Genomic DNA, 525,120 nt, shown 5'->3' with positions numbered 1-525,120 from the left:
TGATCCCCTGAATCCACCATTCCGCTCCGTGGTATTCTCCACCCCCGGCTAACAGGCAAGCCAGACCCCAAAGGGGTCGGCATATTCCTTCTACTTCAGAGGCCGTTTGATCGAATCTGACGGCAGTTGCACCGGGGCATTTCACTCTCGCTTTCAAGGGGGAGAAGAATGGCTCAAGGGGATCGAGAAGAGTCTTTAGAAGCTCCTGAACAGAAGCACGGTCCGAGATCTTTACCTTGGAAAAGGGGTGGGTGCCATTGTAGCCAAGGACGAGGCCAGTCTTGGGCTCCATCGTGAACAACACCAAAAAGAGGATTTACGATCAAACCACCGATCTCGAAATGGAATAATGGAGTTTGGGGAGTGGCCGAATTATAATAGAAGAAAAGTGAAAGTTACCTACTTGTCGTGTTCTTTGGGTCTACTTTTGTCAACCTACCTACGTGGGGTTTAGTCTTGTTAATCTAGTAGCGAACGCTGCTGGTGAAGATGAGGGGTTCCTCTTGGGGTCGTGGGGTGATAGAGCTCTCGCGGCTAATATCAGAGATGAACTCCTCTCCAGATCTCCACTAATTGCCATGGTCTGAAGATACCCTAAGTAGGTGTGTAGATTTTGTTTCATATAAAAGGGTGAGAAGGAAGCTATAGGTCCAAGATTTTTCCGACTCGGCTTAGATGAAAGCGACGCGTAGTGTAGGTAGGTAGTAATGAAATCAGCTTAGGCAATACCAAAGACCTATGACTATACCCACCTAGGTAGGTATATATGCATACCTACATGTAGGTAGCTTCAGCTATATAGACATCGTTACAGTGTACATGCCAGAGCACATCGTGTATCTTCAAAAGATGACCAAAAGACAAAGGATGCTAGAAGATGCGGAGATGAATTGGGGAAGATGCGGGATGTGGGATTCGGGGTATCTACAGCGATTACTAGTGGCAGATCAGCCAACCCCGTCAGCACTAACCAAGGTCCCTAGCTACCACCGATTTAGGTAGGGGAGTCTGAGCGTCTAGGCGTATCAACCGTCACGAGAGCTGTTCTGTAACCGTTATTTCCAGTCCCAACCCCCAACAAAGGATATTGCATATGGAGTGACGTTAGATAATACGTATAGTTAACTGAAGGTGTAAGGATTCGGTGTACATAGTATCTAATCTAGACCGACTTTAATACCGACCTACCTAATCTCTAATACTAATCTCACCTACCTAGTACATACCGGTAGTAGGTAGTATCGCGAGAAGCCGAGGAAGCTTGCTTCAGACTGAGAACCTGTAAAGATGACGACTTCTTCTATTCCAAGAAAGCTCTGGGAACATCCCAATCCCGAAAAGACGCAATTGTACGAGTTCATGCAACGATTGAACAAGAAGTACAGTTCCAATCTGAAGGTGGGCGCATGGAACATTACATACCACACAGCTATATCATATCCACTAACAGGTCCCCAAGACCTTCCAAGATGTATACCAGTTTTCTGTCAATAAACGCTCCGAGTTCTATGCCGAGGTCTTTGAGTATTCCAACTTCATACATACTGGCTCCTACACCCAGGTAGTAGACGAGACAAAGCCAATTGATAGCATTCCGCGCTGGTTCGAAGGAATACACCTCAATTGGACCGAAAACCTCTTGTGGTCTCGTGGCCCCGATGACCCTATAGATCACCATGGCAAGGTGGGAAAGGAAGATACCAAGATTGCCTTGACCGAAGTTCGGGAGGGCGTGACTGAGATCAGGCATGTCACATGGGTGACACTTCGAAGACTTGCTGCCCTCTATGCTTCTGCCATGCATCAGCACGGCGTGAAACGAGGAGATCGGATATTTCTCGTCGCTGCGAATAGTGTCGAGACCATGGCCGTCTTCCTGGCTGCAGGCTGGCTAGGTGCTCTATTTAGCAGCAGTTCGACCGACATGGGCGTCCAGGGAATCTTGCAGAGGGCAATACAGGTCAATCCCAAGGTACCTACCGATTCGAATTATTGCTTTTTTTCCTAGTTCATGTTGCCAAGCTAATAACTCCCTTCAGTACATCTTCATGGACGATGCAGCGCTATACAACGGTAAACGAGTAGATCTGCGCCAGAAAATGACTGATATCATCTCTGGGATGAAAGACTGCACCGAATTCTCTGGCATGGTTTCGATCCGGCGCTTCCATGATGCCTTGGATATAGGAGGCATTCCCAAGACTCAGACTTTGAACCAGTTCATCGAGAAGGGTGACGCAGCTTTTCCACCACCCATCGTTCGGATCGCCTTTCACGACCCTTTCCTAGTCTGCTATTCTTCTGGCACCACTGGTATTCCGAAAGCTATAGTGCATTCGGTCGGTGGCGCCCTTATGAGCTATTCAAAAGAGTCTCGCCTTCACGAAAACGCCAACGCCGACACCGTTTCGCTGCAGTACACAACTACTGGCTGGATCATGTATCTTGTGTGCGTTGGTCAGCTACTGCTTGGCTCAAGGGTTGTATTATACGATGGGTCGCCGTTCCAACCGGATCTACAGACCTTTATCAAGTTAGTTGCTGATCAGAAAGTCACGAAACTGGGAATCAGCCCCCGATGGCTTTATGAGGTTGCGAGGGCCGGCATCTCACCTAGAGAGTTAGTCGATTTGTCAAATCTAAAAGTGGTGTCGAGCACTGGTATGGTGCTTCCAGAACAGCTATTCGAGTGGTTTTATGACAAGGGATTCCCATCTCATGTCCAGCTGTACAACATATCGGGTGGAACTGATATTGTGAGTCTATACCATCCATTCTCTCAAACATGGGTGAATACTGACTTTTGTCCTAGGCTGGCTGCTTTGGAATTGGTAATCCCCTCACTCCGGTATACGTAGGTGGAACGCAAGGGCCTTCACTTGGAGTCAAAATAGAAATGTATGATTCGCAACTACCGCCGGGTCCCGGGAAACCGGTGCCAGATGGAACGCCTGGTGAGCTTGTCGCCACGGCTAGTTTTCCAAACGTGCCGGTATTCCTCTGGGGCGACAAGACGCCGGCGGGAGTGCCCGGATCCAAATTCCACTCTGCCTACTTCGCTAGGTACGAACACGTCTGGGCGCATGGCGACTTTTGTGTGATCCATCCTGTCACCAGGAATATCAACTTCCTAGGGAGGGCTGATGGGGTTTTGAATCCTAGTGGGGTCCGGTTCGGTTCTGCGGAGATCTACTCAGTTCTAGAAAGGAACTTTGCGGATCAAGTTGCGGATTCGATTTGTGTCGGGCAGAGGCGTCCTCAAGATACGGACGAAAGTGTGATGCTGTTCTTGCTGATGCGGCCAGGCCACAAATTCAACAAGAAACTTGTCAATGAAGTCAAGGAGGCAATCAGGCGCGAGCTAACCAAGAGACATGTGCCGAAATACGTGTTCGAAACTCCCGAGATACCCGTAAGTGGGAAATTACGTGTTACGATGATGGTGTTCTTGGGCTAACTTGATCATAGACAACAGTCAACCTCAAGAAAGTTGAACTGCCGGTGAAGCAGATTGTCTCGGGCCAAATCATCAAGCCAAGTGGCACGTTGCTCAATCCTAAGAGTTTGGACTATTATTACCAGTTTGCAAAGGTTGAGGACCTGATTGGGCCCAAAGAAAAGCTGTGAAATAGGTTGGAACTGTTTAGTACGGACCGATTCTACTGGATTATGATTTGGCCTTCACGCGTGCATGTCTTAGAACCCCTATGCAGTCTTCCTCGGACGATTCTAAGATAGGGGTATGTCAAGATAACGGAATTCCCGTGCCGCTTACACATAATGTATCATTTATGGACATTTAGGGATATTTTGATCAACGAAAGTATTTAGGTAGCTATCGATATTCAACATAAACGCAAAAGGGTGATCGATCCGTTGTCATTTCTATTCCTCAGGGGTTCTTTGGTGTGTTTGGTGTGTTTGATGTGATGAACAACATGATAGTTAGGGAAGATGTAGTACTAAAGATTCAAGGAGCATTACAAAGTTCCAGTTGCATACTACATATGTACTTGTACCTACTGGGTAGGTACCTACTACTACATAGGTAGGTAACATCATTGATCATTGATATTGCGAACGTAATATTAAGGTTTAGCCGCACATTATTGGACTTGCCCTTTACCTAGGGTAGGTATGCTGCTTACCTGAACTGAAGAAGGTACGATCACATTCGAAGCAACAGAAATTAAAGATCCATCTATCTCGGAATAATATAAATATCCTTCGACTAGAAGGTTCGTTCTACTACACGTACTAGTAGGTATAAATGCATGACCTGCCGATGTCTAAATACACACAGGTGCACATGTCTGGTATAGTATATACATACCTCGGATACATACTATGTAGTCCGGAAACGGCCGGAGTCAAAGAAACAAACTACTTACCTAATAGTAGGTAAGAAGATGAATTTAATGAAATGAAATAAAAGGAGAACTAAAGGATCTTCCCGATTGTAAATTTTCTTCTCGCATTATCGTCATCTGCTCTATAAAGCTGCATAAGCTCAATGACCTTATTAGGAATATATACCAGGTCCTGTAGCTTAATACGTGTAACCTAGTTGATTAGCACGTCTCGTGAGTTTACTGGCACCAGCGGTGCATGTGGGGCGGACTTTAGCAGGGAGGGTCTAGTTACCTATCGTTATCGGGGCCAATTCCCCTCGGTGCTTCCCAAGTTGGTAGTTTAAGATGCAGATGAATTTGATCATGTAATGTCCACGGGTAGTGTAATAATGTATGTGATCAGGTACATTTCTCAGCTTTCTTATCTTATTCAGTGTTATTCTAGCTTATCAGGGAGATCATGATATGTAGTAGACATCTGGAGGTTTGATGATTGAAGATGGCTGTATTATACGTATTATGCATGTAAGGAATGAGCGTTGGAGCTGGAGGTCTTGACGAAAGGCGTCACCTTAACGAGCACTAGTAATCACTGATTCACTGTGCACTACAACGTACATGTGTAGTTACCTTCTCCCGTATCTTATCAATTACAGTTGATACGACGTACAGCTACATGTAGGTAACTATGCGCCAGTCCGCATTCCATTTCCACACCTGGGCTAGGGCACCTTAGCATTCATTTATTCATTTATCCATCCTAGACATCCTAGGTACCTAGTAGGCACCTAGGTTTGCATGGATTGCCACATATCTACAGGTACTACCTGCATACCTAAACCTTTCACATCCATAACTACCTGCCTATACAACAATACCACTACATACATGTAGGTATAACTACTACTAGGTACAATAATAGTAGCATGTACGTATGTATGTACTTGCCTACATATTACATATTACTACATATTACCTACATGCCTACAGTATGTACTTAATTCGAAATACTACTTGCATCAAACGTTAAACTTCCATTACACATTACAGACAACTACATCTTCTTTATCAACTTGACTCCATCAAGTTTCGCATTGTTTACCTCGATTTCACCATATTAGACCGACTTAAATTTAGTCCTTTCCATTCAAGCTCTATAGGGCTTTCAAGCGTCTCAAGCGTCTCAAGTACCTCAAGCACAAACCATACATACCCGCCACACGTCATATGTGTGCTTCGACGCAGATATAATCAATCACTTGACGTACTCGACGTTGGCATCCGAATACCTTCCCTGCCTGCGTGGCCTTTCGTAGCAACTAGCAACTAGCAACTTAACAACTTAACAACTTAGCAACTTGACCTTTTAACTCTTAGATGTTAGGTTCGCAGTCCACCTGACATGAGGTCAGCTATTGAGACCGATCGTCTATCTCAGAAGCTGTCATTCAACTTCAAGCTTATTCACAACGTCACTTTCGGACTCGTTACCACATTCCCTCTTCAGTCGACTACCAGGCCCAGATTCAGATCCATAATCCACCCCGCGCCAACCTCGACATCTACCTTGACAAGGTATTCCACATCTATCTCCAGCATCACTACGGTGGATAACCTGTATAATCCATCTCTTTGTAAGACTGCGGGTGTTTCCAGCCCGCAGTAACGAGTAGCAATTCGAAGTGGCAGACTCAACCCCCCAGCAACCTTCATCCACCCCATCCGCCTCCGACCACCCACCCACACCGCAACAGCCCCGATCTTCTTTCAGCACAATCATCTCAGCCCCCACCACAACCACAGGCCCCGCCGGCTCAACCCTCCTACCACTCCCCTCCAGTACTCGAGAACGATCACCTGCTGTATCATCACTACAGCGCCAAATTCTAGGAAGGCGGCAACGAGGTTTCGACGACGATAACAACGTCGCCGGCTCACAGTCGGAGCTCTCGGAAGCTCCCGCTTCCCATAATTCTTATACGATTCCCACAGAAAGTCCTAGGAGGAAGCGTAGGTGCGCTGAAAGTACCATGTTGGCGGACTCGGATAGGTCGATGGGAGCTAATGGCACTTCGAGGCCTTACGCCAATGGAAAGGCTAACCAGCGATCCTCGGCGTCAAGCACCGCCAATGGCACTCACAAAGCCCCCGGGGTAATTAACGGCTCTTCCAAAACACGACCACCGGGTAACTACTTTGGGCACAATCGCGAAGAAGTCACAAGAATCCTTATACAAGCCCTATCGGATATGGGCTATCATTCTGCGGCGCAGAGTGTGAGTCAGGAGAGCGGTTTTGAGCTTGAAAGCCCCATGGTTGCTGCTTTCCGTAATGCCATACTCGAAGGAAATTGGGAAGAGGCAGAGCGATTACTTTCTGGAGCATCAGTGGCTAGCGAACGAGCTGGGGAGAACGGCAATGGATTGATTTTAGGAAATGGAGCGGATAGACATATGATGCGATTCTGGATACGACAGCAGAAGTTTCTAGAGCTTCTTGAAGAAAAGAACACTGGCCAAGCCCTAATGGTACTTAGAAATGAGCTCACACCGTTATATCAGGACACACACAAGCTTCATTTTTTATCAAGCCTGTTGATGTGCCAAAAGACGGAAGACTTGAAGAAGAAGGCGGAGTGGGATGGCGCATATGGAGAGTCCCGGCATATTCTCTTATCCCAATTATCAAGTGAGTCTACAAAAATACAAAATACAAAATACCGCAAACGCTCGTCCTCCATGATGATCTGTCCCACTAATATTTTCTTCACAGAATGCATATCACCAGCTGTCATGCTTCCAGAACACCGGCTTGCTATACTCTTGCATCAAGTTAAATCGAATCAAATAGGAGGGTGCCTCTGGCACTGCAGTGCCACACCCCCATCTCTCTACTCAGACCATGTCTGTGACAGACGGCGGTTTCCGACAGAAAATGTAATCGAATTAGATGAGCATGACGATCAGGTCTGGCAGGTTATGTTCTCTCACGACGGGACAAAACTGGCTAGTTGTGGCCAAGGAAAGCAGGTCATCATTTGGGATGTGCCGTCTTTTGAGCCGATTCATTTTCTCAAAGATCATGAAGACGGGGTTGGCAATATTGCCTGGAGCTGGGATGATTCTATGCTAGTAACATGCTGCCAGGATCGGTATGCGAGGCTATGGGATACTAACGTAAGTTGGCAAATTGGCTATGTTTCTAAAACCCACAACTAACATGTATAGACTGGTGCTTGTCTTCAAAAACTTGAACGGTCCCAAGAGCCAGTTACCAGTTGTGTATGGGCCGCAGATAGCCAGACTTTTGTTACTGGTGCGCTCGATAAAAGTCATGGTCTAGTTCAATGGAATATTCGAGGAGAAAAGATATACGACTGGAACTGCTCCCACAGAGTTGAAGACCTGGCTGTCTCGCCTGATGGGCATTGGCTGGTGGCAGCTGACGGCGGAACTAACATTCACGTTTACAATTTTGTTACTCGCGAACTGGCTTATCAAATGGACTTGCAGGTTAGGTTAACATCCATCAGTATCAGTCAAAACTCCAGGCATTTGCTTGTAAACCATAATAACGGCATTGCACAACTTATCGACCTGGTTCTTCGCGAGCCAGTTCAAAGCTATACCGGCTTCACCATCGAGAAATTCATGATCCGAAGCTCTTTCGGGGGGGCCGATGAAAGCTTTGTAATAAGCGGAAGCGAAGGTATGTAAATTCCCCACATGAGATATTTGTCTTGTAACTGACAGGATCATCAGATGGTTCAATCAATATCTGGCACAAAGCTAGTGCACAATTGGTAGAGAAGCTGAACGGGCATATTCCTGGATGCAATTCTGTGTCGTGGAACCCGGCAGATCCATGTCTGTTTGCTTCCTGCGGAGACGACGGCAAGATCAAAATGTGCGTACCCTCCTTATGAATATCCTCTTATGAATTATGTTTTTATATGGAATCTTGGAACGCTTATAACTAACTATGGGTTGTACTACAGATGGTCCAACAATGACTGGCGCCGCACCCATCACCAGGGAAACCGGAATGCGAATGGCTCTTAGCAGAAATTCGCTAGTGTCTACATATGTAGTCCAGCGCTTTGATTTCCTACTTACAGTACTTGCATGGACCTGGCGTATTTGGATGACGGTACCATGGCGTTTCTCACATCTATGCTAGTGTGGCCAACTACATAAGAGCACACTGGGAATGATGCGCCATGCGCGCGATATTGCCCTGACGGTGGGTATGGTCATTCAATGTATTAATGGCACATAATAAGTTTCGCTCTACTAAGACACTTGGGAAAGGGGGATACTTCTGCGTCGTTTCAACAGTCGATCGGATAGACTTGAGAGAGCTGGCAAGGGCATTTGTATATTCAAGGGGTTTATGTAAAGGTATCCCTTCTCTCATCAGACCCAGCCGAGGCTATTAGCATAGACGTTTCTGTGAGGCAATTGCGCGTGGTCCTCGAGGTCACAACCTCGACGCCACAAGGAAATTATTCAGATAGTTGCCTAGGTACCTACATAGACAATGCTTCAATGTTTGTGACTGTGAAATATAGAACTAGTATTGTTCTTTAGTATAAGTACCTGTTGGTTATGCGTCGGTCGTCGTCATCTATGCCCAACTGCTGACGCATGCTTATCCAGGCAGCCATATATAGAAGAAAAAAGAAGAGAAATAAACCAAAAAAAAAGGTGCCCCCTTGAGGTAACTATTGAAGACATTCGCGAAATTGATAATTGAGATGTGGCTATGTTAGTATACTGTACTATGTTATGTCCTTAGGCTTAACTTGAATCTTCAATGTTCAAGTTCCCAGTTTCAGGGGCTAAAGAGCATGAGCGCATAAGCCACTTGATCTCAGTTCCTATTGAAGTTGCATAAGAGGTATCCACAACTGCTTTTGCCAGGTAGTCACATGTCACATATGGCCCGATAAGGGATAGTATATGCTTATTATCTGCTATCAATGCCGTAGTGCCTAGTACTAGGTGCTAATTAGGTACTAACCTAACATTTATTATTGATACGTAAGGTACCTACGTACTGTAGGGCAGCAGGCCAGTAGCAGTCAAGTGCCACCTGCGTTGCGCCTGGCGATTCAATGTTTGATCAATGTTCCTTGAACCAGATTTCCATCTTATCCTCTCAAGATTCCATTTTCATACCCTCCACTTCTTACAAAATACAATCACTACATGAACTGTGTTCATTTGTGATTTAATACAACTGCTACTTACTGTTAATTTGTACCATCCCTTCTTAACCTTGGCCTCGAAGTTAGAAAGAGGATCTAAAAACCCCCGTTGTTTGTGTGGAGGCCCGGTTTTGAGACTAAGCTCTTCGCCTTCAACTCGAGACTACTACTATACCTCCTTAGGTGCATAGTAGAAACGTAGCCTTATTCTACGACTCCCTCGTTAGTGAAGTTTGGTTTGTACACATATTCCGACGTCGAAAATCAGATTAGACCTGGACTGCCCAACATGGCCGATACTCTAGTAACCCCGGGAGGTATCTCGGATCCTGCCCTCATCAAGTATGTGTGTTCTGGCGGCATCTTTGCCTGTGCGCGCAAACGTTTCGCTAACCTCAAACCTATAGACTTGTCAACAGGCTTCAAGACGTCTTCTCCACGGTCGGCGTCAACAATCCTATCGATCTGCCCCAAATTGTTGTTGTTGGAAGTCAGTCTAGTGGAAAGAGTTCCGTCTTAGAGAACATCGTCGGGAGAGACTTGTGCGTCACCGCTCATCCCCTTTCATACCATACGGGTCCCATACCTATGAAACAAGCCAACTAATTGTTACCAAACAGCTTACCTCGAGGATCCGGTATCGTGACGAGGCGACCTCTCGTTCTTCAGTTAATCAATCGACCCGCGACTTCACACGCGAACGGAGTTAATGACGATGTCGCTAATTCTTCGGACAAGGCAGCTAACCCAGACGAGTGGGGCGAGTTTTTGCATATCCCTGGACAGAAGTTCTACGATTTTAACAGAATCCGGGACGAAATCAGCCGGGAGACGGAGGCAAAGGTTGGTCGCAATGCTGGCATTTCGCCTGCCCCGATCAACCTAAGAGTTTATTCTCCCAACGTCCTCACCCTAACGCTCGTCGATTTGCCGGGTCTGACGAAGGTTCCAGTGGGAGATCAGCCAAGAGATATCGAGCGGCAAATCAAAGACATGGTCCTCAAGTATATCCAGAAGTCAAACGCGATCATTCTGGCTGTCACATCTGCCAACATCGATTTGGCTAACTCGGATGGTCTGAAGCTCGCCAGAGAAGTAGACCCGGAAGGACAGAGAACGATCGGAGTTTTGACAAAGGTGGATCTCATGGACGAAGGCACCGATGTCGTTGATATTCTTGCTGGCCGCATTATTCCACTTCGGCTAGGCTATGTCCCTGTTGTCAACAGAGGGCAACGAGATATCGACAACAAGAAGCCTATTTCCTCCGCTCTTGAAGCAGAGAAGAACTATTTCGAAAACCACAAGGCCTACCAGAATAAGAGCACGTATTGCGGTACTCCGTATCTAGCAAGGAAGTTGAACCTGATTCTGATGATGCACATCAAGCAGACTCTGCCAGATATTAAGGGCAGAATTACTAGTTCTCTCCAAAAATATTCTGCTGAGTTGGATTCTTTAGGACCGTCAATGCTAGGAAACAGCGGGAACATTGTTCTGAACATTATTACCGAGTTTACTAACCAGTGGCGAACCGTCTTGGAAGGCAATAACGGCGAGCTGTCCAGCACCGAGCTTTCTGGTGGTGCCCGAATCAGTTTTGTGTTCCACGAGCTGTACTCCAATGGTGTGAAGGCGGTTGATCCTTTTGATGTTGTCAAGGATGTCGATATCAGAACGATACTGTACAACTCATCTGGTTCCTCGCCAGCACTCTTCGTTGGAACGACCGCATTCGAAGTCATCGTCAAGCAGCAGATAAAGCGGCTTGAAGAGCCTAGTCTGAAATGTGCCTCACTCGTTTATGACGAGCTGGTGCGCATTCTGACACAGCTTCTTTCTAAGGCATTATACCGAAGATACCCATCGCTCAAGGAGAAGTTCCATGGCGTGGTTATCGGGTTCTTCAAGAAGGCCATGGAGCCTACCAACAAACTTGTTAGGGATCTTGTTTCCATGGAATCTTGCTATATCAACACCGCCCACCCCGACTTCCTCAATGGACACCGAGCCATGGCCATTGTAAACGAGCGGTATAATGGGGCGAAGCCTGTACAAGTTGACCCCAAAACTGGAAAGCCTCTACCAGCTACGGCTACTACTCCGGCTCGTGCTGCTAGTCCCTCGATAGAAAACTTGGACAACAACTCGGGCTTTTTCGGAAGTTTCTTTGCCGCCAAGAACAAGAAGAAGGCTGCCGCCATGGAGGCTCCTCCTCCGACACTCAAGGCTTCCGGGACTTTGTCGGAGAGGGAAAACATTGAAGTTGAGGTTATTAGTGAGTAACGAAGACTTGTCCTTGCGACGACCCCATTACTAATAAAATATTATAGAGCTCTTAATCGCTTCCTATTTCAACATTGTTAAAAGAACAATGATTGACATGGTCCCCAAAGCCATCATGCTCAACCTCGTCACGTGAGTGCTTGATATAACAGAATAGACATGGATTCGAGTTTGCTAATCGAGTGACAGGTTTACAAAAGATGAAATGCAACGAGAACTCCTGGAGAACATGTACCGTAACGAGTCTTACGACGAACTACTAAAGGAGAGTGACTACACTGTCCGCAGACGGAAGGAATGCCAGCAGATGGTCGAATCGCTTAGTAAGGCCAGCGAGATCGTCAGCCAAGTGCAGTAAGGTGTGGAGGGGCTATCTCTATAGGCCTCAAGAGTCATCAAATGTTGGTCGGATGAGCAAAATAAGCAGAATGACTAATGCGGGACGATACGGAAGGGGCATACTCCACCAGTGTTGAAGTGTGCGCGGTTTATTTGTTGGTAGTCGGATTTTGGGTCTGTTGAGTACTTCTTCTCTCCCCCTTCCCCTTTTTTGCCATTTTCTAGAGGGAATCCTTCTTTATATCACATCGTCATACCCCAAGCCCTTCCCCCCTTTAGACATGTCGTTCGGTAGATGAGAGTAGCAGTAGCATTTTATGAAGTGCGGAATGAGTTTAATGTACTTAAAATGAGAAAATGCCTGATGAGGACCAATTCTTCTCAAGACTGGGCGCTTACCGAGGTACTTTTTAATGGGTTCAAAGCTATCCCTGGATCTAACTTATTTGCTTATGTGATGAATCATGCTGAATACCTATGGTAGATAGGCTCGACCCGAGACCTTGGTTCCTTCGTAGCGGGCCGAGCGGAAGATAAGCATCGGTAAACCTATCTAGGTACCAGCCTAATCTAAGCAGCTGTGCTGTAGAAACAGCCTTGTTGATATTATATGTAGGCATGGTATATGTACGTGATATCTGACGGGTTCCTTTTATGGTAGAGAGAGACGGAAAGGGGGTGAAGAAGCTGATGTGATGGGACGTGATATGACATAAAAAAAGGGGGGGGACAGTCGCCTAGGTAGGTAAGGAAGAAAGGAAGAAGAAGGAAAAAGGGGGGCATCCAATGTTCCGCAATGCATCGATACCTATGTACAGGTATCTAGGGTGTATGCACGTATTAAGACGCCACATAAGACCACCCCCGGAGGCGGCACCGAACGTGTCTGTCTATCTACACGTACTGGGTACGATACACTTTTTGAGCAGATAAACATGGCATCTGTGTACTTTATTTCTGATTCGGCTAAGTACCTTGATGCCCGCTTCCGAATTTCGGGGGGGGGAGAGAGGTGAGTCAAGGTGTAAGAAGGCTGGCCGGTTTTCTTTTGGGGGGCTGCATTATTCTTACTTTCATATATTGTTGTTTTGTTTTGTTTTGTTTTGATGATTGGTTATTTGACTCATACGCCTGTCTGTGTAGTTATCTACTTACAAACCAAAACGCGGACGAAAAATAAAAATAAAAAAAAGAATTGAACTTGGAAAATCCCTCCCCCCTGGCGCGCTGCCTACCTAGGTAAGTACTAGGTAAGCTACTGCACAGGGAAGGGTTAGAAAAAGGGATCTGGCGGTCAAGCGGCCTTTTTTTTTTTCTCTTTTACCTAACTACCTACCTACCTACCTCCCGTCCCCTCCCCATTAAGTACTAGGTTAGGGAAGGTTATGTATGTAGGTCAGGCAAGTATCCATCGTATGTACGTAGGGTAAGGATACATACATGCCCATACATATACCTAGCGATGAGACACGAGATAGATAATTAGATAGGATAGGATAAAAGAAATCCGGGGGTGGTTTTGTTTTTCTTTCTTCCCTTTCCCCCTTGATGTGCTCAATGCGTAAATGACGAGTCACCGACATACATACATACCTAACACATAATATCCATCCATCCATCCATCCATAGTAGGTTCACATACACACACGCCATACTTACCTACATACACGACAACCCTGCGGGGAGGAAAGTAGGTCTGGTCTGTAGAGAGGCGGTGACACAACGAGAAATATAGGATATGTACTGTAGGTATCTAACCTAGTGGGTTTCGAAATAAGAGAATAATAATAATAATAAATAATAACAACAATAAGAGGAAGAAGAGAAAGAAGTGGGAGATTAATAAATGAATAAAATTAAATAATAGTTATTCTTGTTAGCCATGCCATAGACGAACTTATCTTCCTTCCTTCCCCCCTTTCGTTCTTTCTCATCCTTTGCGGTCCGCCATGATCAACCACATCAAGTCTAATACCGACCTTCACTTTTGTCAGGAGGCGACGCCGACGCGGCTTTCGTGAGCTTCTCTGATCTGACCCATATACCTACCCTACAAGCAAGGAGAAGAATATCTTCCAGCTTCACCAGCTTTCTATCATTCTTATATCACCGCTTCTCATTCCTTCCCTTCACTTCTAGCCGCATTCTAGACGCATTCTAGACGCATTCTAGAAACAAACGTTCCGACGATAATATGGAAAACCAGTCCAGAAGCGACCCTCCGTCTCCACCGCCTCCGCCACCGCCAAGTCCCAGCAGATCATCTTGTTGATCAAATCGGCTTCTGGAAGATTCCAAACAGCATCATTACGTCTGATCTGAGAGAAGAAAGTCTCGGCTCCTCTAAAAAGTGAGAGGAGATCATTTGTCCCTTTCTACGAGAACCTTTCTGAACTCATAATCGTTGTTATGAAGTCAGATTTATGCTAGAATGGGGTCAATGGACCTCTCGAAAAGGCTCGGCCGAGAGTCAGAAGGAAAAAAGTTTCTAGAGCATGTTATGTGGTCGTGGGAAGTAGACATGTGTGAAGAGCGAGCTTCCTCGTATCAGCTTGGCGTCAGCTGATGGGGCTCCCAACGTTGCGGTCAAGGGGTTAGAAGGTGGAAAACGGCGTCTAAAAGTGTGTGCTTGCTTGGGTCGATATTAGAGGGTTGATTTGCCAGTTTCGTTTGCCACGTTCTCGTTAGACCTTTTCCTTTTGGTTATAATTTAGATTTGTCTTTTACCATCACCACGCCCCCATCTTTAACATCAAAGTCCTTGCCTTTGGTCCAGTTGTACCAGCTGCTCAGAGCACCTTCGCCTCCTTGGCCTGGGGCGAGAGCGTGGCCAATATAGCCGCCCCCGGGAATACCAGGGCCCTGTCCGTGGATACTTGGATCAGCGCCCTTCTGATTGACCGCCAGACATGGTGTCTCACGTAACGCGACCACTGGGCGTTGATCGCCTTCGCGGCCGGCATTTGTTTCTAGCTCTGGATATCCCAGGACGGGTGTGCAACAAGCATCCGTTCCATCAAAGATTGCCTCCCACTCTGAGCGTGTCTTTGACTTGAATATCGCCTCGAACTGCCGTCTCATTTCTGGCCAGGTTTCTCGGTCGTAACGCCGCTTCTCCCAATTCTGGCCACCCAAGCCCAGTCCAGCGATCAAAGCAGCGTAGAATTGTGGTTCTAACGCGCCCACTGCCATGTAGCCTCCATCTTTCGTTTCATATGTATCGTAATAAGGACTACCGCCGTCCAACAAATTCTCACCGCGCGGATGATCCCCGTATGGTGTCTTCAGATTTTGTCGCAAAGAAGTCGCAAGATAACTAGTTCCGTCCACCATATTCGCCTCTACAACTTGCCCCTTTCCTGTTCTTTCCCTGGTGATGATAGCGAGCAAGATGCCCTGGACTAATATGGCGCCACCAGCGGCGAAATCAATGAAGTTCATGGGTGGGTGTGGCTTCTCACCACTCCGGCCTAGTAGAGAGAGCATCCCGGAGACTCCAATGTAGTTGATGTCGTGACCGGCCATGGCGGCGTATTTCCCATCTCGGCGGAAGCCCGTCATGCGCCCGTATATCAGACGAGGGTTCAAAGTACACAGAACCTCCGGACCGAGGCCGAGCTTTTCTAATACGCCTGGGCGGAATGGGTCAATGATTACATCGGCTGTCTTGGCTAGTTCCTTGATAAGTCCAACGCCATTCGATGATTTTAGGTCCACGGCGATGGAGGATTTATGCCTTGCGAGCAAATCTGGTGTTGGATCTTGAGTCCCAGTTACACGATCAATACGAAGGACCTTGGCGCCGGCATCTGCCAGGAATAACCCCGCAAAAGGCCCTGATTGCTGTTAGTAAGGTGGTCGTGGGCGTTTTGGTAACGTACATCGTACCGGGTGCGAGACCAGCAAATTCAAGGACTTGGAGCCCCTGAAGTGGCAGCGTTCCTACCATGTTTTATAGTTGGATTTTTAGTTAGATTTTATAGGTAGCTTTTACAGGTAAATAGTTTCTATATTCCCGAGACGAAGTACTAGAGATGTCATAACATGTCTCAGAGCGTGCCACTGAGTGGGTGTGATTGGGTGTAAGTGGATGTAAGTTGATGTTGGAGATGTTGCCAATACATATACGCCACATGTAGTTCAATGTTGGGGACGGCGTGGAGAACCGAGGCTGCTTTGAGCCACAGTGCGATATGTGGTAGTCTTTAGCACTGTCCCGAATATCCTCTTTAAGTCTTGCCCGAAGCTTTCTTCTTGTTCGTATTTTCAGACACAAGGCCAGCTTTGACGAATGCATCTCTCGCAGTTTGGTTTATTAGGGCAAACCGGCGAGGGCCCAGTTTATGTCCACCGTACCATCGGGTAACAATCACCATGACATTCCAGAGGTCCATCAGTTGCATTAGATGTAGCAAACGACCCCCAGCAGCAGTCTCGCCGTCATCGTCACAGTCTTGAAACGTAGTGTTGTTCGGCCCCTTTATGCGCCACGCTGTGATGTTGTGCGTGGCCGTTCGAACCTTCTTGTCAGTGGACAGTAGATGTTGAACAAACGCCTCGGCTTCTTCCGTTGACGAGACAGGGGCACATCGGGCAACAAATGTTGATTTCAACTCAATAAAAAGATCTGATAGCACCCATGGAGGCTCTGGTATGTTAGAGGCATGAGCTTCTGCTGCGGATCTATTACGAGGTACAACATCCGTAGCCTCTTCTTCTTCTTCAGGGACAGCGTCATGGGGGTCGGTATCTTCTGTGGCTGAAGACTCCAGAAGCCGAGTTAACTCCTCTATGGTATCGAAAAGGCAGACAGCTCCTGGTTCGTAAACGCTGCTCAAGGCCTCACAGAAAAAAGATAATTCTCGCGCCGCATCACCTCGCTTTCCATGCTCACCAGTACTATTAGTACCAAGAACGACAGGAGGCACTGCGGGATAGGTGGGAGGGAACTCGATACGGAGGGATGCTGATTCGCTCGGGGGTTTTAGTATATAAATATTTTCGTCGTTTGAGGGTACCAAACAGCCATCGCCATATATCGAGTTGATTGCTTCAACCTCATCCCGAAGCTCTTCAGACATCTTGTATCTTTTTCTCCTTTAGGCGCAATATAGTATTAGGTTAGTACTTCGTATATGTATACTCTGTATTAATATCCGTAGATGATATTATAAAAGATATATATATGTGTACGACATAAGCATTTGACATTGGAAGACTTCAAGGTTCTTCTATACCTAGGTAGGGTACCTGAGCACTCAATAGGTACTAGGTATTAAATCACATTGAGTTCTGGCATTACATGGAATGAAGGTGATGATAATGTAAGTCAGGTATTCTCCTAAATATTTTACTAAGGCAGTATGCAAGGAACGATTCTTTTATTTCGGCATATAGTACTAAGGCTGTTAAGTAGGTGCACATAAGGCGCGTGCTGATCACTTGCAGATACATACCTACATGCACTAGCCTCTAGGTAGTAGGTACTGTCTACATAAATACCGTTGACCTAGGCTAGCTAAGGCACCTACTTAGTATTTTTTCAACCTGAATCCACTTGGTTCTAGCGTTTCTACTAAACTTTCTAGTGGTTCATAATTCACATGAGAAGGAGGAGTCGAGAACCCCATCCCCCATTGCCCCTCCATTTTCTTCTTTTTTGTCCTACGACGTAAGCTCCGAACTCCGACTAGCATCTTTTCTCAGTATCAGCACAAGATTGCAATGCCGAATTCACTGAAGACGACATCTACATAGTAATCTCGATTTAGAAACCTTGAGCGCCGCAACTACCATACTATTCACTTACCAGCTTACCTACTCATAGTGGCTCAACGCTTTTTTGGAAGCTTAACCCATTGCTTCTTCAACCCCATTTCCTTATTCTCCGCTCTTACTCTCATAACCAAATTCTTCTTGTTGAAATTATATCCCATCAGTCATCCTCCATAACCTTCCCTCACCTTCCAATTCGCCTCTGAGTACTCCGAGTATGGCATCAGCCGTAGAGCAGGCTACGGCCTACAAGAACGATGGCAACAAAGCCTTCGCCGCTCACAACTGGCTCGGCGCTATAGACCTCTATTCCAAGGCCATTGACTTAAACGACAAGGAGCCCACCTATTTCACCAACAGAGCACAAGTTTGTATTCCCCAGCTCTGCTCGGAGTTCGTTCCAAAGTGCTCGCGTGACTAACCTTGAGTCAAATCCTATGGTAGGCGCATATTAAATCCGAAGCTTATGGCTATGCCATTGCCGATGCTACCAAAGCGATAGAACTGAATCCAAAATTCGTCAAGGTATGCCGCAGTTGGGTCTCAACGTACATCCTTCCAGAAGTACTAAACAGTCGCAATTCAGGCTTACTTCCGTCGTGCCGTTGCCTACGCCGCCATACTTAAGCCAAAGGATGCCGTCAAGGACTTCAAGAAATGTGTCGAGCTCGACCCGAATAACAAGGACGCAAAGCTCAGACTCGCCGAATGTCAAAAGATTATTAGACAACTAAATTTCTATGCTGCCATCGAAGTCGGTGATGAGCCTTCTGCCGCTGAAGGCCTCGATGTTGATTCCATTGCTATCGAGCCAGACTACGACGGTGTACAGCTCAAGGACCAGATGACCCAGGAATTCATCGATGACATGATCGAGAGGTTCAAGACCGGTAAAAAGATCCACAAGAAATATGTCTACCAAATCGTCATCGCCGTCAAGAAGATCGTTTATGACGAGTCCACAATGGTGGAGATAAAAATTCCCGAAGACATCAAGTTCACAGTTTGCGGCGACACGCATGGTTAGTCTAAAAAAAGTTGCGCATGCCAAGTCAGAGCTAACCGTATCACAGGTCAGTATTTCGACCTGATGGAGCTCTTCAGGTTAAACGGTCGTCCGTCAGAGAAGCACTGGTACCTGTTCAACGGCGACTTCGTAGATCGAGGTTCATGGTCGACAGAAATCGCCCTGCTTTTGTACGCATATAAATGGCTACGCCCCAACGGCATGTTCCTCAACAGGGGCAACCACGAAACAGACGACATGAATAAGGTGTATGGATTCGAAGGCGAGTGCAAGGCCAAATATAACGAACGGTATGTCTTCATTGTGATTCCCAAACTGCCGCCCTGATTCTAACATGGGTATAGTGTCTTTAAGCTATTCTCCGAAAGCTTTTCTGCATTACCCTTAGCAACGCTCATTGGAGACAAGTACCTTGTCCTACACGGTGGTCTATTTTCGGATGACAACGTGACTCTAGATGATATTCGAAAGGTGGACAGGCATACCCAGAGACAACCGGGCCAATCCGGATTGATGATGGAAATGCTGTGGACAGACCCTCAAAAGGCGCCTGGCCGAGGTCCCAGCAAGAGAGGCGTGGGTATGCAGTTTGGACCGGACGTGACGAAGAGGTTCTGCGAAAAGAATGGTCTGGACGCGATCATCCGAAGCCACGAAGTGCGTATGGATGGTTATGAGGAGGAGCATGATGGCAGGTGTATCACAGGTAAGTTTGTTTCTGCTAGTCATCAGGTTCAATATCCCCTTTGGCTAACCAATCATCAACTGAACAGTCTTCTCCGCACCGAAGTACTGCGACCAGACCGAGAATAGGGGCGCCTACATCAACATTAGCCCCAGCTACAAGCTCGACTTCCACCAATTTGACGCCGTTCCTCATCCACCAATTCGGCCAATGGTACGTTTTCCCATCCCTGTTGTAAATGCAAATGACTATTGGTCTAATTCAATTTTCTCTAGGCATACGTAAATAACTCGCTCATGTCGTCGATGTAAATGTGAAGCGCTTCTCATGGTTGCATGTGCTGATGTTGCATGATGTGATGGCATAAGACGGCATAAGATGGCATTTTCGCATATATGGCATTAGGTATATCATTGGGGGAAGCATTGGCGTTGTAGGATATTGGAGAGGGAAGGGAGGGGGGAATATATACCAATACTGGCGGTACCAATGATAATGACTTCTTCCTGGCGTTTTTCTTCCCACCTAGCAGTCTCGAGATGCAATAATAGTGATTAAGTATTTGTTTGTTTACTGTTTAATATTGACCTTCAGGCAGACCATAGCTTGTCTTCGCTATCCCTGCCTACTAGGGACCCAAGCCAGTCAGAGCATCCTTTAATTCGAAGTGAAGAATGAATACGGTCCTGGAAAGATCCTTGCCAAGCTGTGATGGCGGCAGAAAATGCAGGCAGGTCGTCTCGAGGCAATCTCAACCAGCAACACTTCCCTTCTACTTTGAGGATGTCGATAGGAATGCCCACACCAGTAGTACCTAGGAATTGCTTGAGGGCAGATGTGCAGTAGGAGCGTACTTGTAGGGCATCCAGATCGCCAGGGTTGGCTGTGTCACTGAAAAGCTCTAGATGTGCATAGGAATATCTTGGAGATTTGATGGTAGCTGTGACTAGCTCATGTGACTTTTTCACCTTTGTTGTGGTTGCTGTGGTGACTGTGGTTGTAGTTGTAGTTGTAGTTGCTGCTGTTGCATCATTGGTATTCGACATGGATGTATCCGCATTTTCTGTCATTTTGGGGAGTTTGTTTTTTAAGGTTGTGAGGCTCAGTGCAAATAGTATGGATGGTATGAATGTGGTTGAGGAAGTGAATGGTTGGGTTGTGGGAAGGTGTTTGATGATCATGCACAGTGATAATATAACTACATAACTAACTAGCACTAAACTGCTAATGGAAGCATTCAAGGTTTGGACATTGTACTGTGTACCTAGGTACATATATTATGCTCTTATGCAGACTGCACTGTGTATTTAGGCTAGAGTGGGGGCTAGGCACTACCCCGCTAAACCGTTTAAATAAATCATATTTAAAACTTATGTTCTTATCCGAGCTTCTTACAACAGTGTTTTCTTCCACATTCAACTAACCGAGCTCAAGATGGGACGAAAGCATATTGCCAAGGCCGTGCCAAAACGGAAGAGATCTGCGCCCGAGGAAGCAGCAGCGCAGGAAGCTTCTTATAATTATTTCCTGCAGCACCAAGATTCTTCATCCTCTCCTTCTTCCAACAAAGAGGGCAAAGAGCAACGTGAGCCATACCTTGGTACTGCTACAGCACGCACGACTTCTAAGCCAGACAACATCTGTGAACTTCTTGAGGCACCTTTAACTGCAATTGAACATCTTGAAGCTGAGCAAGCTGAACAAGCCAAATCTTCGCAATTGTAAGTCCTGCCTCTCCCATCATTCCATCTATTCCATCTATTCCATCCTCTACTTCTCTACCTCCTCCATCTTCTATCTTTTCATCTCTCTACCCTTTAATTTTCCCGTCTTTCCCATCTTACACTTCCAGCAGCGCAAAGCGCGTCGCATCGCGTCAATTAAAAACCACCACATCGTCGCTGCTTACAGCACATATTCATACACTAATCACTAATTACCACAATCCAGGGCTACTCGACTAGCTTTATTCGACAATACACCAACCGACGGCAATATGGAGTCTAACGAAGCCTTCCCTGCTTATGCGCCCATCCCCCCAAACCAGATGCGCTACAGTCGCGCCTGCATGGTTTGTGCGATTATCCAGACGCAAGCGGTACGTCTTGATTATTTATTTTGCTTCAAAATACTACGCACCTAAACGAACCTACCGACCTTACCACGAACCTTACTTCACTATCCAGTCAAATCAAGTGTTCAGTTTTCTAATTAAGATGAACAGCGCTTCCGTTCCCACGGTTGCCCCAACTGTCCCTTCTTGGGCCTTAAAGGATCTCCTGAACAGATCGAGTCATGCACTTCCAGCGTTTTTGAGGGAACTCTGGCCGTCTTTCAACCCAAGAAATCCTGGGTTGCTAAATGGCACCGCCTGGATAACAACTGTGTCGGGGTTTATGCGATGAAGGTAAACGGTTCGTTGCCTGAAGACATTAAACAGAACATGGAAGACGACGGCCACATCTACATCCCGTAAGTTGTCTCCTATCGTTTCTGCTCCTTTCTCGATGGCTTTTCTGTTTTCCAATTCGTGCTTATGCTAACAAAATTTGCTCCTCAAATAGGCGAGATGGTAGCGCAACTGAGCTCGAATAGATTTCGATGAACAAGAGCGCTGCCGATCTGGCGCAGGCTACTGGCCGTGGATTGTGGCCCCGTTCCGCTTCAACCTCCAACCCGACCCCCCGTCCAGCCTCTGATCCTACTCGACGACAAGCTTCTGGTCCCGCTTCAGGCCGAGTTACTGGCCCTGTTGTTCCTGTTGTCCCTGGCTCTGCTTCCGGTCCTGCCCCTGGTCTAGGTAGCAATGCCACCCAGGCACAGGTCACTGTTCAGAACGGAAGCCATACCTCTGAGCAAGAGAGTCCTGAGGATGACGATTCGGAGCACAACGCACCCCCCGCCAAGAAAAGAAAGACCAATGCTAAGAAGAACAAGGGCAATGGCAAAAAGAAGGGAAAGAAGGGAAAGAAGGGAAAGAAACACTGAAAGGGTAGGAAATAACATCTCACTTGGCGCATTGCATCGGCGAAGGCGGCGTTTAATGATTGAGAAATTCGGAGATGTTCTGATACCCTTGGAAGGTTAATTTTCTTTTGATGCCTCGTTACCATATGTGGAGGAAAACTTGCAAAGGCATTTGAACACTACTGGCCAGAGATTTTGATCAGTTGGTCATAATACATATTGCCATGGCATATTTCTTCGGGGGATATTTGGTCTTGTACTTTTCCTTGCTCATAGTAATACATCACCAAAATACATGCTGGGTGACAATGCGACTTGAAGTTACTTGGTACTATTACTACTCCCTAATTCCGCTAACCCATCATCATCATCATCATCATCATCATCCATAACCCATGAACTTTTCCCTAGTACTCCATTCGTAATTGAGAAACATCTTTTTTTCAGAGCCAAGATAAATCACATGTATATCTAACTAGTAGGCAGCTACACACCTAGGTAGGTAGATAAGCTAATCAAGTCCTAGAAATACCCCAACCGCATCATCCGCTCCTCCTCGGGCTCCTCCATGTACGTCCCCACCACGCTCGCCTTCCGGCGCTCCTGGTCCTCGACCGAGATGTCGTCCAGCTTCGTGTAGCAGTCGATGATCTCGTCGATCAGGTCGTGCATCACCGTCGTCTGCCGCCGCGAGGCGTGACGAGGAGGAGGAGGAGCGGGCTCCGAGGCGGATGTCGTTGTTGTGGTTGAGGGTGATGGGGGCGGGGGTGGGCCGGTCTTGGTGGTGCTGTGACGGCTTTTTCTCTTCGCGGAGGACTTCTTGTGGTGGGGGTGGGGGTGCGGGCTGTGAGGGGTCGGGTTCTCCTTGATGCTGTCGTGGTGCTTGTGGTGGTGGCTACGGCTGTGGTTTTGGCTCCGTCGGTGGGCGGCGGTGCTGTGTCGGTGGTTCTGGGTGCTGCTGTTGCGGTGGATGTCGCCTGGTGAGTATGGTTGTGGTGAGAATGACGTGGGAGAAGCAGCGGAGGTTGAGGGAGTGGCGGCATGCGCGATCACGTCCTTGCCCGTCCACTTATTCTTCTTCTTGTTGTTGTCCTCCGTCCTCAGGGGTTGGGAGTGCGGCGACGGCGTGCGCGAGCCGGAGGAGTAGGAGCGCCGGGAGCGGCAGGCGAACATGGAGGCGTCGGACCCCGATGATGATAGTGAGTCAGATTCCCAGGAGCTGTGGCTGCTCCGCGGCCGCCGCGTGTGCGGCGAGTAGCTGTCCCCGTCCTCGCGGCGCGGAGGGGGGCCCGTGATGATCAGAGTGTCCTGGAGCGGGGAGACCCAGTGCGCTTTTCGGAAGCTGACTTCTTCTCCTTCTTGGGTTGGGTCGGAGGGGGGGTTGGTGGTGGTGGTGGTGTTGTTTTCTTCGATGGGGTTTGTTTGTATTTGTGGCGTAGGTGTAATGTCCTCGTTATGGGTGTTGTTGTTATTGTTGCTATTGTCATTGCTGCTAATATGAGTGCGAGAATTGTCGTGGGGACTGTAATCGGTGCTGATTTTGCGTGGCGGGCTGGACCTTCTGCTACTGCTCCTGCTATCACCGCCACCAACATAACCACTGCGATTGTTGCGGATGTCCGTACGGTTCGGTGGTGGTGATACTAGAGGTGATCGCTTCTCCATACGCTCCAGACGCTTCCCCCGCGGCGCAGGCTCCAGCTTGAAATCGTCCATGCTGTACCCGCTATCGACACGTCGCGGGACCCGGGATCCTGAGCGATTAGGGCGCTCAGGGGCCTTCGTATTGGAAGTCTCCTTGTTGTTGCCGTTGTCGTTACTATAACTGTGATTTTTGATGCTCACCAGCGTTCGGAGAGCGTTGACATCATCCTCCTTCGGAGACTGCGGCCGCGTGATGTCGTGCGTGCCGAAGAAGGCGCTCTCGCGCGGGTACAGCGCATCATGGCAGCTCGCGCAGATATTGTCCGTCCGCTCCTTGGTCGTGGTCAGGACGGTATTACACCCAGGCCACGGGCACGTGCGTATTGCTGCCTCCGACGTTGACGTCGTCTCGTGTTCGGTCGAAGAGTATGTGGATAGTGTCGGTGATGAGTTGAGGATGAGTCCGGGCCTCACGGCGCCTGGGTCACCATAGCTGGGTGTCCTGGACTTCCGCGACACGTCCTTGGGATTAACGGAAATTCCCCTCCGCTCATGTCGTACGCGCCACGAGTGGCGTCTCTCGACTTTCGCTTGATGATCGGACTCTGAAATCTTTCTTGGAAGATTGGACGGCCCCTCACGTTCCTCCTCCTTCTCGGCTGCTGCGGCCGCCGCTATCGCTGTTGCACGTCGGACAATAGGGCCCCGGTCAATTGAGCCACTGTCCACCGATCCATGATTGACGGAGCCATGAGTAACGGAACCACGGCCGGCGGGGCCATGATCAGCAGACTCCTTGTGATAGACTTGTATCGTCACGGCCTTAGGAGAGGGAGGCGTGCTTGGATGTCGAGCCCTTGCGTGATCCTGCCATTGCACGGCTTTCCCCTTTTCCTGGGTGATATTGTCACGTGGCAACCACTCAGGCGCAGCTAGAGGTAGAGATGGCGTGGGTAGGCTATCTCGCGTACCCTTGGGGCTTTGTACCGAATAGCTGAAGTTGCGCACCGGCGCTGTGTTTAACATAGATGCCGGTAAAGGTGTCACTTCCGCAGGGGGGCCCGTCCGCGGTGGTGCTGTCTTATCTAAGTCCCGCCCATTATGCCCCGTATATTGCTCTCGGTTCTTATCCTGCATCCGCAGAAGCTCGGCAGCGTACGCAGAGTCCGGCAGCGGTTCCTTCGACCTCTTGTCTACGAGCGGTCGGTCTGGTCGGTGCGTCACTTGATAGTTGGCTTGCCAGTCCCCCTGTTGTGACAGCTGCACTGGTGGCAGCGATGCCACCTTCTTTTCGTCATTACGCCTGCTACTTCGGAAGCTGTCTAGAACTCTCAACACGACGCCCCCACTGTTACTACTATGGTGTTTGCGAGTCTTCGATCTGGCCCGGCGGATCGACCCTAAGTGTCGGTGGGGTTTTTCTTCGTGAGGCATCAGCTATAAGTTACCAGTAGGTAGGTTTTGCCTTAAGTCTTCGTGAATATTCGCCGTCCTTTTTTTTTTCTCAGGTTAACTGCCTTTCATTATCTGACGAATAGATACTTATATATTCAGGGGCCTAGAATGGCAAAATAGTAAACCAATAAAAATAAATTCGCTTCGCTAGTATAGAATAATTAATGTGCTCATATAAATTAAATCATGTCGTCAGTAAAGAGTGACGGTAGGTATAGTGGAAAGTCAAAATAGTTGTTCTATGGCTCAGCAGAGGCGGGCACGCATCGCGTGGACGCAGGCATCGAGTCATAATAAACCACAAGTTTTTGTTAGTCAAGCAAAGTAGAAAGTCAAGGGAATTCGATGTTTCTTTGTCGCCACGTCAGGGATACAATTGTTCTTTTTCGTTATGGGCTACATTGTCTTCCCGTTGTGATTGTTGTATGTGTGCTTATAGGCTACAAGGACACAAAGAAAGCCAAGTCTTTTGTTTCTCATCCTCATGAATTAATGCATTGTGAGTCAATTGAAAGGATTCGCTGTCTGAAATTGCGTTTGTTTTGGACGAGCAGTGGTAGATTGCTGTCACGTCGTTTAGTTCTTCCCTACACCTATGACCAGAGTCATCTAGTTGTGTGATCCAGTGAATTTCATCTTATCTTGGATCTCAAGGAACTCCAATATTGAAAGCACGTAGATAAGATGAAAACTCATGAGCCACCGAGTCACAGTTCCCTATGTTTTGTCAGCGTTAGCTAACAAGTACATTTGCGAATAGCTTGAAGTCAAGATGCTCTATCCATGGATATCAAGCAAAGCCCTAGGGGTGTCACCCTGACCCCTCCCCTCTGATATATTCATAGACGATTCTTTGCTGACATTTTCAATACGTCATCGAATAAAGGTAATGATAGTTAATGACACACTCGTTGTTAAGCTGGCTTGGGTCGACTATGATCAAAAGCCAAAGATGAAAGCAGCAAGTTCCTAGTCGATTCCTAGGTATCTAGTAAACTCTGAAAGGTGGAAAGATCACTGAAAGCAGTGGCCAGAACCAGCACTGATTCATAACCTGGATGACAAACCCAGGCACAATCTTTTGGGATTATTCGCAAGAGAAAAATCAAGTCATACCGATTATTAATGGTAGAAATGTGCATTGTATACACGATTGCCATCTATAAGCTAGCTGTCACCGTCATGTTGTTGCTCAAAACCAGAAGGACGGGTGGAAGCTCATGACAAAGCACCTCGATATCGGTCAGGTACCTTAATCCGGCCTCCTCGCTTTTGCAAGTACCCTCCTCAGGAATCGGGAGAGTTGTTAAAATTATAGCTGTCTCGTTACTATGTTGTCGCATCAGCTCGTTGATGATTAGGTGTTGGGCACGGCTCGGTAAGTCGTTGAATGAGAGAGGAATGCTTTGTGTTGAGTATAAAGAGCGTATCTCCTCGTCTGCCCGAGGGCCAGGACTATAGGACTCGAGCAGCTCGGGTACGTTAAACTGTGTGTTTAGTGATTCATTGTTACGAGATATTGAATTTCTTCGTGACTTTAGCAACGGCTCCGATGCACTAGCCTCGGGTTCAGCGAACGTGAGTCGGGGCCCAAACTCATCCTCGTTCTCCACCTTGGTCTCCGGAACTGGACGACTGGAATAGCGCCCGACGGATACGTTCCGTGAAAATGGCGGGCGTCGAGGCAGAGCTGTTGCCGGCTCTTCTTCCGTAGAGAAAGTCATCCTTGGTCCTGTGCCCTCCTCGACGACCATTGTGGTTTCGGGTGTTGGTTTACTGGTGAACCTGCCTGTTGACGAGTGTCGCGAAAATGTTGGCCTAGACGGTGCTTTGGTCGTGGTGGGTGTAGAATCGCCCGATTCTGAAGCAACACTCAAAAGACCAGTAGAGCTTTGCGCTCGTTGAATAGGGGGGGCTGGCGTTATAGCTGGTCTTGTCACCGGGGCTATCGTGCCATACCCTGATGAATTGGTTGTAGCCGTATTCCCTGATTTCTGGGTTCTTTTACGTTTTGTATCCCCTAGTAGTTCTTCCCTACGCATGATATCTCCATAGCTTTTTCTCCGGCTGACAAAACTCATGGCACTATCCCTCCGCGAGGTTGCCAAGTCTTCCATTTCGCCATCACTTGCCGTGCTGAGACTATCATTGAAGTCAGCATCCATAGATTCTCCATCTTCGTCGCTATAATCAGTAGAGTCCTCATCCTCTTGACGATTGAAAGCAGAAGAGCTCAGTTGATGAGTATGGATCCCGAAGTTAAGGCCTAACTTCGCAATAGTAGAAACTGTCGGCTGCTTAGATTTGTCAAGTAAGTCATTGACATCTAAGCCTCTTGGCAAGCTATGATGACCATCGGATTTCGACATGGAGCTCCCTCTACGTCTGGTAGGATTGAGCATCTCCTCTAAAGAGGCGAGCTCTTGTGATCGAGACATTTCGTGAGCTTCGGTCCTCAAATTTTGAAGCTCTTGCCACCAATCGTCGTCCTTCAGCAATTCATGTATAATAAGCCCAGATTCGGAATTCATTCCACGGCCGTTGACGATAGTCTCGTAGCCCTGAAGTTGACCAGACGCAAGCCAAAACACTTGAATGGTAGCATCGATCCGCAACTTTTCTAATAAAGCTTTCAATCTTGCCTCTTCCTCCACAATCTCGCTTTCATATTCAACGAATACTAAAACGCGTAATTGAAATGCCTTTTTCCATGCCGGGACACTCCGTAAAATGTAGCCAAGTTGTAGAATCAACGTATCTTTAAACTGGTATCAGCATATTATCATTTTTCATCTTCACATAAAACTTACATGTATCAAAATTAGTTGTCAGCACGCTTTGAGCACCGTTTGTAATTTCGGCTGACATCTGAATCGGCCACAAATCAATATACTTTTTTATATTCCCTCCGTCATTTCGCGGAGTTTCTAGCGCCTGAAACCCTTTGCCAACTGCAACATTAAGACGGTGGCGCAGTGTGAGGTCCTCAAGAATTGTGAGATAGTCTATAACAGACATGGTACCCTCCGTACGGATTGAGTCTGTTGGAAGAAATCCGTCTAGTAGGCGAGCCGACGTGTCTCCTCGTCGACGGGTTGGGGTTTTCCCGTCAACTCTCGTCGAAATTCTTGGCGTTGTGGGTGTAGATGTCACTTTAGGTATTTGCGCAAGTGGCCTAGATTTCCGCAACTCGTCCATATCATAAAACCCCAGAACCGCTATATTGGGTCGCATACCGCCCAAGCCAGCCGACAAAATCAAATTTCGTACCCCCCATACAATTGTTGGCGACATCGTCAGCTGAACGAATGCCTTGATCCTCGAATATTCCGAGATATATCTGGTCCAAGCTGACTGCTGTAACTTCGCCTCGTGTACCCCCGTATTGAAGTCATCTGTTACAATGACATGCCCTAATATGTAAAGGGATCCTTTCTTCAGAGAATTACAAAACTGGATAAGCCGCGTATGGTGGCGAGGGTCATTAACTAAGAGGATGATTTGAGGTCTCCAGAACTTGATATGTTCAGGCTTGAGTCGTAGGAGGTACTTTCGTACCTGATGATAAATCAGATTCTGAGAAACATCACCCCAATGCTTCGGTGGGCTCATATAATGTATGATCAGGAAGAGGAATATTAGCACACAGATGGCTGCCGCAGCGTAAGTACCGTCTATGAAAAACATGGCAGCTGCAGAAAGGGCACTTCCTACAAATGCTGTATGCCAGCTAAAAAAGGTGAATGCGGGACGGAAGTTCGGGGCTGATCCTATCTTGAGTAAGAAGCAAGCTAAGTTCATGACAAAAAAGGTCATCTGCATCACGCTTTAGCTTTCGTACAAGGAGATCGTGAATATTCTTACCTGGTAGCCCATGGATATGAAAGTTGCAATCTGGTTTAAGTCTGCAAACAGTGCAACCTGTGCAATTATATAGGTGATAAGTATGGCCAGTATAGGGTCATCACGTCTGTTTCCTTTTCCGAATATGGATAGACCTGGAAGGAGTTTATCTCGTCCGAGAGCCTGAAGAAGTTTAGAGCTACCCAAGATTCCCATTAGAGCCGAAAAGAACGTTGTTGCACATTCTCCAGCAAGGATTAGTGGTGACCATATACTGGTCGTAGATATAATGTTGGTGTCTCTGAGAAAAGAAGGGTGAGTGATGCTAGAGGCTATCGACAAAATGACGACTACGTAGAGGAAGAAGGTCCACGCCATGGCCCACAACGTGCCTTTGGGAATAGCTTTACTTGGGTTCCGCAGGTCCCCTGACATTGATGCCCCAGCAAAGATGCCAGAAGTGGCACTGAAGAGAATTCCAAACAGCTCCCTGAATGTCTCAACGCCCTGATATGTAGAGCCACCAGTATGTGGGAACAGGTTGGAACGCATCGTGTCCATGCTTAAGCCGGTGAACTCGACCCCAATTATATCATTTTTGAATGGACTCATTACAACGGCTGAAACGGGAATGCTAAGAACGGCTAGAGTGAGGATGACAAGGAGACCACGGCTGGCTAAGGCGAAGATGGCCTGTCCAGCGAGGCTTAGAGCAGTGCAGATAACGAGGGCACAAGTCTGCATGGCATAGCCTTTCCAGTAGCCTTGTGGCAACAGAAGCCCAAGGTTTAATTTTAGGCAGTCTATAAGACCGACGACGTTGAGTGCGGTGTTTACTACTTGAGCAAGGTAGAAAAGCACGCCGATAGAACCGCCGAATTCAGGACCGAGAGACCTTGAAATTAGATAATAAGCACCACCACCTTTAACCTCTCCGTTGGACGCTATGGCAGACAAAGATAGTGTAGTAATCAAATCGATGACATAGGCTACAACGAGTAAACCTATAGAAATATTCGTACGTGAGGTCGGCAATGAGTTTTATTATGGAAGTAGAACCTACCGAGCATTCCCAGCAGACCGATTCGACCTAGTATAGAACCAAAACGAAGGAACATAAGAATACTGATGATATTCAGAACAACAGGTATAAAAACACCAGCGACAACACCTAGTTTGACTTTCTTTGCCGATGGTGCCGACTCGGCAGCCGTTTTATCTCCTCGAGATTCTGGAGGCATCTTGTCTTATGTTTGCTGTACTTATAACCTAGGTGTTGATACTGAGGGTGAAGACATTAGCCTTCAGCGCATTGTAGACATTGTAGACATTGTAGACATTGTAGACATTGTAGACATTGTAGACATTGTAGACATTGTTGATGAGAGAAGCGCATTGTCTTCTCTTCCTAGGCTTCGACCCCGCCTGAGGACCGAGCCTGGGGATGAGATGGGATCTTCAAGACCCGCGGCAGGCAATAAGATGCAACAACAAGCATCAAAGGATTAGCTAGACTCGTTATAGGCTAGTCTTAACCCCCACAAGGGCGTATTGGAATCTTGAAGCCAATTCTGCCCAATGACGTCGAGTAGCTGATCCCCAAATACTATGTAGAGAATAATACATCATAGTGGATTACTGTTCTTCTTTTTTCTGCGTTTAGAAGCGGATACTAAAGCGTATGGGGTCAAACTTGGAGTCGCAAGTTGATAGGGGAAAGAAAGAGTAGAAACTTGGAAGATGTATTTAACTAAAGAAAACTAGTGTGATGTTGTAAGTTGAAGCGCCTTTTTTTTTTCTTCTTTTTTTTCCTTTTGGGTTTTAAATTCTCAACAAGATTCAAGTTTCAAACGCTTTCGAAGATTGAAAAGTTGTGCAGGGTTCTAGGATTTTATGCTCTTATACAAGTTAACTGAGTAAGCGAATACTGTATAGTCGCATGACACAGTACTGTAAAGACTCTACTAAAAGGGATACTGTCTAATATCCATCGTAGGTAATTAGCCCGGCGATAATCGGAGAGATCCTAATTGGTTGATATGATAAAACTATAAACCGTTCTTATCCCGTGGGAGGGTCTTGAGGGTCCTGGGTGTCCACGGTTCCTTCCTAAATGATGCAGCTGACCGACTTGGACCAATTCTTCAGGGTCTGACTGATAAAGACACCCACCTGCATCATCACGAGCCTTCGCCTACATAATCACAATTCCTTCTCCCGTCTTTTACCATCTTGACTCCAACAACTCTGTACCATATAACTATTTCTTGGAACATCTTTTTGGTATGTATCAAACAAAATACCTATGATCTTGAAAAAGAGCTTCTAACCTACCTACCTATGTAGTGTTCTATGTATCTCATCCATCCATCCATCTACCTACTACCTACTTCCTATTACCAATTACCTAACGAGCCCTTCAATTGACTTATGCGTTGTAATTAGCTTCGAATAGCTTAGGTTTCATCGATTACGCAAGCCTTTCCCACGCCTAACCCTGACGCGTCGTAGTATTTCAATGATTGGCTTTTCCCATAGACCACAGATCTAAAAACACCATGTCGAATCCCGACCAGGAGAGAAGCATCACACCCCAGCCGGGTGGCCCCTTGGGTGTACCGATATCGTCCTCTCCGGGTTCCTTCCGAGGCCGTACGTACAGCACCTCCGTACCTCGTGCCGATGTCACTGCTCGTTTAGCTTCCCCTGTGCCGTCCCAAGCCTTTGGGACGCCCCCAACGCAAAGATCCCAGCCGGCGAATCGGGATAACGGAGAAAGCGCCGAAAGCTCAGGTCCTTTAGCAGGTGCCGCCGGCCAAAGCTCTATGGGTCCCGGTGTGTCCGCTCTTGCTGCAGCTCTTTCGAATTCGATAGGAACGTCGCCCCCGAGATTTGGCACTCCACCGGTACGATCTTCGTCGCCTGTAGGAACAACCTCCGGACTTCAGCCTTCTATGACCCCAACGAATTACGGCTCCTTCGAGGCAAGGTCGAGACATTTGCAGAATGGTGGTTCGGGGGCTTACGAAGACCCTGAAATAGTCAAGCGACATCTGGTTCAACCTACAGATGCTATTGATTCTGCCGCAGGTTCAAGTAATGGCGACAGGTCAAAGGGTAAGCAGGTTGGCGAGCCTGCAGGTCTAGGGCAAGACGACGAAGATTTTTCAAGTCTTCGCTTACAGGGAGGAGACATCACGCGCCAAATCTATAGATGGACAGAAGATGCAGAAGGCCGTGGCCGTCAACAACGTAGCAAGAGCTTTAGCCACGCAAGGGACGAACCTGAGAGCGACGTTCTTGATATAAACTCGATCAAGATTCCCGGAGGGTTTAGACGAAACTACTTACGAAGAGCCGCTCATAGCCCTATGAATGATGACGGACTGGAAGCTGGAGGGGGGATCCCAAGGGGCAGACGAGATCCCCAACTATTCACAACCAGCTTCCTAGAGTTTTTGTCTATCTATGGCCATTTCGCGGGTGAAGAGCTCGAAGAAGATGACGAAGTCTTGCGACCGGGCGAGTATTTCTCTTCTGGGGAAAGTGATGATTACTATGATAGCGAGGATGAAAGAGAACCAATGGAAGACAGTGCTTTGCTGACACCGTCTAAACGTAAGAGGAGACGGAAGACCCGAGGTGGCAGTGGCAAGAACACACCCTTCAACGCGGCTCTACTTCTCCTGAAATCCTTTGTGGGTACTGGGGTCTTGTTCCTACCTCGTGCTTATTTCAACGGTGGTATGCTTTTCAGCAATTTGGTGCTACTTTTCGTCGCAGCACTAAGCTATTACTGCTTCGTACTTCTGGTCACCACACGACTAAAGGTCGAAGGATCCTTTGGTGATATCGGTGGAATTTTATACGGCGACTGGATGAGGAAATTGATCTTGTTCTCGATCGTCATCAGCCAAATCGGGTTTGTCGCTGCGTACATTGTCTTCACGTCGGAGAATCTACAAGCTTTCATCCTCGCTGTCTCTAACTGCAACACGTATATCAAGATCACCTGGTTGATCTTGATGCAGATGGTTATCTTCCTGCCATTTTCGCTCTTCCGAGATATCGGCAAACTGGGATTCACAGCTTTAATAGCAGACGCTTTTATTGTTATTGGGCTGGCTTATTTGTTCTACTACGATGTTCTTACTCTAAGCACCAACGGACTTGCAGATATCATCCAGTTCAACCAGAAAGATTGGACGCTCTTCATCGGCACAGCTATCTTCACCTTTGAAGGAATTGGGCTCATCATCCCTATCCAAGAGTCTATGAAGCAGCCATCCAAGTTTCCCAAGGTCATGTTCTACGTTATGATAATCATTTCAGTCCTTTTCATCACCATGGGTGCCGTGTCCTATGCTGCATACGGATCGAAGACTGAGACTGTTGTCCTTCTCAACTTACCTCAGGATAACAAACTTGTGAATGGGGTCCAGTTTCTATACTCGGTCGCTATTCTCCTATCCACACCTCTACAGATCTTCCCGGCTATTCGAATCACCGAGAATGTCCTGTTCACGCGAAGTGGCAAATACAACCCCTATATCAAGTGGCAGAAGAATTTGTTCCGCTTCTTCGTTGTCTTTGTCTGTGCACTCATCGCATGGGGAGGTGCGGACAACCTGGATAAATTCGTTGCTCTTGTCGGAAACTTTGCCTGTATTCCTCTGGTGTACATATACCCTGTAAGTTTCCCTTCCGCGCCGTATAGGGTATCACCCAATTATACTAATACATTCATAGCCGCTACTACACTACAAGGGCGTGGCAAAAAGTAGAGTCCGTAAGGTTACCGACCTCATCCTCTGCGTCTTCGGATTCGTGGCTATGGCATATACCACTAGTTTGACGGTAATTAGCTGGGCGAGCGCTCCATCGGGTCCAAGCTTGCCGAAATATTGTGATACTCATAAGCTGTAAATTATTAATGCAGCAGTAAGGAGGGTTACTCATTAGAAGAAATGTATAGTACTTGCATCAGCGGCATCGGGAGATGTGCTCGAATTAGAAATTTGCTTATCCGCATGAGAGAGGAAGATAGAGTTTGTATGGTATATTTCGACACTGAACACTAGGGATGGCACCGGGGCTTTTTGGATGATACTATTCAGAGGTTGAGTAAACCTAGTACTATGTATGTACCTTATGTGTATCAATATACCTAGGTTAGTACAAAGGTTAGCACGTACATATAGTTACAGCTGTGTATGCTGAATTCACACACACATGCATGTTGTACTATGTGATGACACATCAGTAACCGTATTCATCGTGCTTTGTATGCCTTGTCTTCAATGTTGTTGTGAAATGTGTAATCCGTAGGAATGAAAGGATAATATTGAAAGTATGCTGTCCTTTAAAGTTCAATGTTCCTTTTAGCGTAACTACATGTATGTACAGTACTACTGTACTACTAACTAGTAGTTAGTATCTGGCATCTCTCTATTTCTATTGGCCCGTGCAGCATATTCCATAATTTATTTTACCGGTGTTTAGCCAATTGGCTCAGGCGACTTCTCTTTGATGTTGCCACTACAAATATGTACTGTGTACAACTTTGTAGGGCGGTCTTAGTACTTAGCATTGTTCATCCATTGTTCACCCGCGATCTGAATCGTGACTATCTTACCATCTTGAATATTTCAAAAGCTCGCAATATCTTGGGCGAGCCTTGCTTTACGCATTAGAACACGCCGTGAAATTTTAATTTTCTTTTTGAGAAACTCGCGTCTCGACATACCAGGTGTCACACTCTTCACCGTCGCCTTTTGCTCACCCTTGCTACTATTTCTATCCATTTGGATAACTACGGAAAGCTAATTACAAGATGAACGCGCCCGATCGGTTAGTTATATTTCTTTTCATTTTTCGGCTTTTGTTATCCCCTATGTAGTCCTGAGTACTCTTTGGTATACTCCCTTTTGCTGCTCTAGGATGTGGGAAGTCGCAATGGCAGAATGGCAGAATATACCCATCAGAGTTCAGAGGGAAGGTGCAACCATCCCGTCGTCAACCGCCTCGCGTGGACAAGGGTAGATGGTGGTGGTTTGCCCAATGAAACCCATCGATCTCGAACATCATCGTCTTCATTTCAAATATCGAAATATCGACGAGAAGGCCCCTCGAGCAAGGCTCTTCAGGCACAACACCTAGGCTTGAACCAAAATCTTTACAATCCATTAACTTCTACTCTCAAAACAATACACCCTCTTTTATTTCTACACCAAGATCTCTTTATCCTCATCTTCATTTACCCAACACCCCGAAGCCATCTATTTCACCTTAAGTTTCCCAGTCTACAAATCCTCAAGATGGATGCTGTAAACTACGCTGAGTCCGAATTGCTTCACTCGTTGATGCCTGGTTCCAAGTTAACGAGTTCTTAGTTTCGAGCTGTTCCTCCTTAATGAGGCCAATGGTGAAAAGAAAATCACCGAGAAGGCATTCGTCGGTATGTAAATCGTTCAACAGTCCTAAGCATATTTGGTACTAGCGAATATTAGGCATGCCGAATACTTCAGACTTCACCATCCTTAAAGAGGACCACACCGTTGGGAACCTGCTTGCTGAGCACTTCAAACAGCACCCCCATGTCATGATGGCTGGATACAAAGGTAAGATGATGCCCAGTAATATACTAGAGGAATGTAAACCTAAACCGCCTTATAGTTGCCCACCCTAACGTCCCAGAGGTCTTGATTCGCCTTCAGACCGATGGCACCATCACTCCACGCGAGGTTTTTGTCGACGTGTGCAAGCAGCTCATTGCGTCCCTTGCACAGCTCGCGCAGAACTTCACCCGTGAGTATGAGCTTCGTCGCATGGCTACGGCGGGGGACAATGATAACCCAAGCGGCAATGCCAATGGAAAGCCTTAAAGGGTTCTATCACGACAGCACGGAATTCTCTTAATGGACTGGAGAACTAGGATTGGGGGATACCCGGCGTTAACGGCTTTGACTCGCATTCTAGACAATTTGTAAATTCATGGCATAATTTGCCAACCGATGAACTGGACCTTTTAAGATGCTTAATTTGACTTATAGACCATTCTGTGAATATGTTTATTACTCGGCCTAGCTCATTGCTGCGGGTTAGCAGCATGGCATTGGTGAAAGAAACCCTCCATTATCAGATATGGATATCCCCCTGGAGCCTTATTTCTATGTGGCTACAGGCCCTTCTCCTCCCGGTATTAACTACATAAGATGGTGAGTTCCGCTGGATCATGTATTAGTGGTGGAGGACATGGACATACCATGCAAATGTTGTTGCCGTTTAAAAGGATCTTGGAGAGCTTGGTATGGTTTCCTGAGTAGTCGCTGTGCCCTTGTTAGATATCGTCTGAATGTGTATGCATTGTTATGCTGGGGATGAGTATGCCATACAATTCTGTCACGTCCTCTAGGACCATGTCTGCCAATAGCATTAGTCTACGCCAAGCGATAGAGGTATATGGTTTATATCTCTACGAATACTTACTGACGTAATCGTCGAATCCTAGTAGCGTTCCGCTGAATTCTATAGTTGCATAGTTAGTTAGTTATAGCTGTTCGTCACTGGGCTGATGGGCTCTGAGTGTATTTTTGAAGTTTGAAGTTTGAAGTTTGAAGCGCAAGGAGAGGGGCCCTTACCCTTGTCACCCTTCATGATGACCCATATTCTTGAGCCGACGCACTTGTCGATGAGTTCTGTGATATAAAAATGAGCCAAGACAGTCCAACTGGTTTTGATATTCATATATGATAACGTGCATAGATACCTAAGGGTAGTAGTTGGGACGCCATCTTGGGCGAGATAATGGAGATTGTCTTTGCGAGGTTTCTTGTTAATGGAATGGATGCTTTGAGAATACGGTGCTGAAGCTTTATGGATATATATATGTAGGTACCTAAGGTCTGTATCTGTAGTTGGCCCGGCATGTGGTTTTAGTTGATGAATTAGGTAATCAATCATGCAGAATGGATGACTAAGAAGTAACTAGACAGTGTCCACAATCAATTTGACAAACACTGCATAGTTATTCCATACATAACATTCCATACATAACAATAGTTAAACTATTCAATGTTGGCTAATCGTTGGTTAATTGAATCCCCTAAATATTACACCAACAGTCCAACAGTCCAACAGTCCAATAACTTACCGGGCTGCCTCACAACAATACCTACATAACTGCTTACTTGCCTACCAAACCCAAACAGAGCATTGAAGTTCCCACCATTCCTTCAACTTACTAGTTTTGCCTATAACTATATGTAGTCATTTTTTATTTTCTCGCAACGCGTCTGCCTAATAAGTAAAGATTCAAGATTTCGCACTAGTTACAAGGTCATGATGGGGCATCGCTGTCATATAATCCCCTAATCACCAATGACGTCCCTTGGAACTTCAGAGGTTGCCGCCAATGCTCTGAGATCCTCAAACGCCTTGCGCGCATCGCTCGTTTTGCGGTTAGTCCCATACCCTTGAACTCCAAGAAACTCGAAGAGTATTTATTAGCAGAAAGCATTTCTGCTACCTACAAGACAAACGACAAGAAATATATTAACAATTAATCATATATTCACAGCCGTTGGGCAGTACGGAGTGCTATAATGACCACTACACCACCAAAGTACCAACTCTGGCATCCTACTCGGGGAATCTCCTTCTCGCCAGTTGCGCGCTCGCCAAATCTCACTCCACAAAATGATCAGATTTTGAACGATCCTGCCGTGGCAAGGAACAAGGCTTATGCGGCTACCTCTTCAATAGACGACCTTGATCTATCTGCCTTGCCCAAATACAAACGTGCATCATATCCAACTCCAAACCATGCTGCGCTCGCCACGAATAAAACCACACCTATTACATCCAACCCTCCCGAGATAGCGGATCAAGATGAATCCACCCTTCCCCTACACAAGAGGAAGGCGCTATTCGACACGGCCACTTCTGATCACCCCCCTGCAGTTGCTTCCTCGTTCAAGATGGTGGATGACTTGTTCTACGCCGCCAAGAAGGCACCAGCTGGATCGGCTAAGTCATATTGGTCTTATACCCACTACCGAGGGAAAGGGCAGGACGGGACGGAGCAGAAAGTCAAGGTACACTATTGTCGAAGCAAGTTCACCATGGAAAAAGTATGCCGAGATTATTTCGTTGGCGAACCAGTGCTCGGGTTCGACCTAGAATGGGAGGTCGACTCATACAAGTGGCAAGGAGTCAAGAGAAATGTCTCATTGATCCAATTAGCGAGCCCCAGTCGGATCGGTCTTTTCCACGTTGCGCTCTTTAACGAGAAAGACGAAATGGTTGGACCTTTGTTCAAGAGTATAATGGAAGACCCAAACGTCACTAAAGTCGGCGTTGCTATCAAAGGTGATACAACTAGACTACGAAACTATCTAAAAATTGACTCGAAAGGGTTGATAGAGCTCAGTCACTTATATAAGCTCGTTACATACTCCGCCAATGAACAGTACAGCGAGATCAATAAGAGGCTCGTACCTTTAGCCACTCTAGTAGAGCATTACTTACATCTGCCCCTTTATAAGGGGCAGTCCGTCCGAGGAAGCGCTTGGTCGAAGGCCTTGGATATGGACCAAGTCGTTTGTAGGTTGAAGTCACGTTCGCTTTCATTCTTTAGCTCACCGTATTATAGACTCGGCATCAGATGCGTATGCTGGATTGCAGCTTTATGCCACCCTCGAACACCACAGGAAGCAACTTGATCCTTGCCCGCCCTCTCCACACCATGCGGAGAAGAACTTGCCTATCCGACTGGCTGACGGAGTAGAAATCGCTACAAACGAGGACCCCTCCGTCGATGCTATGGAGGTGACGCTCCTAGAATCTAACCCATATCCCATCAAAAAGCGGACGGCGTCTTCATCACCGGCGCGTCCCAAGGACTCGCGAGTCGAAATTGCAGAGGACAAGGTAGCTTGCTATCGGGCCACCCACCCCGATGCAAGTGCCACCTTTCTCCGTGCGTATTATATGTGGCATGATCAAGGCCTCGATCCGAAAATGATAGCGCAGCTCTTGCGAAGCCCGCCACTCCAGACAAAAACAGTAATCAGTTACATCAGCACGGCGATCAAGCGATATAAGCTCCCCGCTGATCCCGAGAGGATGCGCGAGGAGATACTGGAAGACGGGCCCCGCTCGAAGTGGCCCGAAGCAGTGGCTACTGCGGTCATGGCTCAAAGTTGAGCATCAAACCCGGCTGACGCTTTCACGCTCTTGTTGTGAGTCGTTCGTATCTGAGAATGATATAGGGCATACTAGGTATATAGGTACGCGAGGTACCTATTTATATATGGCCTGAGGATAAATCATTCTCCGGAACACGACCTGTTGGTGGGGTCTTGTCCTGTTGGCTCTTTTTCGGTTGCATAAGCAGGCATCCTATTAGGTACACATATGTACTGTAGACATTTCTGCCTCACGCTTCTCTACGATACCCTGTTTTACGGTCTACCCCCGATACCTACCTACCTACCTACCTACCCACCTACCTACTTAAGTCTAACTTTGACACTGGAGAAGCGCTCTTAGATATAAGAATCTTCATGGTTTCAGGAGTTTAGGCTGGGTACCTGGATAGATGGTTAATTGGTTGGTTGGTTGGTAAATGCTTACATAGCTACCTCCCCTGTCATATGCTTACCTAGATAGTATCGTCTAACTAGAGGTATACAATAAAATCCAACTCTTTGAAATAATTCACTTTACCTACAAATGGATATTGCTGGAAAGCCGTCTGCGTCGTTTGTGATTTGATTCATAGCCAAGCATGTTGATCTATGCCGTTGCTGAGTTGTATGTAGCCTTACTCTTCTTGCACAAACATAGTATGTAGGTAGGTACCTAGCATGTGTGTGTGTTAACAGCCATGGATATATATCACTACCTAGGTTAGAGTATACCTACCTCCTAGGTTAGGTATCTACCTAAATACACGGGCAGGCAAAGAGAATTCATTCATCCCGTAGCACGTTAAGCATGCATGCACTGTAGTTCCAGTATGAAGATAGAGGAGGGTGTCAAAAGGGGGTATTAGTTCTGTGTTATTTTCTCTATACCTAACCGCTACCTACCTACATACCCAACATGGAATGGAGTAAATTCCTCCTTCCTTCCTTCTTTCCTTCTTTCCTAGCCATTATACTACTCCGCCGCTGCGAGCAAGTCCCTCCCCCGGTTAATCTGCACGACCTTATCCTCGCCACCGCTAACAATACCCCAGTGGGCATCCCAAGCGACGCCGAAGAGCTTTGCGCCGCGGCCGGGAACGTCGCTAGCGCCGCCAGTTTTTTGGATAGAAGACTCGCGCTGGATGGTATGGACGCTCTCGCAGACGGAGCCGCCGCCCTCGGCGCGGGTTGCGGGGCGGACGCTGCGCAGGTCCCAGATGCGGCAGGTGCCGTCGTAGGAGGCGGAGACGAGGGAGTGGTCGTTGTCGGGACAGGGGGCGAGGCCGCTGACGATGTTGCGGTGGCCGCGCAGGGTCATGACGGAGGTCAAGGCGGCGCTGGCGCGCGGGTCCACGAGCGTGACGTGTCGTGCTGAGTTGCCGGCCGCGAGGAGCAGGGAGTTGCCGTTGCGGCGGAGGGCGCAGAGGGAGAAGAGGGGGTGCGAGGTGGTGATCACGTTCTCGACCTTGGAGGTGGTCAGGTCGAGCGTGCGGATCGTGTGGTCGAGGGAGGAGGTGTAGGCGATTGTGGAGTCGGCGGGGTCGAAGACCGCGGCGCTGGCGGGGAGGTTGTGGGGTCTCGTTAGGGAGAGGGGACCGCGCTGAGATACTGATGATGAGAGCTTGGCTTTTTTGGATGAGGGTTGGTCTGCCTCAGGAGCCTGGACAGCGGGGGCAGATGACTTGGAGGTGGTCCATAGGCCAACGTTTCCGTCAACTGAGGTGCTGAGGATTCGTCCGGTGGGCCCATGGACGTCGAGGGTATTGACGGCGGTCTTGTGACCACACAGCTGTAGAGTCTGTTTGAAAGTGCCCGAGAGATGATCATTGGCCTCGGCGTACTTCCATATGCGGATCGTCGCATCCTGGCCGCTAGATGCGATTTGGGATGAGGAAAGGAATTTGGCAGCCTTGATACTGTTCGCATGCCCGTGGAGTCCGGTCGGTGATGAAGTCGCGATAGCATTGCCTGAACCGTCCCATATCCGAAGTATGCCGTCATCGGAGGCAGAGAGAATTCTCTCTTGGCCAGTGGTGAAGTGGTCACCAGACCAGATGCCAGCCCGTGATGAGGCAGACAGCACATCGATGTCCCTGACCCAATCGTCGTGCTCAAAGCTTGCTTGGTAAACAGGAGGTATTAAGCTGCGGACGTATTGGAGAGTAATGGTAGATTCGGAAGAGAGGCCATTGGCCTTAAGATAGTCTTCTAGTGAGGTGCGCAGAAAGCTACCGTTGACGAGGAAGTCGAAGGGGATTGGGGATGTTGTATCAAGCATAGACTCGGAATTGAGGACTCGTGATAAGCCATAACGCTTAATATCTAGAACCTTTGTAAGTATTATATACTATTTTCAATACGAAGTGCCAAGACAAACCTGCTGGGACAAGCAATTGCGTTCGACCTTCTGGCAATTGGAGATCCGGAGATGTCGTCGTGAAGTTAACTCGGATCTGATGTGGCTCGGCCGTGCCCGGCTGGCCCATTGATGTATCCATCTTTACTGCGCAAGCCAGAAGAGGTTTGTGAACTAGGGTTTGTAATTTTCAACAATTTTCTGGTTGTATTAGAACTTGTCTGTAGTGTGAGACAGGCGCAGGACGTAATGTGCTATTCTTCAGGTATGTATCACAAAATCTTGGAGTTTATGGATTTCTTTTTTTTTAATCGATAACAAAATAGTTGGTTAGTTAAATCGATAAGATTTCAGTTAGGTCATGCAAGGTTAGCATCTGCCTTACCTTACCCACCCCGCGATGCAGGTGATTATGCCATTATGGTATTGTACCTGTAAGTAGTATTTCCGTACTTAACAGTAGAACGTTATTAACGTTAAAGCCACGCACTAACAAACATTAACGCAGCCACATTCAATTTACGCCAAAACGCGTCGCCCTCTCGTGAAAACGCGTCTTTGGCCTTTCCTTTTCTTTTCTTTCGCCCAAGATAACTCATCTTTTTCAATTTAGTCAAGGATGTCAATGGCTGGCTTCCACAATGGCTACACTAGACGATATTCCCGGTAACATGCTCCGGAAGCCTTCGTAAGCACCTATATTCATATATACTTAAGCACCTAGGCATATTAACCATGCTAACTATTGATAGGGGCAACCCGGAAGATGCACTTGAGAGGGCACCTTCAGACTACAAGCCACTACACTCATTTCATCTAGATAGGGATAAGTCATATCAGCAACAGTTTGCTGACATGTACTTCTTGAGGCTCACCAAGATCAAACCTGCCATCGAGGAATTAGCATCTGCTGCCTGGGAAGGCTGCGTTCTTGGCGAAGAGACGGTCAGTAAGGCCGAGCGGGTGCTAGATATTCGACAGGGCGAACTATGCTGGGTTGTTGGCACCGTATATATGGACATGTCACTTAAGCCTAATATTCTTGAGGATGTTTCTAAGGATGTAAGTCATGCATACCCATATACCCTACTCATTCTTTACCCTAGCCTAATTCTTACTTTTTTTTTAGCGATGGTTATCAGCCCCAATCTCGAATAAGAAGTATTACGCAGAGGATGGCTCAGACGCTGTGACACTAGAGGATGAATCCGGCCGCATACGACTAGTAGGAGACATACTGAACTCTGTAATCCTTGTCACCGGTTGCATTATCGCTGTTATGGGCACCGAGAATGCGAATGGCGAACTGGAAGTTATCGATCTGAAATTCCCAGACTTGCCTCCGCAGCCGGATCGTTGGGCTATGTCCAAGACTTCGGCTAAGAGCGGCAGTGCCAAGGGGGGCAAAGGGAAAGTAAAGGACGAGAACGAGAACAAGGACGAGAAAGAGGACGAGGAGATGACTGATTTACAGTCGAAAGGCCGCGGAGGCAAAATAGCTATTGTGTCTGGTCTAGGGTTTTCTGGTAGCGATGCATCCCACGCCATTGAGCTCAACCTCTTACTCGAGTACCTACTGGGAGAGTCTCTAGACCCTGCAGCTCAGCAGGAGCTATCCCAAATCAGCCGATTGATCATTGCTGGAAATTCGATATCACTTGAGGAGAGAAGGGCTACAGACGATGAGATGACAGAGAAGAAGGCACACAAGAAATACGGATACGACAGTAGCGCGTACAACGCCCTGCCGTCCCAGCTCCTAGACGAATTCCTCTCGACTTTACTGCCTACAATGCCAGTCACTCTACTCCCCGGCGCGCAAGACCCTGCCAATACCAGCTATCCTCAGCAACCGATACACCCAGCCATGTTTCCGAATTCGAGGCCCTATACAGCCCAGCCAGCCTCTTCAGAAATCGGCTGGTTTGACACAGTAACGAACCCATGGGAAGCGGAGGTGGAAGGCTGGAGAGTTCTAGGGACGGGTGGTCAGAACGTGGACGACATATTCAAGTACGTTGGCAGCGACGATCGCCTAGGCATGATGGAAGCCATGTGCCGATGGCGCTGTTGCGCCCCAACAGCCCCCGACACCTTGTGTAAGTCAATTCTGTCCCCGTTTTCTACTCTCTCTCTAGTATATCTCCAGTGCTAATTAATTTTGCTTAACAGGGAGTTACCCATTCCAAGACGACGACCCATTCGTCATGCAAACGTGCCCACACCTGTATTTTGTCGGTTGTCAGCCCGAGTTCGGCACCAAAGTGATCCAAGGGCCGGAAGGACAAGTCGTGCGACTGATCGCCATCCCGTCCTTTTCGGCTACGCAAGAGATCATATTAGTTGATACGGACACCCTCGACGTCACGAAAGTAAAGATTGCCGCCGTTTAGAAAGATGTTATAATTGGCATCAGAGCATAGATGGTTTAGTCGTCGTAGCATAGCACAGGAGTTGAAACTTGGCAAATGAAAATGGAGCCGATGACATTCATATATAGGTATAAATATGATTATTTAAGGTCAAAATGGGAAGCCTATATCCATATGAAGATCAAATGGCATAGAGAATAGAGGATACCACTAACCTAGGCATGAGTAGGTATTAAAATAGTAGATAGTACCTAGGTTAGTGTAGTAGGTATTAATAGGTACATGGATCTACACTAGGACCCCGGTCTTTCGATAAGATAAGAATGGCCCGCTACTTTTTTTTCTTCGACTTTTGTCGCGAGTAGCTTCCCGCGATCGTGGAAACCAATTAGAGAATGGATTCTTGACAGTTTAAGAACTTTAAATCTTCAACTTATTTAATTTATATACCAGAACCCCCGAATTATTCCCTCAAATTGGCCACAAACTTGCTACACTTCTTATTTTCTTGGCACAATGGCTAAGGAAAGAGCAGACAACCCTCGCAAGGAGAAGAGCGAGAAGGCAGAGAAGAAGGTGTCCAAGGACAAGGTGAAGAAATCCAAGGACAAGAAGAGAAAGTCAAAGCACCAATCTTCTTCTGAGGCTTCTGATAATGAGTCAATTGATGTTGAAGATGCCCCTGAAGTAGTAGAGGAGTCTGTAAGTATATATATTCCTTGGACCCTAGAAGCGAACCGGACGGCGCAGCTTGAGGATTTGGTTTAACAAATAAATTACAGTCAGAGACCAAGCCCGAAATGTCCAAGAAGGACAAGAAGAAGGACAAAAAGGAAAAGAAGGAAAATAAAGCAAAGAAGGCAGCAGAGACCGAATCCAACGGAGCATCCGACCACGAGGACAATGGAGTTGCTCTCTTCACGATCGACACAAACCCTACCAAGGTTATTCCCAAGACTCGCGAGGAAGAAGATGCAACAGAGGACGACCCCAAAATCACGGTGCCACCCAGCGGCCTCAACAGACAAGCCCGCCGACGAATCGATTTAATAGAACGACAACGCGAGAAGATCCAGAAAGAACTGGGTGTGCCTGTAGGATCTCTGGAGAAGGCGGATGAGGTACAAGCTATCCTGGACAAGTGGACCAAGGACTTCGACGACAAGGCGGCGATTCGCACGGAGAAGAAGCGCAAGCGCCACGAGAAGGACGCGGCTCGACTCCGAAACAAGAGGGGCAAGGTCCTCACCGGACGCCGACTCAAGGAGCGCACGAAGTTTGTCAATAAGTTAGAGAAAGAGAAGGCTAGGAAGCAGCAGGCTGGTATCTCTGCCAATACCGAAGCATGATCAAGCCACTACTACTATCTCCTTCTCTCTCAATCAAGATAAGAGTTCTCAGGCGTTGCAAGGCGTGGATATACCAAAAAATTTGCTTGCTTTCTTGGGTTTGCATCCATCACAATTCAAGAGTATGAAATCATATAGATGCAAACAGGGTCGCATTAGGTACATACCTATGCTGTATCACGAAGACAATTCGCTCACTCAGCGGAACGAATGGTATGGCACTTGTTACGAATAGTTAGCATTTGACCACAATGAATAATAAAACTTCATAAGGAACCGTGAAACAGTTCATGATCAAAGTAGAGATTGATATATCGTAGCATTTTGCCACCCTCATGTACAAGTGCCTCTCCACCCCAAAACCGATGAAGATTCTAACGCCGGTACCACAAGCACCCCATGGATACCTGTATGCAGATTCCGTAACCTACCCTTACCCGGGCTATCTACAGTTCATTTTTACCTCTTTTCCCTTACAGTCCACTCAAGGAATGGGAAGTATACCTACCCAATCAAGGCTTTTTCGTGTTTTCCGGTTTGCCATCTTTTTCATCCTCCTCCTCCTCCTCCTTCTTCTGTCCTCCTCCAATCCCCGTCACCTCAGCGATCTGATCGACGATCAACCCCCAGTACCCGCCGCCGCCCTCGCTCAGCGCCGCCTTCTCCCTCCTGTCGCGCTCCTCCTTCCACTTCTCGCCGCTGTCGCCCATCCACACCTTCTCCAGGATCCCTCTCTCGCGCTTCTTCTTCTCCTCCGCCTCCGCCTCCGCCTCTGCCTCCTTCTTCTTCTGCTCTGTGCCAGCAGACTCCCGCAGCGATATCCTGGCGCGCTCGGCGCGCAGCCGGGCCTGCGTCTCCCGCGCCTTTTCGGGCAGAGCGCTGCCGGGGCTGAAGTCCCCGACGCTCCGGAAGATGCGCCCGAAGGTGGAGGTCCCGCTGTAGTCGTACACGAGCTGGTTTGTGCCCCAGAGGGCGACGCCGCCGAGGATGCCGAAGCGCATGTCGAGACGGCGCGGGGGCAGGGCGATGGCGAGGAGGGCGATGGGGGTCACGCCGAGGGCGATCCAGTGCGCGAAGGGGTTGTGGTGCCGGGAGAAGGGGAGGCCTGGCTGCTGTGGTTGCGGTTGTTGGGGGTTGTTGTTAGGTTGAGATGGAGGCGTCGGCATTGGGGTGTTGTTGGAAGACGCCATTTTGAAAAGGAGAAGGGGGGGGGAAGAGATGATTGGTTGTTTGTTTCGATCGATCAGCTTTGAGACTCGTGGAGATACGCGGGGTTCGGACGCGGTGTGAGCTTCTGGGCGAGTGGAAGCGAAAGATTAATCGGATCCAGTATGTTCGATAATATCAAAAGATTCTCAAATCGGTCAATTGGAACGCCTCTGCCGTCCTTGCATTTGTAACCAGGTGGTACAACGGTTATTGATTTCCTCTTTCGGCTCTTCGTCGTTTACGGGCTTGTCGTGCGTGTACCTGTGCTTGTTTGTAGCACAGATGCGATGACGAAGCGAAAAGAAAAAGAAAAAAAAAGACGTTAATGGACTTTTGACAAAAAGCTTAAGCTCTGGTTTTTTTTTTCTCTTGTCTGGTCCTTATCTACAGGGGTTAGGGTGATAGATCTGGAGGGGAAAGTTCCCACTTTACAAGCATTTGATTGGATATTAACGATAATTATGGGCTAATCACGAATCGAAGATGAGATAGATATGGTGGGGCAGAGTACAGTAGGTTAGATGTCTGGATACAAGTATGTACTATGTATTACTATGTTAAGGATTACATAAAGAAGACATGACAATGAAGGATATCATTTGTGTATTTGAGTGCTATTATTCGCTGTCCAATTTGATATCCAAAAGAAGTTGTATGAAGCGGTCGTGTGCCTGGCATGACGAAAGAAGGTGCCTAGGTTAGTTAGGCTAACTGAGCTAACTATATAACCGTCATTAGCAAACCACTATCGCAAGGCAGATTTTCCGAAATGGCGGGACAAGCAATGATTTGAGATATGCATAACCCAGGTAGCCTTAGCATCCGACATCATATCAATCATAATGATGATGCATCGTCATCAATAAAATAATCCCCGGGTTCTTGGATAACACTATAGAGTGGATCCCGCCGCCTTTAGTGTGGGGAGGGGTGATCATTGTTCATAGGTAGTAACTAAATCTTCGGTTAAATCTTCGGTCATGTCCGGAGAAGCTCTTCTTTGTTTTTTGCTGCGCCTTGCAAAAAGCCCCACCATCTGCCGGTTCGGTGACCCACATGTGCCACATCTTTCACCTTTTTTTGACCGTTTACACTCCCGCAAGCCGCGGCAGGCAAGGGCGCAAAAAGTCGGTCACCACTTTACCACACGCCAAGGGGGGAGAGATGATAAAAAGAAACATGCACTTATCACAAAGTACAACTGCACCGAGGCTTTTAGCGTAACTACTTAACTACATAGGTCAAGATAGCTGGAGGCTGAGTCTTACATGCAATGTACTTACCTAACCTTAGTAGCATCAATTTGAGACGGCACCTTGAAACACACTTTGGTATGTAGGCGTTGAATGATTATGATATGATATCTATGGATTCGTTTGTTTCAACAAGGGTTCGCTTTTGTCCTGGCTGAATACTGCTGCGTATGTTGAGCAATAAGCAGCAATGCCTAGGCCCTATCTATCTACCTAGGTAGGTATCCTATGTCCAACTTCAATGTTGTGTGAGACATTCTTTTATGTTGATGCGGAATTACATCTAAAGCCGTAAAGAATGTTTAGATAATGTATGTAGGTAGGTATTTACATAACTTTGTAGTACCGAGTACCAGTGTGGTGGAAACAAGCAGGTTCATACCGCCTTAATAGCCTATCAATGCACATATCTGACTCAGCTGGAAGTACTATGTAATCTCCACTACATATATTCAACGTTGACAGTACTATGTAATAGTATGTAAGTAAGTACATGTATGTGTTAGAGTTTAAGTACCTACATTCATAAGTCCCTCCGCATCTTTAGACACAAACTGGGAAAGCCTTCGGAATAGATGCATGCGGGGTGTTGTGTAACCATTTAAAGGGCCGAAAAACAAAAGAGAAATATTTTCTCAGTGTCGTCAGCATGTACACAACAGAAGATAACGAAACTAATAGTTTGAGGGATTCTTGTGACTGATGTTGGCCTTGGTCCACCTGCGATTCGTTGTACGTAGGCCGTTCGGGGATGCAACAGCTAGGTTAAAGAGAATTATGAATTATGAATCGTCTAGATCATCTACATATGTAGCCCTAAGTAGAATTAAATTTTGTAACCTTAGAACTATACTTAGTTAGGTATGCTTCAGTATGCAGTACCTACATGTAGTCGCAGTCGCACACAGCATATGTACTACCAGTACTATGCGACAAACCAGTGAATACGTGGGGGGTTCCGCCGATCGGCTGGGTATACAAGGTATCGAGGGATACAATCGGTGTATTCACGTCGAGCCCGACGAGACACGTGCCCACCGTTTAGAAAATGAAATGTAGATGTATCAAATCGCAATTGTTATAACATAATCCGTTAAGAGATCTGCCATGTATGCCGATAGCAAAGCAAAGGATTGCCACGAGGCGATCCGGCGTATGATCGAATACTAAGTTCTCTTCTGTGTCACCATCAATGAAACAATCAAAATATCATCTACCTACCTAGGGATGTAAAGATATGTATGGCTTTAGTCGTTGAACAAGTCACATCTACCTGTGATTCCAGAGTATGAATCAGAGACCTCGACTTGCTACTTACCTATCGTAGCTTAATCGGCTGTTATTATTCTCGCTGCATAATACTCATGATGCTAACAGTCGTGGAGAGCGCTTCTGAGCGTATCAAATATCTTAAGTACTGACAAGGCCGCGCGAGACGAAAAAATCGGCTACCAACCAGTTGCGACGAAAAGGTGGGTGGCAACCTAAAGATCAGACGAAATATCGTAGCGCGCATGCGGCGGCCTCCCACCAAACTGATATGTAGATGCAGTACTATGACGGAGCAGGGGTTTTAGGCGAATTAAAGAGATCCGGATGTCTGATAGCGTTGCACCATAGGGCTGAAAGAGTACGCCGATATTTACCCTAGATACTCCGTGTTAGTGCAGCAGATGAGAGGTGATGTTGTTCTTACCCTGCATGCGTAAACCTTGGCGAAGACGGATTGGCGGAGTAAAATAACGATTGGTCTCGATATATCAAGTATGTATGCAGTCAGATGGACCGCTAAGGGCAACGTAGCTTGGTTCATAGGGCTGAGTCGGTGGGTACTAGCTAGTAAAATATGTGCACTAGACATGATACTAGGATACGTTGGAATCACTGCTACTTCCAGGGCAGGTAAGTGTTCGGTAGAGAACGGGCCGGTTCCGCGAGTCGACAAATCCCAAGTGTCTGATGAGGTGGTCACAATAATGGAGGGGACGAGCCTGCGATGAGGTATGTAGTAATGGCATTGCAACCATGCATGTCTCCTGGCGCGGAAAACCCCCAGCTCTTAACATCGTCACGATGTACTGCGTAGAATATGGGGTAGTCGGCGCCTAATTCGTTTTGAGGCGGTCTAGATTTTTGCTTGATGGAGGGTGGTGGGTGATATGACGATGACGATGACAATGAAGATGGAAATGAAAATGAGCTGATGATTATTATAGCTGTTAAGGTTATAAGAGAATTGCTATAATGATAGCAAGATTCGTAGATATCAGAAGATGCTACCTACCAATCAGTGCGCGAAGGCTTCTAAATACCGGATAGACAAGGCTACTATGTAAGTACAATACAATGTAGGCAAGATGAAGAAGCATTGGAGAGGTGGTAGATTTGGTAGGATTTCCGATCTTGAATTATCTGCATTGGAAGGTTAATAAGGTTCCGTATCCACCTAGTTACTACATAGTAGACATCCATCCATCCATCTTTCCCGAACCTTGCCTGAGTAGTACTACCATGTAGCAGGTACCTAGTACCTACATAGTACTAGGTACATGTAGTACCTATTGGTAGGGGTGTTAAGTACCTACGTACTAGGTGCCTGTCTTCAAGGTTGGGTGCCTACCAAAGGCTTCAGGCTAGCTGGAGGATTAGGGAAAGGGCCCCTGGTCAGCCAGCAGCCATTGGCCTAAAAGTAAAGTGCCAAGGCACATAACTAGTAGTTAATTCACAAAATTCAAAGTTCATCGGAATATTGTCCGTCAATTGTTCATTGTTCATTTTCCTTCTCCTTCTACTTCAGTTTTATACAGTTTATGCCATCACATAATTACACACAAGTCTCGGGACGTACAGTACAAGCATCATTGCTAATTACCCCAGTATCCAATTGGCACCTAATTGATGATTCAACCCTTCAATGTTCCAGCATGGACAGTCGAAGTAAAGCGGATAGAGGGATTCCTCTGTGCCATCATAGGAACAATGGCATCTCCAGCATGGCGCTCCCAAGGGAGATCGGGGAAACTAATCAACATAACGCCAATGTGCCTTACAGGCTGCAACCCTGTAGGTTACCAAGTCTCAACATTGAATGCATACCTACATATGGATACCGACTTACCGGTAGTATACTACTATGGTGTGTAGTTCAACCAAGGGAGCCTACATGTACATACGCAAGTTCGTACAACATTTAAATACCCAAGGCTGTTTTCTTCCCTTTCCCTTACTCTTCTTTGAGATTGACTGATATACGCAATTCAGTATGTACCTATTTACATCATAGTTGGAGTTATGAGTATGTAATGAGGGTAGGTATGTACTACTAGTAGTAAGTATCACAGACAGCCTTGGAGGTACATTGAATTTCAAATGTTATACATACATGTAGTACAGTGTACATACTTGCCCAGTGGGCTTCAATGTTCTTGTCATTCAATGTTGATGTTCAAATTGATGTCTTGTGATAGGTACCTACATACAATACACACATGTACATCATATGTGAAAGCCATTGGTTCCCTACCTTGGACCAGGCAAGTAGGGAAAGGGTATATACAGAGACTGTGCCGCAATCTAAGCCCCCAAATTCCAAACCATTCCCGATCATCTTACATACATGATCCCCAGTATAACCCCTGCCTTCCCGGCCTGCACTACTATGTCTATGGAATAAAATACCTTCAACACACCCATCCACCTCCCTCTCAACTGTACAGTACTACTAGTAGTACATAGTACATACAAGACGATCGCCTCAAAACAAGCCAGCCTTGCCTAACTTTTGCTTCTCCTCTTATCTCTTTTACTTTCTTCATACATAAGTATCTAGGTTAACTAATACCCTTCTTATTATCCCCATAACCAGACAAAGAAGGCTTGAAATACCCTTTCCCAAAGAAGGCCGATCTAATCTGATTTACTGCTCACTTATTGCTTATTAGCAGCTATCCAAATTAACTAAGATACATACTTACCTATCTAATATCTTCAAATTATATCTACTCGGCCTATTCGATCTATTCATATCTCCGACATATTCGCCATTCTTGCTTTTTACTGGACACACGACAGATCAGGGCTTTTCTAGCCTCAGCCACTACCAGTTTGCCTGTTACCAAGTCAACACGAAAACATCTACGAGGGGGCGCTTCTCGTTCTCTCTGACAGCTAGTGTTGGATTCCGATTTGGCTCACTTGCCATAGCTGTACGATGAAAACAGCCGTACCCGAACCTCCTCTAACGTGACTCAAGTCCTAAAAACTAGGTATGATGGGTAGAATCGATGTCGTACGGCCTGGGCCAGCAGCCATATCACCGCCAAGTAGTACATCCCAGCAACGCCAAAGGAGATTCCGTACCAGCAAGCCAAAAGTAAAAACGGGCTGCAACAATTGCAAGTATGTGCTTTCACCTAATGTCATCCATACACGCATTTTAGGTTCAGGTTCTTGGCTGTGGCATGTGCACGATACTAAGTAACTACTTTGACTCTAGACAACGACGTATAAAGTGCGACGAGCTACGACCATCATGTACTCAGTGTCGTCGGTCTAGGAAAGACTGCGGGGGCTACCCGCCCCCTCCGCGAGCCAAAATCTTCGAGGAGATAAGAATCGCGCCTAAGCCAGGAGCCGGTCATGTCATCTCTACCTTGCCTGATATTGCTATCAGGACAACCCCATCGCAAGCACCACAAACACCTAACCATTCGGCACCATCCTCGGCACTCTCACGGCTAGGGTCTCAAAGTGCATCTGAAAGGGATTATACACCGCCACAGACACCGAGAAACAATTCATTGGAACTCTATCGACCTTCCACGATTTCCTTTGACTCGACCGAGGGTCAGTATTTTCAACTCTTCAGGGAGCGTACAGCCGGGGAGCTATCTGGATTCTTCGACTCCTCTTTCTGGACCCGCAGTGTTTTACAAGAATTCCATTCAGAGGAACCGATTCGACATTCCGTCGTCGCTTTAGGGGCTCTGTACAAGACGCTGGAGAATATATCAGAATCGCCACCGGGCTCACCAACAGGTATCATTAATCAAACTAGCAACGTACGTCGGCATTGGGCGATTGCCGTCCATCATTACGCTTTAGCAATGAAATTCATGAGAGCTTCGACTTCTCAAGATCATGCATCTCAAAGAACAAGCCTTATGGCAACAGTGTTGCTGGCTTGCTTTGACTCCTTCGTTGGTGACCACAAGCAGGCGATTTCGCAGATACAGAACGGTCTCAAACTCTTAGAAATGTTGCGTGCTCAACGTAGAAATTCATTTGTCTCCAAACCCGAAGAGCCGGTCGAGCAGGATCTCGTTCAAATGTTCACCCGCCTTGCTATTCAAGCGAAATCTTACGATATGGCCTTTCATTTTCCTCGGCCGTTTGTTATACGCCTCACTCCTGAAGGCAATGCGTACCCTATGTCTCCAACTTCTGACGGCGGATCGCCAGTACTAACAGAGCAGTCGCCAATCCCAGAGATTTTTCCGTCTCTCATCGAAGCGAGGCAGGCATGGGACACATTATGCGAGTCCACGATGCGATTTACCGAAACCATGTTTTCAGTTACAACAGCAAGGAGCCCTATGGGTGTACTCCCCAATTCGTTGAGGCAATATAGTAAAGGCTTCGGCGAAAAGCTCTCGGCCTGGTCTAGGGCCTTCGAGCCTATACTTGTGTCTCGTTCCGCTCCCGCAAAGAGCAGCCAAGAGAAAACCGCGATTGCGGTTCTGAAGATGAATCAGGTGATGGGCGAAATTTTATTTTCTATGACGTATAGCGACACCGAGCTTCAATTTGATACATATATTTCTCATTTCAAGGAGATCACCAGTTTAGCTATGGAGGTAATCGGAGACGAAGAGCGGAGGGCCGCCGCAAAACGATGTCCGAATCCGCAGTGGTGCCACCACAATGCCGATCATCTAGACGGCTTCGATGGACAATATACAGCCCGACACATCAAACCTAGCTTTAGCGCGGACCTGGGAATTGTTCCTCCTCTCTTTGTCGTCGCCACGAAATGTCGTGATCAAGCGACTCGACACCAAGCTATTCAATTACTACGGACTAGTTCGCGAAGAGAAGGCATGTGGGACAGTGAACTTTCAGCCCGAATAGGCATGTGGGTTGCGGAAATAGAGGAGGAAGATGGCGTCGATCTCGCGCGTCCGACAACGAGCTCAACCGAAAGAACCGACAGGAGCAGGGCTTCAGTGAGCCCCAGCACCATATCACGTGGGTCTTTTGACTTTGCCGATGACCTTCCCCTCGGCCCGGGTGGAAATGCTCGTTGGGACGGTAGGAGAGAGAGCGCAACTGTTTCGTCATATGCTAAGAGAATTGTACCAGAAGAAAGGCGTGTTATGGTCCGATCCGTTGAGTTTGACCTTCGTAAACGGACTGCGTCACTATCATGTGGCACTAGGGGGCTTATTCCTGGAATGAAGGATCCGCGAACGCGCACCACCAGAATTGTATGGTGATGTCGGCTTCGCGATTTTAACAATTGGGATGATTTAATACATCAACGAAAAGTTGGTTTTACTGACTAGGTACCTACTTTAACCCTGGAGGGATTTCACTTCTACTCGACACTTTCTGAGTTATTGGCCGGGCCATTCTTTCAACCTGTAGAACTAAGTACGAGAAGGAAAAGGTGTGCGATGATTAATGATGGGAATACAGAGCAACACAAGAAACAAAAAAAAAAAGAGTCAATGCCTCTCAAGTACCTATAGCCTTGCTTTCACACGAAGACTTGGAAACAGTCTGCTTAGGGGGTTTTATTGTTGGATGATGTGGGCTCTTATATGATACCACGAAGAATGAGCAGATTCTTTGGATTTTCAGTGCCTGAAGAGTTTGGAATTATCCAACGCGCCTTTGAGATGTATTGACTAAGTACCTACAACATCCAATCTACAGGTTCTCTACCTACCTACCTACCTACCCAGTTTTTATTACTAGGTTTTATCCTACGCATTGTGCAGGGTGTTTGTTGTATGAATCTCCAGTGTCGTATCTACTCCTATGAGAGTATTGCTATCAGTTGGTGCCACCATTATATTTCCCTACCCCCTTTCAATGTTTGCAAAGAGGGGAACGGGATTTACCGTGTGATTTCCTCACGATTAATACTATGTGGTGACTCCCTGGACTCCAGAGCCCAGATGCTTTCAGAGTCAGACTCCCTTTCTTGCCTCATGTAGGTAGACATGTACTTGTATTACATATGTCATACCTACATACGTATGCAAATACATGTCTACTTATGTAGTAAGTACGTACATACCTAGTAGGTATATACTACATAGACATGTAAATATGTTAAGTGCAATGTAGTGAATATAAGTAACTACGAGTTCTTTGTTTGCTTGGATTGGAGAGCTGATGTCGATTAGTCATCGCATGACTATGTTCCCGGGCGCCTTATAAGTTATGCGCCATATGCGCCTTGTCCTTCTTGTGTTTGTACTTTGTAGTACTTTATCGTGGTGAGGCACAGCCGTAAAATACGACACAAATATGCGTAATCATCGCCATCCAGCCTTCGGACATAAGATACCTCTCGCTACGAACAACTAAATCCGCAAGTTCTTACCGTCAGGCTACAAACTCGACCTTAACATCAACATCGAGACAGTAAATCATATTCAGACTCTTGGGCATAGATAATTACGAAAGAGAGAAAGCGAGAGAAAGAGAAAAGGAAAGTGGAAGAGAGTCAGAGCCAAAAAGCGAGGGAGAGCGAGACAGAGAGAGAGTCTCAGTGAAGAAAGAAAAGAAAACATGCAACAGAGTACCAGTCCTAGTAGCAGTTCCGACGGCAGCCCCAATGGCGGCACGGGAAGCGGTGAGCATTCGTCGTTGTCGGCGGGGCTGACGGGTTCGGCGGGAGTGAACGGACACCACAAGCGGACACGAGTGCTGCTTAGCTGCGCTCCATGCCGAAACTCCAAGGTGAAATGCGATCGCGCAACCCCGTGCGGCCAGTGCCTTCGCAAGGGCAAACCCGAAGGATGCCTCTATGCGCCCCGGCCGGAGAAACAGAAGCCACCGAGAAGCATGGCTGCGCGCTTGAAGAGGCTTGAGGGGAGTATGTATAACCACCTCTATCTATTTGTCTTTCTGTGTATCTATTTACCTACCTATCTACCTCTACTGCTTACCTTTTCAACCCTCCTTTTTTGATTATTTCCGGTCTATTTTCTTTTCGCTTTTCATTGCCAGTCTACCTAGGTATATCTAGGGTAGGCCATCTACATCTACCTACGATGTGGTAGTAGGCCATCTAGATGCACAAATGCCTAATGCTTCTCTAAAATACCAATGTTACCTATCTACTTCATACCATCATAGAAAAGTAATGTCACTAAAAGGCAGTAGTGGTTCGCGAGATGATCGACACCGATGTCCCTGCGCAGACAGAACCGACAGAGGATCGCACGGCACCAGAGCCCAGGGCTAGGGGTGTCGTCGTCCAAGGACATAAAGCTACAAGTTATGTCGGAGGCACACATTTCATGGCTATCTTAGAGGATGTATGTTTCTCTCATCATCTATGAGTTTCTTGTCCCGCTTTCTACCTAGCTGTAGGCCATCCACTGAACTTGAGCAAATAGCTCGAAGACCTCAAACACTTCTTCGATGACCCAGAGGAGGATGAGGACGATTCATACGACCCGTATGAGAACATCGGAGCGACTGAGGTGCTCATGCAGTCGCGGGGAGTGCCCAAGAATAAGGACCACTTACTATCTATTCTGCCCGAAAAGGCCGTTATCGACCGTCTCATGAATCGCTATTTCAACTCAAATAGCCCCTCTCAACGTGAGTCTCCCATAAACCCACCCCCCTGCTTCCAGCCTATCTCAGTTCTATCTATGATTGTTGCTTATACTTGACTCAGACATCATTCATGTCCCTACGTTTTTGAGAGAATACAACGACTTCTGTAAGGATCCTCATAGTGCATCTCTACATTGGATAGCGTTGCTCTACATGATACTAGCGCTTGGGGTGTTCTTCTCTCTATTTAGCGCGCCACACGAGCTTGAAAGCGATTCCCCCATGTCGGGCATGGACAGGTTCAAGCAATACAGGGGCGCTGCCGGGTGGGCTCTCATATGGGGGAAGTATTCCCAGCCAGGCCCTTACACAATCCAGGCGTTCCTACTATACGCCGAAGGCGACTTCATGAGCAACCGGGAGAACCGGACCAACTGCTACCTACTCCTTTCCGTGGTGATCCGGCTCATGCTAAAGGCGGGCTTCCACAGGGACCCCAGCAAGCTGCCGAACATCTCGCCCTACGACGGGGAGATGCGGCGGCGCATGTGGGGCCTCGCCATACAGCTCGATCTGCTGGTCGGGTTCAACCTGGGCCTGCCCTGCATGATCCACGGCGTCGAGAGCGACACGGACTTCCCGACGCACCTCATCGACACCGACTTCGACCAGGACACCAAGGAGCTGCCGCCGGCGCGGCCCATGTCCGACTACACGCCGCTGACGTACCCGATCAACAAGGCCAAGATCACGCGGATCTTCTCCAAGGTCGTGCGGCAGGCGCACGCCATCACGGCGCCGGCGTACGCGGACGTCATGCGGATCGACGCGGAGCTCGAGGAGGCGTGGCGGGGGGTGCCGGTGTTCATGAAGATGAAGCCGATGGAGGAGTCGGTGATGGACCCGCCGATCAAGGTGATCCAGCGCTTCGGGCTCGCGTCCATGTACCAGAAGAGCCGCTGCATCCTGCACCGGCGGTACATCGTCGAGGTCGTGCCCAGAGCGGAGCACGACTACTCGCGCCGCGCGTGCCTCGACGCCGCGCTCGCGATGCTCGAGTACCAGAGCATCATGCACGACGCCTGCAAGCCGAACGGCATCCTGAGCCAGGGCGGCTGGTTCGTGTCGGCGCTGGTCGCCGTCAACGACTTCCTGCTCGCCGACCTCGTCGTCGCGCAGGTGCTCCAGGACGACAAGTGCTGGGACGAGGGCGGCTGGACCGCCCGCAGCATGCCGACGCTCGGCCGCGACAAGCTCCTGCAGGTGCTGAGAAGGTCGAACTACATCTGGTACGACATGGCGACCACGGTGTCCGAGTTCAAGAAGGCGGGGGATATTGTGGGCACGATGCTCCGCAGGGTCGAGGCGCAGTCCGGCGTGTTCGAGAACGGGGACTCGGAGATCTCGGGCGCGGGGACGACGAGTGGCAGCGGCGGGGAGATATCGTCCGTGGGGAATCTGTCGCTCAGCGGCAGCGGCTTGTCAACGGCGTCGAGCGACATAGCGGATATCTCGGCGGACATGATCAGCAGAACTACAGGGCCGAGCCCGATGATGACGGTGGGCGGTACTGCGGGCCACATTGGGGTGGAATCCCCTTGGGCGATTCCGAACGCCTACGACTGGGTAATTGCCTCTCTCTCTCTCTCTCTCTCTCTCTCTCTCTCTAACACTTATTTGAAAATATCGATTTTGCTAACACGAAGAAATCTTCTACGCAACACAGAACTACCTTGATCCCATGGCGCGCGACCCCGACCCGATCCAGCCCACGGCGCAGATGGTTCACGAGGCGTGGCTGGACGGGAAGGCCATCAATGATTTTTCCGGCTTCGCGGCCCCGAATGCGTGGAACTTTGGTCCGTTCTGAGTTTTGGCCTGCCTACCTATCTACCTACTAGCCTAAGAGTCATCTGGAATTACAATCAAATCAAGTCGTATTGCGATGTGAAGCATTTGGTGATTCAAGAACGGCCCAGCTCTAGTTACGGGAAGGTCTTGGAATATCTGCCTAGGTACCTACATAACTTAATCTAGCCTCACCTATCCCAGAGTCTGGGCATTCTTGTGGTATATTCCCTTACCGGCATGGTAGGGTTCCAACTTCCAAGATTGGTACTGGTATAGGTATAGGCACAGGGGCATGAACAGGAGCATGAACAGGCCTTTTTTCTGTTCTTCTTCCCTAAATTGAGGGATTATTCCTAAGCTGCAGAACGAGAACGAGACACCAGAAACCAGAACTCCGAGAGCTGCCTACATAATGTATGTAGGACCATTGTTGTAGGTACAGTACCTACGTATGGGTGTATTCGCGGGGTAAAGGTAGGGGGTCAGGAAAAGGAATAGGAATCGTTTAACCCTGCATAATTCCCTTCTTGGCTAGTTCCATAGGAGAACTATGTTACTATGGTATATATACGCACGTTTTTGTTTGTTTAGCTATAGCTGTATTGGTTGGCTGTCTGGTTAGCACGCCCCGCGGAGTCGTTCTGTTCAGTAGGTATGTAGGTGTAAAGGTGTAGGTTGGCCGAGCCTCCAGGATGAAGTTTCGCTTCGCTTGGCCTGATCTTGTACGTAATAGCACGCACGCAACAGAGAATGCGAATTATGAATTTTCCTCTCTTCTTTTCTTCCTGGTCCATAAACAGGGGGCAAAGGGGAGACACGTTCTCGATTTCACATCAATGCGACCGACCCCATCTAACGTCGCTTCTACTATAGTTTTTTCTTCTTCTTTTCTATTAACGACTATGTAAAATATACCTAATGCCAAGATCATTTTGTTTGCCATCGGATTCCACATTTGGAGCCTGCTTATCAGCCCTGTTAACCTACAATGTAGGAATGCATGTATGTATATATGCATGTATCAGGTGAGTTACATACATATATGTATGCCAATATGTATGCCATGCTCTACGGCTACGTATGAGGTAGATATGTCCGTCCTTTGCGTCTTGTCTCGTCTTCTACATCGGGAGAATATGTGTTGATTTTCATTCCTTTCTTTCTTCAATGTCTCCCTTTTCTATGTGTGCGCGATTGGCGATGGGTCGAGTCGATGGACTCGGATTACTAGGTAGTATACGAACTTGGTACTTGTCCTTCCCCCTTTCCTTTCCTTTCTTTCCCTGTCTCTTCCTCTTCTCATCAAGACGCACATTGATGGATACTACTAGTAATGATGATGATTGAATGACAAGAGAGGAAATAAAGAAGAAGAAAAAGGGGAATAATCGGTTTCACAGCGTAGACCGGTGTAGGTTCTGGAACCGGGAGACTCGGAAGTACTTACCTACCTAGGTAAAATAAATATAATACCAACATTGAATGGGTAGCTTCACGGCATCAAGACTTTCATCATCAATCGCTAGCTTCAAGGTTGTATGTAACGACAAACATAGAAAAGACCTCATCCGCTGCCCGGGATTGAAGGGTGGTAAGTAGGTAGGTAGGTATGTGCCTAGGTAACGTTCACTTGCATCAAGGCCTTCCGGTGTGATACATGATGATAATATATATAATATATATATGTAAATGAATTATATTGATGTCTTGCTTTCTTTCTCGTTTTTTTTTTTTTTTTTTTTTTTTTTTTTTTTTTTTTTTTTTTTGGCTGTTGGGATTGAGCAGACGAATCCAATCGTAAGGAATGTGTATCTAGAGCCCATCGTTATGAGATTTGGATAGCTGATTGTTCAGTTGTTCAGTTGTTCAGTTGTTCAGTTGTTCAGTTGTTCAGTTGTTCAGTTGTTCAGTTGTTCAGTCTCTACAACATCGTTGACAAGTTTGCTCGGTTTGCTTCACAGATAGAGAAAAGAAGAAAAAAAATATGAAGAAGAGAAAATTTTATTTCAATTTTTTGCCTTCTTTGATAAGCCCTTATCTAGGTACTGCTTGTAGGTCCCTTATCTAGGATTCTAGGTACTGATCTAGGTACTGCTTGTACTGTAGGTAGGCATGAGACTGATGGATGAGACTACGATTTAAGCGTCAGGCCAAGACAGAATAGTAGAAGTTAAAAACTTTATTTGAAAAAACCGAACATGAATACCTACATACATGTATGGTACCAATATACATCCGTCATTATGGTAGGGGTACCTAGTGACATTCGGTCAAGCTCCGATCTCGTTTTTACAACGTTGATGCCATCAATGGTCTATGTACTTTGTACTCATATCGCACGATAGTCTCAACCAATCAACTTGGACCACCCTCCTGGTTTAAGTTATTGCAACATTGAACCAGATACCTCATGCGATCAATCACGTATCAGATCGACGAATTATAGTTCGCAAAATCCGATAAGAGAAAGTGTAATGTTGCTTCAGATAGAGAGGACTAAAGAGAGAGGCCTACTGGATGTTCTTGACCTACGCAACACACAACTTGAACGATATCGGTCACAATCAAAATAGTGTACATACACTATTAGGAACAATTGATCCCCTTACCTGACGGTCCTGACCTTGCTTGACCTATTGACCTGACCTACATACATGGTCTACACTAACCCAGACCCTAAGTGGCCTTTTTTTTTCTTTTTTTCTTTTTCCTTCAAGGTCTGATCCATCAATTCTTCTAATTCTTCCTATTCATTACTAACAAGCTAACTCTTGATGTATTAGACTGTGACCTGCCCACAAAACCCAAGTATCTATGCATATCCACGCACCCGCCTGCGATATTCTCATTGGATCGTTTGTGTAACCGGGTTTGATCTGTGCGAGGTCGTATTTGCCGATAGCTTCTCAATTGCCTTGGTGAAGCTTACATTCTACCAAGCCTAACTAGCCTACGAGGCAGTTTGTTAAAGGCCAACATAACCCTTATCATCATTGATACGTACACTGCCTATCAGACCAAGATAAGAGGAAGAGAAAAAGAAATAGAGAGTACCTTTATATGTAGGCAAAACGTTTTTTTTCTCTTTTCCTCCATTAATGTTAACGTCCTCCTTAGCCTAAGTTTAGTCCCTTTGGTGCGCTTGACTAACTGTCGTACCTATCTCCTAGCCACATATTCGCATGCAAATCTCCCTGCTGACACTTCATTAAGCTAGGTATAGTATGCTCGCTTCGATTAGGTCGGTTTAGGTCGATTGGATCATATCAGTAGTTGGTGTGCAGTTTCCCCGGATTTCAACAAAGAGCCCCCCGTCTGGCGTAGCCACAGATTCCCATATTATACATATTGCACCCTTTTTTCTTTCCCATGCTCTCCTTGATATCCACCCATCCATCCATGTACCCATCTACGTTTTTCTGTTTTCTACTTACTTACACAACATTATGATTGAACCCACCTAGCCCTCCGTTTTCTAATTCTAAGAACAACTAGGTGATACCTACTCTTCTTCCCTAAACAGGATTGATCGATCCACCGTGGCCGATCGCGCAAACCCTTGCTACTCTGACATACCATAAAAAGGCTTCAGGTGCGGAATCCCCAAACCAAGCCATTCTCAGTCAACCTTGCTGTGTATAAGTGGTTTTCCCGCTCTGGACCCTAAAGCTTAACAGTACTACCCGCCTGAAAGGTACCTGCCTCTATTTCGTCAGGGCCCTCAAATCGGGGCTTTGTATGTGCAAGCAAGTAAGGTTAGATGGTTCAAAATTCCCATCTCCAGAACATCCACTTTTCAGACTTCTAGATAGTCTGATGATAGTTCGACCTATACAGTACATACTACTGCCTACTGCCTGCCATCTACATACATTCATACATAATTTACCCTATCTATAGTACCTGCTAGGTACTAGGTTAGGTACGGTCTGTCTAACGGTGCTAAAGAAAAAATATATTGCGTGTCTGGCCGCTTCCACAAACCACAAAGCACCACTTGGGCAAAGGCACAGAGGCAAGACCCGACCACCGGCAAAATTACATACTTTCTTCATACTAGGTAGTCACCTGAGCTTCGGTTTCCACTCTAATTTCTAACTCCTGGCTTCTGGACTCGAACTTTTGTCCTCTGACCTCCTGCCTCTGACCTCTGACCTCTTACCTCTAACCTTTCTTTGCCTTGCTTACCACATACCTCCTTTTACTCTCGCCTGTTCTCCTTGCCCACGTACACGACATTATCGTCAACACTAGAATCGCCTCAGTCTGATTGGCCCTAATCCTTACCCCCAAGTCAACAAACCCAACCCACACCACAAACCCACTCTATCTACCATTATAACTTCTTTAAATGGATATACTAGGGCTCTCTCCTCTTCCATAGTTGCGGCTTAGGTCACATCGCTTTTGTTGTATTATCGGGGGGCATTGCGCGCCCGTCCAGCTGTTCTAGCATTGCATTGACGATCTGCTTCCTATTCTTAAAGGGCAAAGACTCTCACTGTCCAGATCACAAGTGGGAATTGGATCTACGTCGTTATGCCTTCTTCTCACCCCATTCCCATTCGCACGGACTTGGCTCTTCGACCGGCACCCAACGAGCCTGTCAGTGCTGCATCTCCTAAGTCCTCGGCTCTCCACAGCACCAGACATAAGCACACGCGCTCATCCTACTCGGAAAGCTCACCTATTACTGCCATGTCTAGAAATAACTCGTTGACCTACCGGCCCCTGAAACGTTCGATGCCTTCGCCAGACAAGACTATTGCGGTTATCAATGCAAGCGGCCGTCAGGCCGCGTCGTTAATCCGTATAGCTACTGCAGTAGGTTATAAGGTTCGCGCACAACTACGTAACCTAGAAGGAGTTATAGCCACCGAGGTCGCATCTAATCCGAATGTCACCGTTTTTGTCGGGGAGCTTTACCTTCGAAATAAACCAGATGACAATAGAGATGTCACTGTTCATGGCCATCTCCCGGGAATTCTTGTTAATCATGGTCTGATCTCACAACTTTTCAACGGCGCACAGCTTGCCTTCACCAATACCACTTTCTACGGCAACGAAATACAAATCGGCGAGGCGATCGCAGATGCTGCTAAGAAAGCCGGTGTTCAGCATTACATCTATTCGTCCATGCCCGACCATGCGGCCTATAATCCTCAATGGCCATCGTTACCACTCTGGGCAGCCAAGCATGAGGTGGAAAATTACATTCGTAAAATAGGACTACCGGCCACCTTTGTTTATACCGGCATCTACAACAACAATTTCACGTCTCTTCTCTACCCATTGTTTTGCATGGAACTGCAGTCAGACGGCTCGTTCAAATGGCAAGCCCCTTTCCACCCACATGCTAAGCTACCCTGGTTAGACGCCGAGCACGATGTTGGTCCGGCCATCATTCAGGTCTTCAAAGATGGGCCAGAAAAGTGGAATGGAAAGCGTATAGCGCTGGCTTACGAATATTTGACGCCCATCGAAGTTTGCCAGGCATTCGAGCGAGGACTTGGGAGACGCACACAGTATAAGAGGGGGCCCATTGAACTAAAGGTGAAGATCCCAGAAGGATATAGGGAACAGCTCGAGGCTTTGGGGAAGCTATTCTCGCTGAACAACAACGACCCTACGAAGCAGCCACCCTATTTCGGAGACCCGGAACTTGAGGGAAGATGTCCCGACGACGCATTGGCCTTGTGGGAAGGCCCAAGAGGGTTGGAAGAGTATGCAAGAGAAATATTTCCATTGGAGGAAGAAGCAAATGGGATGACTTGGATGTTCGAAGGTGAGGATGGGCCCATATTTGACGGTCCCGGAGAGACAACCGAAGAGGTCATAGACCCGGTGGAGGATGTTGAAGATGGCGAGGGAGATGATGAATCGCTTGACGAGGGTCTAGTTATGGTAAGCAATCTCGGCTGTCAACCCTTTCGTTTTGGGGGGGCACTGAAAGGGATAATTTACGTCCTACGAATCTTTTGAGGAAGGTTGCTGGCAGTAAATTTTCTTAAAATAGCTATACTATACCCAAGAAAGTGTACTAACTATAATTCTGACAGAGAGGTCTTAAAAGAGACGAAGAGTCCTGGCTTGCTTAATTGCCAGATCACCACACTATCCAGTTTTAGCAACTAGGAACCAGATAATAGTACGATATCAACTCCCCGTAAAGGCGGGGCATCGATGATGGCCTCCTCTCCTTACGAATTACTCGAAGCCATTCTCGTAGGCCCGGTTACCTCCCGAGCCTCTCACATAGCGAATGCTAGCTAGACCTTACTGCTTATATAACGGGAAGCATTTACAGGTGGTACACATTTACGGAATATTGCATTTAAAAGGGGCAGCGGCGTCTAGTCATCGCTGGTACTTCAATATCTAGGGATGTCATCTAACGAAATCTGGAAATGTTTTGGTCACATTTATTCGGCGTCAGGTAAAAAAAAAGCTTATCATCATTACGGAAGCTGAATTTGGGGGGTTGTCTAAAATAATCTAGAAGGCCGGCAGGACAATCCCCTGATCTATATACAGGAGGGGATGAAATTTCGTATAGAGGCGATGCCGAAGCACCCCTTACGAATTACGAACGTCACCGCATTTATTTCTGCAGAGTTGGAGATAAGACACGGTTTCCCGTTTCTGCCTGCATTTACGACACAGCGGGATTATATAAAACCAAGTAGCATCAGGTTTTCGGTTGATTCAAGTTCGATAGGTGTTGTCGTTTTATTTGATATTTGATGTTCTGGTTTTGTTGAAAAAAGAAAAATGGTGGAGAGATGATGATGATGATGGGAAGCTCTCGGAATGGATTGATCACATGTCATTTTGCATGCGGGCAGAAATACCCAGGTTGAGTCGGGCCGGGAAGGGAAGGGAAGGGACGGAACGGGACGGGACGGGATTTAGGAAGGAGGGGTGGAAGGGATACGATGGAGGAGAGGGGCCGCCGGCTAGCTTAGTTAAGACTCAACTCTTGAATAATTGAATTGCGATGACAATTTCTATGGACTACCTAGGCAGTTTTGATCGCCGTCGTTGTTGTATTATCGTTAGTGAGTGAGTATACTAGTCTAGTAGATACTTAAGTTACATGAGGTACAGGATGAAAGAAAGGAAACACCTGTGCGTAATATGTACTTATGATACCTACCACTGATAATTATAATCCCTACGTACCTACGTACCTACTCTGTTCCTTCTCATTTCTTCTCCTCCTTCTCGTCACTACCATCAGCGTACATCTGCAAATACGTAGCCTGCAACCTCGTCTGCAGGTGCTCAGCCGCCGTCAGCACCTTGCGCTGCTGCGACGCTGCACCCCCATCATTGCTATCACCAGCGACAGCATCAGCGTGGGTTTTGCTGTTGTAGGCGGCCACCCGCGCGCTCGGCACGGGCGTAAGCGGAGTCTCATTGGCCGGATGGCAGAAATACACGACGGAGTACCGTGGGTCGGTGGTGGATTCCCCGTTTTCTGCTGCCCCCGTTGCGGTAGAGGAGGAGACGCGGTGCACGGTGCTGCGCAGCAGGCCGTTGGTCCAGTAGGAGAGCAGGTCGCCGATGTTAACGAGGATGGGCGGGGCAGGGTCGTGCTCGGTGCCGGGAGGGGTTACGGGGACGGGGGACCAAGAGGAGGAAGAGGGGACGGGGTTGAGGATCTCGAGGCCGGCTTGCCCGCGCAGGCGGAAGAGCAAGGTTATGGAGCCGTAGTCGGAGTGTGCGCCGGCGCGGACGTCGGTGCTTTGAAGGGAGGGGGTGCTGGATGGTGGGGGGTAGTAGAGGAGTCGGAGGATGGAGCCGGAGGGGAGGTGGGGAGCGTGCGCGGTGCTGAAGAAGGAGGGGGGGTTGACCTGTGTAGGTGGGTGAGTGAGGGAACGTGGGCTTGGATTAGGTAAGTAGGGAGGGTTTGGGGGGCATCATTCTAAAATTAGGACATAGGTAGGTAAGTAGAATAGGGGGGACTTACACCGAGGCCGATGCCAAAGAGCTGAAGTAGTCTCTGACAAAGATCATGGCACGCTGACCGGAAGGCGGCAAGGGCTGCCTGGTGAGGCTCGAGCGAGCTCGGGATAGGCTGAGTAGCCTTGCCATTCTCAAAGGGGCCGAAGTTGAAGGCTCTTATGAATGGTCACACATCAGCTTATGTTTCGGACCCATCTCCCATCTACCTATGTATGAGATATGGAGATTGAGCGTAGTACTGAACTCACTCTTTAAAGTCCCCCACCTGTGATTGGTATTAGCTGTAGGATCTTCAGGGATATATGTCTAATTGGTGGCTTACTCGTTGAGTCTTGGGGTCTAGAGTCTCGGTGTGCATGCCGGACCACCCCTGATTGTTCTTCTCGATCTTACATCGTTGCTTTTCTTCGAGTTCTGAGCCAAATAGCGTCCGTGACTGCGTGTTTAGTAAGATGAGATATTAGAACTGTGCACGCTCATTGACCTAGATTAGGTAGGTATGACACTAAACTAAGATACATACCAGGTCAAAAATGTGGTCGATCTGCTCGGCGGGTATGTCCCGACCTGTGTTCTTAATATAGATGAAGCCGTACTCAACGGCAGCGTCGACCAACTCCTGAGCTACTTTTGCCTCGTCCGCCCCCTCAGCTGAGATGTCGATAATGGGAATTTTTGCCGTGCCGGCCATGGTTGGTCTGATATTCAAATAGGATATTCAAATAGGTGAACCTAACTTACTAGGTAGTATATACTTATGTATATTATGTAGTGTGTATATGGGTACTATGTAGTATGTAGAATCTAGATACTGAATTGAACTGCTTAAGCCTTAAGGTTATATCGATTGATGTAAAGCCTTGCGATAAATGGATAGATAATCGATACCGATACCGATAAAGCTAACTTCAATCTTGCTTCAATGTCCTGCGTCGTGAGTAACACAACCCCTCGGATAGAGCTACATACCTACTGTACTACTTATGTACTTCAGACTTCAGTTGACATTCAGTAAGATGGGCGAGCACTGCCACATTTGAATAGGTACAATACATACATGTAGTATGGCCCCAACCTTGATCATCTCATGTTAGACGAAATGTCCAATATTTGAACTTCACGCGGTGGTTAACTTGAAGATTAGTAGGTAATGAATAAAGCCTGAAGATGGAAGCTTGCTAGGTTAGCAGCTTGAAGCCAAAAGCTACTGGGTACTACTAGTAGTAGGTATAGTTAGTTACAAGCTAACCTGGAAAACTTAAAGCTCTGATTAGCTAGGTTAGTTAGCTGTAAGTTGGAGAAAAGTGGCAGCTGCTTACGCGCTAACAAACCAACCCCTGTCTGGCCTCCAGGGCTGTTTGCAAGTACCCTGTGGTACCTGCCGCAAGGCTTTGCCCTTGACCTTGAAATTGTTCCTCATATTGAACCTCACCACCACCTTCCCATATTTCCATCCTTACCATAGGTAATAGGAAAAAGGGTGCAGCTCACCTTCCCTTCGCACCGCTTCTCCCTATACTCTTGCCTGATTATCCCTCTACTTACTTTCTGAGCTCAGTCACTCCTTCTAGTTCTCAATAAATCTACCAGTCGCCAGTCGTTAGTCGTAACCCACCATACCTTCTATTCTTTCGCAAGTTTCAGTGCGACTTCCTCCGTTTGGCGCGCAAGAGCGTAAACTTCCACAATGCCGAGTAAGTCTGATTATCATCTTTGAACTTTGTTTTCTTTTCAACTCTCGATTCTCCACCCCGACTCTTGCGTCCGTCTATTTCCTACGCCCAACCACGAACTTCCACGCCGCCGCCAGTTTCTGAAATCATAACCGCTCGTTATTTACCGATTTACCAAACACAATACAACCTCGAACTTTCGATCCGCCAGTCAGCCATCATGCGATACCTACTAAATACCCCGGTGCCGCCCAACCACCCCGAGTTGTGGCAAAAGCTTGCTTTCCGAACCCATATTCCCACGAACGATATAACAACTGAGCCCGATTCCTGTAACGTCAACCCCCAACATCCTACCTTTGCAGATGGGATTTTGGAGAAGCGACACCATAACATTGGATATTATTTTCGCCATTATTATATGTAGCATTGCTAACCTTGCTTTGTAGCTTCCTTCGAGGATAACTGGATCAACGAGCAGGTGGCGTGAGTATACTATCTTCTTATTATGCTAGAATCATGCCATTGACGGCCCTTCTAGGTCTGCCGAAGTATCGCAGCTTGAAGATTGCGCCATTGCCGTCGATGCTGCCTACTACCTGCAACTATTCCTCGATAACCCACCCTACCATGAGCCGCTTCTCCCGGCCCTCGGTGGGTTAACCGGCATTCAGTCCCATCTCGAACATGATCTAGACAGCTGGAAAGCCAATAAAACAATTCCTCTCTTCGTCTTCAATGGACAGTCTATTGAGGGCCAAGACGATGTCTTTGTTCAAAAGGGGAAGAGAGCCATCGTAGGCACGGATGAGGCTTGGGGTCTCTATTTCCAGAGTCAGGCCAACGAGGCTGTTACAGCCTTCGGTTCCCACAGAGGTACTACTATTATCATCTCTATGTAAATTGAGTACATTGCTGACATACTTCATAATAAAGGAGCCTACCCTGTTCACCATTTATTTCCCTTACTGCAAGGTATTCTCAAGCGTCGTGGGCTCCATTTCTTGGTACCCCCTTTTAATGCCTCCGCGCAGGTGAGTTTCTCAAACGTAACCTCCTTGATAATTCCCCCAGCTGATGAGCCTCCAGCTCGCCTACTTCGACATGATTGAATCAGAGCAATGCTCAGCAATCATGGGCGCCCAGGAGCTGCTCCTTTATCCAATTAAGGATCACATCATCCGATTCATTGACTGGGACGCGGGCACCTTCAACGCAATTTCCAAGAAGGGTATCATTAGGGCCTTGGGCGTAACTGAGGGCTTGTTTATTGATGCAATGCTAATGACAGGGACAACTTTTCTCCCCACGTTTCCTCCGTTGAAAGAGCCTCAGATCACCGCTCGACAGCCCTCATCTGTGCAGGATGCCGTTAATATGCTGCGAACCTCGGAGAAGTCTGTTGCCAATGCTTGCAATTCGTTCAACGATATTCTTTCCAAGAGGAGAGAGTCGAACTGGCTGCAAAAGTACCGCAAAGCCAGAATGAGCATCGACCATTTCATTTACGTAGATGAGTCTGGAGAGGTCAAGGTTCATAACTTCGACACCCTGACCCGAGACAATTGGGAGTATCTCGGCTACCAGCTGCCCGCTGAGTTATTCCATTACTTGAATACAGGTCTCATCGGTGCGCGTATGCTGAGCTGGATCTCTCATGGTCTAATCGTCATTTACCCGACCCTAGACGGAGTCAGGTCCGAGGAATACAAGCGCCTAGTGACGAGCCAGCTCATGCCGCTGAGAGAGTCGGCTTTGAGCCTTCTACTACCTAGACTCCACAGAGGTATTCAGTATAAACCGATTATCGTCAAGGTTTGGTATGATGATAAGTATTCCCACAAGATCGAATACCGTCCGCAGGACAACCAAACCCTGAATCGAGTGCAAACTTGGAATGTGGATGGTGCCGTTGTCAAGAAGCATTATCCTGATGCTCGACATGGCTCCGTTCTCTTTGAAGTAACAGCCTTGAAGAACGCCGAGTTCGCAAAGAGCACCCTTACTAAAGAGAAGATTAAGGGCATTTCCTCTGCGGATCTGATCTCATCGGTCACACTCTGGCGCTTCCTGCATTTACGTAATTACGTGGACGATAGTCATCAACTGACGCCTTGGGGTCATGCATTGGCAACATCCCTTGAAGCCCTTGAACCGACCGTGAAGAAGAATAACCAGGTCCCAGGCTTGTTTGAAGCAGTCCTTCTAGCCTATGAGCTACTTAGATTTGATCTTCTCAATACCCGCAACCAGCACCCAGAACTGAATGGTCTGCCTATGAATGGCACCGATGATGATAAGGCAAGCTTATTACTTATCAGCCGCTGTGCAATCTTATTGAAGCTCCGCCACCAAGCGAATGGATATACTGGCCCCCTCAGCAAGAACTTCCTCTGCTTCCGATCGCTCAGTTCTTCTATCCGAGAGGCCGGTCGAGACCTCATCGAAGCTATTGTAGCATCTATGCTGCTCTTCGCGCAAACAACCCGCGAGCGAAGCGACTATCTCGAGATAGGCCAAAGGTATATGCTCACAACTAAGTCATATAGATGGTATCCAATACTAACATCATCTAGATTACCCTTCCTAAGTGACACAGATGTCGCTCTTGGCATTGCGGTCAAGACTCTGCTAGACGACATTCACCCCACGGATACCCCTGAGCAGAAGGCGGCCAAGAAGCAGGATTTCCCAGGCACATTCGTTCCATATGCAACCCATTTCTTCGAAGATTTGGAGATAGCTTGCGAGTTCTTCAATGCGCTCCATGCAGGTGTTAAGACTCTGAAGAATGAGATATCCGCTACCGATCGTGGCGCGTGGGAAAAAGCTTCGGTCTATCTCCAGCTCCGTCGATAGGCTTGCGCCAAGCTAGTCGAAGGCTAAGTATTAAACCAATTTATGTAGCAGCATTCTTGTCATTGGCTGTACATTGAGGAAATCAGCAGTGAAGCTCACTTTGCAGAGGATCGAATCATGTACACGCCCGTAGTGCATGGTTGTATAACTCGCTTGGTTTAAAAGTCTTCCTTTGAAGGACTATGCAATATCATACAATGGAGGCATCTCGACAACCCAATATCTTGCCAACACGCCCCATATATGGTAGCTACACGTTAATTGGGACCCGCCCATTACACGTATTTATGTTTCGAGGTCGAGGTCGCTTAGATACTTATGAATAACGATGAAAGTATTTGATGACGCCTTTCAGGTTCCCGCGAGGCGTTCAGGGGGTAGGAAAACAAGGGGCTTGCGGATCTGGGAAACCTCGGCCAAGCCTGTTATGTAATGAACGCGTCCATAGGTGTCATATCACTTATAAGCCTGTAAGGGGGAGTTGTGCTCAGGAGGACAAGGACTTGCTTTATACGTTAAGTAGCTAAAGCTTGCAGAGTAACTAGGCACAATACGTTGACGAAGGCTAGACAAAATATACTATGATACTCTTATGGTGCTGGAATAACATAAATAGTGAGTAGAGGTCTGTTGTTGTTAAGCTGTAGTACAGAAAAGGGGCCATTCTAAACACCTATGCCTCTAGTAATGCTTGTTGTAGGTGAAAGTTTGTGCCACTATGTTTACACAATCACTCAAAAGGGGAAAGGGAACAGTCTAAGATATACATCTTTTGATTTGCTGTTGCATTAGTAGTAGGGAGTAACATCCGCTAATCTAAGTGCATGTGTTATTATAGTACGACACCATTCCCATCCCAACAAAAACAGCTGCTAGACATACATATCCAGCTTGAACAAGAGGCTGAGTCTCTGTCTGTCTGTCTGTCTGTTTGTCCCATCCCTATGCTAAGTAAACGCCCGAGAAAATCATGCGAACCTGGGTATCTGCCGTCCATCCATCCATCCATCCATTCATAAGTCTGTCTGAAAAACAGACAGTCTTTTTTCCCATTTTTTGCCTATCCGTCCGGCCGACCAGCCGTAACATAACCGCCATTGATTTTGAAAAGGGGGTAAAAGGTAAGTACCTAGGTATATTTATATGATATACACCAATGACCAGGTACAATGCTGATAATAGCAACTACATGTACATATGTATGTAGTCGTTTAGGTTTAGATGAGGAGGGCGCGCTTGATGTGCTGGGGGAGCGCTTTGCCGTTAAGGTGTTTCTCCTGGCGTTTTTCGGTCTTGTCCCCGATAGTGCGGATTTTCTCGAGCAAGTGACTGCGTGCCATCTATTAGCTAAATGCAATCGTTGTGGATAGTGATGTGTTTCACACAGCTAAAACTCGCAAAGAGATCTGATTATTGTCTATTAGGAGGAGTGGGGAAAAAAACATACTCAATAGGCAGCTGTCCTTTTTGGGACTCCTTCAGTGCGAGGCTGACAAGACTCTTTTGGCTAATTGCATCTTCTTCGGTGACTTCTCCAGGAACTTTGTCGTGGTACTCAAAGTGCTGGTTAATGGCGATCTGTCCTTTTTTCTGGTCGGCGTCACGAACGACGTAGCCACAGTCGGGCTCTTCGCATATCCAGGTTTGGTTGGGACCCGTGGGTGTCGTGGAAGGTAGTTTCTCCCCATAGATTATCACTCGAGCAAGTGGCATATCTTTATTTTCATCATGCTCATCGTCGCTGTCTGAAGAATCCGTGTCTTGCGTTTCATCGTCTTCAGTGGGATACCGAGATCTCTTTGATGTCCGTGGCATCCCATTCTCGTCTATCTCCATCTCGTCGTCTTCAAAACCCGCTTCGTTATACAAGCGCTTTTTGCTACCGAAGGAAGGTCGTAGAACTGATGTTTTACCACTGGGGCGGCCTCTGCGAACTGGCTGTTTTCCTGCCATTCTTGGTGTTGACTCATTACCGTCCATAAAAGGTCCCACAGAAGATTGAGCTTCTTCGCGAGACGCCCTGCTCTTCTTCTTGCGTCTGACAATCTTGTGCAAGTCTTCTTCGCTAATATATTCAAAACTAGGCTTTGTGGTGATATTGTCTTCCAACCACTTATAGAACTCGCTATGGTGCCATTCAGATCCAAGAAGTTGCAAAAGATCCTGGGCATAATATTGGCAGACCTCGGTCGGTGCCTTGGTATTTCGGATACTTAGTTCCAGGTACAATCTGGTGCACCAGCCCTTGGGATTGACATCGTCAGGATGCTTCTTTTGCTTGCCTCCAAACATAGATTCTATCATCTCCTTTCTGGAATCTTGTAGAGCCTCGATTATGGTAGAAAGAGAGGGGTTTGCGCTTGGGCGGATTCTCGTAGTCAGCTCTAGTTGCTCCAATGAGTTGCGTCGTGGCATATTTGTTCCGGAAGATGGCTGAAGATTATGATGTCCGATCTGCGTGTTACTGGTAGCAATCGAGCTGGGATTCTTGTCAATGACATCGAGCATCGCCACATCGGAACCATAGGCAGGCTCAGACTGAAGCTTCTTGAAGAAGTCTCTTTTGGCCTGGGCGACCTTGTTCTCCCAGCCCGAGACTTCACTTGACGGATCCATCATCTCAGAACTCGGGGCCTCGCTACTGCGCATCGTCCTCGTGACTGAACTTCGCAATGTTGCTTTGCCCTTTCTCTTGCTGTCGACAACCTCTAGCGGGCTAGGCTGGTCCATGTAGGGAATTGCAACCAAATGACTAGATTCTGTAGTTGATTTGTTTGAATCTTTTTTAGCAAGTTTTCGTGCGATTTCCTACAAGCTCGGTTAATTATAGAAACCAAAGCAGAGTAGAAACAGAAGACGTACTGGAAACTGGCCCGTCAGCCATTCATGGAACTCTGTATTCTTGGGAAAATGTGAGAGTAGAAAGATTGCTTGATCTTTTACGCGCTGTCGGACTTCTGGTAGAGTCATTCCATCGCCAACGCTAACGGCGTACTACATATTACGTTTTAAGCGTCAGCCAACGAATTAAGCATGCGTGAAAGAGGCCTAAAAGCTAAAAGGGCTTGCTTACACTGAACAAGGCGCGATCTTGCGAAACTGAAATGTCTTCCAAAGTTAGAGTTTTGTTTTTACCCTGATCTTCTGACTGTGCTTGCACTAGAGCAGCTTCGTAGTAATCTAGTATGAAATAGTGAAGGGATATGCCCTGGGACATGGTGTCGCATATGGCCCTATATGTGTCGGATGGTACAATCTCGAACCAGCCTGCGCCACCACTAGCCCAGAGCACAGGCATCGGAAGATCATCATCCTTTAATCCAATGGAAAATGATAAGGTATTCTGTATTTGAATCCAAGGTGTTCGATCTTTCATATGTCGGTTGACAAGGAATCTTTCTTGATCCTTCTCGATTTCGAGCCTTCCGCGAACAATGAATGGGCCTTCTAGGTCGACATGTAGTAGGTTTGCCAAGGTACCATCTTTATGGTATATAGTGGCATCGTTAAGCAGGAAGCATGGCCAGTCGTCGGTGTGTGCTCGAGCGGAAGCAGGCTTTAGAACTGATTCTTCCAGGTAATATTGTATGCTTGATTCATCGATGGTAGCGACTGTTGATTCGGATAGTGCCCTGCGTTGACGTCTAGTCATGGCGACGACTAGTTAGGGTTGAAAGCGACTAGAAATGATCCTAGAGTTGGTTGTTCTTCCTCAGCAGGGCGTGAGCGTCTTTGTCTAACCTAGCGGAATATGTGATACGCGATGCGTGATGCGATGCGTGATGCGTGAGACCACTTGGTAAAGACGATAGAGGAAGAAGGAATTATGTTGATTACCTTCTCCTAACCATAAATCAAGCCTTTAAGTAGCAAAATTAGGGAGAGTGAAGTAAAGTTGTATTAAAGAAGAAAGGAACTTGAAATATCCATGGATAGTGAGAACTTAGAAGAGGTATGTATGTATGTACGTACTGAGTCTACTGACGCCCGCATTTAGTTAACGCATTTAGTTAACGCATTTAAGTTATAGTTAATATGTAGTTAACACGCGGTTCTTACCATTGTGCATGCATGCACTATATTGTGTACCTACCTACCTACTGTAAGTAGCCTAACTGTAAGCACTTCCCACCTACGCTAGTGCTAGCCTCTAGTTAGGTACATCTCTAAACTCTGTAAACTCTAGATTAAGTTTTGAACCAATCAACAAGTTCCGCTATTCTTGGATTAACCATGTCGATCCTGCCTTGAACCAAAGCTCCCTTTGGTTTTTTTTTTTTCTTGGGGAATTTTTTCAAAAGTTCTCTCTTGCCCATCAAATTTATAATTCTTCAGCTTCTTCTTTGCGCCGAGGTTTATAACCTTTTCTCTATAAACCTACCAAAGTAAAATGATCACTTTAAACACAAATTAGTGTACAATAGTCATTCTTTACTGAAACATTTGCTCGAATGACCAGTGCCAGGTTGCTGAAAATGGCGGCCTCCAGCTCTGTCCTCGATGGTGTATTTGGTACGAATCCATGCTTGTTTCCGACTGCTCTATGTCAACTTATTCCTTTCGCTGACTTGCCTTCTTTCTTTTGACAGGCATTAATAAGCCAATTGGGTTGAGTTCCGCTCAAGTGATTAGGGATTGCCAACACCACTTTAACCCCTCTACCTTTTTCAAGCCTATGATAGAGTTTGAGACGGCCAGTAGGGCCAATGAGGCACAAAATCGCAAACAACGACGAAGTCATTCGAAGCGAGACATACGAGTGAAGATGGGCCATGGCGGTACACTGGATCCCCTTGCTACTGGTGTGCTGATTCTCGGTGTTGGAAAGGGTACAAAAGCACTTCAATCTTTTCTAGACTGCACCAAGACGTACGAGACCGTAGTCCTTTTCGGCGCTAGTACCGACACTTATGACAGGGTCGGAAAGATTCTCAAGAAGACAAGCTACGATCATATCACCCGCCCCATGGTAGAGGAGGCGCTAAATTCGTTCAGGGGCAAGATTGAACAGATACCCCCTCTTTACTCTGCCCTAAAGATGGCCGGAAAGCCACTTTATGAATACGCTAGGGAGGGCAGGCCAATCCCGCGTGAGATCGCAACAAGGGAAGTCGAGGTGACTGAACTCGAATTAGTGGACTGGTATGAGCCCGGCGAGCACTCTTATCGCTGGCCGGCTGAAGAGGCCACCACCTTCGAACAAAACTTTGCCGAGCAAGTCTGGAAAGTGGAAAAGCAGCAGATGAGCTCCAAGAAGCTTACCCCAGAAGAGGAAGAAGAGGAGTCGAAGGCCTTGAAGGAGCATGAGAACTTCAAGCGGAAGGCTGACGAAAATGTCGATGCGCTCGTTTATGACCGGGTCAACAAGCGCCGAAGACCTCCAAAGCAGACCCCGTTGATGTCAGGGGCGTTAGGCGATCTCCCTGCGGCAAACCCCCCACCTCCTGGCAGAGGATCGAACTTGATCCCAGAAGCCTCCGATCCAAATGCTCCTCCACCCTGGGAGGGTAAAGGACCACCGGCTGCGAGGATCCGGATGACCGTGACATCTGGTTTCTACGTTAGGAGCTTTTGCCATGACTTGGGCATCAAAGTAGGGTCGGCTGGAATCATGGCAGAGCTTTGCAGAAGCCGACAAGGAGTTTTCGTCTTAGGAAGTTCCAATTGCTTGGAATATTCGGACCTGGCAAAAGGCGAGGCTGTCTGGGCGCCACAAGTGAGAGATGCATTATCCCAGTGGAATAGTAGCCCCACGAGCGTAACCACTCAGGCCCTGAGAGCCTTAATGGTCAACCGAAATCACCCTACAACCGAGCACGAGCAAGATCCATCTATAACGAAATCAAAGGAATCAGATGAGATTGATGGAACTATGGACAGTTCGTCAAGCAAGGCACATGCACTACTACCTTCCCAGAATCAAAACATTGAGACAGTGGAGGGCTCAGAGCCCCAAGAAACCCAGGGTGAAGGTGATTCCGCGAATGCGCCGCAAGTCTCTGCATCTGCAAACTAATCCGTGCCTAAAGAGACTACTAAGTCAGAACCCACCGACGTGGATGCTGACGCTGTATCCTGGAATGGGTTTGCCGATATTCCTGGCGCTTTGAAATAACACCATCCCAACTGTGTTTGAGGTCGTCGCGCGAGTGGCCTTCATGCATATAACATGCCTAGGTACACACACCCCTTCGTCGTAAGTATCTACGTTTATAGTAACAAACTTGCTACCATCTACCATGAGAGACGTATTTATGTTTCGTTGCATCAGCTAGGCGTTGGTGGGGGGGTTTCATGTGCATATAAAAAGAACCCCTCTTATGGCACCAAGTGTAAATATTTGGGCACATACATATGGAACTTGGGTGGAAACTTAGGTACATAGGGGTTTTAGGTAGTCTAATACCTAGATATCTACATACATGACCTACTCCGCACTTAATACGTGATGAACGTACTTATTGGTGATACTACCCACGACATGTAGGCTACTTACTCATGGATGAGACAAGAGGAAGAAAAAATCTCAAGACACGGAATGTATAGGTGTGTAATGTAGATGGTAACCGAAAGCAAACGAGTTTATATTTTATCGTTCTACATTACCGTCTATCATGAGCATCGTGACCGTTAGCAACCATAAACTGGGTATTGGACCCTCCCTCGAGTCCCTCCAAAAAAGAAGACACTCCCATCGTTGCCATTCCTATAAAATCCGATGATGATAAATGATGATGATGGTGATCGAAGTCAAAAACCGACGATACGCTGTCGTGATCCTGACCCCCTCTTCAAAACGGTTGTAAGAATCCCCCTTCCTAAACCTACTACCTAGCTTCGATTGCTAGATAGATATCATCGTCTTACCCCTCCGAAGGGTTACCATATATAGCTCCTTATTTCTAAACACTCCCCCCCTCTACCCCCCAATACTTGTACATGGAAAAATGATACAATGTGTGTCGACTGATTATCGAAACTTAGATTCTTGGTATGATTCTGAGAAACTTGATATATAAATATAGCCGTTTTTAAATGAGGCTTGGCGGCTCTTCGGGCGAGGAGAGGCTCTTTTCCCACTCCTTTATGATATTGCTGGGCGTCAGGCGGTTGAGGATGGCTTGTGGGCTGGGGGACGGTGGAGACGGTGAGCGGAGTTCGCTTCGCGATTGCTTGCGTCTTCTGTGGTTGGAAAAGAGAAAAAGTTAGACATTTGTGCGTCTCAATAAGAAATCATGTATAGGTAGGTAGGTAGATAGGTAGATAGACATGGACTTGAAAGATTGGTATATCAAAGTCCATGCCTTACATGGTGTATACGTGGGTACATATAAATAGCTTCATTTGGAGGCTGTCTTACAATGTTCCCTCACTTTCGTGTGTCCTCTCCGGAATAGCCGTAATTATATCCCCGTTGACTGTGCTGCCACTCCATCGAGCCGTCTTCACGTTTGGGCTTTCCCAATTTGACCAGTCATCGTCGTCGAAGCTGTCAAATGTGAGTGGTGTCCAGGAGAAGCGTTTCTTGGTCTTAGGCTCTGGTTTCGAAGTGGTGCGTCGATGCTGATAACGATCGCTGAAACTCCCAGTCGATGCCCTACCTGGTGTCTCTGCTGGATCTGATTCATCTTGGGTTGGTATTCGGCCACGATTTGAGGCAGATGCGCGAATTGTATCCTGGTCGTCCTCCATTCTTCCTAGACGTGATACTATTTCAGTAGTCCTATTAGTGGTCCCGGAAATCGCTTCATCCCCAACCGTGGCTTGTCTCAAATCTTCAACGAACGTCCAGAGACCCTGCTTCAGTTCATTGGCAATAAGTTGCATGTTATTTGATGGCTGACTTTGACGAGGAGCCCAAGTTGCACGCTTGTTGAGAGGTGCAGGGGAAGGCATTGGCGACTGCGATACCTTGGAGTACAAGTCAGCTGATCGAAGCCCATCAGCGTCTCCAGTTGTAGGCATCGTTGGCGAAAGCAAGGATAGAGTACGTGCATGACCGCCACGTATGACCGTTCTCTTGTGCTCTCGGGGAGCTCTTTGACTCTGTGCAAGAAGTATGGCTTTCCTGCGTTCTAATTCGCTGGGTGGTTTAACAGCCGAACTCTCGTCAAGGGCCCATTGGCTCTCTAACGTAGCAGCCATAGCACGAAGAGGGTCAACCTTTCTACTAGCTACTTCCTTGTAACTAGCAGAGGACATCCACATCTTCCTCAATTTTCTCAACTCATGCTCGGCCCGCGCCAACTCTTCGCGAATCTCCAAAACACGACGTTCTTGAGCGGCGATGGCGGAAATATATTCGTTTGTATCGGGAGATTTGAGTGAAGGGGTTTCAATCGGGGTTGGTGGCATTGAGGAAGTCGGCGTAGGTCTAGAAGGAAAACTATTAGGTGGTGCAATTGGTAATGTTAATGATAGTCGATTTGAATTCCGGGAAGTCGTCGAGGTGGACCGAGTGGACCGTGTTTGCGATGTCTCGCTCCGGGACGGTGGAGTATGAAGTGGTATGGAGCCTGAGCACGCATTTTTGCCCACTACCGCTCCGCTTTCTCCAGCACTCTCTCCATGGCTAGCATGCGGTGATGTGACAGCTGAATCTGGAACCGGGTTACCGGCAGTGCAAGCACTGGGAGCCATGTTGTCGGAGCTTGAAGTGAAAATCAAATGGAGTGAAAAGGCTGAATCTAGCAGATCGTGGTTCCGGCGCCGTTCAATAGTCGTGTCTATCCAGACCAATCGTTTCACAACTTTGGTTATTGAATGGGACTGCGAACCTTCTGAGGTGAGGATTTCCGTTGACCGCCGTCTCTGAAAAGGAGTGGTTGGGGAACTACGGACACGACGATGTCGACTTTTCCCACAAAAAGAAGGTCTAGAATGTAAAGTGGTAGTAATTAAGTTGTTGAGTCTCTTATCATTCAAAAGACTGGAGTTGGGTCGAGAAGTAATGAAGCAAATTTGTAGAAGTTGAATGTGTTTCATGGACATAAAAAAACATGTCGCCCATTAGCGAAGCCAACGGCGATCAAAATTCAGGGCGAAGGACTGGGGCTCGCTTGAGGAGCTGGGAAATTGGGGGGTAACGCAGCACCACTCAGATTCGGTATAGGGGGGAAGAGAAGGACCCAGGAGTCCCAGGTAGGTTACTATGGTATACTATGTAGACGGTATGGCCGTCCAGGGTATAGCTTTCTAACTAGGTTAGTAACCTATATCTGGGCTAGCGAATGATAGGCCTGGAAAAGAATGTACTGGGGGACTGGGGGGTTAACGAGGACCAAGGGAGCCCATAACTATAAAACGAGGGACAAGGTTCAAAGTCACAGACTTGGAAAGTTGGATTGCATACTATGTATGCAGGTGTTGATTGTAAGAAGAATAGTAAGAAGAATAAAAAAGAAATATAAAAAGAAACATTGATCAAGGCTCAAGGTTTCAACGAGGTTGTTATATGGACTCTGGGAATAGTTAATCTCAACGCGTCAAAGAAGGATAATGTAATTTGTGGTAATATTGAATTGATAATATAGGGTATATGTAGGTATATTCCCATAGGATAAAACAGTTAGAAAGGTTGGATCAAACAAAAAACCATTGTTACAGAACATGGGCGTATAGAAGTTGATATGTAAAACAAGAGAAGACTCGGGCCTCAAGGTCTCAGGTCTCAAAGTACGCTTTAATTTCATTTCGTTCGTTCTTTATTTTGGTGACTTGTTTGCATTGGGATCCCGGTCAACAAGAGGATGACCCCACATTTTAATCGTCCACTCATCTCAAGGCTGCATGGGCTGTTTTGTGCAGTCAGGGGAGGACAAGGATGGATGGGGGGACGGATGGCGTTTGCAGCGGAAAATTGCTTGACTTTTGATTGGGAAGAAGTTTTGGGTCGATTTGGTTAATGGGACACCACTGCCATGCCAGGCCCGTACGAAATGACGTCCCCCTTTTAGAATATTAGAGTATGGAAAGGATGGGAAGATGGGGGATCCTGGTACGGTACTGTATGGAATCTACGGATAATCAGCTGACGAAAGTACCATCCACACACACGACACGTGCTAAAAGACGACTCGGGAGACTTGTGCCAGCCGTAAACATTGAATGGTTACACAATATATACATAGTACATGTACTAGGTAGTTACCACATGTAATTTAAATTCACATATGCATGCAAGGACCCATAGTGTAGTGTAGTTATGTAGTACTCACGTGAACACCCGTTAAAGACGCTCAGTGCTGTCGCGTTGCACACGCGCTACTAACCTAACCTAGGGTTAGTTTGATATATTCAAACTTTCTCTTTGTCGAATTTTGAGTTTTGAAGTTTAAACGGATCCGAATAACGACAGCAACCTTAGGCATCATCAAGGATGCAGTTCTGTTTTCTTAGTTCTTGCGTCTTGTAAAAAAAATTTAACGCTATGTGCTTTCTACTTCTTTTGACCATGAAGCTGTGCACAGGTCCACTTCCTTCCCATCCCATCACTCTTTCGCATTTCCGGAAGGACCAAAATATTTCCTGAAAATATTTCCAATTGTCTACCTACCTACCTACTTAGGTACTCAGGTTAGGCAATTGTACTTTATTTTCGACTTTCTTTCTTTACCCGTTCACGTCGTTCCCAATTGCAATTGCAATGCCTTTTCCTTATACATTCGTGTGCGATCTGCTCCAAGAGCTTGATGATGCGTCTCAGAAGAAAGAAGAGAAGGACCTAGCTCTTATCAAGACCATAATCGAGGCTTGGTTTCGCAAACATCGCTCACTTCTTGATGAACCCGAAAATGATGCATCCGCTATATTATCTACTCTCATGCCAGAGAGGAGGACCGACCGGGTCTACTCCATTCAGGCTCCAACACTCGAGGGCATATTTGGCAAGGCTCTACTTCTAGGTATTTCGAGAGTCCAGGAATTGAGAAGATACAAAACACCTCGTATGGGTGTAGATCTCGCCGATTGCATTGAAAATATTTTGACACGAACGGTAAGTATTAGATGCCCCAGCAACACTTATAGTGTTCATGCGTTGATTCAAGACTGTACATGTGTTGCCGAAGTTGCTAACCTGCCAACCCTCGCCAAAGCCTAATATCATGGAAGACAGCAATGAACTTACTGTAGAAGAAATCGATGGCACTCTAGGTTCTATTGCAGCTGGCTGTCGGTTCAGCTCACCTGCGGTAAGGGCGTTGCGTGAAACTCAGGGTCCTATTAGCCAGGATCGAGCTCTGGCCGATATCTACAGACGACTCAGTCCACGCGATGCGAAATGGTTCACAAGATTAGTGTTGAGGAATTACCTGCCGGTCGTATTACCCCACTGGATCGTCTTCCGCTGCTACCATGCCCTTCTACCCCAGTTGATGAAGGTTAGAGATGATCTTTCTGTGACTCCTGCTTTCCTGCGGCACCTTATTCAGTCGCCCCATGACAGTGCTATAGCAGCTATGCTCAAACCTGCTCTCGGCACAAAAGTGGGAAGGCAGCCATTTTTGAAAGGGAGAAGTATCAAAAATTGTCTAGATCTGGGTAAATCTCAGGACGTGAGTTGCGAACAGAAGCTTGATGGGGAGTACTGTCAAATACACATCGATCTCCGCAACCCTCTTTCTCCAATCCAAATATTCTCCAAGAGCGGCAAGGATAGCACTCAGGATCGAAAGGGTCTTCATCGGTAAGCCGATCCTCAATTTTTTTATTCAGGAACTTTGGTTGACCAATTCCGACAGACCTATAAAAGACTCACTCAAACTAGGGACATCGGAATGCCCCATCAAAACTGGTTGCATTCTAGAAGGGGAACTAGTGGTATATAGTAACAAGGTAATTATCCTCCAGGTTTCTCCTATGTTGGCAAATATATACTAACCAAAGCAACAGGAAAATAAGATCCTTCCATTCCACAAGATCCGAAAGCACGTTTCACGCTCAGGTTCTTGGCCAGGGACCTTCCATGATTCTCAGTATGAAAGATCTCGTATTTGTTGGAATAGATTTGCTAAACTGAAAATAGGCGACATGATCATGAGCACTTAATGATCGTATATTTTGATGTGCTGATGATTGATAATGAATCGTTACTCACTGTTCGGCAGTCTCAGCGTTTTAAGCGCTTGAGTGAGCTCATCACTTGTCGAAAGGGCTACGCTGAGCTAGTACCACGCCAAGTTATCTCTTTCTCTCGGCCATCTGCTGCATCTAGACTACGCGAGGCTTTTGCGGAATGCATAGTGGCTCGAAACGAAGGCCTCGTACTGAAACCTGATGCACCTTACTTTGACTTGGTCTCAGGGTATGGACCATACAACTTTTGCAACATTAAGCTCAAAAAGGAGTATTTTGAAGGCTGGGGTGATGTCGGAGACTTTGCAGTAGTTGGCGCGTCATATGATGCTGCGAAAGCAAAGGAGTACAAATCAACACACATCGCATGGACTCATTTTTTCATTGGATGTTTGGAGAACAAAGGAGAAGTGCAAGCAAAGGTTGAGAAGCCTCGATTCAAAGTCACTAACATCGTCGAACTTTCCGAACCCCTTATTTGGACGTTGATGACTCAATGCTTCCCGTCCCCGGTCCCGTTCGAGATGAATGAATCTATCGTCTTGGACTTTGGGGGGAACGGATTAGGCAAACGACCAACGGATATCTTCCGAGATCCATTAGTATTCGATATGCGTTGCTTTTCATTCGACAAAGAACCTAATACGAACTTTTGGAGCATGCGATTCCCAATTGTCTCCAAGATTCACCATGATCGGTCTTATATGGATACGATCACTTTTGCCGAACTTCAAGATATTGCAACAGCAACAACCGAGATGGCGGAGGTTGAAGATAGCCAAGAAATGCGTGAATGGATAAAAGGACTAGAAAAGGCTGACCCACGAGGAATACCCATCGATGCTATAAACCAGCAAAGCCCCAGCACAGAGATGGGAAGAACTCCAACATCGCCGAATGAACATACCGAGCATTTTGCTCTATCGGAATGTCCTAGCGAGTCGCCAGGAACAGCACAATCTCAGAAACGACCTGCGCCTGATATAGCCGTATCTGCCAACAAGTCTCGAAAGGTTTCCAATACTTCTACGCCCTCAAGCTCGACCGACAACTCTACTGATGTGCCGCACCTGAGCGTTAAAGACAGGCAACCCCTCAGCGAAGTTAACGCAAATTCTATTCGGGAACATCATCGTACTAAGTCTCCGCCTCAGTTCTCTAAAGAGCCGTCTCCCAGTGTGTCCATGCCTGAGTATCCTATATCGCCAATAGGGGACGATGACTCGTCATCCGCACACCCTCACACCGCCGTTACTGATATCGCTTGCACCCAACAACCTACAGGAGAGCAAAATTGCCCCCCACAGCTCCCTCCAACGGAAAACGACTGCCCGCATACTGGGAAGAAATGCGAATTTAGCAATTGTTCTATTCTACTGGCGCCATGCATCTCTCAGTATGCTTGGGTTGCAGATAATTTGCTTCAGGACCATGGTATCAAAACTTTTTTCGTTGATCCCCATGTATGGTCCCAAGCACCTATGCCGAAGGGATCAGCATACAAATGGGACGCATCATCGCAAAAGATGAGGCGACTTCGAGTCCGCAAGATCTGCCTCGTTGAGTCGAGGCGCGAGGATGCAACACAATCATTCGTTGAGAAGATAGAAGCAGCTGGTCTAAAGAAGAAGAATGGAGAACGTGAGTGGGTTGGCGTCTATGATTGGCGAATTTTGGAAGAGATATCTGATATCGAATCTGGAAAGAAGCAATCTGGAGAGGTTGATCCCTGGAGGAAGCATTACGTGGGAATCACATAGGGAGACAAGAGTTGGCAGTATTGTAAGTGTCTTGCATTGCGACGGCGTTGCATTTCAAAAGGGGGGATGTGTCTTGATTTGTCAGGCTATGCTTTGAAAAGGGGCAAAAGTAATCCAAGCATCTCTGGATAAATGGAATAAAGTACCACTTTTTCCACGTACCAAAGGTCTTGGGCTTTTTGCGAGAAGTTTCATGAAATGGCTTGTATGGTAATACTCTTTGAATGAGCAACGAATCTGTACGAAAGGGGATCATGTGGCTTTATTAATGATATCCATCACGATCCACGTTATTCTCAACGATAGTCTTAGGATTTCGCATAAACTAAGTACGAAGGGATAGCTTCTATCCTAGGTACTCCTTCTTATTCATTCATCCATCAGGCTCTTGAAGATGCGATAAGTATAAGGTCACTATTAGGTAAATCTGTTATACCTAGGTTTGAATTATTATTAGAGGACGCGAAATGCGTGCTAAGACCCATCGCTTTCTAACTGCTTAAGATGCTCTTAAATTGCAAGGCTTCCTTCGGAGTACATAGATGCAATATCTCCAAGCCAAGTTTCTCCCCCTTTTATTCTCACACATTAAGCACCTACTTATTTATGGCTGCCAAGGAAGGCAGATAAGTTACCTAGGTAGCCATCTTAAAACTTCCTGATGAGGAGGTTGCCGACCATCTCGCGGGCGGTGATCCAGACGGTGTCCCAGAGGGTGGGGAAGTCGAGGGTGCTGGAGAAGAAGTCGGCGAAGCCGAAGAAGAGCATGGGCGGGATCCAGCCGCGCGCGTACTCGAGCGCGAAGCAGCCCTCCGGCATCCGGTACTGCTTCACCGAGCCCCGCCGCAGGTGGTTCACGCTGCCGGGGGGGTAGATCTCCGGCGTGAATTGGCCGGGTACGTACGCCCACTGCTCTCCCGAGAGGATGTGGAAGTAGTCGTCTGATGTGTGGCGACCGGAGTGCCCTTCGGTACCGATGGCGGTCCCGAAGATGATCAGGTATTCGGTTATGCCTAGAGGGGGTTAGGTTAGTACGAGGGAACCTAGAGACGTAGTACGCTTTCTATACGGTGTACGTATAGTCACAGCATTGAACTATATATAAGGATAAGGATAAGTAAGAGCAGGCACATACTAGCATGGATGATGTACATGCCGCCCATGGCGCCGCCAGCATTGTTGAACACCCACTCCTCCTGGACGTTCCACTTCGGGTTGACGTGGGCCGGGTGGTTCTCGTGCAGCTCGGCGACGATGTACTCGACGATCTTGGCGGTGTCGTTGCCGTGGGCCGCGACGCCGCGCTGCGCGAGGCCGTGCAGCTCGTCGAGCCCGAAGATGTAGAACTTCTCGAGGTTCTGCTCGACCAGGTACACAATCGGCGCCAACAGGCCGAGCAGGATCCCGACGAAGGTGAGGATCCGAGTCAGGCTGCAGCTGCAGCTACTTTTGCTTTGCGGCGAGGACGCCGAGGACTTCTTTTTGGGCGCCATGACTAGCTAGGTATTATATTGTGGTTCTGAGGTGAAAGGAAGGGTTCACCGATGGAATTGAAGAAGGGGGAGGGGGGGAGGTAAAGGAAGGGGAAGTTTGCGCAAGCTATCTCTTCCCTTTTTTATAACATGGTTTATTTTTGGTTTCCTTCACAGCTGAGCTGAAGCGAAATTTGGTGATTATAAACAATTCTTGTAAACAATTCTTGGTATTGCACTTACCTTGTAACGCTAAAGTACGAATACGTATCTACAAATAGGGGTCCAGTCTATTATCTCCAGATGTCGTGGTCAGATTCAATTGTTGGTAAGTGGGACCCGGCAATCCAGTCAACCGGATCGCACCATCCCATCATGATCCAGGCAGCTGTCAGGTACCAGTACGCTAGTGGGGCCGCCTTCTACTATGTAGTAGTACACGTGTAATAGCTTGTTAAAGTTTTTAATTGTATGAATTTACGACCCGTTCAACAATTTTACCTACATATACTTCGCCTCGCATTCCCGGACCAGAAGAATACCCCGTCTCCCGTCTCCCGCTGTCCGCGGGTTCCAGGTGTCCAAGTGCTTTTTACTATACCTAGTACGTACCTAACTAGGGTACCTAGTACCTAACCTAGTAGTTTAGCTTATCGATTATTGACATCATCGGCAATAAATTTTCAGCCAAACTACATAGCTATCCAAGCTTACCTAGGTATTCATCCAATCACAACAAGCCATCTCTTCGCGATCGCCCAATAATCCTTCAACCTCGTCTTCGACCATCCCATCCCTCTCCCCCGAACTTATGATGGCGCAATCCGTAGCGATCCCCGGTCAATATCTGGGCCCCGCAGACAAGTACGTCGCCGGCCCTGGGACACACATCTATAATTCGAACCTCTACTCGTCGCTGTTAGGAACCATAGCCGTCGCAGCGCCCGAGAAGGCGACGTTGGGTCCAGCGAAGCGACTCACTAGGATCCCTGTGTTGGGTTCGAACAGCAATAATAGCAATAGTGGAAGTGGCGGCAACAACAACAGCAGTAGCGGTGTCTCTAGTACCAGCACACTGCCGATGATATCCGTGTCGCAAATCGGCATCGTAGAGAAGCGCGAAGTACTGCCGGAGGTAGGCAACGTGGTGCTGTGCCGTGTTACGCGCATAACGCCCCGTCATGCCACCGTTGCGATACTTGTCGTCGGTGAAACCGTGCTGGAGGCCGAGTGGCAGGGTATGATCCGGTCACAGGATGTTCGGGCTACGGAGAAGGATCGGGTCAAGATATACGAGAGTTTCCGCCCCGGTGATATTGTGAGGGCGCAGGTGGTAAGTTTCACGTTCCCTAAGGTTCATACCAACTTCTAAATCTGGACGTGTCTAACTTGCCCACTTAATAGATATCGCTAGGTGATCAGGCGAATTATTACCTCTCGACTGCGAGCAACGAGCTTGGCGTTATCATGGCCACGAGCGAGGCCGGAAACACCATGTACCCCGTCAGCTGGAAGGAGTATAAAGACCCGGAGACAGGGCTTAGCGAGTCCCGGAAGGTGGCTAAGCCTTTTTGAGGTCTTGGACTGGCGGTGCCGATATCGAAACATTTCATCCTACCAGGCCACACTCCAGTTCCAAGGGAAATCCAAAAGGCCTAGTCATGGCCTCGCCCTTCTATGGAAAAATGAGACTTGGTATTTATATCGAGTTACCATGCTCGAGTCACTCGTCGACATCTGACAGATCAGCAAGACTACGGGGATAAGGGGGTAGTCTCGCGCTCTTAATAGCGCTTTAAGGATTTGTGTGAAGGCTCTTGCTCTATTTGCAGAGGTACGATGCGTCAAATCCAAACGCATATTAGCATGGCTGTTTCCATGGTCTGAAAACTGCAAAGTCATGTATCGTGAGTATCACACGAGGATCAGCCGCGAATACATACAACCTACCTAGATACCTACTCTGTCATGGCATAAGCTATACAGGACTCAAGCACTACCTGAGTTCTAAATCAAATACTTAGCTCACAATGGAAGCTAAATTTAATACACATGATCCTCTCTTCCAACAATCTAATTATATGGTCATGACCTCGAATATTATGTACAGTTAAGGGTCTGTGCTTACCTCCTAAACATCTTAACTTTTACAATTGGCTTACCTACCCCATACTCATTATTCTTCTTTTCTTTCCTTATAATAACGACTAGACCTTAGCAGGTATGAAGAGCGCCACCATGTCTTACTGCTTGGGTAAGCCAAAAAAAAATTGATAAGTACGTAGGTAGTAATTATGGTCATCATCATATATCAGTTAAGTCCGTTCGAGCCGACATACTAGGACATCGGCCACCCCTTTCAAACTATTTTCATGGGGGTAGAATACCTTACCTTTTTTCATCATCCCGAGGGCAGCTATGAGAAAAGGAGTGACCGAAACATAGACAGCCCCTAGCTCAATCCAATTTTTTTTTAAATTTTTTTTTTTTTTGGCTCCGGAAATGTGCCGGTGGAAGATTCTCTCATAAACGATCGAGCAGATAAACGAGCGGTAGCTATGGCCAGCTACCGTTGTACCGGGCCGACGCCGCGAGTCATGGGGGTGGTCTTTGCTTAGGGCTGTTAGATCTAGATAAGGGAGTCCGGATAAAAAGAACTAGCGGTTGACAAATTGCCGGGACACGCTAAAGGTTTCGTTTATTCCTTAAACTAATTGGTGCTTTTTTGTTTTTTGTTTTTTTCTTTGTGAAAATTAATTAATAAGAATACCATCTGCTATCGTTAACCGGGACAAACCGGATTTAAAACATTAAATCCCCACTAAAATCCATTAAAAGTCACCATTTAAAAATACGCCTCCCTTAATTAAATAAATTTATATAAATCCAATTTCTTATTTTATAGTTATTTTAAATAAGATTTATAAAATAAGGCTGTTTTTATTAAATTTAAACCATTATAAATAAAAATATCGAGTATTAAAAATAAAAGTAAATATCGTTAAAATAAAAATTTATACCTTTAAAATAAAACACACTTTTTAAATAAAACTAATAAATTAAATCACTTTTAGTTTTTAATAAATTTATATATAAAAAAAAACGTTTTTAACGTTATATTTAATATCATTAAAAATAGCTTATTTTTTTATAAAACGGCTAAAAAACATTAAATTCTTAAATTTACACTTTTAACTTAAATACACGGAAAAAAGCCATAAAAAGGTAATTATATCGGCACGAAATTAATAATAAATTAAGAAAATATATTAATTATATAAATAATAAAATAAAAAATTATTAAATATATCCTTTAATTAAATATTATACGTTATATCGCGATTAAATATTTAACTTTTAATAATTATTTTAAACTTATTAACATTAATTAAATTAAATAATTTTATAAACGTCACCTTAATATATAAATAAAAAAAAACTATAAAATAAAAGCTGCCTACTTTAATAACTTTAATAAAAAAGTTATAAACTAATATTTTAATATTAAAAAAAATATATATAGAAATATTAACTTTAATTTTACTTATAATATAAATAAGAAAAAATTAATAATAAGATAAAATATAATCTTAATTTTTATTTTTATTATTTATTAAATATTTAATAATTATTAATTAATATTAAATTTATTTTTAAATTATTTAAAACTTAAAAAGCGCATTTAAAATATTTATAAGAAAAAACTTAAACATTTTTTATTAAATATATTAATGTTATTAATATAACTTTTAAACTTAAGATAATATTTAAAAAAAAGTATTTATAAAATAACTACTTTAAATAAAAAATAAAATTAACATTTAATTAAAAGTTTATTATATTTAATAAAGATTAATTTAATAATTATATTATAATAAAATAGCTTAAAAAAATATTTATCCTCGAAATTAACTTTTATAAAAAACATAAAAACGACCGCCGCTTTTTAATTTATAATAATTATAAAAGCTATATAATAATAAGTTTATTTAATTTTTTATTTATTAATCTTAATTTTATATTTTTCGTATATTTATTACGATATATATAAACTTATTTAAACCCACTTTTATTAATATTTATTAAAATAAGTTTATAAAAAGAGTTTTATTATTCGTACCACCTTTTTTTGCTATCGGGGCTTATTCGTACACCTAATACATCCCTTAAAACCTTAAAACCTTAAATCCAGGGCTAATCTAGCGCCCCTAGCGCCCCTAGCGCCCCCAGCTGCCCCCATCAATTCAATCCAAATAACTTTTCAACCACATGTCGCACCATGGTGCAACCAAAACCAATTGAAAGCGCGTCCAATTTCGAATTGATTGATATAGCTCTCGAACTGTGGCGATACTCGGTCGCAGCGTTATTCAAGAAAGTGATGGCAGCCCGGGAGGCACGTGACAGCCCTTAGGGCCACACTAAGGGCCCTTAGCGCCCTTGGACCCTTTAAACCCAAACCTTATTCAACAGTTTCAACCTTGAATAACTTCTCAATTACATGTCCCACCACGATGCAACCAAATTCAATTGAATGAGCATTTGATTACCAATTGATTGATATAAACCCCGAACAGAGGCGATATGTGGTTGAAAAGTTATATTGGTAATTGTATCGAGGGGGGTCACGTGGCACTCCTTAGCGTGGCCCAGGCGGCTCTAGGGCTCTTAGGCGGCTCCAAGGGCCCTTAGCGTGGCACTAAGAGCTCTTAGTGTGGCTTTAAGGGTGATCACGTGCCACCCAGGATGCCACGTATTTACTTGAATAACTCTGCGACCACCTATCGCCTCAAATTGAGACCTGTATCAATCAATTGGTAATTGAATGCGCTTTCATTTGAATTCGGTTGCATGTTTGTAGCTATATGTTTCAGAGAGTTATTTGGATTGAATTGATGGGGGCAGCTGGGGGCGCTAGATAAGGCCCGGATTTAAAGTTTTAGGGGATGTACTGGGTGTACGGATAAGCCCCGATAGCAAAAAGAGGTGGTACGAATAGCAAAACTCTATAAAAATATATTATTTTAATAATATTAAATTATGTTTTCTTTTTACCCACACATTTCACGGCTTATAACCACTTAATAATAATCCTTTTAATATATTAAAAAGTGTTTATTTAAAACATTTAAGTGATTACGTCGTTATTATAAACGCGACTTTCGTTAATAAAGCTTTTTTTATTTTTTACTACGTAAAAACACGGGAAACGACATTTATTATAAAAAATATTAAAGCTAGTTTTAAAATAATAAGGAATTAACTTATTTTAAAACGTAAGGTTAAAGATTATACGAAATATAAAAAAAAGTTAAATACGGTTTTTATAATAAAAGAAAAAAAGTAAAAAAGAAAATAATTAAATGTTATTTTTTAATCCTTATTTATAAGCGTTAAATTTACTTAATATGTCTTTTACGTAATTTTAAAGACTTGTTTATTATGTAAAAATATCCGTAAAAAGTTTAATAAATATTAAATTTAAAAGTTAATGTATAAAAAAAAGTTAAAAGCCGTTTAAGGTAAAATGAAGTAATTATATATAAAACGCCGGCGTTAAATATTTAATTTTAATTAAAAATTCTTATTTTTTAAAGTTATAAAAGAGTTAAATCCCTTTAAAGCTTTTAATTTAATTAAAAATAATTTAAAAGGCATGGCGTAATTTATAAATAAGGAAACGTATATAAAGTTAAATAAGGTAAATAAGCTTTAAGAAAAGATTATGTTAGTAGGTACGTATATATGATAAATTAAATAATAAGTAAAGCAAGAATAATGGGGGTGAGATTAATGTAATATTAATGTTTAAGGAAGGAGGTTTAAATTTAAGAGTAAGGAGGGGATTTGATTTTTTATATAATTTAAGTTATATAGGTATTTTTTCTAGTTATGTATGTATTGCGTTGGTACGTACCTTTATTATATAACTATTACTTATTTTATTTTTTTTTTGCGATTAATTAATTACGAACGTTACGTTTGCTTTACGTTTAACTTATCTTTTTAGTTATAAATTAATTTAATTAGCTTTTATTAACGTCCTTATGGCTTTATTTAAAGATGCTTTAGTTATAACATTAGCTGGGTTATAATTATTTTAAATTTAACGGATGTTATTTATTTTCTAGTTTTTATAGGATTATTGAAAAGCTATTAAATCAATTATTAATCGCTTTTTATTTATGTTTTTTATTTATATTAAATATTAATATAATAAAAAAAAGTCGGTACAAAGTATAAAGGGAATTTTAAGAAGTAATAGCCGTTTTAAAATGGTATTAAAAGTGTGATAAATAATATAATTAATGTTAAAGCTTTAAATTATCTTATAAATTTTATTAGTTAATATATTACGTATAATCCGTTTACACTTAATAAATAATTAATGGATAATGTTTTTAATGATTTATATTTTATTATCTTAGTTAATGGTTTATTTGGTTTTTAAGATAATAATATAATTAATTTATAAGTTAAAGTTTTAATTATTTACGAATAATTCGTTAATAAAAATATATAAGCGTAGGTTTTAAGGCTTAAGATTAACATAATTAAACCCTCGATTTTTATTATTTAATTATTATTTAATTTTAGCATTTAACGCCTTTACTTCCTTAAGCCTTAGTTATAAGTATTAAGCCGTTATTAAATAATTAAAGGTAGTTTTAAATTAGTAAATTAATAAGATATACGCTTCTTAAGCCTTTTATTTAACGAACTTTTTAATTATATCCAAGGCTTTAAGGTTTAAAAGGTTAAGTTTTTTAGCTTATCCTTTTTATATGGTAAAAACACCGTAGCCTTTTTCGTGAACCGTGATTTTTAAGTCGTTAAAATCTTCCGTTCTTTTATTTAAGATTTTTTAAGGTTATGCCTTAATACTTACCTTTGTAAATGTTTTATCTTTAACGGCGAGGAATTTATCCGTACCAACGTTAAAAGTATCGTTTATTTAAAAATTGGTAAGCTTAAAAGGGTTTAATTATATCATTAATAAGTATAAGTTAAACGTTAATAATTTCATATGTAGTTATTATTAATAATATTACGAATAAGTTTTAAATTAATAAGTTCTTAATTTAACGAAATTATATAATAATTTTATAACTCGTAACAACGTTTCCTTAAGATATTTTTCTTTAAATTTGATTGGCAGGTATATTAAAATTATTTATTTCATTAACGTGGTTGATTAGATATAAGCCATTATAATATCCCTTATTATAACCTTTATTCCTTAATAACGTAACATGGATGTTAAAGCGAGTATTATTTATTAGTTAACTTTTTAAATTATGAGGGTATACGTTATGATAAATTCTTTATCGAGGTTATTATAACTTTAAATTATTAATTATAATTTTTCATAAAAAGCAAAGGTGTTTTTATTTTTAACCTTTTAAACCATTTATAACTTAAAAATAATTACGCCTTAATGGGTTATTAGGTTATATATTTTAAGTTAAAAAATGCCTCTTATAAATAAGGCGTTTAATTTTTTTATGTTTAAGGCTTTATATAGTTTACCTAAGGTAATAATCTTACCGTTTACTTATAGTTTAAGTGTTAAAGTAAGGTTATTTTTTTCCTTTACCGAAAGATATAAACTTATAACGTAAAAAAGGTTATTAATAATTATAAGGTTTTTTTCGGGGATAATGGTATAATTATCGGGGTTAAAGGTTAGTTTTAATAATTATACTTTAAGTTTCTTTAATAATATTAAAGACTTCTTTGGCTAGGTGTAAAGTTTAATATAAATACTTTTAAATGTTAACGTGCTATTTAAAACGTTGAAAGCGATTATAATGTTTTTATTTATAATAGCAATAACCTTATATAATCCTTTTTATTTACCCTTTTCCTTATAAACAAGCACGTCACTACTTATAAGGAGTGATATAAGGAATATTTTTTAAGTGTTAGGGCTATTTTTTATATTTAAAACATCTTTAATTAATTATTATGTTTTTAACTTCTTAATTTCTACCATCGCTTTTTAAATAGCTTAAGCCCTTTAAGTTTGCGCTAGAATTAATAATAAATCTAGGTTAATTTTTAAATATACGCTAAAAATTAAAAGGGTAGAAATAAGACCGTTAAAATTAATTATATCGTTTATTACCTTAACCGCTATTTAAAGTTAAAATATTTTTAACTTTAATCCTTAAAGTTCTTCGCTTATGATTTTATAAGTTTTTCTTATAAGACCGTGGTATTCTTTAATTTTATTAATTAATTAATACGCTTTCACGGGGATTTAATGGCAGGTAATTTTTACGATATAAGCTTTGTTCTTAAATTTAATGTTATTAAAGTTTATACCGGTGTTATATATAATAATATTTAATGAATTAAGATATATGTCGATTTAATATTACCTTAACATTTCCTAAATTTCCTTAGCGGAAAGATTTTTTATAAAGTATATTGTTTGGAAATTTATAACTATATTAACGATATAAAGGATAAGTTGTTTATTTAAATACATAATATCGATAATTATTTTATAATTAAAGTTTACATCGAAATCCTTTAAACTAAACTTAAATTTTTAAGGGGTATTATCTTTAATTTAATAATGGTGGCAAAACTTATTAATTTCTTTAATATCACTAATCTTAATATTATAACCAGCTTTATCCAATAAATTATATAATTTATTAACCGATAAATAATCGAAACAAGTATATAAACGTTGTAATTCCGTTTTTATAAAAAATGTAATATCTTTTAAATGGAATTATAAGTGTTTTTATTTATAAATAACGTTAATAATAATACCGTTTTTATAAACTAGTTAATTAATAATATTATTAAGATATATTCTTAATCGATTTATATCCTTTAATAATAAAAGGAATGAGGTGTTGATATTTATAACATGGAAATCGATATAATTAAAGGGGGTGTTAATGGTAATTATTTTAAAAGATTTTATTAATTATTTATTTTTAAAACAAATTTAAACTTTTTTTATATAAGATTTATTTATTATAATTTATTTATTAAAATATTCTTTAATAAAAGTTAAGTATTATTTCTTTTTAATCGTGGATACTTAAATAACACCTATGTTAAGTATAATACCTTAAAAAATATCCTTTATATATTAGTTTAAGAAAAAGATATTATCGGTTATCGCTGCGTTTAAAAGAAGGCGGGCGATTATACGATGTTAAAAAACTTAATTGGATAAGTAAGTAATGGTTAAAAAAAGGTTGTTATTATTATTATAATTTACTTCTAATATTACCGCTTTATTTTCTTATTCCACTTTTAAACTAAAATTATTAAGTTTTTTATAATTTGCTAAAAATGTTATATAATTCTTAATTAATAAGTTACGTTTACTCTTCCATTTTTTTTTAACCTTTTTTTATTTATACTCGGAATACTTAATGAATTAATAACCTTCCTTCTTGCAAACCTAATATTTACGCTTTTATAATTTAAGAGACTTTTTAATATTATACTTACCACTTTTATTTATTTTATAATATTTGCGATTTATATAAAATTAAACGTTTTTTTTTTTATTATCGCTATTATTAATACACTTGTAATTATTTAACTTAGCTATTTTAAAAATTTCATAAGTTTTAATTAACGCTTAAAGCTTATTAGCTAAATCTTTAAACCTTAATAATAATTTAAATAAAGTATATTAAAACTAAGATATAACACGGTAAACGCGATAAATAAATATAATAAATTATTATTCCCCTTTAAATTTAAGGCTAAGCGTTTATTAACATAAAAAAAGCTTATCAAGAAAAACTTATAATACTTTTAAGTTACTTTTTCCTATATTTTTCTTATTATTTTTAACATTAAAAAACGTTATTATAATTTAATCATAATAATATTAAATCTTATTTTATTTAATGTTAAAATGTCGTTTCATAATTAAATATATATCCGTAAAAATCTAATAATATAAGACATTATAAAGAAAATATAAGGCTGCCTTTCTTATAAGGATTATAAAGAATATAACATAAAATTACGTTTATTATATTCTTACCGTGTAGTAAACATTAAAAAAAAATCGAAACTTGTTTTTAAGGATATCGTATAACTCGCTTGTATAATTATTCTCATTGTTTTAAGCTTTTTTAAAATAGCTAATAATAATTAATGGATATATCTCATTGAAGATTCGTATAAAAGGAATATTATAATAAATAATGCCTTTTTAATTACTAATAAACATTTATATTTATTACTATTAATTAAATATCGATAAAAGTAATAATGCCGTTTAAGAAAAAAAACCTAAGTTTTTATTAAAATGGTTTACTCCTTTTAATGCAGGTTTTAAAGGTAATGTTAAAGATATAAATAAATCTCTTAATAGCGGTTTAAGGGGTCTTATATTATTTCCCGGGGTTATATAGCTACCTTATAACTGCCTTTCTTAGTTATTTTGACTAAATCCTTGCCATGAAATGTTATTATGTGGGGACCTAAATGGAAGATTTCTAGGATTTAGCGGTTATAAAAGGGGTATTAGGAATAATGTTAATTTTTAAGATTATGAAAATGGTTAAAATAAACTAAAAAATCCAGCCCTAATAAATATTTAAATAAAAAGAAGTAAGTTATTACCCGTTCGTTAAATAAGGTCCGACGGTTATAAAGCCGGGTTTTATAATTAGTTAAGAGGGGGAGGGAATAAATGAAACCTCGAAAAAAAGTTGCTAAAATCATAAAAAGATTAAAATAAAAAAGGCAGCGGGTTTAAAAACGGTTGTTTTCTTAAAGTAAGGGGAGATATAATAAAAGTAGTAAATTAAGTAGGATTTTAAGGCGTTTATAATACTTGTACTAACGATTACCTTAGTCGTTATGCCTTAAAAATAACCGGATTTAATTTTATTTAATATATAAATACCCTTTAAGCTAACGCATTAAGCTATTTTATTTAAACTTATATTAAGTCTTAAAAACGCCAACGTGGTAGCTTTTATATGTTTATTAAATTAGCTAATCTTTCCGCATAATTATCGTTACTTTTACTTATATAAATTTTTCGTTACATAAATACGTTTTATAACGCCGTTTATAATACCTTTAACATTTCATTAAAGTTATTTAAATAAAATATATCGAAATATTTTTTATATTTTTTAAATATCTCTTTTATTATGCAAGCATAACTAACACTTTTATCGGTTATTTTAAAGTTAACGAAAGCTAATAATACTTAAATATTCTTTTACTTTTAGGTGGTAAATAATAATATTTCGTTTTATTTAACAACCTTTAAGATAAATTGTTATTTTAATAATATTATTTTATTAGGAACGAAATTTAATAATTCGTATAACTTATCCATATCTTTTTAAGCAACGGGGTTAACATCGATGTTATGGCTTTTAAGTTATAATTAAGGTGTTAAAAGTAATGCCGATCCTTTTAAAGTGGCTATTATATTAGCAATTAATATAAGGGAATTTAAAAAAAAGGGGGAATATAAGTTAATATTACTATGTAACGATAAAGATTCGAAACGGTTAAATAAAGTAAAATTATATTTTATTATAAATAAAATATAAGTGTTAGAAAAATAGTTATTAATATCGTTTATATTATTGTAATAAGATTTTTTAAATTATTATAATAATAACTCTTTTAACCTTACTAATTTATATTATTAATAGTTTAATAACATTAATTAATATTAGTAAATACGTACGTATAATAAATTAAATAATAAGTAAAGTAAGAATAATAAAGGTAAAATTAGTATAATATTAATATTTAAAGAAAGAAGTTTAAATCTAAGAATAAAAAAGGGATTTAACTCCTTATATAATCTAAGTTACATGGGTACCTCCTCTAGCCATATACGTACCGCGTTAGTACGTACCCTTATCATATAACCACTAAATTATTTTAAAGAAATGCCGCACGCGTTTTAAGAAAGCTTATTAGCTTAACTTTTCAATTATATGTATATATTGTAAAGGTTTATAAATTAAATTTAATTGTATAATTTTATTAATTTTATTAAGTTAATTATACCTTTTTAAAAATGGTGAGTTTTAATGGATTTTAATAAAAAACCGGTGTTTTAAATTTAGTTTATCCTAGTTAACGATAGCCGATAATAGTAAATATAATAAGAAATTTTATTAAGTAAATAATAAAGTAGTGTAGTTAATTAAATTTAACATTTAAATGTTTATAATGTTTATTATGTACATATGTAATAGTAACATAACATTGAATATTTAAGATTAAAAGTGCGGAGGATCTCCCCGCCACCTAAATTACAGCGTATACCTACCTGGGTAGGTAGTACTAGGTACTGCATAGTACGATATCCTAGGTACTTGAATAGGGCACTGATAACTATGCGGTGCTGGGTAATAAGGCGCAGTTTAGTTTGGAACAGTGGCGGCCGCTAAATGCCCCGCCACTAGAAATAACTCGGTATTCTAGTGGTTAGTCCCAGTTTCAAGGTTGGCAAGGATCCTATTCGCAAGGCAGTCAGGCCCCGATGACGAAAGCAATTGCGCCCGCAAACCGATGGATATGGTTCAAGGTTGTAAATATGATTTGTGTTTTCAATACAAGTATTTGATAGGTAGGAAAGTGCATATTCCGTACCTGCCACCTTATTAAATCACTTAAAATCACTTATTACCTAAGGATAGGTGCATTCAATGTTATAGACTTATAGTTTATAGTATTACACATTTTCAAAATAAACTCGACAGTTTCTTTTTCTTCAATGTTGTTTGCTTACTACTAGTACCAACGATAATTTATGAACATTTTCGGCATATTCGGCGGTACTGTAATTCAACCCCAGGTACCTTGTGCATAGGTTCCTGCAACAATCAATCTATCGAAAACTGGGGCAAACATACCTAACCTACCTACATACTATGTAGTAGTACCTATGTTACATACCTAGTACATAGATATATAGCAAATCCCATCGCCTATATTTCATATTTACACCACCATTCAAGTTATTACTAGCTGTTACGGCCGGCTAGATCACCAACCGAGGCCATGTCTACGACGATGACCATGCCATTTCCATCTATAGCATCTACTTCAATATCTACAATGGCTACTGCAACCACAACGACAACCACGACATCCTGCTGTCCCGGCTGCGGACTTGCACTCCCATCTCCGCCCTCGTCCACATCCACCGATAGTGAGAACGCTTTGCTGGAGGCACAAAGACAAATACAAGACCTGCAGGCCCAGGTCCGCCTCCTCAACCAGAAAGCCGCTGCCGCAGTCGACCGCTGGGCTGACTACGAAGACGAACTTTCCCGCTTACGAGCCGCCTCGCTTACCTCCGTCGCAACCACCACATCACCCCGCAGCGTTGCTACCAGCAGCCCACGGTCCTCGTTCCTGGTATCTGGCGTGGCATCTGGTGCCGCAGCGCGTATAAGTCAGCTTTTGTCCCCGCGCAAATCGGTGCCGAACCTCGCGACCCAGGTCAAAGGCCGCGGCTCTATCTCGTCACCATACTTGCCGCATCCTAACGGGAACGCGAATGGGGCAAATGGCAATCTTCAACCCCAACATAGCCCAAACCCCAGCACGGATCTCAGCACGGATGATCTGCTATCAGCATTGTCGCGCGAGAAGGAGCTGCGCGCCGCGGCCGAGGGAAAACTCGACGACACGAGTAGGGAAGTCGAGGAGCTAAGCGCGACGCTATTCGAGCAGGCTAATGAGATGGTGGCGACGGAGCGACGGGCAAGGGCGAAGCTAGAGGAGCGCGTTACGGTGCTGGAGCGTCGCGACGTCGAGAAAAGGGACCGGCTGGAGAAGCTGGAGGGCGCGATGGGAAGGCTGGAGAGGGTGAGGTCGTTGCTTAACGAGAACTGAGATGGTTCGGTTAACACCAAGTCTGGATATCCAGTTGGCGCCATGCAACACCTTAACCTCTTTAACAAATTGCCATTCGGGGTTAAAGCCGGGTTCTAAATTACACTTTTCGGGAAATGCGGCTAAGGGTGGATCGAACCGACTACCCGTACGGAATCGACGAATCCATTATCGCGTCTCACGAGACGCTAATCGAGTCATGACATGAAGTCGTGACATGATATTACGAAGACTAAAATGGCAGACAAGCCAGGCACGAGCACGAGCCACAAATTCTGAACTTTTCCATCCCCCTTATATACGTCTAAGGTTAAGGGTTTATATGCCTGGCACTTTTGAGGTCATAGATACCTACGTGTAGACGACTAGGAGGTATGGGCTACTCGGATGAGATTCGAATGAGATTTTATTTTGGTGGGTGGTCATGATAGACATACGATCATGTGTTAGGGGCTCTTCTTTTCTATTTGCCATATCCAATATCCATCGTCTTAATGTCTACACGGGAATGATTTACTGAGGGAAAGGGCTTTAGGTTGTTGTATTTTATTTAAACAGGGCGGGTAAAAGGGAAACTAGGACGGTTCAAAATTGCTTTCATGATATCCGAAGGGCATACGTAGAGTCAGTAGGGAATGAATGAGGCCGCGCGTATTGTATTCAAGGCAGGATTTGGTCCGGGGGATGTGGTTTGGTTAGTCGATATGATTGAGGCTATTTTGGGTATTTTCGTCAACATTAGCAATTTCCACCTTTGGATTATTGTATCTAGATATCATCATATCACAAGTTCAAAATTACCTATGAATCTTGGAACGATTAAGCTAAGTAATAAAGTTACTTGCCTCTAACTTACCTAACGGTTTAACCTAGGGTAGTAAATACTTCGTACCCAGGTGTCGATCACATGTGCCCCAGAAGCGAGGTGGGGATAGATAATCTGTATGGAGTTTAACACCAACAAATGTCAGGGTCTTAATCGGTGCCTAGTAAAGTATTAGTAGCATAGTAGTAGTAGTAGTGTATTATACGGTATACCGATACGTCAGAAGTAGGTATGGAGCTCGGTACCAAAAACTGAAGATTATAAAACGATCCTTCCCATTCGCTACGCGTCACCCTTCAAATGTGTTCGCATTCGTTACGTCTCTTCGCATTTGGGTTATCGGCCTAAGCACGGCTCAGTTTATTTCCGGCAGAAGGGGGAGGGGTGCTCCTGTTATTACTAGGTACTATTCCCAATGAACTCATTGAACTACAATAAGTACGTACCTGCCAAGGTATATAATATAACTGTTGGCAATGCTAGCGACATACAGTACTACTACGTAGTATGTATGTCGGTAGCTACGGTACCAACTGGAGAAAGTCGCGACGGACATTTATAATACTCCTCCTGCCCGTCACCGATCCCGTCCATTCCTCTCCTTCCCACCTCCCTTTTGACTCTTTGTCTTCGTGAGCCATAATCTGTATATATATATATAAAATAAAAAAAAGGGCAACGCGATCCGGGTGAATGAAAGAGCAAAATCCGTAAACCTACCTAAATCAGGTAATCCAAGTAGTAAGTATGCTACTAGAGGAGGAGGCCTTGACCCGGCCGGCAGTCTTGGCCCCGGCGCTGCTCGTCCTCGCTTATGCCGTGTACCAACTGTTCCTCCGGCCCTCCGGGCTTCCGGCGGGCCTGCCCATTCTCGGCGCGAAGCCGGGCGAGTGGTTCCCGCTCGTGCGGGCCCGCTTCCGCAACGTGCGGGACATGAAGACGGCCATCCAGCTCGCCTACACCCAGCACCGCCACCAGGCGTGCATCCTGCCCGTCTTCGGCAGCGGCGACCTCGTGCTGCTGCCCAGCAAGGAGATCCAGTGGCTCGTCGACCAGCCCGACTCCGAGGTCGACATCCACCAGGCCATCGTCGCCTCCCTCCAGCTCGACCACGTCGTCATGGACAGCCACCTCATGCACCCCCCCGTCCACCACAAGATCGTCTCCACCCTGCTCACACGGGAGACCGGCAACCTCGTCCCGGACCTGCTCGACGAGATCCGCTTCACCGTCGACAAGCTCTGGGGCGTCGACACCAACGCCTACCGCGAGCTGTGCGTCTACGACGTCATGCGCCCCATCATCGGGCAAGTCACCAACCGCGTCTTCGTCGGGCTGCCCCTGTGCCGGGACCAGAACCTCCTCGACGCCGGCATCGCCTACGCGCAGGCCTTACCCTTCGCCGGCCTCATCCTCCGCTTCATCCCGTCCTTCATCCGCCCCCTCCTCGCGCCCCTCGTCACGCTGGCCTGCCGCCTGCACACCCGCCGCTTCTACCGCATCATCACGCCCGAGATCACGCGGCGCCTGCGCGCCTACGAGGCCAGAGCCGCCGACACCCCCGAAGCCCGAGCCAAGGCCAAGGCCGAGGCCGAGGAGCCCAACGACTTCCTGCAGTGGTCGCTCCGCTACGCCAAGGAGACGCTGGCGGGCACCCCTTACCAAGCCACCGCCGCGGCGCTCGCGGGCCGCGTGCTGCTGCTGAACTTCGCGTCGATCCACACGTCCTCCTTCACCGTGACGCACGTGCTCCTGGACCTCGCGTGCGCGCAGCCGCGCTCGCGGCAGCGGAGCGTCCTGGACGCGCTGCGCGCCGAGATCCGCGACGTGCTCGCGGCCCACGGCGGGCGATGGAACAAGCGCGCGCTCGCCGACATGCGCAGGCTCGACAGCGTGTTCCGCGAGTCGCAGCGGCTCAACTCGTTCATCGTCGTCGCGACGGCCCGCGCCGTCGTCGCCAGGGAGGGCGTGCTCACGCCCTCCGGCGTCAGGGTCGCCCCCGGAAACACGCTGTGCGGGCCCGCGTACCCCGTCTTCCACGACGCCGAGGTGTACGCGGATCCGGAGGAGTTCAAGCCGTTTCGGTTTGCGGAGATGCGGGCGGAGGAGGACGATTGCGCCAATGGGGATGGGGGAAAGGCAGGCGGCGGCGGCGGCGGTGGCGAAGCGTACGTGAAGAAGGCGCGCCAGGCCTTCGCGACGACGAGCCCGGAGTACGTGGCGTTCGGGCACGGGCGCCACGCGTGTCCCGGGCGCTTCTTCGCGTCCAGCGAGCTGAAGCTCATGCTCGCGTACCTCATCATGCACTACGACTTCGAGCCCCAGCCCAGCAGGCCCGAGAACGTCTGGTTCGGGCTCACGAGGATACCCCCGATGCAGGCGACGATTCGGGTTAAGAGGAGGGAGGGGGTGGATTTTGGGTTGGTTTAGGGGGGGAGAGGATAGGTACTAGGTAGAGGGATACCTGCGTACTTGTTTACCTAGCTACCGAGGTACATAGTAGCCTTTTTCGTCATGAATTTGTATATAGGTTGAGAAGGGATTTTTGAATGAATACCTAATAATACTGTCAGATAGTATACACGCAGCCACGACTCGGATAGGGGATAAATGCTTGTATGCAAGATATCTAGTAGATACCTAGTACTTACGCACTTGCCTACATCAACAATTCCTTCGTTCTGGAAAATTTAATTCTCTACTTGACGCAGAAGAAAGGGGTTGGGGAAATGTTGTCTCGGGAATGAGTAGTAGTTCGCCAGCTAAGTCCAAGGCAGCCCCTATTCCGAACATTCCGCAGCAAGAACCTCCCCCATCCGTTGAGAATAATTCTGAACTTGATGGAGTAAATCCATGTATCCAAATGATTTAGATTGGGAGAAAGCACTCTTTTGAGAAGGAATCATTCTCCCAATTTAACTCATTAGGGGGCATAGATTTATTCGACAAAAAATGATTCCTTCTCAAGCGAAGGTTGCTATCATGAAAGTAAAAAAAGTAAGAACCGACTTACCTCCATACCTATGGGGTTGGCACTTGCTACCCTGTACAAGTCACCCAATTACCAGGTACCCAATTCTATGCCTACCCAGTAGATCCCATTGCTATACCTAGGTACCATATCGCTATAACAGGTAGTAAGGAACGCTTCCACATACCTAAAAATAGCTTGTCGACGTTACGGCTCAGGAGAGCTCCGATAACGATATATCCTGACGAGTGATGCCATCGACCGACCGATCTCCGCCTAGAGCACTGTCCTGGGTACAGGTAGCTCTAGCGGCAGGTGCCAGGTGCCTAGTAGATACCCGAGTATGTAAAAAAAAAAAAAAAAAAAAAAAAAAAAAAAATAGACCGCCCTGTTCCGTTTCCGTTCCCGTTCCGCTCCAGCTCTCCCGAAACGCGGCTGTTGTCGGTGATAGACTTATTATCTGTGTTTGTCCATGGCAAGTTTCGTATTTCACACCTACCTGCCTACCTAGGTACCTAAGGTTAGGTATGTTTCAAGAACCCGTATGCAGAAGACCGAAGGCTTGGATTAATCGATCCACCGAACGTCGTAATGTACCTAACCCAGGTAGGTGTCGTGTTTTCTTCTTCTTCTTATTCTTCTTCTTCTTCTTCTCTATCATGTAAGTCTACCAGGTTAGCTGCATAGGTACTTACTTACTCATACCAAACAAGCCGGGAACAAAAATGGTTGCGTTCCTATTTGGTCTGCTATACTAGCCCGCAAACCCTAACCCATGAATGTCGGTCGCCAGTTTAGGTAGGTAGGTAGGTAGGTAAGTAGGCCGTGGCTGACTAAGATAAGACATCTCCTAGGTACCTATCTACGGCAGCTCGGGGCTCGGTAACAGCCGTTGCGTAACGAACGATATGCGTACGACAGGAAAGGGCAGGGGACAAACGGTCTTCGTTTAGAGTCGGTTCGGGATGGCTTCACGATTTAGGGAGGCGGAATAAGGGTTTAAAGAACGGGGTCCGGGGGAGAGGGAGCGGGAGGGAGGGAGGGAGATGTTGTAGTATTAGTCGAATAGTTCTAGAACCGTTCTAGAAGGTTGAATAGATAGTTACTATGATGGTACCTAGGTAACTAGTATGACTGTATGAGCATAGCACTGGTGTATGGGGGTTGTATTTGTATACATGCACTGTACATACCGTGGAAGGGGTAGTACCAGTATGGGGTACGGTACTCACTAATGTATGTATCAGATGGATAGATAGTACCTTAGATCTAATCTATACACAACTGCTGCATTAAGCCACATAAGTTCCTCGGCACACAAAACTCCTCCTCCTACTAAAGTACTAGCTATGCTCGGTACCTAAATCGCATCACATCGGGTTACTGTAAGCGTTGGAGCCAGGGGGGTGAGGTAAGCTACCTGAAGCTTTTGGTGTATTAAAATCCCGGCTCTACCTGCCTTCTTTCCCGAACCCCAGCCTAGCTCGATCCACGGATCAAGATCTTCGAGAAAACAAGAGGAAGGACAGAAAAACACGCACCGGCAGCACACATTAGGAGCAGACTAGTCCCGAGTTTTCATCTGTCCAGGTACCTACATAGGTACGGTTACCAATGGGCTTAGTCAACAAGGTATGTGTCGACCATATTCGACCCCCCTTGACCCTTGGATAGAAGCAGGCGTGGAAGAACCCAGGTACGGTTATTTCTCCGAGTCTTATTATTCTCCTTGGCCAAGGACGGCCAGGTCACGCACGGGATTTCCCCCTTTGACACTTTCTTAGCATTACTAACAGCCGTTCCCTCCCCGCCCCCCCCCCCCTGGAAGAGTTAACGGAAACTACTAACCTTCTAGGATTGAGCAAGGTCAGCCGATTCAGTATAACTACCTAACCCCCATTCTTCCTTCCCAGCGTTTTGTATAGGTAAGGTCCGTGGGCTAGTATATGTATGTACAGTACTTGGTATACTACTCGATCCCGCTCGACGATAGCTGCAGGTAACAAGAAGTGACTATCGTTATCACCTAGGTAGGTTACCAATGAATGCAAAGTCTTTCTGTTCTGGTTGTTTTTTTTTTGTTTGGGGAGGGGGGGTGATGTAGGTAGGTAGGAAGGCGTCCGGAGCGGAGCCTGCTTGCTTGGGATTGACAGGGGCTGTTGGCGTGATGGGGCTAGCGAATACGAGATTCTGGTTACTACCTACCTACCACCACCAATACCTAGGTAGGTACCTATCCAATATGGTCGTAGGCTGACGGAAGCGAGTAACAAGCGTCGAGGTCGCTAGGTGACAAAAAGAGCTATCTTGTTTTGGGGTGCTTTTCCTGGAGACTAAGTGGTGAAATATAGGCGACTTTTCTATTCGGGTAAGGCTAGAGAATGCATGTTCTTGATGCTAAACCCAAGCACCTACCGAGTCCTACCTAGCAAGTTTGTCTCGCTTGCTCCCCTATTCTACTTTGCCTAGTATCAATAGTGGAATGCTTAACGTTGTTGTTACCTGGCTATTTACTGCAAAGGTCTCGCTAGTCTGTCTGTTAGTAAGTATCAACCGCGTTACTTTAACGATGACGCTGACACTGAGAAGTGACGACTACCCAGTGTTAGATGGATAAATCCGTCGTCGCTGTGACTAAGGGAGCAGACACTATACCAACTGCTGAGATACCTACGTAGAGCTAAGCTTTCCGACTTAAGACCTAGCCTCGGTACATAGGCACACACCCACATATACATGTACTTGAGCGTGAATGGTTGAAGGGGGTTGGCTTTAGGTATGCTCGAGGAAAAGGGAACGTCGAGCAAGTCACACGATAGGCTGTTCGGGCCATATCGAGACTAGGCAATATATGGAAACTTTGGCGATAATCGTCGGACTATAGTGTCCTATAGACAGCTATGCCCACTTCCGGAATACTCAGTCCGGACTATGTACAAAGGCTACTGTATGGGTAGACTGTAGATATGGGAGGGGGCCCCAGCAGGAATCGAGATGGACGGTGACAGTTCACAATATCCAACGAGCTAAGGCACTAAGGGAACCAGACCTGCATGTACCTCCTGAAAAGGCCTGAAGGGACACCTGTGGCTCTAGGACCGTGTGCCAATGGGATCGACCGAACAGACCTGTGGTTCTAGAGATCTTCCCGGCAGCCTCTGTGGACACTGGTTTTGTGGACAAGTTGAATCCACGTCGGCTCCCTCCAGCAACTTATTTCGAAGCGATAGCCTATTCCCCACGTAAGTCAATGCGATGATTCAGGGGGGACTCGATTGAGGTTAAACAAAACCTCCTTTCTTTTCCTACAAGATAGACATAGGCCTGGGCCTGAGCCTATGGGTGTGCATGCGTGCATGCGTGCTGGGCACCTTTACAGCTCCCACAGTGCCAGGACATTGTTGATTTTGGTTGGGAAAGCCTGCTTACTGCGGTAATATCACCCATGGAAGAGCTCCCGCAACGAAGTTGTAACTGCCTATCCGGTCGCGTTCCGCCATAGTAATTGAAAATGGAAAATTCCGGAGACATAGACCCCGAGACACGGCCGCAAATTGGAAATGGCGCGGGTTTGTGATCGCAGGGTGAGCTCCGTCGTAAGAGGGAAATGGAAAAACACACGATATGGCAGGCCTGTGGCTTATTGGCTTGGGGCCGCCAATTGAGACGATCGCGCGATGCTGCTACCATCAACAAGGAGCATTCGTTGTTCGTATGGTGAGCTGGTGAGTGTGAGAAAGATAGAGAGTGTACTGTACGTATGCGTGTGTGGCGGTTCGCTCAGGTGTAACGTCTCATAGGGCTGCATAATCAATGCCTATCTCTTATATCCCAAAAAAGGACTTCTATTATTACTACATATGTATTTGTTAGGATAAAGTAGATCGGCGACGACATACCTGAATACATATGTCCGTCCGCTATCAGCCAGGAAGTTAATCCCGTTCCGGTCGGTGGTAGTCGCAAGGAATCTATTCTTAGATATCTACAAGGTAGCCTCGTAGCAAAATCTCGTATACGCGTATATATGTACTGTATACTACGGCTGACCCCCTGACTACAACGCTTGATTGGCTACTTGGGCGGAAGTAGCCCTATTGCGACAATCTGGGAAGACCAACGCGTGCTTAGTTCAGGGTCCGTCAATCCCTAAAGTCGATGGATTTATGGGGGGAAAGATCGTAGTCCGACCCGCTCGCCTCTAGGGCTGTTCTTGTCCTGACTCCTCAGAACTACATACCTAGGTAGGTACTACTAGGAGTAGTAATTATGTAAACATCGAGTAGGTATTGAAAAATGATAATGTAACGTAATGACGATCGTTCAGTAAGAGTAGGACCCGAGGCTGACCATCTAGTAGCTCTTTTTAGAGACATTCCACGGCTCGTCCCGGACTACCTAGTAAGTTACATTCCAAGGATTAGAAGGCTAACGCTTGGTGCGAGTTTGCGCAGTAAATACCTTAGTAAAAAAAGGGGTGGCAACGCAAACACCTACCTGGTAGCCATAGTTTTCAGCCATAGGCATTAGTCATGTTAGAAATGCAAAATAAGACAAGAAAAATATAAGCTGAATCAACAAATATTGTTCGTAGATAGATGGGTAGATATAGGGTTCATTGTTATTTATTACAATTAAAATTAGTTATCCGCGAGTTAGCGAGACCAGCTTTGCCGCCGTCTGCGAGCTGCCGAGACCATAATAGTCGGCCTGTTGCTCTAAGCATTAAACCCTTCTGCTGTCCAACCGATGGAGCAACAAGCGATAACTAGATGCTCCATTTGCGAGCCCTCCTTTCGTGAGGCCCCTTCTCCGACGCTGCTTTTGCTTCGAAAGGAAAAGGGGAAAAAAGAAAAAGAATAAGAGATAGTAAAGGTGATGGCGCCTCAAACTCCTTCGTTTCCGTTTTTTTAGCAATGGCTTAAAAAAGCATCTGTTGCTACGCTGCCACTGTTAAAGGTCCTCAGCGTCTCCTAGAGTTCCATCACCAGAGTCTCATCCTCTATTCCACAAATACCGTCCAAATAAAATCCAAAAATCAGATAGCAAATCAAACCAAATCAAATACAAGAAATCAAAAACCAAACAATAAACAAAAACGCCGTCCCAATGCATGTTGACAGACCGCCCGCAAGGTCGTCGAGTTTTGTTCCCAGATGAAGAGTTGTAATCAGTCGCTATGCAATTTGGAGGATGGTAAGAAGGGGGTATCTTGATTATTCAAAACAATGCAAATTCAAAAAAGGAGTGGCCGAGATTCTATTCCGAATGTATAGATATCGTCGTAAATCGTAAGGAGCGTAATGAGTCGGTCTATAATGCAATATCTTGCGAAAGGAGTGTCTAATCTTGGGTATCTCGGATATCGTAAGGAGTGTCGTAAGTTTGTTTTTCATTAGGCAGTTGTTATTATGCGTGTAGTGTAACAAATAAGGATCGTAGGCATCATTGTGTCGATGGCGGACATGTTTAGTTTCTTTGAATCCAGTCAAAGGAGTGTGGTGTGCATTCGCGTCTGTGGGAAAGTCGAAAAACATGAAAGTTGATTGGGTGAGGGAATCGGGCTTAGGATAGTGTTGTTGCGTGCGAGTCGTGTAAGCTGGGTGTTTTTACTCCTCGTGCTCCCTCTTGATTGGGAAGGGAGCAGACGAGACCGAGGAGTTCTGTCGATGGTGGTGTGGGAACATTTGAGACGACAAGAAAGTGGGTGATGGTGCTGACAACGACAGAGGAGTGGCCGATTCCATGGGAGCGCTGTACCATTGCTCTGGATTCAGGAACGGGGACGGCGCATTGTGAAAGGCTGGAGAGTACGAGCCAGCCGATTCCTGCTGGTGTGTGGGAACCTCAAGGGGAAGGTATCCTGAGGACGAAGATGCGAGGCGCTGGACATTGTTGTTCCTGAGGGGTATGGTCAATCAACTTTTGTCCTCTTCCATATCAAACGGAGAGCCGATGTGGTAATCCAGAGTTTAGATCCACACGGTCTGGATTGGAGAGACGAACCCGACACCAAAGTTGCTGGCTCCAGCAGAGCCAAGAGGCGGATAGGCCGTCAGCCCAGAGTCCCACGAGCCGAATTCTTCGTGATCGCTGTACGCAACGGAACCTTCACCAAAGGTCGAAGACACGGGACTGTATCCTCCGTACGATGGCGATGGAATGTTGAGGTATTGCTGACTCGAATATGGCGAATTAATACCGAGGGAACTGATCGAGTTCCTGGACTCCTGTTCCGGTGCCATGATAGAAAGATCTTCGGTGCTCCAGCTAAACGCAGGGTTGTCCTCATAGGGCAAGTACGAAGTAGTTGGAGGCGATGTGCTTTGCGACATGTTCTCACTCATGAAAAAGTTGGGTGGGTCGAACTGTGGGAACGAGTGTGTACGAGCCGGTTGAACCCAGCCCATGCGGGATCGGAACTCGTTAACAGTATCGATCGGGAATTCCATGAGTGTGAGCGGTGTCTGCGAATCTCCTTCGAGGCTCCCCGAAACGTTGATAGAGAGTAGTCGTCGAGCAATTTCCTCCACCGGTCCAATCGCAAGACTGCCGAAGTATGCAGCACCAATTTCGGGGAAGAGGCGTTCCATCATCATTGCAGCAGTGTAGTAGTGTGCAACGACAACCAGAGCACTTGGGGACGTGCCATTTTGTTTGAAGCACATCACAGGAAGCCAAAAGAGCCAAGTTCGGAGTGGCCTAAGTCGATCGAACTGATCCTCAATCGACTGAATGGGGCTGACTTTGCGGGCACCCTTAAGGAAGCATACTAGCTGCGTCGCTAGCTGGGGATCTTCCTTGTTCTGCTTTAGGTGGGCTTCAACCTTGGTGATCTGATTAATGGTACGCTGGAACGCATCAAGGTCTTCCTTGCGTGGCTGATGAGGTTTATGGTCAGGGGTCGGGGATGGCGGTGCCGTTGGGAACGTGCTACTCTCGGCGATAAACTCTCCGAATTGAGATTCGTGCTTCCATGGTTCCATAGCATCAATCACCTTTTGCGAATCTGCGTTAGTATAGTCTTCTTTTTTCTTTAGTCATACCTAAGATTATACTTACGGACGAGGTTCCTTGCATCAATTGGGTCCAGCTTCGCCTATTGTTTCGCTGGGTTAGCTAGGGTTCGCTCGGATGCTTGCATTATATTGCTTACCAATCTGTGGCCTGCCACGAGAGTACAAGCGAGGCAGCCAGGACGGCGTCAGAATTTTCCCGCGAGAACGATCCTATAGCTTCCTGCAGCCCTTTGAACGCAACACCACGATGTTCGTAGCCCATACTACCCACGTGAGGGCAGTTGGTCAAAAATGCGATGTGCTCAGCCGAGAAAGCAAGTAAGGCATGCATAACATAACCATGAGTAGCGCCAATCTTAAGAATCCTACAGAATGGTCAGCATATAAAGATACTCTAAGATGACTGGTAGAGCACCAGACATACGTGGGGATTTGGCGGGTCCAAAGAGTAAACCCATTAGCATCCATGGCGCTCATTTCATTGCAGATGGCGGCAACATGGAAGATCAGCCGAAGGTCTTCGACCGAAAAGTATTGAGGTGCCGGCGCTGGGTAAATGTTGAGGCTTGGGAACGGGAAAACGCCAGTTCGCTGCCACTGCTCGACGGCGGCCTCGATCTCGGGAGTCCACATCAGATCGGGCTTGTCGGGCGTAGCCGCTCTCTCATCGGGAACCGGCACGTCGTTATACGGGCATCGGACCTTATGCTTGGTACAGTTACGACTACTAAGGAGTTAACAAACTGCATACTTATCTTGGAATAAAGACAAGGATACCGACCATTGAGGAAAGTTCTCGTCACATCGAATATGTCGACGTTTGCTACAGACAAGTTAGTTCCCGTCCGATATTAAAACATCACAGGCCATGCGTACCAGTTCTCGCAGCCCTTGCGCGACTTGGTGTGACTGAATATAGTAGTTAGTACGCCGACTATAAAAAGATTGAAGTTTGCTAGATGAAACAAACCTGCGTCGCGGAGGACCACCACCTGGGCCAGCCATTGAAAATGCCGTAAAATATTAAAGTTGAACGAAAGAACTGAGACATGGCTTATGTTAGTACACCGAGGCCATCCATATTCGGCAAGCAGCCAGTAACCACTGTAAGACAAGCCGGGATAGATAAGTTAAACTTACGTGAATCAAAGCACGAGGGATCAAGGTAGATCTCTGTGCTAGATGAAGCGAGCGAATGGGTGTAGGAGCGGGTTCAGTTTGCTAGACCTTCCTAGACGACGACAGCTTGGATGCAAAATGCCGGTGTTGTCTTTTCTTTTATAGATGCGGTTGAACAAGGCAAGAGGGGGGGCGACACCTTTCACCTATATCAAAACATATATGGAGTAAATGCGGTTGCTGTTGCGGTTGCTATTGCGGTTGCTGATTTGCGTCTCGAGGATACTCGAGATTCGGCGGGGTTCTACAGACGCACAGGCAAAGGCGGACGAGACAGATGCTGACGTCGTTGATAAATGGTGATATATATCTGACGGTCTTGTTGGATTATTCCCTTCCAGGTGTTTTAAGCGATTGAATATCTTCTCGGGACTCGGAATACAAGTCAACGGATGTGTAGAGACTCTTCTTCAAGACAACGTGATGTCAATATAGATATTAGCAGCGGGATTATGGCTCTTTGAGTGACACTGTAAGACGAGTTCGGTTCACACGACTGATGGGGAGGATCCTTCGAGTCCAAATCTCCAAACACACAAAAAAAGGAAAAAGCGAATGACAGGAGCCAACGAGGACTTCCTAAAAGGGTGATGAGGTGAAAGCGAGTGTGTGGTTGAGGTTAGAGCAAAGCTCAGGGCTGAAATAGTTGTTTGATGGGAGACTAATGGATGGAGAAAATCAATGGGGGACCGGACGGTTGTTAAATAACTACCCGAGACGGTGATGTTGGGCGTGGGCTTAGGGCGGGTGGTACATGTACACTGTGCCCGGACGACCGCTCGACTTTCAATCTTCAAATCCACAAGGGGGGGAACATTAATGGGAAAAAAAAAGAATACAGTTACATGAGGTACCTAGAGTACCTAGGGAAGGGTACCTATTAGGGTACTTGATGTACCTGGTCAGACTACTACTAGGTACATACTAGGTAGTGTAGTACTAGGTAGTATACCTGGTGTACATCCTTGGCAACACCGTGACGTAGTGGGGGGGCGGCGCCAGGTTTAGCGGAGGGCTAGCAAGGCCTGGAGAAGCCTAGTTGAGGTTTTGGGTTCTAACCCAAGGGCACATCCGCGCAAAGCTGTATACATACATCACATATCTACATACATATATGTACATACAAGGCTTTTACATACCTAGTACAGTACAGGACTGTGGGGAAAACCAGCATCCAATGTGATTGGAGCTACTATAGAAATCAACATTGAACAAAAAGACTCCAATGCCACATACATAATGTATCGCCGAGGGTTATGAACGTTTAAGTTAGGTAGGTACTCAGGAGTAGGCTACTACATGTATGCACAATAGAGACTGCATGCAGTGTACATATGTAGGTGCATACCTAGTACATTACTTACTACATGCTATACTATGTAATATGTATGTATGTACAATACAATACTTTGTGCCTACATATACCTAGGTTAGTACCTACCTACTAGGTAGTATGTGCATGTAAGCGATATATGTAATGCGTTGACTTGTTAGAATAAAGAAAATAATATCAATAGTATTGAAAGAACCCAGGGCCAATCCGAGTACGATAATAGTTACATGTAGTACTGGTTGATCATCGAGCCATATTAGATATATACTGAACTACCTTACATAGGAATAAGAGAGCCCGGCGTCTTGGGTGGGCGGTGGTTGGGCCTGTCTTTTTTCTTCCTCGACCTGTTGTGTACCTGCCTGCCTGTGCGCTGGTGCTGGTGCTGTGCTATATTGTGTTATGCGGTGCGGTATGTACGTGGTGTATGCAATTCTATTGGTACATGCATAGTTACTAGGCAAGGTACGCATTCCCTTCCTTCCACATGCATTTAAGAAGATGCAGCTTTAGAGCAACATTGAAGCCCTGGGGGAGGGGGGGGCAGGTCAACTGGTACATAATGGATATACCTAGTGGTGATTAGGTGGTGATATGTATGGATGTATCATTGATTTACATGTAGGGCAGGGTACACCGTAGGGAATGACAGGTATCTACACTATAGTCGCGGCACCGGCACGGACGTCAAGTCGATGCGAATCATCGTCAATAGAGGATCGAGAGGGTCAGGAGGGTTAAGACTGAAGAAACTGGAAACATTTGTGAGTGGAGGGTACAGATACAGACTGGAGTTGTCAAGGTTCGAAGGGTAACTATTGTACATTCAGTAACATTCTATGTAGTAGTGTACCCTACCTAGGTCCTAGGGTAAGGTAGGGTAAGGTAGTGTAGTGTAGTGTATTGTACCTAGTGTAGTGTAGAGTGTAGACTCTGGAAGGCAGCTGGAGGGTTAGAATGCTCGAATGCTACTTCTCACCGTTCCATGATCTCAGTCAGACCCCCTGTTAAATGGAACATCCTTGGGTGTATGCACATCCATGGATGACTTAGTAGGGTATTTTGTGTCTAGATCTAAACCTTTATAGGCTTAGAGTGGATGGAGGCGAAGCCAACTGCTCGGCCCCATCGGACTAGATCCTCCAAGCTTCACTGCTACAGTACATAGTACAGGACTACAGGTACCCATATGTATTGTAATTGTACCTACATCCAGCACTTCTGGAGTACCTAAAAGTCAAGTATTCAATGTTGATCGATCAATGTTACAAATTACATACAACACAAGAAAACACCAGGGCTACCATACATACATGCCTATACATACATGCCTATACATACATGCCTATACATACATGCCTATACCTACCTACCTACAATACCTATGTAGTATTACCTACCTACATACATACTAACGATATGCACTATTATGGTATAGCCAAGATCAGCTAGGTAGTTCTTCCGCGCTATTCCATGGCCATTCGCGCTTGTGGATGCATCGCTTGGGTTGGCATCGTCCCATTATCCATCCCATTTACCATTACCATAGCATAGGTATGAATCTAGGTATCGTAGTAGATAGGTTAGTCTGTCAGTCTGTCCGTCTTTATTTCTCACTCAAAGGCGGCGAGCGACGAAGGCAAAAGATCCTACACGTGTAATCTATCCAACGGCATCTTACCTACATCTCTAATACCCTAGGTAGTATATGGTGATATGCCTCTTTGTCATACCATCGGCTTTTTTCTTCTTCGATTCTGTGTTGGACATCCAACGTCAAATGGACGGGCCCCATTTCAACAACTGGCCGTTGGACATGTCAGCGTGGCGGGGCTGTGAAAGAACCTCCGACTCCACCTGAGTTACAAGACCGTTATGGCGGGTAAGATGTTTGTTATGCGGGCTTGCCCAGTTAAACTTCGAGTATCTAGTAAGCCATGGTCTCACTCAACGTGGCCGACAAGATAGAGATAGTACCTGCTACCTAGGGTAGGTAGGTAGTCGATAAGGGTCAATGCTATACTTCCATTTTCGAGACGCGGTATCTACCGCCTACCTTGTAAAAAAAAAAAAAAAAAAAAAAAACACCCTCGACAGCCCTGGGGACATGTTCTATTAATTAATCACTTTTACCAGCATGTTATGGTGCCATGCATCGATGCCAGACTATGCCAAAGTTGGGTTGGTAGATATAAACAAATGCCTGATAGACTTTAAAACTCTCTTTTGGGTCGTGCTCTGCGTAGTTTCTATTGCATGCATGCTTCACATCCCTTGAAAGGGGGTGATCCAGTCAGATGGCACACTAAAAAGTCTTCATGATACAAGGACCACACGTGGGACGCCAGATAGGCTATTATGTCTGAGCGAAAGGACATCAGCACCTTTATGCTAACCACATAGTCCGTGTGTGTGGCCGATAGGAAGCATTCCGGTACTTACTTACTTGACATCGATGTCTCAATTATTTTAGGGACATGTATATGTAGTTAATCGCGTCGGTAGTGGCCTGACGTGAAGCTACCTACATGTACATACCTACCTACCTAGTTACATAGGGACCTATACTTTACAGAGACGGTTTCAGGTGTAAGGCCAAATACCTGAGCCTCAGTTGCGGCTTGTGTTTCGAATCGCGTAGGGACGGAGAACAGTCGGGAAGGTCCTCACCAGAAAAAAAAATAAAAGATTTGGCCCCGATATTATCGCGATGTCCACCAGAAGATCACAAGTACCGCTTTTGTTCTACATAGATTGTACCTCACTACTAGTTAGGGAAGTACATAAAGGAATGAACTAAGGGTACCCAGCTAGGTCGTCTATAACATGGAGTGCGGCAGGGACAATGACTTCCTAGTCAGCATTATACTATACATCGTCATCCCGAATCTCTCTTTCTTGAATAGACCAAAACATCCGCGCCGACTCCACAGCCTGACAATACCTTTCCGCGCGTGTAACGTTCAAACGAGTTACATGTTTCCCAAAAGAATTGAACTTCCGAGGGCACGTACCAAGATCGCCAAGATAGAGTGTATAGGTAGGTAGGTGCTGAACCAAGGGCTCAAAAAGATCTTCCAGTTCGGCCCACAGATCATAAGCATCTAAATTTCTTAGATTCTAGATAGCCATAGACCCTGACAGCCTGTCTGGGTTTGTATACCCACAGGATGTCCCTAGATCGGTACCTACATTAATACTATGTAACTGTGTAGGTAACTGTGAAACTGTGTAAGTCAGTCGGAATGCCTAATCGAAACCCCATAGTCCCGCTCCGGACGGAGCATCCACATATTCGGGAACGGGATAGTAGTAGGTAGCTGTTGCAGCTCCCCTTATTTACCAGTATTTGTGCCGAGATCAGTCTTGGCACTGTTGTTAGATAGGAGCTTGGCAGGCTAAAATCTCAAAGATGAAGGGATGCATGTGATGTAATAGTACCTTACACAGGACCACAGGCAGTACACTAGTTCTATGTATGTACTAATTAATAACTAACTAACCTACTATCCGAAGTGTCTAAAAAATATGTTTAGGGCTTGTTGACGTTGTAGGTGTTAGTATACTATTGAAATCCTAAACCTCCAAGTCTATATTGTATATCCACTCTCGGAGTGTTTTCCGTACATAGCAGTATAGCCTTATAGTAAGCCTTGGTTAGGATATTCGCAACTTCATTTTGTATGGACTGTATGTACTATAATAGTATAATACTATGTACTATGTAAGTAAGTGATCGGATTCCTAAAAAAAGACGAATTCGTTACCGCGGATTTGTTTTGGTTAATGGGAATCTCACAAGGGTATTCTGCAAAGCCCGATCTCAAATCAGGTGGGAGAGTTTATGCTGGGCCATTGCTGGCATAGTTTGTACATAACCTATCTGCATATCTAGCATTATCTACTATTATCTACTATTATCTATGGCAGGCTCTCTGATGTGGTTGGCTGAAACAACAGTTTCTCGTATCCATTTTTGGATCACAAACTTCAGGCGGGTTCGCAGGCATTTAAGATAGGCTTGTCGCGGAACGTGTGAAGTGACAGGGGATAGGGGACCCTAGCCTGCCGCCCTACATGTAATCTACCCCTGCCCCTGTCTTGCCCCGGAGCCCTGAGCCCTGAGCCCTGAGTTCCCTGACGTTTTCTTCGTCCTTGACGTAGCATCCATGGATAGCCTGTGTTGAAGTAGGCTATTCGGAAGGGGAAATCCATTCATCAGAGCAAAAGAAACCATTCAAGCGCCTCGGTCAGCGGTGAGGAATCGAACCATACTGCCATATTAGTAGTATGGTATCCACCTCCCGAACCCTTTCTCATGTTAATTGATTGGTGGACTGCCGCGGCCATTTGCTCTCGCACAGCCTCATTTGCACGGCCCAACACCAAAGCCTTCTTTATGTGTACTAATACAGTACTATGTATGTGCTTTCATTTGATTAATCAGCGACTAATATAATGAAGAAATAATAATTATCTGCTAACGGGTCCGGCACTGAAAAGAAATATTGCATTAACCTCTACCGATGCCGAGTCCCGATAAGACACTTGCAGCTTGTCCCCAGATACGTTATGGTCGATCCTCAACTTATCCAGGCCTCAGATCATTCTCATGTTACAAACAGTGTCAAACACTACCTATGCTTGGGCTCCTACGATCTATGCAACGTGCAACCTTCAGCGTCGTTATTGTTACTTCATCATTGATATCTCTAGATAGACGAATGACTCCTGGCTCTTTGTGTATTACAGCTCAGCCACATAATAGTGCCGTTAGTAGCATAAGTAGAGCCGAATACAGAGAATTGCACATACATGCATAAGTAAGTTATGTGGCAATAAAGTGAACGCTCGCAGTCTTCCTTTATTATCACCAGACAAGTTCAAATACTATTAGGACCGATGAGTTTAGAGAAAACGAAGGTCAGCTGATGGAATTGTATGTAGTCACCGGAGACCTTTAGTCAGGGCTTTTGTTCGTTGTATTGTTCGCTATATTGTTCGCTACATATGGGCTGTACATTTGAGTACAGTACAGTGCAAGGATCGTCCAAACCTTAAGAGCTACTTGCGACCCAACCTTTCCACATTCGATCTAGTCTATTTCTAATCTTAGCTTTAGAGCTAGAACACTGTCTCGGCCAAAGATTTCTGCGAGTCTTCTATCAGATTCGCTGACTGTTAAGCCGGTACAAATACCTAGTGCCTTGTCTTGGCATGCACAAGTGCTCCAGTGGTCGGATGATCACTGGAGCGCCTATTACAGCCCAGTTTGCCAGCTTTGTATAGCAGTTCATCCAATCCAGTCCCTGACCTAATCATTTTTCTTCCCATAACCACCCTCCCATCGGCAAGTCATCTAGTAATCTCATCAACCAGCTCTGTTTTCTAAGATCTGATCCTCTTTTCATACAACGTTTCATGATCTTCTTAACCTCACATTTCTAACATCACATTTACTAAGTAATTCATACAGACTGATCATCTAGTTTTGGATATTAATATCTTCAGCCTAGTAGGTAGTGGCATTACCATCGTTCGTTGGCTACCTATGTAGTCACTTTCCATCACATCGCATTTTCGTTCTGATCACACTGACCTGAGGGCAAGACCTGGACTATTACATTTGGCTGCCGCTTTGCCGAAACTAACCTACACACTACTACTACATAGTACATAGTGCTAATATGTATGATACCCAAGGTACCTACATACCTAGGTAAGTCCATTCCATTGCCTAACCAGTTCTGCCAGCGTCGCTTAAACACCAAACCCCATAATTCCACTCCATCGGGTGAACCCCTGCTGTGTGCAGTTTTGAAGCCTTGATCTACCGCCTACCAAGGAGCCAAGGTACCCTAACAAGTCTAGTGTGGCGTAACCAACTTCGGACAGTATGAAGAACCCGATACCTGACCTAGAAATACCTAGCGTACTCTCTTTGTCGTCTCATCAGAGTTCATCGAGGGGCCTTTGAATTCCAACTTTTGAACCCCGCCTACTAATAATTTCTCAAGTCTCAAAAAAGTCATGATGATTGCTTGACACATCTGAAGACAACATACCAGCAACCAGCCACTTTAACCGTGTGGTTCGTTGAATTTTTCATTGGATTTCTTGATTTCATTTCTTGATATTCCCTTCCTCTGCTGTATTCCTCTCGCTTCCTTTCACGCTGTTCTGGCGCCACGTATCGCCGATTCGCGCCTGCTTAGGCGATTGGCAGATGCTGCTGCGTGCCATTATTCATTGAAGCACATGAGGGGCGGTGAGTAATAAATTACCTGCAGGATAATGGTGAATTGCAGCTTGCGTTGAACGCGTTGGGATCTAGTTTTGTTGTAGCACCTGCCTACCTTAGTATTATACCTTTCCAACTTTTTTTCCTTTTCCAACATGCCTAGTGTAGATGCGATGCGTCTTTTTTTCTTGGCATTTACTTTTCCAAAACTTGGTCACTGCTAGGTACAGGAACAATACTTCAACAATGCATATATGTTTGTAGGAAGGGAATCTTCGAATCGACATTTGCAAGGAAAAGCGTTATTGTTAAAACCTAGAAACTTAATAGGGAAGATAAGAAAAAAAAGAAAATTATCATGAAAAAATATCATTCTAATAATTGGCATGTGGGAAATTTCACCACACAAAAAATGGCAAAAGTGCAAAAAGTGCAAAAAGTGCATCGATATCATATCATGCCCACATGGCCGTAGTGGGACCGAAGTGGAGTAGTGAGGTTAGCCTTAGAAGCTTTGGAGAAGGGCTAGAAAAATACCTTAGTAGGTAGGTAGTTATGATGGAACGAACTTGATTCATCATGACGACACCAGCGCAAGCAGCCGATTCGCCCGTTGAGTTTGGCTGGGAGCTATATTTAGATGTTGTCCCCTACATATGTAGATTTCACCCACTACCTGCTATGTACCTAGCAGTGCCTAGCACTTAGCGGCCATAAAGCTGCTAAGACTTTAGTAGCCTCTAACTTCTAAGTAAAATATGCACTAACGTTGAACAAACAGCATTTGAAGCTTGCTACTTGCTACCTAGTACTTGGCTGCTCTAGTAGGTAGTTAGTACAAGGTACATATCTACCCTACTACTAGTAGTACCTAGTATCTAGTATGATCTCTGTTATACTCCGTCTTCCACTATTTCTTGCCAAGCCTTAACTTTTTCACTTGTAGCTCTGCATGCATCACTTGCATCACTTGCATCGTTTATTCCATGTGATTGATTCATCTTCACTTAAGAAACTACTGTAGTTGCTTACATATCGTGGAGATTCAATGCTCGCCTCTTAGAATCATCGTTTTATCTCCTGATATTAAAAACCTTATGCATACCTAACTTTTTCTTCCGTCTCTATTAATAGCCTACATAACCTTACGAAGCTATTGTTGACTACCTACCTGCCTGCCTACCTGCCTACCCGGTACATACATCAATGATAGTATATACTGCATTCATGCATGTTCCTGCAAAGGTAGAAATGCCGATACCTATCATATGTGTTATGACATGACTATAACAATAACTACCTATACTTACATACATATATATGTACATATGTATAATACTTAAAAATAACCGCTTACCTATAACTATTCGGGAAGATAAATCCTCGGTATAATACCTACCTACCTAGGTAAGGAGATATGTTATGCATGACGCTGATCGCGGTTTGATACCAGATGGGGTTTAGATGTCCGCGAAAGTGGCATAGCGTGACACTGGGACTGGGACGAAAAGTCCGTTAGAAAGACCTGACTTGTCTTTCAGTAAGCAAACCAGCTTGCTCCGAAGCCAGTAACCAGCAAATCAGATATTATTACATACTACCTATTGTTAGATGGACGCTTTGGTAGGCCAAGGACCGAGTCCCCTTCTTTGTCTACATAGTAGCTCAGAGGTTGCCCAGTCTACCAGCTTAGTTGCATAAGGCATATGTACTAATTGTGTAAAGAGTCTAAGGACATCCATACTGTCAGTAGCTCGGTCACGATATCCGCCTTTCGTTGACAGAGTTGGTTCCATGGTTCCGAACATCAAGGTTTGCTCTTTGTTGCCTCGGCATGTCCATTGTCCACTCCGTCCCGGCATCTTGGAAGTTTTGTCGACATCATGGCTTATGGCTCACAATAAGTTAGCACCCTTTGTTAAACTACAGTGCTCCACCTGATCCACCCACTGTCTGATCCAGGGGAACGGAACAGAAATGTGCCTGACCAGGTGGCCTATCCAATGCCTTCCGTCCTACTCGGTACGCATGATGCGTCGCCCAGCCAGCAAGATGTGACAACGCAGCTAATATGCCGTGCGAGGCGATGGAATTCTCTGCGAGTTCCGTCTTCCAGTCAATGGCTTTCTCCCCTGAGCAGAAAAACAGGAAAGGGGTGGTTTAGGTTAGGTCGCTCAGCATTTCGCGGTACCCGGCGGCCGATCTGGCCACGGCTGGATGCTTCTGAACATTGCCTGCCTCGATCATAGCTGGCCATCCTTAAATTTCCTGGAATTTTCTCGCGCCGGCCTCCTGTGTACCTGGGTATGTAGGCAATGTAGGTATGCAGAGGAAGCAGGACCAGCCGTGGAACAGCTACGCACTGCCTCGCATAGGAACAAGCAGTTAAGCGGCGCCCGCGCCATCCTACCCATTTAGTCCTTGTTTACGCCTCGAGTTCTTTCAAACAACGCCAGATTTACCCTTTCCGGGTTTTTTGTACGCATCTAACTCTTTAGTAGGCGATGCAATACTTCCGCATGGGATCATCTATCTTGCAGAGAGAGAACCCTACCTGCCTACAGACTCCCCTGAAGCCACGATAACTTACGACAATGGCACATATGTACATCGGTTCCCAAAATCTTCTACGCGTTTTTATTTTATTTTTTAATTCTGTTCAGATTCCGCGCTGCGTCATACCGCCGGTAGTCCCTCCCCGTGCGCCGTGTCCATGCAGCTAGCTGAGGTCAGATGGTACCCTTGTGTGATGATACCAGTGCCACGACGGTAATTTTGTGCTACTTCTCACCGCTTCAAACTAGCCAGCCCCCTCCCCCTTTCGAGCAGCAGCAATATATCTCCTCCCCCGAGGAAAAGTTGCTATGCTCGGCGATAGGATCGAATGGTTGGTTTAGGGGATCTGGTTCACCTGATCTGGAGGCGGGAGAATTTGAAGGGGGTAAGAGGCCCATCGTGGGCGGTGTTGGATATCGGTATGACTACGATGAAGAAGGAATGAGGCCTTATTACATGACCTTACGATGACCATTATGAGGTGAGTGTCGTCTGGGTGGCGTTATCACTTTTCGCCGAGCTAAGATGGCATGGCATGCGATATACACTGAAATCGCAACTCTCATAATCATATCCGTTGGTTGGGGGACTTTCATGCCTGGCCTAGGTACGTATTCGATCATCAAAATATCGCAAAAGAGATTAAATCTTTAGCTAAGCAAACTAGAGAACTACAGGTACACGTCTATGTGAAGGGTACATGTTCACCAAGGGAAATATCATGATACTTGCCTCAGGATGCTCTTGATTGACCTGTTTTTGCTCTGCGAAATAAGTCATGTTCAAAGCTTCAATAGAGCTATTCATTTAGCAGGGCTGATCATGACAGGAACTAGACCGATACCTTCATCACTAGGGATGCTTGTCGCGGGCTAGGTAAGGCTTACTAGACCCTTAACTACTTGGTACTCAATTCCCCTGGTCTTGAAGTGACTGGATATTCAACAAAACGTCTTGGTATGATATGCCAAGACGTCATTGAATAACCCTTTTACACCCCTTTAAACCCCTCTATACAGTATATTGGCACGGGTTGACCGGATATCGACGAGCCTAAGGTTAGTGGATACCAACTCCATCTACAGCCACGAAGGCACAGTCTAGAAAAGACCGAATCCTGGGCGAGGATCTTGGCTGGTTGGCGTCACCCACGGGTCAATTATAGGCCTACGTACGATTCCAGAGTTCTATTTGAGTTTATTGCTCCTTCTCAGTACAGATCTCACCGGCCCCCCGTTGGGTTGACTTAACCATCGTCCTGGCACGGCGGGATGATCTTGATAGTGGCTCAAAGTCCGCGGCCCGCGGGGATGCACCGTAGTATGAGGCATGGCATGGCATCTTGGATTTAAGCCCCACTCCGGCACAGCTGGCGGGCTAGACAGCAAGGCCACATCCCTTTCTCTTGGCCGTAAGAAGTTTATCTGAGGCCAAAATCCACATTGTTATCGGCACATAAACGTGTCTGTGTATTACTCGACCTAGTCCGTCCCCCTTGCGCTTTGCGGGACGGTTATATGCAAGAGTTAGGCGATGGAGGGGACGGTGCTTTTCAAAAAGTCCCTGAATTCTCGATCTGGTCTGGTAGGATAGGTAGGTAGCTGTGAATTCAGGTTGGTAAGCTAACGTCTACCTCTAATTACTAGAAATAGTTGCATATTAGGTACTTAGTAGGCATCATGCATCTTGGTGGTCAGAGGGCTAAGCCTTGAGGTCTTACGTAGGTAGGTACATTTACATAATAGTACCTATCCCTCCCGAGGTTTACAGCCGCGCAACGGCAAATCATTCGGGATAGTAGATGCCAAGGATTTATTTACAGACCCAAACCTAGGTACTAAAATGATCGTCTAGAAGCAGGTGACGATGATGGCGCGGCAATCTCATCAGTCTTACTATGTATGTCAGAAGCCGGTAGCGAATGAAACTGCCGCGATGATCGGTACAATCAATACAATCAATCCTCTTGAAGTGCTGATCAGTGATCATTCTCACTCGCACGAGAGACGTCAGTTATTTAGATCAGGGTTAGTAACCAGCCTGCCTCCCTACCTACCTAATCTACAAGTACCCAGCAGTTCCTAGGGGCTCTAATCTTTGGGTACCCGCGTAGATCACCAGTAGGTATGTACATTTCAGGGATGTCGTCAGCTAGAAGGGGATCGACTACCCACAATAAACATGGCAGGCCTGGCCTTGAACAAAACCCGTCTGCGCGGCCACAATGGGGTATTCCCCATTAATTGTTCATTGCCAGCATGACGGGGGAGGGTCCCGGCGATCAGTCACCCTAATCCAACGTTACCATAACTACCTAGGTAAGGTAGGTCAGGTACCTTTTTGCCTTGCCCTCTACCGCGATAAAGCGCGGTGTATGCACAATTAGCGATCGGCACCTCCGTTACCACATCGGGGTGGATGAGGCGCTTCAGCACTTATGTCGTCACGATGTTTGCAGTTCACAGACCCTACCGCTACTATGCGAAATAACATTCCATGGGTACTCTAAATAAACATAGGGCATAGTTAAAACTAGGACCTGTCATGGCCCGGTCGAGACCTTTCACTATAGCTACATAGGTACCTAACCTAGTAGGCATATCCCTTGGAGGCTAGGTATATACACTATTTTCCCTCCCCTTGGGCTTGGAGTTGGTAATATGCGTCGTGGAACAGACCACTTTGATCGTCAACTTTGATCGTCGATGTTTTCTGGCCTGATGCTGGATAGGTAGGTTGTGAACGAAGGCTAACATTATTGTAGTGTAGATAGTGTATAGTTAAAGAAATAGTGCAATACTTGCGATAAGGTCCCGACTCCGTACGGTGTGCAGCAATCCATTGCTTAGCTGACGTTAAAATACAACTGCCGGTTCTAGCGAAGGCCTAACCTAGTGCCCATCAAGGTTGGCAGACGCTAGGACGGCTATTCCAATCATGGCCCCCAGCGGTAGGGCCAATTACACTGAGGCTCCAGTAATTATATCTACACATAGACCTGTAATTAACCTGCCCCTGGTTCTTGGGAACGCCTTATATCGGGGCTTAACCCATTGCATAGTGTGAATAGCCTATAAACCAAATAAACGGGGTAAGTTTGATATGACGGAGTCTCTGATTGTGACCCCTGGGGATCTCGAGGTTCTAGAACGATGCAAAAAGAGGGTATACACTTTACTCAAACCCAGGTAGGAGGAATAAGGGGAATCATTATCATGATGGCAAGGTAGCCCTGCCACGTTTTTTCACTGCTTGATCTAACTTATTATATAAGTAATTTTGTAAGGTAGCCAGCCATGCAAGGACCAGGTTTTACCTTATATTACCTTACACAATATAGAACCGGTGAGTAGGTGGTAGTTATTATACTTGATAATACACACCTACTTTGCCTTGCTGGCACTGCACTTTTTAGATGTTCGACGACGCGAAATAAGATAACCAACCAAACTGTGGAAATATTTCCGCGCTTTTGGAAAATGGAGTAGGTAGTTTAAAAAGAAAAGAAAGAGACCCGCGAGCTAACTAACCGTGGAGAAATTAAGGGGCTGTCCATTGATGGCGAGCTAATGCCAAATAGTTTATTTTCCTTAGTTCTTAGACGCGCTGTTAAACGATACCGAGTTACAAAGATCATATATACACAGAATGGGAGAACCCATAGTTATGTGTGTGTATCTACTTTACCTTACCTAAACGCTTGCCTTAATATAACCTAGGTACTAACATATAAAGGCACTCGCTGGCTCATATATATAATTTTAGTAGTTCGATGTGAAGGTTCTTGGTACCGACCTGCTTAGTACAACGCCTAATCTCATATACCCACGTTCTCTATGCCACCAGTCCTGATATAAAAGCGAATACGAATGACTCGATAATATCTTGTTAGCAAACCTAACCTCAACCCTCCCACCGGGCGCTCGTGAAATAACTTGTTTTCTATCACAAAGAGTACCTAGTTGGCCGGTGCTGTCCTTAATTTTACCAGGAAAGGATGTCAAAATGAGTTTGATGTTACTTCGACTAAAAGTCGCGAACCTGTGAAGCATAAGATGGATGGATGTGTTTGCTTTGCCATGTTGGCTGAGTATTAGACCATCTAAGCTTCCTCTAAGAACTGAGGTAATAGCACGTATGAAAGAGCTAAGTGACAACTAGGCATCGTACCTACAGTGAGTTCAAACTAAGCGAATATATGGTTGGCGCCGTGGATCCCCTAACCTTGGAAGTGAATGTTACTTCCTTTTGAAGTGAGAGAAGCAAATTTAGGGGCCCCTATCATACTATTTGTGATTCGACTCTTTGGCATCTCTTGCTGACATCTACTAACATTTCCTAGTATACGGGACACGACACCTGTCACATGATCGATCAGTAGCATACAAATTATACAATCATGGCCATGTTCGATGTGCTTGATGCTCTCAAGTAGCTACTATGTGCAAATCTACTAGATGCCTGGCACCTACGATGTATCTACTATATAGTAGGCATGCTCTACGACTGGATTATTATCTGCCCGCCTTCTCTGTGTTTTACTTTGATTCTTTCTAGACGTGCCTCAATATGATCCAATTATCCCCCACCTACCTGATTGATATGAAGACTTTGTCGATCAACAAGATCCAGGGTCCAAATCAGGGTCCAACCTACAAGCATTTGTTAACCACCCCAAGCCATCTTACAAGATCCCGTCGTAGATGGAGGTGAGCTCGTTGAAGGTACTTGGGTAAATAAGTTGTCTTGAACAGGTACCATCACAAAGTGGACTGTTATCTATAGGATAAAGGCCGACTATCCGCTATGTCCCAATCTGAGAAGTCAGAGAGCCTCGATTCTGTAAGTAATGGCAAAACTGAGAACAGATTGAACAACGGCCAAAAAAATATAACCTCAATACGTCTACCATTTCATCAGTGTCCCATCTACAAGAAAGGTTTCTCCATGCGATCTCCCCTTGTGGTGTCTAGAGCCGCCTTTCGCCTTGTCACGAGGTGGAATCTAGATTAGACGGAACAGCATCGTTATTGCCCGGGAATCTCTAGCATCTCCCCGGGGACTTTGGAGGCTACTTGGCATATATATTGGTTCTAGCTAGAACTCCATTCGGCCTTCTTTGGCTTGACTGTCCAGCCACAGACAACGCTTGCTGTTCTTGGACAAGCTAGATGATTGAACCAGCCAGGGCCATATGTCTGTACGTGATGGTTTTGGAGCATCACGTTCGCTGCCACGCCCTCCGGTCCCGCGCATGGGAAGGCGAAGGGCATCAGACAATAACACTCCAAAATGAACTAGGTATACGCTGACCCATACCGCGTCATCGAGCGGATTGGTACGCTGGCGTATCGCCTAGATCTTTTCGCGGCACAATGCGAGACTCCACGATGTGATCTCCGTGGATCATTTCAAACTGGCGATGATGGACCATTATGGCCTCAAATTCCCGCCTCTCGGACCCTTGACAACGACGGAGCTATCCTGACCTCTTGGGAGAAGGCTTCCCTCACTGTATTATGTATCTTTTTGAATACATATATGATTTTCCTTGGGCGGTAGGCCTGTTTTCCATAACAGGATGGCTTGTTCTGGTGTTGCAGGTATGCTGCAACCAATAAACAGAAAGATGAAAGGAAGAAAGCTTGCTTTATTCCCAACTACGATGGCGCAGTGCCAACATATAAGGCAGCCCTAGCCTAGTGGGGCTAGAGCACCTGCAACATCTAGAATGCCGTATTCAACGTAACAGAACTCAACTAGATCACAATCAGCAATCGGTCGATGTTTATGCCGGCGTAGAGGATCGTAACACCCACACAAAAGAAACAGCAGATGCCCGCAATTCTACTCCGTTCCCCGTAATATACCCATAACTACCCAAGTGGCTACCCCACACTATGCCCTACATGTCTCAGACCTGTCCAGATGTAGTTGATTTAAGGGAAATAGATTAGCTACGAGATGTTGGAACTATCTCAACTAGCAATTCAGACGGATTAGATATGACACCCCTTATATATGATTTCAAAAAGATCCATAATCCAAAGCGAAAGGTCGAAGCCGATTTAAGTGTAAAGGACAATGTGATTGTATTCCAGCTCTGTTAAGGTTGGGCAGCTGCTTATGAAGTGCCATGCCCTCATTTTCACTAAGGGGGCTTGCTCAAAGACACATCCACAAGCCCGCTCTGCTCTGCTCTGTTCAGACACGTCTTTGCCCACGTCTGCACACCTCCAACCCCACTGGGCACAGGACGCATATCCCCACGTGTCTAGGTATTAAAATAAAAAGACCCTTGATATCCCACTTCCACTGACACCACGTTCATACCAACCTCCCCAAGAGCCACAACGTGGGCCTTTGAAGGCCACACTTATTATGAGGGAAAGAACAAACTGATAGACCCGGAGGCTTTGAAACAGAACAGCCGAGGCATATATATATACCGAAGACCAGAGGACAGTAAAGATTACTCTAGGTTAGAGTCTTCAGATCTCAAGAAATGTGCCAGCAAACGCCGATTTCATCTAAATGCACGAGAATCCAAACGCACTAGGTTGCCCGACAGTGTATCACGTGACTACATCTTCTATCACATGACTTTGTCCTGATACTTCTCATCTGACTTCCTAGATAGGTACTCAAACTGGAAGATCTTTGGGCATTGAACTTGTTGGAATGGCCCATATACTGGTGCTGCTAGTATAACTAGTTATGTATTTGATCGCTTTTATGGATCAGGTATAGTATGACCTACGCTTTCTACTCTAGGGATCCCTAGCAGGGATTAGAGATGGATGTTTTAGCTTAGGGTGCCCACGTGACCCCCCTTTCTTTTATAGGTGTGAGTTCAAGCTCGAACTCGATGACAAAGTCCTAGGCTTCAAATAAAATTGAGGCTCTTGGGGTATAACCTTGTCGCAGAGCCTCGTATGCAATGCACGTCACATCAAGTGCTTACTATCGTGCCATTTTAAGTATTAGTGATGTAGTATTCGGTGTTGGTTAGGTATTTAAAATAGAGTTGGAGTGGCTTGTAATCTTCCTTTCCATTGGGTGTTGTTGGGTTACCGGCGATGACTACTCCCTGAAATGAAGATTATTGGGCGCTTACCGAAGGCAGTTTGCTGACTGCTGGGAATTTTAAGCCTCAGTCGCAGGGTGCATGTGGTAAGCGGCGACCTGAACATCGTACATAAAAACCGGAGTTCCCGACGCCCATTTGTGTGCTATATCTATAAAGTCCTTATTAACCCCTTTCTAGAACACGCCACTTCTCAGAAAAACTGCCTCATATAGCCCCCATGTAACCAACGCCTTGAAAAGAATCTTATTCCAACCTAACCAGGCAACCAGGCAAAATAGGCGCAATTCAATCTTTCTCATCTCATGCTGTAAGCATTATTCCTACGCAAAAGTTCTCGGCGCCCCTATCGAGTTCCACTGCTTGCTCCCGCCAGAAGAAATGTTGCCAGATATGTCAGCCATTACTCGCCTGCGCCTCATCGGACCGATGGTATTGTTTTGCTCAGCATTATGGCATGCTGTGTTTCGTTGGATCGATAACATAGAGTCAGAAGTACTATTCAGCTCCTTATTGTTAAGCCCTCTAATGGCTCTCGGAGGCGAGTCAGGCTCGGGATGATCCATGACGCGGCTTGCCTCGTTATCGTCGCGGAACAGGCTCCGAACACACGACTGGACATAGCTCTCATTTTCACGAAGATAATTGTGTGTGTGTGCCGAGATCTTACTATACGCCTTCCACTCAGCAAGCGTGACGTCCTCTAAGCCACGATCAACATTGAAACGGTAGTAGCAGTTGGTATCGCCATATCTTATGGCAAGCCTATCCGCTGCTTTCTTTGAGGTGGTGGCGATGGTCTTGAGCGCTCTGAGGATCGACGTTCTGGAATCCCGGATAGTAACGGCATCGCCTAGACCAGAGCCAATGCTGATGACGCGCAGCTGACTCTCCGAGATATCAGGGAACAGTTTCTTTGCCTCGTCAATGAGGACCTCGCACGGGTTGTTATAGCCCAATGCGGCATCGATGAACTCGATATGATCTCGGCCGCACTTGATTGATTTGAAGAATGTAGTAGCCGCAGAGGTAGCTCGGGCTACCTCCCATATTGCACAATCTTGGAAACCCGTTGCCGTGTCATAGGTTTTGAAGAGTGTAGGTGTCGAGTTGATATTTTCTTTTGTTGTGGCTAAGACAACTCTGTGATGAACGGTTAGTGATCAGCTAAGCAGATACCGATGGGTACACACGTTTTTGTACAAGTCTCATCTCGGAAAAGTAGGTCTCCGTGCGAACATGACTGCGTTGCTAAGCAGTGGTTGTCCTTACACAGAGTCCTGATGACCTCCTTTATAGCGTTCTCCAGAGCTGTGGCAGAATAAGCTCCTGCTGGGGGAGCAGGAAAAGGAAGTCGACGCTTGGGGGTAAACGCTTTTTGAGCCATTCTCCTATATGTCTTAATACAGTCGTCGACCTTCATTTGCAATCGTCCTAGCATTATCGCGATTATCCTATCCAGTGTGTACAACAGATTAGTAACGCATGCCACCAAAAAAAACAACAAAAACAAGTCCTAGTGTTGGCTTACCCCCCTGTGCTCGTGCCGCCTATAATGTCAAACATTTCGCATGGCCGGGGGACTTCGGTTAGGCTTTGGGCTTCTTTGATCTTTTCCATCAGTTCTTGGAGTATCTGGAGACTCGATATACCACGAACACCACCGCCATCTAGCTCTTCGTTAGTATAGCAAAAGAAACAATAGGCAGGGGAAAGACCTTACCCAAGGACAGTATTTTTACTAGAGGAGCCATGCTGAAAAATTGCTAAATTTTCTAGGAAAAAGGCCATTTACAATAGGAATCACAAAAAGAAGGATATTAATAAAGGTTAAGAAAGAGAATACAGAATGAGATTACCAGTGCTTGGTGAACACGTATAACCTCGATAGGTAGGTATGTATTGGCTATCTCTACTCTACGTTTACCAATAAGTCCAATTAAACTTAGAATGGATGCGTGACTTAAATATTAAAGCCTCATTAGCGATATCCAAGGATGCCTAAGTATAAGTAGTACCATAGGAGATTTGCAACTTCGGTAAGGATAAATCCTGTGGATGTAGGGCTGGTAGCTGGCGCATGCATTCTCACCTAATATGTTCATATAGGGAATCTTGAATCACGTGAACCGCCACTCAGCCACCAATAATGTATATTATAACCACGTGTGAGGCTTATTCTTAAGGCCCAAGCCTCAATTTTCGGTGAGCCCAAGCAGCTTGCGGAAGTACATCTCAGCAACCAACACATCATCGTTCGTCCTCGCCACGAGCCTCAGCGTCGCCCTCTCATCCAACAGCGTGTAATTCTTGCGTATCTCTTTCCCGACCCACGACGGCAGCCACGCGACCTGCGCGGGGCCGTGCGTGATCTGGCCCGTCTCGACCTCGCTCGTCGTGACGCTGACGTAGTACGGCCCCGCGTACGCGAGCGTGTGCTTGCCGATCAGCGCCCACTCCTCCTCCGCGCCCTCGAGCTCCGTCGTGTCGAGCTGCCCCGGCCGGTCCTCGGGCCGCGATGACATGAAGTTCGCCGACATGAAGCCCTCGGATGTGTACGTCAGCAGCCCCGCCGGAGTCCGACCGAGTCCGGGCTCGTCGCGGTTCGCGATCGTGCCGTTGTCGTAGTACCTACCCTCAATATTTAGCTTTGATATTAAAGATAAGGGGGGGGGGGCAGGGGCCTTTTCTAGGAAAGAGATGCAGCAACCGGGCTTGAGCTTACGTAGTCACGTTGAGGTAGATCCAAGACCCGGTGAGGGCCTTTATCACGTCTTTCGGTTTCGTCAACATCACCATGGTCGCGATGTTCAGGCCAGCGTAGGTAAGTGCCAAGGTACTAATCAAGCTCCCCTTGACGCTATTGAATATACTTAAAGGGGAGAAATATCGAATATCGCAAGATTCGCGGCTCCCCGATCCCATTTAATAGCAACACCATCTACCCAAGTATCAGCATATCAGCCCACAGTCGGCAGTCTAATGCTTCTACGTCTTCCATTTGATCGTGGTGGAAGCCCGGCTAAATGGGGATCTCATGTATGGATGGTACCTAACTACCGATACCAAGTGAACATTGATTTCCCACGCCAATCAATCTGGATAACAAAAATCTCCGATAACACCGTTTTTGCTGACCATGCATATATAACAACACCTTCATTCTATTTTTTGATGAGCTTTAGGATCGCAGGATCGCAGGCGGCCTACATGCAAGTACCTTACCCCTTGGAACGGCAAAGATTTTCAGAGATATTTATTACCTTAATATCTTAAGGGCCGATGTACCCTTTACTTTGCCGAAAGTATTTAGTTGCACATGGACTCTACATCTGTAGCCATCAAATCAGCCTACAAAACTACGAGAAACCAAAACGTGTCTACAGTATTCTCCTATCATGCCAAGTCTCTGATCAAGTTTTAGGTTGAGCTTGAGTTGGCAAATAAAAGCCTTTATTGATGAGTAAAGAGTGTGTTGGCCTTGATATGACCCTCTAAGCGCGTCAAGAAAAGTATTAATGTCAATCTGAGTAAAGGAGTCCCACAGCCATCGATAGCATTGTGTTTCTCATCTTGCTTTCCATCCCGCGTGCTAAAAACTACCAAATCCCAACGATAACGAGAAAGTAAAACGAACGCAGAGCAAAGGAGCTGGTCAGAAAATAAACTGAAGCACTTAAATGTCCTCCCCAACACGGGGCGAACTTCCACCAACCCAGTCCTCTCGCTCGTAGTAACGGAAGACAAGTTCGTAATCGTCAAAGTCATGGACTATACGGTCGATGCGCCGGTATCCCTGAATCTTCTCCATGCGCTTGATGCGACTGACTCCAACGAAGACCTCGTCATCGTCGGACGCCTGCACTGACTTAGCCTCGAATAGAGTGACACTGAATCGACCAGGCTTGAAAATCCCAACCACATGCTCAATAATCTCCGAAGTCTCGCGTCCATTTTGGCCACCGGGAACATTGGTCTCGAATGAGGCGAACGAACAAATGGGTTCGGGCGTCACGTGTACAGTGAAATAATGGGTCGACTTGACGTGCTCTTCCGTTTCCTGCTTCATAGGAGCAGGAATTATGCCGTTGGCTGAAAAGCCACACGGGGTAAAAAGGTATGCGTCGACACGAGCATCAGGGTATACGGAAGTAGGATACACATCTGAGAGGCCGCAAGTATCGGCGACGACAGTACCCAGCGCGTGACCTTCGGTAGTCAGACCTTCATCATCCACCTGCTCGGAGAGTGGAGTGTGGGTTCCGTGAAGATCCGAGTCGCTTCCGTTGCTAAACACATCAAATGTGTCATCGGTGGAGCTGTCGATAGTACTGGTAGTCCTAAGCGTCGCAGTACTACCAGACAAGTCCCCAAGACTATCCGCGGCAATCTGCCGCGCTTCCTGAGCTTGCTCAGAGAACCTGGTGCTCGCGACCGCACTCGCGTGCTCCAGGTAGAACTTCTTCGCATTCTCAGGGTCGAGATCCGTCATCAAAATCTCGAGTGTTTCGTCGTTGGAGGCCGGGCCGCCATTGAATGCGGAAGCCAATCCAGTTGGAATCCTAAAGGTGCTAGTCGGGCCAGTCGGGCTCAATGATTTCTCTACATCTGGTGTACGAGGGGGTGTCAAGCTGGTTTGGGGTGAGGTGATGTACAGGTACCAGTGATCACCGTTCATCTTTCCAACCATATAAGCGCTCCCCCCTTCGAACATGTCGTCAAGATATTTAACCTCCTGCTTCCAGCTACGATGAGGGCCTTGCTGCTTGTGGGGGAAAAGGAAGTTCTTGCGTGAATAGAACACCCGATAAGGCGTAGCCGCAGCGTGGATATGATCTAGGGATTTGGCGTTATGAAAGGGGAACCCGGCATGTTCGGCGGCAATTCGAAGAAGCCTATGAAGACCAAGTAACAGGGTCGTGGTCCCGCAAGTCTTGAGAATAAGTTTGTGTGGGAACACAAACATACTAGACTCGGAGAGTAGATAGGCATCCATGTGCTCAGCCTCGAGGACGGAGAGAATCTTGCAGTTGACCATGTCCAACATCCCGACCCAAGTTTCGTTAGAGACCGATTTCAGGCCATTGGGCTCTGCACCAGGCGGGAGTGCTTTAGCGTTAGGAGCAAACCAAACCTCGAGCAGTTTCTCCGGGCCTGAGTATTGTTAGCATAAATTGTGTAGTTGGATTTAAGGGTTGACTGACCTTCGAAGGCATTGGAGGAGTCTAGATCTGCAGCGATACCATGATTAATCGTCAAATGGGGCGTGCCCTCAGATGGCGAGAATGTATAGTTTGTTGGGACCTCGAAGTTGACCATCTCCGTACAGGGCCTGAATAGGCGACCAATAGGTACGATGTTCAAAAGGGGTATTTTGTCGTGGTAGTGTCAGGATATCTTTGCTGCAGATAAGGTGCCGTAGCTACTGCGGAGCACTGACTGCCGCCCAAACGAACCTTGCGGCGTTCGTTTGAGAGAGTAGGCCCACAGGTCGGTGGGAGTCTGTGAATGCTGGCGGAGCCAGCTACAATGGTGATTTTTATATTGAACGTCTCACGAAGGGGACGTTAGGGAGGTCGGGCTCGAAGGGGGAAGCAGAAGATCTTTGACCAAGGAATTGTGACGCCTTGATTAGAACCTCGTTCTGGCAGAAACCGATACCTATGGGGGAGTATCGGGTCTAGCAGACGAGGATATCTGCAAATACCGTTGGTATAGAAGAACGGCGAAGAGTAAGTGAGATTGGACAATTGCTTCTGAGATAGTAGAAGCGGGTGTTATCTAGGCCTATAATGGAATACACGGTTAGTTGTGGTGCAAATGGATCTTGCTAAAGATTAGTGATTTACATACTTTGCGGGTTTGGATAGGAAGCGAAGCAAGTCTGCTGGGCTCATGGAAAACCAGACTTGATATCAGGCGAGTTGTGCTCTGCTACAGACAACCGTGTGGACGCCGAGCAGTATTACGTCGTAAAAACGTGAGAAGGTTTTGTTTTTGTTGACATTGGCTTATTATCGCCAAGTCATGCAATGAAATATTTTGAGTGACTTATGTCGTCGTGTGTTGTGTCACGCAGTGGTTGATTCGAGCGCGAGAGGGTTAAGGGCAACACAAGAGGATCGTTGTTTTAATGTGGATGTGGGTAATAAGTGAGAGAAGAAAAAAGAAAAATTTGAGGGCCCCGGTCTACTAGGTAGGCTGGTAGGTAAACTTGACTTTCAAGGTACTATGGAAGTACTCTTTCTTTTTTCTTCGATAGGCTTTTTATGGGAGAGTTATCGTATTAGCGCAGTTCTTAAAAAAATTGTTGGTTATAATCAATTGAGGCTAGCAATACCTGTTAGTTGTGTAAATATCTTAGGGCAGAGGCAATATTTTGAGTACTGCTATTTAAGACCGGGGTAAAAAAAAAAGAGGATGATCAATGATATGGATTCTGAGCGGTGAGATATTTTGTTTGAACATAGAATTGTGCTACACATCTAAATACATACTTCTACGCCGTACCTACTAGTACATATGTAGGTTCGGTACCAAGCAAGGCAGTAGATTTGCAAGTGTTCTAGATGAACCTTGTGTTAAATTACCTTCAGCTACTATTATGTACTATTGTATTGTACGACAACATTAAGAATTGAACTTTGCGTGTGGGCAAATGTATGGGCAGTTGCCTATCTTGCATCAAGTTGTTACCTGGAGTGAAGAATTCAAATGTCCATGTGCACCTGCCTCTATGCATGTGTTAATATGGTAACCCAGCAATTAGGTTAGGTACCTGACAGTCGTAGCTGCGTGGCCATTGGGTAGGAGTGAGGTCACTATCCTACCCAAAGTGGAGAATCAATGACTTCCAGGTTCTCCAAGGCTTAATTTTGCGCGGTGAGAGCAAGTTCAAGTTCATCTTGCCCCATTTATGGAGGGGGATGCATATGATGCAGACACCTATAAAATCGGACCTTACATAATAACATATTACAACTTGAACCAACATGAACTTCAAAATCGCCAACGATAATCACTTGCACATTTGCCGAATGTCTACTAAAGTTCTTATGCTAGCAAAACATCAACATATTAAGTTGCATCAATTTTGCTTACACCTCCTTTTTCTTTCTGAACTAATTGTAATTTTTTGGAGACTGTTGTTCACTCTACATACGTAGTAGTTCTGTTGAAAGCGATCACCACATTACACGAACGTATTCTGCGAGAAAAAATGTTTGCAATGGGAATTTCCATAGCCATGGGATTTGGAGAATGTAGCATGGCGAAGAAGAAAGCAGGAAATCTGGTCCCAGGTAAAATGCCCAAGTCGCAGCCCAGGCAGTCCAGACAGCCCCATGCTCATGACTGCAACATTATTGAATGCGACGCCCCTGATCCTCTTGTGAGACATAGATCGTAATAGGTCGGCATTTATCATTTATTCTAGTGCCACACTCGATTGCTTCCCCTCCAGCAGTAGGTAGGTCGGTCGTCGATAAGAGATACAGGACTGTTAACGAAAAGTATCCAGCCACTAGAAATGGGGGTTTCAACTGCTTGCATGCAGTTACATTGGATCTCAATATACATAACTCAGTGCGGTCACACGGCATGTCAGTTTCTAGGCCATATAGCTTAGGCTGATAACAATACGTCCGATATCATCCGATAGCTGTGACGATATCTTGCGTGATCTTTCTGAAGATAGGCTCAAGGGAGCAATCTCGATATTTGTCTGCAAGTAGGCTGGCTGCCTTCGTTTCCTCACTAGGCGTATCGGCATGCCCGTTTTGATGTGTCTCCGAAATATCCTGTCCCTCAATGATAGTTCCCTTTGGATATAGCGGTCGCCTGCCCGTTTCGACCAACATAACAAACTGAGGGTCAATAGGGACGCCCCCCAAGAATCGTACATTGAAGTCTTCCGCCATAACTTGGCCTCCCCCCTTGCCAAAAATATTCGTGCATTCAGCGCAATTGGGGCATACGAATCCAGCCATGTTCTCTACGACGCCGACCACCGATATTCCCGTCTTTGCACAGAAGTTTAACTCCTTTCTTACGTCCGCCGTAGCCACAGCTTGAGGCGTAGTCACCACTACCGCCCCAGCAACTTGTCCCGGGGATGCATCTTTTAGCAGTGTTTCCGCAAGTGATATGTGCTCATCGGAAGTCCCTGGAGGTGTGTCGATGAGTAAATAGTCCAGATCTCCCCACAATACATCTGAGAGAAATTGCCGGACCATCGCGGTCTTCTTGGGTCCCCGCCATACTACGGCATCGCCTCTTCCACGTAGTAAGAAGCCAAGGCTCATGCATCTTAATTCGCCTATACCAGCGTCGGGGTTTGCAGGGTGCACAGTTACGGGGAGCCAACCACCAGGAGCTTGAGTGACTTTTGCATCTTCGATATTGAACATTCGTGGCATGGATGGCCCAGTAAGATCGACATCGAGAACTCCAACAGAGTGGCCGGCGAGTGATAACGACAAGGCGAGTTGTGTAGTCACAGATGATTTCCCTACACCGCCCTTGCCCGACAAGACCTGCGCATTTGAATGTTAAATCGTATCATTCAATACTGAAAGCTTTGTGAGCTAAATTGGTAAGGTAAGGTAGACATACCAAGATAATGTGCTTTATATTTGCGAGAGACATCGTTAGACAAGAAATACGCACTACTCAAGTCGATGCGGGTGTTAAAATGTTGAGCTTAAGTCCTAGTCTAAGGGCAGATGACATGAGACAAAGATAATTGTAACATTGAATATAAGAAAATAGCTTTAAGGTGGTTGAAAAAGCTTCATGTTGCAATAGCGCTTCGCTTTCTACTTGGAGGCAGCGTAGCTAAGTGCTGTGTACACATGTAGTAGGCATTAGAAGACGAGGGAGAATAAATCGGCGTCAACCGGAGTTGCATTTATCAGCAAGAAATTGCCCCTCTACATTAACGTATTAGACCCGGAACCGGACCAGACTCAGATGTGGACCACCTTAATTTTTTAGTTACCTAGGATATCTAAAACCTCCCAAAACCTCCCTAAAACAACACTAAACAACAACAATACCAAATCACTTAAAAGAATTTATAACGCCACGAATCCTGCCTCAAACGAAACGAAACTTTACGAACGTGTTTATCATATCGAAATATACGAATATAAAAATTTAAAAAAAGATCCGACGCCGATTCATCGAGATACGACTTTTATACTGCTTAGTTGCATAAAACCTACTATGTATATATATATATTATCAAATTCCGAACCGCGTAACCGATGTATCTAATTCTTAATATGATATTTATATTTAAACTGAGATAATATATCATATTATTAAATTATATCAAATTTAGTAAATGTTTGGCGGCGTAATAATTATTTGAAGTGATTTGGTATTGCTGTTGTTTTGAGGTGGTCCGGATCTGAGTCTGGTCCAGTTCTAGGTCTAATACGTTATGTAGTTGCATATTTGACTAATGGTACCAAGTACATAGTTAGAAGTTGCACAAAATTTTGCCCCTCCATGACATGCGGAAATGACGAAACCTTTTAGGTTAAGCTTTTGTTAGGGTAGATTCAATGTTTCCAGTGTGTTGTAGCCACACTAAAACCCCATGTTGTGGCGCAAATGTAGGTACCTCCCAAGGGTGACTGGTAAATTGTGGTAATGTTCGCCATCTCCAAATCTCCCAGCCGTTCCGAGCCAAGGAATCGATTGATTTCCCTCGTCATGCAAGTTGCAGGCTCAACCCCTGAACCCGCCCCGTCTTCTCCGTGATTAGCGTCGCGACTGGCTTCTAACGCTTGAGCTGCTCAGTGCTTACAGGTGGAATACAAATTCAACAATAATAATAATAATAAGTTATCCATATTATTCTTGGCATTTCATTTCCATAGTCAGAAACCAGATTGTACAGATTCTACACGACACATTGGAATAGCCAACGATATGCTCCACTCCAAAGCTTCTGGCCTACGCGCTTCGTTATTCTAGATACATGCGAGCCGTTCAATTGGAGTATTAGGTTCTTCGAATAGCCGTATCGGCAACCAATATGACCATCGGTTCAACTAACTATGGATGATCCTTGGGGCTCGCCATGGGCATCATCAGATCTGACATCCAAACGTGACCCTCCTGCGCCATCACCACCTAAAAACCTACTCATTCCGCCTCCAAAAGCCTTCTTCAGCAGCACTTCAAGCCTCCAAACCCTGTCACCCTGGGTAGATGATGGGTTTAAAGATTGGAAGGGCGATGACCAGCCAGATATTACAACTAAGCCGTTGGATTGGGGGGTCTGGGCAGATTCGTCCTCGCAAATATCTCATCCAAGTCCAAGACTTAACGACTCGGGAAGAAGAAGTCCTCTTGCATGGCCGAGTAGCGCCGCCACGTCTCCAGGTCTGAGACCACTTCCACGATCTCGATCTCCATCTGTGTTCCTCCCTCACTCCCCGGACCCATGGGCAGCGGAAGTATCGCTACAAGACAGAAAAAATGATTTATCAACAATATCGAATATACCGGAGAGCCCCATTGCAAGTGCTCAACGCGAACCGATTGAGAAGCCCCTACGAGTCGCGCAAGACAAACCCACCCCCAAAGCTAGAAGAAATGGTGCCCAGTTGAAGAAGAGAGAGAATATAATAAATAAACAAGCATCAGAACTGGAACCGACACCGCTATCACCAAACGCCGATGGACCCTACATTTCAGATACAAACCCGGCGCCCAAAGCTGACATTCATAATACCCCTTCTAGATCATCTTCTACCTTCTCAGTCGACAGTACCAATGGGCCAGACGTTCAAGATTCGCCGATTACTTCGATCGACGAAGACCCCAAATTGCGATTACAGGTCGCATCACGAAGACCCTCGGGTAAAGTTCAGGAACTTGTGGGAATATACAATGGAATTGATAAGGCTACTACGGAGGAGCCACACCCACCGACACGACTTGAACCTTCAAGGAACCAAAGTCGGGGGAGGTCACCAAGCCAGGTCCGAAGCACTAGAGGTGAAGATGACGGAGATTTCGGGGACTTTGAAGATGTGCACAGCGAATACAACAAACCAACCTCCGAGATAGGCCCCCCGGCCTCGCGCGGAAGGCCATCGACACCTAGGACTCAGTTACATGATACCTCTTTACCGGGCCACTTGAATGAATTAACTGAAAGTCCAGCAGTGGTGTCAAGACTAGCTTCGATACCAGTCCAGCAGCTTATTGAGAAATTCGGTCCTATAAAGTTTGACATCGACTTTCAATCCATAGATAAACTATTCTCGGATATTCCCCCAGATGCGGGTGGTAATACGAGGGAAGCCCATGAACTTTCAGATCGTGTCATTGCAGATAGCTTTACAACAATCTCGGAGCGCAAGACGTGGTATCGGATCTCTCGCTATGGGTCGATGCGCAAACATGATTCAGGTGATGATGATAATTATCATAGGGTGGAGTGGTCAACATCTCGGTTACATGGTGATACCATCAAAATCGTTCGAAGGTGGATGGAAGAGGATTCAATTTCTGGACGAATCTCACTCGGTGCTGGTAAACGAGTAAGCGCCTTCAATTGGGACTCTTCTGCAGCCCCGATCGATTTGGGCAAAGTCTTTGCTCGAAAGGCGTCTGCCGCGCATTCACGAAATACATCGGTTCAATCGCCGACTCAAAGCTCAGCGCGATCAATCCAATCCGTGGATTCAACTCCCGAACCGAGAAGATCAATTCAAAGCCCTATCAAGCCCCCCGGTGCAATCTCTAGCCCGAGGGAAAATTCCTTTCCTAGCTTTGGTTGGAGCTCAGATGCCAAAAGGTCGTCCTCTATTCCACCTCCGATTCTGGGCAATAACAATAAAGACAGCCAACACGTGAAATCTGCAAGCCTGACTTCACTGGCATCCACCAAGACCGGGTCTAGCACCCATGTCCCAGCCCCGATTCGACCACATCACCAACTTAGCCAGGTTGAACCGGCCTTAGAGGACGATGATGACGACGATTGGGGTGAGATGGTATCGTCTCCTCGGGTAGAAACTCATCCAGCTCCTATTCTAGCGCCAAAACCGTCCATTGATGCTGGCTCGGTCTGGGCTAGCTTTGTCAACAATAAGCCAATTCCCGACGGAAAGAAACCAGTAATCTCCCACGGTAGCAGCATGTCGATGCCAAAACTTTCGGTTTCCATCCCACAAAGCACTCAGGCCTCAAAGCAAGGGGCTAGTCAATCAAGCTCTTCGAGTGCCAAAGCACTAAGAATAAATCCCCCGTGGCCACTCGCGGATTTTTCCAATTTTCAAGGCTCCCCTGCAAGTACGCCACAGTCTCCAAGGAAAGACCCTTGGCCACCGGCCGGATTTTCGGGCTTCGGATCACCTTTGTCGGGGCCAACGTTGAGTCAGGCGAATACACTCAAGACCCAGACCATGGCCATTCCAACATCTTTGGAAATTCCAATAGTACAGTCAGATGAGGAGAAGATTCGAGGAACTGAAGTTCCGGTGAAGGGTATACTTAGTCCAATCCAGAAATCAGACGACGAGCAGGATCAGGATGATGTCGTGAATAGTATTGTTCGAAATCTGCCAGACTTATCGTACATGTTACGCTAGCTCGCATGTTCACAGATTCATTATTCATTCCTATGTTTAGGTTCTATTTGGAGACGGCGATAGCGGTGATCGACAATGGGAGACTTGAGATGATTAAGGATTTTATCAGAGCCTTACGTTTGGAGTAAACAAAAAGGACGGTTGATGTCTTGGTTACGAAGCATCGTTATAGGCGTTTCACGGGTTTGGAATCAGAGCGATTCCCTTCAATGTTTCTGCTGTACATTATGAGTTTTAGCAGTCCAAAGCGATGCCAATTACTTTATATTTTTTTCAGCCATTTCTACTTACTTCGTATAACGCTTCCAACGGCCAAAATAATATAATTACAGATATCACGGGCCTCCTGGCTCTAAGACCTCAAGCTATATATTGGTAAATTGGACATTCCAATGGCTCGGCCAGTAGGTGCCTACACCTTGTACGTGCATACCATAGTACATACCTGTCACCATCTACGTAGGCAGTAGGTAGGTAGGTACAGTAGTATTTGAGGCTCGGTGCAGATGTCTCGCATTGTTTACCCTAACCGCCTCCCCTGTTTTACAAGGGTTCTAGCGTTACTAAGACGGGTGCTTTATGTAACCCAATCCTCATCTCGGTTTCCTAAATCAGCCAATTACCAACGTTTGGAATGTTCTTAGCCATGCTACACAACCACCTCTCACTTCTCATTGCAACCTCGACTATCAAACTGTAAGGTCTCCATTTCCCTTCTCGGAACCCAGCTATGTTGTCAAACATGCCTAGATGAAAACATCTGTGGGGAACTAGGGGTAAGAGAACTGTTCTCTGCTAAGCCTACTGCGTGATTGGGAAACATACTAACTTAGGGATCTACTAGTAGTACCTTAGGTACTGTAGGTTTATAGTAAAATGTAGAAAAGAACGAGGTCGACTTCATTCTCTTCTTCCGTAAACGTTCGTCACCACCAAAATTGGCCTTCGTTCATTCCAAACCATGGCCAGGTCACGCCGTCCTCTGTCATGTCCTGCCTCGTCAATTTAGTTGGGATGAGCATCTCACGATGATGGTTATTATTTATACATTGCTTTAATTTCTTATGTTGCGGGCAACTTTTCGTTTCAGTATTGTTTATAATCTCAGTTTATATTTTTTTTCCCTTCTTGTAGATGAATCCCTCTCATCATTCTCACTCGACGACACTATCAATTTGCAACGGGGCAGCTGGTCGGCACTGTTGATACTTGGGCAACGCTCAGATGGCGTACAAGGGTGAGGAAGACCAGGCTTCGTCCGTCGATGGCAAGCACTCGGAGCTTCTATACAAGTCTCTTGATCAATACAACAAGGAACAAAAAAAGAGGAAGCGCCCTTCGATAATTCTCGGCGCTCTTATACTTCTTTTCCTAGCGTCCTCCGGGGGCATCATTCTTGCGGTGGTGTTGATGATACAGCCGGTGGAGATTCAAGCCGCATGTATCGCACGAGACCTCATACTATTCGCCGCTGCGATAGCTCTATTCTACATCTGCATCCATATCAGAGGAGCGAGGAAGAACTTTAGGAGAAGAGGCCCCGGGCCACCACAGATCTATGGCGACTACCTTCATGCCAGCGCGCTGCTCGTCGCACGACTCGGTATCGCCGTTTGGGTGGCTGCTCTCGTCGCCACGTGCGTCATGATTGCCAAGGCGGCCCCTTTGCCGGGCCTTGCTGGAACAGCGCCGTATCTGGATCTGGTGATATGCATTGGTGCCATGTAAGGAAACCCCCCGCGGACATGCCTCTACTAGATTCAAGCTAACTCGAAAAACAGACCATCGTTCATCACGATATCCGCCTCGATCGAAAGCAACCCCACGCCTTTCGCGACCACAGGGTTAACTAGAAGCGCCCTACTGACCCAACGCGGTAGTGCCCGCTTCACCGGCGACTTCGGACCAGACCTAAGCGTTTCTCGTCGAGCCTCGTTGCAGCGAAAGGAGAGCAACAGCGGCTCTATTTTAACACTACCGACGGCAGAGATCTTCCGGCTGGGAGAGCCCAAGCCAGCCGGACCCCGGGCCCAGAGTAGTGCAGGACCCCTTACGGTAACGACCAACGACTTGTCCTACGACGACGATAAAACAGAGCTCATGGCGAACTCTCCCGTCGCGACAATGCACAACATATCCCCAGTCCGAGGCGCCAGACTCTCGTCGTCTGCAACAGCGCCACCCATGCCGAAGCTACCGCCCTCGTTCTCCAGGTCCCCTCCACGACCAGCGTATAACCCCGGGGGGTGGCCCAGCGAATGGAACAACAACAACAACAACAACAACAACAACAACAACAACGCAGCCGAGCAACTGCAAGTCCCGCCGATGGCCCGCACACCCTCCCGAGACCGCGCGCGGAAAGCCCAGTCCGAATACATCTCCCCCCCACCTTCCTCCCACTCTTCCAACTCCGCCCATTCGTCGAGGGCTAGCACGGGACACCGCGTGACCCCCAGCACCAGCATCGCCAGCAGCGCGCAGCGCTCCCGGCTGTCGACCGTCCGGTACGCGGCGGAGCCGGAGGTCGCGGTTCGCCAGGAGATAAGGGTCATCAGGAACCCGAATTACGTGCCGCCGAGCGTGGTTGATGTCCCGGATGAGACTGCGGATCACCCGCACCACCACCATGACAACAGCAACAACAACAACGACGCTAGTAACAGCAATAATGGCGGTGGTAACGGTAGTAGCACGACAGACATCCGACCGCCAGAGCCAGCCGCCACACTACACCCCCTGCGCATGGAGCCGCCAATGCGGCTGCAGCGCCGGCCGTCGAATTTCTCGCGTCCGATACCCCCGACGCGGGGGTCGGAGGCGGATTCGGGCGTCGAGATGAGGATGTCGGAGGAGGGAGGCCTTAGGCCGCCGAGGAGATGATTTGCTGAGTGGATGGGATGAATGATTTGTGAAAATAAACGGCCGAAATTTAAAAAGATACCCCACTGTCTCGTTGTATAATATGGAGGAGGAGAATGGTCCTGGAGATGACTACTATACCTGTTGGCTTTGCCATTCGATTCGATATATCTTGAAATAATTCTTTTGATATATAAACTGAGTAGATACCTACACATGGTTGCAGCGCGAAGTGATTGAAGTTCCTTTATTGAATGAAGAAAGAAATATCAGTGGGATTCTACATCGTCTAACAAGAGCCTTGGTGCTGCTCTTCGATGCCTGGTATTCCTGTTATCTATGAGTAAGCTGGTCACGAAGCCTTATAAAGTCGCTATCCTGAGATCCATAGGTACTGGAACGTCCAGGTTGGCTTGTAATAGGTACCTAGGTAGGTAAGCAGCTACCTTATAGGCATACCAAGTACTACGCCTACAGGGACAAATTATGGAACTCAATCTCTGGATGGACTGACTAGGTAGACACTCTTCGGCCAAACTCGACACAGCTTGACTACAAGGTCATGTACTCAACAAGTTAGGGTGGTAGACGTCACACCCATAGCCATCAAATGGAGCCCAACCTTCTTTATTAACCAACTCTTTCAGCCAATGCCAATATCAACGCCAACTGGCACATCAACTGAATTCCCGGCGCGGGTCTGCCAATCAGACGATGGCCGGGTCAAGGCTATAAGCCCTAACCAAAGCATGACTTCTAGCTCGCTTCAATGTATCGCACTCTTTCGAGAGTTGATGTACCGTAATCGAGGGTGGTAGAATGGCCCACTGAAACCACGACGACGAGGCGCGAGCTGCCGGCTTGAGGTACATGTCGGCCTCGATGGCAATGGGAACAACCGCCCCCTAATTCAAACACGAAGCCTGCGGCCTTCGGCCGCTTCTTGGTGTAAGGAAACTCAAGAGGCTGGGTAAACCTGTCTTCCGACCCTCGTTGAAGGCGGGTAGGTCAAGGGGTAGTAGGGGCACCTTGGACTTTCAAGTACGAGGTCACTTTGCCTAGATTCATACCTGGTAATATAGGTACGTTAGGCAACTACTCGACCCGAAGTCAACATAAAAGCAATGATGGGTGTATCTAAAGAGAACCGTTCGATATAGCTGTACCCAGATAACGAACATAAGTAAGTATATCGGATTGATACCTCAGACTAAGCCGTGAGCAAAGTGTTCCTGTGTCTCTAACCTTCAGACCTTCCATCAAACGCTGTTGACCAGATGGGCATGTCTTCGTGGCGATGCATAAGCTGATAAGGCGACCACATGGGGGACCAGCGTATTGAGAACCGAGAGACTTTTGCCTCTCTGTACGTCATATATGCGTACCAGCGCTAACACGAAACTGTACGAACATCACCAGTAAGACGCGATGATATCGCCACTCCCATGTACGCCGAATTATATCCACGACTGGACAGGTCCCTACCTAGGAAGGTGTACGTTGGGGGGGAGTTGTAAGACGCATACATGTATGTACTGCACATCGAGAAAACTGTAACCATTCGCAGTCTCATATCCGGACTCTTGCCATGATTTCAACAGCTTATACCATGGCATCGTTCTTCAAACTATCTTCACTCCGGCAACAACGGGCATGATCTTGCCATTGTCCTGGCCTTATCGCCGTGGCGCGACGTCGGGCCAAGTTTGGGCCTAGAGTGTTTGATGTAGTAAGGTGCCGCGCGAGACGTCTGTCTAGGACGCGCCGAACTATCAACACCGCCGCGTATAGAGCAGACCTTTAGGATGACTGCGATTGAGATGCAGGTGTCATGGGTAGTAAACCAGACTAGGCACTAGGGAGTTTCGGCATGGCTGGGGGGGTGATGTCGCTGATGCACCAGCGTTATCTCCTACCCGTCCGCCGGCCGTTTGGTCGCCGATTGTTCAAAAGAGACTCTCTCACACACATAGGAAGGCACCGAGTAGTATTCCTCTGATATCAGGACCAATGGGTGAATGTCTAGCAGGTCAGCATGATTTTAGCACCGCCTAGTTATAGGCTGACCTTCAAACAAACGGTCGTGGTATACCAACACGCACGTCATGCCGGCCACTTCCTCAGCCTTAGAACGGTAGGGAATAACCAAGTTTAATATGTTTGCTTGAGTGGCAGGCTAAAGGATAGCAGAAGCTTCTCGTCCAAGGTTGTGTATGTATGCTAGCGAGGCACCTTCCAAGGCTGAACATAGTCCGTCCTCACGCCGTCTCCCAATAGGCTACGACAGGAAGATAGATGGACGTGTCATATGCGGCCTAGTCGCCTCTTGATTCTCAATGCGCCGCATGGGATTGCCATGCGTATATACCTCATTGGCTGTCCGGCTCTGGTGATAGAAACCGTGACAATCAGGGCAAGCAAGTCAGACCATGGGAGGAGGAAGGTCTCCAATAAAAAAGTTGCCTCCTACTGAGATGGCTATCGTACTATTATACCCCTCCCTCTAAAGGTCGAGCCTGACGTTGGTCCTGAGCCCGGCACGGACCCCTTATAGCTCGGCAGTACGATAAGCCTGTGATAGACAAAAGTGTACGAAGTACTAACCCGGACAACGCTTGTTTGTCCGTTAGCTTTAGTCATTTCAAGATAGCACCTAGGCCCTAGATAGATACCTAGCAGCTGCCTAGTAGTAGCCAGCATATTCTAGATATGCATAGAAGTAGGAAGCCCCAAGCCCGGGGGAAAGGGATATACTAATCCAGGCCAGGCCAGGCCAGCATAGCATGAGCAGCGCAAATGCTTTTTTTTTTGTTTCTAAAAAAGCACTGTAGGACCTTAACTTGAAGATCGATAGCGGTGTCTTAGAATCCGGTATTTCCTGGTAAATGGTTCGTGACAAAACTTTGCCTGGGGCGGTGATGATGAGCGAGCCATGGAGCGAAGGGGGGGGGGGGGGTAAGGTAGGGGAGCAAATGGGGGAAGACCAGTTCTTTATGAACGCGAAAAACGCGGACCCCTGCATTCGATTCGCGCAAGTGGAAACAGTTCGTGTCCCACAAGAAGCACAAGAGAGAGAGAGAGAGAGAAGCGCGATCACTTTAAAGTGTACTTCGGCTTGGGGACCCGTTCGGTGGTGGTTCCGTTTGGATCGACCCCCCCTTTTTTGTTTTACCTACCTTAGGTACCCTAGAATCCTAGATACTAGGTAGGTAGCGTAGGCAGTTGCTTCAACTTGCTTGGGTGTGTGTAAGAATAGGTACTACCATGTCTACTAACCATGTCTTGGATTACAGATTGAACGCGATGATTGGCTTTCGTTCGTATGCATCTACTATGTAGCAGATGCAGTAGATGCATACAAGATGCATAGTTGCGGATTCGATTAACTTTTCGGGCGCTGTTACTACTTGGTGAGACGGTCTTGACGCTTTGAATCAGCTGAATGGACAAATCAGATATTGGGACCGGGGAATTGCATGAGGGAGATGAGAGAGATGAGAGACATTTCCAAGAATTGACGGCAACATTTTGTCCGCATCCAGTCAAGTCCCAAGTGGCCCTTGCACACTTTGATCCATGCAGGTAATCAGGTAATTGTCTCCGTCCAACTTGTGGTGACCCCCTATTTCTGATTGGTGATGACTCCAGAACTATGACCATTTTACACCAACACCACGCGTCCACAACACGAAAGGGAGAGCAAACCGATTCCCGCAAGTCCACCGAGAAGTTCATTCATTCATTTGAACTTCGTTTGAAACCTATGTACTGTACTGTACCCTACATACATAGCAGTGTCATAGCTGGAGGTATGTGATATGTAATTGAATCCCACAACTACCACTACCGCACTTCCCAATTTCCTCGCATAACTTCCTACATTGACCTGCAGTAGGCCAACCATCTATTGTTCCAATCATCTATTCCCATTGTTTCTCCCTTCCTAGCCTAGTCCCATTATTGTTTGATCTAGGTACTGTGCTTGTGCCTATCTACACACAGTACGTATTAACTCAGTACCTAGTACAGACTGTACAGTACCTACATTAACCTGCATCGTACCTATTTATGTATCTCCATACCAGGCATACCTCAGGCAGCCCTGGAGACCTGCAGTAGTACGATACAGTGTAGGATACAGGGCATATGTACTTGGAATTCCCAATTTCCAACTTTTTACATACATATATGTACATACATCACCCTACAGTACCTACTTTTTAAGCCAAGACATTGGATCTCCCGCGTCAATCCTCCACCCTTCCTGGCCTCCACTGGCGCGACCTTCCCTTTTCCCTTTACATAGTACACTCTTCTACCTCTCTACCTCTTCCTCTTCCCCCCCCACAGGCGACACACTTGCGATGCAATAAGACCTGTCAATTCCCACCCCTTCCATCTCTCGCCCACTTTTTCTTCTATTTCCCCCCCTCCTCCTCCTGCTCCTCTTGCAACTGGTCACTGGTGAATTTGAAGAATTAGCAGTTTGGTTTGCTCTCGCTTCCCAGTTTGACGATAACATCAATCAGTGCAAAAAGGAATCAAAACAAACAAACAAACAACAAGAAGTCGTGACAATTACCTAACACATTCTCCCTCAAAAAGACTTTTTCTTAGGCGTCAATCGTCCCTGTCGACTACTGCGCACCTTGCCAACTACGATCGGTGTCCAGTAAATCCTGGGTATCCTTGGTTGCCCCAGATTGAATTCAATTGCAACTGGTAATTTGGTAGTTCAATTGGACATTTGAGAAAGATCCCTTGACACGTACAAGAACCACGTCAGACACATACATACCGCAATGGCTACTATCGCACGCCAACCCTTTGCGCCGCTCGACGGACCGCGACTGCAGACACTGACGAGCCAGAAGAACCGACAGAATGGTAAGTTATGGAGGAATATATAGGTGCATGGCGTGTTTTAGACACCAATTGCATTGGTGTTTTGATATCCACTTACCTACCTAATTACCCAATGCCAGAAGAAAAAAACAGGCGATCCATCTAGTCCACAATCCAATCCATCCGCCATACTCAAACCCTGCGCACTCTGCAATTCTTGTAGAGTTGAGTTTGGAATGCCGTACTAAACAGTTTTCTCATAGCTCTTTCAAACTCTCCTGGAAAGCGAAAGGCGGCCGAAAGCTTAGATACGGATGATTCCGAGAACGTCGACCCGCAACTCTTCTCTAAGAGATCGAAGGGCTCAGATAGCAGCAATAGCTCGACTAAGGATCCTCTTGCCAAGCCGTCATTCTTTCTCACCAAGTCTATAAGCGCCAGCAACATCGCTGTTGCCAGCCCGCCCAAGGCAGCTACTCCCCGATCACGATCGCATCTCAACCCCAAATCGCCCACCAAGTTGAACACTGGCATTACGAAGTCGCCTCTGTCTGCGCCCGCTGGCCGATCCCCAACTCGTGGCAAGAAAACCGGCATTCTCTCGTCTCGCCGCCGCACCGGCGCATACTCTCGCGTGGACCCGCCTTCTTTCGGCCTCTCTAGCACTGGAACCCCATTTTCTCTCGACGCCGCTCTGAAAGGAACCATCCCCAGCTACGCCAGCCGCCATCATGGCTCCAGCAAGTCCGTCTCCAAAGCACCAGCACCCGCCGCTGCCACCGCCGCCTCGCCTAGCTCCGTGGAATTCGGCAGCCTGCACGAGAGCGAGATGATGAAGTCGTCGTGGTTCTTCGACATCCACGAGGACACGCAGGAGCAGGAGATGACGAACCTGCTGCAGCACAGCACGTGCGTGCTGGACATCAGCTCGGACGAGGAGAGCGAGAGCCGCCGCCAGCGCGAGCGCGCCGAGGGCAAGGAGAACGTGCCCCCCGCCGACGACGTCTCGCAGACCTCGTCGCGACCCCGCGCAGCAGCAGCAGCAGCAGCAGCAGCAGCAAGACAGGCACCTCTATCAGACGACGAGATGGTGTTCGAGAAGGAGCGCTACCCGCTCGGCGAGATGAACGTCCGCGAGTACTACTCGGAAGGGTATGATGAGAACTCTGTTGTTCTGGTTCTTGATGACGAGGAGAGCGAGGGCCAGCAGCAGGGAGGTTCCAACAACCACAACGGCGAGCTGCCGTCTTCTGCCCACCAACTCGAGGACCCGCAAGAGTCCGCGGCTGAAGAAGCCGTCGTCGTCGTCGCTAAGAGCGTCGCGGAGTTGATGGAGAAGACGGACGCGCCGGCCCCCGGAGCTGCCCTGCTCGAGCCGTTGGAGGGAACAGGCGAGAGCTTCGAGGTGTGGGAGAGTGGGAGCGCCAAGGATGAGGCGGAGACTACGGCTACGGAGACGACGATATGAATTGGTTTAATTGCTATGACCATGACCACCACGAACTTCACGGACAAGTGTCCTCGCAATGTATTTTGTGTTTTTTTGCTTTCCTCAGGACTGATACTGCTCCGTTCAGTCGACTAATTACCTCGGTACTATAGCCCCCACACGGAGTATTGTGATTATTACTACTGCTGCTGGCGTTCTTGGAATGGAATGGCCGGGAGGCAATGGTTACGATATGGGAATCTGGATACCGGTGGTCAACTGGGCGTTGGTGTTATGGCTCAATGGTTGGCCGTGGATTTGTACATTTGTACATTGCTCTGTTTCTTCCTTTCTATTGCTGTGTTCAACCAATGCAAGCACCGATGGTAATTTCATATTGAGATCCCCCTTTGTATGTCGTGAGTGAATTGTAATTACACAATGGCAAGGTTGAGTTAAAAGTGAATACCAATCAAATAAGTTGGAAGTGCTATAATAGAATGACAAGGCCTAATGACGTTCTACTGCAAGTACAATTAGCAGGTAGCTATTTTCCGAGTTTCCCACCCACAATTATCTTTCGCCTTAATTAAACCTTATATGTCTATCAATAACCATCTGCATGAAACTGGCGCTCTTTGGCGCTGAAAAGAACAAATGAGCGAGCTAGCTATGGCTGCCTAGCACCTACCTATCATCTTACTATGTAGTGATAGGTGATGAATTCATCACGATATAACGATTACATAAGGCAGCTTGTGACCCCACTGCTAAATGCGCGTTTAGCTAGTACGTAGCAACTACCTATAGCAGGTAGTAGGCCAGTGTTTTTAACCGTTTAACGGTTTAATAAGGTAGCTCAAAGGTTTAAATCCTTCAAATTTGGGGTCTTAGTTAATCACGATACATTCGGCCGCTTCCTCTTCATCATTCGATATCATCTCATGTCTCAAGTCTTATAAGAAGACCATCTCATACCCAATTGATACTCATCTACTGATTGCTTCTCACACATGAACTACCAACTAATTCATCAGATCTCACTTTATTTACTCTACGGAGATATCAACATCGTAAAATACCTACATATCGTAAGGAGATCGTAAAGCCAAAGGTCACATCATGGCCTCAATAAATGATCTCGCGACAGCCGCGACCATAGCGTCATCGGCTGTAGCACTTCAAGCATCGCCCAAACCAGAGGCGTCTCAATCTACCCCTCCACCACGCTCACCGTCTCTAAGCGCCGTAGCAGCAGCCTTAGCAACGCCACCCACCCAGACTGGCTCGTCATCAGAGTCCATACAAGCTGCTAGGCCAGACTACGCAAACGAAGATGGGGACTCTATAACTGTCGCCACGGGCGCCCCACCCATCTTAGCCGCGCCTCTGATCATATCTCCGCAGGCCGCGCCAGCGCCACCACCCGTCGCGTCGGACGGGGAAACCGTAGACGCGCTGGGAATTGGGGGTCCAGATGAGAGCAGGGGCGCTTCCAACGAGCACAGTCCCACGGGCGACAGCATGGACGGTGTCGAGAAGGAGGCGGAGCCGGTACCTCAGAAACCTGTGCGCGGCACGTTTGTCGTGTTCGAGGGCATGGACCGCGCGGGGAAGACCACGCAGGCCAAACTGTTACAGCAGAGGTGCATCGAGAGCGGGCGGGAAGTGCGGTTCCTGCGGTTCCCCGGTGAGTTGGAGCAGGCGAGCGAAGCTCATGACGAGATGAAGCGTGTGCGTTTTTGCTAATAGAGTCCGTTCATAGACAGGACGACGACAATCGGTCGCATGATCGACTTGTACCTGAAAGGCCAGGCGGAGATCGACGACCACGTCATTCATCTGCTGTTCAGCGCTAACCGATGGGAAGCTGTGTAAGTTGTTGCCTCCACTAATTTATTCTGTTTGAATCGAGCGAGTGAGTGAGAATCGCCAGACTTACAACTCACGCTTGTCGCAGTAAGAAAATCCACGCCGAGCTCGAGGCCGGCCACACGATTATCTGCGACCGCTTCTACCATAGCGGCATCGTGTACAGTGCCGCCAAGAACATCAAGTCGCTATCCTTGTCTTGGGCGAAAGCACCCGAGGTTGGGTTGCCACGACCTGACATGGTGTTGTTCCTGGACCTCGAAGAACAGGTGGCGCGGGAGCGCGGTGGCTGGGGCGGTGAAATTTATGAGAAAGGCGAGGTGCAGCGACGCGTTCGCGATTTATTCTGGGGCCTTAGTATGGGGGATCTCGGCAACGCCGTTAACACCACTACTAGCAGCAAAAACGCGCCTAGAATCAGGGACCTGGAGAGGCTTGGGAACGGGGCGGGCAGAGGGGAGGCTAGCTCGGAAGAGGGCGAGTTTAGGCAGGAAGAGGAGGACATCCAGATCGTGGATGCGGATCTCAGTGTCGAGGAGCTGTCCGAGAAGGTGTGGGAGCTGGTACTCCCGAGGCTGGAAGCAGTGGAGCGAGGCGAAGTGGGAAAGACGGTGAGGACGGTGCGGTGAGTTTTCCACAAATTGGTACTGAAAACGCGGTACGGCACGTCGCGACACGACACGACACGACACGATACGACACGATCATATTGGACCCTTTACGCGTCTTCCCAGCCTCATCCGGTCTATTGGGAATTGCGCTGTCTCACCTTGATCCAGGGACTGCTGTCAGAGGGAAGAGACTAGCAAGTCGCGTTAATTGAAATCTCATTTCACCCAAGACACGCGTAGGCATGTCTTAACTCTACCAGACTACGAGAACACCGTGTGGAGTCCGAAATGATGCCCAGTCCGAGCTTTGGGTGGGATCAATATTAATTACTTGCCTAGGTAGGTGCTCAGGTAGGCTGGGTAGGTTAGGTACCGTCATTAGGTAGGCCTACAGGTTCGATCGTTAGTGATCTTCTACAGCTGTTGTACAACACCTACGTCAATCAATCAATCTATCAATCAATTAATTGATCACTGGGCAAGTAAGTAGGTAGTCAACGTTTTTTGTAAAGTGTTTGTCAATTATCAAGGAAACTAGTTACACAAGGAAAGAGAAAAGAAAAGAAACATTGAATCTGTCTGCAGAATCAAAAGCTCATCGATAGTTCACAGTAGAAAACCCGCTCAGAGTCAAAGGTGTCGCCTTGCCTGTATGTATTGGATACAGGCTTTGAGTTGGCTTCTAAAGTGGCAATGAATGGTGGTGGTGGTGGATATGGGTATTCCGGTGCTGAAGCCTTGATAACGCGCTGTCGTGTTGCAGTAATGTCTGCGCGCGCGGTGTGGTGTATGGAATCATTCGTATGGTTGGCGATGTCTGTTTGTCTGGTGTCGTGTCCGGGACTCCTTTTTTTTTTTTCTTGTGTGCGTTTTCCCTCCCCATACCGGATAACTAGTGGTGTCTTGACGGCACTTTTCCTTTCCGTAATCTTTTCTTCTTTTCTGAATCCCGGATAGTAACCTTGAATAGCTTGACGACTTCCAGCCCAACCTTTCTTTCTGAATTCCTAGCTCGTTTCGTCTCGTCTCTTCTCGTCTCATCCCATCTCCATGTCTCGATACATGCCCATGGTAGACATTCCCCTACAAGCGAGGATAGGCGTGTCTTACACTCAAACACTCAAACAACTACTCAATGAACTTCCCTCCTCTCTCCCCGTCTCCTCGCCTCCCATCTTCTCAGCCCCCTAGAATCCACGGACATAAAGCTCCATGTTGTATTTCTCTAGATGCTTTAGTTTGTGGGTCACAATCAGGGTCATCTTGAGATCCTTCTTGTCATCGCCAGCCAACCGCCCCCCCAGCGGCAGTCTCTCCAGCGCCTCAAAGATCGTGATCATCCGTCCCGCGTAATCCACCAGCTGGAAGCCGAAATAATCCGTGAAAGAGCCCGCGTGGCCGGGAAGGAGCGGCAGGTGCCCCATGATGCGCGCAAAACACTCGACGGAGGCCGCGTACCGCGTCGTCGTCGCCGCGGCGTCCTAGGCCGCGCCGAAGGCGATCTGCAGGAACGGGCGCGATTCGAGGGTCAGCGCCGACACGGAGATGGCGTTGGCGCCCCAGAAGGAGGCGATGATGGTTCGGAAGTACGGGAGGTCGTGGTAGAACTGGCGGGTGAGGGAGGCGACGTACTGCTGCTGTGAGAAGTTGTTGGGGTGTTGCTGCTTCTCGTTGTCGTTGATGTACTTGGAAACGCTCTTGCTGGTAGTGTTGATGCTGAGTTTACCGGTATAGTAATCTTCGGCGGCGATGAGAGTGGTAGATGATGAAGTGGAGGAAGATGAAGATGGAGAGGGAGAGACGCTAGGGGCGATAGTAGGCTCCTCGACGTGCGACATGCAGCCTTCATGCCACATAACCGGGTAGTACTCCATGGTGAGCTGGGGAACCTTGATGCCCATCTTCTTCAAATTGCGGTCGACGCAGCGCTCGTACACCTCGAACTCGCGCTGGTACATCTGTTTCTCTTTCCCGTCGCTCTTGGAAACAAAAAATGACTTTGTGGCCGGTTGGAGGTGGAAATCCAAGAAGCTATGCAATATAATGGCCTTGTCCTTCTTGCCGGTGATGATTGTTGACACCATCGGGCCCTCGGCAGACTCATGAAGGACCTCAGGGATGGTCGGCATGATTCGGCCGTTCATGGCTTTTCTCCAACTCATTCTCATTTTCGCGGTTGCGATGATAGTTCAACTAACAGGTAGGGTGTTGGTCTCGGTGATGGAAGTCAATATGACAAAGTGACAATGATTGCTGATTCTCACTATATCTTGTTGATAAGACGTTGGCTTTGATAGTATCTTAATGACAAGATGAAGTAGAGAAATAATTTTGAATCGAGAATATCGATCTGTATGTTGGTCTCAATAATAGAAGGCAATGTGACAAAAGTGACGATGATTGTTGCTTCTAATTGTATCTTGTTGACAAGATGAATCAGAAAAATAAAATTGAATCGATAATATCGATTTTTCGATGATGAAGGGTCGTGTAAAGGGTTCGGGTGGGTGTGGTTGTAAAGTGGAATAGACTGAACTGGTTTGTGTGTGGGAGGTGTGGAAGGTTGTAAAGTTCAAGATGAAAAGAACTGAGAAGCAGGTTTCTTAAATACTTGAGAATAGGGACCCAGCTGCTCTTGCTGGACACAAGATCAGGTTCTCAATATCTTGCCAGAGGTTGATGCCTGGTAATCGACCTGAGAGATGGAAGGGGCTGGGTTCTAGTTAGGTGTCTGGTAGGGTAGGGAGGGAGGGATCGAAATCGAAATTCCTTCTCTTTCGACTTCGAGTAAAGTCGAAAGGGGTAGCACATGTATCTCATATGTATCTACCTAGGTAACCAAACAAATTAGGGAGAGGGCTGGCAATATTAGGGCTACTAGGTAATCAAAGAGCAAGTACTTCACGATAGGGGCTCCCTGATCACAAAGAATCACTACACTAGGTTCTGGGTAATATCAAGTTGCTGTAAATATATGTCTATGCTTTGTATTCTTGTATTCTAGCTACACTTCATATCCCCTATGAATGTGAATAGGGGTTCCTAGTATAAGTGTAGTTGTGGTAGCTTCTCACTCCTATAAAGGGGCACAATGCTGTGGCATTAGTGCTTGATAAACGTACAGCACTTAATAAATACCACTAAAAGCTCAATTTAGGATAAAAGCCACTACAATTAAGTACTTGAAGCTACCTAGGAGTACATCATGGTATCGACTGTCGCAAGATGGCCTTGACAGTGTGGTTAGGGGAAAGAATCCACACATTTGGCTGCTACATCATATTCAGGGGTAAACGACTTTAACGACTTTCTGGGATCCATCATACACACTTCCTAGCTTGCTTTGACACTGTACTAGGTATATATCCTCAGGTTCACTGGTAACTCCTTCCCAAGTAGATAGGCACTCAAAGTGGCCTTATATGATGGGAGACGCATCCATTGAGTTGTGAGCTGCAAAAACCCACATGTCTATCACAGCATCACGATGAAGAACTGGTGTCTCACTGTTCCCCAGCAAGGCTCCTTCCTCCTTAGATATTCAACCTTACATATATGGCTCCAACATAAGCGGAGAATTCACAGCTGGTATGAATAATAAGCATGGCATTATGAGCTTTTCCATCTGTAATAAATTCCATCTAGCTACAGCCTTTCTTTCTTTACCCATCCACAAGACGAGAGCTGTTTGTTACACGGCCTACATAAAACCCCCACGAAATAATACAAGCAACACAGCAGTTACTTATGCTATCAGCTCTCATCTTGATTTTCCTCCAGTGATAACTTTCAAGCCACCATCACTGAGCAAATCTGATGCTTACAGCTTCCAAAGATTGACTGATACTCGCAACTCTGCTGTCCATCACCATACCAACATACACACATACATTAATCTCTGGCAACTCTAGAGCCCCATTTACCTACCTCAACCTGTTCCTCACCAAAAGCCTTTTATTTTGTCATCATCTTCTGTCACTGGTCGCCATGTCTCACGCTCAGCCGGCCCAGACACCCCAGCAAGGTCCACAGCCGACCGACAAGCAGCTCATCGAGAAGCTGCGTCTTCAAGTGAACATCTTCCGCCAATGCGGACGCAGCATTCGCCAGGACCGTGCTATATATAGCCAGCTGTATCAAGAGCGAATGCGGGAACAGCAGCAAGCAGCCGAAGAACAGACTGATCAGCATGCTCCTGCTGCTGCTGGCGAGAGCTCTTCTGCTGCGGGACCTAGCGGCAGCGGTGGCAACGCGGACATCCCTCGAAGCTGTGACTACTGCGTCGGCCTCACGATCAGCAAGGAATGCCTTGAGAAAGGCGGTTGTGGACGATGAAGGAGGACTGTGATCATGCACAGGAAGTGCCTACCTATCTAGTAGGCTAGTTTGTGTGCAAGATAGATGCCTCGTGATCGACCGACTTTGTGATATGGTGATGGAGGCTCGTCTGCCGGGTTTCTGTATGAAGTTGCCCCCGGGATCAACAATCGCAACTCTTCATGTATCTCTAAGCTTGTGGTGGGTTCGTGCTAGGAGATAGCTTTCGGGTATGCCCTCGCAGTGACTTCATTGACAGTATACGGAAATTGATACGTGACCTTCATCTATTCTCTTGTTCATTGTATGCGTAAGACCCTACCTATGCTTTTGTGATATTGCTTTGTATGTCCCGTGTAGCCACCGCCTACCTAGATACGTAACATCCTGTTGTTTGTATCCTGGGTCGCCTACCTGCTGACCTACCTACTAAAGTAAGTTGCTACCTATTCTCTAAAATCCTCCCGACGCCAGTCCATGTTTCGGCGACCATCTGGGTAAGTATTGCGATGTCATTGCTAAAAATATAGACCTCTTCCCTAAACGTACCTACACGACAAACATAGGCAGCCAAGCCAAGATTTGAAGGATTGCCTAGGTTTGTTTCATTCGCGATGTCGCATAACTTGCATATTTCGAGTTCCAGAATACTACCCCCTTCAACAAAATCCTTCCCGCTTCCTCCTTCCTCCCTTTCCCTCCGCGAGGTACTAGGTGGCGCGGGATTGGGCTTCTTCCGCTTACTTAGATACTTCACTGGCATCGCCTACCTACCCAGATGCGTCCCAAGCAGAATGGCACCCAATGAAGCTCATTGAAGAACATGTCGCCGTCTAGGTACCCAAATAGGGAGGTTACTCGCCCATTAACGAAGAATTCGATCCACGTTACGACAACCCTGCATACCTATGTACAATTCCTGGCTCCCTATTAAAAATATCTACACAGTACAAGCCTAGCTGATGATAGTCACGATATCCGTCTTGGCTAATTTCGCCCCCATACCCAGGCATACACTACCTATGAACACGGGCCCTCTCTCGCGGAAGTTTTTTTCCCGCTGGTGCTTGTGCTTGCCGGCTATCGATTCTAGGCCAGATCCTCCCGAAAATAGTAGAGAGCTGATCTTATCCGAATGCTTCGATGACGGCAAAAAAAAAAAGGGATATTTGAAGATCGATCGACGGGAGGCCCACGATGTTTATTCACCGATTGCGATTTACGTGCCTTGGGCTTGGCTTTCGCGGCGAGGACTAGTATCTCGATTGTCCCGCTCCTACGATATCGCACATCTTGAGTAAATGGCAGAAAGAGTTTACGATAAATTCAGAATAGACAATGATCTACGGATTTTTCAGGTGTACAATACATATATATAGGCACGGAGGCACAAATGACTTGGCCATCTCAACGGGTAGCACAGCTGCCCTTCATATTTAACGCCATTATAAAGATATATTAAATCATTTCATTTGTCCTGTCATCTACATCTTGCATATAAAGCCGTTAAAAAAACATTGGGGGGGCCGGACCGTGGAACAGAAGTCGAACGAATTAAATAACATTAGGAAATCCTTTGCTGCATTTGTCCAGCTCTGTAATGGCCCAGTACCCATAAGCACATCCCGTAGTGTATATCAAAGTCTAACACTCCCAAAAACCCGTCGTGATATTTCGCGCACTCTTAATTAAATAATTCTCTACGCCCGCCACCGACGTGCGTTATGGGGAATCATGTATCCCAAGGCTAGAGAGGATGCGGGTGCTGGCGGCATCGCTCCGGTGGCTGTTCCGGCGGGCATGGTAGAGTTGACTGCCTCTGTCGGCACAGCAGTCTCGTGGACCATGGGCGGAGCGACGGACGTGGAATTAATGTATTGTGCCATAGTTGACGTTTCGTGAACCATGGGCGGGACAACTGCAGTTGAATGGACCATGACAGATGTCGTTTCGTGGACCATGGCAGACGTTGTTTCATGGACCATCGCGGATGTGGTTTCGTGGGCCATCGCGGTTGTTGTTTCATGGGTCATCGGGGGAACTGCATCGCAAGCTGACGCGACCTCAGTGACAGTGACATGGACGACTTCGGAAACCGTCATAACATGCGGTGGTAAGGTAACATGGACCGTCTCGTGGACAGTTTCGGTCACAGCCTGCGTAACGTGTACGGTCTCCTTGACTACCTGCGGCGGAGCAGTGATGTGAACGGTTTCAGTAAGCACCGCGGTCTGTAGATGGCTGAGGACCTCGGTCTTCGTGACAGCGACAGTCACAGGCACGCTGACTGCGACGCTCTCCTTGACAGTTTGCGTTACCGCTACGCTTTCCTTAACTGTTACCGGAACACTAACTGCGATAGATTCCTTGACAGTTACTGGAATGCTGACGTGTACAGATTCCTTGACGGTCACTGGGACGCTGACGGCAACGCTCTCTCTGACTGTCTGTACCTGCGTCACAGCTACGCTCTCCTTGACTGTTACAGGAACGCTGACAGCAACGGACTCCTTGACAGTTACTGGAACACTGACGTGTACAGTTTCCTTAACAGTCACCGGGACGCTGACGGCAATGCTTTCCTTGACTGTCACCGGCACCGATTCCTTGACCGTTACCGGAACGCTGACTGCTATCGACTCCTTCACTGTGACCGGAACACTGACAGCAAAGGATTCCTTGACTGTCACTGGGACACTGACGTGTACCTGGACCGTCTCCTTGAGAGTCTCCAACTTCGTTACCGGAACACTGACCTGCAGGGTCTCCTTCGACGTCTCCACCTTCGTCACGGCAAAGCTCTCCTTGACTGTTTCCACCTTCGTTACAGGCACGCTCACCGCAATGGTCTCCTTCACGGTTTGCGGGGGTAGAGTTACGTGTACGGACTCGACCTTGGTCTCAACCTTCGTCTGGATGGCGGTTTGGACCACCGTATGTAACTGGGTCTTCGTGACGAGCTTCTCTTCCACCTTAGTCACCTGGATCGTCTCCTTTACTGTTTGGGGAGGGAGCGTGACGTGTACGGTCTCTGGAGGTAGTGTAACATGTGCCGTTTGCGTAACGTGTACCGTCTCTTTCACCGTCTCCTTCACCGTCGAGGGTGGCAGGGTTATATGGACGGTCTCTTTCACCGTTTGAGGTGGTAGAGTTATATGGACTGTCTCCTTTACCGTCATAGGTGGCTGCGTTATATGAACCGTTTCCTTAACTGTCTCTGGCGGCAAGGTTACGTGAACTGTCTCTTTCACCGTCTCTTTTACTGTCTGGGGCGGCAGTGTCACATGTACCATCTCCTTTACTGTTTCTGGCGGCAATGTTACATGAACAGTCTCTTTTATCGTCTCTGGCGGCATAGTCTATAGCATAGCAAGTTAGTAAACTTAACTCATGATCTTGGTGTATGCTGCTTCATGATTAGAAGCTATAAAGACTGCTTACCACATGTACTGTTTCGTGCATGGTCTCGTGAACAGTCTCAGTGATGACCATCTCTGGCTCCGTAGCGACAGCTACTGAAGCCAGGGCCAAGAGTGCCGGCACATAGCTCTTCGAGAGCCGCATATTTGTTCTGAAGAAAGGAAGCGGGAAAAAAAAGACTGACTAGGCGAGTCTGACAGTGAACGAGATGATTAGAGAATGAAACTACCAGAGCACCCAAAAAAAAAAGATATTGAATTAAATGGCTCAGCCTTCAAAACGAAACGAACGAAAAACAGTGATAGGTAAAAAGTTGAAAAATGGACGGATCGACCGTGAAAGAAAGAAATCAACGAACACTCAAGTCAAGAGAGGTCTACGTCGAGGTGAAGAGAATGGATGGAAAGAGGCATCGTCCCTGATCTTCATCATGTAGGAAACCAAGACTTATACCCTAGCTTTGCCATAATCGTCCCTAGCAACGATTTTCCAGTCCAGAACGTCAAGAGTGATATCACACAGGGGTGTCTTGCGCAAAGCAAGGGGCTACGTGAAGTGACATCTCTGGCAGAGCCTTGTCCTAGATCGTGGGCTGACGCTCAGTGCGCACGCAGGTTACTCAATGGCGCAGCTACAATGCTGCTATGCAGGCTTGATGTTTTGGCTTGTCGTTGAGGATCGAAGGGGGGATTTTACATATGGGAAACACCGTGCCGAAGAAACCCCTGCCATCTGAAGTTGACGTTGGATGCCCAGCTTTCCGGGTTCAATGCAGGATGGAGCATGGGGTAGCTAAGGGCCTCAGGTGAAATAAAGTGGTTCTGGCCATGGGTCGTGACTCGACATAACCTTATCCAGATGAAAAAGGCCTATTATGGATGATGAGGAGCATCTGTGGATATAGTTGTCCGGGTGCTTTCGTGCCCGTGCCCCTCGACCACAAATATTCCCGTTAGTTAGTACATGGTGAGGCCTACTACGGTAGTCTGGCATATGATAGATATGCTTCAAGGATGATACTCTAGGACTGTTGAATCTAGAGACGGGAATCGATTTATCACTCTCTATCGGAGTCTATCCATCTTGAATAAAAAGGCCTCAGAAAGACTGCAATAGACCTTCATTTTCATACTGCTGATATACTGCTGATAGTGCATTGAATAGACTTATACCACTAAGTGTGATTGCCGGCGGCAGTTGGTCAAGCCGAATACACGTGCTTGGAGCTTTAAAAGGATGACAGCTCGAGCTACACTAGGTTAAAATGGTAGCTTGTATTCTGGATGGCTAGGTTTCATAAGGTTCTCCGGTTTCGCTTGGCAAAGGGAGATCAAACCCCTGCATGAATATCGAGTATATGGGATTCATGGGCTTCATCGACTTACTAAGATATAGATAGTCATTGGCCAGAGAGATAAGCTATTGAGTACTTTGGTTAATTGTTCAATGTTCTCTCTACTTTTTATTTTGTTGATGATCAAATATAGAGGTACTAACCTTAGATACCTAGTAATAGGTAGCAAAGCCTTGTGGGAAAACCAAAAATGAGGCTTGCTTGCTTCGTTGCCAGTAAATCCACGTTATTTCCAATTTCCAAGTGGAATTTGTCTTGGGAAATTCAAGAGATGAGTTCGTATCGGCCAGCCTAGTGACTCCCATGTTGTTATGTAAATAAACTGACCGTGGTTCTGATTTGCAGGTTCATCACCACGGAAGGGGCGCCAAGTGTTGAGATCGAGACAATGCCAAGTGTCGCGCACATACATAGCGCCAGGGTCTCACACAGGCAAAGATGAGCAGGATCGCCGTGGTACCGTCGGGCTTACTTCAAAGGATGGGATTTTGCCGGATCATACTTCTATCGCGGGAAGTCGTGATTAAAATTGGCATCTGTCAAAGAATATTTATTTCTATTCGAGGTGCTGCACTCCCCTTGGAACCGTTTGGAGACGTTGGCTTGCTCGGTCTTATCGCAAGCCACCAACTGAAGATTGGGGTTATTGACACCGCATCGGGAGGCACACTGATGATAGATTGCACCGAACCCTTTTTGTTGCAATAGGCACCGACGATTCATCGACGTCTAGGTCTGCTACGTCCCTTCATCGTTAGGCTACCAGCAAAAGTGTACTAACCTTCCTACCTTCCTACCTACCGGTCTACCTGTCTACCTGTCTACCTACCTTGGTATGTATGTAGTAAATACTGTACTGGCTACAGATCCTCAATACTAGGTAGAATTGGATGTTATAAAAAGAAAAAGAAACTCAAAACCGAAACGAGACTACTGGATAGCGATACTACCCTTTATCCATTGTGTTTGTGTTCAAGGAGTTGAAAGTGGTACTAAGGTAACATTGAATATCAAAATGACAGACAGCCTTGGAAGGAATTTAGTTGATCGAACATGGGTTAGATGGGTATTTCGGTCAGCCGGCAACTGCAGAAAGATGTTAATGCCACTTAATGGACGTGGTTGATTTGAGTCGGGCCAATTCAGGTGGGTTGGGGGTGGGGGGACAGAAGGCCTCCACGGCTTAGAGGAAGTACAGTAGTTAACTAGTTATTGAAAGTGAAAGAATTCTAGAATTTATTATTTCTGAGAATTATGAGAGTCTAAAGTTCTCGGCATCACGTGGAGATTAATTCGATAAGAATTAAACTGTGGGTTTCAATGTTTATCATCTGATTTCTTCTGTTTGAGTGGCCGTTTTACGGAGCAGCGGCAATTGAAAAGCTGAAAGGTAATTTAACAGCTGCTGACTAACAGTTTCTTTGACTGAACATGTGTTTGACAGCTGCCATAAGTCTTACATAGTACTGTACAGTTGGCATCAACTCCAAGACATAACTAGATGCTGGGCAGGTACGCTAGATGGAAAGTGCGATGCATAACAACTAACATGCATTTATTCCGAATCTCTAAGAGCCCAGTCGCCCAGCCATCATCTTGAACTATCCAATGTATCCATCTCTTCCGACACATGCCTATTATTAGTACTACTTTTATCTAAACCATCAATATGTAGTATTAGGTACCATGCAGGTACTATAGTAGGATGGGCTGAATTGTAGTTGCGATCAGCTGATACTACTGGCATCTATTTCGAAAGCGTCTTTCGTACATGCAGGTGTCCACCATTTACCAAAGTTATGATATATATTGCATGGTACCTATGCCTTCCACCGAGTGTCGGACTTGGCATAACGGATCTGATAAGGCTTCGCAACGGATCAGATAACTTTATGTGGCTACATTCCGGGATAATGCCTCACACCCAGCCAGGATGATTTCAGGTTAGATCTTGCAAGACGGTCAAGAGACGCCAAGGTCCGCGATGATTTGCCCAGGAAAAGATTTTTCTATTGGCCTTCGCGGTCTTATTTCAGGGATGATTTTCCGACCTTATACGAGCAAATGATCAACTGATTTGATCGGACCCTAGAGAAGAAATGGGGGTTCAGCCCGATTCACAACACGTAATATATAGACCATCGCGTGGGTGCGCGATCTTGCGAGATATGCGAAATACGAGATATATATACAGCGTTGCGCCGCAGTGTTTGTTCTAATGCTACAAAGGTCATCATTTCTTAAAACTTGCGCTCAACTTTGCGTAAAAATCTCATCACTATGGCTGTCACCACGGCTGAAGCCATTCCTGCCACTCCGGCACAGGATATTAAACTGACATCAAATGGTGAAAAGGTTAATGAGTTTGGGGACGCCAACGAATCCAAATCCGAGACGGATTCTGATGCACATATGCAAGATGGTGTCAAGCGAGTCGAGGCCATCACCACCGTGTGGTCTAAAGAGTTACTTATCGTCATGTTTATTTTGTGAGTCCATTTTCTTTTGTCATCTCTATGCAGCGACATGTGAGTAAAGTTGATTCTAATAGCCTTTGCATTTTCTGTTTTCTAGGCTGTACATAGTGACTTTCGTCGATATGTTGTTACAAGCTGTCCAGGGAAATCTCGTACCCTACGTGACCTCAGCCTTTGGGAAACATGGACTGCTAGCGACTACTAGCATCGTTGCTACTATAATCGGTGGTGTAAGCAGATTGACAATCGCGAAGATGATCGATATCTGGGGCCGGTGCGAAGGCTTCGTCGTTATGGTCATACTAGTCGTTCTCGGTATGGTCTTAAAAGCTACCTGTGTCAACGTCGAGATGTACGCAGCAGCCCACACCTTGTACTGGGTGGGCCACCTCGGAATGCAATACGTCGTCGACATCATCCTCGCGGATACTACTACCCTCAAAAACCGAATGTTGATAATTGGTATCAATGCAACCCCAACCATCGCAACCACCTTCGCCGGGCCCAAGATAGCCGAACTATTTTACGTGTATGCCAACTTCCGATGGGCTTTTGGCGCCTTCTCGATCATTCTCGTGGCATTCTGTCTTCCTGTCGCTATTATTTTCATCATCAGCAAGCGCAAAGCCGTCAGGCTAGGAGTCTACCCCGAAAGGGTTAAGACCCGGTCGGTCTGGGAATCAACGAAGTACTACTTCATTGAGTTTGACGGTGAGGCTATCCACGACACCATGAATATATAGGGATGTGTATGCTAATCTATCACAAAGTAATCGGAATGTTCTTGACGATATTCGGGTTCTCTCTACTACTCCTACCTTTTAGCATCGTCAACTATGCGCCCAATGGATGGAAGACTGGATATATCATTGCAATGATAATACTCGGCGCTTTTCTACTGGGTGTCTTTGCTATCTGGGAAAGGTCCTTTTCTCCAGTTCCGTACTTTCCCTTCAAGTTCCTAAAAGACCGGACTATTCTTGCTGCGTGCATGCTGTATGGTGTAATGTTTACCTCCATATAGTAAGCATTGATCTCACCCCTTGAACAAATTGACGTTGTCATGGTGCTAATATCAAGTCTAGCTGTTGGGATAGTTACTATAGTTCGTACCTACAAGTTGTCCACGGTCAGAGTATCACGGTCTCCGGCTACGTACTGAATACTTTCGCGCTCTCCTCATCCTTCATTGGCCCATTCATTGGCCTGTGAGTTTTCCTCCCACACCAATCTTAATACTGATCATCGTTCCTAATTAAAGCACAGCATTATTCGATACACTGGAGATTATAAATGGACCGCAATTGCAGGAATTCCTTTCTGCGTCCTCGGCACTGTCCTACTAATTCACTTCCGTACTCCTGAAGCTTCTATCGGATACCTTGTCATGTGTCAGATTTTCAATGGCATTGCTACCGGAATATGGTCTATCGCGGCGCAACTGGCTATCATGGCATCAGTGACGCATCAAGAAATTGCCGTATCGATGGCCATCTTCGGTCTCTTCGGATCGATCGGTGCTGCTATCGGCCTTGCCATTGCTGGCGCCTTGGTACGTAACTTTCTAAGTCATTTCCTGTGTTTCAACGTGATAGTCTTATGCCTCGTGATCTGCGAACTAGAATCGCTAGTTGTTTCTATTTTCCTCCTTCCTTTTCTCTGTTCCCTATTTCCTCTACACGTACACAGCCACTAACTAATATTTCAGTGGAACAACATTCTACCAGAAAAGCTATACGAATTCCTTCCAGAAGGAAGCAAGGACTCGGCTGCAGCCATCTTCAGCGATATCACCGTCCAGATGAATTATCCGATGGGAAGCCCCATTCGCACGGCAATTATCGCGGCTCTAGGAGATGTGCAGAGGAAGATGGTGATCGCTGGCTCGGCGTTCATTCCTCTTTGTGTCATCTGTCTCTTTGTATGGAAGAACATTAACGTTGTTAAACTCGAGGAGACGCGTGGAAAGCAGGGCAAGGGAAATATATGGTAGTTTTCGCGGCTCAAATTTTTGTATGAATTAAAAGCACCGATAGAAGTATACCCAATACATCCCCCCTTTTCAGCAAGTCTTCCGTCTAAGGAAATGAACTTTTTCACGTAGTAACGTGTCTCTTAGAGACTGATACTACCTAGTACTTACTAAGGACTGGCGTATTATTACAGGAACTATAATATTATAGCCCCTATTCCCTAACAATCCTTCAACCTCATTGTATGCCTACTAGGTAGGCATACAGGTATATACCTAGGTAGTCACTAAATATCAAATACATTGGTGGGTGGGACTTGTCCTTTGTTCTTCTTATATATAGATATGTTACGAACAATACACTTGTTTAACTAGTTAAATAACTACTTCCCTATTTACGGAACAATGAGTCTTCTTAGAAATAGATTTAGACAATGAAATTATTGACAATGAAATTATTGACAATATACCGAAACACATATAATGGTCCTAATAGATATATCCATGAAAATCAAGTATTGTTCACATCTACACTGCCCCTTAGAACCAGTGTGCGTACGACAACGATCGTATAATTGCTATCGTACCCAGCACATTAGATACCTAATATCTACTTCTGGTTTCCAACGCTAATCCAATGGAAACCTTTGGAATAACCGACAGGACGAAAATTTACGGGGCCGAAGTCCGTCCCGTGCCCGGGATCGGGTTTGGGATGTTCGCGACAAAGAACTTAGAGGTCGGGGATATCGTGATGATAGAGTATCCGGTGATCGAGATCGGGCACGCCGGGTCCATCGCGGAGCTCTGCGACAGGTACTTCAGCCTGCCGCCGGCGGAACTGCGGACCGTCGACGCGCTGCACTGCGACCCGACCAAGCTCGAGGACGCAATCGCCAATCCCCAGCACCAAGACAACGTCTACCGCTGGGTGCACAAGAAGCAGCGGGCGGGCGAGTTCCTGCCCGAGACCGACACGCACCAGGTGGCGTGGCTGCTGCTGCGGCTGTGGGCGCTCTTCTGGACGAACTGCTCGGCGACGCCGAATAACAAGAGCGGGCTGTACCCGGCGTTCTCGCGCGCGAACCATAGCTGCCGGCCGAACGTGACGTGGCCGATCGAGATGATGGACGGCGAGGCGAAGTTGACGATGACGGCGACGCGCGAGATCCGGGCCGGCCAGGAGATCTTCGTCACGTATTGCAGCAGCATGCGCACGCTGCCCTTGAAAGAGAGGCGGAGCAAGCTCATGAACTGGGGGTTTACTTGTCGGTGCGAGCTGTGCACTTCCGAGGAAGAAAAACTCGCACACGGCGGCAGATCGCTGCGTCCGCGGAGGTAGTAGTGCATATATAGGTACCCAAACGTATATTCATCATCGCGAGTAAGTAAGGTATACCTACCTAGTAGGTACCCAGGTAACGTACCTAGGCAGGGACGCTCCCACTCTCGATACAGCCGTGCTTAAAGAAAGCCACCTGTTTTCATATTAATGCAGATTTCTTTTCTAACAAATGTTTAACACTTCAAGGTTGTTTATATAGATAGAAGGAAGGTAGTAGACAGGTACTTTGAAACTGATTAATACCATTATATGACGCCTTAACCACAGCTTGTGACAGAGGTAGAGTTACATGAATAGATGCTCACTCTTGACGATATATTCTAGCTTAGGTGACCTAGCTAAAATCACCATCCCCTTTCCCCAACGAGGCCAAGGTCAAGTTCCTACTAGCCCAATAAATACACCCCCCCTTACACATCGCCCACCCACCCCCCATCCACCACATAACTACTCCCCGTAATCGCACTCGAATCATCCGCCGCCAAAAACAAAATCAACCTCGCGACCTCATCGGGCAACAACTCCCTCTTCAAACTCTGCGCGCCCAAAACCTCCCTCCTATACTCCTCCGTCAGCACCTCCTCAATCTGCCTCTGCGTCGATATCGCCCCCGGCATCACGCTGTTAACCCTGATCCCATCCCTGCCAAACTCCTTGCTGTGCGTGCGCGTCATGCCCATGACGGCCGCCTTGCACAGCGCGTAGACCGGCACGCCGACGGTCGGGATGCGCCACGTGATCGAGCCCATGTTGATGATGCTCCCCCCGGCTCCCTTCCGCCGCATGGACGGCACGACGGCCTGCGTCAGGAAGAACTGGTGCCTCAGATTGACGCCGACGTCGTGGTCCCAGGACTCGGGCGTCACGTTCGCGGTCTGCGCGCGCGCCTTGCCGCCCGCGCCCGCCGCGTTGTTCACCAGCACGTCGACGGCGCCGTGCTGCGCGACCACCGTGTCCGCGCACTCCCTCAGCCGGGCCAGGTCCGTGACGTCGCAGTGCAGGAACGCGGGCACCGTCGCCCCGGGTGTGTTTTCCAGCTTGGAGATGAGGGCGGAGGCGGAGGCGGGGGAGATGTCGAGGAAGACGACGGTGGAGCCCTGGCGGCAGAACAGCTCGACGGCGGAGGCGCCGATGCCCTCGGCGCCGCCGGTGATCAGCACGGTTTTGCCGCGGAGGCTTGGGTACGTTGCGTATTTCCCCTCCATAGCTAGCTAGGTACCGAATATAGGAGGTGTGATCAAGGGGTAAAACGATGAAGTAAGTGCCGTTGGATGTTAGGCACGGTTTAATGTTGAGTAGGTACTTAGTGATGTTAGATCTGTAGTATGATGAAAAGAGCCCTTACGTCCTGTGGATATAGGTCGTATCAAGGGAAGCTGGGTAACTAAGCTACAGTAGGTCTATATATACCTAGGTACCCCCCTAATAACCTTGGAAGTTTATGTAAGAGACACCAGATATCCCCGGAAAGCTGACCGTGGGATGTATGCGGGAATCGGACAGTATGTGTCAACCCCGCATCGGAGTTGCCCCAACTGGTAAATATACGAATCTGTTTCGCTGCCGTCCACTTAATCCCATATTTGTAGTCAAGTCCTATACTTATATCTCACACAGACACAGACACATGACTGGTCGTTCTATCCGCATACTTGCATTCAAAATTGCTTATGTGTCTTAGAGAGGGGCCCACGTGATTGGCAGATCCTATTAGCTTACGGAGTTCTTAGATACTACCCCTTTCCCTAAGCAGGTCGGTACTTATTACGGGTAGGGATTTAAAGTCCCTAGAATCTGCTTAGGTATAATATATCATTAAATTATTCCGTAAGAAAGTTGTGGTACTTGAAGCCAATTTCATTAACTTGAAAGATGTGAAGGAAAAGGGGGTCACGTGTCTCCACGAGCCAAACACCTCTTTAGCAACGATCAGGAATGTTATTCCCCTTTTTGGCATCTATAACCCAGGTACATTACGTCCTATGCAACAAGATGGAAATGATTGAAATCACAATATAATTCGTTCATCCATATTACGTACCTAGGTATCAGAGTAGGTTAGGTACCTAGTACAGATATGTATCTCGAGTTCCAAAAGTGTCGCTCCTTAACCATATAAATCCAGTATTACATGTCTCGTCCCATAATATCATAATTCATGCCTCATCATCATCCATGTACATGGAGTGCCGTACGATTACTTACAACCACTCTGACAAAATCCTCATCTCCTTCACGTTGATGTATAATCGCAAGTGGAACAGACCGTTTTGGAATTATTAGTTGCCGGATAACGATCCTCTCCATACGTTGAATTCAGCGTGACACTCCCCACGAAATTTCCGGACTCGAGTCGAATCCAAGTATCGATCTCTAGTTCCTTTAGTCTTGACTTTGTGACGAAGACTTGTCGTGCACCTCGTTCCCAGTTGCCATAACCTCCGTAGCCCGAATGTTGGCTAAAACAGAGGTTGATGTCGTTTCGCGGCGCCACTGTCATATTTGGAAGCAGTCTATCCCACTTATAGCACCACGTGTTGCCGTGATCATGGCCCGAGAAGAGTGCCATCAGGCCAGGAACCGCTGAGATAGCCTGCATGAATGGAATATCCTGCCCGCCGTACTCGCAAGATCCGTCATTTCGGCCATCAGCGCACCATCCTTGGGCCTGAGGAGCTAACGGGTCGTCATCGTTGATCCCGGGCTCTCTATGAGGATCCACGCCCACTTTTTGCAGGACGTATGACGCATAAGTTGGGATATGGACGAAGGCTAGAGACGGAATAATCTTGTTATATTTATTCACCAATTCCGCATTCGTCTCCAGAAACCAGTTTACGACGCTAAAGTCAACCCACCCGGGATTACCAACTCGGGCTCCAGTTGCATCCTTTTCTCGATATCGAAAGCCTCCCCTACTATCGAAGGACCAAAGCAGCAGTTCAGGAACGCAGTCTTCTCCTGCGCAGTTATTGTCATATACGGGGAGGTAGTAATTAGACACACCGGAATCTGGGCCAAATACCATTGGCGTCGTGCGACAGTTGGGCCATCTTCTCTCGCGGGCGAGTATCGCATTGCCGGAGATATTGAAATCATAATCGTGATTTCCATAGGTCGAGGCCCAGGGCAATCCCCGTTCTACCAAGGGACCGACGATCTGGTCAACGTACAGAGTGCTGTTCTCCAGAAACGTGTTCTCGCCCGTAATCAAGTCCCCGTTCAGGACAACTAACTCTGGTGACTCCGCGTCAAGTATTTCATTTATGACCTTGACAGAGTTGATATCTTGCTGCGGACCCCACTGATCCCAAGCATCTAATGTAGGGAGAAGGTATTGGTTAACCTTCGACTCATCCATCCGGTGTTTGAGGGAGGTAGTGGAGACATAAGTGTCTCATAACTTACTTTCTCCGAAGTGCAGGTCCTCAAATATCGATATTTGGAATGTGCCATCGCTATTAAAAGTGAGGGGACCGAAAATTCTTGTACTGTCCAGTTGTCCTTTAGTTATAGGCTTTGCTTTAAGTACAGACGCAGCGGTCAACATATAGGTAGCCAAGATAGTGAGAAGCATAGTCGCGATGAATCGAAGAAAACAACCCAGTAAAACTTACTACGATGCTGAAGACGGATGGAAGGAGGAGTCGCCGGTTGTAGAGATATGGCCAAGATGTATTTGTTCCATATCTTGGATAATGGCTGGAATGTAGATACCTAGGTTAGTACTATGCAGTGACTGGATAATTAGGTAGGCAGGTAGTAACTGGCTACTACTAGTAGTAACATATTGACTGAGATAGACACAGCGCAGGGTTGCAGCGTGTGGTTACCCCCGCCAACCCCATATCTCTTGCCGCTTCATGTGACAATATTTGTATTCAAACCTTAGTAGCCTTTGAAACTCTTGGGTTACATATGTAGAGTAGTGATATCTCTCTCCCAATTTAAGATTCAAGGAAATGAAATGAAACATTTTCAGGAGGTGATAGTTAGACTTTTGCAAAAGTCAAAAATTAAATAATAAAAAAAGTAAAAAGAGAGAAAGGGGGGTGACGATGATGGTTTCTTTAATCGTTTGAAATTGTAAAATTGTTTAAGGAATAAACAAACTCGCAATTCCTGTCCAGAATTGAGAATAGAAAATAATCTCAAATAGGTAAGCCTAATTGCTGTTCGCAAGACCATCGTTCTTATAGGTATCTAACGTGAACCGTGAACCCGTCCATCACTCGTGCTGGTGGTGGCTTGGATCGAAAATTACCTACAAATTTCCCAAGCCCAAGCCAGAAGAACCATCCCAGAAACAATCCGTTTTACTCCGCGTATTCATGTCCTGCTGCTGTCAACTCAAACTGTACCGCTGATGCTAAGTTCCCGAATCTCTTGCAACACCTGCTCCACCCTCGAGTCCAGATGACCCTGCGCATACTGCTCTCTAGTGTCTGCATCCAGGTATTGCTGGACCTGCGCCATTCTGCTATATGCTTCAGCACAGAAGCGAAGTTGAATCTTGACAAGCGCCTCGAAACTCGGGTCGAGATATGGTACTCGGAGGTCGATAAGCTGAGGTAATTCCGTGGATAGTTGTTCATTGAGCTGTTCGTAGGCCGTTCTAGCGATTTCCATCTCCTTCTCGGTGCGCGGTAGTTTCGTTACGTCCTTGTCCGGCTTCTCCGCCAGCTTCTTGACTTTGGCTCGTAGTGCATCGTAGTCCAGAAGCTTGTGGCCGCGCTTCTTGATACCTAGAAATACATTAGTCCTGATTAAGAGCAGGTTACCAGGTCACCGGGGTAATCCATACATTCATTGACATCCGGGAAATAAGCACAGAATCGTGTGATGGGTTCTAGCACCGTTGTTCTAAACTTGGTCAGCGGATATTTCTCAGTGACGTAACTGGTTTAGATGTTGTACCGGTATGGACCATCCAGCGCTTTGATGGTCTCGGTATCCAGATCCTCTACGGCTTGTTTATAGCTCCTACTAACACCGTCGTTGGCTCCTGCGTCGCCGTAGAAGGCATCTATCGTCTCGGCTATGCGCATTTGCGACGCAGTCATTGCTAAAAGTATGTATGTTTAGCGGGGGGTGTATTCGGCTGAATTTGTTGGCACTAGATTACCTCGTATCGAATCCAGGTATCCTCTGGCCTCCTTTTGAAGTCGTAGCGAAGCAGCCTCCATAGTTCGGAACCGTCTCTCCTCGACTTCGTAATCGCGGTCATTTGTCTTTTCAACGTGGCCGGTCTTCATCATGACCTGCGTCGTTGCGCGATTGACATTCTTCTTGAATCCTAGGAATCGAAATAATTAGTTCGTTGCTGCCGATGATAGATAAATTCATGGCTGGCTGTAACTGGCGTCATACCTGCCCACGACATCTTGGCGAAGTTGTAGTATCGTTTTACTCTTTTGATCTATAACGAAGTGTGCTCTCGCGGGTTTATAAATCGAGAAGATGAAATTAATGGCTCGGGAGTTAAGATTTCGATGTTGTATTCTAAAGGTGGTAAGAGAAATTGGCGAATCTAAGTCGTGTTTGGAAACGGTTTGCAGAAAGTTGGATGGTCATTGAATGGTGACTGGTGAATTGGATGGTGGGTAGGCGACAATCGTGGCTGAGTTTATGAATTCGATAACACTGTGACATACGTCACGGGCCATCGTCAGCAAAATTATTTTTGCGCCAGTTATGTACCTAGGGTACCTAATTAATGCATGTAGACGGCAACAAAGATCCGGCTCTGAGACTGTACAAAACCTAGCACTAAGTAACTACCTTGCACTCTACCGTGGTCCGTGGCAGGCTCCGATGTCTCCGAGTTACGGGATCCCACATGGCGCTAAGACTTAAGTACAATACTTAGCTGGGTACATACTTCATACCTATTTTAGCCACAGAGAGTGTGGCTGAAGCAGCCTTCAATTTTAAGAAAAAAAAAAACCAAAAAAAAAAGATCAAAGGAAAGAAAATGAAAAACTTCAAGATTGACCTGAAATAATTTGATTATCGTATGGCTCAAGTCAAAAATATCAAATGCTTGAACCTCGTTACCTAATCGCCAGCTTTGGCAACCCAACGCCTTATCACAGGTCATTGCACTCTGCTGGCCATCTTGCCCTCGAGTCCTTACAGGAGGCGTTGGGTGACTCAGAACAACCGCGATTCTCAGCACATCGCTATGGCAGTAAATCTTGCATGGCCTCCATCAGCCGGAAATATATGTTGCTTCAAAGCCCTACACTGATGAACAATACTGGGCCATGGCTGGCTAAGGCATATAAGGATATACTAGGCACCTACAACCTACAACCTTCGCAGCTGGGTTTTGTAGTTGTTCACGATGATCTAGAAGAGGAACTAGCCCACGTTAAAACCAGAGCGTGGAAAACAAGCCACCGGGGACACAATGGCGTGAAGAGCACAAACATGAGCTTCAATTCTCTGAGGTTCACCGGGCACCACTGGTCACGCATATCAGTCGGAATTGGCAGGCCCGAGGAGAGAGATCCAGAGACAATAACAAACTACGTCCTGAAGCCTATGACGCCTTATCAAAAGAAATGCATCTGTGCAGTTGGTCCCAAGGTACTCGATTGTCTACATCAACTAGAGGAGAGGTGGAAAGAGAGCTACGAGAAAAGGGCCGCATCATCAGCTGATCCATGAGTTGCTCCATGTGCAATTCCTCCCTCGACCTTTGCTCCCCTACCCCCGCAGGCGAGAAGGTGTCCACTCAGAATGCCTACGATTCCCATCAATACAATTCTCAAATCTTGCATCAACCATATCCTCTGCCACGTCGATGGAAATTCATGTATCAAAAGTCATGTGTTGTCCAATATATCCCCATATACATAATATCGTTGCCAAACAAACAAGCATGAAGTGGAACCTTGCATATTATCACAAGTCAGGATACCTAGAACATCAAGGACCTCGGGATAAACGTAATAAAGGATCAAAACTACGCCGAGTTCAATAATGCCGCCGCCGCCCTCTCGTTAAACCGGCGAATCCCCATGCGCCGATCGCCAACCCGCAAATGAGGCGGAAGAGGGCCATGCCTTGGCGGTCACTCCAGAGTACGTAGCAGTCCATGACGCCGATATAGGTGCATCCGACAGCCATCACCGTATCGATCTCGGCCAGCTTATTTTGCGCATAAAACACGAGCATGATGAGGCCTACGGCGGTGGTGCGGACGGACTGAGACACCATGACGGGAAACGTGAGTGGATCATCGGCGAAGTATTCTGGAAAGCCAAATTCTACCAGCGCACCCTCCGGATTGAAGATGGGCATAAGCCCGCCGAAAGCCATCGCGCATGCGATGAAGAGCGGCGGGATGTGTCGAGCTTTAAAATGCTCGAACATGGTGAAATAAAATCCGGGTTCTTAGGGGATTTTGAGTATTAATTGAAATTGAAGACGGAGATGTGGGCGTGCATATGCATGTGCATGTGCAGTCAGTATAACCTATCTATCACAATGGAGTTCTCAGGGATTGTAAAAATAAATACCTGGTTTGCATGACTTTATAGTCTGGGAACTCCCAGGAATATTTAAGGCACGGTAATCCAGGTGCCTAGATTAGTGAACAAAGACTTCCAAGGTTGAAGCTCGCATTCATAAACCCCCCTTTTATGCCGATCTAGTATAAGTAGGCGCAGCAGCACAAAATCCGAGATAAGCTGAGCTGTAATGTCATAAGTTCTCATAACAGCACTGAACCTTGGCTACATAAGTAGGTTAGGTAGTTTGGTAAGAGTTAGGGTCAAACTAAGCCAAATAAGCTGTCTGTAATAAAAAGCGATCTACTTACTAGGCGAGGAGCTGAGCTTTAGCAACATGTCTAGCCCTGGAGCTGACACCCGGTGCCATTTTTATGTGATTCAGCCTCATGATCCGCGGATTACTAGGGGAGAGCTGGCATAGCCCATTGGCTACTAGGTACGTGACGTAGGTTCGCAAATGGGCTGATAGGCCTCGAACAGCATTGAATCCTCCTTCTTACTTGGCTGAGCTGGGGGTTGTCTTTGTAACTATATAAGATTCGTTGGAACCCGGAGGTGTTTCACGGGAATCCTTCTCTCTCTACCTATGTAGTATAACGAAAAAAAAAAAGTAAGAAATACGCATCGAATTGTATAAGCGATCTAAACGTCAACAAGATTGCACTAATTCAAAAGTTATCTATCCTTCGATATATCAACCAAATCCAAAATGGGACACCAACTACCGCCCTTCCCCCGCCAAATGGGCATGTTCATGCCGTTCATGGCGACGCAATGCGAGACGCTCATACTGAAGGAGAAGCTCATGTCGCTGTCCGGGAACAGTTTCGACATTGGCCTCGCCAACGGGCAGCCGATCTTCAAGGTCAAGGGCGAGACCTTTTCGCTGTCCCACCGCATGACTGTCACGGACATGAGCGGGCGATTCCTGTTCTGCATCCGCAAGAAGCACTTCCAGATGCACAGCACGTATTACGCCGAGAACGCCAACGGCGATGAGATCTTCCAGGTGGTGAGCCGGTTTAAGTGTACGTTTTAATCTTCCTACTATACCTACCTATCTACGTATGTATCTACATACTAACGTGGAATGATAACAATACAGTCGTCGGCTCCAAGTTCATCGGCACCTTCACATCGGCCAACGGCCAGCAAGAAGAACTGCAGATGAAGGGCGACTGGACAGACACGAGGGCGGAGATCACAGACGTACCTAGCGGACAAACCGTCGCAGCCATCTACCGCGACCGATGGAACGCGCGCGAACTGCTCGGCGGACAGCAGACGTATCGCGTCTCGATCGCGCCGAACGTCGACATGGCTGTCATCGTGGCCATGTGCATTTGTCTGGACATGAAGAGGAACGAGACTACGGCAAATTCTTAATGGCTGTCGTATCATACTTCCTTCTTCTTTTTCTTCTTTTTTATGTATGTCTCTTAGGGGATGTACATCGCCATTTGATTCGGTTTGAAGGACATGGCAATGCATTATGAAGCGTACAGCAGTTTTATACCAAAATGCGACGGAGCATTCGAGGCGAGGGGGGAACGGGACATTATTGCGGGGGATCGGCGTTTTGTGCCTTTACTGTTCATGTCTTGGTAACACGCTAAGCAGAATGCCTACCTAGGTACATAGGTAACCCAACCCATGGGTTTGATACCTAGTAACGAGTTGAATGATATTCTTTCGAAGTATTCTGCTTCATGTGATACTCTGTCTTGAGGATAGGGGAACTGGTATTCGTAAAATGTATAGACCGGAAGGTTATTTGTTAGTGGTGAAGACAGGATGCGAATCTCTGAGAGGCATTTGGAAGATATTTGAGATCAATTAGGTGCCTATCCTTCATGTAACAAGGAATAGAATTGGGGGCGGGTTGTGTTGTACTAGCTTTTGCGATTTAATTAATACGTATTCGAAGTTCAAGGCATGATCGGCGCTCTATAATACTCGTTGTCGAGGATGATGAACGAACAATGGCGCATGTTACGAGGGAGCGTACATGTATGTTTTCAAGTGGTGTCTTGTAAGAATGCACTATTAATAAATAGCTGGATAACTAAGCTTTAGGCGGTGGATAACGGCAGTTGATTCTAATGGCCAATCAAAATGTCGGTATTTCATTTTAAGCATCACGGATCGGACTAGTTATCTCCGATGATTACCCTTGCATGGATAAATGGAAAAGTTACCTAAGCTGTGTACAAGATAGTACGAAGAATCTCTGCAATAAAGACATAGAAAGTACAGTACCGTCCAAGTACCATTTTATGTCGGAATTCTAAGCCTTGTCGCGTCCCAAAATCTTGAGCATTAGATGCAACGATAAGCTTGATTTACAAATCCGAGCAACTTCTTTTCCCCTCTTCAACATTTCAAGATCCAGTTCATAACGGATACATCGTCCGATCTCCTTTTTCTAAATTCTACTACGTATATTATCGATGGGCCCCAATAGGCCAAGCCCCTGGTCTCGAGTATCGAAACGCGTTACGTAGCTTCAGGGGGTTTCGATCCCGCCCCATCTGGCCAACTTCGGTTCTGGACTCCGTGCGCTCGAAACGCATGATGGCGGGACGCCAACCACGTCGAACAGACAAAATGGCTTTCTCCTCTTCTTTTCCGTTATTTCTACTTTCTTTAGCTATTTTACCAATGGCTTCCGCACACGATCATAGCTCTTCTCATATCGAGGAAGGACAGGCTGTCTCAGCTGATCCTATTGTAGGTTACAGCTAGAGAGATGGAATCGATCACGGCGGAAGTTCCGGAAACTAATTACTCGTGTAGGATGCGACACTATGGGCTCACATATTCATCCAAATGCTGGCGTGGGGTGTTATATTCCCCCTAGGAATGGTTCTCGGAGTAAATACACCCTCACAACCTCCTCGAATGCCTACGTAGCGTTGATTTAGAATCTAACCGGAGCTCTCTTGTTCTTCTATAGATCGTTAAGTCTCGATGGCACGTACCCGTACAAGTAGCCGGCACCGCGCTGGCAATCCTCGGATACGCTCTAGGTCATTTGCACGGCGGTCGCGAGTTTTTACATTCGAACGTCCACTCCAAGTTCGCATCGCCTATTTCCCTGCTGCTTTTTGTCCAGGTCCTCATGGGTATCTACCTAAAACTGCATCTGGAGAAGGGTATAAATGGGAAGATTAGGCGCTTCGTCAAAATCGGACACGGTTTCCTCGGGAAGGCTTTGCCCGTGTTTTCCTGGACCCAAATGTTGTTCGGTGGTATTACTGCGCTTGGGTTTTGCCAAGGTGACCATATTGGTCAATGTCTAGCCCATTTCATCATGGGAAGTGCTTTCATCGCATATGGTGCCTTGCTAACCATCCTATTACTTGTCGGACAATTATGGCTTAGGCGTACTGGCCGGTCCCAAGAGTTCTTCGACAGTGCCGTTATCGCTGCCTGGGGCGTGGTCAACACCTTTACTGAACATAGGTGGGGTACTGATTGGGTGAAGAACGACTGGCAGCATACAACTATGGGTATCATCTGGTGGTCTGCTGGGTTGGCTGGAATATGGTTGAGCTCAGATCGAGACGGCCGCCCGCAACGAAATTTTATCCCCGGCTTCGTCATTCTAATTACCGGTTGGGCAATGAGCGCTCATCCCCAAGATATGATGATTAGTGCCGAAACCCACAAGATGTTCGGTTACACCCTCATGGCAGCTGGCGCCACCCGTATTATCGAGGTATCCTTCGTGCTTCGGGATCGCCCCGGCATGTCGGAGGATGGTCACGAAACCAGCAGTTTCCAATACGTCCCCATATTTGTAAGTCTGCGACACCTGGCGTGTTCAGTGTGTGCCTTTGCTAATAGATATCAAAGTTGCTTTATGCGTCCGGATTCTTGTTTATGGGCGCTACGGAAGAGCAAATGGCTCTAGTCGAATCTTCAGGTCTAGACCATGTTGCCTACATTTTGATCATATACTCGCTCGCCTTCCTACTCTTCCTCTTTGTCAATGTGCTCGTCACCGTGTACTATCGCAATAGTACTCCCGATTTTCCTATTAAGGACACGGAGAATGGCCGATTGGGCCCCCGGGTCAACGGAAATGTCCCCATAAGAGACGCACAAGAGTTCGAACTCGAAGGCTTAATGAGTGACGACGAAGATGATGACGCGAGGCCGAGGGAAGACGACGACTTAAACAGTCCAAGTACGATAGGCAAAAATAGTGATGGGGTTGCACGCTGAGCTTCCTTTAGGTTGACGTGCTAAGGGATCTATGATTCATACTTTATGGCCTGTTTAAGGGGGATTGCATATATCACTGGCGTTTGGGTCCTGGATACGGGTTGAAATATAAGCGGATTTGGGTACGGATTTCACATATAGATACCTACATATCTAACCTAGTCATATTCAGTGACCGGTATTTAAGGAATTCTCACGACCCCGAACATTCGTTGGCTGAACCCATGGTCTAAGACCTAGAATGCTAATGTCGTCTTCCCCGACATAGAATTATCATAATATGCCAATATGCAAGCCTTATAATTTAGTTCTGAGTATCTGTTTGGCATTACCTCTCTAGATGTCCAGTCTCCCATCTATCGCCACACACCGCGGAATATGAACCCAATGGAAACACATAGGAACAGTATGGGTGATTAATATTCAGCATCCATTTTGAGTTGGTGGATCACATGGGAATTCCCAAGTAGCGGTAGTAGGAAATCCAACTTCTACTTTACTTTACTTCACTGGTACCTACCTAGGTACCTATATCAGGATACTCCTCCTTGAACCCAACAAAGAGAAGCTGGTGAACTGGTCGATAGAGCAAGGCATTTATGGTCGATGGCTACGACAGCCAATGTATTTTTTTGTCATTGTTGTATGGAGAAAGCCCCGTGCTAGAGTCGTCCTCAACTTACAATAAGGAAGGAGAAAATTATCCCCAGTTATCTGTTTCGACCAACAGGTCGCTTCTTGAATCTATCAATAGCATCTTAATCCTCGTAACCCATTCAAGAAAAAGTCGATAGGACCACACATTTCCAAGGTCTCCATCATCTTAATGTAAATAAATAGTCACCCACCTTTCCATCTTCACACCTTTCAACATAACAATTCTCACTGCACTCTCAACTTCCCTCTCCTCAAACTTGAGGGGCAGCAGCCATCATGGCTTCAGATGATGATGAGGAGTCTAATCACGGAGCCGAGTACTACTCTGATTACGACTCTGTTTCCATCTCTGATTCTGTCATTGCAAACAACGGCAGCGAAGTTTCTAGCGAACCAGACGTCGATCAGATATGCCTGGACGGGCAGAAATACAGACGTGACCTCTACGACCATGGTGACGCCCTCAAGGAACACGCGAAGGCTCTCAAGGACCTCCGGACACGATTCGACAACGTCTTTGGCTTCTTTGAGGATTATAAGAAGAAGGGCACTGCAAGTACCACAATTGACAGTAGCCAAGAGCCTTCTCAGGCAACGACTAGCAAGACGACCGATGAGCCATCTGCAGGAACCTCTTCACAGCCATGCGAAGGTCTCGACACGGACGAGACAAACATGGCCAACGATGCAACAGAGGATACTGAGGATACTGAGGATACTGAGGACTCTGAGGACTCTGAGGACTCTGAGGACTCTGAGGACTCTGAGGATATTGAGGATGACATAGCCAAGAAGAAGGTGAAGGATTTGAAGGACAAGCTGAACTCTTCAGACGACTTGAGAGTTAAGCTCAGCGATCTTATTGAAGGAGCTAAGAAAATGGAGGTCGTGGGCACTTGTTATGATAGAGAAGCCGAGGAAAAGAAAGCCCGAGAAGCCATGAGTCCGTACCCGCCCCAGGTTCCGACCCCCTTCGGACTCCACCAGCTGGGCCTCGATGACTTGTCAAACCTCATCAGTCGCGAATTGTCTGACCTTTTCGGCCTACCCTGTCCTCCACCTTGGACTGCTGCTTCTTTCGAGCCCAAGCCCAAGCCTAAGCCAACGACGATAATTGCGGAGCCCACGATGACAGTTGCGGAACCTATGATGATAGTTGAGGAATACCAGGAGGTGAAGCACGGGACCTACTACGGACCTATCAATTTGGGAAAGCGAGAGCGATGGCTAATGAGAAAGCCCATGACAATGAGAAAGGTCGGGGTCAAGGCTCCAATCCGCTGGCATAACCTAGCAGCAGACTCAAAGGCCAAACCCAAACACGAATACGAATATAAACCTACGCTCTACTCCCAAACCCCCATGAAGGTTACCAAGCTGCCTCGAAAGAAGCCCAATAAACACACCCGCTACCCGCTTCAGACGAAGACCACCGCCGAGAAACGACGCATCTACATGCGCAAGCACTGCGGCATCGAGCCTCGGGCGGACAAGATCCGCGGCGCCGACGCGCTCTACATGGCGATGTTCGTGGACACCAAGACCCGGCGCCTGTTCTTCAAGGACAACACGCTGCACTGCCGGCCGCGCCTGCGGTGCCGCCGCGAGTACTGGATGGACTCGTGGTTCATCTGGCGCGGAGAGCCGCGCCAGGCGCACCGCCGCCGGGGCGCCTGGACGCTGATGTTCTACTTCGGCTCCAAGCACACCCGCAAGCTGCCGCGCGTCCTCTCCGCGGAGTCCAGGATCCTGGACGAGGAGATCCGCGACCTCGTTGCCGCGCTGCAGTGGCTTGCGACGGACCCGGAGGTTATTGCGATGCAGAGACGGAGGGAGTTGCTCGCTACTCTGCGCGACTTCAATACGCTTCCTGTAGGAACTTTAATAATCGCAACTGCCATTTAGGTACTAGGGAGCTAGATGGGAGGTGGCTGGTTAATGAACTTGTCGTGTACTTTTAATTGAACGCATTTCTATTTGAACGAGGCCTGCAATTGACTTCTTTACTTCTTTATCATAGTGATGCTCTACGTATGCTCTTACTAAATACTGACTTTAGATACCCAGGTGGGTGTAAGGTATCTAGGTAAGCATCGTTAATAGTATACCTACCTACCTAGGTACCTACTAGGTAGGTATATTAGGGGGGAGTCGAAATAAGCATGGCAAATGGAAAGTAATAACTTAGAAACATCGCCAAAGCAATCAACAGAGGTGAGGAAACCTGGATTTGTTATTGACAACCGACAATCTATAAGTCTAGAATCCATCTAACCCTATGGTTAGCCTACGCTTATTCGCCCGGTACGAGCTACTCCCTCCTCGAATCACCTACAGAGCAAGAGCAAATTCCATCGACAAGCCTGATCGGCAACGGACGTCTTAACCCCTACTAGACCAAACATCGAACTGCCATCAATCAGGCAAGACCCCGCGCGCATGAGGCTTTACAAACACTGCCAGCCAATTCGCCAAGCCGGAAGATAGACCAGGCACTCGAGGATGGCCGCGCCCGATCAGGAAAGTTTACTATTTAGCCATCGAGCTTATATAAACCAAACGGTTCCGGCAATGGGATGAAGTAGATTGCGCGTTTCTGGGCAATGTATGGAAGGCTCCGCACTAGCTATTACACAAGCCCCTATTAGTATGGAAGAATATTGAGTTGGTCTTTAGATACCTACCTATATTTATATCCCGTCCCGGCTCCTATCATTCTACACCGATTCGAAGGATCGACGCTTCACCTAACCGAATTCTTTTCCTTAATCAAGAAAAAAGAGAAAACAAATCAAAACTCGACATATTCAAAATGAAGGGCTCAGGTATTCTGTCAGCGTTGGCCCTAGCTAGCTTCTCAGCTGCTCAGACACCAGCGGGATTCGAACCGGTCGTCGAGCAGAAGCTTGAGGTCGCCTTCGGCACCAAGTCCGTGACGCCAGGCTTAGCGTTGGCGAAAACTGACACTGCGAGGCAGCCAACCATTGGGCTAAGTACTCCAGCAGATGGAACCTACTTGTGGATGATGATCGGTGAGCTCCCTTCTCTCCTATCCCAAGATATTACCCCCATGAATGATAGTGAGGTAGCTGGCTAACAAATATCCCAGACATCGATGCGTACGTCTCCAGCTCGCTATACACTCAAGTATCCACCCACACACACTCTATACCCCACCACTAACCAATCTCAACCCGTAGATCCACCAACTTCATCAACCCAGGCGCCGGGCAGCCAGCCACGTACCTGCACACGGTGATCCGGGACTTCAAAGCGAGCGGCGCCGCCTCCGCCGACGGCGTGACCACGCTCACGTCGACGTCCAACACGCCCGTCGCGTGGTTCGCGCCGGCGCCGCCGGCCGAGAACCCCCCGCACCCGCACCGCTACACGAACCTGCTGTGGGAGCAGCCCGAGAACTGGCAGGTCCCCGCGGCCGCCAGCCAGATGCTGCAGAGCCAGAAGTCCGGGTTCAACGTCCCGAAATTCATCACGGCGGCGGGGCTGAGCGCGCCGATCGCGGCGAATTATTTTAATGTTACCGGTTAAATTAGCAGGGGTGAATAAAAGGGGGGTGGGGGGAGGGAGAGAGGGAGATAGGAGGAGAATGTGTATATAGGTATGAAGAAGTATCGATTTTGAGTATAAAGGAAGCCCCTTTTATGTTCATTCGATACCTAGATACGCTCGGATATCCGACGACGCAAATATACTTCCATTTGTCTGTCAGATTCACCCCCAAACCTATATCTTCTCGTTTAGTGATCACCCCAATTAGAGAAGCGCGTAACCCCATCACTCGCTAACCAGGTCATTACCTTCCCAGGTTAGGTGGGTATTTAACCCCTTTATCACCATCTCAACCTCCAAATCCCTCAAGCCATCCCCTCCTCAGGAACGCACGACCCCCCTCGGCAACGAATCCAGCCGCATCGCGATTACTATCCTTCAGGTCGGGGTATCCCGCGACGTTCATCAGGATATCGAAATCCGCCAAGAGCCCCCCCCAGCACGTGGCGGACGCCTTCCTCGCCGCCGGCGCTGAGCGCGTACGTACGCCCACAGACGGCCGATGAAGCTGAGCGCGAGGGCCTTGAAGATGTCGGCGCCGCCGCTGCGGATGCCGGAGTCGTACATGATCTAGGTAAGCCACCAGAGTTAGCATCGACCTCCTCTTCTTTTTTAAAAAGGGGAAAGGGGGGGGGGGGGGGGGGGGGGGGGGGGCGTGAACGACTCAGATAAACCCTCTCCCCCACCGCCTGCACAATCCTCTCCGGCGCATCCAAGCTCGCCGCCGCCCCATCATCGACCTGCCTGCCCGCATGATTCGACACCACCACGATGCCATCGACGCGGTGGCCGAAGATGGAGGTGGCGGTGTCGCGGCGCAAGGTGTCGACGAGCATGCGCGGGATGATCTAGTGCCGGTAGAATGCCTGCCGGTTCGCGTGGTGGGTCCAGTCGAGGTCGGCGTTGGGGGATGCGTGGAGCCTTTTAGGTGGGAGGTAAGAAGGGACGAGGGGAAAAGGGGGCTAGTTTGTGTGTGAAGGGGGGGTTAGGGGGGGGAGTGCGCACCATCCGCCCTGGCTGAGGTACTCTTTGGCTGTTTCTCTTAGGATATGGCCCGGCAATACATTTTGGAGAGAAATAAGTAAGCGCCGCGCAGCAATATGAGTTTTGGAGAAAAAAAAAAACCAGTAGGTGTATAACTGTTTTCATTCATTCGCACGCCTTTTTTTTGTTTGACAACTTAGTATCTATATAGTCCTCCTCCCGAGACCCCGAGCATTCACACCCCTGAAACGACAGCTAGGCGCAACAGCATTTGTGGATAACCACAAGAACGTGGTAGTTAATATAATCCAACCCAGCGACGGAAGTCTAGATCGCGAACAACTTCCCCAGCAGCGTCGAGTAATCAAAAGGCGCGAGTTGTGATCCTTATACCGGAATGCCGTTCGCGTTTAAAACGGCCCAAGGTCGATGGCAGTAGGCAATCTATTCCTCGATCTTGATGGGCCGGCACCTGACCCTCGAGCATTCCTTCTCTATCGCCTCGGGGTTCCCCTCCAGACCCCCAAGCGTGTATCTCGAATTGGCAGGGTAGTCATTCCCGCACACGTCCTCTATGGCCTCCCTAGGACACACGGTATCATTGGGATCGGGCCTGATGCCCGGCGAAGAGTCCTTGAGACAGCAGCAGCAGAGCGAGACGTCAGTCTTGGTTGGGCCGTTGTTCTGGTCGTTCTCGAGTAGGGGATTGGCTCCTGCCAAGCTAAGCAGGGTGAGGGAGGATAAGAGAGAAGTGAAGACTCGCATTTTGTCGGTGTAAGTGGTGATGGCCTTGGATTTGGTAGATGAAATGTAAGAGTACCTGGGTATGAATGAAGTTTGAATGAAGTCGGCGGTGAGGTAGGTAAGGCATTGCAGTGTTGTTTATAAGGAAAACCTTGCTGATGTCACCGCCAATCAATAAATGCCAATTCTCGTAACAGATGGAGCCATCAATATTCTTTTTTGGGAAGTTAGTCTTACTTTAAACAGCGACTATACGACGGCTTTGCCGTAGCCAAGTCTTTTCTATTCCATAAGCCATCCTTACTGTGGATCGTGAGACGCTGTTGTGAGACGAGTAGAAATGAATGAATAGCATTACTTACAGTACTTTCTAACTGCTGGCTACCTAGGTACTTAGCAAGTACTCAGATAAACCGAATCTTATGATATTCGACATGGCTATAACTATTTCCCTTTTCAGAATCAAGACCTCTTTCTATTGGCGCGTTGCAGTGGTGGCGCTCATCGGAGTACCTGCGAGACAAAGCTTCCATGGAATGTGGGGAAGTCAGAAGTACCTAAGTAGGTAGCTATAATAAGATGCAAGGTACTAGATATAGCCTACCTATTATTACCTAGTAGACAACTTGAACCATGGCTCGTTGAAGTGTGAACTGGGTAAGGGTTGGTATTATCAATTCGAGAAACCAAGTAGGCTTGATGTATTCGGCAGTGTATTGTGATTTCATGAATTCGTTAAAGCAGATGGACCAGACGATAAGCAACAGGGTATCTGAACATGGTAAAATCAAGAGATAGGTAGTCATATCTCAACCGCAACATACAGAGGGCTCTTCCAGATTACTCGCCGCCTTACTGCCCGACTGATTCTCGCCCCCAACAACCACCTTCGCCGTCATCCAATCGCTCAAGAACTTCCCAACACCAGCGCCGAGCACGATGCATATTATGATGTAGCCGTTAAAAGCCATCGCTATCAGCATGAGTATGTATGCGACGCCGAACGCCACCGCATGGATGATAGCCCGGACTAGCTGCTGCACGGGCGAGGCTCTGAACATGACGATCTGCGGGCCCGCAGCGGCGGGCGGGAGATCGTCCGCGGCACAGCACGAGCTCTCCGACTTGGACGCGCGGGCCTGCTGGCTCGCCACATGCTGCTGGAACTGCCGCAATATGAAGCTGTCATACTCCTTGCTGAGCCGGCGGAGAAACTCGAGACAGATGACGAGGAGGAAGACGCCGATGCAGGACGCCGCGAACATGCCCTCATTCTCGATAAGCCATGAGTCCGCAAGGAAACCTTTTCCAAAGTCAGTTACTCCGTCATCGACGACCATTAGGTAAAACAGCGGCTATCGCTTGTTAGATGGGGGGGATCAGCCTTACATGTGCCAACAGTATTCCAATTCCAAGTCATCTAATGTTTTATGAGATTGGTCAGTTCATTAATACCCAGTCGGCGCGAATATGGCAAATACGAAAATTACTAGGTAGTTAGTTGGGTAGTCACACGTACGGCATGTGTGCAGGTAGCGTTGCTATCCGAATCCATACTGCTGTGGTCCATGTTGGCGGTTAAATTGGAAGAGCGCAACAACAAAAAAGAGGAAGAAGAAAATGAATAATAAGGCGCGCGGCGGCAAAATTCAGATAACCTTCCCGTTGCGGGTTTTCGGAGGATGACACGAGACAAGGCCGGAGGTAATATTAGGACTAGTGAAGTAGTCACTCATAGGTTGAATAGATTGAATATATACTAGATAGGTAATTGGTAATTGGGGTGAGTGAAGGAATTGGCACAGTCGTCACTTTTGCTTCCCCCTGGTGGTTTCTATACTCGAGGGCACGGATGGCGAAGTCTTGTTAATAGAATGGGACCATGAGACCATGAGAGCATAAGAGCAAGATTTGGCTGTTTGGGAAGGTCAGTCAGTCCAATATTGCTATGCCGTGTTATGTTATATGGAGTAAGGATTTGATGATAAGGTAAGAGAAAACCATTGAAGGGCAAGAAGAGCGAGAAGAGTTAACCTTGGAAGACAATATTAATCGAGCTTCGTTTCTTTTCCCCCCCAAAGGGTCTACTTCAAAGCACCTACGTACTAAGTAAGTGGTAACTCCTCTTTTCTCTAGTAAACGGAAGATCCTTGTGATGGATCCCCATATGATCTAAACCAGCGCGGACGGAGGCGAAGTGGATACTCACCCGACCGTTAGAGCCCATCAGGGTCGAATCTTCAACGGCTTTACTCCTTAACGGTCGGTCGGTCTAGCTTATCATTGGTTCCATTAGACGTGTTAGATGTTACCCTTGCACGCCAAGCCGTCGAAGGCCCCTGGAAAACGTGCTCAATTGTTCTCATACTTTCCCTTTCGGAGCCTTAAGGCCTAGACAGCAGTCTCGTTTCGAACCATCGTGGGGTGGTATCCTGTTTCTACGTAGTACCATAGGTATGTAGTACTATCTTGGTAGTATATTGTTGTCAATCGTGAGCAAGTTTCAACTAACACGATGAATATGACGGAGGTTAAGGGTTATAGCTATCAGGGTTAAGAAAAGTAGTGGAGGAGAGAGGCTCGATATGGAACCACATTGTTGCCCCGGCACACGAGTGCGACATAATGTTGGTCTGTTAAACGGCTACACGGTACCTAGTTTAACGCCAGCTGAACTCGTTCTCCCACTTATAATGTTATACCTACCTCATACCTACTTATACAGAACACCGTTATGTTAGAGAAATGTTCCCAAGGTTAGTGACAACTGCAGATCAACGATCAACCTCGACGGAAGCTAGTCTGCAGGTTCTGCAGTCTTCTTAAACGTGGTTCTTCCCGCTTCCCGCTTCCCGCTCCCAGCTTCGCGGACCACGGTTACGTTGAGCGCTTATCGTCATACACCATTTACATTTCACCTTGTCGTCGTCGTCGTCGTCGTCGATAATCGACGCAAGATGGCAACCATGGAAGACGGGCTGTTTGCTCGCCATATCCAGAATTTCAGCGAGGCCACCAGCACAGAGAAGCATTGGGGTTACGTCGACCGAGCCGTACCGTGTACTAACGATGCCGGATCCTGTGCCTACTTGGACCAGGTCTACGGAGCACATGACTTGACCATGCTTTATACTGGAATATTTTGGGCCATAGTCGCTGGGATCTTACTTATATGGACTGTCGTAAGACGAGTTTTTCCAACCCCTCGTGCCGATGAGGTAGCTACAGGCACTGCCGATACCGAGACTCTAGTCAAGAAGATTAGCCAACGCTCACGATTGAGAAGGACAGCCGCTTCGTTAATCCGCGGATACTTATTACCAGACTCAACTCGATTCGTCTTTGGTCGAACAACAAGGCTACAAGTTCTCATCCTGGTGATCCTAGCAAGCTACCTATTAATATTCAGCTTTGTTGGAATCGTATACCAAACTTGGATCACGCCGGTAAAGAAGATGCCCGGTGTGTACAACACTAGGACGAGTCTTGGCCCGTGGTCCGATCGAGTTGGGGTATGGGCCTATGCCCTTACTCCGCTCTCGATTCTATTGTCAAGCAGGGAGTCGATTCTTTCCCAGATCACGGGCCTTCCGTATCAGAGCTTCAACTTCCTTCACCGATGGCTGGGTTATATTATCGTGATTCAAGGATCTCTACACACCATTGGCTGGACCGTCATCGAAGTCCGCCTTTACCAGCCTCAGCCAACGGTCGCGATAGAGTGGATAGTACAACCATACATAATCTGGGGGGTTGTTGCCCAGATCCTGCTTCTAATGATCTTCATCCTGAGCACGCCCTGGGGTATCCGCCTCACTGGCTACGAGTTCTTTCGAAAAGCCCATTATGTGTTGGCGATGGTTTATATAGGGGCATGCTATGCTCACTGGGAGAGCTTGAGATGCTTCTTGATTCCTGGACTGATTATCTGGGGCTTAGATCGCGGAATTAGATTTACGCGCTCAGCACTCATCCACTACCAATACCTGCCTAGCGGGTCGATGGGTTTCAAAGCAGCACAGGCATCTTTGACCTATTTCCCTGATGCCGACCATGGCGATGTGGTGAGGATGGATTTCCAACAACCCCAGGACGCTTGGAGTATTGGAAAGCACTTTTATTTATGCTTTACCGAATGCAGTATATGGCAGTCGCATCCTTTTACACCGCTCAATCTGCCAAAGGTACAAGACGGAGTTGTGTCGCACTCGTACATTCTCAGGGCGAAGAAAGGGGAGACTAAGAATATCGCTGCATTGGCTGCGAAGAAACTAGCTGCAGCACCGAGCGCCACGACACCTGTGATTTTATCCGGCCCCTATGGAGAGTTGATAGTAGAGCACTTGACCCCCGACGTCAATGTGCTTTGCGTGGCAGGTGGAACGGGAATCACATACGTCTTACCCGTACTCCTTAGCCTGGCGGAGAAACCGGAAATAAATGACCGACGAATTCAGCTGGTCTGGGCGGTTAGAAGAAAGGATGATACACGATGGATCGAGAAAGAACTCAGAATCATCCGCAAGGCAGCCAAAGTACACAAAATACAAATCCGCGTGTATGTGACGCGGGAAGGAAGCAGCAAAAGCCCATCACTCAGTGATAATATATCGGAGAAGGATGTGATGGCCGTGAAGGAAACCGGAGTGTCTGCGCCTTCAATCTCATCAATGAATGAGGTCCGGACAAACTCAACCGTCGACGTTCAAAGGATAGGGGGAGAGGGTTTCGATCGACATCCCGACCTCAACAAAGTGGTCAAAGACTTTGTAGAGGGAACCGTAAGGGGTTCTACGAGTGTGTATGCTAGCGGACCTGGCAGCATGATCAGTGATTTAAGGAGTATCGTGGCATCTTGCAATTCGGGTGCAAAGGTTTGGCAAGGGAATGAGCGATATGATGTTAAGTTAATATGTGATGACCGACTTGAGTGGTAGAAGCCCACTTGAGCAGAAATGAAGCATAAATCAAACAGCGAATAATATTCAATATGATAATCATCGTGCTTATGTGTCCAGTTAAGTTAGGAGTGGTGTGCGTTACGTTCACCTTTCCGCGGGCTTGGGCGTAGCTCATTGCACGTAGTTCTTATCGCATACATCTGGAGGAGTTTAAGCGATTGCTACCTCAAGCGTCTCGAATTTTGCGGAGTCAACCTGAACGGAATGCGCCGTGCACATCCCAACTCGTCGATATGATCCATCGCGATTTTTGTCCAGTACGAGAAAGTACCAGCTCTTATTCGCTTGTGCGATCAGTATAACCGAACAAAATCGCGACGATCGACGATCCAAGTCCATTACGCAGCCGGATAGCGTGACAGTTTTATCGTTGATAGAATCTGCTTCCCCAAATGTCAAGTTCCCGACATCGAGACCAGGAGAATCAGGAGGCGGATGGTAGAACATTCGCGCGAAGAGGCCCCGCAGCGTGACAGTCCCAATGGGGCAAGCTTCCGTGAATTCATTTTCGCCGACGCTCATGCTGACGTTTACGACCTCGACTACGAACTGGCTTGTGCGAAGAGCCCAAAAGTCTAGTTGGCCATCGAGGGCAGCCCAACTCCAGCTTGGTGCCCGTTTCTGCGGTGGTGCGGCAAGTAGCGAGATTTCATCGGTTTGGCTGATCCCCCAGACTCTTCGGCCGGGCGCGTGGTAGTAGTGGGCGCACCACAAGAGTCCTCGCGCAATGTCCTCCTTCCACAAGCCGGCAACGTACGTTCCGGAAGACTCTGTGGTCGTGGTAGACTTGAATAAAGCCGCGGCTCCGGCCATGGCAGGCAGTTTATCTGTGGAGACGGTAAAATTACGGGTTGTATATTCTTGTAGTAGCTGGTACCAGTCCTTCCACTGAAGCTTAGCCCCCTTAGCCGCGGATACGCCAATGCGCTTCCGAATGTTCAAAAACAAAGCCATGACGTGGCCACTTGAATCGCCCACGTACTTACTCCCGTCCTCGCACATGAAATCGGATCGGCATTCCCAGAACATTTGCTCCTTCCCAAAATGCAGTATCGGGTTCGCCAGAAACCTCTCCTGCATGCACCAACCACGGCTTACGAGGGGGCATTTTTCAAGGTAGTAGTTCATCTCCGGAAACACCTTCTGCACTGCGTACTCATCGTTTAATGTAGCAGATGGGATGCGATTAGGATTCAGGAACCCGGTTGTGCTGGCGGGAGCGTCGAGGGCAGATATCACGACGGTTGCACCGGCGTAAACAAATCGCATCTTGCCGGCTTCTCGAAACCAGTCGTCCTTGGAGTCCTGGATAATGCAGAGTGCGTCTATCCATAGGTATCGTATCTGCAGGGCCCGGGTGACCTGAATTGCATCCTTGAAGTTCTGTGGGAGTGCGTCCGAGTCCATTGCTCTTGTTCTCGCTGTCTTGTTCGCTGTCATCAAAATAGATGGGATCGGACCGCCCCAACAATGGCTTAGAGCAGTATACGCTGCCTTTTCACCCTTTGATTCATATAGACGGATTGGAGCCTCTTTGGTATCGCCAAGATCGATCACCCGCGTGGGTAACTCACTATCTATTGTATATTTAGCACAGTCTTTATGCACTTCGGAGCATTTTCGTTGCCATATGGTTGCCATGTGGGAGATGTGCGACAACTGTAGAGTTACCGGTATCGCAGAAACTCTCCTATAGGCATTTGCATAAGGCACATCCTCGCCATTCTTCAAAGACCCACGCCTACAGACTTTGAAGCTATGCAGAGGAACACTCCCAATCGTATGACCGCCCCAGGGCATTTTGGTCAAAGAATCACTGAATCCAGCTCGAAAGTGGCCTTTTAATTTGTTCCCCCCCGAGCGGCCTCCAAACCAAAACGGATACAACCCCAGCCAGCCTTGACAGAAGGACGGGTCCATAGGGGCGAGGTCTATGTAGAGAACATTGCAGAGCTCGCATATTTTAGCGCTGGCTTCGAGGTCACTGAAGGTCTCATGATGTCGGAAAGCATCCCCCCAAGTTGCATCTGGATTTTTCTTCGATTCTTTGGGTAGCCACTGTGATGGATACGTGTCTTGGACCGAAAAGTCAAAAGCGAAAAGGTTGCTGATGAATTCGCGACAGAGTTGGCAAAATATCCCAGTCAGGACGACAGGGGCTGAAGTCATGTTGGCAAGAGACGAAGCAGAGACGAAGGCTTGTGAGGTATTAGAAGCCTAAATGCATCAAGGCTACGAGCCTCAGCTTCATGTACCTTACCGGGCGGGGTTCACTTGGTTCGGTGGACGACAACATTAGGGCTGACCCGACTAGGATCAAATACATACCTGGGTAAGTATGTACGAAGTACCTATCATCTATTTCGGATCTTGTGTTTGATATCTACATCTTGTCTTATATTGCAATGTTCGCGCATATATCTCTCAACCATTATGTTGTCGGGAACAAGGCTTTTAATATAGATGTAGTTAGCTATTTGAAAGATGAGAGCATAAGAACATTGAAAAGGAGACGGTAGTTAACTCTTATTTCAGAATAGTTAGAAGGTTATTAACATTGAAGTTTGTACGACAATTGATTAGGTTACATAACTAATGCTTGAATGAATTAGGGGCGCGGAAGAATTCCGCTGCCTCTTATCTTAGTATGACCCCACCAAAATTTTAGTTTTCTTTTCTAACTGAATTTTTTGGGATTTCACTGTCGGTTATCAGCTACATTGATCAAATCTAATCGAATCGAACCAGCTTTTCATTACCTCCTACATAAAACGAAATTATCATGCCTTCCGTCAAGAACCCCAATGGACCGTCCAAGAACCGCCTGATGGCACGCGCTGCCAAAGCTCGGCAACAAGGTCAAAAGCGCAGCGCTGCCGGCCTGAACGAGAAGACACATAGAATCAGTAAGGCAGATGCGACACGCGGCGCAAAGCCAGGACTTTTACCCACAAGCGGCCCGAATCGGGCTCTCAGCTCAAAGGCGAGGCGCAAGCTTGACCGCAAGCTAGGGTATGCCATGCAGCGGAAGATGAAGGCAGAGGGCGAGGTCGAGATGAAAGGTATTTGTCACTTTTCAGCGGATATAGACATCATTGCTAATTGGAAGTATTAGATGTTGATACGTCCGAAGAGAAGACGAGTAAGGCTACGACTAATGAAGAGATGGCTGTTGATACGGACAGTATCTCATGAACGCTCGGTGGTGATTGACGTACGTTTGAATGGGCGCATCAGCCACCAGACATGCCCGCCAAACTACCTAGTACTAGGTAAATAGGTACTTGCTGGCTTGAGCATATGAAGCCACGCTTGGCTCGAATTAATGACTGGAAAGTCAACTAGCCTTGTGCGCCTGACGGAAACAAAGATGCAATGCTCATTCGTTATGGCGTTACTCGTACAACGCCTCAGACGCTTGCACCTATACATACGCGCAGAGCATGGACTTGACGACACATGATCTCCCCCATCTTGGCCTGGCAAGAATGGATAAGCAGTCGCCAGAACGCCCCGAACCTACGACTGAGCAATCAAATGACGGGTTATAGCGATTAGTTGGGAGTAATCTGGCCGTGGATTGGAGTTGAGATCAAATGAGGCGCCAGGGGTTCGCATTTGGGCCTGCAATGCTATGGACGATGGGCAAAGGCGAGCTGCGCCTGGTCTCATAGAACTCCGAACATTGAACCTATTAAGCTCCTTAACAATAAATCTAAACAACAACCAACTTATCATGTCTAATGGCCGTATAATCATACAGCGTTCTAGAAGAAGTCTCCACGTTAATTGTTGGCATTCTTAAAATTACATAAGTTGTGATAGAGGTGCTAAAAAGATCAATAGTTGAAAGTCTTTAGGCAACCATACAAGATAACTACACGGCGGATACAACGGCATCCCTGGTACCCGTCTTTAGGGATTGCCAAGACCACTACGCAAACTGTAAAATAAGGACCCTTGTTGGATTTATGCAGATCCCATACAATAATACTGCATTAGGTACAAAAAGTAATACTTTGTACAACTTACGGTAATCAATATTTCGACAGTTTCTATTTATCTTGACCATCGACAACTTTTGCCAATTTTCACAACACATCACCCGCTGCTGCAACATGACATGGGACTTCTACGCCGCCGACAAGTCTTTTATCTCATCTCTCTTGTATTCCTACTCTCGCTCTGCATACCCTCTACACGCTCCTCTATAAAACAGTTTGGTGATCGCGTCCGCCAGACGCTCCCCTTCACCGACCAATGGAAAATCCAACAAGAATTCGTCCCAACCCAACACGAACTCGATTGTCTTTACGGCCGCACCCCGAAATCCAATACCGGTAGTAGTAATTCGATAGAGCCAATCCCGAATCATGTTCACTTCATCTTCGGGCTTAGCAACCCTTACTACAAGCCAAGTGTGGGCACTTTTGACTTCCTCTGCTACCTTGCGGTAAGAAGCGCAATTGTGGGCATGAAGGCAGAAAAGGTCTTCATTCACTACACATACCTCGCAGACCCACCCTCGCCTGAACCAAATGCCTCTCCCCTATCGAACCCCTGGATATACCGCTTGAAGGATGACGTCGAACTTGTCCACCACACGCCGGAGGAGATGGAGGGGCTAAAGAGCTCGCCGGAAGCTACCTGGCAAGTGGCGCACGTATCTGACATACTCCGACTCAAGATTCTTCAGAAGCAGGGTGGTATATATCTTGACAGCGATGCCTTTGGCTTCCGACCCTTCACGAATCTTCTAAAGTCGCCGCGCGACATAATACTAGGCCACGAGGGCGGAAACCGCGGAGGGCTCTGCAACGCCATCATGGTCGCACGGAAAGGGAGCGCCTTCATAGATCGGTGGCTGAAGGAATATAAAGGCGCCGATCTTTCCAAGGAGTGGAACTACCATAGCGTTATCCTACCTAAAAAGCTGGAATTGCAACATCCCGAGGAAGTCTGCCCCTTGCCCCCCAATGCTTTCTTTTGGCCGACATGGACTTGGGGTCATATCGAGTTTATGCACCAAACCTTGAGCAAGGAGGAGGCGAAGAAGTGGGCTGCTGAGATAGACAGAAACGGCGGCAGTCTGTACGAGGATCAGCTCGCATACCACGCCTGGAGCCAGATGGCATGGGAGAGGTATTTGAGCAAGTTGACGCCAGAAATTGTGAGGACGCGGAATACGAGGTTTAACCTTCTCGTCCGAAATTTCCTGCAGGATGATATGGGAGGTGATACGCGTTAAACACAGTAGGGCGTACTCGGGTTGGTACATGTCTCATTGCGAGGTTGGGTAGCATAGCGTATAATGTCTGATGAGGGCATTCGAGTGCCTGTTGTATAAAATCAGCACCTTTGAAGAGCTGGCCAGTTCAGTTGGTCGGCTTATAATGTTTTAAGAATATCCTGCACCTTCTTACGTTTCAAGTGCATTCAGGATGTTAGAGCCTATGACATATGATATTCATACCTAAGTACTTGCGAAGTATTCAATTCAGGATATCCAAAACATTGAAACGAACTTAATGAAAGCAACACATATAGTCATATGTATTGTCTTCCTGGGCCCTATTTCAATGTTGCGTCCTGGCTGTAGTCATATGACTAAGACTAACATTGCATCTGGTAGGCGTCATAGCAAGCCCGTTGGATATAGCGGGTTGAAGAGTAATATGCATTGAAGAGCATAAATAAATCGATGTATACAACCAGAATTCGTTATCGTCGAAACAATCAAGATGAGGCGAGGTTAGGAGGTAAGTAGTCTTATTGGCTTAACGCAATAGGGGCATCCCCCTTTTTTGGTTAACCCCTATTCACAGAATCCATGTATACCTAGATACGTAAACAAGTAGGTATACTTGTAAAAGGAGAATATCTCTGTCGCACATGTAAGATGACTTGTGGAGGTTTTGATTTCGTCAGTAACTCTAATTTGTTTCGGGTGAATAGACTCATCTCATACCTGCCTACCTAGGGTATTGAAAAAAACAATATTAGAGCTAAACATGTATAGAATAAGCTCAGTCAAGGGGAAATCCTCATCAACTAATACAGTTTTGACAATACTATGACTCATATCGAATACATGCGTCCATTGTTGAGACAGGCTTGGAGGCCTTTTCACATTTGATGTTTCCTTGCCTCCAAAGATCCCTACTGTTTCTTACACATGCATTTGCTTTATGGATGTTTCGGTTCGTAAGCAGCATCTATGATATAATGCACTATGGCGTTCCTGCAAGTTATCTACAGCAGAATTTACTACGTCCAGGTGCTCTCTATTACACGAAGGCCTAAATCTAAGTTAGGTCTTGCCCCCGATGGGCCGCTTTTGAGTTGTAGTTGCAACACACACTTCACAATCTACCTACCTAGGTAGGTACATATTCACCTGCCTTGCCCAGACAACCGTCGAAATATACATGATACAGGACATTGAAGGGGTGTATATGTATAAATAATCTGGCTTGGAAGACCTGTCGTCAACCCAAATCGTTCCTCCTACCTAACACAACAAGTTCAAATACTGCACATGGTACTGAATATATCGAACAGACCTACTCTTTCTTTTTTTCTTCTTTTATCTCCGTTCTATCACTGAGAGCCTTGGCTCTTCATCTTTTCTTCCGCCTTCCTTCCCTCTAACGCCAAATTATTATCAACACAACCATCTCATACTTACTACCCAAATTTATAACCTGCCACCATCTCTATTGATCTTCAATCTTCTTTCCTAAGTATACACACTTCTTTACCGATGGATTGAAAGCAATTGCGCGTTTTAGGCTATAAATGCTCTTGCATGCCCTGGCCTTCTCTACTGTCTATGAAATGGGAACAACCTTAAGAAACACGGACGGCCTTTCGGTCTATCATTACTCGAGCAACACGTGATGGTGAGAAACTCAAGATAAATATCATCCAAGCCACAACCCAGACGCAATACAAGTGATGGGCTTGCCTCCGTACCTGGGATGACGGTAAACGGAGAAGTTACCGTTACGGTCGTGAAGTTTATACTATAACGGTTCAACCGAAGGGAGCATCTCCTGACGATAACCAAGAAAATCTACAGACCTATTCTCCAGTTCAAGGGCTAATCAACTGGATCAACTAACAATTCTCGGTCCCAACTGCAACGCCGACGAGACTAATGCCGCATACTAACTCACCGTATCCTAGGTATTCATCGTCACATATTTACGCCGTTTTTTTGCATCGCTACATACTTACACCTTTTCCCCCTTGTCGCACATTTACAGTATCAATCAAGAGATGCGGTCCAAAGGATATTGTTAGTATAGGACACGAATAGCCACGGGAGTGGCTACCCACTGACGTAGCTGTAGCTACTGCTTTATGGCTCCATAGCTACTGCTATATATCTCTGTAGCTGCTGCCGCAGCTATAGCTGAACCTTATTCATGTATATAACCAGCTCTGAAAGATCGAGAGCTCCGCTCTCCTCTTCTCTCTTATGAGACATGTTTTTTGATCTCTGATTTTGACTGGCCCGAGCCTTACAGATATCAAAATGCTTCGCCATTTTCTAATGTCATACGATCATGAGAGCAAGTATAGCAAGAAGGAAATAGCATAACGACAAAACCTGATGATCACATCCGCGACGACTTAGATCATATCCACTCTTCTCTCTTAATAGACAGCTCTGTTAGATTTCATACTCGTACCGTCCCCCAGGTTATGAAAATGTCGATACCCTATCAAAACGGAAAATTACACTTGCTAAGCACTCTCCCGAGTAGGAGAAGTTTCAGCGACGACTTGACACCTACGCAAAAGGTTGGTGGCCCGGTGCTCTGGCGGTCAGATATAAAGCAAACTTTCTCTATCCATCTTCTTTCCTTTTGGTTGCAGCCTTGCCTGCAACAAAAACAGATGGAACTGAGCATCATCCATCTAGGTATTGCGCATGTGGGTTGTGCTTGGTTGTATGTTACAGCAAACAGACCGCCCTTTCAAAGTCAAAATAATTATCGACAACCACCAACCTTACCCCCAAGAGAATCTTCAAAACACCCTTTGGTAAATGGACAGCAAATGTTGGGGCGGGGAGAACGAGCTTGTTTCCGTTGTAGAAATAAAGATCACCTTCAAACTCGCTGCGAAGCCCCCAGGTCAGAATGGTTGGCATGGTGGGAACAGTCATATCTCAGGGGAATGGTGAACCCTGCTTCTGGGTACCTATTCACGAAGCAAAGACCTAACCACACAACAAGTCCAGTCACGATCGGCTCAGTTGTATTACGAACAGTTTTTGGAAGACCATCCGGAAGAGTTGGAAGAACTTTGGATGGAAAACCCGTTGTGCTAGCAACGTGCTAGAATGGGAGGAGGTGTTGCCGGCCAACAGCACAGATGGTGAGCTGATGACGGCTCATCTCCGCGCATCCAAGGACCTCCTCGACGAGAGAAGAGATTATATTCGTGAGACAATTCTGACCTTGGGCGGTCAGCGGGACGATCTAAAGCTCCGAGAAAACAGATATAATGTCGGCGAAGTTGATAATTCTCTAAGCGATGGAACATATTCATGGACTGTTGGTTCCAGATACTACAGGTGTGATGAATAAGCTTGTATTGGATCTTCGAACTTGGTTTACCGCCAATTCATCGCGATCGAGTTCACTTTGAACATCTTCAGCGTCGTCGTCGCCTACTGGCTCGAGTTCGGCCTCTCCTTCATCAACACCGGCAACTCGCCCATCCGTTGGCGCTTCCCTATCGCGTTTCAAATAATTCCGCTGCTCGTGCTCCTCGCCGCCGTCTGGTTCTTCCCGGAGCCACCTCGCTGGCTCGTCAAGGAGGGCCGCGTCGAAGAGGCCCGCTTCATCCTTCACTGCCTGCGCGGGTCCACGGGCGAGGACCGCAAGAGGGCCGAGGCCGAGCTCAGCGATATCAGCAATATCGTCAAGCTCGAGACGAAGGAGAGCAAGGGCAACTGGGTCTAGCGAGGGAAGTCAGTTCAGGGCACATACAATGTACTTCAGTACACGTTGTGTGCTGTACTGCCTCCCTACAGGTACCTAGGCTATCAACTAGAGCTCATCTAGTCACCCTCGAAGGAGGATTGATTTATTAGAGTTTCAAGAAGCAGTCCCTAGTTGTACTGAGCAGTGCAGAGGCGGAATTTGAGAACTTATCACCAGCAGGAGTGTCCGGGAACTGGAAAATCCACAACCAAAACATATTATTTCTAACTAATCTCAAGCTGCCGGAACGCTTGCAAAACGATCGATCATCGGCTGGAAACAAGGCAAGGATGAGATTCAAAGACAAGGCGTTGAAACACAAAGTTAGAGACGATGCCCTCTGGCTCAGAGCAACCAAGTTGCACTCCGAAAGAAGAGTTGTCGATTCCGCACGCAAGAGGAAGTCGATTATCAGACAATGTAATCAAGATTACGGCCATAGGGGTAGAAACTCGACTTACCAAAGGATCAGCTACCTCTACTATTGGAAAGGGATGATTGCTGATATTGCAGAGGCATTGAAGACGTGCCCTCAGTGCCAGAAAGCTGACACCAAGAGAAAGCATAATCCTGCGCTACACTCATCGCCCGTTGACCTTTTTGCCTGTTGGATCCTTGATGTTCAATATATGCCTGACGATCGTGGCTATAAAGCAATCATTGAAGCCCGAGAAGAGTTGACCCATTGGCCTGAAGCAAGACCCCTCAAAGAAGTGAAGGCCGCCAAAGTTGCAGAGTTCATCAAGGAATGCATTATCACGCGATTTGGAGTCCCATTGGTCATCAAAGTCGACGGCGGTCCTGAATTCAAGGCAGAAGTCAAGGAAGCATGCGAAATGTTGTTCGAGCAGTTCCGCATGCCTGAACGCCGCTCGAATTCGACACATTGACGCTCGATACAAATGGATCATCGATAGAGTTGAACGAGGCGATATTACAGTTCAACATCCTAGTACAAGAGATATGGCTGCAGACGGTCTGATAAAGTTGGGCTTGAAAGAAAAGCAAGCTTGCTTCTTCTTTCCCGTCTTTTGCTCGCTGTAACCTACGACAACACCAAAGAAACGCTCCAAACACATAGCGGTCTCTTTATAGCTTTTGACATACTCGTTGAATGTTTAAATGGCTTAGGTGCCTATGTATTTATGTCGTTGTGAAGAAAGTGATTTGAGACGATAGTGATTGGCTTATAGACTTTGGCATATATGTGGATTGTATCAGCTGGATAGGTAACTACCCAGGTATCTTGTATCTATCTATGATAGAGCGTTATACGCGTAGTATCATATCCATACAGTTCAAGCCCCTTGCGTGGCCGGGTATACTTTAGACGACAGGCCAACCGCTAGAGAAATTGATCGTGTTCCATCCAAATCGTTTCTGACCATCTGCATAGCCTATCGTAGTATCAACGTAATGGTAGTAGAGAACCTATCAAGTGCGATTAGTGCCATCCACCTATACGAAAGGGGTAGGTTGAACAAGCGTTGGGTGAACTCACGGGACCATGCGTAGGATCATTGTAAACCCCCTGACCCCCCGGCCCGTACACGTTTCCATGAGACTCAAGGACCACCGTGCCCCCGCTACTAGTGCACGCCTTGCCCGCGGCGTCCACATAACCCCCTGTCGCGGAGCTCGACCGACACACCATGATCTTGTACTCGCCCCCCGCCGCCGGCTTGCTAGCATCGTACCCGCAGCACTGGCCCTTGCTGTAGAACAGGTAGTAGTACGCGCCGTTCTTGTACACGAACGCGCCCTCCTCGTCCGTCTTGACCGAATCGTACGCGACGTTGTACGCGCCGCTACTACCGCTCGCCACGGCCTTCGGCGGGCTCGCCATCGGTACCTGGTAGATGTCCCGCCAGAAGCTGCCGAAGGTGAGCAGATAGGTGCTCCCGTCCTGGACCAGGTTCGGGTCGATCGCGTTGTAGGGCTTTCCGGAGGAGGAGCGGATGCCGGTGGACCCGAGGTCGGTCCAGGTGCCGACGTCGAGGCTGGAGGAGGTCGCGACGCCGATGGCGGAGTCCTGGGAGCCGAAGGTGCTCACGGAGTAGTACAGGTAGTAGGTTGAGCCGACCAGGGCGACGTCGGGGGCCTACGTTTCCGAGAATTTGTTAAACAAAGATTTTTTTTTTCTGGAGGGGGTTTTGAATTCAGGGGGGATAGGTAGGTATGTACGTACCCAAAGATCCTGGTTCCCGTCGAGGTCGATGGAGGAGCCGGACGGCAGCGCGGCGCCCTTGTAGGTCCAGGGGCCGGTGAGGGCCGGGGCGGTGTGCACGGCGATCTTGCCGCCGGTCGAGAAGCGGAAGTAGGTCCCGTCGGATGACCGCCGGATGATGGACGGGTCATGCGTGTTGGTGCAGGTGCCCGAGCAGGCCCCCGGGTTGGCGTAGCCGAACGCGCTGCCGAGCAGGGAGAGCGCGCCCCAGATCACGGTGGACAACCGCGCCATGTTAGTGGTGGGAAAAGGGGGTTGGATGGATCGACGGGAAATAGTAGGGGAGGTAGGTGTGGTGGCAGAGAACAGACTTGATCGGGAGTCTGGTTACCTATAGGTACCGAGGTGGACGATTGATCTTGTTTCCGTCCCCGTTGGATGGGTAGGAAGCGATTGTCACTGAGTATTAAATACATGTATGCTAACGTACATACCTACTGTGCATACACTACTAACCTAGGTATGTAGATGGCTTCGGGTAGCTATGGCAGACTGCATCACCTGCTTTTTCTTCTCAATTAGGAAAGCTGGACCACCCGTTCGCGGCCTCTGATTGGAGGAATTTCTCATCTGCGTGAAACGTGGTGGCGGCTGGCCCCTGACATGCCTGCAAGATGCCGCGATGCAAAAAAAAAGTTGGAGTCGTCTCTTGTTAGTGCGCTTATAGGCGTGGTGTCCACTTGACTTGACTTGGGGACGACATGTGTGCTACTTAGTCTTGGACTTGGAGGAGGAGGAGGAGGGGTTTGTTCGCTTGAAGCTATTGGGGTTCGCTTTTTTTTTTTTTTTTTTTGCTACCTTCCTATTGCCTTCGTAACTATAGTAGCATTCTATCTCGTAGAACCGGAAGAAGCTTACTTACTTGAGATTTTTGTTAGTCGGGTTTTATTCCATTAGGTGCTAGGGAGGTAGGAGTGAGGATGGCACTCGATCTCGACCATTGCAAACGCTTCCCGTGAGTGGAATGTCTGGCCGTGTTGCGGGGTGACATGTCCACAAGCGTCTATCCGACGTAGACGGTCGTGGGTCGAGTCTGTACCGACCTAGGTATCTGCAAACAATAACATGAGATTTATCATCGCGGCGGTGAACAGAAGGGTGGATGTGGATATTTCTGAATTTCAGGGGTAAGCATCTGGATACCTAGGTACCTAGGTAGTTACCTGACCTAAGCTGATCTAGAGATATCAATGTACCTACAAACAATGATCACAGTAAATTCCCTCTGCATGACTGGAGAGTTGATTAGGTAGCTGTGTCGTTTGATTCTAAGTAGTAAGCATTCTAGATTACGGTCGCCAAGAGAGGCTTTCTGGGCTGTAGTAAAGGGCAACAAGAAGTGGCACAGATCGGATTTTCATGTCAATGGCGAGTAGGTACAGTAGCAGCTGCTATAGGCGATTTTCATTCTGTCTAGACTATCTAAGTATCTATCAGTCGGTAGAATTGTTGATGCCAGTCTACTCTATCAATTGAGGATTTATTTCCATGTCAACCTTGACTTCTAGCGTAAAGGGGGGTGAGTATTGTAACGATGCCAATAGGACCACGAGCCCAAGAGCAGAAGAAAATCTAGAGACATTTCCCCATTTAGTGAAGCTAGGAGAGCTTGAAGACCTTCTTTCGTTCGGTCGCGAGCAACTCCTTGAAAGCCGAGAAATATGTATCCTTGGACTCAGACTGGCCATGGGTGAGTTCTGAAATGCGGAACATTGTCAAGGATTGGCGGGCCCTTGAATTAGAACAACTACTTAGACCGTTTGGAATGACAATCGAATGTGCCGGAATCCCCGAGGAATCGAGCTGCCTGCAAGTTTCGGAAATCGCTGTATGATCTGAAGTTGAACATAAAACGTTACCATCTCCGATGAGAAGTAGGAAAGGTTTGTCCTTAGGATTCTGCTTGAGAATGGTGTTGGCTTGTCGTAAGCAATATGCATAGTCTTCGCTATCTGGGCACCTATTGATGGAATCGAGGATTCCAAATGTTGCGTCAGAAATAACTTGGGTAGGCGATGGATCAATTCGAGTGTCGTTCCCATGAATCACTACTGCAACTTTGGCCTCGCCGTTGACTGCCTTGATCATATGGAGTACATCTCTGTAAACCTGCTTGACCTCATGGTAGACTTGAGAGAGGCTTCCGCTCACATCAACACAGATAACCACCGTCTGGCCAAAGGGCTTGACCGACTTCTGCAGCTCATCCATACTCTTCTGCAGTTCTTGGGACTCTTTCAGATGTCGGTCAAGCGACTTCTCCAAAGTCTCCTGCATCTTCGTCGTCTCTCTTTGATGCTGCTTCAGCTGCACAAGCTCCCTCTCTGTGTTTTCTGCCTTCTTCGCAGATTTCTCGCTCTTATCCTGGAGGGTAATAGTCAAGTTTTTGAGTCGAGTGATTTCATCGGTTTTGTTGGCGAGTTTCTCCTCAAGCTTAAGTTGATCTGATCTGATTACCTTCTCCGTCTCGCAAATTCTCTGTCTATGCTTGTCATTCTCATCTCTAAGCTTCCTGCCCTTAGCACTGAGATCATCAATTTCGCCTCGCGCATCCGTCAGCTTCTTCTCTAGGTGCTTTATATTGTCCGCCTGGTGTTTGCAGCTCGTGGAAGCTTCGTCGTAACGCTGTTGAATTGCGTCTCGGTTCATAGTTGTATCAGCAAGCTTCCTGGCATTCTCCTGGAGCTTCGATTGCAAAAGATCAACCTCCTGCAGCTTGGGTTGGTATCGCTTTTCGAAATCGGTGGCCTGAGACACAAGTTGTTTATTCGCTTCGAAGATCTGCTCATGAAGTTTCGCACATTCAGTTTCGAGAGCTTCATTTTTCAATTTGAGGAGTGCCAGCTTGTCTTCCAGCACAGAAGCGCGAGTTTCCAAGGTCGTCTGCAGCTTTCGTTCGTTGCTGAGCTGTTCTGCTAACTGGATACGCTGCAGACTCAATACCCTCTCTCTGGTTTTATTACTATCACGTTGTAATTCTGCCACAGGCCGACCAATTACTGGAGTCCGAGTACGGATCGGTAGCGCTGCTGAATACTGCGGTTGCGTCTCGGCTGCATTCGACGCATTATTTTGAGGAGTCGATGAGTCCAACGCTAAGTTACTGGGCATATGTTCTGTAGTTGACATACACATTTCCATGTCAGCGGAAACATCTGGTGGTATCTGAGGGCGGTTGTTGCACCCCATGTCTGCAAATATTTCGTAGTTGGATCTAAAGAGGATTTCGTAGGTATCGAAGACTGTGGTGTTATGTTCACGGAGACTTTCTAGGTTGAATTTGATACATACATCAGTGTTGACGACGGTATACATACACGTTGCTCCTTTGTCGGTGCCTTAGACTATATCGTAGGTCAGCCTTCTTAGAATGTCTAGGAACAAGTCTCTGGCAATACTATATTCCAAAACAGTCCAAGATACATGTCTCTCTATGGGGAATTTACCTGGCCAAATTCTAGATACATCAGTACCTACAAACAGGATTCAGAGCATTCAAACGAGCACCAGCAGAATCTAGACATGACAACCCCTTGCACACCCCACACATAACTACTGCCTCTATCCGCAACAGAACCGACATGCATGAATAGCATTCACGGGTGAAAGCAAAAGTGATGCATCTACCTTTCTTCACGTTCTTGCCTGATAGTGTTGCACAATGGTAAGGATATAGTGGGAATGACATCGAACGAGAAGATCGATTATTGAAAGCCATCGTAAAAATGTTACAAACGAGATCCTCATTCATTCACACCCTCATCAAAGGCGACTTTCCGCCTAAGAGACAGTTATGCACGTTCTGATCGCGGCAGCCTAGATGACGAGTCAAATACCTGATCAATTCGTACTTTGTACAAGATACCCAAAATATCTTTTAGGTGCTGGTGCTGAAGACAGTACCAACCTAACCTAGGCAGTTTGTGTTCGTTCAGAAGACCATGAACAAGGTTTCTTCGAACATCTTCGTCGGTCCAATCTCGACTTCACGTTTACCTACCTAGGTAGGTACCAAGGCATCCTTCTCTCATAAAACACCCCCCCCCCCCCCTTCACTTTAGTAAAACACATATATTCTTATATTCCAGGTCTATAATCATCTCCCGACTATTCATGCTTCCAGTCGATCTTCAGATTTCTGATCTAATAAGCAGCCTTTACCAAGTATACTTATTCTCTACCAAATTATTTACTTTCGGCTAAGAACGAGCCATGGCTCCTCTACCACCAGCCGATGATATACTCCAAGTAATGGCTGAATGTCCTGGATGCTCCAAAATTACAGCATCACATTGTTTGGAGGTCTGCTTGTCTTCATGTACCTGTGGTCTGCCACAATGGAAGCAGTGCTAACGGTTTATAGCTTTGTGGGCATGATGTTCAAAAGGCAATTGAGAAGTATAAAGAGATCGAGGTTTGGATTCACTAGACATTATTCTTATTGGTATGTAACTGATTTAACCTTGATATCTATTTAGGGGTTTCTTCCGCCAGACCCTCCATCCGACCCCGATGATACTTCGAGTCAATCGAGCCAAAGAAATATGTCCAATGGGCATGACGAATCGTCAAAACCAGAAACCGAAGAGAGTCCATCGTGGATGCCCAAGCCGCCGACCCTTTCCGCCTCTGGTAGGATTACTGGCAAAGACCCACCTCTCGACCCATCTACCTTTGAGCTCCGGGAGGTCATTGGCGCAGTCCAAGCTGGTCGATTCAGCGCCGACGGTCTTCGCGACTATCTCGGGTATTATGATAAGGAAACGTTGAGGACTAACTTGAACGCTGATATCGACGGGTATCCTGCAATTTTCTATATCGTCGCTACCAACGACATCGACATGATTCGGCAGTGGATCAAGCATGGAGGCGACCCTAATACAACATGGGGACCTGATAATTTCCCGTTACTAGCATTCTGCATACTAACCAAGGGTAAAACCATGCATCATGACAAAAAGTCACTTGCCACTCTCCTACGTTTCGGCGCCAGTCCCTTCGTTATCCCAGAAGCATTCTACAGCCCTTACTGTCGAGATTTGCCAGAGGATGGGCCAGTACATGATGAACTGCATGACATCAACGACGACAACAAGCGGTGGTGTACAGAAGAGGTGCGGACACATCTTACCAAGGCTCTGAATCTGCTACAACGATATGATCTTTATAGATCCAGCAGAACCAGACCACATTCTGGCCGTGAAAAGGAGCTGCTGGTTCGGCAAAATGCCGATGAAGTTACAGGCCTCCACCAGATGATCATAGCCCAGTCAATCGCCACTCGCTGGCTCCAACAGAAGCTACGCGTGTAAGTTACAGAGACCTTACGTATCCCCAGTCCCTAAACTGATGCATATAAATCTAGATACTTAGCCCTCCAAAAAGAAAAGCCCCTGGTATTGGTCTTCGCAGGGCCGAGCGGCCACGGCAAAACTGAGCTGGCGAAAAGATTCGGAGACCTTATGTCATTGGACGTAGAGGAGATTGATTGCACAATTGTGAAGTTCGAGACCGATATGTTCGGCCCACGACCACCCTACAAGGGATTTGAGGAGGGCTCGCGGCTCAACAACTTCTTGGCCCAAAATGCTGGCAAGAGGTGTATCGTTTTTATGGACGAGTTCGAAAAGACTAACCAGGAAATTCATAATACATTACTCCTACCATTCCAAAGCGGTTAGTAGTTCAATATGCCTTCAAACTAATCTCTAATACTAACATGGCTCAAAGGATGCTACTCAGATCGCCGCAACGGCAATATTATCGACTGCTCCAAGTCTATTTGGCTCCTCGCCACGAACAAGCTCGATCCTACCATTCACTCCTATTGCGATGCCAACAAACAGGTCCTTCTCCAGGAGACCGACGAGAATGCCCAGGACAAGCTGGTGCGGGCGCTGTGCAGCCAGCTTCGCCGAGAATTCGTGCAGCACTTTGGCGCCCCTCTAGGCGGCCGGGTCACGGAGATCATCCCCTTTCTCATCTTCTCGGCGCCGGAGTCGGCGGTTATTGCCGACAAGATGCTCATGGACATCGAGGCTGAAGTCGCCAAGCGCGTGCGCATCACGCTGAACAAAGACGACGATGTCTACGTGGGGAACATAAAGTTCCACATCCAGAATGAAGCGGCGCTGTGCGCGCTCATTGCGAACGACGAGTACGACAAGCAGACCGGCGCGCGCAGCATCGCGCAGGGTGTGGAGCGGCTGGTCGAGGACCCGCTCGTCAGCGAGTACCTGATCAATGGCGACAAGTTCGATGACAACCAGCCGATCACCACCTTTGTCGTCGATGTTAACCTGGATGGGGAAGTGGAAGTCCGATTAGTGCCGGAGCCGGGACAGGAGGATGAGGAGCAGCTCGTATACTAGATAACGAGGAGCAGGCGGGCAGATTTGTCAATCATTTGATTGGGAAGGCGGTAGATAGGTATAGATATCTATTGGGGTAGTATGGCTCTTAGGTAGATTGATTAGGTACTTAGAACCTGGATATGCATTGAGTGTTTGGATTAGGAGAATAAAATAGTTAACCTAAGCACGACCAAACACCAAAACAGCTTCGTAAAATATGCTGTGCGTCAGGGGTTTGCGAATGAGGCCTTTGAAATTTCGAAACGAAACACTTAACTCTGTAGATTCCCTCACAATATTCCCCTATTAAGTTCCTACATTAGTCGACTGCGCTCCAAAAATGCACCCCTATCCCGTCGCGATGTGCTACGGCTCTAACCTAACCTTACGTAGCTACATATGCCAGCACGTCTTCAAACGAAACGATTATTTCTCTCGTCTCGATTCTTCACGGCGCAAGTAGTACTTGAAAATGCCAAGAAACAGTCTGGGCAAGGGGTTTGCCTCGCAACACAACGCCAACTAGCCCCTTTATTTCCAGAGCCCCGCGAACCCAACCAACGAACCCCCCCCCCAAAAAAAAGAATAAGCAAAGAAAAAGAGAAAAAAAGCAGTCCGATGCTAATAAACGGCTAATAGCGGCGCGGGCGTCTCTGATGACTAAAATCCCCGTTCGCGTGTGCTACACCGACCGCCGCTCCGTTTTGACCTCGGCGCTCTGGCCCCCGCCTAAGGAACATTTGCAACTGTTTTGAAAGAATAGGTACGGAGCGGCCGACCGACCGAGCTCGTGCTGCTCTGAGGAATGCCGCCTCCAGTTCAACGGAAATGGATAATTAGTATTCTGATATTTAGTTAAACCATACTTTTGACCCTTTCAACATAGTTATTGTTATTGTATAAATAGGGGGCATTGTAGAAAAGTGTTCCAGGTGCCTGAGGCACCATAGGCTCCACTAGGGCCAAATAGCCATATATTGGCACTCCGCCAGGGTAGTCAGGAATAAGCCAAGCTATCTTCCTTCTTCTTGGTTGCAGTTATACTACAAGAAAAAGATATCACGTTACCCCTCTATGACTCATTGTCTGTCATGCATCTTCATCTTACATCCGCAACGAGGAAATCCTTCCAATTTTCTTCTTCAACCCACACGACGCTTGCCAATGCGGTTGATTTGATTCCTTCTTCACTATCAAAAAAAATGGAAGAACTACACATCCACACCGCAATCCACAGCCGATACCAAGTCTTCGACGCCTCGGGCCAACATCCCTTCAGCATCGTCTTCGGTCTTTGCCGCCGCAGCCCAAACGATACAGATCCACGTCCCATAGTCTTGCACGCCGCGAACTCAGTCCTGGACGTGCCCTACGCGATCGCTCACCGGCTGCTTACGCTTCATGAGCATCATGGAAAAGAAGGCCGGCAGGAGAAACCGATTGATTTTCCAGCAGGCCAGCTGCAGCTACCCGAGAGCGAGGCGGCGGGAACGTACCTTTCCCTCCCCTCGCCAGTCGACCGCACAGCACACTGGAAGGACGCGATGACCGTCTACCAGTACCAAGTCACGCCAAACAGCGAACTGGCCTCGGTGCTGCAGCCGGGCAGGAAGTACACCATCCGGCTGGCGGGCAAGGACCTAGGCGTGAAGTGGTGGACTTATGGCGATGACACTGATAATCCACCCTCGAGAAGAAACCACAGCAATAAAGTGCCCACTACTACTACTACAAAAGCCTCGGAGACCACCAGGCTGATCAACAGCAAGTCATCAGCCGGCAGAGCGAGCTTCGCGGTGGTGCCGGAACTGCCTCGCCCGCCGAAGGTGGAGACGCATATGCGATTAAGCCGGAGCAGCGCGGACCGTGCCAACCTCGACGAGGGCGACGACGATCATCCTCGCGCTCCTCTGGAAATATCCGTCCTGCACACCGGCGCCCAGCCCCTTACCGTCCAGACCCGCGGCCCGCAGCGCTTCCTAATACCATGGGGACCCTTCCAGCCCGAGGAAATCGAAACCTCCCGCCCTCTGATCATCAACGCAGCAGCAGCATCGCCGGCACCGGCACCAACCTCTAGCCTCCAAGTCGTCGATGCCGGTACGGGCGAGGTAGTAGTACGCGCGCCCGCGAAGCACGTAGGGTGCGCCGGCTTGACGGCCGGGAATGTTGATCCCCGCCCGAGGCTGGACACACTGGTTACGCTGATGCCTGGCGAGCCGCTGGTCAGGCGCGTGGATATTAGCGGGTTAGTTAAGGGTAAAGGGGTGCCGGACGGCAGGTATCGCGTCCAGATGCTGCCGCGGGGGATGTGGTGGTGCGGTGGCAGCTGTACGGAGATGAGGAACGAGGGAGATGGTGAGAGAGTACCGTGGCAATGGTATCGAAAGGAAATCCCGCCTTTGATGTTGGAGACGGACGATACCGTCGATGTAAGGGTTGAGAATGGGAAGATCAGGTAGAGATTGATATAACTTTTCTTCAATAATTTCTTTGGTGAAACTCGGGCATACTCTTGGATATAAGGCGTAACGCCCTAGCTACCTAGGTACCTACCTAGCATTCTAGTATAATATTTGACATTTATTACCGTGTAGTAATATCGTAGTGAGTGCTAGCGAGCCTGTCTGTCGGCGTAAACGGCACCACATTCGTGAACACCACAGCCTCTTCCTTCATAATCGTAGAGGTGACTACCACAGGCCACGTATCAGTACCGTTCCATATCATGGGAGTATATCTCGGCCTCGGTGTCATCGACGTCGGGTATGTATAAGTCGGTATGGCAGATGGCGGGAGGTAACTAGCCGCCACCGTCACAGCCGCTCCTTTCTCTCTGCCGGGGTAGTAGAAGCTGCCGTCCGCCTCATTTTCTCCTCCAATCCCATCATCTATCCGTTTCTTAATATCCAAGTCGTGACCCTGGCAAGAGATCTTGGGCCCGCCGGCCGACACGATGGCGCGCTCGATGCATCCGGCCTTGATTATAAGGTCGATGTTGAGAAAGCCGAGCCTCCAAAGGAAAGTATATGCTTAAACCCGGTTTTCGCCTTGAACTGCTTGAACATTTCCTCAACTGCGCTAATATCCACGTCATAATCGGTAGAGATATTAGCAAATGCAAAATGCTAGTGAATCAGTTTGTCAGTATTAGATTTCAACTTCAGTCGGTCCGTCAAGCTTAGGTATCATACCACGTGTGTATAGTACGACGGGATACTCTGAGGCTGTAATTGGGTATTTTAGCTGGGGTCCAACCACACGTTTTTGGAAGCAAGCCGACTTACCCACATATTCAGACACGGTCTCTGATCATTCCAAGCCTCGAAGTAGCCGATCCTAGCAAAACTGTCCGGTGCTGCTGATGTTATGATATCCGTTCCGCAGTTAGAAATGCATCCGTTGCTGTTAGGTTGTGCCGTTCCCGGAGCTCCTGTGTCAGCCGGGTCTGGGATGCAGAAATCTGATGTGATCCAGCTGAAAGCATGTTAGTTACGCAAAATCCTTCGATTCACTTGAAGATGTCATCCCAACATCGTGATAATTTCATATCCTCGTACATTTTCAATAGGATAAACATCTTCTGGGCCTTGGCTTCTTCACTCCCAATAACTCAGCCCTGACTGCGATTCCCTCAATTTGCGGAATTACAGTCTTAGAGCATTAGCCATCATGTACTTTGCTCGTGCCATTTTAGGAAGCCTCGCGCTCCTCAGTTGGTTTGCAAATGCTCGATATCTAGCGCAGCGTGATCTGGTCTTCGATGGGTATGATTCCGTTCAAGTCTTATAGGAAAGTCGCTAAGATTTCAGTAGATTGCCAGAGGTATTTGCCGATATTCGGCGTAGAGACTCGAGCAATAGTGATGGCCCTACTTGTCGTCGAATATGTGGCTCTTGTGGGAGTTCATGCTCTTCTTCAACATTGTCCAAACGTACCTTACTTCAATTTGTAACGTCAAATGATACGATTCAGGACCAGGCGGCTTCTGAGAAAGAGGGGACTCACCACGTGCTGAAGAGAACGCTTCAGAACGTACGCCAGGACGACATCGGACCTTTCCTTCAGGGTAAAGCAGATGCCCTGGTTCTGCTTAGAGATAACCCAAATACCAATATTATCAATCTGGCCGATACCAGTAAGTCTTCATGACTTTAATCCAGTTGCACATACCTGAAACCATACCATTTTCAAAGGCAAGGGGTATATTCTAAAGACCTCCCAATGGCTTACCCCCCCTTTAATCCGTTAATGCTAACAAGAGTAGCGGGTACGAATGATTATACGTTCGCCACGCTCAAGCGGTTCGCGGATTTTCAAGCACCCAACTTCCTCAATATTGTCATTGCAAAACCGTTTCTCTTTCTAATTTCTCAACTAAGGCCCATTTCTTTGAGAACCTGGCGTTCGCTGCAGAGGGCGCAAAAGCACCCGATACAGCCCTCGAACAGAATTGCCTCAACCTAATTACAGGTCAGGGTCAGACATGGAGAACGAGAGGGGATAGTCTGGATCCGAGCTTGTTCTCGGGGAACAATGGTCTAGCTGTTGCCTTCATAATGATGCCTCGGGAAGATCAGGGTAAGGCGCTGTTTGAGTATGAAGCGAATGCCGACGGGAGAAACAACCCCAACTTCAGGGTTTGGTACGAGCAGAATTTGGAGACTGGCAATAACCTGGGACTGGGTTAATGGTTACATGTGTAATACATGATGGTCGAGATATCATAAGTCGCTTATAGCTTTTAATTTGAGTTTTCCCTGCATAAGAATTTTGACTTTCGTAGAAAACAAACGACCGATGGGATTCGGGCAGGGGTACGGACATGGAAAATATACTGAAAGCCACTGCCGTGTAACACTCATCCCAACGAATAAAAAGTCGTTGAAAAGGTAGTAGGTACATGTAAGATGTAAGGGCCAATATCCGCATCAAACGCTACATAGAGCTTTTGTATTTCAGACGACGCTTCCCGTAGAAAAAAAAATATAAAAAAACTTAACAAAAATCTTATTTTCTGCCACCACATATATCACATTTACCACATACAACAAACAGCATGACACCCTCCCTCGAAACTCTCCCCATAGAGTTGGTAGGCCACATCGTGGCGCTCATCTCCCTCCGGAACATCACCTCCCTTCACCTCACGAGCCACACAATGGAGAGCAAGGTGTCCCAGCAACAACAACAACATCTAGCCCAGTACTTCACCTATAAAGATATCGAGCTGACTTCGGAGCCCCTGGAGAACATGATGCATATTACTAGTCAAGGCCATCTGGGCTGTCTACTGCAACACTGCACGATTACCGGCGTTGCGGGAAACGACGACGACGACGACGACGAGCACATACGTCGTAGTCTAACCACGGCTTTCAGCAACCTGAAGCAGCGTTCGCCCACAGGTAGCCTAGCCTCTCTGTGTCTGCGTGTGAGTGTGCGCGACCACAACAACAGTAACGACAGCGACAGCGGCAGCGCTTCCGAATCATCAGAGTCAGAGCCAGAACGAAGTAACCCTTCACTACAAAGTATCTGGGCCACGGCTCTGCGCACCTTCACCATCACCATGGCCGCACTCCACGCGGCGCAACTGCCCGTGGCCTCACACCTAGACATTTACAGCGGAGGCTTGCGGTGCAGTCTTGTGTACGACGCTCTGTTACCGCTCCCCCGGCAGTTTACATCGTCAACGTCTGTATTCAGCTCGCTGAAAGAGCTGAAGGTGAGCCTCTCGTCGCCTTTCGTGGACTCCAAAGAGACCACACCCGGACACTCCCGCCCGACCGCGCACGGCAAACTAGCGCTGCGAGCTCTCCTAGACATGTCAGCCATCATGCCGCAGCTGGAGTGCCTAGACGTGCACTGGTACAACACCATCGTCGATTCCCACACCTCTGCCTCTACCTCTGATGTTACGCCGCCGCCACCACCAAACCCCGCAGTCGAGCTCAGCCCGTCTCATTTCACAAGCCTCAAAGCCTGCACATTCCGCGGTATCTACATCTCCTCGGACGACCTTTTCATCCTCCTCAAAGCCTTACACCTCACTTCACTAATCCTAACGGACATCCGCCTAACATTGGGCACCTACGCGTCCATCTTCGACTACCTGGCCCTCCCAGACACGACCATCACGGACTACCACCTCGACGACCTCCGTCAGGGACACGCGCTGGTGCATTTTGACGTGCCGGGGACAGCGAAATTCCCATATCGTGGGGCCACGATGGGACCGAGTACGCTCACGAGGCAGGAAAGTGAAGCAAAGGAGACAATAGCCTATCGTATGACTCATGAACGGCCCCTGGGGTCTGGGGAACTGTGGCGTTGATGGAGGAGGAAGATTCGTGAATTTGGCCCGGAGAACGAAGGTTATTATTTATAGGCGTAACTCGCTCCCCTAGGTACCCAGATTACGAAATCTCTTCACTTTCTCACCATCTCAACCACGATTTACGAAACAACAAGCTATCGTTTAAAGAAGTCACCCGCGCGGCCACACAGGTCATCAATCCTCGCACCAGCTCAGCCTCTCATGGGGCCGACGACGGCGACGGTGTACAAGAGTCAATTCCGACATCTGCAGTCCCTGAATCTCCTCTTCGCTTGTCCGGCCCTTCATCGGCGGATCGTGACGCGCTAGCTCGCGGGCGTGTCTCTCGAAGACTCCGCCACGTCCGCATCGGCAACATGAAAGCCCTGGATCCTCATCCGCCTGCACTCTATCCGCGGCTAGCGACCGTCTGCCCCCCTTGATTCTGACGGCCCGGTTACCCGAAAACGCTTCTTCGATACCTATGGATTGTGGTTATTGTGGCAGCTGTGTTTAGGTAGTGAAATGGTACGGTAATGGATGGCCATGGTGCTTTTTTGGGCGAAGGCGCGCGAAGTGGATGAGAAAGGGGAGAAGGGGAGAGAGAGAGTGGAAGATCACTGGATGGAAGGGTAGAAACCAAAGCTCTTAAAACTGACGATTTCATAGGAGCGATATTAAGATGTAGAGTCTATTCATCTATCACTGATACCCAGGTTCTAGAGCCTCTAGATTTTGAGTTCACTCTCAACCTGTTCCGGTCTTATGATGGCACCTTAACATGACCCTATCTAGCCAACTATTATCCCGAACCAATAGATGATAATGCTATGCCCCTTAATGAAAAGGGGTAATATAAAGCGGACTCCAACGATGCTCAAAAGTTACAGACGACACTTTCAAATTGCACCTTAGTTGAAGACTTTATTCATCACTTCGGAAAATTTGTTTCTGTCACGGTCAATTAAAAAAATTCTATGAATTTGGGACAAGGAAACTTACCTCGGAGGCGTAGGGACGTATTTCTTAGTATAATCTTCCACTGCGGCTACATCTCGCAACAAATCGACTGCTTCTGGCCTGTGAATCTGAGTCCTGTGAATAAATTTCCAGGAAAAATAAAGGACCGGGAAGACGCCAATCATTGTGTACCTAAGGGGCTTGTCAGTGACTAGTTGCTCAATATAGGCACTCAAAATGCTTGACTCACGAGAATAAAAAGCTCGGAACGCTCCACATGCCTGGCAAGAAGACGGTATAGCCACACACGAACGTCATAACGAAAGTCGCGATTCCGGCATAATAGGCTGAATAGGGTTGAAACAAGCCTTGGTAGGGTAGAGATTCGCGGCTCATACCCTGCGCTTTCATGGCGCGATAGAAGCAGACATACGTAACGGATACGACGCAGTAGTTGATCAATTGAGACGCAGTGACTAGTGAAAAGAACCAGCTGAGTACAACGGCCGCGTTCTCGCTTACTTGGAGGAATGACAATAACGCAATCATCAAAACAAATCCCACGCAGTAGATGGGGACTCCTGCTTTTGTGCACTTTGTCAAAAACTTCGGCGCCTTACCCTCGAGGGCCAACCCATAGAGTGAACGGGAAGCGCAGTACACATAACTGTTTCCAGCGGAGAAACAGGCAGTCAAGATCGCAGCATTGACGATGTGTGGTAAAATAGGGATCCCTAGCCGGTGCATAGAGACAACATATGGTGAAGCTGCTGCACCAGCAGCCGAGTTGGTGAAGGCATCGTTCATTTCTGCGTCATTGTAGGGAACCAGAATTCCTACACATAGGGCTCCTAGCATGAAGAATGTCGTGAGCCGATAGAATACGGCATTGAAGGCTGAAGGCAAGACCACACGGGGATTCTCAGCCTCACCCGCAGCCATCGAAACATAATCTGGACCGGCGATGGTTAAAGCAGCCGATATCAGACATTGCAAAAATCCTTGAAACCGGCCAAGGGAGCCAGTCGAATAGTATTCGGCGAATGATCCAGGCTCATACCAATATCGAAACCCGAACCGGTCATGCTGAGGATTTCCACCGACCATGACACAGAAAGTGTATATTATCAGCCCAATCGCAAGCAAAACTTTGCCTGTTGCCGCCCAGAATTCAGATTCTCCATATACGCCAATAGCCACGACATTGATTATCGCATAGACCACAAGCACAATTGCTATGATCGCGCCAGCTGGGACTTCATCACTCCAAAAATGAATGATCAAGTTGATTGCTGTCACCTCAAACGGCACGAGCGCAGCCTCCAAGACAAAAAAGTTCCAGCCAGCAGCGAAACCGAAAGCCTCATCAACATAGCGGCCGGCGAAGCGGATGAAGGGTGAGGAAATTGGCAGATACGTCACCATTTCAGCCAGGCACATGGTCAGAGCCAGGATGACTGTACACCAGATGGAGTAGGCGATAAAGAGACTTCCGGGCCCGCCTTGAAGTAGTGGCTTGCCGATTTGAACGAATAGTGCTGTGCCGATGGTGCCACCAATGCCGATCAATTGGATATGACGAGGCTTCAGTCTGCGATGGGTGCCATCGCTGCCGCCGCCGATTCCTGTGAGGGCCTCGATTTGGACGCCATCGTCCTGGCCGAGGGTAAATTTCTCCGCGTCTGAAACTTCATTCCCATGTCCATGACCAGAAGTCACGGCGGTCGAGTACCCGGATTGGGGCGGGAAAGATGCCATGATGAATGAGAATTTTTTTTTTTACACTTCTCTTGGTTTGGGACCAAGTATCAATGTGTATAGGTCCTCAGCTGGCGGTGAACCAGTTGCCAATAAAGGTGTCAAGGTTGACGAAAATGCCTTTAAGTAGAAGAGCAAAGAACTCTGGTACGAAGTCCATGGGCGGTGACTACCTACTAAAAAGAGAAGTGCTATCCTATGACCAGGCAATCACAGATAGGTGATCAGGAGTGTACAGACCGACCGGTAAGGAAACTGGAAAGGGTGGGAGACGTTGTGTAAGGCTAGAATATACGCCAAAATCCCACAAGTGACAAACTAGAATTCTTGTTGCGCACTGAGGACGGGAAAGATAATATACACGAAATCACTTTGCGGAGCCTTACTCGATGTATGTAAGTAAGTACATGTAATAAGTAGAGGGTATGCAGTGTATGTACATGTATGATCTAGATGGCTGTGTGTAACAAGAGGTGAGCAGAAAACGAAAATTTAACTGGCGAATTGAATTTCGTTGGCTGTTACTGGTCAGCTGGTTAGACACATGCACATGCATTACAAGATAAGCTCAACTTTACCTACCTAACCTAGGTAGGTTCGATCTATGTATCGCTTACATGGAAAGAGAAACCCCCAAAGAATCTAACACCCCTATTAAAACTTTACTTGTAAGTCTTGCTTCAATTTTGCACCGTGACGGTAGTCAACAATTTGTATACAACCCTACGCATTTTGACATTTTGTATAGAGACATATCATTGGATACGAAGCACAATTGTAGGTTACTAGGTAGTACTACTATATGTAGTAGTATAATTCTTCCAGAGTTCTGGTCAGTGTTATTCATATATAGGGGTATTGTATCTATGTAGTAGGTACTTAACAAGGGTATATAGTACCTAGTAGTACATTACTACATAGTACCTAGTACATACAAGTCATGTAAGTCAAACCAACATTTCCGAATCCAAACATCCATGCGGAAAGCCAAGTCCTTTTGCCATTGTCATTACATGTAACTTACACGTAACTTAACACACTTAACGGTGTTTTGGTATCATAAATCTATTCAATGCAAAAACATACATAATAATGCTTCCCTTTTCCGCTAGCACAGTTATATGTTGGTATATAGGTAGGTATTGTATAATCATGGTAAATCAGATTTCCAACTCTATAATTTTCAACTTGCTTCAAGTTCAGGCGGCTGATTTGACTTTGTTGGTAATTGTACTATGGTACCTGATGAAAACACCAGTTCCCGTCGATGTGCCAGAACGTCGCCAACAGCTGTCCCAACTTTAGTAGCGAATTCCGCCGATTTGAACATAATTCCTAGTTCTTGACTGGTAAACCAACTGGCACGGTCCATCTGCAACGCTTCGAATTAGCAAACCTGGAACACTAACAGCATCTACAAAATGTCAAGGATAGGGGTGTGCAAAGGAGAGTTTGTGGAGAACATATTTGCGCTTGCCAGCGCTACTGAATCGATGGCTGTGTTATCATGACATTAAACTTCGGGCCTGAGGGGTTATGCTTACATTTCCAGACCCGAGGACAGTGTATTTATCGTCCACGATGGTCAACTTAACATGTGAATGCACCGGCTCCTCTGCTGGTCCTTCAGGTTGATCAAGAGGAATTGACTGGAAGTAATATATGGTCAAGAGGCCTAGGGGTGGCCGTTGCGCTTCAACATCAACGGCGGACCCCGAATCCTGGTACAAAGGACTCCCTTCGAACTGGGAATATTGTGCTTCCAGTCTTTGGTACCTTCGAATCAGCGATCGGATACAAAATGCGGTTGTGGTTCCAGCTGTAAATATTTGTTCCAGAAGCATGAGCCCTTTGCTAGTCACTATGGATACATTGACGCCTCGTTTCAAGGCGTCGAGAAGGCCGTCGATCACTGCCGCTGATGTTAGGTTTGGTGTTTGCATATAGATGGAATGGACCGCTATATCTAAGAGCCGCAGTATAGCATAATTGAGAGGTGTTGGTGGTGGCGGTGGAGAGTCATGCCACGGAATAATATCGAATTTGGGGTTGCGGTGGTGAGAAGAAGGTAGGAGTACTGTTGGGGTTTCAACTCCTGCTGATAAGGCCACGAAAGTACTGGCAGGACTTCGAACTGATGTCAACTCAGGTCTATCCCAACTTGCAGAACTAGGGGATGCAGTGCTCGTTTGTGCCAACATCGGAGGATGGCTTTCGAGTTGTCTATCCCAGACATGCCGATAGAATTTGACCAGTCCATCAACAGCGTTCCCCGTGATCTCGACGCAGCCTTCTAACCATGCCTCCCAACTAACGTTACAACTGGGTAGCCAAGCTTTTTGGCGATCGACAATTAAAAACTTGGGGTGCATCACACTGAAAGGCAAGAAAAATAAGCTCTTGACCCGCAGATCAATGCGACCAGCGTGCAAAACTTCGGGGCTTGGTAAGCCCAACACCGTTTCCCAGTCAGATGGTGGATATACATATCCGTCCCTCGACCACGTATGAGAGAGTTTCTGGAGAAACGACCGCGATGAAAAGCAAATACGTATTCTTAGGGGTGATACATCGGGATCGCAACCAGACATGATAGCGCTGTGAATGCGGTCGCAGCGTTCTGCAGCAAGCCTTTCCAGTGCCTCTCTTAAAGCGGATAGGGTAGGGGATGGAGCCCAAAAACAAGTAACGAGAATAACTTCATGTTTGGCTTCAGTTATGGCCGGTATTAAAGATTGAGTAAATATGGAAGCGCCAGTACCGAGTTGAAAAGAGTGTATACGCGATGTACTTATTAGAGAATCAGGGTCAGAGATGTGATAGTCGGGAAATTCGTCATATAAATTTGAGGTATGTTCTACGAGTGAGTTTTTCCACTCGTCTTTGAAATGAGAAAGGGGATGATATGATGTGGTGGTACGGGTTCTCTCAGTGTCCATAGTGGTATGACACAGACATAGGTAAGTAAAGTAGAGGGAAGGCGAGAAAGGATAGGTACGGTAGGTTAAGGGAAAAAAGGATTAAGGAATGAATGAATGAGTGAATGAGTGAGTGAAGAACACGGTATTGTACGTTGTTGAAGTTTGATGTTTCCACAAGTAAACTATTACATTGTAGGTCAGTCAGGTCAGGTCAGGTCGGTCAATGTTGATGGGCTAACGGGTTGACGGGTCTACGGGGTCTGCCACGACAACTTCGACAGCTCCCAAGGCTGTGTGTATTGGTTACCTATATTACCTAAATAGGTACCTAGAGACCGCTAAAACTGGGCGGCTGGGCAGGGTCAATTCCCGGTTTTAGTGGAACCCGGTATCAAATGTTACCTAACCTCCAGTACAATACATACAACATTACAGTGGGCAATGCAGTGAACATGTGCGCGGTGGAGACTAGAAAATCTGTACAATGGATTGATCTCGAACTTTATCTATCGACAATTTATACTTTTTTTTTTTCATTTTGTAATAATTTACTTGCGAAAAAATAAAGAAATATTGAGAATTAATGTCTCGGGTGGTGGCGGAAATAGGCGCACTAATTCCGCCAAACAACTTTGAAGTTCAAGTTTAACATTATCTTCTCACAATTCTAACTATTTCACAATACTACTATGTACCGGCAGTGTGATCCGGCTCGGTTTCGTTTCGAATTATTTCGAATGAGGTCATCACATCGTTATTCTGTGTCTCCAGCTCTTTCTCTTTCTCTCTCTCTCCATGTCTCCCTCCCTCCCTGTCCCCCATCTGTGCCCCCATTTCGCTTATCGCACGTGCATGCATACCTAGTACTTACCAGGGTATGTAAGTTTAGGTACATATGTACTAATCTGTTCATGCAAACCTTGGAACGGATCTTACTCCGAGACATCTCATCCCAACATTGAAGCTATCATTCATTATTATTATATATTGTTCAAGTCTTGCATAACACCGGCATTTATCATTTTATATACTATTAAATGATCTGCTCCCTTAAGAGTGTAACAATGCTCAATGAAAGACAAGTCGAATGATCATAAAAAATCCACTTCTCATGCCCAAAACAACAAAAAATAACAAGAACAACAAGAACAACAACAGACAGACAATATATCATCAGAAGAGGGTCTTGATTTTCCCTACGTCTGTCATTTTTCCAATGTTGGTAAAAGCATCATACGCCTTTTGGGCTCTCGAACCTCCGATTTGCCTCGAGACCTGCTCCAGAAACTTGTTCTTCAAGTCATCTACAGTCAAGGGGTTATCCAGACTACCAATCGCATGCTCGACGTATTTCTCCAGTGTACTACCATCGCCGAACGTAATCGAGACATAGGCCTGATCTTCGCCCACACTGTCATCCGTCGTAACGTTGACTAGCTTTCTCATAGCGATGACTGTCGCATTCAACACCACCTCGTCCGTGAATTGTGCCGGCGTCGCCTCTCCGTATAAGAGTCCCACAGCCGTAGCGTGGTAAATGCTGAACTTACCCTCGAGCCCCGTCTGCGGGTCCGTCTGACCAGTTAGGACTAACACCTCCGGATTGACGCGCAAACCGATGCTCTGAACAGACTCAACCGAGATCGGCTTGCCCCCGGCGATCGCCTGCCCGCGCAGTTGGATACACCCGTCGATGATAGGATGCATGACGATGCCGCAGGGGAACGGCTTGAACGTGTTACTCTCAATCTCCCACGTCTGCCCCAGCTCCGCCAAGTTCGCCGTCCCGTTTTCCCGTGTACTGACTACGTGAAGCCACCCATACTTATCCTCAAGAGCGGACAGAGAGCTCGTGTATCCGTCGCGCGCGAGTAGCGCCGCCAGCATGCCCGACTGAGAGGCGCGCCCGATGTGAAATGACTTTGTCATCGATCCGAAAAACACCTGCATCCCGATGACATGCGTCGACGCGATGCCGATCGCATGCTGTGTATGCTCCGTGTCTAGTCCGAGCAGCTTACTCACACCGACTGCGGCTCCGATCGCGCCCGTAGTGCTGGTGATGTGCCACCCCACATCGTAATGCTCCGGGTACACCGACAGACCCAATTTCAACTCAGCCTCGATGCCTGCCACGAATGCAGTCAGGAAATCAGGGCCAGACACCGGATCTTCCCGCCGCAGTAGGGACTGCGATTCTGAAACAGCGAGGAGTGCACTTGCTACGACGCCCGTTGGATGGATGATGCTGGCCAAGTGGGTGTCATCATAATCGTCGACATGTGAGGCAATGCCATTGATGAGAGCCGCCAGTTGCGCGTCGGCGTACCCATACCCGTTTTTGTCTAGGGAGCCATTTAGACCAAGTATACTAGCTGTCGATGGCCCATTGAAGCCGTTGGCTAGCGATACGTTTAGCGCGATCTGCGGCGCCGCCTGCGCAAACCCTCCTATGGCGCACCCGGCCCAGTTGTAGATACTCTTCACCGCAGCATCCACGACAGGAGGCGTCAAGCTCAGATAAGTTAAGTTCGTAGACCATGTAGCTAGCGTAAGTGTGGCCATCGTTAGATAGGTATGCTTCCTTTTCTCTTAACTATAGGTAACCGGTTTCTAATCCTGATAGAACTTTCCAGCAAGTCGGGCGCTCGACGTGATTTATAAAGCACGGCCTTGATCCGGACAATCACCACGTTAGCATCGCGTAAGGAGAGGGGAGCGTAGTAGCCACCCCATAGATAGATACGGTAGGTAGTAGGAAAGCGGAGAGGATGTCAGGTTCTTTCTTGTTCCTCGTGGTAACGGTCTCCAACATTCACTTTTCCGGGTGCCGGAAATAATGGGGATGGGAAATATCTCGTGGGGGGGGGGGGGGCTGCTATCTATAGATTAATTAGTACTTAGGCTTGTTAAGAGTACCTATACTTCTAAGGGTATGATATGATCATAGTCCTAACCTAGGCTTATACACAGTAGCTTCAGAGATATAGGGGTAGATGATTGTAAATTGTGCTGGGTAGCAGAAATACCTGTTATCAATAGGTAATGGCATTTTCCTGTCATCACTTAGTTACCCCTATTGCATTGATAATATACCTACCTACCGCATCCCTCACTATTAATGTTAAGTCAATCAAAGTACAATGCACTAGACTGAGCCTTACAGAACATCGGTTTTCAATAGACGAAGCATTTAATGGGAAGAGGTATCTGAGTGTAAACTAATTCCATATCATGCCAATATTCCTCTCCATGCGGTTGATATTTCTTGGTGTCTGGTAAGCTACCAGTCTGTACCGTAAGCTCGCTCGAAGCCCATATTAAAGCAGTTCGACCCCGTTCGTGCCAATTCATCTCCTCTCTCTGTGACCATAGAAAATTCTCAAGGTAACTTTCGGTGATACGTATTGTTGCTGGTTCCGCATTTAAAAGCTTACAGCAACCCTCTCTAATTGAAAACAGCACCAACAACTTTCTTTGCGACCCCCTTAACGCCAGTAACCTTTTCCTTCTCAACATCCGCTCCATAAAACCTACGCCCTTCGTCGAGGTTGATGGTATCTAGATCAACCCACCAATGCCGCCAGTGCCTCTTCCCCCGTACACTGTAGTAGACTGCAGCGCCGATCCACAACACAACGATGACGATAACCGAGATGTAGTTTGCGAAGAAATTCTCAGCGCTCGGAGAGTCTCCTAGCGGCCAGACAGAAAGGTAGAATTGGACTATGATCAGTAGAATGCACATGCAGAGACCCCACCATGGACCTACTGGATAGATCCAAGATCGCCACGGAAGTTCCTCTGGTGTACGACCTTGTCTAGCCCATGCGAGACGGAAGCGTATATGTGAAAGACAAATCATACCCCAGCCGAATAACGTGAACAGGGACGTAAGGTTGGAGAACCATCCAAAGACGTCCGCGCCGGATTCGCTGACGTTCAGATACGCAAGACCGCCACCGAGAACGAATGTTGGGATGAGGCCATACCAAGGCCGACCCTTTGAGTCGGCCCTCGTCATCCTCTTGGGCGCCATGCCAAGGAATGCGAGGCCCATGGTGGTACGCGACCCGCCGTAACCCGAAATGGATCCCGTCGAGATTACGGAAATGAGGATAATAGCATTCATCATATGGGCTAATACAGGAATGCCGGCATCGCGGTAGGCAATGACGAAAGGGGAAGCGTTAGTGCCAGATCCACCAAAGAGATCGGGGTTTTCAGGCGAGACATTGATCGTACTGTATGATAGATGTATAAGGTTAGTGAATGCACTGCTTGATACGACTTGATGACTTGACGGTTATCTGAGAAGTCTAGTTCGTGTTCTTGGCGACAAGTTGAACGAGGCGGGTATACCAAGCCAGGATCTGAAGGGTTGAAGATGGCACGGAAAGCTACTCACACCATGAGTGAACCTATCAGGTAAAAAAGAGACAGCCGAAGCCAAATCGACCCAACGGCACGAGGTACCGACTTCTTCGGGTTCGCGGTTTCAGCAGCAACAAGCCCAGCGTTCTCCGAGCCAGACATAGCGAAGATACAAGTAGGCATGACGGCAAGAAACCCTTTGAAGCCATGTGTAAATGGCATCGAGTTCCAGTACCGGAAACCAACTGGACCGTAGCCTGCCCCTCCCGCAGACATGACGATCATCGATATGATGACAACGAAAATCCAGCCAAACTTGATTGTACTGGCGATGACTTCGATCTCACCGAAGAGAGTTACGGCTCCTATATTGATCAGGACGATGACGACGAAAAAGATGGAAATCCATCCTGCGACGGGCACGGCGTGTGTCCAAAAGGAAATAATGGTGTTCGCGGCTTGCAATTCGTTCGAGATCGTGATACTAGTTTATTTGAATTTCGATATTAGTATGCCTTCATGGCAATTTGTCGAATCGCCACTTAGGATTGTAAACCGCGAACAAAGGGGTATGGAATAATTGAGGGAGGTACCAACCAGTATGAGAACCAATAAGACCAACCCAGTGCAAAAGCTGCGGCGGGATCGACGAATTTTCCTTATCAAATTTCATGTTAGAAAACAAACGAGCAAAATATGAGGCTTGCATAGGTGGCATTATTGTACTTACCGGTCCATTGTACGAATGCCGATGGGAGAGGATACATACACGCCATCTCTCCGATAGAGTGAGAGACACACCAGATCATGGAGCCAGCTAGACAGTAGCCCAAGAAGATTCCAGCGGGACCGCCTTGCGCAAGCGACTCACCACTTCCTAACCAGAGACCCATACCAATACTGGATCCCAGAGCTATCATGGTCAAATGACGGGTGCTAAGAGAGCGTTTGAGATCAGTGTCGGCGCCATGGTCCTCATGATAGATATTGTCAGAGATGGAGGTTCTCTTTTCGTGAAGTCCATCTACATTGGCATGATAGCCAGGCGGATCTCTATCGTCCATTTTCGTTTTCGATATAAGGGACAGAGAGAGATGTCGAGTTTGGAACTATAAGGTACTAAGTATTGAGAAGAGCATTGAACATTGAATGGAAACGAGAAAATGAATACTAGGTAGTGAGTATTAAGAGTAAGAGCTCTACAGCCTAAGGCATTAACTACCAAGGGATGAATTGGTGGAGAGTGTGCAGGATGAACGATCCGAAGAAGAAGAAGATCGCGGGGGGGCTATGCGGCTGCCTTTTATTCAATTTACACCAAACTACTGTCAGGTGCACTCCTAACAACAATTGAATCTCTTGTTTCGCCTCCAACACGCAAGGTAGGCACCCCTGAGCCGAGGATGGAAAGAGCGACACACACCTTACCCATAAGCCATACAAGTAATGTTGAAGGTACACCACACCACACATCTCCCTACCTACATAGAACAATACATATAGGGGATAATCATCTGTAAGACGGACCGAAGATAAACTAAATTGCCCAGGCTCGGTGTACGAATTGTCGCCCAGAATTGCGGACAGGCTGATTTCGCTCCCTGGCTAGGTACATACATACCATTGATAAGAGACGGTATACAGTATCTTGTCTCAAGCCAGACAAATGACAAAGCCTGAGTGCGTGGTACATTGTAGACATAGTCATAAATCCAACTACCTATCAGCATCCAAATGGATAAGCTGAAAGTGCTACCAGTACCGGGTTACCCGGAATGTCGTACAAGGCATCCTCCAAGACTCAGAGAAACGCCACCGGCGGAATCACAAACGTTTGTCATACACCCTCATTCGTTGGACGACCTACTTACCTACCTACTAGGTAATCATCTGTCCTGCAAGGTCATGTCGTGGAATGTTCCCCCTTTCTACATAGTACAGCTCGGTAACCCTGTGCGGAGAGGGCATCACTTTCACTTTTTAAGTGACCGATCTTACCTGGTACATGATAGATCTTCTCTATCTTGACATATACGAGCTTAAAAGGGTCCAGCATGTACAAAACTCACTTGTGTAACCTCAGATACGTATGATGGGGAGGTGCACGTACAACGCCAACCCCTTTGTGGGACGCAAATCCGAAGGATTGCAGAAAAAGATATTATCACCTGGGCAGCCATGCTTCTGGGAGAGCTGATTGATACCATTGATATTATGGCTCGGCTTCATGTACGATCCCGCATGCTTATTCTGTCAAATCAGAAGTGTCCCTGAGCGCCTCCACGTTCCACGAGGCGTTTTTTCGCTAATCCTATTAAGGCTGTATCATTTGTTCCTTCTTCGTGCGTTCTCTGGGGGCTCCGTGCACTACATGATGTAGTCTGGACTACTGACCTATGTACATGCACAGTCTGGTGCTATGTCGTATGTTACAGTCTTTGTCCTCGAAGTCGTATGGGATATTCCGAAAACATCAGGTACGGACGTAGATATGTATATATTAAGTCCTCACCCGAGGATCATCGTTCAGTTCGTTAATAATTAAGTATCTGCCTAGGTAGGCTGAGAACAGCAAACGATCCTATTCAGCTTTCTCTCATCCCTATCCCTCACTGCTTTCTTATCTTCGTCTGACATGTCACATTTTCCCATTCGAGAAGGCCATGGTTTACAGGTATCGATCATGATTGGCTGATATATAAATTGAGATAAGCTTTTTGGCTGTGGATGTTGGATCGCACATTTACTCGGCGCCCAGCATGCTGGCACCTTGGCGCTCAAGAGCAATCGATGGTTCTGCTGGGATGGTTAATCCTAGTGTACCGTTTTTCCTTATGTCGAGGAAGCTATGTACGGGCTCTTTTTAGTCATCTAGATAATTCCCTGGAGGATAACTATATATTTGTAGTATAGGCTAGGTAGGTATGTATCTTTATCACGACCAAGGGCATCTGGAGTAATAACCTTATGATTATGATAACTACTAAACACCAAGGTAGATACAAAGTCACGTGACACTACCTTATGAATAATTTGCATATTTCCTACTTATTCAATTGTGCAGTGATGTTCTATTTTCATTGTTTATAAATGCAAGTAAGTTATTGAATTTTAAACTTAAAGACAAACCTACAACATTCACGTGACTTCCTCGGTTCTAGTACCGAGGTCGAAGGATAACCGATTAATACATATGCAGTATTTAATACAAGGATCCTCTTCCATTTTGAAATGTTATGCATCAGCTTTCTCACGAAACGATGCTATTACACCTATTACGTACTATATAAGTTCTATATAGGTTGCAATTCATCCATATTGGGGAAGCGCTTCGCTTGAGACTCGAGATTTAATCTATGAAATCCATTTACCCCTTATTCACGTAGCTACCTACCTACCTAGGCATGTACCTGTGGATATTACGGCACAAAGCATCATAGGCTGTTTGGTGCTGGTCAATGGAATATCACGACAATAGGGCCGAGGCATTAATTGCTCTATTATGGATGTATAACTATTCTGCTCCCAGCCCTGATTTTTATTGTTGTCAAAACAAGCTAAACTTCAGTTCTACGAATAGAATAGTGGACATTGGACAATGCTCGGAAGTCTTACCAAATCGAAGATCTGACGATATCCACTTGAACGCGCCTATTGCAATTTCTCGTGTTCGAAGCTCCATTGACACAACTCCATTTCTTCTCACGTGCGCAGATATCTATCCTCGACAATGCCAATTTTACATCTCACCAAGGCCTCACGTGTTGGCTCTGTTACTTGGAAGAATGGCATTTACTCATACATTTCGCGTGAACACGTGCCCCCATAGGTGAGCAGAGATTTCGCGGCCATGGCAAATTTGGAAGGCCAAAAAATGATGGATCCTTGGCGGGGCCAGTAGTGCACCAACAGGGTCCCCGAACGAGCCCACGGGGGATGCTACCGAAGTTGTATGATCAGCACCAGGATATATTAGATCTCTCAGGGGGTTTTCCAAGTTCGAATTGCCGTTGCAACTCTTTAAAGGGAACCGCGATGGCTTCGCAAACTTACCAAGATCTGCATTCCTGTATGCAAGATCGATTCTTCTTCTCGCTGTTTCAATATGAGATCTCTTTCTCTCTTAGCCGCTTCTTTGGCCGCGACGGCGACGGCAGCGAAAGTCGATTTGCCCATCTCAGCAAGAACGGACGACGTTGACTCGGACACAACCGCGGTATTCTATAATACGACGAGCCCTGTGTTGATCGGCAACGATGGTGGTGCTAGCACGGGCGGATTCCGTCTATACAGCTTAGATGGTAGCACCCCGTTGACGGAGACAAAGCACGAGACACCCGGCCGAACGAAGCTCGTGACGAATGTATACGATGTTGGCGGAAAGGATTTGGTTGTTACCATCGCCCAACCAGACTCATTCTTTCGCCTCTACGACTCGATCACTGGAGAACAGGTCGGTGAGCCTCTTACTCGTACCCTTGGGGATTGGTCAGCTCTTTGCACCTGGAAAAGCCAAGCCAGTGGAGAGCAATACGTATACTTGTTTGGGAAGAAGCAAGCTGTGCACTTTCTCTTGAGAGAGCAAGATAGCTCTTACGAATTCGTCGAAATCCAGACTTTCAACACCTCAACGGAAGCGTCGTCGTGTGCTGTATCCTTGTCTGCCCAGGCAGTGTACTTTGCAACTGACGATGACACAACTGTTTACACATTTCCCGCCGCGGAAGGAACCGCTGTTCCTGAAATAACTGTTTTAGGACAGGCGGGCGACAGTGTAACTGGTCTTGCCGCTTACATTGGACAAACATCGGATTATCTACTTGTTTCCCAGGACCATGCCATAGAACTATACGATACTTCTTTCGCGCTCTTGGGCTCTGCTACACTCACCGGAGATGATGATATCGAAATTAAGGGATTAGGTCTCTACCAAGCAACTACGCAAAACTACCCAGCCGGCGCCGTGACATATGCTATTGAAAGCGACGGCGGAAATGGCTTCGCTGTTAGCTCTTTAGAGCCAGTTTTTGACGGACTGGACTTGGAATCGAATACCGCTTTCGATCCTCGTCAAAAATCCAACACTTCAATTACTACTGTCTGTTCTCAGTGCAGCCTCAGCGGATTTTGCCAGAATGATAGCGGTGACGAGAGCACGGTTACGTGCGCATGCTTTGCAGGGTTCGACGGTGCCGACTGCGCGGCTTTTACGTGCCGCAATGACTGCTCTGGCCATGGCCAATGTGTTGGCGCGAATTCGTGCCAATGCGACGATGGATGGGGTGGTTTATACTGCGCTTTCAAAGTAGTCCTACCTGTTGCCGAGACGGATGCAAACGGTGCTGATGGTGATGACCCGGCCATTTGGATATCGCCAGTCGATAAATCGGAGTCGCGAATCATCACTACAACAAAGTCAGAAGAGGGTGCCGGACTCGGAGTGTTTGACCTCAGTGGAAAGCAGCTGCAAACCATAGCAGCCAGCGAGCCCAACAATGTTGATGTGATATACAATTTCCAAGCTGGAAACCGGACGGTTGATCTGACATACGCCGCTTGCCGAGAAGACAACACTATGTGGTAAGTTTGAGTACAGACCCCGATCCCCTTTTCATAAGTTAATTAGTTCTAGTCTCTTTGAGATCACCTCGAACGGAACCCTACAGACCATAGCAGGCGGTACGCAACCAACCAAGCCGAATTATAAAGTCTACGGTAGCTGCGTGTACCATTCGCGGAAAAGTGGCAAGCAATATGTGTTTGTTAATGCGAAGACTGCCGAATACCTGCAGTACGAGCTTACCTGGGAGGACGATTCACTGCAGACTACTCTCGTACGCAACTTCACCGGTGGATCCGGAGGGCAAGTCGAGGGTTGCGTATCGGACGAAGCGAATGGGTGGGTTATCATTGGCGAAGAACCTCATGCTCTCTGGCGTTACGGTGCCGAGCCAGACGATACCACGGAAGCATTTATGATCGGTGAGGTCGGCGACGGGACGATGTACGCAGATGTCGAGGGCGTGACGTTGGTTGAAGGTCCTACGGCTGACAAGGGATTCATCATCGTGAGTCAGCAAGGTGTCAGCGCTTATAATGTGTATCGCCGCGCTGCTCCCCATGATTATGTCGAGACGTTTACGATTATGGAAAATGTAGAGAAAGGGGTCGACGCTGTGACGAATACGGACGGTGTTACAGCTGTCGGCGCGGCTCTGGGTTCTGTATTCCCTGCTGGGCTGGTGGTTGTTCATGACGACGCAAACCAGCTACCCGAAGGGGGCACAAGCGACAAAGCGAGCTTCAAGCTAGTCAGCCTCGCGGATGTACTTAGCGAGGAACTCTTGAAAGAGGTTGATCCCAACTGGGACCCTCGAGCTTCAGCTTCCAAGGCTTCAAGTTTCAAGGCTGCAAGTTTCAAGGATTCAAGCTTCAAAGGTTCAAGCCCTAATGCTTCAAGCCCCAACGCTTCAAGCTCTAAGGGTTCAAGTTTCAAGGCTTCAAACTTCAAGGCATCAGGTGCCAAGGGTTGTAAACGTGCCCACTAATACTTCTAGGGTACATGCATATATAGGAGTGTACCTACGTAGTATTAAGGTAGCTACCACTAAGAACAAGAGTTAACTCAAAAGATTCAAAGATAGCCTAACTTTATTGGACAATTGTCGTGATATCAAAAGCAACTAGGTATCTAGCATGGCATATAATCACTATGCACATCAAGCAAAGAGTGACAGGAAGGTTCATATCAAATCATCTTCTAATTACTACCAAGATAAAAAGGGTTACCTATACTAAAGAGAACTATTACCATCCATCCATATATATCAAAAACCCGAACGACGTAGAAAATTTCCTCCCAATGACAGCTATAGAAGATGGTAAAGCTTTGTATACAACAGTAATATTTTTCTAGATGATCAACAATCACCTGTGAATGAACCGCACTCTTATAATGGTCAGGTAAATACCTATGTATGACCGTGTTGTATTAAAGAAGACAAGATATGAAAAGAAAAAGTGTAAGGTGGTAAAAACAAAAATGTAATCAAAGAAAAAAGGTTGGAGAATGGTGGTGAAGGTCAAAGCCTTGGTAACGTCCATATCATCTACTCGTCTCGCATATGTAGGGTGTGTGTGTGGGTGGGGGGGTGCACTTTATCTTTAGTGTGTTGGGTCCTTCGGTGTTGATAACCAGTGCCCAGGCAGGTGGTAGGTAGCATTAAAAGTTGACCAGCTTGCTCTTCACACAGACTGCCTTGGACAGCGTCTGTATGGAGCCGCTGGACAGCAGCTCGAGGACCTGCAGGGTGGCCTCGAACTCGCGCGTGATGAAGTTGCGGATCTCGATCGCGACCAGCGAGTCCAGCGGGTAGTGCGACAGCGACCGCGTCACGTCCAGGTCCTCCAGCTCCATCATCATCACCGCCGCCAGCTTGTGCACCAGGCCGTCGCACACCACGGCCTCGGCCTCCTCGAGGGTTTTGGCGGCTTTCACGGCCGCGTTGTACGAGATCGTCTTCGCGCCGCTGCCGGAGAGGGCAGCGTCGGCGGCGGCGGCGGCTTCCATCGCTTCCCGTAGGTACTTGCATTTCGCGTCGGAGACCCAGAAGGGCTGCATGGTCGGCGTCATGCGCATACCGGTGATGGTGTGGTTGTTGCACAAGGATGCCAGGCGCCCGCTGATGGCGGCGCCAAGGAGCGCGAGGACTTCGGCTTCGCAGATGGTGTCGCTGCCGAGGTTCTTGGCGACTTCGGCGGCCTTTTCGAGGTCCTCGGCGAGGTAGCCCGAGTCGGAGATGGCGGTAAGATCTAGGGAAGAAGCCGGGAGGCCTTGGGCGAGGCGGTACTGCACGAGGGCGTTGAGGAAACAGTTGGCGGCGGCGTAGGAGGCTTGCCCGCGGTTGCCGACGGCGCCGGCGACGGAGGAGATGGCGACGAAGAAGTCAAGGGGTGCGGTGGAGAGGGCGTTGTGGAAGTTCCAGGCGCCGTGGACCTTGGACTCCATCACGGTGGTGTACTGGTCGTATGTCATCTTCTCGAATAAGACGTCCTATTTCTGGTTAGCAGCGTTCTCGATATTGGGAGGGAGGGATTCAAAACTTACGTTGAGGACCATGGAACCGTGGATCACACCCCGGACAGGAGGCAGGCCTTCCAAGCCGTTCTTGATAAGGTCGTCCACGGATGATGAGTCCACTACATCGCAGCGGCGCACCACGATTTCGGCGCCTTCTAAGGCTGCCTCGTCGATCAGTTCCTTGACTTTCCCTGTCGCGCTGCCGCTTCTCGAGACGAGCACTAGATGCCGCGCGCCACGGCTGACCATCCACCGGGACATACTTCGACCGAGACCACCGGTTCCACCGATGAGGATGTAAGTGGCGTCAGCCTTGAGGAGCTGGGCTGGTTTCTTCGGCGGCGTGGCCTTGACGATATCGTGTGCGTGAGGCACGACGACAAGCTTACCGTGGGCCTTGGCGCCGTGCAGCGTCTTGAAGGCAGACTCGACCTCGGATATGGGGAAGACGGTGACAGGAGAAATAGGGCGGATCTTGCCGTACCGCATCAGCTTCGCGACGTCCACGAGAACCCTCTGCATGACCTTGGGCCTCTCGGCGGCAATCGCCATGATGTCGACGGTCATGAAGCTAGCATTGTGCTCGAACTGCGTCATCTCCAGCCGCGTCGTGGTGTTGGAGTCGCGGGCCCCAATGTCGATGAGCCGGCCGAACTTGTTCAAACACTTCCAGCTCTCGCGCAGCCCGTCGCCCGCGAGGCAGTTGAGGACGACGTCGACGCCCGCGTTGCACGTCGCCTGCAGGACCGCGTTGCCGAACGACAGGTTGCGGCTGTAGAAGATGCGGTCCTCGGGGACGTGGTACTCCTTCATCAGGAACTCCTTCTTCTCCGTGCTGCCCACCGTCGCGTACACCTTCGCGCCGATCATCTGCGCGAGCGCGATCGCCGCCTGCCCCACGGCGCCGGCCGCCGCGTGGACCAGCACGGTCTCGTCTTCGCCGAGGCGCCCCAGCTCGACGAGCGAGTAGTACGCCGTGCTGTAGGCGAGCGGCAGCGTCGCGCCCTCGTCGAACCGCATGTCGGACGGCAGCTTGAAGGCGAAGGACGCCCTGGTGCGCGTGGTCGTTGCGAAGGCGCCCTTGGTGATGGCCGCGACGCGGTCGCCGACTTGCAGCTTCTTGACGTCTTGGCCGACGGCGGTGACGACGCCGCTGGCTTCGACGCCGAAGTCGTGCGTTGCGAGCTTGCCGTGGGCGGCGGTGAGATCGCGGTGGTTGACGCCAACTGCGTGGACTTTGAACTCAATGTCTTCGGCACCGAGGGGTGCTTCGGTGGATTCATCGTCGACGAAGTGGAAGGTGTCGAGGGCACCAGGATCTGTGATTGCCATCTTGAGCTGGCGGTCGGTCTCGCCGAAGGGGATGGGCTGTAACGCCGAAGGCTTGGTCTCCCGATGCACGAGCTCGTTCATCTGGGGGTCGTTGATGATCCGTGGGGTGAAGAATGAGCCGTCTCTCTCCATGAACTCTAACTCACCGTTCAAAGCGCTGCTCTTACCGAATACCGAGGTGAATACTTTGAGGATTGCCTCCGATACCTGGTCAGGGGAGAGTTGGTTCTGGCCATCCAAGTCCAGAGTGGAGAAGGGCAGTAAAGTCTCCGAACGAATGGTTCTGCTTAGACCGAGAACCATGTTCAGGTCAGGGGACGTTGACGCATCGTAAGCGCCGCGGACTACCCACAGAGCGCCTTGTACAGTGGTAAGCATCTTCTGTAAAGCCTCGAACTCGGTGGCCTTCAGTTGGGATAGAAGAGGCGTATCTATTTCAGATAAGAAGATGAGGAACTTGTTGGCGGGCTGGGCATCCAGTAACGTGCTCAAACTGGGGAGCTTGCCAGTTATCCTCTGCAGAGCTTCGGCCAAGCTGAATGCGACCTGGGTTTGTAGGCTGCCTTCGCCGTAGACGATTTCAATGTCCGTGTCGGGAAGCTTAGAATCGTCGACAGGAACCCACTCCGACGATGCACTGTCAGAATCAGAGGACACTCGGTCTAGGATTGGTTCCCAGTCAAGCTTGTAGCAGAGCTCAGAGTGCGCGTCCTGGTCTCCTGCAGCTTCGCGGTCCAAAATTGGTGCGATAGTCAGGTCATCCAGCTTGATCAGGGGCTCAGATGCGTTTGCCTCAGCGGTGGCAAACATGGACATCTTTGATGGCCGAGGGCTATCTTGGGGAAGAGAGCCGACGCAGTAAGCTCGGAAAGTCTTGTCAGGGGTGTTGCTGAACTTGGTGATGTCCCTTGAGATGGATATCCTGGACACTGAGGATGGGAGGTAGATGGTGTCGGGCGACTCCTTGACGGAGCTGGCAATAGGCCAGTACATGGAGATGAGGGACTCGAGGAAGGAAGGTTGAATGACGGTCTCGGTAACGTAGTGGTTGGGCATCTCCTTGGCTACATCCGGGACAAGCAGATCAGCCTGTGAGCAGGTGCTGGAAGCTTGGCAGTTGTTGACTCCCTGGAATGTAGGGCCATAAGCAACGCCAACTTCAGACAGGTCATCATACAACTTCTCCATGGCTATGGGTGAGGTTGCAGCAGCGTTTATGTCAGCAATCTTCGACTGTAGAAGAATGCGTGATGCAAGGCTTTGTCTCGCATCATCCACGCCATTTGACTCGTGAGCCTGGACGGCGATTAAGCCCTTGCAGTGCTCTTTCCAACCCTTACTCTTCGTCCACGAGCAGATGCGGAACTCGTCCCAAACTTCTGAGGAAACGAGGGTGCCTTCTTGGTGTGGCCTGAGGGTCGTGGTCATTTCAACGTCCTCGTCAGGGATAACCAAGGGGGAAAGCACAGATACATCCCGTAGTTCGAACTTGTCGAAGCTCACGTTGGCTGACGTGGCTCTTTGGAAAGCTGCCTCGACAGCCATGGAGACGAATCCTGACATGGGGAAGATTGTCAAGGACTGGATTCTGTGATGTTGTAGCCAAGGGAGGTCGTCTAGGCGGACAATGTTCCTCCACGTCGGCTCAAGCTCGTTGGAATAGTTGGCGAGAGTGCCGAGAATATCATTCCGGGGAGCAGTGCGGTTCTTGTGTAGTTGAGTCATGCGAGACTCGTGCCAGTACTTGGAGGAGTAGTTCCATGGGTATCGGGGCAGATCACTCAAAACCATCGGCGACTTTGCGGGCCTGGGGAAGTTGATCGCTTGAAAGTCGACTGGTGCACCCTTGGTGAAGAGTAAGGCAGCAACGTCTAAGGCAGTCTCAACGGCATCCTTCTTGCGTGCGAGGGCAGAAGCGTAGGGAATCTTGGGAGCATCACCGCCGACCTCCTTGAGAATCTGCTTCAGGGGTCCCTGAAGAGCGGAATGGGGACCAAGCTCAAGCAGCATGTTGACACCGGTCTTGTGGTCGTCGACTGGCTGCAGCATGCTCTGGACTGCTTCGTTGAATCGTACTGGGCATGTGAGGTTCTGTACCCAGTAGGAAGCCTCGAGGTCTTGGCCGTCTAGGCGTCGACCAAGCAGAGAGGAGTGGAACCGGACATCCGTTGACACGGGGCCTTCGAGTTGATCAATCGACGCTTGATACTCCTTGGCGAGCAAGTTCATGTGGTGGGAGTGGTATGCGGTATCGACGAAGAGCTTCCGGTTGAAAAGCTGCTTCTCTTCCACCACCTTCTTCAACTCATCAATACCCGCCTCATCACCAGAGATTGTGAGACTAGAAGGACTGTTGAAGCACGCAATCTTGACCTCTCCCTCTTTCAGGTCCGCAAGTAAGGGTTCGAACTCCTCTTTGCTACCACCGACGGCCATCATAGCGCCCTTGAGAGTAGGATACCTCTCTTTCAGGACGGGAATAAGGCGACCTCTGTGGTAGGCAATAGAGATACAAGACTCGAAAGTCAGGATGCCGGCAGCATACGCTGCACCAATCTCACCACTAGAGTGTCCGGCGACGGCTGTAGGTCGGATACCCCATGATCTCATAAGGTCAACCAACGCCAATTGAATGGCTGTGCAAGAAGGTTGGCTGATGTGAGCAGCACCAACTGCGGATGTCTTCTCATCTTTGCTTAACTCTTCAACCAACGACCAGCCAGCCCCTAAGGTGGCCAAGCACTCGTCGGCATAGTCTATAGCCTTGGTGAAGATGGGGTATTGCTCGTAGAGCTCACGTCCCATACCGTACCATTGAGCGCCCTGGCCAGTGAAGATGAACCCGATTCTCAGCGAGTCCACCTCTTTGCCCGGTGATAGCTTCTGGCTGTTGATGGCGTCGATCAAGTCAAAGGACCTAAGGGCAGGAATTGCTACTCTCCACTGGAGATGCGATCGTCGTTGTCCAAGAGTGTAAGCGACGTCTGCCATCAAATCCTTTTGGAACATCTCGGGTCTCTGTTCCAGATAGATGACAAGGCTCTTGAGAACTGCCTCGAGGGTGCTCTTGTCGTTCGCAGTGATGGCGAAGAGTTTCCTCCCCGGGTTGTCATTCTTGAGATCGGCATCATTCTTCGGCCCCCTTTGGGTGAAGGGCACCTTTTCGAGAACAATGTGGGCATTGGTACCGCCAAAGCCGAAGTTGTTCACGCTAAGATACTTCTTGTTCCGCGGCCAGGGGCGTTGGGTAACGGGTACCTACATCATGTAAGCAAACGCACTCGACTTATCATTGATACCTTAGGGAGGAATTATTCGAACTAACCTTGAAGTTCCAATCTTTCCATGGAATCTTTTCATTGGGATGTTTGAAGTCGTAATTGGGTAAGATGAAGCCTCGCTCTAACATGAGAGCTGATTTGATGATGGCGACAATACCGGAGGCACCCTCCAAGTGGCCAATATTGGACTTGACAGATCCGATGTATAGGGGATCCCTGGGCGTGCGACCAGTTCCCAATACATTGTGAATAGCTGTGGCTTCAATGGGATCTCCCACACGGGTTCCTGTACCGTGTGCCTCCACAAAGCCACAATCCGCTGGGTTTAGTCCAGCATTATTATACACTTGACGCATTAATGTTTCTACAGAATTAAGGTCAGTTAAGGCATTCTTTCTAATTGGGTGGGTGTATTGGATTATGAGACATGTCAAATGAATCTCTCAAAAGGGGAAGTAACTCACCTTGCGCTTCACCAGAGGGCATGGTAATACCAGGTGTCCTGCCATCCTGGTTGATGCCACTTCCGACGATGATCGCTCTAATCTGGTCGTTATCTCTGCGAGCCTGCTCGAGCGGTTTGAGAACTACCATGCCACAACCTTCTCCGCGGCCAAATCCTGTACCTCTACTGTCAAACGAAAACGAACGCCCCGAATCCGAAAATAGACTGATCAACAGCCGGTCAGTGTCAATGTCATCTAAAATCTAATCTGATAAGGAGCGACAACTTACCGCGATTTAGAAAAAGAAATCCAAAACTCCGGAAGCATATTCAGATGGCACCCACCAACGATCGCCATGCCAGATTCCCCAGTGCGTAAGCTCTGACAAGCCACATGCAGTGCAACCAAGCTCGACGAACAGGCAGTGTCCGTAGTAAAGCTGGGACCTCTCAGATCAAAGAAGTGGGATATCCTGTTGGATTGCATTGCGTATGCGCAACCTGGGGGGCAACGTCAGCGTCAGCGGTAACTCTCTTTCGGTGTGGTATTCAAACGGCGCGAAACGGGAGTGGACTCGTAATTTACTCACCTGTCGCTTGATGCATGGGAATGGTGTCTGTGTCCCTGAACAGGTGTGATTCGTACTCAGGGAAAGATCCACCAACGAAAACTCCGATGTCCTGGCCAATGATCTTGTGCTTGGGGATGCCGGCGTTTTCCAACGCCTCGAAAGTGCACTCCAGGAGCAGCCGTTGTTGCGGATCCATCGAGATGGCCTCCTTCTCCGTTAGGCTGAAGAAAGGTGCGTCGAACGCCGCCAGGTCGGTGTTGAGGAAGTGCCCGCCCACTGGATTGTGGCAGCCAGCCTTCCCGGGGTTCGGGTGGTAGAAACTGGATGTGTTGAACCGCTCCTTGGGTATCTCTGAGTAACCACTGCGGGCTCTTGCACACAACTCCCAAAACTCTGCAGGGCTTGCCACATTTCCTGGCAGCCGACAAGACATGCCCACGATGGCGATAGGCATCATCTTTTCCTTCGGTGGTGCAGAAGGATTCCCGTTCACACCGTTGGCGTCGCCGTTGGTGTGACCGTTAGTGTGACCGTTAGTGTGACCGTTGCTCTGGCCGACTCGATGACCATTTGCTTGGCCAAAGGGTTGCGAAGCATGGCCATCAGCTTGTGATATTCCATCTATGTGAATGGAGCCATTATATGACCCATTAGATGAGCCATTCGAGTTACCGTTAGAGTGGCCATTGGTATGTCCGTTTGTGTGTCCGTTGGAATACCCGTTGCTATGACCGTTGGTAGCATGGCCGTTGGTATGGCCGTTGTTATATCCGTTAGTAGAAGACCTCAACTCCTCGCCGTGCACTCCGTTGGATGCGCTGTACGCATTACCGTTGATGGCTGATGGGGCCATGACTACGGATTTCGTTACGACGGTATTATTGTTGAAACCAAACTTCCTCTAAGAACAAGCTCTCTCCTCTCATTATCTATCTTTTCGAGTAGAGACGGTGGTTTATATTCTTGACTGCAGGGGAACCTCCGACATACGTAATATGTAGTATCTGCCAAGGGTACCATGTAGGTGTACCATCACAAGCTGTAATAGAGCCTGATATTCGGAGCACAGGATAATCTTTCCACCCTGAGCACGGAATCATGGCTGTAAGTTTAGGCGAGGAGTCTGGCTACAGATCTCGTGGCGTATATTGGAAACATCAAGACGGAAATGGCATGATCCAATAGTGTAAATTGTTTAGCTAGCTCATTTGTCATCCCTGACTATCAGAGCTGTGCCTATGCCGATCCCGTCCATAATTTGTCTTAGACAATGTGCATTGCTTTCTGTGGTATCATCGCCGGAGGGCAATCTTCAGACGAAGCTCATGCAGGGATCGAGCTGCTGGATCTGGCTGGCTGTTTGTTTCTATTCTGGCGACAACAACCCAATCGGCCTTACCTGTCTAGATGAACTACCTGCGGCCGTAACCCATCCTTTACTAGTGGTGCGAGCGAAGGAGCATTAGCAGTGCTCGTAACTTCGTAACTGACAGTTCGCTAACAACTAACAAGCAGGTAGACGGTAGACGTAAATATCGTATTGGTACTGTAGGTTACCCCCAAGCAAGATGACTAACCCAACAAGATCGCGTTATCACACACTACAGGGGGGCAAGATGCTAGCTAGTAAGATGCTTTAAAAAGATTATGGCAGTTGAGTGCCGATCTTATCCTCAATATTGACACCGTACCTATGCATCTGAGCCGACTAGGTAAATATATCAGATAGGGTAAGATTTGCAGTGGAAATATAGTTAATACTTTTTGGCTCTCCGGTCTTGGGAAGTTGATGCCGGAAGTTTTTCAACTACAAAACGGGTTAAGGTAGTTAGAAGAAGTGAGACATCGATATTGTGATGATACAGGGGTTGCTTATGTGGCTGCCCTATTAGTAGCAGTAGTGGTTCTCCTGTAGCTCGATAAGGGTTCAACGAGGACTTCGCGGCCTGGCGTTCCTGGCATATGTTACCGTTCATGGATGTATACAAAAGTGCTATAGTAGCATATATACTACGTAGTAGGCGTTCTCTACTATGCGATAGCATCCTTGGCGACACGCAATATAGGATAGATTGTATAGTCCCACCCCGCGGCTTGGCACCCGGCACTTTGCGCTCCTTTTGAGGGTCGTGGCGCGGGTGGGGGACACTGACCGGACATAGAGATTCTCATGTCTGCTACCTAGGTACGTAACAGGCTGTCACAGGCTGTCACCTTATCCAATAACAATATCCCAAAAGACTCAACTTGGTAATTTTACAATACTAAATACTATATAGTTAGTCCCATTTTACCCGGGTGGCGCCGAACCATGTCCCCAAAAAGTGCAACTAGCAGTGACTAGGAATAACTATCCAGGGGCAACGTACTTTGGAGTTATGTAGGAGTATTGACTATAACATCGATCTTGTCCTTTAAGGCGCAGTCGTACCTGTCTAGCGTGCTTTAGGCGCATAGAGCCTCAGTTCCCACGTTGTTATACATACATAGTACATATCTATAAGTCCGCTACCCTACAGGGATGAAGAGCCATCGATCAGCCATCGATGTAACGCAACTTGGTGTGATAGGAATACATGTACATACATTACATACACAGGTACCTACCTCGGTATGTATCTAACCTACAGATGTACTTTCAACACTACTACTGCGGGATTCCTGCAGTGCACCCGCCAAGATCTGCTTCATTCGGGATGAGTGTATCTCAAACAAGCTATCTTTGTTTGTACTTACATCTATATACAGAAGGTACCTACGTAAGGCAGATAAGTAGGTACATATGATACCTACTCTAGTATAGGTTGTTGACGGACATTCTACGGACACCCCTAGACAGAGGCTCGGGACATCAGGGTCTCAGTTCCCAAAAGAGATATCAAGTATCTTGCACGTAAAATACCACGTAATGGTGTCTTCATGACTTCCAATGCTCTTCTTCAATACATGACAATTATTTTACCGCATTCTTTACTCCCTATACCTGCGTGTGTTTTTTTATGGACTTGCTTGACTTCGATTCGATCTCCTTCCACTCGGTGTAACTCGGCAAACGGCATCTAGAATCCCTCTATCCATCTATCCACCCACGTCTTGCAAGATGAAGTTCCTATGTCTATCTGGCGCATATGGAAGCGCAGATGTAAGTCTTGGTATTCCTTCCTGCGCGATAAGATACTCCACTAACATACGAGAAGAAATTCCAAGTTCAACTAGGTACCACCTTCCAGCTATGCATACAATACTAAGCGCCATTGCGTTATTCTTGCTAACTAGATCGACCAGCACCTCTTGTGAACGAACTGATGTCCGATAACACGGCCTCATTTCGCTTCATCGATGCGCCATGTGAGGCCGTACCTCCAGAAGGATTCGAAGACTTCTTCGGAAAACCACCCTATTACCGATTCATAGAGCCTGACGAGAAGGAGACCCAAGATACCGATGTCTTGTCTCGAATTCGAGATTTCCCCGAGTGCGATACTGCCGAAGATACGATGCGAGAACTTATGAAAGAAGGTATCGCGAGCAGTGTACTCAGCACGAATAGAGCCATCCAGTTCCTCTTCGACATCATGGATAAAGAGGGCCCCTTCGAGGGAATCATTGGGTATTCCGAGGGAGCTACCGTCGCCGCCACCTTGCTCCTCGCCGAGCAGAGAAGGTTTGAAGAGACGGGGCGACAACCCCAGATCAAATGCGCCATCTTCTTTGCCGGTTGGCCTCCTCTAGATCCTCGAACATTCGCAATGGTGCTCTCCGATGAATCTGATCTCATGATCAACATCCATACTTGCCACATCAGTCAGTCTTAAACCCCAAAACCCTGAAACCCCTCCAACAAAGAAGAATCTCCCATATTAACTTTACATCAAGTCGGTTCTCTAGATCCCTACGTGGCGGGTTCCATGGCCCTCTACAACACTTGCGAGCCCGATACAGCTTACATCTTCGATCACGGCAAAGGACATACACTCCCAAGAGAAAAGGGCGTAATCAAGGAGCTTGGAGACGTCATTCGTAACATGATAGAGGACGCATCGGCATAGACCTGAGTCATATGATAGAACGTTGCTATAGATTGTTGCTTGTCTTTGATTTTTGCCCCCTTGTACTATGTAGGTATATAACTTGACACCTATTAGATAAAGTCTTGAAATTTGAATTAATAGCCGATATTGAATTTCTCCCCTGTTTCTCTATAGTGATGTATTGTATAGGTAGCTATAGACTTGATCTAGATTTGAAATTTCTCTATTACCTATGACATGATGCATGTGACAAAACATTAAAACAGCCAAAGTTGCATTCACGGAGTTTTGTAGGGGTACTACCTTACCTATCTAAGGTAGGCAGGTAGCTATTCTAGGTACCTACCTAGGTTAGGTAGGTATGTACGAAGTACGATACGTTTTAGTGTGCTGTAGGTCGTAGCTATTGGAAAATGGCCGCTTATATTGAAAATGATCGGCAACAGGGGATACGACGATCCTCCAATACTCCCGAGACCTGCAGACGGATAAGGCACGACTAGGGGGGCCCTGCCAATGGGATATATCGGCTCATATTGATTTAATTGATGCTTAATCTTCCTGGCTCCTGGCGGAGCTTGTCTCCGCACAAATACCTAACCCGTTTATCCACGATGCCTTACTATGGTATGGTGGCCACATATGGTAGGGATGCCTTCACACGTAGTACTAGTAGCTTCATTCCATATTCCATATTCCATATTCATAGCGATTTCAGTCTTCTGTTCTTCTTGACAATGCTTAAAATTTCTCGAACTCGGTTATACTAAGGCCCCCAGCTGTTTAGATCTTGTTCCCCCTTTTCTTGCTTCGATCCCCTGCTCGGGAATCATTGCTGCTGCACAAGACTCAAGACTAACTCGCTTTGTGTGTATGCAATATGGAAAAGAATTACACCGAGTTGGAAGAAGGACCCGAGAGCCAACGCGGTCATGCTGCTGTCAATGTGTCACGTCCGGTTAATCATGAACACCCTATAGGCTTACTACCGGGAAGTAACTCGGCGGCGGACTTCCCCCAGGTGGATACTTCTGTATCAGTCTCGATAGAAGCAAACCCCCCTTCACCTGTCATAATCAAGGAATCGTCAACGATGGATCTACTAAGAGCCTCAGCTCCACCGGGGAGAACAGCCTCGATAACCTCACAGTCCTCATCAGCCTCGCTGTCGGAACATGATAGTCCTGCGCGGCCCACCGTCTCCCACACAATATCCGTGAAGCCATCTCTATCGTCACTAGCTAATCCCCCAGAGTCGCAAGCAGGAGGAACAGCTCTATCTCCAATTCCCTCGGCGTCGCCTGGGAACAGCATTGCCCCAGCTTCACCAGCCCACATCCCCAAACCAGAAGCTCCCCCCGCTCCCGCAATCCCAAATCCCCCAAGTCCCAGCCCGCCTAAAAAGGCAATGTTGAAAAAGACCACCTCAAATTTCATCGTAAGTCCATCACGGTGAATTTTTCAAATGATTCCAATGGCGATAATGCTGACTTGACCAAAATAGAGAATATTTGGGTATTCAACATGGCGCGACAGGACGCTGTTATCAGCTTCCATCGTAGCAGCTATGGGCGCTGGTGTTGCCTTTCCGTTGATGACCATTGTATTTGGTATGTAATTTCAAGTCTGATGATATATATGTACCTATTTAGGAGTTGCTGACCATTCAGGCCAACTCGTCGGCAGCATCGCAAGCACCAGAGCAGATCTAAGCGCTGAAGGCGCCCAGGCACACTATACCGCGCTCATAAGCGACTATGTGTAAGTTCCCACCACAACCCCCTGATCGTTCTTAATCACTAAACAGCAAAAATTACAGTCTGTTTATGGTGTACCTCTTCATTGGGAGATTTGTACTTGGATACATAGCCACGGTAAGATAACCAGCTTCCTGTTCCGTTGAAAGAATCCCTGGCTTATCATAACCCCAGCTGGGCTTCCGCATGATGGGCCTGCGCATCTCCTCCGCGATGCGCCTAGCCTACTTCAAAGCGCTGCTGGGACTGCCGGTGTCGCTGCTGGACACGCAGCCGCCGGGCCAGGTCGCGGCCATCATCACCACCACGGCCAACACGCTGCAGAACGGGATCTCGGAGCGGTTGGCGGCCATCATCCAGAACGTGTCCATGTTCGTGTCGTCCATCGTCATCGCCTACACGCGCAGCTGGAAGCTGAGCCTGGTCACGAGCAGCGGCCTGTTCCTGATCACCGTCTGCTACTGCATCACCATCCCCTTCGTGGTCAAGAACATGAAGCAGGTGGAGGATGCGAATATTAAAGGGTCGGCCGTTGCGAGTGAAAGTTTTGGGTCTATCAGGATGATCGCGGCGTATGGCGCGGAGCTGAAGATGGTGAAGAAGTACAAGGATTGGGTGGACGAGGCCCAGAGGCGAGGACTGAGGTTGTCCAAGATTGTCGCTATCCAGCAGGGAACCAGTGAGTTGGATTTGGCCATGCCCCCATGATGCGTCCATTGCTAACCCGAATATCCATCTAGTCTACTTCAGCGTTTATGCGTCAGTATTAGTTACTACCCAGCTTAAGTGATCACATGCTAATAATTCAATAGAACATTTGCTCTCACATTTTGGTATGCAGTCAGGATGCTGACCAACCTTGAGATTGACAGTGTCGGGACACTAATCACGTTTGTCTCACCCCCCCCCCCCCCCCCCCCCCCCCACACACACACACAAAAAAAAAAAAGTCACATTACTCGTAGCTGACCACATGTCATAGTGTCTTGATGTGCATAATGATGATAGTCATGGGTGTGGGTGGTGTCGCAGCCCCCATTTCCGCGACCGCCCGTGCGGCGGGGGCTGCCAGCATTCTCTTCAACGGCATTGACGCACCGAGACCCGTCGTCACGGGACTCAAGCACCCTGAAGTTTCAGCAGCAGGGGATATCGTGCTCTGGGGTGTCAACTTCACGTATCCGACAAGGCCAAAGCTCAAGGTACTGGATGGGTTGAACTTGATCCTGCCTGCGGGCAAGACCACGGCCATTGTAGGCCCTTCGGGGTCTGGAAAAAGTACGATCGTGGCTCTGATAGAGCGGTGGTACGAATTAGACGGGGATGGCGAAAGTAAAAAATTGGTACGTGATTGAACTGCTACCGAGAAAAAAAAAAGGGTCATCTGCTAACATATCCGCACCCAGATCCAATATTTCCGCAACGGCTCCCTAACCATCGGCGGAACCAAACTGACAGACATCGACCTGAAGTGGTGGCGGTCGCAGATCGGGCTCGTGCAGCAAGAGCCCTTCCTCTTCAACACGACCATCTTCCAGAACGTGGCGAACGGGCTCATCGGGACCGAGTGGGAGGCCGCCGACCCGAGCAAGAAGAAGGAGCTCGTGGAGCGCGCCTGCAAGGAGGCCTTCGCCGACGAGTTCATCTCGCGACTTCCGGAGGGCTACGAGACGCGCGTCGGCGATGCCGGGATCAAGCTGAGCGGGGGCCAGCGCCAGAGACTGGCGATCGCCCGCGCGATCGTCAAGATGCCCAAGATCCTGATTCTCGACGAGGCGACGAGCTCGATCGACGTGCGCGGCGAGAAGGTCGTGCAGGCGGCGCTCGACAAGGTGTCGAAGAACCGCACGACGATCATGATCGCGCATCGCCTGTCGACGGTGAAGAAGGCGGATAACATTGTTGTGCTGGCGAAGGGGAAGGTGGTCCAGTGGGGCAACCACGAGACGCTCATGGCGCAGCTCGGCGGGCCGTACTGGCTGCTTACGAACTCGCAGAAGTTGTCGATGGGTGATGGTGATGGTGCGGAGACTGCGTCGGGAATCACCGAGGAGGAAAAGAGGACGATGGATCTCATGACGCTGGATGAGACGAAGCCTGAGGTGAGGGATAGCGAGAGTACCGTGGTTGATGGGCCGGCGTACAGGCCTAAGGGTGTAATGGGGAGCTTTGGGGCTATGCTCCTCGAGCAGAAACCGTTTTGGCCGTGGTATGCTGTCATGCTGTTCGGAGCTATTGTCGCCGGTGGTAAGTATATGGTTAATACGGCTATTGGTAATTCTACTAACACACAATTCAGGGAGTCCGCCCGTGCAGGCCTTCATATTCGCAGCCCTTATCTCGTCCTTTTCTTTATGGGGAGACGTGCTAATCGCCGTTACCAATTTTTGGTGCCTGATGTTCGTCGCGTTGGCGGGCGCAGCAGGGGTCGGCTACTTTGCCTTAGGATTCACCTCCACGGTTGTCTCATTTGTGCGTCCATCCTATTCTAACTCTTATTTTGTACGACAACTAACTTGGGAATACAGTACATAACATCGACATATCGTCGCGAGTATTTCCAGAACATAATTTCTAAACGCGTGTCCTGGTTCGATGGCGAAGGTCGGTCAATAGGGGCTTTGACCGGGATTGTCGCCAGCGACCCAACGCAGCTACAGCAACTCCTCGGCACCAACATGGCTTTCGCAGCGATATCAATTTTCAGCGTTATCGGCTGTCTAGTCATATCCTTCTACTTCGGCTGGAAACTCACCATTGTTGCGCTCTCCTCGGCCATGCCGCTAGCTCTGGCGGCCGGCTTCTTCCGAATTCGGGTTGAAAAGGGGTTCGAGGCCATGAGTCTGCAGGTGTTTTCCGAGAGCGCCAAATTTGCTACGGAGTCAATTGGGGCTATTCGGACAGTCTCCGCCTTAACTCTGGAAGACAGCATCTGCAATAGATACGAGGAGTTACTGGAGGCTCATGTGAAGAAAGCTTTCAAAAGAGCTAGATACGCCACACTGGTATTTTCAGCAAGTGATAGTCTGCCGCTGTTATGCATGGCTTTTGTTTTATGGTACGTCTTATTTTACGCATTGACATTACGACTAGGTACTAATGTGAGGCATTGACTATAGGTATGGAGGGAGGTTATTAGTATCAGGGGAATACGGCACTTTCCAATACCGTAAGAAAACCATATCAACCTATTGTGCAAGATCCACACTAACATATTTCTAAATAGTGGTTGTATATATAGCCGTGGTGCAGGTAAGATTATCAACGCACCATATTAATTAACAAATGGAAGGAACCCAGCGACTGACATTACTTCCAGGGCGCCATGGGAGCAGGCCAATGGCTCAGTTTCGGACCTAGTAAGTGTACATCTACTCACGATCACCTGACTCTGAAGGCTTACAGGGTGTCTTAGATATTGCGCAAGCCACCGCAGCAGCGAACCGAATTCAAGCCATGAGACGCAATGATAATGACGACGAAGGAGGAGTTACCCTAATTAGTGAAAACATCGACGAGAGCAACAGGGGTGTCAAGATCGAGCTCCGAGATGTATATTTCAAGTACCCAACACGAGACGTCCCTGTCTTGAATGGGCTGGACATGACTGTAAGGAAGACTCCTCCCACCTGCTTGTTGGGTTTGCCCATATTAATTTCCTTACAGATTGAGAAAGGCCAATTCGCTGCCATCGTTGGGCCCTCCGGTAAGTTCCACCGGGGACTCTCTACATAAGCGAGTGTAACTGACAGGAATTGATTTAGGCTGTGGCAAAACCAGCGTTGTCTCCTTACTTGAACGGTTGGTTTCTATATCCCCATATTGATCACCTCATTTTACTCATCGCTTTGCCAGATTCTACAAGCTCAAGTCCGGAAGCATAACGTATAACGATATCGATATTGACAGCATCGACTTGAGAGACTACCGGCAATCCATCTCGCTGGTAGCTCAAGAGCCATCGCTCTTCGATGGCACTATCCGCGAAAACATATTACTTGGAGTGGATCCAGACACAATCTCCGAAGAAGCATTAGAGCAAACGTGCCGCGATGCCGGAATCCACGACTTCATCAGCTCGTTACCAGATGGCTACAACACGAAAGTGGGCATCAGGGGGATACTGCTATCCGGTGGGCAGAAGCAGCGCATATCGATCGCGCGAGCGCTTATCAGAAACCCTCGGCTTTTACTCCTGGACGAGGCAACTTCTAACCTAGACTCGGAGACGGAGAAGATGGTGCAGACTGTGTTTGAGCGGACGAAGAAGAGTCGGACGATGATAGTGGTGGCGCATCGACTGGCCACCATCCAGAACGCTGACGTTATCTTCGTGCTCGGTGACGGGCAGGTACTTGAATCTGGAACCCATATCACACTGCTTCAGAAGAGAGGCGTATACTATAGCATGGTATGTCCACCTACCCAGATCTCTCCCTAGAACCACTCCCTGCAACCAAGCGCTAACAGAAAACTACTACAGTGTCAAGCACAGGCCCTTGACCGATAATCGTCTGCATGTTAGATATTAGATTTGGTGCGATGTTGATACATAATAGCTACATCATGTATATATCTACCTAGACCTAGTACATAATGAGCGGCAGTACAAGCCGGTAATGAGGAGATCATGAAAGTACTTACCTACATACCTACCTGCATGTATACATCGCCATGTGAAGCCATCAATGTATAAAATATCAAGAAAGGGTATATTATACTACCTACCAACCAGGTACCTACACATGAGCAATTTCCAATACTTCCCACCCAAAATTACACACAATGGCCTAGTCATGAAGAACCACCTAGCTAGCCAGCCCCTATTTTATTGTACCACACTGAAACCCAAAGTTCCCCCTGCTGCAGCCACTGCAGAGCAGCAAAAACACGCCACAGTAGTACCGGCCAACGTGTTCGGCAGTTGGAGGCTAATTGTGTCTTAGTGAATCCTTTCCCATTCATACCCCAAGATTTCCGGGGTCCGTTGCATCCACCCCCCCTTTGAAAAATTCAGCATAAATCCTGCATGCTGCATCTGTGTAAGTAACTATGTGCTTCAGTCCCTGATCCTTTCCCCTACCTACATGTACACCCGCAGGTATCTAAGTATCTATCTCTAGGTATGTATGTGTCTGGGCAGGCAAGTAACACGATCTTTATCTTAGCCCCCCACGTCGGTGTACATGGTGTGGTTATGCCGCACGCTCAACTCGGAGAACCCGTCCTGCAACGTCCCGGAACATGGCCGAAAAGCTTGTTGCGGTATTTTTTTTCTTTTCTTCTTTGCTTCTTTTTTTTTCTCCCCCTTTGGTACTACGTAACTCATCTGGTTTTTTGGTGGTTTTTTTTTCGTAAGATAGGAAATTCGAGATTTCGTTGCACGTACGTTTCTGCTGCTGCTGCAGCGCAACCGTAGCCGCCTAGGCCCATAGGACCTGCATAATCTCTCGCTCTATCTCTCCTTTTTCTTTTGAAGTAACCCGCAGCTTCGGGACCGTGGAGGGAGAGACGGTCACACATGGTTACGGAGAACTCGAGGTTTCGGCACAGTATCGTGGGCGTTTATAGTAGATCTCGAGCAACGTTGTTCAGTTTTAGGGCCACCATTACGTCTACCCTTCTCTAGGCTCACCCCATGCTATACTACAGGCGATAATGAATGATTATACACCTGAGCATGTATACTAGACAGCAGGAAATAGGGGTGAGCTTCGGCCCTATCGTCATAGATAATCTTCTCAGACTATACTCGCCGAGGTTACTCAACTATCTACCTACTAGGTAGGTAGATAAGATGGTCCTATACGTTGTCACTCAACTACCATCACCGAGCAGTATACGCACCTCGCTTGGATACCTATGTCACTACAAGCCACCTTGACATCAAAAGATCACAGAACTTGGCAGTTAGTACACTCGGACAATAAGCAATTGTCTCTGCCTAGTGTTTGAAGTTATCTTCCTACGTCAAGAAAGACGTAACACGGCCTACTAGCAAGGTTCAAGGAGCTGACTACACACCTAACCTACTCGGTTCTTACACGATAAACTTCAAATATTCTTCGCCTCGTATGTCCCCAGTGGCTTATCCGGTCCGAGTTCGTGTCTCAGGCCGAAGGGAGCAGCAGAAGATAGGTACCTGATCAGCCGAAGATGCTATGCGACGCAAAAAAATCGTATCATCTCTTTCTGCTGATAAACTGGCTTCTACGCGGACGTACTTGTCTTGCAGCATGAAGCATGCAATCCCGAACAAGAGCCGCAAAGTGATATTCAGTTAACCAAGTTGCCAAAGTGGTTGCATAAAGCTTATCAGGTTCTTTCGACATGGAGTGTGGTACTAGCAACCCCGTTTCCCGGGTCTCTTTCATAGAGGCCCCTTTATTAAAGTTCTGGGATCCGGACCCTGCGAGGCGTTGCATTCGTGATATGATCACCACTCCATACCGAATAGCACATTCCAAATACATACCTACTGGATGTCATATGTCTACTATCGTGTCTGTAGTATCTAGGTATCGATTCTTGTCCACTGATGCCGTCATTAGATGCCGAGGCACCTAGCCGTACGATGGCAGGTGGGTACCTAGGGTAGTATGCGCAAGCGAGAGTCTAGAGCAGGCTATTCTTCCCAAAACAGGAACATGAATGAAACAAGTCCTCTTTGCACATGTGCGTGTTATCTAATAGCAATATACCTTCTAGTTTAGATAGATAATCCTAAGAGCTGAACGGCACGGTAGATATTCCATGGGACACTGAGTTTGGTCCGGTATGGGAAACGGGGTTTGCTTAGGTAGGTAGACAATTTGCATCTGAAGATGTTGCAGGTATGCTGCAGCTGAAAGACAGAAAGATGAAAGGAAGAAAACTTGCTTTATTCCCAACTACGATGGCGCAGTGCCGATATCTAAGGCAGGCCTAGCCTAGTAGAGCTATGGCACCTAAGGCACCTGCAACATGAGATAGTTCTGAGTGGTATGTTGTAATTAAGTCTACGAAGAGCATGTCTCGTTCACATTACTATCAAGCACTTACCCCTATTTACTTATTCTACTCATTATCATGCCTGGTAGAGACCACTGGGTATGAATTTAACATTGAACTACCCATCAAGGACATCCGTCTATGATAACTTTATAATATCCGGAGATTGATGGAAGATGGAAGTTGGGAGAAGTTATTCCGCACCAAAGGATTATTCTCAATCTTATACATGTGTTTAGAATGATTCTCGCGGATAGGGGGTTTCCGCTACGGCACCTACAGCATGCCTCAACTTTAACGATAAAATTTACCATGCAATGAGTTTCTCATGCATAGCCCGAATCACTCATATGGTGGACTTGATACGTGTAAAACGACATAGCATATTTCATTATTTCATCCGTTGCTTATTCAGTGACTATGAAGCCGCGACTACCTGAGTCATATAACTCCATACATCATCTACCTAACCTAGGTAGGTACCTATGCCAAGTGCCTGCAATACCTCATGCCTCAGTATCTCCCCCCAACGCACTATACGGATGCCTCTCCCCAACCTCCTCCTCCTTCTCCCTCCCACCCCCTCCCGTCGCGCCCGTATTGGCCGCCTGAAACTTCGTGAACGTCTTCTCCGCCGCCCTCCCCGGGTCCCCCTTCGTCCCGAACTGCGAGAAACTCGCGTTCTTCATCTTATCCTGCGTGCCTATGCTCTCGTCCTCCGTGATGTTCTTGCCGTGCGGGCCCGACGTGTCCTTGGCGAGCTGCGTCTGCACGTACGACGGCGCGTTGTGGTCGCCCTGGCCGGACTTGGTTGTGGAGGAGTGCTGGTGGATTCCACCCGAGTGAGCCTGAGGGGCGGATGTGAGATTGTCGCGGGACAGGTGCTGCGGCGTGGCTTGGTTGGATTGGCGGAAGGACTGCGACTCGGCGGCTAGAGAGTCTGAGGCCACGAGGCCGGCGCTCTCGTGGGTGGTGGGGGCGTTGTGGCCCGCTGTGACTTTGGTTCCTTCGCTGGGTGCTTTTCCAGACATATTGGAGGTTGATTTGTGTGGTTTGTTCGTGAGGAGTTGATTATAAATGGTGACTGGGTAAAGCCTCGTCGTTCCGTGTTGGTATGTAGTTGATATTGAAAGTGTATATAATAACTTCAGATTGTTTCGATGAATAAATTCAATGTTATCATCAAGTTAGATGTCACTTAATCATGTAACCATGATCTAGTTCTTAAATATTAATGGTTTCTCTCCTTAAAAAAATCCAAAGGGTTGTAGACTTTACACTCATTGACGTCATCCGGAGCAAAACGTCAGAAATAACATGGCTATGACCTCATTTGCTTCGGTGTGCCTGGAAGCATGCTCGCTGTTGCCATTGACAGAGCCTTACCTCATAGTGTGTGTGTGTGTTCTTTGCCTCCTATACTCTGTACACCTCCTTCACTTACGGTGCCATTAAACTTACTCATATTTGAACAGATCTCGATATCTTTCCTTCAGAAAAAATCTTTGATTAATCTAATCGCATTCGTTATGTTGTGTTGACCCCCCCCATTTTATGCCTTATTGTATGAAACCGTCCTTGAGTTAGGCAGGGTATTATTACCTGTGGTATATGCACTTCTTCCGCAGCATTAAGAAACAACTCTTGAAGTTTCGGCAGATTGGGAAGAGTGCCAGGTTATAGGTTTGTGGTATGAATATGCTGTGTGTTCCACCTTTGATGTTCAGGGGTAAAGACACACCACCTTCTTTTAACTACTGCTACTCAGCTACATACCTACTTAGTGTTCTACGAATATTTAAATCTCTAATTATATATACTTCTTACTTCACTAAGACGACGTATCATTAATATCCCTCATTGGCTGCTACAGCTTCTTTGGCTACACTGTGAAATTTGATATCAGCATTGAAATGGCTGTATTAGTTCACCAGCCGCTGCTGCCTGTATCAACGAATATATCGTGGCGTACAACCCACCGACACAAATGAAGGCGCCCGCGAGGATAGTAAAGACATTGATAGTAAACATCGTAGGTTTTTGAAACCAGGCACTGTATCCCCCCTTAAAGTGATACGTGTCATGCAACCAGAAAGCCCCTGCTAGGCCGTAGGTATACCACGCAGCAAACAGCGAGGCGGTGATGCCGACAAGGTAGTTGAAGACAGGTATCCCGACCGCAAAGACGAAAGCTGCGGCATTGGCTAAAAGGATAAGCAGAGTCCAAATGCCCCAGCCCGTGAACGTGTGTGAGTGGATATGACGGCTCCGTCTAAAAAGGCGTACAAATACGAGCTTGGCTGCTGTATGACTATACAGACTACCCGAAATAAAGAAATTGGGTATGGCAAGCCCAAAAGATATCTTGGACCATAGAGGGCTTAGGCTGAGGAGGCTCGGGCTCGATACCCCTTTGCCGATATACCAATAGGTCACAACCGAAAACACGATGTAGAAGGCAGTCGCGATAATCTGCAGCGTCCAGGCAGCCTTCATGGCGTCTTTTGGATTCTTCATCTCGGAGATGAGGATGAAGAACATGAAATGGCCCGCGTAAGCGAACACGGGATTCGTAATGCTGATGAACGCCGAGGGGAAATCGGTCGCTCTTGCGATGAACACGTCACCAGGGTCGACTGGCACGGCGCCTGCTCCAGCCATCGCAACGACTCCCGCAACGATGATGGATGCACCGCCAGCAACAGAGAGCCAGCTCAAATGGTCGAGAGTGCGAGAGAAGCTGCAGATGGTGGTTGCCACTGTGAATATGCCCGCGAACGCCAGCGCGCACAGTTTCGCGTCGGAGAGAACTGTTAGTGCGAGCTGGCCTGCAAGGATCTGCGAGCCCGTGGCGCAGATAGCAAAGATGATGGTTCCTCCGGCCAGTATCTCTCTGCCAATGGGCCCAAACAAGATGTATCCGGCATCGCCCATATTGTGAACTACACGCACCCTGTCAGCCTGAGCTCGTAGGCCGCCGCAAAGGGACAATATTGTAGTTTGGTAAACACCTACCTTCGGGATGTCGTAATTTGAACTCTATGAGCACCCAGGATGTGAAAGTAGCGAATGCGCCGAGGAACGCGATGACAATAACGCCAGGGACAATGCCTACAGCGTCGAGAGAGCTCGGCAAGGTGAGCATACCGTTCGATACGATTTCCGTGATCATCATGACGGCAACCAGTTGCCAGGTCAATGTTTTGTATTTGATGTCATGATTCTCCTCTTCGCCGAAAACATCATTGACAAGTCCAGGACTAGTCAAATCCATCACGCCATCTGCCTCCCCTAAAGCACCTAAACCGCCTGAACTCGGTTGATGGTCCTTCTCCTGGAGGAGTTGGCCTGGGTGGTAGGTGTTGCTAGCCATAATGCCAAACGTGGTGGTGTAAGTGAATGCCTGGGTAGTTATGCACACCCCTTAATTACCTATGCGAATGAGTGACTTCAAAGTTATTACCTAGGTATCTATTCCTCGAGATATGAAGCAACGTTGTTTACCACTTTCGTCATTGATGCGGAATAGCGGATAGCCAACGCGACTGGGTAGAGAAAAGCAAGAAGCCCTACTGTGAGATGTCAACAATATATATCTGACCCGAATAATCTGATCATGCTTGTATTCGTCCTTATTGGAACCTAAGTTAGGTATTTACAGTAATTTCGAACATGATAGCATGTCATCTTTAGCAACGTACGCGAGGTGTGGGACGCGACAAAATGGGAGATAAGCTGACGGCATTCAAAAGCAATGCCTGTTAGAGTTTCGCGATAAGAGTTGAGAGATGAACCTTGGATGTGCATTGGAGGGTTTGGCTTAGCTAATTCATCCCTTGTGTCACATCTCGAGGCCATGATGATAACTGCCCTTTTTTTAATGGCATCCTCTGTCCTGTATTTTAATTTTTAATTTTTTCCAAATTGTTGTAAAGTCTCTAATGATTGATGTCTCAAGTTGTTACGGAGATGCCCCTACGGCCGTAGGTCCATGCCTGTCCCCTACCCACATCGGATCCGGTGTCCGGGAATAGCTCTCGACAAGAAACCAATCATAGTGCTATAAATTGTCATATTAGCTCTCCAACTAGCGCGGGGTTCAGTGGGTCTTGGCATGCACAATTACCTCCAAATCCTTAAAGCCTTTTCAAGCTTTACCAATCAGCTGTTGGACATTGTCACCGACCGATGTCGCCCGAAGATTTTAGTTTTTTTTTTCTTTCGTTAGTGATGTCGACTCACCTGGATTTACGGTCAAGTTTTCTTCAAAACTTATACCCTCCGGAGAGCTTGACGATTGAATTTCTTTATATTTATACCGGGATTAACTTGTTTAAAAGTGTTTCGTCGCCAATTGGCCTCTCATTCAGCTAAAGGAGAGCGTTCGCTTCTCACAGAGCAACCTCCATCCTTGTCTCTTCCAAGTCAAACAAGCCAATAGTCGCCAGCATGGCATTACATACTCTGCTTCGAGCAAGAGCTCCAGCTCAAGCAGCTCTTGCTCGAAGTGCTCTACAGTCCTCTAGACAATATGCGTAGGTCGGATTCACTATGACTTGATCTATATGTCAAATAAAACTGAATTTTTTATATTTTCTATTAGTCGTCTCTTAAGCACGACACCTTGTCGCCGTTCTAATGACTCCGATCTAAACAAAGTCTCGCGCAACATCACACAACCTAAAGCTCAGGGTGCTTCACAAGCTATGCTCTACGCCACAGGTCTCACAGAAGAAGACCTATCAAAAGCTCAGGTCGGTATTTCCTCAGTATGGTACGAGGGAAACCCCTGTAATATGCACCTGATGGACTTGTCGGATGTGGTCAAGAAATCTGTTGCGCGGGCTGGTCTTATTCCTTATCGATTTAACACAATTGGTGTCTCTGATGGTATATCTATGGGTACAACCGGTATGCGATATTCTCTACAAAGTAGAGAAATCATTGCCGACAGTATCGAGACTGTGATGCAGGGCCAATGGTACGACGCGAACATCTCGCTACCAGGATGCGACAAGAATATGCCCGGTGTCCTGATAGCTATGGGCCGAGTGAACCGACCGAGTATCATGGTCTATGGTGGTACTATCAAGCCGGGCTGTAGCAAGGGTGGCGCGCCGATCGACATCGTGAGCGCTTTCCAGGCCTACGGACAGTATATCTCAGGAGAGATTACGGAAGAGCAACGTTTTGACATTATCCGACACGCGTGCCCTGGAAAGGGCGCATGCGGCGGTATGTACACGGCAAACACAATGGCTTCGGCCATTGAAACCCTAGGCATGACTCTACCTGGCAGCAGTAGCACGCCTGCAGACGACCCTAACAAGATCAAGGAATGCGAGGACATTGGCGAAGCTATCAAGGTTGCAATGCGGGAGGATCTTCGTCCACGAGACATCATGACGAGAGAAGCCTTTGAAGAAGCTATGGTCGTAGTCAACATCCTTGGAGGTAGCACGAACGCCGTACTCCATCTTATTGCTATTGCCGATTCTGTGGGCCTCAAACTCACCGTCGACGACTTCCAGGCCGTGTCGGACCGGACGCCGTTCCTTGCCGACTTGAAGCCATCAGGAAAATATGTCTTCGAAGATCTATATAAGATTGGCGGCACCCCGGCACTCCTCAAGTTCCTAATTGGTGAAGGCGTCCTAAAGGGCAACGGCATGACTGTAACGGGCAAGACGGTTAAGAAGAATGTTGAGTCTTGGCCGTCGTTCCCTAACGAACAGAAGATCATCCGACCCTTCTCTAACCCTATTAAACAAACGGGTCACATCCAAATCTTACGCGGTTCACTTTCACCTGGCGGTTCGGTGGGCAAGATCACGGGCAAGGAGGGGCTCGTTTTTACGGGCAAGGCTAAGTGTTATGACCAGGAAGACGACTTCGTGGCAGCACTAGAGCGGGGCGACATCAAGAAGGGCGAGAAGACTGTCGTGATCATCCGATACGAGGGACCGAAGGGCGGACCGGGTATGCCGGAGATGCTGAAGCCCTCATCGGCTATTATGGGGTACGGACTCGGCAACGACGTAGCACTACTCACAGATGGCCGGTTCTCGGGTGGCAGCCACGGGTTCCTGATTGGACACATCACGCCCGAGGCGCGTGAGGGCGGGCCCATTGGGCTTGTACGCGACGGTGACATCGTCACCATCGACGCTGAGAAACGCGTCATCGACTGCGACGTCAGCGAGGCTGAAATGGCCGAACGGAAAAAGGCTTGGTCGCCCCCGCCACCCCGGTATGCTCAGGGCACCTTGACCAAATATGCGGCCCTCGTCAGCGATGCCAGCCACGGCTGTGTCACTACGGGACCTATTCGGCAACAGTAATGATATTTCGAAGTTTATCTCGGAGGCGAATGTATAGCCATAAAAGGCTGGGATAAAAGTAAAAAAACGACATAGGATATCTATGCAGTGGATGTCTCATGTACTTATTGGTCTTGGACCGCACGATTCCATGATGGTGTGATCGGTATATGGCCCTGGGCCTGGTCTACGGGAAAAGGCGTATTCTTATTTCCTTCGTGACGGCGGCAACGGAAAAAAATATAAAGAAAGTTTCAAATGGCCCAGATGAATATGCTTGAACAGTGCTTGAGGTGCGAAGTATATGACACCCTGACCTTGGGTAGATTGACGAGGCACTCCTCACTTTGCCTAGTAGTAGCCTGTTTTAGAAGACTTAGTTTGATGTTTTGAGGACAGATAGATATCTAACCCAGCATTCATCGAACTCCATATTCGTAATTTCTTGCCATTCGTTGCTTCATTCATTCATCCAGCCGTACGACCACCTATGCATGTCCTTCCCATGCCCTCACCTTTCCCTCCCCTATCCTTTCCTTTCCTTATCACCAGAGAAGCCCACTCTCCAGTCACCCGCAACCCCCCCATCCCCCGAATTTTTTTTTAATTTCCTTCAACAAAAGAGAAAGAGAAAGAGAAAAAAAGGGCCGAAGCAAGGTCACGCAAAGCAAGATCGACTCTGATTACTTGGGTAGGGTACTGGGTAGGCACCTACTGTAGGTACGTACATACCCAATAGACGTTGAAAACCAACCAACATTGAATGCATGCTCCACCCCCCCCCAAATCCAAATCCAAATGCACAACAACCACATGTATGTATGTATGTATGTAATAGTGACGTATCTAGACAAATGCCAGCCGGAAGAAAAGCAAAGCAAACAGCCAGAGATAATAAAACTGCGGTAGGTATTCGGTATTCTTGGAAAATAAATAAAACAAGGTTGACTGCCTACCTGCCTGCCTGCCTAGATGCCTAACCTAGGTGGTTTGTTTTAGAACAATGTGGTTAAAAGCCGCCTTCCCACGCTCCCTCCCCTTTGAAGAATCTCCGTATGAAAAGTTCATGCAGCACATAAGCCTCCTAGCCTTTTCTTTCTTGTCGTTTCATTTCGTTTCTTTTGTTTTCTTAATTCTATACCTCGCTAGCTAGCTAGGTAGGCGGGTAGACCAAACATATATTTCCATTTACCTCTTCCCCTTCTTCCAAGCCTCAATAAACGCCAGCTTATCGCGCAGCGTCAGGCCAACCCGCTTATTGCGCGCAAGCCTAGCCAGCGTCTCCGCAATACGATCAAGAAGGGCGCGCTCCTCGGGCTCGAGTGCCACGCCGTGCATGCCCGCGCCCCCCTCGTCGGGATCCACCGACTCTTCGCCGCTGTGAGGCGCCTGGGTAAAGGCGTTGTTGTTGACGGCCTCGGAGATGCGCACGCGGATGAGGTGGGTGGGGCGGCTGAGAAGGTTCCAGAGGAAGGCGGCGTAGGCGCCGGGGACGGGGGTCGCGATGTCGGGGGGCGTGTAGCGCATGCTGACGGGGAAGATCTTGGCGTCGGCGGGGGCGGAGAGGAGGGAGGGGGAGAAGGGGAGGATGCCCTTGCCATTCGTGGTGCTCATCTCGGGGAAGACGGCGATGACGCGGTGAGGGTTCCGCTCTAGCAGCGATTGTATCGTCGTCAGGCTCTTCGCCGGGGGGGCGGTGAGGGTGGGTGGTGCGAGGGCGAGGAGGATGGCGCGCAGGAGGGACACGCGCTGGACTTTGCGGGTGTTTGGATAGGAGACGGTGAAGATGGGGTCGAAGATGGCGGCGAGGTACAGCGCGTCGATGGGGCTCGTGAACTGGGCCGCGATCACGGAGCGCCCGGCGTTGCCCGGGAAGCGCGAGCTCGGCTGCTGCGAGAGCGAGCCGCGTTTAACACCGTCGAGCTGAAGGTCCACCCACCAGATACCCGGGATCCCAAGCAACGTCCATAATAGTAGCTTGCGAAGGAACTGGGGGATGAGAAAGGAAGGTAGGTGGTCGAGTACGATGAAGAAGAGGGCGCTGTAGGAGAGGAACAGCGGCAGTCGGAAAAGGAAGAGCGCTCCGTGTACGAGGGTTGCGAGGGTTGAGGTCGGCGTCGAGGAGGGGATAAAGGGTGAGATGCCGGAACCTTTTTGTAACAAGATATATGATTAGGTTTCGGTCACGGAGTAGAATACGAATATGGTTGAGTTAGGTTAGTTGAAGCTTACCCCGATCGCGATACTGGCTATATTTCTCCATGCTAGACCAGGATACCCTTCCTACGATTTACTTATCCTAGGTATGTATGAAATGATCCAGTATTGTAGATGTGGAAGATAGTGTCTAGTAGAGCAACGTGGCTAATGGAATATGAAAAGAAGCTCCCTAGACTTAGACAAGTCTGGCTGCTTGGATTTGAAGTTGGGAACTACCGAGACATCAAGCATAAAGAGGCTGGCTGATTTGGTGGGCATACGAGCGATCGATTTAAACCAGATCTGACAAATTGTTATGAATTGGGCATGATCTGACAAATTGTGATACCGTTGGTTGTAAAGTTATTGGTTCTTGAGTTTTTTTTTTGGCATGTGAAGAAACCTAATTGACTTTTGCCCCCCCACGCCGTCCGTCATAACTGGCCTTATGCCTATGCCCTATGAGCCTGCCTAAGAAAATCGATATCTGGCTCTGCGCTGCCAGCTGCGGTCGTGCCATTGTAAAAAGCTTGGACCACATTGAAGGCCGTTTTTTAAGCTTAGAGGTACCTAAGCTAAAAAAAAAAGACCCACAGAAGCTCCAATCTTTCTCCAATGTTTTATATTTTTAATATTCAATTTGACGCTTGAACGGAGTAAAGATACTAAAGATACCAGAGTACCTACCCGTTGCTGGGCCAATATCGCCAAGTAAGCAGAAAAACGAACTGCATAAGCCAAAACGTGCACAATTCACACAACACACTCGACACACCCTTATACATCAATTAAACAACGCCCCTCAAATGATACCCATTTGCTTCCCTTTTGCTTTGCACTATTGCTACTTTACCATCTTTGCTTCATGGAAAATAATATTATCCTGCAAATCTGAGTCCTGAGGTCTCCGGATTGAATACTACTACACACTGTTATAAAATCAACAGACCGCTTCTTCTCGAGTTGGCGCGTGCCCCGCTAGAGCTTCATTTCCTTTCACTATTTTAATTCATCGCCCACTTCGATCTTCGTCGCGTTTTCGAGAATAATCATAATGGAGGGAGAGAACATGGTATGTTTCCATCACGTTTCCATCCCGGGCACAACTCGCACTTTCGCCGCTATACGCGATTCCTACCTACCTACCTATAAAGCCATCGTTAGAACGAATAGGAGGTATAATTAATTAACCGTCGTCGTCACAGCAGCAAAGGGGTACCGGCATTCAGAAACCCATGACTCGGATACCTCAGTTCTCGACCTCTGTTTCGAACGCAAGCGGCCTATACGAGATGACCAACTCCCAGAGCAATATGCGCTCGCAACCAACGTCTTCGATACCCGCTATGAACGGGTTGAAGCGTAGCGTACCTATGCCAGGTACAAACGATCCATTTGTCCAACAGCCTAGCAGTAAATACTCACATGGTCGAAATACAGCCGTACAGTCCGATGCAAAGCGGGTGCCTTTGTCTAGGAGGGCAGGAGAGTTTCCTGACAAGCCCACTACTTCGTCTCACCATGCATCCCAGAATGTTAGAGGCATGTCCTTGAGAGATACGGTAAGTCAACCTATTGTTAAACACCGGAGGTTCTAAACTGCTTCAAACCCTCTACTTGATTCCATGGGCGATATCTCAGGCCTGCTGTTCACTTCATCGGTGGTCCACGTCTGTTCAAGACATGGGAAACTTCTTGAATCATCATCTCTAGTTTTCCCATAAAAAGACTCCAGAAACCCCGTCATCTCCACCCCAATACTTGACGCCGCCCAGCGCACCCGCGGCATTAACAATGATGTCACGTTTTAGATGTCGCTTTATAATCTTTCAAACCTTACATACTAATCTTACCAATGAGCAGGCGAGACCTCATCATGCGAGCATCAGCGGCGGCATCGGACCTCGACACACTTCGAACAGCAGCTATTCTTCTACCAATAGCTACACTATGAGTGTCGGCCCAGGAAACCGCCCTCCTTCCCGATCACAAACCCAACACACACGCGCAAGATCGACCGCTAGAATCGGGCGACCAGCAACATCGATAGGCACACGAGGGGAAGAACCGAGTAGCAATGGGAATATCAATGGGAATACCAATGGCAACACTAACAACAATGGTACAGTGCCCCCATATATGCGTCCCAATACAAAGAAACCAACTTCGGGCTATTCATACGGCAAGGCCTTGCGAAAGTACCAATCCCTCCAAGACATGTCAGAGGATATTTATGAAGATCCTCTTCCCAAAGCTAGAGAAGCCTCTATCTCCGAAAAGTTTGGAGCATTATCAGTGATGGATACAAAGAAAGCCAAGGAAGGAGTTCAAGTGACTTCGAACTCAATCATGCTTCCACCCCCTGCGTTCTCAGTGCCGCCAAACGTCTCTGTGCGCAAGAAAGGGAATAGTAAAATCGAGCATGTAGAAGCAAGCATGGAAGAATCGCGTAGGGACTTAGTAGTTCCTGCTACACCTGGCAAACAAGAGTTGATGGACAGTCTCGAACTGAGCATCAAGGCCATCAAGAAAACACCACGTGCCGCCATGTCGCCCTCACCTACAAAGGGGCCATATCTGTCCAAGTATTCTAACATCACTGGCTATGTAGTAACGGAGATCGAAGAGAAAATCGGCAAAATGGACAGCGAGTTCCAAAAGCTAAAAGAGATCATGAACGCTACCGAGATGAGCAGCACCACCGTCAAGGAGGAACTAGAAATGGCGAAAAAGAGAGGTGAGCCATTTGTCCTGGTGGCATATTCTTTAATGTACATTTGTATGCTAAATCATAACAGCGGCGAGCCTAGAAGACCAGCGCAACGAGTTACAAGCCGAAAGAGCGAAAATCATGGACAGATTGACCGATGCGGAGCGCCAAGTTCGTAACCTCAACATCGACATGCAGGACCAGCAGAGGCGTCACGACAGGTATTGCGAGGAACTAATCGCAGATCATGAGAAGAAATTAAGAGCCAAAGTAGACGATTATGAGCGCGAGATGAGCAAAGTAGCTAAGATTCAACGAGAGTTCGAGGAGAAGTGCGGTGTCGAAGCTGAAGCTAGGTTAGAGAATTTGTCTCACGAGAACAAGGAACTACGCAGTGCCATGGAGAGGCAGAAGCGAGACCATGAGCATGAAACACGCTTGCTCAATGTGGATTTGGAGAGACAGTCGCTTCGAATCAAGGAATTCGAAGAGAACTTGAGAAAGTCAGAGGAAGATCACCGAGCACTGCAGATTCACATTGAAGAAAACGTCAAAACGATCGATCGACTCAGAAAACGAGCCCAGGATGCCGAGGAAAGCCTCTCCAAAGATAAGGGGCATCTCGGTGGCCAAATCAGCCTCCTAAGTCAGAAATTGGACTTAAGTTCGGAACGCATCCAGAGCCTCGAAGAGCACAACAAGGCAGCACTTTTAGAATGCGAGAAACGAATCCAAGAGATCGAAGCTACGGCACAGAGAAAGATTGACGAAGAGACGAGCGCACTGAGAGACAGGCTCATCAAAGAAGAGGAGAGACGTCACAAACTCTTCGAACAAGTACAGGAGCTAAAGGGGAACATCCGCGTCATGTGCCGAATCAAGCCACCATCTGACTCCGAACGTGACTCTCTGATAAAATATAATCCCCGAATGAGCGAGCTTGACGAAGACAAGATCGACGGCATAACTATACCAACGGAACGAGAAGATTTCCGCGAGCCCGGCAAAATGATCCCCGGCAAGCCCAAGGAGTTCAACTTCGAGCGGGTTTTTGACGACAATTGCACGAACAAGGACGTATTTGACGAGATTAGTCAACTCGTACAATCGGTCATGGACGGCAAGAAGGTCTGCATCTTTTGTTATGGCCAGACGGGGTCCGGCAAAACTTACACAATGAGCCGTAAGGAAGACGGCATCATTCCTCGTACGCAAAGTATGATCTTCAGCGAGATCAAGCGGCTGCAAGTCCTAGGCTGGGAATACACAATCGATGGTGGTTACCTAGAGGTCTACCAAGACAAGTTGTACGATCTTCTCGCGTCGCGTAGTACCAAGCCCGAGCCATTGACCGTGGATCCGGTTAGCGACGAACTCAACATCAGGGGCCACTCATTTACGCTCCTGCAAGAAGAGAAAGACCTGGACAAGATGGTGCAAACAGCAGACAATAACCGACACGTCGCCGCGACGGCTATGAATGACCGGTCTTCACGCTCTCATTCCATCCTCGTTCTCAAGATTTGTGGCGTTAAGAAAAATGCGGATGGCGAGGTGATTAAGACGCGCAAGGGAACCCTCAACTTGATCGACTTAGCAGGCTCTGAGTCTCCGGACAAGGCACGCGGCGACCAGATCTACCGCGAGGGTGTGGAGATTAACTCATCTCTAAGTTACCTCCGCACAGTGCTCTCAAGCCTAGGCCAGGGGAAGACCGAAGGTGTAGATTTCCGGTCTTTCACCCTCACCCAGCTGCTCAGGCCTTCTTTAGGCAAAGGATGCAGAACGCTCATGTTCGTCATGGTGAGCCCGCTCAAGGAGAATGAGAATGAGACCGTCAGGAGTTTGGAGTTTGCCAAGGATGTAAGTGATCCCCCTAATCCAGCACTATAGTGCAAGGTATCGTGAGTAACATGATAGCTAACCGTTCAAACAGGCGCAAAAAGTAAAGATGGGCGGCAACGGAGGTGCAAGGAACCGAAAATAAGACGACGGCAATGTTTAGTGAGTCCAAAAGAATTTGAGACCCCATGCCTTTTAAAGGGGGGTTTAGCAAGGAGTGTTCGGAGTATATCGTGCCCGTTGTTGCGTTGCTGGGTGGGTTGAGGCAGAATCAACTTCATCCGTGGAAAGGAGGTGCGGTGGTAATGCGGCGTTTCAAGGGGCGTTTTTTCTAATCGGATGGATATATTCCTCGTCGTCTTTCGGAAGTTTTTTGCTGGCCTTGAATTAAAACCCCTTCTTCTTGCCTTCCCCTACCTACCTACGTACGCCTTGTTCTACATACATACCTACTTATGGGATGGATATACACATTGGGGGTTATTTTCCCCAACACTGTTGTTGATAGAAGCTGAGAAGTGAGAAGTATAGCACGAGTATAACAAATGTATCTTGAACATACCTACTTACCTGGGGTACTTAATGACTATCACGCTATATCTTGAATTGGTGTTGTTGCGTGGTTGTTGGATGGGAGTTCTTCATCTGCGCTCTATTGCTATGCATATACTCCGTAATGGATTGGCCTTAACCGTGATGTACCATTCGAGCCTACCTCGCATTAAGATCCTGTGTTCTTGACGGGAGATCATCCACCGTTAGAAGCTGACATGGCAGGATCGATGGTTCTAGTAGTACATAATCTCGTAACCCTAAAAATTTTGAATTACCGCCTACTATGTACCTACCTAGGTAGTCTCCTATCTATCTAACCCTTCCCCCCTTTTCTACTCCTGAGTCACGTGACACGCTTGACACATGTAGGTGACCGAGAGCTTGATGGGTTGGAACAACGATAGCACGTTCAACAACTCTTTCGTTTTTTTTTTGTTTTTTTTTTTTTTTGTTTCTTCTTCGTTTGTCTCTTCTCGCGAAGAAGGGTACGTTGCAATATTGATTTATGTCGTCCAGAGTGAAGATGAGAAATCTCACGATCACCTCACCTTGCGCCATCATGGCATCAATGCGGAATGCTACCTATTTTTTTTTCTTATTTTTTTTGCCAGCGACCTGGTTCTCGTTCTTTTTAAGGATAAAGGGCCGGTGAGAATAGGCTGTTATATTTAATTGCATTTTTTTTCTTTTCGGGGGGGGGGGGGGGTTCAAGGTTCTTAATCTTGGTTTCGGGTTGATCGAGAATACGGTCCTACCTAGGTACCTATGTAAATTGTCATTTCGGAGGTTATGTTGGGGGGTAATGTAAAGTTGGTATGTACCGGGAGTGGAGACGAACGAACAATAGGCCGTGTGGTTTTCACCTTGGACGTGTTACTGCTGCTGCTGCCGTGGAGAGAGAGGATTGGCAGAGCTCGGATAGTATGGGCATTGCTGAGTAACCTAAGGGCAAAGAAAATGGAAGCGGTGCAAGCTTGGTGGATGAGGATATATTATCAGGTGGGCAACACTGATTACTTCGTTTTCCTGGTTAGCTCTTATCACTTGATACCTAGGTAGGTACAGGTTCCAAGTGCTAGAATTAAATATGTGGAGAGCGCCTATACTAGCACATATGCCTTTTTCTCTCAATTCACGAATCGCAGGAAAGGGGGTTAGGTATTGAACAAGTCAACGAGTTCAGCAAGCAAATGTCTTTCAAATCTACCTAAGGTATTTTAGTTGATAAGTTCTCAGCGTATTAAATGTAAATGGCCTTCATCGCACACTCCTTTCCATGGAATCACAACTCAGCTCGTACAATACAATCTTCGTGAAGTTCTATATTATGCCTATGCCACTCTCTCCTATCACACCCGTCACCTATAAACCCCTCCCCCCCTCCTCAAAATCATCTCCATCCCCCACACCATCCGGAACCGGCAGCGGCGGCGTCAACGGGACCGCCGTCGGCGCCTGCGGTGGCGGCGGGACAGGCGGCACCACAACAGGCACAGGCACGCTCGGCGCCGTCCCATTCCCATTCCCACTCCCATTCCCGCCCCCGCCCCCACTCGGATACACAAAGCTCCCATTCGGCCACGGCCTCGCCGCCGCGTCCTCGAGCAGCTTCCCCGCCAGGTAGTAGGCAGCGGCGGGCACCCACTTGACGTAGTCGAAGTGCACGGGGAAGACGTAGAGGGTGCCGGTGCAGACGAGGTCGCCGGCGTTGCAGATGATGAGGGTGCGGCCGGGGTCGAAGTTGCGGATGCGGCCGCCGTCCTGCCACACCTGCGTGTCGCCGAAGGTCACGACGCCGGCGATGCGGTCCTTGGTCGCTTGGCTGAGGCCCTCGATCGCGCGGTGCGTGAGCGCTGCGCCTTGGCTGCGCGGTTGATTAGGTTAGACGGTTTTTCTTCTTTTTTTTTGGCTGTCGGTAAGGGGGGAGGGATTTACCTGTACCCGGCAGCAACGATCTTGGAGTTCGGACAGGTTGCCGCGGCGCTCAGGAGCAGCTGCATGTCGTAGATTCCCCAGGGCGGCGCGCCGCCGGGGTAGAAGTTGGTGTCGATGAAGCCCCAGTAGTCGACCCCCTGAGTCGCGACGTTCGCCGGCCCAAACAGCGCTTTCAGTCCGTCGGACAGCCGCGGCCCTACCGTGTTGCCCTTGAAATATGATAAGTTAGCGTCTCGAGAATTCTCGTGACAACACCTGTCTAGTAGCCATTCCAGTTGCTTTGTTGGAACGGAAGTTACGTAGGTAAGCGTCCAACCACGTACCATATTCCCAGGCTCTATCGTGGCCTTGGCCCAAATAAGTATTATCGGTTTACACCCATAGTCTGACAAGTCGTGCGCCCAGTACCCAACAGTCCATGTTTGGCGAGGCTTGAGAGGTGGCGGGAGCGCGGAGGCGGCGGCAGCGATGCCCATGGACAGGAGCAGCAGCAGTAGAAAAGGCGCCATCTTGGATTTTCCAGTGCGCCAGCCAAAACGCATCAACCACCTGTTGAATTCTAAGCCGCGAGAACTGGCTGCCCTAAGAAGGGTCGACAGGATAACCCCCGTCCTTATAAACGGCACCGAACGCGAATGAAGTCTTCTGTCAACGGCACATCCCGATCGATCGGTCCCCCCCTTTTCGATGTATATTCTTATTTGCTAAGGAAATGTCGTTATGTAGGTATGGATATAAGGAGAGAGAAGACTTAAATCGGGCAATGTGTAACGGTAGTGCAAGAACAAAAAAAAACGTATCTCGGTTTGGCGTTTGAGGCGAAAAACTGACTAAGGTAAGGTACCCAACCCAGTATGCTATGCTTGCTCTCCCTAGGGATTGACCCAGGGATCTATCTAATAGATCTCTCTTCGCAGCTTTAAGCAGTTTTGATTCGCCGGCCACTCGTGATAATCAGAGAAAATGGCGCGAAAAAAAAGGCCAGGATAGGGGATCGTCAAACGGTTGCATCTGTATGTCCCCTGCCATTGAAGAATAAATTAATGCGCGGAGCAGCGCCGCCCGTAAACACTGAGCAATGGCTCCTTTTGGCCGCAATTGGATGAACCAGCGCTCGCTGTTGGATCCCAAGTCGATAACCCTGCACATGGTAATTGTCCCATGTCCTATTCTGAGTAGTATATAAAAAAGCGTTGCAATAGTCCCGGTAGTCTTCGGCAGTAACGGTAGGATATTTTTGGTGATATGTGCTTTGGGTAATACCAGGGATCGTCGACACTAGAAAGTGCCGTCGACCCTCAGACTCTTTCATGTGAAGATTCATATTTATCTGAGTACCTAATGTCTCACGGCGACGGCGATATGGATGGTTACGCCTACAACGAAGGTTCGTTGGGTAGGTACCTATCCAGATACCAGGTAAATCAACAAAGAGTTTTGGTGGCGAGGGGGGAGGTATGATCCCATAGGTCTACAGCTGTGTATACCACGCAACCTCGTTGTCATGTGATGCCTTCCTATGCCAATATTTATTCGTGTCTACTACTTCCATTAGTCCATTGTGGTATCTCGGTGATGCACTACCAGGTAAATATCTAGTTTTTTATTGCTTTGGATACCTACCTAGACGTACCACCACCACCACCACCACCACAATACAATCAGATGACGAATAGGTACATCTTCGTCCATTACTTGCGTTCACGTTCAGAGGCTGAGATTATCGGCCATTAGATATTCTGGGCTGGGAACTCACTCTCAACCAAGCTCTGAACTTGATGAATATAAGCAAGGCTAAGCCAACAACCTCGTAGATATCATGCTTAATGCGCCTCAAGAATTTGCTCGCAGTTGTTGATATGCCACTGCCATCAGGCGTTGAATTCTTATTCCCAGTCGAGATGATCCCAGAAAGTAATTCGTAACATACCTACTCACTTGGACAATATGGAAACGGGGGGGTTTTTTTTCATCAAGTGCATTGTATCTTGTCATTTACAGTAGTTATACAAACTTACCAACCTACCTAGTAGGCATATTTGCACATCTGTCCCGCAAGGCCAAGATGAGGCAACCCTGAACTTATACGCAGACCGGTTTCAGCAGATCCCATCGTAGCACCAGGGGCCATTCAAATGCTATCACGATTCGGTAATCAAGTCACCATTCACACCGCCAAAATGCTCTCGAAGGAAGCTCTGCACCTGCCGGTTTCCGCCGAGACCGGCAAGGAGCCCTTTGGAATCCCCTTCGATCCTGAGACCGTGGAGCCCTGTGGCTCGTGAGAGGGCCACATACACTTGCCCCTCCTCGAAAGCCCTAGACAGGTTGACGATAACCCGATCGAGAGTAAGTGACTGGCTCTTGTGGATTGTCATAGCCCAGGCAGGCGCTAATGGTATCTGTGTCCGCATTAGCAGAGTATAGGGCTTCTCGTCCCCGAGTTCCGCAATAGTGCAGTCCGCATAGATAGTACGGGCCTGTCCGTTGTGGAATCGGACCATTGGCCAGCTTTTGTACTTGACGCCCGGATCCAGTATGAATTTCTTGATCTGGTCTTCCTTCATCGTGGCACGTTCACCAAATAACCTATTTTGAGGTTCCTCTTTACCGACCTTAGCCTTGGGTAGCTTCTTCGGGTCGTATGCCTCAAATCCGCAAATAATCCCTTGGCTACCGTTGCATAGGCCCGCCTCCAGATCTAGATTCACTAGCAAGACAACAAGCATCCCTTTCTTGAGCTGCACACACTCGTCATATCGGTGGTCTTCAAGCGCACGAAGAGGTCCCTCGGACTGAGGCCCTTTAGGTTTTCGAACGCTTTTCCAACTTAAGTGAGGATGGTGTGGTCTCCCAATAAAGTTATCGAAACACCAATATGCATGATTTACGGTCTTTAGCCTCTCAAACTCACGTTGATTGACCACGCCAACTTCCTCGCGTGTAGCAAAGAGTCTGGTAGCATGATGAACCATGCATGGGTGATCCATCAGAAGGTCCGTATCGTCGGAACTAAGTTGTTGTCCAATTCTACACTTTTGTAGAATACGAATGAAGGTTTCATCATTCTGGCGGTGAATAGTGTTGAGATGGAAATGAACAAAGTTGCACTCTTCCCAAGCTTTGCTTCGGAAAGCCCATTTATCTTCATCACGATACTCGCCGTGTCGTTGGCAAACATGGACCTTTCCCGTGGCGGTAGTTCTCGGGATGAGCTCAAACCCACACTCTATACAATGCTGAAAGGGCTTTACCGGGGGAAGTTGGCAGAAGTCACCGGTTACCACCAGTTGTACTCCGCCAAATGCAGGCTGAACCTTCAACTTTGGGTCGTGCCGTGCTGCCTTCATAACTTCGTTTAGCCTTTCGAAGTGCAGATTCTCTATCATGCTAATCTCGTCGATTACCAGTACATCGGTACTCGTGAGACGTTTGTATACGAATTTTCCATGAGCTGCCGCTCTGAGTTCCTCTAGTTTGCGCTTGTGATGATCCGGAGTCCAGCCTGCGTATGTCCACGTGGTAGACCCGTTGACTTGTAGAGCCGCACGCCCAGTAGGTGCCACGATGTCGACTTTCTTGCCCATATCTCGAAGCTTCTTCGTAAAAGCTTTTAGTACAGTGGATTTACCACAGCCAGCCGAGCCCGTGTAGAACACATTCTTTCCACTTGCAATTAAGTCGACTAGACGTGCCTGTTCCGGACAAAGTGGAGGTTCTTCAGAGTTAGAGAGACTCGGGACCTTGACCGGGGCCATTGGTTGTGATGGTGGCAATGACTCTACATCTTGGGATGAAGAAGGGGACACTCCTAGGAATCGAGTCGAGGGTTTCGAGTCGCCAGCTGTAGGAACCTGTAAACTTTCATCTAGAGCTGACGAGGATGGTGAATGCAAAGGCAATGAAGATGAGGGTTCCTTCGTTGTTTCCTCAAAAGGGGACTTTTCTCTTGGCGAACTTAGATGTTGCTTGAATCTAAATCTGTCGAGTGCTTTAACAGAGCGCATAGGCTCTCGAGAAGACTCGGAGGAGAGACTCGATGCTTGATCCATTATAGGGCTGTGTTCGGGCAGTACCCTTGGGCTATGACGTTGCGCATATGATGATTTTTTACGAGGCATTCTTATGGGGTTAGCTCTCTTATTCGAAGGGGTGATGGTTGTGGCATCCTCTTCATCGTCGCTGAGTAGACTGATGATTTCCGTGTCAAATTGTTGCACCTTGTGTCGTTTCGAAGCCGGCGGGGCACATGCAGAGTCTACAGAGGACGGAGAGTCTGGACTTGACTGTGGTGGGGGAAAGAAAGCTGGGGGGCATGGTTGCGGCTGTACTAAAGTTTCCTCATGATGTTGTGAGGAGGCCAGCTGACTAGGGGACGAAGTTGGCGGTGGCGGTTGTGGTTGTGGTTGTGGTTGTGGTGGCGGAGGGAGTTGGGGGTAGGGAGGATGAGCTTGGTAATCCTGGTTGTCCTGGGATGTCTCATCGCCCGGGTGAGGATGTCCTAGATGACGGGTAGATAGATGAGTATTCTGAGCCAAGGGACTTCAATGTTTGAAAACTAAAAGGGTCAAGTCAAGGTGGACTCGGTGGAGGATATGCATATGCATGTCATGTCATGCCCCTACATGCCCTAATATAGGTATGGTATTATGGGTATGTATGTACGTAGTACTACTGTGTAGTAGTATGTACAAACAGTAGATGGATCATGGATATTTAAAGAGTAAAGAGTACTTACCGAATTGATAAACACAATCTGGCATATTTGAATAATCAGACAAGAAAGTAAGTTACCCCAGGAAAGTGCACTGCATGATACGTGACATACGTCAAGCGCACATGTAGTTAACCTTGAACTGGCCCGTTAGATTTACCTCGCAAATACTACTAGTACATAGTAGTTGCCATGTTAATTGCTGCTAGGTTGTTTTTGTTAATGGGAAGGCGGGTAATTATGCAATTGATGTTTTTGACGCGCTGCACTTTCCCACAACGCGTAGAGATATAAAAAATTGAATAACCTTGGAAAAAAACAATCAAACAGATGCCTTAGGTAAATATGGGACTTGAAAGTGTGTAAGCCTTGTCCTTGTCCTTGTCCCTGTCCGAGTCCGATAGACATCCATGCATATCAAATATCAAATATCAAAAACCAAATGTTTCAATGTTACAAATGCATAATTTCAAATCGGATTGGATCATATCACAAACACATAAATCAAAACACCATGGACTTAGTTATTAGTGATTTTACTTTATTCTTAACTAGGACTCTCTACCTAACACGGTAATATCTAGTACCAGCCCCCGTATTCACCATCACCATCACCATCACCACCACCACCATCATCATCATCATCACTAGCCCCTCCTCTCCAAGTTTCCCTCTCCCTCATCAATCAACACAATAGAACCGGAATTCCTGCCGATCGTGCGTCGTCATCTAGACTTTATCATATCATCTCTTCTCTTCTCTTCTTTCTCTCTTTCCCAATTCATTTCATTTCACTTGCGTTCATCCTCCTCTCTTTCTCTCCTGGACATGTTTTGGCCCGGCAATTCGAGATGGCGGGCCACGTCCAACGTTATATTTAATACACTGATCTCTTTCTTTCTTTCTCCACACCGATAAATGGGAAAGGGGGATATTCCAGAACGCCTCGTTTAAATAAATAAAAAAAAAACTATGCCCTGAAAAGACAATGTAACAGCAATAATGGTAGTAGTAGTAGTAGTAATAATAGAAAAAACGATGATGATTATCAGGAAAAAAAGCCCCGGCTGATATTTCTGGTTTCAGGGTTGGGGGGATCTGGTGTGTTTTCTTTTTTGGACTCCGGGTTGTTGCTAGGTAAGTTCGGTATAGATTTCATATGCTATGATATGACCGTCGTTGTGAGGGTGCATATCTCTCTGTCTCTTCTCGCAGATGCGGAAGGTGAGCAGGTATATAGGTTGTGTTTGGCGGACGGACGCCGTGAGAACGTAGGTATATAGGAGCCAAGCTTCCAGGCTAGGGGGTATATAAGTATATGCTGAGTGTAGGTAGGTATATGCACATAAAAATATATGTAGATATAACGGATCCAAGAAAAAGGCGAGTACTGCAAGTGAACGAGTCGGTTCGTTTACTGAGCACCGTTCAAGCGGTACTACCTTAGTCCACTAAAGTCTACCTCGGCGTTCATATGGCTGAGGCCTAGCGTGTTCATCGCCACGTTCTCGGAATTCGCTCGTTGCAGTGCGTGGAAGTCTCCGACTGTCCTGGGTATTTGGGACGGTTGGTGCTGATGCTGGTGCTGGTGCTGGTGTGGCGGATGCATGATAAAGCTGTTCGCCCTCTGCTGCGGTTGCCGGTGTAGCATATTGTTCATCATGTTGAACTGCGGGTTTTGCGCTATGCTCTGTTGTTGCTGGCTTATATTCGCCATGTTGTTCTGTTGACTTAAGCTGTGTCCTAGGTTCGCGTGCATGTCCGTCTGCATCGGGTTGCCTATACTGTGGCTCTGGGTTATGCTGTGCGTGGCTAGGTTGTGGTGTTGATGCGCATGGTGCGGCTGTGGCGGGTTCAGAGACCCTTGTTGACTTAATGTGTGCTGTGGTGTTTGTCCGATGGGGCTCATGATATCGGGTATCGAGTTGAAATCGCTCCCGTGGTAATCTACACCACCAGGAGACATGATGGCGGGAGAGCTAACCATGGGGAAAGGTGACTTCATGTCATCTCCACTGTTCGAGTGGCCCGAGTCTGCTCCAATATCTTGTATGTGCTGCATACTGCTCGGTGTGTATGGCTCGGTCTTGCAAGGAAAGTCCGTCATCATGGGAGGTTGGGCCATGCCCGCGTTACCGAATCCGTCAAATATGTCAATGTTCTGCAGGCAAGCATTTTCGGGCGCACGCTGCAAAACAGGGTTTGCAAGTCGAGGCAGGATATCGTGAACTTTGTTTAGCAGCAGCGGGAGGAAATGGTGGTCTCCGTTGCGCAGAACCGATAAAAGTTGCAATAACGAGTTGAGCTGCTCCCGGGGACCCATGCTGAACGGGTCGCCTGATGAGGGAAGTAGTGTTAGGACTTCGATGAGAGCAGATGAGATGTCCAACAACTTGGCAACGAGCGGCATCCCTAGCAATTCCGAGCTCTGCGTAGAGAATTGAGAGGTCATCGACATCAGATCCCGAGACATATCGATGGGGTATTGCATTTGCATCTGGTCTTGGTTGCTTTGAGGAACACAGCCGTTTTGCATGTTGATATGCCAGTTGATCGCCTTAAGCCACTGCTGGTTAGCTCGCAGATCCGATTCTTGCACGTTCATGTACGGCGGTATCATGTCTGCGAATTGCTTTTGCAAGGCGGTCAGATATGACGGTGAGGATTCGCTTCTCGTCTTATTCCATAAAGCGACGAACACATCGTCGAATGATCTAAAGAGATTAACCAAGTGGATATAGCCATTCAGTTGGTGAGCGAGGGGATCCGTCGGGTCGTCGGTCATCGTCGGAAGGTTAATCGAAGCCTGCAGAGTTAGGGGTCGGCCACGTTGCAAAGCATACGCCCTTTACCGTTCATGTTTAGTAAACCAATACACTTATCAAAAAAGAGGCGAGAAGAAATACCTTTCTGTTACAAACAGAAGCCAATAGAGTCGTCTTCGTCGCGAGGCTTCAACATTGTCGAACTGCAGATAAGTCTCCTCCTTATTCATCCCAATGATATGGGCCAAAGTCGTTGCCTCCCGGAGGTAAAACCACGCCTTGTCATGCATGTCGAGGGCGTAGTGGGAACAGAACAGAAAATAGCTGGTGCAGAGGCTATTCAAAGTTGGCGTTTCTTGATATTCGTATCCTTTTCGAACTCGAATTGTCTCCTCGATTAAAACCATTCCCGATGCAATACTGGCTCCTGGTAAGTGGTCGAGAAGAGGATCGGCGCCAGGGACGTTCATTCCGGGCTGGAACATCATCCACGCACACAGCGAAGTTACTAGACAGTAGGTGTCCAAACTCTGGTCCAAGTACATCGACTGCTGTTCTAGACGCTGTCGGTGGAGAATTGGCATGGTCGGGTACATGTTTGCGAAGAAGAATTCGATACACTCCTTGGCCATCTCGCTGGCTAGGAGACCAGGAGTCGGCGACAGTGTAGGACTGCATGGAGGACTGTTGATACCGTTCAATCGGCTCTGCACCTTGGCGGAAAGGCTAGTCTGTCTTTGTGTTTCGCGTAGCTCGCTGATGACCTTCGCTCTCGAACCTTTAGGACCCTTCTTTTGTGGAATAGCATTGTATGTGCAGGTTAGCTGCGCCGAAGCGCAGTTGCGGCATGGGTTGATGCCATCGCACTTGACCTTACGGCGATGGCAAGCATCGCAAGCTCTTTTTACGGCCTGCGACATCTTGGCGTCGCTATCCTCGATTTGCGATCACAAAAAACTCAAGAAATTTCCAACTCGAATTCTTCGACGTAGACGGGCTTATTTTAGACGAGCGCAGCGCAGTACTTTTTGTCCACCTATCTTCCCTCTTCGACTTCCAAGGTTATTTCCAAAAATCCAATCAACCCGATCTTTACAAGGCTCGTGTGGAGAGCCAAATCCGAACACGGAAGTATTTGCGGAGAGAATCTGGAGTGAAGCAATTGGACAGGTTCTTAATCGGCCCGTCGCTGATAGAAAGGCGGAGGGATCACGCTCATTAGAAAAAAACGCGGGGAATTCGCTGGCCGGGGTGCTTGAAGTGGGTGGCCGGATCTTTGATGGTTAACTAGGTGATAGAGAAGTACCAAAAAAAGAGGGCAATAGATGAGTAACTGTCACAATGTTTTTGATATATGATGATGAGAAGGCGGAAATAGAAAAAGAGATCGTCGTCCGACACAAGCTCACAATCACCAGAACGAAAAGTAAAAAATAATCGGAGGGAGAGGAGGAGGCAAATAGGTTAGGGAAGAGAAAAAAGATGGGGATGGACGGATGGATGGGTAAGGCGAAGGACATAGGAGGGTTCCCCCGGCTAGAGGAAGGGGAAATGGAGATGAGAGCGGCTTAAAGGCCTTCTTAGGGCCTAAAAGCAGAGCATTGAGGCAAGAAACAAAGACGGGAACCCTGAAGACACACTGTGAGTGGCCGGTGCGACTATCCTGACTCGGGCTAGCATATCCCGATTTGGTAACCGACTCCGACGAGTGGTCGTGTGCGCTGGTATAAGAAATTGAGTAATAGTAATATGATACTAATATCAAGTAAAATACTACAAACCAGCACTGTGTGGCTTTTATGCACCTTTAGTACCTACCTACTGTACACTACCTACACTACCTACACTACCTATGAATATGTACACTATTATGTAGGCCAAAGACAATGAATCAATGATATGTATACAGCTAGAGTAAGTGTCGATCGACTTGTTAATCTGTCTCGCAGCCACCGGCGAGTCGGCGACCCCCAGTTTGGATAAAACTGTCCCTAAACTCAGACAGGAAAAGTGACCGATCTGGTGACGAGGCAACAGGTTTTAGGATAGAGAGAGAGAGAGAGAGAGAGAGAGAGCATTGAATTTCAAGCATGGAATAATATAATTGTAATTTAAACCAAGGGCGGAGCAGGTACATAATAGGATGTAATTGGCTTCAAACATGATGAAGTTGCCCAAGGTCCAAGGAGTTGAATCACAAGTTTCTCTATGTAATTACTCTCTCTATAACTAACAGTATTATTACATGTACAGTACATAGGTATTCTACCGAAATATGTATGTTGATATGTACAATGCATGTAGATGAAATGGGGAAGCCACTGAAGTATGTAGAAATAAAAATAAAAATAAAAATAAAAATAAGAAACTCTGGGGAATGCCAAACAAGGATGCTGACGACAACCGTTTATACGGCATAGTAGAGGGTTGATAGAGGGTTAATAGAGGGTTAAAGTGGAGGAATACGGTACCGATATTCATACATAGTTACAGCCAAGTTCTATAAAATCCACGTTGCTTGCAACAGATCCTGCTATCCCTATCGTAATCCTCTCGTACGAATCGTATATCGTATCGATCCCCTTGACGGTACTCTTAAAACCATCGGGTTTCTGTTAAATAGGCAATTGCTTATGACTATCCTTTAAGGCTGACTCCCAATAGAAAACAAGGCATTATTAGGTAATTAAACATGATGAACATCAACTTCGGTATCCATTCACGTTCGTGTTGACGTCGAACAAGTCTCGCCTACTCCGCTCCTACTATATTACATGTATGTAGGCACATTCGTCTACCTATCCTACATATGTATTGCCTCCAGGCTGTTGTATCTTTATTTACTTTTACACCGTACTCAGCAATCCGAGGCTGACCGCATAAACATGTATTTGTCAAAGGATCTTGACAGTGGAATGGGCGACATCGATCAATTGAAATGCCCGCAAATTTCACAGGAAGATTGTCTAAGTGCCAGCGTCGCAAAACGCGAACTTTTGTGGCACTACATTATCAGGTAGCAGCCGAGACGTTGGAATGCCTATCTGCATGGAACAAATCCCCAAACATTCTTCATCGAGTAATAAGTCGAGAAAAGGCATCAGCCATCAGCCAGTATATCACGGATATCACCACGGTGGGCGACAGTGATGGAGGGTTAGGTGATGATCTCCCGCGTTTCCTGGTGGACGAGCCAAAAATAGCCCTGAATACCTAGGTACAACCTCTCTGCTGCTACGTTGTATGCATAGTGGGCGTTGCTATCCAGGCCATCATTGGGTACAAGTTCTTCCCACCATGAGCAATTGCAACGTAAGAACAGAATGGAGCCTTGGAGGGCTCCCCGGGTATCCGACCTACATGTATGTAAGTAGCCTGCTGGGTAACCAAGTGCTCTTCAATATTATGTACCTAGTCAAGCATTATCACGACTTCATTGTGCATCAGGAGACAGAGCTCACCTGTTTCCTAAAAAGAAATCGACTTGAGGGTTTATATTTTAGTAGCTGTAGATATTACTATTCGTCGACACTAGTTGACGTAAGCTATTCATCCTACTTTTCGCCTTTCTTGCATCTTTTTTTTCCCCTCTTACCTCTATTGTCTCTACTGTCTCTAGTACATCACTGTCTCCACTAAGATGCGTCCTTAGGGCTGGACACTAGGTACCAGATAGTTCACCGATGCAGCGATGATCGTGACACCAACGGCATGGGTTGACTTTGAAACGGGCAAGTCGAACATCGATAACGAAAAGAGGTCAGCGAAACTCTATCATGTAGGTAAGAAGATTAATCAGGAGATAGATCGAATCGGAAACCCAGAGAAAGAGAGAAAAGGGGTTATTAAAAGATTACAGCAGAAAAGTAAAAGGAACGTTTGATGCACAACATTGAATTGCGCAGACCATATACATATGATATGCGGTCGGCTTTCCCGTCTGACCAACATGTATATTTTAGGTCTTGGCCTCGGTGACGATTTTGGGTGATGATGATGACTACAGTATTTACAGGACTGAACTAAGGCTGTAGATTCAAACCGGTCGCTAATCATGAAATCAACAATAACCAACCCTAGCAAGTCTTCCCCATACCCAGCCAAGGCGAACAAGGTACTGAGACTGGTGAATTTTGGTGGGTTTTGCAAAATCCGGAATCTTCCTATTCAAGAAAGGGAATCGTTGGCAAGGGTTTTAATGTGTTTGCTCAATCGCTGTGAATACTGTGAACATACATACCTGCCTATGTATTATGTAGGCAGAGACTACCGCAGAGTTCCTACCTACCTACCTACCTACCTACCTACCTAGTAATAAGCTATTACCAGAACCTCGGGACCTTTCCTCTCCGTTCTGACCGCCAGCAATCCCAGAATCCCACTACTGTCGTCCTCGCGTCCTACGGAGAGGCGTCATCATGATTGATTGCGCTGAACGTATGTTGCACAACAGCTTACTGTGAACAGATATGATACGTGACATAACAGCATGGATGACAATCCGCCAGCTGTGCTATGGCTCAGGGCTCATAGTGCGAAGGAACACGGTGCGCGTCTATAATGGTCTCTATGTGTGGTCTCTGTGGCCTTTGTGGCCCTGTGGCCCTGTGTCCCCCAACTGCCGTAATCGTACTCGCGAATCATAAACAGCAGTACGATATTTACCTGGCGAGGCATCTATCTCTGCTATCCATCAGTAGAGGCAAGGCGCCCGTATTGGCCTACAGCATGTCGATCTTATAATGAGATCTTCATCATGGGCAAGCAAACAGAACTTCAAAATCTTGCTAATAAACCTCCCCCCTACTTAAATCACATGCATCAAAATTCGACAAACAGGTCTACATCTACACTATTCCGTTATAAAGTACTCAAATCACATGTTTTCAAGGTTACCCCTTACCTGTACGCAGTAGAACCCCTAAAGATGTTCTGTGTGTCTGTGTGTGGAGCAAAGAACACTCAGCCTAACCCCAGCTTTTCCTCCCTTCTTCACAAGCCCTCTTCTCTTCTTCCTTCCCCCATCCCCCGCAAAATAAAGAACTGACCGTCCAGTTAGTTATTACAAGGTACGCTAGGTAAGCACGCCCAGGGCTGCCAGGTTAGAATGTAAGGAAAGCCTGTCCAAAACCTCATGATGGGCCTCACACATAACAGGCGATAACAACGCTATGGGGAACTCGGCCCGAATACATAGTAAAGGGTACTTCTACCATATTTGAGTATATTTCCCCAGATTTGCGTGCATCTTGACACCAAACCGTCGTCTAGGATCTGTGCATGTATAGCTCGCGGTTTTTCCACCAATCCTGGCACGTATAATAAGCGTGGTTGATTCCTCTTAACCTGCCGGGACTTGTGATAACATAGAAATCCGGGGTTTATTCTCTTCGTCTAGAAAATCGTTAGCAGCAACAATTTATATTATGCTTACTGGGTAGGTAGTCAGATACCGCCAACAGTCGGTATTACAGGAGAAGCGCGTGAATCTGCCTTATCAAAGGACCAGAAGACAGGTGTTATCTTCCAGGCATCATCATACCCGCCGCGGTGGTTCAAAGGGTCCGCTATCCATTCTGTACCCCATCGCCGACTGCGCCGCCATGAAGCATATCACAACATTGCGACCCGAGCATACGAATAAAGCTCGGCATCCATCTCTCATCCACCGCGAGCCGCCCCCTTAAACGATCTTACGATGTAACCTCGAAACCCATCAAGCCGTGCATGCCTACCAGGTAGTTTGCAACCCCGTAACTACTAATAGAGCCCAGGCTGCCAATTTCTTATAGGCGCACTTACGGTGATGTATACTCAAAACTGAAAGACGATATGTTTCATGTCTGCTCGTCAAATTTAAAAGGGGGCGGCATAGATTATGGTCAGACGGGAGTTGTATTCTAGATCGCCTCAGGGCTGAAGGCTTTCTCCACTTCCTGTCTATGTTTAGCTAGTCTGCTTCCATGCCTACGAAGTGCAGGTAAGTATCTGGTTAGGCTAGTATCTAGCATACAGATCGTAGTCGGCAGTCAAGTAATTAATTAGTCTCCAAGAACGAAAGTAGGTACTATGGTAACTATTCACAAGTTACAACCACTTGAACGAAGACGCATGTGGCCCTGCCTTCCGCGGCGATGATTTCGGCGAGATGTAGTGATATATCCCCATTCCCGTGATCTCCGTGCAGACAAGAACAACAACAACAACAACGCACTTCCTCGGCGACGCTACTCTCCAAGCCAACCTCCAACTTTCCAGAGCTACATAGCTAACTAGCCAGACTATAGCAGACAAGTAATATACCTCTGAATACCTGCCGGGAGCCAAGCGGACCCTTCAAGTTACTTACCTATCTACCTATCTACCTATCTACCCACCTACCTACATAGTACCTGCCCGACTCCCTACTCCATCTATAACATCATCATATACCCCTAAGCGAGGCCTCTAGCTCCCCCCCGATCGCACTATATCTACCTACCAGCGCCTAGTCTTCCCCATACATAGCAGTCTTCCCCGTACATATCATCTCAAGATCCAACATGTGTGTGTGTGTGTGCTACGCATGAAATGAGTCCACCCAGGCCCGCCCGGGCCTCCACCACGGCTGTATTCGGCCGATTGGAGAGCCCTCAGCGACTAGTCTCGGCGGTTTTCTTGGCTACTAAGCTACGTGCCCTAGGTACATAGGTATGTAGGCAGGCAGGCAGGTAGTCAAGCACATGCAAATATCATGACATTGACACCGTACCCAGGTATATCGTCTACACGAGCGAGGGGCTCTGCGGTTTGGCCTCTGCTGGCGCCATATCTAGGACTGGGGGAAGTGATGTACCTGCCCAGCAAGTAGATCCGGGGAAAGCACTAAATGGAGTGCGTTATCAGGATCTAGGCCAGGTAGACACGGGGTTTGCTTTACGGGGCCTGAAGATCCGAGATCCAGTTGACGGCGATCATCTCGAAGGGGAGAGAATGAAGCCAGGTTAGTCGGGTTATGGAGGTCGACCGTCGATCAACGATTCCAGAGCCCCTTAACCTCTCTCCTAAGTTCCAAGGTTGCTTTGTGCCTACTATTTCTAAAAATAGGGAGAATCCAAGCCGGGTTTCATTAGTCGTCGCCCCTTTATCCTTTGCATCTCATGTCATGATGATTTTTTTCTAGCTTGCTTGTTCCCAAGATTAGTATGGTCCTCATAGCTTTCAGCTTTGAAGGCTATGCTTCTTGTCAGCTTTAGCATAGCATATATCAACCGGATGGATGGATGGAACGATATAACGCTCAACCAAATCTTCTGGTAGGCAGCGAATGCCCAGTATCGTTATGAGTATGATCTAGGCAATCACTCACCTATAGAATAGGGGGCCGGCCAATACTATAACAATTACACCAGTGTTTAGTGAAGCATTATGCAAGTGACTTGAAATAGAATTATCTATGATAAAGGCTCGCGCTGCTTGTGGTGAAAACGCTTGATATTATACCGTAAAGCTGTAGCAGATAATCATGTTTCGTCTCGGAGGACCACCTACAGTCTTAGCACCTTCAGGACTACCAAGTTGGCAACGTTGCCGCCGTAGAGCCTTGTACACCTGTGGCCATGTCATCAAACTCTAGAATCAGGCCTGGTTCAAGTTCCGAGACCATCTCCCGGCTAGCATAGTATACTGGCACCGGGTACACTTTTATTACCCAGCCCTTTTCTCGCATGTTATCCAAGCTGATGGTCTTCTGCAGCCGGTAGAACTTGTGTATCTTGTAGACGTACCCAGGCCTGCTGTTTCCTGGCTCCAAGGCTCTGTATAAGTCCAACTCTCGTTTATTCGCCTCAGAAAGGCTAGCATTGTCAATCCCATCAAGTGTCATTCCGAGCGAAACTTCCGCACAGTACCGGATACCTCTAATTGGACTCGCCTCGTACAACCATATTCGTTTGCTTCCGAATCCAAGCCTATCGTTTCGATACAGATACTTCTTGTTCCTTGAAAGAATTTGGGCGACGTCTGGTGGGTGTAGTGAAAGTATAATGTCGGTACAGATTAGGTCTTCCGCCATTTTCTATACTTCGTGATCCGTTGTTTGTAGTAGTTAAAGGATGTAGAAAATTCCTCTGCACTCAAGGCAAAGCGAGTAGGTAATGTTTTGGCCTGGCTTGACGTATGGCTAGTCAAACAATCGTCTTGCACCCGAATCTGATCTGTCAGGCTGGAACTTGAAGCATAGGACAATGTGTGCTTTTTTCAAAAGTCAAGAAACAAATGATTTATAGTGAATACGTTTGTGTCTTCTGTCGACACCTATGCAGTCTGTTGGATGAAATAATGTTGGTGCTATTCAAAAGGGGGAAGTTTGAGGGCTTCAAGGGCAGCAGATGAATACGTAACTAACCACAACAAACTCCCTTTAGGTTTCTAGAGAGTATCAATAGACCCATATATAGGTCATATCTAGGGAAATTGTGACGACGCGAAGTTAATACGAAAGGGGGTGTTGACTACCTAAGTACCTACCTACCTTAGATACCTAACCAGGGATCTCCTTCCACATAAGGTGAGCAAGATGTCAAATCGAACACTGCTATTCATGAAAATATTAGGAAAACTCAGGTACAAGTATCACTAGAGATATGCAGCAGAATGTAATACTTGCCCCAGCAAAAGAAACCCAATCCTTACTTCCAGGAGATTATATCCAAACATGAACACCGTGACACTATAATGAGCTTTAAACCCACCATTATGATAACTTATTTTTCAGCAAGGCTGACCTTATCTTTCTCTATGTATCTCCATCAGCGATAGCCGCCCAGCCTCAGCCTCAGTCCCCAACCTTCAACCTTCAATGTTACCCCTTAACTTTCAGGGCGCAACAACCATCGCCATCGCCATCGCCAACCCCATCTACCATCCACCATCCTCCGTACCTTTGTATCGCGTACGTAGGTACCTAGGGTATATAAGTCATAGTTGCATTCCACTTTTCCAACCACCGCCGGCGGGATCACAGGTATGCTGGAAGCGTCACTTCGACTAAAACGCCACCTTGACAGTACGATCCGTTCGCAGGTGCTGGGTTCGAGCCTGGTACCCTCCATACCTATAATACATCTCTGGAAACAGCAACGTTAAGAGAGAACCACAACATGAGTTCTAGGAACCCAGAGACATATACACTAGGTATGCATTAAAGCATATGAGAAGCAAGCGGGACTAGGCAAGAAGAAGGAAAGAAAATGATATCCATAGGTGCCTATCCTCGTACACCCTTGATACTCCCTTTACCCCTAACTCACTTACTGACAATGGCTTGAATATCTCCTCCAAACCATGCATATCAATGTAATGTACCTAGCCGGTCCTATGCTATACTCAATATCTATCTAAGTACCCAAGCACGCATCTATGCACAGAACGAACCTTTTGTCATCGTTTCCCTACCAAAACACTGGGGTTTAAACCCCCCTGAAACCCTATATAGGTATCTATAGGCACATAGGTATCTACAACCCCGCATAAATCATCCCAAACTCCTCCAGCTGTCTCCCTATCGCCCCCCCATATCCTCGACCGCGCCCTCTTTATTCCACGTGAGCCTCTCAAGCGCCTCGACGCGGCTCTCGAGCCCCAGGATCCTGGCCCTCGTGGCCTGGCTCTCCTCGTTCTGCTGGCGCCAGATGCCGCGGAACGCGCGGAGCGCGAAGTCTGGGATGAAGGTCTTTTGAGCAGCGGCGTAGTCGTAGACGACGATGTCCTCCTCGGTGCGCGCGGCGACACGCTTGTGCACGTGCGAGATGACGACGCAGTCGAGGATGAGCGAGGTGTCGGCTTGCTCGGGGAAGGTGCGCACCTTGTGGTACACGGAGATGGTGTCGGGGTAGGTTATTGGCTGTGGCAGAGTTTAGTTCCGGCTCTGCGCATAAGTAGCGAGAGGGGGACAACGCACGAGCTTGTATTCGGCTTTGATGGACTTCATGATCAGCCCGACGCCTTTCGGCGTCATGAGCTCCCGCCACTCTTGGGAGTGCGACTTGTCCGCGCCCGCGAGGTACATGATGAAGTTTACGCGCGCCGACTCGGCCCAGCGGATGTAATTTGCGTTATTGACGTGGCCCTATTCCCGTTGCGACTTGCTTATTAGCGGTGCTGTCCATCTTCACACATTAGCACGTATGAGTACCTATACATAGGAAGATAGATATAGTGGCGTTGCTGTTCACAATCGCATCGCCAGCATCTACTCTAGTCCCTTCTTGTGTCGTCTATTCGGAGTACGGCGAGGGACTAGGACTACCTACGAAGCTATCCATCTCCCCCCACACGACCTGTTGGTTTCTCAGGCCCCTACGGCCACTTGACAGATAGCCCTCGGAGCCCACAGTCAGCTCGCGCCATTCCGTCGCGAGGATCAGCAGTATGTCGGACGCGAGCTGTGTCTGCTCCCTATTACATCCGAATGAGAGACATCTCCCGATCCGCAATTCAAGTTCCGTGAGCCATTTGCGAGAAGGGGGTGGTAGCGGCGACTCGGTAGGATCCGAAGATGAAACCGGTTTGCTGCTGCTGCTGAAGGGGGCGTGTTGTGTCTGACGCGCGTGCGAGAATACGGATGCGACAGTAGCCGGGTGTGTGTTATTGAGGGGCGGTGGTGATCGTCGCTGCTGTGGAACAGGACGTAAAACGGAGGTAAGAGGCCTTGCTAAACGCGATCTCGGGGACATTATGGAAAAGGAAGGCGAGTATCAGCAAAGAGGATGCAATTGACCTTCAATTGTTTTCCGCGAGTACCTAGAAGTACTTCCGGACTGCAGTTGGTGACAAGGTACTAAACGATCAAAAAATTAAGAGGTTATTCACGAATCAGGTTACCCAGGTATGTACATAAAGGTAGTTATCTGATTGAAAGCTTAACTACATGTACCACTACCCTAGGTACCCCACAAGCTGATAGCCGCAGCTTGCAGCATCCAAGCTTGGAGGGGTAACCTCGGCACATTACACAGCTGCTTCCAGGGGTTGTCCCTTACAACGTTAGTTGAAGTACCTACGTAATGTACAATAGTTACCATCGTGATAACTATCAGTGATATGATAAGATACCAATTGATAAAGGGATCCCCGTATTCAGCCGCTAATGCCCGTCCCTCCATCCATCACACCTAATCACACCTCTGTAAACCACATCCTCGTCTTTCTTTTACAACAATGAGCGAGCTATGCGCCTCCCCTACCTAGGCACCTAGCACCTACTACCATACCATACTCCACAATGACCACGCCAAACCCGCAGCTACGGCAGCAGGTCATAGCCATCTACAAGGAGCTTCTCAACCTCGGCCGCGACTATCCACAGGGCTTCTCCTACTTCCGCCCTCGTCTCCATCGCGCTTTCATGGCCAATGCGCATCTGCGCGACGACGACGCCATTCGGGATGCTATCGCAAAGGCCGACTATGTCAAAAAAGGTATTAATCTTCTTCCACTACCCCCCTCCGCCACCCCTTATTCTCTTACGGCATGACAAATAGATTAACGTGACGTCTTCAATCCGCTCAAAGAAATCGAAGCTTTGTAAGTATCATATACTCATCATATATGCCTATGTACCTACTCCCTTCAGATCTACGTACTCTGGTAGCCCTAGTTGCAAAGATCAACCCATTATCCTGTCACAGCAGCAGGCGAATCAATATCTTGCAAGTTTAATACCATTCAAAAAAACTTTCTATAAACATCAGTCTCCGGACTCGGTGACCATTTCCCTTTAAACACATGTATATATACCTAGGTATGTATAACTACTATATGTATACCAAAAAGACTAGAACAAACATAACATGCCCTTGGTCTAGTCTTGAATTCCTTCCATCCATACACATATACTTCTGTACTATATGCCCATATATCCATCATGTCAAACGTTTATACCAAAAAAAGAAGAAAAAAATAATAATAAGATATCCGAAGACTGGATTTCCCTCCAAAATATGTACTATATCCAAGCTCAACCACTCCTTTCATTTGCCCTTTGTTGTAACCCAGACGATGTCGACGTCGATGTCCTTCTGCTAAGAAGAGTTCGAAAAGGTGCTTTCGTCGGGTATGGTGTACACTTCGTGTTAACGCATGGCGTACAGATATTACTTGAAAAAGTATCGGGCGCTAAGAAAGCGATACGAGGTAGGGTGATTACCAAGCGTTCGGCGTCTAGGCCGGTATGTCGAAAATGCTGGTTGGCAATCGCTCCGAGAAAATAGAAAAAAAGTGTAATCGAAATTGTGCAAGTTCAGATCGGTGGAGAAGACCAAGCAAAAATGACTTAAGATAGGTCGAAGGAAGGATATATGGCCATAGACGCTTCTAGCCAAAATATATAGACCAATATCTTCATTATCATACCACCGTGTTTAGCTTCTTTCTGGCGCACCAGGCTCCAACTTCCAAACACTCTCCCCAACTTGTGCCCCCCTCACGCAATAGATCGTTCATCATCTTGCCTGTCCACCCATCCCATTCGTCTTGACTCTTCCCGCTAACCTCCCTCAGAATAGGTTCGAGGCAGAGGATCATGCCTACCACTGTCTCGAGAGCAGTTCGTCGGAGAGCGGCTTGACTAGTAGTTAGGCTTTTACCTCGTGGCTTATCGTTTCTCGAATCCATCCTGCCCTTCCCCTTCATCGAGTCAATGTAGCTTTTGCCATCCTTGGTTACAACACCGCCAACGCCCTCACGCTCCCATCTGATCTCGCTAAGTGGTACTGCTAATCGCTTAGATCGTACATCCATAAGCGTATCCGCTTCTTGGAGAAGATGCGGGCCAATCAGCGTACAAGGGACAGCAGACAGGCCTCGGGCATCAAGCGCCTTAGTCGCCCAGCCGTTATACTCTACGAGGAACGGATTGAGTGGTGCGCTGAGAGGGGTGTTATTCGTCATGATGTAGGCTCCTAATTTCTCCGTGCTGTCCTCTTCTTCACTGCTATCATCCGAATCAGAGTCGGAGTCGGGTTTCATGACTGCCGATTTCTTCAGGATGTGAGGTCGTAGCATGCGAATGGTGTGATCGCTTTCCCAAAATTCTAGTACTCCACCTGGCTTAAGCAAGCGGAGATACTCCTCGAAGAACTGCTGTGGGTCGCGCATCGAATTCGAGAGTGACATATCTTTGACCATAATCAAGTCAAATTCATTGTCAGCTAGTGGCCATGGGGTACGGCGCATATCATGTTGAACGAATCGCCATCGCATATCCTTATCGGGCTTCCAGTTCTGATCGAGCCCGGTACCCACGAGAGGTACGATATCAAGACCAGTGAAAGATATGGAGCTGTGACCGTGCTGCGCGAAGTATCGATGACACATCATGCTCCAAAAAGCAGATCCGCATCCTACCTCAAGAACACGTGATGGTGGCTTGTTGGAAAATTCAGGGGCTGTCGTTGGGCCGCCGAATAATTGAAAGAGCATGAGGGTACGCAGGGACTGGCGATGAAGTTCCGCCAAGTCCACAGGTAGGGGGTATAGTAGCGTAGGCTCATGGATATAGATACGGTTATGGCGATTGATGAAGGGCTTCGTCGGGATCGATGATGGCTTCGTGGAGTTTGAATTGGAAGATGGTGTTATACTTCCCTCTGCCGACGAGGGCGCCAAGTTCTCGTTCGATGCCATAATTACAGTTGAGTTCGATTTAGTAGGGGTTGTAGTAGTGATGGAAGGATGTCTTTGAGGAGAGTTGTGATGACTAGGCTCCGTGGGCATTGCGTCATGATGTTTGCCCCTGGATGACCTTCGGCGAACTGACGAGGACAGGCCCGCAAGTGTCTTGATAGGAGAAGTCGGTGTGGGTGGCTGTTGCGGAGTATGGGGTTGAGTCGATGATTGGTAATGAATAGAATCGCGTTTCTGTAGTCTGTTCTGAGTAGTAGATAGGCCGATTGTATGATGGTGGATATGATATGCGCTGTCAGTGCTGAAAATTGGCAGAATAAATGGAAATGATTTTGGTGAAGAGGGCCGCCGCTTGGAAGTCGAGACGGGTGAGGCGGGTGCAGTGGTAGAGACGGACGAAGGAGAGGTAGGGACGTTAGAGGATGAAGCCAGAGAGACAGTGCCGGTGCCGGCAAGCGGCGGCGCGGATGCGGATGTAGAATACTCTCGAGTATTGGCGTCCGTGTTGGTATTATTACTACTGCTGTTATTTATTGTAGGTGAAAAGGAGGCAATCGGGGCGTTTGCGCTTGTTCCATTATTTGGGCTAGACTTGGAAGTGCTAGCAGGCGGTGACGGACCGAGAGAGTCGACTAGTGTGCCGTCTGTTGCGGCATGGGTCGAGGTTAAGTTTACTTGCTGTTGTGCTTGTAATTGTGCCTGTATCTGTACTTGTGCCTCTGCCTGTGCCTGTGCTTGTGCCTGTATCTGTATATATGTATGTGCCTGTGCCTGTACCTGTGCCGCTGCTTGTCCTTGTGTTTGTCCTTGTCCTTGTGTTTCGTGCGACGCTCGGGAACAGGCACTTAAAGAGGAAGAAGTTCTCGAATGAGAATGATGCGACACTGGTCTATGAGCCAAAGATTGTGGGATGGTTCCGGCGGGTGGTGGCCGACGTCTACCAGGTATCCTGGACCTAATGGACCTAAGGGATCTAGTATCGCTACTCTTATTCTTTTTTATCTTTTTGTTATCTGGTTGATGATGTAAAAACTGATGATATTGGTGATGATGATGTCGATGATCTTGATCTTGATCTTCTTCGTCGTTGCTATTGCTAGGATTGTTGTGATCGTTAATGTTATAATTAATATCTTCTTCTTCGAATTGATTTTTCTCTATATCTTCATCTTCTTCAACAGTAATTTCCGTATTTTTATCTGGTGGTTGATCTTGGTTATGTTGATGGTTCTGCTGATTTTGCTGATGCTGATGATGATGATGATGACTATGTTGCTTATTTGCCCCGTAGACAAAAGTGTAGGCGGCGTTTATATTGGTAGACGACGATTTTCTAGCGTTCGCGGGTCTTACTCTGACAGGGGGGGAGTACATGTTTAAGCTGTACGCGAACTCCATTGTGCCCGCTGATTTGCGCTGCCCAGTGCCCGCCCCAAGTCAAGTACCACCTTGAAATGTAGTTATGTATATCAAAGTACTTGTACAGGGCAAGCCTGTCACTTGGAAGTATTTTCCGGGGGCCACTCCTTAGAATTGCAACATAAAAACTACCCCGACGCAACCTCAACGCAACCTCGGTGTATGTACCTTTTTTTTTTTTTCTCTTTCTTTCTTTCTTTTTTTGGGGATTCTGGAAACTAAAAATTCTTCAGCGACAGCGGGCAATAGCTCACTGGAATGATCCGATTCCCCCCCCTCGAGGCGCTGACTTGCTGCTGCTGCTGCATGTGCTTTCTGCACCTCTTTGCACCTTCTTCACTTCTTCCGCTTGCACTTCTTGGTTGAGTCTGCGAACTGAGAGACTCTCCTCTTTTTTTTTCCTTCTTTCTTCTTTCTCCCACTTCAATGTTCTCCCCCTTTTTTCTTCTTATCTTTCTTTTTCTTTTTCCTTTTTCCCTACCCCCCTTCAAACTTCCCCCCTCCCTTCCTGGGAATCTGACAACTCAAACTGTTTCTCTTTTGCGACTGGATGTTTCTTCAAAACATCCCTAAACTGGTTACTGGAACCAATTCAACTGGGATGATCAGTGGGCCCCCCTGACATTAAAAGAATATTGTTCTCAATGCGCCTTCTATTGCGTTTTGCACGGCCGTTAGTTCGATCTCCGACACCACCGTTGCAATCAATTGTGGACTGAGTTGGTTCGCTGGTCTGTGTTTTTCTATCAAGCCATGGCCTTGGACTGCTCTATCTATTTGATGATTGGACAACCTGATTTCCGGCTTGCGTATCCGGTGGAGTGGTTTCTGTCTCGTCTTCGTTTGGGAATCTTCACCCGAAAGGAATCCCTTTTCTCGTTTCACAAATCGGTCTTGCTTCCTGATCCGAAGATGTGCAGCATATGCGGGATCTGTCCTGCCCTGTCTGCCCTGCCTGCCAGCCTGCCAAATCTGCTGTAACAATTGATAGACATATGACAGCACCGCTGTTGATATCGTTTTACTGCTGCAGCGGATGGGCCCGCGGTTATGGGAGCTAATCGTAGCACTGCTTTGTAGGTTGTAGCCAAGTAAGTCAATCTGGCTGGTTGGTAATCGTTGTTTCTTGGTGATTGTTCCCCGGGTTCCCCCTCCCCCGCCTTCGCTTATACGTGCTTATGTATGTACTTGGGGAGGTATAAAACGTTGGCCCGTAATAGTATATAGCGATGAAGCGTTATAGCTGGAATGCGACCAACGGCCCGAGACGACCTAACCGCAATATCCCGTGGTCTTTTTGAATAGGCAGCCCCAAGGCTCGAAAACTAACTCCAAGCACCTAGTGTTGAGTGTTTCGTTTGCTCTCCTTAATAATTCTATGCCATGTCCAATGGGGAATTTAAATCTCCGGGACGGTGTCTTTCTCGGTGAGTTTTCAGGAAGTCGACGAAGCAGGTCTCTTGGCGCGAAGGAATTCGGAAAATCGGGTTGTATGTCCAATTTGTTCTATCGAACATTCGAACACTAGTCTCGGTAACCTATTCCGAACGACTCTGCGAGGAATTGATCTCGAAATTGGAAGCCTGCTAATATCGTATCTCTCATGTGCTTCCCGTCTGACGCACGTGACTGATGTTGCTCTCCCTCTACAAGAGACGGGACTGTCTTCAAAACATCACTTGCCAGACAGTTGAGGCAGCATACGAGATATCGCTTACGATCTCATGGCCAACTCAGTGGATATCTCAAATCAGATTCGCAACGACACCCGAGCCCCGTATAATGTATTTTTGTTGCCTAGTGGGTTCTGGTCCGTTCGCTCACTGAATGTGATAGAACCGTGATGCTTGGCGCTTTTCATGCAATTGTCTGGGGTTCGCGCATTGACTCGGTGTAGAGAAGTAATCTAAGAAGGTCCTGTAAGACCGACTTCTACCTGGTGTTTAAGGGAGAGGTTCCATAACTTGTCAAGCTATATAAGAAACCTGGGCATGGTCTGGCTGTTATGTACCTATGGTTGTGTATATATATAAGTAAATGCCCCTCCCATAGTAGTTCTTCCTTCTTCCGCCTAGCGCCTGTCTGCATAGTGATCACGATGCTTGAATTCGATCCTATTATAGCTGTTTTGGGACGAGCAGTTTTTACCTGTCACCAGAGAACCCAACTTGTGGACCGTCGATCCCTGCGGGTAAGACGTGTATGGCTCCCCCACATTTACACCTGCATACCGACGTCCAGCTATCCTCCCTCAAGATGGGTTAGTGGCAACTGGGCACGCTGTGCTGCGCTGCAATTGAAGCTTGTGATGGTTCCAAATGCGTAAAATCCCGGACCCTTCGATTTACTAGTCGTTTTTGGTCCCATCCATTCCAACTTTCACAAACAGCGCCAGTATTGGGGGGGTTCGGTTACTACCTGCAGGACGCAAACAGGTCGGAGCAAGGGAATCTTTAAGGGCCGGACGACCAATACCAGGTTATTGGTCCAATCGAAAGACCTAGACTCCGAGGATACGGCCTATTATGCGGTGCGTCCTCGCAGGAATCCTTTGATCGGAGCAATATGGATCTGGCGGTCTGCTCATACTCCACACAAGCATGATATTTGAAGACCTGGGAAAGATACTTACCTCGGCATGTAGGTACTTATTGTAGAAAGCAGAGATGCAACATCCACATACCCATTGCCATACTGCTGAAAATTACGGCTCAGCAAGTCCAATAGATGCATAGTATGAAATTCTGGTAATGTTGAATCTAGGTTGTCAAGTCTGTGAGTACATATTCGGCAACCTTGACAAGCTTAGGTAGATAGATGCAACCCAAGTTTAACCAAGTTTTATGCCAACGGCAAGCTTTTTTTTTCGGCTCGCTTAATTATCGTGCAGATTTCCATCGATCAGGCTGAAGTGCTGAAAAGCCAGTAAAGTGACTTCCTGGTTTCCCCAGCTTTCCAAGTTCTTGGCATAGGACAAGAGCATTGAGGCTGAAGTCCTCAAAGATCAAGCTTGGTAATGAATAGGTGTTGTACCGGCCGGGCTTTATAGACCTAAATTAATATGAAGGACATTATAATAACACATTTGGAAATTTTGTAGCTAGCTATCCAAATGTGTTGATGATATAACTGAGCTTCATCCGTACTATAGAGGAATAGAGGAATGGGTTGGTCACCGGTTACTTATTAGGTATAAACCGTAACACATTATACCCAATCATTCAGAAGCCACGTAGGTGTGACCTAGGAATTCATACTAGTACTAGATCAAAGAATAGCATGAGTGCTAGATGTAGTTCTTCGCTAAGGCGGTCCGATACTAGATGAAGGATTGTGAGCTATAAGTCCTTGTGGAAAAACATCAACGGAGTCTTCACCCAGAAAGGAAGACGAGTAAAACCAGCAAGATGCCAAAGACCACGTTACTTGACGTCATTGACGAATATTTTATCAGATCAAATGTCTTGTGATAGCGACGTGGATATAAATAAAACAGACAGTTTTATTTTTATTATATAGTAGTAGACAAGTATGCACCGTGACCTATGTACGGTGTGTTTTGTCCACAAGCATGTATGTATTAGGTACTATGTATCTTCAAGGTAAGGTACTAGGTAGTATTGAGGTCCGAACTGATTATGTAAGACCAAGATAGTTCGATGCACTGACACCAAAGTGGCACGAGCGTTAGCAAACATTGAGTACGTAATTGTATTTTAGCCCCCGCTGCTGCAAGGCTGAGAAATAGAGTTGACTGGTATAATGGTTTCAACAGTTCAAAATTTTCAATGTTGCTTCTTCCAAGTCATGTGATAAGGCTAAAGATAACTCCTCCACATGTACCATTGTAAATCAAAGCTTGGGCGTTGGAGCAACCCGTAGATACCTGCACTAGGTAGAGCAAGCACGACACGAAACGAAACGACACAGTACAGAGAAAGGAAAGCACCAGTCCTTATCAATCTAGAAGGTAGGTACCTAACTGCGTGTACATTTGATCCTTACCCAGTGATCATTTTTAACCTTAGATCTCTTTCTTTCCGACACCTGATAGGTTATAGCCCACCTGCACTTTTTCACCACACACTACATACCATACCACACTCTACACACTCTACACACGCATACCACACGTTGATACCGCACATCAAATACTACAAATCTACAAATCTACTACACTACATCGAGCCTACTACACTTGCGAGAACCTTGATACTTGCAAGCAAGAACACATGCGACACGACATCAACATTTACCTACCTCTAACTTGGTCTTGGTCGAACTATCACCATCACCAATACCCTCCGAGCGCCCTCACTTTCACCCCTCACAATCATAGTCGCCATCATAGTTGCCTGCATAACTACTACCCACGACTGTACGTAATAATCTGAGCGCACATTGCGCATCTTGAGTAATCAAGCACTTTCCTTTACCTCCTCCTAGCATCACCTCGTCCATCTGTGCATCTTCATCCCTTTGTTCTCTTTTCCTCCTTCCCCATTATACGTTTCACCCTTTCTAACAAGGCTTACCTTACCCACTTGTTTTCCAGACCCATTGCTTATGTCAATTTGTCCACTCGCCCCCTCCTGCTATACTATACCCCCTATGATATTGCTTTACTCCCAGGAACTCTAAAAAGACTAGACTGTTAAGTACCAATGACTAACATGATTATGTGTTCACAGAAAATCGTTGCCTCGCGACGGCCACGGCCCACGGTGCGGAAAGAAGCAAATATACGCCGAAATCCAAGCTCGTGCGCCAGCTCTCCCATAGGTAAAGATCGGGTTGTCGTTTTGCGCGAATCGAGAAAGAATCTGTACGAGACTAGGCATCCAGATCCAATATCTTCAGCCAATTGTCTACTTGTTACACCCCTAGTTACTACGTTCGCGATAGAGTCCGGGTGGATTCAAGATCCTAAATCCACCATCCATATACGACTACCCCACGTTTTCCATGCATCACGACGAAGCTTTCGATCTCTATGCATGGATATTCGCTAAACCGTACCCCAACTTTTTTTTATCCATTAATAGTTGTTAAAGGCCATTCTGGACAAGCTGTGGTGACTTGCCTCTACCGGTGCGACAGAGTTGGTCTTCAACATCTCCATGGCAAGTAGTATTCAATATACATTGCAATACTGGACATTTTATACACACCTACAAATAACACCCAGACGAGATATTTCTGTATCTCGAAAAGGTGTCTACAAATAACAGTACAGCCCACTAGGTTCGATACAGGGCCAACCCTAAATCCATAATCTATCCCTTTCCTGTAATAATCTCTGTACCCTTAGTACAGAAAGGGCCTTCTCTCGGGATGTACGGCCCTAATCATCAGCAAGGCCATGCCTCGCGCCTCAATGGCGTTCCTGGGGGTCGCGGAATTGGACCACAAATGATGTACAACTTTGTCCAACAACAAAATTCCCAACACCATCATACACATCCCCAGCAGCACCATCAAAATATACCACAAGATCATTCAGCCCATACTACCTCCGCCACCCTTACACACTCAACTTTCTCCTCCGGACTCATGTCCAATGTAACACCCTTCACCCCCAGTAGCCATCAAAACGGAAATACCCCAGGTTCTCGTGGCGGACAAGCCCAGCAATATAGCGAGCACTGGAACGAGCAGCTCAGATCGTACAAGGAGTCCGAACGGGCCCATCAGACAATGACAGAAGCCCATCAACCTCATTACTTTGCTCGGCTCAGGGCCAGTGAAAATAAGGGTATTGGACCAGTGCTCACGAGCGCCAACTCGGCTGATGCTACGGATGGAGAACTAGAAGACAGGGGCCGACCCGTTAATGTCGATAAGGCCCTTGATCGACAAGATTGGTTAAATCTCGATTTCAGTGGGCAAGGGCTCAAGAACATCTCTACAATGCTTTTCGACCACTATGCCTTCCTTACGGAGCTATACCTGGCTTCGAACAATTTGACCCGACTACCACGCGAGATCGGCCAGCTTCGATCATTGCGATATCTCGATATATCCCACAATCAGCTGACTTCTCTGCCACCTGAGTTGGGCATGTGCACACCTCTGCGCCAGTTGCTTTTGTACAATAACCTCATTCAGACTATCCCCCCGGAGCTTGGCGCTTTACATTTTCTCGAGTTGCTTGGCATTCAAGGCAATCCGCTAGAACAGGACCAGAAGCAAAAGCTCGTCGAGGAGGGTACAAAGGCCTTGATCGCTCATCTCAAAGAGCAAGCCCCAGGTATGTGAAGTTTATATTATGTCGTTGTTCAATTCGTCTTCTAGATACATGCGATCTTCGAGTTGGAAGTCTGCTCATGAATGTGTAAACTGACTTTCTTCAAGTTCCTATCCCGCCAAACCCACGTGTGCCCATCACTATTCAGGAGGATGTCGGCTCCGACAAGGAACGTATCCGCATCCTGTCCTGGAACACCCTTTGTGACAAGTATGCTACCAGCACGCAGTATGGTTACACGCCTGCGAGCGCCCTCTCTTGGGAATATCGTAAAGAGAGCATCATTCGCGAGTTTCGGGAGAGAGATGCAGACGTCATGTGTCTCCAAGAGACAGCCATGGACGCATTCGATACATTCTTCACCCCCGAACTTGCAAAGTACGGTTATAAGGGCGTTTTCTACCCGAAAACCCGTGTCAAGCACTTGACAGGAAAGGATCAGCAGTCGGTTGATGGTTGCTCCATCTTCTATAAAGCTAACAAATACATCATGTTAGACAAGCAATTAGTTGACTTCCGACAGACAGCCATCAACCGACCCGACATGAAGTCCGCGGATGACGTGTTTAACCGAGTAATGCCGAAAGACACTATTGCTGTCTACTGCTTCTTCGAGTCACGTTTTACCGGCAATCGGTTCATTGTTGTCAATGCGCATTTGTGTTGGGAATCCTTCCTAGCAGACGTGAAGGCCGTTCAAACAGGAATTCTTATGGAGCTTGTCACAAAGCAATCTGAAAAATATACTCGAAAGCCAGCTTGCACTGTGGAGGAAAAGCAGCTTGCTAGACCCTCTACAGCAGAAGGGGATGCAGATAACTCTGCCGAGGAGTGTCCAGATATTGTTGCCAGCCAAGAATATCGCACTAATACCGATATACCCTTACTTGTCTGTGGCGACTACAATTCCATGGCGGACAGCTCTGTATACGAGTTACTGGAGAAGGGTCGGATCCCCCCCGACCACCCAGATCTAATTGGCCACTCTTACGGCAACTTCACACGGGATGGCATTGAGCATCCATTCAGCTTACGCAACGCCTATGCTCATCTCTTCGGGACCCCCGACGAACTCACGTTCACCAACTACACCCCAACATTCTCCGGGGTAATCGACTACATCTGGTATACTACTAATACACTGGATGTTGTGGAATTGCTAGGACCACCTGATTATGAGTATCTCAAACGAGTCCCAGGCTTTCCAAACTACCACTTTCCAGCCGATCACATACATATCATGGGCGATTTCGTCTTCAAGTCCCGGAAAGACAAGAAAGGGATTACCGATCAGGACAAGACCGGCAGTATGGCAAAGCCTTGACTCTAAACTCAGACTAGCAACCCCCACGAGAATTGAATATAACAACTCACATACATCTTTGAACCCCTAGTCCTAGGAGCCCATGAAATGTAGCTGGATTCAACTAGGCAGCAATAACAGGAATGCCTTATGCCAATTGCATTTCAAAGGGGCATTGGGGAGGAACCATTAGTTGTACGTAGATGAAGAAACGAGGTGGAATGCGGCAAATCTTTTCTCATACTGAGGATCGGTTTTGGCAGGGCAGAGCTTGGTTGGACATATCGAAATGGTTGTCTTCACAACGTGGAGTGAGGATGGTTCTTAATACGATCTGATAACTCTACACTCTCCGTCTCCCAATTTTTCTTGCTATGGCATCCCGATATGTATGTACTTTTTATTACCCAGCAAATGAAGTTGCGAGGTTTTTTCTCGCAACTTTACACTTCAAATGTTGGATGCTGAACCCTGTGATGGTGATCTTTGCTTGGCATTTGTGTTGGGTTCTATCCCTCGATGGACCGTTTGGTCTCCCCAAGTATGGGCTTATTGTGCATTATTAAAGAACCATACCTTTCCCTCCTCATTGCTAATTTTACATCAAGTTGCTCAGTTGTGACCAAGACAATTGCTTCCAATGCTGTACCTAGGTAAATGGCACTATAAATACGCAGAAAATACAAGACTGGCTCGATCCATACCCACCTACCTATTTTGGGCTTCATCCATTCAGCTGTAGATCCTCGTAGAGTCTATGTATCTTGTCTCCCTAGTATACTCAAGTGGGAGACTGGGTGTTCAGTGAGAGGAGCTAGGTATGCTATTTTGCTGAGTGTGTGTTCATAGAATAGAGTGATTCCTTTCTGGCCTGGCCTAGGTGCCGGGCGGCAGTATCTAGGTACCTATCCCTATTAGGTATGTACAATACACTATAAATGCTCTCCGAACATTAACGAGGAGGATAATTGTCTCGGTGGGGAAATCGTTCCAACCTTAGGTATCTAGCCATACCACTACTCTAATTTCTCACGATAGGTAGCTAGTTGTTGCTTGCGTGTCCCTGAGAGGACGGGAGTTATCTTTATCGGTAACATCTTTTTGGGTGATGGTAGCGTAGGTAAGTATACCTAGGTAGTCGTAAAAGGGGGGCAATTACATGTAGACTAGGCCTGATTTCTCCCGAGACCGAGTATCGATTGTATGTATTTACTTATAATGGATATTATACATTTCAAGTCCTGATCTTGATGTGAAGTCAAAAGATTACCGTACACAAAGCTACCTCGTGCAGCCTTTTCCCGTCCCAACCAACTCCACATAATATTCGACCAAAAAAGAAATCCGGTAGCCATACATATCGTGTATATAAATGGTAGATCTGAACCGACGAAATAGCCCCCCCCAATAAGAAAATCTCGTCGACATCTAGTTCCCGATAGCTCGAAGCACTTGGGGTACCTATGGGTTTAAGTTCGGTTCAAGAAGAATCGAGTCATTCCTCGTCCCCATCACAAGGCCCATCCTCCCAAGACCCCATCGGGACGACCATGTAGGCCACCCACGGCCTAGGATTGTTGTTGCAGATCAGGGGCACGTTGTCGCCCGGCATCGTCCTCTTGATGATGGTCCCGGGATCTTTACAGTTGGGCGTGCTGTACGCTCGGACTAAAAGCAAGCAAAGGCATTAGTCGCGATTGATTTTAACGGTACCTGAAATAAAGGCTACGGAACACTAGGCTAGGCAGGTGTACTCACAGGTCCAGCCATCGGTTAGGTGGATGGATATGGAGCTGAACTTCAGCGGGTACGATTGGCAGATGTTGACCATGGACTCGGTGAACGTCCCGACCCCCTGGTTCTCGGCGTAGCAGCCGGTCACGGTGAAGGTCCTGAGGTCGCCGACGTAGGGGTCGTCTCGGTGGATCACGCGAGCGGATGCGAACGCCACGACGCCTGCGAGGACGGAAGCGAGATACATTTGGTACGAAAAGCTCAAAACGAAATAAATGCTAGAACCTTCGGGCAGAACAAGACCAGGCGTTCGTTCTCGCGAGTAAGATAATCCCCCAACTTTGCTGATTCAAAACATGCGGTAGACTGGGCTGGACTGGACTGGTATGGTATGGAAACTGTTTGTTGTGTGGGTTTATAAAAGAAAAACGAGCGCAAGTTAGGAACGGAAAGGAAGGAAGTAAAAAAGATCAATCTAGATGCGACACGATCGAAGAATATAACGGGCCGTTCAAAGTTTATATATCTCGAACGCTCAAAGCTTGTGAATCCGAAAAGAAAAAAAACGGGTCGGAATTACGCTACAGCAACTCTATCGACGTTGGAAAAGTGAGGAACGGAATTTATGATATCGTCATACATACGGTGCCTAGTAAATGTTTGGGAGGGCTAAGAGACCCGATGTGCTCGACAGAGTTCGCAACTGCATGAACACTTTGCTTGAAGGCCCAATCAGAAGCCCTACTTACCTGTGATAGGTTGTTTATGTCAACTATCGTTAGGAGAACGTGACCTACTTAGCTTTGCTATCGTACTGTCATCCGGAATGCCGGGTATGCCATATATTCAGATATTGGGTTTGGTTTACATGATACTAGGTATCTAAATGCAGAAGCTGTCCTGGAAGTTATCTCATATTTGCCTTTCTATACCGCAGATGAAGTAGTATTGACCCGGTGGAGATTTGGAAGGCTTGGGCTTGGGCCTAACCTAGCTTACTCGTGTCTTTGTATATAATATTGTAAACATTAGAGAGAAAAGTGTCATAGAACATGACTCAATATTTGAGAGACAACATCCATATATATCTCGGGGTTTAGGAGTAAGGGATTTATAGCACTAACTGCCTAGCACCGAGGTACCTCCCTGTGCATACGCATAAATAGTCTGAACCCCTATTTCATGAACTATGCTACACGTTAAAACTCCATCATAAGTTAGACACTCCACTATGACATGCTATGTATTTATTTCCCTATGTATCGGTTCTCTGACATCAATGCTCGACCGTTTCCCCCTAGCCCCTTTCTTTTACAAGGTACCTGTCAAGTTACCTCCCGTCTGATGCCAGTTGCAGTATAGCTTTAACCACCTGTCATCCTTATTTGCCAACTTTTGACCATCCGATGTCTATTCTTACAACTTATGTACTTAAGTCGGGCTTATAAATGTTCGTCTACCTACTTAGTAGTCTTAACCCTATCAATCATCAACAACGCTGTAATAGGCTCTAGGTATTAGACTACAACAATAGCTGGCACCCGGTGATCCTTGGTTAAACCCAACTCAGATCGTATACCATTATCATGAACTCTTCTTGTGGCCCGGGCTAAACTACGCCTACGACCACTCGCCCACGTCCATTCCACCACTATCGCACCGGCCGATGAAAGACCTATCTAACACGGAGCCCGCCCCACAGACGTTATTTGTCAATGCTGCGATCGAAGGTTTGAGTAACGCCGTGAGAGAATCTACCAGGCCGGTTAGAAAACGAGTAACTTGGGTACACAATTACTTGCAATACGGTATTCTAGAAGGGAAGATTCTACCACCCATTACATTCCCTAGGTACTCCCTATTCCAGGTAACCACTTGGATTGGACCTACATGCGTTTGGGCTCCGATTGTGGCGCCATTAGTAGACGGATAGGCACTGAAAAGCAGAAAGGGGGTTAGAATAGCCACGAACAATTCCTCAAATGACGGGATGTCCAAAGCTCCTTAGAACTCAGGTGTATAATATCAGGGATCTCATTAACTAGCCGACGCCTCATAAAGTTAACCGTCTAGCGACATGTTGTAGAAAATATCCATTCCCGATTACATGCAAATGAACAGCATGGAATGACTCCACATTTTCAACGCAGAATGATCACATTGATAACACTTGAAGCCGTTGAACAGGTAGGTAGCAAACATAAAATGCCCTTAATGCTATCTACAGATTAGTCCTATAAAATACATCTTTAAAACCACCTTACGTGATTTTGATAAAGTCGTAGACTTGTGTTCCTGTGAGTTCGGCATAGATACGTATCGTATACTAGACGTCAATCCGAAGCAATGCGTGCAGGAATGGTTAGTATTAAAATAGAATCAATACAGCAATAGCGAAATCATTAGTAGCGCAAAGTACGAATCAAAAACGACTCGTCTGGATCCGGGGCGTTAGTATCGAGGCAATCTGGCCGGTCTGCGTGCTAATCACGCTTAAGCACCAGGAGGAGGAGGAGGAGGCTGATCACCCGGAGGTGGAGGAGGAGCCTCGCCTGCAGGAGGTGGTGGGGGAGGAGCAGCGCCATTGGCATACTGCTGGATCAAAGCGTTAATGTTTCCAGGAGGCAAGCCAGGCGGAGCACCTAGAGAACCACCGGGAGGAGCGAGGCCGGGAGGTGGGCCCATGCCAGGAGCGGCACCGTAACCTGCATAACCGGGATAACTAGGGAACTGAGGCTGGGCGACAGGGGCTTGGTGCCAAGGAGCTGCTGCAGGAGGAGCTGCACCACCATTGTTGTTGCTATTATTGTAGTTCTGACTCTGGCCGCCATAATAATTATCGCCTTGATTGTTATCGCTTCCGCGATGACGTTCACGCCACGGAGCAGCTGAGCCACCCTCGTTGCTTTGTTCGTTGTTGCGTGAGCGCCAAGGAGCAGCAGCGCCTGTTGGGCCTCGTTGCCAGGGTTTGGCGTCACTGCCTGCGTTGTTGAAGGCACCAGGGCCGGCTTCAATACGGGCTGGCGGTCCACTAGAGCCTCCAAGCTCTTGCATGAATTGCTAAAACCTAGGGTCAGATGTTGCAATGATCTAAAGAGAATCTGGTGGGAGCATACCTCATATTCGCGGTCAACGGCATCTCCGCTACCGATGCGAGCAGCAGCGCGTGGAGGGCCATCGTTACGCCAACTAGCTCCCTTCTGTCTATCGGGACAATCGCGGGCCATGTGGCCAGCGTTGCCACAGACGCGACAAATGATGTTGGCCGTGAAGTTTTGCTTTTCAGGGCAATCGTACTTGCGGTGACCAATTTGGCCACAGTTCTGGCAAGCCTGGTTCTCATCATCACGTAGAGTACCGTTGAGCGTCGCAAGTTCTCGAAGTTGGTTTCTCTTTAGCTCATTCTGACCTTCAGGAATTGAAGCGGCCTAGGTACATAGATTAGCAAACAGTTTCGTGCCGCAAGTCAAACAGACCCATAATACTCACAGTCTCAATGACATTGTGGATAAGCTTCTTCGCTTTGTTAACTTTCTCCTCAGTGTCTGCCATGATCAAGCAGTGAAGATCCTCTTCCTGGTTGCTAGCGTGAGCAGCATCAGACCGACCTTTGCCTTCTTTCACGGAACCTTTTCCGCGGATGGCAATCTTGGCACCTGATTCAGTCTCCATTTTCTTCAAAGTGTTTCCACGAGGGCCGATAAGTAGACCAACTTTAGTAAGAAGACCTAGGTGTTAGTATATGTAGTAAGACAGTTAAAGCATGGGTGCGAGTTAGACGAGGCCAGGATCTGGCATGTCACCCGTCGAAATACGACGGCACTCCTGGCAATCTCCTGAACAAGAAGGGGCAAGAATATGGTTAGAAAGGTTAGAGGGTTAGCAATCTCACTGAAGTTAATCTCTGGATAGTCATTGACCGGCACGTAGACCTTCTCTTGGGTCTTGGTGGGCCGGCGGTAGTCCTGAGGTGGATGATAGTTAGGAATAGTCTTCATAGCCTTCTCGACTAGCTTGTGACGCTCGTCTTCAAGACGCTTGCGGTAACGGTATTCCCTAGTGTTAACACGACGACCATGATTGTCGTACTGCGGTGGGGGAGATGGCGAACTGGATTACACATTGTATTAGTTAAAAACCTGCGTAAATGACAGGTTTAAAGATGACTGGAAGATCTAGGTACGTACCGGTCGCCATCGGCTGGAACGACGTCGTTAATTCTCAGCTTCTGGCTGATTTCTTCAATCCGTAGATGTAAGGTGTATGCCTCTAACTGCTCGCTGGTCATGTTGGCGACGATAGCTGTTGGGAGACCCATGAGACCAGCAGCTTTATTCTCGGATGCATCACCCCATCGGTTTCGTTTCTTTCGGCGTCGAGTTCCATCGGCTTCGGTTCCTATGAGATTCATGATTAATACATGATTGCTCCCTCCAAAATTAATTAATATGCTTGAATGTGAACTTACTAGGCTCGGGGCTGCGACCGCGCTTCAAGTCACGGTCGCCGTTGTTGGAAGCACTGAAGCCATCACTACTGCCTTCGCGCGTTCCGATCGCATCGTCTCCTTCACCTCCAAACCTTCGGCTTTTGCCGAGAGGAATGTTGTTCGATCCAGTGATACCTTGGTTTCTCCACGACATATTGATAATATGGCGCGTTTGCGAGATGAAGTTAAAGAAACTAAAGTTGTTCAAGGTTGGAAAAGAATGAACTGAACGTTGTTGGGTGAGAATTATTATCTAAGGCAACTTTGCCGTCCTTTTCCCTGGTGCCGCGCTAAAACAAGTTTGGAATAAAGTGGGGGTAAATGCATGGACCATTCAAGTTGAATGTGCATGTCAAAGGGGTACATACATGTACACATGTACTGCTGCTACTAGCCTATTAGGTATTAGGTACTAGGTACTAGGTACTGCACAGTGCCATGTGTGTACTTACATCGCAGCCTAATGTAGGTGCAATGGTGCATCATGCACCGTGCATGTAAGGAAACTTTAACAATCACGTGCATCGGATGCTGTAGGTAAGTCACATGACATATGTACTTAATATTTCCTGACAGACTGTGAGTCTGTGACAGTAAATAACAAATTGTGTACATACCTGTAGTTAAGTTGCACATACTCTAACACACGCATAACAATTCTAAACAAATTACGCGATGATACGAAGCCATCATGACAATTATTATTCTTTGTTTCATTCCTTGAACTACATAACAATCATACTAGCATCGATGACGTACAAAGGTCTACCCTTGAGGCAGCAGTGCTAATCGCAGCATTAGGTATTTATTTCGCGTCCTCTTTCATCCCGGCTTGAACCCATCCTCTGGTCTGAGCAGCTGCCGCATCCATCTGCTCTTCTGTGAGACTCCGGATCTGCTCATAATTATGCTTCGACGGCACATGACGTCCCTTTTCAACTCCTGGCCGTTTCAGCATCCTTTGGACCCATTCCTCGAGAACTGGAAACTCAGACATATCGACTCCAGACCAGTCTTGGGCGCGAAATGTTGGCTTAGCGATTCCTAGTAGGCACAATCAGGAATCAACTTACTAGCTACTGAAACCCATCCCCAGGACGCGATGTCAGCTGATGTGCATCGGTCACCGACTAGATAGCCGGACTTAGAAGACTTCAGCTGTGTCTCCATCGTTCTGTAGAGGCGCCGAGTCTCGTTCTTGTAGCGGTCGATGCCGTATTGGATCTTCTCCGGAGCATAGCCTAGATATCACAAGTTGAGTACCATTTCACTGGTAAATTCTTCTTACTGGTATGCTACGTACGGTTGAAATGATTCAATTGTCTGTCAATTGTTAGCATTTACCATCATGCTCAGGATGAATTCCACATACCCTTGCATTGGACCGAGGCCACTCATTTGCCACATAAGCTAGATAAGTTCTGGGTCAGCAATTCCTCGAAGCCATGCTATTCCCGACAGAGTTGATCGTAGACTCACCCAGTTGTTTACTTCATAGTACTCCCTGGAACCTTTCGGGTAAGATACTTTATGCTCGGTGTCATATCTGTCGGTGAGATACTGCATAATAGAGCCACTCTCAAACAAGTTGATGGGCTTGCCATCTGTGAAAGTGTCCGTCAGTGCAGGAATACGGCCGTTCGGGTTGATCGCCAAGAACCACGGCTCCTTCTGGGTGTTCTTGCTAATGTCGATGGCGGTGGTCTATGCACTTGTCAGCCATATACTATAACGATTCCTAAGCGAAAGTGCAAAATTTGCCGTAGATCGAACGAACTTTATATGGCAGTCCTAGCTCCTCGAGCAAGATTGAGATCTTGATACCGTTAGGTGTCGCCCCAGTGTATAGGTGAATGTCAGACATTTTGGATTTGAGCTGTGTTGCAATTTGTCTAAGTCTTGTTGTCATTCGAGGTAAGCTATTGATACTATATTGTTAGGCTAAGTGCTAAGCATAATAGTCAAGCTTGGAGAGTTCGCAACGTAAACTTATATCAACACAGGACCCCTCAAAAGTTGATTAGCAATCAGAGCTGCGACGATAAAGCGCTAGAAAAACATTATTCCGGCTGAATAACAAATGTCTCCATTTGTATGATACATATGTAGGTTACACCGGTTTCCTACACAAGTTCAACAGTTCTATTTCCGGTGTTCTCCCCGGAGAAGATAATAATATGGATCTGGTTACGATATTTTCCCCGCATACATACATATGGATTTATCATCATTTGGGTTTTCTGTTGTGCCGTCTCGTCGGCATAATTTACATGTTCCCATTAGGTAGGTACTGGATAGCCACCTGGGTTAGGTGAACCTCCAACTAAAAGCACATCTGCGCCAAAATCATTAGTGCACCAAAATGTGCTTAATAAATCCAATAGGTAGTTTCTATAATTAGGATGATGGATGACATGACACCCGCACTATGGCTCTAGATAAATTAAATACGGCCCGGGAGAATAAGCCAAATAACACTGCAACAATGTCGAATCCGGACTCCAGCTCCGCAACTCTCGGAACACCACACGTCTGAATACTATTCTCTCAATTAATTATTTGATACCAACAACATAACCTAGATTTACGCAATTTATATGTCCCGAAGTGTATGGGATATGAAATAATTGATGTACATACCTAACTATGGTCTGGTTAAGTAGGTAACTAACCTAACGTAAGATTAGTCAGCCAACCCCTATCTACTGACTTCACATGTAAGTCACCTTACCTACTCTAGAAACCATCGAAGAAAGGAAATTCGAATATCTACAGTAATGCTCGCAGTAATCATGTTACAGCTGAATTTGCTATTAGAGGTTAACGCCTGAAGAAGGTATCGCCATTGAATCGACGGTTTGAGAAGAAGCAGGCTTGCCCATGTGGTTACGGAAATCAGATCGTTAATAACATTATCTATCTAGATAAAGAGGCATAATAGTCACGTCTACTTTGCAATGAGTCTGTCATTACCAAGACTTTGCAAGAGCTAGTATGCTCATAATAAGATGATCAGGGCGGTGTGGTATAGTTGCTAGATGCTGTGAATCTATCGGGGTAGGTAAGTACTTACTTAGAACACGAATTATATCGCTAGATCATAGCACAGTTCGTTTCGTTTGAGTTTCTATCTAGAGTGCTTATGCTTGGTCGGCTACTATTGCGTTAGCATCAAAATCAAGTACGTTACTTGTCATAAACTTCATGAAGTAGCGCTTATACGCGTTTTGCGCCAGCAATTGCTTGCCGCGCGACTCGAGGTATAAATTATTCGCGTTTTGGCCATGTGAATTATAGCCATTGAACTACCCAATTTCAATTTTTGAATGGGGTGTAAGTAGAGAATTTTGTGTAGATATTGTGTGGAGTAGTTGAATTTGGTGGCGAAGAAAAGACTCACCAGCCGCCGGGCCGGGCTTCATCTGCTGAGGCTGCAGTTGAATGGGATAGTGGTGGTTAAAATATCGGTTGACCACGAACAATGGGCAACTCTAAAAACCATTCATACCAATATTCATGTATGAAGTAATCCATCTTCTGGGCCAGGGAATGCATATTTTCTGGGTGGGTGCCCTACATCGAAACCTGCTCACACAACACTTTTCGACATTGAATTATTGAGCTCTCTTCTTCTCATTCTGCAACTTAGCAACTTTTCTCTACTCTAATAACCAACCTTGTGGCCTAATATTCTACTTTTCCACACGGAGGTACCTATGTACCCTACTTTCCACTACACACAACAACCTTCTGGTGTTTCTTGTGGTTAACTAAGCTTCTCTTGCCTTGACGCCAACTTTCATCTCATCTCGCACCACATCCTTCTTCCATCTGACTTCTCTACATCGCATCATCAGTATTAATCCGAGGGAAAAAATGGCGAATCATCACAGCTTCTTGCGAGAACCCAAATCCGCCGCGGCGAACGCCAACATGGCTGCCGAACACTCCCAGCAGTTTCGCGTCCCCTTCGCTAAGAACTTCTCTTTCACCATCCCCGACAAATGGATTCCCAACAATCCCTCTGTCGTCCGTTGGATCAACAACCTTCCTGGCTCCGTGGAGCGTGAGCAGCCCTTGGAGCCTGCCCGTTACTCGACTCCAAAGCACTCTTTGGTAAGAACAACCTACCCAGCATCATTTTCATCTCTTCTTCCCAGATACCTACCAGAGATAGGTTATAGGTACCTAGGAACACAGCTAACACCAACAAGGACGTCATCTTTGGTGATGAAGAATCCGAAAAGGACGAACATCGTGCCAAGCGAGCGCGACGGAGTTCAGTTCTGAGCATCCAGCCTAGCATCCAGAAGATTCGCCAGCACACCGCTAACAATGGCCTGGTGCGCCGTGTCTCTAACGTGTGCCGTCGCGTCGTATCTCGGAACAAGAATCGAGACACCTCGACTGGATTCACGATCAGTGACACGCCCTCGCCTTCCACCCCCATCTCTCTGAACCGGCCACGAATGAGATTCGTTTTCGTCGGAGAGTCGGGATGTGGAAAGTCCAGCATGTTACTGTAAGCTACACACTCCATTGCCCTGGAGAAGATATACTTACGCGTTCCCGTTTAGCCGATACTATCAAGACTTCTTCAGCCTGGTAAGCACTTAACCTTATCTACCTACCCAAAGGCCTACGGTAGTTTCCATCCTAGTGGGCATCTGGGCAGAGAAAAGGGATTTACATAAGCTGACACGAAGTCTGAAAAAAATATAGGCCTATGTCAAAACTCAGTATAAGTTATTCAGCAAGACGACCACGGTTGATGAGCAGGACGTCGATCTCGAGATCTGGGACACCTCCGGCGACCTGTCGCTCCACCAGCTGCAGAACCTGTCCTACCTGGTCTGGGACGCCGTGTTCCTCTGCTTCAGTGTTGACAGCCCCACACGTTGGGAGCAGGTCCAAGAAATGGTACGCCAGGACCCATGGGTTTCATGAATTGGCGCAATATTTGAATGAATGAAGGAATGAATGCTAACATGTAGGCGCGATGAAAATGTAGTGGGTTGACGAGATCCACAAATTCTGCCGCGGCGCTCCCGTCATCCTCCTGGGCCTGAAGAAGGACACGCGCCGTGGTATCGGCATGACAAGACCCCTATCCCTACATTTGCAATCTCGTCTCTGTACCTCGGAGGTAAGCACCTATTAATCCCTTCGCTTACTTACCTACCCCCTATCTCTACTCAAGACCATACACCATACTGACAACGAGACACCAGAACTCAAACAACTCAACAGTCTCGCGCGGAATGCAGTACATCGAGTGCTCAGCCAAGACCGGCGAGAACGTCGACCTCGCGTTCGAAGAAGCCGTGCGAATGGTTCTCGCCGAGCGCGCCGAGGAAGAACAGCTCGCGCGCATCCGGGAGCTGAGCCTGTCCGACCATAGCAGCAGCAGCTTCAATTACCGCTGCGACAACAGCTACAGCCCACCGGATAGCAGTGACGATGACTATGATGAGGAGGAGGAGGAGCGCGAGTTGAATCGCCGTGCGTCGTCGTTGTTTTGCTTCAAGTAGGCGAAGTTATGGCTGTAATGGGAAAGGGTGTGTGTGTGATTCCTGGCCGTGAGAAAAGGCTTGGGATTATCATTTTACATGAGTTTCGGTGTTCAGGTTTTGTTGGGCAGCTTGTTTTGGCTGAACCCTTGTGAATAGGAAAAAGGGGGGTACGGCGTTTGGGTTTACAAATACTTCCCGACGAAAAGGGATTGACAGATTGGCATTTCTGGGCGGCTATGAGCAGGTACCTATGCTACTAAGGTACATATACTACATTCTTCTTGTGTGCTGAAGGTTTGCGCGAAGTAATTGTGTTTGGTGAAGGTTAATTCGGTCTTTGTATATGAGAAGAGGTATCGAGAAGACGTTGACTATCATGTAACTTACACCCCCTTTCTAAAATAATGTCTCCATAACGTCTTTCGCTACTGTAAAGACTCCATTGTCATCTTTGGGTAGGTAAATGGCGTCCAACACGCTCCCAGAAAGATGGCAGCATATGTCTGAATTGAACCACGATAACTACTAGTATTTGAGAACTTGAAAACCCTCCTCGGAGATGCCGAGGTTTGTCGATCTCCGCATAGTACCCATTTTGTTGATATATGGGTCCGAGGTCGTGAGAGTCTGCTGCCAGATAGACATTCCGCTGCATTGGTATCTACGCCGTATACTCAAACCAACTATACGTCCTCTCATGGAAATAGGGGTATGAGTCATATCACCGGTGCGTCAGATTTAAGCGGCACTAAAAGTAGTTCAATTGGGAGAGCATGCCAACAGAACCCCCCCCCCCCCCCCAAACAAGGATCGATATGTCGGAATGGCATGATAAGCTACGGCCAACTGCACGGGTCTTACATACATAGATCTGGCGTAGTGTAAATTGAGATCACTTCGAATCCTTCGACGACAGGGGACGTTATTTGTCAGGCATATATATTACGTCCGGCACCTATCACTCTCTGACCGCCACCTAACTTTTTGAAAACCTTGAAGCCAAAGGTTCTTTATATCTCACTCACACAGGCCCTGTCGTGATAGTCTCAATCGCCTAAAACACCCTTCCTCAACACATACTCCTTTCTCTCTCTCAAAAAAGGTAATGATGTCGGGTCCCGTACCCACCGTCCACAGCTCCGCAGAGACCTCCTCCGCGGGGCCTACACTATTGCATTCAAGGTTGGTAATGGTTCCTCAAATTGGTGACGCGAGCCCTGTTGCTAATCACGACTTGCTTTCTTCCTCAGAAGCAGACAAGCATTCCCAAGCTCCTCCTCCTCGACGTGAGGAAATCGACCAGCCACTTCTGGAAGCCGATGGTCGTGCGGCCACTGAAGACGAAGTGCGCGATCTCCTCCACGTCGTCGACCGTGTTCCCGCGAGACTCTGGGTCGCTTGTCTAGCGGGTATCCTGGAGCGCTTTGTCTGGTATGGAGCGACATCTCCTTTGCGTGAGTACATTCTTACCCCAATCCACGGCAGTGGGTGATGAGTCTGTCCAGATCGCTAACCGCCTCTGCAGAAAACTATGTGCAAAACCCGCCCGGGGGCCAGGTCCCTGGGGCATTGGGTCTACGCCAGGCCGCTGCATCGGATATTGTTAATGCGCTCATCATCGGGTCCTACATCACTCCCGTCCCGGCCGCCGTCATTGCCGATAGCTGGTTGGGCCGCTATAAAACCATGCTATATGCCGCTATGTACTGTGGAAAATCTTATTACCGCCCCCCTTTTCATTGTTTTCACACCAACCATTACTAGAAAAAGGGGCTAACATCACTACAGTATTGAGTCCATTGGGGCGACGATTCTATTCGCGACTTCTTTTCCTGCTGCTGTTGAAAATGGGACTGCTTTGGGCGGAGTTATCACGGCTTGTGTGCTACTAGCTGTGGGTTCAGGGGCGTTCAAGACTACCGTGGTTCCCTTTATCGGTGAGTGGACAACCTCGCCAGGACTGAGGGTACGCGAGCCTAACATTGCCCAGCCGATCAATATGACGGGGTAGATTTTCAGTTCCGCGTTCAGGAAACGGGAGAAAAGGTCGTCGCCAGTCGCGCCTTAACTATCACATATATTTACAATGCGTTCTACTGGTCTGTATCCTGTACCTATCTCCCGATACGCCTTCGAAAGGTTCTAACATACGGTACAGGGCTGTAAACGTGGTGGGCTTCTTCGCTGATTCCACACCACTTCTAGAAAAGTACGTGGGCTTCTGGGCCGCGTATTTGATTCCATGCTGTTTCATGTGGCTGGCCTTGATTCCGATTCTGCTTGGTCGCAACTACTTTGGTCAGTCCACCCGCTTAACAGTATAATACCACCTACAGGAATCAACTAGCTGACACACATTTAGTTCGCACATTACCAACCAGTAACATCATGTCAGAGGTGGTAGCTGCCTTGCGGTGCGGTATCGCCGGCGGCTTTCGCATGGATGCCGCAAAGCCCGACGCGCAACTACAGCAAGGTCGACAGGTCTCCTGGAACGACTCGTTTATCGAGGACATTAAACGAAGCCTTCTAACCTGTCGAGTATTGTCCGTATAAACATCTCCCCAAATGTTATTCCATTCCACCATCTGACATGAGATCTCACAGGCTCCTCTTCCCCATCCACTGGCTCTGCTACAACCAGACCTTCAACAACCTGATCTCCCAGGCGGGCCAGATGGTCACCTACGGCATCCCGAACGACATGATGAAGATCGCCGGCGCCATCTGCGGCATCCTCGTCGCCCCCATCATCCAAAAGGGGCTGTACCCCTTCCTCACCAAGAACCAGATCTCGTTCAGCCCGATCGCACGCATGACAGCTGGCTTCGCCATCCTAACCCTGTCCATGGCCTACACGGCTCTAGTGCAGAAGCTCATCTACCAAGCCGGGCCATGCTACGACACGCCCCTCGCGTGTCCCGACGCACACGGCCGCGCGGTGCCCAACCAGGTCTCGGTCTTCCTGCAGATCCCGTCCTACGCCGGCGGCGCGCTCGCCGAGGTCTTCTGCCTGACCACCGGCACCGAGTACGCGTATAGCCATGCGCCCGGGCGCATGAAGACGCTGGTGCAGGCTGTTTGGCTCGCGATGGCGGGTGTTGGGTCGGGCTTGGCGATCGCGTTCACGCCGCTGGCGAGGGATCCGCACCTGGTTACGATGTATGCTGTTTTGTCTGGATTGTTGGGGGTTGCGTCGGTCTTGCTGTGGGTGGTCTTTCGGCGTGTGGACGAGGTTGAGGAGGAGAGTGAGTAATGAAATCGTTTACATGATCGGTTGGTTGGGGGATACTTAGTCGAACGCGAAGGGTGTGTGGGATGGCTGAGAGGTTAGGGGTAGGAGGGTAGAGGGAAGGGTTGGAAGGTAGATGTCTTACATAAGTTGGATTTACATGCGTGTAGGCTGAAACATGGCGACATTACTAGGTACACGAGATCGCGAATAAACACTTTTTTGGAGTATAGCCTTACTTACCTATCTACAATACCTCGATAATATTATTCATCGATTCCATCATGTCTATTATTACTAAGTTAGGAAACTTGCATTCACGTAACCCTAACCCTGACCCGACTCCTGACCACTGGCAACCCCTCCCTCCCTATCCCTTCCCCTTCTCCTCCGCATCCACCCCCCTAAACTCAAAATACCGATTCCACTCCTTATCCTCAACCAATCCCTTTGCAAGCTCCTTCTCAAACCCAATCGTAAACTCATTGCCCTCATCCTCGCCCGCCGGGGCCCCGTTCGTCCGCGGCGGGAGCACGGTGGCGAGGCCGGCGGTGACGGCGTCGAAGGGGAAGCGGCAGGCGTGAGGCTTCGCGAAGCCGAAGTTGGCGTCGCTGGCGCGCACGTCCCGCCAGTCGGTCGTGAAGTTGCTGGTCGGCGGGAAGGAGTCGACGCGTAGGAAGAGGCCGCTCTTGTCCCGCACGGGGGCGATGGCGGAGAGGGCGGTGGAGAGGTGCTCTTGGGTTACACCGTTGGTGAGTTGGCGGATGTACCTGGAGGTGGGGTGTTAGATGATATTCAGAGAAGAAAAAAAAAGGGGGGGGGCGTGCTAGTAGGGGTTGGAAAGGAGTAAAGGGGGTAAAAGGGGGTTAGCTCAACTTACCACGCTAGTTTCGACAACGGCGCCTCCGAGACAACCTCCTCAAGGGTAAGTTCCGGCACGGAGCTCTGCGTGCTCAACGCCACGAAGACAACGTTTCCCTGTATGCGCTCCGGTACCGGTGGATCATGAAATCGCCTTCGCATGTCGACGGCCTCGCCCCAGAGGAGTTTCAGCTTCGGGTCTGATTTAAAAAATTTGGCCCTGTGCTTCGTCAAAATGCGCCAAATATACGCCATGTAAGCATCATAGCTCGAGATCCAGTAACTTTCGTCTACGGGGCTCGCCAGTTTCTTGAGCTCGGCGCTCTTGCTCTTCGGCAGATGGAATAGTAGCCACTGGCCGAGTTTGTGGTCGGGGTGCTTCAAAGGCGGCACGGGCCCGTCGATGCGCTGGTCCTCGGGGGGGTTCGGCCTGCTGATCCTCGAACGGTCAAGACAGGCCGGGTCCCAAGGTGGAAGACCCGTTGGATTATCTGGAGAGGCCCAGAGGGCGGCACAGTTCTCAGCCAGCTGATGTAGTTCGCCAGCCCATCCCATAACATCGTTACAGGTATGGTGATGGTGCATCATGAAGACTAAGCCGCCACGTATGAAGTTGGCCTTGAAAGCAGCTGCTTTAGGCTTGCTCGCAGGCTCGGCTTCAGGCTTTTCTCCATAGGTCATCGGCGCCACACACCACGTGTCTATGTTACCTAGGGCTTGGGAGACAAAGTGACGCTTTTCCAGGTCTTCGAAAGAAGGATACCTATCACCTTCTTCATCTAGCCATTGCAAATGCAATTGGACGGTGTCTTCTCTCTTCTTGTGGAGGCACATCCCGCCATCTGGAAGTTCCTCGAGCCTGCCACACAGTTGGCGGCATTGGCTTAAGGTGATTTCGAGGCCATGCTTGAGTACGGGGATGACTTTGGGTTTATCGGCATCCGAGAGTTTGAAGAAAAGAGCATAGTTGCAGTACACTTGTCCAACGCAATAGTCTAGAAGGGATAGGTTCAGGAATTCATCCGGCGGGTCTGACTCCCACCCTATAGGGTGCAATTCTAAAACTTCTTGTCTGGGCATCTGAGCAGATTTATGCAAAGGCTCGAGTAAGAACAGACTGGCGTGTGAGTCCTCAGATGAAGCAAGTAGGTCAGGAGGAAGCGCGGACTTTCAACCCAAGATATATAATACTGCAGCCTAATGGCAATGGAACTGACACCTTACCTACCCGCGATACTCTTTAGCTGCCAAGTGTATGAATATCAGAGCGAAGAATAGTCTACTTCACTTTACGTAAGGGATTATAAGCAATTTTCTTCGCTCGGGATCTGATTCAATATCACACTCCAGTGCTGGATTACATCGTTCGGTTCATTACTCAATCAGTGTAAGGTTGCTCCATATCTCGCGGTAGTTGTCTGGGCAATGCTCCTTTCCTACTATGGACATTATGGACTTGTGGTCCCCTGCTTGCTTCAAGATCTCACGCAGAGTGAACATCGTCTTTCGGCCAAATAGCCTTCGGTGGTATAGTGCTTACATATTTCCTCAAGATCGTTAACGCAACAAATGAAATAATTTTTATCCTGCAAGCTATGGAACTCAGGAGGTGGGGGTTTGATGTTAGGTGAGGAGATCATGAGTGGAACACTTATCAATGGCCGCAGATGGTAAAGATCTATGATACGGAGTGCCAATCCCGCTTACACGTTTATTTCGGTTAACAGGCTCTAGCCTCCGCAACGCCGGCAGTACACAGACTCCGTGTCCCACTGTTAGATTGGCTGGGTCCGAGGCCGAAGTCCCCACCATGTCCTTGTCCGCTCCCGTCGCCATTATAGATCTCTGATATAGGTAACCTAGATACTCTGGGTACTAGGTAGTCAGATATCGTTTAGGAGATCGGGCGATCTGATAGTTAGTATTCATCCGGGGGAGTCGTCGCCTAGGCGACCTTTAGTAGTATTTTGACGAGTTAAATCGAGAACATTATGCACCTCACCTCGGCCCGCTTGTTGAGTCTCCTATTAATGCTCGTATCACCTCACCTCATGTGGCACATACCTATGTAAGGGATGTTTCCTGCGGTGTCTCATTCCAAAAAATAAAAATAAAAAAAACGTCTCTAAAATGCTAACAGCTAAAAACTTGGAATTTTAAAAATCCCATGTGATTTGAACCCTTGAAAAGAGATCTGTGGTTACCTAGCAGCTTAGTACCAGGCACCTCCTAGTAGGTCCCAATTAGGAAGTGCCGAGGTCCACGCTCCACTCTTCTTAATCCCTTAGGCACGCGATCGCGACTCGAAGAATAAGCACAACTGAACTTATAGCAGCATGCTTGCATTCTTACATAAAGTAATTATATACTTCCAAGTTGTCAAGTAAAAGAAAGTCTACTCTTTATCCCCTTCCCCTCCGCCATTCCACTAAGAACCATGGCGTCGAGTGAGCTGTTCACGATTCCCATCCCTCCCCTCAAGGCGCATGTAGGGGGGAGCATTGTCTGCACATCGCCTGCGCCGAAGGTGTACGTCCTGACATGGAACTCAACCCCGGACAACAGACTCACGCCCGCCTTCAACACTGCGCTCATGACCGCCCTCGACGTCATCGAGTTTAGCCATCCGCCCGGCGTGGTCATAACCACTTCCGCCATTTCCAAATTCTACTCCAACGGCCTTGACCTACAACTTGCCTTGGCACTGCCCGGATTTATGGAAAACAGCCTCTACCCGCTGTTCCGGAGGTTCTTGACTTACCCCATGCCGACGGTCGCCTTGGTCAATGGCCATGCGTTCGCCGGAGGCTTCATGCTGGCCATGCATCACGACTACCGAGTCTTCACGGGCGCGAAGGGCTACCTGTGCATCAACGAGCTAGAGTTCGGAGTCCCGTTGATGCCGCCGATGAGCTCTATATTCCGAATAAAGGTATCTCCTCAAGTATACCGCGACATGGTTCTCGAGGCGCGACGGTTCGATGCCAAGACGGCATTGGAGGTTGGCTTAGTCGATGCGGTTGGCGAGATGGACGCGGCGTTGCGCTTGATCGAAGACCGAGCGCTGGTCAAGAAGGGACAATCCACGGCTTACGGATCGTTAAAGCAGGAGATGTACCGCGAAAGTGTAGCTTTCCTAGATGCGACGGGCAAAGATGCTGTCAGCCTTCTGGCTTGGCAAGGAGCGGAGAAGAAGAGGAAAGCTGAAGGACAGAAACGGTTCGATCAGTGGAAGGATTCCCAGAGCGCGAAGGCTAAATTATGAGATTGCCTAGACTGCATCAAGGGGTACCTATTCAGAAATCAAATAATTAATCCGGTCACTTCCTTAATCCCTAATACCACCATTATTTCGAGGTCCAGTACCTGCTCGGTGCTCAAAAGATGCCTGACGTCATTGATACGCGGACCTACGAGGTCCTTCGTAAATACTGGATTTCATGGCTTAGAGGATGCCACACTGCCTTCCTGCGTGGGGTACCTACATCGCAATTCCTCGAAATGAACAAGTTTCGGTCCACGCAGTCAAGTTGCAGCATGACTACCGTATTTTCAACTCATAACGACAAAGTAAAGTAATGTCGTAGAATCAAAAGGTAGATTCGAGATTATCGAAGTAGTGTATTTTCTTCATCCCTTTATCAGTCAAGATACAGACGTTCGTTGATACACACAGTACAAGCCACCAGATATAATGCGAAGATCGTCTAAATTTAGTTCATGAGTTCCACGTTGTCTTAGGGCTAGGCGCTGCAGAGGGATCAATTGATGTGTTTTACCCACATGGAAGGCCATATTAACGTCAAATGTTACGTATTTCCTAGAAAATGAAAGACGAGTACTTCGTATTATGTACATATGTAAAGTGGGGTGCTGCGGCAACGGCGATTTGGGTGGATTAGTTGATTTGTGCGGCTGTGGTGCTTTTGTTCTTACGACTATCAGATCTTTGAGAATCATGAGACGATAAAATGCGTACAGTACAGCCTGTATGTACAATACATACATACATGTGCAGTTCCCAGATATCGTGCATGCGTGGAATTGGCTGACAGGATCGTAAAAGACCTATCTATATGGGATAGTATTGATGTTATGTATGGTATTAAGGAAACATCAAGTTTTGATCGAGTTAAAGTGAAGCTACTATTGGTTGCTAGTCTTTTCTCGGCCATTGAGCTGGTATTGTCTTACCACCATCAAGATTCCACCGAGAATATCCCACAGACGATATCCCAGAAAGAATTAACGTCATCGAGTCCTCGACATGCACATGTGTACATATCAATATTGGTATCTTTTGACTTCTCAAATTAGCGTGCAACTTTGTTGATATTATGCCTGTACCTTACATATGAAGTATGTACCTACCAGACTCAATGCTTAGGCTTATTATGATACATTTAGGGGTTTCGTATGCCCAATGGGTTACCTAATTATATCTGCCTGAATGTTGTAGGTAATGACGGCGTTGAAGATGGCTGAGGTAACAAACAGCCACCTAATCTTCGAATGTAACTACCAGTGACATACACATAGTTATTGGACTAAAATATTGATTGAACAGATCAGAACTCCTGGCCTATGGAGGGGAACGGTAGCGCGGTTAATGTGCTGATTGGTCAAAAATGCTCGGGAGCTACAGGGGCAATGCCATCATCCAGCTGCAAGTTTCCAAGTTAAGAGCCGGGCTGGCAGCGCTGTTGACCCCACTAAGCTCTTAAAGGCTACGATAGACCCGCTTAAAACACTGTTAAACGCTACCTAAGCGGGCCCAGCCTTTCCTTTTTTTCTCTTAAAGAGGTGCCTTGCCTTGCTGTAATGGCCCATGGAAGGTGATGGTGATGGTAGTCCAGGACAAGGGTGCAAGGGTTATTATGCACTACTAGGTACACAGTGAGTGTATTGTAGGATCCATGGATGTAATGCAATTGCATTGTTTATGTCTCAACTTAAGTTATTGGTTGCTACAGCACAACTACCACAACTACAGCACAACATTTGAACATTAACCAACCAACGCAATACTACGCCGTAAACTCAACTTTTCTCACCACCCTCTCTTCAACTCAGGAAGCCACTCACTTCCTGATCAAATACCTTACATATATACAAATCTACTTAAGGTACAGTGCGATAATCACTCGCATATGTACAATACTTAACGCAGAAACATACAACGCATACACATAAAAACGTATTCACAAAATTCTTACTTTCAGAAGAGCACAAGGCGAAAGATATTACCGGCCAGCCGGGTCTACTGTACCCTATTATGCTGCGGCGGAGACGGAAATGCAGCTTCTGACATATGCGATTAGCTGTCACTTCATAAGCTACCTTCGAAAATCTGTATCTTCATCCCATTGACATGGGAATTTGGATGCACATTGCTTACGTTGTCTGTTCTCTCAACGTCAGCATGAAGCCTGGGACATGAACCCGATCGATTTAGGTAAGGAATTGGATTTATTCAATGTTTTAACCTGGGGCATCAAATAGAAGCAAATGCGGTGTGATAAGTGATGCGGTGGTACACTTTGCTCTGGCATGCATTTTTACCAAGAGCATTGACCCATTCACACATGACAGCCCAACTCACGGGACCCTGCATCTATACATACCAGACTTTGCTCAATTGCCTACATACCTACCTACCTACGTAGGCATACAACTGGAATGTTGCTGAGACTAATTATATCTTTTCCGACAGATCATGACTGACTCGACGTCTAACGACGAAGATGATCCATCGGGTCCTAAAACCCCCCAGGCTGCCTCCGAACAAGGCCACGCTACTGAGAAGCATGCTTCCAATGATACAACTGGCACATCCTCGACCTCTAAGACTTCGACACCTAGCAAAGATGCAACCCCCAAGACCGCGCCCGTGGCCGGGCGCCCCGCCGGTCGTCTCGCTGGGCGTCCCCGATCAGCTACAGCGAGAAAGGCCCCCTCTCTTCTCGGTGACTTCCTACTAGGACGGCCATCTCCCGCTCGAGTCGCGGCAGACAGGCAGGCGGCACGCGAAGCAGCACAGGCAAGAAAAATGGATTTGGAGATGGTAAAACAGGAAATGCGTCAAGCAGCGGTTATGCGAATCCAAGCACCGGGAGGGGTGCATGATCGAGTCAAGAAGTGGCAGAAGGCAAACGCTGCAGCTGCAGCCGATGCCGATCCACTAGCCACCCCAACAGAGCCGAGCGAGGTGAACATACAAATTGACGACGAGAGTGTGACGGAAGAAGATCGAGTGAGAATCAAGTTGCGACAAAGGAAGTCGTCACCCAAGTCCGAGGGGGGTACTAGTGGGAAAGAAAACCAAACGGAGTCGAGATCGTCAACGATTCCACCCAAGAAGCGGGTTGTTAGTGATACCAATTGGGTGAAAGATAAGAAGAAGAGCCCAACTAAGACTCAACCACCAAAGACGAAGCCAACCGAAAGCACCGGATCACCATTACCTAAAGACTTCTTGGCGCGTACAGCTGCCAACCCCTCCGTTTCCAAAAAGATCAAAGATTGGGCTAGTAAAGTTGAAGTTCCTGATGAAGCTGATAGCGAACATCGTAGTGGGCCAAGATCAACCAAATCAGCAGGTAGCAGGGATGGTATCCGTGTTAGACCCATTCCCTCTGGGAGCGAAAGCGCAAGTGGAATATCAGGGTCTGCTTATGTCACCAACAAGACAAGCAGCTCATGGAAATCTAAGGAGCCAGATAATGATGGGATTCGTGTAAGACCTATCCAAAGCGAGAAGGGTATGGCAAGTGAAAGATCAGGATCTTCCAATGCTACACCTGAACCGTTAAAACCGCGGAAGCCGAAAGCGCGCCAGGATGATGGTATTCGCGTTAGACCTATCGGTGAAAGCGATACTTCGGGTGGAAAATCAGGTCCTGCTCGACCTGTCAAAACCTCTACACCACCAAAGCCAAAGCCGCAGGGAAGCATTGGTAATAAGACCAGACCGATACCAAGACAAGCACCCCGGAATAAAAATTCGAAGATCGAGTCTTGGAGAGCCTCTATTCCCAGTGATCACACCGAGGTGTTGTCTGATCTTGACTTGTCTGACGGTGCAACCACCGTTCGTGCCTCTTCTAGGCAGTCTCACAGAAGAGCAGACACTCACGAACCTAGCTCCCGCAGAGAGCCATCACCATCAGATAGGATAGAAGTCATTGAAGAGCCTGCATCTGATGAACCTCGAACACCGACCACAGGGGCATCGAAGAAGCCATCCAAAAAGCGGAGCAATCATAGCAAAAGACCTAAGGCCAGCCATGCTGACACAAAGACTGAAATGACAGAAGAGGTGTCTGACAGCGATTCCTGGTCGAGCGGCTCGGTATCAGACATGCCATTCAGTGTGTTGCCGCAGTCTTTAGCAGATATACCTGTTGGATATTCTGCATTCAGTGAGCTCGACTTGCCTTCAGGATCAAAGGCGCGAAAACCAAGGCCAAAAACCAAGAGACAGTCTAGCTTCAAGGGCGCTACTAACGTACTGAAGAAAGCATTGTCAGAAGGCAAGAAGATTCTCACGGAGAAAGCTGATCATCCAAAACCTGCTGTCAATCAGCCACCAAATATTGAGACTTGGTTAAAAGATACAGTTGACCCCTTTGTAGATTCTTCGTCTACGGCTGAAGCTGAGCCAAAGAGGAAGTCCGAGGATGAATGGGTAGATGAGAGCAGGACAGGATACTCAGCATCTTCAAAGAATCAGTCCGCTGACAGTGCATGCTCAACGGACGTCAGCAATAGTGACGAGACAGTCAAGCTGAAGGAAGAAGAAAAATCAAATCATGACGAGCACAGCAAAGTTGAAGTCATCAGCTCATCCTCGCCCAGCTTGAAAAGAAGCCGTGCTACTAGGATCTCCTCATCCCCTTCAAAAAGCAGCAGTAAAAGGGGCCTTAAAGAAAAGCTTATGGATGCATTCCGAGGGGAATCCACCGGGCACAGCCCTCCACCAGCTGAATACCCAAGCTGTCCTGAAACAGTGGATCTCGACAAAGAGCGCGAGGATGAATATCGCGAGAGACGACGCTCGTCTGGTACGAAAAGAACCCCATCTCCCGACGATTATGATTCTTTATTATCCTCAGAATCATCAGCAAAACCAATGCCACCTCCTTACAATAAACGTAAACCACCAACTAATGGATTTCACGAACTATCAACAATTGCGTCTGAAATTGAGTCACATAACACATTTCAGTCAGATCTCTCATCAGTGGTGTCGCAGACAACAATAACAGAAAATGCCACTACCTTGACAAGGAGTACAGCCATGTCTCATAGAAGAAGTCATAGGTCTGGTGGCCTCAAGAGACGGCATACAAAGCACTCAGACTTGGTATCAGTTCTATCATTGCCAAATGATACATCAGTACCAAGCAGAGGTAATACTCTGCGTTCGGCACGTAGTGTAAGAAGATCATCTAACCATCCAAATGGTGCTACTGTGGATGGACTTTTACTGGAATTTGAGGACGACGAAGATCTATATCAACGAGAACTAAAGACCCTCGTAGATGGAGTAATTCCAGTGCTCCTAACACAATTCGTAAACAATACCAGCAGCGCACGAAGAGATCTTTTCGGTTCCCCCCCAAAGAAGTACAAGGAGGACACCCTCGACAAGGCTGTCGTTAATATGGGTATGGTCCTCGACAACCTCCGAACCCACCATCGACTTTGCCCCTCTCTTTCTGATATCCACAAACTTTCCCAATGGCTTGAGGCAGTACATCCTATTTACAACAACTATCTTGATGTGTGGCGTCTTGGCTTCCAGGGCATTATCGTCAATTTGGCTCCAAAATCCCCCGATGATGCAGACTCCCTCATAAATGCCATGCCTCGTAACGAGCAAGGTGATATCCTTAATGAGGATGGGGAGCGTATCGACGTTGCGCACCTGCTAAAACGCCCTCTTGTCCGCATCAAATGGATAACCAAATTCATCAAGGTAAGCAATCTCCGCAGCTTCTCTTCGTCATGATTATGCTAACCGAGACAGGGATATCGAATGGTTACAGGAACGAAAGAATTCGAGCCTCTTGCTACTAAATGGGAGGCATTGCAAGCAAAATCGAGACGTCGACATAAGGAAGAAAATGCAAGAGTAATCGATGAAGACGCCCGTAATACTGATACATCCCGGACCAGAGATTTGAGGACATTGGAAGCTCTAGATAACGTCAAAATTGATCGCTTCCGTCAGGTCTTTGCCAAAGATACCTTCTCCTTAGACCTCCGACATTCTAATGGGCAACGGCTTGGATGCCAAGTTGAGCTCATATTCAGGGACAATCAAGTATTTAAGTCTGATCCAGGAGATCTTCTTATCAGAGAAACGGGCAGCGGAGGACGCTCGTGGCTTTTATTTGCCCCTGTGACCGGAAACCGCTTCTCTGCACGAAAGGGAGATGATGCTTACGAGCTAGTTGTTATGATCCGGGGCTCTAGAAATGAGTGGTTTGAGCTCTTATCCTTGATGGCCGACAACCAAGAACAAACAGTTGAGTGGCTGCAGATGTTGGGAAATACTCCAATACCGCCCTCTATTGCAGGCTCAACACCTTTGGTGCCCCAACCCTTGGCCCCGTCCCCTAGGTCAGCTGCAAGAGAGATTCCCATGGGCGAAAGGAAGCCACGCCGCGAACCTCCTCCACCTCCAACATCCTCTAGATACCACGAAACTTTGGAGGGGCCAAAGACTCCTACTCAGTCACATGAGCGAACTCCCAGCCAAACTGATGCGTCAACACCATCCCCTGAGAGAACTCCTACGCGCGATTCTTATCTAAAGTCAACCCATGAGTCGCCAATTCCTACCGTAGATGATGCCGATGAAGACGATTCGCACTCCTTTGACGATTCCGATCATCTAACTTCCAAGAAATCACCCCCGAACAGTACTCCCTACCGCCAAGATGGTGCACCCCCTCCTCCTGTCCACCGAACCTTCAAGGGCAAGAAGTCTCCAACTCTTGCTCCTCCGGCAGACAAGACTACATCACGTCTCAAGCGTCGCAATTCTTCCCCTCTCAAGCATGAATGGCATCCCTCAGACGTGTCCTCTGAAGGATCCTCGTCGCCCATGTCTGGGTCGGGCGACGAAGACTCGGTTTCAGATGAATCATCTGAAGATGAATTTGAGGCGGCCGATATTCCTGACACTGTGCCTGCTATTAGTATAAGGAAACAGGCAGATATTCCCAGCGAGTCAATGATCTCGGAAAGCATGGTTAGCCTCACACCATCGGCTTCAGCATCTCAAGCTGCTCTCAGTGAACCTCAAAGCAAGCAGCCAGAATACGTCATAAAATCCGTCGCTTCGATTTCTTACTGGGACAATAAGCACGGTCGTTGGCAGGATCTATGGCCGGATCTTTGTTCCATCGTTACAACCCCAGGCCTTATTGAGGCGTATCCTTACCGAAGAACACTTGCGTCATCCGATCATTCACAAGAAGAGCGACCTCTTGTCGCTTTAGATCTTACGCCCCTAGTCATGTTACGAAACAGCACAGTTGTTGACTTAGAGATACGGTCTCCTGTCCTTAATTATTCTAGGCTCTATTCTAAGGTGGTCAAATTTGACACCTCGTTCTTCCGATTCCGAGTCCAGTCGGTCCAAGACTGTGAATCACTTTATAAGGCAGTACATCGAGCCCGCATGGACAACGCAAAATACAAGGCACTTGAGGAAGAGACACGTATCCGGTCCTTCGGGCAATACCAAAACACTGACGCTGAAGGCGATGGAAGTGGCCAACAGCGAAGCTGGTTTGGCCGAAAGAATAGTTATCGCGCCTCAGCACGCGCTCCATCACAGTCAGCTGGTAGTGCATCCCAATCCCAATCCCAATCTTCTGCCATCTCTGCGTCGTCCTTTTTAAGAAAGCTCATGGGAGGTGGCAACCAATCCTTTAACATAGCGATGTCAACTGTCGATCGACCCTCTCGCTTTGGCGGCGGAGATGCATCACTATATGCATCTTCATCTTCAGACACACCGCCACGCTCTCCTTCGGTTAGCGCTGCCAATAGTGGCAATTCTAAGATGACACTTACGACGAATAATCTTAAGATTCGTCTCCATCTATTAATATCTGCCAGCAAGTGGGAGGACCACGGAAACTGCTTCCTCGAAGTTACTAGACCAGACCGAGGGACAAGGCAGAACCTGAGAAAATACCAGGGCATGGAGAAGCGGATCATTGTCACAACAATCCCTAAGAAAGACGCAGACAAACCGGTAGTGGTCCTGGATGTTGTACTAGGCAGTCAATGCTTCAGTCAGTTGGGTAGCAGAGGTGTGCTACTCAACGTATGGGAGGAAGTGAAAGATGAGGCTGGGCAGACAGGAGTCGCGCCCCAGGGAGGTAATAGTGGAGGAAATGTGCGCAAATGGTGTTTCCAATGCTCTTCAGTAGGGCAGGCAAGGTGGATTTTCGGACTCGTTACGCAGGAGGTTGTGATTGTTTAGTTGTTAGTTGATACCCTTTCCTCTTAGGACTCAAAAACAGTCCAGGTGCCCCCTTTTTATTACAAAATTCATGTCCATACTCCACTACACTTTTCTTTTCTATCGATTCCATACACCGCATCATCGACATCACGGGGGATAGGCGAAGGCGTCGGATATTGCATCAGAGTCTCAGGGGAAAGCATAGGACGGACAGGATTAGATGAGTCGAAATGACTGGACGACCAAAGGGACGGTGAACGGTTTTGCATTTTTTTATCACGGCATTCTGCATCTTTCTCCTGCCCCCCCTTTTTTTAATTTCCCCCAGTTTTATGCCCTCTCCCACTATGCTGTATAAAAATGTTTAGGCTATTGTACACAGCACTCCAACATACGTACTAATGATTATAAACATTAATGATAAAACCATATACTCATCTTTGCGTTTTGGAATTGTGAAATGTGAAATGTTCTGGGAGCATGTCCTGCCCATCTGAAAACACAATTATACGTAGTTATCTACTCAGGTAGATATTACGAAGTTTCAGAGATAACCAGTAGGCTTTGATTTCTTCAATTTATCTAGTACCACTAACACATCATAAGTCAGCAACCCCATATCGCAAGGAAAGAAAGCAACAGGTAGATACACACCATGACACCACTCTCAGGACCCTCCTGCTCCCGCGTCAACTTATCCAAACACATCCGAATACGACGGACCAACTGGAAGGCGTACTCAGGACTTGGAGGCGCCGGCGCGGATACAGATACGTCAGGGTTGTAACGCAAGATTACGGGAGTAGTGGATTCGGAGTTGGGTTTGGGGGGGATGCTACGGATCGCGGCTTGCACGCTGGCCGCGTCGTCGGCGTCCCAGGCTGAACCCATTATTATGGCGGCTGGCGCGGTCGTGTAGTTCCCGGTGCCGAGGGCGCTGGTTGGTGAGGGGGGAGGGATGCCGCGGAGGACTTTGGGGGGGGGGGTTAGTTGGGAGGGTTGAAGGAGGCAGGGGGGGGGGGGGGGGGGGGTTGAGGGCTCAAACTCACTATATGGCACTTCTGCGGCAGTAGCCTGGGCGCCGAGACAGAAGAGGATGACTGTTGGTGTTTTAGGATGAGGGGGTTGGAAGGAACTGAGTGACTGGCTACGTGACTAACTACTTGATGGATATTTTGAGGTACTTTCTGTTATGGGTTTGGGGGGTTTTGTGTTGGTAGATTAGGTAGGTAGGCCGCTACATACCTTCATACTCAGGCTTCAGACCCTCGATCACTGGTTTTGCGACAACTTCGGCCTTGCCGCAGAGGACGATGGGGATCGGTTTTGAGGGGGATTCCATGTTTATTGTTGAGATGTGGTGATGAATACCTGGTGTAGATTGAGCGAGGTATAGATATTACTTTTGTTACAGCTCACGAGTATGAATAAATCCGAGGTTGATCGAACATTTTGGATTATCCACTAAGGTATCAATCAGCCTTTTTTATCATCCCAGAGAGGGGGGTTCTAGAGTTTCAAAACAAGCTCATGTCAAGATGAATATATATCCGATGGTGTAACGCTCGCTCCTGTCAGTTCGTCGGTCCCGAGAGAGTTTATAGTTGACCTGCCGCATTCGCTTGAACAGCATGGCCCTCTGTCAGATAGCCGACTGCTGGCCTGCGAGAGGTTGCATGTGGTTGCAGGAACGTCTTACATAACTATGTAGCTATCGTCCGATCTGGAGGTTTCAACCACGTGCAGATTATACATACCTAACCTAGGTATATATACTTAACTATTCACTGCATTCTTCGATAACGCTTAAAGGCACTTATATCCAGTGCCTCGTGTGGTGTCTCTACAGCTCGCTCTTGGCCACCAATCTTTTTATTCTCACTACTTACGCAATATCTTGAAATCGCATCCGCATCTACCTATCCGTATATCTGTCAGATATGTGTTGGTTTCCGATACTCTTTGGAAAGTCGTGAGTAGGTCACATATGAGATAGAAGAAATACGAATAAATTCTTGAGTAACATTAATTTTGTGATAGAGATAGTTATGTAAGTTAAAGCTTCATCATATGCAACTTCTATTTATGTACCTGTGTATTTTGACTGGTGACTACGTACTATGTAGGTAAATTTTAACCAATGATAAGATAAGAAATCTGACGGATCCATGATGTACTACTAGTACATATGTAGTAAATGCAGGTTGCTATTTGCGGTACCCAGTACATATGTGTCCTTCTTTAAGACAACAAATATGGTCTGTGCACATTCCGACCCGCCTTGTTTTCATTCAATTGTGAGGACGCGTTCTTTCCATTCATTCATTTGAACCAAACAGGCCAAGTACCAGGTACATGTACATTTCATACGGGACTAGGGTACGTTGTACATGCTAAGCCTGTCGCGCTTCAATGTTAGGACCATCCACCCCATTTTCCAGTTCGCTCTTTCGTTTCTCATCCATCTCCAGCTAACTAAAGCTAACCTTGAACTTTTTTGTTCATTACCAAACTTAATTCGACCTTTCTTCTCTTTCTTTCAACCACCTCAACTTAAATAAATCATCTACTCAGTTGCCATTGACAATAACTTTTTTGCCCCCTCCTTCATATTTTCCCACACATACATACATAGTATTGTATCATCAATCCCATCACAACTTCTTCCAACCCTCGTCGCGTCGCGCATCCATCACGATGTCCGACTACGCCTCTTTGAAGGTCCCCGAGCTCAAGAAGCTCCTCCAGGAGAAGTCCTTGCCCGTCACAGGAAACAAGGCGGACCTTATCGCCCGACTTCAGGAACACGACAAGTCCACAGGTTAGTATTTATTCTCAGATTGTTGTGGATATCCATTACGATGGAGCTGTCGTGGTAGTCATGCTCTTGATATGCTAATACATTATTTATAGCCGCGCCTGTTCGTGAGAACGAGGACGAAATTGATTATAGCGATGATGAGGTCCCAGTCACAACAACAAAACCCGCAGAGCCAGCCCAACCCGCTCAATCGGCCCAGGCTTCTGATCCTACCCCGGCGCCTACTGAGGAGAAGGCTGCTGAGACCGTTGAACCTGTGAAGGATACATCCGACCCTACTCCAGCCACAGACAAGCCAGCTGAGGTTGCCGCTGAAGAGCCAGCTAGCACTGAAGCCCCAAAGGCCGACTTCTCTGCGCATCTACCCGCGAGCAGTGCTGATGAAGAAGCGCGCAAACGCGCCGAACGCGCCAAGCGATTCGGAATTGTCGAGAACGACGAGATCAAGAAGAAGGTCACGCGCGCTGAGCGATTTGGCGTGGATGAGGCTACTCTAGTGTCGGGACTTGATGCCGCCTTACCTGAGAAGAGACCACCCAAGCGAGGCCGAGAGGGAAGCAACGCCGATGCCGCCGATCGCGGTGCGAAGCGACAGAACAATGGTGGACGACAGAGGGGTAGGGGTCGCCGACACCAGGGCGGAGGCGGCAGACCTGGTGGTGCGCCAAGAAACGAGGGCAGGAATGAGGGAAGGAACGAGAGCAAATCGAACGGCGGAAAGGGCAGACCCAGCTTCGTAAACGACCCAACCGAGAAAGCAAAGGCTGAGGCGCGCGCAAAGCGATTCGGCGGTGGCTCGTGAGGGTCGAAATAGTGCCTGATTTTCGACTCGACCGAACCAGTTCGAATCAGATTTTGAGCAATCCTTCCAGCTCCGTTTATGGAGGGTCATGCTTCCTGTCTTCTATCATGAGTCGACGTGCCGGACGATTTAGGAATTAAGTCCGCAAAACCATCGTACGCCAGTGCCATTCACGATTGTTTCCGGTTGCCGCTGTACACTAGTTTATTCACCAGTTTCGTTACATAACACGCATCATAGGCTTGCGGCTGGTCATCAATAATTTTTTTTCACCTCGTCTCTCCGACTGCTATATGGACAGAAGAAGCTATATAGGCTGAACGGATAACCAGACCTCTTTTGTATGAATCGACTCGGGTGAACGAATATCAAATTGCTGAGTGAAACCGTCATGTCCGGTTCTTAAATGACTTCCATAAAAGAAGTGATAATTCGGGCTACCACCAAGTCAGGACAATTTCTACGACATGTGCAGCTTAGGGTACCTCAACATGCCTATTTCGACTGGAGGATATATTGTTCAGTCAACACAGGGAGAGGATATACAGTGAATACGGGACTATAACATCATGGTAATGCGGGATTCCAAACCAATGTTTCTATTATCGTAACTTAAGTAATGGGCGGTGAATCATGGATAATGGATTGATTTTAGGAGTTGGTCTACGTAGCGATTGTTTTTTGAGCCATAATCACGAAGGCTATCGGCCATCGTAATGCCTAGTTAAACTAGCCGCGGTTTATTTATTTTAGAAAAGTAATGATTGATACCTACTTAAGACGAGCATAGTACAGAGGAAGGAACTTAGAATCAAATAGAAAGGGCTGATCAGCGAATATTCGGCTGTACCTATATAGGTATGTTCAAAAACCGAGAACTAAATACCAGAAAGTTCAACAATTTACGAGTTTCAGGATCATCATTTCATCTTTCGTCTGGAGCTATTCTTTTATTATTGAGCAATACTTGGTAAGTTGTACCTGGTATATATAATATTTATGTGAACCAAACTACCTACTAGTTCTATCTCGCTTATTCTTTGTCAAGTGTCAAGACGAAGCTTTCATAATCAGAGCTGGGCCAAGCCAGGCTCAGTCCGATATTCATCAGCGTCGATCCCGACCAGCTCTGCTCCCAAGTCCCGTTGCTAACCGTGTACTTGGCATTGGTGTCCAGTCCCTGCAACTTCAGCGGGGGCGGGAGCGGCTTCAGGGCGGACCGGACCTGGAACGCGAAGAGCACGGCGGAGTCGAGCTCGGGCGAGACGAACATGGCCGCCGGCCAGTTGGACTGGTCCGGAAGAGCGAGGCGGTAGAAGTCGCCGTTGATCACGATCGGGTTGATCTTCTGCTGGGTGGCGATCAGAGACGGGATCGCGTCGCGCTCCTCCTGCTCCAGCGTGGACGGGTCGAGCTCGAAGCCGAACGATCCGCACATGGAGGCCACGGCGGCTCGGAAAGCCAGCGGCGTGGTGCGGCCGGTCTGGTGGTTGGGGACGGCGCTGACGTGGCAGCCCATGGACGAGGGCGGGTAGGGCAGCGACGTGCCGAATTGGATGTACAGACGCTCCAGGCCGTCGGTGTTGTCGCTCGTCCAGCTCTGGGGCCAGTAGTGGAGCAGGCCAGGGTCGAATCTTGCGCCCCCGGATGCGCAGCCTTCCCAGAGGATCTCGGGGTGGGTGGTCGTCAGGTTGTCGATGACACTGTAGAGTCCTAGTATGTACGCGTGGCTTGCCGCCGGGGACGACATTTCGTGGATGCCACGATTGTTGTCCCATTTGATGTATCCGATCGGGCCGGAGTCGAGGATTCGTTCTATGACGGTGATGATGTACTCCTGCACCTCCGGAAGGCCCAAGTTCAGGACAAGCTGGTTTCTTTGGAGGGTGCGGTTGTGGCTGCCCGAGTGCATACACCAGTCGGGATGCTCCCGGTAGAGGTCGGAGTCGGGGTTGACCATCTCAGGCTCAACCCACAACCCAAACTGCATGTGCTCGGAGGAGTTGCCGATCGTGATGTTGTCTACCTGCTCGATGTACGGAGTGAGGCCGTCGGGAAACTTGGCCGGGTTGGGCGTCCAGTCTCCCAGGCCCAGGCTGTCGTTGTTTCGTGGGTAATCCGTGCCGAACCAGCCATCGTCGTTCACGAACAGAGTGCAGCCGAGCCCCGCAGCGTCCTGGGCAAGCTTGACCATGGACGACTGGTTGAAGTCAAAGCCGAGACCCTCCCACGAGTTCAACAAGGGTGGCCTCGTCTCGGCAGTGTGGTTGGATCGGGACAGATGGTTTCTGTAGAGCGAGTGGAAGGATCGCGACATCCCGCCGAGCCCCTGTTCCGAGAAGACGGAGACTACCTCGGGGGAGGTGAAGGTCTCGCCCGGGGCAACGGGCCACGAGAGATGCAGCGGGTTAAGACCGAGGAGAACTCGGACCCAACCGGTTGACCAGCGCTCGACATCGGCGGAGAACGAACCCGTGTACACTAGGTTGTACCCTGTTGCTGGGCCGAGCGACTCGGTAGTGCTCGGAGACGTGAGGGCTAGGAAAGGGTTGTGGAAATGCGACGAGTATCCTGCTGATGAGCGGAAACTGCATGCCGAGCGTTAGCTAACTACTTCACGTAGCATAATCAAGATTCTAGCTCACCCTTGCTCTCCGAAGACGACCGATCGTCGATTGATACGCGCCTCGGCGGCCCAATCGCCGTGGAGGTCAATCATCTCCAGCTCCTCGTTCGGCATGTCGATGCTCCAGCTGCTCGCTCGCAGCACCGTGATGTCCTCGGTCCCGTTGTTCGTGATGCTGAAGCTGCGGACCACAGCGTTGTACTTCGGGAAGATGGAGTAGTGCAGGTCCGCGGAGACGTCCGAGTAGTTGTCGTACATGTGGACGATCAGCGTCGACACGTCCACCTCGCTGCCGTACGTGGCGGGCAGGCCGGGCAGAGCCGGCTTGCCGGAGCTCACGTCGTGGCCTACGTAGGAGAAGGCCGACACGGTGTTCCCGTCGGCGTGCTGGATGTGGATCGCGGGCACGCGGAAGTCTCCGCGGCCGAGGTCGGGAAACTCGCGGCGGCTGTAGGTGTAGGGGCCGCCCCAGCCGGAGGTCACGCCGTCGAAGTCGGGGACGGTCTCGGCGGCGTAGCTGCCCCAGTGGTCGTGGATCAGGTCCAGCGTTAAGGGGTCAACGTGGAATTGGTAGGAGATGTTGGACGAGGACAGAGTGAACGATGGACCATCGCCGACGGAAATCCCTAACAGAGAGTCAGTTTGTCTCCTAGGTAGTAGGTATAGTGTTGGAAGCAAGATAAAATAAAATAAAATAGTACTCACAATCCACGGTATCTTGGCATGATCCTAACGAAGGGAATTGACACCCCAGCAGGCTCACGGCAGTGAGTGACTTTGGGACCTTCATGTTGTTGTTGCTTGGCTTCGTTGGTCGATAGAAACATGAGGGAACCGACCCCCCAAACCCGAAAGCATGGCGGAATTCATCGAGCTTTTGAATCCTTCGGGCCTACTACTAGAAAGAAAAAAAAAGCCAAGTCTTAAGACCAGACGATCACATCACTGCGTAGCTACCTGGATGTAAGAAGTAGTTCGGTGATTACGCCACGTGCATTTCAAGAGAAAGAGAGATGGAGAGCTCCGAAAGTTCTTTTGCTCACGCCAAGGCCCCTTTTCAGCTCGGATGTGGTCTAGTGCCTAGGTACCATCGTGAAGAAAGCCGCAAGCCTCATGGCGAGAACAAGGAGCGCCCCGTAGAGCTAATGCAGTATCTACCAGTATCCCGGCCTAGAAAAAAATCTTTCTTGAAGCTCATCCCATCCCATCCTCCTCTGCTAGGTGAGCCAGAGAAAAAAAAATACAAAAAAACCGGGAAATGTCACTCCGGAGGAATGCTTGGGCTGACTGGGCTTGGAGTAGTTGCAGCTAGGCAACAAGATAGCTCTTAGCTACTCCGCATCTTACCTCGCCCATTAGCCCATTAGCGGAATCTACAGTGCGGGGAATTTCGGCGGGGATCTCGGCGAGCTATTTAAGCGTTGGGTCTTGAGCTCGGCTTGATGGGCTCGTCACCGGTGGTGTGTGTGGTGTGTGTGGTGTGTTTACTGTGATGTTCATCGGGTGTTGTTCCCCCAGTTTCTAGGCCAATGGGTGGCCACAGGGATTTCGCCTGTGGGAGAGATGAGATCGAATATTATACCGAACTTGGATCAAGGATCAAAAAGGATTCTTTTGAAGAAAATGACAGGTAATTATTAGATTATGTAGAAACATGTACATGTAGGCATTTATTTATTTATTACACCCTGATGTCCTTCTTGCCCACGAGACACCTACCTAACCTAGGTACCTACCTCCTACCATCCACTACCCACATAGTATGTGATCTATGTAGAAACATCAGATCCATTCATGCGAGATTCAAAGCGACCAAACGAAAATGTACGAAAAGATCGCCCACCATCGAAAATATGGGTACCTAGGTAGTTCCCTAGACTAGCTCTCCTCCTCGCTGAGAGATATAAGTAATGGAGATGTTCACCTTGGCGCGGGGATTCGCAACCAAACTGTACTATTCAAGGCAAAATTCCCGCGGCTTGCGTATGGCACCCTGTATCGCTTCCTGTCCTCGATGTGCAACACTGCAACGTGCAGCAAGCCGAGCTGTGGCTCCGGGTGGTCCGTGAAGACAGCGCCGACGAGCTCGCCGGGCCAGGGCTCCCGAGGTCATCCCAGCGCTCGCGCAATGAAATCATGTCCACGAACCCATCTCTGTCTAGGTGAACAACCGTTGTATTATGAAGCCATAGCACATTAGATCTATAACGCACAGCTCATCGACCTGATTAATATGTCCTTATCTTGGCATTTGCGAATCTCGAAGGCCTTTACGACTTCTGCTTAGTTTCTTTCAGTCAAGTACGTCGACCATTGCTTCGTGGTGGACCTAGGTTAGACATTACATCGAGGAAGCAAGCGAGCAAACAAGCAAGCAAGCAAGCTTTCACACATCAATCTGGGAACCATGTGGATTCGAAAGCGTCTCCAAAACTCCACAACTCCACAAACCCCAAGGTCCCCAACGCACTATCCTTCCCCATACTTGGAGAAATCCGACTAGCGTAGTGAAGTTCGACATTTGTCCAGCCTTGGCTCCCAGTACTAGCCAGCATTTTCTCCTCGTCTAAATGAAGAAGGCCCTTTTCGAACGAACGTTGCCGGTTCTGACAAGCCGCTAGTATGGATGTGCGGTAGCGGTTTCGGTGACGATTTCCCATGTGCCAGGTGACTAACCTAAACGCCGGTAGCAACGGTATAGTTCAGATATAAAGCTTCTACTGGCCATGGCTCTAGCACATCTAGATCTAGCAACCCCCTGGGTACATTGGCTTTATCAGATCCCGAGAACGCTATAATACCTAGGTATGTAAGCTTCCGAGTGGTGCGAGGTTGGACAGCGGCTTCGACGTCATAGACAGGCTGTCGGATGGATAGGTACGCCCATGTTATATGTCTCTGTCGTTGGCGATGGGCAACTACCATTAGGCGGTTGCGCATCGAAGTGTAGAATAATGCGGGATGCAGAAGCCAATATCCCGGTGGCAGCTCTGTGGCGGCCTGAGCAGAGTGTTGTTCCCCCATTCCAAAACCCGCGGGAGGCTACGGGGTCATCTGGCCTGCCTTTTCAGCCCAGCACTTGCAAGAACCGTCTGGCTTCAAGTTTACCCACCTTCTCGCCGCATACGGTTGCGTGAATATGTTGGGGCATTTGTAGAAGAAGGGTTTGGCGTGAAGATGGTTATAAGTCGCCGATAAGTTGGGAAGTCAGTTGGCCTTTTCAACGGGAACAGAGGTGAACTGAAGTTGATGGACATTATAATTTTCTAGAGACGTGGAGGTCGAGGTCGAAGAAATCATTCCGGAGAGTAACATTCTAACGTTTCTATAAGGACGGCTCTGCCCTTACTTATAGGTAACCTAGTGCAGTCGGAATCAACTGGCAGCACACCCAATATACCTGCGTAGGTAGGTACCTATATGTGTAAGCACTTCGGTGGCATGCACCTACATACATACCTATGCAAAGGAAAATATCTATAAAACATGGCAGGAATGGGAGATTTTTACCTCAGAGTTTTTCAGCCCCCTAACCTAGGTAGGTAGTATATATCTCCATTGGCACCGCGCAACTCGAATATGACCAACACTGCGAGCTCGAGGGTACCTAGTCACGATGTTCTTAGTACCCACCCCCCTGACATATAAACAACCGGTGGCGGCATTTTGTTCTGTCACTGCTTGGCCCCAAAACCAGCGGCGAGGCCGATACGGTATCAGATCCTGCTACTAAGGCTTTGGATGCGGCGTCGGCTTGCACATGTTCGTGGAGGTGCCTAGTTCAAGCAGCACTAGACTCCGATCTCTTGCCTAGGTATCGGCGTGTCGCTCGTCAGTATTTTCTCAAGCATTCGGGGGTTCTGTCATCATAAAGTCGCAAGCGTCCGTCTTGAACAACGAACCCATGGCGAATCTTCATCTCAAGTTGCAACAAAGTTGTCGTGGCAGATAGAACGGATTTCTGATTAATGTTGCCTGGCTGGTACCTTGAAGAGTGTTTGAAGTGGTAATTTGCAGTCTTCAAGTGCTGTGTTTTATGTACCAGCCATGTACTTCGTACATTTGCGGCAATGTAGTGTACCTTGTACTCTTCTGGAGCATTGAACGGACAGGCAGATGTCAGGAAGCAAACACATAGTACAAGCTACGGAGAGAAGTAGGAATATTCACTTATAGTAGAAGATTATGAGCCACCTCTATGTATTGTTTAGCAGCTAAAGCATCAAACGCCCGCGGGCTCATCAAGTGGTTCAGAATACGTTAGCGGCTTCCTACAGCGTAGAACGCCTCTCGACGTCCTCGTAAGGAGGGGGTGGATCTGTGATACGTGACACGTTGATATGATAGAAGAGGAGATGCATAAAAACATGCATGTAAGGAAAAAGAGCCAAGTCATGGTCAAGTGATGTTGTATAGCAACGGGAATATGTACATATGATGGTAGTAAGTACATAAGGCCTCTCTATATCACAATCGGATGAGTGTGGAAATACCAAAACCCCCTTTACCCGACTAAGATGACACTCGTCATGTAGGCCAAGACCCAGAGCTAAGCAGTTGTCGTTGTTTTTCTAACAACGAGATATCAAAGCCATTCAAGGTGGCATTACCATCCTACGTGATATCAATGGTGCGTACAATACCTAGTAGTATTGCAATATTATTGTCTTCTTAGGTCGCCGATGAATGCTACATGTCTATAACATGATAACCTCAGGAGCTGGCTATGCTAAATACCTAGCTAAGGTGCGTATAGGTAGACCACTTATGGACAATGTCTTGGTGGTTCGAGGGACTACGACGTCACGGTGTCTCAAGTGCGTACGAATCCAGAATCGCGGGCCGTGTAACGAATTTACCTGTCCAATGTAAGTCCTAAAATTCAATCCTTTATTCAATTCCGCCTCCTCCATGATGTACCAGGAGCTCGGAACGGGACAACATGCATAACCAAGCTTTGTCGATCATCTCCAGGTTTTATGCTCGATGGACAGATCTAAAATGCGGGGAGCATAACACTACTTCTGTTTCTCCATAGCTGGTGGCTTTCTATCAGCTAATCGGATCTTCTCTTGACGACATCGACTTACACGTAATCGAAGTCCAAGTATAAAAGTATTCACGAGTACTCCCTGGATCAACCTGAGTGCTAAAATACAGAAAGATACTCCTTGTTGACATATAAAGAACATCAATGATGAACCTCAATGTTGGAAGACGAAGCACAGTATAAAAATGGACCACAAGGAGACGCCAGGAGTTACTACTGGCTAGTATGCATCGTTTGTCTCAGCAGGTGCGAAGATGGTGAGTCCATCTGATGAAATGTGGCTGACCATTCGGATAAGACGGATTTAGCAAGGCAGTATAAGTCGCCCTTTACTGACATTTGCCTCGTCATCAGCAGCTTACGAGGCACAAGAAGCTGGCTGTGAGGCGATCTTGATTGGCCTCATAGATGTCTTGGCCCTGTTCTCAACATCATGACTTCATCAGGTCTTTGTTCTAAACAACAACCCCGCGATGGTGACCGTCTGCAGCCATGGAGGGTCCGGCTTTAAATGCAGGACGTTGCCTCCAGCTTCTTCTTGTTGTTCTGTGAAACAATTCTCGTTAAAAATCGAGGAGATACCTGCTGCAGCTGTACTGCATCTCATCTGAATATCATAATATCGGTGTTTATATGATCCTGTCGCTACCTTAGGTTCCATACCCAGCAATCACGATGCAGTACAAGACACCTCTCCTACTAGCATTGGCTTCTGTGGCCTCTGCCCAGACACCGAGTTTGACCGATGCTCTCGGATCTCAGAACTCGAGTCTGTCGTCTCTAAGCGGTATGCTGAATTGCTTCCATTGTCTCAAGCCCCTAACTAACATTTCATAGCTCTCATCGCATCCGACTCTTCATTCGCCGATGCCTTGAACAACTTACATAATATTACCATCTTGGCCCCCAGCAATGATGCTCTAAACGCTCTGAACGATAGCACTTCGTTGCTGACCAATCCGGGATACCTCCAAGCATTGTTGAGTTATCATGTCCTGAACGGCACACATCTGGACTCGAGCTTTGGCAACGACTCCGTGTTCATCCGGACACAACTGACCAACTCGACTTACACCAATGTCACCGGTGGCCAAGTAGTTGAAGCCCGGCTCAACGATAATAACGTGACGTTCTTCAGCGCATTGAAGGAGAATGCCTCCGTCATCACACCGGTTAGTTTACCAGCTGACTCAACCCAACACGAACATTGATTACTGACAAGTCATAGAACATCAACTTTACCGGTGGCACCATTCACATCATCGACAATCTCCTAGTAATCCCCCAGAACGTGACAGAGACCTTGTCCAACGCGAACCTCACCGCAGCTGAAGGCGCCATCAACGCTGCCAACCTGACAGACTCGCTTGCAAACACGCACGACATCACCATCTTCGCGCCCAACAACGATGCGTTTGATGCCATCGGCAATCTCGTCGCTAACTTCAGCTCAGACCAGCTGACCAGCGTCATCGGCTACCACGTCATCAACGGCTCCGTAGCCTACAGCAGCCAGCTATCAAATACATCTGTACAAGCCGTTAACGGCCAGAACCTCACCATCACTGTGATCGATGGCACGGTATACGTCAATTCCGCCAAGGTCACTGTCCCCGATATCCTCATCGAGAATGGTGTCGTACACGTGATTGACGGGTAAGTTTCCCCTATCTGCCTACACCCTCATCACCGCCCAAAATATCTACTTAGGTAAACTGTCGCTGACGGTCGGTTCACAGAGTTCTAAACCCAGACAACGCCTCTGCTACCCCCGACACCACGGCCACAACCACCGCGCCAGCTTTCTCCGGTGCAAGCACTGGCACCGACGGCGTTCCCTTCACCAGTGGAGTCACCACACCTACCACCACATTCCCTGCTGCCACATCGGCGGGAGGTTCGGAAACGACTTCGAGCTCCGAGGGCGCGGCAGTCCCCAAGCAGACCGGTGCCATTGGTGCTGCCGCGCTTTTCGGCGGTGCTGTTATCTTTGCCAATCTATAAGGACTTGGCATAAGCTATATCTTGGAGTAAAGATGTTTAAATGAAGTAAGACGAGGTCATGAAAAATCGTCGGTTGGGAGAAGGGGGATTAATAATGGGGCTTTCATTGCACCTGTATTGTAGTTATCCCCGGTGCAACTCTTTATACACCTGTTACCTAAATACACGCTTATTTGTGACATATATGGGGTGGGGGGTTTCCCCTACGGTAGGTAGTATCATATAACGCATTATTATGTCGTTATTGAGTTCCTCAATGAACAACGTTCTCACCCCTTTATACTCAGACCTTCCCTCACCACAAAGAAGTGAAATTAAGAGCATAAAGTAGAAATAATCTTTTTCGCCAAGGTAAATATCAAGCAATCCAAAACCACACCCTCTCCAACCAATTCCTCGGCACCGGCTCCTTCCACGTCCCCTCCAGCCGATCCACCTCCGCCTTCCCGCTCCAGAGATCCATATCCCCCAGCTTAACCATCTTCGTCCCCTTCACAAACTTATACCCCAGGAACAACGCCGCGAAGATCGGTATATCGATATACGGCGGCACGAAAGTCTTCGCGCTGAACTTGCCGGGGAAAAAGGCATCATACCCGTTAAAAAACGCGACCACGAGACAGAAACAGATCGCGAAGTACGCGAGGAACGGCTGGAAGGGCGATTTGTACGGCAGCGTGTCCCGCGATATCCCGTTATACCGCAGGCCGTGGTAGAAGCGGAGGTAGGTCAGGCAGATGGACGCCCACACGATCAGCGTCGAGACGGCCGAGATGTTGGAGAACCAGAAGAACACCTCTTCGCCCTGGTGGTCGAGGTTCATGTAGCTCAGCAGACTCAGCGCCGTCGTCGCAGCCACACACGCATACGGGACGCCCCACCTCTCGTACCTGAGGAATCTCGGGGCTTTCCCATCCAGCGCCGCAGCATACAGCACGCGCGTCGACGCATAGAAGAACGAGTTCCCCGCGGACCACGCCGACGTCAGCACCACCGCGTTGATAATCGACGGCAGGACCCTGATCCCGCCATTCTCAATGGCAATGACGAACGGCGACGCGGCGGCGCCCGGGGCCTCGGCCGCGATGGCGTCGAGCAGGCGGGCGTCGCGCGAGGACACGCACAGGGTGACGAGGAAGACGGCGAGGACGTAGAACAGCGCGATGCGCCAGAAGACGCGGCGGACGGCCTTGGGGATGTTGCGCCGCGGGTCCGCGGTCTCGCCGCTCGCAACCACCACCATCTCGCTGCCGCCGTACGAGAACGTCGCCTGGATGAAGACCTTCCCGAACGCGAGAAACCGCCCCGCCGCCCCCGCCGCCAGGTACGCGTTCATCGGCCCCGGGTCGTCCCAGTACCTGAACCCGATGCGCTCCCCGCCGGGCGCGCCGCCGAGCGTGATGACGAGCATGAGCAGGATCAGCCCGACGATGGTGGTCAGCTTTACCGCGCCGAAGACGAACTCGGCCTCCCCGTACACGCGCACGGGGAAGCAGTTCACGAGGACCATGGCGAGGAAGAAGACGGTGATGAGCGCGGCCTTGGGGATGCTGTTGGGCCAGTAGTCGACGACGACGACGGAGACGGTGACCTCGAGGGGGCACCCGATCGCCAGCTGGTACCAGTAGTTCCAGCCGAGCACGAAGCCGAGCGCCTCGTCGACGTAGCGGCCCGCGTACACCGGCACCGCGCCCGGGAGCGGGAGGTAGGTCGCCATCTCGCCGAGGCTGTGCACGACGCAGTACACGTTGAGCGCCGTGATCAGGTATGCCAGGAACGTGGACAAGGGCCCCGCGAGGGAGAGCACTTGCCCGCTGCCGACGAAGAGGCCGGTGCCGATTGCGCCCGACAGCGCCATGAACTGCACGTGCCGCGACTTGAGCCTCCGGTCGAGCGTGCCGACGTTGCGGTTTTCTTGCTGCTGCTGCTGCGACGAGGCTTTTAGGTCGTCCCCCATCGCGTCGGCTTCCTGGTTCGCTTTCGTCTCCCCCCTCTTGGACCCTGTTTCTATATCCGCCATTGGTAGGTACCTAAGTCTGCATATGCGAGTTCTGCGATATGCGCCTTACGGTGGGTTGGGTGTATGGTATGTGAATACCAATACTCCCCTCCTAAAATCCAAAATATAATCTATCTAGGTAGGTAGGGAATAGGGAGTAGGCTGAAGCATTGTCCCCAGATATAGGTAGATAGGAGAACTCGTGCAGTATTAAATCTACTCCGCACGCGCTGGCTGCATACCCGTGCCATCGTGGGGAGTTGGCACATATTGCCCTTTTAGGGAGGTGGCTAGAGGGGGGGGGGGGTTGATGCGATACTACGCTGATAGGTGCTTACCTAGTAAATATCGTTGCAGGCCATGGCGAGGTCACACGGCCGTTTGATGGTGCGTATTATAGTTACCAAAACGTCGGAAACGATTACCTTGGGGCTGGCAGGTAGCGTACTTCCACGGATGCTAACGGCCAAAGCTCGAGAGCTGAGTTGACGGGTTTTGGTTCATTAGTCCTGGCGTTTATCGTGTAGATAAAATAATTTTCCATGATAAAAAAATATCAGCTTCCAAGGGATCTTTGAAGGGATTCATGCCGAGCCGCCAAGACTGTAAGGGTGCTTGCATCGTGGTAGGGCACGGGAACGTTGCTATCTTTTTCTTTTTCTTTTTCTTCCCTTTCTGATACGGCACGAAAGAGGCGTCGCAGTGCAGTCCTACATGTAAGTTCGTAGATACCTGAATCATCATAACTTCGGTGAAACACTCAGCGATTTCCTTCATCACCGTTACTTCATCAAACATACCTATGTACCCACCCATCTATATACACACACGTACAACACTTCCAAAGGGTATACCAACCTCTCTCCTCTCCTCACATCATGCTTCAGATCACGCATCATGATTCCACCCAGGCATATCCGCCAGATCTTTCGCGGGCGCCCCGCGCTTTGACCTGAGCGCATCGCCGCCAGGCCGCCACCTCCACGCCTGCACGAACTTGTCGTCCAGGCTGCCCTCGATCAGCTCGACGACGTGCTTTCCGATGTTCGGGAGGAGTTTGAAGGTGTGTCTGTGATTATGGTGGGTAAACGTTAGCGTGGGAGTTTTGTTAGATATTAGATATCTCCGACAAAACAAAATGATTCGTTGTAGTTAAGTTATGTCCCGGATTTGGATTGGGTGGGTATGTAAGAGAGAGAGGGAGGTAGGAAAGGCAACGCACCCGCTGTCCCCCGTCGCGAGGATAAAGTTCTTCCACCTCGGATGCTCGCAGATCAGGAGGGCCGTGTCCGCCGTATCAGTGCACCAGCACAGCGCCCGGTTAAACAGTTCCTTGTCCGCGAAGCGCGGGAGGAACGTCGCGATGGCTCTGCGGATGCCCTTCTCCGATGCGTCGGGGTACGTGTCTGTGGGGTGCTTTGCGTGAGAGCGGGGGACCGAGACGGGCTTGGGCTTCTCGGCGCCGTAGGGCTGGTGCTGCTTGAACCGCGTGAAGCCGGGGAACTCGTCGCACACTTTGATCACGCCGTTTCTGGGTACCCGTTAGCACGTTCTGTCAAAAAGAAAAAAACCCAATGTCTTTTTAAAGGGGTGGCGCGTACTCGTTGGGCTCGAAGAAGAACCCGACGTCGCCATTATACACCACAGGCGTGTCCTTGTATGCGGCAGCTTCTTCAGGCGTCAGCTGCATCATGGCATATACCCAGGCCTAATGTTGGCGATTAGCAGATTTTTTTCCCCATAAAGGGTTCTTGCCATGCTCACCTTCGAACAACACTGGTCTTCCAAATCCACCAACGCCGGGCTCCAAGCTCCGGTAGCCAAAACCACCTTGTCGGCGTAGTACTTCGTCCCGTCCACCGTCTCCAGCCCAACACACGTCGTCCCACCTTCCTTGAAAAGCGGTTGCTTGAAGGATCCCGCCCTGCGAAGTCCGTTAGCAAACCCATAGCCGTGTAATCGACGCATTTGGGCTTCCGCTTACCCTCCGAATCCAAACTTGACTCCCTGCTTGCGCAGCTCCTCTCCGATCGCATTGATCGCCTTGGCCGCAGCTAGCCAGCCGCCATCCTTGCAGAATATCGCTTTCCAGCCCTGGATCTGGTCCCGCTCCAGCAGGGGCATCTTCGCCAGTATCTCGTCCTCGGTTTCCAGCCACTCGTTGGTCTTTTCTAGGTCATGGCCCGCTTTGAGGAGGGTCTCGTACTCTTCTCTGAGAGATGCGATGCCCTCTTCTGTTCTCTCGCAGTCAAGCTAGTCTACGTCAGTGTTAAGATTCTCCTCGTAAAAAAAAGCTCCCCCGGTAAAAGGAGGGAAAGAAATTGTGTTACCCTGCCGGTGTTGTGGAAGAACGGCTTGAACAGCTCGTCGTTCCTCCACATATCCCTAGCCTCGAGACTAAGCTGCAGGTCAACTTTATTCCGCAGCTGGATGCCCATGATCTTGTTGAGGTCGTTCCCAGCGGACTGCGCCGACGGAATGGGATACGTGTCGAGGACGGTGATGTTCGACGGCGTGTACCCATTCCGTACCAGGTGCAGCGCGGTGGAGGAGCCCATCGTGCCGCCTCCGCCGACGACGACGATCGTGGTGTTTGCGCGCGAAGTAGCCATTTTTCTTTTCGTCACGAATTTCTATAATATCCTCTAGTGTTTTCTCTAGAGTTCAGGTTCTAACTTTTATTGTCACTTGTGTTGTCAAACGCTTCTTCACATTGGCCCTGCAAGTTGCTCGTCTGTATATATATAAGTATGCTAGATGTATTTAGTCTAGAGGCTAAGTCGCAATCAGCAATTCTGAGTGGCACGATGTTGAGTTTAGAAAAAAAAAAGTCGACTGACCACCTCTAGAACTATATCTAGTATGGAGTCTCGGGCCCTAGGTCTGAGTAACGGCTCGGGTCCGGTCGGTGGCGGGGTTTTCTTGACTCCTAACTTCTCCGTTACGAGAGTTCGTCTATTAAATGGAGCCGTAGAGGAGTGTGGGACGATGATGATTGTAAGTAATCCGATGTTCGCCGTTATCTTTGCTGGTTCGCATCCGAGACTGTTAATATGTCCCAATATGTCCCAAATAGGAGTCTTGGTTGCGATACTTGGTATTCTCTATTACCGATGTACGGGTGTAGATACCACAGGACAAGCAATCGTGAGGCTCAAGAAACAAAACCAAGGTAATAGGTTAATTCATACCTACCCGTTTCTTGTTACTTGAATCTCTGCCGTAGATGGTATACTAAATATACTAGCTTTCAGATAGGTTGCTTCTCGGCCCTAGAGGCCCGACGATCGATGCTTAGCTACCTAGGCGAGTAATGGACCCGGGCTGTTATGGTTACCGAACTAGGACAAGTGAGATACGGGGGGAAAAGTCCCTGCAGGTCACTCCTAGCTGTTTCTCGTAGTCTATTAGCCCAATTGGTGTCGTATGATACGACACCACTCGTATCGGCCGGTATTGGCCCGTCAACCCTTTCACCTTCAAGGGATCAGACGCTAGAGCCCGGAGAACAAGACTAATAAGAGGTTCATTCTCCTGGGACTGCTATCATTTCCAGACCAGGTTTAATTCTACATGTCTGCATGGTAACGCGTGTTCCGAACTAGGAACCTGGGATTTTGTAGCTGTTCTATTCGAATAAATCTGTAGTAGACGATTGTCAATCCGTTCTCCTCGAGCAGGTCTCGGGTCCATGATATAACCACGCGTTATCTGATCCCTTCAGTAGATTGCCTAGTCCCTCCTTACCCCTGCCTAGATATCATAACGTAAATGCTTTCTCAGAAATCCGTGGGGCCCCAAGACGTCTTTACCCCAGTTTGATGCACAATCTCCATTGCCGCATACGGAATGGGAATCCACAGATTGGTGAAGCTGAACCTGATAAGCGACAAGGGAAGTATAGCTCCTTGGCATTAAGGTTCGCGATGCCTGGGGATGTATATATCTCGAAGGGATTCGCGTGCAAGCCCATGGAGACTTTTTCAACTTCAGCATTCCTAACTTGGCCCAGACAATTATAGCTGAAGGGGTAGTAGTTTGCCTACACAACATCAACATCATGTCGAATTTCGACGCGGCACCCCCTAATACTCATGCGGGTGGGAACGATAATGCCCTTCGGGGCCAAGGCTCACTTCCAATGAACCCGACTACCAACGCCGACGAAAGGGTTGACATGGGCGCATACAGAAAAGATGTTCCGCGATGGAAGCAAATCTACCAACACAGCTTGACGCAGATGCTGCTACTGAGTGTGCAGGCTTTCTGTGGGCCGGCTATGGCAGATGCTATTGCAGGCCTCGGCGGTGGTGGTTTGGCGACTCCTCAGACTTCCAACATAGCGTACGTTTTGCCGTTTCATCACTTCATCGTTGCATAAAGGAGCCCGTGAAGACTGAAGGGAGAGCTAATAGCTAACTTCAACTGGACAGTACCGCAATCAACTACGCTATGCTCGCTACAGTCTGTTTATTCGGCGGCCCGCTCGTGAACAAGTTGGGCACAAAGTGGGCGCTGGTCATTGGCGCCATGTCGTTCCCTATCCGCGGCTCGTCTTATTACTGCAACAGCAAGTTTGGTAATCAATGGGTAGGCAATTTTTGATCAGAACTTGTATAATCTTCGAATATGACTAATAGAGAAATCTCTGGCAGTATCTCATCTTCGGTGGCTTCGTTACGGGCATAGGTAGCGGATGTTGGTATGTTGCCGAGTCTGGATCCATTATGTCACTCGCACCGGCGAATTCCCGTGGCAAGTATCTCGCCCTATGGATTGTCGCCCGAAATCTTGGACAGCTAGTTGGAGGTGCTATCAAGTGAGTTTTTCGACCAGAAAGCCCCTTGAACAAGAAGTTCAAAATGCTAACTGACATCTTCCACTAAGCTTGTCTAAAAATCATGTCAAGGGCGTCACTGGCGGTGTCACGCCTGACACTTATGTCGCATTTTTAATTATCGAGAGTTTGGCGTGAGTAGTAACGAAGCGTACTTAAACTTGACGGCATGCTAATTCAATCAGGTTACCATTCGCCTTTCTTATATCACCTCTTGAGCACGTCGTCCGATCCGACGGGACACGCATTCTCGTCTCGGAGAAGCTCACATTTAAGCAGGAGACGAAACTCATCAAGTTTACCATGTCATCAAAGCTCATCCTGCTTTCGGCGCTTTGGGCAGTTTGGTCCTTCTTCTATAGGTGAGTGCTCGGCAGCCCAGATTCTTACTCATTGCAATTCTGAGCTAACCGATGATATAGCGGTACTTGGTCCACATACTTGGCAACATACTTCTCTGTTCGTTCTCGTGCCCTGTCATCGCTCATCTCGCCATTTTTCTGCATGTAAGTATTTCCCCTTTCGGCATTTGCCTTTTTAAAAGCCGATTTTAATCATGAACACAGCATCGGTTGCTTCGGCCTCGGATTCATCCTCGACATGAAATCCCTTAGCCAACGCCGTAGAGCGCAAGTTGGTCTATTTACTGTCGTCGTTGTTAACACGGGTGTGTACATCTGGTCAATCGTGATGCAAGCAAGATTCAACACCACGAATCCCGGGAAAATCGACTGGGACGAACCCCTCTACGCTTCCTCTTTCTTGCCATACTTCTTCGTCCAAACCACCGGTCCACTCTCGCAGTCGTACATGTACTGGCTTCTGTCCTCATTTGCTACAGATGCACAAGCAAATGTTCGCAACGGCGCTGCTTTTAGATGTCTCGAGGCGGTTGGCCAAGCCATCTCATACGGCATGAACACCCAAATAAAAACTAGCCCCATGATCGGATTGTACGTAATCTCAATTTCCTTCAACAAATGGTCGACCACCACGCTAACATACATATCTAGTTGTGTAACATTTGGTCTCATGGCAGCAGCTCTAGGGCCTATGCTAGCCCTAGTCAACTCTACGCCAGATCGTATTCCAGCTGATGTGATCCTAGAGGAACAAGAAATTCCGGAGAAGAAGCTCGCTGATTTCAAGGCGGAGGCATAGCCTGGTATATAGGTACCTAAGGGAGATTTGGGAAAGCTGTTATTAGCAAATTTAACGATTAATAGAGAAACTCGTGCTGTGTTTCTGTGGAATGGAGAAATATGTAATGCGTATTTCAATTCATGGCCATAATCTTTCGTCATTCGGATTGCGAAACCAGATTCGCGTCAATGATCTTTTTCTCGTCATATGATAATCGTCCTACCCCGATCAGCACAGTTACCTGATAGTTATACGTGCTGTGGTACATCATCAGCAAACGTCGTTTCCTGGGGGCCATGGTAGTTTATTACGTGCTATAAGCGAACTTCAGGACCCGAAATCGGTACGGTATCGTATAATCGTAAAACGGTGTCGGGGTTTCTGGGTCTCGGACGGGGTCGGAATTGCCGAACGATTTGCAAAATAAAATAATAGGACAATGGATCGTCGGTAGGAAGGAGGCTCGCGTTCATCGTCAAAGGGGTGGTCCGAAAATATCTTCTCCATTCGAAGCAACCTTTCGTCTCTTAGACTCGCGTTCTTCGTTGTTGCTATTTCCAAATACCTTCTCGTCTGCTTGAAGACCTGCTTTAGCCTTGGGCTTATGGGTTGCCTGCTCTCTTCGTGATTTCTGCAGTGCAACCAGGTCGACCCTATCTGGGTCTCGACACTTGGTGAGCTTCCTCCTAATAACTTTGATGGCCTTGGTGCTCTCGGCCTATTCTCACGGGGTCAGCGGGTAAATTGTTATGATCTTGTATCGAGGTGTACTTACGTCTGTCCAATATGTATTCATCTTCTCCGGCGGTTCTTTTTCTAGCATGGCCTTGCAGCCTTCTATCACACCCCATATCTTTTCCCTGGCAACTTCGCCTTGGCCAGTGAACGCTTCTCGCAGCATGCATTGCACCAACTCTTCGTCGGCTATAGCCATAGCTGCGTACATGATCTGGCTCGGTGTATAATGGAAGTAGACATCTGTAACCAATGGGCTGAACTTTAAGATGTCTCTTGTTCTCTTATGTGCTCTGTTTATCCTGTCATCGTCAAAATCGCCTAGTCTTCTCAATTCCATGATGGATCCTTCTAAGGCACGGAATGGATGTCGCACATCGAATGCGAAACGTATGCCCTGGCAAAGCACGTATTCGGCCGCAAGAATCATCTCGCCCGTCGTGTTTGGGAATATGTCGGCAATCTTTTGCACTCGTATGAAGGAGCCTTCCGCCTTGCAGCCGAAGAATAGACATGTCTTGATAAGTTCCTGTGGCGGGTAGGTCATAACACTGTTGGTGACATAGAAGCGTCGTAAAAAGGTGGCAGCGGTGGCTTGTATGTCGGTTGGCAGATGACAGTAGGGTGCAGCGCGTAGGAGCTCGAGGGTAAAGTGGTTCAAAATTTGGTATTCCTCGGCTGGGGTCAAGAAGTTTGGCAATGGGTCGACAGGTGTGTCTGAGGAACGAAGGCGATTAGAAATCTGGGTTTGTGCGAGAGAATTGGTGGTTTCTCGGAGACTGGCGAGGTGAGCAGGCGTGAAAGACCACAGCCGATATTGGCTGGACTGCCTGTACCTAGCATCCTCGGTTGCCATTGGAAGAATGGCAATCTTTATTTTCTTTTGTTAAACAGACCGAGTTAGTGTCCTTGTGAGGTGAGCATCCAAGTACGAGACTGGAAAATGAAGGTGTAGGAAGGTGAATTGATTCAATGTTGTTAAAAGAAGAAAGGCCAAGAATCAAAAAGGAAAGAAGCACATGCAGCTTTGGAGCTTGGGACACATTAACTTTCAGCTGGCAGTTGGCAGCTGGCAACAGGTGTCGGAGGAAACTCGGTTTATCTACCTAGGTAATCGAGACCCACTTACCGGTTGTGCCCCTCCCCCCTATTTCTCTACCTAGGGTAGCTCACTATTTTTTCATACAAACACATAAACAAGACTTAGTTGTTCAGAATTTCAGAAACTCTCATCTAGTATTTTGTATGTGCTCATTGCTCAATTACTACGAGTTTCATTAATATACTACCCAAGCTGCCTATATAACACCTGATATTAAGTACTTGTCACGAAGCAGAACCTAGAAGGCGCAGAACAGCATTGTTGTTAGAGGGAGTCTGATGGAACAATTGCTTTGTTGTTAAAAACACTTGGAGAGCTGTATCAACTACATAGTATGTATCTTTGAATGTATTGTATGATACAATACAAAGTTACCTTCGAGTTACTATTTCCAGGTACAGTTAACTGCTAAAGGCTAAACCTTGGGGGAAATATTTCGAATGCACTGATCTTGATTCTGCCAATCCATCTCGTTTCAATGTTCTATCGTGTTGACTGTGGTAAATCAATCATTGAAGTCTATTTTAGGTAGGCAACTAGCCTAGGGTATATTCCCATCAATCAGCAAGTCTCCGATTCGACACTGAGTTAGGACTATACGGATTTTATGACATTGATCGGACTAGCTCGGAAAACAGCACCCAAGTAAGACTCCGAGCGGCCAAACCGTTAGGTTAGAATAATCTCCAGGGTCAAGTTTCCAACAATTCGGTAATAAAATGTAAACCACGATTCTTAAGTCCATTAATAAGGCCGTATTTGATGGTATTTCTGCCTTTGAAGTCGTGTATATAGTATGTGTATATAATGTCCCAATTCCAGTAGGTATCAAAGGATTGCGAGAGAATCAGTTGCACTCGAGCCAGGCATCAACAGTATTAAGTAGCTACTGTAATAGATATTTACTATAATTTCACCAACTTAATTCTCTCCCACAGCCATGCGCTCTCACGACCACGCCCTCATCGGGGACGCCGCGCACATCCCCGTCAACCCCCCCACCCCCGTCTTAACATTCAGCCCCATCGTCCTCCCCTACCCATCCCGTCCCGTCAACCTCGACATCAAAGTATCAGCGCCATCCACCGGCGCCTCCCTCCCCATCATCCTCCTCTCCCACGGCCAAGGCCGCAGCAACAACCTCAACTCCCTCGAAGGCTACACGCCGCTCGCCGAGTTTTGGGCCGCCCATGGCTTCGTCGTAATCCAGCCCACGCACCTGTCCTCCATGTCTCTTAGACTCGAGGCGCCGGAGGACAACACGTACTTCTGGAAAGACCGCGCGCAGGACATGGTCCGCATCCTCGACCAGCTCGACGCCATCGAGGCCGCCGTCCCGGGGCTGCAGGGACGGCTGGACCGCACGAGAGTGGCTGTCGCGGGGCACTCGCTTGGCGCGTGGACGGCGTCCATGCTGCTGGGTGCCACTAACACCGACCCCCGCGATGGCTCGGTGACGGAGTCGTTCGAGAGGCGCATCAAGGCCGGCGTAATACTGACCGGCACAGGCAACGCCGGCTCGGACCTCTCCGACATGGGACACGCCATGGTTCCCTTCTACGGGCCCGATTTCAGCTCCATGCACACGCCCGCCTTGGTCGTCTGTGGCACCGAGGATGTGAGCCCGCACCTGACGACGCGCGGCGCGGACTGGCATGCGGACTGCTACCACCTGTCCCCGGGACCGAAAGACTTGCTGTGGGTTAAAGGTTCCGGGCACATTCTTGGTGGCATATCAGGCTGGGATGCCGTGGAGACGACGGATGAGAGCCCGGAGCGGGTGGGACTGGTCCAGAGGATGACGCTGGCGTATCTGAGAAGTGCGCTTTGTGACGGAGATAAGTCTTGGGATGAGGCGAGCCAGGCGCTGGAGAAGATTGAGCGGCTAGGGACCACTGAGAAAAAGGGCAAATGAGCAAGGTGAAGAAGGAAAGCTGGAATGAGATCTTGGGTGCAAAGTTTGCGTTTGCATTGATAGCTGATGCATGTGCTTCTCATTTTTATGTACATACCTCACCACTCATTAGAAGCTCATTAAAACTACTTTCATTTGTGAATTTATGCGAGTAGAGCGCTGTTCAACTTGAAGGTTGATTTTACGGCATACAATGACGCATCTCAGTAGGTGACTAAAAGTAGTATTATTCTATACACCACCTAGGCAGCGAGCAAGCATAACTCTAGATATACGTGCGGCTCACCATTACCATCTCACGTATCACAGCATCCATTTTTAGTCCGTCATCCGTCAAGGTTCGGGGGGGGTTTGCTGTTTAATCGGCCCCACCATAGCGCCCCTTTTCTACTTGGCCCGGTCGTGGCATCCCGTACCCAGTAGTTCGCTCGTAACTCAAGATTTCTGCATTCCAACAACTAATTAGAAAGAATTATACTATTTATACACCTCATATCCCTCCTTCGCATATTTACCCCAATAGCGACGCGACTTAATGAAACCAAAACAAGCATTACACCCAGCGTTCAGGCGCCTCTGTCGTAGTGTAGGCCAACCAGGCCACTTGACTAAAACGGAAGTTCACTCAACGCTGATTGGCCAGCGTCAACTCTCCCGCTGAATTTTCATCTCCCACATACATACTACTTATTAGGAGCCATCAAATGCTTTAGGGTGGAATGTAAAAACCGTTCGGGAAAGTCTCATCGCTACTAGGAGTATTGCATACTATATTGTGACACGCATGTAGGGTTCACGTAGCTGGCTTATTTATTTATTTCATTTTGTCAGCTGTCTATCTTGCTATGTACAAGGACTGATGAAGCCAACGGACAGTCATCTCGTTCTTTGTATGGCATCTCTCTTCTCCTTTTGTACCAATTTCCTAGAGGCTAGATAGATACTTTACATGCATACTGGACAAAACTCGCCCAAAAAAGTAAGGATATCGCCCCTTCTCACCTCAGCACCAGAGCCAACCTACGCAGTACCTACCTACCTACCTAGGTAGTGCCCATTCAACCCTTCGCCAAAACCTCCCCATAGCACCCATTACACCACAGCTGCTCCCACCACCCCTCCCGCACCACCACCAACTTCGCCGTCTTGTCCTTCTGGCAGCGCCCACACGTAAACTTATGCGATTTATCTAGTCTGTACTGCTGCATGCCGCCGCGCGGAGGGAAGGTCTTGGCGATTGTGAACTGGGGCGGCACAGCTTCTGCACTCCCCTTTTGGGCAGAGGAGGGCGGTGGCGACGATGATAAGGGCTGTTGCTGCTGTTGTTGTTGGTCAGCGGCTCTGTTGCCGGAGGACATTGTAACTAGGTATAGGGGAGGTGTAGGCAACGAGGCTGTTCGGTGAGTGTTGGCTTGAAGGTAGGTAGGCAACAGCAAGTAAAATCAGGTGGTTCATTCAACAAGGGGTGTCTAGGTGTACCCGTTAGAAGTGAGTAAGTATGAGGCTCCCTTCTATGGTAGGTGGATGGATATAGGCTTAGATTGATTGATAAACTGAATATCTCTTTACCTACATAAAAGGGGCGGATATCTCAATCCTTATATATCTATTGGCTACGATGGCTACAAGTGAGCCAAAGTAGCCAAAACAAAGTGGGGTAAATTTCTAAATTTTGTCACAACTCCGTTTTCCACACGAAGTGCAAAAAGCACACGGCAAGCAAGGATCGGATAGGGACGTATTGTCCGTTACGGCAACTGGCATCTGCGGGCGGGAAGACCTGCACTGCATGTACAAGCACCTACGGCGTCATGCATCATGAGGTTTCACTCTGCCCCCCCAACCCGTTAGCCATTTATCCCAATCACAGTTCAACATCAACAATGCCGTTACACTGCGCCAGCCAACATTCTGAAACTTAAGGTAGGTGCCTACGATTTCTGCCCGATCAGTCAGTGTGACTCCTACTCCGCGCTGGTCAGTTGGCAGTCCCAGACAAAGAGAAAAGGGGGAGCAGCCTGACAGTGAGACGATGTCGAGGTATAAACAATTTATTTTGTAACCGATTTCTGCCATATACATATACTTACTTCCCCTATTAGGGAGGCTATTTACAAGATCAGCAGTTTCCCCTCAACCCCCCAAGCTCGGCGACCCATGCCCACCGAGAATTTGGTACGATTGATGTAGGTTAGGTGCCTAGGTAGGTAGCTATCTCTTGAAGACATCAAGGCAATTGTAAAAGACGTAAGGGTCGGGACTTGCCCCGGACAAAAGAAATAGGATGCGATAAAGTGGTATCTATCATGGTTGTAGTAAGTCGAGACAGAACACAGAACAGAAAAGAAGAAAAAGAAATACTTCGGAAGAACAAAGCCAAATACAATTACTCCCCGAGACTTCTATATGTGTAATCGCGACTCGCCATATCAATGCAAATGTAGTGCTGCTCTCCCTCGCAGCCCCTCCCCCCCCGACAATTCTAATGAGGCGCAGCGTTCTGCTACCGATATACATGGTGCAAGTAGGGTATTCTTCAGGCTCTCTCCGAAAGACAAGTCAAACCAAAATTGCCATCACTTGTGATGGTTATGTAAATCAATCATCAAACCTTACAATAACCTAAGCAAACTTGACTTCTTCGAATAAGCCCGCCCGAACTTGGATCAAGCTCGCCAATTCTAACAAGAATTGCTGATAGATAATAACATTAGTTAAAATATGCGAGACCGAAGCCGTCTTGGCTTCAGGGGGAGTTTCGGGCGGCGTCGGAGCAATAGACGTGTTATCAACTTCACTATTGTTATCACCATCCTGTTCTTCCGCGGGCTCTTCTCCTTTACTTCTGTTAATTTGCTGTTCATCCATTTCTGACGAGTCATGGGACTTTTCTCGTTCAAAGTCTAGTGGAATCGGCTCGAGCTTTTGTGGCGGTAGATTGACCTGTCGGTTAAGTATGCCTTGATCAACCGCCGCGAATGCAGTAAGTTGACTGATTACTGGACTATCCCGTTCGGAATGGTGGCTTCCTGGTGAAAAGGATCGTACCACTCCAGCCTTAGTCGGACTGTCATAGTTCGACGAAGTCGCAAGCCCATACCCACCCGGAAAATTGGACCCTGTACTTGCACTCGAACCTCGCATTGTATCATTTCGCTCACGTGGAGTTGGGGTTCCGAGCTCAGACAATATCCTCTGTGCGAAGCCCTCAAGTGCACTAGGCCGCGTCGGCGACGTCCCGCGGGAATCGGTTTGGCTTGCTTGGTCCGGCATGGAGGCCCCCGTCGTGGAACGCTGTCGGGCGCTCGTTGGGTTTGGAACGATGGCGTCAGCCGTCATGAAGGCCTCACGACGTTGCTGTAAAAGGTCGTCGAATCTCGGGACCGAACCTCGAAAATACTCAACCTGGTCTGCAAGAGACTCCAAAACATTCAGTATACGGGGAAGAGTTGATGCTTGCCATGCGGGTCGACGACGACATCTAACAATTGCCTGCAACTTCTCATATTCGGCAAATGATGGAACTGAAGTATCTAAAGGTGAGGACGCGGATTCATCCGCATCCTCGTCGTAAGAATACCCCCTCGGGTGACGGAGGAGCCATCCTTCCACAGATATGTAACCACAGACGGTCAGGTCAATGATCGTCTCTGTCGCCGATAAATTCATCTCGACGGGGTTGATAAAGAATGTTTCGAGAAGATCTAGAATGCTGTTAAAGAGAGGGTCATTTGCACTAAGTGTATGTGGCGGTACATCCCGAGGAGCACCGGGCAAGCTATCAGGAATAGCGGGCAATTTGTGGTTGTTTGTTGAAAGCCTTGGTGCTACAAGCTTGAGAGAGCACGGATGACCTTCTACTCGTGCCATGCTATCCTTCAAGATGTTATCGTAGACCTCATCGAAGTTGTCCTGTCCTCCAACAGCCCCGGCTAGAGTTGTGAGGAATTCGACCTCTTGCTGGTGGGCGCCTATAGTCCTACGCGAAGTATCACTATCAATGCTCTCGGTGTGAAGCAGCGTGGTGGTCGCATATCGGTGGTGCCGCTTAAGGATCGCCGCTACGAGTTGAAGCGTCACACACACAGTCTGCTGGTTTCGAGACTTCAGACCTGAGTGAATTAAATCGACTAAATTAAACAGGAGAGGTGTGTAGCTAGTTTCGACTTTAGTAGCCATCATGCTGGCAAGATCCATTGATTTCCGTTTTCTTGCAGCGCTCACAGACGGCTCGGCAGTAAAAGCGTCTGCTGATTCCGAATCGGGAAGAGCTAGTAGATAATGGAGAACGAGGTTGATCATGTCGGGATGGTCTAACGTCTCCAGTATGCGTCGAAGATAAGTTAAAACAGCAACTGATGAGCCTCCATCGACATCAGATGACTCCAAAAGAGAAGGGTACCTATTCACGGTCAGCATGCTCGTTGTCTACAGTTACCCAGAATTAGATATTGTACTCACAATAACTGCTGTAAGAAGATGACCTGAAAATGTTCAAGGAGTGTTGACTTGACTTCCACTGATCGACAGTGGTTCAGAACGTCCTGCCAAAATAATAAATGGGAAAGGAAGGTGTCCAGGTGTAACTGGAAGTCTGGACTACAGGAGCTAACAATTTCAAAGGTTGATGTAGGATGCTCATAATCGGAGAGAGCGAGAACTGGAGGGAGGTATTCTGTAGGGTGGTCGATAACAAGCTTTCGACTGAGCTGACTATACAAGGCCCCAAGTCCAGTAGCCATTAGGGTCGAAAGGTCACTTTCCACAATCCATTGCTCAAGAGCGATAGAAGACGAGGCCGCTTCGATGATGTAGAGCAGACCAGTTCGAGCAAAGTCGCCGATTTTCCCCTCATGATGTATATAGTCCATCAACAAATAAAAGAGAGGGAAATCTTGCTTCTGAGTTCTACCAGCGAACTTTTCTCTCGGGTCCTTAGTTTTGTCATCGTCAGGACGGGGTTCGGTGCGGGACTTGAACCAGACGGGAAGGATATCAGGTTCGAGTCGAATCTTGGTGGTGATGTTGAAGGCGAGTTCGACGACCTTTACTTCAGTATCCGGCCCAAGTCGGATGCTATTGGCGCCAGTGATACGGACTAGAAGATTAGTCAAGCTCGCAGAAAAGGCTTCATTCTCGACGAAACCTTCCTCCTCACTCTCGATGAGGGTGGCGAAGAATAGAACGGCTTCTTTAATGATCCATTCGTTATAAGAAGACGTTGCTATTTTGGCAATCGGAACATAAATCTGTTTGGTGGCAGAGAAAGCTATGCAGGGATGGGGTAGCGGTCGGCGAGACTCGTCAGAAAGAAAGTTGGTGAGGGCCTGGAGTCGGATTTCGAGATTCTCGGCAGCGTCCTCGTCCCTCGAGAGGTTTGCACAATTTCGCCATATTTGCTATAGCCACGTGTGAGTTATCCGGCCAGATACGGTTGTAGATGCCGAGGCATAGATCGATCACCTGAGCAGAGCAGTAGGCAGGTAGGTAGATAGATGCTTATAAAACTGACCAGTAGTTGACCATATTCTTTCTCGTACCGTTGGCGGCGCCTTATGGGATCCCGAGCAGCATCCTTGCTGGAGCTTCCCGAGGACAAGCGGGTGTTTGCTATGAGGCGCGACCACTGCAACTAATGGTTAGCAAGACTCGGTCGCGAAAAGTAGCGAAAAGTAGGAAGGTGACAAGTGAAAAAAGGATCAAAGCTTCAAATTAAGAAAAACTAACAAAGTCCATAGCGTCATGAGAGACATTTCTCGGAAAAATTGGTTAATAAAAGAAAGTATCAAAACAGTCGAACCTCATGAAGAGGTCTTGATCTAATTGAGTTTCCGCATTAATGACCGTCCAAAATCCGATGCCCAAGATGTTTCTTCCTGATCTAGGCGACTAGGGTTATCCTTGTCCATTCAATGCCAGCTCACTCACTGGTTCAATGGTTGCTTTCGAGTCCAGCAGGTCCAGTCACTAACTAACTATTGGAGGTGAGGCTTGGCTAGGTGCATAGGCAGTACATAGTACGATGTACAATACATTACGGCGTAATAGACGTTCAATGACGGGGGCTCTGTGGCTTTAACAGGCTATTACGTTTTAAGCCAAGTTCAATGTTTAAAGTAAAGACCCATATTTCAAGATTCTCTCAAACGTGCACAACGTTGGTAGGTAACTTTTACATAAGGTGCTAAAGGTGTTAAAGGTGCTAAACCCAAGTTACTTCAGAAACCCATTTATTGTTGATGCATGTATTCACATGAATTATTTATATCTTCACCCCTACAAACATCTGCTTGAATGACTTGACCTACCTAGGTAAGCTAAAAGAATTCAAAGAAAATAGGAATAACGGTCCACATTAGCCCACTTACTCGGCACTTTCGGGTCTCAGCTACAACTCAGCTACAACAATTGATCCGTCCTGTCGGGATCTAATCCTTGACAACTGACCTCAAAAGGCCGTCTACAATCCAGCTATGATGTAATATTCGAATTATCAACTACCGAGGTATGTAACGAAGGGGTAGATCATTCTGTATACCGAATACTCTTTGGATTTAGTTGAATGGGTATATTATTTTCCTATGTTATTGAAAAGAGTTAACAGTTGTACATACGTCAAAATATACAAGTGAGGCTAACATGAAGACTCAGCCCCCCACTTTATCAGGTACGCCTTTCTTTCACCGACAGACCGAGTCATATGTGCCTACTTACTACATAGTATGTTCACGGGTCTGTTGCCCGACCAGTCCGAATCAACCCGAGCTTAAGCTCTTATACCACTCCGAGTAGACTATCAGTATAGCAGGTATAGTACCTACTACCTAGCATCATAGTAGCATGTAACTGAGTCACTCACTAAAATAGCACTTACAGAGGTCAATACTACCATACCTAGGGTCAGTATCCGCCAACAACATTATCACGCCGCCTCTTAATTTATACATCATCTATATTCCATCCTCCACTACTAATAGGAACTCTTCATACTCCGGCGGCTGCACGCATTACGCATATGCATGGTGCCCTAAATATCCCATAAATCATAAACTGTTTCTTCCATCTCCAAGAGGATCGATGGATGTCAACAAAACCAAGGCCGGGCAATCTAGAGCTATCTGGGCTCTCTAGCAAGTCATCATGATATGTTCCGCCATGCTTTGCGGGGGCCACTCATATGGCAAACATGCAAGGTTACCTGCATAAGTCTATTTCTCTGCTCTATCTGATGCATGTGGTTCGTCTATTGTTCTACCGGGCTAGTCTCACTGGTCCGCGATCAATATCCTTGATGCAATGATTGGGGCTGAGTGATTCTCCACAGACGAATCATAGCTCAGAACTGCCATGAATCCAGGTCGGTGTTCTGTAAACGGCAAGGCATACCCGCTGGAGAGCACACCAGTCTCGATAGCTTCTATTCGCTTAGGACAACTTAGGAGCTTGTATTGTAGGTTTATGATCATGGTCCGATTGTTACTGTGACACACATTTTCTCAAAATTGCAATGGACTCTGGTAATATCTTCCCTTTCTTCGTCCAACTCGAAGAGTCGAATTGTCATCCTCTCTTCTCGTGTTCTTGTGTTTCATCATACATCGTTGCTAGTCGTCCGTAAGAGTTGTTAGCATATCACCCCGATCAATGAGCTTTCCTATTATCTAGTAGCCCCTTAGCCATACCATAGACTCTTCAGCACCTATCTATATGCTATATCACAATCCAATATCAAATCATCATGGGGTTCTTCGGTCGATCTAAGAAGAAACAAGCCCCAGAGGTTCCGACTCCCAAAGTCAGCCAGCTCGTGTCACCAGAAGCACAAATTCCACCACCACCATCATGGCATCCCCAGGATAGAACACACCAAGCTCCAGCTCCTGGACAGAGTCCTGGCTATATGCTCCCGTCGCCACCACCACTACCACCATCACCTGTCTGGACTAATACATTACCTCCCATCACAGGCCCACCTCCTCAGTACTATGATCAACCGCCGTATCCACCTATCGTAGTAAATCAGCATTACTATCTTGGACCACCGAATTCTCATCCGGTAGGAGCACAGCCGTATCCCTATGGCAGCACGCCATGTGCCGTTAGCAGACTCAAGCTTGGCTCTGCGGTAAACTTAGCAAACGAGATAATACCAGGGAACATAGCGCATCAGTTTCTGGGCGATGGCCTCCCGAGGTGGCACGCCTATGGCACACAGCTGCTCAACCAAAGTGCCGCGATGTACGATCAGATCTGCAGCAGCTTCAACGATGTCATGACGCTGATCGACACGGATAAGTACACTGGAAACGAAAATGACTTATTCACATATGGATATACTCCAGTTCCCTCGGCTCTGCCTGAGACTCCGCAACCACAACCACAACCACAACCACAACAAGCTGTCGTGCATAAGGGGACTGCGAAGAAGTGCAGAAAGCCGACGCCGAAGGAGACTGGCAAAGGGCAAACAAGTGCCTTGGCTTCAACGCTTGCCTCTCGGGGTTATTTCGCCAAAGTGGAGTTGTATGCAAACTCGAAGCTATCTCCAAATCTACCTGCCCTCCGACTGTATGTGCTTAATACCTATATAACTTATATGACTACGAAAAAAAAGCTAACATCCATAGGCACATACCAACATACCCTCTCATCTGCCTAGCAGCGCAATACTCAGAGAGAGTGTACGAACACCCGAGAGGGGCAGAACGAGATGCTCACGTAGATGCGGACTGGAGGACAGGAACTAAAGCTATGCGCATCAAGTCTGTTCCCATGGATCACATGGACACGATCGTCTTTGCTATCCGAGGGACGGCGACATTCTTGGACTGGTCTGTCAACTTGAACACCGCGCCGACGACAGCAGCCGGATTCCTTGTGAGTAGAGAGCTTGGTTAGAGATTTGGGTCTGCCGTATAGATATCTGACTGAATCTAGGACGACCCCAACAATCTTTGTCATGCAGGCTTTTTGTCAGTTGCGCGTAAGATGATATCCCCTGTCGCGACAAGACTTCGCCATCTCTTGGAAGAAGACCCCCGGCGGTGTTCATATTCGCTTCTTATCACTGTTGGTTTCTACCCTGCTTTAAATACATTCAACGTTTATCTGACTATATATACCAGGGCCACTCCGCCGGCGGCGCCATCGCCTCCCTCCTCTACGCACACATGCTCGCCACCTCCCCGTCCGCATCCTCCGAACTGAACAACCTCACCGGCTGCTTCAAGCGCGTGCACTGCATCACCTTCGGCACGCCCCCCGTCTCCCTCCTCCCCCTCCAGAAGCCCCACCGCCCCGACCTCAAGAAATCCGTCTTCCTCAGCTTCATCAACGAGGGCGACCCCGTCGCGCGCGCCGACAAAGCCTACGTCAAAAGCCTCCTCGAGCTCTTCACCGCGCCCGCCCCAACGGCCGATCCAAAGGCGTCGTCGTCGACAAGCACGACGCAGCAGCAGTCCCCGCCTCTGTCGAGAAGCGGCGCGCCCGCGAAACACAGCAAGGCGCGCGGCTCCAGCACCTCGCTCGTCTCGCGGACGTCCAAGGCGTCCGCGAAGTCTTCTTCTTCTTCTTCTTCTAGCCGCTCCCCCTCCTCCACCTCCAAACCCGGATCCGGGTCTGGGAAACCGAAGCCCCAGCCCCCCGTGTGGAGGGTCCCGCCCAGCACGCTCAGCAACGCGGGGCAGATCGTCGTGCTGAGGTCCGGCGCGGCGAACGCGAAGATCAGGCGCGCGAAGACGGTCGAGGATCGGCTGGGCGAGGGCGTCGTGGCCCAGGTCGCGACGGATGAGCAGCTGAGGGATGTCGTGTGGGGGGACCCGGTGTGCCATGTCATGAAGCTGTATGTGGGACGCGTGAAGATGTTGGCTGTTGATGCTGTTACGGCGAAGGGGCGCTGAGGTGGGTGTGGTGTGGATGAGGGAGGGGCTGGGGGTGCCGAAAGGGAGCTTTGTGTTCCTCATGACTTTATGGCGAACTTTTTTATGATGTTACTTACTTACTTACTAGTTTGATGTTTCTTGTTTTTTTTTTTTTTATATATATACCTAAAGGTACTTGGGCGTTGGGTTAGGGGCAAGATACCATTTTGGAGATTTTCTCGTTTCTGGTAGATGCAAAGATACACAATTTCAACTCTGGTTTGGCTTGGTTCTTCGGTGTTTTATATATGTCGGATTTGGCTTCTTTATATTTTCATGGGTTGCGTTTTCGTTTTCGTTTTCGTTTTTCGTGCTTTATCTTATGCTGGACTCTCTACGCTCTGTGAGTGTATTTGCTATGCATGACTGGGGGGGTAGGGAGAGGGTGGAGGGTTGAAGCAGCGCTTCGACGACGAAATTAGCGGAAAGAGGTTGAGGTTAGCAAGGAAGCACGTCACAATGATTCTACTTTCACATATAAAGATATGGGTGAGGTTTGGGGGGGGGGGTGTGTGCAGGAGCAGGGGGCTAGAGTATATTCTAGGATATAGGATAAATTATCACGGTAGAGAAGACAAGATGTTAACGAGCGACCGAAGTTGGAATTACTAAAACACTAAAAGCATGCTAAACGATACAATTTGGCACTCTCCCCAACATTACAAGCCCCCAAAATCTCATATCCCCATCATGCTATGCACCCGCTTTATGCAAGTCGTATAGAAACGAGCCTGAGCATTTATAGGAGGCCACCGAGGGCAACGCAGGGAAGACCGAGGTTGACAAGACCCTCCTGTTAAAGGGGTTAGTAAACTGTGGTGAGAGGAGGTGATGGATGGGATGGGAATCTTACCTGTTCCATGCCGGAGTGCTGGCAGCAGGCCGGGGTCTGACTGCATTGGCTGTCGAGGATATCGGTGAGACCAATGACTGTTTGATAATGTTAGGAACGTGACGAGAAGACATAATTCCTTAAGTGATAGGAGGGTTGGTAGGTACTTACCAGCAGCAACGTTCAGCTTGGAGCAGCCATCGAACAAGCCGAGAGAACCGCCCTCAAGACCACCCTCAAGGAGACCGGCAAGAAGGCCGCTGGCGGTGTTGATGGCGTCGCCGGACTGGTCGACCTGGTTGCAGCAGCTGAGGTCGAGGTCGGAGCCACAGGTGTCGCCGGCCTGGCCGACAGTGACATCACCGGGGACGGGAGGGATACCGCCGGCAGGAGGAGCGATCTGGGGACGAGCGACAACGCCGAGGGCGAAGGCAAGAGTGGCGACGATGGAGAACTGCATCTTGACTGATTTGAGGTTGGTTGGTTGGTTGTTGTTGGGTTGTTTTATTTTGGTGTTAAAAGAGTGAATTGCCTGTTCAAACGAAGCGAGCGTTGACGAGTTTGTGTAAACGAGTGTGTATGTTGTAAAAGAGAGAGTGCTTATTTTTTTGGGTGTTTTGATGCTGGGGATGCTGAGAGCAAGAAAGATTCAGACTGAGGAGTGGCGATGGATGAGACTTATATATTGAAAATGTGGCCGCGTGTATTGACTTTCTTTCCTTTTTCTTCTTCTTTCCTCTCTTAGCGGTCTGAAGCCATTTTTTCGCATCCAACCGTCAATAGTTGACGCTCTCCGCCCAGTAGAGGAATGGTTCCCTATGATGATCGACACACCTTTGGCGCACTTGAGAATGGCTTGTCTCATACCGACCAGCACTACTGCGCGCCACCGAGGATATTGTATGGCTTCTCCCGCTATCCATTTCTCGTTTGTAGACGCAAAACTCTGAGCCATTTCGATGAGCCTCAAGCATACTTGGGCCGGCCGAGTGAAATGCAGGTGAAAGTCAAGTCTGACTGTCAATATGGCGGAATGGTGGAAATTGACGTCGTCTCTGAGGCAATCACGGCGGTGTGCTTTCCCACGCACTATTGTATGTTCTAATGACCTTGGTATTGATTTGATAAGATCTTCAAAGCCGATTCCGAGTAAACAGGCCTTAGAGGTTCTCGTTTTCGGAGTTGGAGTGATCCCTCAACAGAACTGACATCTCCAAAGTTCCTCTCCCCCCTGGCGTCTACTTCTCAGTTCATGCTCCACCAACTCGTGAAGCGCGCGGCGATCAGGTGAAGCCCCTTTGATAGGGCGGTTCACAAGGGATCATAACATTCGACGTTTTACATTCTATAATTCTTCCATTTCACAAGCCTTAGTTCCTTGCTTCAGAAGAATGACTGATCTCTCCCTGCTAATTAATATTATTAACTAGATTCTTAAGAGGTGGATAAGTGTGGTGGGTAGGTACTCAACGGTTTTGATGGCAGACTTTTTCGATTGATTCAGATTCAAACACCATTCTTCAAGCATGCCAGGTTCGGCCACTTGAGACCAGTAACGGTCAACGTGGTCAATCACAACCCGCCTTCAAAGAACTCACCCTACCTACCTACATATGTAGTAGTCTACTAGTAGAGAATTAGATATTTACCTTGTTCAGTTGCATAATACCTACATACCTACCTATGTATACACTAGGATGTCTTCCTAGATTATCGTCTAGGATCAAGACAGTTCTTCTTCGCCTTGCTACCAGTCATTTTCTTGATAATCGCCATTCCACCAGTTCCCCAGCACAGGCCGAGCCAGATAATCACAGTAACATCTACGAGATCTGTTCTACCTACATCGTTACTACCACGACATGCATGTCTGCCCAATACCCCTTTATTAAATACTAGGTACACTATCAAGACAACTTCTTCTGTCTGCGATATATATGACACCCCGCATTGATGCAGTGCCGGGTACCACCTTTGGGCATCCCGCATCCCGGTACTAGGTAGGCTGGAGGCGTGCAGCCGCCTTCTGCATATGCCATTCTTCGAATGCTGTGACCCCGCCCAGATTTTCGTCGACGATGCCATTGGCCTCCTATATCCAACCCCCATCTAATTTACCGATTCCTATGACATAACAATACCTTCATACCTACACTACTACTGCTGTACTCTGACAAAAATATCTACATGTACATATGTAGGGCTAGATGACTACCTAGATACAAGACCTATGTACCACCCCGAGCTATCTCTCGCCATCCTCATATACGTAGGACGACCAAGGCACAGAGCCCTCTCGAGAAAATCAATCCAATCTTGAAATACAGGTTCATGAGTGGCACTGAATGCTGTGCCAAAGTCACACAATTCTAGATATTATATTTTAGGCACTCTGTCCATCATGCCATGTTTAACACTTCTCGTAAGTGTGCTCGTTCTCTGCTGTGTGTGTAAGCAAGGCTAAGAAACACACTTCGAGGAGAACTCGTCGCTTGCTTGGATTAACCTTGTGTGGTCGTTGGTAGGACACAGCAAGGCCCAAATACATATGTAACTTATGTAGGTTAGGCACAGCTTCTTAAGTAAGTCTGAACCAAGACATAACATAAAGAGGGTTTGCCCGGGTCTCGGCCGATTCAAATCTATCTATCCGCAACTATACCCGTGAAGCTTGTCTACTTGTCCAACCAGACACACGGAAGAAGGACTCTTTATTAAAGTAGACTTCGGGTATCGATCCTCATCACGGCTCGGAAGTTTCTCTGTCTAAAGGGTATATTAACGGCAAACAGCATCCCTTTCTCCCGTGAGCTAGAACCTATCTCCGCTCGTAACCTTCCGTCATTCAACGCTACGAGATGTTTTGGCTTCTGGAGCACATCATAGGTAGTTAGTACCGTTATCAGTTAAGCTGATATTGAATATCCCCATAGCACATATGCCAAAAGCTCCCAAATCTGAAGAATATAAGTTTCCCCTACTCTGCCCACATATATAATGAAACCATTGGGTGAGCCGATTGGATGGTCCCATACGTGTCACTCCCTCTGTGCGCTGTCGGACGACATCGGGAACCTGCATCCTCAGCAGCTGCAAGGCATTAAAATTACGATCAAGGCAACATTGGACTTGGTGTTTGGCCAGCCTACCAGATACCCATCCAAGGAAACGTGTAATAACCGCATCATTGGTGATACATACCTACTACTCAGTACACAGCCAAGAAGCATTGTTGCAGCAGCAGCACCAGCGACTGTTAAAGTTATCGATGCAATATACCATATAAGTCACAGACAGTAATAAGGAGGTGCTTAAGTTGATCTTCGATCACCTAAATCTGCATAAAGTCTAGCAATTAGTGCAACGGGCATCTGCATTCTACTCCACCCCAATTCCCGCGTCGACTTATAATGCCAGGAGTTCAGGGTTTGGGATCGGAGGTCGTGTTAAACAAGATCTACATATATATGTATGTAGTCCCCAGTACTGGTACCCTAAGTACTTAGTAATAACATCGTTTGCCGGGTGGACTGCGGCGTGCCAAAAACGGCATCAGCCTTGTTATATGCCAAATCACATGTAATATCCAGCCGTGTCAAGCAAACCATGTGGCAAAGTGAAGTTAACATTAAGCTTAGAATATGCCTTCAGCTACATACCTGTGTTTGTTGGTTTGCACGGCAACGGGGCCTCTCGGGTAGCCGGGAAAGTAGTCAGCCGTGATACCAACAAATTCGCTAGAAGCCCATCCCGAAGCTTTACTCGCGTCGTACATCCACGAGGGAGCATAACCGGGTTGGTTTCCCGGCACTGAGAAACCACGCCCACCTAGCCTAACCTTGTGTCTATTTTTGAGGAAACGTGTGTGTGAAACCCACATGACCGTTGAGAACCGCCCAATAGTCTTGTGAGAACCACCTATATGTACATAGAAATTCGAACATATGCTGTCTTGGGATTGTGATGAGCTTTTAGATGAGATCGTTGGAAAGTTGCACTACTGTGGCGAATAGGGGGGGCATCTCACTTTACTCAACATGAATCATACTACAATAATATACCTAGACAGACAGATACCTAGGTAGATATGCCTGCCCTGGAAAGCTTTCCCCCGTCGGGATGTCGCATGGATCTAGAAAGTATACGAACCTAGATGATCCACCTTGCCCCCCTGGCGATGGTAGCCGGCAGTTCTATGTTGTCATAGTACCTCCGTTGATGGGCTACTACAAACACTCTCGTGTAAGTCGTACATATGACAGCCGGGGCTATGGAGGGGATCTATAAAGACTTAGTGTATGTACTCGAGCTAGACCTGTTTTCGGATTTTGTTTCCCTAAACCCTTTGCCAATTTGAGGCACTCACACTCGTTTTATTTACCTACTCCCTTGCTATCTCGAGCTCTACGCAATGCGTTCTACCACTCGCTTGGCCTTGATGGGCTTTGGGTAAGACCCCTCGCTGGTGTATGTGTAGTCTCTCTTCATACTAACATGAGGCCAGTTCTGCCCTTTCCAGCGCTCTACCTCAACAGCTGGAGGGAAACACGGCGACGACTACGGTCACGGTCTGTGGCAGTAACTGTGCATCTACTGTCACGGTCTTCACTGGATGTTCTGAGACACCGACAAGTCTCCCATGGTACTCTACTTCTACGATCAGAACCTCGTTCACAGCCCCTTTTGGTTCAACTGCTTCGACCGCTTCGACAGCAAGTACCTCCCTCAGCGTTCCGTCATCCTATACCGGATCAACAACAAGTGGTACTTCGCCCAGTAGTCCTGTAGATTCTTCGTCTAGCTCTTTCTCTTTTCCTGGCACTATCGTTCCATCGCCGAGTCCGCCTTACCCCACAGGGTCGATTATAAACTCGACAACTAACACTATTACCATACCAGAGACCTCGACCAGCACATGGTAAGGACAATAGTTCTGTGTATAAGTGCCCTGAGAGAAGCATGGATACTAATAAATAGCAGCACTGATGAATACACAACTAACACCGAAAGCTTTCCCACGCCCGGATTGCCTAGTGGAAGCACATCGACCTTGACCGCAACCGATTCGACGGGCATTCCAGGGGTGTCGACTTCGAGCACAGCGGAAACGTTGCCGACTGGAAGTAGCACTGACCTGACTTTCACTTACCCATCTGGGACGAGCACGCCCATTGGTCCACCAGTGAGTACTGGCAGCACTACCTACGTATCCGGGTCGAGTACGGTCGTTGGCCCGCCAGTGAGCACCGGGAGCACCACCACCGACCTAACGTTCACCTACCCCTCTGACTCAACAACGCTCGTCAGCCCACCCGCAAGTACCGGAAGCACCACTTTCCCCTCGGAGTCGAGCACCGTCGGCCCACCCGCAACCGGAACACCATCTACCACGGGGTACTCAGCAAGCACCCCGACACCATCTCTGGGTCATTCAACCCAAACCTCCACCCTGACCCTCACCCTCACTTCCAGCGAGACGGAGACCCTAACTTCCGCGACGTCCGGCACAGATGCCCACGGCTCAAGCACCGCCACCGCCAGTGAGAGCGATTCCACCTCAACCGAGTCGTACGGGTCTACTGCTACTACATCCACGGAGACAGAGACAGCGACAGCGACAGCGACGGGGAGCATCTCAACATCACCAACATCGCCCAGCAGCATTGGCTCGTCAACTATTAGTAGTTCGAACTCTACCACGGGCACCTGGACCTGGTCTCACACCTACTTCACGTCGTCCTACCCGTGGCTGAGCACCGGGACGGAAAGTTCCCCTGCCACAGCCACGACGAGCACGTTCAGCCAATCGACTACGACTACAACAGACTCGCTCCCCACGCTCCCCACGCCGACAGGATCGTTCAGCCAGCCGACTACAACTACATATTCGACGCCCTCGCCCCCCACGCCAACCCCATCATTCAGCAGCGGGACCGGCAGCTTTTCTTCATACCCCATCTCGCCCGGCCCTTCCATAGGAACAACAGAGACGCTACCTAGCACCTCCTACTCATACACAACGACCGTCTTCATCGGCTCCTCGAGCTTCTCGGAAACACTCCCTACCATCCCCTTTATCACACCCAGCAGCAGTAGTAGTTACGGATCCATCTCGTCGTCGTCGTCGTCGTCTTATGATGGGTCATCTACATTGACCTCCACGCTCACGATTCCCTCGAGCTCCACGTACGCGACCACCAGCGTCGCGGGGCCGCCTGTCTCCACTAGCGGAACATCTGGCAGCTCGCCGGCGACCGGCTCCGGTTCTTCGTCATTTTCTTCTTCTTCTTCTTCTGGCGTAGGATCCTCTTATTCTTCGACGACGACGACAGCTCCCGTGACTACTTCTTACTCGCAGCCCGAAGTCGTGCCAACTGGTGGCCCAAGTTCCACGTGCCTTGAACAGCCGATTTACGGAGGCGGATACACCTACGTCTGCTACAGCATCCCGGCGGCGTCATCGACGCCAGTGATCATCAGCACTAGCGAGACAAGCGCAGTCACGGGTCCGACTCCCACGCCCAGCTTCCCGTCAAGTGGCCCTTCCAGTAGTAGCAGCTATCTTACCTCGCCACCGCAGACTTCAACCTTGACCATACCCTCCGAGTCATCAAGTACCATCTACTCGACCGGCAGCACGGACGCAGGATCCGGAACAGCATCATCTTCACCAGGCAGCACAGGGACAGAGACATTCCCCACTCCTCCTCCCCTGACCACTGGCTACCCAACCAGCATCCCAGGCCTCAGCACTACCAGCACCGTGATCGCCACGCCGTTCCCATCAAGCTACGTCTCCTCCACCGGCGGCAGCGACGCCGTCACCGCAACCCCGCTGCCGTCCACCACATGCATCTCCGGGGGCTACGGCGGCGAAGAAGTCTGCTTCCCGCTCGAGACCGCGGAGCCGACTACAGACAGCGCCCCCGTCAGCGGGACGTCTGCTACTGACGCCGTGACGGGCTCGCCGTCGACCCCGACGACCTTTCTCACCCACTCCCAGTCTACCACTTCAACAGGCACCGGATACCCCACCGACATCCCTGGCAAGGTCGGTGGCGCTGGGGAAAGCGAGTACGGACATGTGGGCTGGAAGTGGTGGAGCGGCCCCAAGGCTCACGGGGAGAAAGCCAGAGGTGGTGATCGCGTGCGCCGCGGGTGGCGTATGGTCTAGTTTCACATTTACTCACGACTCACGGGTAGCTCTTGAGAGCAAGAGAGGGGTGTATCGTACAAAAAAAAAAGGGGGGGGGAAGAGGGTTGGATGCATATTTCACTTCTTGTCACTCGTTTGCTGGCTCCTCAATTTGGACTGCCATTTATTTACCTTCATTTCTTTGGGAACTAACAAGGCGGAAGAGGGGTTTGAAGGGACTTGGGGATATATGATGGGGGTGTATTTGATACTATGTATGTAGACACGAGTTGCCGAGATCATGCTCGCGATAGGTAATAGGCATTTATCCTAGGTAGGTTAGTAGGTGAGGTGGTTACTATTTGGGTAGGCATGGAAACAATTGATGAGAGTTCTTAACCCGGCTGCTTGGACTTTTGCGTGATGTTTTTGAATTTGGACAATCAAGTCTTGGCTCCATTGGAACGTTCATCCTTCTCGCTGTGATAGGCAAAGGCAGAGCTGAGTTGGAGGGAAGGATCGCGCCCTTGGTTGGGTTGGTGGAAAGACCCCATGCTGGATTTGAGAAATCCCAGGGCTGTACTTCGTACTATGTACTGTAACTTCAAATGTTTGACGGCGGCATTTGAAAGTACATAACGTTAACTAGATGCCATGTGCCATGTGATTGCTGTATACTTCGTACAACTTGAATATTGAATGTATCCAATTGATTAGTACTACCATACATCAAGTATGAGCCTATGAGATAGTTAAAAAGACGAAATTGTGGCTCTCAATTTTAAATCTTGTAATCTTCTCAAATGTCACTCGCTCAACTTGAATAATTCTAACGATTTTGAGTTTGAGTGGATTTTGCATCAGTCTGTTTCGTGTTGGTCGTCCTTTCTTTCTCGGGTCAGCAATAATCACCCCTGGACAGTTGGTCCGCATTTAACCCTAATAGGAAAAGCAGCTGGGTAACTTATCACTTTGATGCAAGTATTGTAATTGCGGCTGGTCCGGAAGTTCGTCTCTCCTGGAGGGCACTGTAGAATTCCCTTATCGATTGCATCCTTTAGAGTTCCAAGTTCCAACATTGAACAGTTTAAACTTCAAGGTTGCCAGGTACCCAAAGTTTCCCAAAGTTTCTCATGCAGCTGCCATGCCATGCTGCCATGCTACCACCATGTACCATGTTGGGGGTAAAATCCATCCATGATGCCTGTATTCCGCCTGTATTCCGTTCAATCACAGAAACTCTTAAGATGTACTACTATTAGTATGTATCTAATATTACTTTAGGATATTGTAAAGTCATCAATATTTGCATTGTTGGATTAGTTGTTCCTTTCTTCTTTTCTGTTCTCTCTCTCTCTCTCTCTCTCTCATTCATTCTTCTTCCCATCGCGCTTGGCAACATTTACCGATTTAGGACATCCAGAGTTGCAGAGTTGCATGTGGTGGGTGGGTTAGGTAGTGCGGAGACGATAGAGCACAGGGGTCTATAATTGGATGAGCGGGAGACAGGGATTGTAAGAACTCGACGTTTCTGTGGAGGAATTTTCTGCTCGGATTTTATAAGTGAGCCCTATGAATGGTAGGATAGATGCGGGTCTGGGCCTAGTTCCATTCTACCCCCAGCCTGGCTCCGTCTTGGATCGATCGTCACTTGTCACGGAATAACAATGCTTGGCGGGGAGCTGCTGCCCTGGCCAAGCCCTGCAAAATCAAAAAAGTGAGGGTGAAGGCGCGAAGGCGAGAAGGCGAATACTCTGTGAAAGTGGACAAACCATTTCGTCAGGAGGACACTTATCAGACGTGCCATCAGTTGCTATCGTGGACCACGGCAAGGCAGGAACAGAAGTTGCAGTAACGGAAACGGGCTAATTAGTTGTCTCCATATTCAACACTTTACCTGGATGCCTTGGATGAACTTGGATGGCATTGGCTAGCACGCGATGGCCTTGTCCTATCATGTGTCGTATTGATCTCTTTTTAGGTCTTTTTTAGGTATTTACCTAAAGGTACGAAGTCATCACCACTTCGGCCCTCACCCATCCATTCATTCATTCATCCTCTCTACCTTGAACCCTTAACCCTCACCTTACCTTTACCATACCTTTACTTGCCTGCACGCACCCTCTCTCTCTATCTCTATCTCTTCTCTCTCTTGCTCTCTCTTTTCTCTTTCCCACTCCTTTCACTCTTATTTCTTTTACCCATTTCCCTTCCCTTCCTGCATCTAAACCTTTTATTCTCTGTTTCTTTCCCATTTTCTTTAGTGCGAGTATCTTGAGCACCGGGTATGGTTTCAACATCGATCGGCATTGTCGCATTCAACCAGTCTTATAACCCACCGCCTTCACTAGATTTCGCATGTATTGGCAACCATGATCTAGATTAGATTCTCGGCCCCAATTCGATCTAAACCACCACGGAAATTGATTCCTAAGCTTCAAAGCTGTTCCTATTGAAATTCGCATCTATCAAAGCCATCTTTCTACCGCCGCGCATAACGTTTGCGACAAAGAACTCACATTGAACGTACTAAAGTAGACAAATACGTAACTTACATAGGTATCTCTAGGCATCTGGTATCTTTGCTTTTACCTGAACCTAGGCCACTCGCGCCACGACGTACTACAACTCAAACCAAAATACCTATCTTCATATACATACAATCTTGCATATCCCTCATCTTATATTTCGATCCAAATCATCATCGTTGTTTACGGCTTCGCGGTGGCGGAGGCAGCACGATCCAACCCACTGTCTTATCAAAGTACTCAGTACTGTCGTTTTTTTTTCTTCTGTCGTTGCACCTCCACGATTCGGACGATCCTTGTTTCACAAAGACCGCGCCACACTCAGTTACGATGTGTTAGGCAGTTAGTCGGTTCAAGTCGATTAACGATCTCTTCTAGAAGGAGGTGAACGAACGAACGAACGAATGAGTGAGAGTGTGGCCCACGTGTGTGTGCGAACAAGTTAAAAAGTCGAATGCAAACATGGCGTCGAATGGATTTCACGCGACAGTGCTACAACGTTCATCGAATGATAGTCGGGATGACAGTAGAAAAAGCATTTCTCTTTCTCCGACTCCGACCCCAATAGGTACAGTGCCGACAGGGACAGGAACAGAAATAGGAACAAGATCAGAATTAGGATCAGGATCATCAGTGTCTGTGGCGGGAGGAACAGAGTCAAGATCAAGAACAAGACCAGGAATAATAAGCTCACCATCTGCAACTAACAGTAATAATAGTGGTGGTAGTGGTAGTGGTGCTGGGATGTGGATGGGGAGAAAAGTGACAGATTCGGACGCGCTGGGACCACGTTTCTCCAATTCTACCAATTCTACCAATTCTAACGGCGAAACCAACAAGCTTGACGCCAATGCCAATGCTAATGCTAATTCCAATTCTATTACTCTTACCCGAGACGCCAGGGACGCCCAAGTAGCCCGTGCAAATCACGCCGCTCACGGCCACACCCAAATCCACACCCATAATGGGAACGTTGGTGCTGGCGCAAGCATTGGCACAAGCAGCAGTAGGAGTAATAGCAATAGCGATAGCAGCACCGGCACCAGCAACAATACCGTCACGACCTCAAACCATTCCCAGTCTCATTCCCATTCTCAATCCCAATCCCAATCCCATCCCCATTCAATTCATTCATTAGATTTTCATCAGCCCGCCGCCACAACTAAAACTTCAACTTCATCCACATCCACATCCAAAACAACTAACAGTTCTTCTAACTCCAACTTAATCCTCCATTCTCCATCGTCAAATCCTAATTTCTCCGTCTCATCCATCACGACACCTGCACCCACACATACACATACACCTGCACTTGGACTTGGAGTTGCATCTGCACCCGCATCTGCATCTGCGTCTGCATCGCCACCTACTTTGAACTCGACCTCAATACCTTCAACTTCCATTTCAACTCTTTCGACGCGACTATCACGACCGCCACCTATTACAACCACCTCGTCTATTACCACTGCGCTCGCGCATCCTTACAATAACGCGTCGCATCAGTTATTTTCGCCTTCTTCGTCCATTCTGGCACGTCCATTAGCCGGCCTGGCTACTCTGGCTCCTCCGCCAGGAGCCTACAATTCAATCATGACACCATCGTCGGCCATGTCATCAACCAATGGTGCAAGTGCATCACCGCTACAACCTCCAAAAACCTCAGGTCACCTGTCGCCGCCAGAATACCACCCTCAGAGTTCGCGAGAGAAGGCGCCAGGCAGCTTTTATGACCCGCTGACGGATACGACCAGAGAAAGGAGGGTTTCTGATAGTTGGGCCAACTTGAAGCAGGTAAGTCAATCAATCATTTTTCTTTTCCTTTATTGTTCATTTATTGTTGTGAATAATCAATCTTACATGTCAAATCCACCTTCTTACCCAACACTGTATTTTTGCTTTGTGCATTTAAATCGTTATGCGTATTACGTGGGCGTAGCTTTGGGGCAGGGACTTCTTTTTTTTCTTCTTCTTCTCTTAGTACTGAAATCAGTCTATCTCCCTCGAAAACCAAAATCGCGGCAGTCATCGTTCGGCTAGCTTGGACATTATTTCCCTATTTCCCTTAAACACTACTACTTGCTACTGTACTTACCATATTTATTTGCACACCCAAAACATTCCAAATGCCCAAGTTTGCTTAGTGGCAGTGGGAACATCCTATCCCATTTCCATCCCTCTCTCCATTCAATTCATCTATCTATGTTATGTTGGTCGGTGTTCAACCCAGGATAAGGACAAGGACCATCACCGAGTTTTTTTTTATTACCAGCCAGTGATTACCACCCAACTCAACTCAACTCACTCCCACCAATTTAACACCTAAGGCCATCAGCCATCAACTTTATCAACTAACCTTATGCCTTTCTTTACTAGCGACCTGATCCTTTCGACATTTCGCAATCCAAGGCCGAAAACAATCAACATCGAAATGGTAATGGGTATGGTTCACCATCACCTGTGAATACCAAGTATCTTCGAAGTCCACATCCGCATTCTCACCCAAAAACTGATGGTCGACCGACCAGCCCTTCAAACAAAGCACTTAATTTGGGCTCTCCCCCTTCGCGGCACAACCGTACCGCACTTGATACCATTTCATCTACTAATCGCCACACCCCTACTCCGGCACCCTCTCTACCATCATTATTAAATCCGGAACCTGCTTCTTCATCAAAAGTATGTATTCCACTATGAGCATCCCTTAATGTTACTACTTGACATCTGAGCTTGATTTTTATCGTATTGGAATTTAATTTTGCGATGATTATGATGATTGCTAACATTCAGCCTTCTCCTCAGACCCCAAGCCGTGCAGCCGAGTTGATGTCCTTTTCAAACATTCTGTCCAGCGCCGAGCCTCTTCCGAAGCCCAAAGCTCCAATCATGACGGAACTTAAAGAAAAGCCTGCTCGCAGGAGCAAGGGACGCGAATCAATACTGAAAGACGCGGAAAGTAGTTCCAAGAAGGAGTCGCGCCGACCTTCTACAAACCATGCAAAGGACACTCCGACAAGAGCTCCCAAGAGACAAGCTAATGGTCAAGTCAAACCAAAAACCATCCCGGCAGACAAGGAAAAGAAGATTCAGAGCGTGTACGAACAGCTCGAGGCTGGAATGGACGACGTGGACCTATCCGAGCTCGAGATTGAGCGGGAAGCCTTCCGCGGACGCCTCAAGAGGCGTAAGTTGGACACGGAACAAACGGAATATGATGATCGTGTTGCCAGACGTAAAGACTTGACCGATCAGTTGTCAGGCAAGTTATCTCTCCACGCCGATAGTGGCCGAGGCCGATTCGAGGCAGTGCACTACGAAGACGCGTTGCAAGAAGTTCGAGAACGCGAGATTTTCGCCGAAAAGGAGCGAAAGAAGGACATGCAACGTAAGCGTCGCAGGGAGAAGTCTATGCAAGTCACAATCGAGCAGAAGGAGGCTGCCTTGGCAAAGGCGCTTGCTGCTGAAGATGAAAGTGAACGGGCGAAGTGGCTACGTGATGCTGAACGCGCCAACAAGAAGGCCCAGCAGACCAAATTGATCCTACAGAAGGGTATCAAAGGGCCGGCACGCAGCCTAGCGCCACTTGAACTGAACCTAGAGGGCGGTACGATGTCCACGTTCCAGGCAACGGACCTGGAATCCAACTCCAAGTCGAAGAGCAAAGGCCGCAGCGGCAATCGGCCGAAGAAGTCCAAGGAGCAAAAGCAGGCTGAGAAGGATTCGGCCATCGCTGCCCAGGCTGCTCTGGATGCAGGTGAAGAGCTCCCTTCGAAAGAAGAGACCAAGATTCGCATCAAGCTAAGCAAGAGCACGCCCAAGGAGCCCAAGGAGAAGGAGAAGGAACCCAAAGAAACCAGTGTCAAGGAGCCTAAAGAGAAGGAGAAATCGGTCGAAGAACCCCCTGCCAACCCTCTCGAGACCAAGTTCCAGTCTAAGGGCTATAACCAGATCTATGATCAGATCTGGCGCGACCTGGCACGCAAGGATGTTCCTAAAGCTTACAAGCTAGCCAGTGATTCATACAGTACCAAGGCTTCGAATCTCAAGAAGACCGCGATATTGGCCTCGAAGGAAGCTAAGCGATGGCAACTTCGCACCAACAAGGGCACCAAGGATTTGCAGGCTCGTGCCAAGCGTTGTATGCGTGACATGATGAGCTTCTGGAAGCGTAACGAACGCGAGGAACGTGATCTTCGCAAGGCAGCAGAGCGACAGGAGCTTGAAAATGCCCGTAAGGAGGAAGCTGATCGCGAAGCTGCTCGCCAAAAGAGGAAGCTCAACTTCTTGATTTCGCAGACCGAGTTGTACTCTCACTTTATTGGCAAGAAGATCAAGACGGACGAAGTAGAGCGTAGCACTGATAACCCAGACATTGCGCCAGATGCTCATGCTGTTACTAAGTCGGCCAACGCTGATGTGGCGGAACCATCGGGCCCGATCGCTACGAAGATTACGGACTTCAATCAACTGGATTTCGATGCCGAAGATGAGGAAACTCTCAAGGCCGCTGCTATAGCCAATGCCCAGAACGCCATTGCTGAAGCCCAACAAAAGGCCCGAAGCTTTAACAAGCCTGACAATGACATGGATGAAGACGGCGAGATGAACTTCCAGAATCCGACAGGTCTTGGAGACGTGACCGTTGAGCAGCCGAAGCTGCTAAATTGTCAACTGAAGGAGTACCAGCTGAAGGGGTTGAATTGGCTTGCAAACCTTTACGAGCAGGGCATCAATGGTATTCTGGCAGATGAGATGGGTCTGGGCAAGACAGTTCAGTCTATTTCCGTCATGGCCTACCTCGCTGAAGTACACGATATCTGGGGTCCGTACCTTGTAGTCGCCCCAGCATCTACCCTACACAACTGGCAGCAGGAAATTGCAAGGTTCGTTCCTGAGTTTAAGGTCCTGCCATATTGGGGAACAGCGGGCGATCGAAAGGTGCTGCGTAAATTCTGGGATCGTAAACACAACACATACCGTCGAGATGCACCATTCCATGTACTGGTCACGTCCTACCAACTTGTCGTCTCAGATGTTGCATATTTCCAGAAGATGCGTTGGCAATACATGATCCTCGACGAGGCCCAAGCCATCAAGAGCTCTCAAAGCTCACGTTGGAAATGTCTGCTTGGCTTCCATTGCCGTAACCGGCTCCTTCTCACCGGTACTCCCATCCAGAACAACATGCAGGAACTTTGGGCCCTGCTTCATTTCATCATGCCCTCTCTGTTTGACTCGCACGACGAATTCAGTGAATGGTTCTCCAAGGACATCGAATCGCATGCACAGAGCAACACGACCCTTAACGAGGATCAGCTCAGACGGTTGCACTTGATCCTCAAACCTTTCATGTTGCGTCGTGTCAAGAAGCATGTACAGAAGGAGCTTGGTGACAAGATTGAATTGGATGTATTCTGTGAACTCACCTATCGACAGCGAGCTTACTACAGAAACTTGCGAAACCAAATCAGTATCATGGATCTTATTGAGAAGGCAACTCTTGGAGATGACCAGGACTCAGGCACGCTGATGAACCTTGTCATGCAGTTTCGTAAAGTCTGCAACCATCCTGACCTCTTTGAGCGTGCTGATACCACGAGTCCGTATTTTACTGGCTACTTCGCCGAGACTGCATCATTTGTCCGTGAGGGCAATAATGTTCGAGTTGGATACTCGACGCGAAATCTCATTGATTACCGCCTACCACGACTTGTTTGGACTGAAGGAGGTCGCTTGAACAAGGCTGGCGAAGACAACGAGAAAGCAGGTTTCAGGAACAAGTGCCTCAATCACATGATGAATATCTGGACGCCAGAGAATGTACGAGAAAGTTTGTCTGAAAATAAGGCGTTCTCGTTCCTTCGATTCGCTGATGTCAGCCCCGAAGAGGTCTACAAAGCTAGTCATCGAGACGTTTTCTCGCGAGCTGCAGATTTGGTACGAAAGGAAGATCGGCTAGGCCGCATGCAGGTGGTCTATAACGAGCCAAGCGAAGAGAACTACACGCCTGCTCATGCACTGTTCCAAATCAAGGCACGATCAGACAGACGTCCCTTAGCGTCAATCACTGGTGAGGGCATACTAGATAACCTCATGAACATATCCCGAACGACATGGCGAGACTCAGGTCTGAATCGACTGGAGCAAGCAGCCCTACCTGGCGCATCTGCTCCTCCAATTGAGGTTTCGTGTGAAGGTACACGAGCCCCAGTTACTGAGCGCGAAGACACCCTGTTCAACGTATCTATGCGTAAGGTGTTGTACGGACCTACTGCAATGGAAGAGAAGGCTCTTGTGTTACAAAGCACTCCAGCAGAGCGCTATCCACGACTTGCGGCTCTTCCTCAGCCGGATAACGAGAAGCGACGATTTACAAACATCACCGTCCCCAGCATGCGCCGCTTTGTTACTGACAGTGGGAAATTAGCCAAGCTCGACCAGCTGCTGTTCAAGCTTAAAGAGGAAGGCCATCGCGTGTTGTTGTACTTCCAGATGACGAGGATGATCGACTTAATGGAGGAGTACCTCACTTACCGCAATTACAAATATTGTCGACTGGATGGATCTACAAAACTAGAGGATCGTCGTGACACCGTCCACGACTTCCAGACCCGTCCGGATATCTTTGTCTTCTTGCTCTCAACTCGTGCAGGTGGATTAGGTATCAATTTGACATCGGCCGACACAGTCATATTCTATGACAGTGATTGGAACCCTACCATTGACTCGCAGGCCATGGACCGAGCTCATCGTCTCGGCCAGACGAAACAAGTGACAGTCTACCGTCTCATCACGCGTGGCACTATCGAGGAACGTATTCGAAAGCGCGCGATGCAGAAGGAGGAAGTGCAACGTGTCGTCATTCAAGGAGGCGGGGCTCGGGGTGTGGACTTCAGCGGTCGTCGTCCAGCTGAGAACCGCAACCGTGATATTGCGATGTGGCTCGCCGATGATGAGCAAGCCGAGCTCATCGAGCAACGAGAGAAGGAACTGCTCGAAAGCGGCGAGATGGATAAGACGAGTAAGAAACGAGGTGGCACGAAGAGAAAACGGGAGGCGGTCAGTCTGGATGAGATGTATCATGAGGGTAAGTTTACAGTGCATGGCTCAGGTGATACGTGTGCAGTGAATAAGATTGCTAACGGTACATTTCTAGGCGAGGGAAATTTCGATGACGGTAATAAGCCCTCTGGTACAGCCACGCCAGTTGAGGTTGGAGACTCGAAATCGTCGAAGAAACGAAAGGGTGGCAGTAAAAAGGCGAAGACGACAAAGCAACGACTTGCCATCGCCGACGGCGAGATGGATCTTTAGGTGTTGGTCATAATGAAATTCACCGAACACCGGTATTAGTAGGAGATGAATAGCCTCCCCCCCCCTTCTTGAGATGAAGTTGGAGGTTGGCCTTGTACAAAATTAAGAGGTTTACGGCGTTACATTGACATCGGTCACGTTGCAAAGGCAGGCTCTAAGGAGGGGACGAATACGCATCCATAGAAGCTAGCTAATTGTCATTTCACACTAGCTGAGCAGGAGAAAGGCATAAAAAAACACTGTCGCACTAGGCGGCTAGACTTTGCAAACTTGAGTTGCATTTTATTTTTGCAATTCATGCATCTTTTCTTGGACTCTGGTCCTAATGTATTTTTGTAAGGCTACGTACGACAGGAGAATGGGAGTCATGAGATGAATACAAATGCATGTTGTTGAAACCTGGAATCGAAGTGTTGAGCCTCGCTATGGCAGTGACTAATAAGTGATGGTGATGCATGTAATTAATGAAGATTGCTTTTCAAGTTACTAGGTACCTACCTACTGTACTTTGTAAAGGACTTGCGTGGTTACCCCCCCCCCCCCCCCCCCCCCCCCCCCCCCAATCGCCTTAAGTTTGGGTAGACGAGTTTCCGTTTAGCCCCCTTCTCTTCTCCCCTTACCTACGTATGTAAATTGCTAATATTCCTACCCTAGGTAGGTAGGTAGGTAGGTAGGTGTCTCATTGAATCCAAAAAGAGAGGGAAAAAAACCCCGCACTGTCTATCGGGTTGATTGAGTGAGTGATAGACAGACAGACAGACGTCTCACCATTGAGTCAACCGGTCGTTGTTCGCTCCCTTGCTTGTATGTGTACTAATAAATACGTATTGCGTTGTTAAAGTAGTTTGGTTACGTTGCTACAATTCTTAACTTATCTTTCTGCTTCCATCACCATCGCTAGTGTACGAGTCATTGTTTAAAAAGGCAATTTTTTCATTCGTCTCTAATCTATCCCTATGAAGGAGAAATCCGGCGCACACCGATGTTGGTTGGCTTGTCGCAGTTCGTAAAGGTCCTCTTTAAAAAGCAGAGCTTTTCAACCCCTAGGCTACGGCTCTATGCTGCGATGCCCATTCTATAGAACCCCCGAGTCGCAGCCACATGTGTATGCTTCCCAATTCCGTGCTGCTTTAGCACGACCCTGTCTCCTCTAATCCGAGGAAAGTGTTCGTAAAAGTCAACTAGACCAAAATATCAAGCGCATAAAAAGAACGGCGCTTAGACTGCGCCAGAGGCCAACATCTTCTTTCGGAGATAGTTCTTGTACTCTCCTATTGAGCCTTCCCAAGGCTTGATGCTTCGGTTCTCGCAAACCAGAATTTGCTTGGCAATTCGGTCAAGCAATCTATTATACTGTCAGTGATGGCCTACACATAATTGACCCAAATATAGACGGAGAAATCTTACCTGAAATCGTGGGAAACTACAATGACACCTCCACTGAAATTCTCGATGGCATCTGCCAAAGCATCGATCGTGGGGATATCTAGACCGTTGGTAGGTTCGTCGAGGAGAAGCATATTGGGTGAGTCGATAGCAAGGAGAGCGAAAACAATACGGCTCTTCTGGCCTTCAGAAAGTGTGCCCATCAAAGCAGTCTGGACGGGACCGGATACTCCATATCTACCAAGAGTTTGTCGCCAAAACTGGTAATCTTGCGACTTCTCACGGTACTTGTCGCGGACAAAGTCCAAGGCACTCTTGGTCAGATCGAGTTGCTCAGAACTGTGCTGCGAGTAAAGGCCGAGCTTAAGATGGGTGTGGCGACGAACAGAGCCCGAAGTGGGTGAGATTTTGGCCGTCATCAAGCGAAGAAGGGTACTCTTTCCAACACCGTTGGGTCCAACAAGAGCAGTACGGGAGTCCATATCAAAACCAAGGTCGATGTTGCGGTAGAGGTCATCCTTTGCCTCACCCGAGTACGAGAATGTTACATCGTCGAACGATAGAACCGGAGGTGGTAGCTTGTCAACATCGGTGAATCTGAACTTGAAATCCCTCTCTTCCTTAATTTCCTCGATGAGGCCATCGGCAATCATCTTGTCGAGGATCTTTTGTCGGGATTTAGCCTGTCGGACCAAGTTGGCGTAAGTACCGGCGCTGGCAATGAACTCCTTGATATGCTTGATTTCATCCTGCTGCTTCTTGTAGGCGGTCATCTGGTTGATCTCCTGTTCCTTGCGGGTCTTCATGTAGGAGTCGAAGTTACCACCATAGTACATGAGTTGTTGCTTTCGCATGTCAATCATGTTTGTGCACACGCCGTTGATGAAATCCTGGGAGTGGGAGACTAGAATGAGCGTCCGCTCCCACTTCTTGAGGTACTCTTCTAGCCACACACAAGCCTCGAGATCCAAATGCGCAGTGGGGTCATCAAGAAGTAGCAGAGTTGGCTTAACGAAGAGTGCCTTGGCAAGAGCAACACGCATACGCCAACCACCAGACATATCCTTCGTCTTCTTGTGGATGGTAACTTTGTTGAAACCAAGACCGGTCAGGATAAGAGAGGCTCGGGTGGCGAAAGTGGAAGGGTCCATTTTGTCCATGTGCTGTTATGTCTTGTTAGCAAAATAAAGGGAAGAAAAGCTGTTTCGCATATGTACATACCTCATAGATATCCATCAGTACGGGGCTGTCGGGACCCTCGTCCTCAAGCAGCTGCTCCGCCAATCTATCGAGACGGTCCATCTCCTTCTCAGCCTCCTTGAGAACCCATTCTAGGGCACCTAGGTCGGATGGTGGCGCACCTTCGTTTAGAAGATAGATGTCGACATGGTCAGGGATAGGGTATTCTCGTGCAGCAATGGCCTTGAGAAGGGTACTTTTTCCGCATCCGTTCTCACCAAGTAAACCATAGCGACGACCGAATGACAACTCGAGATTGGTTTCGTTGAGTAGTACACGACCATGGAAGGTCAAACTGGCACTGATGATCTTGACGTCTCTGCTGGTGACTACAGATGCTAAGACACCGGTAGTAATACGGTCAGACAGGCCATGCTTATCCTTCTGGTCGGATAGAGCCTTGACCTTCTCCATCTTGGTATCGTCGGTTGCGGGGACATCATCAAGATCGGGAGGGTCATCGCCAGCGACGGAACCGGAAGCGCTCGCACTCTTAGATGCGGCCTTGGATCCAGCCTTGGATCTCGAGACAAGTGTCTTTTTCTCGCCTTTGCCGTCGGCAGCCTTCTTGGCGAGTCTCTTCTCTTTGGATGCGGAAACCATATTGAAAATCTCTTCAAATGACCTTTTCTCGAGTTATTCCTCTATTTGTTATATTGTATGTATGAATTGTTGGTCGACCGGGAAGAGGAAAACGATGGTGAGTGACGAAGTTATCTACCCCGCTTGGGTTTTGGTTGGTTCTGAAATAGCGACCGCGGGCTTTTTGATGCGATCACAAGTGAATGAGACCGATTATCAAGGACAAGAAAACTTAATTAGTGGGCTTTTTATCAAGGGGGATAAAAAGAAAAGGACCTTGTTCCCACAACTTGAGAAAAAAGGATGGAATGGAGAAAGGGTAGAGAGGAGATTGTTGAAAAAAAGATTAATCCTCGTCAACCTTTTTTTTTTTTGGTTGTAGGAAAAGTTTAGGGAAAGTTGTATGACAGACAAATGGAAAATTACGCGGGGCGATAAAAAAGATCCGTAATCCTTGGTCTTTGGCTTGTGGCTCTTTCTACTATGCCAGTAAAGTTGGTGGGTTGGCTGCTTTTAATGGGGCTTGGTAGTGGGGCAACGAAAATTTGACCCTTCCATTCACAAGTAAAATCTTAAGCAATATTCCAATCATTACCATACGTGGTTGCCTCAGGCCATAACTTAAACACTAGGTGGGGGCGGGTCCTCCTTTCACCGCTTTCGTCCTGCCTACGTAGTAGGTCAATTTGCTGACGTCAGGGTTACTATTTATCTACTATCTATTTTAACACGCCATGTCGGCAATCATTATCTCCTTTACTTCGTACTACGAACATACTGTAAGTATAAAACATACACTTCAAGGAGCAAAGCCATCCATGTGGGAATTGTCCTTCAGTATAAATACATAGTCACCTACCTACCTACCTACTTACCTCCCTAGTCATAAAGTATCATACTCGCTAACACGATAACCTATATCAAAATGAAGCCATATAATAATAATTTTACGTGCCCCATATCCAGTGGAGGTCGAGCGCCATTTCGCCCTATAAAATGGTTGAGTGGGCAATAAGATGACAACAGGACAACATTTGTTTACACCCGCAGCGTCGTTTTGTTTCCTCCTCGAGGCAGGCCAATTTAGTGATCTAAAGTTTTGTTTACTTTTACCTAAAATGCTATTTAGACTATCTACCCTATTAGCAAAAAAAGGAGAAGCCTCTCGCCTCAACTCAACGTTGCTATCAAATTGACCGATCGTCGCGAGAATGGCACTCGTACATTGAATAATCTGGCACATCAAGCTTTTGTCGTGGGTGAGTTGCTTTGCTTTATTAATGGCGGCGCTGTTGAACTCAAATTAAGCTCCGTTGTGAATGGGTTGCTAGGGAGATGGAGGTACAATCCACGATGTCAGTTTACGAAAGACTAAGATGGCAACATTTGAAGAGTCGAATGTACCTAAAGACTTGAGTATTCATGTTCTTCTGCAGAAAACTGCCGCTTGGCTTCGTGCTCTCTTTGCTGGTGGTCTTCCGATTCTCTACCTTGAACCATTTTCCTACCCCTTTTTCTTCCTACTGTGTTCGCGTAGAAAAAAACATCAATCCGGAAATCTGCCATGAATTCCTTCTAGGGTTGCCAACCTTATAATTATTCTCCCAAGAGTTATTCCCAGCTATTAGCCTATCAATACTCAAGTTTACTTCTTGGTTTCGAGCACAAAGTTTGTGTCCTCTTTGATGAGATTGCAACCTTCATAGAAGAAGAATAGGGGAAGTGGGCGTTCTATCCAAACAGCCACAGTATCCCCTCTCCTTGATCAAGGCCTCGACGGCGCGAGTATCTGCGAGTATCTGCATGCATGCAGCCAACAAGCATATATTAAGTGTGATAATGCTGTGTAACAAACCAGCTGCATTCGTTCGAATATTGCGTATTGTTTCCAATATTTCTCACCGGTAACGTTAATTACCACCACACGAGCAACAAAAGGCTATTTGAGTGAAGATAGGTAACCTAGGTGTGTATATCTGATATCAACTAAAGTACATCTGGGTATATCCACGCAGGTATGATATGTATACACTGCTTCAACTAAAAAGATCGTACATCGAACGATATGATCCCAGCCAATCCCGTAATTGCAAAACTCCAATCCAAGCCAGCCGCTATTAAACGATTCCCCTTTATATGATGTCTGTCTGGCCATTGGCCACAGCTCATATCAATGATATACCATGTATACCTCATATTCACCAGTACTCATATCCCGCACGACCCATCCAGATAATCAGGATTCGCCCTCGAGGTTGAGGTATGTCTTGTTAGCCCATTCGATACTTTCGATAATCCTTAGGTAGTCGATCCATGAGCCTTCGTATAAACCCACCTCTGAGCTATTCTCGGCTGTCTCATGATCCTCACAAGCTGAACTTGCTCTCCTTCCACTGTTTCCCATTGACTTAGAGGTATCAAGTCGAATAGATACCTAGCCTAGGCCAGTCTCCTCATCCCACCAACCGGCCCAACTCAAGCCCTCCCCTTCGGCACACCCCCATACGCCCCGTGCGCCGCAGCATAGCTCTCCCTGTCATACCGCGGCGGCATGTCCTGCGAATGCAGCTCCAGCACCCTCGTCTGACTCCCATCCAGCTCGCCCGTGACCGCCTCGCCGTGGATCTCCGCGGGCTGGTACTGGCTGTGCAGCTCGTGGTACACCTCCGGCGTCTCGAGCTCCCGCACCCCGGGGCCCTGCCATATCGGGTTCGCCAGCTGCGGATCATTGCCGGGGGCAGACCCGTCGCCGAAGCCCTTCTCGTTGTCGGCGTTGGCGTCGGCGTCGGCGCCCGCGGCTTGCTGCTTCTTGGAGCCCCGGCGCCGCCACAGGAGGACGGCGGCGCCGCCGAAGATGATGAGGGCGCCGCAGCCGACGCCGACGCTGACGCCGATTATGCCGCCCACGGAGAGGCCGGAGCGGCTGGTTGAGGAAGCGGCGGATGTGGAGTTGGAAGAGGCGGTTGCTGATGTTGTTGGTAGGACGAGAGCTCCTGCGTGGGGTGGGTTAGCACCGAGGTACCTAATAGTGATAAGACGACTGTGGTCTAGCTAGGCTTTTGTCTGTCTATGAATATCCAAATTGCTAGAAAGGCAAAACGTACCTTGATGATTACAGTCGTACACCATATAGCAGTTCTTATCGTCATGATTATACAAATACGTCTCGTTCACCTGCCAACACGTGAAATTCCCATACCCATTCGTCGCCGTCCCCGCGAGGTCCCCCGCGCTCCCACGCACCCCCAGCACGGCCTTGAACGTGACGCCCGTGCTGATGAAGTACGCCGGCGTCGTGGCGTTCGCCCAGTCGCGGAGCTGCCCGCTCGTCACGGCCGCGACGTCGTCGGGGGTGTCGTCGGGGGCGCCCGTGAAGTACGAGGCCTCGGACGAGAAGTCGCTCGTGTTCGTCACCCCGGTGCAGTCTACGAGCGCCACGTCTGTATATTTTTAAGTATATGTGTTAGGGAATCTTTTAGGCTAGGTAGGTAGGAGGCTAGTCTAGAATGAGATGTTGACGTGGGATTGTCGACGAATGAGGAGACAGTCAGGCCTCGCAGTGTATGCGAGACCGGAGCAGGCGTCATGCTCAGCACGTGAAAGTAGTGTAATATGAGAAAACAGGTAACCTTACTTTCTAAGTTTTCGCGCTTCCACGACCGATATCCCGTGCTCGCGGCCATGCAGCTCGAGAAAGCACACGTGGTAGCTAGCAGGAGGCTGGTAAAGAAGAACCCCATGTTGAACAGCATTGTCGTTCCCACCTCGATCGATCACCGCCTGCGGTCTGTCACGCAGAGGAGCGAAAGCTTGTGTACCATGTGAAAAGCGGGAGGTTGATTTCTCGCTCACTGCTTGCTATCCTAAGCTCTAGACTTTTTTTTTCTCGTCGCCCTGAGCCTAGCCTAGACGCGCAATGGTGTCTTGTCTGTCTTGCTTTCCACAGGACGAAAGAAAACGGTAGCGAAAAAGCCACAAAAGCAAAACAAGAACTGGTGGACTTCAAGCATTCGAAAACATAGTCATTAGAGAAAGGAGAAATGTACGGAATTGAATGCGAGGGGGGTTTCCTCTGGGAGTTAAAGCACATTGGACCCTGGAGTCCTGTCTTGCGGGACCCCCCCTGGTAAAAACTGCCGTTTTTTCCTGATATCGCATTGGCTACCTGCGATAATATACATCTTCCAGAAGGGTTCTATCGCATCCTGATTCGCCAAACTGGCATCCCTACAACTGTGCTGGTGTCAGCAGTATCCATCGTTTCCAGCGAAGCTGAATTTCGAATCCAGCCAGGGGGGAGGGGAGGGGGGGTTGGACGATCGGATGCTACATACTAGGTAAGCTTTTTTTCTTTTCTCTCCCCCCTTCCCTTCTCACTTTATTTTTTTTGTAAGCCGGATAACTAATCGCTAGATCAAGCCCTCCAAAGACAAGGAAGGCAAGGGCACACATGCATCTATCTGTGACTAATAGTTCGCGAAGCTTGGCGCATGCCAGGCCTCCTCCCTGCTGGCCCTATCAGGGGTTGATATTTTTGGTGTCATGGCCCGTTTGTAGTTTAGGGTGCATGTCGCCAAATAATGCAACGCTCGCGTCTTTTCGGCGTTCGTCAGGATGAATATCCTCGCTATATGGGACCAAACTAGAGAGGTAAATATTAGAAGATGGATTGTGTATTAATGCTGGGTTTCATACATACAGCCTATATATTGTAGGTGCCACGTTTCAGCGATAGTTGACCAGTAACTGACTGATCACATAATAGCTATAGGCAGGTAAGTAAACTCGTTTGGGTTGGGGCTGGGTGCCGTTAATGCGCAGCCCAATCCACAGAACTCAAGCATCAGGTACGCCGGATGTCGAGTTCCTTATTCCAGCCTCGACATAATATCATTCCGCTTCTCAAATGTGTAAGGACTGCGCTTGGGTTACAATATGGCTAAAAACAACTGTCTTGTGAGATTCATTGCATGACTATGAACATACACTCAAGCCGTTATGGGTTAAACAGGCTTGACCATCTAGGTAATAAATGTCGCCAAAGCACTATAAGTCTATTTCAATACACCTGGCTCGGCATCCATACTCAATGAAACCTCATACCCCGAAAAGGACACAAGCATACCTACCCAATAAACAACCCACCTAACCTAATAGGTTAAGAACATCAACAAGTTGAAGCGCGACATGATTGCGATACACTATTACCTACAATACTCTAAGCAGATAGATAGCCAATAACATGCATAAGTATTCATGAGCATCTTACGCAGAATACGCCTTCAGCGATTTGATAGCATCCTGGTATTCTCGCTCAACAACCTCCACGTGTTCAGGCGACCTAGGCTTTATCGAGCAGGGAAATGGTAGCGGGCTCGAGTTGAATCCATCCGAGAATGCGAATCTAGACGATGAGATAAGCGATCAATACGAGTAACTTTTTTTTTGGGAGAGGGGGGGGGAGATTAGATAGGTAGGCATGCTACTCACATATCGACGTCGATATCCTCTCCCCGCGAATTCTTTGCCGCACCGACTTCGAAAGCCCACAGGATTCGCGCGATGTTGAGCTCCACGGACGCAGAGCCGAGATGCATGCCGGGGCAGATGCGGCGACCCCAGCCAAACGCACTGTGGCCGAACGTACCGGGATACTCGCGATCCTCGATGAAACGTTCCGGTCGAAACTCGTGTGGTTCAGGGAAGTCAGCCTCGTTTAGGTGAACTAAAGAAAGTTCGACCTCGTTAGCAAAAAAACGGGCTGATAATGGGGTATTATACTAGGTATAGGTATATAAATAGGTGAGTGGGTGTTGCTGTGCACTTACTACTCCATAGTGGCGCAATGACGGTGCTCCCCTTCGGGATGAACATGCCCTTATATACGTCATCGGCCGTGCTCGCGTGTGGTGTACCTCCCAGCACAGCCACGGGCCTCCATCGTAGCGTCTCGGATGCGACAGCTCTGGCATATGGCAGATTGGGCAAGTCTTCGAACGTGGGGAGTCTGTCGCGGCCCACTACTCTGTCGAGTTCCTTTTGCGCCTTGGGGATAAACTGAGGGCCGAATTTAGCACACGCGAGGAAGAAGCTGGCAAGTGAGCCTGATGACTGTACCGTACTATATTAGCTTCGTATCTTTTGAGGGGGTTTGCTTGTGCGAGTGGATAGGTAGGGAAATGCTACTCACTGTCTCTACGCCTGCGCCGAAAGGGGTTCCTGCCGCATAACCGATCTCGAGGTCCGACATCCCAAGGCTTTGTTGCTCTTCCAAGAGGTGCTTGGCAAAACATGTTGGCAGAGTTCCCTTGGCCTTCTTTTCCTTGACTTCATCCATGAGCTGGTTGTACATTTGGATATCCTTCTGTCGCTGCTTGAGGACTTGGACTTTCCACGGCGCAAATATGCTCGGTATGTATTTCAGGGCTGGGTAGCGTTCTACTGCGTATTTACCGGGAATGCTATGATGTGATGTTTAGAAGACGAGATCAAAGGTCTAATGAAGAGGAGATAACTAACTTGGATTGAGTTAGGCGATCCATGGACTCTCCATTTTGTCTCACCACGATGTCAGTTTCAACGTCTTCTACTCTCCTTCCATACGTCACCGTGACAATGACCGAAGCCGCATAACGTTCAAGATGTGTTCGGAACTTGGCGGGGGTCTCTAGCAGCTCTTTCATCAAGACCTTTGACTCCAGACTCTGTATAGGCCGGTAAGTTTCGCTTTGGCGTTGCATGAACCCGCTGTGCAGCAGCTTTCGCCAGCGTCGCCAGAAAGGCCCGTAGGGTGCCATCAGCCCGCGCATCCCCCCGGACAAGAGCTCACCGCCCATGATGAATCTCGGCCTAGACGAATACTTGGCGCCGCGTTTTTCTAATAAGTCCCATGCCGCCTGCGCAGACCCCAATATGATCGTGGGCGTCGGCCCCATCTGGAGGTAGACGACATCACCGTATTCCTTATTCAGCTCTCGAAACCATAGCCATGGTTTATTAATACCCGATTTGATAGATTTAGGTCCTGGGGGAAGTTCTGAGCGGTGCGCATGGAGCTTCCACTCTTTCAGCAACTATTTCCAATAGAGTCAGCGAAAATAAAACCATATCCTTGATCTTCATCCTCGAGATAAGCATGTAAGTCGACTTACCTTTGGAAATATCAAGCCTAAATATGATAGCGCAACAGCGAAGCCTATGCTGGCGAGAAGGGTGGCAGACATCTTCGCGTTCACGTCTAAGACTTGGCGATGACTTTTTGTAAGCTCGAGACTGTTCAAGCCAGAAAGGAGGAAGTCATTTCATTTAATCCTGGACATCCGTCATAAATAGCAGCGAGGTAGTAGGCCATATCTCTGTGCTGCTACCCACCTCTGCGAACTGCCGACTCTGGCGGGGAATAACCCATGTGGATATTTCCCCAAAATACGGTTGTGTTTGCGGAGTAGTATACCCCATCTTTGACCAGAGCTCGCTAACGCAACCCCTTTCAGGTTAGTGATTCCGGGGATTTCGGTAGGAGCACAATCAGAGAACTCTTGGGGGGGATGATGAATGTGATCTAATGCCTTTGTAAGCTGGGTAGGCGGGTAGTTATCTACTAGGTATCTAATGCTTCGTGATAGGCAGTGAAAGTCGAAGAGGTACAGTAAGTAGAAATAAGGCGAAGTCGAGGGATCCGTATATACTACTTCGTTCGAGTTACCTCGGATTATTGAGAACGAGGCAAGACTACCCTACCATACCTAGGTGCCTGGTATCCTACGCCGTAAACCCCGCGTCTAGCCCCTTGGCGGGATCCAACCCCATACAGCGGCGCGAACCAGGTTGCCGGGTGAGGTTACCCCGGAGAAGCGTAGGATCTAGATTTCATCGTGTAAGCGAGCTCTGAAGCGATGAATAAAAGGGTCATTCAGCCCCTTTCTATGATGTGGTGAAGGTGATCGTATATCAGCTCCAGTTCAGCTGCCTGGCCGTGCCTGCTTAGGTATTTAAGTAATGATCATGAAGACCAAAAATTACTTAAGCAAGCCCTTCTTGACCTCCCTATTCCTTGGAATAGGTGGGTTCCTCTATGGCTAGTAAGTCTGCTTAGTAAAAGGTAATAGGATCTCTATCATTGGGCTAACAACAATCCAAGTGATTCGGGAATCATCACGCCAAGTCTGGCACTGCATTCCTTCTTGACTTATTTCGGACAGCCAGATGCCCCGACCCGTGGCGCCATTGTGTCGGTGTACCAAGCAGGAGGTGCGCAAAATTGTTGTTCTTCACGTTTGTCCCGTGCTAATTTTAGGTATCCATAGCCTGGCTTGGAAGTGCTTCCGTTGGCATTACCAGTGACAGATTCGGTAGACGAAAAGCTATCGCGTTTGGGTGCATATGGGGTGTCATCGGGGCTGCGTTGATGGCTGGAGCCGCACATGTTGCTATGCGTGAGTGCTTGCATCGAACTTAGTCCGCGTATACGGGTGAAATTCTAACTCGTTAATATAGTTATCATGGGTCGTCTTTTAATAGGTTACGCCGTTGGGACCATCACTGGCGTGGCTCCTGTGTTCGGTGCTGAGATTGCGAAGGTTCGATTATCCCCCCCTTAAAAATTACTAGATGCAATGTGCTAATTCAGGGGCGGCGGCAGACTCACGAACGTGCGAAAATCACGGCCGCCAATCAAATGAGTGAGAAACCTACCTCTCTAGAGATTTCATTATCGAGGCTAACCGGAAAATTGAAGTGGTCGCTTGGGGGTTCTTCGTTGCTTTGTGGACTGGAGTTGGTGAAAGCCGATGGAATAATCCGAATCAATGGCGAATTGGGTTTGCCATTCAGGGCATACCGGCTGTTCTACTTGGCGCTGGCGTATTGTTTATTGGCGAGTCACCAAGATGGCTCTGTCTCAAGGGTCGGCACGAAGAAGCCAAACAGGCCTTCAATAGATACCATTACGACGGATCTAACGAAGAGTGGTGCGATACCGAGTTTAGTGTTATCCGAGCCAACATTGAAGAAGAGAGCAAGGCCCAGGGCAGTCTGACTTGGGGAGACCTGCTGAAGATACCAGCGTTCCGGAAACGTCTGTTTGTAGGATCTTTCGTGTGGGCTGCTGCGATGCTGTCGGGTATCTCGTTTGTGCAGTATTACCAAACCGCCATCTACGCGACCCTTCAATTTGGCCAAAGCGAACAGCTTCTCGTCAGCGGTCTCTACGGCTCGGTTGCCCCAGTGGCTTGCCTCGCATCTCTATTCTTTGTTGATCGAATTGGGCGCAAGAAAATTCTGATATCGAGTTCCGCGCTTCTCTCGATCTGCTATACCATCATCACCATCATTGCCGCAGTCTACCCAGCGCTCCCCGGTCAGCCTACAAATGCCGCCGCACAGCGAGGTCTTATTGCATGCATATTTGCCGTCTCCGCTATTTACTCGGCTTTTCTTGGTCCCATGACTTGGATCATTCCGTGAGTCTGCCCTCGATTAATGTCATGTGTAGTGTATGCGCTGACTAACTGTCATTTTAGTCCGGAGGTTTTCACAACCGAGCTTCGAGCCAAAGCCAATGCGCTGGTGCAAGTAATACATTACTCCATTAGTTTGGTAATAACGCAATGCTCCCCTATTGCATTGGCGGCGGTTGGCTGGAAATACTACGTAAGTGTAGAGCGTGTCCTTGATGAATCTGAAAGAACCTTAAGCTAATGAATTATCGAAGATTCTCTTTATCCTTACCAACGCGTTTTGCGCATTGGTTTTCGCTTTTGCGTATCCCGAAACGAAGGGTAAGTAACTTTATCCAAGATTACCTAGGTAGATATTGTACTTCTTGCTAACATCTTTCAAAGGTAAATCACTCGAAGAGGTCGATGAGATTTTTGGTGATGTTAAGGTTATCCATGAAAAGAACATGAAATTCGTCAATGATGAGGAAAATGCTGTTGAGGTATTGGAAGTTCATGGTGGGAAGGATGAATGTAGACTCTAGTGTGTCAAGGTCAAGATGGGTAGGTACCTTAGGTACTGTCTCACCCGAATCTCCTGACTACATGCATCTACCCTACCCTGGTAAATAGTGCGCATACCGGCCTGCAAATAGTACAGTTGTCTCAAATTTAGTCACAAGTGATGAATTATCAAGAATTGTAAGGAGCATATGTACATACATAACTACCTAACCTTAATTCATCTGAGTCCAATCCGGCAAGTAAATACAATGGCAATTTCTTAGTCATATCCATGATGGATCCAGTAATTTGATCGATATTTCTCACTCAAATCTCCAGGGCTACCACCTTGTATGCCTCCAACCTATCATGCCCCCAAAACCCCCAAAAATGGCATTTAAGCCATCTGTAATGCTATGCATTCTATGGCTGTCATTGATGCTGGTCGTCAACACTATGGGTATGTTTGATTACTCTTGACGACCCACTTGCTATAGGCAATGACTTTGAGAGGATTAATTACCTAGGTAGGCATATTTATTCCAGCTCAGGATGACGTGCAGTCTAGTCGCCACTGGGAGCGATATGACAGTGCCTTAAGCTACAACCAGCCACCACCACCAACGTCACCCCTTGCTGGAGGTGTGCCGTTGCGTGTCATGTTCATGGGCGCCTCGCTCACCAGGGGTGACGTATCGACTGGAAATCTCGGGTTCCGCAAACCTATTCGTGACAGGGTCGTGACAATGGGAAACGCTGTCAACCTGGTGGGATCACAGAAAGTTGGCGCGTTCAAAGACAATGATGTAGAAGCTTATTCGGGGACTCGGATCGACCAACTGTACGAACACTCTACCTATATTGTACCCGAAACTAGCCCGAATCTCTTCATCATCCATATTGGCACGAATGATTGCCTCCAAAGATGGGACATTGAGAACTTCGGTGCACGCTTGAAGATACTCGTCGATTACTTGCTAGTGACATCTCCGAAGGCTACGGTCATCATATCGACTCTGATCACAAACACGGTTCCCAATGTCGAACCTATTATATTGAATGTGAATGCCCAGATCAGGGGGATTGGATCCGTGCTCGAGAGGGAAAGGAAGCCAATAGTGTTAGCTGAGATGCACTATGACCAGGGACTCCCGGATCGGCCACGACCTAGTGACATATCTCCCGATGGCACTCATCCCTTTGATCCGGGATATACTATGATGGCTAACATATTCTGGGCTGCCATCATTGATGCTAATGGTAGAGGTTTCATTCAGAGGCCATTAAACAATGGCATTCCAGATAATGGCGATGTCAGAAAGATAGATAATGAGACTGATATATTGACGTAGACTTTAGATTCTGAGAATATTTCCTTGCCCCAAAATCATCTGGGGCCCTCCTATTGATTCATTGGATTTTCTTCGCCGGAAGATTCATGTGAAGGTAGTAAATCTGACTCATTTTTTTTTTCAAGTCCTGAGGTATATCATCTCGGGGTTTAGATGAGATCTTGTATCTGACGGATCCAGTCCGCAACATAATACATGATGCTCGAAATACAGAGAATGTGTCAGGTATTTCTTTCATGCATGTCATTTTGAACTAATCTCTTTCTGTGTCCATAGACAGACTTAAGCCAGTCTACTTGGTAGCCAAGAGGACATAGGCTTCGAATCTAATACCCTTGAACTCCTCTACCTCTTCCTTCACGGACTGGCCAACAGCCTCAGCCCACCTAGCCTCTTCCTCTGGCGTGTACCCCTCGCGCGCCCTAGCCATCATGGGGCCAGCCATAAGCATCGTAAGCCCCGCTATATTTTCCTCGTCGGAAACAACCAACACCTTATCGAACACCGTTATGTTCTCCTTCGCAAATCCGCCCTCCTCAACCTCCTTCTGCAGCACGCCCTCCTCGTAGAACCTCGGGCCCGGCGTAGGCATAAGCGACAGATCCGGGCGGATCTTTTTCTGCGCAGCGTGCACGATATACATCGGCGCAAACCGCCTCCAGCACGTCACGACAGCGAGCCCTCCCGGGCGCAGCGTGCGGTACGTCTCCCGCACAGCGTCAAGTGGGCGCGAAAACGTAAAGATGCTGAAGTTGTTGATCGAGTGCGTGAAGTAGTTGTCTGCCACCGACGGCGACAGGTCCTGGGAGTCCAGCTCGCGGCAGTCGACGTGCGGCAACGGGGAGCCGACGAGCGAGTCCCGCGCGGCCGACACCATCATCAGGTTGTTGTCGGAGATGAGCAGTTCTTTGGGAAGCTGGTCCTTCGGCAGACGGGAGACGAGAGCGACGGCGCCGATGCCGGGACCCGCGGCTGTGTCGTGGACGATGGAGTCGGCGCCGATGGGGTGGGTGGAATTCTGCACATGCTCGCTGATGACGTCGGAGAGGATGTTGAGGGTTGATTGGCCGGTTTGGCGGACGTAGACGTTGGCGAATTTAGAGAAGTAGTCGGGGAGGGGGAGCTGTGAAGTCATCTTGATGATTATAGTCGGCTAAATTGCCAATTGGTTATATCTTATAGGTAGATTGTAATTTCACGGGGATGTCTAAGAGTTGAGAAATAGACCTCGATCGCTCTCTTTTGTTTCATATATAGAGAAAGCACTGAGGATATTAAGTGAGTGTATTGACTACCTACCTATGTAGGTATGGGAAAGCTGAGATATTTATCTCATGCCTTCGATACTATTGGCCCGTATAAAATCCACCTCACCTCAGCCTGGAGATGAGCTGTCCATTATTCCAATCCTTCTTTCTTCTTCTTCTTTTCCAAATAGGCAGCAAGCTGAAGGCAAAGGAGAATGTAGGAAACAGGCCATAGTCTTGCTATGCGTACCGCTAGCTTATAATGCTGCTTACGTTCGTTTATCGTATAGGAGGTGTACCTCCTTAGCCGCGTACGCTAAGGCCAAGCCGTCTCGCTCGGCAGCGGCAGCGGCAGCGTGAAATCCTGCAGGAACGCCGTTTTGTTCTAGCTCGTCATCCTCGGCTTCTAAATGCTTTCATCTCTATACCCTACAATGGCGGTGTTGCTATGAATGGCGTAGTTTATGTGAATGTAGCGATACAGCAACTTAGTTTCGCGCGAGAGACGTCTTAAGCTCTGTCGTGAAGTTATTGGCAGTTGCGAATACCCAATTGTCATGTCTTAGTGTCAATGGTCTGTCGGGGGCTAGTTAAGCCACACGGGTAGTTAGCTAGAACAAAGATGAATAGGTACCTAATGTATATGTGAGATGTTAGAGATATCTAATAGTAGTGACCAGATTAGAGGGGGGTGGCCATCGTGTTGCCGCCCAATTTTGCTGAGTTCTCACGGAGTGTTTTTGCTAGAGGGCGAAACCCGAAGGAAAAGACAAACCTCACAGAAAATTTGACCATATCTAATGTTTCCAGCTATTTTTCATGGGATGCATTCAGTAAAGGGAAAAGTTTGGCTTGTTAGTGATTGAAACCCAATATTGCCTTTAAAGGGGTAAGTTGGCATGCACCTTAGGCAGGTACCTGATTTTCAATTGAGTCTGGGGCCCTAATAATCGTGATCCATCCCATGAGAACTGAGAGAGCTTCTCATACAAATAGAAATTAAAATATGTTGATGTTCCGCATCGTAGTTATTTGCTTGATTTGTGACTCCGGGGCCGTAGTAGGGCGCTGCAATGAAAAAGGGGGTTCCTTGACTTATGTGTGGTACATGGCACACGTAACGGCTTTGTGACCAAACCCATACCCAAACAATGCGCTTAATATGAGTGTCCTCGTCTGTTTCACCACGAACAAAGCCGCAGATTTTTTTTTGGAGGAGTGGTGGGAAGATATCAGGCCGGTAGTAAGTCACGTCGGCCCAGATGTCTTCATTGTGACTAGCATCCATTGTTAGAAATCAACAAAGACTTAGCCCTGAAGGTCTCTGCTTACCTACCTGGTATCTAGTAAGTTCTCGGGTGCTTGCTATGAATCCTATCCGACCTGTCGGAATCTATGTTACGTACCTAGAGAATGGAGCCTGGCCTCGCAATCATTGGGAATGTGCGGTCAAATGCTAGAGGATACGGTGGCCTAAATATTCAAGATGGTAAAATGGTCACGATTAAATAAGTAGGTACATAGGTACCTACCTGTTAAGTTAAGTACATTTATATTTCTTTATGATTTCTGATTGTTGGTTGTTACAGTTACTATGTAAATAGGGAGGCAAGTGTGTAACGGCCCTTGGGTTCTCGGGTAGATCCCCGGACGGATTATCTTATTTGCTCAATACTTGTGACTTACCCAAGTTCCATGTTTACAAAAGCTTATTGTGAGCTCTTGTCTCTGCTATACAAAATGTGATTGTATCTTGTTTTACCTAGTACGTTAATCAGAAACAACTTCTTTGTTTGGCATCGTAACTCGGCTTTGTTTACAGTACACTTGCTTTCAAACACAACAGTAGTAATGAATAGATACATCTATATTTAAACGGGCCCCATTCTGTAAACCTTTCTTTCAATACATCATCTTTAGAGGCCACACTTCTATCCTTTCAAGCAATAACAGTTTCTATCCTAAAAGGGCCAATAGACAATTCACGCTCATTACTAAAACCACTACTTCGCCTGCGCAAATACAAAATTCAAAATGGCCAGCTTCCTCATCAGCTGTCTGGAACAACTGTACCATATACTCTCAGTCATAAACTTCATCAACATTCTCACGATAGAAACCTCCGCAATGGAAAACTCCACGACTAACGAAGCTCCACCAAAGACGCCTAGCACAGAGCCTAGTGTAGAGCCCGAGGAGGATATTGAATATGAGGATATGGGTATGGCTGTTATGGGCATCGAACATGTTCAGCTGTATAACGCAGGCGGCTATCATCCGGTCCACCTCGACGATATTCTCATCAGCCGGTTTGAAGTAGTCCACAAACTTGGTAGTGGTGGCTTCGGTATCGTTTGGCTCTGTCGCGACTTGAAGTTGGGCAAGTGGAGGGCAGTTAAGATCATAGTTGCCAATCGTTCGTCTGATTGTGCTGAAAAGAAAATCTACGATCGTCTGCGAAATCGATATACCCTAGAAGAGCTCGAAGAACACCACATAACAGTACCCTTGGAGGAATTCTGGATAGAGGGCCCCAATGGTCGCCACCTTTGCCTCGTAATGCCAGTGCATGGCTCGACGGTCGCAAGCTGGCGTATGTCTATGAGAGATTGGCAAGAGGGGGCCGATACGACCTCCAAAAACGTATGCTCTCAGATCATAAAAGCTGTAGGCCTTCTGCATAGAGAGGGTATATGCCACGGGGATCTCAGACCAGACAATATTCTCATGAAGTTAGAGGGGATTGATGGCTTGAACAAGGAGCAAGTTCTGAATCTCATGGGGGAACATGATCTGTATGAAATCGGGACTGTTTCGGGCAACCCACCAGGCCCAAGAGCTCCAGAATATTGCGTTGTGCGGGCAGAATCTGATTGGTGCGAGACCATGTCTACCAAGTCTATCACGATAGTGGATTTTGGGGAGTCCTTCTTCATCGACAACCCCCCAAAAACTACTGGTATTCCAAATCTCTACGCCGCCCCTGAGATCATGTTTGAAGATTCGGGAATCCCTGGACTTTACAGTGATATATGGTCATTGGCCTGTACATTATTTGAAGTTCGTACAAACGAGCCTCTATTGTATTCCTATATCGGTGGCTCGAGTCTCCCTATAGCCGAACTCGAACTATATGTTGGTCTATTGCCACCAGTATATGGAGCAGCTTATTCCAAAATGCTCGGCGAATATCTAAGGAAATACAGGAGAGCGCCCAGTGCTCCCGCAGTTGATCATGAGGCGGAATCGAATGCAAATTTAAACTCAACTGAAGATGGAGATAAATTTGCAGATCAAGATGACGATGATCAGCATAAAAACATCGACAAAGACAACAGTCTGTATGAAAACAAGGATGAAGATGATGAAGACAAGCATGAAAGTGAATCTGAAAAGAAGTTGAGACATAGAAGAGAAGAATTTACCGAGGGAAGCGGATATTCAGACGTATTGGAAGCTAGATTGGGGGAAGAGAGACAAGTAATCCGTAAATTTCAAGACCCCAAGTACCTACCACCGGATGATGGCTCGGAATACATCAAGTGGCAATATTCACGGAAAGAAGTAGTGGAGTTAGCTGATCTATTGCGAAAAATGCTGAAATACGACCCATCTGAGCGTATCAGTATGGACACTGTCATTTCACATCCTTGGGTTGGGTCAACAACAAAAGATGGATTTCTCGGATTTCAGGTTGAGGATACAAAATTCTGTTGGACACGGCCATCCTGCACTTTTCTGTAAGATAGGTATTAGGTTATTATTATTGAGGTACTTAGGTAGTTAGACTTCTAAATGGGACTTTAGAATATATTGGTTTGGTTATGGTTATATGAAGCTCTTAAATTATGCGCTGTTGTAATTGCCGTGATCGTGCAATTCTAATTTACAGGCACATAGTGCGGTATCGTAGAAGATGATAGAGGCAACATAGAATATAAAGGAACCGTGAAGAGTTGATATCACCTCAAATACCTAACCTAGTACCTTCTAATACTTCAGGGAATGTTAGGTACTACATAGTTAGGTCTCGTGTAAGTTTGAATGCGTTAGAAAACACCAAGGTGTAGGAGGTAAGTACCCAATTAAGTAATTTATAACTGTCATTTCTTGGATTAGAGATTGCATTGCTCAATGACTACCCGTACTAAAGGCCAACCCCTGGGTAGGTATCCGCTCCAATATTAAACACTTTAACTATTATGTAGATAGTTTCATGGCGTTAGTGTTGCCGTGGTGCCAACGATGTCTTGTCTCCCCGTTTCGCCTTGGGACTACCATAGTTACCTAGTAGATACACATCTTCCCCTTACTTGCATAATATTTTCTATCATGATCTCTAAATGTAGCGTCCAGCAAGCAGTGTTAAGCAATATAACGGCATTATAAAAATAGCATTCTTTGAAGTATCCTTAGATAGACATGAGGTGCTTTGAAAGAGTTTATAAATAACTAGGTATGTACTTGGCCCCTTGAGTAATACACCACTTGATACCTAGATATCTAACAACTGGGCAAGTCTTGTAACAATATTATAGTATTCTTTGTTGCATTATACTCTTTGTCGATATGGATGTGTATAATTACTGGCATTTCTACTTGCTGGTGGAAAAGGGGTGTTATAGTATTAGCAAGCCTTTCGTGTCTACACTGAAATATACTAAAGCAACTAAAAATGCCGTACCGTAACGGAAAAGATAGTACCATCTGGGTAAATGGGATGAAGCTTGGAAAAGGTGCGCCGCATGATCCTGAGTTCAGAAAAAGAATAGGCACAGCGCGGCGATCTTTAGGCAGCGGCACCATAGCTGATCCAATGGTTAGTTTCAACCTACAATATTTATATTCACTTATCATTATTACTAACTTCCAAATGTTCCAGGTAATCTGGCCTACTCCTGGCCCCAAGCGCTCGGCGGAGGTAACTCAAGCAATAGAGCATATAGTTCATCAAGTAGCAAAAAGATGCGGACTCCCTTATGCCTGGATTGCGTAAGTACTATACTTTCATCTATACTACAATCTCTCGACTAACTATATACATACAGTGCAGATGGGCATTCATATAGTACTACAGCCTGGACCATGGATGGAAGAATTATGTCCCACGATGATCATCATATCACCGTTCGAATGGGCATGTCCCCAAGCATTTGCAATATACAAGGACATATATATGTAATTTGTGAAGATAACGACGTCAAAAAAAGACCACTTCGCGTAATGGAAGAAGGTGAACGTGGCATTGTAGGGGGCAAAAATCCTCAATTTTGGATTTGGGGGGGATACCCTTCCAATTTGCCCCCTTCAGGGGTCAAGTATCCAAAGTCTCCGTTTGAAATTGTGCCGAACTCTATATTGGAATTTCAGATGGAAGTGAAGCGGAAAGAGGAGGAAGCAGATTACCTCAGGAAGCAGGCCATGAATCCTCCATATTAACCTGATATTAGGAATCGCGAACCAGCTATCGCGTAAGAATCGATCCAGTAATGGCACCAAGTCCATACCGAACTAAGTAACCTAGGTACTTTACTCGGTTGCGACGACGATATTAGCTACCCAGGCTTTTACAATAAGTTGAGTCTGCCTCGGAACAGATTTTAATCACTCCTTGAATCCATCTATGGTGAGCAAGTTCGAGGAATTTGATCCTTACCTAGTATTTACGATAATGAGTTAAGATATGGAAAGGAAACGGAAAACGGGAAGCTGGCCTTCGGTTTAGGAGAGAAACGATTCTATATAATTACGCTAATCGATGTACAACTAATACAATTTATATTTTTGAGGCTTGAAAGTTTCCAGGTTAAGGAGGTCATCGCTGGCCCCTCGACTCTAAATCGGTCTCTAGATTTAATATCAGGGCGGGCTCGGGCTGTGGAAGACTTCGTTGCCTCAGCAAGAGTCCAAACCAGCCATATAATAGTAACTACTTACCTAGTAAAACGAAACTAGGAAACGTTATGAGATAGATACGAATATATGAGATATATTTGCTTTTTCTTTGTTTGCACCCGACTTGACCCGAATAATCGTCTTGAATGTAGTTTTCTATTGGCTCAACTGCTGTGTCATGCCGTGTGATATTGATGCAACTCTATAGGCTTATTTTTCTTCACACTTCCAAAATTAGGTATTCTCCAACAATGAATACCTCCTTACTGAGAAACCTGCCTTAAGTTTTTTTTTATCCTTTTAGTCTTCCCCCTTACTTTTTTTCTATGTTGGCAATTGCTAAGTAGGTAGCTAATGTTACCCTGCCTCCCAAGTTGATGTTGATGGTTAAGCTTGTTACGTTACAGCAAAAAGGGCAGCGTAGCACAATAGTACACTGGTCCTATAACGCGAAGCTTACAGCATATTTGGTGTTACCTAGGTCAAAGGTCTTTGGGTGCACACGTTGATGTCTCACGTCCAGTGCAGTCATTCTTCATCTTCACCCTAGGCTTGACTAAGCTAGCCTGAGGGGAGATTCATGCAGTATGATATAGCAAAGTGATCATTACTAACGCTTAGCTGACCGCCTTCGCTGACCTCTTTCCGGTGATGTATTCAATAATTGGTCGGAGTTCAACTTCAACAGTTATTTAGAACTCTGCCCTACATTGGATACCTTAGGTACCCACGGACTAAAGCCCGCAAGGCTCTAACTTAAGGAACTGGCATGTAACATTTAACAACGAGCTATAGTACCGTCAATAACCGCCAAGCCCTTCACACATCACGTCACTATCCATACTACCTGGGTAGCCTTGATGTTTTGCCATGTTGTCGACAACGAAGGTCGAAGACTGATGATGATGTGGAGTACCTACGTACGGGGTAGTAAGCATCCGGATGACCAACAAAAGAAATCTGACCAGCATCCCCGGACCCCGGATCTTTGGCGGGAATGTATACTCCAACATCAGGTATAGTCCAACGCGGGGTTGCCACGCGACTATGCAGAACGAAGTCGTGACCTACGGGACGTCCCAATGAACACCCATCTGCGCCGTCCAATGGACCCCTTCGGCACAATTAAATGTGCTGCATGTCATCTCAGGCATGCCCATGCCCATGCCATGTCTACCGGTAGTGCAAACATATGGGCGGCCGAATTGCGGCTTTCGGATTTTGTGGTTACTTACTACCTCCTAATGTTCCTAATAATTCCTAATGAATTGTACCTAGGTAGGGAGGTACTTTAAGGTCCACGGGTATTAAGCATAATAATTTTCCTGGTTACGCTCATCCTCCATCCTTCCAGCCCGATGACCAATCACGAAATCCGGTATCAGCGGCATATAAATCTGAGCTCATAAATATTTCCTCCGAGCCACAATACACATACCCAGTACCTACCTAGGTACTTAAGGTACCTAGGTTTGTACATATGGATATATGGCACTGCATACATAGTAGGTAATGTGGTGCCATTACTTCAATAACATCGGATAGTAATTCAGACTATTGTCGGCTAGGTGAATAACTTGGAAGGCAGTGAAACATTGGCGTCGCCTCTCGGTGCTTTTCTGCTTGCGGAGTCCGTTCGTTCATCTCATATTACATACCACAACCACAACCACAACACATCTACATAGCCTACATACAATACAAAGGTACATTACATATATCTAACCCACCACCTACCTACATAGCCAACATGGTGGATCCGAGCTGTCGGATACGTAGGGTCCATTGTATATGTATGTACTATATGTAGGTACGACCACTGCATACGTAGAGTAGGTAGGGCGAGGAATCAGCATTTAGACCTGGTTGTTGGATCCATTAATCAATCCAAGTTCAATCGCGACTACACAACACTATCTATCTGTCTGTCTACTTAGCAGGTTAGTAGTCATCTATTAACCACCCCCTTGTTCGCATATCGGCACATCCCTTGACTGGGTTAAAAATCAAGAATTCTAAATAGTTTCTAGTTTCAGCGTATCTTTTTTTTCTTACCCCTGCGCACATCTCACGCTCCAATGCGTCCAATGCGTCTTTTTATCTCCCTCTTTTCCCTCCCTTTTCTTGCACACCCCGTGCCGTACAATGTATGTAGGGTATTCATGTACGTATGTAGGTACAGTAAGTAGGTATGTATGTATGCACAACAAGTCCAAGTCCCTGATCCTACCCGCGTTCATCCACCGCTGTCCAATGTCAGCGAGTCCAGAAAGCCCGGTGGTGCACCGCCCTTTCTTTCGGGCAACCGTACCAATATCAAGTGATCACGCACCGATTGTGGGCCGGTGATCAGGCTGCAGCTTACTTTTATGTATGTACATGCTGCTCGGATTCGTGACTGGCTGTGTTTGGGCACTAACATGTGTCCGCTTGGCAACAACATCAACAGCCCCCCTAACTAACTAACGGCGAAAAAAAAAAAAAGAACATGGCCAATTAGACCGGTTTCCAGTGGTAAATTCGTGGCAGAGGGTTATACGATGGCCAACGAGATGGGTAGGTAACAACGGGCACTTTGGGAGGTAATCCTTCAGGAAACTCGCGAAGCCTCGTTGGGAAGCCCATGCCCATCCTCCGGAATCGTCAATGGTTTTTTTTTTTTTTTTCGGCTGCCATGTGATGTCGAGGGCACGGGGACATTCCGTTAACCTGCCTGCGTCAAAATCTGATACAACATGTGTACGGAGGCGTACTAATGCCTGTGTCTTCATCGTGGGCCTATATGTGCCTGGCTAGGCTAAGAAATGTATATAAGATCACTCATCCCCGTGTCCGCTGTCTGGAATGTACATGTAGGTCTAGTTCAAGTTATCTTAGATCTCAATTTCACTTAAAACCCCCCAATCTACACTCTGCTTCTTAAGTAAGGAGTTGACCATCTGAGTCAGTGTGTGTGACTATCACAATGGCTCGGCATCCCTTCAACAACACGCCACTCCTCCTCCTTCTCCTCCTCAACTTCCTCTTCCTCGCCTCCGCAATCCCCATAGCGAGAGACGACACCAAACAAATCACCTCACGGGATGAAACCATAAACTTCAACGAAATCGGCGCGAGCTTCACGCTCGGCTCCGCCGAAACCACCGTCGCGACGCAGGGGACGTACCCGCGGATGGTGCGGCTCGCGGACAACGGGATCCTCGCCATCTCAACCGTCCGCGGGGCCGACAACCTGCGGATCCTGACGATCACGCGCAGCGACGACAACGGCAGGACCTTCGCGCAGATCGGCGAGGTCGCGCGGAGCACCGGCGAGATGGACAACGGCTTCCTGCTCAAGCTCGCGTCCGGCTCCCTGCTCGCCGCCTTCCGCAACCACGACCTCAACGCCGCCCGCGCGCTCACGTACTTCCGCATCACGGTGTGCCGCAGCGACGACGGCGGGCGCTCGTGGTACTACGTGCAGAACGCGTTCGAGCAGCCGGCCAGCGCGGACGGGTACAACGGGCTGTGGGAGCCGTTCATGCGGATCGCGCGGGACGGCAGCGTGCAGCTGTTCTACTCGGGGGAGCTGAGCCGCACGAACCAGGAGACCTTCCGCGTCGTCTCGACGGACGAGGGGCGGACGTGGACGGCGCCCGTCAATCTGCGTCTGCACGGCACGGACCAGCAGTTCCGCGACGGGATGACGGGGATCGCGGCGACGACGGATGCCGCGGACGGGAGGGACGCGCTCGTCATGGTGTTTGAGGTGCAGGACGGCACGTTCTTCCACCTCGCCACCGTGCTCTCCTACGACGACGGCATCACCTGGGGCACGCGGACGGACATCTACTCCGCGCCGCAGCACAACGCGGGCGCGCCGCAGATCAAGGCCGTCGGCAACAACTTGGCCGTGGTCTTCATGACGGACGAGGACACTCCCGCCGGGCAGCTCAACTGGGCGCAGAAGGCCGACATCAAGATGATCTTCTCGACGCAGCTGAGCGGCGCGAGCGTCAGGTGGTCGACCCAGACGATGCACCTCTCCGAGGACAGCTCGTACTGGCCCGGCCTCTTCCAGATCGACCCCAACACGCTGCTGGCGGCGTACGAGCGCGGGGGCGTCTCGCTGGCGCGGTTCGTTACTAAGGTTTAGGGGTAAGGGGGGTTATGCATTAACTTGGTCTAGCGTGGGATGGATCATGGGTACTATCGCATGGAGTTTTTTCAGGGGGGCATTTTCTCTTTTTTTTTTCTTTTTTTTTTTTTTTGTTCAGTCTACTTTCAAAGATATCCCCTAGCATTGCATTCGCTTAACGCTGCCCTAGCTAGCTGTAAGGAAGATACCTAAGGGCCAGCCGGAATGGGAAACTCGAGAGTACATACATATTTGGGGGTATATAGGTGAGCATACTATCATAGCAAAGGCGCTAGGTTGGATGGACAGCGAAGGCTAGGTAAGGGATGGAAGGAGTTTCTAACCTACCTACGTAGTCTCTTATGTATATAGGTATCTACCAATAGCAAAGACAGCTGCATCTTTGCCCTCTACCAGAGATATGCACGTTAGGTATCTTGTGAATGCTAATTTGGTCATCATGAGTCTGAGAATTGATATGGAATGAAGTTACGAAGTGCCCACCTGAGGAAAGGGGGCTTAACCGGGTGAGCTATTAATAGGTTACCAAGGCAGGTTGTTGACTTTATGTTATCTGGGTCGACTTATCGAATCCTTCACTAGCCATGCCGGCGATCCTTCCATTTTGACCAATCAAAACGCAATGCTGGCCAAATACTTACTGAATCAAGTAAGCACCTAAGTTAAGAAGGTAAGATAGTTCGGATCGCCCCGAGCCAACAAAGCCACGTCGCTGAGATACAAGGGATAGCATGGGTTGGGGCTGTGTATAAGCTTTGTTGGCATATTGGCACGGGGATGGTGTTTGGATTAAGGCTTGATGAAGTCCCATAGAAATCACACACCTGGGTAAGGGGCCTATCTCGTAGAAGAGTCCTCGGTATATGTACATACTAAGTATGTACTGAATTGGTAAGCCGGCGTAATCAGTTTTGGTGTCAGAAAGATTGTAACGACAGCCCCTGGAGTTTTCCAATTACGAAGGAGTTACAGTAATTACAAAATTGCACTCCTGCCCTCAAGGACCAAACTGCCCGCCGCTTCACTCCTCTCACATCCTTTTCAAAGCGGCGCAGCTATATTACCATGCCACTATTCACGATAAGAATCATAGAGAAACAAAGCCGAGCGATGGTGCGATGACCAGGCTTGAAATTAAATCCAAAGTAACCTCCTCTTTCTAGAAGGTGCCTCGCAAAAACCCCGATATTAGAAAGTTTCATGATAGCATCATCCTGGTATGATGTAGGAATGGAAGGGCCTGGACTACAGTTCTAAGTTGTGTGAAATGTAAAGCGGCATACAATTAGACATCATGCCATAGACTCGCGCAGGCAAGCCCCATGATAGTAGGGTTAGGGTCACGACAGAATGCTATATCGTAAATCTCGCCAATGGGATCTATAGCGTGGAAAGCCGGCATATACCAAGTAAACGTTATTCCGGGTTCTATAATACCGAAATCTTAAGCCGGCCGTCGGTCGATTGTGGCGGGCGCTGCGAGATATCACATGTGGATGGTAACGTGGGAGCTCGACGTTACTTCAAGTCTACGTCGCATTACTATCACGCTCAATAGCTATTTCAGAAGGTATGTATATCATAACTCATCCGACATCGTTTCGACATCTACTTCTCCCGTCAGTTTCTCTTGGCTAATGGCTGCAATCACAGGCTCCTGTTCCTAATATTTACCAGTGAATTCTTGCACCCATTGTTGCACAAATGTCGCAATTTGCTTCTGAGCATCTGCGACAGGAAGAGGCGGGAGATCCGCAGTTGTCTCGTTAGGGAAAAGACCATTCTCATCCCAGTGGTGGACGGCGCGCTGGTGACTCGTCAGAATAAAATGTCAGCTGCAAAAGATACCTCTATCCCGGACTTACATCAATCAAAATGTAGGGCTCGCTTGGCGTGTTAGGCCTCTCAGTGAGACCGATCGCGTGAACACCGGCGGCACGCCACGGGTCCCACTCGCCATCAACGAACGCGAGTCTCGGATAACTGAGGTTGAATCCGCCAAGCTTGTTGATGTGTTCTACATCGGCTGGCTCGGTCAGGTTGAAGGCTGCTTGGCAGATAAGAGCCGAGTAATCGACGTCGATTGTGCGCGAGATCAGAGGTAGTTGGTCTTCCGGAACACCGCTTCCGGTTTGGAGATAACCCCATCTATGTAGACGATGAGCACTTGACTTGTTGCTTGGGTGGTTAGTTGTAGACTTACTGGGTGCAGACCTGGTATTGCCACAGCCGCCAGCTCTGGGTGAGGTCGTCTTTCAAGTAAAATTCGCTGTCATGCGTGGAATAGCATGAGTCTTGTGACCCTCTGCATCTAGAAACCGAAGTTAAGTTGACGTAGCCAATATAATTCAGAAATCGGTTTGCTAAGGTCTCCACTTCCTCTTCATAACCACCGAGAGTGATCAACTCTTCGACGGAAGCCCTTCTTGCCTCAGTGGCGGGGTATAATACCGTGTCCGCAGAGACATTTGAGCAGTACTGGAAGAACGAGTCACTGCTCTGGGTAGGATCCCAGTTCAAGCTCTGTAGACCGTAAATGCCACCATTGATCGCGCTAGCAAAGTCATTGTCGTAGGTCACGTTCGGCAGTCCAAATACTGCTTTAAGCTGTGCTACCGAGTCTGACCCCTTCTTGCCAATGAGGATATTATCGACGACATGAGTAAGCTTCTGGGTAGTTTCAACACAAGCCGGTGGACCGTAAACGGCAGCAGCCTCAAAGTACTTCCAGTAATCCCAAATTGCCTCGGGCACCCCGGACGATGAGATGGCGCCGAAGTAAACATCGGGATACAAGACGCGTAGAAACGCGACAAAGGCACCAGCGTAGCTGCCACCGTATGCGATCCAAGGAGTGCTTTCGGGGCTAAGATCTACATCTTCCAAGCCAGCGAATTTGACATTCTTAGCGAAATAAGCAGTATCCGCCAAAGCCTGGTCTGTTGTTAAGAAGCGCAGGTTTTCGGTGCTGAAGTCCTCTACGGGAATGCTGTCGCCGTAGTATCTATGCTCGAGAATGACGCCGAGCCCATTTGTTGCTTTCGCAAGCTGATACACGATGCCTTTCTGTAGGAAGGGTAGTCGATCAGCTCCGCTGGTCTCGCCGCCTGCGAGCACGATCACTGGGCCACCCGGCTTGTAAAATTGCGCGTCGTACCAGTATCGGAGGCCGAACTTTCCATCGGAGTGCGGCTCGTATGTGGAATCGTTATGGAAGTGGTCAATTGGCGTCGAGAGGTTATACTCGGGGTAAATCGCTGAGAGGTCATCATCCCTAGCGCTAAGATTGATACGCGGTGCGCTGCCTCGGATCTGTCGCGATTGGTGTTAGTTATTGATTGGCTTTCGCTAGTAGGGCGATGATTATGAATCCAAAAAGATGCCATGTACGTACCTGCTTCGCAAGCTCACTGATGGGCAAAGGATGCTTTTGGATTGCTTGAGCTACAGGGGCAAGCGCCAGCAAGCCTGCGGCAACACCGAATAGAAGCATCGTGGTTGTGGTTGTTCAGTACCTAAACAGCTACCTGGTAGTTATCTGATAGTCTCAGAGATGCTTTAAATGAGGGGATATGTAGGATAATCTACACATATCTAAAGAGAGAAACTGTTCGGCATTGTGCAATCGCTTGTCCCCGTTTGCGTCTTTGATTGATTTAGGCAGGACCCATTCGCAGGGTCGTATAGAGTCGTATTATTCTGGTTCGACAAGTGCTCGAGCTTGATAATGTTGATAAAAATACGGAATACAACCTGAGATGAACGACGATCCTCGGCCACATGCAGTAAGACCCTATTGTACCCCGTAAGCTAGGCAGAATATGGAAGGTATTCTGGGCATTCTTATCCCCTATCAAGCCAAGGCCAGGTACATCCATAGGTACTACTACTAATAGTACCTCAGTTCAAAGAATGTAATGAACAACGATATAACACATAGTTATAATACTCTTCAAAATACTTAGAATCTTTGGAGAGATCTGATAGACTGATATGCATAAGCAGGTACGATTATCTAATAATACATAAACAATGTCGCGGTGAAACTAATTAAGTTATGTAGGTTTACTAGTAAATTCTATATGTTAAAAGTGACCAGGTACCCTAGGATAACCTTGAGCATTACGGCTACCTAAAGTCACTGATTTGATACCCGACGAATACAACTACTCTGTCACTATTCTCAAAGACAGTTGAAAGACTAAGCCATTTATCTTGTCAAGTCTCATATTAACATTACGACTTTCATCTAACCATCCCCTCGCCTGCCTAATTATGTGTACCTGGGTATATACGAACGAACGCTAGCTACGTTATGCAAGCACGCTACATAGTCTTTCAGATGATACTTCGAGGTTGATATCAATTGCCTCCTAGACATAACACTGATCAATACTTGAAAAGCCGAATGTCCTCTCCGCCCACACTTAAGATTTTCTTGTTGCGGCGCGCATAGTATATCCTCAGTGCTACGCAGCCAACACCCACCATGAACAGCAGCGCCGCATTCGTCCAGTGACCTGTGGGATATCCAGCGGTGGCCTCGTTCGGCTTATATATAAATACGCCTACGATCTGGCCGGGAGCACCTCCTAGACCGATATTCAAGGCAATGGCAAGGCCGACGGAGGCGGTGCTGAAGATGTTAGACGACAGCCATCCTAGTAGCGGAGGGATGCAAGCGAATGCGCCAGAAGCCGCTACAATCAAGCACCCATATCGTGATGCGTATGCGTCGGCTGGTAGGACAGCTGATGCGAGGAAGCCAATTGCGCCGATGGTGGCCATTCCCGCTGAGTGGAGTCCGCGGGCATTGAAATGGTCCGCTGACCAAGATGTCAGAATTGAGACAACTAAAATGCTTGTGAGCATTATGGCACAATTATGATCAAGGGAGCATGCCGGTTTTCCGGATACTTACCATAAGCGACAGCGTAGGGTGGCACAGTCATCAGCTGTGCGTGAAGGTCGTGATAGCCCAAGCCGGCAGTGATGGAAGGCGTGAAGAGCGAAAGAGAGCTGAACGGGGTTGAGATCCCAAAATACACTACGTAATGAGCCCATAATCTCCAGTCTGTCAGGGTCGCCATGGCGTCCGACAAGCTCATTGCCTTGTGGTGACCCTTGCTTCCCTCGACGCGCAGTCGCTCTACCGCTAGATCCCTTTCTTGAATAGTCAACCACGTTGCCTCCTCTGGGTAATCTGGCAGGAAAAGCCAGACCAGGAATGCAGAGAGGCAAGACGGTATACCCTCGATGATGAATAACCACCTCCAGGCTGACAATCCGCCAGCCTTGTTCATGTGCCCGATTCCATATGCGATCGCACCTCCGAAAGCGCCCGCCAAGGTGGCGGATGCTAGGATGAAAGCAACCCGGATGCTTCGCTCTTCGGTCTTATACCAGAAGGTAAGGTAGTAGACCAAGCCGGGGAACAGACCGGCCTCGAAAACGCCGAGGAGGAATCGTACAACAGTCACCTCGGCGTAGCTATTCACACCACCGAGACCCATGGTGAGCGCGCCCCAGCAGAACATGAGAAAAGCTATCCAGCGCGAGGGCTTCAATTTCTTAAGGAGGATGTTAGAGGGAACCTCGAATAGTCCATAGGCCACGAGGAAGATCATGAGCGCGATGGTGTATTGGGTATTGCTCATCCCAGTCTCGGTCATGAGATCGTCGCCAGTGCTCGAATTCATGATCTTTGCGTTCCCTATGTTGGAGCGGTCAAGATAGCACAGGAAGTAGATGCCAGCCGACAGAGGCACGATTCGCTTGTCCTGCTTCCATCGCAGCGCCTTTTCAGCTTCTGTGATGACACCAGAGTTCTCATCCTGAACGACGTTGGCGCTAAACTCCTAAGATAATGTTAGTCATGATTTATTTTTTATTTTTTATTTTTTCCCCAGGTCAATTATAAAGACCCTCAAATATCATACCTCCTTTCCGCTCTCGGCATCAAACGACTTTTGTTCTGTCATCTTGCGTCAAGTTGAAGTACTAGATACCCAAAGTATAAAGCTCAACACAAAGTCCTTCCGTCAGTGGAAGGGTTGAAAGGGATGAGAACTGGGGAAGATAAGCCATTTGGCTCAAACGTTGAAAAATTCGAGAAACAAAGCAGGGACGCCCCAATCATGCATGATCCCGCCTCTCCAAACAACCCTGGAGGTGCTGGCAGCCTGCAGTGGCAGGTAATAACTATATACAATACAGACCGCCGGCGCGGGGATTGTGGGGGATAAACTTTTAAAAGTTAGCGTAAATGGTAAATAGGTTAGTATTTGACGATGATAGCAGTCACGTCCCAGGATCAGTTGAAAATTAGCAAGGGTAAGTCAAGCTTTCCCCCGACTTACGGAGTTGTGCATCCCAATGAAGTAACCAATTATTAACCAATAGGAACTTTCAGGATTTACACCAATTTCTATCTAGCCTTAGAGATTATAGCCCTTTACCAGATCAGACATATACATACTGAATTAACAAGTCAAAAATGTATACCTTTTACCAGGGCAATCGCAATCTCCAAATCTCGGTTCGGCGGTTTTCTACCCCGGATTTCGAACATTTCTCCGCATCGACAAGATCTCATCTGGGGTTAGACCGTTGACCGTATGGACTGAACGACCCGGTTGTTATACAAGATGTCTCAACCCCATTTGCGTAACCACCGCTTCCCATGACCAAAATTGACGACAATATACAGCCAAAATGAAGGTTGGAATTCTCTCGACCTGCTTTTGGATCGTTTCTGCACGTGGTTTGAGCTTTGGCTCCCCCTGGAAAGTCGAGGAGTGTTCCAAATTTGCATCCTCGCTCCACAAGATAGACGACTCGGGCACGTTCATTCTAAATTCCAGCTTTGTCCAGGCGAAAAGTGCAAATATCAGCGGTACTTTCAACGCCTTTCCAGTATGCCGTCTATTCGCAGAGACCCCGTATTCCGGGAACAATTCTGTGGTTTCTGAACTTTGGCTGCCTGCCACTGAGAGTTATAATGGTCGTTTTGTGGTAGTTGGTAGGTCAAAAACCGCTGTGGATGGAATCTTAGCAACACTAAAACTCAGACATAGGAAACGGTGGTATGGCTGGTACCATTGCTGAGGGCGACGTTATTCGTAACCTCAACAAAGGGTACGCAGTAGCAGGAGGTAACTCGGGTCACTTAGCTTCCGAAAACAATGACGGAAATGGCGAGCCTGGCGTGTATATACCGTATATGCATGATCAGGAGCAAGTAAAAGCTTGGATACATAACTCCATATCATACTTCACGCCAGCGGCTAGGCAGATGGCAGCGGCATTCTATCTCAAACCCCCCAAACACAGCTACTACGAAGGCTGTTCAACGGGGGGCGCTCAAGGTTTTGCTCTTGCCCAGTTTCATCCGAATCTATTCGATGGTATCGTGGCAGGATGTCCCGGTAATTGGTACTCCCACCTGGCTCTATCATTCTTGTGGAATGCCCAAGTAACCCAGGCAAGTCCAGAGGTCTTCCAAGATGGAATACCCCAGCTAACCATTCCAGAACTCGAGTTTCTTGCCACAAATTACACTAGATCTCATAACTCAAGCAGTTCTAGGGAAATGTGACGCCATCGATGGAGTTGAGGACGGGGTCCTAGAAAACCCCCTGTTGTGTGATTTCGACGTCTCATCATTGGCATGCGAATCGTCTGACACCAACTCGTCTACGTGCCTTGCGCCAGCTCAAGTCGCAGCAGCACAGAAGATATACGAGGGGCCTGTCGACTCCCGGACAAATGTCTCTCTATACCCAGGGTTCAGCGTAGGAAGCGAGACACAGTGGATGAACCAGGAAGGAGGGCTCGCGGAAGCATTTTCCATCCCAATTCTGCAGAACATGGTTTTCGATAACTTGTCATACGACCACTTGAATTTTAACTGGGGCACCGACGTCGATGCCCTTGACGCTAAAGTCGGCACGTTTATTGATGAGATTAACCCGGATTTATCCTCCTTAGAGGCTGCCGGCGCCAAGATGATCGTTCTGCAGGGATGGGCTGACCCCTATAATGCCGCTACATGGCCGATCCAGCATCTTCGCAAGATGGAAGAAGTCTTCGGCGGGGATGTAAGCGAGTGGTTTCGGCTGTTCATGGTGCCTGGCGGCGGACACTGCGGGTCGGCCTCGAACTATCCCCAGGTCCCGGGAACTTGGCACGCGCTCGAAGCCCTTGCAGAATGGGTCGAAACTAAAATCCCGCCGGCTTACGTGCTCGGGACAGACCCCTCAGATGAGAGTTTGAGTGGGAAGACGAGCAAGCTTTGCCCCTGGCCTCAGACTGCTAAGCTTCGCGGTGGTGGTGATCCGGATGATTGGAGTTCATTCGATTGTCAAAATTAGGTACTGTCTATATATCTAAAGCATCTTCCCATGTTAGTAGGTTCTTAAGAGGGCATATTTCTCAAATCTTTCAACCGAGGGATTAAATGTGTCTATGATATAACACAGTTTGGTTTGTTTCGATCAGTCGCATTGTAGCACAACATTCATCAGTGGAGGAGCAATGATAGTGTTACTTTGTACCGATATGGGGTACAGCCTAGATGGCATGTCAGTTGATGAGTGGCGAGAAACATTTGATTGGCCGGAATAATGTATTTGGAACAGTATGTACATGCATCAACACATGGCATCTGGTCGATCTGATCCATCTGCTCGGAGGTCTTACACTAGGCATTATCGGCCCCGACGGTAGATCGTATGACCTACGTCCGCCAATGTGTCAAATCGGCCTATTATTAGATCAAGTGCCTACATACCTAGGTACCTAGAATAGCTCCTCTGGAAGCCACCTCTTCAGCCATTTGTATACACCAGGTAAGTAACGTAGGTAGATTAGGTACTCTACTTCGTATCTATGTAGGTAAGTTATGTGCATGTATGTAAGTAGTAGGTCTGAGATCTTTTCCAGGCCGTACCTTCATGTTATGTATCTGGAGGCTTAAGTTATGTCTCAAGTTATGATACGACTAGGCACCTACCCACCTAGGTAGGTACGTATACAGCTACACACCTCCCTATATAAGGGGGTACCTAGATATATCCATGCATTGGATCTAACAGTGACAAAGGTCAGGAATAGATCTTAAATATGAACAAACCTATCTTGAACTTAGGGAGATCTAAAGAGTTGCTCAGAAGTATCGTCAATAACTCCTACAGAATCCACAATGAGCACCCAATCCCTCGATATCCTCGCTCTAACAGAGAATCTGGAATTGTTTCTAAAAGACCCGGAAGCTAATTCTAAATCACTGAGCGCCGAGGCGCGTTATCGGCTCAGCGAGGCTGCCAGGAAGGTGAGCTTCTCTACGGAGGCAACGGGAGATACCTTCCACCGCATCGCACATTCAGTGAGTCCCCGTCAAAATGATTATTACTCGCCATGCTGAAACCATAGCTAAAAGTTTCCAGGCAATACAGCTTCCCCTTGCCTGCGTTGGGCTCGACACGAAGATCTTTGACATCTTGTCTGACGTCGAGGACTCTGTCACCGCTGCAGACCTCGCGAAAAAGGCCAATGTCGACCCGGCGCTTATGGGTATGTATGCCTCTAGCGATTAAAGGAGTTGAACTCAGCTGATAAGGAACTAGTGCGCTTGCTGCGGTATTACGAATCATTTGGCATTATCGCCCAGAACGACGAGAAAAATGCCTACAGCGCCAATAACGTAACCAGAGCCATGACGACAGTAGCTGGGAGGAACGGAGTCAAATTCTTGTAATGGACTACAGGTAAACTTTCATCGTCTGCAGATAGAACTGACACAATCGTGTAGTTTGTACGGACACACTCGGGTGTGGAATAGTCTTCCGCAGTTCCTTCGCGACAACGGATACGTCAACCCCACCGACGCGAAATCGAGCCCATGGTTTACGGGCCACGACACCGACGAGCCGTTTTGGGACTGGGTCAACAGCCATCCGCCGATACTAGACTATATGCTCGGGTGGATGCAGGGCCAGCGAGACGGTCTCCCCATCTTCCTCGACGTGATCGACTTCAAAGAATTCGCCCAGGGCGCAACCAGCTCCACGCCGATATTCGTCGACGTGGGCGGCGCCAGAGGCCACCAGTGCATTGCTCTAAAGCAGAGATACTCGGATATCCCTGGCCGCGTCGTGCTCCAGGACCAGGCGCATGTGATCGGAGAAGTGAAAGCAGACCCGCTCCCGGGCTTCGACGGCATCGAGGCAGAGGCCCACGATATTTTCACGCCGCAGCAACTTCGAGGTAAGTTGCGCTCTTACTGCCTAGGTAGGTATCTATGAATGGCATGCATGCTAACACCATTCCAGGCGCCCGGGTGTACTACATGCGTTATATCCTCCACGACTGGCCCGACCACAAGTGCGTCGAGATCCTGCGGAATCTTAGACTTGGCATGACGGAGGAGTCTAAGATCTTTATCGACGAGATGATCATGCCCGAGGCCCACGCCTCCTGGCGGGCGACGCAGATGGACATGGTGATGGCGAACTGCTTCGGAAGCACCGAGCGGTCGCTGCCGGAGTTTGAGGCGCTGCTGCACGAGGCTGGGCTTAAGATTTGGAAGGTCTATCAGTATACGAAGCAGCTCAATGATTGTGTTATTGTTGCTACTCTTCGGTAGCTCATCTAAGGTGAGGTTCAAATAACACGATTCTCCGATTGATGCACAAAGCAAGGGTTGCCATAGTTATATTCATAGCATAGCATCGCAGATGCCTACCTAGTACCTAAGTGCATAGATTGGACTGAATAGTAATTCATCTGGTACGGTATACACTCTGGACATAGGTTAAAGTGGCGACTCTCTTAAGATACCAACCGTAAGACCAACTCAAACCGGACGAACCTGACCGACTATCATGGCAAAGGTGTTTTAGATAAGTGTAGTGCTGGTAACTGCCTTAGGTACCTACCTGGGTAGGTGTGTCCGCCCCTGGAGAGAGCTGTACTTGGTGAAGGGTGAAATTGAGGCTATTTACCGTAAGGTACTGCGTACCTCGGTGTGGGATATCCCACTCCACTATCAAGGCTTACATGTGTAGGTATGTAGGAAAGCTCTATACATAGTATAAACTCGCACCCATCTTGGATAGGCAGAGATAGCCTTGGATCCTTCCTTAATATGACAACACGTTATCCCGGACTTCGGATTCTTACTAGGTAGGTGGTACGATACGGAATAAACACCAAATATAGGCCTTGTCTTTTTATTTCCAGGGGCGTTTAGCAGTTGGCAATTCTTGGGACGCCGTGGCGGCGTGGATGGATAAGTTGAAGGGCTAAGGTTAGGCAAATCACTCTGTAATTCGTATGGCCCGTAAGCCACGAAGCGCCTACATGCGCCAAGGTTAGTAGGTGAGGCATAACTAGGCGTAAATGGTTCACACATTAAACAGAGGAGTGGTCTTGCATAACAAGCCATTGTATTACGAGATGGCTCAGGTTGACTACAAGATGCGAAGACACATGCAGTATGCTCTTCTAAGACAGGATGATAACCTATTAATACAGATAAAATAAAGCCACAGCATCACGAAACTCGCGAGACAAAGCGAAATTATGTGAACGGTGGTGAGTCAGATAGATATAGAGTTATCTTTCCTTGTGCCCAGGTGAGAATATAGTAGCTATGGCTTGCGAACTCCTTGCTAGCTCAAAGACTTCCCTCACGGGATACTATGTGAAAAATGTCCTCTCCAGTCTATGTAGGTCCCGACGTCAACCGGGGAGGTGTTTTGATCGGTATAATTTTGACAGAATATGGTCTTTCGACGGTATTTCTGGCCTTGCGTATGTGGGCTCGACTGAGTGTTGGAGGGACCAGTTGGGATGACTATTTCATGATGCTTACATCTGTAAGTCGAGACCAAAGAGCCTTGAAGTTTCTACTAAACCAAATCTAACTTTGACTGTTTATGTGATCAGGCCATGTTCACAGGCGTTGCGGTCCTTGCTGGTATCCTCGGTGGTGAAGGGGGCATACGACACTCGATTTATCTAAGTAAAGAACAGAGAATATACCTAACCAGGGATTTCTATATCGCGCAAGCCTTTCATCTCTTGGCCATTGGAGCCGGAAAGCTTGCTATTGGCTTTTTACTTCTACGACTCTTTGGGGCTGCCTCTATACGGAGACGGTACCTCATATGGGTCTTGATGGCCATCCAGACTATATTCACTATCCTCTCTGTCATTTTTTCCTTCGTACAATGTGAGAACCCAGCGGCGTTGTGGGATCCAGATCTACTCCCAGCAACGTACTGCTGGGACCCCGAGGTTCAAAGCCGATTCACCATCTTCTATGGAAGCCTGTCTGCCGCGGTTGACTTTGTATTTGCACTGCTGCCGATCACTTTTATCTGGAAACTGCATATGTCTGCTCGTAAAAAGGCCGGGCTAGCCGTTTTGCTCGGCGGTGGTGTGCTCTCCGGGATCTGTGCTGCCATCAAAACCAACAAACTGACTACACTCACGGTGCGATCCGATCTTCTCTGGTCGATTTTCGAGCTTTACACTTGGAGTGGAACAGAGATCTGTTTGATCATCATGTGTGGCTGTGTGCCGGCTATCAAGCTACTGTGGGATCGTTTCTTCGGCCAAAAGTCACAGGCGATGAGTGAGGGTACTCCACCTCAGTCAGACGCCTCTCGGGGGCGCTTGGCAAGCCTATTCAAGAGCCCGAAGCGGGACAAGTTTGAGCTCACAAGCCTTAACGATTCGCTTCAGAACATCTCCCATCCCGTCGATGCAAAAGCCTTCAGCAGTCACAGCACTTCGGTTCGACCGGAAGTTTTCGAGGACGCTACTTCGAGCAATAAACCATCAGACTTAGAAGGTGGGATACAGATCAGTAACTCCTTTCGGGTGGATTGGTCAGAAAGGGTCTAGGAACCTTCGGCATCATCGATCGCGGCGATGCTGGCATTGCAATGGGGGAAACAATGGTCACTCTGAAATGCTAGCCTTATTGATTCATGTATTTTCTGGTAGAGATATATATCTAACTAGGCATCAAAGTTAGATACACAGCTTCTCAATATAGGAGCCTTAAGCATCAGCTGCTATATTCCTTCATCCCTGAAAGAAAGGCCGGCATTGAACCTGCATAACATCGAGCTGGGAGCCTCTGTGAATTCCGCGTCAACGATATGAGCCTTTTGGTGCCTAGGGTAAGAAAACCGCTGGAGCACTCTGTGTGGTAGATAAGAGGAGCCTCAGAGCTCAGACACGCCTTCCACGGGAAGGTGGCGTACTCTACTACCAGACTTATGAATTCAAGTGGTCATTTCTTTGTCTTTGTACATCGTATAGGGTATTTTTTGTACACTTATATTACATACATCGAAATCGTCACTATCGGATTCTCTTCATTATCCTATCCCTCACGATTCGGCTTGCTGCCTTGCCGCCTCGGTGCAATGCGACGGCACCAACGACAGCATATACGGCACCTGCCATGACAGGGTCGTAACCGGAACCCTTGATATTTTCCGGCTGCGTAAGTTGTCAGTGCCAATGCCCAGCGAGTAAGTAGCACGCAAGCAGAGGGTGGAGATTAGATAGCAGGTCTTACCATTCGCGGTTTCCATCGCACAACTCTTGATAAGCCGATATCGAATGCGAACTTGGACAACTTTTCTAGCGTAAAAACGTCGCTCGGCTGCTTTGCGGAGAGGTTGTCGAGACTACGGAGGGCGGTACTTTCGAACGGTGCTCGTCTACCCGCATAGGGGTCGTTCTCGGGTTCCTTATAATCAGGCGAGGATGTGATAATGGATTGTGTACACTCCAGGGCGCATATTTGGCGGCCTAGATGATGCGGATATATTGTCAACATTCTGTGATCGCTGGTACATTACAGCAGTTTCAAGGCATTGTAATATGGAACCATATTGCTAGAAATATGCATACCAAGGAATGCTAGACGATCGTTAAAGCCTCTTCGTCCTTGATCAAAGCTTTTGTGTGTGACGGCTAACCACTTGAGTTCGTCAGGTAGCATGCGCTCTCCGTCGCGGCCCAGAAATGTGTTCAGCACATCGTCCAATTTCTTCGGGTCTTCATTGACCTCCCATATGGAACGAGAAGGGTCTTTGGTGATATGCGGCGAGAAAGGCGCCCTCATCCTCTCAGGTGTATACGCCCATCGTGGTCGATGTTCCTCATATTCTGAGCGGGCTACTGCTGAGGTTGAGAAGCAGGTTGACAAGCAGGTCGCGGGACGGGATATGGGTGCTATGGACTGGCTCTGGCAGTTTCGTATAGCTTGGCGAGCAAGCCTCGCAGTTGATCGGGAGGTGGTGAGAGCCATTAGCCACGATGTCGCTTCCGTTCTTTATTTTATCGCATCATTAAAATGTATAAAAATGAATCCGATGAGCAATTGTGCAATTGGCAAGTTACAAATGGAACTTTTTTAGGGTGGGGAGTGGTGTGGATACTACAGTGGGTCTTTACCTATGCACCATCGTTATCGATTTGATGGATCTCCCCGCTTATCAAAGCGACCCCGGCAGCCCAGCCCAGTAAAAGCACTGAGCTCAAGCAGTATGTGCAGGGCTGTATTGTACCTAGGTTACTGAAATCCCAACCATTAACTAACATCGTGTGCGCTTCACTTCAGCTAGTTATCAACCCCAACATTGAACGCGTCTTGTTAAGAACAGTTGCCATGGTTTCACAAACCTTATATGCCAATTAATGGCGTGTCATCCCTAGTTTACTTTCCTTCTTCTTCTTCTTCTTCTTCTTCCCCTTCTTCTTCCCCTTCCTCCTCTATTGTTCTATGTACCTTAGGTAGGGTAGTTTTACCTCACAATGTCGAATCAAGCTTCAACTCCCGACTCTTGTCGCGTGGCCGACACCGATCCTTTAATGGTAGAACTTGCGAAAGTCTTACCAAAAGGTTGCAAGTTCACGGCGCACCATCTTTCGACACCTCCAACTATCACAGATCCTCTTTGCCATCCTCCAGCATATAATCCCATTACTGATTCAAAGACACCTGAGAACCGTGATGTAGCGCAGTCCAAAAAGCGACCGAGTAAACCACTGATTACCTATTGCGAGAAGCATTTCCTGATCATTTCCATTGATTCTAAAAAGGAAGGCCCCGATTCTGATACCAATGCACAAGTTATGGTTCTGGGGATTGAGATTTACATCTACACGACGTCCTTCTCGACCATCATATTCGTAGCCAAGGCTGATTCAACCGGATACCTGAACCTCCTCAATCTGCCGAAAGGGACACCTTCCCCTATCCGAGAAATCACCGCCTGTTTCCTTGCCTTCCTAGTCACCAACCGAAGACGCGCAACAAAACAATTAGTCGTGAACCTCTTCGCCCGATCGCAGTCGCAATACCTCTTTGCAGGAAGCGTGGACAATAGTGGCAAGCACATTCTCGATGATAGAGGTTTAGTGAAATGGTGGTGTCGGGTGCTCAACTCACTACTCGAGGACGATGAATACTTAGAGGTGAGAAAGTTCTGGGACAATATCCATGGTTACCTGATCATACCAGGATTAGACAATTATGAGACCCGAGCTTTCCTACCACGGTCGAGCGCTGCGGCAACGAACTGGACACTAGGCCATCCTCTCGAGAAAATGTCTCCTTATACGAAGGATCACACCAAATTTGGCCAGACTATTCATCCCAGATCTCTCATACCAGTCTTCCCAGATGACCCAAAGGCGCGGTTTATCCAGGAGTTAGAGGAGTCGGTGTCTGAAAAGGCCAAGTTGCTAGGCGGCTGGAAGACACCAAGAACACTAGATCAGTTCTGGGATATGATGGCATTTCGGCAAGAATGCTCCAGTGGGAGATTGACTGGATTCGTTTGGGTTCTTTTCGAACCTCGGGCTAAAGCACAGCCTGGCTCATCAGCGGCCGGCTTTATTGCACCATCCGCCAAAAAGGCTCGAAGAAAGCCCAAACCGAAGAAGAAGAAGAAGTCGATGACTGGCCCGATCATCCCTCGAAAGCCCCAAATCAAAACACATCAACGAGCGCATTTCCCAAAACAGGTAGAGACGCCGTATTACTACTGGCCAGAGAATGGCAGGGGCCGAGTCGTTCTTAGTGATACCAACTACAAACGAGCAATTGAGCTTCTGCTTCATCTCGAGTTTGCCACTCTGGACAAGGCAGTTGCAAGCACCACGCGATGGACTAAGCAGGTCGATATGGGCGAAGACTGGTCGCTGGAAATAATTGGCAAGAGAGAAACCATCCCTATCCGCACATTGTCTAGCCCTAGCGCAGTAGTGAATAACTTGGGTGCACAAGTAAGACGGAAGCGCGGACCCGATGACAATCTTACAAGCGATACGGCCGCATCTACACCTTCCGTGAACACTCTCGGCGAAAGTCTTATTAGAAAGAAGGCTAAAGTTGATACCAACCCTACGCCTGAGATTCGTACGCAGGAACCAGGCCCGACCCAGCCTGACGCCAAGCAGGAACCCACGGTCAATGTCCTCGGAGGTGGTTTGGTTCGAAAGAAGGAGAGCACATCTTGATTTTCAACATCGTAAGTGAATTTGCAGCTTACAGGCGTATATCGGGATTCTTTGACATAATAGTTTGAAGTGTTTGGCGTTGGCAGGCGTAAGTCGACAGGTTACACATGGTAGGGAAGCTTGGGAAAATAGCTCTGGGGCCAGGAAACAGGGCATGATTTCACAATACCCCCTTTTTCAAGTTCGAACCATTTTTCGAAAAAAAAAAATATTCGGGATATCCATCGTGGAGCTTCGGATAGGCACCTCTATCATAACGATGTTTAATGCCAGTAGCTAGGTACCCAATAATAATTCCAATGACATTTCACGAAGCATCGTGACTTCTCCATAACTCCATGATCTTAATCCAGGGGTACAGATGGTAAGACGGGCCTACCTAGGTGTCTGTGTAGTGTATTTCACGTTCCTATTTACAGAACTTCGCTCTCTACGGTCTACCTAGGTACCCCAGTGCCTATCGACTACTATGTATGCCAGCGAGTTCACAGACCCCACTCTAGTTTAAAGTGAGTAAACCCATTTCAATGTTTATATATTTGCTTGCTAACTGGGACAATGGGTATTCAATGGCATTATAGTCTAAATTTGGAAGCAATAATGAACAATACCCAACTATGTAGGTCTAATGTACTACTTATGTATGGTTGGGGTTGAATGCCGGCCGGAAATCCACTCCGTGCCTATTGGCTACCCTTCCGAAGCATGTCCGAAACGGCGTTCCGGTCCTAGCTCTGATTGGCTAAGAGGAGCCCCGACTTCCATTTTAAGGTGCGGGAGTTCCCCAATTCAAACTGAACCGCAGTTGAGTAACAGACTTCATCCAAGGTTAACTTATGCATAACACCATCAATTCCCTCCCAAGTTGATTGTCCTTTTTTTCTAGAATGGAAATTATATGAGTGTTAAGACTTCGTTGCCTGACCAAATTTCCATAGGTTACCTGTTAACATGATTACAGGTGACAGATCAGTTCTCGACATGATGGGTTCTGATAAGACATCAGAACGCACATCTCACATATTACATCTATGAACAAAGACCATATAAAAGGACCTTGGGAGAGAAGTCTAATAACACGCATGGTTTCATGGTAGTCGAATATCTAGCGTTGCTGCACACTGTTCACTTCCATCAGGACAGCAGACTGTATGTTTTTGCGTCCAAACTAGAACCCCGATGCAATTCACACATACCTGTATCCAGGTATGCCACCCAAAATTCTTGGTTGATGGCCTGGGTAAGCTCTGTCTTATGACCCCTGGCGTATCGTCGAATGTCATATTCTCGTTGAGGGTCACTGTGCAAAGTTGCAGAATTATTTAGCAAGAAATATGCCAGTGTATTTTCCCCCCCTATATAAGCATGGATACCCAAGCCGATAGATAGCACGTTTGAGCAGATTAAGGATAGCTAGAGCTTGCCTTTTCCTCAGATGTATTATAGTTACCTTAGACCCTCTCTCTGCTGTCTTCTCGTGTCGGGCCTTTCTGTCCTAGTATATGGTATATCAGATTCTGTCTCTGCTCGTCGACTGCAAGCTCATGTTCTCATCCTCCTTCTCCAGGGGGGGCACCTCCTACTAAGAAGCTCGTGGCCCTAGCTATCCATGCCGAGAAACTCGAAATATGTGCCCACAAGTAGTTGCTCCCTCCCACTCACAATGCCTATCTGTTCTTCCACCTTTCTTTTCTTCTGTCTTTGAACAGCTACTAAGGTCATCATCTATTTTTCTTTTTCCCTTTTCTTTTCTTCTTCTCTTCTTTCCATTTTGGACACCCCACTCATTGCATGTAGGTGGATGGCAACGCCATTTTCTGCAAATTCTTAGGCTGTCCCTCCTTGGTTTTTTACCCTACCTACCTTTTCATTACCTAGTACACTCCCTCACTCAAACTTAGCATTTGCTTGTCCACACCACACCACACTGTCTTACACACACGTAAACAAAAACCTTCTTTTCGTTTACTCGCCTCGCTTTGCGTTTCTTCTTCGGGAACGGTTAGAGGTGTGAGCCCAATCAGCCATTCTTTTGTCAAGTACCCAACCACCAATCAATACATTATCTGCCCTCTTTTGATATTTGCGCAGTCTTTTCCGCGACCATGCGAGCCTCCAAGTTGCTGGCCTTCGCAGCCTCGTGCTGCATCGTCGGCGCTGAGTGGTTTCGATGGTCGGCCGGCGACGAATATGTCCTCTCTGCCATGCCGCAAGAAACCGGCATCGCGAGCGCGCGTGCTGAGGTCGGCTGGACCCCAATGCCTACGCCGGCCCCGGGCGCTGCTGAGCCAGAGGGCAATCGCGTTCTGAATGTTCTCCTGCAGCGAGAGGAGACTACTACCAACTGGACTAACAGTGAGACTTGCGGATGGTTCTCGGGCGTCTCTTGTAAGTTTCAATTATTTCTTTTCTCGATGAAGAATCATCATTTGAATCATTGTCACTTAAGCTCACCTTCTATCTCTAGCCGAGTCATTCGCTTGCGGCACCAGCGCTTCGTGCGTAACTAATTCCGATCACATCGTCGCCTGTGCCTCTGGCACGTATTCTCCCTTCTTTTCGGTTTGTCTCGACTACGCTGCCTTCCAGCGCAGCTCCTGCAATAATGACGGTACCGAGACGGGTTGCTGGTAAGTTTCCTTCCCTCCTTCCTATCCCCTTATCTAGATGATGATTTCCTCTCCACTCCTCTGAATTAGAATCACGTATAGCTATTTCAAATTCTCTAAACAATCTACTAATACTTTCTTAGTATGGACTCAAAGTACGGAGCGTGTGAAACCATGTTCTGGACAGGCCACCCAGTGCGCTCCATGTATCGCTGCGCCAGCTCATCAACGATGGTCACCATGCTCGATGAGCCTCAATTCGTTATCGATGCTTCTCTGTTGTCCGCCTCGCTGGCTTCTGCTTCCGCGACACCCACTACCACAGATCACGTAATTGCCACCGGAGGCACTCCCCCCGGTAATACCGAAGAACCCGTCCGCCCTACCGTCAACATCGGCGCCCTCGTCGGCGGCGTCCTAGGCGGCACCATGCTCATCCTCGCCTCGGCATTCATATACTTCCGCTACCGCCGCCGCCGCAGCACAGCCGCCAAGAAGGACCGCCGCAAGCTGCAGGCGCGCCTCGATGATGCTTTTCGATATGCGCAGACGATCGACTCCGGGACGCCCGACGATAGCACCACGAACGCCGGCTCCACCCCCGCTCCCTACGTGAACACCCGCTACCACGGCCGAGCCGCCTCGAGCCCGACGCCTCTAGGCGGAGGCGGAGCCAACAACAACAACAACAACCGCGGTAACGGCAATGGTGGTGGTAATAATGACGATGGCGAAGCCCCAACGAACACAACAACCTTCGTCCGCATCCCGATCCGGCGCCCCCCACCCACGCACCAGCGCCCGTCGTCATCGTCCGCCCGCAGCCCGCCCTCGTACAACTGGATCCTGCACGGGCTGCCCTCGCACGGCGACGTCGGCACCAACAGCAACCGCACCAACTCCGCCACGCACTCGTTCTACGCCACGCAACCCACCACCACCACCACCAGCGGCGGCAGAAAAGCCAGCAACGGAGGAAAAACGACCCCGCCCCCGCGCTACTCGACGTCGAACCCGTTCGCGCGCAACCTGTTCTCAGCGGCGTCGTCGTCGCTGGCCTCGCCGTCGCCGTCCGACGGGTCGCTCGTGCAGATCACGCCGCCGTTCTTCGAGAGCTACGAGTTGGCCGAGGGGGTGGGCCGCGGAATCGGCGGCGCGGGGAGGGGAGGCGGGGGTCTGCGATGGAACCACGACAGCGGGTCCTCGGTGGCGTCCGGGTCGGACGACGACGACGACGACGGCCGCTCGACCGAGTGGCAGACGGAGACGATGAGCGCGGCTACGTATGAGTATGACACGAAGTGAGGAAGTCGGCTGCGCTTGCCTGTAGGTATCGTTGATGGGGGGTATCTGGGCGCATACTAGTACCTACCTACTTGATGCCTGGTTGTCTGCTTACTACTTGTACTACCTATGATGGGTGTGCTTTATTAGGGCATGGTCACTTGATAATATGGTTGGTTGGTTGGATGTTTGGCTGTTTGATGGTCACGACGATGATGATGATCATGATGCCCACATCGGTCTCTTTTCCTTACCTATAATACTATCTCAAACAGGAACTTCTCGCATGTTCATGCCTAGGTTAGGTACTTATACAGTACCGGGTGTGGGAGAGGGGTTCGTTTGAAGAGACACGCAGGATAATAGGCACAGACATGCATACGGGGAAGGAAGTACATTGTCTGGATGGATGGAATCGGGTAGCTAGCTGGAAGTATTGAAGATACTTGCATGGAAAGAAAGGCAGTGGCTGCTGAATACCGTACCTAGGTGCCTATACCTAGGTAGGTATCTAGACTTTAGGTACTAGGGCAGATACTACCGGTATAAAGGCAAGTCGGTATATGCATGTGGGCAGACTGGACGTCCAAATTACTTAATACTGTACAGAGAACAAAAAGACGAATGCACACTCACATTAATAATAACAGCCATGGGAACTTAGACTCATCACTCAGTACCTATTGTTCACCGTGAACCACCTTCGGGCTATCACTTAGAGTATCCATCACGTATTTTCCTGTCCATAGTGTATCCCAAGCCCCCAACCTAGTAGGAATAGGTACTATAATGTGCCTAGGTACCTAGGTAGGTACTAGGTAGATAGTAGGTACAACTTATATAGCACAAACCCCTAAGTACCTACCTACTATGGCTACAACGATAGCCCGGGTGTCTATAACCTCATCATGCTGGTAGATATCCATATCACATCATGCCCCTCGGCCCTCTTCCCCGCCCACGGCCACTTATCCTCCAATACTCCAGCCCTCCTAGACAGACCCCCTTATCTACAAATGCTCCATTGTCCATCTATGGGTATTGATTTCCTGTCAACGTAACAATCAACGCACACTTTTTTGCATCTTCTTCCACTTCAGCACCCCTTTTCCTAATAAAAAACCAACCACTATACAACTTTATACTCTGAAGATGAGAATTCTTATCTCCAAGTAACCCAGATAAGCTAGCTCGCCTCTTCACATCACGCCACGACCTTGGTCTTTAAATACTGCAGATTGACAGGTGTGATGGGCTTGTCGCCAGACAGCACCGCTATAATGTTCCGCATGGCCAGTTCCTCGAAGCCGATATGTGTTTCGACAGTACCGCCGGCGTTGTGGCACGTAAGCATGGCTCTGCTTCCCGAGAACGCGAGTAATCTAGGGTTGACGTTCGGCTCGTTGGCATGCACATCGAGCGCAATGCTACTCAAGCGGCCCTGGTCCAGGGCATCAGCGAGCGCCTCCTCGTCAACAAGAGATCCGCGTGCGATATTCACAAAGCGCGAGCCGGTCTTGAACCACGCCAGACTGTCCTTATTAATAATGCGTCCAGCGCCCCCAGGCGTACATAAGACGACACAATCGGAGTCGCGGATCAATGCCTCCAAGGTAGTGCAATACCGAGCATGCAGTGCAGCCTCGAGGGCCTCGGTTTTCCGCTCGACGTCGTAGTACGCGACGTCCATGCCAAATGCGGCGCTGCACTTGAATGCGATCTGCTGGCCGATGTTCCCGAGACCAACAAGACCTAGAGTGCGACCGCGTAGATTATGCGCTCGCGAAGTTCCGTTGTCGTGACACTCCTGGAAGTTAGCGGCCCCTGTTAACGCGGAGGTGATGCAATACGGGAAAACGCGGAACGTCGAAATGATCATGGCCACGGCGAAGTCGGATACCGCTTCTGCAGCCGCGAGACCTCCATTACAGTATATGATGTCTAATGTTTTTAAGCATCAGTCAGTGTATCATCTACTTTTCTACTGATGAAGTTTGATAATAAAATATCGAGGTTAGGGTGTATGTGTAGAAGAAAGGGAGAATCTACGAGCTCCCCCTTTCCCCCGCCCCCTTTTTTCAATAGGCACCCAGCTGAGCACGATCACACAAGAAAAAGAAAAACACACCTCTTTGACCCAGTAATTCTGTGTCGGCCCAATCGAAGCCAGTCCCAGCACTCGCAAAAATTCTCACGCTATCCGGCAGTAGAGAAACCAATTCGGCATCCCACTGACCCATCTCGCCGCCAGTACCCCAGAAAGGACGAAAGATGGCAGAGAAATCGCCCCAGCGCTTCTCGCGCAAAGCCTGGATGAAGGCGGGCCTCTGTCGCTCATCGGCAGACGGGCGCACTACCTCGTAGTAAGTCGTGAGCTCGGCGTAGGTATCAGGGTTATACTTGATGGGATCCCCAATGTGTAGAACGATAGGTTTGCTCTGTGGCGGATGCCCTAGAGGACCCCCCAGTATAGGCAAGGATGTTGACGTCGACACTTTAGGGGGACTCAGGGTGTTACTGCTGCTAATGCTGCCAGGGCGCGTGGCCGTCAGTGCGGGGGAGGTGGAGCGTGGGGTCGGCGGTGCCGTTGGCATTGGGGTGTTAGTTGGTTCTGCCATTGGTGATGTTTTCACGCAGTGGGTGATAAAATATTATGATTGTGGTAATCGTAATCAAATAAAAAAAAGGAAAGAAGAGGGTTGGGTGAGTAGGTAGGTAAGTAGATAGATGAGAATGAACATGTAGGTTAGGTACATGTAATCCACCTAGACCCATCAACAAACATAAGCTTTTTTTTTCTCAGGTGAATATGAATATTACATACATGTAGGTTAGGTACCTAGGTATGTAATAGGTATGTTGAACACGTTTGTGTGTAAGTGCCTTGCCCTAGGTAGGTATGTAGGTATGTCCCTCCAGGTTCAAGTAAGATGGTCTAATTCGTAGGTCGGAATAGAACCCTTCACCGCCGAACTTCGAGGCCTTGGCCTTTGGGGAAAACTACCCAAAATTCACCACAAAATCAGCTGGACAAAAGTGCAGCGGGAGATATAAGCCGTGGTCTAGCTGAATCCGTGGAGATGTGGGGGCTAACCGCTACCTAGTAATCAGTAGCTAGATCAAATCGAGGCAGTGATGGGTCGAAAGACTCGATAACAGTCCAGGAATAGTCACAGATGGATCTATGACGCTACATCGACTAGGAATGTCGATGATAAGTAATATAGAGGAAGAGATGGGAAGGGTATTTAGATATTCTCCGAATATAGGAGTGCCAGACATGCCAGGCCAATTATACCAATGTCGAAAAATAATAAAAATAAATAAAAATAATGAAAAAAAAGTTTAGTAGAGGGACGATCAAGAAAAAAACCCCTCCCTGTCCTTCTCCCCTCCTCCCCTCATCGTGGGGGAGCTTGGAGACTTTTCTCCTTCAGAACTCTTTTTTCTATTTTCCAGTACGTACCTGGTACCAGGCCAATTGGTTTGCGCCCTGGTTTGCGACAACGGAAAGAAGTGGGCGGGATGCCGTTTCAGGCAATACGGACTAGCGCAGGACATTCTTTGATTGGCTGATGATGTGTGGGGTAAAGTACCTAGTACTGTACATAGGTACCAGTATGTAGTACATATGTACCTAGTACACATGTATGTATCCAGATGATACCTAGTACCTAGTACCTTGTGTTGGTAAAAGTTGGAGATGATTTACCAATATTGCTTAGATTCGATACTGTCTAAATACGTTCGAGGATACTCATATATTACTAGATAGGTACTAGGTATACAGGATATCTATCTACGGTACGAGGCCTAGCATTCTTAATATCTTAACGATAGGTGCAAGTAAGTGAGATAAAAGTAGCTTGGTATATAAACAACGATGTCCATGGATAAAGGGAAATCCGAAAATATATATCTTGAGAAGTAGACAGGTATTAAATGAGCCCGAGGTGCTGCCCTCTGTTCCACCAAGGCAAATGTGTATGCAGCATACGATATGTTGTGGAAAAGTACATGGAGTGTGGAACAAGAAAGTAAAGGGTAAAAATAAAAAGGAAGAGGAAAAGGATTTACAAAAAAGCTCGATACCGGGTTCGAATCCAGTACCCACAAGAGAGATATCAGGCCGGGATGAAGTTCAGGCTCATGAGCAGCAAATGCTCAGCATCAAAGAGTTGCCGCACCATCGTCATTTGATCCCGCGTAAACGCATCCAAGCCCCCAAGGCGTTGAACCGTGCACTCGCCATCTCGAAAGTCGGAAGGGGGTAGCTTCTCGATATACATCAGGAGCACGAATGCCTCCAACCGTTTAAAGTGCTTCTTATTCCAGACCATCAGGGAGAACTGAAAGTGGTTCACGAAGCAAGAGATATTCAGCCCAAAGCGTCGTAGACCGCGGCCGGTAGGGTCCAGCTCTTCGATGGCCTCAAACAGATCAGTCAATTGCGAGTAATTAGCCTGGCCCACGACCGCGAGCAAGTCCACGGCGGGATTGATATACACGAGACGTGACAGACGCCCATCCAACTTTGACGAGGAGATGGGGAGAGCAACGGAGAAGTATTCCAGCGCTAATTCACGGGATTCGGAGCAAACGGACAAGGCGCTCGGGTTTCTGCAGCTCGATAGCCATTGTGATGTGCCGGTCCGGGTATGTAATTCCACCACACGGAGCTGAAATGATTTCTTCCAGATCATAATGCGCAGTTCGGCCGGGAGCAACGGGAATAGCGTAAACTCATCTAGGGGTTTCTTTCGCTGAGGCCAACTTGGTGCCATCTTCACTAGCTCTTTGATATGCTAAATACCGACGTCTCACTCAAATTTTCCAGTTAAGTAGGTAGGTACGTTTATTTAGTAAACGTGAAGCAAACCGCTTTTCTACACCCGTAGGGAAATCCGGGATTGGGAATGACGGAACACTTAAAAGATAAGGAGTTTCAAAGGTCGTTGTGGTTTTTAAGTTTATATGTATTTTCTATCTTCAGGTTTTCATGGGAGAGACGGGGTGCTTTGTTGCGTTTTCATATAAGTTTTATGTAAGGGGTAACTTGAAGTTGTTAGCATTTAAATTCAAGACAATCGCGGAAATAGATGCAGCGGTGAGGTGCTTCGGAGTTTTGTATCTGTCGTGATCTGGTTCCTTCCTGTTAGAATTCAGTCACGTGAACATTGTTCCACGTGAAACCCCACTGAGTAGTGCGTTTATACTTTCCCCCCTTTCCTGTTGGAAATGCCGAGACGAGATAGGGAGATAGGGAGATAGGAGATAAGGAAGTAAACCTTGTCCAGGCATTTCACTATTTCACTCCCATGTCCTCCAGACTCCTCCTCGCCAAAAAACTTTACTCCCATCATATCAAAACATTGAGCATCGATTGAACTTTTGGTCATTAAATAGTTGTACACACATTATCTGGGGACTTTACAATACAATTCCAACTCCAATCCCCACCCTTCCCTATCTATCTATCTATCTGTTTGTCTGTACATCTCTTACACATCCGTCGCTCAGAACAAGAACATCATAACGAGTACAATAAAATTAAAGAATGATATAGGACAAGGTGGCGGAAGTACCGTCGCGGACGAGTCCTTCGTTTGGTTGCCCTTACCAAGCCATTCTTTAAGGTGCTCTAGCTTGACATCCCGGATCTGACACGCGAGTGTTAGCTTCCTTCCTTTCTCACAGGATTCACATGATGTGGGGGAAAGGAATCCAGCTCACCTGATCCAATTGCGGCTTTAAACCGCGCGGTTCGACAGCTTCCGAGACCGAGTCCTCAGCGTGCGCCGCGCCATTTACTAGTATCACTCGAGAGTGGTTGAGCATTTCCGTAACAGTCAAAATCGGTGACCCGATCGCCGCCGTGCGATCATAGCTGCCTTGGACGATGAGAAGCTTGTCTGTCGTGTCAAGGAAGTCATTCGTCATCGCGTATTTCTGTAGGAAGTACTCATTTTCTCGACCGTAATCAACAGCCTTCCAGTCGGGGTTGGTGCAGATATCCACGTTACCGCGGGCGTACGTCTCTGGTAAGACGTTGTCCGCTGGGATCGATCTATCATTAATGGGATAGTAGTCGCAGACGATATAGCCAAATGCCGGTTGGTTACTCGCCAAATTCCCATTGCTAGCCCTGGATATATTGCCATTGAAAGCATTGATGCATGCTGATTCATTGGCCCACGAGGTGGCAAGAAGAGGAATGCGCAAGACCTCGCCTGCTGTTTTTGCTTGGATAGTCTTATCGATTAAGTCCGAGAAAGGGTCCGCCGTCGGATATTTCTCAATCCACGGGTAATTGTACTTGGAAATCGCAAGATAAGTATTAAGCGCCGCATTGTACAGCCTTTCGTAACCTAGTGATGTAGAGTTCTTGCATACGTCAAGATCGGGGATCGTCGTGTCACAGGTATTGTCTTTCTCGTCAGTCAGCTTACTAAAATGCGGGTCGATCACAAGAGCAAGCTTTCTCCTACCTGCAATACACTTCTTGAATGCAAGCATAGACGTCTTGATCTTGCTAGCTGCGTTCCCGTATTCCTCGTAGACCTCGCTTGCCCATTTCGCCGATTCGAACTTGTACCGGTTAGAACTAAGGGGACCAAACGAGTTTAGTGCAGGCGAGGAGGCGATGGCGCCATAAAATGTATTCGGATAACGGATACGCGCAGAGACGGCCAGAAATCCGCCGTACGAAGCTACAATACCGCATCAGTTCACCGGCAGCCCATGATCTTCGGTGTAAGTGCGGTGTTACTTACATCCCCCATATATTACCTTACTGTCCGAGGCCCCTAATACCGTCTTCTTGATCCAATTGACGAAATCAACACCGTCCTGGAGCACGTTATCCAACGTCAACGAAGTAAGCGACTCATTCGAAATATTCATTGGATCGTATCCGGCCGGGTAGCTACCGCCGCGCAGATCACCAAAGAAACGATGCTCCAGCATGGCGACAAGTGCCCCGAGCTTCGGCGCATAATCGATGAAATCGGTGGCGTTGATCACCGGCATCCCGGCCTCGGCGCTCTGTATGAAAAGGATGGGGCCGCCGGGTTCAAAATATTGCGTGACAAGCTGATATCGCTGCTTGAAGGTCGCGGAGCCCGAATCAACTGTGTGGTTCACCTTTTGGGTGAAGTCCTGCGTGGCTATGCCGCTTGTGTTCGATTGCACTCGCGCTGGTGGGTGGCTTGCCATCGCCAGGGCGGAAAGCAGGAGGAAATATTTGAGCGCCATGATCAGCAGTATTCCTCATCTGTAATAACGACCCACTAGTAAATGACCGCGCCCTGAAAATCACTTTTAGGTCGCGGTCGAGGCTAGTCGTCGATTTCTTTTCATAAAAATCCCCGATTACAAAGCTGATTACTGTATGCAAGTCCAGATGGCCCTGGGCACTCGACTATTACAAGAACAGCTGAAGTGAAGCGAAGAAGGTACCTACCTAGGTAGTTAAGGGGTCATGGTTCACTCTCAACATTATGTGGGGCCGCTTCAATGACCGAGATGGGGACGACTAAACAAAGATACTCTGGTCAGGACGGGGTAAATTCCAAACTCTATCAAGTGATGTTGCGGCCATATAGCAAGGATCCGGCAACAGATCGGTTTAAGCATCGGATGACAAGTTGTCAAAACTTGGGATGACAGGTTAAATAGGGTTGGAAGCGGAGTAATGACACATCATACTTGGGAGGTTGAAAGGCAGCTCCCGTTGCCACATGAAGGTTCACTACAAGTAAGGTATACATACTCTCTCATTCTGAGATACCTACCTAGGTAGGTTACATATGTAAGTAAACCTTCTTGGGGGCCTCATAAGGATTTGCCAAGGGAAGTGCGCGTTGATTCATCATCTACTGCAGACGCTCCACCGTTGATCACTCGTTTCTTTAGGTATGCTGGCCCATTATGCTATGGGTATAAAGGGCTACACACCGCTATAGCATTTCGGGGTGTATTTATTGGAGTGATCGTGGTCTAATCGTCTCAAATCAATCACTTGCAGCTTTGTGTATACGAGAGAGTATGCGCAACATAAGCCCCCTCGTGGCGATCCGCTACCATAAACTGAACACTTTCAACACACAACATATGCTTTACTATACCTCGGTCCATTCCCTTTTCCCTCTCATGCTTGTATGTATAGGTATGCCCGTCGGTTTGATAACCCCAGACGACGGACGCCGAAACTCTAAGGATATGGAGAGGTAGGTGCTCCACGGCAGGCGAGCGAGCATCATTATGCAGCCCAGAAGCTTCGTTGCCACATAGTTATATCTTACCTGTAAGTGCCCTAAAAGGGTCTTCCTTACACGCCAATGGGTGACAATTGACAGCATGCCACATTGGCTTGCATCTTGCGTCGCCTACCTACATAGGTACCTCAATACCTACACCCAGCCCGTGCTACGCCCATTGTTGCGGTGGCGGAGTCCCATATGGTACCTATGTATGGCAACGACTCACTGTCAACTAGATGGGCGGTTTTATAGTAGCCATGTAGGTACCTAGGTAGGCACATAACATGCCTATATCGGTACGTAGTAGATAAGTACTTAGAAAAGTACCTAAGAAGCCTACCTTAGTACCATAGAGGTAGGTACCTATGTAGATGAAGATATCAATGTTACTACATATGTACCTACTATGTAGGGTACATAGATAGGTAGGTACCCGACATCAATCTACTCAAGTAACACTCATCTTGTATACCACACCTAAACCCCCTATAATGGTTCAAGTGTTTCGTCAAATAGGTAGGTAGGTACCTAAGAAAACGGACAAGCCCCCCCTCCAAAACACACCTACAACAAGTAGGTAGGCACCTAGGTATTTTTCTATAGTGTCGACCCAGAACATTTCATAGGTAGGTACCTAGTACTACACACTGAACACGCTTCACCAAATCAGATTCACAGACCAACAACAAAAAGGGGCAGTAACACAGTCTGCCTATTCCAAGAGTCGTAGGTTAGTTGATTGCCTACCTAGATATGTATGTACCTACTTCCAACTTCTAACCTCCTGACTAGATGCAACGTTATTTCAGTGTATAGGTTCATCCACATATCCCAGCGTCGCTCAAGCATCCAACCCATCTAGCTCTATAAGTTTTGCCACCATTCTAATGACCTCGTTATCGTGCACATCCGCGTGCGGGTCGTTGACCTTCAGCGCGATGATGTTGTCTACCATGCCCCTGAGCCTCGAAATCAGGACGCCGATACGCGCCCATCCACGTAGTCTATAGATGGTATTAGTATATGTAAATTATTAAATATTTCGTGCTTCGAAGGGAGGGGGGGTGGGGGGAGGTAAGCTTACCGTAACCAGCCATCGACCACGAGGCCCCTGCCAAGGGTGTCGAGCTCGATGGCCCCTGAGAATAGGAGGAGCGTGAAGGCATTGAACGCTGTGCGACCTGAAGTTAGCAAATAGTTCACTTGCAGATAGTTTGATATGAGAAGTCCGGAGTAAAACTTACGTGTAAGGTCCCGGATGAATACTTTGCTCGTGGCCATCATATTGAAGTAAGACATGAAAGCGGCATTGCCCGAGAACCCCTGGCTGTCGTGTAGCGTACTGGAGGGGTGGATGAAGACACGGCCATTCTCCTGGGTGAAATACCTAATCGTTCTGGCCTCGGGGTCTAGTTCCACAGCGCCCGACATAGAAGACGCGAACTTCTTGTCCGGAAACTGGATGCGCGCTATCTGGGGCGTGAACGCCGATGCTGTCAGAGCTCGGATCAGAGCCAAGGATGCATGACTGCCTGCTGGGCGGCTCTCCCGTATGCCCAGCTCGGCGAGAGAGGAATAGTATTGCGTCCGCGTTGCTGAGATGTCCATGAGCGTGTTGTACGAGAGAAAGTTCTCGTCGCAAAATTGTCGGAGACTGCGCTGCGGCGTTCCTTCATCCATCATTTTGTTGAATTGCTGGCAAGCTCTCAAGTCGGTGAGAAGGTCACCATCTCCCCTGGAAAACTGCATGCGAGCGGCTTTGGCCTCATCTCGCCTATCTGGTGGAGAAAGGAATGGGCTCCTGGTGCTCAAGATCGAAGCGATGGTGGTGCTTTCGTCGAGACATCCAAAGATCGCGCCGTAGATCATGAGTTTTCCACAACGAAGGTCGGCAGGAATCATGGCTAGCTGCTGGCCGAGGGCCGTTAGCTCTTCGCCATCCAGTGCACCCATCCGCTGCAACATCTTGACGGCATTCTCAACAGCAGATACAGTGGGCGGTGTTGGGGTTCTCCCCAAGAATCCACCGACATCTCTAGTACCCATAGCTCGAACTGATAGGCAGAGTTGTTCGAGGGGAACACGACGGATCTCAGGCTCCGGGCGCTCTGCCATACGCTCCTCGAGCGCCTCGGTGTACAACTTGTAGCACTTGCCAGCTTGTACTCTTCCGGCACGTCCTCGACGTTGTTTACAAGCGGCGCGAGAAGCCCATGTCTCCTCAAGTTTGCGCATGTTGTTTTGGGGATCAAAGCTTGTCTCCTTTACCTTGCCCGTGTCGATCACAGCAACGATGTCGTCAATTGTAATTGACGTCTCTGCCACGTTTGTCGCAACCACAATCTTTCGCTTCCCAGGAGGAGGATTCGTGAATACCCTTCTCTGCTCCCGTGTATCAAGAGAGGCGTGAAGAGGCAATACGTGAAGCGACGAAATGGATCTGAGCTGGTTTACCGTCCGGTTGATCTCTGCCACACCAGGCAAAAAGATGAGAATCCCGCCCTTCTTACCGCCGTAGGATAAATCTTCATCAATGGCCTTTACAGTCTCTGCCAGTAAGAGATAGTTAATTCTAGAGCCTAGTTTTTGGATGATCTTATTAATCGGATCTTGTGCCGCCTTATCGCTAGCACTTTGGCCCGTTGGATTGGTGTTGTCAAACATCCCCTCATCCCGATCACGATCACGATACCTACTAGTATCCACGGAAAAGTCTGTCATACGGATGATATCATCGAGGTAGTAGTCCTCAACGGGGTAAGTTCTGCCCGAGATCTCGACCAGTCCGACTTGCAGTCCCTCGGAAGTAAAATACCCCTGAAACGTTGCCGCATCGAGCGTGGCACTCATGAGGACGAGCTTCAGATCTCTTCTTTTCTTTAATACATCGCGAATAATGCTCAAAAGGAAATCGGTATCCAGACTACGTTCGTGAACTTCGTCAATGACCACGTGGCTGATGTCAGCCAACGAAGCAACCACATCATCAGTCTTTCCACCAGACGTCTGTAGGCGCCTGAGAAGCACACCAGTAGTCATGAAGGTAATCTTGGTCTGATGACTTGTCTTATTTTCACCACGGATTGTATAACCCACCTCTTGGCCAACCTTCGAACAGCGTTCTTCGCTTACTCTGTCGGCAAGGCCAAGAGCGGAAATTCGACGTGGTTGTGTGCATATAATACTTGCAGCATTTCCAAATCCTTTGCTATAGAGGTCATCGAGGATGAATTGGACCGATTGCGTAGACTTTCCAGAGCCTGTTTCACCGGCAATGATAGTGACTTGGTTTTCTAAAACCGTATCTACAACCAAGTCCTTGGCTTCCCATGCGGGGAGCTTCTGGCGTTGAGCCAACATCTCTTTTAGAGCAGGGCTTCCTTGCCTATTTCGCCATGCTTCTTTGCTCTGTGCATCTACAGTCCAAGAAAGTGGCTTCGGATGCCGAACGACCTTTCGCTTGACGGGGGCAATATGACGTGTTTCTGCTGCAGTCGACGCCACGCCAGATATCTCTCGCAGCTTCCCGGGGTTTTCAATTATGGTGTTGATGTGCTGTTGGATCCAATCAACGGCAAAGTAAATCTTCATCGGCTCGTCGCTTAGAGACTCGTTGAGATGGGCAAGTGCTTTCTTAACCACGCTGAGCTTGATGTAAGAAGGTAGGTCTGCCAAGACGGATACCACTATCTCTGCCGGATATTTTGGAGACTTGCGGAACTGTACATGCGTTTCGACATCTGACTTGGGGCCATTTTTGACAGATTCGACGCGAATTTGGCAAACGTCGTCAGATAGGCGTTGGTAGTTCTCACCAAATACGGATGCAAGACTCTCCATTTCATCACTCCAACATTCCTCTGGCGTACCAAATATCAGAGGTTCCTCTGCAGGGCTACTCTCCGAATCGTTACCGCTAGAAAGCAAAAAGTGTTGCAGGGCTTCAGCAGTAAGCCCTTCATTTCCGCCTTTCTCGTCGTAAATTTTCCTACATAGTTCGGCCGAATATCCAGTTTGTGACAGCCGTTTTACTGCTGCCTCACGTCTAAGATCTTGCGTCGCAGCAACTGAGACGCCCGCACTGTAACTCCCTGGCAATGCCCATCTTGGTAGATCGTCCTCTGGGACATGTATAAGTAGCCATTCCAGAGTCTCTTCGCGATCTTTACATTCATCGACAGCTTCTTCCACGTGAGTTTTTCGAAAGCCGGAGTTAGTAAGTTCCTTGATAATAGCTTCTTTCTGCGCATTGGACATCTTCACATCGTGAGGATTCCATATGACCTCTCGCCGTAGCAGGTCCTCTAATTGAGAGCGTGTCTTTCGACCCATCTCAACTTTGGGAATTGTAGTCCATCCTTTCATGGGATTTCCACCTCCACCCGAAGAAGATGAAGCGTTGCTTCGCAGAACCAGACCAGATGCACCCGGCATGTTTCTTGCCTTTTCCCTGATGGCTTCCTGTTCCTTTCGCTTCTTCTCGGCAGCAACTTTTTCATCATCTCGCTGTTTCAAGGTGGCGAAGGGATCTGCATCGTACAGCCAGGCATTGCCCTTCTTTACATCTTCCTTCTTTAGTGCTTCGAATTGTTTCCACATTGCCCTATAATCCGGGGGTAAAGTGGTATGAATGTTCTTCATACTACAGACCCTAAACAGAGCATAGGTAGCTGCGGCATGTCTAGCCTCGAGAGGCGTTTCCCTAATTACAAGGTGTTTATAGTCCGGAGGTATCTTGAAGGGGGGCACCTTCTGGACCTCATGGGTCTTGGGGTGTTTTGCGCTTAGTTGAACGAAGTATGAGATGCCCTCCGAATTTCGCATCTAACTCGAATAAATTAATTATCTAGGTACCAGTAAATACATCAGCAGTAAGCAAAACAAGCCGCTTACAAGTTGATAGTCGGGCTTGTCCCACTTCTGTCTTTGACAGTGTTCCGAAAGTAGGTTTACAGGCAATTTTCCGGTCCAGCTAGCTCCACCGATGATCTGCTTCACTGTTGGCTTCGGAGGCCCAGGGGGCTCCGCCGCGGCATCGTCGCCTTCAGGTTTCTTCCCTCCTGTATTTGAAGAACCCCCTGCTCCAGTCTTCTTATTAGACTTTGTGTCCTTTGTAGAATTAGTGAATACTATGAAATCGTCATTTGGCTGTGAGGTGGCGGTATTTTTAGTAGCCTTAGAAGCCTTAGATGAGGAAGACTTCTTTGATGATGAGCTGGCAGCCGCAGCAGCAGCTGGAGGTGCTGCTGATGCCTTTTCCTTGCCTTTTTTTGCCATGTTGATAAGCCATTTGGCGTCCTAGACGATTTCTTATCTTAGGATGGTTTTATGAATTTGTTTGTAAGGGGGAAGAATGGCTGCTGAGTTTAGCAGAACATGTGAATGAATATGACGGACCCACATAAAAGGCTATGTAGTACATGGTGCCTGGGTTACACCGGAAAATGTTCGGGTAAGATCCAAGCTATGATGGATACCTAGTGCCTACTAGTGCATCTATTAGGTACCTAGGTATCTATAACCTTGAAGTCGATCATTAACTATGTACATCAACCTGAACTTGTACATCTTCAACTCAAGTCCAATAATTAATAATTCCACCTACCTAGGTTAAGGTACTCTTCACACGTCAAATCCAAAACATTCAAATATTTCATGCTAAGATTCATAACCACGCGAGTCACCTTCAAGTTTACTACACGGCAGATTCGGGAACTTAGTAATACCAAATGTAAGACATGCGAAAATGTGCACGTTCTGACCAACCTACCGTCTCATCCACCTAACCTAGAATCTATGCCGGCGCTTTTTTATCACCGAAATCCGTATACTTAGATCAGAACATCTGCCTAATAAAAGCAGACTTTGAAACCAAAACATCCTTTACAACATCCAAAACCACCTCCAAGCTCATAAAAAGTGGTATGGCCTCGACTGATTTAGGCCCAGACGATGCGATCACCAAAGAAGAGATCTCAGGCACTGCACCTGCGCCCCACGCTTCAAATGTAGGTGTTAGTCAGGGCACAAAGCGTAATGCATGTAAGTGAACCGAGACACACATAGCTACAGTAATATACCTACCAGTCCCATCATACCCACCTACAACTAGTATGAAAGAGAAAGAGAAGCTTAACTGACAGAATGTCATCGACGTACAAGTCGCAGAACTCATGTCACCCAAGCCCAAGATCCCCAAGGAGGAGGGGGAGCCTAAGAAGTCTCTAGCCTCGACCCGCGGGGCATTAACACGATCCTTCAAAGAGCGTGACGGCCTCGGTGCCTACACCCACGACCCCGCCGCATTCCCAGGCAGCCGTGTTATCTACTACAACGACGACTTCGTCGCCATCAACGACCTATACCCCAAGTCCACCGTGCACGTCCTGCTGCTCCCCCGAACGCCCCTCAGTCGCCTCCACCCCTTCGACGCCTTCGACAACCCCTCCCTCCTTGCCTCCGTGCAGGCCGAGACCGCCAAGCTAAAACACCTGGTCGCGACCGAGCTGCAGCGGCGATACGGGCGCTTCAGTGCGCAGGACCGGGAGCGGGAGGCCATCCTTAACGGGGAGAAGGAGTGGGAAGCGGGGAAGGAGCTGCCGGTGGGGCGAGACTGGGAGAAAGAGCTGCTGGTCGGCGTCCACGCGCACCCGTCGATGAACGACCTGCACGTGCACATTCTGGCGCCGGATATGGTGTCCGAGTGCATGCGCCACCGCAAGCACTACACCAGCTTCAACACGCCCTTCCTCGTCGACATCGCCGACTTCCCCCTCGCCAAAGACGACCCCCGCCGACATCCTAGAAACGCGGAGTACCACCAAAGAGACCTGATATGCTGGCGCTGTGGCAAGAATTTTCTGAACAAGTTCAAGCAGCTCAAGGAGCACCTCGTAGAAGAGTTTGAGGAGTGGAAGAAGGAATGAGGCATGATTGTAATGTGTAATGATTCACAGACAATAAACTCTCCCAGCAATGACGATATAAGGTGAGAAACGTGCATTACAAAACACGAACTACTAATCACTTGTGGTATATTCATAAACACCTGTAGGTATCAGTAGGTCAGGAGCTGCTACGTATTGCATTGCTAAAGCTATTATACGCTACAACCAATGGAGGTATTACATAGGTAGCTGAAAGATTTTCGGCGGAACCCCATATCCTATACACTGGCAAGGGTATCGATCATGGTACATGTAGTTATTCTTTGTCTCTAGAACAAACAACCGCGAGTAAATACTTTCAAATCGACTAGCCGCGAGAGATCGAATAACAATACTTCGTTGTCGTTTTAATAGTACCTAGTAATATCTGAGCGACAACTACCTCAGATGTGTGTACAAGCCAGTTTCCTTCCTCTTAACGCCATGATTCACTGCCAGTCGTAAAAAGAAACCACCCTGGGCCGCTGTGTGTGTGTGTGTGTGGGTGTGTTATGTGATATCGCCCCGCTTCCGACCATTCCCAGGATAGATATAAGTAACAAACAAACTACCAACCTAGGAACCTAGGTAGGTAGGTAGGTAAGACAATCACCAGATGAAACTATACAGAGCGCATAATTCAGCTGTCTGGGGTAGTAGCATGAGTGCTCCTGTTCACACCACTTATCCGTCGAAAAGCACTGGCAAGGCCTCGAACGAGGAAGCCACCCATATCGCCAGTCTAAACATCCTACATAGCCCGGATTAGTAAGAGTTGATTTAATTGACCTAAGCTGTAAATTGAACAAAGGGAAGAGGCGGGGGTGGGATCCTACCTGAATTGGGATGTCGTCATCATCTTCTCCTTCAATGTCCTCCTCGCCGGCATCATCTAATGCCATCTCATCAGCTACGGCATCTTCTATTTCGATTAGAAAGCGCACCCGTTAGTAAAATATTTACAACATATAGAGGATTAAATTTTGTAATTAGATAGCTAGATATAGCTTAAGCGAAGAACGGTTATGATTTACCCAATAGCTGCGCAATAAACTTACCCTCGTCGTCCTCTCCTTCGGCCTCCTCCTCGCCGTCCTCTTCTTTTTCGACCACAGGCTCCTCCACCACAACCAGGCTCTTTCGCGGTCTGCCGCGTCCCTTGCCGGTGCTGGTAGGCTTGGTAGCGGAAGCGGCAGCAGCAGCGGCAGCCTTGGTCGCAGGCTTCACCGGCGTAGCAGTGGTGCCGTCAGACTTGCGAGGTCGGCCACGTCCCTTGACGGCAGTACCTGCGGCAGGCTTTGGCGGGGCGGGCTTAGCAGCAGCCTTCTTGATACCGGGGGGGCGGCCGCGGGGGCGGCCGGTGGGAAGCTTCTTCTCCTGCGCTGCGACGCCGTTCTTTGGGGGACGGCCGCGACCGCGCTTTACGGGGGCAGCTGGGCTAGCTACAGCCGGATCGCTCGTAGTGCCATTTTCCGTCACAGCTGTGCGCGATGGTCTGGTGGGAGCCATTGTGAGATTTTTTATTTTATTTTATTTTATTTTATTATTTCTTCTTCTTCTTCTTCTTCTACTTCGATGATGTTATGTGTTGTGTGAGTTTTCACTTGGATGGAAGAAAGAAACACTTTGAATTTTTTTTAAATTTCGTGTGTAGGAAAGAAAAAATTGATAAAATTGATAAAAAATCGGGTGAGAGTTATCAAGGGCGGGAAAAGGTAGGGAAAATTTAGTTGATGATGCCTCTGGGTGAATGATGGGATGGAGATTCAGACAAAAAAAGGTGAAAAATAAAACAGGAAGATAAAAAATCGAAAAAAAAGAATTGGAAAGACGGCAAAGTGTACTAGGTAGTTGGGGTTGGACGCGCCAAAAAGCTGCTAAGGCAATATCCGCACGCGTTCTGTTTATCAGTAAGAGGCAGGTACCAGGGGGTACTAAGGGGTACTAAAAAGGGGGTACATGGCTATATGTACCTCTTAGCTTCCCATGCAAAAAGTTAGATGTCCACCCCCCAGTCATGCGCCCTGTTACTGTAATTGTGCCCTGTAGCTTGTAGGAAGCGACGGAGTGGTTCCCCTAGCGGAAATGCGACATGTAAACTTATGTAACTCATGTAACTTCCTTCTTTGGTTTGTACATGCAGAATATCAAATGTACTACCGGCTAATAAATTCACAGATTGTCGGTGCACGTAACACTGACGAAAGAGCAGAAGAAAATTAAATAAAATTAATCTCGCAAATTTTCAAATTTAGATACAATTATCAAACACAAATATTAATATTAATAAATTTTTGAAAATTTTTGAAATTAATCCCTTGATTTTTGCTTATTTTATTTGATTTTCTTTCCAATGCTGGAAATGAACGGATTACTAAGGAGACCTGGATCTCACAATTTTACCTGCCATTACCAGGTACAATATGTACCATTATCATTATGTACGTAGGTACCTAACCTAGTACCTAGTACTATGCAAATAACATTGAAGGTTGTGACTATTCGAACGCATGTAGCAGTTATGGGATTAATATAAATCAATATTCATACATACATGTAGAGTCATTTTAACCATCATGTTTGCTTTGTTAGTCCTTCCAGCCCCTTTGTCGTCTTTGCTCATATTTGCAACACAACAATGAGTAGAGTCTAGTACTCGATTTTCCATTACCCAGCTAGTTACAGTCATCATGAGCAAAAAAACCCCTATTGATGAAGTGCTGCGAGCAACCAGCGGGCCAATGCACACTTGAGTCCTGAGTATGTACTAGACATACAATACAGTCAAGCTCACATTTTTGAGTTTAGTGAGAGTAATGATAAAAGATTCGGTATACGATGGTTAAACACATACATAGGCATGCACGATTGTCTCAAGCCCAGTGTTTGAGCTTCAACTTCAACATTGAATCAGTCACCATGAATGTACAAGTTGTAAGTACTACATACTATGTACATGTAAACCGGCGGCGGTCTCCGGTTAATGATAAGCCGGATAAGCTATCTGCGCAGGAGGATAATCCCCGTTATCCTTCTCCACTCCGGACCGCCCCGCCGTCCCCGATATATAAGAGTTATCATAGTTCGGGTCCATCGTCTCATAAGACTGGAACAAGTAACGTCATCTCCTTATCAGATGCGATAAGGATTTATAGAGGTATAGGTATCTATATAAGAATTCGATAACCAACTCGAGTTGGAGTCTGTATATCTTCGAATTTGGCCAAAGTATTGATACCTTAGCTATCGACCGCCATCCTCGATTCTAATCCCCGACCCTCAATCCCCTCAAACTCAAATCAACAACCACACCTCTTCATCATGGCAGAAACCAAATACTCTAACCGCAGCATCCCCAAGATCTCACTCCGCGACTTCTCCTCGCGCATCGACACCATCACCGCCGAGCTCGTCGCCGCCGCCGAAGCCGACGGCTTCTTCGCGCTCGTCGACCACGGGATCCCGGAGTCGGTGATCGCGGCGCAGTTCGCGACGGCGGAGCGGTTCTTCGCGCTGCCCGACGGCGTCAAGGCGACCGTGCCCTTCACGCACCGCAACACGGGGTGGGAGAAGGCGGCGCAGGTGCGGCCGAGCACCGGCGCCGCCGACCAGAAGGAGAGCTACCAGATGCAGTATGGCGCGGCGGCGATGGCCGGGGCCTGGCTCCCGGACGCGGCGCTCCCGGGGTTCCGCGACGACTGCCTCGCCTTCATGCGCCGCGCCCAGGACGTCTCCGAGAAGCTCATGGTCTGCTTCGCGCGGGGGCTCGGCTTCGACGACGGCTTCTTCGTCCGTGCGCACGACGTGTCCCGCCCCACCGCCCAGACCGTGCTCCGGCTCCTCCACTACTTCGCGCTCGACCCGGCGGCCCCGACTCCGGACGGGTACTACCGCGCCGGCGCGCACGCCGACTGGGACTTCGTCACCTTACTGTTCCAGCGCCCCGGACAAAGCGGATTAGAGATTTGTCCCGGCCGGCAAGCTTTCACTCAGTTTGCGCTCGGCGACACGTGGACCAAAGTCGACCCCGCTCCCGGCGAGATCGTGTGTAACATGTGAGTTTTGCGCGCAACGCCACCCCACCCACTACTCTCTTCCTTTCCTGTCCTCTCACACAACCTCCGCCTCTCCTTTCTTTTTAGATACTTGAAAGTATTATTTGTATTGCAGAAAGGTGCATTTTAACTAAAACGAAAATAAAAGTGGCGACCTCCTCATGAGCTGGAGCGACGACCGCTTCAAGTCGACCTTCCACCGCGTCAAGACGCCGACGGACCCGGCCACCGACTACTACGGCCCGCGCTACAGCATGGCGTACTTCAACCAGCCCAACACGGACTGCGTGATCCAGGGCCCGCTGAAGAAGTACCCGGTCGTGACCGGCACCCAGTTCACCCAGGCGGCCATGAAGCGCAATTACGACGCCCTGGAGGCGACGAAGAAGAAGAATGCGCTGGTGGATGAGGCCGCGCGTGGGGAGGGAGACTTGGTTGCTGCTGCTTCGTGATGGGTTCTGGCTATGTTGGTTCTTGCATGGGTTAGTTTATACATCTGCAATATATTTCAATGATATACCCCAAAGAACTGCCTCCGTCCATCTGATTCCACGCATGCTCACCTGCCTAGATAAGCATCATCTGTTAATCTGCTCACAGCTAAGACCTCATCCTACCTCTTGGGTTGGATTCCCGCGAATGCATATACCAAACAGTAGTCGTAATCGCTTCCACCCATCGATCATACCTAACCACATATACCTACCCAACCGCACCCCTCTAATGCCTACCTACCTAGGTACGTAGCGACATCCCAACCACAACCCCTTCCCGCCCGCCATCCATCCCCTACCACACCACCCCTATCATCCCCATCCCCATCCCCATCGTCGTCATCGGCGTCGCCGCCTCGTCCCCACTCTCAAACTCATTGCCGTTATACAGAACAGAACATTTAAACCCCCCCTCCCCCACCGTGCCACATTCGCAATCGAAGAAAAAAAACAAACGCGTGATTCCCCACCAGAAGCTCGCACCAACTGCTCCACCGGGCCCGCGACGACCTGCGCCGGCGCATCGCCACGTATTACGCCAGCCAGCTGCGCCTTCGTGTCGCGTATCATGTCACCAGCCTTCTCTCCACCCCAACCGTCTCATTGATCGAGATCGCGCGTTCAGGGGGGGGGGGGGGGGCAGAAGAAGGGACAGCACCGCTGCTGCTGCTAACGCTACTGCTAATAACTACATACTATTATACTAACCTTAGCACTCTCAGAAAGACTTAATACGTACGTACGTACGTACCTATATGAAGCTGACGATATCAAACGTCAATCTTACCTAGGTGCCTAGTTATGTTCCGATTAACTATGGTAAAGGAAGCTAATCAATCAGATCAACTAACGCGCGCGAAGCGTTTAATAATACCTACCTAACCTACTTGTACAATACTACATAGCACTACATAGGAAACTTCTAAGCCCTAAGATTCAATTCTTAGTACATACCTAACCTCCAGCCTGCCTTCCTAGAGTCCCCACACACCTGAGCACCAAGATAGCAACGCATAACTAGGTATATAACAGCATTGAAGTTAAAACCTGAATTGAGTTACAAAGTAGGTATCTAACCTAGCGTATGTAATTGGATACACACTACATATGTACGTAGGCTAGGTTGGTAGGTAGGTACATACCTAGTGCCTAGGTATGGCTCAATGATGAAAGCGCAATTGAATGGGAGCTATGCGACGCGATGCGATGCGATTGCGCCCTAATAACATACTACCAACCTAACCTTAGTAGTAAGCGGAATGAAATGCCAAGAAGTCGCCTCATCTCGTTACTAGTTAGTACCTAGGTCCTTAGTATCTTAGATCTTGCACCCCCTTTAAATCGCAGGCCCTAACCTAGGTATGTGTCAATTTCGAGCGATGACTCCAGATCTTACATACGGTTGCCTAATAATACTTGCCGTCCAATGTCCATATCATTAGTTTTCTTCCAGGTTCTTGACACCATAGGTAAATAGTTTAGACGGGCAACGTAGCGTCTTAGCTGCTCGCAAGTGCCTACTTTCATCTACTACAGATCTATCAATTACTTATGTAGGTTGCTATATTAGAAATCTACGATGAAGCATACGATCCACGGAAATCTCCAGTATGGTATAACTCAAGTTTTTTTTTAATTGAATTTAATTTATTGGACTCTACAGAGTCGCAAATCTTAAGTATATAGAATACCTAAGCCATTATGACAAAGACTTTTTGTCTAAGGTTCTATCAACCGGGCCTTTAAAAAAAGGCGTGGGGAATCGAAATGGTGGTGCTCGAGCAGAAATTATGTAACTCAACAAGAGATATTGTAATTCCTTGCTCCGCCAACCTATTACATTGCGACGAACCCAGTCTGCATTGGTCATTGCCAGTGCAGAAATCATCCATACCTCATTTGCCTATCATGTCGTTTTGCCCTTCCGAGGCCTTAAGCCTGTTCTTATGCACAAACCCCCCTTGCCATGCTAACCTCTCGCCCCCCCTATTACGGGAGAGAGTTGCCGTGAACGCCATCGGGGAAAAGTGAAATGCTTCAAAAGAAGTAATACATCGCATATTAGAGGGGGTGTCGTGAGTTTCATAAACATCGTGTGAGGTCGTAGACCATGACATATTAATGTCGAATTAGTGTTGATCGAGTATTGGCCCGTATAGTGTGATAACAACAGACAAGGCCATCTGACTGTATCTGTAATTGGTCTCGTGGACCTCATGCGTATTTTACTGTCGCCAAGTACAAGTGGGTATCATGTGATTCTAGTCGAATCCATCATTCAAGTTAGAAGAGGAATGGGCATCGTCAGGGTGCGGGTTTCCAAGGCCGCCGTGTCTGGGCCTACAAGGAGACGGTTGGTGAAGTGATGTTCATACGGTAAACTGAATCCATCCAATATGCGCTCTTCAACATAGACAGATGCGCGTCGGAACACCTTGTTAGAATACTTGTCGTACACTGCGTTGTGGTGCGTATGAGCACTTCGACAACAGTCGAGCATCATAGCGACTAGGGGCTTCAACTGAGTATATGTATAACCGGAATAGTGCACATGCTCGATGGACTGTAAGATTAGTTAGATAAAATAGCCATCACGATGGAAGGAGTTGCACTTACCCAGGTACCTTTGCCCAAAATCATACGAGCTAGACATTGAGCTCCGGCGGCGATGTAACTCGGTGGGCTCGCAACAAAGCGCTCATCCATGATGGTGACTTCCAGGAAGTACTTGGCCACGGTACGAATCTCGTTATCATAATCGTCCGCCTTGCTAATGCGTCGCATAAAACTCATTGGCCCGGGCCAGCCAAGCTGGAAGTTCAGCATGGTCAACATGAATCGCTCTGCCTTGAGGACTTCCGCTTGCGAGTAGCCTCCATCCACCATATAGACAATCTCTTGTACAGAAGGACAGTTAATCTCTTCATATTTCGCGGCGATCAGGATAGCGGTTGCGCCGACAAGCTGAAGCTTGTTGATGGAAACAATTTTGACCGAGAGGAATCGGTCGATGTAGTTGACGGCTAGGAATAGCGTCTCGGGAAGAAGGCCGAAGCGGCAATGGACCTGAATGACCCAGTCCATGAGAAGTGAACGCATGGACCACTTGATCTCAGTCTGAAAGTCCATATAGTTGCCGCTGGGCGCCAGTTCAGCCTACACAGCGCAATGTTAGCGATATTTCATTCAAATGTAGCGATATGATTGCTTGCTTACCTCAACTTCCCGCATATATTTGAATATGTCCTCGCCATATTCCGCTACCATGCTGATATCCCACTCCTCCTCGTCATCAGGAGGGCGGTTGTCCTCTACAATTATTCTAGCGGCCTGAATTTCTGCGGCACCCCTGAGAGTCAGCTGCGGAGGCACCATAATTGTAGTAATTCCCGTTGTATTGTCGAAACCGGAGTGAGCAGTGGCGTATCCCTGCTCGTCGTAATCATTCTCTCCCTCGGAGGAGTCGATTTCAACACGTCTGTCAGTTGATAAGGGAGAAGCCGGAGTAGTTCGCAAGTCGACTACAGCATCCTCATTGCTTGGGAGGACAAGTTGGCTTTCGTTTTGTGCGAGTACGAGTTGATTCTCGTGGTTTTGGTTGTTCGCGAGAACAAGCTGGCTCTCGTTGTTCACGTCTTTCGCGTGATTCGTGCTGTTCTCAGTGGAAGCTGGACCATCCGCTTGCGGTTCGAATGAGGAAATGTATAATCTTCTCCAACCCTCCGGCATGTCCCAAGGATTGCTGTTCTTGGGCTCGAGTGCGGGAAGCGGGTCCTGTGGAAGCTCCTCGACAGCATCGATATACTGATCCGCGGCATCATCATCTCGATGAGTCGAGGGGGCCTTGCTGCGAGAAGCGCCACCATTAAGATTGTGGCTGGGCTTATAGGGAGCCAAGTACTTGGAGCGCTCGTTCGTGCAAGCTTCGTCCGCGCGGCCCTCGCGGGGAACCTGTTCGTCAATATGCGGATGAACACTGTACCTGGACGTAGTAGAGGCTCGACTCGCATTACTCTGAGTACTCTGAGTACTCTTTTGGCAGTTCAGATTCTCCTTCGGGGGCGGGTTGTCGTTGTAGACAACAATGGGAGCGCCTCGCTTCACTGGGTACTGCTTCGAGATAGGCTGAGGTTGAAACAAAGACTTGGGCTTTGCTTCAGCGATCAAAGGCCTAAGATGTTGCGTCGAAGAAGAGGGAACGAGTGATTTGGGAGGTCGCTGGGCAGGCTGTAGGAAGGCCTCCTTGGGATTGCCATAGTTTCTGTTCTCTTGATCCATGCCAACGGCACCTGTAGGCTTCGCTCGGACAATAAACTCGTTCGACGGGTCGAATTTGGTTCCAAACTTCGAAGGGCCGCCAATGGTTGGCATAGAGTTCAGAAGGCTGCTGGCAGACTTTTGCGGTGGGTTCTGTGTTTTATTGGCAGCTGGAGCAAGATTCTCATTGCCTCGGTTGGTCATGCCATAGGCAGAACGGAAAGGCTGGTGAATGAAAAGATTAGCATTGAGAATGGAAGAGAAGAGATTGGATGAGGTAGACTAAAGACAATAGACAATTTTTTTTAGGTTAAGTGGTCGGTTACGACGTGAAGCTCTGATAGCTTCATATAAGCCCAACCTTGGGGTAAAAGTTCGGTTCAACTTTGTAGAGAGGGAGGAACAGTGTAAATGGGAATCCAGGTAGAAATTGTAAGATAATAGGAAAAAAATGAAAACTCACCCTGGCGTCCATCATGTAAAATATCGTGTGGAATTGATATTTTTGAAGTGCGATCAAGAAACGCGACAGAAGAGGGGGTATTAAAATGCTTTGGTCCAAGACCGCAGCGAGGGGATCAGAGAGGAAGCTGATCAAAGTGATGAACGTTTCAAGAAACCTCGATACAAGTCGTACACCGAGAATAGAATACCTTGATGATCTAGTTGGTGGTCTAGTTAGTGACTTGAACATGAATCAGGTGTTGATAGGTGGAATGCTGTAGTGGTAGTGGTAGCAGTAGTTGAAGTTGTAGGAGTGAGTGAGTGACTTTGGGTACCTAGCTTAGAGGTAGGGTGATGTACGATGTAAGTAGAAAGGTGTAGTGCATATAAAAGTAATTAAACCAGCCAAGGCTACCTAGCAATTGCTGCTACTAGACTAGGCTGGTTCAAGGTCGATGGAAGTCAAGGGTAGGGTGCGTGTACATACCTTTTCGTCCTGGAATTGGTGGATGTTGTTCTCTATCAGGCTTAACCTTACGATGACCGGGGACGAATAGTAACCAATTATGAGAACGACAAGGTCAAGACTAATCGTCTAGTGGTGCATATGTTGACAAAATAAACACCCAGGGTCGTCGTGTTCAGTTCTTGGGATCAAGAAACAGAGCAGTAACCGTTCGCGCCACTGACTGATAGAACACAACGGAAAGAAAATCCAACGGTCTTGACCACTGCGAAGGACGTCTCTTCGATAAAGTTTGTAGATGACCAGGAAAGAAAGTCCTGGGTCCTGGGGTGTGGATGTGAGGAAGAAGTTTTCTGGGTATTTTTGGTTTTTTACCTTCTTCTGATTCGAGTAGAATGTGGGTGGGGGGGAATGATGAACGGATACCCGTTCAGAAAAGATGTCCAAGCTCCAGCCGGTCCATCAAGATGTAGAAGTTGACAACGGAAAGGAATACAGATCTTAGGGCTGGTGATGAATGACTGTGTTGACGGGTTTATGGGTCAGGTCTCCGAAGAAAACAAAGCCCGTAATCCTTGGTAGTAACAATGGGGAAAACAAGAAGGGTTCTTAGACAATCTCGACGTGAATGAAGAAACGATCAAAGGAGAAGATGACAAGTTAGTTGGAGGGATCTGTAATGTGGAATGTGGAAGGAATGTGGAGTGAGGGTTGTGTTGTGAGGTTAGGTGAGTGGTGAGAGGTGTTGAAGTTGAAGGACAAGGTAAAGCGCCGGACGACGATTGTTGATGTTGACGTTCAAATTCTCCAATCCCCCCAGGCGTCAAGGTTCAACTCCCAGAAAATGATCAATGTACAGTACCATGTAACTAGTAGGTATGTGGCTACATAGTCCACATAATAGTTTGTCTATGATATGTATGCACTTTAGGATGTAGCTAAGGTGCTATCTTTGGAGAATGGCCTAAGGGTGTACAGTACGTATGGCGGGCAACTGTGGAGAGAAGAATCAAAATAAACAAATCGCGAAGGAATAAATCTCGTTATCCCTGTCTTAATTCCAGCTTGTTGCCCAGTCAGGCAATAAGTGCTCACATACATAAGGAGTACGTACCAGACTTAATGTATGGCAAGCATGGATCCTAGCTCGAGTTTCGTGGATCCGTTCAAGCTCCTTCAGGTTCCAATCGTTTTCTCAGGTTCCAAACTGCGGCGTTGTGGCTTCATAACGCTGTATTATGGGGCATTGTAGTGTTGTACCCCCCTGTTGGCCGCACTGCACTGTGCAATGCTCCCCTCAGGCAGGCCGGCGCCAGGGTTCAAGATTATCGCGGTGTAACTAATATTCCGAACTCTATTACCCACATGTACTAACTAACTACATATGTACATAATAATGAATTGATGCATCGCGAGTCTTAAAACGGACTAGCGCCGCTCACAGGGCAACGGATTGAATTTGGGCGTTTTAGTGGTCAATGCGTCATTATCAGAGCGATGACGTAGGGCTCAATTTAAGATCGCGTCTCCCACAAGCGAGATGAATCTCGCCAGATTTGATAACGCCGACGATAACTCTAATCACATAACTTTTTTTTATTTTCACATTTTCTCATTGACATATCATTTACCTAAATTATATATATCCTAATTGATTTTACCTTTATTCGCATCGCGTTCGCTACGAATTGTCGGAGTTAATTTTTGTGCGCCGGGCGCGTTAATATTCTGTTCCAAGTCACGACCATAACTCGAAGTCACGTGATGTCTTAAGTGGCCTAAAGCGGTTGCATCTCAACATGTGTCGACGACGATCTATCGGCGCTACCACACTCCCCATAGGGGTTATATGGGGTTTTAATACCTCAAATGGCTTATTATTTCTTATGCGACATATTATTCCTATTGTTTAGCCCTTATTACTGCCCTAAGTAATATATCTATACCCAACTCCCCACGACTACACCATCCGGTGACGCAAATAGGATGGGTGGGTAAGGGCAGCTTGAAAGTAACTACATGTAGGTAGGTAGGTAGGACTGGTAGGTGCCTACATATATAGTTACATGTATTAACCTACTACTGTGTTGTCAAGATCTACTAGTTATTTGGTATGTAGAATAGCACTCACTCATAGCAGCAAGTAATTTTTTATGGATTATTATAAGCAAGGGGGTCGCTTATAAGATATGTGCGCGATCCTAAAATTCCTTTAACGTTGAGGTCTGGAACGAGAGTGTCGGAATACGACAACTCACATGCGAGTTTGGTTGGATAGAACCCCTCCCTCTCATTCAAGGTCTTCCTGGCGCGCGGATTGCTAACTGGCTAGCTTATCCGGTATGAGACGACAGAAAATCCTAAACCATATGGTGGCACCATTTGGGGCTATCTTTGCAATAATTGATAGCATTGGAATAAAATTGAAATGTTAGGCAGGTAGCTACCTAGGCATTTAGAGATCTCCGTATAGAGATGCTTCATTGTGGTGTCTATAGGTATGTTACATAGGTAGGGAGGTATATATCCTACTATGTATCTACATACACTAAACAGATAAAGTAGGTCACACATGGACTGACTAAGTATTCAATGTTGATGTCTACGATGTATGTATCTACTAGGTAGGTAGGTAGGTAGGTAGGTAGGTAATGTTGAAGATGGACATCTCACGTCGCTTGACTTAAATGATGTGACATGCATGCGCATCATGCTGTTGCCCTCCCAAACCCGCGTCGCAGCAGCATAAGATGATAGCCGCAGCGAAATCGCATATGTTTCATTGGATGCGACGTCTAACCCTAAGACCAAGAACAATGACCAGAAAAAATAAGCTGGAAACGTTCTGGGCTGTAACGATGCGATGCGCTGCGATGACTAGCACCGACGGCAATACGGGATCAGACGAAAACCTCAGGCCATGATAAACAAGTCAAAAAGTATTAGGCGTGCGAAAGGGAAAAGGATTTAGGATCGACGTCGGGAACTACATATCACACGAGTTGGTAGTAGGATGAGAGTAGGCAGGTACCTAGATTAGTATTAGCAGCACATAATGTCTCCCAATGATGGCTCCGTGTTCTTTTATTACCTAATTAACCATAGAAAGCTCGTAATTTATCTAATTGGTGAGGCGAGACGAGACAGCCCAAATTATCGTGGCAACATGCGGAGGTTAGCAGAAATTGCTCGCTTTTCCGCTTGGCTAATAAAGTTGTCGCAGTTTCGGTCGTGATATGAATGACGAACTTCTAATGTCGATCTTGTTTGGTGCCTATGGTTTTGGAGGGGTTTTTTTTATTCATTGTTCACCTGCGCGCATCAGCGGAACGTTTCCCCAATGTTAGGGTCAGAGTCGCTAGCGATGGTCTAGACGGGTTTTAGGGAAGAGAAGAAAGAAAGAAAAAGAGGAAAAAGACTGCAGACGGGATCTCGTTAGGTGCGGTGTGTAGATCAGCGCCACGATAGTCTCAACAGACCGAAAGAAAATTAGGCCATAATGCTTGTAAGGGAGTAAGACTATTGGACGTTTTCGTGGTTCGATCTAAGCGGTCAAGATAAAGAATGCCTGGGTCCACGGGATGTACTAACTATGGAGTTATCAAGTGTACAATACAAGGGTAACTACCTAGGTTAGTAGGTAGGTAAGTAAGTAGGCAAGTTGTAGGCAAGTAAGTTAAGTATGTACTTGTGATGCGCTGACTTGCAATGTTCGCAACATGACCTGCTCTCATACATAAGTATGGGATGTATGGATGTATGGATTTGTTCCTTTGGTTATTTTGGTAATATGTTGTACCGAAGACTAGGAACCGAGAAACTGGAGCTTTCTGATGTCGCGCACAAGAAAGAGAGAGAGAAACTTGAGAAAGAGCAGGAATGTTCTGAAACTATGGTAGGTACATAGTAGGTAAGAGGATGGCCGCGACCTTGGCTAGATCCTCGTTTGTTTGTTTTGAAGTGACTCGAATAGGCGAGTGAAGGGTCTAAAGAAGTCGTGGATGTTTTTCTGTTGTCATTAGCCAACCAGTGAGCTCCGGCGCTGGCGCGTGGAGAAACAAGTTGTCGGGCGATCCGCAAAGTGCCAAAGTGCGCCCAAAGGCAGGCCGCGCTTGGCTGCGCAAGAAGAGCATTCGAACTAAACCTACTATGTATACCTTTTTATCTATCGGCTCAGTTCTTGGTTGAAAGGATCTGGGTTGTCAGAAGCTGGTCGTCTTCCCAGGGTTCTGATTCGATCCATGTGGATGAAACTCGTCGCCAGCGCATACAAACCAAAACCAACATGAAGTCGCCATCCAACTCCAGTTCTAATGCTTTTCCCAATGATTTCCCAATGCGATCTCTTCTTTTTTTTTGTGTCCCATATCCCGTGTCCGTGTTCCCGTATCTCGTGAGAATTTAACGTACATGGTTCAAGGTTACCTACTTGGAGATGTAATAGGTAGCTAACTGCGCCTTTTCTTCAATGTTTTTTTTTCTTATTATGTGTGCCCTTTTTCCTTATCCTTTTGCGCCTATCGCGAAAACTGGCATTCTGTAGTGGATACTGGGTATTTGTCCAACCCTACCACTAAAACAGTGTGTCACTCGCTTCCTAGTCGGGTACAATGGCATCAGTAAGATAATAACCAGTAAGATGATAATCAGTAGGATGATAATCAGTAAGATGATAATAAAGATGAATAAGAGCTACTACATACACATACATATATGTAGTATACTGAAGGTAGCAGACAGCTTCACATGTTCCCCTTCCGTCTCACGTTCTTAAATATTACACGATTCCTATGACCGAGACGGCGTATCCATGTCGATGTGGTTTAAACATAAAACATAAGACCAAACATGGGGTCAGATCCCACTTCTTCTTTTTGCTTTTCTTCTTCCATCTGGAGCAAGGGGGCCTGCCCGGCCTGGACGTTCAACTTTTCTGCTACTACGTACATACGTAGGTAGTAGGTACATACATGAAGTTATGTAAGGCTAACTAGTACCTACCTACCTGCCCCAGGCCCCCTACCAAGCCGGGCAGGCCCTACTACCTACATGCCTAGTAACTACCTACTGTACCTAATGACGAGATGACGGGCCATCAAGGCCCCTTCGCCACGTTTGCCCGCTCTCTACTGTACATCCGTCCATCAGTTTTGTGAATTGCAAATTCTAGATTCTCCCGTGCCCACTCACACCACTATCCAGAGACCCTCAGGTATCCTCTAGATGCGCTGAGGGACCTCTCCGAGTGGTCCTTGATTGTTTATCTGCTGCGTACGTACCCTACCCAATTTTGCTGGGCACACCTGAGTACTCGAATCCCTGCCTTTCTGACAAACTGGCGCACCTAAGATGACGTGCCATTGGCTGGATAGGTTGTCTACTTGCCCGCTTTGCTCACCTCAACTCGCATACAATAGGTACGATGAGCTTCGTTTGCGACCACGAACCGCACGGAGCTGGTACGGAATACCGAGGACCAAATGGCACCTGATTGTTCGCTCACTTCAGATCCCCTCGTCGATGACCCTTTTGTGAAGGATACAGTTAACTACCTATGCTATGCGATGTAAAGGCAAGACAGGTTTACTTATTCTTTCTTTTGCGCAATGCTTCCAAGTGAGTAAATTAGGTAAGTGAGATGCGATATGCAATGCGCCCCAGGAAAATAGGTGTTGTAGAGGTATGATGAAGTGCTCAGGTGATGCGCAAAGCGCCAATGGCTTCTTTTGCAAAGCTCGAGCCTCAGCTCAGCGTTGATTCGGATCGGCAACGCCTCGAGCAACGGCGGCGCATAGCTTTTAAGTAGTATTCAGCGTCAAGGGGACGTCGCAAAAAGAGCGCATTCTTCAGCATGCATCATGGAAAGCTTGAATATGCACCAGTACAACCTTTTTGGCCAACTTCCCCTGGAACAAGAAGAATCGCACGAATGCGCCTAGTGTGACTTTGAGTACTATGCAGTGTAGGCAAGTTGCGAGCGTGTAGTTATGTGTGTGTAGTTATATAACTACAGTATGTGCCTGAATCTTGAAAGAGAAAGGCCGGGTGATGCCGTAACCTACCTAGGTGCCGCACATGCCACATACATAGTTAATTACGTGCCGCCAAGTAGCACCTGGATAAGTTATTGTCTATTAATGTATCTGTATCTTGACCTGCCGGAAGCGCGCAATAAATGTATGGCTCTGGCTGTCTGGAGCAATACACGGGATGTCAAGATAGGCCATTCTTACATACAAGCTTGACGTCGCAATGCGCAAAGTCAAGGGGATACAGATGTATATTAACTACATACATATAGTGTATTATATTGTACAATACAATGTATACTAGCCCCTAGGTAATAGACATCTAACAAATTTGTTTGCGCTCATCTCTATGGGATCTTAGCACGATCGATTAGATCTCCTACATACTTCATACATACCTAGCTAATATCTATTACATATCTACTGTTACGGTCTACCTACTACATCGTAGTTATTGATGTGAAGCAGCTTCATTCGAAGGCAATGCTTGACGCAACGCGCAACACAAGCGCACCGTCGAATTTGCTATGCAAGTATCCCACACTACGTACGCGGAGATCCATGTATTGCTGTCGGGCAATATGTGCGAATCGCCATCCATTCCATAATCCTACACACATCGTATACATGTAGGTATGTACATATGTGTGTGTACATAATATGTATGTAGTATGTACGAAGTACGTGGCTAAAGTACTTGGCCCTGCGCAAGTCCGTACTATGTATGTATGTATGAAAGGTATGTACACATAACTAACGTACTTGTATCGTGCGTGCTTGTCTCGGCCCTCAAGTGTTGTATTATGTATCTCTTCATGTTTGCGACTTCAATATCTCCAAGTATGCAGAATCGGCGGAAAGCTGCTACAGATTTAGGTGTATTACATTAAAGGGGGAGAATTCCCAAGTCGCAAAAAGGTTCAACTTGGACCAACATTATGATCAGCCAAGTATGTATGATACATAGGTATAATGTATTAACTATACCTAATAACTATTGTATAATACATTTTACATAAAATAAGCAAACTTCTCCCAAGTTGCAAACCCAAATTGTAGCTTGTGCGATGCTTGCTGTCCCTGTCAATTCTGGGCGATGTCAGTCTCGTGCTAGTCGCATTTCGTTGCCGATCTTGTAACTTGACAAACCGACTGGGTGACAGTGGGTGTACTAGCTAATGTATATGTAGATTAAGTATGATACATATGTAGTCAACGTGGAGGAATGCCAGAGACATTACGGACTTCAGAGACATCACGCTAAGCTGCATGTGCCTTTTTTGACTTTTGTAACTGTTCAACCTCTGATTAGTAGGACTGGTTAGTATGGTTAGTATGTAACTATGTAGGTTAGATGGAAGTGTCTGGTCTGTCACTGTCCTGTCTGGTCTGCCACTGTCTGGTGTATATGTATGTAGGTTAGGTACTTGTTGTATCCATCCATCCATCCAATATTACATACTGTAAGTATACATAGTAGTATCCATGCAGGTAGATGTATGTATGTACTGGTAACTATCTACATCATCAATAGTATTTTCCAATTTCTGAATATGAATATAATAACAACATGTATGATCATCTATAACCAGACATACCTAATCTTCCCCTTCTATTCTTTTTTTTTTTCCCCTTTCTTCTTCCTTTTCAATCTTCAAACACATACTTATCCTCCAGGACTTCTTCTAATAAAACTGGTTAAAATACAAACTTGTAAACATTCAAATGTTTAACAAGATTGGGTTGGGAGGGGATGGATCGGATGGGATGGATTGGATGGTACGGAACTGTACTTGTAACTTTAGACCCGTTCTTTTCTGGCTCTTCAGTGGTACGTTGTCGGTTTTGTGCATCTATGGATCACTAAAACAGCCTACTAGCACCCGCTAGCTAGGTACATTAGTGGTCATGTAGACTGGTAATTGGTGTGGGTGCGGGTGTGCTGGTGCGCTGGTCATGGCCTGGGTGGCCCTGGTTTACATGCCCCCCGAGTACTGGTTCCCCTCTGATCGTTAGGCAGGTACTGCGCTGGACGGGGACTGGATGTACTTCCCTTTTAGTGCTTTTAGTGGTTGCTTTACAACTTGTGTGGGAAACCTTGGAAGCCATTTTTTCTGGAGACTCACTCTCTGCAAAACCTCAACTCTCTCTACTCTACCTCTACCTTGCTCTACCTACTCTACCTACTACATACTAAAATACATACTACTCTACTAAACTCTTCCACCTCCTCTTTACACCAACTTCCATTTCTCGAACAACTCTCATCCAACATATTTCCATCTTCCTTGGTAAGCTTCTTAATCCATCTCTACATCCATTCCATCAATTATTGTAACCGCTTTCCACCGTCCTAGCTCGTATTTCCCATTGCTAGACACTGACTCCCTTTGGTGCCGTAGGTCGATCGGGGGTTATACTCATACATCTCCAGCTCGAATTGAAAAGCATCTATAAGCGCAACCACGCCATCCATTCTTCTAAATAGTAAGTTATTTCAGCATTGGTACCTAATGCGATCACGTATTTGCTTCATTTGGACCCCTATCTATCCAATCTACCTTTCGTATTCGTCCCTCACTTTCGACCTCCTCCGACATCACCAAGGAAATCCAAAGAAAATCACTGCTCAGCAAGTGCTAGTTCCGTGACCGGGTTACCCAACCGTACCGTACCACTTGTGATTCTCTACCACGCATTTCTATTCGTATCTATAAGATATTCACTAACATGTCTTAAGATTCTCTCTCTAATCGAGAAGAATTGTTTTTACCTACTCCCAACTCCTCCCGTAAATTCTTTGCGATCGACCCTGACCGCTTCCACCAAGCCAATTTGCCCCGACGTATATCCTGGTCTGGTAGGACCGTCCGTTCTAGGTACTCTAGGATCTAAAAGGCGGGAACTTGCAAGAAATAAAATCAAATAAAAGCATTGACTACCTTTTGGAGTCATCGAGTCTGCTGGCGACGGAATCTCCTTTTTCTTTTTCCTCCCAGCAAAACCAAACCGCATCCCGAACGGTAGTTGAGCGCTTTTCTCCACTTTGAGCATCAGCTGTCCCTCCGTCATCGACACTCTCCCTCTCTACACGGAAGCGATCCGTGAGGCAGGCGGAATGGCGTCTGCTTCACCCATTGACGTTTACCAATCCGCTTCTGCCGGATCCAATAGTGGCAGTGCCTCCCCCCGACAACCCATAACCCCGAAACATGTTCAATTCGAACTTCTCTTCCCCGAATCTCCCCAATATCGCGCACGACTCCCACTGCGTGTTCAGATTTACCCTCATGATGACACCGAATCAATAATCTCGACTGTGAAGAACTTTTATGGCCTCTATCATGGGGGTAAGGGTGTCAGTTTCGAGGACGATCGACGCAACACCCTCATTGCAAGATATGAGAATTTCAGTAACAATATGGTCGTCTATGTGAGAGTCATTGAAGAGTCCCCTCCACCAGCAGGTGTATTTGTGCCGAACAATTTTCAACCTGCGCCGATTGAATACGCGGGCCAACAACTAGGCCACCATATTTCACGGCCCACGTCAAGAACTTCTCGAAGACGTAGTCCTTCTCCCAACAGAGGTCGCGGCCGACGTAGCGCGTCTGCTAGCACGAACCCAACAGCTGGGAAGAAAGGTCGTTCACGCTCTATCAAGAACCGTGCAGCAAACTACGACAACCACAGCGATAGCCTCAATGGATATAGCAGTGGAGACGGCGCTTCTGCTTCTGTGTCTAGCAAAGCAAAGGAACAGATTGGCAACACCGACATCAGCGTCGAGAACATTGTAGAAGGTGGTCGCCGTAAACGCGCCAAATTTGAAAGCTCGGTAAGTCTACCCCAAACAAAGCATGCCGAAAAGCACGTCGAGAAAGGTCTTGGTCTAACCGTCTTTGATTACAGGAACTACCACTCTTTGCGCCGCCTCAGATGCCAGCTGCGACTTCTAACCCGTCGGTCTCGCCTGTGCGTCGTGTTGAGCACCAGCGACCATCTTTCCCATTTGCGCACCCTGGGCAGAACGCCTTTACAAACCCTCGACCCCTCCAATCTCCCCAGAGCTACAGCAATGGGTACGGCCAAGCTGGCATGTTTGCGACGCCAATTAGCGACGCCAGACGCCATCGTGGCAGCACTGGTTATCCTGGCAATAGTGCTGGTATATTACCTACCCCTGACCCAACTATTGGAAGTTGTGTCTCTGAGGAGGACAAAGATGTCGCCATCCAGCTTATGAGACTGGGTGAAATGTCCAACATTTCACACGGCAGAACGTCTGCCTCGACGTTAGATGATACCTTCAGCGGTAGAGCTGATGTCGCTTCGTCTACCGGTGCCACGAGCGACGCCGACAGTGAAAGCGAGAATGACTTGCCACCATCGCGTCGGCAGAAGCTTGACGCGTCTGGTAACAATCGCAAGGTCTATCAGGCAACGCACAACCACTTTATACCGTCGCGCGACAGCGCTGATGCTAGCGGCGATGACGCTGATTACGAGGACGGCGCCGACGATGGTCCTCTTGCAGGACTGAAATCCAATGACACCAAACCTAAGCCCCAACAAGCTGGAAAGCCGCAGGCACCAGGTGCAAAGCCCGTCAAGTCTAAGCCTTTCAAGGCTCCCAAAACTACCAAGACGAAGAAAGTTAACACTGCCATTGCCGCCACTGCTGGCCCAATGTCGCCTGCCTCTCTACCGACCCATTCACGTAAGCCTTCTATTGCTTCAGCCACCGCACTCCCCGGGCAGCCGGGTGAGGATGACCAACCGGACTTATCTACCAAGCCCCGCTGTCAGCGATGCCGCAAGAGCAAGAAAGGCTGTGACCGTCAACGGCCTTGTGGTCGTTGCCGTGATGCCGGTCTCAGCGCCGATCAATGCATCAGCGAAGATGAGGGCAACGGCAGAAAGGGGCGCTACGGCCGCCACATGGGCGTTCCCATCAAGACAGCAGCAGATGTTGCTGGCCCCCCTACTCTCCTACCCGCTGCTCCTATTGCGGTTCCTGCGCTAGCAGGCGACAAGCACAAGAAGCGCAAGCGGTAGGGGACCTGATATACAAACGGGCACCTACCAAGACGTCAAAACTCTGCAATACGTGTCAGGCGAGATGAGTTATGGTATGCTAGCAGCAGATGTTACGCTACCTTTCTGAATTGCATCTACTTTGAGGGTGGAGAGTCGAATCTGTTGGCTTCATCGACGCCAAACCTAGCTTGCCAGCTAGGCGTGTTTGTATCTTTGAAGCCAGCAGTTCGCACTTATAACATGGATTCGTGGCGATATGGTGTGTACGTGTGTTTCCCGCTTAGCGCGAAAGCGAAGCGATGCGATGCGATTGTAAGGGGAAGTTTGGGCGGAAGAGCGCTGTCTTTGTTTCCTGACGTCGGAGTTTCATTCCTCCTGGAATCGGGTGAGGCGCATGGAAAACAAGGTACTTAATATGGGCCGCGAGGCCGTTACACTCCTTTTTCTTTTTTTCCACACCAAGAAATGGTATGCCGGGAATGATTATCTTGCGAAAGGGTTTATCTGAAAAGGGCGTTGGATCGTACTTTGCTTGTCAATCCACAACGTCGCCTGCTTTTGCTATCAGATACAAGGTTGGCCAAGTCATTGGCTTCGACACAACAAAACACAAAGCAAGCTTTGGAAACATCTCAAGTCTGTTCCAGAGGCAAGAGGCAAGAAGACGGGGCGACAGCAAGGACACACTTTTTTTTTCTCTAGAAAGAAAATACCGGAGTGTCACACAGGGGACTGCATGCTGGAGGGTGAGGTATACATGGCACAGATGCTCGACCGTCAATTTCTAATAGGGCGTACGAAAGGCTGGGCAAGGAACCTACACCCATACGGAGTGGGAAATTGTGTTGAAAATGGGTTGTCCTGCTTCTCCTATATTTCTGGACGGTCGATAGTTGTTTTGAAGCTTTTCGCATTGTGTTTCCTCTTTTCCTTTAACTCTTATCTATCGCTACCTGGGCGAGGATGAATGTTAGGTATCATGAAAGAACCCTAGCCTGCAAATATAAACGATGCTTATAACTGTCTCTTCCCATCTACTTGGCATACCTAGTGTGCTACCCTAATACCTAGTATTCTATAAGCCTACTTATACGTACCTACGTACCCTACTAGGTGATAAACCTACAAGATAGATGGTATTAACTAGGTAGGTAAGAGGTAGGCACTAGTAGTAGGTAGTGTGTGACGACATGACGATCTTGAATTGTCTAATAAATACTCATGTGTGTGATGGATATCAAGTATGTGATATGTACGTATGTAAGTATAGATGTGAGTATGTATGTATGTAGGTTGTATGTAGGTTGTATGTGCCTCATGTCGGTATGTTGGTATATATGGATTATATGGATATATAGGATTTTTATGTTGCCGAGAGAATTATCATCCGTCTGTCGGGTAGAGCCGCCCCGTCTAAGACATATACGGGGTAGATCAACTAGGGTTACACGAGGAAAAGATATCCAGATATTATCGACAGCACCACACATGGACATATGGAGTCAGGCTAGAACTTTCGAGTCTTCAAAATCATGAGGTACCCAACCCATACCGGGTTGTTGGAAAAATGTTTTTTTTTTAGTTATAAAAATGGACCATGGATGAGACGTTAGTGGTACGGGTCTAAAAAAAGAGAAAGAAGAAGAAGAAGAAGAAGAAGAAGTTGAAGAAGTTGATAAAAAGAGAAAGAAAAAAGATGAAAGGAAGCAGGTAGTTGGAGGACTTTAGTTGAGAAAGTTCAATGTTGGGATGGGGTTGAAACCTAACAAGCTTGGAAGCTATACAAATTGATGTATACATACCTTACCTACCTGTAACCTAGGTACCAACTAGGTAGTAAGCAGCTAGCTCTACCTTGCACATGTGCAGTTTCTAACAACCTTGGAAGTTTAAAACCCACATGTCGCTGTTAAAACCATCAAACGTCAACTAAAGCGGCGTCGATTGAAAACTAAAAATAATAAGCTAAAAGCAACAAATTGGAGACGATCATTGGCGGCGCATCCGGCAGTTACCGCCAGTCAATATCCTTCCCCGGGACTTGTGACGTTGAGTTAAACTAGATCGGTGATGCGCCAAACCTAATACGGTACTAGCCTCTGGTTTCCCCTGGCATGGTAACCGCCTTGGCGCCAGATCAGAAAAGCGGCTCGGGGCCAAGTGGTGACTCAAGTTACCAGTTCTTTCCCTTCACACACCCAAGTTCCTCACCGTCGCCCACTTTCAGCTAAAAATCATTCTCCCATTCTCCACCCCTTCCTTTCTTTTTACCTTTTTTTTTTATCTTTTCTTTTTTTGGCTCCTCCCCTCCCCCTCCCTTTTCCCATTCCCCTTCCCTCGTTCCCGGTTTCCAGTAGACGTGACCGATGACCCATATCACGATACCTACTACGTACATCTATGTATTTTTTCCCTCTCTTTTTTCCCTTTCCCCCTGCAAGAGAGGGGAGTCGGAGGCGGAGGAGGGTCAAAGTGAGGGTAACATGGAAAAAGGGCTAAAGGAATTGATGCCCAGTCTCGACTGAAAAATGCTCCAACCCAGACACTATCGAGATGACAAAGTGGAGTGGAAAAGATGGTAAAGCGTAGCCCAGACGTTGCCCTCACCGTTGTTCTTCTCCAGTCTGGTGCGTTATCGGTAATGAAGTGTTAGCCATGACACACCTCGTGATATTGTGCAATTCTGCTTCGTTATCGTCACGTTGAGGTCTCGACGAACTCCGTGTCAACGCGAAAGCTTCCGGTTCGCTACCATGCGTGTGAAGATCTGCCAACCTCCTCGAGGAATACGCATGGGATAGGCATGGGATAGACATGGGATAGGCATGGGATATGTTTTGGGGATGGCACAGTTGCCGTAGTGTCAGCAAACTGCGGCCAGACCATCGCCCCTATGCGCTTTTCTCCACATGGAAATTCCATGACAAGTCCGCGCAGCCGTTAACGGACGCTGGGGCCTTGTTTTTAGCTCGATTGCGACATCGTGGCAATATCGTGATGTTTTTGATGTGTAATATGTTCCGTTCGAGTTTTGAGGCCCTCGAGGGTCCGATGAATATATGAGAGGCCGCATCGTGATGGCTAGCATGGCGATGATCATATTACCATCGTCTCTCATCTCTTCTACACTATCAGTGCACTTCACACTTCAAAGGCATCTCAACCCGCCAACATCCTTCCCTCTTTGCCAATCATGGTTGTTACTGAGAGCCACAAAAAACCCCAACATACGGTCACAGTTTCTCATCTAGCCCACAGCGAGGTATCGCTCCCCCATAGTGAGGATGTCGTACCAAGCCCGGCGAGCGACGATGAGGATCTTGACTACCCCGATGGTGGTTCAGTCGCCTGGCGCCAGGTAGTGGCTTGCCATTTCATCAATGCGATGGCTTGCGGCTACGGTGCAGCTTTTGGCATATATCAGTTGTATTATACTGAGACCCTCAAACTCCCCGCAGCGCAAATCTCTTGGATCGGCTCCGTCCAGGTCTTCCTGAACAACCTCATCTGCACCGTGGCTGGACGTCTCGCTGATGCGGGATACGCACGAGAGACCGTTATGGGTGGCTCCTTCATCGCTCTGGTAGGCACCTTCATGACAAGCCTAGCCACACAGTACTGGCAGATTTTCCTAGCACAGGGTGTCTGCACTGGTATTGGTCTGGGCTTGATGTTCATGCCTACCATCACCATCATCTCCTCATACTTCAACAAGAGGCGCGCCTTCGCCTTGTCACTAGCCACAGCTGGAACGGGGACAGGGAGTATCATATTCCCAGCGACTGTCCAGTACCTTATCCCCATCATTGGGTTTCCCTGGGCCGTTCGGTGTGCCGGCTTCGTGGCTCTGTCCATGGTTCTCATCATGAATGTCCTGCTCAAGCCACGTCTGGTTCCCCGCAAAGCTGGTCCCGTTGTGGAGTGGCCTGCCTTCAAGGAGCCCCCCTACGTGATCTTCATCGCGGGGACTTTCCTGTTCTTTTGGGCCCTCTATTTCGGCTACTTTTATGTAAGTAAACTATGCACTTACCACCCTCAAGCAAAATACCATAGCTTTAAGGGGCCTACATATCCATCTATCTTTTTTGCTAACAACTGTATGCACAGGTAAACACATACGCTATCACTGTTGCCTCCTTCAGCCCTACCTCTGCTGTCTCCCTACTACTCATCATGAACGCAGTGGGAGTTCCTACTCGACCTATCATTGGCTACATCGCCGACACCTACCTTGGCCCCCTCAACACTTACATTCTGTCGGCCATCACCCTAGCCATTACTTTCTTTGCCTGGATCGCCATCAAGACACCGTCTACCATGTATGCCTTCGCGATCGTGTTTGGGGTCACCAACAACGCGACTCAAGGCTCGTTCAGCACCGCCCTAGCCAGTTTAACCACGGACCCTTCGAAGATGGGGGTCAGGTTTGGCATGTGCTGCACCATCATCGCCTTCGCAACGGTTGCTGGCCCACCAACAGCGGGTGCGATTATTGATTTCTCGGGTGGGTCCTATGTCTGGGCCCAGGTGTGGGCCGGCCTCGTCACCGTTCTCGCGGCGATCACCCTAGGTGTGGCGAGGTATTGGGTCACTGGCGCAAAGCTCAAGGTTAAGGTATAGACAACGGTTCGCTAAAACAACAAGGGAGGGTAATGGTAATAAAGTCTTTTGAGCTCTAGAACGGGGAGCTGTAATGAGATGCGGATTACAGCGCTTGGGAAGTTTCCATTTATTGATGGAATAAATCATCTCGCGCCGTTTTTCTTCTTCGGCTAGACAGAACGATTACACTCTACTGTAATGTCTATAATTTTAGATGATGGAATGGATATGTCTGGATGGATAACGGTACAACAAAAAAAAATTGGGGCGGTATTTTCTGCTTTAATGGTGAGGGTTGAGGGTTGAGGAGGATTTTTTTTTTTTTTGCAAAAAAAGCAGGAGAGAGAAAATGGAATGGAAAGGGGAAAGGGAAGGGGAAGGGGGTTTTAAAAAGGAGTTACAGAGCGGTTGGAAGATAAAATGAGATATGAGATATGACTCTTCTCCTCTGTATGGCGACCTTATATTCCATACAGAGCTGAGGTTTAATCCAATTAATGCTTTCATCGCGGTATAAAATACTTTGAAGATTCATTCTCGTCTTGAAATGCGATATGGCGACCTTATATTCCATACAGAGCTGAGGTTTAATCCAATTAATGCTTTCATCGCGGTATAAAATACTTTGAAGATTCATTCTCGTCTTGAAATGCGATATGATATTGTAAGAACAAAACCCGAAGTGAAGAAGACTCGATTGTCGATGATGAGGAGACGTTGCGACGAGTTCACCTGATTGTCACTAACATGCGATATCGAATTCAAGTTGGCTTGAGCTTAAGCTTAAAGGCCCCAAAGTCGATAGCTTTGTTTAGCGTTAGGTTGACACTCCGAGATCTCCGATCAATGTCCAAGGAGGTGGTTGACCGCTACTATTGGCTCATCGATAACTATCCAAAGACATTATTCTTGTTTCCTTCCAACAACTGGCACAGCTTCAGTCGAGTTCGTCAAATAAACGTCGAATAAAATAGATAGGCAAACGCTTTATCCAAAGAGATGGCAGCTGGTGTAGGTAGGCAATATATCATCGGACTTTACTAGGGATTCGCTTTCTCACTCTTTCTATCTTTGCCGCTTTATTTGACTCTGCGGTCGTTAATACGCATCGAACGGCCCAAGCGACTCCTTCCTTTCCATGGGTATGGGTGGCAAAAAGTTATGCTTCGGAGTCGCGACATCTACCTTACCTATATAAAGCTTCAAATTCTACTACCGACGTTGTTGGAAAAAGAAAAAGAAGAGAAGAGAAAATAAAAGAAAGTTGCGCGCTTAATTTATTAAATTTTTATTAATATCGATGCAGGAAGGGTTCAACCCGTTGCCTTTTTTGCCGCGGTCGCCTTCTTTCCAGAATTCTTCCACCAAGGACGAAGGTTGAAGTAGGTAGGAGGTCTAGATTAACGTCGCACGCAAAGATTATGCAGCCGCAAAACATTGATGCACACATCCCATCTAGGTACCTACCTGGCTAGGTACTAGGGGAGTTAATTCACACTTACATCGAAACTTACATACATAATCTACCCTAGGTAGCATACTGACTTACATACATACCAGAACCAAGGTATGTAACTTAATGTAAGTCCATACATGCATAGGTAGTGTAGGTTACAAACTTTGGTAGAAACCCACCGCTTCCTCTCATTTACATAATTATGGATCCCACCCTTCTATGGATACCGGCCGGAGTCGCATCGCTTCGATCGATATGCGCCGGGCAGCTTACGCGTATATAACGTTTTACAACACGACACCCTCTAGAAAGTAGGAGGTACTAAACTAAAGAAAGGGTTTTTTTCTTGGAGTATGGAGTGAGGAGTAAGTAAAGTTGAAGTTGGATAGGCTTGACTTTACCTATCATGCCTATTCCTATGCAGCCAAGCAAGAAGATAACGGGCCGTCTTTTGTAGGTAGGAAGGTAAGAGGCAGATATTAATAAACATCTACATGGTTATCATGCTCTATTTCACCGAGTTCGATGGCTTGGACCTTGAATCTTCCCATGTCGTGATGCAACTTCGTAACAAGTAAGTACCGGTAAGTAGGTAATACTACATATATTGTATTGTACATACCTACATGTAGGTTAGGCATGTAGGGGATTGTAGTATCGGCCGAGCTTGGCTTACTGTATTTCCATCTCTAGCGTCAAACCGGTAAAAGTCAAATACTCGACGCTGATTGGAAAAGAGTCCATGGGGAATTCGAAGAAGCTTATTGGATTCCAAGATGCCGGCCCCACGACCGGAAAAATGGCCAAAAAAAATGAACGCCCCCAAAAACCTGGAGCTTCAAATGTTAATACAATCTTCAACGAATGGATGTTGTGGCTCCTGTGGCGTTAGTTATAGTAGTTATTATGTTGTGTAGTGCTGCAGCTAATCCAGTCTAGGCCCTAACGGGCTTAAGGTAGCACGGCTGCAGCTGTAGTCTGTAGAAACTGCTTGCTGCGATTAACCTTGAACAATTCCAAGACTCCAATGGGATTCCATCTCCATGCTTTAAGTTGTTTTACCCACCTTGGGGTAAAAGGTGGGGTGTACTACACTACTAGTAGTAGAAGCAGAACGGGAGGTTTCTTATCGCCCTAACGAGCTTACAAAACAAGGTTTACAAAATCAATTACCCTATTACAACAACGGCAACACAGTGAACACACACTATATAAGTAATTATTGGCGATATGCTCTTTCACTTTATTCTTGGAGCTTTCTCGGTAATGGATGCTTCGATATCCACATAATATGCTTACAGCCTGTACTAAGCAGTCCTATGCCTATGCGTCCCGTGTCGCCATTGACCATCTATCTATGGATAATAGCAATGACAGACAACTCGGGGGTGTCGTGTACCAACCCCCCTCCCCCCCACCACCACTTGACAACGGGCAGCATTGCCAAGTCTTACAACCGACGCGGTGTGTTCGAAGCTGGGTCACCACCCAACCACGACAGACACAGCATGGCAAGATATCCAATTCCCTTGCTGGCAGTCAAAATACAATGCAAAGTCCGGTTATTCTTATACCACCGTGATCAGCCACAACTACAAATGATCAGGTAATACTTCATTGACTACATATGTATGTATGACTAAGTATTAGTTGCACGATGAAACTAGTTTCACCACCATGATTTTTCTTGCCGAAGATTTGCGGAGAAAGATCTGAAAACGAGACAGAGCCAAGCCCTATGCTACCAGCTATTTCGCGGGGTAGCGTCCGTAAGCAAGCATCATCCAAGGCACCCTTGACCGACGCATTTTGCCAAGTCTAGTGCTATGTAGAATATCCGTCTAGGCGAAGCCACCAAGAGTAGATGGTGTTGATTTCATCAAGTCCTCTTACTACCCAGGTAATTTGCCGAAAACTCATAACCAGGGTCTGGACCCCCTTCTCTCCTCCAGGCTACTGGGAACCCCCCCATGTGGATAGAGCCCCGAACTTTTCCCAGGCGCATTTTCTTTTCTTTTAAAAACTGCTTGCAGATCACCTTGTAAGATAAAGTTGGGAACCCCAGGCCAGTTTTCTCGCGTTCTCGGCGCCCTCTTTTAACTTATCCCTCACTTCGTCAGCTACCCGCACAAGGACTGTTCGCAAGAAGGACAGACACCATGGCACCGATACGAAGCATAGACGAGAAAAGCGACCTCGATCACCCCGAGGCGGTCGCGCTCGAGACGAAGAGCCAAGGCTCCTCCGATTCACCCACCTGGACTGTGGCAGAGGAGACGGCTGTTCGCAGGAAGCTCGACTGGCAATTGGTGCCTGCCGTGACCATCTTGTACCTCCTTTGCTTCCTAGACCGGTATGGTTATTTGGGCACTCTTGCTTACCATTGCGTTGTGCTGATTAAGTAATATAGAATAAACATTGGAAATGCTCGGATTCAGGGAATGCAGGAGGATTTGGACCTCTACGGATACCGATTCAACATTGCGACCAGCATCTTCTATGTTGTTTATTTGACAGTGGAAGTGCCATCGAACATTTTGCTCAAGCATGTCGGCCCGCGCTATTATCTTCCCGGCCTCGTGGTTGGGTTTGGTGCCGTCTCCGTGGCGACAGCCTTTGTGAGGACCTTCGCACAGCTTTGCGTGGTTCGTTCTCTGTTGGGGATATTCGAAGGTGGCACCATGCCGGGATTGGCGTTCTTCCTCAGCTCCTTCTACAAGAGAGAAGAGCTTTACTTCAGAGTTGGCATATATGTCTCGGCCGCATCTATTGCTGGAGCCTTTGGAGGGTTGTTGGCCGCCGGTCTATCGCAGGTCCCCGATTGGGGAATCGCAGGTTCGAGGCTGCACACTTGGCGCAATATCTTCTTCTTCGAGGGTCTTCTCACCATAATCGTTGCGATGGCAGCCCCTATCATCCTACCCCAAAGCCCCGAAACTTCGAAGTACCTAAACGACCGAGAGAAATGGATTGCTTCCGAACGACTTCGTATTGAGCACAAGTCTCACCCCAACGAGAAGGTGCAGGCGAAACATGTCAAGCGCGCACTCATGAACATCAACAATTATATCTGTGCTGCCGGGTTTTTCGCCATCAACATCACAGTGCAAGGACTGTCTGTCTTCATGCCCACTATTCTTAGGGAACTCGGATGGGAAGCGTTGGAGGCGCAATACTACACTGTTCCCGTATATGTGGCTGCTTCGCTTGTTGCTATCGGCATAGGTTTCATCAGCGATAAAACGAGGATGCGAGGGCTCTACCTAGCCTTATTTACGTTCCTCGGCATAACAGGATTTTCCATGCTTCGATGGGGCTCGGGCAGTCATGTGAAATACGCTGCTGTCTGGCTTTGCGCTCTCGGCGCTTTCCCCGGCGGGCCAGGTTTCCTGTCCTGGGGCCTTAACAATGCATCCGGCCCCGCCATACGGGCTATTTCCGGCGGTTGGATCGTCACGCTGGGAACCATGGGCGGTATCCTCGCCGTCTGGGCCTATCTCCCCAACGACGGACCTAACTTCCCCATCGGACACACCATCAACCTTGTCGCGCAGATATTCGTCTTGTTCCTCTCGAGCTTCGGCATATGGTACTGCCTCAGGGAGAACCGCCTGCGGGCTCGCGGCGCCCGCAACCACCGGTTGGAAGGACTGACGGAGCAGGAGAAGGCGGATCTGGGATATAGGCACCCTGAGTTCCGCTACATTGCGTGATTTGATTCCTGTCAGCGAGCGAGCATGCCACGTTTTTGCTTTTGGAGGATACCTACCTACCTCTATATAGAGATATAGTGTGTTGTTTACCTATACCGATAGATTATATGATATGACATATATCGCAAAATCTTGTAACCTACGTACCTATGTACTTGCTGTATTCCAGACTGTGGCATAGAGAGACGGACAGGCAGGCACAGCGTTTGTTTGTTATCTTAGACTAGAGGACTGAATGCGTGCGCGGCGTGTAGTTTTGTTGTCGTATTTTTAGAGATGAGACGATGCCGAGGGTTTAGACTGAATAGATGCCGTGTAAGCTGTTCGCAAACTTGTTTGCGGCTTGATGGTAATGATGTTAACCTCGTGCTTACCCGAGAGCGAAACAACCCAGGGATGCATTTTCTTACGGGGAATTACCTATAGGTATATATAACCTATGTAAGCACCTAGTCGTTCATACTATGATGCGACGTCTTATAGCCAAGAAATGACATCGTGCCACTTGCTTGCTTGCACCGAACGACGTAGACTTCTAGTTGGGTTTAGTTAGTTTAGGTCCGGTCAAGGGGGGGCGCGGCGGGGGAGAGAGGGGAGGGGAGGGGAAGGACTGAGCCGCAATAAAACCTCCGCTCTACATAGGTTAAGAGTGTGAATGTTGGTTGCGCTAGGGCTAAGTTAAAGAGTGTCGCATGGCTTGTAGGTAACTATGTACATAGATCTGTTTACTTATCTATATGTAGGTCCTGGGGACAGTATCTGGCATCTATCTGCATTGATTCTGCAGCAGCTTTGCTTGCATGGTAGGTACCTACGCATGCATGCAGTATTTACATAGGTACCTAGTTTAAACTAAGTTTTTGCTGGGATTTTACATAGATGTTCTTCTGGCTCGGGTAAGGATAAGCTAGGATAAGTTGAGTTGCGTGCGATATGGTTTGGATTTTGGTGTTGGGTTATTTGTTGTATTTGAATATAATCCGGGAGGTAGGCAGGTTATAACTTGGAAGTATCGCGCAGAGTTAATTAATTAGCTATGTCGCGTTTGATGAAGCGGGTGGCGTTCTTGAAGGGATTGCTTCTTGCTTCTTGCTCCCCCCCCCCTTTTTCTTTTTCCTCTTTTGTCTTTTTTATTTAGTTTTAAGCCCTATGGGATTTTCTGTACATACTGCTTGCCGAAGGTAAGTAGATTATCAGGAAGAAACAAAACCTCTCCGAATTATGTTGACCAGTGTGAAAGGTTCATGTACTAAGCTGGCGGTGGGGATCCGCTTTATTGTATACACCTATTAATACCTACCTACCTAGAGTACTAAGGCCCAGATCGAAATGAGCCTTAAGTTAAGGAAAGTTAAGGGAAAAGATACATTGCCCCGTCCCACAAATCCTTATGCATTCAGATGTATCTTTTCCCTTCCATGCCATTAATCTAAGCTATTTTCAGAATAGCCACTATTGCAGCGGTTTGTAGCTGACAGTATCGCAACATTTAATCCATTTAATCCATTTAATCCATTCAATCCATTTTATTTAATTCAATTAATTCAATTAAATTTATCTAATTCAATAAATTCAATATTTACCCAATAAACATTCAAAATATTGCCATATTTAAGGTTGCATTATTACTGAAAAGCTATATGCAGGGATTAGCTGCGTGGCTGTTATGGCGGGTTGTAGCAGTTGTGGCTAAGGGCTGTAGCAGTTGTGGCTAAGGGCTGCAGCTGTTGTGGCTGGATTACAGCTGAAGTCGCTGAAATTCAGCTGCCTGTTAACTTTAAGGGCTCTTTTTCAAAATAAGGGACCTTGAGAAGGGGGGTCTTATTTTTTGCTCTTAACGGCCGACTTAAGAGCCCTCTTGGCATCCGCTAAACCCTTTATAGTTTAGCCTTGGACCCAATTAAAAGAGTACATGGCAGACAGGTCTTAAAAACCAGTGACAGGGGTCTTACGGATTTATGCAAAAGAAAAGGTGCCAAATTAGGTTAGGGCCATTTTTTAGCGTGGTTTTGAATATTTTATACAGGTGACCCACATCAGTTAAGAGACGTCTCTTAACTTAAGGCTCATTTCGATCTGGGCCTAAGGTTAGACTGGTTAGTAGGTAAGCTCTTAAGCCAAGGTCATCAATCGCATTAGCGGCCGCAAAGATGAACGGTGTGCTAGTTAGGGGTCCGTCTTCGATAGAAAAGAGACACTTGTAACTAGGCTAGCGCCCATTGTAGGGACCCCGTCCCGTAGGGCCAGCGTTAAGGCAGCTACGTAGTTATTGAATTTCCGCCCTTTCGTGGAAGGGGCTCTACTGTACCTATCGGTCAGACCTGTATACATGGGCTCTTGCAGGCTGTCCTATCCTTTTTTTTTTTTTACCTGGACTTATGGTATGTGTTGACGTGGGCTCGAAATTGCAGCTCGCATAATAGGTAATCTTATACCTAGTGAAAACTTTTCTCATCTGGGTAGATTTGTAGACGGGAGAAGCTTCTTATGAGTGTTTTTCTGGCATTTGCTAGTTCTTACGCTTGGCCTTTGATTCCGGTGATGACGATGTTGAAAATGGTGAGGGCGAGCTTTCAAAGGGGTCGCGACTCGGCGCTAGGTCGTCAAGCGATTCGGCACCTTTCGTAAGCGCGAGGAAGACTGGGCATCGACAAGATCTTCTTTTCTATTATACACTAGGAGCTAACTAACTATTGCTATGTAGCTAAAAAGTCAAATCCCTTTAGTCTCACTCATGCCCCTTAGAATCCCTGATATTCCCACGAGGCTACGACGGATTCCATTCCATACACAGAAGTTATTTAGCTTCAAAATTCCTTCTATCGATAAAAAAATCTCTATCAATAACTAACTAACTAGTTAGTTATATCTATCCGCCTAAGCTGTTTGCCGAGGATGGGTCTCCGTGTCTCCGGACTAACGGGCTTGCCCAGCCCTGGAGCGTTAAGATTATGCGACTAATAATAATAACTAAATCGTGATTTTAAAGTTATGGCACCCTGGTCATGTCCCCTGGCTGCCTTAGCTGTGTCACCCGATGTCGCTGTTAGATGAAGAGATATTTTGCAATGCCAAGAGAACTAGAATTAGTCAGATCGGTGTATTAAATCTACTGATTTTAAGTTCATGTAACTCGTGTTTACCTGGTAAATAATATTGAATATTAAAAGTGGTTGAGGACTCATGAGACTAGGTAGGCACCTATTCATGGATGTAGGTGGTGTATAGGTAACACATGTCGTTATCTTGCTCTTGCTCTTGCATTGCATTGCATCTTCAATTGTTGTCTTAAACAAATGCAACATCAAAACGACGAGAACAAATCAGAATTCTATGTACATAGAGTACATTGCAACTGCATGTGGTTTAACTTTCAGGTAAGCAAGACTTAGCAAGTACCTACATAAGTATTCATCAAATCAGGTTATCCCAGCACTAAGATTTCCATTTCTATGGGTCCTTCTATGTAAGAATGGCTGTAACAGTGGGACAAGACCCCTGAAAGTTGCGGCTCGATGGCCCACTTAAAACTGTAGTCGATAAACCCATGCACAGACATGCAGCCATCATCGAACGTGTTTCTCTAGCATTCAAATTTCAAACTCTTAACACCACTTTTTCTCTTTTTCTACCCTCATCACTATCATCATCTTGCCACTGGTCATTTGTTTGTTGAGTTATGGAATCTTGTAACCCTTGTTTGATTGTATTCATCTTTATTATGATCAGGTTAAATGTCGACCTCGAATTGCTCTGACAATCAACAAAAACCATTCCATTAATATGGTCCCGTCCTCGAAGGCAACCCGTGTGGCCCCGAGCTCACGGTCCCGGCTATGTGGATCCTTCACAACACCGAGATTCGCCGAGTCATCTCCCATACGGTTACTATATGTAGCTATATTTAAAATATTTACTCGAGTCGCGCCCAAAAGAATCCACGAAAATCCATGCATTTTAGCCCTGCCTAAATCCAGCTTTGCCATCTTCAATAATCGACCTATCCCATCACCCGTAACAATGGGGACTTACTTAGATGGGAAGTCTTGTAGATCCGCCACCGGCCTACTTCCTCTACAACTTCCTCAAACTTCTATTACCCTAGCCATAACCTCGGCCAATGAGACACCTTACCCAGAGAGCCGGTTGAGGTTGGCCGAAGTTCATGGGTAACTAGTACAAAACCTGGAGCTCAGTAGATGATTCCTTTCTCTTATAAATAGGATGGGGCCTCCCCCTGACTTCTCTACCGAGAGTCCATTTTCTCTCTGCGATTAACTCTCATAGAAATAGACCTTTTCTTTCATTCCTTTCCTCACCTTAATTTACTTGGAGGATTTAATAATTACTTCGTCATCATGGAAGACACATCTAGTGAGTCTAATGACAACCAAGAGCCAGTCAAGTACGGAGCTATCGTTCCTGCTTCACTGGCTCGCCATCCTACGAACCCCTTAGCCCGTAATTCTACCAAGGAGACTATTCGGGACCCGCAGTTGGACGTCAATTTACCATACCGAACACTGTCCAACGATGCCAACCTTTCCGAATACACCACAGAAACGGCGACTGGAAACATACCTGGTCCTATAGAACCAGATGGCGAAAATCGCTACAAACTCGTCACCTTTCTCCCAAATGATCCTGAGAACCCCAAGAACTGGTCCAAGGGATACAAGTGGTACTGCACCATGGTCGTTGCCGCCACTTGCTTTGTCGTAGCATTCTCATCCAGCGTCATCACACCAGACATTGCAGATGTAGCTGAAGAATTCGGTGTCAGCGAGGAGGTAGCATTACTCAGTATTTCGCTATTCGTCGTTGGGTTTGGAGTTGGTGAGTAAAACCAAAGGGAAAAGAAAAAGGGGCGACCTTAAGACAGCTACTAAACATCTAACAGGGCCCATGATCTTCGCTCCTCTATCTGAAGTCTATGGTCGACGTATTATCTACGGAACAACGCTATTAGTTGCGGTGATTTTCATCATCCCCGGTGCTCTCGCGAAGAATATTGCAACTCTCCTAGTCGCTCGAACCATTGACGGAATCGCCTTTTCTGCACCCATGACACTCGTTGGTGGCACCTTGGCGGACCTATGGAGGTCTGAGGAGAGAGGTATTCCGATGGCTGCTTTCTCGGCGGCCCCCTTTATCGGTCCTGCAAGTAAGCATCTATCATAGCTAAACTTGTCCCGAGTCCCTTTTCACTTGCTAACACGTGGAAATAGTCGGTCCCCTAGTTGGCGGTTTTTTATCCGATGCTGCCGGTTGGAGATGGCTATATTGGATTCATCTAATCTTAGCCTTCATCGTTTGGGTTCTAATCACATTCACCGTGCCCGAGACTTACGCTCCGACGATCCTTGCGAAAAGAGCTAAGAAGATGCGCGAGGAAACCGGTATCCCGGACTACGTTACCGAAGAGGACATCGACAAGAGACCCTTTGGCGAGCGGATGCGCATCTTTTTGATCAGGCCTTTCCAACTTCTTTTCGGCGAACTCATCGTCTTCCTGATCAGTCTATACATGTCCGTGCTCTACGGCTTGCTGTACATGTTCTTCGTCGCCTTCCCCATTATTTTCCAGCAAGGCAAGGGATATTCTGCCGGCATTACAGGTCTTATGTTGTAAGTTTCCCTCGGTTTAACGGTCGCTTGGCCCTGATCGCTAACACAGACCCAAGTATCCCTCTTGCAGTAGGCGTCGTCTGCTCGGCCTGTTGCGCCCCTCTCGTCAATGACCATTATCGTAAGCTCATCGCAAAGCACAACGGTCTTCCCCCACCGGAACTCCGTCTCATTCCCATGATGGCCTCCTGTTGGTTCATCCCCATGGGCCTGTTCATCTTCGCCTGGACTTCATACCCACACCTCTCCTGGGTCGGACCCGCACTCGGCGGTTTCCCCGTGGGCTTCGGCTTCATCTTCCTGTACAACAGCGCCAACAACTACCTCGTCGACGCATACCAGCACCAAGCCGCATCAGCGCTAGCAGCCAAGACGTGCATCCGATCATTCTGGGGCGCGGCCGTCGTGCTCTTCACCGAGCAGATGTACGCGCGCCTCGGCTACGAATGGGCCAGCACCCTCCTCGCCTTCATCAGCCTAGCCTGCTGCGGTATCCCCTTCCTGTTCTGGATCTACGGCGCGAGGATCCGACAGAAGAGCAAGTACGCGTACGCGGGCGAGGACGACGAGAAGATTGCGAACGCGAGCGAGGGCGTTGGTCCTGTCGTCAGGGAAGACGACGAAGAGGATCAGGACCTTAGACGCGCTAGGAGCTACGTTAGTAACCCCTGAGCGCGGGATTAAGATTTGATACGATTCACACGATGAATCGGTTTAATATCTACATTTTTTTCTGTTACCCGATAGAGGCATAGAGAAATGGACTCTCTTAGTTGGGCGGTCCAATGTTATAGGGGCTGGTTTGACTATATGCCGAGTCAGCGGCATCGTGGCGTGGCAGTCACCCGGGCAGTCTTCACATGATCTGGGCTGCTCTTAAGGTTGGGAAAGAGTGTAACGAAGATATAAAATCGACATGCTTGGGAGGATATAGGTGTATGTCGGCGTTTTTTCTTTTGCGGAAGATCGATTATAGACGGGGATTATCTTCCGCTAGAGAGGCAAGGGGCACCCCATGACGAATCAGGGAGACAATAACACGATTGCCATGTCTTATATGATATGATAGAAGATATATGGGTTGGGGAGGGGGTGTCCTTCATCACTGAGATACCATGGTCAGTCACGTTGCGTTACTTATTAGACTAGTCGCGCAGATGCGCCGTATAGATGGACGGCATGATATATGCATATAATAGAATAATGGAAGAGTGGTTTTACCTATCTGGAGTGTTACGTACTTCACAGTGAACCTACGACGATCTCATGATGATCATATAGGTAATACCACCTGTCCAGGGACTTATACATGTAACGATTAGCATAGTTGCTTGTATTTTTCAAGTTACAAACGTTACTTTACAACATTGCCCACCCATCTGTCCTGCCATCCCTTCATCTACAGATACATACCTAAGTAGATCTTATAAACCCCCATTCATCACTCAAAACCCCCACCGATCAACCCACAACTTCATCCACTCCGTATTGACCGGCTTCATCGCGCTAGCCGTCAGGCTCGCCCTCAGCGTGTTATCAACCTGCCACGTATAATCGTCTTCTCCCCCCCCACCACCATTCTCATGCCCATTCACACGCTTCCCATTACCGTTAGTAGTAGTCGTAGGAGGAATAAGCGACCTATAAAAATCCACCAGCTTGACCGCCGGGTTCTCCTCCGCGGGCCTCTTGCGCGCAGCCGGGTCGTGGGCGCTGCGCTCGAGCGCCTCGATCCAGTCCTCGAACGGCACGACCTCGTCCGCGATGCCCTTTTCCTGGAGCGCGGGGAGCAGGGACTCGAAGGTCACGGGGCGCGGGTTCACGAGGTTGTACACCTTTGCGCCGTCGACAGCAGCGGCGGAGGAGTCCTTGCTGCTGTCGCTCCCGCTCCCGCTCCCACTGCTATGCACGACATCGTCCACAACCTCCAGGATGACCCGGCTCAGCTCGTCGACAGGCACCCACTCGACCCGACTGCTCGACCCCAGCGTCCGCGGCAGCCTGCCAAGAAACTTGGCGCTCCGCACCAGCGACGGGAACCACTCCCACTCGTTCCACCTGCCCCCCAGCTCCACGGGGCCCGCCACCTGCCCCACCCGCAGCACCGCGGCCTTGCGCCCCGTCGCGCGCGCGTAGCTGTCGAGCAGCCGCTCCCCCACGTACTTGCTCCGCGCGTACCCCTGCCTCAGCACCAGCTCCGCCGGATCGGCCAGCACGGCCTCGGGGACGAGCCGCGCGCCGCCCATCGCGGCGGAGATGCTCGAGACGAAGAAGACGGGCGGGCGGTGGCGCGCGCCGTGCGCGAGCTGCAGGAGGTTCGCGAGCCCCGCGATGCTCGGCTCGAAGGACTTGAGCGGGAGCAGGAAGTTGACCGGCCACGCGTTGTGCAGGATCGCCGTCGCCTCGGCGGCAAGCGTGCTGTAGTCCCTGTGCGGGAGCCCGAGCCTCGGCGCGGAGAGGTCCGGGGCGGCGAGGAAGACGACGCGGCCGGAGGCTGTGTCGGCGGGGGGCAGGCCCCGCGACTTCAGGGCGGAGGCTTGCTTGGCGGGGGCGTCGGGCCCGCGGTTGAGGCAGAAGATGCGGCGGACTTGGGAGTCTGGGAGGGCTTGGAGAGCGGCGAGGAGGTAGGTGCCTAGGGAGCCGGTGGTGCCGGTTAGGACGATGGACTGCGCGGAGCGCGTGGGGGTCACGAGGGAGACGTATTTGTCGAGGATCTCGGCGACGCCGCCGTCGGGTAGGTCGCCGCTGCCGATACCGCCGTCGCCGGAGAGGAAGGCGGAGAGCGTGGCGGCGAGCGAGTCTGCGGTGGTCGAGCTGTACATGAGCCCGATGTTGATGCCGCGCAGCGTCTCCTCGGGGACGCCGTAGTTGCGCAGCGCGGCCTTGAGGCGGGAGATGGTGATGGTGACGCCGTTGGAGTCGAGGCCGCGCGCGAAGACGTCGGTGTCGGGGCCCACGTCGGCGTTGTCGAGAGCCTGCTGGAAGAGCTGCGTGAGCACGGGGGCGAGGGCCTCGGGCGCCAGCGATGTGATGGGGCTCAGGTCGGAGACCAGGATGCCGCTCTCGACGCGCTCGTACAGCGCGTCGATCTCGGCCTCGTACGCCTGCAGCGTGAGCTGGCGCTGAATGGTGCCCTTGCCCGCGCGCAGGAAGGGCTTGCTCTTGGTGGTGAAGAGGACGAGCTCGCGGGGGATCTGGCCGAACTTGGGGGAGCTTTGGTTGGCCTCGTGGATCTTGGGCCACAGCGTTTCCAGCGCGTTGTGATACTCCTCGTCGGTGGAGGGGACGAGGTGGTCCTGCAGCTCGACGAGCAGGCAGAGGCGGAAGCGGTGGGAGCCGCCCACGATGACGCCCTTGACGTCGGGGTGCGAGCCAAGGACCCCCTCAAAGTCGGAAGGGTCCATCTTGTAGCCGTTGGCCATGGCGACCCAGTTGTCTGTGCGGCCGCGGAAACGCCACCACCCGGGCTGGCCCGGGACAGGGGCGAAGAGGTCCTTGGTGCGGTATTCTCCCTCCAAGTCAGGGTAGGAGCGGAAGAAGGAGTAGAGACGGTCGATAGCTTCCGTCTTGGGGAAGACGAGCTCATAGAGCCCGGGGAAAACCTCCTCCATCCGTTGACCGACGTCGACGAACCGGAGCGCGTCCCAGTTCGTGCTGTCGGCCGAATAGTCCATGTGGTGCAGGGCGCCCTCCGTGCTCCCGATGAGACTATAGAGGTGTGGTGTGATTTTGGCGAGCTGGGCGCCAAGTACGGGGTTGATGGGCCCGCCGACATAACCTATATGCTTCAGTCGTGAAAGTACCTCGACGCCAGGAGGGTAGTTGAGCATGTTCTCGATAGGCACGGGAGGGCAGATCATGCTATTAGCACCTGTCCAGTTGATCACGGCGGTAATGTTGACTGGAATGATGGGCAGATCTGGGTGCATCAGGATCGACGTCGAGTCGGCATGTAGCGCGATCATCGTAATGTACATGGCGCCGGCCTTAGGAAGTTAGAGAACAAGCTTCTCCTCATAGAAGAGATGGATATGATAAGCTTTAAACTTACATGTGATTGCGACCCAACGACGAGAACGTCGTGGTTAGCAAGAGTACTGCATGTCGGCCTCTCCGCAACGACTCCAGGAGGGAGAACACCCTCCTCTAAGGGTGAGAACAGATTCTCAAAGTGTTCGTGAGTCCACCAGATTGGCTTCGGATGACCTGTTACGTACGTGTGAGAACATTATCAAAATAAATACTAAACAAATTGATCTCTTCTGACCTGAAGTTCCAGATGTATGTAGACCCATAAATCGCTTCTTCCTGATATTCTCAAAGCTTTCGTCGAAGGGGTAGTCCGGAACAGGTTCGGGTGATATAATGTCTTCGAGCAACAGCCCCGGCCGAGCCTTGACAATCTTGCTGGCCTTGCCGATGAGCTCCGCCAGAGTTTCGGATGACTCGGGCCCATAGAACATGTGCTTGGCCCCGACGGAATCGAATAGTCGGAGGTTCGCAGAGACCCGGTTATTCAAGGACGGGAAAACCACGACCTTGCCGGTCTTCATTGCCGCTATAGCCCATACTATGTAACGAATATCGCTCTTGGACATCCATATAAACGTCTCCTCGGTCGGATCAAGGTTCTCGGTAAGAAACCAGGCAGCCCGGTTGACGGCATTGTCGAGAAGAGCGAATGTGATTTCGATGGGATCACGATCTGGAAACCCAATCTTAAAAGGAGGACGGGTTTGATTTATCCTCCTTTTTATTACATTAGGAATCAGCTCATGGAAGCCAGCCATAGTTTACGTGGTTGGGATGCAACGAGAGCTGTGGGCTGTAAGCTGTGAGGGCATATGACGGGGGTTATTAAGCTGAGAGACCACGAGCAACTCTCTCCTCTCCAAATAAAGAAGCAACGGCATTATTTCGACCTAATTATATCCCTTTCTATGGGAAGGTGGCAACCACCCCCTTTCCTTCGAAATGTTCTTTGTTGTATCTCTTTCATTTACTTGTGAACGAACTGGAAGCAAACAGGCCCCCAATCCTTCCGCTACGTGCTAGGGTAGTATGCATCTAGTACCCCTTACAGATATGTACGAAGTAACACAGCAAATAACCCTAACAAGTATACTAGGAATGATTGGGGCCAACTTCCGCGTGGGATTCTTGTCTAGGATTCAAACATAGTAAGTCATTATATGGATACATGTAGTCTTTCTACAGTAGCTCGGATAGATGCCGACACTACATAAGGCCCCTGTACATCTTCAATGTTACTATGTAGGTACAGTTAAAAGGCAGCAAATCAAATGAAAGCAAAGGTTTAGAATAACTTACACAAAGGTCGATGGTAACTAAGGATGATGAAATGGAATATAATCTTAGACTCACCGCCATGCTTAGGTAGTTACAGTACCATTCCATAAGGCATAAGTGGTGGAACGTGAGAACACAATAAGGTGATAGGCATATGGTCCAACGAGACTCTCGAAGATCTGTTGCGGATGCATGCGTGAGGAATAATGCAACCTGTAGTAGTGTTGGCTTTGTAGGATGTAAGCAATGGAACGGTTATATCGCGGAAATAATTACCTCAAGTGTCCATTTCACATGCAGTGACAAGATACAACTTACAGGTAGGCAAATTAATTCTTACATATCTACCTATCCAGCTGCCCAGATAGGTAAGGAACTTGACGAAGAACTGAGGTTGACCAAGATTTGGTACGATGGGTAAGTTGACTTAGCCGGCGCTGATCTTGAAAGGGAGCTTATGGAGACCTAAGCTCGGTCAAAAGGTGTTTACTTTTGGATAGTTACATGTACGTGGAATGCCTTTTGAGATATGTCATCGCCGCATACATACATGTAGAGTAGTAGTAGGACCTACTTACAAGGTACCAAGGTAATTATGTGTTAGAGAACCTTGGAATATCCGTGTAGGTAATAACGTAGTGATCCAATAAAGCCATTTGGATATGCATTGCTCGTATAAGGGAGAACTAGAATTATCCGGCCAGATTTATCGTCTCATTCTCAACGTTAGCATTACCGAATATATCATGACCCTACCTACACCTACGCCTACGCCTACTGATGAAGTCCCTAGGTAATCCTTAATAGCATGAGGCCTTCGTCAAATGAGACCGAAGGTGCTGCAATACCAAAGATAATCACGTTCGCATTTTCGCACAGGATCGCATAGAATTAATTTATGCTCGAATTCTCGTAGGCATTGTCGTGGTGGTCTAGTTGTCTAGTCGAACTGAAGAGCCGCATTTGCTCATTCCTCCTCCACGCGCAAGACCCGTGCCGATGCCTATGCCTATGCCTCTCAAGGCAAATGCGTAACCATGTTCCTAATGAAAACCCAACAACTCCATTTCCGCAATCGCGTCGACGACGATGCCTGGCGAGATATCGTGGTAGGAAAAAGTGACTATCCGAAAAGGCGTTTATCGGTGCTAGGTGGAATGTTAGCCTCCTTCATTTCTTTCTTTCTTTATGTTCAATATCGTGGCATGTATCCATCGTACCTTGACAAAGCCAATATCGGTAGACTTCTCACGGAAGCATTGACGGCAGATGTTCAGGCCGTACTTGCGGATCAAACCAGCCTTGTGGGTGCAGACTCGGCTATAGAATATAGTTGTTAGCTATGACAATCACGATATCCCTTGTAATCATAGATCTTTCCTCCTTAAATTGAAAATGGAGGCGAGGCGACATACCAAGATCGAGCGCCCTTGCCGTAGCTGCGCGGTCGCGAGTTCCAGACGGATTCGTGAGACATATTGGCGGTTTTTTATGTTGCGATATTTGGTTATCACGAACGTTCGGTCGGATTCGGGTTGGCGGTTGGTGATGCTGGAAAATGGCTTAGATACAATGGGGAAAAAAGTTTGGCGAGAATTTGGAAGTTTTGGGTTTAGGAAGAGTCGAAATTGTTGTGTGGCTCGCGTAAGGGTTGCAGGGGTCAGTACCTAGTACTACATACCAGTAAGGTTAGAGAGGTACATTGCTACTTACTTACCTGCCCCTAGCCCCGAAGAATTAGCGTCAAGTTAGAGTTGTAAGCTTTGACCACATTAAGTTGTAAGTGAGTTCGTTCCGATGTTATCGATAAGCAATTGATTTTATCCAGGCCAAGGTTCCAGGTTTATTAGTAAGTCAGTAAGCTACCTAAGGTTAGGTTAGGGGTATGATGCCACTATCTGCCCGCATCTATCTATCTATCTGCCTATCTATCTACCTACCCTGGGTAGTACCTTGAATGCAAAGTGGCATCTTCTACATAGTGCATACCTCTACACTTTGTATTTCAAAGCATTCATTGATTGCTTGCTTGCTTGTCTACTTTTCAACGCGTTCAAGTTACGGCGAGATAAAACAATTACTTGCGTACCCAATCCTTTTTCTTTTTTTTATATAGATCGATCACATTATTTCTCTACTATCTAATTCCCCTATCGCCCTGCATATCTATTTTTGACCCGTGCGGCGTTATACATTCATAATCCCGAAGGAGAAAAAAAAAAGAAAAGGAACCATGGTTCTTGTCAAGAGCTTCGTGCTCGCCGGCCTTACTGCCGTTGTAGCAGCCAAGTCTGCTGTCCTCGACCTTATTCCCTCCAACTTTGACGATGTCGTCCTTAAATCAGGAAAACCTACTCTTGTCGAATTCTTCGCGCCTTGGTGCGGCCACTGCAAGAACCTCGCCCCCGTCTACGAGGAGCTAGCTCAAGTTTATGCCACATCTAAAGATGTCCAAATCGCTAAGGTAGATGCTGATGCGGAGAGAGACCTGGGAAAGAGATTCGGCGTCCAGGGGTTCCCTACCCTCAAATGGTTCGACGGAAAAAGCGCCAAGCCTGTTGATTATGATGGCGGTCGAGATTTGGAAAGCTTTACCAAGTACATTTCGGAAAAGACTGGCGTCAAGGCTAAGAGAAAGCTGGAGCTGCCTAGCCAGGTGAACATGTTGACCGACACCACCTTCAAGGAAATCATTGGAAGTGACAAGAATGTCCTTGTTGCATTCACCGCTCCTTGGTGTGGCCGTACGTTATCCAGCCTTCTACTATATTAAATCTTAGTTATGCTAACAATGGACATTAGACTGCAAGGCTTTGGCCCCTACCTGGGAGACTCTGGCTGAAGACTTTGTCAACGAGCCCAATGTCGTTGTCGCCAAAGTCGATGCTGAGGCTGACAACAGCAAGAAGACTGCCGGCGAGCAGGGCGTTTCTTCTTATCCGACTATCAAATTCTTCCCCAAGGGCTCGACCGAAGGCGAACTCTACTCCGGTGGCCGAACCGAGAAGGATCTCGTTTCTTTCCTCAATGAAAAGACCGGTACTCACCGTACCCCTGGCGGAGGCCTTGATGCCACCGGTGGCACTATCGATGTCTTGAACCACATCGCTCTGAAATATGCCGCTGGCACTGAGAAGCTGGCCGACCTCATCGCCGAGGCCCAGAAGGCTGCCGCTGATCTAGCCGAGGATGCGCAGTACAAGTACGCGCAATACTACATCAGGGTATTCGACAAGTTGTCGCAGAATGAGGGCTACATTGCGAAGGAGGCAGCTCGTCTTGATAAAATCATTAGGAAGGGTGGCCTAGCTCCCTCCAAGCTGGATGAGCTGCAAGCCAAGAACAACATCCTCAAGCAATTCCTCCAGAATGTTGCAGATGAGGTTACCGGAAAGGACGAACTATAAACTTCTCAGGTAGAAGAAACGTTGATTTGGCATTTCTGTAACGAATAACGAAAGCAGCAGCAGCCTAAATTAAAGAGGCACATCATTGTGTAAAACCACATTGGACTTGTTACTCAGTCCTGGTCATGCATGTTCCATGTGTTACTTCCGAACTCCCCTAAACCTCCGTGACGCCATGCAATGCTCAGAATGATTACCACCGTATTTCCTCCCTTTGTGTACCTAGGTAGTATGCATTATGCATTCACTAGGATTTCGATGGAGAGCTGTTAGAGGGGTCGTCGCCGGCTCGAAGGGAGGACTCGAGGTTGTCGATGCGCTTAGCCATCTCATCCACTGTAACCCAATTAGTACCTATCCAATATATTACGTAGTACCCTGAGGGTGGCTGGGCAGCCCAGTGTAAGTGTTACGCGCAGATATATGTAGGCAGTACTTACTCTTAGAGAATATCTCGTTAGAGACTCCATCGAACTTGGTGGACAACGTGTTCAGGAGGTCCTCGATCAAGTTGGACAACTCATCGGCGCCCTAGATAGCGTTAGCCTTAAGCCTCCAGGGGTGTCGCAAAGTAGGTGGGTAGGTAGACTTACGTTGTTGCCCGGCTCCTTCTTCTCGTCAGCCTTCTTGGAAGACATATTGTCGGAATACCAATGTGATGATAAGTGAAGTTGGGATTGGGTTTTGTGTTGCCGGGAATTGATTTAATAGTTTGCGTTTGCGTTTGGAGGTTGGAAGGTTAGTGGATGAAAGAGACCAGTTGCATGCGCAATGCACATGTGTGTAGACAAGTGCTTTGTACCTAGGGTAGATTGAAGGTTTGCGAAAGTAAATAAAAAGTTAAGTTCTGGTAACTAAATGGATTTATCAGTCGCGGCGCGTGAAGGAGCAATGGAGGGCAGCTAATTGCTGGAGTGCAGCTGATCCATACAGTTACGGTATATGCATTAACCCGGTAAATAAATAAGGTCAACTGATTAGTCAGGCGATAAATTCCGAGGTCTCACTTGGCAGTGACACTTTTATTTTAGCGGCGACAAGAGCTTTGAGCCTCGAATATGTTCCTGGCACCTACGACTATACCCGACTATACTGTAAATGCATAATTAATTCATCCCAATCACGAAAATCATACCGTAATAGTTGTACAGTACCAAGTACTCGGGACTATTATTTAGAATTAAAACACAATGGAAATAATATAAATACTTTTGCTATGCCTCAGCCGCAAGATAACGCTCGTGTCATATTCCTCATCATCTTAATATTCTGGCTTGCCACCACTCCAGACTCCGGTCCAGGCCTCATAGCTGGTCCATCGCTAATAAAGAGCCGACTCGCCCGCCAACGACATGCACTCGGAATCCTAAATAGCACCCAATGGGGTGACTTCTCGCCACGCCTTACCGACGACCCCCCAGAGACCGAGGCCAAATATTTAAACCTGACGGGTTTCCGAGAAGAAGATGGCTATGCTTGGGATGACCTTCAACGTTTCAAAGACCGATGCGAGGAGTGGAGTGCGAACGCGGTGGGAATTCCGGAAGTCGCCGAACCTGTATGGCAGAATGCGACGGGAGTAGTACGCGGTTGGTGGCAGAGGATAAACGCAACCACGTCGAGAACCCATGAAAGCTATAACTTGACCGAGATTAGCCCAGGCGTTGCATGGACTGGCTCCAGCTCCGACTGGAGGAGGAATGTTACTGGCACGGAAGGGAAGATCATGATGCGCATAGAGGATATCGAAGATGCTGCGACGGAACCCGAGGAAATAGATAGAATGGTGTTGGAGAAGGCTGAGATCAAAGCTCGGGAAGTGTCCGCAACCGTGAGCATCGATGATATAAAAGGGACTGGGAACAGTTGGGAGATGCGAGTCCACGGTGTCCATTGGCCTCACCGGGGGGTCATGCTTCTGACAACTACGAGCGAGAAATACGCCGGCATCTTCGGTCTACCTCACCTTACCACCCAACCGGATTTCTTCCAGTCTACTCAAGCTCTATTGAACAGAACATTAGACAAGGCGCTTGCGAAGAAAGAGCAACACACTTTCACCGACCAGATCGACCCCTGGAGTTCTAATTTAGATGCGCCGGGTGAAGTTTGGAACCCATCTCCACATTGTGAATACCTGCTTTACGTACAAGTCCATCCTTTGGACCAAGACCTACTAGGGGTGCAACCCAGTCTCACAGGACCGGAAAATGTCGCAAAGGCTATCCACGACATTGAAAATGAGCTTCGTTTCCCTCAAGGAACTGGCCACCGACATATACCACGGCTCCAAATGTCCGCTGTGATATATTCACCTGATTGTGCCTTCTTCCTTGAGACAAAAGGGCCTCCAGCATTTGCGCCGGTTGACGGAAAACACATGCTGGGCGTAAAACAAGAGATTTTCCTCTACGGCGTTACTACGTTCCTCTTGGGTCTAGCATTAATCATCTTCGGGCAACTCCAACTACTCAAGATGCAAATGAGAGAAACTTCTACACCGTCAACATTAGGCCGTGTAAGTTTTCACACTGGATGCATGATGTTACTCGCCGACGGCATGCTCTTCACCGGTTCGGCAGCATGGAGCTTCTCGGCTTCAACAACACTACTCCCATCCTTGGCAGTTACATGCGTCTCGTTTTTGTCCATGACTGTCGAAACATTCTTTCTAGCTGAGATCTACAAAGTACAAGAGCCCGAATGGAGGCGTCAGGAGAGGGAGAGGGAGAGGGAACGGGAACGTCAGAGTAGGGCTAGGCTTGCCCATGTGGTTCCGCCTTCATCTGGGGGTACGCCTACGCGTACTCGTACACCTACACCTACCTCGAATCCAGCAATGACTACTACAAATCTTCCTAGTTCCCGCCAGACTCCTGTAAATAACCCACCTCGTCCTCCAAGGTCGCCCCCAATTATTATTCCATCAGATCAAGACATCGATGCTGAAATCGCCGAGGTTACGAACAATAATAACAATGCCACTCTTCCTGCTCCAGCAACAGCAGCAAATGCTACACCCACCTCCCAGAATATTAGAACACAACTAAGCAACATATTTGGTCGTTTGTTACTCATCGGCATGTGTGTCCTCTTCCTCAGTCTTGCCGCAGCCAGCTGGCGACCCAATCTGCGCGCCACGTATTTCAACATTCTCCTCTTCGCTTATCTCTCGTTATGGCTACCCCAGATCTATCGCAATGTCTACCGCAACTGCCGTAGAGCATTATCATGGCATTTTGTCATCGGGCAGTCCGTGCTGCGCCTGATCCCCGTAGCCTACTTTTATATCTTACCGAACAACTTCGCCTTTGCCGAAACCGACTGGACCGCCTTCATCGTGCTTTCCGGCTGGCTCTGGATCCAGATCTGGGTCCTGGTAGCCCAGTCTATCCTCGGCCCTAGGTTCGGCGTGCCCAAAGGCTTGATGCCCGAGGCCTGGGAGTACCACCCTGTGCTTCGCGAGGACAATATCGAGGCGGGTGGGTTGCCAATCGGACTGGTGTCTACGCCGAGTAGCCCGACGTCACCAGAACGAGTCCGGACAGGTGAGGAAGGGAAAGATAGGAAGAGAACGAACATACATGTCATCGACTGCGCTATCTGCAGGGAGGACCTGGAAGTGCCTGTCGTCAAAGCCGGCGACGACGACCCGACGGCTGGGGGCGTCGCAGGCGTGTTCGCCAGACGCATGTACATGGTTACCCCCTGCCGGCATATCTTCCATAGCGCGTGTCTGGAGGGCTGGATGCGGTTTCGACTGCAGTGTCCTATTTGTAGGGAAGAGTTGCCGCCCTTATAGTTAATTGTGTGTATATATACATGTGGGAGTACTATGGAAGTAGGTAGGGATATTCTAATTATTACATTGTTCCAAAGGACTACTTTACATGTGTACTGTACCTCTGTTGCCTCTGCCTTGATATACTTGTAATCGAATAACGTGAAGTAATGGTAAGAAGTGTTACGACATAGATATCATCCAAGTACAAAGCTTCCACCCCAAAACTATACATTCTCAGTGACTCAGATAACACTGCACATTTTAGTTGGAGGTCAATATCGTCTTCCACCCCATCTCTTGCTAGGTATCCAACTCTCCTTCTCGGCGCTCTAGAGCAACCTCTTCCCCAGCTCGGGCATCATTAAACACCATAGACAGTTAATTTCAAATCTACCTCCGTTCTAGGCGCGTGAGCCGCATTTCAAGTACTTGCCTTCTAAGAGGCACGGGGCTTTTTCATAGTATAGTCTTTAGGCACTTATATATATATAGAAGAGGCACCATGAGGCGAGCTTAACAATGAAGGGCATCTAAACTCTATTATTGGGAGATACGGTAGGTACCTCGGAATCGCCGTGCTGGAATACAAACGCCGACGATTCTCACGACCAGAGCAATAATCATCACGCATAGGAACTAAAAATATGAGGACTTTTTTGCCTCTGACATAGGGGAAACCCTAACATTGAATATGACAAATATGTATTGCCTACCTTATTAGAATATTAGTCCTATGTATGCACTTCGACGGTGCAAGCAACGCAGCTACCTATGTTAAGAGCAAACAAAGCATGCATAAGTAGTAGTTGACTCACCATAAATAACAACATTGAATAGTTATGAGGCACTCCAGATGTTTACTCCAGGCATGTTATTGCATCTCATGATCAATTCCCAATTCCCAATTCCCAATTCCCAACACCATCAAAAAAAGTTCAAAATAAAAATAACTCCTCAAAAAGATTATGTCGATGGACGGGCAGGGGATTGAACCCTGGACTTCTCGCATGCAAAGCGAGCACTCTACCACTGAGTTACGCGCCCTTTCCACGTGTTAGGTAGGCACCCAGAATCCAAACTACTACAAATAGGTAGGTAGGAAGTTTGTGGGACTGTCGTCGCCGACCCGGCAGCTACTGTAAGCCGGTGGGGCCTGGTTTGCCTAGGGAGGTAGGAAGGTAAAAAAAATCCGATTGAGATTGATTTCTTTCGCTAGGTACATAGGTGGATTGATGCTTTGGCGGCTTTTATTTTAGTGTATAGTTACGAGTAGTTGCAGTAGTTGTCGTTGTTGCCAAGTCTAGGTAGATAATCGCCTCACGAACAGACAGACAGACACGCCGACATGCTTCAGACACTGGTACCTTTTGCACACAAGTTCTTTCTCCTTACTTTCAATTTCGCCTTACTATTCCTGCTTTAGCTACTATCTAGGGCACTTCCCCCATCTTCCTTCGCGACACTTCATTTCTTCACTTCCTTATTTTTCCTCCTTAAATCCCTATTGGGTAGCCAATCCTCCGGCACCAATCGATCCGATCCAAACTCAACCAACACATCAAACACGCCCACAGATAGCAATTACTGTCTTCTTCTTCTTCTTCTTCATTGATGTCGTCGTGCCTCAAACAAAAAAAAGATTCAAGGGCCCCGAATACTGCGAGGATGGAAATGCCTGCCTGCAGCGAAACCTCTGTAGGATGGGAAATTCAGACGAAACCCAAAAGAAAGCCCCCATAACCTACGGCAAAGCAGCAGCAAGCTCCTCTTCCTACCGAGCCGCACACATGTGTTCGTAAAAAACAAAAAAACGTGGGTAAGTACTGTACCTAGGTGCTATGTATGTAGACAATTGTAGTCCAGCAACCTACCTAACCGGGACGCATGCAAATTTCAGTGTCAAGTGTCAAGACTTCACTCAGCCGCGACAGCAATGCAATGCGTATAAACTCCCAAGGGAGAGTGTCGTTACAAGTCCTGCCATACTACCTAGGTGTCTAGGACCCTAGGTATTTACTTACTGTTTGTTTTAGCCCTTTAATGAGGAACAGGGAGGTTGCGCTTTCTCCCCCTTTGCCCCCTTTCCCCCAAAGCGCACCTACCTATCCAAAGGATCCGTTCGAGAACGTTACTTCTTTCTACTGCCGGGTTTTGCGGGGGTTTCTTTTTTCTTTTTTGATGCAGAGTAGGTAGGTAGGTAGGTAGGTAGACGGGCCGGCAATGTTTCAATGCCGAAAGAAGGGGACATGCAGCAGACAGAGCGGACAGGCTTAGTCGAAAGGAATGAGGCGCAGCTATTCCCAAGCATAGCATGGCAGCACACGTTGCGGCATGCTGCATGCTGTATGCTGCGACTCAAAGATAGATCTGGATAGATAGGATCCGAGTTCGATGCTTCCAATTTTCCATAGCACGTGGATAATTTTGTTTGTTCGGATCGGATACGATGTATGTTTAGATGCTGGCTGGCAAATCGGCTCACGGCTCCGTCCCTTCTGATGGGATCACATTGCCAGAAGCACACAATGAAGAGGCTCAGCTAACAAACAAGCACAGCACATCACTGCCAATTGTCGCCCTTGATTCTTTAAATCTTGCCTAAAAGGAGAGGTATCTTGTAATAGAATATGTAGTGATCCGGAGCTGCACCTAAAGGTACTACTGCCTACCTAGGTAGTTGCCCAGCTAGATCCATAGGGATACCAGGTAGGCGCAAACAACAATATCTAGATCCCGCTGTCGTCACGGAATCTTCTTGTCCCGTTCTTAATCTGCACGCAACTGTCCCTGGCTTGTCTATTATTAGAACGAAGGTTCTTTCTCCAGCCGGCTAGCCGACTTATCGCCGACCCCACGAAGGAGCCCCCTTACGTTGAACTGAGCAAGTGCATATCTCCGACAAACTTCATATTTGCCTACGTACCTTAATGTGAAAACACGAAGCCATCTTCTATCCTACCTTGGTAGGCGATTCGGTTTGGTGGTATTGTGGTATGGTAGTAGTAGGTAGCCAGGTTACGGACCCCAGCCTGACCTAAAGCTCGGTACCTAGGTAGAGCTTACGCACCCAATCGGCTTCAGGTGTCTGTTTCAAACCTGGGGTCTATCTGCGGCTGAGGGCTAGTAATACCATCGCCTTCCTCTTGGCTTATTATTTGCGTATCTAGATTTGAATCTAAGATATTTGCCTTTTGAGATGAGATGTGCGCGGCTAATCACGGCGGCGGCGATGTGAACACCTTTTATAGTAAGCAGGAGCTTCATGGACGGCGACTCAAAGCTCCTGACACTCAAAACTCCGTAAACCAATTTGCCATTGAGGGGGCTACGACTGTGCCTCGAAATAAACACGATAGACACATGTGTGCCAAGATGGGTAGTGTAAGTGCCCACGCGAAGGAAGCTGAGTGAGCTATGTAAGCTGAATGACTTGACTGACCTCGGACTTTATCTACCAAAGAGATTAGTGAGCAAGCCGAGTTCTTACTTCAACGTGTTACCAAGAAAAGACGATCAATGACTCCTCGCACCTGAGTAGGTAGGTACTAGGTAGACACTGCTTGAATCATGGGGATGCTAGATTAGGTGTCTGTAGTTCCGTACGTACGGCGGGATACTTCAAAGCTCGGTGAGTAAGTAGAGTCTAGCGGACTAGGAATGGGGATCAAGAATCCTTAATGCGAGTCTTGGGCGCAGGAACAAACAATACAAACCCATCGAAGGAACGTTTGAATCCGGAGCGTTGAACGCCTATGGTGGATTGTTATTGTGATATGTATCGAGTCTCTTCCTAGTTTCGCTTGAATCAAGTAGCTAGAACCTACCTAGGATTAGTGACTGTTTGTCTTAGACGTCCATGGGTTCATGAGCTTAATTCCCGATAACCGGAAGATCTACGCTATTAGACTCGGACAGTCATAGTCGAGCATCGATTTGCTTCCTTTTGTTGGTTGATCAATTTAAGGCAACGATTTCGTGATTGTCATGAAGAAGTTGCTGATCTCATAGTTTAAGTGAATTGTTACTACTAGTAGTATGTAGTTAGGTGCTAACTGGCTTACAGGTAAGGTTTTCTCTTACTATGTATGCTAGGGTTACCTAGTAGCCCTAATGGACAAGGTTGAGGTAACGTCAATTAGCTCGTGGGATGCATTTTTAGAAATACGATTAGGATTAAGGTTGTGGATCCTAGTACTGGGCTAAAGTTAGCTTGGCCAGATTCGGGAGGAGAACGGCAGTATCTCTCAAAATTATTGGCTGTCTTGGATGGCGGACACCTAAGTGGATCTACTTAGTGACGCCATAACTGTCAAAAGAGAAGGTTGGATCACGCCGTTTCCAAGTATGTATCTAGGTACTAGGTACTAACCTACAATGTACCTAGAAACTTGAACTCTTCCAATCTTGAATCTTGAATCTCGAAGTTTATCATATGTAGGCGAGTATTCTTAGAAACAAGAAATCAAATACCAACCTCGTTGCTACGTACTTAGGTACCTGTTAGTTAAGAATGATAATAAATCTCCTATAATGGAACCTTGTGGCGACCTCATCGGAAGCAGGTTTCGCTTAATTTTGTACTCGCTCAGACGGAAGATTATTCGCGGGTAACTAAGGCAGGTACTTGGATAGATTCAGGCTATTTAGTGGTATACACTTACCTACATGTAGTACTATCATTTCCTTGGCAGAGGTGAAGTTGAGAAACTTCCATTATCGAAGCATACCTACCTATAACAGAATGAGATATAAACATTGATATGCTATGCACGAGCAAATCTGAAGCGCACAAGATCTCAAACGGGTGTTTCGACACGATCGGAAACAATTTGAGGTTAGATCAGACGAAAAACTTAAACAGAGGCGCTGACACTAACGGAATTGCGATAGATATCGTTTCATGGCTGCATGCTATTTGTCTTGATTTGGTGTAGCGAACCAACCTTTTTTTCTGGCAGGGGTGGGATATTCCAAAGATTCAGATCGATGTTTGCCAACCGAATCAAGCAGGCAGAGGAGCAAAAAACCCGGGGGGAAGGATTCGAACGCATTAAACACATTAGTAAGAGGATGCGTACTGTGGATGTAGTTTAGGATGTGAGTACGTAACTCTCCGTGAGGGGAGGGCTATATCATCTTTTGGTAGGGTTAGATATACACAAACGATATAGGTAGGCACCTGAAGTATGTAACCTAGGTTTATTGCCCTCCTGATTTGCGGAAGATTCTCAACACTAATAAGGTAGCGAAGCCGGGAGGGATGGATAGACTCTGAAAGCCGTGATGGCTGCCAAGAAGACCAAAGTCTACGAATGGTCAATCGCCCGGCAACTACGGTTAACAGTGTTGCAATGTCTGATGTGGGTTGTGGCTTTAGGATCTGGTTGGCGGTTTCGCATTTTCGCTTCTTCATATTCTGTTTTCCATCTGATTGCCTTGATATTTCGATCACCCTTCGCCTATAAGGTTCTCGATAGTACTGATCAAATCAGCCTATGTATCAGCCAGACAAAATTATGTGTGTGTGAAAAGCGCCGAATTAGATAGCGCAGAGAATACCAGTATTACCTGTCTTAGTATCTCATTGGATGGCCCATCACGGTGTCGCTCCGGTGGCATGTAGACGGCGGCAACGCAGATCAGTAACAAGCTTGTACCTAGTGAAAACTAGTAGTAATGGATGCAGAGAGGCCAGCTCTTCCCGATGGGGTGTGAAAACAGTTGGCCATATGCAGCTCATGATGTCGTACATGAATAGCCACTATTTTGTCGCTATTAGAAATAAGGCTTTCTGGATACCTACTGACCTACCCATCTCGGCGAATAGCCAGATCTTAAAGGCACGGAGACGTCCTACCTACCTACCTAACTACCTACCTGCCTAGGTAGATATATAATTAAAGAACGGGTTGTGAGACCCGACACAATGTGACAAGGCGGCTTACACGTTTCCGAGTCGTCAACATACATGGACACAGCAGTATAACGAGCGACAGCAGTGGCTGACGTTAGTGGGGTCCGGGGGGTTTCTAGACATTGCAGAAAGCTGACGTTACCAACCTTGGAACGTGTTACTCACGCGGGCAAGCCGCTGTAAAAAAGATGATTTGACTGGACCGCATCGTACGGATTAGGATTCATTGCAGATACTTTAGCCCAGACTGCCTACTCATACAGATGTCATACGTTGAACGACTTTCATTTAAAGGTCCCCATTCATAAACAAAGTGCGAATTGTAAAAAAATACTCTATCCGATTCATCTGTACACATCAACCTACATACATAGTAGCAGGCACAAGTTAGCCTACTATGTAGTCGCCTAGAAAGGGAAGTACAAATCCTTATACATTCATCGCTGGGATTACACTGTGCTAGGTTAGCTTATACGAACTTTTGGCTTGCTAGTTATCCGGTAAATCATCGCCGTAGAGGATTCCCCCGACGGATGGATCTGCTTAACCACCGTAAACCCTAATCCTTCCTACTGCTTGTCGTCTCCCGTGTGTAAGATTTAACCTACCTAGTTAGTGGGCTTTTGGACCCTTAGACGATCGTGACCGGAAATAGAATCGTGTAGAGATCCATTGTTAGGCTCCACTTCACTTTGTTCTGTCTCTCTGTTTCTCTGAGACTCTGCCTCTCTGCCATGTATTGTGCATACATATGTATGCAGGTTAGTTAAGCCCTTTCGACGAATGCTGCCACAGTCGTGAGATAAATATGTGTGTAGGTACATACCAAATGAAGGGGGTGTAAGTTCCAAGTCTCCGGGGATATGATGGCATCATGGCTTTAAAAAAGGCGGCGAAGCTATTTATTTATTTGGCACACCGTTGGCTGAAGACGAACATTAAAGGGAAAAAATAGATTTGCTAAGAATTACATGTGTACGTGCTTAAGGTATGGAGGTCAAGTACCTAGATAGTAGGCATTTAGGTACATATAATAGGTATGATGTAGTCTACTGTCTGTATAATTGGTGGCTATGCTACCGGTTGTCCGGTTTCCACGCCCAACCGCCTGATTATTTCATAGTCAGCCTCCCTGAAGTTTGCTACTCGCAATATGATATCTTTACATAGTACTACTAGTAGTATGATATCTTTTATTAGTATTCATCTTCCTCATACACACAAGTCAAATAAAATATAATAAAAAATATCCTGCTGTACTACTCTACAACTTACACTTACTTACACTTACTTGGAGACTAGTCCTACTTGAGTTATTGTTATTGCCTATCTGCGTGACCTGAGGTCCTGAGGTACCTTAGGTAGGTTGTAACTAAATTCCCATACTCACCTTGAAACATCACATATTAAGCCAATGAAGCCAACGCCGACTAAAACGAATATTCGTCGATCCTACTTACATTGATAGCTGGGCTGGCTTGGGTAGTAAGTAGGTGAACACTTGTCTCGTGCTTTCTTGCTCCATTGCTCCAGATTTCATACAGACACACGGACACAGTATGTGACTAACCTATAATACTCTACCAACAGGTTATTTCATTACTGTATCAATATATGAATGTTTCCATTAAATAACAACCTGGAGGTGTACTATGTAGGTGTGTTATGTAGGTGTATTATGTAGGTGTACTATGTAGTATGTACTATGTAGGTAAGTTTGGGGGGGGCTGTGTGCACCTACCTGTCTACCAAGAAACCCCTCCTAGCTTTTTATTCCAGGGTCTGAAGGCCTGAGAGTTACAACCTTCGCTAAGAGTTCGGTTCCAGTGTTCCAGATTTCCAGGTTCAGGGGAACTCCTAGCCCCTGTCCAAACGATGCTAGGTACTAGGTACTGTACGTAACTACGGTACTACGTAGTAGGTACTAGGTACTCTCAATCCCCCTAGGTTAACTAGTATAGTCCACCCCACCCACACTACCACTAGCTAGTAAGTACCTACCTAGTACTTACCGTACCTTCTCACCACTTATAACACTTCGAACCCACACGGATTCCGAGGAGACATACCATACATACATATGTATGCCACCCACTACCCAACTTCTCTTTATGAGAAAAAAAACAAATACCCTTAACTTTACAACTCCAACTCATTCGACTTTGAATTATATTTCCCCTTAAAGTTCTATCAATTTCTTCTAAAAAGGGCTGGTCTCAAGAATACACATTAGTCGAATCCAACTGATTCAGTTTATACCTCCACTCGTCAACTTACATACTATACTACCGCTACTAAACTTATAAGATATTCCAACCGGCCCACACATAGCGGGTCTTCTACGAAGTATTACACCTTCGATACGAAAGCCGTGATGTCTTTAGAACAGTCACGCCTCTCAACTGGATTAGGTGATACTCGGAGGAAGCCTGCAACTTCTAGAATTAACAAGGATTCCAACGAAACCTCGAGGCATAGCTTTGCATCATTCTCAACTTGTGAAGAAGATTTATCAGACGTGCTCACCGATATGGAGGATCCGTGCTTGGTAGAAGAGGCCACGGTTATGGACGCCCGGGAGGTGACTATCGAGACACCGAAGATACCGGAGAGGAGTGCCCTCAGGACATCAAGGTTCCTCGACGATCTCAAGCTCAACTCGGCCGAGTCGACCGTTGACCCTCACGACATATATCTCTCCTCAGAGGAGGACGCCTCGTCTTCGGCAGATGACTTCTCCGACTACGACTACGACTCGGACACCGATGAGCCTCAGAAATCACCAATTCGACGCAAGAGCCAAGAGGACACTGCGAGAGCTGTCTCCGTGATATTCATTGGAAAACCTTGTGTAGTGGACTTGACGAGTGGCAGAAGATCGGCATCACCTATCAGGAGGCCACGAACTAGGTCTTCTTCCCCCTCTGTCCGCGCAGATTCATTCGAAGGCCGACCTAGCCACCCACCTCGAAAGAGTAGTCTGGCATCCACCATAGACATGCCTAACCGGGACAGCTTATCGTTCCTCAGCCAAGATCCCTTCGCTGCTAGCAACTACAAGTTAGAGGGCAATTCGAAAGAAGCAGCACCGGCCTGCTCTAGCCCCCGAGTCCCCAAAGCCCCGACGGCAGCATTCCACCGGCTCCAGAAGTCCCTTAGTCTAGTTCGGAGACGAAGCCGCCCGAATCTGAAGGACCTCAAGGGTACTTGGGCAGCAGGATCCGCCTCCACTACCAACCTGTCACTCGATTTAGATTTGTCACGCACATCTAGGGAAGAGCCATTATCAGCTTCTACTTCGCCACCGCCGACACCAGCAATCTATCACACCTTGACCACATTAAGTCGCAGGAGTTCGACCCCACGAGTACTTACCAAGCAACCTCCATCGATACAACCCATGTCGCCAGGTCCGATAGGAGCAAAAAGGGGCTTATTGAGCGGCCTCAACATAAATCGACGGCGAAGCTTGCAAATCAAGTCATGAACATTTACACTATTTACAGCCATGACTTCATATTTTCCATTTTCCACTCTGTTAAGAAAAGAAAAGTTGGCGTTGATGAAGCTATGGGTGGCATGAAAGGAGTTACAACACATGGAGTTATGGTTTGAGGATGCATAGTCACTACTGCAAAGGTTGGCGCATGGGTTAGGAGGTTGATTTTTTTGTCTTTTTTTTTTTTTTTTTTTTTTTAATTTATTTCTTTTTCATTTTTTATGGGAATGTAATGATACCCGGGGGTAATGCCTGCTAATGAGCTACGGCCACACGGGTATTGAAAGTTGGAAGCAAGCAATTACAGTATGAAGACTACCGACGCTGATGGGGAAGCTTATGCACCTGGCAGTTCAATTAACGCTGCTAGTATAACTACCTACCTCCTTAGGTACCTGCCTAGTTTAGCAAAAGACGATAGCCTGAGATGAATGATACCACGCTACTATTTTTTTTACTTTTTTTTTTACTTTTATGCACTTTGATCTGACGATGGCTTCCTATGTTGAAGTTTCTATAACATAACTTACTCCTTTTTATGGATGGGAGTGATAAGTAATAAGGTAACATGGTAACTATATCCTAGTTGCTAGTCAGCCTAGTCTAAGTACTTCAATCATCATGTACTAGTACAGACTGTACAGTAGCACGGTAAGATGCTCGTTTCGTCTGAAGTTAGTTGACTTGAGCTTGATCACTGTTTCACTATAACATGCTTCCCCTGTTGGTGATTGGTGAAAATGTGATTTGGAAGATGCTGCCGAGCCTATAATGCGGTGTCTCGATGTCTCGACACAAAAAGTTTCAAAGCTTCCTTCTAGTTTTCTACGGCGCTTCGGCTCCCAGTACAATTTTGGCCTCTTCACGCAACAATTATCTTTTCCTCCTCCCAAATCCCGATAGCGGTACGTTCTATACCCCCGAGTTGAATAGTCCGCTATGCCATTGTCGTCAAAAGATTTTCATAGTACACGTATCGCCACATGCAAGGAACAGGACTAAGGACGCAGAGTGGCCTATCACGACTTTCCATCGCCACATCCCCAGCCAACTCAGAACTTGGCACAACGCACTGCCCATGTTCGTCGTATCTAGAAGCCAAACCTGTGAGTGCCAGCTTCTTGTTTGTTCCTAGCAGAACTAATAAAGTCTACTATGAGATATATACTATGTCGTAGTAACAGTCGTAGTAGAAGGAATCATAGATGCATCAGTGCACATATGTGTCTTTTACCTGCAATGTAAGACCTAACTCTCGTCGCCAACCCTCGTCGTCCAAGTGATGCAAGCGGTGCAGGTAATGACATACCGACCATGCCAACTACCTACCATGATGAACAAACAACAAATACTCACTCACCTACACTACACTACACTACACTACACTACTTTACTTACACCACCCTCGGAATATAGTCACCGAACAATTTTGAGGAAAGTCTCATTCAAGCGTCGGTCTATATTAATGCGCATAGTCCATCTAACCAATCCGTGATGGCGAGTGCCCTACCACATTACCACCTTACCACCACTAATTATCACTAATACCTATGTGGCCTATGTGGTGGGGGGTTCGCGCAATTGCCTACACACATATCTACCTAGTAGGTTAGGCAGTTGGAAATCCTTCGCTGATTCGACGGTCATGCGCATCACGATTCTCATTGGGGGGTTATCTTCACTCCTTCCTCGGAGACCGATGTGTGTCTTATGAGCATGCATCGTTCGCGAAAGATGTACAAAGATGGAAGAAGATGTGCCCATCCACAAACATAGTCGGGCACTAAGATGGATGAACTGACTGACTGACTGACTGACTGACCTTGACCGCCACGCCCGCATCGTCGGAGGCATACATACATACATGTATGTACGACAACTCTATCTAGTCTCTATCTACAAACTAAGTATGTACATGCCTTGGTAGATATTACGCACATCTGTCCCCGGGTTGCTCGAACAGGCTGCGCGACGCGCTAAAGCGACTTTTTTTTAAACAGGAAACTTCCAAGTTGCTGTATCTCGTACTTACCGATTCGATGGTATGCATATGTGCTACATGTACAGTATGTAGGTAGAGGTAATGCATGAACCTAACACGACAGCTCGATAAAGCAAGGGGCAGGGCAGAATTCTCCTAAGTTAAACTAAACCTCCTAAACCCCTAAACGGGACATCAGGTTTAGTGGTCGTGTTAGTTGGCCCCTCCCTCCCTCTCTCCCTCCCGTCGGACGAATCATCTATCTGGAGAGCCCTCTAGGCCTTACACTACGTAGACGCTGAACGGCACATGCATGAAGATTTGGGGGTTTAGATTCCTAGACCCCAAAATCTAACGCGATGAATATTGTCCTATCCATTAACAGACAGGCCTCCCTGCTTACCTAGTAACCAGATCTTAACAGCCGGCTTAATTATTCATCAGATCATATACCACTCAACCAACAGTTTGCGTTGAGTTGAGTAGATGGCGTACTCGTCACTCGGCTTCGTCATATAGACTAGCCATTGATTGATTGACTAATTAATTAATCAATCAAATAAGCTTTCTATCACATCCAAGCTGTTGGATGAACGCGGGCCCGGAAGATGCCAGTCAAATGTCCCCTGATTTCCCCCCCTGATCCCCCCTAAATGAAACAGAGCACGGAGGTGAGATCAAACAGCAGCGTTGAGCTTATCTCGTCGCAATGGACGGCGAGTTTTAGCTGCCTTGCCCCTCCAAATCACTTTTCGCGTCCCCCGCCGCCCGGGTTTCGTGTGAGCTGAAAAAAGTTGCGAAATCGCAAGTCGCAAAGTCGCAAATCATAGGTCAGGTCAGCTGTGGCCTCGCGCATTGAAACGAACAAAAAGTCTTTGCTCCAACTTCGCGCTTCTTAATTCGAGACCGTTTATTCGTCAGCGCTTCTTAGATGTCTCTCAAATGCAGTAGCAGGGAGGAGGGGGGATGACGAAGAAAAGAACCTGGGAGGAAGTCGAAATGGAAGCCAAGCATAATCGATACAACCGCATAGACCATGATCTACGTGCTGCGTGCTGCGTGCTGCGTCCAACGATGATCCCGGTGTCACTAGGCAGCTAAGTACCCTAGAGGTAGAGCCTGTTTACGATACTTTCTTTACTTACTCTACCTACACATTGACTTTACAATCTGTATGTCTTACTTCCATAGCTCTTACATACAAGCATTGAATGTCATGCAAATGTACCTACGCCGCTACGCTCCATTGAAGCCCCCACCGTTTCCTTCCCGTCCCGCCGGAGCGGACTGGCCTGGGGCGGATAACGTTATATGAAACGCATCGCGAACAGACAAAGCTGCACGTAACTATCTGCATACAACGTGCTCTTTCACACGCACGAAGTGTATGATGACATTTGGGATAGAATAGATTCCGTCCTCGCACAGACGATGAGCTAACCTAATCTTGCTCCTCCTCCCTTGCAACCCTACTTTTCTTCAGAGAAAGAGAGAGAGAGACAGAGCATCCCCTGCATGTTTCACCAGATTTCATCTGGGGCGGGAACGTCTAACATAGGTTAGGTGCCTATATATGCGGCCTGCTCTCATGAAGATGGTCCGGCCGGCACGGTCGTCCAGCACGTGGATATGGAGACTGAGATTACCAAAGTCGATCTGAATACATGCCTGGTAGAGATTCTACAGGGCCCTGCCCTCGTGGAAGTACATATGTATGCAATTAGTTAATGTATGTCTACTATGTAGTAGGTACACTATGTAAGGCCCCCCGTCCGGCGTCGCCGCAGCAAGAGGGCTCGTGGGTCTGGACCTCAAAAAGGTTCGAGGTCCGGATCTTTCCCTTGTCAACTGTTGTCGTTCCGCTGCCCTGCCCGGTAGGCTACCTACCTGGGTATACCCTCGCCAGAATGGCACCTTGAGGGTTGATAGTGTGTCTCTCAACATATCTCGAGTCCAGAATACCCTGTTTCTGCACAAGCTTCTTTTGCTTACGTATGGTACAGCTAAGCTGGCCTGGGTTAGTGTACGTGGACGGAATATGCCATATTTCGTATTATTCCATTGATGGGTAACTATACTATATATAATTATATACTGCTAACTTCTAAGTAGGTAGTTGACTAGGTACTATCTCAACTTTGCTGCTATTTTTGTTAGCGGAGGTTTGCAGATTCTGGGTTTTACCTCCGGGCTCGAACGCTATCGAACACGTAATTGTCGACCTATGTTTCAATGCAGAGAGGGGATTTGTTTGTCATGGTTGAACGTTACTTTCGAGGTTTAGTTAGCATCGTGGATCGAGAATCGAGAAGTCAACTCTCTAGGTTACGTTTTGTGTTATGTATGTACTACTAGTAGTAGGTAGGGTAAGAGAACTCACTTCGGCATGATTAAGATTAACGTTAGTACTATTATCTATTACGTCTCGGCAAGACTGGCAATTGCCTACTTGCTTTCCTGTTGGTGCCTGTGCTCAACTCAGTTCATTAACATCGCCGTCGGAGTACATGCCAGAGTTCGGTTTGATCTTCGTCCAGTCCGTGCGAAACCTGGGTCAATCAATTAAATACCCTACATACACATGTTGGTACCTAGTTAGTAGGTACTACTTACATAACTAACTAACTACCTGGAAAGGAAACTTTCTGGGGGTGAAACTTTTGCGGAAACACTCTTTGACCCTTTTTTTTCTTTCTTTCTTTCCCCAGAGTTAACTAACGTGCTCAAGCCCTCGAAACGTTGAAACTTTGGCCAGCATTTGGTTTGGGAACTTTGGTTTAGTTATCTAATCTTGAGAAAATGAGATCGTGGAGATGGGATGTATATCTTGGTATGTATGTAACGTAGGTCATAAATAATATGGACCCCTTGAGCTTTGTTAGATTGGTGATGCTCTCGCGATGTAACTAGCTTTGAGGTGGAAAGTCTCGGGTAAGGTGGGTTTGGTCATTTATGTTAGATTACCCACCTGGTAACTAGATAGGTACGCTACATACCCATCTTATCCTGATCTTGATGGCGGTCTGGGGGTGGTTATCTAACTTGCGGCGCAACTAAGATTACCCAAGTACCGAAGCTTGAGGCTGAAAGAACGGGATAGTTAGGTAATTAACCTCCAACGTCATCTCTAACTACCTAGATATTATAGTTATGTCTGTCTGGCGTTTAACATCGCTTGAGGTTGTTGACTGTTGACTCTCGCTAAGTAAGAAGTATAACGTTAAGTCGTTAACTCCTAGAACTAAGTTAATAACTATGACTACCTATACAAGATTATAATGGTAGAAAGAGGTTACATCTCTCTTGTGTTTGACATAACTTTAACTTAAGTATTTACTGTTACTGTAACTCTCGCTGGGTAAGAAGTATAACGTTGAGTCGTTAACTCCTAGAGCTAAGTTAACATCTCAAATATTATACTATTAGAAAGAGGGTTAACTACATCTCTCTTGTGTTTGACATAACTTTAGCTTATCCACTGTTGACTTTTGCCGAGAAAGAAGTTTAACGTTGAGCCGTTAACTCACAGAACTAAGCTAAGATCTCAAAGATTATAATGACAAGAAGGGCACAGGAAGGGCATCCTAACGATCTGTTCTTTATGGTTTATCGAAGTATATCTATCTCATACTTCGCTCCTTATGAGTCGTCTCACGTTGTTGTCGAACATCTGAACTTACCTAACTATTTCTAGAAACTATACTATAGAGTTGTGTCACTACCTCACCATCTGCCACGAGAGTTGAACGTTAAGTAGAGTTTATCAACTTGAACCATCTACTCGCTCATGTTATGTGTCCTCTACACTCGCTCAGGCTATGTGTCCTCTACGCTCGCTGAGGATACGTGTCCTCACGGGACGACTATAAATAACGCGGCTCCCTCCTTTCTCTCGGACTTCATCTTCACACATCCACACACACAACTCCACACACACAACTCCATACACACATCTCCATACACACATCTTCACACACACATCTTCACACATTCCTCCTACCTCTCTCCTACCTCTTTCCTACCCCTTTCTTCCTACCTCTTTCTTCCTACCTCTTTCTTCCTACCTCTTTCTTCCTACTCTTCCTACCACTCTCTTCCTACCTCTTTCTTCCTACCACTCTCTTCCTACCTCTTTCTTCCTACCACTCTCTTCCTACCACTCTCTTCCTACCTCTTTCTTCCTACCACTCTCCTCCTCTACACTCCGCCCTTCACCCTCTCACGATCTCACAACTCCTAACACCTGCGAAAGGCCGTATGGGTATGGCCTAGCGAGGTATTCTTATAAGTATTCTTATACAGTATTCTTATGATAGTATCTTTAGGCCCTAGGGTTCGAATCCCTAGATGGTCAATCCCCCCTCCCTCCCGTCTCTCTCTACCTCCTGTGTGGCTCGTCTACACAGGTGTTAAAGAAAGGCCGTACTGGTGTGGCCTAGCGAGGTATTCTTATAAGTATTCTTATACAGCATTCTTATGATAGTATCTTTAGGCCCTAGGGTTCGATTCCCTAGATGGTCATCCCCCTCGCTTCTCTTTCTCTCTCTCGTCCACACGGGAATAGCAAGGCCGTATTGGTGTGGCCTAGCGAGGTATTTTTACAAGTATTCTTTTACAGTATTCTTATGAAGGTATCTTTAGGCCCTGGGGTTCGATTCCTCAGATGGCTACTCACCCCCCGTCTCTCTTTCTCTCTCTCTCTTTCTACCACCTGTGTGGCTCGTCCATACAGGAATAGTCAGGCCGTACTGGTGTGGCCTAGCGAGGTATTTTTACAAGTATTCTTTTACAGTATCCTTATAAATGTATCTTTAGGCCCTGGGGTTCGATTCCCCAGATGGTCATCCCCCCGCCTCTCTCTCTCTGCCACCTGTGTGGCTCGTCCACACAGGAATAGCAAGGCCGTACTGGTGTGGCCTAGCGTGGTATCTTTATAATTATTCTTATACAGTATTCTTATAGATATATCTTTAGGCCCTAGGGTTCGATTCCCTAGATGGTCAATCCTCCCTCCCTCTTTTTCTCTCTACCTGTGTGGCTCGTCCACGCAGGAATAGAAAGGCCGTACTGGTGTGGCCTAGCGGGGTATTTTTTACAAGTATTCTTTTACAGTATTCTTATAAATGTATCTTTAGGCCCTGGGGTTCGATTCCTCAGATGGTCAGCCACCCCCCCGTCTCTCTCTCTCTCTCTCTCTCTCTCTTGCTCTCTCTCTACTACTCTCCTCCGGCCGCCTTTCACCCTTTCACGATCTCACAACTACTACCACCTGTGTGGTTCGTCCACACAGGAATATAAAGGCCGTATTGGTATGGCCTAGCGAGGTATCTTTATAAGTATTCTTTATGCAGTATCTTTATACAGTATTCTTATGAATGTATCTCTAGGCCCTGGGGTTCGATTCCTCAGACGGCTAATCACCCTCCGTCTCTCTCTCTCATTCTACCATTCTCCTCCTACCGCCTCTCACCCTCTCACGATGTCACAACTCCTAGCACCTGTGTGGCTCGCCCGCATAAGTGCCCAAATAAAGGCCGTACTGGTGTGGCCTAGCGAGGTATCTTTATAAGTATTCTTTATACAGTATCTTTATACAGTATTCTTATGAATATCTCTAGGCCCTGGGGTTCGATTCCTCAGATGGCTAATCACCCTCCGTTTCTCTCTCTTTCTCTCTTTCTCTCTTTCTCTCTTTCTCTCTTTCTCTCTTTCTCTCTTTCTCTCTCTATATCACTCTCCTCCTACTGCCTCTCCGTGTGGCTCATCCACACAGATGGTAAAGAAAGGCCGTATGGGTATGGCCTAGCGAGGTATCTTTATATAAGTATTCTTTATACAGTATCTTTATACAGTATTCTTATGGATGCATCTCTAGGTCCTGGGGTTCGAGTCCTCAGATGGCCAATCAACTCCTCATCCCTCCTTCTCTTCCTCTCTCTCTTTCCTTCACTCCTACCCGCTCACTTTCTCTCTCTTTGATCATCTTACCTTTTTTTCGCTTCAACTCATCCTACTCCAATCAACCTCTTGGAGTCCACTGGGCGATAATGAGGCTCGGAGCCGAATCGCTAATAGATGTGCTGGGTGGTTTTCTGCTGGCGTAGAAGTCGGCTGGGGTGATAATGCAAAGGCAGGATGAGGAGGGAAATATGGGAAGCAGGGGTGGAGGATATATTACGCATGGTAGGCGATATTCTGGCGTTGTCTCCTCGGAGAGGTACTCTGGTCGTGCCATACGCTAGGGAGTGCAGGCTTGGGCAGATAATATCAAGATAGGATAATGGATAATGGACTGCTACTACCCAAATTAGTGCCCATGATCTAGTGATTCGTATGTATAGGGGTATGCTCACTTCCCTCTAGCCCCCCTCTCCTTATGCACCTGGGTGAATCGTAAATGTGTTACTAAGTGCCTTTCTCGTGTTATCGTCTTTCGTGACCAAATTCAGATCCAGTATATTTGGTCAGTGATCCCGCGAACAGCCCTTTACTGATTATAGGCTTCGAGGCAATCCCTTATTGTAACAGGAAGTTCATCAAGTGAGCCCATAACTACTTACCTAGATAGGTTGGTGTATGGACAGCGGAGCTCCCGAGGTAAGATCTACTAGGCATGTGTGTGTATGAACACTTGGTAGATAAAGTGCGTGACCGTGCAAGTGATCCCTTGTTATTTCCGAATAAAGGAAGATGCGCAATTACGGTGTTAAAGAGTCTTGATACTATGGAGATGGGAGGCAGGAGGTATTGGCCTATATAAAAAGTTGCTTGTCTATAGGCTGGCCCCTTACAATGGTAGAGATAACGACGAGGGATCTAGCAAGAAGATTTATAGGCACTGATGCAAAAGGCGCCAGGCTGCTACAATACGAAATCGTTCATGACTTTTAAGATTTCCTCTGTAAGGTCGGGAAGAACACACCCCTATATAATACCTAGGTACTTAACCTACCTACCTAGGTATGCTGTTAAGTGTTCTTAGAATCACCTGCAGTCACAACAAAGCATTCAATATTAAGATAGAAATGAATAGTAGCACAGTTCTCATGAATGAAGTGGAACGTAATTAGACATTGACATTAACAAAAGTTATAGCAGTGTAAGGCCAGGAGGTATCTAAGCGATGCCCGCCTGTAAGTATAGTCACGAACTGTATCCAAACCTCCATCTATATATTCCATTTTTTCTGCACCATATCCACGTAGCTCCCAACATCAGACTAAACCCCTTCAGATAAGCTGCGTAGCAAGCTCCGCCGGCTGCTCCAGGATGATGCCCGGTCCCGCAACAACGGTCTCCTTCGTCGGCGCGCCCGGCGTATCCGCGATGACCGCCGCAATGACTCCCTTCGTCTCGAACTCCTTCGGGATCGTGACGCGAATGATCTCCTCGGGAAACCCCGTCGTGTTGATCGGCACGCTGATGTTCGCGATGCCGTGGAAGAAGACGGCGTAGTAGTCCTGGCCGGACGCGAACTGCGGCTGGTTGGTCGGGTCGGTGAAGTTGAGCCCGATCGTGGAGCCCGGCGTCAGCGACTTCGTGTCGTGGGTCGCGCTGAGGGCGGGCAGGCCCTGGCGCGGGGACGGGTACTGCGGGTTTAGCTTGGGGCAGCTGCCGGGGACGATGAAGGCGGTGGTGGTGTCGAGGATCTGGTTCGCGTAGGGGAAGGTGGTGTCGGAGGGCCCGCCGAACGGGTTCGTCTTCCAGATCTCGATTAAGCTCCAGACTTCGTGGCGGGCCTCGGTTTCGGCGATGGCGATCATGGCCCCCTGGGAGGTGGCAAGTTGGGTCTGCTGCACGAGGCCCGTCAGGAAGGCCATGCTGGATACTTCGAGGACGGTCACGAGGGCGAGGAAGGAGATGGGGTCGTAGAAGGGGAATTGGTATTTGCATCCGCCGGGCTTGATGGATGTGGGGGAGATCAGGGTCTGGAAGATGCGCAGGTGGCCGGCTTCGTTGTTCCGGATCTCTTGGATGCGCTTGTATGTGCTGTTGGGCATGCCGGCCTTGATGAAGGACGTCTCGTTGAAGGCCTCAACGGCCTGTTGGTAGAAGCTGAAGATGATCCATTCGGCCGATAGTAGGTTCTGCCAGACTTGATCGTCAACCCCTGGCGGGCCTTGCTTCGTCGGTAGGATGGGGTCTTTCAAGTTTCCGGGAAAGGGGGCCTCGACACCATAGTACGTGCTGAAGACCGGGTCTTGTCCGGGGATTGGGCCGTAACTGGGGTCGGCAAGCCTTTGGGACTCAGCAAACGTGCCAGATCTGCCAACGAGAGGTTTTGCAAGGGCAACAGAAGCCAGGGGGCTCAGCAGACAGGCCTGGAAGAGAGATCGAATCGACATGTTGGCGAGTGATTTGAGAGGCTTGGAAATTCAATGAGGGACAAAGCAAAGATTCTCGACACCGGTTACATGGCACTGCTCGGGGGAGACCTAGGGCCTGTTTATATTATGTAGGCAAAGTCATATCAATAACGTTCCAATGGCGCGTCTTCGAGGTACACTACAAAAGTACCTACCTACATAATGCTCCAATGTACATACATATTATGTGTCTCATCCATCCCAAACCTCGCTTGATGATATCATGACGGAGAAGCCCACTGAGATATGGACTAGACTGCCGCAGCCACTGTTCAAGAAAATAAAACTTGAATCGAGACAATGCAAGAAAGAGGAAGGTCCGCCAATGGCAATAATAGTGTGCTCAAACTAGCAGCTCATACGTTTGGGATCGACAGGTTCGGCCGCCGCTTTGGCTGCGCTAAGATGACGGAAAGCCTCTGTCGTTGGGCTTCCGGGCGGTATTGGGACGACCCGGGAAGGGAAGCTGAAAATAAGAAAGCAGCTAGGCTCATACTATTACCTCCTAGCTGTCGTCCAGATCCTTGATTTGAAATAGTGTTGCCCCCTTAGGTCCGCCCCATCATCGACAACACAACAACGACGGGAACTAGTAAGGATGGATATCAATGACGACAGACTTCTAGAGCGGTATTGCGGCCGGCCACGTAGAAATGTGCCTAACCGCGATAGATATGGATGTTTACTGTACCTCAGCAGCTACATATGCATCTGCCTAGTAGGTATGTAGATAGGTGATGGATGTAAGCAGATGTTGCATACCAGCACGTATAGAGAATCAAGGGTCCCAAGCAAAACATTATACCTACATGAAGAAAAGTACCTACATGTCTACATGGTACACATGTATATTAAGACAAGTGTGGTCGCACCGTAATTTATCCAACGAGTAAGTTCCGAGATTCCAGGGTTATTTGTGCATCCCGAGAGGATGGTTACTGGAAAGGACATCCCATCCCACGCCATCCCATGTCCTATGTAGGATAGGTATGTATCTCCACGTAGTAGGCAGCCAAGCTAAGCTTTAACCCAGCACCGAAAGTAAGAAATACCGCTTCCTTGGCATAGGGGGGGGAGCGGATCGAACGGATCTAGTTATCTTAGGCTCAGATGTGAGTCCACTTGCCAAGAAGAGGCTCTCCCTGACTATTATACCAGCTACCGAGATCTAGCGTTACTTCGCGTGTACTTTAGACAGCCATACGGATCTAGATAGTTAGGTACCGCCCGATTCCCGGGTGTCAGTCGGTACATGCTCACCCCTCATAACATCAACAACTTCAAATTAAAGAACATTGAGTGGAAGGTAATTCGAGACAGAGGCGTCCATATGTATATATTATACGAACGCCTTGGGCCCCGCGCCTGGGGCTTTTATTTGTTGATGATTCGGCTGCGGGCGCCGGCACCGCCTTAGCCCGCATCGAGGTGCTTTCCATTTCCCGTAGTGATCAACGGTGACTCGCTTTGCAGGATCTATCTACACACATACACACATATGCAAGTATCCCTTGTTCGATGTTAATTACCTATCTACCTCACTTGGGTATGTACCTATGTAAGTATGTACAGCACACAAGCTATCTACCTAGTATGTAAACACGAGTTAGATTCGATTGCTGTCAGCGCTGTCTGCCAGATCTAGTGGTCTCAATTGATCTCCCCTTTCTAAGACATGGCTTGGAAGAACTCTCGAGATCCTGAAGTGTCTAATTACCGCTAGCTCCCTGTATAGACTGGAGTTACTACGTAAACTTCCTCGAGCCCCTATCTATTTATTTATTTATTATTTTTTCAAAAAGCACCTGAGCAAGAAAGGAAAGTCAACATCACATCCAGCAGCACAGCCGCCATCACATCACAATTTGCCTCTCCAAAAATGACTTAACTTTAAACGAATCATACCTACGAAATTGGCACATATGTATAGGCACGGATCAATACGATACTTGTCGTCATCTTCCCACCTGGGTATATAACCTTGGAATACTTCAGTTCAACGTTCTTCGTCGCCCCGGATATAAGGTGCCGTCCAACAGCCTAAGCATACTCTATTATTATGTGCACACGGTATAAGTTCATTCCAGCTTGGGCTTACTACTGCTAGTTTTGACCGCAATTTCAGTAGCTTTAGCTGTCAACTTAGTAGTAAGTGATTGACGTATTGACGTCAAATCCACCGGGCAAGCACGTGAGGTAGAGATATATGGCTCCTATTACGCCAGGGCCAGATACCAGGTAAATATTTATTTAGTCCCATCATCTATCCATGTTGTATCACATAAATACCGCCCGAAGCTACGGGCCGCTAAATTCTGGCCCATTCCCGTAGCTGACCTGTTGTTGTGGCCGGTGCGGTGTGTATATTAGACCTGCCTATCTACCGTTATTACGACATATCAGGTCCAAGTGGCTTTTTACTCAGGTCAACATAAATACCCCTAGCCTCTTGTTTAGCATCCACCTTTCTGCCACTCAAGCTCCGGCTCGAGCCTAGCCAGGCACCGCACTTATCGACTACTGGGTAAATTTTGGTGCCTGGTGAGAACCCATCCTTTCCCATAGTTGCTTTCCGACATCGACTGCGTGATGAATAGGTATATATCGTGCCTTAGCCGAGTGATAGGTAGGTAGCGAAGTGTGGCTAGATGATATTAAGCGTTGTTTACAGGCGTGAGAATGGTATGAGAGGTGAGTAGCTAGCTCATTGTTACGGGGGGTGACGCTCATGGATAGACTCTACCGACATACGTGAAGCTAAACAAATCCGTATCATCCGGTGCGTATTGCAGAATTTCGTCATTGGATATACCGTAGAACATCGTGTCCTCGCTTATACTAATAGCCGTGAAATTGACAGCCGGCCCTCCGCGGAAGTTGAGGCTGGGTATCGTGGTATAATGGCCTCCCCACCACAGAGCCGCGACCGTGCCATTGGGTAGAAGGCTCAGGAACATGGTTTCCGTGAAGTTGTTCATAATGGTAAAGGCGAACTGAAGGTCGGGCGAGGGCGGCGGTAATTCGCGAATTAATGTTCCGGCTATGCCTTGTTAGTGGCTATGGACAGAAGCCTGACAGGAAAATGCTTATCCTAGACGATGAGATGACCTACCGGGTGACCACATGCTTTCGTATTCCATCTTCTGCATGGTACCTATCGTTCCTGAATTGAGGCTTTCTGTGGCGAGGACGACTCGACCAATATATTTCTGTTGTTCTTTCTCTAGTTGTGGCACTATGCCTATACTAGAGTTATCAGCTACTTCTCTCGATGTAACTACTGTGGTCGGATTATGCCAATTGCTTGCATTGGCAACATTGATGTCGCCTTGGGGTGTCTGGTAAGCGAAGATCCAATATCCCGCGCAGGGCCCGGGCCAACAGCGTTGCCACATGGCTGCCAACTGGGAACCTGTTGATGTCTGAAAGGAGGCGCCACCAAAACTATCGTATTCCCAACCATCTGGGGACGAGTCAGGATTTTCTACCCAGAACGAGGCGACGTAGCTATCCTGAACTAAGAACCATAGGTGTACTTCTGTAACGGTGCCATAAGAGCACGAGGCGCTCGCTAGAGGTGTGCCTGGAGAAGGCACTATTCGGGCTATAGAACCCGACGTGATTTCTGTAATGTTGCTTGTGAACCAAGTTCTATTTTGAGAGTCCCATCGCCGCGCCATCAGAGCGTTGTGTGTGTCTTGGAAGAAGACCGTTCGGTGGATATTGCCCATAGAGTCCGTTCTATTGGATGAAGATAGCTTGGATATGCTGAGAATGTTGATATTAGTCTGCGTTGCCGAGCCGTTCCTTGAATTTGGGTCATAACTGGGATTGTATGAAGGGTATTCTGATCCTTCATGGGCCGTCTCCCCATGCCGACTCAAGAGACCACCAGCAACCCCCCCAGCAATGGCACCAATTATCACCAATACTCCGACCACAAGAACAATGTTGAACATGCGTGTTGGTAGACCACATCTCTTACTCGCCTGTTTTCCTTGGGAAGGTGACGGATCATCGTAAGGATCATACCTTCCTTCGTGACTGGCAACCTCTGGAAAGTTCGCACCTGGCTCATAACTTTCCAGAGATGCAAGTTGAGGATAGAGTGTCTGTGGGTGAACGACAGCTTCCTTGGTTGTTCCGCTATCGTCATAAACCTCCGCTTGCTGAACCTCTAGCGTGCTGTACGGTGGCATAGCAATAGCTTGAGAACCTAACCTTGGGATTTACCTACTCACTTGGATGAATAGTACGAGAGATGAAATGGAGCCTATTGCCATCCTCTTATGAACGAAAGATGACAGACATGGTGCGAACAGCACCCTCCGGCCCCTTTTGCTGAGCTGAGAGGCGTCGGTGTCACCATAGTCCTATAGGTGTAGGATGACTTTGTGTTCCCTTTCTATTCTAAAGATAGGCACCGTTAAATTTTAGGTAATATTACGCCAAGGAGCCATTCAGAGCCGAATCACTGTTTATATCTTCTCTGAAACACGCCACTGGGATCAAGGCCAGACAAAGTTGCTCTGAAGCTTTCCGAGGGTTTCTCCATAACCTACCTACCTAACCTTAGGTATCTAATGATAAGATACCCTGTGCCATATGACTATTAGGTCCACGTGATCATCTGCCAACACTAATGGACACATGCCCCAGAGGGCGCAAAACTTATCGTTTGAGTTCGTCTAGTATCGTTGTATTATTACTGCCAATATACATGCTCCACCATTGTTTTTAACTCGGAGCGCCGGCCCGGATTATGCGACAAGAAGGGATACGATATTTGAGGATACATGTTAATATCCTCCCATGCAGTCCTGAATCCTCAGATGCTTTATTCATCACCCAGCCCTCCGAAACTCCTATATGTGATCTTTCCCCAAGTCGTTCAATGTCTACGCTTGTAGCATATCCCTAACACCTTCTACCCGTTGCCCCGTCGTAACCTCTAGAAATTATATCGTCATCTATGACAAGGCCACTAATACAATGGTCGAATGGCCGCCTAAAGGGGCTGTTCCTACCACCCAATTCCACCATTTTCACAGCATTGGAATCCCATGTCCCCATGCGAAATGGCGACCCAAGTCTTGTAACCTAAAGGCGGGTGAATTTAGACCAGGTAGTCAACCAACGCCAACCCAGGCCTTTACGCCTTGCGGGATCGCGTGGCAACACCATTGGTCTTTACTCCACTGGTATAAGCCAGCGGGCTCTGCGTGGTACCAGAGACCACGTGATGATCTGGAAGGGGTGCCTGCGACATACGGCGAAGAGTCTTGCGCGTGCTGGGCGCCTTGTGCTCCTTCTTGTATGTGGCGAGATAGAATGAGATGAAAAGGACGAGGTACGAGGTAAGGGTACCAATACCGGCAAACGCAGCGAACTCTTCTCCAGCACATTTGCCCGCACTCGGCATCCATGGGAAGTAGGTAGAAGTGAAATAGGTGTACGCGGCGAAGTAGACGAATCCTAAACGCAAATTAGCTTCTCTCAAGTCTATTTTTATTTTGATTGACTGTGTGTATTAAATTATTCAACGTACCAAGGTCAATGATAAACTGGATGATCTGGAGACGGGTGATCCACTCCTTCCACCAGATTCGGATTCCACGGGCACTCTGGAAGTAATACCAGTACATAACTACATGAACAGTCAAGTTCAGAGTAATAACAACCCACGACACCGCGGTAGAACCGATGAGCTGAGTGTAACAGAGGAATGCTGTTGCACCGTGATGATAGCAATGGAGGAAGGCTATTATTGATTGTTAGATTGTTTACTTCTCGGGTGGGTTTGGACGGAATTCGTGCGTACTCAGAGGCTTCTTCTTCAAGAATAAGAAGACGGTGTCCAAAAGTTCCAGATACTTAGTAAGGTAGTTCAACTACTGTGGGTTAGATTCGGCTCATTACGACGACAAGCTGTTAGGGACTGCGGTAACATACGTAGTAGAGTACAACCAATGGTTGAGTCCAGCCTCCTGCAGTGTCGCAGATGGTGAAAAAGATGCCATGGCGGACGACAGTTGGTAGTAGTTGTTCAATAAATAGCACTAGAAGAATGGCGCTGATGGCGGTAAGGTAAAAGTTGTGAATCAAGAAGAGCGCCCTTAGCTTGAAGGGTTCCCGATTGCGCATGTATTCTCTACCGCCGAATATAATACTGTAGTATACGACAATGAATATCAATGTCTCTCTCAGGGTTGACATGGGGGTTTTGCCGGCGACGAATGTGAAGTCGTCAGCAGGATAGCCCACTACCACCTCGAAGGCCTTGCTGAAATAGGGCCATAATGGTACACCGAAGGGTCGGTCGAGAGTTGGGACGGGGAAAGAATCCCAAAGAGCAGCAGGAGCCGGAGAAGCCATAACGCGAGATAGTCAATCCTCGATTCCAATTGAGGCCCGTATAAGAGTATGCGCAGAGAGATTGCGCTCGGAACGGGTGGAAAAGGTGAGGACAGCGAGTCTATTATGCGACGAGCCGCTCAGTGAGGTAAAATTGTTTGCTTGAAGGAGTGACACGAAACAATTATTAGTGGCCTTGCGACTGATTCGCCAAGGACAGTTGTACAAAAAAGGGAAGAGGCCACAATGGAAGGGTAGAAGAAAAAGACGAAGAGAAAAAAAAGAGAAGTTTGGGAAAAGGTGATGATTTACAAATACCGCGACGATTGGTAAAAAAAAAAAAAAAAAGTTGAGGAGGACCAGGCTTATGGTTTAGGTTCATTAAACTCCACGCCAACAAAAGGGGACGAGACGTGCACTATTTTCTATTGGGTGATTGGTTGATTGTGTCTGACCCGCAAGGATTAAGGACCCCCTGTCCAATGGATAACGATCGGAGTCGACGGGACTCTCGGGATCCCGACTTTCATATGTCTGTATTTATAATTTTATAATTTTATACAAACATAGTCACTGCTACGAAGACATGTATGGATCCCTGAATAAATGAATTAATAGGAAATAGAAAACCAGGTGTTATTATTGAATTCGTGCATGCCAAAAAGCATTTCAATGCCCAGGTGCCGTTATGCCTCCGGAGGAGACACTTACTTCTGAGCTAACTCCACACAATACATATGATAACAATGGACGCGCTCCGGTACCTGCAGGTGTCAACAAAAGCAATGAAATTTAAGATTATTCCGCAGAAATCGAGCCCGCCGGTTTAGACTTGGCCGTCTTCTATCCTCCGTTATGTGTATTATATTGCGAATTTTGAAGTTACCGAGTGATTGTGTACATATGTATCGTAGGTTGTATTTTGAGATCTCGGAATCTCGGATATTGACTTATCATTTATCATTGACAATAAAGCGTGCATAACGGTGCAATACATAATACTACATATGTACATCGATGATATGTATGTACGCAGTACCTAGTAACTTTACGCGGCACAATTCAATTAATATGTACATAGGTACATAGGCCCCTGACCAATTGTCTCAACCTCGGCAAAGGCAAATTTCGAAATATGGACCTATGTATTTCCACCTACGCCGACACTATCGCGTCAAGTTTCCTTTTGTTTGACATCTAATCGCTAATGCATGTGATGGTAGAACATGAGCCTCACTTGAGGCAAATTTGTGTGCTATGGTTCAATAGTGAATGCTGAGTAAATCGTAATGTAATGCGCCTCTGCTAATTCATTTTATTTGAGAAGACACGTGTTAAGTGCATTAAATCTTCTAGCCATTGAAATCTATGAAATCTAGAAAGAAATATTTCACAAAGGCTTCAATGTTTAACTCTACCTTCAAGTTACAGTATGTACAATGTAGATACTTAACATATATACTGGATATATAGATAAATACTTGCATATATCAGTTACATAGTATGTACTAGCGTATGCTGTTTCCGACTAGCTTAGTTAGCAGTTAGGCACTTCAACTCTCTCCTCTTTTCTGGGGTATGCGGGGCAACCTTTGAAGTGTTCCCGTTACCTGGACTCTACTAGGTACTGTCACTGGTATAAGCATTTGATTCTCGTCGCATATACCAATCAACAAAGCCTTTTTGCTAATACACCAAGTACAGTGATCTCTGTAGTAGGCAGATCACAAACATGCCTAACCTATGGGAATCTTGATATTCTGATACGATAATCAAACATCAAGTACCATACTGGCATTTTAAGCTTTCGAAACACTACCAACCAACCTACTGCCCTAGGTAAATAGCATACAGTACCACTAAACATCCAAACCTGGATAGGAGAGGGGTTGAGACACTAAGCGAATAATCTTGGGGCTTGATGTTCTGAAAAGTTCCAAGTTGCTGATGAACATTTTGACATCTCCTCACTGTCGACTGCTGTGTATCTACTTCCAACACCGATTTTGCGTATACCTGCATGTGATTGATAACATCACTTTGCTAAGGCTGTAATTTTTGATCCATTTTCCAAAAAAAATCAAAAAAAAATCAACTAATTGATGAGATTCAACATGTCTTCAAGAATTCTATATTCCCTAGGCATTTGAACATGTAATAGGCTAAACAGCATGTCACTCTCGATATAGGATAGCGAATGACGTCGCTAGACAGTTTAGGTATCGAGTCTATCGACTTCAATGTTCAATGTTGATATGTACATATATGATTTTTAGGGCGGTACCGCCGCACCCAGAATATAAATATATGTACTTAGTAGATAACGAACGCATGGACCAGGTTCAAGAGACGCTAAGAGCTACATATGTAACCCGTTTAGCAACATTGAAGGAAAGTGAGCTCACTACGATTCCTGAGCTTGCCCGTAACAGGCGCTGTAGGCTTGCAAGTTGCAACAGGACCCCAAGGTCCACCATTGAATTGACATCGGACCAATCAGATATCATCTTTTTGTGAGCCGGCCTTCCATTTCTCCTTGCTATGGGCATCATTCGATATGAGAATTTCTTTACAGTTAAGATTGACTGAGCAGAGCCCGAGTCAGCGGGAAGCACCGCCCAAACACCACAACCACCACAAACGCACCCATTATTTCGCATCAACTCTTTTGATTTTTTTTTCTACCTATTAACCTAAATTAGGTACTTTCCATATCTCACTTTTTCAACTCGACAGGAAAAAGTTACTTTGCTTACTTACCAATTTATATTATTTTTCCCTCTTTCTCGTCGACCCATTTCTTTTTCTTTCCAATTCTCCCCTCTTCCTAATCAATAAAAAAAAATGTCATCCATGTCGCTCCTCCGAGTCGCCTCGCGCGGGCCCTCCAAGACCTTCTTCCGTGCAAACCGACCCGTCGCTCCCACCCGATCCAACATGTCATTCATTCCGGGCTTGGTCGCCGGCTCGAGTCTCAACTTCAGCACCACCGTGTGCCGAAATTCTGCCGCGCACCACGAGGAAACATTCGAAGAGTTCACTGCCAGGTAAGGATCAAAATTTGCACTGCAACGATATATATGCGATATGGCCGCAACGCTTTGGGGAAACTGTTAGGAGAAGAGAAAAAGGAGGAATGCGCTTCACTTGGTTCTCAATTGAAGTTTTTATATATTCGAGTATGCCAATTGGGTTCGAGATGGGATGGAAGAAGGCTTTGAATATCGCTCAATCGCATTTTTTTTTTCTATTGGTGGATGACTACAAAACGACGTCAATTCGGATTGCTAACTTAAGCTTCTCCGCATAGATATGAAGGTGAATTCGAGAAGGTGCAAGATGTTTTCGAGCTTCAGGTATGCTAACCTCTACTTTTTTCATACAAAATGCTCTTTACCTTCCCGGCTCCTGCCCTTTTAGCCTTCATTTTCTCTGCCTACCAACATACCTGCGTGTCTAGCGAAGTGGCCTGCTTCCCACCTAACATGACCCACTCTCCCCACTCACATCCCGAGTAATGTCCTTCTATTACGAGATCCCAAGAACAAAGTAATGCACTTACCTAACATTAACCGACACAGCGCAACTTAAACAACGCTTTCGCCTACGATTTAGTTCCCTCTCCTTCAGTTATCGAGGCCGCCTTAAAGGCTGCCCGGAGAGTCAATGACTTCCCCACTGCCGTCCGCATCTTTGAGGGCATCAAAGCCAAGGTCGAAAACAAGGACCAGTACCAGCAATATCTCGATGAGCTAAAGCCTCTGCGCGAGGAGCTCGGCGTACTACTCAAGGAGGATCTGTACCCGGATTCCAAATAGATGGATTACTGCTCTTTATCCATCAATCGCGAGGGTGGCGCCTGTTAAGATACGACATGAAAGAGACGTATCCGCATACACTGGGAGGAAGTGAAGGGAAACGGAATGAGAGCAAGGGAAAGAGGGAGAGGGAGATAGAGGTTCGGTGTGCCTCAGACGTTTCCTCCCGCATGTGTATATGTCTACCAAAACAACAACTTTTACTATTACTACTACTACTACAACTCACCACAACCCATACCACAAACCGAAATAATCTCGGTGGGAAAAAATAAATCGTTTGAGAAAAAGAGATAAAAAAAGAGACATTCTGCATATATCGATATATACCTAAAAACCAGAGCCATTTTCTGTCCTTTTTTGTTTGCTCTTGTATCTATATCTCTGTCCTTCGAACGCATGATATCTCGCTGTTTGTTGCCCCCCTTTTTTATAACCCCCTCCCTCCCTCCCGCCTGCGGATAGGTAAGAATTACACGGGCGCGGACGCGGGCGCGTTATTAGTCTTATCTGCCTTTTACTCTGCATTACATAGGTACTTGTAGGTAAGTTAGGTTCAAAGGTTCTACGTCCAATAATCTCGCCTCGTGTAACGCCTGCTCAAGTAAGCCTTGCATCCCCGTGTTCGGCAGATATTCATCAGGGGGGAAAAAAAGGACGGAAAAAGTGGGATGGGTTGGTTACACGATATGACGACTGTTGGTTGGTAAATAGTATAGATTAGGTTAGATGTACTGTAAGAGGAGTGATTAGGACATTGAAACTTGAAAGAAAGCACACCCCTTTTTTACCCCTTACTGTAGGTACTGTAGCTAGGCATGAAAGGTATTTTGTAACAAGTTTTCGATACTATTATGTATGTACCAACAAGTAATTCTACGCTGAAGGAAAAATTGGCAAAGGGAGGAGCAAGCAAGCAAGTAGGATACTCTAATCTAGGTAAGTTATGCAAGGGACTAGGTTAGGTAACTAACGAAAAGTGTCAAACCAAGCCATCTGCCTACCTAGGTAGTATAGAAAACACAAATGCCAAACTTTCCTTTGCTTCCCTTCGAAACTCGAAAGCTCGAAACTGGGAACAGGGGCGCGGCGAGGTATCATTTCAATATGGGTTATCTATCTCCCTAACCTACATAGACACAGTCTTCGGAAGGACGGGCAGGCGTCGAAAGACGATCGATATACATACATTAAGCAGTAGCCGTGAACTCGATAGGACGGAAAACCCCTTCCTCTCTCTGATTAAAATACAAGACCTGATTCACGCATTCCACTTCGTCTGTCCTCTGGTTCTTTCCATGCCATCCATCGACGAGCAAGTAAAGAAACAAATATCGGCAACATCGACTATCTAGGTAGGCACTTAAGCGGGCCACGGGAAATAATCACAGAAACCTCTCTCTCGAGACAGATATGAAACAATTGAGAAAGAGACGGAAAGCTACCCGTCTCAATGCATTCTCGACTATAAACGTGATGACGACGACGCCCTTCTACCACCATCCCTGGAAATAGGAAAGAGTTCTTCAGAAGGGGGGGTCTCGATCGGCTCGAACTACCTAACCTAGGTAAAATACCTATCTTATCACCTTGCTCATTCGTAGTACTATATGTGAATAAGTAGGAAGATGGCATAGTCATCTTTCTTGCTGGCGCGTCTGTGGTGGGAAAACTACATGATTGAGATATGCCAATCTTGACAGTCCAAGATAGCCTAGCCAGAGACCAGCGAGCTCATCCTATCAGAGTTCAGTCAAGCTTCAGGGCTTCACGAAAACCGAGATTCTCGTAGGTGCGATTGCCGGTTACTTGGGATCGGAGTACTGCTACCTCCGCCCTCGAACATACCGGTTGGAGGCGGGGCAGGGCTAGTGCCTCGACTACTAGACCCGCCCTTGGGGCGAGCGCCGTTTCGGGGGCTGTTCACACCTAGAGCGCTGAGACGAGGACTTCGTGGAACACTACTCTGTCTAGTACCTCTCCGGTTTTCCTTCAGCGCCCTGAGTTCATCCTTCAGCCGGCCGAGCTCAGTGTCGCGCTCGTGAACAATGCTCTTCTGCTCACCGAGCATTCGCATCAATTCCTGAACCTCATTTGCGGCTTGTATCTGGTTCACCTTCACGATGTTGTCGTTAGCTTTGCGAGTGAGCTCCTCGACTTGTCGTTCAAGAGCACGGTTCTCAGCCTGGAGCTCTCCGGCTCTCTGGGATGCGTCCTGGTAAGCACTCTTGGTGTATTCCATTTCATTGCCTGCACTAAAGGCCTTCTTTTCCAGTTGCTTAATGTTAGACTGCGACTCCTCAAGAAGCTTTTGTATTCGTAGTAGCTTGGCATGTTCGAAGTGTCCCGAGTCGAGAATTATCCTGTCCGCTTCATCAATCTTATTTTGAAGCTCGGCATTCTTATTCTTCAACTCATCCCGCTTGCTCGTCATAGATTCGAGACTCGCGGCGAGTTTTATAGCCTCGTCGTTAACGTTGCGATATTTCTCCTCGTATGTTCCTCGGTCTTTCAGAGCAGTCATATAGTTAGCCTGCATGACGTTGATCGTTGAAACATGATCGTCGAGCTCTCTCTTGCATTGATCACTAAGCTCGCGAAATTGCTTCTCTCTGGCCTGGCTCTCCTTGAGTCTAGTCTCAAGGCTCGCAACCTACATCACGTTAGTCAGTCCCAATTTTATATAATCCTAAAAGCACGGCCAAGCTAACCTTAGCTGAGAGCATCTCTAACTTGTCAACTGATACCGATAGTGATGCTTTCGGAGTGTTGCCAGTTATGTCATCTCCAATAAGGCTCTTCAACGAGTCACTGATGTGGCTCATGTTAGTAACCACTGTAGGTTGCGATATTCTAAGACGCTTAAAGGAGCCCTCATCGTCCTCGTCCTGTTGCCACGTTAGTTTTAAACGCCTATAAATAGGAAATCGACTTACATCATGGGATCTCTTGCGGCTGCCAGGCAGATGTTCAGTTCCAAACGCGTGTAGGCTAGGCAATGATGCTAGTCCTTGGGTACTTGAAGCATACATATCTTCGAATACATCCTCTGGTACTCTTTGGGGCTCCCAATAAAAGTCATCAGTATGTGGCAGGTGAATGAGATTAGAGAAGAGTTCGGCGGCGTTTTCGAGCTCGGGAACTGTAGACCTCTCGGCATCCTCTACATATCGCATGGCTCTCACTAGTGCAAGAACAAGGACATTATTTCGTTCCAATGGCTCTAAACTCTCTGAGATACGCATATTAAGATGCTGGATTGAGCATATGATGGTCAAAACCAGCAATATGGGAGACCGGTCTCGAAGCGACGATGAGAGTAATTCCTGTCGGTACGTGTGATCAAATGCTATGACTACATCAGCGTCTTCGGCGATAGATGACGGTGAATCAGTCGTCGCCGAAATGGCTACAGTGAGTTGATGCTGAGCTGCGGAAGGGCCGACAATTTCGAGGCCAGATCGAATATACCGATAGCCCCTAGTTTGTATCAAATGACCGAGGAGATCCATAACTTGTCCAGGACGGGCTATAATGAGAATCTTCGTGTCCGACTCCGCCTCAGTAAGGCGGGCGAGTAACTCATCTAGGAAGGCAAACTTCGCATTAGTATTGATGAGATATCTCGTTACTTCGGCAGGTGTAATAGACGAAATGGTATCCATGAAAGGTGGCAAATCGCAGACATCGAATAGACGGGAAAACATCTCGTCGAGTTTGGATACTGTCGTGGGGTGCGGTATTCCATGAGGTAAAGTAAGAAATGAGCTGTTGAATTCACGTATCAACTCTTCGTTGTCCCGAAGAATGTCGTTATACACAGGCCTGCTGCTGCTCTGAAAGGGGAGCGTAATGAGATACTCATTATTGCCGGTTGGGACTTGTGGGAGAAGACTTTTTGGGTAGGTAGAGGGAGGCGCGTCCTCTGGTTCATGTTCGTCAATGGGCATGGCCAAGTCATCTGGTATTTGTAGGTTAGGTGGAAGGGCCTCATCTGTGGGGATCGAGGGGCTGATGTCCATATCATGTTCGATAGACAATGTTAGATTAGATGGGTCTAAGGTGGCGGGCTGTTCATTTTGAACGCTAAAATCAACTTCAACGGGAGCATGGTCGTCTAAGTTCAGCTCTGCTTGCTTGTCTTGGCCAACAGGCTCTTGCATAGTCTCAAGTACCAAAGCTTGATGTTCATTTGAAGATGGCTCGCTTTGTGTGGTTTCGTGTGGCTTCTCTACAAACACGGCAGTTGTCAGAGGTACGGAAGTGAGAGGACTAAGACGAGTAACATCAGCTGGTGGTGCTTCTTGGACATCGGTGTGAGATGCTGGTGCGGTTTCCGCTTTAGCGCCAGCTTGATTTATTTTTGCTGGGTCCACAGGAGGTTCGGATAACGAAGCAAAGCCTCGCTCTCTTATCAATCTAAGCCTCTCATGCGCCGACACTCGCGTGGGGTGGGGGGAGGCGCCGTCCATGTCTTCAGACACAGCTCGTGGCCCTGTCGGAGATGGGTGATTAGTAGTATGGTCGGAAGCAACAAAGGTACTTTGCTCCAAGGGCGGCTCCGGCTCCTCTGCCGTTACACTATAAACTGATTTGTCTGAGTGGTTCTGTATCACCCCTGTACGACCGGGCGCAACTTGAGGTTCAGGTACGTGGCCCGTTGAAGAAGATGTGTTCCTCGTGTTGTCATCCAACTCACTCAAAGCTTGACTGGAGTCTGGCGGAAAGTGCTGGGTCTGTGATTTTGCCAACACAGTATCAGGTATAGACAGGTCGTCGTCGTCATAAACGGTGAAATCTGGCTGGCTTTGCGATGCGAGCCCTCCTTGGTGACTGCTTAGAGGCACCACGACCTGTGCTGGCTGCGAATTACTTTGCTCTGGGAATGCTTGATTATTATTCGTCGATTGCTGGCGGTCCTGGCTCACACTTGTTGCGGAAATATGTTCATCCGATAGCTGAGAGGTTGGTGGAATGAAGTTGGGATCCAGGGACTCTTGGGTCAAGAAGTCGAACGATATTCCAGCAGCAGCGGTCTGAGACTTTCCAGGATCGGTTTCAACTACGAAGCCAGAGATGGAAGGATTGTAAAAACTACCAGTAAATCGGCGATCAGGTTGACGCGAAGGTATTTCTGTTGTTGTGGTGGGGTGAGTAGAGGATTCAGGTTGTTGATGCCTCGAGCCTTGCTGAGTTGTGATAGCGACTTCTCCTAGGTTTTGGCTTGAAACTGAAAAACTAGAGACTTCTTGAGAATCAGGTATGACGCGTTGCTCGTCGTTCCGGGAATTAAGATTATGGGTATAGTTATGGCCAAAAGATTGAGAAATTTGTGGAGGTGGAGGTGGAGAGTGCTGTTGGCTACCCGATTGCTGTGAATTGAGTGACATATGGAAGTATTCCTCAGGTTTGAAAGATGAGTTCCGAGGCAACTCGACTACTATTCGAGTTTTACGAAACCTCTTTGGAGTGCCTGGGATATCTGAGTTGTCACCTTGTCGTTGCCCACCCGATTTCTTTGAATGGTCCTTGACAGCCGCCTTATAGCCACGATCACCACGGTTAAATGCAGCGGACAAATCCTTAGTTCGTCGGCGTTTATTCGAAGCTTCCTGGCCTCGTACAGACTCACGCGTATTTTGGTGTTTCAAAGACCTCTTTTTACCACGGTTTTGTCGCAACTTTAGTGGCCGGTCAGAATCGCTATCTTGCGTATTCTGATCTTGAAAAGGTTGACTATTACTGGTTACAGCAGCTATAGCAGACGTGCCCTGCGCGTCATGCAAGTTGTGTGTGTACTTGATGGTAGTCTTCCTGTTCCTCCAGGTGCGTATCAAATCAGATGTTACGTGCCGTTGAGGTTCCTACATGATATAAGTTACTAGCCCAAAAGAAATAAATAGAATAAAAAGTAAAAAGAGGACATTAAGTAAATCAAAAAAAAAAAAAAAAAAAAAAAGAAAGGGACAGCAATATACCCAAGATGGCTTATGCGGTTGACCGTTCTTATCGGTACCTTCCCAGTCTACCAAGTAATATTTCTCCCTACCCTTAGACTTTTCGTCTAAGATACCCCGGGCTGCGTACCAATTCTTGTCTTCGTCCTCGTCTTCTTGACCTTCTTCGCTGTCATATGTATACCTTCCTCTATTGGACGAGTCACACGATCTCCTCTGTCGTTTGGTTTGCAACTGTGGTCGTGATTTTGGTTGGGGTCGAGGTCGAGATTGAGATCGCGAGTGGGAATGAGATGGTTGACGATGTTGACGATGTCGATGTGATTTGTTATTAGACTCGGGTTGCGCCGTGCTCATTAGCGACAAGTTCCCTGTAGGAGAGTCTGAGTTGACAAAAGGTCCATAATTAGTTCTCTCTAAAAGAAAAAGATGACAATAATAGCACAGTAAGAATAATCGTTATGCGATCATATATTTTAATCTCACCAAGCTTGTCGTCCAGGACCATTGTGACGAAGCACTTGGACTTGTTAAAAGTAAGTGGCAGCACGCAGCCGTGCGACAAGGCTCCAAGCTACCTAGTACTAGGTACCAAGCCTCAAAAACAGGTGCTTATCAGTACCTAGTACCTAGGTCCTAGGCAACCTGATAGCCCTGTTAGCCGTTTGGACAGGGATACTCCAAAATTATAGTGGGTCGATTACCGCTGTGGCACACTGTAACTCGTTGCGCAACGGGTTGTGAACTTGTGATTTCGGAACTAAACCCCCACTAAACCCCACCACTCAGGGCAAATGGATGTTACAATGTTCCTAACCTAGGTACCCATAAGCCTTCTACTCATAACTACATACTGTAGCTTCAACTTTGAAGTTGAGGTTAAATATGTATTGTACATACCTCCTGAAGCTTTATCAACTTTACATACCTAAGGTTAGGTAGATATCGCACCGGCTAAAAGCAATGTGTAGCAAAGTTGGTTTCCAAGATTACAAGTCAAGAGAAGTAAAGTATTGACCTCGGTAAGAATATGTGTAAGATTAAGACAAATCATTAATGCTGAAATTCAGGCAAAGAAGTACCAGTGTAAGCAGCTCGTTGGGTGCCTAGCATGTGCTTCAATGCTCTTACACATCGGTCAGTGCACGTACAATACAACTGCATGTGTTGCTGAGGATATTGTAGTCAGTGCAGTGAGGTGCCTACATGTAGGTAGGGCAGCCAGGTACCTAAGCAACGAGCAAAGCAGAAAAACTTCTTGACGGGAGCAACCCTTATTAAATACTAGAAAGAAAGGCGACTACTATTTAATATTTATCTATGTACCTACCCAAGTACCTAGGGAG

At 47.7% G+C, this 525,120-nt stretch overlaps 152 protein-coding genes and 1 non-coding gene across 153 annotated transcripts in view; 76 read left to right on the top strand and 77 right to left on the bottom strand.

The window, feature by feature from the left end:
* The window catches only part of GGS25DRAFT_293195 (uncharacterized protein), a 2,847-nt gene extending 2,367 nt beyond the window's left edge, over positions 1-480 (bottom strand). Inside the window, exon 1 of the mRNA XM_049257580.1 lies at positions 1-480. This exon is cut by the window's left edge and continues 84 nt beyond it. Coding sequence (XP_049116980.1) covers positions 1-292 — 292 coding nt within the window. The 5' untranslated portion in view covers positions 293-480.
* A 602-nt stretch (positions 481-1,082) lies between these two features.
* On the top strand, positions 1,083-4,106 carry GGS25DRAFT_491886 (acetoacetyl-coenzyme A synthetase). Its single transcript, XM_049261129.1, has 5 exons — positions 1,083-1,398; positions 1,460-1,972; positions 2,040-2,756; positions 2,813-3,412; positions 3,469-4,106. Exons 1-5 carry the CDS (start codon positions 1,288-1,290, stop codon positions 3,625-3,627), a joined length of 2,100 nt encoding a protein of 699 aa, XP_049116979.1. The 5' UTR covers positions 1,083-1,287; the 3' UTR covers positions 3,628-4,106.
* Positions 4,107-5,754: 1,648 nt separating this feature from the next.
* On the top strand, positions 5,755-8,413 carry GGS25DRAFT_522009 (WD40 repeat-like protein; the record flags this gene model as incomplete). The annotated part of the gene is made up of 6 exons (XM_049264149.1): positions 5,755-5,986; positions 6,042-7,040; positions 7,125-7,528; positions 7,580-8,060; positions 8,114-8,258; positions 8,350-8,413. The coding sequence occupies 6 exons, from the start codon at positions 5,755-5,757 to the stop codon at positions 8,411-8,413; spliced, it is 2,325 nt and encodes a 774-aa protein (XP_049116978.1).
* Positions 8,414-9,670: 1,257 nt separating this feature from the next.
* GGS25DRAFT_293060 (vacuolar sorting protein 1) lies at positions 9,671-12,221 on the top strand. Its single transcript, XM_049257579.1, has 5 exons — positions 9,671-9,903; positions 9,969-10,103; positions 10,182-11,832; positions 11,895-11,979; positions 12,037-12,221. The coding sequence occupies exons 1-4, from the start codon at positions 9,851-9,853 to the stop codon at positions 11,901-11,903; spliced, it is 1,848 nt and encodes a 615-aa protein (XP_049116977.1). The 5' UTR covers positions 9,671-9,850; the 3' UTR covers positions 11,904-11,979; positions 12,037-12,221.
* A 2,126-nt stretch (positions 12,222-14,347) lies between these two features.
* On the bottom strand, positions 14,348-16,275 carry GGS25DRAFT_293001 (CoA-transferase family III). The gene is made up of 2 exons (XM_049257577.1): positions 16,075-16,275; positions 14,348-16,022 (listed from the first exon to the last, which is right to left on the bottom strand). The coding sequence occupies exons 1-2, from the start codon at positions 16,133-16,135 to the stop codon at positions 14,890-14,892; spliced, it is 1,194 nt and encodes a 397-aa protein (XP_049116976.1). The 5' UTR covers positions 16,136-16,275; the 3' UTR covers positions 14,348-14,889.
* Positions 16,276-17,537, bottom strand: GGS25DRAFT_293004 (UPF0029-domain-containing protein). Its single transcript, XM_049257578.1, has one exon. The coding sequence runs from the start codon at positions 17,265-17,267 to the stop codon at positions 16,416-16,418; it is 852 nt and encodes a 283-aa protein (XP_049116975.1). The 5' UTR covers positions 17,268-17,537; the 3' UTR covers positions 16,276-16,415.
* A 493-nt stretch (positions 17,538-18,030) lies between these two features.
* Positions 18,031-20,124, top strand: GGS25DRAFT_292943 (protein phosphatase 5). The gene is made up of 7 exons (XM_049257575.1): positions 18,031-18,328; positions 18,406-18,486; positions 18,548-18,983; positions 19,035-19,278; positions 19,333-19,694; positions 19,762-19,886; positions 19,949-20,124. The coding sequence occupies exons 1-7, from the start codon at positions 18,179-18,181 to the stop codon at positions 19,982-19,984; spliced, it is 1,434 nt and encodes a 477-aa protein (XP_049116974.1). The 5' UTR covers positions 18,031-18,178; the 3' UTR covers positions 19,985-20,124.
* Positions 20,033-20,823, bottom strand: GGS25DRAFT_292949 (uncharacterized protein). The gene has a single exon (XM_049257576.1). It carries the CDS (start codon positions 20,741-20,743, stop codon positions 20,264-20,266), a length of 480 nt encoding a protein of 159 aa, XP_049116973.1. The 5' UTR covers positions 20,744-20,823; the 3' UTR covers positions 20,033-20,263.
* A 2,274-nt stretch (positions 20,824-23,097) lies between these two features.
* GGS25DRAFT_292713 (uncharacterized protein) lies at positions 23,098-25,901 on the bottom strand. Its single transcript, XM_049257574.1, has one exon. It carries the CDS (start codon positions 25,716-25,718, stop codon positions 23,163-23,165), a length of 2,556 nt encoding a protein of 851 aa, XP_049116972.1. The 5' UTR covers positions 25,719-25,901; the 3' UTR covers positions 23,098-23,162.
* A 998-nt stretch (positions 25,902-26,899) lies between these two features.
* Positions 26,900-30,823, bottom strand: GGS25DRAFT_514438 (amino acid permease-domain-containing protein; the record flags this gene model as incomplete). Its single annotated transcript, XM_049262991.1, has 4 exons — positions 26,900-28,497; positions 28,550-29,555; positions 29,604-30,586; positions 30,646-30,823. 4 exons carry the CDS (start codon positions 30,821-30,823, stop codon positions 26,900-26,902), a joined length of 3,765 nt encoding a protein of 1,254 aa, XP_049116971.1.
* A 791-nt stretch (positions 30,824-31,614) lies between these two features.
* Positions 31,615-34,937, top strand: GGS25DRAFT_491859 (transmembrane amino acid transporter protein-domain-containing protein). Its single transcript, XM_049261128.1, has 3 exons — positions 31,615-31,865; positions 32,028-34,273; positions 34,332-34,937. Exons 2-3 carry the CDS (start codon positions 32,141-32,143, stop codon positions 34,506-34,508), a joined length of 2,310 nt encoding a protein of 769 aa, XP_049116970.1. The 5' UTR covers positions 31,615-31,865; positions 32,028-32,140; the 3' UTR covers positions 34,509-34,937.
* Positions 34,938-35,133: 196 nt separating this feature from the next.
* Positions 35,134-36,592, top strand: GGS25DRAFT_491853 (DNA-directed RNA polymerase II subunit RPB11). The gene is made up of 4 exons (XM_049261127.1): positions 35,134-35,432; positions 35,975-36,039; positions 36,092-36,202; positions 36,258-36,592. The coding sequence occupies exons 1-4, from the start codon at positions 35,416-35,418 to the stop codon at positions 36,464-36,466; spliced, it is 402 nt and encodes a 133-aa protein (XP_049116969.1). The 5' UTR covers positions 35,134-35,415; the 3' UTR covers positions 36,467-36,592.
* Positions 36,593-37,465, bottom strand: GGS25DRAFT_491851 (like-Sm domain-containing protein). The gene is made up of 6 exons (XM_049261126.1): positions 37,351-37,465; positions 37,223-37,279; positions 37,071-37,109; positions 36,977-37,004; positions 36,847-36,910; positions 36,593-36,787 (listed from the first exon to the last, which is right to left on the bottom strand). The coding sequence occupies exons 1-6, from the start codon at positions 37,373-37,375 to the stop codon at positions 36,752-36,754; spliced, it is 249 nt and encodes an 82-aa protein (XP_049116968.1). The 5' UTR covers positions 37,376-37,465; the 3' UTR covers positions 36,593-36,751.
* A 161-nt stretch (positions 37,466-37,626) lies between these two features.
* GGS25DRAFT_491845 (ribonuclease H-like protein) lies at positions 37,627-40,300 on the top strand. Its single transcript, XM_049261125.1, has 3 exons — positions 37,627-38,041; positions 38,161-39,185; positions 39,235-40,300. The coding sequence occupies exons 1-3, from the start codon at positions 37,962-37,964 to the stop codon at positions 39,786-39,788; spliced, it is 1,659 nt and encodes a 552-aa protein (XP_049116967.1). The 5' UTR covers positions 37,627-37,961; the 3' UTR covers positions 39,789-40,300.
* A 155-nt stretch (positions 40,301-40,455) lies between these two features.
* GGS25DRAFT_491843 (ribosome biogenesis protein YTM1) lies at positions 40,456-42,486 on the bottom strand. Its single transcript, XM_049261124.1, has 2 exons — positions 42,150-42,486; positions 40,456-42,094 (listed from the first exon to the last, which is right to left on the bottom strand). The coding sequence occupies exons 1-2, from the start codon at positions 42,268-42,270 to the stop codon at positions 40,746-40,748; spliced, it is 1,470 nt and encodes a 489-aa protein (XP_049116966.1). The 5' UTR covers positions 42,271-42,486; the 3' UTR covers positions 40,456-40,745.
* A 145-nt stretch (positions 42,487-42,631) lies between these two features.
* Positions 42,632-44,797, top strand: GGS25DRAFT_491841 (DNA polymerase alpha/epsilon subunit B-domain-containing protein). The gene is made up of 4 exons (XM_049261123.1): positions 42,632-42,816; positions 42,881-43,190; positions 43,258-44,227; positions 44,301-44,797. The coding sequence occupies exons 1-4, from the start codon at positions 42,770-42,772 to the stop codon at positions 44,519-44,521; spliced, it is 1,548 nt and encodes a 515-aa protein (XP_049116965.1). The 5' UTR covers positions 42,632-42,769; the 3' UTR covers positions 44,522-44,797.
* Positions 44,798-44,867: 70 nt separating this feature from the next.
* Positions 44,868-46,135, top strand: GGS25DRAFT_491840 (uncharacterized protein). The gene is made up of 2 exons (XM_049261122.1): positions 44,868-45,202; positions 45,283-46,135. Exons 1-2 carry the CDS (start codon positions 45,017-45,019, stop codon positions 45,847-45,849), a joined length of 753 nt encoding a protein of 250 aa, XP_049116964.1. The 5' UTR covers positions 44,868-45,016; the 3' UTR covers positions 45,850-46,135.
* On the bottom strand, positions 45,955-47,547 carry GGS25DRAFT_292476 (uncharacterized protein). Its single transcript, XM_049257573.1, has 2 exons — positions 46,358-47,547; positions 45,955-46,070 (listed from the first exon to the last, which is right to left on the bottom strand). The coding sequence occupies exon 1, from the start codon at positions 47,037-47,039 to the stop codon at positions 46,362-46,364; it is 678 nt and encodes a 225-aa protein (XP_049116963.1). The 5' UTR covers positions 47,040-47,547; the 3' UTR covers positions 45,955-46,070; positions 46,358-46,361.
* Positions 47,548-52,282: 4,735 nt separating this feature from the next.
* On the top strand, positions 52,283-55,065 carry GGS25DRAFT_292444 (uncharacterized protein). The gene is made up of 3 exons (XM_049257572.1): positions 52,283-52,516; positions 52,577-52,709; positions 52,807-55,065. Exons 2-3 carry the CDS (start codon positions 52,579-52,581, stop codon positions 54,803-54,805), a joined length of 2,130 nt encoding a protein of 709 aa, XP_049116962.1. The 5' UTR covers positions 52,283-52,516; positions 52,577-52,578; the 3' UTR covers positions 54,806-55,065.
* Positions 55,066-55,888: 823 nt separating this feature from the next.
* Positions 55,889-59,349, top strand: GGS25DRAFT_292368 (uncharacterized protein). The gene is made up of 5 exons (XM_049257571.1): positions 55,889-56,418; positions 56,709-56,863; positions 56,945-57,152; positions 57,232-58,736; positions 58,837-59,349. The coding sequence occupies exons 1-5, from the start codon at positions 56,112-56,114 to the stop codon at positions 58,978-58,980; spliced, it is 2,319 nt and encodes a 772-aa protein (XP_049116961.1). The 5' UTR covers positions 55,889-56,111; the 3' UTR covers positions 58,981-59,349.
* Positions 59,350-63,500: 4,151 nt separating this feature from the next.
* GGS25DRAFT_521990 (nitrogen metabolite repression--responsible protein) lies at positions 63,501-65,059 on the top strand (the record flags this gene model as incomplete). Its single annotated transcript, XM_049264148.1, has 2 exons — positions 63,501-64,865; positions 65,021-65,059. 2 exons carry the CDS (start codon positions 63,501-63,503, stop codon positions 65,057-65,059), a joined length of 1,404 nt encoding a protein of 467 aa, XP_049116960.1.
* An 879-nt stretch (positions 65,060-65,938) lies between these two features.
* On the bottom strand, positions 65,939-68,277 carry GGS25DRAFT_491799 (Clavaminate synthase-like protein). The gene is made up of 7 exons (XM_049261121.1): positions 67,987-68,277; positions 67,899-67,924; positions 67,453-67,835; positions 67,252-67,365; positions 67,178-67,194; positions 66,934-67,084; positions 65,939-66,817 (listed from the first exon to the last, which is right to left on the bottom strand). Exons 3-7 carry the CDS (start codon positions 67,618-67,620, stop codon positions 66,167-66,169), a joined length of 1,101 nt encoding a protein of 366 aa, XP_049116959.1. The 5' UTR covers positions 67,621-67,835; positions 67,899-67,924; positions 67,987-68,277; the 3' UTR covers positions 65,939-66,166.
* Positions 68,278-72,579: 4,302 nt separating this feature from the next.
* Positions 72,580-75,237, bottom strand: GGS25DRAFT_291780 (uncharacterized protein). The gene is made up of 4 exons (XM_049257568.1): positions 74,535-75,237; positions 74,324-74,455; positions 72,909-74,269; positions 72,580-72,790 (listed from the first exon to the last, which is right to left on the bottom strand). Exons 1-4 carry the CDS (start codon positions 75,111-75,113, stop codon positions 72,679-72,681), a joined length of 2,184 nt encoding a protein of 727 aa, XP_049116958.1. The 5' UTR covers positions 75,114-75,237; the 3' UTR covers positions 72,580-72,678.
* A 699-nt stretch (positions 75,238-75,936) lies between these two features.
* Positions 75,937-77,576, top strand: GGS25DRAFT_514427 (trub family pseudouridylate synthase-containing protein; the record flags this gene model as incomplete). Its single annotated transcript, XM_049262990.1, has 3 exons — positions 75,937-75,973; positions 76,051-77,456; positions 77,493-77,576. 3 exons carry the CDS (start codon positions 75,937-75,939, stop codon positions 77,574-77,576), a joined length of 1,527 nt encoding a protein of 508 aa, XP_049116957.1.
* Positions 77,577-78,492: 916 nt separating this feature from the next.
* GGS25DRAFT_521985 (uncharacterized protein) lies at positions 78,493-80,101 on the bottom strand (the record flags this gene model as incomplete). The annotated part of the gene is made up of 2 exons (XM_049264147.1): positions 78,493-78,643; positions 78,822-80,101. 2 exons carry the CDS (start codon positions 80,099-80,101, stop codon positions 78,493-78,495), a joined length of 1,431 nt encoding a protein of 476 aa, XP_049116956.1.
* A 1,641-nt stretch (positions 80,102-81,742) lies between these two features.
* Positions 81,743-85,681, top strand: GGS25DRAFT_491786 (uncharacterized protein). The gene is made up of 5 exons (XM_049261120.1): positions 81,743-82,457; positions 82,558-83,147; positions 83,203-83,296; positions 83,354-83,436; positions 83,487-85,681. Exons 1-5 carry the CDS (start codon positions 82,107-82,109, stop codon positions 85,294-85,296), a joined length of 2,928 nt encoding a protein of 975 aa, XP_049116955.1. The 5' UTR covers positions 81,743-82,106; the 3' UTR covers positions 85,297-85,681.
* Positions 85,682-85,694: 13 nt separating this feature from the next.
* On the bottom strand, positions 85,695-87,184 carry GGS25DRAFT_291646 (C-8 sterol isomerase). The gene is made up of 2 exons (XM_049257567.1): positions 86,432-87,184; positions 85,695-86,309 (listed from the first exon to the last, which is right to left on the bottom strand). Exons 1-2 carry the CDS (start codon positions 86,787-86,789, stop codon positions 85,945-85,947), a joined length of 723 nt encoding a protein of 240 aa, XP_049116954.1. The 5' UTR covers positions 86,790-87,184; the 3' UTR covers positions 85,695-85,944.
* Positions 87,185-87,582: 398 nt separating this feature from the next.
* On the top strand, positions 87,583-88,343 carry GGS25DRAFT_521982 (uncharacterized protein; the record flags this gene model as incomplete). The annotated part of the gene is made up of 2 exons (XM_049264146.1): positions 87,583-88,101; positions 88,173-88,343. 2 exons carry the CDS (start codon positions 87,583-87,585, stop codon positions 88,341-88,343), a joined length of 690 nt encoding a protein of 229 aa, XP_049116953.1.
* Positions 88,344-99,631: 11,288 nt separating this feature from the next.
* GGS25DRAFT_291604 (uncharacterized protein) lies at positions 99,632-100,958 on the top strand. Its single transcript, XM_049257566.1, has one exon. The coding sequence runs from the start codon at positions 99,801-99,803 to the stop codon at positions 100,638-100,640; it is 840 nt and encodes a 279-aa protein (XP_049116952.1). The 5' UTR covers positions 99,632-99,800; the 3' UTR covers positions 100,641-100,958.
* A 1,091-nt stretch (positions 100,959-102,049) lies between these two features.
* Positions 102,050-104,198, top strand: GGS25DRAFT_291599 (cytochrome P450). The gene is made up of 2 exons (XM_049257565.1): positions 102,050-103,958; positions 104,040-104,198. Exon 1 carries the CDS (start codon positions 102,214-102,216, stop codon positions 103,894-103,896), a length of 1,683 nt encoding a protein of 560 aa, XP_049116951.1. The 5' UTR covers positions 102,050-102,213; the 3' UTR covers positions 103,897-103,958; positions 104,040-104,198.
* A 5,993-nt stretch (positions 104,199-110,191) lies between these two features.
* On the bottom strand, positions 110,192-112,841 carry GGS25DRAFT_291405 (uncharacterized protein). Its single transcript, XM_049257564.1, has 8 exons — positions 112,597-112,841; positions 112,427-112,498; positions 112,333-112,365; positions 112,238-112,279; positions 111,881-112,180; positions 111,594-111,821; positions 111,500-111,536; positions 110,192-111,435 (listed from the first exon to the last, which is right to left on the bottom strand). Exons 2-8 carry the CDS (start codon positions 112,459-112,461, stop codon positions 110,410-110,412), a joined length of 1,701 nt encoding a protein of 566 aa, XP_049116950.1. The 5' UTR covers positions 112,462-112,498; positions 112,597-112,841; the 3' UTR covers positions 110,192-110,409.
* A 17,090-nt stretch (positions 112,842-129,931) lies between these two features.
* Positions 129,932-131,907, bottom strand: GGS25DRAFT_491720 (FabD/lysophospholipase-like protein). The gene is made up of 4 exons (XM_049261119.1): positions 131,576-131,907; positions 131,384-131,522; positions 131,046-131,306; positions 129,932-130,995 (listed from the first exon to the last, which is right to left on the bottom strand). Exons 1-4 carry the CDS (start codon positions 131,604-131,606, stop codon positions 130,176-130,178), a joined length of 1,251 nt encoding a protein of 416 aa, XP_049116949.1. The 5' UTR covers positions 131,607-131,907; the 3' UTR covers positions 129,932-130,175.
* Positions 131,908-131,991: 84 nt separating this feature from the next.
* GGS25DRAFT_491715 (Lipocalin-like domain-containing protein) lies at positions 131,992-133,267 on the bottom strand. The gene is made up of 2 exons (XM_049261118.1): positions 132,578-133,267; positions 131,992-132,483 (listed from the first exon to the last, which is right to left on the bottom strand). The coding sequence occupies exons 1-2, from the start codon at positions 132,775-132,777 to the stop codon at positions 132,048-132,050; spliced, it is 636 nt and encodes a 211-aa protein (XP_049116948.1). The 5' UTR covers positions 132,778-133,267; the 3' UTR covers positions 131,992-132,047.
* Positions 133,268-133,388: 121 nt separating this feature from the next.
* On the bottom strand, positions 133,389-135,008 carry GGS25DRAFT_491634 (S-adenosylmethionine decarboxylase). Its single transcript, XM_049261117.1, has one exon. The coding sequence runs from the start codon at positions 134,897-134,899 to the stop codon at positions 133,529-133,531; it is 1,371 nt and encodes a 456-aa protein (XP_049116947.1). The 5' UTR covers positions 134,900-135,008; the 3' UTR covers positions 133,389-133,528.
* A 1,850-nt stretch (positions 135,009-136,858) lies between these two features.
* GGS25DRAFT_491609 (P-loop containing nucleoside triphosphate hydrolase protein) lies at positions 136,859-138,740 on the bottom strand. The gene is made up of 2 exons (XM_049261116.1): positions 138,466-138,740; positions 136,859-138,386 (listed from the first exon to the last, which is right to left on the bottom strand). Exons 1-2 carry the CDS (start codon positions 138,496-138,498, stop codon positions 137,502-137,504), a joined length of 918 nt encoding a protein of 305 aa, XP_049116946.1. The 5' UTR covers positions 138,499-138,740; the 3' UTR covers positions 136,859-137,501.
* Positions 138,741-139,511: 771 nt separating this feature from the next.
* On the top strand, positions 139,512-142,830 carry GGS25DRAFT_491607 (uncharacterized protein). The gene has a single exon (XM_049261115.1). It carries the CDS (start codon positions 139,920-139,922, stop codon positions 142,464-142,466), a length of 2,547 nt encoding a protein of 848 aa, XP_049116945.1. The 5' UTR covers positions 139,512-139,919; the 3' UTR covers positions 142,467-142,830.
* An 860-nt stretch (positions 142,831-143,690) lies between these two features.
* GGS25DRAFT_521971 (uncharacterized protein) lies at positions 143,691-145,349 on the top strand (the record flags this gene model as incomplete). The annotated part of the gene is made up of 2 exons (XM_049264145.1): positions 143,691-144,190; positions 144,248-145,349. The coding sequence occupies 2 exons, from the start codon at positions 143,691-143,693 to the stop codon at positions 145,347-145,349; spliced, it is 1,602 nt and encodes a 533-aa protein (XP_049116944.1).
* Positions 145,350-149,990: 4,641 nt separating this feature from the next.
* Positions 149,991-151,733, top strand: GGS25DRAFT_291004 (uncharacterized protein). Its single transcript, XM_049257563.1, has 2 exons — positions 149,991-150,215; positions 150,437-151,733. Exons 1-2 carry the CDS (start codon positions 150,131-150,133, stop codon positions 151,639-151,641), a joined length of 1,290 nt encoding a protein of 429 aa, XP_049116943.1. The 5' UTR covers positions 149,991-150,130; the 3' UTR covers positions 151,642-151,733.
* Positions 151,734-152,410: 677 nt separating this feature from the next.
* GGS25DRAFT_491589 (thymidylate kinase-domain-containing protein) lies at positions 152,411-154,665 on the top strand. Its single transcript, XM_049261114.1, has 3 exons — positions 152,411-153,292; positions 153,368-153,476; positions 153,563-154,665. The coding sequence occupies exons 1-3, from the start codon at positions 152,725-152,727 to the stop codon at positions 154,101-154,103; spliced, it is 1,218 nt and encodes a 405-aa protein (XP_049116942.1). The 5' UTR covers positions 152,411-152,724; the 3' UTR covers positions 154,104-154,665.
* A 607-nt stretch (positions 154,666-155,272) lies between these two features.
* On the bottom strand, positions 155,273-156,253 carry GGS25DRAFT_521968 (uncharacterized protein; the record flags this gene model as incomplete). The annotated part of the gene is made up of 2 exons (XM_049264144.1): positions 155,273-155,566; positions 155,627-156,253. 2 exons carry the CDS (start codon positions 156,251-156,253, stop codon positions 155,273-155,275), a joined length of 921 nt encoding a protein of 306 aa, XP_049116941.1.
* A 3,591-nt stretch (positions 156,254-159,844) lies between these two features.
* GGS25DRAFT_290893 (uncharacterized protein) lies at positions 159,845-162,093 on the bottom strand. The gene is made up of 2 exons (XM_049257562.1): positions 161,844-162,093; positions 159,845-161,761 (listed from the first exon to the last, which is right to left on the bottom strand). Exons 1-2 carry the CDS (start codon positions 161,964-161,966, stop codon positions 160,103-160,105), a joined length of 1,782 nt encoding a protein of 593 aa, XP_049116940.1. The 5' UTR covers positions 161,967-162,093; the 3' UTR covers positions 159,845-160,102.
* Positions 162,094-164,744: 2,651 nt separating this feature from the next.
* On the top strand, positions 164,745-167,719 carry GGS25DRAFT_491581 (MFS general substrate transporter). Its single transcript, XM_049261113.1, has 6 exons — positions 164,745-165,665; positions 165,751-166,364; positions 166,424-166,676; positions 166,739-166,861; positions 166,920-167,205; positions 167,362-167,719. Exons 1-6 carry the CDS (start codon positions 165,457-165,459, stop codon positions 167,644-167,646), a joined length of 1,770 nt encoding a protein of 589 aa, XP_049116939.1. The 5' UTR covers positions 164,745-165,456; the 3' UTR covers positions 167,647-167,719.
* A 271-nt stretch (positions 167,720-167,990) lies between these two features.
* Positions 167,991-169,411, top strand: GGS25DRAFT_491580 (uncharacterized protein). The gene has a single exon (XM_049261112.1). The coding sequence runs from the start codon at positions 168,263-168,265 to the stop codon at positions 168,965-168,967; it is 705 nt and encodes a 234-aa protein (XP_049116938.1). The 5' UTR covers positions 167,991-168,262; the 3' UTR covers positions 168,968-169,411.
* On the bottom strand, positions 169,174-170,640 carry GGS25DRAFT_290856 (NAD(P)-binding protein). The gene is made up of 2 exons (XM_049257561.1): positions 170,381-170,640; positions 169,174-170,272 (listed from the first exon to the last, which is right to left on the bottom strand). Exon 2 carries the CDS (start codon positions 170,173-170,175, stop codon positions 169,381-169,383), a length of 795 nt encoding a protein of 264 aa, XP_049116937.1. The 5' UTR covers positions 170,176-170,272; positions 170,381-170,640; the 3' UTR covers positions 169,174-169,380.
* A 449-nt stretch (positions 170,641-171,089) lies between these two features.
* GGS25DRAFT_290828 (Metallo-dependent phosphatase) lies at positions 171,090-172,803 on the bottom strand. Its single transcript, XM_049257560.1, has 3 exons — positions 172,588-172,803; positions 172,379-172,461; positions 171,090-172,288 (listed from the first exon to the last, which is right to left on the bottom strand). The coding sequence occupies exons 1-3, from the start codon at positions 172,656-172,658 to the stop codon at positions 171,204-171,206; spliced, it is 1,239 nt and encodes a 412-aa protein (XP_049116936.1). The 5' UTR covers positions 172,659-172,803; the 3' UTR covers positions 171,090-171,203.
* A 436-nt stretch (positions 172,804-173,239) lies between these two features.
* Positions 173,240-174,508, bottom strand: GGS25DRAFT_290806 (BAR domain-containing protein). The gene is made up of 5 exons (XM_049257559.1): positions 174,341-174,508; positions 174,096-174,266; positions 173,888-174,035; positions 173,775-173,833; positions 173,240-173,715 (listed from the first exon to the last, which is right to left on the bottom strand). The coding sequence occupies exons 1-5, from the start codon at positions 174,351-174,353 to the stop codon at positions 173,321-173,323; spliced, it is 786 nt and encodes a 261-aa protein (XP_049116935.1). The 5' UTR covers positions 174,354-174,508; the 3' UTR covers positions 173,240-173,320.
* Positions 174,509-174,761: 253 nt separating this feature from the next.
* GGS25DRAFT_290765 (peptidyl-tRNA hydrolase) lies at positions 174,762-175,797 on the top strand. The gene has a single exon (XM_049257557.1). It carries the CDS (start codon positions 175,010-175,012, stop codon positions 175,640-175,642), a length of 633 nt encoding a protein of 210 aa, XP_049116934.1. The 5' UTR covers positions 174,762-175,009; the 3' UTR covers positions 175,643-175,797.
* On the bottom strand, positions 175,798-176,444 carry GGS25DRAFT_290766 (uncharacterized protein). Its single transcript, XM_049257558.1, has one exon. It carries the CDS (start codon positions 176,348-176,350, stop codon positions 175,952-175,954), a length of 399 nt encoding a protein of 132 aa, XP_049116933.1. The 5' UTR covers positions 176,351-176,444; the 3' UTR covers positions 175,798-175,951.
* A 335-nt stretch (positions 176,445-176,779) lies between these two features.
* On the top strand, positions 176,780-178,479 carry GGS25DRAFT_491572 (DUF567-domain-containing protein). Its single transcript, XM_049261111.1, has 2 exons — positions 176,780-177,518; positions 177,596-178,479. The coding sequence occupies exons 1-2, from the start codon at positions 177,200-177,202 to the stop codon at positions 177,874-177,876; spliced, it is 600 nt and encodes a 199-aa protein (XP_049116932.1). The 5' UTR covers positions 176,780-177,199; the 3' UTR covers positions 177,877-178,479.
* A 204-nt stretch (positions 178,480-178,683) lies between these two features.
* GGS25DRAFT_491570 (uncharacterized protein) lies at positions 178,684-181,426 on the top strand. The gene is made up of 4 exons (XM_049261110.1): positions 178,684-179,220; positions 179,287-179,364; positions 179,447-180,292; positions 180,349-181,426. The coding sequence occupies exons 1-4, from the start codon at positions 179,062-179,064 to the stop codon at positions 180,718-180,720; spliced, it is 1,455 nt and encodes a 484-aa protein (XP_049116931.1). The 5' UTR covers positions 178,684-179,061; the 3' UTR covers positions 180,721-181,426.
* A 227-nt stretch (positions 181,427-181,653) lies between these two features.
* Positions 181,654-183,282, top strand: GGS25DRAFT_531792 (uncharacterized protein; the record flags this gene model as incomplete). The annotated part of the gene is made up of 1 exon (XM_049265531.1): positions 181,654-183,282. The coding sequence occupies one exon, from the start codon at positions 181,654-181,656 to the stop codon at positions 183,280-183,282; it is 1,629 nt and encodes a 542-aa protein (XP_049116930.1).
* An 882-nt stretch (positions 183,283-184,164) lies between these two features.
* Positions 184,165-184,926, top strand: GGS25DRAFT_531790 (PEBP-like protein; the record flags this gene model as incomplete). The annotated part of the gene is made up of 3 exons (XM_049265530.1): positions 184,165-184,409; positions 184,487-184,496; positions 184,578-184,926. The coding sequence occupies exons 1-3, from the start codon at positions 184,190-184,192 to the stop codon at positions 184,924-184,926; spliced, it is 579 nt and encodes a 192-aa protein (XP_049116929.1). The 5' UTR covers positions 184,165-184,189.
* A 241-nt stretch (positions 184,927-185,167) lies between these two features.
* On the bottom strand, positions 185,168-185,783 carry GGS25DRAFT_531788 (uncharacterized protein; the record flags this gene model as incomplete). Its single annotated transcript, XM_049265529.1, has 3 exons — positions 185,168-185,418; positions 185,445-185,517; positions 185,634-185,783. 3 exons carry the CDS (start codon positions 185,781-185,783, stop codon positions 185,237-185,239), a joined length of 405 nt encoding a protein of 134 aa, XP_049116928.1. The 3' UTR covers positions 185,168-185,236.
* A 292-nt stretch (positions 185,784-186,075) lies between these two features.
* Positions 186,076-186,774, bottom strand: GGS25DRAFT_491567 (uncharacterized protein). The gene has a single exon (XM_049261109.1). It carries the CDS (start codon positions 186,694-186,696, stop codon positions 186,376-186,378), a length of 321 nt encoding a protein of 106 aa, XP_049116927.1. The 5' UTR covers positions 186,697-186,774; the 3' UTR covers positions 186,076-186,375.
* A 597-nt stretch (positions 186,775-187,371) lies between these two features.
* Positions 187,372-188,756, bottom strand: GGS25DRAFT_290583 (copper transport protein ctr4). Its single transcript, XM_049257556.1, has 4 exons — positions 188,710-188,756; positions 188,195-188,590; positions 188,065-188,095; positions 187,372-187,978 (listed from the first exon to the last, which is right to left on the bottom strand). The coding sequence occupies exons 2-4, from the start codon at positions 188,243-188,245 to the stop codon at positions 187,485-187,487; spliced, it is 576 nt and encodes a 191-aa protein (XP_049116926.1). The 5' UTR covers positions 188,246-188,590; positions 188,710-188,756; the 3' UTR covers positions 187,372-187,484.
* Positions 188,757-189,524: 768 nt separating this feature from the next.
* GGS25DRAFT_290574 (ferric reductase like transmembrane component-domain-containing protein) lies at positions 189,525-191,699 on the top strand. The gene has a single exon (XM_049257554.1). The coding sequence runs from the start codon at positions 189,633-189,635 to the stop codon at positions 191,610-191,612; it is 1,980 nt and encodes a 659-aa protein (XP_049116925.1). The 5' UTR covers positions 189,525-189,632; the 3' UTR covers positions 191,613-191,699.
* Positions 191,700-194,175, bottom strand: GGS25DRAFT_290575 (HET-domain-containing protein). Its single transcript, XM_049257555.1, has one exon. It carries the CDS (start codon positions 193,803-193,805, stop codon positions 191,787-191,789), a length of 2,019 nt encoding a protein of 672 aa, XP_049116924.1. The 5' UTR covers positions 193,806-194,175; the 3' UTR covers positions 191,700-191,786.
* A 150-nt stretch (positions 194,176-194,325) lies between these two features.
* On the top strand, positions 194,326-195,477 carry GGS25DRAFT_491560 (uncharacterized protein). The gene is made up of 2 exons (XM_049261108.1): positions 194,326-194,698; positions 194,752-195,477. Exons 1-2 carry the CDS (start codon positions 194,419-194,421, stop codon positions 194,829-194,831), a joined length of 360 nt encoding a protein of 119 aa, XP_049116923.1. The 5' UTR covers positions 194,326-194,418; the 3' UTR covers positions 194,832-195,477.
* Positions 195,478-195,611: 134 nt separating this feature from the next.
* GGS25DRAFT_491559 (glycosyltransferase family 32 protein) lies at positions 195,612-197,157 on the top strand. The gene has a single exon (XM_049261107.1). The coding sequence runs from the start codon at positions 195,760-195,762 to the stop codon at positions 196,882-196,884; it is 1,125 nt and encodes a 374-aa protein (XP_049116922.1). The 5' UTR covers positions 195,612-195,759; the 3' UTR covers positions 196,885-197,157.
* A 4,804-nt stretch (positions 197,158-201,961) lies between these two features.
* Positions 201,962-203,096, bottom strand: GGS25DRAFT_531787 (glycoside hydrolase family 43 protein; the record flags this gene model as incomplete). Its single annotated transcript, XM_049265528.1, has 3 exons — positions 201,962-202,066; positions 202,137-202,736; positions 202,824-203,096. 3 exons carry the CDS (start codon positions 203,094-203,096, stop codon positions 201,962-201,964), a joined length of 978 nt encoding a protein of 325 aa, XP_049116921.1.
* Positions 203,097-207,074: 3,978 nt separating this feature from the next.
* On the top strand, positions 207,075-209,233 carry GGS25DRAFT_531786 (P-loop containing nucleoside triphosphate hydrolase protein; the record flags this gene model as incomplete). Its single annotated transcript, XM_049265527.1, has 4 exons — positions 207,075-207,164; positions 207,341-208,170; positions 208,228-208,538; positions 208,593-209,233. The coding sequence occupies 4 exons, from the start codon at positions 207,075-207,077 to the stop codon at positions 209,231-209,233; spliced, it is 1,872 nt and encodes a 623-aa protein (XP_049116920.1).
* A 1,184-nt stretch (positions 209,234-210,417) lies between these two features.
* GGS25DRAFT_521944 (uncharacterized protein) lies at positions 210,418-211,677 on the top strand (the record flags this gene model as incomplete). The annotated part of the gene is made up of 1 exon (XM_049264143.1): positions 210,418-211,677. One exon carries the CDS (start codon positions 210,418-210,420, stop codon positions 211,675-211,677), a length of 1,260 nt encoding a protein of 419 aa, XP_049116919.1.
* Positions 211,678-212,085: 408 nt separating this feature from the next.
* On the bottom strand, positions 212,086-213,054 carry GGS25DRAFT_290520 (uncharacterized protein). Its single transcript, XM_049257553.1, has 4 exons — positions 212,776-213,054; positions 212,503-212,692; positions 212,410-212,442; positions 212,086-212,343 (listed from the first exon to the last, which is right to left on the bottom strand). Exons 1-4 carry the CDS (start codon positions 212,793-212,795, stop codon positions 212,200-212,202), a joined length of 387 nt encoding a protein of 128 aa, XP_049116918.1. The 5' UTR covers positions 212,796-213,054; the 3' UTR covers positions 212,086-212,199.
* GGS25DRAFT_531781 (uncharacterized protein) lies at positions 212,888-214,032 on the top strand (the record flags this gene model as incomplete). The annotated part of the gene is made up of 4 exons (XM_049265526.1): positions 212,888-212,982; positions 213,031-213,353; positions 213,483-213,556; positions 213,598-214,032. The coding sequence occupies 4 exons, from the start codon at positions 212,888-212,890 to the stop codon at positions 213,904-213,906; spliced, it is 801 nt and encodes a 266-aa protein (XP_049116917.1). The 3' UTR covers positions 213,907-214,032.
* Positions 214,033-214,151: 119 nt separating this feature from the next.
* GGS25DRAFT_290447 (uncharacterized protein) lies at positions 214,152-215,771 on the top strand. Its single transcript, XM_049257552.1, has one exon. The coding sequence runs from the start codon at positions 214,275-214,277 to the stop codon at positions 215,550-215,552; it is 1,278 nt and encodes a 425-aa protein (XP_049116916.1). The 5' UTR covers positions 214,152-214,274; the 3' UTR covers positions 215,553-215,771.
* Positions 215,772-216,445: 674 nt separating this feature from the next.
* GGS25DRAFT_521940 (amino acid permease/ SLC12A domain-containing protein) lies at positions 216,446-218,252 on the bottom strand (the record flags this gene model as incomplete). Its single annotated transcript, XM_049264142.1, has 3 exons — positions 216,446-216,485; positions 216,537-216,686; positions 216,745-218,252. 3 exons carry the CDS (start codon positions 218,250-218,252, stop codon positions 216,446-216,448), a joined length of 1,698 nt encoding a protein of 565 aa, XP_049116915.1.
* A 924-nt stretch (positions 218,253-219,176) lies between these two features.
* Positions 219,177-221,665, bottom strand: GGS25DRAFT_491547 (phospholipase D/nuclease). Its single transcript, XM_049261106.1, has 2 exons — positions 219,797-221,665; positions 219,177-219,624 (listed from the first exon to the last, which is right to left on the bottom strand). Exons 1-2 carry the CDS (start codon positions 221,189-221,191, stop codon positions 219,436-219,438), a joined length of 1,584 nt encoding a protein of 527 aa, XP_049116914.1. The 5' UTR covers positions 221,192-221,665; the 3' UTR covers positions 219,177-219,435.
* Positions 221,666-221,980: 315 nt separating this feature from the next.
* Positions 221,981-224,274, bottom strand: GGS25DRAFT_491545 (2-methylcitrate dehydratase PrpD). Its single transcript, XM_049261105.1, has 2 exons — positions 223,800-224,274; positions 221,981-223,748 (listed from the first exon to the last, which is right to left on the bottom strand). The coding sequence occupies exon 2, from the start codon at positions 223,736-223,738 to the stop codon at positions 222,347-222,349; it is 1,392 nt and encodes a 463-aa protein (XP_049116913.1). The 5' UTR covers positions 223,739-223,748; positions 223,800-224,274; the 3' UTR covers positions 221,981-222,346.
* Positions 224,275-224,333: 59 nt separating this feature from the next.
* On the bottom strand, positions 224,334-226,817 carry GGS25DRAFT_491538 (amino acid permease/ SLC12A domain-containing protein). The gene is made up of 4 exons (XM_049261104.1): positions 226,278-226,817; positions 226,145-226,205; positions 225,582-226,031; positions 224,334-225,417 (listed from the first exon to the last, which is right to left on the bottom strand). Exons 1-4 carry the CDS (start codon positions 226,609-226,611, stop codon positions 224,622-224,624), a joined length of 1,641 nt encoding a protein of 546 aa, XP_049116912.1. The 5' UTR covers positions 226,612-226,817; the 3' UTR covers positions 224,334-224,621.
* Positions 226,818-228,500: 1,683 nt separating this feature from the next.
* Positions 228,501-229,422, top strand: GGS25DRAFT_491536 (uncharacterized protein; the record flags this gene model as incomplete). The annotated part of the gene is made up of 2 exons (XM_049261103.1): positions 228,501-229,055; positions 229,128-229,422. Coding segments are annotated over exons 1-2 (299 nt in total), but the record flags the coding sequence as incomplete, so codon positions are not given.
* Positions 229,423-229,516: 94 nt separating this feature from the next.
* GGS25DRAFT_290192 (3-phytase) lies at positions 229,517-232,177 on the top strand. The gene is made up of 2 exons (XM_049257550.1): positions 229,517-231,127; positions 231,180-232,177. Exons 1-2 carry the CDS (start codon positions 229,653-229,655, stop codon positions 232,093-232,095), a joined length of 2,391 nt encoding a protein of 796 aa, XP_049116910.1. The 5' UTR covers positions 229,517-229,652; the 3' UTR covers positions 232,096-232,177.
* Positions 232,178-232,769: 592 nt separating this feature from the next.
* On the bottom strand, positions 232,770-240,110 carry GGS25DRAFT_521935 (ketoacyl-synt-domain-containing protein; the record flags this gene model as incomplete). The annotated part of the gene is made up of 6 exons (XM_049264141.1): positions 232,770-233,600; positions 233,655-238,217; positions 238,285-238,604; positions 238,705-238,910; positions 238,976-239,186; positions 239,276-240,110. The coding sequence occupies 6 exons, from the start codon at positions 240,108-240,110 to the stop codon at positions 232,770-232,772; spliced, it is 6,966 nt and encodes a 2,321-aa protein (XP_049116909.1).
* Positions 240,111-241,964: 1,854 nt separating this feature from the next.
* Positions 241,965-243,482, top strand: GGS25DRAFT_491530 (serine hydrolase FSH). Its single transcript, XM_049261102.1, has 4 exons — positions 241,965-242,399; positions 242,455-242,473; positions 242,543-243,061; positions 243,134-243,482. The coding sequence occupies exons 1-4, from the start codon at positions 242,358-242,360 to the stop codon at positions 243,304-243,306; spliced, it is 753 nt and encodes a 250-aa protein (XP_049116908.1). The 5' UTR covers positions 241,965-242,357; the 3' UTR covers positions 243,307-243,482.
* A 396-nt stretch (positions 243,483-243,878) lies between these two features.
* On the top strand, positions 243,879-249,691 carry GGS25DRAFT_491527 (P-loop containing nucleoside triphosphate hydrolase protein). Its single transcript, XM_049261101.1, has 19 exons — positions 243,879-244,726; positions 244,793-244,898; positions 244,959-245,049; positions 245,108-245,162; positions 245,220-245,724; positions 245,786-245,804; positions 245,858-245,935; positions 246,028-246,388; positions 246,452-247,292; positions 247,345-247,517; positions 247,574-248,103; positions 248,165-248,214; positions 248,272-248,297; positions 248,365-248,404; positions 248,461-248,654; positions 248,712-248,751; positions 248,810-248,846; positions 248,901-249,456; positions 249,529-249,691. Exons 1-19 carry the CDS (start codon positions 244,169-244,171, stop codon positions 249,553-249,555), a joined length of 4,287 nt encoding a protein of 1,428 aa, XP_049116907.1. The 5' UTR covers positions 243,879-244,168; the 3' UTR covers positions 249,556-249,691.
* Positions 249,692-252,432: 2,741 nt separating this feature from the next.
* Positions 252,433-253,290, bottom strand: GGS25DRAFT_531769 (uncharacterized protein). Its single transcript, XM_049265525.1, has one exon. The coding sequence runs from the start codon at positions 253,064-253,066 to the stop codon at positions 252,542-252,544; it is 525 nt and encodes a 174-aa protein (XP_049116906.1). The 5' UTR covers positions 253,067-253,290; the 3' UTR covers positions 252,433-252,541.
* Positions 253,291-253,718: 428 nt separating this feature from the next.
* GGS25DRAFT_491526 (transmembrane amino acid transporter protein-domain-containing protein) lies at positions 253,719-256,045 on the bottom strand. Its single transcript, XM_049261100.1, has 2 exons — positions 255,051-256,045; positions 253,719-254,977 (listed from the first exon to the last, which is right to left on the bottom strand). Exons 1-2 carry the CDS (start codon positions 255,406-255,408, stop codon positions 253,938-253,940), a joined length of 1,398 nt encoding a protein of 465 aa, XP_049116905.1. The 5' UTR covers positions 255,409-256,045; the 3' UTR covers positions 253,719-253,937.
* Positions 256,046-256,206: 161 nt separating this feature from the next.
* GGS25DRAFT_491525 (dihydroxy-acid dehydratase) lies at positions 256,207-258,997 on the top strand. The gene is made up of 2 exons (XM_049261099.1): positions 256,207-256,570; positions 256,639-258,997. The coding sequence occupies exons 1-2, from the start codon at positions 256,485-256,487 to the stop codon at positions 258,374-258,376; spliced, it is 1,824 nt and encodes a 607-aa protein (XP_049116904.1). The 5' UTR covers positions 256,207-256,484; the 3' UTR covers positions 258,377-258,997.
* Positions 258,914-261,107, bottom strand: GGS25DRAFT_491523 (uncharacterized protein). The gene is made up of 2 exons (XM_049261098.1): positions 260,588-261,107; positions 258,914-260,505 (listed from the first exon to the last, which is right to left on the bottom strand). Exons 1-2 carry the CDS (start codon positions 260,616-260,618, stop codon positions 259,544-259,546), a joined length of 993 nt encoding a protein of 330 aa, XP_049116903.1. The 5' UTR covers positions 260,619-261,107; the 3' UTR covers positions 258,914-259,543.
* An 85-nt stretch (positions 261,108-261,192) lies between these two features.
* GGS25DRAFT_290008 (kinesin-domain-containing protein) lies at positions 261,193-265,348 on the top strand. Its single transcript, XM_049257548.1, has 7 exons — positions 261,193-261,626; positions 261,760-261,934; positions 261,995-262,116; positions 262,418-262,676; positions 263,166-263,291; positions 263,353-265,127; positions 265,201-265,348. The coding sequence occupies exons 1-7, from the start codon at positions 261,609-261,611 to the stop codon at positions 265,249-265,251; spliced, it is 2,526 nt and encodes an 841-aa protein (XP_049116902.1). The 5' UTR covers positions 261,193-261,608; the 3' UTR covers positions 265,252-265,348.
* Positions 265,349-267,023: 1,675 nt separating this feature from the next.
* GGS25DRAFT_531762 (carbohydrate esterase family 5 protein) lies at positions 267,024-268,365 on the bottom strand (the record flags this gene model as incomplete). The annotated part of the gene is made up of 3 exons (XM_049265524.1): positions 267,920-268,365; positions 267,597-267,805; positions 267,024-267,525 (listed from the first exon to the last, which is right to left on the bottom strand). Exons 1-3 carry the CDS (start codon positions 268,136-268,138, stop codon positions 267,024-267,026), a joined length of 930 nt encoding a protein of 309 aa, XP_049116901.1. The 5' UTR covers positions 268,139-268,365.
* A 5,383-nt stretch (positions 268,366-273,748) lies between these two features.
* Positions 273,749-275,995, bottom strand: GGS25DRAFT_514405 (fungal-specific transcription factor domain-containing protein; the record flags this gene model as incomplete). The annotated part of the gene is made up of 2 exons (XM_049262989.1): positions 273,749-275,156; positions 275,217-275,995. The coding sequence occupies 2 exons, from the start codon at positions 275,993-275,995 to the stop codon at positions 273,749-273,751; spliced, it is 2,187 nt and encodes a 728-aa protein (XP_049116900.1).
* A 1,325-nt stretch (positions 275,996-277,320) lies between these two features.
* GGS25DRAFT_491513 (uncharacterized protein) lies at positions 277,321-277,998 on the bottom strand. Its single transcript, XM_049261097.1, has 3 exons — positions 277,976-277,998; positions 277,821-277,851; positions 277,321-277,757 (listed from the first exon to the last, which is right to left on the bottom strand). Exon 3 carries the CDS (start codon positions 277,554-277,556, stop codon positions 277,341-277,343), a length of 216 nt encoding a protein of 71 aa, XP_049116899.1. The 5' UTR covers positions 277,557-277,757; positions 277,821-277,851; positions 277,976-277,998; the 3' UTR covers positions 277,321-277,340.
* Positions 277,999-282,624: 4,626 nt separating this feature from the next.
* GGS25DRAFT_531760 (uncharacterized protein) lies at positions 282,625-283,254 on the bottom strand (the record flags this gene model as incomplete). The annotated part of the gene is made up of 1 exon (XM_049265523.1): positions 282,625-283,254. The coding sequence occupies exon 1, from the start codon at positions 283,126-283,128 to the stop codon at positions 282,625-282,627; it is 504 nt and encodes a 167-aa protein (XP_049116898.1). The 5' UTR covers positions 283,129-283,254.
* Positions 283,255-284,616: 1,362 nt separating this feature from the next.
* On the bottom strand, positions 284,617-285,790 carry GGS25DRAFT_521923 (Thioesterase/thiol ester dehydrase-isomerase; the record flags this gene model as incomplete). The annotated part of the gene is made up of 3 exons (XM_049264140.1): positions 284,617-284,958; positions 285,016-285,183; positions 285,368-285,790. The coding sequence occupies 3 exons, from the start codon at positions 285,788-285,790 to the stop codon at positions 284,617-284,619; spliced, it is 933 nt and encodes a 310-aa protein (XP_049116897.1).
* Positions 285,791-286,338: 548 nt separating this feature from the next.
* Positions 286,339-286,644, top strand: GGS25DRAFT_521922 (complex 1 protein; the record flags this gene model as incomplete). Its single annotated transcript, XM_049264139.1, has 2 exons — positions 286,339-286,534; positions 286,628-286,644. 2 exons carry the CDS (start codon positions 286,339-286,341, stop codon positions 286,642-286,644), a joined length of 213 nt encoding a protein of 70 aa, XP_049116896.1.
* Positions 286,645-287,462: 818 nt separating this feature from the next.
* On the bottom strand, positions 287,463-288,740 carry GGS25DRAFT_514404 (uncharacterized protein; the record flags this gene model as incomplete). The annotated part of the gene is made up of 1 exon (XM_049262988.1): positions 287,463-288,740. The coding sequence occupies one exon, from the start codon at positions 288,738-288,740 to the stop codon at positions 287,463-287,465; it is 1,278 nt and encodes a 425-aa protein (XP_049116895.1).
* Positions 288,741-295,217: 6,477 nt separating this feature from the next.
* On the top strand, positions 295,218-297,907 carry GGS25DRAFT_289628 (glucose-repressible alcohol dehydrogenase transcriptional effector). The gene is made up of 2 exons (XM_049257546.1): positions 295,218-296,409; positions 296,514-297,907. The coding sequence occupies exons 1-2, from the start codon at positions 295,494-295,496 to the stop codon at positions 297,728-297,730; spliced, it is 2,133 nt and encodes a 710-aa protein (XP_049116894.1). The 5' UTR covers positions 295,218-295,493; the 3' UTR covers positions 297,731-297,907.
* Positions 297,908-298,888: 981 nt separating this feature from the next.
* GGS25DRAFT_491481 (uncharacterized protein) lies at positions 298,889-300,150 on the bottom strand. Its single transcript, XM_049261096.1, has 2 exons — positions 299,468-300,150; positions 298,889-299,377 (listed from the first exon to the last, which is right to left on the bottom strand). Exons 1-2 carry the CDS (start codon positions 299,688-299,690, stop codon positions 299,205-299,207), a joined length of 396 nt encoding a protein of 131 aa, XP_049116893.1. The 5' UTR covers positions 299,691-300,150; the 3' UTR covers positions 298,889-299,204.
* A 2,752-nt stretch (positions 300,151-302,902) lies between these two features.
* GGS25DRAFT_289602 (uncharacterized protein) lies at positions 302,903-304,187 on the bottom strand. Its single transcript, XM_049257545.1, has 4 exons — positions 303,912-304,187; positions 303,631-303,841; positions 303,158-303,553; positions 302,903-303,091 (listed from the first exon to the last, which is right to left on the bottom strand). Exons 1-3 carry the CDS (start codon positions 304,084-304,086, stop codon positions 303,172-303,174), a joined length of 768 nt encoding a protein of 255 aa, XP_049116892.1. The 5' UTR covers positions 304,087-304,187; the 3' UTR covers positions 302,903-303,091; positions 303,158-303,171.
* Positions 304,188-304,550: 363 nt separating this feature from the next.
* Positions 304,551-306,130, bottom strand: GGS25DRAFT_491477 (glutathione S-transferase). Its single transcript, XM_049261095.1, has 6 exons — positions 305,710-306,130; positions 305,412-305,636; positions 305,305-305,342; positions 305,236-305,255; positions 305,006-305,173; positions 304,551-304,946 (listed from the first exon to the last, which is right to left on the bottom strand). The coding sequence occupies exons 1-6, from the start codon at positions 305,839-305,841 to the stop codon at positions 304,738-304,740; spliced, it is 792 nt and encodes a 263-aa protein (XP_049116891.1). The 5' UTR covers positions 305,842-306,130; the 3' UTR covers positions 304,551-304,737.
* A 1,678-nt stretch (positions 306,131-307,808) lies between these two features.
* Positions 307,809-309,463, top strand: GGS25DRAFT_531759 (P-loop containing nucleoside triphosphate hydrolase protein; the record flags this gene model as incomplete). Its single annotated transcript, XM_049265522.1, has 6 exons — positions 307,809-308,048; positions 308,147-308,454; positions 308,510-308,537; positions 308,655-308,852; positions 308,944-309,078; positions 309,164-309,463. 6 exons carry the CDS (start codon positions 307,809-307,811, stop codon positions 309,461-309,463), a joined length of 1,209 nt encoding a protein of 402 aa, XP_049116890.1.
* A 1,090-nt stretch (positions 309,464-310,553) lies between these two features.
* GGS25DRAFT_531757 (uncharacterized protein) lies at positions 310,554-312,960 on the top strand (the record flags this gene model as incomplete). The annotated part of the gene is made up of 7 exons (XM_049265521.1): positions 310,554-310,899; positions 310,971-311,148; positions 311,234-311,382; positions 311,436-311,544; positions 311,604-311,743; positions 311,808-311,991; positions 312,053-312,960. The coding sequence occupies 7 exons, from the start codon at positions 310,554-310,556 to the stop codon at positions 312,699-312,701; spliced, it is 1,755 nt and encodes a 584-aa protein (XP_049116889.1). The 3' UTR covers positions 312,702-312,960.
* A 586-nt stretch (positions 312,961-313,546) lies between these two features.
* Positions 313,547-314,860, bottom strand: GGS25DRAFT_491467 (uncharacterized protein). The gene has a single exon (XM_049261094.1). The coding sequence runs from the start codon at positions 314,616-314,618 to the stop codon at positions 313,554-313,556; it is 1,065 nt and encodes a 354-aa protein (XP_049116888.1). The 5' UTR covers positions 314,619-314,860; the 3' UTR covers positions 313,547-313,553.
* Positions 314,861-315,681: 821 nt separating this feature from the next.
* Positions 315,682-317,653, top strand: GGS25DRAFT_491465 (enoyl-CoA hydratase/isomerase family protein). The gene is made up of 4 exons (XM_049261093.1): positions 315,682-316,674; positions 316,831-316,969; positions 317,024-317,245; positions 317,322-317,653. The coding sequence occupies exons 1-3, from the start codon at positions 315,976-315,978 to the stop codon at positions 317,041-317,043; spliced, it is 858 nt and encodes a 285-aa protein (XP_049116887.1). The 5' UTR covers positions 315,682-315,975; the 3' UTR covers positions 317,044-317,245; positions 317,322-317,653.
* A 1,601-nt stretch (positions 317,654-319,254) lies between these two features.
* GGS25DRAFT_521912 (uncharacterized protein) lies at positions 319,255-325,044 on the top strand (the record flags this gene model as incomplete). Its single annotated transcript, XM_049264138.1, has 2 exons — positions 319,255-322,518; positions 322,570-325,044. 2 exons carry the CDS (start codon positions 319,255-319,257, stop codon positions 325,042-325,044), a joined length of 5,739 nt encoding a protein of 1,912 aa, XP_049116886.1.
* A 564-nt stretch (positions 325,045-325,608) lies between these two features.
* On the bottom strand, positions 325,609-326,368 carry GGS25DRAFT_521911 (uncharacterized protein; the record flags this gene model as incomplete). Its single annotated transcript, XM_049264137.1, has 4 exons — positions 325,609-325,617; positions 325,681-325,997; positions 326,076-326,126; positions 326,272-326,368. The coding sequence occupies 4 exons, from the start codon at positions 326,366-326,368 to the stop codon at positions 325,609-325,611; spliced, it is 474 nt and encodes a 157-aa protein (XP_049116885.1).
* A 1,355-nt stretch (positions 326,369-327,723) lies between these two features.
* GGS25DRAFT_521910 (uncharacterized protein) lies at positions 327,724-328,649 on the top strand (the record flags this gene model as incomplete). The annotated part of the gene is made up of 2 exons (XM_049264136.1): positions 327,724-327,847; positions 327,940-328,649. The coding sequence occupies 2 exons, from the start codon at positions 327,724-327,726 to the stop codon at positions 328,647-328,649; spliced, it is 834 nt and encodes a 277-aa protein (XP_049116884.1).
* Positions 328,650-329,572: 923 nt separating this feature from the next.
* Positions 329,573-332,176, bottom strand: GGS25DRAFT_289332 (glycoside hydrolase family 36 protein). The gene is made up of 3 exons (XM_049257544.1): positions 331,981-332,176; positions 331,295-331,901; positions 329,573-331,237 (listed from the first exon to the last, which is right to left on the bottom strand). The coding sequence occupies exons 1-3, from the start codon at positions 332,063-332,065 to the stop codon at positions 329,683-329,685; spliced, it is 2,247 nt and encodes a 748-aa protein (XP_049116883.1). The 5' UTR covers positions 332,066-332,176; the 3' UTR covers positions 329,573-329,682.
* Positions 332,177-336,734: 4,558 nt separating this feature from the next.
* GGS25DRAFT_289252 (FAS1 domain-containing protein) lies at positions 336,735-338,508 on the top strand. Its single transcript, XM_049257543.1, has 4 exons — positions 336,735-337,112; positions 337,163-337,497; positions 337,554-337,981; positions 338,065-338,508. The coding sequence occupies exons 1-4, from the start codon at positions 337,001-337,003 to the stop codon at positions 338,327-338,329; spliced, it is 1,140 nt and encodes a 379-aa protein (XP_049116882.1). The 5' UTR covers positions 336,735-337,000; the 3' UTR covers positions 338,330-338,508.
* A 5-nt stretch (positions 338,509-338,513) lies between these two features.
* GGS25DRAFT_289018 (proline-specific permease) lies at positions 338,514-340,876 on the bottom strand. Its single transcript, XM_049257542.1, has one exon. It carries the CDS (start codon positions 340,347-340,349, stop codon positions 338,688-338,690), a length of 1,662 nt encoding a protein of 553 aa, XP_049116881.1. The 5' UTR covers positions 340,350-340,876; the 3' UTR covers positions 338,514-338,687.
* On the bottom strand, positions 340,597-342,940 carry GGS25DRAFT_531755 (fructosyl amino acid oxidase; the record flags this gene model as incomplete). The annotated part of the gene is made up of 6 exons (XM_049265520.1): positions 340,597-341,397; positions 341,551-341,859; positions 341,930-342,036; positions 342,093-342,252; positions 342,313-342,581; positions 342,659-342,940. The coding sequence occupies 6 exons, from the start codon at positions 342,938-342,940 to the stop codon at positions 341,217-341,219; spliced, it is 1,308 nt and encodes a 435-aa protein (XP_049116880.1). The 3' UTR covers positions 340,597-341,216.
* A 1,448-nt stretch (positions 342,941-344,388) lies between these two features.
* Positions 344,389-346,326, top strand: GGS25DRAFT_521905 (MFS general substrate transporter; the record flags this gene model as incomplete). Its single annotated transcript, XM_049264135.1, has 8 exons — positions 344,389-344,672; positions 344,762-344,918; positions 344,984-345,147; positions 345,216-345,299; positions 345,351-345,527; positions 345,588-345,671; positions 345,732-346,118; positions 346,179-346,326. 8 exons carry the CDS (start codon positions 344,389-344,391, stop codon positions 346,324-346,326), a joined length of 1,485 nt encoding a protein of 494 aa, XP_049116879.1.
* A 457-nt stretch (positions 346,327-346,783) lies between these two features.
* Positions 346,784-347,899, bottom strand: GGS25DRAFT_521904 (cyclin-like protein; the record flags this gene model as incomplete). The annotated part of the gene is made up of 2 exons (XM_049264134.1): positions 346,784-347,026; positions 347,084-347,899. The coding sequence occupies 2 exons, from the start codon at positions 347,897-347,899 to the stop codon at positions 346,784-346,786; spliced, it is 1,059 nt and encodes a 352-aa protein (XP_049116878.1).
* Positions 347,900-348,794: 895 nt separating this feature from the next.
* On the top strand, positions 348,795-350,245 carry GGS25DRAFT_491418 (alpha/beta-hydrolase). Its single transcript, XM_049261092.1, has one exon. It carries the CDS (start codon positions 349,086-349,088, stop codon positions 350,058-350,060), a length of 975 nt encoding a protein of 324 aa, XP_049116877.1. The 5' UTR covers positions 348,795-349,085; the 3' UTR covers positions 350,061-350,245.
* Positions 350,246-350,776: 531 nt separating this feature from the next.
* Positions 350,777-351,689, bottom strand: GGS25DRAFT_491417 (uncharacterized protein). Its single transcript, XM_049261091.1, has one exon. It carries the CDS (start codon positions 351,416-351,418, stop codon positions 351,119-351,121), a length of 300 nt encoding a protein of 99 aa, XP_049116876.1. The 5' UTR covers positions 351,419-351,689; the 3' UTR covers positions 350,777-351,118.
* A 406-nt stretch (positions 351,690-352,095) lies between these two features.
* On the bottom strand, positions 352,096-356,089 carry GGS25DRAFT_491414 (Retinoic acid induced 16-like protein-domain-containing protein). Its single transcript, XM_049261090.1, has 4 exons — positions 355,788-356,089; positions 355,573-355,686; positions 354,522-355,459; positions 352,096-354,462 (listed from the first exon to the last, which is right to left on the bottom strand). The coding sequence occupies exons 1-4, from the start codon at positions 355,794-355,796 to the stop codon at positions 352,683-352,685; spliced, it is 2,841 nt and encodes a 946-aa protein (XP_049116875.1). The 5' UTR covers positions 355,797-356,089; the 3' UTR covers positions 352,096-352,682.
* Positions 356,090-357,493: 1,404 nt separating this feature from the next.
* On the top strand, positions 357,494-360,546 carry GGS25DRAFT_491412 (alpha/beta-hydrolase). Its single transcript, XM_049261089.1, has 4 exons — positions 357,494-358,628; positions 358,688-358,937; positions 358,998-359,129; positions 359,186-360,546. The coding sequence occupies exons 1-4, from the start codon at positions 357,799-357,801 to the stop codon at positions 359,957-359,959; spliced, it is 1,986 nt and encodes a 661-aa protein (XP_049116874.1). The 5' UTR covers positions 357,494-357,798; the 3' UTR covers positions 359,960-360,546.
* A 173-nt stretch (positions 360,547-360,719) lies between these two features.
* On the bottom strand, positions 360,720-361,272 carry GGS25DRAFT_521899 (uncharacterized protein; the record flags this gene model as incomplete). The annotated part of the gene is made up of 3 exons (XM_049264133.1): positions 360,720-360,773; positions 360,834-360,910; positions 360,984-361,272. The coding sequence occupies 3 exons, from the start codon at positions 361,270-361,272 to the stop codon at positions 360,720-360,722; spliced, it is 420 nt and encodes a 139-aa protein (XP_049116873.1).
* A 4,104-nt stretch (positions 361,273-365,376) lies between these two features.
* GGS25DRAFT_491409 (uncharacterized protein) lies at positions 365,377-368,716 on the top strand. Its single transcript, XM_049261088.1, has one exon. It carries the CDS (start codon positions 365,728-365,730, stop codon positions 367,984-367,986), a length of 2,259 nt encoding a protein of 752 aa, XP_049116872.1. The 5' UTR covers positions 365,377-365,727; the 3' UTR covers positions 367,987-368,716.
* A 1,885-nt stretch (positions 368,717-370,601) lies between these two features.
* Positions 370,602-372,844, top strand: GGS25DRAFT_288828 (uncharacterized protein). The gene has a single exon (XM_049257540.1). It carries the CDS (start codon positions 370,938-370,940, stop codon positions 372,510-372,512), a length of 1,575 nt encoding a protein of 524 aa, XP_049116871.1. The 5' UTR covers positions 370,602-370,937; the 3' UTR covers positions 372,513-372,844.
* Positions 372,845-377,947, top strand: GGS25DRAFT_288845 (uncharacterized protein). Its single transcript, XM_049257541.1, has 2 exons — positions 372,845-373,151; positions 373,275-377,947. Exon 2 carries the CDS (start codon positions 373,299-373,301, stop codon positions 377,784-377,786), a length of 4,488 nt encoding a protein of 1,495 aa, XP_049116870.1. The 5' UTR covers positions 372,845-373,151; positions 373,275-373,298; the 3' UTR covers positions 377,787-377,947.
* Positions 377,948-378,701: 754 nt separating this feature from the next.
* On the bottom strand, positions 378,702-381,571 carry GGS25DRAFT_491404 (P-loop containing nucleoside triphosphate hydrolase protein). Its single transcript, XM_049261087.1, has 3 exons — positions 380,394-381,571; positions 379,194-380,335; positions 378,702-379,131 (listed from the first exon to the last, which is right to left on the bottom strand). The coding sequence occupies exons 1-3, from the start codon at positions 381,012-381,014 to the stop codon at positions 379,005-379,007; spliced, it is 1,890 nt and encodes a 629-aa protein (XP_049116869.1). The 5' UTR covers positions 381,015-381,571; the 3' UTR covers positions 378,702-379,004.
* A 1,737-nt stretch (positions 381,572-383,308) lies between these two features.
* GGS25DRAFT_288479 (uncharacterized protein) lies at positions 383,309-384,966 on the bottom strand. Its single transcript, XM_049257538.1, has 3 exons — positions 384,628-384,966; positions 384,098-384,433; positions 383,309-383,986 (listed from the first exon to the last, which is right to left on the bottom strand). The coding sequence occupies exons 1-3, from the start codon at positions 384,743-384,745 to the stop codon at positions 383,469-383,471; spliced, it is 972 nt and encodes a 323-aa protein (XP_049116868.1). The 5' UTR covers positions 384,746-384,966; the 3' UTR covers positions 383,309-383,468.
* Positions 384,967-385,880: 914 nt separating this feature from the next.
* GGS25DRAFT_288477 (cytochrome P450) lies at positions 385,881-388,816 on the bottom strand. The gene is made up of 6 exons (XM_049257537.1): positions 388,145-388,816; positions 387,513-388,066; positions 387,184-387,454; positions 386,822-387,104; positions 386,484-386,718; positions 385,881-386,397 (listed from the first exon to the last, which is right to left on the bottom strand). The coding sequence occupies exons 1-6, from the start codon at positions 388,214-388,216 to the stop codon at positions 386,259-386,261; spliced, it is 1,554 nt and encodes a 517-aa protein (XP_049116867.1). The 5' UTR covers positions 388,217-388,816; the 3' UTR covers positions 385,881-386,258.
* A 318-nt stretch (positions 388,817-389,134) lies between these two features.
* GGS25DRAFT_491385 (general substrate transporter) lies at positions 389,135-391,174 on the top strand (the record flags this gene model as incomplete). The annotated part of the gene is made up of 8 exons (XM_049261086.1): positions 389,135-389,243; positions 389,300-389,428; positions 389,490-389,572; positions 389,635-389,674; positions 389,731-390,454; positions 390,515-390,644; positions 390,706-390,772; positions 390,836-391,174. Coding segments are annotated over 8 exons (1,380 nt in total), but the record flags the coding sequence as incomplete, so codon positions are not given.
* A 288-nt stretch (positions 391,175-391,462) lies between these two features.
* Positions 391,463-392,432, top strand: GGS25DRAFT_288475 (carbohydrate esterase family 3 protein). The gene has a single exon (XM_049257536.1). The coding sequence runs from the start codon at positions 391,594-391,596 to the stop codon at positions 392,284-392,286; it is 693 nt and encodes a 230-aa protein (XP_049116865.1). The 5' UTR covers positions 391,463-391,593; the 3' UTR covers positions 392,287-392,432.
* A 146-nt stretch (positions 392,433-392,578) lies between these two features.
* Positions 392,579-393,421, bottom strand: GGS25DRAFT_521891 (S-adenosyl-L-methionine-dependent methyltransferase; the record flags this gene model as incomplete). Its single annotated transcript, XM_049264132.1, has 1 exon — positions 392,579-393,421. One exon carries the CDS (start codon positions 393,419-393,421, stop codon positions 392,579-392,581), a length of 843 nt encoding a protein of 280 aa, XP_049116864.1.
* Positions 393,422-395,246: 1,825 nt separating this feature from the next.
* Positions 395,247-397,359, top strand: GGS25DRAFT_491370 (kinase-like protein). Its single transcript, XM_049261085.1, has one exon. It carries the CDS (start codon positions 395,568-395,570, stop codon positions 397,275-397,277), a length of 1,710 nt encoding a protein of 569 aa, XP_049116863.1. The 5' UTR covers positions 395,247-395,567; the 3' UTR covers positions 397,278-397,359.
* Positions 397,360-398,208: 849 nt separating this feature from the next.
* On the top strand, positions 398,209-398,972 carry GGS25DRAFT_521889 (uncharacterized protein; the record flags this gene model as incomplete). Its single annotated transcript, XM_049264131.1, has 3 exons — positions 398,209-398,352; positions 398,416-398,525; positions 398,582-398,972. The coding sequence occupies 3 exons, from the start codon at positions 398,209-398,211 to the stop codon at positions 398,970-398,972; spliced, it is 645 nt and encodes a 214-aa protein (XP_049116862.1).
* A 3,324-nt stretch (positions 398,973-402,296) lies between these two features.
* Positions 402,297-403,786, top strand: GGS25DRAFT_288404 (glycoside hydrolase family 93 protein). The gene has a single exon (XM_049257535.1). The coding sequence runs from the start codon at positions 402,394-402,396 to the stop codon at positions 403,564-403,566; it is 1,173 nt and encodes a 390-aa protein (XP_049116861.1). The 5' UTR covers positions 402,297-402,393; the 3' UTR covers positions 403,567-403,786.
* Positions 403,787-405,232: 1,446 nt separating this feature from the next.
* GGS25DRAFT_514393 (peptidase S28) lies at positions 405,233-407,062 on the bottom strand (the record flags this gene model as incomplete). Its single annotated transcript, XM_049262987.1, has 4 exons — positions 405,233-405,376; positions 405,435-405,717; positions 405,773-406,881; positions 406,964-407,062. The coding sequence occupies 4 exons, from the start codon at positions 407,060-407,062 to the stop codon at positions 405,233-405,235; spliced, it is 1,635 nt and encodes a 544-aa protein (XP_049116860.1).
* Positions 407,063-407,958: 896 nt separating this feature from the next.
* GGS25DRAFT_521886 (MFS general substrate transporter) lies at positions 407,959-409,550 on the bottom strand (the record flags this gene model as incomplete). The annotated part of the gene is made up of 3 exons (XM_049264130.1): positions 407,959-408,422; positions 408,491-409,427; positions 409,509-409,550. 3 exons carry the CDS (start codon positions 409,548-409,550, stop codon positions 407,959-407,961), a joined length of 1,443 nt encoding a protein of 480 aa, XP_049116859.1.
* A 538-nt stretch (positions 409,551-410,088) lies between these two features.
* GGS25DRAFT_288359 (feruloyl esterase) lies at positions 410,089-412,043 on the top strand. Its single transcript, XM_049257534.1, has 3 exons — positions 410,089-410,590; positions 410,646-411,052; positions 411,102-412,043. Exons 1-3 carry the CDS (start codon positions 410,284-410,286, stop codon positions 411,939-411,941), a joined length of 1,554 nt encoding a protein of 517 aa, XP_049116858.1. The 5' UTR covers positions 410,089-410,283; the 3' UTR covers positions 411,942-412,043.
* A 723-nt stretch (positions 412,044-412,766) lies between these two features.
* GGS25DRAFT_531729 (S-adenosyl-L-methionine-dependent methyltransferase) lies at positions 412,767-414,214 on the top strand (the record flags this gene model as incomplete). The annotated part of the gene is made up of 5 exons (XM_049265519.1): positions 412,767-412,954; positions 413,016-413,142; positions 413,196-413,322; positions 413,381-413,835; positions 413,901-414,214. Exons 1-5 carry the CDS (start codon positions 412,772-412,774, stop codon positions 414,212-414,214), a joined length of 1,206 nt encoding a protein of 401 aa, XP_049116857.1. The 5' UTR covers positions 412,767-412,771.
* A 1,066-nt stretch (positions 414,215-415,280) lies between these two features.
* On the top strand, positions 415,281-416,481 carry GGS25DRAFT_531727 (uncharacterized protein; the record flags this gene model as incomplete). Its single annotated transcript, XM_049265518.1, has 2 exons — positions 415,281-415,448; positions 415,519-416,481. 2 exons carry the CDS (start codon positions 415,281-415,283, stop codon positions 416,479-416,481), a joined length of 1,131 nt encoding a protein of 376 aa, XP_049116856.1.
* A 68-nt stretch (positions 416,482-416,549) lies between these two features.
* GGS25DRAFT_491357 (ribonuclease-III-like-domain-containing protein) lies at positions 416,550-417,992 on the bottom strand. The gene is made up of 3 exons (XM_049261084.1): positions 417,505-417,992; positions 417,167-417,402; positions 416,550-417,087 (listed from the first exon to the last, which is right to left on the bottom strand). The coding sequence occupies exons 1-3, from the start codon at positions 417,902-417,904 to the stop codon at positions 416,947-416,949; spliced, it is 777 nt and encodes a 258-aa protein (XP_049116855.1). The 5' UTR covers positions 417,905-417,992; the 3' UTR covers positions 416,550-416,946.
* Positions 417,993-418,158: 166 nt separating this feature from the next.
* On the top strand, positions 418,159-420,435 carry GGS25DRAFT_491351 (histone acetylation protein-domain-containing protein). The gene has a single exon (XM_049261083.1). It carries the CDS (start codon positions 418,411-418,413, stop codon positions 420,118-420,120), a length of 1,710 nt encoding a protein of 569 aa, XP_049116854.1. The 5' UTR covers positions 418,159-418,410; the 3' UTR covers positions 420,121-420,435.
* Positions 420,436-422,225: 1,790 nt separating this feature from the next.
* On the top strand, positions 422,226-424,034 carry GGS25DRAFT_521880 (uncharacterized protein; the record flags this gene model as incomplete). Its single annotated transcript, XM_049264129.1, has 3 exons — positions 422,226-422,508; positions 422,588-422,750; positions 422,873-424,034. 3 exons carry the CDS (start codon positions 422,226-422,228, stop codon positions 424,032-424,034), a joined length of 1,608 nt encoding a protein of 535 aa, XP_049116853.1.
* Positions 424,035-425,217: 1,183 nt separating this feature from the next.
* Positions 425,218-426,631, bottom strand: GGS25DRAFT_521879 (uncharacterized protein; the record flags this gene model as incomplete). The annotated part of the gene is made up of 2 exons (XM_049264128.1): positions 425,218-425,954; positions 426,142-426,631. 2 exons carry the CDS (start codon positions 426,629-426,631, stop codon positions 425,218-425,220), a joined length of 1,227 nt encoding a protein of 408 aa, XP_049116852.1.
* A 1,128-nt stretch (positions 426,632-427,759) lies between these two features.
* Positions 427,760-429,113, bottom strand: GGS25DRAFT_491347 (uncharacterized protein). Its single transcript, XM_049261082.1, has one exon. The coding sequence runs from the start codon at positions 428,795-428,797 to the stop codon at positions 428,138-428,140; it is 660 nt and encodes a 219-aa protein (XP_049116851.1). The 5' UTR covers positions 428,798-429,113; the 3' UTR covers positions 427,760-428,137.
* Positions 429,114-429,529: 416 nt separating this feature from the next.
* GGS25DRAFT_521877 (uncharacterized protein) lies at positions 429,530-431,267 on the bottom strand (the record flags this gene model as incomplete). Its single annotated transcript, XM_049264127.1, has 3 exons — positions 429,530-429,673; positions 429,747-430,723; positions 430,787-431,267. The coding sequence occupies 3 exons, from the start codon at positions 431,265-431,267 to the stop codon at positions 429,530-429,532; spliced, it is 1,602 nt and encodes a 533-aa protein (XP_049116850.1).
* Positions 431,268-432,706: 1,439 nt separating this feature from the next.
* GGS25DRAFT_491341 (P-loop containing nucleoside triphosphate hydrolase protein) lies at positions 432,707-437,675 on the bottom strand. The gene is made up of 4 exons (XM_049261081.1): positions 437,168-437,675; positions 433,519-437,098; positions 433,359-433,446; positions 432,707-433,278 (listed from the first exon to the last, which is right to left on the bottom strand). The coding sequence occupies exons 1-4, from the start codon at positions 437,549-437,551 to the stop codon at positions 433,116-433,118; spliced, it is 4,215 nt and encodes a 1,404-aa protein (XP_049116849.1). The 5' UTR covers positions 437,552-437,675; the 3' UTR covers positions 432,707-433,115.
* Positions 437,676-438,447: 772 nt separating this feature from the next.
* Positions 438,448-439,200, top strand: GGS25DRAFT_521875 (HIT-like protein; the record flags this gene model as incomplete). Its single annotated transcript, XM_049264126.1, has 1 exon — positions 438,448-439,200. The coding sequence occupies one exon, from the start codon at positions 438,448-438,450 to the stop codon at positions 439,198-439,200; it is 753 nt and encodes a 250-aa protein (XP_049116848.1).
* Positions 439,201-439,508: 308 nt separating this feature from the next.
* On the bottom strand, positions 439,509-440,709 carry GGS25DRAFT_531719 (uncharacterized protein; the record flags this gene model as incomplete). The annotated part of the gene is made up of 3 exons (XM_049265517.1): positions 439,509-439,942; positions 440,037-440,122; positions 440,259-440,709. The coding sequence occupies 3 exons, from the start codon at positions 440,707-440,709 to the stop codon at positions 439,841-439,843; spliced, it is 639 nt and encodes a 212-aa protein (XP_049116847.1). The 3' UTR covers positions 439,509-439,840.
* A 1,724-nt stretch (positions 440,710-442,433) lies between these two features.
* Positions 442,434-443,849, top strand: GGS25DRAFT_288037 (Clavaminate synthase-like protein). Its single transcript, XM_049257532.1, has 2 exons — positions 442,434-443,255; positions 443,404-443,849. The coding sequence occupies exons 1-2, from the start codon at positions 442,522-442,524 to the stop codon at positions 443,705-443,707; spliced, it is 1,038 nt and encodes a 345-aa protein (XP_049116846.1). The 5' UTR covers positions 442,434-442,521; the 3' UTR covers positions 443,708-443,849.
* A 2,178-nt stretch (positions 443,850-446,027) lies between these two features.
* GGS25DRAFT_521872 (cyclin-like protein) lies at positions 446,028-448,481 on the bottom strand (the record flags this gene model as incomplete). The annotated part of the gene is made up of 4 exons (XM_049264125.1): positions 446,028-446,312; positions 446,366-446,905; positions 446,966-448,231; positions 448,470-448,481. The coding sequence occupies 4 exons, from the start codon at positions 448,479-448,481 to the stop codon at positions 446,028-446,030; spliced, it is 2,103 nt and encodes a 700-aa protein (XP_049116845.1).
* Positions 448,482-457,786: 9,305 nt separating this feature from the next.
* On the top strand, positions 457,787-460,229 carry GGS25DRAFT_287935 (uncharacterized protein). The gene is made up of 2 exons (XM_049257531.1): positions 457,787-458,783; positions 458,858-460,229. Exons 1-2 carry the CDS (start codon positions 458,064-458,066, stop codon positions 460,001-460,003), a joined length of 1,866 nt encoding a protein of 621 aa, XP_049116844.1. The 5' UTR covers positions 457,787-458,063; the 3' UTR covers positions 460,004-460,229.
* Positions 460,230-462,990: 2,761 nt separating this feature from the next.
* GGS25DRAFT_287882 (MFS general substrate transporter) lies at positions 462,991-464,795 on the top strand. The gene is made up of 2 exons (XM_049257530.1): positions 462,991-463,994; positions 464,093-464,795. Exons 1-2 carry the CDS (start codon positions 463,179-463,181, stop codon positions 464,603-464,605), a joined length of 1,329 nt encoding a protein of 442 aa, XP_049116843.1. The 5' UTR covers positions 462,991-463,178; the 3' UTR covers positions 464,606-464,795.
* A 3,407-nt stretch (positions 464,796-468,202) lies between these two features.
* GGS25DRAFT_521869 (MFS general substrate transporter) lies at positions 468,203-469,756 on the top strand (the record flags this gene model as incomplete). The annotated part of the gene is made up of 2 exons (XM_049264124.1): positions 468,203-468,396; positions 468,454-469,756. The coding sequence occupies 2 exons, from the start codon at positions 468,203-468,205 to the stop codon at positions 469,754-469,756; spliced, it is 1,497 nt and encodes a 498-aa protein (XP_049116842.1).
* A 4,266-nt stretch (positions 469,757-474,022) lies between these two features.
* GGS25DRAFT_287690 (MFS general substrate transporter) lies at positions 474,023-476,150 on the top strand. Its single transcript, XM_049257529.1, has 4 exons — positions 474,023-474,592; positions 474,657-474,920; positions 474,985-475,384; positions 475,441-476,150. Exons 1-4 carry the CDS (start codon positions 474,115-474,117, stop codon positions 476,054-476,056), a joined length of 1,758 nt encoding a protein of 585 aa, XP_049116841.1. The 5' UTR covers positions 474,023-474,114; the 3' UTR covers positions 476,057-476,150.
* Positions 476,151-476,620: 470 nt separating this feature from the next.
* GGS25DRAFT_287640 (acetyl-CoA synthetase-like protein) lies at positions 476,621-480,400 on the bottom strand. The gene is made up of 3 exons (XM_049257528.1): positions 479,652-480,400; positions 479,436-479,590; positions 476,621-479,370 (listed from the first exon to the last, which is right to left on the bottom strand). The coding sequence occupies exons 1-3, from the start codon at positions 480,172-480,174 to the stop codon at positions 476,830-476,832; spliced, it is 3,219 nt and encodes a 1,072-aa protein (XP_049116840.1). The 5' UTR covers positions 480,175-480,400; the 3' UTR covers positions 476,621-476,829.
* A 910-nt stretch (positions 480,401-481,310) lies between these two features.
* GGS25DRAFT_491262 (ribosomal protein S14) lies at positions 481,311-482,535 on the bottom strand. Its single transcript, XM_049261080.1, has 4 exons — positions 482,408-482,535; positions 482,110-482,333; positions 481,915-482,014; positions 481,311-481,842 (listed from the first exon to the last, which is right to left on the bottom strand). Exons 2-4 carry the CDS (start codon positions 482,169-482,171, stop codon positions 481,834-481,836), a joined length of 171 nt encoding a protein of 56 aa, XP_049116839.1. The 5' UTR covers positions 482,172-482,333; positions 482,408-482,535; the 3' UTR covers positions 481,311-481,833.
* Positions 482,536-482,565: 30 nt separating this feature from the next.
* On the top strand, positions 482,566-484,209 carry GGS25DRAFT_491261 (disulfide isomerase). The gene is made up of 2 exons (XM_049261079.1): positions 482,566-483,438; positions 483,497-484,209. The coding sequence occupies exons 1-2, from the start codon at positions 482,928-482,930 to the stop codon at positions 484,099-484,101; spliced, it is 1,116 nt and encodes a 371-aa protein (XP_049116838.1). The 5' UTR covers positions 482,566-482,927; the 3' UTR covers positions 484,102-484,209.
* On the bottom strand, positions 484,210-484,998 carry GGS25DRAFT_491260 (heat shock factor binding protein 1-domain-containing protein). The gene is made up of 3 exons (XM_049261078.1): positions 484,695-484,998; positions 484,542-484,632; positions 484,210-484,437 (listed from the first exon to the last, which is right to left on the bottom strand). Exons 1-3 carry the CDS (start codon positions 484,737-484,739, stop codon positions 484,349-484,351), a joined length of 225 nt encoding a protein of 74 aa, XP_049116837.1. The 5' UTR covers positions 484,740-484,998; the 3' UTR covers positions 484,210-484,348.
* A 152-nt stretch (positions 484,999-485,150) lies between these two features.
* GGS25DRAFT_491258 (uncharacterized protein) lies at positions 485,151-487,985 on the top strand. Its single transcript, XM_049261077.1, has one exon. It carries the CDS (start codon positions 485,318-485,320, stop codon positions 487,901-487,903), a length of 2,586 nt encoding a protein of 861 aa, XP_049116836.1. The 5' UTR covers positions 485,151-485,317; the 3' UTR covers positions 487,904-487,985.
* An 872-nt stretch (positions 487,986-488,857) lies between these two features.
* Positions 488,858-488,929, bottom strand: GGS25DRAFT_t61. The gene has a single exon. It is a non-coding gene; the product is annotated as a tRNA-Ala (tRNA).
* A 6,695-nt stretch (positions 488,930-495,624) lies between these two features.
* GGS25DRAFT_287492 (uncharacterized protein) lies at positions 495,625-497,492 on the top strand. The gene has a single exon (XM_049257527.1). The coding sequence runs from the start codon at positions 496,174-496,176 to the stop codon at positions 497,284-497,286; it is 1,113 nt and encodes a 370-aa protein (XP_049116835.1). The 5' UTR covers positions 495,625-496,173; the 3' UTR covers positions 497,287-497,492.
* A 534-nt stretch (positions 497,493-498,026) lies between these two features.
* GGS25DRAFT_491246 (uncharacterized protein) lies at positions 498,027-499,430 on the top strand. Its single transcript, XM_049261076.1, has 3 exons — positions 498,027-498,404; positions 498,459-498,539; positions 498,774-499,430. Exons 1-3 carry the CDS (start codon positions 498,083-498,085, stop codon positions 498,791-498,793), a joined length of 423 nt encoding a protein of 140 aa, XP_049116834.1. The 5' UTR covers positions 498,027-498,082; the 3' UTR covers positions 498,794-499,430.
* A 6,884-nt stretch (positions 499,431-506,314) lies between these two features.
* Positions 506,315-507,784, bottom strand: GGS25DRAFT_287406 (ferritin-like domain-containing protein). Its single transcript, XM_049257526.1, has one exon. The coding sequence runs from the start codon at positions 507,622-507,624 to the stop codon at positions 506,509-506,511; it is 1,116 nt and encodes a 371-aa protein (XP_049116833.1). The 5' UTR covers positions 507,625-507,784; the 3' UTR covers positions 506,315-506,508.
* A 1,976-nt stretch (positions 507,785-509,760) lies between these two features.
* GGS25DRAFT_491234 (uncharacterized protein) lies at positions 509,761-512,203 on the bottom strand. The gene is made up of 2 exons (XM_049261075.1): positions 510,758-512,203; positions 509,761-510,685 (listed from the first exon to the last, which is right to left on the bottom strand). The coding sequence occupies exons 1-2, from the start codon at positions 511,842-511,844 to the stop codon at positions 510,372-510,374; spliced, it is 1,401 nt and encodes a 466-aa protein (XP_049116832.1). The 5' UTR covers positions 511,845-512,203; the 3' UTR covers positions 509,761-510,371.
* An 18-nt stretch (positions 512,204-512,221) lies between these two features.
* On the bottom strand, positions 512,222-514,608 carry GGS25DRAFT_491233 (GNS1/SUR4 membrane protein). Its single transcript, XM_049261074.1, has 4 exons — positions 513,598-514,608; positions 513,467-513,536; positions 513,194-513,406; positions 512,222-513,120 (listed from the first exon to the last, which is right to left on the bottom strand). Exons 1-4 carry the CDS (start codon positions 514,018-514,020, stop codon positions 512,798-512,800), a joined length of 1,029 nt encoding a protein of 342 aa, XP_049116831.1. The 5' UTR covers positions 514,021-514,608; the 3' UTR covers positions 512,222-512,797.
* Positions 514,609-516,416: 1,808 nt separating this feature from the next.
* GGS25DRAFT_491229 (putative cytochrome c oxidase polypeptide VI mitochondrial precursor) lies at positions 516,417-518,237 on the top strand. Its single transcript, XM_049261073.1, has 3 exons — positions 516,417-517,046; positions 517,310-517,355; positions 517,581-518,237. The coding sequence occupies exons 1-3, from the start codon at positions 516,844-516,846 to the stop codon at positions 517,815-517,817; spliced, it is 486 nt and encodes a 161-aa protein (XP_049116830.1). The 5' UTR covers positions 516,417-516,843; the 3' UTR covers positions 517,818-518,237.
* A 2,232-nt stretch (positions 518,238-520,469) lies between these two features.
* Positions 520,470-523,434, bottom strand: GGS25DRAFT_287208 (uncharacterized protein). Its single transcript, XM_049257525.1, has 4 exons — positions 522,517-523,434; positions 520,754-522,312; positions 520,529-520,628; position 520,470 (listed from the first exon to the last, which is right to left on the bottom strand). The coding sequence occupies exons 1-3, from the start codon at positions 523,205-523,207 to the stop codon at positions 520,626-520,628; spliced, it is 2,253 nt and encodes a 750-aa protein (XP_049116829.1). The 5' UTR covers positions 523,208-523,434; the 3' UTR covers position 520,470; positions 520,529-520,625.
* Positions 523,435-525,120: the final 1,686 nt, after the last annotated feature.

Source organism: Hypoxylon fragiforme (assembly GCF_022984875.1).
Source record: "Hypoxylon fragiforme strain CBS 206.31 chromosome Unknown GGS25scaffold_5, whole genome shotgun sequence".
Taxonomy (NCBI): Eukaryota; Fungi; Ascomycota; class Sordariomycetes; order Xylariales; family Hypoxylaceae; genus Hypoxylon; species Hypoxylon fragiforme.
This window is presented reverse-complemented; position numbering and strand designations above follow the sequence as displayed.

Coding starts and splice junctions, on each gene's coding strand:
- GGS25DRAFT_491523 (XM_049261098.1), bottom strand. CDS start 260,618: ATGGAGAAATATAGCCAGTATCGCGATCGGG. Junction 260,506..260,587: donor TAGCCAGTATCGCGATCGGG/GTAAGCTTCAAC, acceptor TGTTACAAAAAG/GTTCCGGCATCTCACCCTTT.
- GGS25DRAFT_290447 (XM_049257552.1), top strand. CDS start 214,275: ATGACACCCTCCCTCGAAACTCTCCCCATAGAGTTGGTAGGCCACATC.
- GGS25DRAFT_491840 (XM_049261122.1), top strand. CDS start 45,017: ATGGCTAAGGAAAGAGCAGACAACCCTCGCAAGGAGAAGAGCGAGAAG. Junction 45,203..45,282: donor CTGAAGTAGTAGAGGAGTCT/GTAAGTATATAT, acceptor AATAAATTACAG/TCAGAGACCAAGCCCGAAAT.
- GGS25DRAFT_491570 (XM_049261110.1), top strand. CDS start 179,062: ATGATGGCGGGACGCCAACCACGTCGAACAGACAAAATGGCTTTCTCC. Junction 179,365..179,446: donor CCCTAGGAATGGTTCTCGGA/GTAAATACACCC, acceptor GTTCTTCTATAG/ATCGTTAAGTCTCGATGGCA. Junction 180,293..180,348: donor TCCAATACGTCCCCATATTT/GTAAGTCTGCGA, acceptor TAGATATCAAAG/TTGCTTTATGCGTCCGGATT.
- GGS25DRAFT_289018 (XM_049257542.1), bottom strand. CDS start 340,349: ATGGCGGATATAGAAACAGGGTCCAAGAGGGGGGAGACGAAAGCGAAC.
- GGS25DRAFT_491560 (XM_049261108.1), top strand. CDS start 194,419: ATGCCTTCCGTCAAGAACCCCAATGGACCGTCCAAGAACCGCCTGATG. Junction 194,699..194,751: donor GGGCGAGGTCGAGATGAAAG/GTATTTGTCACT, acceptor TGGAAGTATTAG/ATGTTGATACGTCCGAAGAG.
- GGS25DRAFT_491246 (XM_049261076.1), top strand. CDS start 498,083: ATGTCTCGACACAAAAAGTTTCAAAGCTTCCTTCTAGTTTTCTACGGC. Junction 498,405..498,458: donor CGTATCTAGAAGCCAAACCT/GTGAGTGCCAGC, acceptor GTCTACTATGAG/ATATATACTATGTCGTAGTA. Junction 498,540..498,773: donor ATGTGTCTTTTACCTGCAAT/GTAAGACCTAAC, acceptor TAATGCGCATAG/TCCATCTAACCAATCCGTGA.
- GGS25DRAFT_287690 (XM_049257529.1), top strand. CDS start 474,115: ATGGAAGACACATCTAGTGAGTCTAATGACAACCAAGAGCCAGTCAAG. Junction 474,593..474,656: donor CGTCGTTGGGTTTGGAGTTG/GTGAGTAAAACC, acceptor AACATCTAACAG/GGCCCATGATCTTCGCTCCT. Junction 475,385..475,440: donor GGCATTACAGGTCTTATGTT/GTAAGTTTCCCT, acceptor CACAGACCCAAG/TATCCCTCTTGCAGTAGGCG.
- GGS25DRAFT_491843 (XM_049261124.1), bottom strand. CDS start 42,270: ATGGATACATCAATGGGCCAGCCGGGCACGGCCGAGCCACATCAGATC. Junction 42,095..42,149: donor GCAATTGCTTGTCCCAGCAG/GTTTGTCTTGGC, acceptor CAAAGGTTCTAG/ATATTAAGCGTTATGGCTTA.
- GGS25DRAFT_290583 (XM_049257556.1), bottom strand. CDS start 188,245: ATGGACCACAGCAGTATGGATTCGGATAGCAACGCTACCTGCACACAT. Junction 188,096..188,194: donor ACGCTACCTGCACACATGCC/GTACGTGTGACT, acceptor ATAAAACATTAG/ATGACTTGGAATTGGAATAC. Junction 187,979..188,064: donor TTGGAATACTGTTGGCACAT/GTAAGGCTGATC, acceptor ACTTTGGAAAAG/GTTTCCTTGCGGACTCATGG.
- GGS25DRAFT_491526 (XM_049261100.1), bottom strand. CDS start 255,408: ATGGCTAGCAACACCTACCACCCAGGCCAACTCCTCCAGGAGAAGGAC. Junction 254,978..255,050: donor CAAATTACGACATCCCGAAG/GTAGGTGTTTAC, acceptor GGGTGCGTGTAG/TTCACAATATGGGCGATGCC.
- GGS25DRAFT_491859 (XM_049261128.1), top strand. CDS start 32,141: ATGTCGAATCCCGACCAGGAGAGAAGCATCACACCCCAGCCGGGTGGC. Junction 34,274..34,331: donor CTCTGGTGTACATATACCCT/GTAAGTTTCCCT, acceptor ATACATTCATAG/CCGCTACTACACTACAAGGG.
- GGS25DRAFT_290806 (XM_049257559.1), bottom strand. Junction 174,036..174,095: donor ATACCTGGATTCGATACGAG/GTAATCTAGTGC, acceptor ACATACTTTTAG/CAATGACTGCGTCGCAAATG. Junction 173,834..173,887: donor GCGCTGGATGGTCCATACCG/GTACAACATCTA, acceptor GACCAAGTTTAG/AACAACGGTGCTAGAACCCA.
- GGS25DRAFT_290893 (XM_049257562.1), bottom strand. CDS start 161,966: ATGCGGCTCTCGAAGAGCTATGTGCCGGCACTCTTGGCCCTGGCTTCA. Junction 161,762..161,843: donor TGCACGAAACAGTACATGTG/GTAAGCAGTCTT, acceptor GCTATGCTATAG/ACTATGCCGCCAGAGACGAT.
- GGS25DRAFT_288477 (XM_049257537.1), bottom strand. CDS start 388,216: ATGTCTGCCACCCTTCTCGCCAGCATAGGCTTCGCTGTTGCGCTATCA. Junction 388,067..388,144: donor TAGGCTTGATATTTCCAAAG/GTAAGTCGACTT, acceptor TATTGGAAATAG/TTGCTGAAAGAGTGGAAGCT. Junction 387,455..387,512: donor GATCGCCTAACTCAATCCAA/GTTAGTTATCTC, acceptor ATCACATCATAG/CATTCCCGGTAAATACGCAG.
- GGS25DRAFT_291604 (XM_049257566.1), top strand. CDS start 99,801: ATGTCTACGACGATGACCATGCCATTTCCATCTATAGCATCTACTTCA.
- GGS25DRAFT_491545 (XM_049261105.1), bottom strand. CDS start 223,738: ATGGCCACACTTACGCTAGCTACATGGTCTACGAACTTAACTTATCTG.
- GGS25DRAFT_491229 (XM_049261073.1), top strand. CDS start 516,844: ATGTCATCCATGTCGCTCCTCCGAGTCGCCTCGCGCGGGCCCTCCAAG. Junction 517,047..517,309: donor TTCGAAGAGTTCACTGCCAG/GTAAGGATCAAA, acceptor TTCTCCGCATAG/ATATGAAGGTGAATTCGAGA. Junction 517,356..517,580: donor AAGATGTTTTCGAGCTTCAG/GTATGCTAACCT, acceptor TAACCGACACAG/CGCAACTTAAACAACGCTTT.
- GGS25DRAFT_290765 (XM_049257557.1), top strand. CDS start 175,010: ATGCTTGAACCTCGTTACCTAATCGCCAGCTTTGGCAACCCAACGCCT.
- GGS25DRAFT_491589 (XM_049261114.1), top strand. CDS start 152,725: ATGGCCTCAATAAATGATCTCGCGACAGCCGCGACCATAGCGTCATCG. Junction 153,293..153,367: donor GCGGTTCCTGCGGTTCCCCG/GTGAGTTGGAGC, acceptor GTCCGTTCATAG/ACAGGACGACGACAATCGGT. Junction 153,477..153,562: donor GCTAACCGATGGGAAGCTGT/GTAAGTTGTTGC, acceptor CGCTTGTCGCAG/TAAGAAAATCCACGCCGAGC.
- GGS25DRAFT_288404 (XM_049257535.1), top strand. CDS start 402,394: ATGGCTCGGCATCCCTTCAACAACACGCCACTCCTCCTCCTTCTCCTC.
- GGS25DRAFT_491467 (XM_049261094.1), bottom strand. CDS start 314,618: ATGCCCAGACAAGAAGTTTTAGAATTGCACCCTATAGGGTGGGAGTCA.
- GGS25DRAFT_491567 (XM_049261109.1), bottom strand. CDS start 186,696: ATGCGAGTCTTCACTTCTCTCTTATCCTCCCTCACCCTGCTTAGCTTG.
- GGS25DRAFT_291646 (XM_049257567.1), bottom strand. CDS start 86,789: ATGGCGCCCAAAAAGAAGTCCTCGGCGTCCTCGCCGCAAAGCAAAAGT. Junction 86,310..86,431: donor CATGTACATCATCCATGCTA/GTATGTGCCTGC, acceptor AACCCCCTCTAG/GCATAACCGAATACCTGATC.
- GGS25DRAFT_288479 (XM_049257538.1), bottom strand. CDS start 384,745: ATGCTGTTCAACATGGGGTTCTTCTTTACCAGCCTCCTGCTAGCTACC. Junction 384,434..384,627: donor GAAGCGCGAAAACTTAGAAA/GTAAGGTTACCT, acceptor AAAAATATACAG/ACGTGGCGCTCGTAGACTGC. Junction 383,987..384,097: donor GTACGACTGTAATCATCAAG/GTACGTTTTGCC, acceptor CACCCCACGCAG/GAGCTCTCGTCCTACCAACA.
- GGS25DRAFT_289252 (XM_049257543.1), top strand. CDS start 337,001: ATGCAGTACAAGACACCTCTCCTACTAGCATTGGCTTCTGTGGCCTCT. Junction 337,498..337,553: donor ATGCCTCCGTCATCACACCG/GTTAGTTTACCA, acceptor GACAAGTCATAG/AACATCAACTTTACCGGTGG. Junction 337,982..338,064: donor GTCGTACACGTGATTGACGG/GTAAGTTTCCCC, acceptor GTCGGTTCACAG/AGTTCTAAACCCAGACAACG.
- GGS25DRAFT_491581 (XM_049261113.1), top strand. CDS start 165,457: ATGGCTGTCACCACGGCTGAAGCCATTCCTGCCACTCCGGCACAGGAT. Junction 165,666..165,750: donor CTTATCGTCATGTTTATTTT/GTGAGTCCATTT, acceptor TCTGTTTTCTAG/GCTGTACATAGTGACTTTCG. Junction 166,365..166,423: donor CTACTTCATTGAGTTTGACG/GTGAGGCTATCC, acceptor TCTATCACAAAG/TAATCGGAATGTTCTTGACG.
- GGS25DRAFT_491234 (XM_049261075.1), bottom strand. CDS start 511,844: ATGCCACCGTACAGCACGCTAGAGGTTCAGCAAGCGGAGGTTTATGAC. Junction 510,686..510,757: donor CGAAAGCATGTGGTCACCCG/GTAGGTCATCTC, acceptor AACAAGGCATAG/CCGGAACATTAATTCGCGAA.
- GGS25DRAFT_491409 (XM_049261088.1), top strand. CDS start 365,728: ATGGTAAGGACAATAGTTCTGTGTATAAGTGCCCTGAGAGAAGCATGG.
- GGS25DRAFT_288359 (XM_049257534.1), top strand. CDS start 410,284: ATGAAGGTTGGAATTCTCTCGACCTGCTTTTGGATCGTTTCTGCACGT. Junction 410,591..410,645: donor TGGTCGTTTTGTGGTAGTTG/GTAGGTCAAAAA, acceptor ACTCAGACATAG/GAAACGGTGGTATGGCTGGT. Junction 411,053..411,101: donor GGAATGCCCAAGTAACCCAG/GCAAGTCCAGAG, acceptor TAACCATTCCAG/AACTCGAGTTTCTTGCCACA.
- GGS25DRAFT_491465 (XM_049261093.1), top strand. CDS start 315,976: ATGGCGTCGAGTGAGCTGTTCACGATTCCCATCCCTCCCCTCAAGGCG. Junction 316,675..316,830: donor ACCGCGAAAGTGTAGCTTTC/CTAGATGCGACG, acceptor ATCAAGGGGTAC/CTATTCAGAAATCAAATAAT. Junction 316,970..317,023: donor TACGAGGTCCTTCGTAAATA/CTGGATTTCATG, acceptor TGGGGTACCTAC/ATCGCAATTCCTCGAAATGA.
- GGS25DRAFT_491357 (XM_049261084.1), bottom strand. CDS start 417,904: ATGGCTCTCACCACCTCCCGATCAACTGCGAGGCTTGCTCGCCAAGCT. Junction 417,403..417,504: donor CGATCGTCTAGCATTCCTTG/GTATGCATATTT, acceptor CGCATCATCTAG/GCCGCCAAATATGCGCCCTG. Junction 417,088..417,166: donor TGCGATGGAAACCGCGAATG/GTAAGACCTGCT, acceptor CAACTTACGCAG/CCGGAAAATATCAAGGGTTC.
- GGS25DRAFT_287406 (XM_049257526.1), bottom strand. CDS start 507,624: ATGTCGATTCGATCTCTCTTCCAGGCCTGTCTGCTGAGCCCCCTGGCT.
- GGS25DRAFT_491720 (XM_049261119.1), bottom strand. CDS start 131,606: ATGGCTCCTCTAGTAAAAATACTGTCCTTGG. Junction 131,523..131,575: donor AGTAAAAATACTGTCCTTGG/GTAAGGTCTTTC, acceptor ACGAAGAGCTAG/ATGGCGGTGGTGTTCGTGGT. Junction 130,996..131,045: donor GATGAGACTTGTACAAAAAC/GTGTGTACCCAT, acceptor CGTTCATCACAG/AGTTGTCTTAGCCACAACAA.
- GGS25DRAFT_491530 (XM_049261102.1), top strand. CDS start 242,358: ATGAAGTTCCTATGTCTATCTGGCGCATATGGAAGCGCAGAT. Junction 243,062..243,133: donor CATCCATACTTGCCACATCA/GTCAGTCTTAAA, acceptor CTTTACATCAAG/TCGGTTCTCTAGATCCCTAC.
- GGS25DRAFT_491538 (XM_049261104.1), bottom strand. CDS start 226,611: ATGGACGATAGAGATCCGCCTGGCTATCATGCCAATGTAGATGGACTT. Junction 226,032..226,144: donor TCTTATTGGTTCTCATACTG/GTTGGTACCTCC, acceptor CAAATAAACTAG/TATCACGATCTCGAACGAAT. Junction 225,418..225,581: donor CTGATAGGTTCACTCATGGT/GTGAGTAGCTTT, acceptor TCTATCATACAG/TACGATCAATGTCTCGCCTG.
- GGS25DRAFT_289628 (XM_049257546.1), top strand. CDS start 295,494: ATGTACGGCCCTAATCATCAGCAAGGCCATGCCTCGCGCCTCAATGGC. Junction 296,410..296,513: donor TCTCAAAGAGCAAGCCCCAG/GTATGTGAAGTT, acceptor ACTTTCTTCAAG/TTCCTATCCCGCCAAACCCA.
- GGS25DRAFT_292949 (XM_049257576.1), bottom strand. CDS start 20,743: ATGACAGAAAATGCGGATACATCCATGTCGAATACCAATGATGCAACA.
- GGS25DRAFT_491527 (XM_049261101.1), top strand. CDS start 244,169: ATGGAAAAGAATTACACCGAGTTGGAAGAAGGACCCGAGAGCCAACGC. Junction 244,899..244,958: donor GTTGATGACCATTGTATTTG/GTATGTAATTTC, acceptor CTGACCATTCAG/GCCAACTCGTCGGCAGCATC. Junction 245,163..245,219: donor TACTTGGATACATAGCCACG/GTAAGATAACCA, acceptor TCATAACCCCAG/CTGGGCTTCCGCATGATGGG.
- GGS25DRAFT_491414 (XM_049261090.1), bottom strand. Junction 355,460..355,572: donor AAGAATATGGTCAACTACTG/GTCAGTTTTATA, acceptor ACGTGGCTATAG/CAAATATGGCGAAATTGTGC. Junction 354,463..354,521: donor ATCTTCTTACAGCAGTTATT/GTGAGTACAATA, acceptor GACCGTGAATAG/GTACCCTTCTCTTTTGGAGT.
- GGS25DRAFT_293060 (XM_049257579.1), top strand. CDS start 9,851: ATGGCCGATACTCTAGTAACCCCGGGAGGTATCTCGGATCCTGCCCTC. Junction 9,904..9,968: donor TCGGATCCTGCCCTCATCAA/GTATGTGTGTTC, acceptor TCAAACCTATAG/ACTTGTCAACAGGCTTCAAG. Junction 10,104..10,181: donor AACATCGTCGGGAGAGACTT/GTGCGTCACCGC, acceptor GTTACCAAACAG/CTTACCTCGAGGATCCGGTA.
- GGS25DRAFT_491341 (XM_049261081.1), bottom strand. CDS start 437,551: ATGGCAAAAAAAGGCAAGGAAAAGGCATCAGCAGCACCTCCAGCTGCT. Junction 437,099..437,167: donor ACAAGCCCGACTATCAACTT/GTAAGCGGCTTG, acceptor TATTCGAGTTAG/ATGCGAAATTCGGAGGGCAT. Junction 433,279..433,358: donor GTGGTCGATGGCTGGTTACG/GTAAGCTTACCT, acceptor TACCATCTATAG/ACTACGTGGATGGGCGCGTA.
- GGS25DRAFT_288475 (XM_049257536.1), top strand. CDS start 391,594: ATGTTCATGGGCGCCTCGCTCACCAGGGGTGACGTATCGACTGGAAAT.
- GGS25DRAFT_491513 (XM_049261097.1), bottom strand. CDS start 277,556: ATGAATATCGGTACCGTATTCCTCCACTTTAACCCTCTATTAACCCTC.
- GGS25DRAFT_293001 (XM_049257577.1), bottom strand. CDS start 16,135: ATGGTAGGAACGCTGCCACTTCAGGGGCTCCAAGTCCTTGAATTTGCT. Junction 16,023..16,074: donor ATTTGCTGGTCTCGCACCCG/GTACGATGTACG, acceptor AACAGCAATCAG/GGCCTTTTGCGGGGTTATTC.
- GGS25DRAFT_491851 (XM_049261126.1), bottom strand. CDS start 37,375: ATGGCGTCCCAACTACTACCCTTAG. Junction 37,005..37,070: donor AGGATTCGACGATTACGTCA/GTAAGTATTCGT, acceptor TGCTATTGGCAG/ACATGGTCCTAGAGGACGTG. Junction 36,788..36,846: donor ACGGCAACAACATTTGCATG/GTATGTCCATGT, acceptor CATCTTATGTAG/TTAATACCGGGAGGAGAAGG.
- GGS25DRAFT_288828 (XM_049257540.1), top strand. CDS start 370,938: ATGGCGTCGAATGGATTTCACGCGACAGTGCTACAACGTTCATCGAAT.
- GGS25DRAFT_491634 (XM_049261117.1), bottom strand. CDS start 134,899: ATGTTGGACATGGTCAACTGCAAGATTCTCTCCGTCCTCGAGGCTGAG.
- GGS25DRAFT_290520 (XM_049257553.1), bottom strand. CDS start 212,795: ATGTTTATCCTATTGAAAAT. Junction 212,693..212,775: donor ATGTTTATCCTATTGAAAAT/GTACGAGGATAT, acceptor ACATGCTTTCAG/CTGGATCACATCAGATTTCT. Junction 212,344..212,409: donor CGTCGTACTATACACACGTG/GTATGATACCTA, acceptor CTGATTCACTAG/CATTTTGCATTTGCTAATAT.
- GGS25DRAFT_292368 (XM_049257571.1), top strand. CDS start 56,112: ATGCAACAGAGTACCAGTCCTAGTAGCAGTTCCGACGGCAGCCCCAAT. Junction 57,153..57,231: donor CTCAAATAGCCCCTCTCAAC/GTGAGTCTCCCA, acceptor TACTTGACTCAG/ACATCATTCATGTCCCTACG. Junction 58,737..58,836: donor TTCCGAACGCCTACGACTGG/GTAATTGCCTCT, acceptor TACGCAACACAG/AACTACCTTGATCCCATGGC.
- GGS25DRAFT_290008 (XM_049257548.1), top strand. Junction 261,935..261,994: donor GCGTAGCGTACCTATGCCAG/GTACAAACGATC, acceptor GTCGAAATACAG/CCGTACAGTCCGATGCAAAG. Junction 263,292..263,352: donor AGAAATGGCGAAAAAGAGAG/GTGAGCCATTTG, acceptor AAATCATAACAG/CGGCGAGCCTAGAAGACCAG.
- GGS25DRAFT_491347 (XM_049261082.1), bottom strand. CDS start 428,797: ATGGCACCAAGTTGGCCTCAGCGAAAGAAACCCCTAGATGAGTTTACG.
- GGS25DRAFT_291405 (XM_049257564.1), bottom strand. CDS start 112,461: ATGGCTGGCCCAGGTGGTGGTCCTCCGCGACGCAG. Junction 112,181..112,237: donor GACGAGAACTTTCCTCAATG/GTCGGTATCCTT, acceptor ACTCCTTAGTAG/TCGTAACTGTACCAAGCATA. Junction 111,822..111,880: donor TGGACCCGCCAAATCCCCAC/GTATGTCTGGTG, acceptor ACCATTCTGTAG/GATTCTTAAGATTGGCGCTA.
- GGS25DRAFT_290766 (XM_049257558.1), bottom strand. CDS start 176,350: ATGTTCGAGCATTTTAAAGCTCGACACATCCCGCCGCTCTTCATCGCA.
- GGS25DRAFT_491607 (XM_049261115.1), top strand. CDS start 139,920: ATGGATGATCCTTGGGGCTCGCCATGGGCATCATCAGATCTGACATCC.
- GGS25DRAFT_287935 (XM_049257531.1), top strand. CDS start 458,064: ATGGCGTCTGCTTCACCCATTGACGTTTACCAATCCGCTTCTGCCGGA. Junction 458,784..458,857: donor GCGCCAAATTTGAAAGCTCG/GTAAGTCTACCC, acceptor CTTTGATTACAG/GAACTACCACTCTTTGCGCC.
- GGS25DRAFT_287882 (XM_049257530.1), top strand. CDS start 463,179: ATGGTTGTTACTGAGAGCCACAAAAAACCCCAACATACGGTCACAGTT. Junction 463,995..464,092: donor TCTATTTCGGCTACTTTTAT/GTAAGTAAACTA, acceptor CTGTATGCACAG/GTAAACACATACGCTATCAC.
- GGS25DRAFT_491481 (XM_049261096.1), bottom strand. CDS start 299,690: ATGTATCTCGCTTCCGTCCTCGCAGGCGTCGTGGCGTTCGCATCCGCT. Junction 299,378..299,467: donor CCTAACCGATGGCTGGACCT/GTGAGTACACCT, acceptor GCTTGCTTTTAG/TCCGAGCGTACAGCACGCCC.
- GGS25DRAFT_491559 (XM_049261107.1), top strand. CDS start 195,760: ATGGGACTTCTACGCCGCCGACAAGTCTTTTATCTCATCTCTCTTGTA.
- GGS25DRAFT_491370 (XM_049261085.1), top strand. CDS start 395,568: ATGGCCAGCTTCCTCATCAGCTGTCTGGAACAACTGTACCATATACTC.
- GGS25DRAFT_292943 (XM_049257575.1), top strand. CDS start 18,179: ATGGCATCAGCCGTAGAGCAGGCTACGGCCTACAAGAACGATGGCAAC. Junction 18,329..18,405: donor ATTTCACCAACAGAGCACAA/GTTTGTATTCCC, acceptor ATCCTATGGTAG/GCGCATATTAAATCCGAAGC. Junction 19,695..19,761: donor TGATGGCAGGTGTATCACAG/GTAAGTTTGTTT, acceptor TCAACTGAACAG/TCTTCTCCGCACCGAAGTAC.
- GGS25DRAFT_491572 (XM_049261111.1), top strand. CDS start 177,200: ATGGGACACCAACTACCGCCCTTCCCCCGCCAAATGGGCATGTTCATG. Junction 177,519..177,595: donor GGTGGTGAGCCGGTTTAAGT/GTACGTTTTAAT, acceptor ATAACAATACAG/TCGTCGGCTCCAAGTTCATC.
- GGS25DRAFT_291599 (XM_049257565.1), top strand. CDS start 102,214: ATGCTACTAGAGGAGGAGGCCTTGACCCGGCCGGCAGTCTTGGCCCCG.
- GGS25DRAFT_491845 (XM_049261125.1), top strand. CDS start 37,962: ATGACGTCCCTTGGAACTTCAGAGGTTGCCGCCAATGCTCTGAGATCC. Junction 38,042..38,160: donor CGCGCATCGCTCGTTTTGCG/GTTAGTCCCATA, acceptor ATATATTCACAG/CCGTTGGGCAGTACGGAGTG. Junction 39,186..39,234: donor GGATATGGACCAAGTCGTTT/GTAGGTTGAAGT, acceptor ACCGTATTATAG/ACTCGGCATCAGATGCGTAT.
- GGS25DRAFT_491233 (XM_049261074.1), bottom strand. CDS start 514,020: ATGGCTTCTCCGGCTCCTGCTGCTCTTTGGGATTCTTTCCCCGTCCCA. Junction 513,537..513,597: donor CATTGGTTGTACTCTACTAC/GTATGTTACCGC, acceptor AACCCACAGTAG/TTGAACTACCTTACTAAGTA. Junction 513,407..513,466: donor CTTGAAGAAGAAGCCTCTGA/GTACGCACGAAT, acceptor AATCAATAATAG/CCTTCCTCCATTGCTATCAT.
- GGS25DRAFT_292444 (XM_049257572.1), top strand. CDS start 52,579: ATGATGGGTAGAATCGATGTCGTACGGCCTGGGCCAGCAGCCATATCA. Junction 52,710..52,806: donor ACGGGCTGCAACAATTGCAA/GTATGTGCTTTC, acceptor CTTTGACTCTAG/ACAACGACGTATAAAGTGCG.
- GGS25DRAFT_491786 (XM_049261120.1), top strand. CDS start 82,107: ATGCCTTTTCCTTATACATTCGTGTGCGATCTGCTCCAAGAGCTTGAT. Junction 82,458..82,557: donor AAAATATTTTGACACGAACG/GTAAGTATTAGA, acceptor CCCTCGCCAAAG/CCTAATATCATGGAAGACAG. Junction 83,437..83,486: donor GGGACCTTCCATGATTCTCA/GTATGAAAGATC, acceptor AACTGAAAATAG/GCGACATGATCATGAGCACT.
- GGS25DRAFT_491715 (XM_049261118.1), bottom strand. CDS start 132,777: ATGGGATCGGGGAGCCGCGAATCTTGCGATATTCGATATTTCTCCCCT. Junction 132,484..132,577: donor ATCTACCTCAACGTGACTAC/GTAAGCTCAAGC, acceptor TATTGAGGGTAG/GTACTACGACAACGGCACGA.
- GGS25DRAFT_491886 (XM_049261129.1), top strand. CDS start 1,288: ATGACGACTTCTTCTATTCCAAGAAAGCTCTGGGAACATCCCAATCCC. Junction 1,973..2,039: donor CAATACAGGTCAATCCCAAG/GTACCTACCGAT, acceptor AACTCCCTTCAG/TACATCTTCATGGACGATGC. Junction 3,413..3,468: donor TCGAAACTCCCGAGATACCC/GTAAGTGGGAAA, acceptor ACTTGATCATAG/ACAACAGTCAACCTCAAGAA.
- GGS25DRAFT_491261 (XM_049261079.1), top strand. CDS start 482,928: ATGGTTCTTGTCAAGAGCTTCGTGCTCGCCGGCCTTACTGCCGTTGTA. Junction 483,439..483,496: donor CACCGCTCCTTGGTGTGGCC/GTACGTTATCCA, acceptor AATGGACATTAG/ACTGCAAGGCTTTGGCCCCT.
- GGS25DRAFT_289332 (XM_049257544.1), bottom strand. CDS start 332,065: ATGAAGGTCCCAAAGTCACTCACTGCCGTGAGCCTGCTGGGGTGTCAA. Junction 331,902..331,980: donor ATGCCAAGATACCGTGGATT/GTGAGTACTATT, acceptor ACTCTCTGTTAG/GGATTTCCGTCGGCGATGGT. Junction 331,238..331,294: donor GTCGTCTTCGGAGAGCAAGG/GTGAGCTAGAAT, acceptor CTCGGCATGCAG/TTTCCGCTCATCAGCAGGAT.
- GGS25DRAFT_491351 (XM_049261083.1), top strand. CDS start 418,411: ATGTCGAATCAAGCTTCAACTCCCGACTCTTGTCGCGTGGCCGACACC.
- GGS25DRAFT_289602 (XM_049257545.1), bottom strand. CDS start 304,086: ATGTCGTGGAGAAACCAAGGTATCACTGGATCGAACAACATTCCTCTC. Junction 303,842..303,911: donor CGGTCGCAGCCCCGAGCCTA/GTAAGTTCACAT, acceptor TGAATCTCATAG/GAACCGAAGCCGATGGAACT. Junction 303,554..303,630: donor GTTCCAGCCGATGGCGACCG/GTACGTACCTAG, acceptor TGTGTAATCCAG/TTCGCCATCTCCCCCACCGC.
- GGS25DRAFT_491609 (XM_049261116.1), bottom strand. CDS start 138,498: ATGTCTCTCGCAAATATAAAGCACATTATCTTG. Junction 138,387..138,465: donor ATATAAAGCACATTATCTTG/GTATGTCTACCT, acceptor TCAAATGCGCAG/GTCTTGTCGGGCAAGGGCGG.
- GGS25DRAFT_491547 (XM_049261106.1), bottom strand. CDS start 221,191: ATGGACACTGAGAGAACCCGTACCACCACATCATATCATCCCCTTTCT. Junction 219,625..219,796: donor CTGTCCTCGGGTCTGGAAAT/GTAAGCATAACC, acceptor GAAGCGTTGCAG/ATGGACCGTGCCAGTTGGTT.
- GGS25DRAFT_491477 (XM_049261095.1), bottom strand. CDS start 305,841: ATGACAACAAGACTTAGACAAATTGCAACACAGCTCAAATCCAAAATG. Junction 305,256..305,304: donor GGCCTCGGTCCAATGCAAGG/GTATGTGGAATT, acceptor AACAATTGACAG/ACAATTGAATCATTTCAACC. Junction 304,947..305,005: donor GGGATGGGTTTCAGTAGCTA/GTAAGTTGATTC, acceptor TTCGCGCCCAAG/ACTGGTCTGGAGTCGATATG.
- GGS25DRAFT_288845 (XM_049257541.1), top strand. CDS start 373,299: ATGTCCTTTTCAAACATTCTGTCCAGCGCCGAGCCTCTTCCGAAGCCC.
- GGS25DRAFT_287492 (XM_049257527.1), top strand. CDS start 496,174: ATGTCTTTAGAACAGTCACGCCTCTCAACTGGATTAGGTGATACTCGG.
- GGS25DRAFT_291004 (XM_049257563.1), top strand. CDS start 150,131: ATGGCTACTATCGCACGCCAACCCTTTGCGCCGCTCGACGGACCGCGA. Junction 150,216..150,436: donor CCAGAAGAACCGACAGAATG/GTAAGTTATGGA, acceptor GTTTTCTCATAG/CTCTTTCAAACTCTCCTGGA.
- GGS25DRAFT_290856 (XM_049257561.1), bottom strand. CDS start 170,175: ATGGAGGGGAAATACGCAACGTACCCAAGCCTCCGCGGCAAAACCGTG.
- GGS25DRAFT_491525 (XM_049261099.1), top strand. CDS start 256,485: ATGGCATTACATACTCTGCTTCGAGCAAGAGCTCCAGCTCAAGCAGCT. Junction 256,571..256,638: donor CAGTCCTCTAGACAATATGC/GTAGGTCGGATT, acceptor ATTTTCTATTAG/TCGTCTCTTAAGCACGACAC.
- GGS25DRAFT_491841 (XM_049261123.1), top strand. CDS start 42,770: ATGGCTACACTAGACGATATTCCCGGTAACATGCTCCGGAAGCCTTC. Junction 42,817..42,880: donor AACATGCTCCGGAAGCCTTC/GTAAGCACCTAT, acceptor AACTATTGATAG/GGGCAACCCGGAAGATGCAC. Junction 44,228..44,300: donor AACAGCCCCCGACACCTTGT/GTAAGTCAATTC, acceptor TTTGCTTAACAG/GGAGTTACCCATTCCAAGAC.
- GGS25DRAFT_291780 (XM_049257568.1), bottom strand. CDS start 75,113: ATGACTAGACGTCAACGCAGGGCACTATCCGAATCAACAGTCGCTACC. Junction 74,270..74,323: donor GGCTGACGGGCCAGTTTCCA/GTACGTCTTCTG, acceptor CCGAGCTTGTAG/GAAATCGCACGAAAACTTGC. Junction 72,791..72,908: donor AAAGGACAGCTGCCTATTGA/GTATGTTTTTTT, acceptor GATGGCACGCAG/TCACTTGCTCGAGAAAATCC.
- GGS25DRAFT_290828 (XM_049257560.1), bottom strand. CDS start 172,658: ATGGAACAAATACATCTTGGCCATATCTCTACAACCGGCGACTCCTCC. Junction 172,462..172,587: donor CATCCGTCTTCAGCATCGTA/GTAAGTTTTACT, acceptor ACAACTGGACAG/TACAAGAATTTTCGGTCCCC. Junction 172,289..172,378: donor GGACCTGCACTTCGGAGAAA/GTAAGTTATGAG, acceptor TCCCTACATTAG/ATGCTTGGGATCAGTGGGGT.
- GGS25DRAFT_491260 (XM_049261078.1), bottom strand. CDS start 484,739: ATGTCTTCCAAGAAGGCTGACGAGAAGAAGGAGCCGGGCAACAAC. Junction 484,633..484,694: donor AGAAGGAGCCGGGCAACAAC/GTAAGTCTACCT, acceptor AACGCTATCTAG/GGCGCCGATGAGTTGTCCAA. Junction 484,438..484,541: donor TAACGAGATATTCTCTAAGA/GTAAGTACTGCC, acceptor ATTGGGTTACAG/TGGATGAGATGGCTAAGCGC.
- GGS25DRAFT_491262 (XM_049261080.1), bottom strand. CDS start 482,171: ATGTCTCACGAATCCGTCTGGAACTCGCGACCGCGCAGCTACGGCAAG. Junction 482,015..482,109: donor GGCAAGGGCGCTCGATCTTG/GTATGTCGCCTC, acceptor TATATTCTATAG/CCGAGTCTGCACCCACAAGG.
- GGS25DRAFT_290192 (XM_049257550.1), top strand. CDS start 229,653: ATGAGATCTCTTTCTCTCTTAGCCGCTTCTTTGGCCGCGACGGCGACG. Junction 231,128..231,179: donor CGAGAAGACAACACTATGTG/GTAAGTTTGAGT, acceptor AATTAGTTCTAG/TCTCTTTGAGATCACCTCGA.
- GGS25DRAFT_491580 (XM_049261112.1), top strand. CDS start 168,263: ATGGAAACCTTTGGAATAACCGACAGGACGAAAATTTACGGGGCCGAA.
- GGS25DRAFT_491258 (XM_049261077.1), top strand. CDS start 485,318: ATGCCTCAGCCGCAAGATAACGCTCGTGTCATATTCCTCATCATCTTA.
- GGS25DRAFT_491412 (XM_049261089.1), top strand. CDS start 357,799: ATGGGGTTCTTCGGTCGATCTAAGAAGAAACAAGCCCCAGAGGTTCCG. Junction 358,629..358,687: donor AATCTACCTGCCCTCCGACT/GTATGTGCTTAA, acceptor TAACATCCATAG/GCACATACCAACATACCCTC. Junction 359,130..359,185: donor CATATTCGCTTCTTATCACT/GTTGGTTTCTAC, acceptor TATATATACCAG/GGCCACTCCGCCGGCGGCGC.
- GGS25DRAFT_292476 (XM_049257573.1), bottom strand. CDS start 47,039: ATGGCGTCTTCCAACAACACCCCAATGCCGACGCCTCCATCTCAACCT.
- GGS25DRAFT_293004 (XM_049257578.1), bottom strand. CDS start 17,267: ATGTCTGAAGAGCTTCGGGATGAGGTTGAAGCAATCAACTCGATATAT.
- GGS25DRAFT_287640 (XM_049257528.1), bottom strand. CDS start 480,174: ATGGCTGGCTTCCATGAGCTGATTCCTAATGTAATAAAAAGGAGGATA. Junction 479,591..479,651: donor ACATACATCTGGAACTTCAG/GTCAGAAGAGAT, acceptor CGTACGTAACAG/GTCATCCGAAGCCAATCTGG. Junction 479,371..479,435: donor TCGTTGGGTCGCAATCACAT/GTAAGTTTAAAG, acceptor TAACTTCCTAAG/GCCGGCGCCATGTACATTAC.
- GGS25DRAFT_491417 (XM_049261091.1), bottom strand. CDS start 351,418: ATGTCCTCCGGCAACAGAGCCGCTGACCAACAACAACAGCAGCAACAG.
- GGS25DRAFT_288037 (XM_049257532.1), top strand. CDS start 442,522: ATGGCAGAAACCAAATACTCTAACCGCAGCATCCCCAAGATCTCACTC. Junction 443,256..443,403: donor GGCGAGATCGTGTGTAACAT/GTGAGTTTTGCG, acceptor CGAAAATAAAAG/TGGCGACCTCCTCATGAGCT.
- GGS25DRAFT_491404 (XM_049261087.1), bottom strand. CDS start 381,014: ATGGTTTCCGCATCCAAAGAGAAGAGACTCGCCAAGAAGGCTGCCGAC. Junction 380,336..380,393: donor TACTGATGGATATCTATGAG/GTATGTACATAT, acceptor AAGACATAACAG/CACATGGACAAAATGGACCC. Junction 379,132..379,193: donor GTAGTTTCCCACGATTTCAG/GTAAGATTTCTC, acceptor ACAGTATAATAG/ATTGCTTGACCGAATTGCCA.
- GGS25DRAFT_290575 (XM_049257555.1), bottom strand. CDS start 193,805: ATGACTTCAGCCCCTGTCGTCCTGACTGGGATATTTTGCCAACTCTGT.
- GGS25DRAFT_491853 (XM_049261127.1), top strand. Junction 36,040..36,091: donor CACCGAGAAGGCATTCGTCG/GTATGTAAATCG, acceptor AGCGAATATTAG/GCATGCCGAATACTTCAGAC. Junction 36,203..36,257: donor CATGATGGCTGGATACAAAG/GTAAGATGATGC, acceptor ACCGCCTTATAG/TTGCCCACCCTAACGTCCCA.
- GGS25DRAFT_491799 (XM_049261121.1), bottom strand. CDS start 67,620: ATGGCCGGCACGGCAAAAATTCCCATTATCGACATCTCAGCTGAGGGG. Junction 67,366..67,452: donor TCGACCACATTTTTGACCTG/GTATGTATCTTA, acceptor CTAAACACGCAG/TCACGGACGCTATTTGGCTC. Junction 66,818..66,933: donor TCTTTGGCATCGGCCTCGGT/GTAAGTCCCCCC, acceptor CCACCTACACAG/GTCAACCCCCCCTCCTTCTT.
- GGS25DRAFT_287208 (XM_049257525.1), bottom strand. CDS start 523,207: ATGTCACTCAATTCACAGCAATCGGGTAGCCAACAGCACTCTCCACCT. Junction 522,313..522,516: donor AGACTCCAGTCAAGCTTTGA/GTGAGTTGGATG, acceptor CATCTCCGACAG/GGCCACGAGCTGTGTCTGAA.
- GGS25DRAFT_290574 (XM_049257554.1), top strand. CDS start 189,633: ATGGCAACCATGGAAGACGGGCTGTTTGCTCGCCATATCCAGAATTTC.
- GGS25DRAFT_292713 (XM_049257574.1), bottom strand. CDS start 25,718: ATGCCTCACGAAGAAAAACCCCACCGACACTTAGGGTCGATCCGCCGG.
- GGS25DRAFT_491418 (XM_049261092.1), top strand. CDS start 349,086: ATGCGCTCTCACGACCACGCCCTCATCGGGGACGCCGCGCACATCCCC.
- GGS25DRAFT_531769 (XM_049265525.1), bottom strand. CDS start 253,066: ATGTCTGGAAAAGCACCCAGCGAAGGAACCAAAGTCACAGCGGGCCAC.